A 487587-nucleotide genomic window follows, 5' to 3' on the forward strand; every position below is an offset into this window, starting at 1 on the left:
CATCCCTCTACTTCACCCTTCTAACAAGCACTAACTAATTGTTTCTCTAGTATTTAAGACACATAGTTGGAGACCCAATGCTCCTAAGAAATAAACCCAGAGTTTCGCAATTAACCCAAATGCTATTTCGTTCACGCACTTTCACACTAGAAAATGTAGTACATTCATACAGAATCCTGTCTTTCCCGGGAACAGCGAACAGTCTGTCCTACTACAGAATTATGACATACGTTAACAAAGCAGCGCTTCCCTCTACTTTGTCCTTTTAGCAAGCTCAGAGAATACCTATTACCTTTCCAGTGATAAGCGTTATCGGAATGCCATTTGGATCCCTGGTAGCTAAGACCAGAACTTCACAGGTAACCTTCGCTATCATACACACTTCTCTCACACAGAAAATGTCTCTAATGGCAACACACGACGATGTCACCAAATCGAACCAAGACAATGTGTCGTGCAACTTCAATTGTCACACGTTTCCCCTGTGTACCTACAGCGCAACAACAATTCCATCTTTCCCGAGAGCAGCGCTTACCTCTGCTCTACTACGGAACCGTTACAAACTTCCGACTTCCTACATCCCAGAAGCCGTGCTAGCGACATAAAACTCGACGCGACTCAACATAGAGTGTTAGTACATAAATCAATCCCAATCAATAACCAATAATCGATAAGCAATGTACAAGCAATAATCATTAAACCAAAACAATAACAACCATCATTCTGCTACCAGAAAAACTGCTGCAGCGTGGAGTACAAAATCCCTCCCTTCGTCACAGACCAAAGATCTCACAAACACACACTATTCATACATTCGCTGGTGGGGCCCATAACACCAACATTCACTCACCATCAATCTGTGTTTCTCGGGAGGCGATTATCTTCCAAACTCTGACATGAAAGGAATTACCTCTTTACCCTAATGAGCAACAAATCTACGCAACCTTCTGATACTCATTAGGCCCTGAACTTCATCCTTAGTATTCCTCTCATAAATCGGGATGGATCAGTTAGTTGCAGGTTTAGGTTGACTTCCAATTCTCTAATTTACCTTTAAATTAATACATTTTCAATGAATAAACCACCCAACTCATTCTGTAATTAATCAATTCAATCTTTATCTAATTAATGCAAATTAAATCATTCGTTGATTCAAGCCGCCAATCATCATATTTACCTATTCTGGCTAATTGTCGTCCTCTAAATCAAATCCGGTAGTCTCGCAAATCTATGCCCATCAAATTTAGTAATTTCAGTTCATCAGGAGTTTAGGCATTGATTCAGTCCGTCAAAGATTCAGGGAAACAGCTGTCCTGCAGCGTCACCATCCTCTCCGTCAGCATAACGTCAGGAAAACGAGAAAAGCCAAAACGAACCAGCACCAACCTCTCTATTCTACCATAATTTATAGTAAAATCATTGACAAAAAGTAACAAATATTGGTTTCCAGCTCCTCTGATTGGACAATCGGAGATCGTCTGACAGGGTTCTCATGAAATAATGTCTCTTAGATCATCAGTCTTGCTTGTTCTGGTTTTAAGAGGCGTCTTATTGTTCTTCTGAAAAGCTGGCTTGCTTCCCAGGGTGACCTTGGTGGGTACAGTCTGGTTAGGGTCATGACGAGGCCCCTGTTACTGGCGTTAGCGCAGGCGCACTTCACCCAAAACCTCGTGTAGCGTCGACAGTCAAATTAGGTGCCATTTTGTGGCAGGCCCAAATGGTCAACTTAAGCAAAAGAAACACAAAACGCAATTAATACATAAAAATAACTAATAAAATGTTATTCCCTTGCTAATACCCATATGTGTATGTATTTATCTAGCAATAAGCAACACTCAAGCGGTTTATACTTACTAAATAAAGCACAAATCACAAATACATCACAAAAGCAACATATATCATGCAATATTCTAATTGTCTATCATTAGTATGCGTACATAATTTAGTTTACAAATTAAGTCATGTAAAGCAATCCCACGTGTATTTCAGTTATTAGTAAGATTGATTAAAAATTTCCACTTCAATCCATTAGTTCGATTATAATTAATTAATTAATCTAATTAGCATAAACATGCAAAATGGGGAGGATATACAAACATTTTTGAATTACCTGCTCCAGCAGGCGCTCCATGTTGATTGATGCCCTTCGAGGCACCGTGCCATTGCCCAATGTTGAGCGGCCCCGCCTTGCAGCGGGTCGCTCCACCGATCTTGGGGCATATTTTGTTTAGAGCCAGTGCGCTCCACAGTGCTAGGGGGCCAGTTCTTTTCCTTTATTCTGGCCTGATTACTTCAGGAGCCAGTGTGCTCCATGGGACATGATTATTTCTAGAGCCGTGCATGGCTCCAACGTTTTGCATATTGCTTCTATGGGCCATTGAGAGACCCTGCCTCATTTTTAACTTTCACAGCTGCCCAGCAAGTAGTGGGCAGCTGCACCGTTTAGGTGTTTCTTTTAGGGGACATGTTCTTAATGCAGGAGTGAGACCCGCTCCTTCGCCCCCATCTTTTCCTTCACAGCTGCGCAGCACTTAGTGCCAGCTGCTATGTTTAGGCCTGCGCAAAGTGCGCACCCTTGACTTGCTGCACAGGCAGCGCGCCCTGACTTTTGGACAGAGGGCATTTGAGCCCCTTTGGAGATGGCCAGTTGGCCAGGGGGATTGTTAGGTTTATAGTATAGGGCACCGGGCCCTAATGTGATGTGGTGCTAGGAAATGTGATGTATGTAGTAGGATTATGCACCCTGTGGTATACCTCTGAATGTGGTTTATGATTATGAGGTTGTTTTTGCATACCATGGTTTATGCTAGGGAGATTATGTTTCACTGTGTGATTTCCACCCCTAAGGTGAGTTATACTTAGGAGGCTAGGGTCTAATGTGTTCAGACTTGTGAGATGATTGCATAATGTGTTTATGCTGGTGAGGTTGGCGCAGAATGTAATTCTCGCCTGATATGATTTATGTTACAGGATGATGCTGAGTATAGTGTGCCAGTAATTACTGGTTGTGTTCTACGTTGATTATATATGTACATTTATTATCTTTACTAAGTGATTCTGACAGTGGCCCACGAGGCCCTGTCACGTTTATATAATCCCCTGTAAATATTGCCCAGTGCCAGTTGGCACAGTGTATATTGTGTGATTACCATCTAATGTGTTTTATGATGATACAAAAGCTATTTTTGATATAACCTTGTGTGGAGTTCGTTTTGTGGTGTTCCTAGTATGTTGTTGCTGTGTGTGTTGTGCAAATGCTTTACACATCGCCACCGGGGTAAGCCTGACTGCTCCTCCCAAGCTACCAAGGAGGTTAGATGGGGTTATCTTTGGCGAGTAACTCCCTTGCCCTGTCTAGAGTGGCGGTCTCTGCCTGGCTTTGGCGCAAGCCGTAGCCAACCAGAGATCCCATTTCTAACACTTCAAACTGAACAAATAATGTCCTGTGTGAAATACACACAGCCTTCTTGCATTTAAAATTATAATTGTGAACATTTTACTTCATGTTTACAATATCAGTTCATGGTCAGTCGCTTGGCTAGTTCGTCTGGTTTGTTCAGCCAAAGGATGTCAGCTTGCACTGTCCAGTGATTACTCCAGGGTTAGGGGGGGAGGGGTCCCACACCCACACGGGGTCACAGAGACACGGGCATCCACTTGCAGGACAGGGACATCAGCTATACCAACACGTCGCAATATGATCTGTAATAGAAACAAGCATCACTCTTCTTGCAAAAAATATTTTTCAAAAAGCGCACGTTTTCCTTTCTCTGTTTTGGGTCTGCAGGCACAATATTATAACTTCAGTCTGCACGGTTCTCTGCTGGCTCTGGGGAATTACCTGAGAATTCTACCCACACTTTGGCCTCTGAATTCTTGGTGTTGGAGTGAAACTCTCCGTTTCCCTGCAGAGTAAGAAGGGCTGGGGCAGTCTCCTTCCTGACTATTTTTCCACTCACTGCTGAATATGTGCATCCTTTATCAATTGGCATAAGCCCAAGGCAATCCATCAGCTCTGTCTGCTCTGGTAGTTTTCCTTTCTTCAACTCACCCCTCACCTTTTATGGGACTGGTCTGCGCTGTGCATACTGACACATAAGAACCTCAGTTCTAAGTAAGTCTAGGGGGATATGCATCCTTTCATTCTCTGCCCACCTGTTTGTATGGTCTTTCTCTCCTAGGTGCTTGCACTTAGTCATGCACACCAAACCTGAATCGTGTGTCACCACCTCTGTCTCCAAGATTTTAGCCTTTTCATCTGTAAGGGAATTAAAGGTTCTGTCTAGTGAATGTATAGGACCATGAGCATACACAGTAGCTGCACTTTGCAGTAAAATTTGCCACTTCACTGGGGAATCCTGTGTCTCAGGCACCACCCCTGGACTTTCTATTGGGACCTGCACCAACTGTTCATGCAAAACTGCAGTTTCTGTCTGCATGTGCCATTTAATCACATTTGCTTCTTCTCACTGCATTTGAGAAAATTCAAAAGTCAAAATCACATTATGTCTTAGTGTCATCTGCCCAGTGTCTGTCACAGTGCCAGCAAAATATTCTCCAGCACTTGACAATATTAGAGTGCACAAGTCTAAAGCATACTCTTCTTTCCTTGTTTTTCACAATTACTAAAAGTAGCACACTGCTCCTGACCTGGCACACAACATGTAATGTCACCTTTCTGAATTGACCACATGTTTAAAACACACTGCACAGTCTGTTGTGCAGATTCAAACGCACATTGATGCCTTTCTTTTGTCAAAATAGCAGGTGTATATTTTCTCGGTTCAAACTCATTTCTGACTGAATAACATATTCAAAAGAATTAATTAAAACCTCCTGTGAAACCTGCAGATTAACTCGCAGCATCTCTAAGTTCACATTTTTCATGAATGACTCATCCTGGCCATCTGAACAGCCTGGCAAAACAAACGGCTTCAGAGCTTGGTACATGTTTAACTCTTTTTTCAAAGACTTGTTTTCAAACTGAGCGTCAGCTAACTCTCTTTTCAGTTCACTACATTGTTTTTCCAAATGTTCATATTTTGATACATGCTAAGCAATGCATTCAAAATGACACCACTATTTTTGTCTGAAATACCAGGTTGTTTTCCCTCTTTAAGAGAGGCAATCTCCCTCTCAAATACTTCAGTTGGCATCGGGGACTCTGCAAATGAAAACTTAGGCATTTTAGAGTGCATCTTCCCCTTTTCATTTTCTTTTCGTATCCTGTTTGTGATGCCAAAATGTCTTGCTTCGCCTTTCTTATAATACAGCTCCCACACGGTGGCTCTACACTTGAGTGTGTGGCATAATTTGCTGATTGAGTGTGTACAACAAATGCTTACCACTACCCTCTGATACAGCCCTACTGCTCGACCTCACTACCACAAATAGAGAGTAAGGTGCTATCTACTTTTACCTCTGCCTACCTTTGGGGTTCCACTGGACTCTGTGCACACTGTACCGTACTTTGGTATAGTATATAGAGAGCTAGCTTCCTACAATTGTGGAAGAGGTGGTTGGGGTAGACTCACTTTCTCCTTCCATCAGTGGCCATGGTCATATCCGCCCTGTTAAGAAACCGCTTCAGGTTGCTGTGCGCGCAGATAAAGCTCAAGCCAGGCAGAATCAGAATTCAGGATGACATGAGGCCATGTCAAAGCCAATAGTAAGAACTTCATAATACTACCAATGTACAACACAATGCATATTTGTGCACCACTGCTTACAGCATCACATACTTCGTCTCTCAATGTACAACACAGAGCATATTTGTGCACCACTGCTCATAACACTGCACTTTGAAACCAAAAAGTACCTTCCACACCTCACTCACTCTCATGCTTTCAAATGCACATCCCACACGTTCTGTTCTTAGCAAGGCTGTTCTACTCCGTGACAGCTCCCACTGAAAGACTGCAAGATTACAAGAACTTTTAACAGAAGCAAGGCATATGCAGGACATTGTACATTCAGGTTAGGATAAAATAATACACTAAAGTCAATTAAAATAATGGCAGTCAAAGGTCATCACAGGGTGTCATACCACAAGAGTGCCTCTAGCACTCGAGGTGTGTAGGGCTACCAAGGCCTACCAGGTAGATGACCTCAACTATCTCTTCCAGTTCCATGTAGGACTCAGTCCATTTGTCCTGGATGGCAATGGGAGCCACAGGCTCCACAAGCAACAGGTTTGCCCTGGCTGGCATTCTACCAAGGTTGCACTTTGGTCATACCAGTGATTGGTAAGCTCCTAGTTGTGCTATAAGTTCTTGTTAGCCCTCTTCATGTAGTCAGCTACAACTTGTTTCTTCAGAAGTTTCTCCCAGCCTTCTTCTACAAGACCAAAGGGACCTCTGATAGTGTGCCCATATGAAAGTTCAAAGGGGCTGAAGCCAAATCCCTTTTGTGGTACCTCCCTGTAGGCATATTAAAGACATTGGAATAGGACAGACATGGGAGTAGGACATCCCACTTTCCACTTGGGGTTCGTTCCTCAGACAACTCCATGATCATACCATTTAAGGACGTATTCAATCCCTTCACACAACCATTGGTTTGACGGTGATAAGAAGTTGGTGAACTTATAAGTCAACCCACACTCATAGCGTTCAAGTACACGGGCATAACGTTTGTCCCTCTGTCTGAGAGAATTTCTTTGAGAAACACTACTCTGGTAAAGATACCACCAACAAAGGCCCGGCCACCAAGGACGCAGTCACCATCCTCAGAGATGTGGCTTCAGGGTACCCAGTGGCATGGTCGACCACCATCAGGATGAACCTGTTCCCTGAAGCAGTTTTAGGGTCCAAGGGATTGACAATGTCAATCTTCACCCTCATAAAAGGAGTCCCAACCAAAGATAGTAGCATTAAGGGAGCCTCGGTTTGCCTTCCTGCCTTGTCACTAGCTTGACAGGTGGTGCAGGAGTGACAGAACTCCTTCACCTTTTGAAACATCTGGGGCAGTAAAAGGGGTTTGCCAACCTGTCACAGATTTTGGTCAGCCCGAAATCCCTAGCCAAGGAAATACCATAGGTTATGTTTAAGAGGAAGGTCCTGTAGTGTTGTGAGACTATCAATCCCCTGATTGCCCAAAGCTTTGGATCCCTAGCATCAATGTACAAAACACCTTCCTCCCAGTAGATCCTATGGGTTCCACTGGTATTTCCCTGATCCTGGATTACAGCCTGGTGAAGAAGGCCTTCAAAGGTTCTCTGTGCTTGACAGAATTTCTCTCTGGAGGGTCCTCCTGCTTCATGCAACTCCAAGAGTTCTAGCAGGTCTTGTAAGAAAGAGTCTTCCCCTTTATGTTCAATATCCTCCCCAGAGGGTCAGATTCCTTCTGGGCCTTGGAAAGTTTGAAACTGGTTTTCCATGCCTCTTTCCCTCCTCTTTGTTGTGGAAATACAGGCTATTATTCCGGACTTAAGGCTCCCTTGACTTCCCTGACAGGTGTTCTGTGGCTTATGGCCTCACACACCCACTCAGGCAGACCTAACATTTCTGCAGGAATCCTCCTTAACACCTCAGCAAAAGCAGAGGTTTCTCGGTCTTTTCCTAGCTGACACTGCACTGGGATGGCTGGGCTCACAGCTACCTTCTCTAGACCAGTACCCCTCCCTACTCTAAGGTGACCATTGTCATGGGATGAAACATCCCCTCATTGTCAGTGTTGACTACCCAATGGAGAGTATATGCGATAATCTGCTCTTGGAAAATGAGCCAGTCCACCACTGTTGTCATTCTTGCTCCTGTATGCCTCAAAGCCCTACCTTGGCCCCATTGATCATTGCCCATTTCCTGTACTTCACCATGTTGGAAGGTAAGGCACCAGTGTTTCTACATCCACCAGACCTACAGAGATTAGGTGGCTTCAGTCCAACCCCTGGTTTCCCCATGGCAAACTTTCACCTCAATTCTTACACTTGCAACCCCTTGGTAATGTCCACCAGTGGGAGACTTCTTGGAACAGACTATGTCTCTTTTCTCCTGGCTTGTGATAGTCCAAGCACACTCAGCATTCATGGGGTCACAAGCTTTCTCCCCACTTGGGTTTGAACCAGGCACAGGACTTGCCCTCTTCAACAGACATTTGGGGGATTTGTGAACGCCTTGTATTTATCATTGTTGCTCCCCTCTTCCCTTGAAAGGGGGCTGAATCTACTTACTTAGGGTCAACTCCTGGAATTCTTTGGACACCTTAATGCACACCTACAGGTCAACTGCCTTACCAAGCTGGGACTTCTGACCAGGCAACTTGGCATCCACTAAATGCTGGTATAACTCTGAATGACAGTTACTTATGATGTGCTTATTCATGATCAGATTATAAAGCTCATCATAAGTAGTGATTGTATTGTCTTTCACCCAGCTCTCCAATGCTTTCATAAGGATGTCTACAAGCTCAACCTAGGATTGTTATTGATTAGTACTCTTCAGGTGTGAAAACAAACGTCTGCACAAGGGCATCTTTCGTGAGAGTCAATGGGTCAGCTGCACCCTCTTTTAGAGTCAGGAGTGCATCCCTCCCCAGTGTTAGTACTAACTCCCACAGTAAGGATCCCCAGTGCTGTTGGACCACAGTGCCAATTATTAATGCGCTTTCATGGGAGCCAGTGATGGAGTTGTGCATGGCAAGAAAACTTCTAAAGGCACCACCATTGATTATGATCTGCCCATTATCAAAACATAAAAGAGTAGCATCTTCCAAAGGGTGGTCGACTGGAGCAGAATCAGCTATATTGGCTTTCACCTATGCTTTGTGAGGCCTAAACTGTCAACACTTCCCAGTATTTGATGCCAAGTGATCTGTACTGAATACTGGAGAAGTGAAATGGATGCAAGAGTAATGAAAGTGTATACATGTGTAGTAGCTCTAGTGCTCTTAGGCCCTAAATACGACTATAGGTGATATTCATCTTACTTGATAAATAACAATACCACAAGCTACGTAATTTATTAGGTCCACTAAATCGCACCTATTATGAGTTTTGGGGAATGACTTGCGGATTTAGGTGTTTAACCCACCAAAATCCGCATGATATGGTAAATACTGTATTCTAATCCTCCATTAAATTACAGCAGTTTTGTACTTCTGAAACTTAACGAAGGTTGAGGTATTTAATGCATCTGATAATTTACTGATACGTCAAGTACCTCCAACTTGTAATTCCGACTGTGCCTAAACAGGGGATTATGCACAGATCAGAATACCCAACTGATTTGTAAACAGGCCCACATCTTTAGTTTTATCAGTAGCCAGGAAACATTGATGGCTCATATGGCACCATTTTCACTCTTGTAAACTCAAGGAGATGGACAGAGTGCTGAAACTATTCAGACACTCACCCCCAGTCACAGATGTGGGTTGAATCCATGATCGTTCTTTAGCTCACTTCGCCACCCAAGTTCAGACCCAGCCATATGCAAATCAGATTTGACCCTGTGCCTCATGGGAACCCTCCAGCCCAAACTGCCAAGCCAGGTCTTCCATGGACCAGAAACAAGCATCCTGGGACCGGTTTCAGGGTAACACCCCTCATCAGCCAGGCTAGCTTGAATCAAATGGCAAAGTGAGCATGGGACACACATCTGCGCATACACTGCCAACTTAGGGCAATCAATGTAAACACATGGAGATGCTGGATGGAGTCCTGAAACTTTTCATCCGCTCACCCCAAGTCACAGGTCTGGGTTTAATCCATCATCGTTCTTTAGCTCACTTCACCACTCCAGTTCAGACCCAGCCATATTCAAATCAGACTTGACCCTGAGCCTCATGGGAACAGTCCAGCCCAAACTACCAAACCTGGTCTTCCGTGGATCGGAAACAAGCATCCTGGGACTGGTTTCGAGGTAACACTCCTCATCAGCCGGGCTAGCATGAATCCAGTGCTGAAGTGAGCAAGGGACCCACGTTTGGGCATACCCTGCCAACTTAGGGCGAACAAAGCAAACACAAGGAGATGATGGAAGGAGTGCTGAAACTTTTCAGACACTCACCCCCCAGTCACAGATCTGGGTTGAATCCATCATTGTTCTTTAGCTCATTGTCCATAATCTCCTTGTGTTTACCATTTTCACTCTTGCAATAAGGTATTGTTATAAATAGTCTTATGAAACTCAATGGACAGTGACTTCATGCGAAATAATTACTTTTCCATTCTTTCTACAGATGTCAATTTCTACCTGACCTTTGAAATGCTGAGTACACCAGTACTGCAGAAGATCCCATCCTTCAAAATAGAGAATCATGAAGTCTATGATGGTAAAATGACAGAACAAAAGAGTCAGCGTACCTGAAAAAATTATGACGATATACAACTTATCTTTGTGAATATGTATATAAAAAGCCACAGATATTTTGTCACATGGCTCATGGGGGCATTGTCGTCTTCTCAAAGTTGGCATGAGCATATTGCAGATTGTCCTCTGCTTTGAGCACGTTACTACAAAAGTTTATTTTGTGAATGCTTCTTTTGACGTTTTCACATGAGAACCTATCACTGTGTTCCACTCTGCAGGTTCCTGGGATTTATTCTAAACATTGTGAGCAACAATGCCCCTTGGTATTCTGTTCTGGTCAGGCCCTAGCACCTAGACAAAACATACCAATGCATATTTTGTTTGGGAATATGTACTTTGGTCGGATTGGAATACACAAATAGGTAGCAGACACTTGGAGAGGGACCTTTCCAGTGGGAAGAGCAGGGCAGCACTTATGATGTAGATCTAGCATCTATAGACTGAGGTATGAGGTCTGCAGATAAAGCCCAGATATCTTGTGATATATATCAATTCTGCTTCTATGCAAGGGGAGGGAGATTAGGCTAAACTGTCTTTTTATAATGACAGCTCCTTTCATGATTTACGGACTACTTGCTATGCTGACCGCTTTTGTGTTATGCATTTTTCTGCTTATTGTGCCACATACACTGCATATTAGAGCACGTTAGTTAAAATAAAGATTTTAAACTTGTTCGTGTCTCTGTCAGATCTTATTGTGGAGAAGTACAAGACTGAGTGAAAGGGTGTTTCTTGCAACCGCGATTCCTGAGAGAGTCAGTAGTGTTGTGTTCTGGGGTGTCTAATCATTTGTTCCTCTGTGAGTGAGCAGGAGGGCAAGTGAGACACTGTACCTAGTCGGTCCTGGGCTCATGGGTACTAAGGTGGTAGAGTCCTAAGTTAAGAATCTGGGTTCCTAGTAAAGTGATTTCTTTTTCCCTCTCTCGTTCTTCTAGGCAACGTACTGCTGCAAATGAACGACCATGGATCACCATTTTAAAGGCCTCCCAGAGGCTGACAAGGGCTTCTACCGCATGTTAATTGAGGTCAAGGTAGTCCCACATATCTGTCCGGAGGTGGTTACTAGGGACTCCTTCTTAAGCCACTAGGTATTGAAGCACCAGATTCCTTGCACCCCATGTTTGGTAGTCCGAGCTGTATTTCCTCTGGTGCGTGGTCTGAGAGACCTCGAAATAAAATACAAGATCCTGTGACCATAGGCCATTCTGCTACTTTTTTTAAATGAAGTCTAGGGACAAATGTGCATTCTTCACATTTAAATCCTGATTACAGCTATCAAATGGTAAGTGGAGAGGAAATTCCCTATGCAGGAAGCTAAGAGGTCCAACAATGCTCCCTCCTTGGGCCTTCTCAGATAGAACGTGGACACAGAAGGGGTGGTTGAAGACCACTCTTAATGTGCCCTTCATTTTTATGCTGTTTGCATTCGGCAGTATATCAAAACAGTTAAAAGGCCCACTGTTTACTCCACTGCTTGCAGTCATGAAAGCAAAATTATTACCAACTATTGCCTATGGAAGCGTGGTCCACCATGGAAATAGTGCACAAATCTTAGATAAAATCCAAACACGAGTGTACAAAAGAGTATTCCGCTTGCCATGCGATGCCTCACCAGCACAGGTACGCCTAGAGTTCGGATTACAACACCAAACACTCTGCAAAAGATATGAGACAATTACATTTTGGTATAAAATTTGGCTAAGTCGTGACCTAGAAATAAACGTGGCACTCTGGGAAGCCCTGCAAAACGACCAAACATCACAGTACGCAAAGTACCTAAACGCCTCTTTGAAAATAACCAAGATGGCTGATCTCTGGCAACGGAAACTACCTCTGAAATCATTCCAGATGATTATGAAAAAAGCTGCAAAATCGCATTCATTGATTGGTGACAAAGCAACCCTAAGTCGGCGCACGCACGCATGGATGGTTTTACAATCCTACATGAGGTCGGAGCCAGCGGCGTACCTGGGCCTTGCTTTCCCCCCCCCCCATTTAAAAACCAAGTACCTGGAGCTGCGCATGGGGAAACTGCCATCCAATGCTGATCAACCTATTTGGAAGACCCCCGGCCCAAAAGACTGTAACCTATGTGGAGCGTTAGCACAGGATTTTATACATATAATATGCATTTGCCCGGCGTTAGAATGCCACCGCCGGGATTTGCTCAAGAGGAAGTTCAATGAAAGTGGTATCTGCACCTGCAGATCAGCAATACTAAAAAGTCTGGACTCAAAGGACCCACAATTAATTTGTCACCTAATTAAATTTTTATCCTATTTCGGGAATTTAACAAAAGAATAATATATGCCACATCCATAATTTAACAATTCCTCTAGTTTTTAAATTTTTTATTTTTTATTTATTGTTTATCGTGTATATTAATTCTATTATGGCATGTGAAGGAAACATATTTTTATGTCTTGGTATATTGTAAAGGTTTTAATTAACTATACAATAAAGAATTTCTTCTTCTTCTTCATTTTTATGTTCTTGTGTGCAATTATTTTGCACCCCAAAACCCATAGCAGTTCACAACAAAAGTATACTTCATCCCCTCAATCTTAAAGCTTGGGCTAAATAGGATGATAATCTCTCTCTGTAATTAGTAGGTTGAATCTAGTTGAATAATTATTGTTCTTTGACCTGCCATCAACCAACTTAAGAGAATTATCAGCCATTGTTCTGCCTTACTTTATAGTGACAGCATTATCAACTTTAATTGATTTAGCCACTACCGACCGGCCCACACCTGTAGTTATAACATTTTGTGATGATTGGCATGTCCATATTTATATGATAAACATTATTATGATATTGTTGTTAACTATACTACTATCACCAATAACATGAGATTCATTAATAATTGAATGTACTTATATATATAGTAATACAAAATAAACAACTCCCATCAAGGGGTGTAGTCCTTCTGCACAATGTTACATGGTAGCTGGAAATGCCTACAAGGAATATGTCAGTTTGTAGTGGTGAAACAAAAGAAGCAAAGAAAGGTCCAGCAAAAGGTTTTCATTGGCATATGTGTGGCTTATTGCTTGTTATAGTGATATGCCACAAAAATGTTGGCTCATGTAAAACAAGTTAGTGTGAAGATTGATCTCCATCACATTTAATTGATATCCCATCAGTTCTGAGAAAGCATCTAGAGATGCTAGATGTGGCTGACTGTTACCCCATGAGACATTTTGAACATACAGCCACCCACTCTCTATTTGACAATCTAGACATTATTGATGCTTGGACATAGGTTGGCCATGTACAGACCATCAATACTAGGAACATCTGTGCAGTTTACAATAGAAATGTTTGAGCGAAAGATATGTGGAGGATTTTCTTAGAACCATAGGTTTTACAATACAGACCACCCTTCAGGACGTGCACAGGGTGTAATTGTAAGGACGGCTGCACAAGAGAACAAAAACTGTGCCACCATGTCCATGTTTGAAATTTTCTGCCATGTTCCGCAAGTGAATTGGGTCTTTAAGAGGACACTCTGAATAGTGCACCATCATGTTCGTTCCACTTCAGCTTGAGTTTTTCCAGCTATTGTGTTTAAGAGAACATGCATGTAGGTATCTGGTTGATTGGGGGTTATAAATCCACACACTGCCATACACGGACATCTGCATGGTAACTTGGGCTCTCATCCACTCTTGGAGTTCTCCACTACCCAACATCGGGTGTGCTGTCCCTGCTGAGGCAGTCTGTCCTCTGACTCCCAGTACACATAGCTTAGCTATTTGCTGTCAGACCTTCGTCTGCTCTGTAATAGCTCAGGGACGTGCACATTATCCCATTTGAAAGGCATTATACTTTAAAGGAAACTTGCTCTTTTCTTGCCCCTGGTAAATCTATCCTCTTTGAACCAATAATTTGTACTTCGTCAGGCGTGTCTACAAGACGCCGTTATCCTCGAGGCCAGATTAGGCCTAGCACTTTTATAGAATCTCAGGCAATAGGACCTGTCTGTAGAAGAATACATTGCTCCCTGTTCATTTTTGAGTGATGGGGCTTTGGGTGACTTTATTTTCACAGATTCCTGGTCACTTGGGCCTAACCCCACTGATCTGCATCCCACTTAAGCCTGGGTAGTGAACTCCGCTCCGCTGACTGAGTTTGCGGAGTTTTCCACACTCTGCATTACAAGGAGCTTGCGTAGTTCTGAAAAACTCCGTTCCCTAAGGTTTTTTCCTACAGTTTGCGAGCGTGAGCGGGGAAAATCCACCTCCTGCCAAGATATTTCCTCGTTTGCGAGATTTCTCAATGCGGGCAGTCAGATTGCTCAGTGCGAGTGGCCGCGTATGCATACGCGACCACTCAGATTGAGAAACCGTACATTCGCATTGAGAAAGCTGCTGCTCAAGTAAAAAATCTACTCGAGAGCCCACTTGTGCTGTGCATGGTGATGTTTGCGATGTTTGCACAGTGCGAACAAACACCCGGCGCTGAAAATCACGGCGAATGGCATTTATCTAATGCACTCCGCCGCTTGTGGAGCTCCGTGTAGCGTGGCAGAGTTCTTTTTGCACTTCGCGGAGTTCTGCTACGTGAAACTCCGTGAACTCCACCCAGGTTTAATCCCACTGAGTGCAGGGTTATGGATAATCTAGGGTAATGGACAACCATAGCATAGTTATAGCTAATTTGAGACATTCTAGCATTCTGTCAAGCAACTTTGTCCAGTTTACAGTAATTTGTAAATAGAGATCTTGGTAAACGATTTGAGACCTGGGAATTCCCAAATTACCTGAGCAAGGTAATTCGGAAGGTTGAACACTCATTTTGATTCTGTCGACGTGAGCAGTTGTCAGAGTCCAGGGATCACTGCTCCGACAGAGAAAAACCTCTCCATGTAGATGCTGGCACCCATGAAGGAAGGCACAGACAGCCCCTCCCTCAGCCAGTAAGACCAACGGGACCTCTGCCACAGCAGACCCCTCTGGAAACAAACATGCAAGGGACACCTCAACTTTTGATACGTGCAGACTAGCCACAGTCTGACTGTCTGGGATAGGAGGGTTGCAGCGGGGCAGGCTGCACAGCTAGTGAGCTCGAGGGTCGCAGACCAAGAGCTGTTTGAGGAAGAAGGGAACTCACGCCCTCCTCCTACATGAGAAGGAAAGTGAGGACCCTTGCGTGTGTGCTGCAATCTGCAGACAGGCAGCAGAGCAGGCTCTCCTTAGCCCCTCTGTTCATCACTCACGCACTGAAGGAAAGTTGATGGCTGGACGAGACAAGGAGATGGGCAGCTTCTGTCTCTTCAAGCAGGGTCTTTCAGGAGGAGTGCTGGTTTGGAGGGCTCCTCTGTTTGTTCGAGCAACTAAAAGTATATAATGTGTTTTTAGGGGGACAGTTATTGGAACTGGCTTTAAAACAAGCTGCACCCTGCTTCTTTGGGGGTACCTGAAGCCATCAACAGGTGTGAGTTCTGAGGAGTTTGTCTCGTGCTGTGTGCCCGCCCGCCTGCTTCTAGGTGGCATGAGGACCAGCTGGAAACCCATGGTGTGGCTCCGCTGCCGGCCCAGTGACAGCAGGGCATAAATCCCATCACTACTTGGGCCAACAATTGCCCCTCAGGCTGACTCCTGTGGGTCGTTTGCCTGCTACTGCCACCCTAAGGGACTACCTGTCCCAGGATTCTCTGCCTAGGAGAAGTGTCCAGGATGCTAGCTTCACGCTCAAAAGCGCCAGAGGACTCCCACGTTGCAGGTCGTTTGCCTGCTATTGCCGCCCTAAGGGACTACCTGTCCCAGGATACTCTGCCCAGGAGGAGAGGCCAGGAGGACATTAGTTTCACGCACAATTCGCCGCAGGATTCCTGCGTCGCTGGCCGTGCCTGGGCAAAGCCTGGGCCAAGGCGTGGGCCCGTCCTTGTCTGTCATTGCCTGGAAGAGGGCAGGGCCACTACCTTTTCATTCACACTCCGTATCCCGCCAGGGCTTTGCTGCCCTAAATGCAAGGTACTGTGTTTGTGTGCCCTTTTACATCTCATATCTTACTGTGACCCTTGAGATTGGATTGCACCTCTCCTGCACCAGAAGCCTGTTTGCCCAGGACACTAACAGTCTTGTTACTGTATTTACAGGTGTTTAAATGCCCAGCCTTTGGCCATAAAGCCAATAGGACCCTTAGGCCTGTTTTTAGATATTGGCACTATTTATCTCTAAGCTTTTGTTGAACTAAGTAATATATTGAAGCAGGCTGAAAGTGTGAGGGTGTGAGTACAAGGTGACACCCGCTGGGGTGGGCATTCTAGACAGTGCGGGTCTATTTGTTCTGCACCATACTAGTGTTCACTAGACCCCCTCAAGTCTAGTCTTACCTCTTCCAGGAAAAAGCTACTTATGGGGAAAAGAAAATCCATGGAGGGGGAGGGCAGGAGCCTCAAATAAAAACGAACAAAGCTAAGCTCTCCTGCAAGACTTCTGGGAACAATTGTGTGATAGATCGTATTAATGACCTTTTGGTTGAGTGCGAGGAGATACTAACCCTTTCCAGGATTGCCTCAGTTTGCACACCAGAGGTCATCTCAATTGGCTCTAAATCTAAGGCACATAAACATATCCCGTCAATGTTTAAGAAGCCCAGCACACACAGTACCAAACTGACCCAAGTAACCCCTAGTGTTACCACCACGGATGTCGACAACGAGTCCAATCAACCAGCGATGCTCGAACCCCAATCAGTTCCCGATAGCCAGGCCAAGCCTTAGACGGAGCAACAGGTTCCTACCACTATTGGATTTAATTCACAATCAAGATGGCAGTGTTGTATCTGACAGACTGTGACAGGGGAGGAAAACCCTTCAGGAGGGGTGTGGACAATGGGTGAAGACGAGTATGATTGACAAATTGAAAGTCTAACACAGATTAATCCATCTATCTTCAAAACCATTACTGATCATAGGTCTGAACTTAGCTTGTTGAAATTAACAATCAAAGAACTTACTGTTCAGATTAATCTACTCGTAGCTAGTGTAAGAAAGTGCCCTCTTTTTGCATGGTTGCCCCTACTTTTTGCTAAACTGCTGATGTACTTTGAATGAGTGTGCCTTGGGCTCCTGCCAAACAAGTACCCAGGCCCTATGGTCTTTCCCTAAAACTGGATTGAAAACAAAACACAATTTGTACTCTCTGGCCACAGGTCAGCCCCTTGTAAATGGTACCACTGGTATCAAGGGCACTGTGACCTGGGAAGGCCTCTAAGGGCTGCAGCACTTATTGTGCCACCCTTAGAGGCCCTGTACCTTTACACACACACACACACACACACACACTGCCTTTGCAGGCTGCATGCTTTGGTGCAGAGCAAAGTGAAGAGGCAACATGGCACACATCCCTGTGTGCCATGCCCACAACCCACTGCCCTGACATAGATCAGCCACCCCCCCAGCTGGGTGCACTATACCAGTGGTGAGGGTACAAGTGTATGAGCCCTGTACCCCTACAGTGTCTAAGCCTATTCTTAGACACTGTAAGTGCAGTAATGCTATTAGTGCAGTGCTGCCCTTAAGAGTATATGGTGCTGGGAGTTTGTCAATACGAACACCACAGTACCATAATGACTTTACTGAAAACTGGGAAGTTTGGTATCAAACTTTTCAGCACATTAAACCCACACTGACGCCAGTGTGGGATTTAATAAAAAATGCACACAGAAGGCATTTTAGAGATGCCCTCTGAAAAATGACCTAACACTAGTGTCCAGGCTGAGTGCTAAGCCTCCCACCCCAGGATGGGCAGGGTCTATGAAGGGGAAGCTTCAAAGGCTTACTGCTGCTTTCAGTAACTGACCCCACCAGTTCTGACCCTCACTTTGGGTGGGAGAATCAGCAGGGAAAACAAAGTGAGGAAGGGAGGTGTGCCCACCTTTTCCACCCCCGCCGCTCAGGTGGGGAGGAGAGTTGAAGCACAACTCTCAGTCCACGCCATCTAGCAGATGGGGGACACAGCCAACGAAAGTGAGGCATATGCCCCCCTCCCACTGGAGGGTGGCATAATAGGGTGTTTACCCATCCCAAGCAAGGGACCCATTGGTCCCAACCTTTACTTACCTGTAACGCCCCTAAATCTAGTATTTAGGGGCACCCCTGAACCTTGCCTCCTCAGACAAGAACCGACCAAGAAGAAAAGAAGGACCAATAGCCGTGCTGAAGCTAAGAAGATGAGGACGCCCACTGACTTGGCCCCAGCCCTACCGGCCTGTCCCCACCTTGAACTTACAGAAGCGACATCCCTGTGTGTCCTGCAGCCCACAACCTCAAGACCTGCCCTGCCTTCCACAGAAAAGACTCTGTTTAACGTGAGCACCGGATTTGCTCACCCGCGGACTCTGTCTCTGGCCAAATTCGCAAGTCTGCACCACTCTGCACCCGATGCCCACGGGCCGAGTTTGAGTGGCCCAACACCACGAGGAGGTCTCCCCGGTGATCCTGACCTGAGATCTGGTGATCCCTGACCTACCTCGACCCTCTACACGACGCCTGCAGTTTTTTTTCTGGAGGATCCCCCAGGTCGTGACTGGAGCTGGTAAGAAAACCCAACGCCTAAAGACACTCCCGCACCCGAAGTCCCACGGCCTTGGGGGGGCCCAACCGACAGTGCCCCAGCATCCCCAGCCATCCCAACTTACCTCTCCAACCGGTGGTCACCTCCATAACATCTGCGTCCCCGAGCCTACATTCTTTGTCAAAACCGGAGAATCCCCTTTGAAACCAACATGGTACCTGACGTCAAAACAACACCTGCACCCAGCCGCCCCTGCGCCGCGGGTTCTAACTCGAACACCCCTTTGCCCTGAGGCTAACACCAGGAGCTTTGCTCCCACAACCCTGTGGCCTGCTCATGAGCAGCCACCAACCGGAGGCCCCCGATCCCCCATTGGATAACATTGGGCCTCAGCACTCTGCACCCGGACGCCCTAGCGCCACTGAGGGTGCATCCTTGACACTGGGGGAACCCTTGCTCTTACCCCAGAAACTCAACCTTAAAGACCTAGTACTTACCTGTTAACCGATAACTTCATTTCCCTCCATAAAAATACATTGACTGTTTTCCCTTGAAAAATGTTCTAAGTGTGGCGCTGATTTGTATGAAAACCAGAAAAACTATAATTGTGCAAAACTGATTTTACCTACCTTTTCTCTAGGAAATGTCCCAGTGTGATATCTAGGCATATCACACTGAGTAGAAAAAGTTACTTAAAAAGTAATCTGAAAAGTAACTGAATTTTGACATTTTAACTTATCTGTATTCCAATCAATTGCATTTGAACCTGCAATTGATTGTAAAACACTGCATAATGTTATGTTATGTTATGTTATATTTGTCTTGTATAGCGCACGGCTACTCAAAGAGTGTCCCGGCGCTTTATTGCAAACCTGTACCACAACATAACGGAAAAAAAAAAGCAGAAAAATGAGAAGTCCCTAAACTAACAATCAAGGCTGATATCTAAAGAATAAAAAGCCAGGTTTTTAGGCCCTTCCTAAACGCCAACAGATTGGAGGTACTGCGCAGTGTCACTGGTAAAGTATTCCAAAGCTGCGGAGCCAGTAGTCTGAAAGATCGACCTCCTATACGTGCCCTTTTTATGCGAGGGACCACGGCGAGAAACAAAGACCCCGACCTCAGGGACCTTGCAGGATGGTAAAAAGCTAGCCTTTTTGGAGATATTTTGCTCCTGAAGCACGTAGAGCTTTATGGGCCAAGGTCAAGGCCTTAAAGACTATCCGCTTCCGGATGGGCAGCCAATGGAGTGACTGCAGGAGGCCCGAGGTTCTAGCTCGGCCGGGTAATCCAAAGATGGCCCGTGCTGCCGAATTCTGGACCACCTGCAGTCGTTGCAACAGATACTCCGGCAGGCTGAGATAAAGGATATTCGAGTAATCCATTCTCGAGCCGATTATAGCCTGAACCGTTATCTTCCTGTGATCCTTCGGGAGCATAGGAAGAAACTTGCGGAGCATCCGGAGGAGGCCGAAACAGGTACCAGTAAGACCAAGAATCTGGGATCTCAGCGTCAGACCATTATCGATCTTAATCCCCAGGTTCTTGGCTAGCTGGGAAGAGCCTGCAGGGGGAAACATATTAGCAGGCCACCATTCCTGCCAATCTGGGTCCGATCTGCAGCCGAAGAAGAGTACCTCCGATTTATCCGAGTTGCACTTGAGGCTGTTAAGCTGGAACCAATTAAAAACAGCCCCAAGGCAACCCCGGATACTCTCTCCGTCAAAATCTGCTCCTTTCCCGCAGGTAAAGAGGAGCTGGGTATCATCGGCATAGGAAACGATCTGGGCCCCGAAAGATTCCGCCAGTGCCGCCAGAGGGGTCATAAAGATGTTAAAGAGAGTCTGGCTCAGCACTGAGCCCTGTGGGACTCCGACACCGAGTGACGGCATCTCGGCGGAACTGGAGGAGGCCCAGACCGTTTGTCGACGGCCAGCCAAGAAAGATCGAAACCAGCTGAACACCGTCCCCCTCAGACCGATCTCATAAAGTCTGGCGAGGAGAACCTCATGGGGGACGGTGTCACAGGCCGCCGACAGATCGAGCATCACAAGAATCGCTTTGCCTCCTGAGTCCAGCACCTCCTTAATTGCCTCCGAGACTTCCAGGAGCGCTGTTTCGGTGCTCAAGTTGGTGCGGAAGCCGGATTGGGTGGAGTGCAGCAGATCATGGGATTCCAGATAGTCGGAGAGCACCGTATGCGCGTGCTTCTCCAGGATCTTAGCAAAGGTGGGCAGAAGCGAAATGGGCCTGTAGTTAGCCAACACCTCCGAGTCCAGGCCGGGCTTTTTAAGCAGAGGGATGATCATCGCCTGCTTCCAGGCCTGAGGGACCACACCCTCACTCAAAGAGCGGTTCAGAATAGGATTCACGATGGGATTAATGACTTCGGCCATCTTTGCCAAAAATTTGGCAGGGCATACATCAAGAGGTGATCCCGATTTAAGGCAGGCCATCAGGTCCAGGGACGAGGAAACTGAAAGTGGCGAAAAGTCTGCCAGAACCGGGTCTGCACTAGCTGTTAAGTCGAAGACATCATCAGAATAGTGAGATACTTCAACCCCCTTCAAGGGGAAGGAGTCCTGAATCGATTTGATCTTGGAGGTGAAGAAATTGGCAAGGGCACTCACCCACGCCTCAGTAGGGGGTACCTGAGTCGAAGGAGCACGAGGGGCCATAAATTCCCTCACGATGGCGAATATCTCCTTGCACGAATTGGAGGCAGTCTCAATTCTCCTTGAAAAATAGCCTCTTTTTTCAGAGAGGATGTCGCGATGGTAGGCTTTGACAGAGGCTCTGTAAGCAAGCTTTGCCGCGGGATCATATTGCGACCGCCAAGCTCTCTCTGCTACCTTGCACTGCCGCCGTGAAGCCGCCAGTGCTTCGGTAAACCAGGGGGCAGAAGCCCGTTTAGCTGTATTGCGAGGAGGCCGCACCGGGGCAAGGTCATCCAGCCTATCCGTGAGCCATGATTGTAACAGTTCTAAATCCCTTTCTAAGTCCCCTGTCATAAGGCATGGGTGAGCCAGGCATGATTTTGCAATGCATTTATTTCCCTTACCTGTGCCAGGCTTGGCTTGGTTCTAGAAATAAAATATCTTAATGATATTCTTATGCAAACAAAATTGGTCTGAGTTCAGTCTTTGAGTGTGTGACATAATTTACTGATGGAGTGTGTTCAATAAATGCTTAACAACTACCCTCTAAAAAAAGCCTTACTGTTCGCCCACACTACCACAAAAAGAGAGTAAGGTGCTGTCTACTTTGACCTCTGCCTATCTTTGGGGTTCCACTGCACGCTGTGCACACTTTACCTCATTTTGGTATAGGATATACAGAGCCAGCTGCCTACAGCGCGTAGTGCAAGTAGATCTCAGCCCCCTTCTCCGCCATGCAGGTGCTGTGTCACTTCATCTTCCCTTGTGCATACAACCTCGACCCAAACCCCTATGAGTATTGTTCCTGTCATTCCCAAGCCAGATCCCATTGCTGTATCCAGGCAAAATTACCTAATTGGGCACAATAGGTACATTATTCAATCTAGGCAGGCCTCAAATTTAAAATGGGTCTCTCCGCCTATTTTTGAACAGCTGCCCAGATCTTACAGCAATGCTTATTCACGCAACAACACAAATGGTCAGAGTAGGCGCCCGATCTCACTCTCTAAATCCATCTTTATGGTCAATGTCGCTAAACTTTTGCCAAACCAAAAATACGAAGGGGAAGAGTCGCTCATCAATAAAATTATACATTGTACTCAACATATGAGGGGCAGTCGTTCAGTAGTCAGAGACGACATAATAGGAGACCGAAGGCATACTTGCCGCAGCAATCAAATGGATTGCATTGAAGTGCGCTTGGCTGATAAGATGATGGCCCATAATCTGATAGCCTTAGAAGATAGTTCTAGTGCTCCTACACCCTCTACAATTCAATTTGAGTACAGTTTACCACATAACCCCCTGCCTGGTAGAGTCCAATCTTCATCCATTTACCTTGCTACCTATTCCAATCTGGCTACTATTGACTGACTTGCATCTCCTAGCATTCATCTGCACTCTAAGGCTCCTTTACCACTTTTCCAAAACTCCCAGCACTCATGTATAGATACAATTTCCCCTACCTCTAACTGCTCTACATGTGTTCCGCACAATGCAATCCGACACCCTAATGAGCTTTTGTGTCCCGGCGGAGGAGTGACCATTGGAGCGCCTGGCACTACATATGCAAAGTTGTCTGCGAACACAGGGAATTCCCTTGTTATACCACAACTCAACTTGTTTAGTAGGCAGGAAGTAGGTAGTACGCTCAATGTGCTATCATGGAAATTGACTCTTCCACATTGGATACATCTTGTTGAATCATTCGACATATGCCTACTACAGGAAACATAGAGTACTATCCCTGTTTATGTGCCTGACTATGTAACATTCCACCCCTCCTGCAATCTCCAATAAGCCGGGACGCCTGCAAGGGGGCTGATAATTTGGATCAAAATTGCACTTCAGTGTACCGCACATGAGTTGCGGTACGACAGTTTGGACATTCTAGCCGTGCAACTCACAGGCCAGAATGGAGCCTTACTTGACATCTATAATGTCTATGCTAGAGGAACTAAAGCGGGAAAGAGGTCAGATATGATAGATGAGCTGGAGGCCCTTCTGGATGACAGAGTCACTCCACCTCCGCTGATTGTAGCCTGTGACTTTAATGTCACCTTTGCACCCCTGGATAGTGAGGATATCTGTGAGGTTAATTAGGAGGATAAACTGTGGCATGTCTCCCACCTCAACCTCCCCCCTATAAAAACAATTGACCCAAGTAGCACTCCAGCTAAAAGTGCTTTCCTTGGAGTTCGGCCTAAGGGCAGCAAATGGTTGCTGCTTCTGATCTAAGGGGGGCTAATACGTTTAACAGGACCAAAAATCTAAGTTGTATCGACTATATTTTGTGGGACCTCAAGCTGTGGTCCAGAGCGCTCGACATGCGTGTGGGTTCTACTGTGGATAGTGACCATAATCCCTAACAACTCTCGTTGAGGTCACTCTGGGTGGGTCCACCCAGTTCTTTAAGCCATGTCCTGTCCTCAAAGGAGATATTCCCTTCTAATGATATCCATCACTTTAAGTGGCCCCAGGTGACTCTGAATAAAGATAAGACTAGAATCCTAACAAGGGTTCTAGTAGTATATTCCATATAACGTAAAAGATTGCATATTCTTCAATCAAGGCCACATGTAGGCGTTGACGGCGTTTCGGCCCAAATTAAACTTGGGTGGTCACCATCAGGACAAACAATACTCAGGAATAGAGCGTCCAGTAGACAAATCCAAGAGAGCAATCTAGTCACGACGAGTCCGCATCAAAGATGATAGTGGACTCCACTGGCATGTAATCTAAGCGCAGTTTCTCAAACCAAGTGAAGATTTTTTTTTTTTATTATCAGTATGTACTCCCATTAACTAAAAGGAGGAAACCAATCACTCTCCCAAAGAGGGCCAGATAGTATTTAGGCGGTCCTTCAAGAGAGAATAGCTGCTCCACCTACGAGAAAGTCATTGCGGTGTGCACCATGCCGATCGTGCTGGCATCCCAGAGTGAAACCGGAAGTTATGAATAAAGATAAGCTAGAATTTATTAAACAACCTGCTGACATCCACAGCTGAGCTTCAAAGCTTGACGGATCAGCCAGGACGGCTGGACAAGATTAGGGATTGCCCCTAAATTTTGGAACTCTTTACCACTAGCAATCAGGATGCGCGATAAACTGTTGGGGTTCAGAAAGGCGCTCAAGACTTGGCTGTTTGAGCAAGCCTACACATAGCTTGTCTCGCCTTGACAATATCAAAGATCAGCGCCATGAAACCTTCTGGTGACCTTGCGCTTTATAAGTTTCTGTTAACATAACATAACACACTCAACTCTTTGACCAGTTAGCCAAGCTCTACCACTGCATGGCACAATCATTACTCAAGGCCTTATTCTGGGCCTAGTTCACTTGAGAGATGAAGCCTCCTATGGCCAGGCCCTTGCTCCAGCACTCCAAATGAAATTATAACTTGCATTAATTCTATTGCCAGGCTAAAGCTGCTAGGCTGGACGGTATTCCGGGTGACATGTTTAAAAATGACATTGAGAATTGGGCTAACTGCATCTTGGCCTTCGCGAATGCCATAGCCTCAAGGGAGCATGGTTGATCCCAGTGTATAAGAAAGGCGACAGATCTCATCCTGGCAATTATTGGCCAATTAGTTGGATAGATTGTATCCAAAAGGTCTTCACACAGGCACTCCTCCTTAAGGTCCAGGATTGGATGAGTGAATAAAACATCCTCTCCTCATTCCAGGCTGGTTTTAGACAGAAGACGAACAACATTGATCAGGTGTTTCATTTTCTACTTCTTATCTGGAAGGTAATAGTCTTGGGTCGCAGGAGTCTCTATGTAGCCTTCCTTGACCTGAAGACTGCCTTCGATCTAGTCCCCATGAGTAAATTCTGGCAGGTTCTAAGTAATATGGGCCGCTCCAAGGAGATTTTATCACTCATAAGTATCCATGAGGCTAACTTTGCTAGGTTGCGCTGGGGCTCCCAAGGCCAGGTTTCAGACCTGCGAGTAGTCAATAGGGGGGAACGCCAGGACTGCTTCCTGGCACCCACACTCTTCTCCCTCTCTGTGAAGGGTGTAGTACATTACCTTGCAGAGGTTCCAGCTGATGCCCCAGCCATAGGGGGAGAAAAAGTGAGAACTCTATTATTCGCTGACAATACTGTGTTGGTATCAAAAACACCAGTTGGGCTCCAATCGTTTACTCCTTTTGTGACTCACGGGGTTTGGAGATTAACATCCTAAACACGAAGCTCCTTCCCTTCAACCCCCATAAGTCATTTAGTGGTAAACTAACAATAGGAGGGGCCCCGTGTAGAGGGTGAATACTTTTGGCTACTTGGGAATTACCATCTCCGAACATATGTCATGGAAATCCCACATAGAAAAGCAGACGCTCGAGCACAGACAAATCGTTGGGGCCTTGCTTAAGGAGAATAGTACCTCTTTTTCTAAATCAGTGGCAGCCCCAATTCAGATTTATGAGGCTAAAGCTGTGGGCGTGGCACTATATGGAGCAGAATTACGGGGATTTGAAAGGATGAATGCTCTACTGAACTCTGAGGACAAGTTTCTCAGGTCTCTTGTTTCCCTACCGCAGAGCACACCACTCACTACGACTTGACTTGAATAGACCATCCATTGTGGAAAAAGGCCAAGTTACGACCTCTACTATTCTGGCTGCGTATTAGGAACACCCCGGGGTTGGCCTCGTATGCTGCCGCTCTTGATGAGGTGGTTGCTCTCAACCTTTCCAGCAAGATTAGCTGGATTAGCAATGTGAAAACCTCTCTAAGAGCGTTAGGTCGTGAGGCCCTCTGGGACAATAAGGACCATTTACCGCCCCTTAGCAAAGATGCCCTTAAGAAGTACTATTGGGAATGGGTAGCCCAGGGCTCAGTCACCAGCTCCTCGTGGGGACGCCTAACTTTGGATTTTATTAATTTTAAAATCACTGGTTTTTATGAGCAATATTTTGAAATCATCACCATTCCCCTCGACAGGAAATTCTATACGCAATTCCGCTTTGGATAACTTTCTCTAAACTCATATACTAGTACCTGGAGGCAGACATCCACTTCCTCACAGCATTGCCCCAGGTGCACATCTGCTATAGAGTCCATTGCCCATGTGTTTTTTGTTTGTTCCAGGTACTCTTGCCCAAGACGTAAATGTCTGAAGCCGATCTGTAAACAAGTGGGTGCATGCCATCATGTTGAGGCACTTTGCATCTTAAAATCAGATCCTAGCTCGATGATTGTTTGTGCTGTTGCCAAGTTCCTGGGCCACATGGTAACATTAAGAAGGCTTCTGTCGAAAGAGTGAAACCTCTGCAGAGATTATTAACTTTTTATTCACCGTTCCATAACATTTTCAACTATCCTTGTGTTATTGGTTTGGGTCTACTGGGCAGCCTTCTATTGCCTCAGAGAGTGTAAAAAACATAGCAACCTGCCAGAATAGCGGGCCTTGTCGCCCGAGTGGTTTAGGAAAAGTCTTTTGTTGTCATGGTTCTTACTCCATACCCATGTTCACCTAAACCAGAATGGACTATTAGTTTGTGTTCCTGTGGATACTTTTAGCTCTGTTTTTTAACCGTCTGTGTTATTTTTTACTTCCAATTGGTTACCAACGTTTTAATGCTCATTGTACTCTACCTCATGTTGTGTACCACTCCTTTTGGTACCCATTGTGCAGGTCTGGTTTTAATATTCTCTGCATACTGTATTTTGCACTTGCACTTTTATGGTCTCTGTTGACGAGCACTGTGTTTTTTATGGACGCAAAATCCCTGTACCGATCACACTCTTAGCTGTGCATCATGTACAGATGTGCATCATTCGTTTGGTACAGAATTTGACAGTTGTCATATTTATTTGGAAATTGTTGGACCCGGCCTCGTAACATGGCTCTACTGGTCCCCACACCACCTAACCTGGTGCCGGCGGCCCCAATCCCCCGGCCTCACCAAGCCTTTCTACCAGAACACACGCACTCAACCCGGACACCCTCGCCCATGGCCTCTCTCCTTTCGGCCACCCCGGGCCCGCGTGCCCACCTCATGCACCAAGATGGCCGCCCGGCCCCAGCGCGACCCGGGCCTAGAGGCGCCACTCCGGCTGGAGGACATCACGCTTCCAGGGGCTGAGAGAGGGAGGAGCAGTTTCTATCGCACCTCTGAACTCCCCTGGGACGATGGGTTTCGATCGGCCCTCCGGCCTCCCCGAAGGCTGGCTCCACGCCTGCTGGGTGTCTGGGACTCCTCCCGACCCGGCCCTGAAAGGATCAAAAGACAATGGCAGGAAACCCCGGACAAGCGACCCCCAGGTGACAAGACCCCTGCCTGCACAGACTCCGGACATCAAAAGAGGGGTCGACCTATAACAAGGGGTGCTCTGGGACTGTCCGGCAGATTCGACGCTGGAACAACGAGAGCCTGCTGACGCGGTCGCGGCTCCTGGAACTTGGAACTACCTGAGCCCTGCTGAGTGACTCGCGGCTCCCCGAGGATCGTAACACCTCCGAACTTGTACCTGAGCCCTGCTGAGTGACTCGCGGCTCCCTGAAGATCGTAAGACCTCCGAACCTGTACCTGAGCCCTGCTGAGTGACTCGCGGCTCCCCGAAGATCGTAAGACCTCCGAACTTGTACCTGAGCCCTGCTGAGTGACTCGCGGCTCCCTGAAGATCGTAAGACCTCCGAACTTGTACCTGAGCCCGCTGAGTGACTCGCGGCTTCCACAGACTCCACTGGTCCCGCCGGACCCCACGACAACCAGCCTACCCCCCAGCTCGAGGATTGAGAGCTGTGCGCCGGGTACCTCCTTACCTTGAACTTTTGTGCCAAAGACTGTCCCGCTACCCCCTATCCCGTCCGAGACTCATTGAGCCCGCGCTCTCCTTGTACATATTTGCAGTGCTAACCTACTTGATAAAGATTGGTTCCTAAGAACGCACGGTGTGTTGTTTCTGTGTCGTGTGGTGCCCGAAGTACGATCCTCGATACGAGACTTCTCCTCCTGAGGAGTCTCCCGCCAGTGCCCGGCTACGATACTTGAGGGTGGGTCTCAGGGTAGTCAGGACTCCCTTCCCGGGCTCCTCTGAGGTCGCCGTCTAACATTGGTGGCAAGCGACGGGATTCGGGCCCATCACCGAGAGATCGTACTGTGAACGACGGACGCACTACCAACAAAGATGGCAGAAGGAAACACCGTGATCCCCGCAGAAATCAACGCCAACAGGGTGTTCCAGGTGGAACAACTAGAAGAATACACACACAAAGAACTAAAGCAATTCTGCAAAGAACTTAGAATCGCTACCACCGGTCTCAACACCAAGGAAGATTTGCAGAAAGCACTGAAAGCCTGGGTGGATACCGGGGCCTCCCGCCCGGAAAACAGGGGGTAGCGCCCCAACGAGGCCGAACCTCCCCAAGGCGAAAGCAGCAACAATCAGGTGCGAAACATCGTACCAGACGGGGGCCTATCCCCGGAGGAACTCGCGGACAGAGAGAGAAGCCGCAATCACGAACTCGAGTTAGCTAAGCTCAAAATCGAAGGCGAATTAAAGTTAGCAGAGAAAAAGCTAGCAGTAGAGCAAATGCGCGTGCAAGGCGAGCTAGAAGAGAAGAAGCTCCAACGGAAACACGAAGGAAGGAAGCTCCAACTGGAGCACGAGCGCAGCTTGAAGGAAATCGAACTCAAGGCCCAGAAGTGAGGAAGGGAGGCCCCCGTGAAACCGAGAGGCGACCTCCCCAGCGGAGCAGAAGGTCCACATCCCCAAAGATGTGGTCAAGGAATATTATAAAAACGATGACATTCAGCAATGGTTTAGGGCCTACGAGGTCGCCATGACCTCACATCGGGTCCCGCAGAAGGACTGGGGGGCAGGGTTGTGGGGACGATTTCTGAGCGAAGGAAGAGACACCCTGCTCGGCCTACCCCTCTCTCTGCAGACCTCCTACAGCCACATGAAAGAGGCTCTACTCACAAGGTACGGTCTCACCCCCGAGATGTACCGTCAACGATTCCGGGACTGCAGGAAAATCCCGGGCACCACCTGGGTAGAATATGTAAACTTTTTTAGTCGAGCCTTCGATGGGTGGGTCAAGGGCAGCAAAGTCACCACTCTTGAGGAGCTCACCGACCTCCTATTGTGGGAACACCTGGCTGCGAACTGCTTTGTGGAACTACGCCAGCATCTGCTCGACAGCAAACTCACCGATCCCAGGAAACTGGCGGTGGAAGCAGACCGCTGGACCAACACCCGGGTCACCCGGGGCATGGTAGGAGAATACCCCCGAGCCAGTCAGGGACCGCCCCGCCAGAGAGGGGGGGGGAACCAGGGAGGCCAGAGAGAGTCCCAGCCTAGTCCTCCGAAGACCCAATCTCCACCTTTCCCAGCGCCCCCCCCACCAGTAACCGGACCCCCCGGGAGACGGGGACACAGGGTAACCGTCACTTGTTTCCGTTGCCAGAAGCCCGGGCACTACGCCAATGACCCAGAGTGCCCCATGGCCACCCAAAACACCCCTGCAAGACAGATAGCCAACAGAGCTCTGGGGGAGGAGGTTGAGGAAGCCGGGGAATGGGAACCCGCAGCCATGGCCCTAGTATCCCTGGGAGATAGGGAGATGGTCCCTGGTAGCCTCCTGCCCTCCAACACGAAGAAATACGGGCAGCTCGTTAAGATCAATGGCCACCAAATAGAGGCCCTGCGGGACACCGGGGCCAGCATCACCGGTGTCCTCAGGCACTTAGTCCCCGAGGAGCAGATCCTCCCCAACGTCTTTTGCCCAGTCATTTCCGCCGATAATAGAGAGAGTATGTGTCAGGTAGCTCTGGTGCCGTTTGAGTGGGGTGGAGTAGTAGGTAAACTGAGGGTGGCCGTAAGAACCTCCCAGCCGGTCGACTGCCTCCTAGGGAACGACCTGGAGAGTTCGCCCTGGAAGCACGTCGAACGCAAGGCCCACCTAGGGATGATGGGGCTCCCCGAGTGGGTGTGCGCCACCACCCGATCGATGTCAGCCCGACTCACCCCCCTGGGAGAAGTCGAAGACGCCCCGACCGAAGAAGTCAGAGCAGTAACCCCCGAGGGTCCTCCCGTCCCCCCATCGGAGGGGCCCGTCGCCAGCGACGAGCCCTCCCTGTCCGATACCGCCCCGGTCCCTGAGTTAGGAGATCTACCCGAGTTGGCCCAATGGCGCCACGAGGGTGGACCCACCCGGGAGGAGTTTTGCCGGGAGCAAGCCACCTGTCCTTCCCTGGTCGGACTGCGGCGCCAGGCCGAGGGCCAAGCCGCAGGCGACCAAACTGGCACGCACCGGATTTATTGGGAAAATAGCATTTTGTATAGTGAGCAGAAGTCGGTGGAGCTGGGATCCGGACGGGTGCTGGTGGTACCCCTCCGCTTCCGAGACTTCCTCCTGGGCTTAGCCCACGACGTCCCCCTTGCCGGCCACATGGGTCAAGACAAGACCTACAGCCGTCTCGTGACCCATTTTTACTGGCCTAAGATGAGAGCAGCCGTAGAAGCCCACTGCAAGTCCTGTCCCACGTGCCAAGCTAGCGGGAAGAGTGGGGGGAAGCGCAAGGCTCCCCTCCAACCCTTCCCGGTCGTCAGTACCCCCTTTGAACGAGTCGGGATCGACATCGTGGGGCCCCTGGACCCCCCACCTCCCAAGGTCACCGTTTCATCCTGGTCCTGGTGGATCACGCCACCCGATACCCTGAGGCGATCCCCCTACGCACCGTCACGGCCCCCGTAGTGGGCCGGGCCCTGATGGGGATCTTTTCCCGGGTAGGGTTCCCCCGCGAGGTCGTGAGCGATCGCGGCACTAATTTTATCTCGAGGTACATGACGTCCCTGTGGCAACAATGTGGAGTGTCCTACAAATTCACTACCCCGTACCATCCCCAGGGGAACGGCCTAGTAGAGAGGTTTAACAGGACTCTGAAAGGAATGATCACCGGCCTAGAAGAGCCCCTCCGGCGTAAGTGGGACGTCCTGCTCCCCTGCCTCTTGTTCGCTTACCGAGAGGTCCCCCAGAAGTCCCTAGGGTTCAGCCCGTTTGAGTTGCTCTATGGACACCCCGTCCGAGGTCGCCTCAGCTTGGTTAAGGAAGGGTGGGAGGCGGCACCCCAGACCACCCCACGAGATGTGTTCCACTATGTTCTGACCCTCCGGAACCAGACCAGGAAGTTCCGAGCACTGGCCGAGGCCAATTTAGAGACAAGCCAAGAAGAGATGAAGCGCTGGTACGACCAGAATGCCACTCTGGTCGAGTTCCAGCCGGGCCAACAAGTATGGGTCATGGCCCCCGTGAAGCCAGGCGCCCTCCAGGACAGGTGGACCGGGCCCTACAAAGTGATTGAGCGGAAGAGCCCAGTCACATACTTGGTGGACGTCCAGTCGCCTCGGGATCCCCTCCGGGTCCTTCACGTGAACCGCCTCAAGCCTCACTTCGTGCGGACAGAACTAAGCCTCCTGCTGGCCACCGATGACGGGGCCGAAGATGAGTCCGATCCCCTCCCGGACCTCCTGTGTGTCAAGAAGCAGGATGGCTCCGTGGAGGGAGTGAATCTCTCCTCAGCTCTCACTGCCCAGCAGCAAGAGGACTGCCGCCAGCTACTAGGACAATTTGCCGACCTCTTCTCCCTGATCCCCCGAGTCACCGACTGTTGTGTCCATGACGTGGACACCGGGGACAGCCCGCCGGTGAGACACCGAGCCTACCGGGTCCCCGACCGGGTCCGGTCCTGCATTCAAGCTGAAGTCTCAAAGATGTTGACCATGGGAGTAATCGAGCCATCTGACAGTCCCTGGGCCAGCCCCGTGGTCCTGGTCCCGAAGGCAGTGGCCCCCGGTGTCGCCCCCGAGCTCCGGTTCTGTGTGGACTACCGGGGGCTCAATGACGTCACCCGAGCCGATGCCCACCCCATTCCACGAGCCGACGAGCTCATTGACCGACTCGGGGCAGCACGGTTCCTCAGCACCTTCGACCTCACCTGCGGATACTGGCAGATTGCGCTCACCGAGGGGCCAAGGAGCGGTCTGCCTTCTCCACCCCAGATGGGCATTACCGCTTCCGCGTAATGCCCTTCGGAATGAAAAATGCCCCGGCCACCTTCCAGCGACTGGTAAATAGAGTCCTGGCCGGGCTAGAACAGTTCAGCGCGGCCTATCTGGACGACATCGCCGTTTTCAGTTCCGGATGGAGTGAGCACCTCCAGCACCTCCGGAGAGTGCTAACCGCCCTGCGCCAGGCAGGCCTGACAGTAAAAGCCAGCAAGTGCCAAATTGGACAAGGATCAGTAGTCTACCTGGGGCACCAAGTCGGGAGTGGCCAGGTCGCCCCTCTACAACCAAAAATCGACGCCATCGTGGCCTGGGAACCCCCCACCACCCAAACGGAGGTCCGAGCCTTTCTGGGCCTCACTGGCTACTACCGCAGATTCATCAAGGGGTATGGCAGCCTTGTCGGCCCCCTCACAGAACTCACATCCAAAAAACAGCCAAAAAAGGTTCAGTGGACACCCGCCTGCCAGGAGGCGTTCGATGCCCTAAAGAAGGCCATGTGCACGGCCCCCGTCCTCCAGGCTCCCGACTACTCCAAGGAGTTTGTAGTCCAGACCGATGCCTCCGAGCATGGCATTGGGACCGTCCTGTCCCAGATGAATGACCAAGGCCTGGACCAGCCCGTCGCCTTCCTCAGTCGGCGGCTGTTACCCAGAGAACAGCGATGGAGTACCATTGAGCGCGAAGCCTTTGCCGTGGTCTGGGCACTCAAGAAACTACGCCCTTACCTGTTCGGCACCCATTTCAAAGTCCAAACCGATCATCGGCCCTTGCGATGGCTTATGCAGATGCGGGGAGAAAACCCCAAGCTACTGCGGTGGTCAATCTCCCTCCAGGGGATGGATTTCACCATGGAACACCGTCCTGGGACGGACCACGCCAACGCCGATGGCCTCTCCCGGTTCTTCCGCCTCAGCGAAGAGAACCCCCCAAGATGATGGGCAGTTCTCTCCGGCTTTCAGCTGGGGGGGATGCGTGTTGGACCCGGCCTCGTAACATGGCTCTACTGGTCCCCACACCACCTAACCTGGTGCCGGCGGCCCCAATCCCCCGGCCTCACCAAGCCTTTCTACCAGAACACACGCACTCAACCCGGACACCCTCGCCCATGGCCTCTCTCCTTTCGGCCACCCCGGGCCCGCGTGCCCACCTCATGCACCAAGATGGCCGCCCGGCCCCAGCGCGACCCGGGCCTAGAGGCGCCACTCCGGCTGGAGGACATCACGCTTCCAGGGGCTGAGAGAGGGAGGAGCAGTTTCTATCGCACCTCTGAACTCCCCTGGGACGATGGGTTTCGATCGGCCCTCCGGCCTCCCCGAAGGCTGGCTCCACGCCTGCTGGGTGTCTGGGACTCCTCCCGACCCGGCCCTGAAAGGATCAAAAGACAATGTCAGGAAACCCCCGACAAGCGACCCCCAGGTGACAAGACCCCTGCCTGCACAGACTCCGGACATCAAAAGAGGGGTCGACCTATAACAAGGGGTGCTCTGGGACTGTCCGGCAGATTCGACGCTGGAACAACGAGAGCCTGCTGACGCGGTCGCGGCTCCTGGAACTTGGAACTACCTGAGCCCTGCTGAGTGACTCGCGGCTCCCCGAGGATCGTAACACCTCCGAACTTGTACCTGAGCCCTGCTGAGTGACTCGCGGCTCCCTGAAGATCGTAAGACCTCCGAACCTGTACCTGAGCCCTGCTGAGTGACTCGCGGCTCCCCGAAGATCGTAAGACCTCCGAACTTGTACCTGAGCCCTGCTGAGTGACTCGCGGCTCCCTGAAGATCGTAAGACCTCCGAACTTGTACCTGAGCCCGCTGAGTGACTCGCGGCTTCCACAGACTCCACTGGTCCCGCCGGACCCCACGACAACCAGCCTACCCCCCAGCTCGAGGATTGAGAGCTGTGCGCCGGGTACCTCCTTACCTTGAACTTTTGTGCCAAAGACTGTCCCGCTACCCCCTATCCCGTCCGAGACTCATTGAGCCCGCGCTCTCCTTGTACATATTTGCAGTGCTAACCTACTTGATAAAGATTGGTTCCTAAGAACGCACGGTGTGTTGTTTCTGTGTCGTGTGGTGCCCGAAGTACGATCCTCGATACGAGACTTCTCCTCCTGAGGAGTCTCCCGCCAGTGCCCGGCTACGATACTTGAGGGTGGGTCTCAGGGTAGTCAGGACTCCCTTCCCGGGCTCCTCTGAGGTCGCCGTCTAACAGAAATATTTTCTTTAGTGAATGTGTGAATGGGAAAAATGTAGGAGAATACCAAACTTGAGTGTCTCATGAATATCTCAGATCCAAGAATTAGACTTTTGCGAAGTGGGAAGTTGGGGTTCTACACCTCAGATAAGATTTGATTGAATTTGTCATCTAAAAGAAGTGTGCAGTGCACACAATTACTGAAAAGGGTAAAACTTTCAGAGGCACTTTGGCTTCTAATGAAACTGTACAAACATTTAAAAAAAACACTGAACAAAGAAAACAAAACATTTTCATCTTTCATGAAGTGTATTGCCACAGACTTGCCTAACTTACAATACCGTGTCCAAACCTTGGTATGGCACATGCAGCAGCTCTTTGGCCGTTCCCTTTACAATTTACAGTGTTTATTGGAAAAAAATACCTTTGATGTCCCACAGTCTAGGTGAAAATCCATTGATAAATCATTGTGATACATCTGGAAAAAAAGAAAGATAAGTCCTATTTTTTCAATTAAAAGACACTGTTGTTCATTAGTATACATGAAATACCTTTACTAAACAGCAAAAAGGAACCCGAGAATGCGCAGACTACACCATTGCACTGCTGAGTAATAACAAGCATTTGCAATGCCATAGGTCTCGCATTTACGCGAGTATGAGCTATTGGGATTGTAAATGACAATGCCTGTTATTTATGTTTTGGTTTTTAAAACATAAATAAAAGCCATAATCATTTGCTATGCTAATAGCTTAAACTCTCGGAAAACGGGACCTATTGCATTACAAACGCTGATTCTTTTTTTGAAATATCTCTCTTGCGTGTCCTTACAAATTGGCAATTATGCAAATGATTGAAGCATTTTAAAATGAACAACAGTGTTCGCATATGGTCAAGACACACCTCTGAAGATACGAGGCCGATTCCGAACGTCCATGTCACATGGTACCCAATCCATCACCACCAACGTTTATGTTACCGAAGATGGGCAGGGAATGCTCTTGGCGTGCAGACCTGCGGAAGACCTGGGGGTGGTGACGTTCGCCTTCGGGGTACACCAGGAGTCCATCCAGCATCTCCTATCAGAATTCTCAGAAGTATTCCAGGGGATTGGGAGGTTCAAGGGGAAAGAGATACACCTCCACATTGACCCCACCGTCCAACCAGTGGCCCTGCGGCACCGGCGGATAGCCTTCCACCTGCGTCCCCTGGTAGAGGAAGAGCTCAAGAAGTTGGAGGCCGCTGGTATAATCGAAAAGGAGACTGGCCCCACACCGTGGGTGTCCCCGATCGTTGTCACCCGAAAACCCAAACAGCCAGGCGCGGTGAGGATTTGTGTCGATATGAGGCTCCCCAATGTCGCCATCAAGAGGGAACGCCACATCACCCCCACAATAGACGACCTGATTGGAGAAATGGCCGGAGCTTGCTGGTTTTCCAAGTTATATCTGAGGTCTGGATACCATCAGTTGGTGCTAGATGAGGCGTCTCGCAATATCACAACATTCTCAACACATGTGGGGCTCCGGAAATATACCCGGTTAAGCTTCGGAGTGTCCAGCGCGGCGGAAGTATTTCAGAACATTATACAAAAAGTCATCGCAGACATCCCTGGCGTCATTAATGTCAGTGATGACATCATGAGACATGCAAAAACAATTCCCGAACATAACACTCGCCTCACCCAAGTACTTCGTCGATTGCGGGATGCAGGCCTCACCCTGCATCGCGAAAAATGTGAGTTCCTACAGAGAAAACTACAATTATTTGGATACGCGTTCTCCACGGACGGAGTCAACCCCGACCCCGAAAAGGTCAGAGACATAAAAGATGCCGTCGCCCCCACAAACGTCACCGAGGTCCGCAGCTTCCTCGGCATGGTAAATTATTTCAGGAGGTTCATCCGGGATCTTGCCAACTTGACCCTACCCTTGAGAGAGCTTACCAAGGATTCCACCCCCTGGAAGTGGGGTCCGGACCAAGCCAAGGCATTCGTGGAAATCAAAGAGGCCCTCTCCAAAGCCACCACACTCGCCTTCTTTGACCCCAGAAAACTGACACTGGTTGCGGTGGATGCTGGCCCCATGGGCTTAGGGGCTGTGCTGTTGCAGAGACGGACCCCGGCGGAGGACTGGGACCCGGTGGTTTTTGCCAGCCGATCCCTCACCGAGACGGAGCAACAATTCTCCCATATAGAGAAAGAAGCCATTGACATTCATTGGGGGTGCCGTTATTTTCACCTGTACATATATGGAAAACCCTTCGTGGTAGGAACGGACCACAAGCCACTGGTAGCGCTTTTCTCAGGGACATCTACCAAGCCTCCGTCTTGCATCGAGAAGTGGATGCTGCAGCTCCAGAATTATAACTGCAAAGTGGAATATCAACCCGGCTCTCGGAATCCGGCTGTCTACCTGTCTCGACATCCCCGGGCAGCCACGGTCCAAGAAATGGAGGACGCGGCCGACACGGAAGAATACGTTCGGTGCGTCACCGCTCGCTCCTGCCCACTATCTCTCTCCATGGAGAGCCTTCGCGAAGCCACCAGCAAAGACGAATGCCTAGAGCGAGCCAGAGAGGCTCTACAAAGCGGCAATTGGCACAAGGCCAAGGAGGAATGGAGAGGTCTGACGGCCAATGCACAGCGGGTCATGGACAGCCTACATCATGTCAGAGAGGAGCTGACTGAAGATGACACGGGGTGCCTCCTAAGGGGACACAGGCTGGGAATCCCGACGTCGTTAACCGAACAGATTGTCATTCTGGCACACATCGAACATCAGGGTATGGTCAAGACCAAGTCTAGACTCCGAACCAAGGTGTGGTTCCCGCTAATGGACGAACTTGTGGAAGTCACGGTCCGGTCATGTGCGGCCTGTCAAGTGACGGGGAAACACCCCGACCTGCTCCGATCATGGTAGAACCTCGGCCGACAGCTCTGTGGTCCCGTGTCAGCTTAGACTTTGGTAGCCTTCCTGACGGACATCACACTTTTGTGGCTATTGATGACCACTCTAAGTACCCTGAAGTCGAGATCATATCTGCGCCGAGCGCTGCGGAGGTAATACCCAAGCTTGAGAAAATCATGGCCACCCATGGCCTCATACAAGAGCTGAGGACAGACAATGGGCCCCCCTTACAAGGGCAAGAATTTGCCTCTTATTTGCAGTCTCTCAGTATCCGTCACCGAAGAATCACACCCCTGTGGCCGCAAGCAAACGGTGAGGCGGAGAGATTCATGCGGACTTTAAATAAAGTAATCCGAATTGCACATAACAAGGGACAGTCCATTGAGCTGGCCATCTTTAACTTTTTAAGGAGCTATCGCCAAACACCCCACACCACTACTGGCATAGCCCCGGCCCATCTTCTCATGGGGCGAGTGGTCACGGACTCGATTCCCCATCACCCCAGGTGGCAGCCGGAGACCCTGGATGACATCCAAATCGGTGCCCGGCGCCACAAGGCTCATGCACAGGTCAGTCACAGGCGGAGGGCCCAAGGGCCACATCTGCAAAGAGGCGATGTGGTGCTACTCAAGAATCGAATCACCAGCGGCAAGTTTAGGCTGACATATGAAAAGGACCTGTGGACTGTGGTCAATGTCAAAGGAACACAAATCATTGCCACGCGAGGGAGAGAAACCATAACCCGGAACGTGTCACACGTCAAGAGGTACCAACTCGAGCGATCGGGACCTTCACCAGTCCGGTGTGAGGACGTCTCCCAGAGAGCGCCAGTGGCGGAGTCCAGCTCTAGGGGGGTGTCAGACGGATCGGCCACTGAAGACATCTGGGAATCCACGAGTCCCGCGTCAAGCCCGGGCAGAGTCGCCGCAGAGATGGCGTTGAATGACAGTGATCACCGTCCCGAAACCCAGCATGGTGAAGAGGCCCCGGATGCCAGTGGCCGTGACTCCCAGAGCAGGGGACTATCTCAGCATCAACTGCGGGGTAACCCAGCGCCCTCCTGCCGCCTGAAGGACTACTTTACGTAAGACCATTTTATGTTATCTTTGCTGAACATTGTTGGGTAGCAATTCGCAAAAGGTAGCTCAGAACTTTGTTGACTGTTTGGTTTCAATGTTTGTTGGGGAGGGATGTTGTGCTGCGCCTGTGACGCAACAGGCGCACAACGTGGAGGTCATGTGACCTCAAGTTAATAAAGGTGGTCGCGCACGTACGTAAGCCAGTAGGGCTACAACGGTGAGACCAGTGTGTAACCTAATCTGGCTCCCGAGTCGTTATTGGGCCACCGCGTTTCACCCCCACGACCTTCACTAGCCTGTTGCCGAGCGCGTGTCAGATGGAAACTGCCACAGAAACACCAACTCTCTCCCTCAACACTCCTTGATTCAAGTCTTGGAGGCTGATCACTGTTTGCAAAAAACACAAACCGGTTGGATGGGCTCCGCCGCCCCTGTTACCCCCACCCTCCACCAGCAGGAAGGGTCCCCAGCCTGTTTGCACACTGAGCTCCGCCAGACTCTCACTCACCGGCCCTCACAGGTCCCTTATTGCAGATGCCATAGAGCCCTTTCTATGGCTCCATTTATCTTTCTTTTCTTTTACTATCACTTTCATTGCCTCGCACGTGAAAGGAAGCAGAGCTGCTTGAAACGTTGTGTCCTATCCTTGCACATTCTGCACAAACATCGAAGATAAAAAATATTTGCAATGCTATAGGTCTTGCATTTAAATGTGAGATGCAAACAAACGGCCGCCAATGTCCCGGCTGGCACGAAACAAAGCCTTGGGAATGGATGGCTTCCCGCTCGAATATTACAGTACATTCTCCACTTACCTCATCCCCAGAGCGGTAACCATGTATGAGGATGAGGATGAGCAAGGCAGAAAGGAGCTCCCAGGCTCACTCCCCAAACCCCATAGGGACCCCACCCTCCCATCCTCGTACAGACCAATAACGCTGCTGAATGCAGACGGTAAAATACTAGTAAATGTCTTGGCGGACCAATACACCCAGATTTTGGCACCACTAGTACACCTGGAACAAAGTGGATTTGTTCCGAGGCGTAACACCTCGCAGAACATATGCATACTGTTCCATGTCCAAGACAGGCCGAAAATAAATTTCCTGAATGCAGCATGCCTGATATTAGACCTCAAAAAAGCCATCAATACTCTGCTGTGGCCGTACTTATTCGCTGTTCTTCGCAGGTTTAATGTGGGACCCATCCTGAGGAAGTACACAAAACTTCTACAGGGGCCTAACGTCCCGAGTGAGGATAGGTAAATATATCTCCTCTCCCTTCCCGGTAGAAAGAGGGACTAGGCAGGGGTGCCCCTTGTCCCCCCTCTTATTCACCCTAGCAGTAGAACCCCTGGCAATAAGTCTACGACAGGAGGGTGACGTTTGGGGTATACCGATAGAAGACACAATGCACTGCGTGTCCCTATATGCAGATGATCACAAGTGACCTCACCCTCATCTGGTCGGCACTAAATGACTTTGCGGCAGCCTCAGGCCTCAAGGTCAATTGGGCCAAATCCACGATATTTCCACTGACCCCGCACTTGGCCCTACTCGACATATCGGTGGGAACCCACACACTCACCTGGAGCACCGCTGCACCTAGATACCTGGGAGTGCAATTGTTCCACAACCCCACCGATCTATACGATGGAAATCACCGCAAGGTATTAGCGGGCTTACGTGCGTCAGTAAATTTCTGGAAGACATTACCTCTCGCCCCAATCGGACAAGTGGCTCTTGCAAAGATGATAATGGTCCCTAGGCTCCTTATCACTTCACCAACCTTCCGGTAATACCACCACGTTCATTTTTTCGAGAACTAGACACACTCCGGACCACCTTGATCTGGGGAGGAGGAAGACATAGAGTGGCCTTAACCACACTTTAGATACCCACAACCCAAGGAGGACTGGGAGCCCCGTCATTTGAGGCATGCTTTCTGGCGGCGCAACTCCAGTGGTTGTCGTACTGGATTGCAGAATGATATATAGGAGAAACAATAATTTTAATAAAGGGGGTTCTTTTACATCATTTATTGTACAGCAAATGTTTTTGTCCATCATTATTTTAAACAGTACTGGGTTGTGTGCTACTTGATAGATTGACTGCCTGGACAGAGGAACATGAGATACTCTCTGAGGTTCAATATGGGTTCCGCCCGGGCCGATCAACCATCGCCCAATGTCTCAACCTTAATTTGATACTTAATAAGTACACAGTGGCACAATCTGGCACTATTTATCTAGCTTTCATGGACTTGTCCTTCGCGTTTGATCGTCTTATAAGTACAATATTTTAATATTTTAGAAAACATAAGTCATTTATTTATGACTGTATTACATGTTTTGAAATTAATTTCTATGGGGTCCATTATGATGTCCGGTGCTGGCGGTGCAGAAAACTGCAATTTTCCTTCCGCGAGCAGCGGTCCTCACTTCCGCCATATTATCATGAGCAAACACAGCCCATTTCCCATCCGCCGCGGTGCAACGCAAACCGCCATCCAAAAGCGCCCGCCACCGTGGCGGTGGGAGCCAATGGACGCTCACCGCCGCGCGGAATGACGTCCCGTCCGACGTACCAATCAGGATGCCCCAAACAGCCAGCCGCACCGCAGCGGAGAAACCACACATCCAGAGATGGCGGAAACACCACAGCGGAGCGAGCGCAACCAGATTCACGGTCCCTGCCACCCGGACCCGACCGCAATGGACCCAGCTCTACACGTTTTCCCAGCGCTGTACGTGATACTCTACCAGCAAGTCATGGACCGTCACGGACGCCGCCGCAGGTATGCAATTGCACAACTCCGCCTACAAACACAACACCAGAGCTGACATTGGGTTCATGTCCACACCAGACATCCAGGTGGGGACAGGAACACATCGACAAGTGCACCCACACATGTCCCAGTTGTCACAAATGCACCCCTCCGCATCCAGGCCACGCATCCACCGCAATCTTGCTGCAATGTCCCGGTCACGTCACCGCAGCGGTGAAGCTGTGGGAAAACATGCGCAGAATGCAGGAAGGTAGGGCCGAAGCCAGGCATGGGCAGTGCCCACAGATCACAGGCCCACACCACCACCCTCCACACAGTAGCCCCCCCTCAAGGGACATGCCATGTGCCCCACCTGTGCCACCCCTGCACAACAACCACCCAGGTGAATCCACACCCTGCACCACACACTCCAAACAACTAGGGATGCAGCCCCAGCAGGTGGGCTGCAGATGAACACACAGCACAGAAACACATGGCTATGGCAACCCGTACACCACACTTATACTACACACATGGCAAACAAAATGAGTCAAAGCACGGGGGCGCTAGAGGGCGCCAAGCAAGATGGCCACACTTACGTGAGGCTCTTGCGGTTCGGGCTATAATCCTTCCAATATCCTGGTCATCCCAGTCCAAAACCACGCCAGGAACACACATCGTGGCATCTGAGAAGAGTGGCATCGCTCATACTCGAGTGCGGCGACATCGCGGTGTGGAAGACTCAGAGAATTAACTCCTGGTCCCTGAGACTACAGCTCGTAAAATGGCGGCGGCGAGTGCGGAGTAGGCTGGGCAGAAGATCACCGACAGAAGCTGCCGATCCAGTCCAGCTGCGGGTGTGATCAAAAGGGGGACTGGCCGTGCGGAGGGACCCGCCGAACACTGCGGAAATACTGTGGAGACCTGCCCCCCCTGGACCGGCGCGGGCTCTGTGCTGCTGCAGGCGGAGATCCGAGGCTGCTGGGACACTCGAGATGAGAGGCGGGTGCTGCGGAGGGCACACGCTGACTGCTGCTGAGACTGTGTGGGCACGGGCGGGGGCCGGGTATCTCAGGGGACTGGTCCCCCCCCTCCGGGAAGAGCCTGCTGCATTAAACACTCGGCGCCTGCTGCAGCGGCTGGGCTGACCCGCGGGGCTGACTCGTTATGGGCTTCCTGAGCGACTGCCGCCTGAAGCGTGCCTGCTGGAAGCCCAGTATGCACGCTGACGATATTGAGCGGCGGCGGAGCTGAGAGCCGCATGGGGAGGGCCGGGCCCCGCTGCCGGTCCCCCGCTGCCTGCCTCGTCTGCTCTGGGTCCACCGGGGATTGCAAGCCCAGGGCCTAAAGAACTGCGCGACCGCCCCTTTGCTGAGGCCTAGTGAGGCCTACTCTCCCCTGTCTGCACTGCTCCCGATGGTCGGCGGGGACACCCTGGGCTTGACTGAAGGACACTGGGGGCCCGAAAGACTACCAGCTCTGCCGCCATTGGATCCTGGATGTGAGCTTGTGGAGCTTGGCGGCGATAGCGCACTGCTGTCACATCCTGAGAATGACTAGTCTGACGGCCTATCAGTGCTGCTATTGTTAGGGTCCCCAAAAATTGCGCGTTGCTGGAAGGCCTAAGAGCGGGGACATGCTGCCTGCAGCAGTCGAGGGAGACATCATACGAGTGCGCCAGCCATACTGTTGAGAGCCCTCCTGGGACGGACCAGGCACTCTCCAGGGATTTCCCTTGACTTTTGGAGCCGCGTGATCTCCCCCCATTTGCGACTGCATACTGCGACAGTGAGGTACTTCGCTGACTATACTGGGCCTGGCCTTTGCCCACTCCTCCTTACGGGTACTAGGTGGCTCCCCCCTGAGCCCTTTCGTCCCACATAACATGCTACCACCGACAGCTATGGGGAAGTCGGATGGGTGCCAGCCCAAACTGAACTTTGATGCACGGAAAGCCAACCGCTCGCACAATGAGCAGGAAGAGGAGCCGGCGGAGCCTCCGCCTCCCTCCACAGCGAACCTAAAAGAACTGTTGCTAATCATGCAGTCCAGTCTGACCTCCATCGAACCAAAGATGGACTCCATGAACGTTAGGCTCGATGATGTCACGCACAGAGTGGACAAACATGACGACCGCCACATTTCGGATCTGGAGGACTCCACCGCCGCCACTACATCTCGCACACAGGAAATGGAGCGGGTTCTCAAGGTTATAGCGGCCAAGAATGAGGACTTAGAATCCCGCTCTCGGCGGAATAACCTCTGAATCCTAGGCGTGCCGGAATCGACAGCTACAGGGTGGATGGAAGACTATGTTGAGCGTCTCCTCATAGCGATGTTTGGTAGGGAGGCTTTTTTGCCGGTCCTAGTGGTGGAACGGGCCCACCGCTCACTATCGGCTCGCCCAGTTCCTGGAGCTACACCCCGGCCGATCATAGCCAGGATGCTGAACTACCGGGACCGCGACACCGCTCTCCGTCTCTCTAGAGCGGCCAACTCCGCTTCGAGGGGATGGACATTTCTCTCTATCCCGATTTCACCATGGCGGTTCAAGAACAGAGGCGGAAATTCCTTCCTATCAAGAAGAGACTACAACAACTAAACTTGCCCTACGCCATGCTTTTCCCTGCCCATCTAAAGATCATGCACCTAGGGAAGCAACATTTCTTCAATAATCTGCAGCAAGACCCTACCGAAACAGCCTGCGGACTGGGCGTCTCCGCCCCGCCGTCCGGAGGGAGGGGGAGACACCTCGGATGTGGAATGACCTCCTGCCGCACCGCTACTGCACTGATCAGCGCCCCACGGAAGTTTAGGCAATGTCAACTTATTTGGGGTCATTGAGATCGTTTTTAATGTACTGTGGAGGTTGCGGGGAACCGGGTTGCCCTCACTGGTTGGATGGACATGATGTAGATCCCTGAGTCCAGATACCCCCGACCCTTGCTGATTGTAGACCTGAGCCCCTAAACGTCATCCGCTGCTAATAGCTTCCGTCATATGCCTGTGGCATACACACTAGTAATGACATCATCATGCTTTCTCTATCACTCTGATATGGCCACCAACCAAGCCATAGAACTAAACTGATGATTGGACTGAGTTGATCTAAAATAAGATTGCCCGAACACCCTCGCTAATGCGAGGTAAGTCTGGTCGCCCTCTGGACTCCACCCGTCAGGTGAACCCTAACTATTGCTGTTGTGTTTTAGTTGGGATTGATAGTTTTTGTCCTCCCGTATTGTTTTGCTTCTATAGGTAGAAATGTTATTACCTGGGCCATGGGGGAGGGGGGGAGGGACAAGGACCATGGCAGGATAGGGCTGCCAATGTGGGTGGGGGGAGGGAGTTCCACACATACTCATCTAAGAGATTATAGGCCTCTTAACACGCCACACGCCATTGTTCAAATGCTTCGTCTGCACACCTTAAGTTTGACACCTATCCAATCACTATCCATGACTAAGGATATGCAACCCACACCACCGCCATGACTGACCTTTCGAGACCTCCCGGATACCAATTCCTCACCTGGAACGTATGGGTTCTGGGAGAACCCCGCAAACGCCGTCACATATTATCTTATCTAGACCGCCATAATTTATACTGTGCGATGATGCAGGAGACACACTTCAACCCTAACACCTCTTCAACATTTGCCTCTCGCTGGGCCAGCCACACCTGCTTTTTCTCCTACTCATCATACGCCCGGGGCACGTACATCCTTGTAAAGAAATCCCTCCCATACACTCCCATTGGTTCCCTAGCAGATAAACAGGGCTGCTACACTATCCTATGGGGCAGGCTAGCTGCTCAGTCCTTTACGTTTGTATCTTATTACGGGCCCAACACTGATGACCCAGAATTTTTCTGGGTTCTCTGGGGCAAGATCCTAGAAATTGGATCTACACACCTGATTTGGGGGGGTGATTTTAATGTCACAGGTAATCCCACGGTGGATCGCTCACACCCACAACCACATCACTACTCCAACTCCCACTCCACTTTGAAATTGATTATTGCTGATCACGAGCTGATAGACGCCTGGCGTCATATGCACCCACTGAGGTGAGAGGGTACCTGCTTCACTACGGCCCGTTCCTCCTGGTCCAGAATAGATGCCTGGCTCGTCACTAAAGGCCTCATCCTGTGGTTGACACACGTATCCCACCTTCCCCGCACGTAATCTGACCACTCCCCAGTACTCATTACTCTCACTCCTCCACATGAAAACCCGCCCTTTTGTGGCCTGGCGCCTCAACCCATTATCCTTACTTGACCCGGTATTTAAACAGCAACTCGAACAGGAGATTACCGACTTTTTCCCCCGGAATGAAACCTTGGTTACGCAATATTCTACTGTGTGGGAAGCATTTAAAGTCACCATTCGTGGTTTGTGCATTGCTAAGAGCGGGGGGATCTTGAGGGATATTCGAACTAGATTGCGCCGATTAGAATCAGACCTAAAACAAATAGAGGCCGAATTGCATATCGCCCCAACACCTGAGTTACAGGCTCGATTACGGAGCACACTAAATGACTACCAGGAGACCGCCGAGAGTGAGTGTAGATTCAGAGGGAAGTACCATAAAGCACGTGCTTATGGAGAAGGAGACAGACCGGGAAAAGTGCTAGCGTCCTTAATCCAACCTCCGCAATTCTCAAACATAGTCCTCGAAATTAAATATGAGGACGGCCAATTGTATAGAAATACATCTGATATTATGGAGATGTTCTGCAGATTAGACAAAAGCCTCTATAAAACTCAAAGAACTCAGCCGGCGGACTTTGACCCCTTTTTTGAAGACACAGCGAGTGCGTGGCTGGGAGATATGCCAGAGGGAATTTCTTCTGGAACATCATGAGGATGAAGAGATTGTCTCAGCCATAATGCAACTACAATCTGGAAAAGTGCCGGGGCCTGATGGCCTCCGGGACGAATTCTATAAAAACTTCCAACATCTACTCCTTCCGGTGTTAAGACATGTCTTAGTGGAAGCTAGAGAAACTGGGATCCTTCCCCCCCTCCATGCGTGAGGCGCATATCATCTCCTTACCCAAACCGGGTAAATCACCCGCACACTGCGATTCATATAGACCTCTCTCTTTAATAAATGTTGACGTAAAAATCCTAGCAAAATTAATTGCCAACCGCATTAGTCCCCTAATGACCGCTCTTGTGCTCCCTGACCAGTCGGGTTTCGTGCCCACCAGGGGCACTTCTCACAATCTGCGTATATTATTTGCGCTGCTCCAGGATATTGATCCTGACATGAATGCCGTGGCTATATTTCTGGATGCCACCAAGGCGTTTGACTCCCTGGAATGGGATCATCTCGCCTTTGTACTACAGCGAATAGGATTCCCCGCTCTGTTCCTGGCCTGGATAAACCTACCATATTCGGGGTTACAAGCTAGAGTCCTGATTAACGGAGCTCAAACGTCTCCCTTCCAGATCACCAGAGGTACCTGCCAGGGGTGCCCCCTCTCACCCCTACTTTTCGCTATAGCAATCGAACCATTAGCGGCCAAAGTGAGACAACACCACCGGGAATATGCATTGATATATCCAGGGAGGCAGATTTTAATCTCTTTGTATGCAGATGACCTGACGCTGTATCTACGTGAGCCTGACGTCAGCCTCAACCCAATTCTCCGCTTACTCATCCTATTTGGCCGGCTTTCAGGGGTTATCGTGAACTGGGGGAAGTCCCAGATATTCCCTCTGACAGATTCCACCCGCGGTTTACACCAGAGTACCCACTTTCATGGTGTGCAGACATGATCACATACCTGGGCATCAACTTCTCCCGCTGCCGGGAGGAACTGATACGGGCCAACTATGGACGTGCACTTGACCAACTGACAGATAAGATAACCAAGTGGATTGCGCTGCCCTTCTCCATGGCTGCGAGAGTGTCTCTCATCAAAATGGTTATTCTGCCAAAATTGCTTTACCTGTTTACCAATATTCCTCATGCCCCAAGTCGTCAATTTTTTAAAAGTATTAAAACACAGCTGATCCGTCTGGTGTGGGGCGGAAAACAGCCTCGACTGACGTGGGAGACCCTCACGCGTCCCTTTGACGATGGAGGATTTGAGGTCCCTGACCTGGAACTCTACTTCACTTGTGCTCAGGCTCACTTCGCGGCTTATTGGATGCACCCCTCCACATACCTCATCTGGCGATAGATGATGGATACATGGCTCCCACACCCTGCACAGATTACCTAAGTACCCCCGCAGTCCCCAGACACCTAGCCTCCACCACGGTACAATGCACCACCAGCGCCTGGTGCGCTTTGGCACATAGACTCCAGTGCTCCATACTCTACTCACCACTAGCGCCATTACAGGGGAGACACGACCTACCGGTCACGCGGGAGGGAACTTGCCGCCGTATGCTGCGCAAACTATCCTGCCTTACCTGGTGCCAACTATACACACATGGGAAGTTCTGCACTAGTGAAGAATTCTTCGGTACCACGTTCCCCACTTCCCTAGAATGATTTTATTATGTGTGTCTCAGACAAGACACGCGAACCCTCACTCAATGCTTCCCGCTTGAACCGCCCATCATGGCCCCCTTCACACTCTCCTACAGCGGCCCTCCCCTGAGCATGTAGTGTCACTACTATATTGCACCACTCAAAAAGATTGGAATAGAGACCCCGTCCCGGCTAGGGGAAAGTGGGAGGAGGAATTGGGACATCCCCTCACTGACAAGCAGTGGTCCTTCTGCTGCTGCTAGACTGGCGCAATCTCCGCTAATAGCAAACTACACCTAATACATTACAGATACCTTCACCGACTATACTACACGCTGGCTCGCTTACACCGGATGCGCTTGCGAGATACTGACCGCTGTGGTAGATGTGGAGTGGGGGGCGCGGAGTTCGGACACTTGGCCTGGGACTGTCCGCCTGTCAGGGAATACTGGAGGGAAGTCCTTAACGCTGTAGATGAAATGACGGGTACACCCGTGCCTTATGACCCCCTAACTGCCCCTCTAGGTTACACAGAACATCTCCCCATCAAGATACGGCGTTACGCCTCCCTGGCTCTCCTCTTGGCGAAAAGACGTATAGCCTGCCGTTGGGGCAGAGGCTGGCCTCCCAAATTCAAAGACTGGCTGAACGATCTTATATATTGCCAAGAACAGCTACACACCTATGCTGAACTTACGCCACTCTCCTTGCGCCCTCGGGACATTTGGGCTCCTCTTCAGACATACCTCTTGAAACACACTGACACCGATGATACGGTGCCTTATCCCCGCTAAGAAGAGGATGACACACGAGCTGGGAGGGAACATTGCGGGGAGGAGGGCTCTCAGAGGTCTGGAGCGAACTAACTGTATTGATCAGCTATGAGGTGTTCACTTATACAAGGTGGGGAACGAGTATAAGGTGGTGGATAATGATTGCCGACGGAGGTGGCAACAGTCAGACATAATAGTCGACCGATGGCATGATTGATAAGGCTATTTGATTTCATAGTTTCGTTATACCTGTTTAAGACCTGAGATGCTAGCTGCTCACAATGCATGCCTTCCTGACGCGGCCGGCCCGATGGGGTTTTAGGCGGCTTGCTGTGTTCCCTCCCTCACCCCCTGTGGTAAAGAATGACTCGTATTGCAATGCCGGCCCGATGGGATGTAGGCACCTTAATGTGTTCATTCTGAATGGAGTCAATAAAGGTCTTTTTGAAAACTTAAAACATTTTTTTTTTTAAATGAGTCCAAGCATAAATTCAACACTCACACAGAATAGAACCAAACACCCAACTGGAAACACAGCCTGTCAAGTCACACAGATATACCCCACACAAACACACAGCCACCTACACAGACCACATGTCACCAGCAATGTAGGACTATAAATGTGAAAGAAAAAGTGATCTGCACACTAATGAAAGGGCAAGGAGACAACCACCAAGCATATGTACACCACATGCAAGATAAAAGAACATATGACAACACTCTCACCCCATCGAACCACACATGGCTGCTACAGTGAGTCAAATCAAACCACAGCCACTCCATATGCAACAACCCATGGAGACAGCAAGGCAAACAATGTATATGCCAGGAATGAAAGGAAGTCACAGAAGTCAAACAGACACCAGCCACACGTTACTATCAAACTACTTGATAGATGAGGGTCAGCAGCACCACACAAACTCCATAACTGACAAACACACATAGCATCCTCCACACACACCCCCCCCCCCAACCACACATGCATCACACAACACCTGTGCCAAACACAAAGAATGGTGGCAACAATGTCCAGTCAACACACTGTCAGACAATCACACCCCCTGGGGGGCATACACAAACATCACACACTCAGGGATGCCTGAATCAATGCTGACACCAAACCAATAGCCAAACACCAACATCAACCACAACACACACAGGAGTAAAACAATACAAGGCATGACATGTGCAGCAAAAATGTAGTAAGGCAATGGGAGCACAGACAGAACAGGAGAACTCAACATCATCACTCAGCAACACTGCAGACACAACATACCCCAACACAGACAAGAGGTGCATCATCTCTAAACAAACATGGGCACAAACAGAGACTAATGGCCATACAATGAAACACAGACAAGACATACCACACCACCCACAAAGTCAGCATGGTGTCAAACTGTACCACCTGCATGCACACGCACAATCCTGACAAAAGAAAGCTCACACATGATAGGAGAAAACACCCTCGGAGGCACACAAAACAGGCCCAGGAACAACAATACCCCTAAGTGCATGTGACAGACACACAAGTAATGCACACCACACTGGCAACACATCTGGATGAATCACACCACACTTACAAAACACACACACTCAAATGCAAATAGACCACACACTGAGCAACTGTCAGCTGCAAGAGATAACACAGACCAAACACTGCATGCATCCACATCAAACACACAACAGATGCACATGCCAACACCTCACAGTGCGCAACACAGCAGGACATCAGGGGGTGCACACCAGGCAAGGACAAGGCAACATACACTCACAGCACTGCATGCACGACCAGCAGTGTGTGCACAACAAACTTACCAGTACCACACAGATAAGAGTGACCCAACAGGAGAACACACACCACCAACCAGCACAGCACTGACAACATCACCCTCAGAAAATGAAGCAGTACCACAGCAAACACACATACAGCCAATACAACACACACACATGCACGGGTCAGGAACTCCCATGTGACAACACCATGACTAGAGGTCTGTGCAGCACAGACAGCAGAACTGCAAATGAGCAAACATGTCTGCAAAACAAAACAAGAACATCACATATAACCAATTGGTCTACTGTCATGAGTGGCCCATTGGTCCTGTGCACAGATCAGCACCACAAAGTATAGCGAAGCCAATAAACTGATGGGGAGGCGCACACACTGGCAAGCCAAGGGGACAGCTGACATGATAGTGTAGTGCTGGGTACAACAGTAGTGGATAGGTGAGGAGTGCCCCATACCAATATAGATGCAGGGCACACACACAATGAATGGGTAGGCATATGAAGCACAGATAGGCAATGGTCTTACACCACACCCCACATGCCAAATGGCTACAAAATAGATCCAAGTGACAACAATGCATGACAAAACATACCCACAATGTCAGTGTGGCTAAGCAGGGCTGCACAGTGAGCACAGACAGTTACTAAACACATGGTGGATCAACAAAACACAACACTGACTTGCCAGCCACACACCCTGCATACTCACAATAGCCACCAACAACAAGTAGTCGTCCCCCACAAGTGCAAGGGCACACCAACACACTGTATAGTGCACTACCTACAACTCACACATGTGCACACAGTCAAAAGCACAGGGATGACCAACACAAACAACAGGCATACAACTCCAGGATGACACGTGTGCATTTCACATAGCAGGGGCACACACACACCAACACCAATAACAAAGTCACACCTTCACGCTGCACACCACATGCCCACCCAAGTGCAAAAATAGAAAGTAACGCATGTGACAATGATGCCTGGACATCACTAGATGAGCATACACCAACACTGCTGAGCACACATCAAGACAGCACACACAGACATTACTAGCCTGACCTGCCAGCCTACAATCCTGTGTATCGAATCCCACTCTGTGCTGGCAGTGCATACAGACATGACATGTGTCCAATATAGACAAGTTGACCAAAGAGTTAGCATTGCAACTGTAGTTCAAGACTAACCAACATCATTTCACCCCCAATCCCTAGAGTCAAGAAGAAATGAAGTGCATGTCACCTCTGCGAAACCCAGAAAAAAATGTCCCAAACCATTGGCAATGTTGAATTGGTATATAGGGCATGTGTAACAGTAAACCATACCCACACAGAATAACGCTTCAGTCATCAAGGACACTGACAAGGCAGACAACAGGAGTAACTGGTTTTATTCACATATCAAGGTGATAGGCACGAAAACCGGACAAGAGCAAGGCCAGTGGCCACGACAAAGTGCATAGTATGTCCATGAGAACATGCACAGGGAAGGCTCGAACATCAGTGAACAACAGGGCCAGTGGCCAGGATAAAGTGCAGGAGAGGTACATGAGAAGCTGCACAGGCAAGAATCGAACATCAGTGAACAACAGGGCCAGTGGGCAGCACACAGTGCAGGTAAGGTACCTGAGAAACTTGCACAGGGAATAGTCCAACACAGCAGTGAACGACAAGGCCAGTGGGCAGGACAAAGTGCAGAGTGAGTCCATGAGAAGCTGCACTGGGAATGTGTGCGACTGTACCCTGCCATGGTCAGCGACACAGTCAGGGGTGTCACGATGGGCAGCAAAGGCCCGCTGAAGGGGGAGACAGGTGTGTGACGTTGACCAACATTCAGACTTGGCTGTCAGTAGGAGTGGGAGCTGGCTGTGTGTCAGGCACAGTTGGAGAACTTGACTGGGAAGTGAGAGGCCCAGCTGAGGTAGAGCTATCAGTGGTTTGGGAAGCCGGAGGGCTGCTTGGACCAGGTGGTGTAGTGGCATGTGGAGGAGGAGTCATGCTGACGTGAGACACAGTGTGGGTGGGAGATTGTGGAGGGGTGCCTTTCCACTTGGGGATTCTAAATGGCTTGCCTGACTTTGGATCAATGGGAAGTGGTGTGGAGACAACCGGCAGACGCAACACCAAGGCTGCATCAGGTGCAGAGGCTGGCCCTCCCTCTGGGGACATGCTGGATCCAGCGGAACGCTTCGCCTGGCCTTGCCTCTGCCCCTCCATCCCCTGTTTACCAGGTGTTCCCCCTACAGTGCCCTCCTTCCCCTGCTTCACTGGGCTTGGAATGGGAGTCGAGGTAGTGGGTGAATCTGCCTTGGAGCCCTTCTTATGTGTAGCCTTGGCAGGCACCACCTTCTCAGTGGGCACGGAAACTGTCTGCTTGTCTTTGCGAGACGCTTTTGGGACAGGAGAGTCCTTGGCTGGGGATGCCTCTGAGGCATGTGACCCTGAGGTCTGTTTCTTCGCTTTTTGGGCCTTGATGTCTCCTGACAGGATTTTCTCTTTGTGCTCTGGGATGGCTTTGGTTTTCTATGGGGATGGTGTCTGCGGCCTAGACCGCTTGGGCTGCTGCTGTGTGCTACGTGTGCTGAATCATGTCCTTGAGGTCTGTGGAGCCTGGTCACTATCGTCAGATGTGGCCACTGGCATGGGGGGGACAAAGGGACTGGAGCTGGACTACGAGATTGTGCCAGTTGAAGAGCTACCGTCACTGTAGAGGACATTGACAAGACAGACCGGTGCAGCCCACCCACGGCTGAATGTATGCCCTCCATGAAAGCAACCACCTGAGCCAAATTTTTTGTTGTGGTCTATGAATGCATTGAGGAGAGCTGTCTGGCCTACACACAGCTTGCGCAAAAGGTCCACAGACTCAGCACTGATGGCAGCAGGGGGGCAGGGGCAGCGGTGCCTGGGGTGAAGGACACTCTTCCCCTCTTACTGGTGTGAACACGGACAGCACCAGAGGAAGTGGCTGGGAGGGTGGGCACTGTTCGCAGTGTGGCAGAAGATGATGCAGAGTCCCCTTTCCCTGTGCCCGCCAACATGGATGCATCACCGCTGGCATCAGATGAGGTAGAACTTTGCGTCTCGGGGTGTGATTCCTTCAGCAGACTCCGGTCCCCCTCCGAGGCGCTGGTCACATCTGTGTCACTGGGCTCCTATGCAGCTGTTGTGCTTGTTTACCCACCACTGCTGTCCATCCCCTGTCCCTCCGTGAACATGGGAGATGCTGCATGAGAGAGATAGATGTAGGGTCAGTTCAGTGGCAGCAACAGAACAAACATATGCAAGCAAAGCAACACTAAGGATGACTAAATCTACATGTTGCAAGCCAACCTGTGCAATAACATTGTGCTAACACACTTTTGTCACTCAAACAATGCGTGTAAACAAGAAAAACAGGCATAACCACACAGCACAACATCCTGCATGTGGCTCTGTTCAAACAGTACACAAATAGCACAGACATGAAGCCCACCGCCCAGAATGCTATTGATATGCCCAGTACTCGAATTCCCTTCGGTAGTACAGGTAGGACATATGCATGACAGCTGCACCCAGCACAGAGGCCACTCACAAGCCACTGCATCACACTACCAACATCACATAGCCCAGCGTTGGCACAGGCTTGGTACACATGCAGCCACACACAGCCAAAGTCACTCTTCCAGGAATACTCACCCCCCACTTTGCTGCTGATGCTCCTTCAATCGTGGATCCTGCTCAGGGTGTGTCACGGCCAAAATGCGGCACATCAGTGGTCTCATGCTGCGCCGTGCCAACCTGCCACTGCGAGGGAGCAGCCCCAGTGTCATCTCCGCAATGTTCTTCGGCAGTCGTGAAATGTCGTCCCACCTCTTTTGGCAGTGGGTGCGCCGGCAGTTTGACACACGCAGGGCCCGCACCTTGGTCGCAATGGCCCTCCACACGGCCTTACACTGGTGTACTTTGAGCTGCAGGCATGGGAGACAAGAGTGGGAAAACATCAGTGAGACAGTGTTATGTAACAAAATCCCTCAGTACAGTAGCATTATGCTGACTCATCCAAACTCCACAGATATGTCTTGCAGAGACAGGAATGCATCTCACAGGGTACATCTGCTTGTGAGAAGCACACGTAAATGCATGCAGGTGTGAGGGGGACACAGTACCTGCACATCTCACATACAAGCAGGATGCTAGCACAGAAAGCCATGTGTAGTCTGCCCACATCTATTGTCCATTCCCAGGTAGAGCAAGACATACGTCACATGTCTACATGTGGTTGGGGGGAGACTCACTGTGTCCAACACAGCGCAGGCCTCAACGACCTTGCCCTGTGACTAGCTCACTGTGTCATGGATGTCACATTGAGGGACATGATCTCACAAACCCACACCCTTCTCACAGGGCCAGTCGTGTGCAATCTACAGGGCTGATATGGCTCATTGATGGAGAGTACTGCAAAAAACACACATGTAACACTCTGTACATTCAGTGATGGGTCCTTGTCAGATTGGGCAGTGACTGTGCAGGCCAGGTGGGCTCACACTGAGATAGACAACAGGGACCCCCACAGCCATACACACAAGCAATCACTGTCCTGACTCCTGCATTACCAACTTGCTGCGTCACTGTATGGCTGACAAGACAAGACATGTCCCTCCAATCTTGATGTGCAGGCAGGGAAACGTGTGAAATAGGCTACACACCCCTTACCCATGGAGACAGCATGTTATGCAGTGCATGACCCAACCCCACACTCTCAGGCACATACTGCATCAGACCGACTACATGTGTGCCCCCCTGCACTCTCACCCCCACTGTTAAAGACTTACCACAACATTTGGGGCACCATACAGCCTTGGGTACTGTGTGAGCACCTTGTCCACCAGGACCTCCAGCTCCTCGCTTGTGAAGGTACTGGCATGGATCTTCTCAGTCCTTGCCATCACTATGGACATGAGACAGCAGAGGCGGCAGTGGGAGGTGAAGGGTCTCAGGCAGCAGTCCCTGGAGGCAGCAGCAGGTGAGGGGTCTCAGGCAGCAGTCCCTGGAGGCAGCAACAGGTGAGGGGTCTCAGGCAGCAGTCCCTGGAGGATGCAGCAGGTGAGGTGTCTCAGGCAGCAGTCCCTGGGAGCAGTGGAAATGTGAGTCTCTCTCCCACTCATAAATAGCCCCCTGGGGTCGTTTCAGTGGTGCTAAGCTGCTGCAATTGGTGTTCCAGGTCGGCCTTATTAAAACACATACAATGACCGGCTCCACGGTGGCGGAGCACGTCTACTGCGATTTTCAAAAGTGCATCAGGCTACCGCGATTGCAGCTCCCAGTGACTGTAAGGGCATGGTCCATGGCGGTGACACACCGCAGGGGACAGGCGGGCGCTACCGCAGTGGTGCTTCTTTCAAATGCATCCAATGACCGGCTCCGCGGTGGCGGAGCACGCCTACCGCAATTTTCAAAATTGCCTCAGGCTACCCCGATTGCAGTTCCTATTGGCTATAAGGGCATGGTCCATGGCGGTGACACACCGCTGGTGCCAGGCGGTATCTACCGCGATTCCGGGGCCATGCATTGCTATGAGGGACCACGATTTGGGTGGCAGAGCATGCCAACCACCATTTGGCCATGTGTATATGGCTATGACTACCGCACATGTGTTTTGGGGGTTGGTGGTGACACACCGCTGGTGCCAGGCTTTAGCTACCGGGATTCCGGGGACATGCATTGCTATGAGGGACCGCGATTTGGGTGGCGGAGCATGCCAACCGCCATTTGGCCATGTGTATATGGCTATGACTACCGCACATGTGTTTTGGGGATTGGTGGTGACACACCGCTGATGCCAGGCGGTAGCTACCGCAATTACGGGGCCATGCATTGCTATGAGGGACCGGGATCTGGGTGGCGGAGCGGTTTGACTGCAGATATGGACGCTCCATGCAGTATCAATGTCCAATGGGCATTTCCCAACAATGCACAGTGAACACATGATAAATGGCAAGTCTTGAAGCCCACAATACCAATGTGACATTTTCACCACTGCTGCCTACACATGCTGTGTTTGTGACCTTGACCATTGCCATGTAGTCACTCACATTTCACTTGTGATGTGGATGTGCATGTACACCGATCAGTGTTGTGTCATACTCCGCATTGGGTACACAGTGCAATGTGGTAGGGGCTGCCACGATCCCGGTGATGTATGTGTAAATGGACTATGTGCAGTTTTGACTTTCCAGTTTTCGTGGCTCATACACGCAGTTGTGGTTTAGGCACAGACTGTGCTCATTATGTTGTTGATGTGTGCCTTGTGCAACCTACACATGAAGGTGGGGTAAGCACAGCTGACATGTATGTGACAGTGGTGTTCCGGGTTCCCACATATGCTGCATGGCATACTCTCTGTGCAGCTCGTGCTAGATGTGGCCATACCCCTTGGTGCATTTACATTGCCTGTATTTTTGTGGCGGCACTTGCTGTGTGGAAGGTGACGAGTGTACAAGTAGTGTAGCAGATGTTGTCCCTACTTGTAAGGTGGTCTATGACTCCACAGTGAGGCCAGAAAATGTTGTTATGTCACTCAAGACATGAGAGATTGTACACATGTAATGTTGCATTGCATTTACATGTGTCCCCTTTCATCTCCACTAGTAGGAGACCAAATATACATTGACACTTCACGGTGCTGGCAGACATGGAGAATGAGATCATCGGGAAATTCCGGCTGGATCGACCCACCCTACAGAACCTATGTTCTATGTTGGAGCCCCACCTGCAGCCTCAGCGGACACATCCAACTGCTTTCACCCCAACATCGAAGGTGATGGCGGCCCTACATTTTTTTGCAACTGGATCATTCCAGCATACGGTGGCCAGCGCTGCTGGGTTGTCGCAACCCATGTTCAGCATGGTGCTACGTGACGTCCTGTCCGCTATGATGATCTACAAGGACAGATATATACATTTCCCCAGGAAGAATGAATTGGTGGCTGTAAACTGTGATTTCCATCCCCTTGGCCACATCCCCAAAGTTGTGGGATCCCCATTGATGGCACACATGTAGGGCTGGTTCTACCGCAGGCTCGTGAGTTGGTCTACAGGAATCGGAAACATTTCCATTCCATCAATGTGCAGGTGGTGTGCCAGGCAGATATGATCATCTCGCACGTGTGTGCCAAATTTCCAGGCTCTGCCCATGACTCATACATCCTGCGTAACAGCATCGTGCCACAGATGATGGCTAATCTTCTTCTGGAGCGTACATGGATTGTGGGTGAGTATGCAGAGTCAACTGGCGTGCTGTGTGTGTGACATGCTGTCCTCTGCCACAGTTGTTTTCAAGAGTAGGTCTGTGTATCTCACACCAAGGTGACTCTGCATATCACAACCGTCCTTGGTTGCTGAGCCTACTGCGCAATCCCCGGACACCGGCTCAAGTCTGCTACAGCGATGCCCATGGGAGGATCCGTTGTGTGGTGGAGCGTACTTTTTGTCTCCTGAAGTCACGTTTTTACTGCCTGGACAAGACCAGTGGTGCCCTGATGTACTCACCAAGGAAGGTGTGCCAGATTGTTGTTGCCTACTGCATGCTTCACAACCTGGCCTTACGCAAGAAGATCCCACTGATTCTGGATGATGATGATCAGCCGAGGCCCCCGCCTGCAAATCAACCCATGTCCAGTGACGAGGATAGTGGAGAGGAGGAGGTTGTTAACCTGCATGAACAGCTTATCAACCGCTATTTCACATGAAGGTGAGTCACAAGATACAACGGGGCCATTGTCTGCTGTTGTTGTTGGTGAAAAGGTTGATGTGAGCTTTTGACTGCAGCCTGTTATTGCCTCAGTGTTGGATGGCAATGTTTAGGGGACACGGTAGTTATGCATTGCTCTGGGAGGTCTATGCTGGTACTGTTGCTCATGCTAATGTGTGCAGTTTTGTGTACCTTGCTGACTTCTGCTGTTTGTTGGCTGTGATGCCACCGCCTGACTAGTGACTATTGTTCTGTTTGTTTTACCTAGGTCCCTTCCGCCTCTCCTTGCCCACTGACAATCCGTGCTCCTATGACATTGTAAGCATGGTAAATTCTTTACATACTGTGATAAACATGGAGCAGACACAACAACATTTGTGTTTAAGAAGTGTTTATTTACAAGGGATGAATGCGATAATAGAGTGAATATGTACAAATATGTGAATGGTGGCCCACTGAGTTCATAGTAATGGAAGATGAGACAAGTCCAACAGACGGATGCCATTAACATGGCATTGTGGGGAAGGATAGTTGCGATGGTCAATGTCCAGGGGAAAAGGTCCCCACAAGGCCACCCATCATGGGTGGCCTCATGGGTTGCGTTTACCTGGACCCTATCCGCTGGTTGGGCCCAGAGATTTTCTCGGCCACCCTTTTGTTTCTTGGCAGGGGGGAACGGACCTGCAGCACCAGTGGTGTCCAATGAAACGGCCCCCTCTGTGCCCGCAGGGGAGGATGGACAACTAGCATCCTGCCGTACACCGGAGGGAGGTGGAGGTGATGGCTGTAATGCAGGCCTTAGCCAAAGTTCAGCCACCAGCTGGCCCAGGAGGTCCACAATCTGGCCCATGCGATCGTCCATGGACCGAAGCACCTGGGTAAGCTTACGAGTGTCCAGGTGGGTCAGGTCCGTTTGGCCCTGGACATGCTCGTAAGCCCCAATGACCCTATTTATGTTGACCAGGGTTTTGGTCCCATGGTGCTGGAGCTTCTGTAGCTCCCTGACCCTCGCCCCTGCCCTGCTGTCACTCACCTGATATCTCACCACTGTCTGCCCAACGGTACTTGGCCTGGCCGCAGCGGTTGTTGGGGTGCGGTGGACATCCTCAGAGGCAGGGCGGATGTTGCAGGCAACACTGGTGGTAGTGGTGGTGGTGGTGGTGGACACAGGGGTCGTTCCAGCAGGGCTCGACGTAGGGTTGGCTGGTGTTGCTGAGGGTGTGGTGGTGGCAGTGGTGTTCCGGGACAGGTTTGGTGGTGGCATGCCAGACGGGCCGGCTTCCTGTTCCAAGTCTGAGTCAGGGGAGTCTGCTTCAGAGAGTCCATGGCCCAACGGTGGAGGAGACTGGCTCCACGGGTAGGTGTCCTGGTCCGCCGTGGTGAGTTCTTGGTCACCTGTGGTACAGAGGGGACATGGTCATTGACGTGTACACCTCAAGCTTGCTGTTCACTGTCTCTAATTCACAGGTTATGCATAGTGCAGTTGACTATTTCACACATTGTATGTCTGCACAGTGGTTAACATTTTGACATGATGTGGGGGTACATACAAATTGTCGGCCATGGAGTGACATGTGGATGGTTACCATTCCCCACATGCATATTTCAGTTTTACGATGGAAGGTTGTCATCTGACAACTGGCGGATTCACCATTCTGTCGGGAGCATCTTTGCTGTTAGCTCTGCCTGGCAGCCGTTACATCTTGGCATGTGCTGGCCATTGTCGTCTTATGCATTGCGTTGTGCTGTCCTGTGCTTTGACTTCGTAGTTCAGAGGACCATGCTTACTTACTATTCATATGGTCCTTCATGGTCAGCCCCATGTAAGTTACAGTGCACAATCGTTTTTGTGCATGTAGTTGCCGTGATTAGCTTCAACATAGTATTTTGTGAGTCACGCTGCTGTTTCTGTGGATGTGCATACGCTTAGCTGTGTGCACACTGTATCTTGGGATAGTATCTGTGTCAATCCATGTGTGATGTGAGGCCTTGTGGTACACAAGTACCTGGTGGTGGGTGTTGTAGTGCAGGCCTCCCCCCGCGATACGATGGCTGCCACATGCTGGCAGTGGGGGGTGAGTACTCCATCCTGCTCAGGGGTGGGACCGGAGGGCCTGGTGGGAGTTGTGGTGCAGGCCTCCCACACCCTCCTAGCCCTCCCTGGTGAGCTGCCTACCTACCTGTTAGGTGAGGGTGTATCATATGATGGCTGGGACATGCTTCTGTGTGGGATGAAGTGCTCCATCCTGCTCAGTGGTGGTACCATATGATGGCTGGGACATGCTTCTGTGTGGGGTGAAGTGCTCCATCCTGCTCAGTGGTGGTACAAGTGGACATATTGGGAGTTGTAGTGCAGGCCTGCCACCCCCAGAGTCACCTCCCTGGTAAGATGTCTACCTACTTGTTAGGTGTAGATGAACACTGCAATGGCATCCACCTGGTGGTGGGGGGGTGAGTGCTCCATCTTGCTGGGCTTGAGTGCAGGGCTGCCTGGTGGGTGTTGTAGTGCAACCTTTCCCCCCCACCCGCCCTCCCTGGGAAGATGTCTACCTACCTGTTAGGTGTAGATGAACACTGCAATGCATCCACCAGCTGGTGGGGGGTGAGTGCTCCATCTTGCTGGGCTTGAGTGCAGGGCTGCCTGGTGGGTGTTGTAGTGCAGCCTTCCCCCGCCCTCCCTGGGAAGATGGGTACCTACCTGTTAGTTTGTTTGTAGTGATACGATGGCTGCTGCATGCTGGAGGTGGGGGGTGAGTGCTCCATCCTGCTCAGGGGTGGGACAGGAGGGCCTGGTGGGAGTTGTGGTACTGGCCTCCCAGCCCTCCCTTGTGGGCTGGCTACCTACCTGTTAGGTGAAGGTGTCCCATACACTGGCTGACACATGCTGGGGGGTTGGGGGGCATGCTACATCCTGCTCAGGGGTGGTACAGGGGAGCATGTTTGGAGTTGTTATGCAGGTCTGCCACCCCCAGAGTCACATCCCTGGTAAGATGGCTGTCTACCTGTTAGGTGAAGGTGTCCCATACACTGGCTGACACATGCTGGGGGGTGAGTGCTCCATCCTGCTCAGGGGTGGGACAGGGGTGCCTGGTGGGAGTTGTGTTGCTCGTTGCCTATACACATGCCACCCTGTGAATGTTGTGTAGCTTTGGGGTGATTCGGATGGAGTGAATGTTCCATCTGTGAGACATGTGCTGTGTGTTGTGTTGCTGTTGACTGGACTTGTGCCTAGGAGGTGTAACTTTGTAGTTGTGCAAGGCATTACATTGCAGTGTGATGGGATACATTTAATTGTACTTACCAGCCTCCACTCCCCTGGCTATTCCTGTGAGACTCTCTGTATGCAGCATGGCAAGCACCTTCTCTTCCCAATCGGTGAATCTTTTGGGTGGGAGTGGAGTGCCACCGCGAGCCCCCGTGGCCAGCTCACAGTTCTTGGCCCTCTTCTTCTTGATGAGTGTCTTGAGATCATGCCAGCTCCTCATGATTTCTTGTTTGTTGTGCGGGGTGGTCCCTACTGCATTGACCTTCTCAACTACCCTTGCCCACATTTGTGATCTGGTGGCTGCTGGTGTCTGTTAGACCAGTATGCCAAACAAATGTGGCTCAACCCTGATTATCTCATCTACCAATACCCTCAACTCAGTGTCCGTGAATTTTGGCATTGTTCGTGCTGCCATGGTGTGTGGTGTGCCAAGGGGTTAGAGGTGCAGATGTGGAAATAGTGGTTGTGGTGGTGATGTGTTTGGTGTTTTTATGTGCAAAGGTGTTAGAGGTGCAGGTGTGGTAGTGATGGTGGTGGTGGTGGTAGTGATGTGTGTGTGCTGTATTCTTTTGCCTCTCCTCTCTGATCTGGTGAATGCCCTTCTCTTCTGGAGTGTTGCAAAGGATTGTGGTCATGGAAGGGGCTGGTTTTATACTCAGCTATGTGGGTGTGTCAGTAGGGGTAATTTCTGTCAGGTGTGTTGCGTGGGTTTTCATGGGATTTGTAGTTTTTGGTTTTGGCATGGGGTGTGTCTTTGGGTTGTGTTACGTGGTTTGGGGGCAGGACTAGTTTGCTGGGTGCACTTGGTAGCTTTGGTGAGTGTTTTAAACACACCAAACCGCCGCCAGGACAGCGGAGAGACCGTACGGAAAATTAGGATATCCCCAATGTGACCGCGGTACGTTCCGCTGTTTCTGACCGCCACAGTCGCAAACAGTTATGAAAGGGAGATCGGCGGAAGGGCTCTGGCATAGCATACACTGCGGACCCTCCGTGAAAAAAATGGCAGCTGACTAAAAAAACACACAACAAGGCCACCAAGTGCACACAGCAAACTAGCCCTACCCCCAAAAACACCCAACACATCCCAAAGACACACCCCCATGGCAAATTCAAAAAGTAACAATCCCAGGACAACCCACAGAACACACCTGACAGCAATACTCCATCTTGACACACCCACATAGCTGAGCATAAAACCAGCCACTTGCCTGACCAGAATCCTTTGCAATACTCCACAACTGAAGGGCCCAACACCAGAGCACAAAGGAGAGGCAAACTGGCACACATCACACCAGCACAACAGCACACACACACACCACCTACACTACCCCACCACCCTCACAACTGCACTCCAAAATATTAACACATCACACACCATGGCACCACAGAAAATGCCCAAATTCACAGAGAGTGCGTCGTCAGTCATGGTAGATGAGATAACTAGAGTAGAACCACAAGTGTTTGGTTAACTGGTCCAACAGACACCATTAGCCACAAGAGCACAAATGTGGGTAAGGATAGTTGACAAGGTCAATGCAGTAGGGACCACCCCTCTCAACAAACAGAAAATCATGAAGCGATGGCATGACCTGAAGAGTGTTGTCAAAAAAAAGAGGAACAAGAACCGTGAGCTGACTCAGAGGACTGAGGGTGGCCCTCCCATTCCACCACGAATATTCACTGCATGGGAGGAGAAGGTGCTTACCATACTGCATCCAGAGAGTCTCACAGGAATAGCTGGGGGAGTACAGGCTGGAAAGGACAAACAAATATAAACCATTACACTGCCATGTACTGTCTTGCACAACCACAAAGCTACCCCTCCTAGGTCCATTCATATGTACCACAATACCCAACACAGGTCACACAGATGTAACATTCACTCCATCTGAATCACCCCAAAGGTAGCCAACATTTACAGGGTTATATGTGTCCAGGCAACCAGCACTACAACTCCCACCAGGCCCCCTTTTCCCACCCCTGAGCAGGATGTAGCACTCCCCCCACCCAGAAGCATGTGTCAGCCATTGTAAGGTTTACCCTTACCTAACAGGTAGGTAGCCATCTCCCCATGGAGGGCTGTTTGGTGGTGGGAGGCCTGCACTACAACTCCCACCATGCCCCTTGTTCCCCAGCTCAACAAGATGGAGCACTCCCTCCCACCCAGAAGCATGTGGCAGCCATTGTATTGTTCACCTTCACCTAACAGGTAAGTAATTTGCTCTACACTACACATATATAATTTACTATTCCCACTCCAATTAATATATAGTCAGGGAAGGTGCTGGACATTAAGGTTATATAATTTACTATTCCTACTCCAGTTAGTAATAAGTCAGGGAAGGTGCTGGACTCTAAACCTATATAATATACTATTCCCACTCCAGTTACTATTAAGTCAGGGAAGGTGCTGGACATTAAACCTATATAATTTACTATTCCGACTCCAGTTAGTATTAAGTCAAAAAAGGTGCAGTACACTAAAGAAATATAATTTACTATTCCTACTCCAGTTAGTATTAAGTCAGGGAAGGTGCTGCACACTAAACATATATAATTTACTATTCCCACTCCAGTTAATATATACTCAGGGAAGGTGCTGGAAATTAAAGATATATAATTTACGGTTCCCACTCCAGTTAGTAATAAGTCAAGGAAGGTGCTGGACACTAAACCAATATAATTTACTATTCCCACTCCAGTTAGTATTAAGTCAGGGAAGGTGCTGGACACTAAACCAATATAATTTACTATTTCCACTCCAGTTACTATTAAGTCAAAAAGGTGAAGGACACTAAAAAATATATATTTTACTATTCCCATTCCAGTAAGTATTAAGTCAGGGAAGGTGCTGGACACTCAACCTATATAATTTAGTATTCCCACTCCAATTAGTATTAAGTCAGAGAAGGTGCTGGACACTAAACCTATATATAATTTACTATTTCCACTCCAGTTAGTATTAAGTCAAAGAAGGTGCTGGACACGAAAGAAGTATAATTTACTATTCCCACTCCAGTTAGTATTAAGTCAAAGAAGGTGCTGGACACCAAAGAAGTATAATTTACTATTCCCACTCCAGTTAGTATTAAGTCAGGGAAGGTGCTGGACACTAAACCAATATAATTTACTATTTCCACTCCAGTTAGTATTAAGTCAAAAAAGGTGCAGGACTCTAAACCTATATAATTTACTATTCCCACTCCAGTTAGTATTAAGTCAGAGAAGGTGCTGGACACTAAACCTATATAATTTACTATTTCCACTCCAGTTAGTATTACGTCAAAAAAGGTGCAGGACACTAAAGAAATATAATGTACTATTCCCACTCCCACTCCAGTTAGTATTAAGTCACAGAAGGTGCTGGACACCAAAGAAGTATAATTTACTATTCCCACTCCAGTTAGTATTAAGTCAGGAAAGGTGCTGGACACTAAACAAATATAATTTACTATTCCTACTCCAATTAATATATAGTCAGGGAAGGTGCTTGACATTAAAGATATATTATTTACTATTCCCACTCCAGTTGGTATTAAGTCAGAGAGGGTGCTGGACGCTAAACCTATATCATTTACTATTCCCACTCCAGTTCGTAGAAGAAGGAGCTGGACACTAAAGAATTATAATTTCCTATTCCCACTCCACCTAGTATGAAGTCAGGGAAGGTGCTGGACACTAAACATATATCATTTACTTTTCCTACTCCAGTAAATATATACTCAGGGAAAGTGCTGCACATTAAAGATATATAATTTACTATTCCCACTCCAGTTAGTATTAAGTCAGGGAAGGTGCTGGAAACTAAACTATATAATTTACTATTCCCAATCCAGTTAGAATTAAGTCAGGGAAGGCGCTGGACACTAAATCTATATAATTTACTATTACCACTACAGTTAGTATTAAGTCAAAAAAGGTATAGGACACTAAAGAAATATAATTTACAATTCCCAATCCAGTTAGTATTACGTCCAGGAAGGTGCTGGACACTAAACATATATAATTTACTATTCCTACACCAGTTAATATGTACTCAAGAAGGTGCTGGACATTAAAGATATATAATTTACTATTCCCACTCCAGTTAGTATTAAGTCAGGGAAGGTGCTGGACACTAAACCTATTTAATTTACTATTCCCAATCCAGGTAGAATTAAGTCAGGGAAGTTGCTGGACACTAAATCTATATAATTTACTATTACCACTACAGTTAGTATTAAGTCAAAAAAGGTATAGGACACTAAAGAAATATAATTTACTATTCCCACTCCAGTTAGTATTAAGTCAGGGAAGGTGCTGGATACTAAACCTCTATAAATTACTATTCCCACTCCAGTTAGTATTAAGTCAGGGAAGGTGCTGTACACTAAACGTATCTAATTTACTACTCCGACTCCAAATAACATATACTCGGGGAAGTTACTGGACATAAAAGATATATAATTTACTATTCCCATTCCAGTAAGTATGAAGTCAGGGAAGGTGCTGGACACTAAATCTATATAATTTAGTGCTCCCACTCAAGTTAGTATTAAGTCAGAGAATGTGCTGGACACTAAACCTATATAATTTACTATTTCCACTGCAGTTAGTATTAAGTCAAAAAAGGTGCAGGACACTAAAGAAATATAATGTACTATTCCCACTCCAGTTAGTATTAAGTCAAAGAAGGTGCTGGACACCAAAGAAGTATAATTTACTATTCCCACTCCAGTTAGTATTAAGTCAGAGAAGGTGCTGGACACTAAACCTATATAATTTACTATTTCCACTCCAGTTAGTATTAAGTCAAAGAAGGTGCTGGACACAAAAGAAGTATAATTTACTATTCCCACTCCAGTTAGTATTAAGTCAAAGAAGGTGCTGGACACCAAAGAAGTATCATTTACTATTCCTACTCCAGTTAGTATTAAGTCAGGGAAGGAACTGGACACTAAACCAATACAATTTACTATTTCCACTCCAGTTAGTATTAAGTCAAAAAAGGTGCAGGACACTAAACCTATATAATTTACTATTTCCACTCCAGTTAGTATTAAGTCAAAGAAGGTGCTGGACACGAAAGAAGTATAATTTACTATTCCCACTCCAGTTAGTATTAAGTCAAAGAAGGTGCTGGACACCAAAGAAGTATAATTTACTATTCCCACTCCAGTTAGTATTAAGTCAGGGAAGGTGCTGGACACTAAACCAATATAATTTACTATTTCCACTTCAGTTAGTATTAAGTCAAAAAAGGTGCAGGACACTAAACCTACATAATTTACTATTCCCACTCCAGTTAGTATTAAGTCAGAGAAGGTGCTGGACACTAAACATATATAATTTACTATTTCCACTTCAGTTAGTATTACGTCAAAAAAGGTGCAGGACACTAAAGAAATACAATTTACTATTCCCACTCCCACTCCAGTTAGTATTAAGTCAAAGAAGGTGCTGGACACCAAAGCAGTATAATTTACTATTCCCACTCCAGTTAGTATTAAGTCAGGAAAGGTGCTGGACACTAAACAAATATAATTTACTATTCCTACTCCAGTTAATATATACTCAGGGAAGGTGCTTGACATTAAAGATATATTATTTACTATTCCCACTCCAGTTGGTATTAAGTCAGAGAGGGTGCTGGATACTAAACCTATATAATTTACTATTCCTACTCCAGTTCGTATTAAGTCAAAGAAGGAGCTGGACACTGAAGAAATATAATTTCCTATTCCCACTCCGCCTAGTATGAAGTCATGGAAGGTGCTGGACACTAAACATATATAATTTACTATTCCTACTCCAGTAAATATATACTCAGGGAAAGTGCTGCACATTAAAGATATATAATAAATGTGCAGCTCGGACACTGCTCCAGCTCCCACGCCGACAATCCGTCAGAGCTAGTCTGACCAGTCTACACTGGCTGCCAGTCCGCCAAAGAATCCACTTCAAAGCCTTGTGTATTGCCCACCTGGCTTTCTGGGACAAAGGCCCAATCATCACCCGCGACCTAATCTCTCACTACCCTCCAAGCAGAAACCTACGGTCAAACCAGACTTTTCTGGCCACCGCACCCAGAATAAAAAGAGCCAGAGCAGCCGGTAGGACCTTCACCCATAACGCTTCCAAGCTATGGAACGCCCTTCCACTTCATCTGAGAGCCAATTCTAATCTTACCTCATTCCGGAAACAGCTCAAGACTCTTCTTTTCAACTCCCCACAATAATTCTGGTAACTATCCCCGCCTCTGCCTATACACCTGTCGGTCCCTCAGCGCTTGGACGCCCCCGGGCATCAATCGCGCTTAATAAATCCACATACAAATACAAATACAAATACAATTTACTATTCCCACTCCAGTTAGTATTAAGTCAGGGAAGGTGCTGGAAACTAAACTATATAATTTACTATTCCCAATCCAGTTAGAATTAAGTCAGGGAAGGTGCTGAACACTAAACCGATATAATTTACCATTCCCAATCCAGTTAGTATTACGTCCAGGAAGGTGCTGGACACTAAACATATATAATTTACTATTCCTACACCAGTTAATATGTACTCAAGAAGGTGCTGGACATTAAAGATATATAATTTACTATTCCCACTCCAGTTAGTATTAAGTCAGGGAAGGTGCTGGACACTAAACCTATTTAAATTACTATTCCCAATCCAGGTAGAATTAAGTCAGGGAAGGTGCTGGACACTAAACCTATATAATTTACTATTCCCACTACAGTTAGTATTAAGTCAAAAAAGGTATAGAACACTAAAGAAATATAATTTACTATTCCCACTCCAGTTAGTATTAAGTCAGGGAAGGTGCTGGACACTAATCCTATATAATTTACTATTCCCACTCCAATTAATATATACTCTGGGAAGGTGCTTGACATTAAAGATACATTATTTACTGTTCCCACTCCAGTTGGTATTAAGTCAGAGAGGGTGCTGGACGCTAAACCTATATCATTTACTATTCCCACTCCAGTTAGTATTAAGTCAAAGAAGGAGCTGGACACTAAAGAAATATAATTTCCTATTCCCACTCCACCTAGTATGAAGTCAGGGAAGGTGCTGGACACTAAACATATATAATTTACTATTCCTACTCCAGTAAATATATACTCAGGGAAAGTGCTGCACATTAAAGATATATAATTTACTATTCCCACTCCAGTTAGTATTAAGTCAGGGAAGGTGCTGGAAACTAAACTATATAATTTACTATTCCCAATCCAGTTAGAATTAAGTCAGGGAAGGTGCTGGACACTAAATCTATATATTTACTATTACCACTACAGTTAGTATTAAGTCAAAAAAGGTATAGGACACTAAAGAAATATAATTTACCATTCCCAATCCAGTTAGTATTACGTCCAGGAAGATGCTGGACACTAAACTTATATAATTTACTATTCCTACACCAGTTAATATGTACTCAAGAAGGTGCTGGACATTAAAGATATATAATTTACTATTCCCACTCCAGTTAGTATTAAGTCAGGGAAGGTGCTGGACACTAAACCTATTTAATTTACTATTCCCAATCCAGGTAGAATTAAGTCAGGGAAGGTTCTGGACATTAAATCTATATAATTTACTATTACCACTACAGTTAGTATTAAGTCAAAAAAGGTATAGGACACTAAAGAAATATCATTTACTATTCCCACTCCAGTTAGTATTAAGTCAGGGAAGGTGCTAGACACTAATCCTATATAATTTACTATTCCCACTCCAGGTAGTATTAAGTCAGGGAAGGTGCTGGATACTAAACCTATATAATTTACTATTCCCACTCCAGTTAGTATTAAGTCAGGGAAGGTGCTGTACACTAAACGTATCTAATTTACTACTCCGACTCCAAATAACATATACTCGGGGAAGGTACTGGACATAAAAGATATATAATTTACTATTCCCATTCCAGTAAGTATTAAGTCAGGGAAGGTGCTGGAAACTAAACTATATAATTTACTATTCCCAATCCAGTTAGAATTAAGTCAGAGAATGTGCTGGACACTAAGGTGGCAATTATGATCCTGTAAAAAAATTCCCCGTATGACTCGTATCCGGTCTTTTTACCGTACGAATCGTACAAGTGCCGTACAAACTGCCAAGTACGATTCGCATGGGAAAAAGACCATACGAATCGCATTGGGAATTATTCCCCACACGTCCTCGGGTCGGAAAATGTGTCCGACACATCCTCGGACGATTTACCGTACATATGTGAAAAGTGAAGTCCGACTGCGCTAGTACGATCCATCCCGTGCGTCCGATGTTACAACCGGATGGAAAAAACACCGTCCGCACCGAACTCCCATCGCAACCATGGAGACATGTGCCCACATACGCGCCGAACACCCTCCCCAGCCCCCGTATGTACACGCCAAACCACCCCCCCAGCCCCCGTATGTACGCGCCGAACCCCCAGCCGTGCATGTACACCCCCGTACGTATGGACCGTACACCCACCCGTGTATATACACCCGTGTACGTACGGCCCGTACCCCCACGCATGTATGTATGGAGCGTACCCCCACCCCAACAGTGGATGTACGGACCGTACCCTCACCCGCGCATGTATGGAGCGTACCCCCACCCCAACCGTGGATGTACGACCCGTACCCACACCCGCGTATGTATGGAGCGTACCCCCACCCCAACCGTGGATGTACGACCCGTACCCACACCCGCGTATGTATGGACCGTACCCCCACCCCAACCGTGTATGTACGACCCGTACCCTCACCCACGTATGTATGGAGCGTACCCCCACCCCAACCGTGTATGTACGGACCGTACCCCCACCCCAACCGTGTATGTACGACCCGTACCCTCACCCGCGTATGTATGGAGTGTACCCCCACCCCAACCGTGGATGTACGGACCGTACCCCCACCCCAACCGTGTATGTATGACCCGTACCCTCACCCGCGTATGTATGGAGCATACCCCCACCCCAACCGTGGATGTACGACCCGTACCCTCACCCGCGTATGTATGGAGCGTACCCCCACCCAACCGTGTATGTACGGACCGTACCCCCACCCCAACCGTGGATGTACGACCCGTACCCTCACCCGCGTATGTATGGAGCGTACCCCCACCCCAACAGTGTATGTACGACCCGTACCCTCACCCGCGTACGTATGGAGCGTACCCCTACCCCAACAGTGTATGTACGGACCGTACCCCCACCCCAACCGTGGATGTACGACCCGTACCCTCACCCACGTATGTATGGAGCGTACCCCCACCCCAACCGTGTATGTACGACCCGTACCCTCACCCGCGTATGTATGGAGCGTACCCCCACCCCAACCGTGTATGTACGGACCGTACCTGTTGGACAGGCCACACGAAGGGCTTGCTCCCTCCCCGCACGACAGGGCCCGAGCTCCGGCCCACCAGGCATAACCCACGAAAAGCACCTGTACCCCGTCTCCCGACGGCTCTTCTGCCCTCGGACCTCTACTCATCACGGGGCCCAGCCCCACCGGCTCCCCCGGCCGGTTCAAGCCGCCATCTTGGGCCCTGCACCACGAGGCCGCGTGGCCTCGCCCCGACCCTAACCCCGGGCCTGACCGGCCCCGACATCCCGGCACCACCATCCACCCGGGAGGTGAGCGGACCACTTGGCAGGTCAATGGGAGGACGAAGTGTCAAGAGCTCTTCCCCCGCCAGGTGCCGATCGCCTCCAGCTCCCCCAGGCGCTGGCTCCACCCCCTGCTGGGTGTCTGGACACCTTCATCCCGGGCCCTCCGACCTCCAAGTGCGAGGGTCCGGACATCAAAGAGCGCCTGCCCTATAACTGGGGCAACTCCGGAGCAGGAAGGCAGTTGTATCCTGGAGTCGAGAGACACCGAGAGAACTCAGCCTTGACGGACTACTGGCGCTGCCGTAGCCCGCTCTTGTGAACCATCGTCCTGCCTGCTGGCGCTGCCGCGGCCTTCTGCAACCTCCATCCTCGTCGGGACCTGCTGGCGCTGCCGCGGCCCGTTGTAACGACCATCCTCACCGGGACCTGCTGGCGCTGCCGCGGACCGTACATCGACCATCTTCCCGGGACCTGCTGGCGCTGCCGCGGACCGTGTGCCGACCATCTCGACCGGGACCTGCTGGCGCTGCCGCGGCCCGTACCAACTAAACCACCAAGCTCGAGGATTGTGAGCTAGTCATCACCTCATCCGAATTACCTGACTGGTAACCAGACTGTCCCGCTCCCCCTTACCCTGTATTGAGAGACTTGAATCGAGGGGACCCCTGAGTCCAGACCTCCTTGTACCATTCAACCGTACCTTAAGAAGTGCTTATAAAGAACACTGAACCTTATCCGTGTGTGGTATCTGTCTGTGGGGGGGGAAGTTACTTGTCTGTACGATCGCTGGAGACGGCTCTCCCCGGAGGCCTCTCCTCCTGACCCCGGCCGACCCTCCCGGTCCGTCTACCCTTTCTAACATTGGTGGCCAGCGGCGCGATCCGAATCAACGCGTAATCGTACAGAGAGTAGCTCACCCCACGACAAAAACACGATGTCAGCCAAAGATAGCAGCTCCACCGAGAAATTCCAAATGGATAAGTTAGAAGAATATAGCCACCGCGAACTGAGACAATTCTGCATAGAACTTGGCATTGCTACCACCGGCCTGAGTACCAAGGATGATCTAAAGCACGCCCTAGAGTCGTGGACAGAAACTGGGGTCGCCGGACCCTCCGACCAAAGCAGCATCATACCAGAGAGGAACGCCACGGCTCCCGAGGAGCGGGGAACGGGCCTCTCGCAGGAGGAGATCCGAGAAAGAGAAAGAACCAGATTGCACGAGTTGGAAATGGCACGACTCAAGATGGATGGGGAACTCAAGTTAGCTGAACAGAAACTCAACCTCGAGCATATGCGGCTCCGAGAAGAACGAGAAGAGAAGCAGAGACAGAGAGAGCTGGAGGAGAAAAAAATAACGCTCGAGCACGAGCGCCAACTAGCGGAGATAGAACTTCGGAAACAGAATAAAGAACTGGGGGTGCCTGAGCGACCACACACCCCGGGGCCAATCGAGAAAAAAGTCCACATCCCCAAGGATGTTGTCCGCGAGTATGTCCGAGAAGACGACATACAACAGTGGTTTAAAGCCTACGAGATCGCCATGACCTCCCACCGGATCGACCGGAGTGATTGGGGAGCCGGACTTTGGGGGAGGTTTGTCAACGAGGGTCGCGATGCCCTACTGCAGCTCCCCGATCACCAAATGTCGTCCTACGACCACATGAAGGCTGCCCTCCTCACCCGCTACGGCCTCACACCCGAGATGTACCGCCAGAGGTTCAGAGATTGCACCCGGATCCCAGGTACAACTTGGGTAGAATACGTGAACTATTTTAGCCGTGCCTTCGAGGGTTGGATCAAGGGGAGCCATGTCACCACCTACGAACAACTCTTTAACCTTATGGTATGGGAGCACCTGTCGAACAACTGTTTCGTCGAGCTCCGGCAGCACCTCCTCGACAGTAAGCTAACTGACCCCCGGCAGCTCGCCGCCGAAGCTGACCGATGGGAAAGCACCCGGGTGGGCCGGAGGGGGCCACACGAACAGAACAGAAGCAACCCAGGCCAGCACCGTCCTCGGGGAGGAGGAGGGGGCCAGGGGCGAGGGAGAGACGCCTTGCCAGCAACACCCGTGGCCAGCACCCCGCCTCCGGCCGGCCGGGGCAACCCCCCGTGGCGTCCTGGGTTCCGAGCCAACGTCACGTGCCACCGATGCCAGTGAGTCGGCCACTACGCCAATGACCCAAGCTGCCCGCAGAACCAAACACCCAAGCCCCGCCAGGTAGCTGCCGCCGCCCTGGGGGAAGAGCGATTATCGGAGGAACAGGAAGAGTATGAGCCGGCCCAGCAAGAGTGGGAACCGGCCGCCATGGTCCTGGCGTGCCTAGGGGGAAGAGACATGGTCCCGCGGGCCCCCCTACCCGCTAACACCAGGAAATACGGTCAGTGGGTGACCATTAATGGACATCGGGCCGAGGCCTTGCGTGACACAGGCGCCAGTGTGACGGCCGTCCGCTGTCACCTGGTGAAGCCCGAGCAGATCCTGCCGAACATTCTCTGCCCCGTCCGCTCGGCAGACAACTCTGAGAGTATGTGTCAAATGGCCTGCGTCCCGTTCGAATGGGGAGGGGTCTCCGGCCTGTTGAAGGTGACGGTCCGGGACGACGCCCCCGTGGACTGCCTCCTGGGGAATGACCTCGAGAGTTCCCCGTGGGCCACCGTTGAGAGAAGAGAGCACCTGGGGATGCTGGGCCTCCCGGACTGGGCATGCGTAACCACCCGGTCCATGGCCGCCCGTGCCGTCCCCCGATCAGAAGAACCGGAATGGCCAGCACCTCCGCCCCCGGTCGCCCCAGTAGAAGACAATGACGAGGCCAGCCTCCCAGACCCGACGACCGAAGGGGACGCGCAACCCCAGAACCTTCCTGACCTGGCTCAGTGGCGTCAAGAAGGGGGGCCCACCCAAGAACAGTTCCGCCAGGAACAAAAGACCTGTCCCTCCCTCGAGGGACTCCGCCAACAAGCCAGCGCCCAGAACACAGGAGACTCCACCGGAACTCACTGGGTCTACTGGGATAACGACCTGCTATACAGCGAGCAAAGAATCGCCGAGCTGGGGGCCGGTCGAGTACTGGTGGTACCTCTCCGCTTCAGGGACTTCCTGCTCAACCTGGCCCACGATGTCCCCCTGGCTGGACACCTGGGCCAGGACAAAACGTACAGCCGCCTAGTGACCCACTTTTTCTGGCCGAAAATGAGGAACGACGTCCTGAACCACTGCCGATCTTGCCCCACATGCCAAGCCAGCGGGAAGAGTGGTCGGAAGCTGAAAGCCCCGCTGCAACCCTTCCCTGTGGTCACCACCCCGTTCGAGAGGGTGGGGATAGACATTGTGGGGCCTCTGGACCCCCGCACAGCGCAAGGACACAGGTTCATCTTAGTACTGGTGGACCATGCCACCCGCTACCCCGAGGCGGTGCCCCTACGGACCGTGACAGCTCCGGTGGTTGGCCGGGCCCTAATGGGGATCTTCTCCCGGGTAGGCTTCCCCCGAGAAGTCGTCAGCGACCGAGGCACGAACTTTATATCCAAATACATGAAGTCCCTCTGGCAACAATGCGGGGTCACCTACAGATTCACGACCCCCTATCACCCCCAAGGGAACGGACTAGTGGAGCGTTTTAACCGCACTCTCAAGGGGATGATTGGGGGATTGGAAGAGCCCCTCCGTCGCCAGTGGGATGTACTACTCCCGTGCCTCCTCTTCGCCTACCGAGAAGTTCCCCAGAAGTCCCTCGGTTTTAGCCCTTTCGAACTCCTGTACGGGCACCCTGTGCGAGGGCCCCTCAGCCTAGTAAAAGAAGGTTGGGAGATGGCCCCCCTAAAGACCCCTCCAGACGTCTTCAAATACCTCCTGGCCCTACGCAATCAGACCCGGCGCTTCAGAGAGATGGCCAAGGCGAACCTCGAGGCCAGCCAGGAGGACATGAAGAGGTGGTATGATCACAATGCCTCCTCCGTTGAGTTCGAGCCTGGACAACAAGTATGGGTGATGTCCCCCACCGAACCATGTGCCTTGCAAGATAAGTGGACGGGGCCCTTCAAAGTGGTCGAGCGCAAAAGCCCCGTCACTTACCTCATCGACCTGGGGACCTCCCGGAACCCCCTTCGGGTCCTCCACACCAACCGACTCAAACCACACTTTGTGCGCTCAGAACTCAGCCTCCTGATGGCTACGGACAGTGGGGCAGAGGAAGACTCCGAACCCCTCCCGGATCTTCTGAAGACTCAGGAGAATGACGGCTCCGTGGACGGGGTCCGGCTCTCTGACGCCCTCACTTCGGAGCAACGCCAGGGCTGCCGGAACCTCCTGCTGCAGTTCGCTACCCTGTTCTCCCTCACACCCAGGGCTCAGGAACGGTCAGCCTTCTCTACCCCCGATGGCCACTACCAATTCAAGGTCATGCCCTTCGGCATGAAGAATGCCCCCGCCACGTTTCAACGCCTCGTGAACCAGGTCTTGGTGGGGCTCGAAGAGTTCAGCGCTGCCTACCTGGACGATATCGCTGTATACAGCCGCCACTGGCCCGACCACCTCCGTCACCTCCAAGAGGTCCTACAGGCCCTCCAGCGGGCCGGCCTCACAATTAAGGCCGGCAAGTGCCAACTTGGCCAAGGGTCTGTGACCTACCTTGGGCACCAAGTGGGAAGCGGGCTGGTGGCCCCGCTACAACTTAAGATTGCTGCCATCCAGTCCTGGCAGCCCCCCGTCACCCAGACCGAGGTCCGAGCCTTCTTGGGGCTCACCGGCTACTACCGGCGGTTCGTGAAGGACTACGGCAGCATCGTGGGGCCCCTCACGGGTCTCACGTCCAAGAACCAACCGAAGCGGATTAACTGGACCCCCGATTGTCAAGCGGCCTTCGAGAAGCTGAAGGCCGCTCTATGCACCGCCCCTGTGCTCCAGGCCCCCGATTACAGTCGGGAATTCGTGGTACAGACCGACGCCTCCGACCACGGCATCGGAGCCGTCCTTTCTCAGTTAAACCCCGAAGGTCATGACCAGCCGGTGGCCTTCATCAGTCGACGTCTCCTGGCCCGAGAACAGCGCTGGAGCACCATCGAGAGGGAGGCCTTCGCAGTGGTGTGGGCCCTCAAAAAGCTCCGGCCCTATCTCTTCGGTACCCACTTCCGGGTACAAACCGACCATCTACCCCTGCAGTGGCTGATGCAGATGCGGGGGGAGAACCCAAAACTCTTGCGCTGGTCCATTTCCCTGCAGGGAATGGACTTCACTGTGGAGCACCGACCAGGCCAAGACCACGCCAACGCGGATGGCCTGTCCCGCTTTTTCCGCCTCGACGAAGAGAGTCCCCAAGGAGATGGGTGACTCTCCCCGCCTTCAGCTGGGGGGGACGCATGTTGGACAGGCCACACGAAGGGCTTGCTCCCTCCCCGCACGACAGGGCCCGAGCTCCGGCCCACCAGGCATAACCCACGAAAAGCACCTGTACCCCGTCTCCCGACGGCTCTTCTGCCCTCGGACCTCTACTCATCACGGGGCCCAGCCCCACCGGCTCCCCCGGCCGGTTCAAGCCGCCATCTTGGGCCCTGCACCACGAGGCCGCGTGGCCTCGCCCCGACCCTAACCCCGGGCCTGACCGGCCCCGACATCCCGGCACCACCATCCACCCGGGAGGTGAGCGGACCACTTGGCAGGTCAATGGGAGGACGAAGTGTCAAGAGCTCTTCCCCCGCCAGGTGCCGATCGCCTCCAGCTCCCCCAGGCGCTGGCTCCACCCCCTGCTGGGTGTCTGGACACCTTCATCCCGGGCCCTCCGACCTCCAAGTGCGAGGGTCCGGACATCAAAGAGCGCCTGCCCTATAACTGGGGCAACTCCGGAGCAGGAAGGCAGTTGTATCCTGGAGTCGAGAGACACCGAGAGAACTCAGCCTTGACGGACTACTGGCGCTGCCGTAGCCCGCTCTTGTGAACCATCGTCCTGCCTGCTGGCGCTGCCGCGGCCTTCTGCAACCTCCATCCTCGTCGGGACCTGCTGGCGCTGCCGCGGCCCGTTGTAACGACCATCCTCACCGGGACCTGCTGGCGCTGCCGCGGACCGTACATCGACCATCTTCCCGGGACCTGCTGGCGCTGCCGCGGACCGTGTGCCGACCATCTCGACCGGGACCTGCTGGCGCTGCCGCGGCCCGTACCAACTAAACCACCAAGCTCGAGGATTGTGAGCTAGTCATCACCTCATCCGAATTACCTGACTGGTAACCAGACTGTCCCGCTCCCCCTTACCCTGTATTGAGAGACTTGAATCAAGGGGACCCCTGAGTCCAGACCTCCTTGTACCATTCAACCGTACCTTAAGAAGTGCTTATAAAGAACACTGAACCTTATCCGTGTGTGGTATCTGTCTGTGGGGGGGGAAGTTACTTGTCTGTACGATCGCTGGAGACGGCTCTCCCCGGAGGCCTCTCCTCCTGACCCCGGCCGACCCTCCCGGTCCGTCTACCCTTTCTAACAGTACCCCCACCCCAACCGTGGATGTACGACCCGTACCCTCACCCGCGTATGTATGAGCATACCCCCACCCCAACCGTGTATGTACGGACCGTACCCCCACCCCAACTGTGGATGTATGACCCGTACCCTCACCCGCGTATGTATGGAGCGTACCCCCACCCCAACATTCTAAGTACGGAGCGCACCCCAGGCCCCAACACCAGCACCTTCACCCAACATCGCGCATGTACGAGTCGTACCAAGCCAGACACAAGGAGAGCACTGTACAACAAAATTGGCGAAGTACACACCGTACACACGCTAAAAACGCACGTACACAACCAGGACAAAGCACAACAACACAAGAATACACTATTCGAATGGCACAAAGCCACAAAACATGTCCAACAAGCACAAATACAACACATTCACTGACCTGCAGCTGCCAAAATCCCAAACAGAGGCCCAAAACACAACCACTCCTTATAACACACCCACCCAAAGTTCAAACACAGCCACACACACCAATGGACCAATAAAAAGGGCCCACACACACAAACCATGAGCCTTTGCAACAGACTCACTGCTGCCAGACCCCACAGACAACCTACAGCACCATACTTGAACCTTTACTACACCTTACACTTGCACACCTTCACACACACACCTTCACAAACACCCCCTCATCACATTCACACACACCTGCACAACCACACCCACACACCCACAACCATCCACACCCACACCCCCCACAACCATCCACACCCACACGCCTCACCATGCCCACTAACAAGAATCCAAAGTTCACTAGCCAAGAGTTGGAGGTCCTTGTCGACGAAATCCTCAGAGTCGAGCCACACCTCTTTGGAACATTGGTCAGACAGACCAGCATTTCCGAAAAAACAGCCATGTGGCAGAGGATTGTCGATGCTGTCAATGCTGTTGCATCTACCAGAAGGACCAGGCATGAATGCCAAGCCAGGTGGTACGATCTGCGGAGGAGGGTCCGAGCCAAAATGACCGACGACCACAACCAGGCCAACATCACAGGAGGAGGGCCGCCCCGCAGACCCGTACAATACCATCCCTGGGAGGAGAGGGTGATGGCCATACTGCCGGTGGTGGCAGTGGATGGATTAGAAGGACTCCGAGACCCGGGTGAGTACACAAACAACTCACCTCACATGGAGGGAACGTCATCCACAACCAAACTCACAATCAGTCACGCAAACACCCCAAGCTATCGCATGACTCAACCACACTACATGAACACGCACATGCCACTAGCGCCACCATGCCCCATACCCCCAGCTGGACAATGCCAAGTCACAGGCCACAGAAAACACCAACACAAGACACGGTAAGCCGGATGGCGGGAGTGTGGGCCCCAAAAATCACATAGTGCAACTCAGAAGCACACAACAATGCCCTCTGCCCATATGGCCTAGGTCACAGCCAGACAAACAGTGTGTCCCCACACAGGAAAGACTTGCCAGCAAATGGCGGACGCCTTGCATTAAGACATGGGGGTGAAGGCACTTTTTGCACATGACAGCAGCTAATGAACAGCCAACACTGTGAAAGAGTGGCAGCACACACCACCACAGCAGCAGCGCAGACACACACACTACACCCAATGGGTGCCTGGAGATCAGAAACAAACTTGCATCAACAAGCCAAGGGCCATTCAAAGATCTGCTAAAAGTGTGTGCCTAGGAAGCTGGGCTGAGGTGACAGAGGGTGATGCACAGAGGGAGGGAGAGGGGGAGAGAGAGGGAGGGAGACACAGGGAGACGGACAGAGGGAGGAGGCTGACACACAGAGGGAGGGAGAGGGGGACAGAGAGGGAGTGAGAAAGGGACACACAGCGAGCCCAATTCAGCCTTGGGGGGTGTGGGAATGTCTGCTCGTCAGCAGGTGGACTGCGTGCATGTAGACAAGGGTGGCCAGTGCCTGAACCCCCCCTCTTCTCCATGGCAAAACACAGGGCCATGTCTCAACCTGTGCACGAGCACAACGCCAGCTACCTGCATTATCTAAGTGTGTGGAACAACTCCATGTGCCCACGTACAGTGCAACACGGAAGGCGCCAATGCATGGCTCGCCACACCTGCTCACTCCACTGCTGACTGCAGTCACAATTGACGCAGCAAGTAAGACTGTGCCACACATAGGTAAAGTCGCAAAAGCTGTGGCCAAGGGACATACCCATGCACAAGTGCACTGTGAGTGGAATGCAAGACATATCCAAATTCCCAGAGGAAATGTGCCAACTTAGAAACGAATGAAACATGGATGTTGCATGGAACAAAATTAACATTGTCTCTCTCACACACAGGTCAACGTCGTAGATCACCCCCCAACACTGGGGGGGAAGACTCACAGGACCCGGCTCGGCGGGATGACGGACCCACCGGCAGCGACGACTCTCACCACTCTGTGGACGAACCCGACCCCGACCAACCTGGCCCCTCTGGTGTCCAACCACCTGCAGCACAGGTACAACTGGGCCAACCACCACCCCCACTCCTGTCACATCCCAGGAGACACCCAGGATCCCTGCCCCACCACCACAATGCAGCCAGGCTGGCCAGGAGGGACACGGTGTACCGGGCACCCAGGAGGAGGCAGGCGACAACGCCAATGCCACCCCTCAGGGGTCCCGGAGACCCGATGTGCCCACAAGGGCAGGCCAGGTGCAAGTGGGCAGGGGTGGTGGGAGTGGAGGACGGCGGAGGCGCGAGCCTGACCGGTTGGCTGCGGAACCGGTATATTCCCATGTCAGAAACATCCTGGACACATACCGGCAGGACACCACGGGCATGGCCCAGGTTGTGTCCATCCTCGAGGAGATCAAGACCCAGCAGGCCCAGCAACATGCGGAGCAACATGCCTGTCTACAGCGACACCAAGGGCGGATGGAGGACAGACAGGCTGAGCTCGTGACGGTGTTCACGGGAATTCACAGTACACTCCGTCGGATAGCCGACAACATGGGCAACCCTCCCTGTGCCACCAGGCGTAGAACATCACCACCCACAGGGAGGGATCAGGAGGAGGAGGAGGAGACATCCGACGGAGCATCACAAACATCGTCACGGCCTGCTTCTGAGGGTCCCCGCAGGAGGGCGGGTCGTCCACGGAAAAGACCGTGAGGGTCAGCGCAACAGCACCATCTCCCTAGGACACCTGGCCTGGCACCTGGCCCACTGGACCAACAGCAGCACAGCAGCAAAAGACATTCTCTGCCACATGGACTTGCTGGTCACTGTCTGACCAATGTTGACAAAGACTGTGGCATGGACTCTGATGATTTCCAATGGCAAGGACACCAACTCCCCTAGTGAACTTTGGATTCCACACACCCGGAAAGCCCCTCATGTCATACCCCCCCCTACGTACCCCAACCAAAATAAAAAGTTACACCATAAAGAGAAGATGCCTACATTTTGCATTATTACCTTACATGTGTCTTGTAAAGTCTAACCATGCCTGAGTTCTCATTTGACTTCAACCATCCACACCCTGGGGCCTGAGTCTGGTACAGGACACACATGGGTCACATTGTATTAGGCAAGACAGACATGGAGCACCATACACACCCGTGATGGACCCAACCAGCTGAGGGGGTGGCCGCACAACCGTGCCGACAGACATATTGAGTACAGCGACAGCTAGGCACAGAGGTCAGGGATCATGTGGAGTGTCCTGTGGGGCACCCAGGTATGTGTGGACAGGTTGCAGAACCATGTCCTGCAAGCTTGAGTCAGGTGGATGCAGAGAATGGTGGCCTGGCCAACGTTGGATGCATGGGGATGGCACATGTCACAATACCCACACAGTCATGGACATCATGCACAATACACAGTCTAATCCCACACAAACAGCTAGCATCTTGCTACTCTACACATAGACACATAGCCACTATCACGGAAAACCATGCCAGACATGCCGGATGCACCGTGGCAACACACCAGCATTGACTGAGAAGAGGCACCTTGGAGGCATAGGGACACCTTTATTATTCATGTATTCGGGAATGCAGAGGCAACTCGGAGTACACATGAACAGGTCATGTGGAGTAACATGTGGGTCCAACACTGGAACCCCCCTTCTGCAGCACAAATGCGTGATAGCCATGGAACTGGCACAAAAGTGTCGGCTAACAGCTAAACACCCCCTGCTGCTCACGGAGAGGCTGCCATACACCATTGATCCTCTGATGTGGAAGTCCCACACTATGTCAAGCCAATGCAAACCGTATGTGTCCGAGGGCAGTGTAACACACATTGATGCCATCATCACAATCCACAATCCCATCACAGATGACTGTCAACAAGTCTGACCATCTATTCAGGTGTACCCAGCTGCATGTCATGTGTCCCATGGTGATGCGACATGTCTGCAGAGGAACCAAACATCAACAGGGGCAGTGTGCACACATCGTAAACAACTGCCACACCCAATACACCCCTGATGCATCCCTTACCCTAAGGAGACTTCCAAACTTGTCCGTGCGTGTAACGCTGAGTCAGCACACGATGACGTGTCCATGAGGAATAGCAGTGCCACAACAATGCAACCAGCAGACGGCATGCGCAAGTACCTGGGGATGAGAGACACACAAGAAGTCAGCCACAAAAAGCACAGCCACTTGCATGTGCAGGTACTCGACACATGTAAGGATGACAACATGCTAGGTCACAATTATGACTGGGGAAATACACTCATCACTGGCACCATCACTCCAGTTACACATCCACACACACCTCTGACTCATGTGGCATACATGCAGATGGACACACATATCGCAACACATGCCACACGGGGACCAATGCGTGCACACACAGACACTGGTACTCACCACTAAGCAAAGAAGTCGCGTATGAGCCGACTCCGGATGTCCTCTTGCGGAACCACATCCTCCACATCACTAGCCCCATTGCCAAGCCCTTCGTCCTCCACGGGTGGATGGTCCTGATCATCTTGATCCAGGATGAGTGGCACAGCTCTCTCAACTGCCATGTTGTGCAGCATGCAGCAGACCATGAAGATTTTGCAGACCTTCGCCGGGGCATATGGGAGGGCGCCGCCGGTCTTGTGGAGGCATCTGAATCGGCTCTTCAGGAGGCCAAATGTCCTCTCTATCACTCGCCTCGTCCGGCCATGGGCGGTGTTGTAGCGGAATCTGGGCCGGCGTGATGGGGTTGCGGAGAGGTGTGATCAGCCATGGCATGTTGGGATAGCCAGCGTCCCCTACATGGAAACCACATGGACATAAGTAGGACAGGAGAAGCGGTCGTGCTGGAAGTCTACGCAAAATACAGGACAGACAGAGTGTACCCACCAACAACACATGCTCGTTCATTGCGCAGCTGCGTCATCATTTCAGGCACCCTGCTACGACTCATGATGTAGGCATCGTGTGCTGATCCTGGAAAACGAGCACAGACATGTGAAATCACCATGTTGGACAGACACACCACAAGGGCATTGATGGAGTGGTAGTGCTTGCGATTCCTGTACGCTACCTCCTGTGCCTGTGGTGGTACCAAAGCCACATGTGTCCCATCTATGGACCCAATGACATGGGGCATCCCTCCCAGGGCATAGAATCCACGCTTGACCCCAGTCAACAGTTCAGGAGTTGGGAAATGGATGAACTCATCCAGGTGAAGCAACATGGCCTCTAAGAAATCATGCAGCACACGGCTGAACATGCTCTGGGACATGCCACCAACATGAGCTATGGTATATTGAAAGGTACCCGTGGCAAGAAAATGTAGGGCTGCCATTACCTTCAGCTTGGGTGTCAGTGCCGTAGGATACCTGTGCAGCGGTTGCAGGTGTGGTGCCAGCCTTGCCGTCAACTCCTCAATCAACGGTTGGGGGAAGCGGTAGCAGCGTATACAGTCATTCTCCCGCATGTCAGCCAAGTCCGGAATTGGTCGGGGAAGAGGCGGCGCTCTGCAGTAATTTGGAAGTGACAAGGAAGAGTGAGTGCACTACAACAACAATTTATTTGTACTGAGCACATGTTAATCTGTCAATACACATATGCGACATACGGAGTCAGGTATGTGCCATATGCCCTGGACACGTATGGCTGCCAGGTGACACTCCTACCAAGACCCAGCTACACACGGAGATTGTGAACCTCCACATGCCATGGCATGGGATTAGCTGTGTCCCAGTGTAAGTGAACAGCCAGACGCAACACAGGAGTGACATACATCAACACATCAGCAGAAGTAGGATGTCGATTTCAGAGACTGGTAGCGGAACACTAGAGCCACAGGTCACATGACATGACACTAGGACAGCCCACACACCTTGCCAATAAGGTGTACATGTAATGACTCACCACACATTCATTGAGAGGATGCAGACATGTCCTTGTGACGCTACTCCGTGTCCCATGCATACATACACACCTCACATCCGATACCACATGTGGCCTGGTGTGCGTAACAGTGTGCCATGTCCATCTACACACAGACACATGTTGGTTGCTGCAACAGCTGATGCTTTTGAGGGAGCACCAACATCAAGCTAATGGGAACACCCCACACATACATGACATAGACACATCGTGCACCGTGGGTAGTCACATGTCTGGTGTGGTAACCCCTGTAGCGGGCATCAGGGGACACTTGCGTGTGTTGTTGACTGTGCCATGCCAGTGACGCTCATCCCAAGTGTGCAGTACGACATGCACACATGTCAAAGGAGTTAAGGGCATGCCTGGCACACATTGCACCGTCACACATGACATCTGTACACATCTCATCATACATCTGGTGCCTTCTCGACTCAGGAGTAATGTGCCACATCACAGCCTTTCACACCTGTGCCCCACACATGTAGTACTGCCCAGACAATGCCTTGATGTCCATCCATGGACAAGTATGTCAGCCCTATTCCTTCCTGTGTGCTGCCTGTCACCACTGTGATGTGTGAAAGGCACCGTACATTCGCTCAGAGGGCCTGTGTACGTTCCCTATCACTATGGGAGTGCTGCCGTATGTGTACCCATAGTGATAGTGAGCGTACGCACGCGTGTACAGTCCGTACCACTATGGGTACGCATACGCAAGAACACCCATAGTGATAGTGAGCGTACAGGCGTGTGTACGGTCCGTACCACTATGGGTGTTCTCGCGTATGCGTACCCATAGTGATAGTGAGCGTACAGGCGTGTGTACGGTCCGTACCACTATGGGTGTGCTCGCGTATGCGTACCCATAGTGATAGTGAGCGTACAGGCGTGTGTACGGTCCGTACCACTATGGGTGTTCTCGCGTATGCGTACCCATAGTGATAGTGAGCGTACAGGCGTGTGTACGGTCCGTATCACTATGGGTGTGCTCGCGTATGCGTACCCATAGTGATAGTGAGCATACAGGCGTGTGTACGGTCCGTATCACTATGGGTGAGCTCGCGTATGCGTACCCATAGTGATAGTGAGCGTACAGGCGTGTGTACGGTCCGTAGTACGGACTGTACACACACCTGTACGCTCACTATCACTATGGGTACGCATACGCGAGCACACCCATAGTGATACGGACCGTACACACGCCTGTACGGGCCGTTGCTATGCATTTGGTGTGCCCTAGGGCCCCGGTACGCACCGTACATGTGTGTGAAACTCCAAATTACATAGGGGACACATGAGGGACAAGTATAAAGGCCTACATGCATGCTGGTTGTCATGGAGACCAAGTTTTAAGTTTGAATTTTTTTCAGCAGGTGCACAGCAGAAGTCAGTTTGAATAAATCTACTTTGTTGCAATGTGGTTCTGGAGTTCACATCATGCTCAAGAAAAAAACACAATCAGAACACACTGACTGTGCTAGGTTTGAAGGGATTGGAGGAAACATAGGATGCAAATGTGAGTGACCAATCACTCTGTACTCCTGTGCATGAAACAGGCCAGCAAGGCAGATATAAGGCAGCCAGGTCCCATGAGGGAGCACTTGCCTGCACACTTTGGATTCTACGACCCAGCTGCTGCTACTGATTCCCTGGAACCATGTCAAGGTCTGTGGAGTGGTCACAGCCTTTCACCCTGGAGGAGAACCTGGCATTGCTGGATGTGATCCTCCCACAGTACCCCCTGCTGTATGAGCGACCAGGGTATCAGTTGAGTGCAGAGTCTACTAGCACAGACTGTGTCCCTTGTTTGTGACTGTGACTTCTGGCATTGTGTCCAGGTGTGACACACATGCTATGTACTGTAGGGATGCCTGATGTCTCCCAGCCAGAGCATGTTGTGGTGCATGTCTGCCGTCCTCACTTGCATTGTGTTTACTGTGACAATCACTGCATGGTGCATGCCACATTCTGCCTGTCTTGTCCTCCTGGGAATGTAGCCTCTACAGTCCTCATGTGATTATGTGGTCAGCCCAGTGTGACAGGTGACTGTACCCACAGATGTGTGTTAGTTCTGTGTACCTGTGCTGAGAGTGTCCACATGATGTGTTCGTACCCTGGACATCGGTGTGTGTGTAAGTCCCCTGTCATGTGGGTGGGTGCATATGTGGAGTGTGGCACCCGGGCTGCATGAGGGATGGATTTACCCTGCCCATGTGATGTGAGCAGGGAGCAGTGCTGTGTGTCTGATGTGCAGAGCCAGCCCCACACCTGTGAGCCACCCCCGTCTAGTGGCACATGTGCAGAGTGAGGTTTTTCGCTGCATTTGGCAATGGCAGGTGAATGTCCTGTGCCTGTGTGTGTCTGTGTACTCTGCTGAGGTAGTGTCAGTGGCCTGTGGCATGTGACTGCTTAGAGGTGCTGCACATTATCCTGGTGTAGCTTGTGATGCACAGTGTGAGCCTGGATCATTGATTGTGTCGTTGCCCTCATTCCACCTGTGTACTTTCAATGGCACGTACTGCTTTTGCCCTTCTCCAGAGGATCATGTCCCTATGATAAAGGTGCAATGCGTTGGATGCATACTATGCCTTGTTGTAAACAGCACATTTGTTCTAATATGTGTCTCTGTGACATGTGCCATGTGTATTGATGTAGTGTCACTTGTTCATCCTCACAGGTAGGCGCCTCTGCCAAGAAGCAGATCTGGATGAACGCCGTCAGTGCCGTGAGGAGGACGGACGGTCGCAAGCGGCGCCTGGCCCAGGTGAGGAAACGCTGGCAGGATATCCAGTGCTGGATGCGGAGGATCGCACGGGTCCTGCTGGGGGACTCACCTGAGACCAATAAGAACCGCGGGCGCCGCCGTCTGACCCACATCCACAAGCGTGTGCTGGCGGTGGTATTTCCAGACTTGGACAGGCGCTTACAGAAGAAGCAGCAGCAGGAAGGGGGTAGGTACATGTGTGTTTGTTGTGTGTCACCAGCATTTGTAAGTGCACAGTTGCATGGATACACTGCCAGGGTTTAAAGGTGCTGTGCAGATCCTGTTACCCACAGTATAGCGGTGCTCTCCTGCCTCCCTTCCCCTCCTTGCAATGTGTTCCCTGGTCTGTGTGTAGTCACTCCTTCACAAGGTTATGTAGGCTGGCACTTTATCCACGTGAACTATGCCTGTAGCATCATGTGTGGGGGTGGTGTGTAACAGGTTTTGGGACCTTGCCTGTGCCCTGTCCAGTTCAGTACTTGTGGGTTCCATGTCAGTTGGCACTGATGCTGAGTCCAGACATGGGAGTTAGTCTCTCAAGTGTCATGCCTTACAGCACGCATGTCCTATGTTGTGGCCTGTGACATGATGTGCATGAGTGTGCGATACGCATAGTGCAGGGATGGTGGCGTGTGTTGCAGTCATTCCCATTCAGGAGCATGGAGTTGTGTGGCCACTACTGTCCCCTGGGGCATATTTTCCTAGGTGTCATGTGTGTCATCACAAAATGTGGACACTCTCAGTGTCTACAGCATAGGTTGTGCTCTGTGCCATTGTCCCCTGGCACCATGTATATTGACGTAATATGTAGTACAAGTGTCCACTGTACAGCCTGACCCGATTTTCCTTGTTCATACTCACGGTGGCCAGTGCCTGTGTGTCTTGTTACAATCATCTGATGATGACCATTTGTACATGATTATGTGGACAGGCGCAACTTGGGTATTTGGTGTCCAATCTTGCATTTATGCAGCCCCTGTGTATTTCACCCAGACTAAGAGATGTAAGTGCTTCCTGTGTCTCAACAAATTGTCTCATGTAGGGGGTGGTTGGTGCGGGCAAAGCCTACATGTCAAAACCTGATGTCTCCTTGCTAGGTCTGGCCAGTGTGTGATGTTTGTCTGGACATACACTCAAGGTGCAGTGAGCCAGTCATGGTGGGCATGTTTTCAGTATTACCTATGCAGCATGTGCCTCAAGTTCATGGATATGGTCCCTGCTCATCCCTATTTTCGGCAACGCTGTGTGGTGCAGATGCAGTGCTGGATTGTCCCCAGGGCCTGGCTCCTCTGTCAAACTCCATATCATGTAATTTGCTATTGTGTCATGCTCTCCATGGTTTTTCAGTGGCATGGTGGGTCAACCAACTGTGTGTTGCATGCCCTACATCTGTACCTTGTTTTGTAGATGTTACTGATCTTTCTTTTCAGGCTATGCACTGTAACCTATGTAGATTGGACTCATGTGACATATGTATACAGGTGTATGATTAATTGCTGTCTCTTCACCTTGCCCACAGCATCGTCGGGGGACACGGAGGGAGACATGAGCACAGACGGAGCGGAGGGACCGAGCACCAGTGCCAGCGTTGACATCGTGGCTGGCACATTGAGTGGAACTGAGGCAGAGGAGAGTGAGGCCAAGGACCTGTCCACTGGCACGACAGAATATGAAGCTGACGGGTCCGAGGATGATCTCTCCGAGTGGGCGGAGGCTGCACCAGCAGCTGACAGCGGCACAACATCTCACCCTGCCCCCTCCATTGCCATCAGCCGCCTCCCACTTGCTCGTGTCCCTTCCCAGCGTACCGGTCACCACATGTCTCCTTCCTGCCAGGCACCGCACCCCCTGCCCCTGTCTCCACTGCTGCTGCCAATGCCGAGTCTGTGGACATCCAGCGGCAGTTGCAGGTTGGTCAGGCTGCGATGCTTAATGTCCTCCATGGCCACAGCCAAGTGCTGAACAACATGGAGGCATACTTGGAGGGCATTTTCTCATCGCAGGCTGACCAACGCAACTTGCTGAGGTCCATTGACTCGACACTGACTGCAGCAGTGGGTCTCCTGCAGCGCTACGTCCAACCCCCTACCCCTGACCCATCCACACTTCCCACTCCCATGCCTGTCCCACGTACACACAGACGTCAGCATGCACCCACCACAACAGACACAGGCACCACACCAGCAGGGAAGGTCATACGCACACCTCCTGGCACGCACACACAGGGTGAAGTAGGCACACCCACTGGGTCGGGGGCCAACGTAAGCCACGCAGCCAGAGTGGGAGTCCGCATTCCACCAAATCCACTCCCTCCAAATCCCCTCCCCTTAGCTCTCCTGGCCACATATCCGGAAAAAGACTCCTTCATGGCCGCTCTGTCCCTGAGCCCCACTGTGACACCACCCGCAAGCGGTCAAGGGAGTCCCCGGTCAGGGTGGTTGAGTCCCCCCCCGTCCACACCCTCCCCCAGTGGCGCTGCGACCCATCCCTCCACCCCCCCCCCCTCCTTGGGGCCTGTGGTTCCTTCGGGTGCAGGGGAGTCGCTGGAGGACCTTGCTAAGGTGTGCAGCGACATCCTGGCCTCCGCCTTTGACCCTGCCCCACCCCCTGTGGTGGAGTCCTCCATCCCTGCACCCACGACGCCTACCCTTCGCCCTCATGTCCCTGTGGTGCCTGGTCCTTCCCCCCCACATGATGCCCTCCCCGCTCTGGAAGACGACGGAGTCTGACTGTGCAGGCAAGCTAGGGGACACGCGTCCCACTGTGTCCCCCACCTGGATTTGAACTTTGGATTGCCCTATGGGCATTGTACATTTTTAGCTTTCAAGGGACAAACTGATTTTTGGATGCTGAATAAAGCAATTTATTTTTCCTTAGTACACTACTGTCTGTCTGGTACTGCTGTTGGTCGACCTGCCCCATTATTTTGGGTGGTGATAATGTGTTGGGTGTGTGGGAATGTTAGACCCGGCCCTCGTAACATAGCTAGACCTGACCCTTGCACCTCACACCAGCCCCCGAACCCACGGCCTAGCCGATTCTTCCCACCAGAACTCACACGCACCCAACCCGGACTTCCCGTCCGTGGCCTTCCTCCTTTCGGCCACACCGGGCCCGCGTGCCCACTTCATGCAACAAGATGGCCGCCCAGCCCCAGCGTGACCCTGGCCTAGAGGCGCCACTCCGGTTGGAGGACATCGCGCTCCCCTTGGGATGAGAGAGGGAGGAGCAGTTTCTATCACACCTCTGCGCTTCCCTGGGAAGGTGGGTTTCGATCGACCTGCCGGCCTCCCCGAGGGCTTGGCTCCACGCCTGCTGGGTGTCTGGGACTCCTCCCGACCCGGCCCTGGAAGGATCAAAGGACAATGGCAGGAAACCCCAACAAGCCACCCCCAGGTGACAAGACCCCTGCCTGCACAGACTCCGGACATCAAAGAGGAGTCGCCCTATAACAAGGGGTGCTCTGGGACTGTCCGGCAGATTCGCCTTGGAAACACCTGAGCCCTGCTGAGTGACTCGCGGCTCCCTGAAGATCGTAAGACCTCCGAACTTGTGCTTGAGCCCTGCTGAGCGACTCGCGGCTCCCTGAAGATCGTAAGACCTCCGAACTTGTGCTTGAGCCCTGCTGAGTGACTCGCGGCTCCCTGAAGATCGTAAGACCTCCGAACTTGTGCTTGAGCCCTGCTGAGTGACTCGCGGCTCCCTGAAGATCGTAAGACCTCCGAACTCGTGCTTGAGCCCTGCTGAGTGACTCGCGGCTCCCTGAAGATCGTAAGACCTCCGAACTTGTGCTTGAGCCCTGCTGAGTGACTCGCGGCTCCCTGAAGATCGTAAGACCTCCGAACTTGTGCTTGAGCCCTGCTGAGTGACTCGCGGCTCCCTGAAGATCGTAAGACCTCCGAACTCGTGCTTGAGCCCTGCTGAGTGACTCGCGGCTCCCTGGAAATCGTAAGACCTCCGAACTTGTGCTTGAGCCCTGCTGAGTGACTCGCAGCTCCCACAGACTCTCGTGGTCCCGCCGGACCCCCCGACAACAAGCGTATCCCCCAGCTCGAGGATTGTGAGCTGTGCGCCGGGTACGCTCCTGCATTTGATTCCTATCCCCAAAGACTGTCCCGCTACCTCCTAAACCCCCTCCAAGACTTTGTGAGCCCGCGCTCTACTTGTATATATTTTGCCTTGCTGATCATAAAGATCCTACCACTCCGATCTGATAAAGATTTGCTCTTAAGAACTCCTCGTGTGGTGTCTCTCTGTCGTGTGGTGCCGAGTGTACGATCCTAGAAGCGAGGTTCCTCCCCTGAGGAGTCTCCCGCCAGTGCCCGTCTACGATACCCGAGGGTGGGTCTCAGGGCAGTCAGGGCCCCCTCTGAGGTCGCCTTCTAACAGGGAATTGTAGTCTTGTGCTGGTCATAGGGTGGATCCTGGTATCTGTGTGCCATCACAAGCTGTTGGCTACATAACTTTGTTCATGTAAGCAGTTCCTGCATGGTGACATCGTCCCAAGGTGTGTTCCTTCCTCTGTGTAACCTGACATCTTCCCTGCAGGGTCTTTCCAATATGTGGTGCTGAGCTGTGTCTACATTGGCTGGGTGTGTGACGGACTCGTTAGACTTGGGCCATGCATGCTGAGCGATGTCTCCACCTGCATCATTCGTGGCGTCCTTGGTGGTCACTGTACTTGTGTATGTAGACTGTTGTCATGACTTCATGTGTACATGTTTTCTTTTTGGCGCTATGCATGTGTATACTCCCAGCCTCAAACACATGTGGTACATGTACTGCAGGATCTTTGTGCACCTGACTGACATTTGTGGGCATTGGACCTGTGGGTACTCCACCCTTTTCTTTGCAGGGGCACTGCTGTGAGTGTTAGGCACCCACCCCTCCTGTGTCTGGGCACTGCTGGGAGGACTCTGCACACACCCCTTTTGTGTCTGGGCACTGCTGGGAGGACTCTGCACCCACCCCTCTTGTGACTGGGCACTGCTGTGAGTGTTAGGCACCCACCCCTCCTGTGTCTGGGCACTGCTGGGAGGACTCTGCACCCACCCCTCTTGTGACTGGGCACTGCTGGAAGGACTCTGCACACACCCCTTTTGTGACTGGGCACTGCTGGGAGGACTCTGCACACACCCCTCCTGTGTCTGGGCACTGCTGGGAGGACTCTGCACCCAACCCTCCTGTGTCTGGGCACTGCTGGGAGGACTCTGCACCCACCCCTCCTGTGTCTGGGCACTGCTGGGAGGACTCTGCACCACCCCTCCTGTGTCTGGGCACTGCTGGGAGGACTCTGCACCCACCCCTCTTGTGACTGGGCACTGCTGTGAGTGTTAGGCACCCACCCCTCCTGTGTCTGGGCACTGCTGGGAGGACTCTGCACCCACCCCTCCTGTGTCTGGGCACTGCTGGGAGTGTTAGGCACCCACCCCTCCTGTGTCTGGGCACTGCTGGGAGGACTCTGCACCCAGCCCTCCTGTGTCTGGGCACTGCTGGGAGGACTCTGCACCCACCCCTCCTGTGTCTGGGCACTGCTGTGAGGACTCTGCACCCACCCCTCTTATGACTTGGCACTGCTGGGAGTGTTAGGCACCCACCTCTCCTGTGTCTGGGCACTGCTGGGAGGACTCTGCACACACCCCTTTTGTGTCTGGGCACTGCTGGGAGGACTCTGCACCCACCCCTCTTTTGACTGGGCACTGCTGTGAGTGTTAGGCACCCACCCCTCCTGTGTCTGGGCACTGCTGGGAGGACTCTGCACCCACCCCTCTTGTGACTGGGCACTGCTGGGAGGACTCTGCACACACCCCTTTTGTGACTGGGCACTGCTGGGAGGACTCTGCACACACCCCTCCTGTGTCTGGGCACTGCTGGGAGGACTCTGCACCCAACCCTCCTGTGTCTGGGCACTGCTGGGAGGACTCTGCACCCACCCCTCCTGTGTCTGGGCACTGCTGGGAGGACTCTGCACCACCCCTCCTGTGTCTGGGCACTGCTGGAGGACTCTGCACCCACCCCTCTTGTGACTGGGCACTGCTGTGAGTGTTAGGCACCCACCCCTCCTGTGTCTGGGCACTGCTGGGAGGACTCTGCACCCAGCCCTCCTGTGTCTGGGCACTGCTGGGAGGACTCTGCACCCACCCCTCCTGTGTCTGGGCACTGCTGGGAGGACTCTGCACCCACCCCTCTTATGACTTGGCACTGCTGGGAGTGTTAGGCACCCACCTCTCCTGTGTCTGGGCACTGCTGGGAGGACTCTGCACACACCCCTCCTGTGTCTGGGCACTGCTGGGAGGACTCTGCACCCACCCCTCCTGTGTCTGGGCACTGCTGGGAGGACTCTGCACACACCCCTCCTGTGTCTGGGCACTGCTGGGAGGACTCTACACCCACCCCTCTTGTGACTGGGCACTGCTGTGAGTGTTAGGCACCCACCCCTCCTGTGTCTGGGCACTGCTGGGAGGACTCTGCACACACCCCTCTTGTGACTGGGCACTGCTGGGAGGATTCTGCACCCACCCCTCCTGTGTCTGGGCACTGCTGGGAGGACTCTGCACACACCCCTCCTGTGTCTGGGCACTGCTGGGAGGACTCTGCACCCACCCCTCCTGTGTGTGGGCACTGCTGGGAGGACTCTGCACCCAACCCTCCTATTTCACGATATGTACGCTTAGAACATACACGGGTGTGGGTTCGCTCCATGCATATGAGGTGGGGGTACGGGTCGTACTTACACTGTTGGGGTGGGGGTTACGCTCCATACGTACGCGGGTGAGGGTACGGGTCGTACTTACACGGTTGGGGTGGGGGTACGCTCCATGCATATGCGGGTGAGGGTATGGGTCGTACTTACACTGTTGGGGTGGGGGTACGCTCCATACGTACGCAGGTGAGGGTACGGGTCGTACATACACGGTTGGGGTGGGGGTACGCTCCATGCATACGCGGGTGAGGGTATGGGTCGTACTTACACTGTTGGGGTGGGGGGTACGCTCCATACGTACGCGGGTGAGGGTACGGGTCACACTTACACTGTTGGGGTGGGGGTTACGCTCCATACGTACGCGGGTGAGGGTACGGGTCGTACATACACGGTTGGGGTAGGGGTACGCTCCATGCATACGCGGGTGAGGGTACGGGTCATACTCACACTGTTGGGGTGGGGGGTACGCTCCATACGTACGCGGGTGAGGGCACGGGTCGTACTTACACTGTTGGGGTGGGGGGTACGCTCCATACGTACGCGGGTGAGGGTACGGGTCGTACATACACGGTTGGGGTGGGGGTACGCTCCATGCATACGCGGGTGAGGGTACGGGTCGTACTTACACTGTTGTGGTGGGGGTACGCTCCATACGTACGCGGGTGAGGGTACGGGTCGTACTTACACTGTTGGGGTGGGGGGTACGCTCCATGCATACGGGGGTGGGGGTACGGTCCGTACATATCCGTACCCACGCTATGGAATGCTTGTGCGGGCCGTACCCAGGCCTTTGCCACGTGGGTACAGCCGTCCCGCCATTGTTGGGGTGACATAGGTGTGGGCGTGGTACGACTCGTACCCACGCTCTTAAGGCGTGGGTACGGGACGTACCTGTATTGTTGTGTTGCCGGTTCGCGTCGTCAAGCACTTCCGTTGTGGCGGACGCTGGCTTTGCTGGACACGCCCCCACCCCCTCGTAGTGACCAGGGCCTGGGGGTCAGGTATGTCCAGGGCATGTGTGCTGTGTGACTTTGGTGGGGGTTTTGTGGCCTGCCCCTGGTCCTGCCCCCCCCCCTTTCCCCCCTCCCTTTGTTGTTCTAACCTTCTGCGGCGTCTGCGTCGTAACTTGTAGAGGAGGTCGACTGCTATGAGGGCCGGGATGACACGTAGGTTCGGGTCCATGTCTGTCCGTCGCGTGCAGGTACTCCTTGTTCGCGTCGTCCTGATTTCCCGGCAGTTTTTGGCTGCCGGGAAATATTGTCCGTGCGGGATGACGTCGGTGCGAATCGTAATGCCTGGTTCGTGAATGGCAGGCTGCGTGCGTCCTGACGTCACGTCGGCGCTTTCCCGGATCACATTTGTATGTTTATTTTCGTCGGTCGGGGTTTTGTACGATTCGTACGGAAATGGTATTTCCGTGCGAATCGTACTTCCATGTTTGTATATTTTTACGACCGGGTACGCGTCGGACGGAGAATTTGCTCCGTCCGACGGTTCGTACCCGGTTTTTACAGGATCGTGATCGGCACCTTGACCTATATAATTTACTATTTCCACTCCAGTTAGTATTAAGTCAAAGAAGGTGCTGGACACGAAAGAAGTATAATTTACTATTCCCACTCCAGTTAGTATTAAGTCAAAGAAGGTGCTGGACACCAAAGAAGTATAATTTACTCTTCCCACTCCAGTTAGTATTAAGTCAGGGAAGGTGCTGGACACTAAACCAATATAATTTACTATTTCCGCTTCAGTTAGTATTAAGTCAAAAAAGATGCAGGACACTAAACCTACATAATGTACTATTCCCACTCCAGTTAGTATTAAGTCAGAGAAGGTGCTGGACACTAAACCTATATAATTTACTATTTCCACTCCAGTTAGTATTACGTCAAAAAAGGTGCAGGACACTAAAGAAATATAATTTACTATTCCCACTCCCACTCCAGTTAGTATTAAGTCAAAGAAGGTGCTGGACACCAAAGAAGTATAATTTACTATTCCCACTCCAGTTAGTGTTAAGTCAGGAAAGGTGCTGGACACTAAACAAATATAATGTACTATTCCTACTCCAGTTAATATATACTCAGGGAAGGTGCTTGACATTAAAGATATATTATTTACTATTCCCACTCCAGTTGGTATTAAGTCAGAGAGGGTGCTGGATACTAAACCTATATCATTTACTCTTCCCACTCCAGTTTGTATTAAGTCAAAGAAGGAGCTGGACACTAAAGAAATATAATTTCCTATTCCCACTCCGCCTAGTATGAAGTCAGGGACGGTGCTGGACACTAAACATATATAATTTACTATTCCTACTCCAGTAAATATATACTCAGGGAAAGTGCTGCACATTAAAGATATATAATTTACTATTCCCACTCCAGTTAGTATTAAGTCAGGGAAGGTGCTGGAAACTAAACTATATAATTTACTATTCCCAATCCAGTTAGAATTAAGTCAGGGAAGGTGCTGGACACTAAACCTATATAATTTACCATTCCCAATCCAGTTAGTATTACGTCCAGGAAGGTGCTGGACACTAAACATATATAATTTACTATTCCTACACCAGTTAATATGTACTCAAGAAGGTGCTGGACATTAAAGATATATAATTTACTATTCCCACTCCAGTTAGTATTACGTCAGGGAAGGTGCTGGACACTAAACCTATTTAATTTACTATTCCCAATCCAGGTAGAATTAAGTCAGGGAAGGTGCTGGACGCTAAATCTATATAATTTACTATTCCCACTACAGTTAGTATTAAGTCAAAAAAGGTATAGGACACTAAAGAAATATAATTTACTATTCCCACTCCAGTTAGCATTAAGTCAGGGAAGGTGCTGGATACTAAACCTATATAATTTACTATTCCCACTCCAGTTAGTATTAAGTCAGGGAAGGTGCTGTACACTAAACATATATAATTTACTACTCCGACTCCAAATAACATATACTCGGGGAAGGTACTGGACATAAACGATATATAATTTAGTATTCCCACTCCAGTTAGTATTAAGTCAGGGAAGGTGCTGGACACTAAACCTATATAATTTACTATTTCCACTGCAGTTAGTATTAAGTCAAAAAAGGTGCAGGACACTAAAGAAATATAATTTACTATTCCCATTCCAGTAAGTATTAAGTCAGGGAAGGTGCTGGACACTGAACCTCTATAATTTACTATTCCCACTCCAGTTAGTATTAAGTCAGAGAAGGTGCTGGACACTAAACCTATATAATTTTACTATTTCCACTCCAGTTAGTATTACATCAAAAAAGGTGCAGGACACTAAAGAAATATAATTTACTATTCCCACTCCAGTTAGTATTAAGTCAAATAAGGTGCTGGACACCAAAGAAGTATAATTTACTTTTCCCACTCCAGTTAGTATTAAGTCAGGAAAGGTGCTGGACACTAAACATATATAATTTACTATTCCTACTCCAATTAATATATACTCAGGGAAGGTGCTTGACATTAAAGATATATCATTTACTATTCCCACACCAGTTGGTATTAAGTCAGGGAAGGTACTGGAGCCTAAACCTATATAATTTACTATTCCCACTCCAGGTAATACTCTGGTGCCGATTCCGATCCTGTAAATCCCGGGTACGAACCGTCGGATGGAGCGTTTTCTCCGTCCGACTCGTACCCGGGAAAAACACCTTCCAAACCCGCAAGTACGATTCGTACAGAAACACCATTTCCGTGCGAATCGTAAAAAACACCGACCGGCTAAAATATACCCACAATTCCGATCCGGGACACCGCGGACGTGACGTCCGGACGGAGTCAGGCAGCGTTTCACGAACCAGCAAGTACGATCCGTGCCCACGTCACTCCGCACGGATTATATTTTACGGCAGCCAAAAACTGCCGGGAAATCAGGATGACGCGCAGAAGGAGCACCTGTATGCGACGGACAGCCATGGACCCCAACCTACGTGTCATCCCGGCTCTCATACCAGTCCACCTGGTGTACAGGAACCGACGCAGACGCCAAAGAAGGTCAGAAAGAATAACACCCAGGGGCAAAGGGGGGGCAGGGGCAGGAAACATAACCCCCACCCAAGTTAAAAATCATACATGCCCTGTACATACCTGACCCCCAGGGCCTGGTCACTTCGGGGGGCGGGGGCGTCTCCACCAAGGCCTGCGTCCGCCACAACGGAAGTCGACATGGACGCGAACCGGCAACACAACAATTGTGGTACACACCGTACCCATGCCTTAGGAGCGTGGGTACGGGTCGTACCACGCCCACCCCTACCTCACCCCAACAATGGCGGTACGGCCTGTACCCACGTCCCAAATGCATGGGTACGGGTCGTACCACGCCCACCCCTACGTCACCCCAACAATGGCGGTACAGCCCATACCCATGCCTCTGGGACGTGGGTACGGGCCGTACCGCCATTGTTGGGGTGACGTAGGGGTGGGCGTGGTACGACCCGTACCCATGCTCTTAAGGCGTGGGTACGGGCCGTACCCCTACGGCACCCAACAATGGAGGTACGGCCCGTACCCACGTCCCAAAGCCATGGGTACGGGTTGTACCATGCCCACCCCTACGTCACCCCAACAATGGCGGTACGGCCCGTACCCACGTCCCAAAGGCATGGGTACGGGTCGTACCACGCCCACCCCTACGTCACCCCAACAATGGCGGTACGGCCCGTACCCATGCCTATGGGACGTGGGTACGGGCCATACCACCATTGTTGGGGTGACGTAGGGGTACGACCCATACCCATCCCTTAAGGATGTGGGTACGAGTTGTACCACGCCAGTGGACAGACACATAGGGGTGTGTGGCCATCAGCCCCAGCAGTGCCCAGACATATGAGGGGTGGGTGCAGAGTCCTCCCAGCAGTGCCCAGACATAGGAGGGGTGGGTGCCTATCACTCCCAGCAGTGCCCAGGCATAGGAGGGGTGGGTGCAAAGTCCTCCCAGCAGTGCCCAGACACAGGAGGGGTGGGTGCAGAGGACTCCCAGCACTGCCCAGACATAGGAGGGGTGGGTTCAGAGTCCTCCCAGCAGTGCCAAGACATAGGAGGGGTGGGTGCAGAGTCCTCCAAGCAGTGCCCAGACACAGGAGTGCCCAGACATAGGAGGGGTGGGTGCACAGTCCTCCCAGCAGTGCCCAGACGCAGGAGGGGTGGGTGCAGAGTCCTCCCAGTAGTGCCCAGACACAGGAGGGGTGGGTGCAGAGTCCTCCCAGCAGTGCCCAGACATAGGAGGGGTGGGTGCCTATCACTCCCAGCAGTGCCCAGACATAGGAGGGGTGGGTGCCTATCACTCCCAGCAGTGCCCAGACACAGGAGGGGTGGGTGCAGAGTCCGCCCAGCAGTGCCCAGACATAGGAGGGTTGGGTGCCTATCACTCCCAGCAGTGCCCAGACATAGGAGGGGTGGGTGCAGAGTCCTCCCAGCAGTGCCCAGACACAGGAGGGGTGGGTGCAGAGTCCTCCCAGCAGTGCCCAGACATAGGAGGGGTGGATGCAGAGTCCTCCCAGCAGTGCCCAGACACAGGAGGGGTGGGTGCAGAGTCCTCCCAGCAGTGCCCAGACACAGGAGGGGTGGGTGCAGAGGACTCCCAGCAGTGCCCAGACATAGGAGGGGTGGGTGCCTATCACTCCCAGCAGTGCCCAGACATAGGAGGGGTGGGTGCCTATCACTCCCAGCAGTGCACAGGCACATGAGGGGTGGGTGCAGAGTCCTCCCAGCAGTGCCCAGACATAGGAGGGGTGGGTGCCTATCACTCCCAGCAGTGCCCAGACATAGGAGGGGTGGGTGCAGAGTCCTCCCAGCAGTGTCCAGACACAGGAGGGGTGGGTGCAGAGTCCTCCCAGCAGTGCCCAGACACAGGAGGGGTGGGTGCAGAGGACTCCCAGCAGTGCCCAGACATAGCAGGGGTGGGTGCAGAGTCCTCCCAGCAGTGCCCAGACATAGGAGGGGTGGGTGCAGAATCCTCCCAGCAGTGCCCAGACACAGGAGGGGTGGGTGCAGAGTACTCCCAGCAGTGCCCAGACACAGGAGGGGTGGGTGCAGAGTCCTCCCAGCAGTGCCCAGATATAGGAGGGGTGGGTACCTATCAGTCCCAGCAGTGCCCAGACACAGGAGTGGTGGGTGCAGAGTCCTCCCAGCAGTGGCCAGACACAGGAGGGGTGGGTGCAGAGTCCTCCCAGCAGTGCCCAGACATAGGAGGGGTGGGTGCCTATCACTCCCAGCAGTGCCCAGACACAGGAGGGGTGGGTGCAGAGTCCTCCCAGCAGTGCCCAGACATAGGAGGGGTGGGTGCAGAGTCCTCCCAGCAGTGGACAGAGACATGGTGGTGTGTACACCATCCTACAATTAGCAAAACTCCATGGGTGCATGAAGGCATACACAAAGTGCGACTATATTGAGAGTGGCATGCAAACACATCACTGACAGCAGTGTCCTACTCCCATGAGCGTGGATGCACTAAACCAATATAACCAATATAATTTACTATTTCCACTCCAGTTAGTATTAAGTCAAAGAAGGTGCTGGACATGAAAGAAGTATAATTTACTATTCCCACTCCAGTTAGTATTAAGTCAGGGAAGGTGCTGGACACTAAACCTATATAATTTACTATTCCCACTCCAGGTAGTATTAAGTCAGGGAAGGTGCTGGATACTAAACCTATATAATGTACTATTCCCACTCCAGTTAGTATTAAGTCAGGGAAGGTGCTGTACACAAAACATATATAATTTACTATTCCTACTCCAGTTTATATATACTCAGGGAAAGTGCTGCACATTAAAGATATATAATTTACTATTCCCACTCCAGTTAGTATTAACTCAGGGAAGTTGCTGGACTCTAAACCTATATAATATACTATTCCCACACCAGTTACTATTAAGTCAGGAAAGGTGCTGGACATTAAACCTATATAATTTACAATTCCGACTCCAGTTAGTATTAAGTCAAAAAAGGTGCAGTACACTAAAGAAATATAATTTACTATTAATACTCCAGTGTTAGACCCGGCCTCGTAGCATGGCCCTTCCTGTCCTCGCACTACCTAACCTGGTACCAGGGACCCCAAGCACACGGCCCAGACGATCCTTCCCACCAGAACACACACACGCAGCCCGGGCCTCCCCGTCCATGGCCTCTCTCCTTTCGGCCACCCCGGGCACGCGTGCCCACTTCGTGCACCAAGATGGCCGCCCGGCCCCAGCACAACCCGGGCCTAGAGGCGCCACTCCGGCTGGAGGACATCACGCTTCCAGGGGATGAGAGAGGGAGGAGCAGTTTCTATCGCACCTCTGAACTCCCCTGGGGCGATGGGTTTCGATCGGCCCTCCGGCCTCCCTGAGGGCTGGCTCCACGCCTGCTGGGTGTCTGGGACTCCTCCCGACCCGGCCCTGAAAGGATCAAAAGACAATAGCAGGAAACCTCGACAAGCGACCCCCAGGTGACAAGACCCCTGCCTGCACAGACTCCGGACATCAAAGAGGGGTCGACCTATAACAAGGGGTGCTCTGGGACTGTCCGGCAGATTCGCCTTGGAACATCTGAGCCCTGCTGAGTGACTCGCGGCTCCCCGAAGAACGTAAGACCTCCGAACCTATGCTTGAGCCCTGCTGAGTGACTCGCGGCTCCCTGAAGATCGTAAGACCTCCGAACTTGTGCTTGAGCCCTGCTGAGTGACTCGCGGCTCCCCGAAGAACGTAAGACCTCCGAACTTGTGCTTGAGCCCTGCTGAGTGACTCGCGGCTCCCTGAAGATCGTAAGACCTCCGAACTGGTGCTTGAGCCTGCTGAGTGACTCGCGGCTCCCCCTGACTCTCTTTGGTCCCGCCGGACCCCACGACGACAAGCGTATCCCCCAGCTCGAGGATTGTGAGCTGTGCGCCGGGTACGCTCCTGCATTTGATCCGATCCCCCCAAGACTGTCCCGCTACCTCCTACCCCCGCCAAGACTCTGTGAGCCCACGCTCTGCTTGTAAATATCTGCCTTGCTGATCATAAAGATCCTACCACTTCGAGTTGATAAAGCTTGAATCCTAAGAACCCTCGGTGTGGTGTCTCTTTGTCGTGTGGTGCCCAGTGTACGATCCTAGGTACGAGATTCCTATCCTGCGGAATCTCCCGCCAGTGCCCGGCTACGATACCTTGAGGGTGGGTCTCAGGACAGTCAGGGCCCCCCTACGGGCTCCCCTGAGGTCGCCTTCTAACATTGGTGGCAAGCGACGGGATTCAGGCCCATAACCTAGAGATCGTACCGTGAACGACTGACACTACTGACAAAGATGGCAGAAGGAAGCGCCATGAGCCCCGCAGAAACCAACACCAACAGGGTGTTCCAGGTGGAACAACTAGAAGAATACACGCACAAAGAACTGAAGCAATTCTGCAAGGAACTTAAAATCGCTACCACCGATCTCAACACCAAAGAAGATTTGCAGAAAGCACTGAAAGCTTGGGTGGATGCCGGGGCCTCCCGCCCAGAAGGCATGGGGGAGCGACACGACGAAGCAGAACCCACCCAAGGCGAAAGCAGCAGCAATCAGGTGCGAGGCTTCGTGCCAGACGGGGTCCTTTCCCCGGAAGAGCTCGCAGACAGAGAGAGAAGTCGCAATCACGAACTCGAGTTAGCCAAACTCAAAATCGAAGGCGAATTGAAATTAGCAGAAAAAAAGCTAGCAGTAGAACAAATGCGCGTACAAGGCGAATTGGAGGAGAAGAAGCTCCAACGGGAGCACGAAGGAAGGAAGCTTCAACTAGAGCACGAACGCAGCTTGAAGGAGATCGAGCTCAAAGCCAGAAACGTGGAAGGGAGGCCCCCGGGGAACCGAGAGGCGACCTCCCCGGCGGAACAGAAGGTCCACATCCCCAAGGATGTGGTCAAAGAATATTATAAAAATGATGACATTCAACAATGGTTCAGGAGAAATGGCATAAGGTATGGGGAGGTTGGAACCAGTATAGGGGGTACATATGTTTGCCTCCTGCCACTGAACCACTAGAGGAGCAACTTTCCCCCTAGCCTCGCATCCGACTTGGGTATCTCTGATGCACCTCTGCTAGAATGTTAGCGCCTCTGCTTCTCCCTCCTCCTCTCAATCGGTGGCTTGAACTGATGTTGGAAATGGGGCCGCCCCCTCGCTGGGAGCTGACACGAACTTATGATGTATATTGCCTTGCTTGTTGTGTTCATTTTTAAAAATTGGAACCTTTGTTTTTATCCTGTATGAGAGCTGTAGATGACTGCACGTGTCGATTGAGGAGCTGCCGAACCTCCGGGTTGTCGGCTGAATAGCTGTGTATCTGAATTATACGAATAAAGGTTTTTAAAAAAAAAAAACAAAAAAACAATGGTTCAGGGCCCACGAGGTCGCCATGACCTCTCATCGGGTCCCGCAGAAGGACTGGGGGGCAGGGCTGTGGGGACGGTTTCTGAGCGAAGGAAGGGACACCCTGCTCGACCTACCCCTCTCCCTGCAGACCTCCTACAGCCACATGAAAGAGGCTCTCCTCACTAGGTACGGCCTCACCCCAGAGATGTACCGTCAGCGATTCCGGGACTGCAGGAAGATCCCGGGCACCACCTGGGTGGAGTATGTAAACTTTTTCAGTCGGGCCTTCGATGGGTGGATCAAGGGCAGCAAGGTCACCACCCTCGAGGAACTCACCGACCTCATGTTGTGGGAACACCTGGCGGCGAACTGCTTTGTGGAACTACGCCAGCATCTGCTCGACAGCAAACTCACCGATCCCCGGAGGCTGGCTGTGGAAGCAGACCGCTGGACCAACACCCGGGTCCCCCGGAGCAATGTAGGAGAATACCCCCGAGCCAGTCAGGGACCACCCCGCCAGATAGGGGGAGGGAACCAGGGAGGGCAGAGAGAGTCCCAGTCGAGTCCCCCGAAGGCCCAACCTCCCCCTTTCCTGGTGCCCCCCCCACCAGTCTTCGGACCCCCCGGGAGACGGGGGCACCGGGTAACCATCACTTGTTTCCGTTGTCAAAGGCCCGGGCACTACGCCAATGACCCGGAGTGCCCCATGGCCCCCCAGGTCCCCCCTGCTGCAAACCCTGCTAGACAGATAGCCAACGTAGCCCTGGGGGAGGAGGTTGAGGACACCGGGGAGTGGGAACCCGCAGCTATGGCCCTAGTGTCCCTGGGAGACAGAGAGATGGTCCCTGGTAGCCTCCTGCCCTCCAACACGAAGAAGTACGGGCAGCTCGTCAAAATCAATGGCCACCAGATAGAAGCCCTGCGAGACACCGGGGCCAGCATCACCGGTGTCCTCAGGCACTTAGTCCCCGAGGAGCAGATCCTACCCAACGTCTTTTGCCCCGTAATTTCCGCAGATAATAGAGAGAGTATGTGTCAGGTAGCCCTGGTGCCGTTTGAGTGGGGAGGGGTGATAGGTAAACTGAGGGTTGCCGTAAGAACCTCCCAGCCGGTCGACTGCCTCTTAGGGAACGACCTGGAGAGTTCTCCCTGGAAGTACGTCGAGCGCAAGGCCCACCTAGAGATGATGGGACTCCCCGAGTGGGTGTGCGCCACCACCCGATCTATGTCCGCCCGACTCACCCCCCTGGGGGAAGTCGAGGACCCCCCGACCAAGGTAGTCAGAGCAGTCCCCGCCGAGGGTCCTCCTGTCCCCCCATCGGGAGGGTCAGTCGCCAGCGACGAACCCTCCGACACCACCCCGGTCCCCGAGTTAAGCGATCTGGCCGAATTGGCCCCGTGGCGCCACGAGGGCGGGCCCACCCGGGAGGAGTTCTGCCGGGAGCAAGCCACCTGTCCTTCCCTGGTCGGACTACGGCACCAGGCCGAGGGCCAAGCCGCAGGCGACCAGACCGGAACACACCGAGTTTATTGGGAGAATAACCTCTTGTACAGTGAGCAGAAGTCGGTGGAGCTAGGATCCGGCCGGGTGCTGGTGGTACCCCTACGCTTCCGAGACTTCCTCCTGGGCTTGGCCCACGACGTCCCCCTCGCCGGCCACCTGGGTCAAGACAAAACCTACAGCCGTCTCGTGACTCACTTTTACTGGCCTAGGATGAGAGTAGCTGTAGAAGCCCACTACAAGTCCTGTCCCACGTGCCAGGCTAGTGGGAAGAGTGGGGGGAAGCGCAAGGCTCCCCTCCAACCCTTCCCGGTCGTCAGTACCCCATTCGAAAGAGTCGGAATCGACATCGTGGGGCCCCTGGATCCCCCCACCTCCCAAGGTCACCGTTTTATTCTGGTCCTAGTGGATCACGCCACCCGATACCCTGAGGCGATCCCCCTACGCACCGTCACGGCTCCCGTGGTGGGCCGAGCCCTGATGGGGATCTTTTCCCGGGTGGGTTTTCCCCGCGAGGTCGTGAGCGATTGCGGCACTAATTTTATCTCGAAATACATGACGTCCCTGTGGCAACAATGTGGGGTGTCCTATAAGTTCACCACCCCGTACCATCCCCAAGGGAACGGCCTAGTAGAAAGGTTTAACCGGACTCTGAAGGGGATGATCCACGGCCTAGAAGAACCCCTCCGGCGTAAGTGGGACGTCCTGCTCCCCTGCCTCCTGTTCGCTTACCGGGAAGTCCCACAGAAGTCCCTGGGGTTTAGCCCGTTTGAATTACTATATGGGCACCCCGTCCGAGGTCCCCTCAGTTTGGTTAAGGAAGGGTGGGAGGCGGCACCCCAGACCCCCCAACGAGATGTGTTCCACTACGTTCTGGCCCTCCGGAACCAGACCAGGAAGTTCCGAAAGCTGGCCGAGGCCAACCTGGAGGCCAGCCAAGAAGAAATGAAGCGCTGGTACGACCAGAATGCCACTCTGGTCGAGTTCCAGCCGGGCCAGCAGGTATGGGTCATGGCCCCCGTGAAGCCTGGTGCCCTCCAGGACAAGTGGACCGGGCCCTTCAAAGTGATTGAGCGGAAGAGTCCAGTCACGTACTTGGTGGACGTCCAGTCGCCCCGGGATCCCCTGCGGGACCTACACGTGAACCGCCTCAAGCCTCACTTCGTACGGACAGAACTGAGCCTCCTGCTGGCCACCGATGACGGGGCCGAAGATGAGTCCGATCCCCTCCCGGACCTCCTGTGTGTCAAGGAGAAGGATGGTTCTGTAGAGGGAGTGAACCTCTCCCCATCCCTCACTGACCAGCAACAAGCGGACTGTCGCCAGCTCCTAGGACAATTCTCCGACCTCTTCTCCCTGATCCCCCGAGTCACCGACTGGTGTGTCCATGACGTGGACACTGGGGACAGCCCGCCAGTAAGACACCGAGCCTACCGAGTCCCTGACCGAGTCCGGTCCTGCATTCAAGCTGAAGTCTCGAAGATGTTGACCCTGGGGGTGATCGAGCCCTCCGATAGTCCCTGGGCCAGTCCCGTGGTCCTAGTTCCGAAGGCAGCGGCCCCCGGTGTCGCCCCCGAGCTCCGATTCTGCGTGGACTACCGGGGGCTCAATGACGTCACCCGGGCCGATGCCCACCCCATACCCCGAGCCGACGAGCTCATTGACCGACTCGGGGCAGCCCGGTTCCTCAGCACATTCGACCTCACCTGCGGATACTGGCAGATTGCGCTCACAGAGGAAGCCAAGGAGCGGTCCGCCTTCTCCACCCCAGATGGGCATTATCGCTTCCGCGTAATGCCCTTCGGAATGAAAAATGCCACGGCCACCTTCCAGCGACTGGTGAATAGGGTCCTGGCCGGGATGGAACAGATCAGTGCGGCCTATCTAGACGACATCGCTGTTTTCAGTTCCGGATGGAGTGAGCACCTCCAGCACCTCCGGAGAGTACTAACCGCCCTGCGCCAGGCAGGCCTCACAGTAAAAGCCAGCAAGTGCCAGATTGGGCAAGGATCAGTAGCCTACCTGGGGCACCAGGTCGGGAGCGGTCAGATCGCCCCTCTACAGCCAAAGATCGACGCCATCCTAGCCTGGGAACCACCCACCACCCAAACAGAGGTCCGAGCCTTCCTGGGCCTCACTGGCTACTACCGAAGATTCATCCGGGGGTATGGCAGCCTGGTTGGCCCCCTCACCGAACTCACATCAAAAAAACAGCCCAAGAGGGTGCAGTGGACGACTGCCTGCCAGGAGGCGTTCGATGCCCTAAAGAAGGCCATGTGCACGGCCCCCGTCCTCCAGGCTCCCGACTACTCCAAGGAGTTTGTAGTCCAGACCGATGCCTCCGAGCATGGCATTGGGGCCGTCCTGTCCCAGGTGAATGACCAAGGCCTAGACCAGCCCATCGCCTTCCACAGCCGGCGGCTGTTGCCCAGGGAACAGAGGTGGAGCACCATTGAGCGCGAAGCATTTGCCGTAGTCTGGGCCCTCAAAAAGCTGCGCCCCTACCTGTTTGGCACCCATTTCAAAGTACAAACCGACCATCGGCCCTTGCGATGGCTCATGCAGATGCGAGGAGAAAACCCCAAGCTACTGCGGTGGTCAATCTCCCTCCAGGGGATGGATTTCACCGTGGAACATCGCCCTGGTACGGACCACGCCAACGCGGACGGCCTCTCCCGGTTCTTCCGCCTCAGCGAAGAGAACCCCCCAAGATGATGGGTAGTTCTCTCCGGCTTTCAGCTGGGGGGGACGCGTGTTAGACCCGGCCTCGTAGCATGGCCCTTCCTGTCCTCGCACTACCTAACCTGGTACCAGGGACCCCAAGCACACGGCCCAGCCGATCCTTCCCACCAGAACACACACACGCAGCCCGGGCCTCCCCGTCCATGGCCTCTCTCCTTTCGGCCACCCCGGGCACGCGTGCCCACTTCGTGCACCAAGATGACCGCCCGGCCCCAGCACAACCCGGGCCTAGAGGCGCCACTCCGGCTGGAGGACATCACGCTTCCAGGGGATGAGAGAGGGAGGAGTAGTTTCTATCGCACCTCTGAACTCCCCTGGGGCGATGGGTTTCGATCGGCCCTTCGGCCTCCCTGAGGGCTGGCTCCACGCCTGCTGGGTGTCTGGGACTCCTCCCGACCCGGCCCTGAAAGGATCAAAAGACAATAGCAGGAAACCTCGAAAAGCGACCCCCAGGTGACAAGACCCCTGCCTGCACAGACTCCGGACATCAAAGAGGGGTCGACCTATAACAAGGGGTGCTCTGGGACTGTCCGGCAGATTCGCCTTGGAACATCTGAGCCCTGCTGAGTGACTCGCGGCTCCCCGAAGAACGTAAGACCTCCGAACCTATGCTTGAGCCCTGCTGAGTGACTCGCGGCTCCCTGAAGATCGTAAGACCTCCGAACTTGTGCTTGAGCCCTGCTGAGTGACTCGCGGCTCCCCGAAGAACGTAAGACCTCCGAACTTGTGCTTGAGCCCTGCTGAGTGACTCGCGGCTCCCTGAAGATCGTAAGACCTCCGAACTGGTGCTTGAGCCTGCTGAGTGACTCGCGGCTCCCCCTGACTCTCTTTGGTCCCGCCGGACCCCACGACGACAAGCGTATCCCCCAGCTCGAGGATTGTGAGCTGTGCGCCGGGTACGCTCCTGCATTTGATCCGATCCCCCCAAGACTGTCCCGCTACCTCCTACCCCCGCCAAGACTCTGTGAGCCCACGCTCTGCTTGTAAATATCTGCCTTGCTGATCATAAAGATCCTACCACTTCGAGTTGATAAAGCTTGAATCCTAAGAACCCTCGGTGTGGTGTCTCTTTGTCGTGTGGTGCCAAGTGTACGATCCTAGGTACGAGATTCCTCTCCTGCGGAATCTCCCGCCAGTGCCCGGCTACGATACCTTGAGGGTGGGTCTCAGGACAGTCAGGGCCCCCCTCCGGGCTCCCCTGAGGTCGCCTTCTAACATCCAGTTAGTATTAAGTCAGGGAAGGTGCTGGACACTAAACATATATAATTTACTATTCCCACTCCAGTTAGTATTAAGTCAGGGAAGGTGCTGGACACTAAACCAATATAATTTACTATTTCCACTCCAGTTAGTATTAAGTCAAAAAAGGTGAAGGACACTAAAGAAATATATTTTATTATTCCCATTCCAGTAAGTATTAGGTCAGGGAAGGTTCAGGACACTAAACCTATATAATTAACCATTCCCAATCCAGTTAGTATTACGTCCAGGAAGGTGCTGGACACTAAACATATATAATTTACTATTCCCACTCCAGTTAATATATACTTAGGGAAGGTGCTGGAAATTAAAGATATATAATTTACTATTCCCACTCCAGTTAGTAATCAGTCAAGGAAGCTGCTGAACACTAAACATATATAATTTACTATTCCCACTCCAATTAATATATACTCAGGGAAGATGTTGCACATTAAAAAATTATGATTTACTATTCCCACTCCAGTTAGTATTAAGTCAAGGAAGGTGCTGGACACTAAACCTATATAATTTAGTATTCCCACTCCAGTTAGTATTAAGTCAGGGAAGGTGCTGGACACTAAAACTATATAATTTACTATTCCCACTCCAGTTATTATTAAGTCAGGGAAAGTGCTGGACACTAAACCTATATAATTTACTATTCCCACTCCAGTTAGTATTAAGTCAAAGAAGGTGCTTGACACTAAACAAATATAATTTACTATTCCCACTCGACCTAGTATGAAGTCAGGGAAGGTGCTGGACATTAAACATATATAATTTACTATTCCTACTCCAGTTAGTATTAACTCAGGGAAAGTGCTGCACATTAAAGATATATAATTTACTATTCCCACTCCAGTTAGTATTAACTCAGGGAAGTTGCTGGACTCTAAACCTATATAATATACTATTCCCACACCAGTTACTATTAAGTCAGGAAAGGTGCTGGACATTAAACCTATATAATTTACAATTCCGACTCCAGTTAGTATTAAGTCAAAAAAGGTGCAGTACACTAAAGAAATATAATTTACTATTAATACTCCAGTGTTAGACCCGGCCTCGTAGCATGGCCCTTCCTGTCCTCGCACTACCTAACCTGGTACCAGGGACCCCAAGCACACGGCCCAGCCGATCCTTCCCACCAGAACACACACACGCAGCCCGGGACTCCCCGTCCATGGCCTCTCTCCTTTCGGCCACCCCGGGCACGCGTGCCCACTTCGTGCACCAAGATGGCCGCCCGGCCCCAGCACAACCCGGGCCTAGAGGCGCCACTCCGGCTGGAGGACATCACGCTTCCAGGGGATGAGAGAGGGAGGAGCAGTTTCTATCGCACCTCTGAACTCCCCTGGGGCGATGGGTTTCGATCGGCCCTCCGGCCTCCCTGAGGGCTGGCTCCACGCCTGCTGGGTGTCTGGGACTCCTCCCGACCCGGCCCTGAAAGGATCAAAAGACAATAGCAGGAAACCTCGACAAGCGACCCCCAGGTGACAAGACCCCTGCCTGCACAGACTCCGGACATCAAAGAGGGGTCGACCTATAACAAGGGGTGCTCTGGGACTGTCCGGCAGATTCGCCTTGGAACATCTGAGCCCTGCTGAGTGACTCGCGGCTCCCCGAAGAACGTAAGACCTCCGAACCTATGCTTGAGCCCTGCTGAGTGACTCGCGGCTCCCTGAAGATCGTAAGACCTCCGAACTTGTGCTTGAGCCCTGCTGAGTGACTCGCGGCTCCCCGAAGAACGTAAGACCTCCGAACTTGTGCTTGAGCCCTGCTGAGTGACTCGCGGCTCCCTGAAGATCGTAAGACCTCCGAACTGGTGCTTGAGCCTGCTGAGTGACTCGCGGCTCCCCCTGACTCTCTTTGGTCCCGCCAGACCCCACGACGACAAGCGTATCCCCCAGCTCGAGGATTGTGAGCTGTGCGCCGGGTACGCTCCTGCATTTGATCCGATCCCCCCAAGACTGTCCCGCTACCTCCTACCCCCGCCAAGACTCTGTGAGCCCACGCTCTGCTTGTAAATATCTGCCTTGCTGATCATAAAGATCCTACCACTTCGAGTTGATAAAGCTTGAATCCTAAGAGCCCTCGGTGTGGTGTCTCTTTGTCGTGTGGTGCCCAGTGTACGATCCTAGGTACGAGATTCCTCTCCTGCGGAATCTCCCGCCAGTGCCCGGCTACGATACCTTGAGGGTGGGTCTCAGGACAGTCAGGGCCCCCCTCCGGGCTCCCCTGAGGTCGCCTTCTAACATTGGTGGCAAGCGACGGGATTCGGGCCCATAACCTAGAGATCGTACCGTGAACGACTGACACTACCGACAAAGATGGCAGAAGGAAGCGCCATGAGCCCCGCAGAAACCAACACCAACAGGGTGTTCCAGGTGGAACAACTAGAAGAATACACGCACAAAGAACTGAAGCAATTCTGCAAGGAACTTAAAATCGCTACCACCGGTCTCAACACCAAAGAAGATTTGCAGAAAGCACTGAAAGCTTGGGTGGATGCCGGGGCCTCCCGCCCAGAAGGCATGGGGGAGCGACACGACGAAGCAGAACCCACCCAAGGCGAAAGCAGCAGCAATCAGGTGCGAGGCTTCGTGCCAGACGGGGTCCTTTCCCCGGAAGAGCTCGCAGACAGAGAGAGAAGTCGCAATCACGAACTCGAGTTAGCCAAACTCAAAATCGAAGGCGAATTGAAATTAGCAGAAAAAAAGCTAGCAGTAGAACAAATGCGCGTACAAGGCGATTTGGAGGAGAAGAAGCTCCAACGGGAGCACGAAGGAAGGAAGCTTCAACTAGAGCACGAACGCAGCTTGAAGGAGATCGAGCTCAAAGCCAGAAACGAGGAAGGGAGGCCCCCGGGGAACCGAGAGGCGACCTCCCCGGCGGAACAGAAGGTCCACATCCCCAAGGATGTGGTCAAAGAATATTATAAAAATGATGACATTCAACAATGGTTCAGGGCCTACGAGGTCGCCATGACCTCTCATCGGGTCCTGCAGAAGGACTGGGGGGCAGGGCTGTGGGGACGGTTTCTGAGCGAAGGAAGGGACACCCTGCTCGACCTACCCCTCTCCCTGCAGACCTCCTACAGCCACATGAAAGAGGCTCTCCTCACTAGGTACGGCCTCACCCCAGAGATGTACCGTCAGCGATTCCGGGACTGCAGGAAGATCCCGGGCACCACCTGGGTGGAGTATGTAAACTTTTTCAGTCGGGCCTTCGATGGGTGGATCAAGGGCAGCAAGGTCACCACCCTCGAGGAACTCACCGACCTCATGTTGTGGGAACACCTGGCGGCGAACTGCTTTGTGGAACTACGCCAGCATCTGCTCGACAGCAAACTCACCGATCCCCGGAGGCAGGCTGTGGAAGCAGACCGCTGGACCAACACCCGGGTCCCCCGGAGCAATGTAGGAGAATACCCCCGAGCCAGTCAGGGACCACCCCGCCAGAGAGGGGGAGGGAACCAGGGAGGGCAGAGAGAGTCCCAGTCGAGTCCCCCGAAGGCCCAACCTCCCCCTTTCCCGGTGCCCCCCCACCAGTCTTCGGACCCCCCGGGAGACGGGGGCACCGGGTAACCATCACTTGTTTCCGTTGTCAAAGGCCCGGGCACTACGCCAATGACCCGGAGTGCCCCATGGCCCCCCAGGTCCCCCCTGCTGCAAACCCTGCTAGACAGATAGCCAACGTAGCCCTGGGGGAGGAGGTTGAGGACACCGGGGAGTGGGAACCCGCAGCTATGGCCCTAGTGTCCCTGGGAGACAGAGAGATGGTCCCTGGTAGCCTCCTGCCCTCCAACACGAAGAAGTACGGGCAGCTCGTCAAAATCAATGGCCACCAGATAGAAGCCCTGCGAGACACCGGGGCCAGCATCACCGGTGTCCTCAGGCACTTAGTCCCCGAGGAGCAGATCCTACCCAACGTCTTTTGCCCCGTAATTTCCGCAGATAATAGAGAGAGTATGTGTCAGGTAGCCCTGGTGCCGTTTGAGTGGGGAGGGGTGATAGGTAAACTGAGGGTTGCCGTAAGAACCTCCCAGCCGGTCGACTGCCTCTTAGGGAACGACCTGGAGAGTTCTCCCTGGAAGTACGTCGAGCGCAAGGCCCACCTAGAGATGATGGGACTCCCCGAGTGGGTGTGCGCCACCACCCGATCTATGTCCGCCCGACTCACCCCCCTGGGGGAAGTCGAGGACCCCCCGACCAAGGTAGTCAGAGCAGTCCCCGCCGAGGGTCCTCCCGTCCCCCCATCGGGAGGGTCAGTCGCCAGCGACGAACCCTCCGACACCACCCCGGTCCCCGAGTTAAGCGATCTGGCCGAATTGGCCCCGTGGCGCCACGAGGGCGGGCCCACCCGGGAGGAGTTCTGCCGGGAGCAAGCCACCTGTCCTTCCCTGGTCGGACTACGGCACCAGGCCGAGGGCCAAGCCGCAGGCGACCAGACCGGAACACACCGAGTTTATTGGGAGAATAACCTCTTGTACAGTGAGCAGAAGTCGGTGGAGCTAGGATCCGGCCGGGTGCTGGTGGTACCCCTACGCTTCCGAGACTTCCTCCTGGGCTTGGCCCACGACGTCCCCCTCGCCGGCCACCTGGGTCAAGACAAAACCTACAGCCGTCTCGTGACTCACTTTTACTGGCCTAGGATGAGAGTAGCTGTAGAAGCCCACTACAAGTCTTGTCCCACGTGCCAGGCTAGTGGAAAGAGTGGGGGGAAGCGCAAGGCTCCCCTCCAACCCTTCCCGGTCGTCAGTACCCCATTCGAAAGAGTCGGAATCGACATCGTGGGGCCCCTGGATCCCCCCACCTCCCAAGGTCACCGTTTTATTCTGGTCCTAGTGGATCACGCCACCCGATACTCTGAGGCGATCCCCCTACGCACCGTCACGGCTCCCGTGGTGGGCCGAGCCCTGATGGGGATCTTTTCCCGGGTGGGTTTTCCCCGCGAGGTCGTGAGCGATCGCGGCACTAATTTTATCTCGAAATACATGACGTCCCTGTGGCAACAATGTGGGGTGTCCTATAAGTTCACCACCCCGTACCATCCCCAAGGGAACGGCCTAGTAGAAAGGTTTAACCGGACTCTGAAGGGGATGATCCACGGCCTAGAAGAACCCCTCCGGCGTAAGTGGGACGTCCTGCTCCCCTGCCTCCTGTTCGCTTACCGGGAAGTCCCACAGAAGTCCTTGGGGTTCAGCCCGTTTGAATTACTATATGGGCACCCCGTCCGAGGTCCCCTCAGTTTGGTTAAGGAAGGGTGGGAGGCGGCACCCCAGACCCCCCCACGAGATGTGTTCCACTACGTTCTGGCCCTCCGGAACCAGACCAGGAAGTTCCGAAAGCTGGCCGAGGCCAACCTGGAGGCCAGCCAAGAAGAAATGAAGCGCTGGTACGACCAGAATGCCACTCTGGTCGAGTTCCAGCCGGGCCAGCAGGTATGGGTCATGGCCCCCGTGAAGCCTGGTGCCCTCCAGGACAAGTGGACCGGGCCCTTCAAAGTGATTGAGCGGAAGAGTCCAGTCACGTACTTGGTAGACGTCCAGTCGCCCCGGGATCCCCTGCGGGACCTACACGTGAACCGCCTCAAGCCTCACTTCGTACGGACAGAACTGAGCCTCCTGCTGGCCACCGATGACGGGGCCGAAGATGAGTCCGATCCCCTCCCGGACCTCCTGTGTGTCAAGGAGAAGGATGGTTCTGTAGAGGGAGTGAACCTCTCCCCATCCCTCACTGACCAGCAACAAGCGGACTGTCGCCAGCTCCTAGGACAATTCTCCGACCTCTTCTCCCTGATCCCCCGAGTCACCGACTGGTGTGTCCATGACGTGGACACTGGGGACAGCCCGCCAGTAAGACACCGAGCCTACCGAGTCCCTGACCGAGTCCGGTCCTGCATTCAAGCTGAAGTCTCGAAGATGTTGACCCTGGGGGTGATCGAGCCCTCCGATAGTCCCTGGGCCAGTCCCGTGGTCCTAGTTCCGAAGGCAGCGGCCCCCGGTGTCGCCCCCGAGCTCCGATTCTGCGTGGACTACCGGGGGCTCAATGACGTCACCCGGGCCGATGCCCACCCCATACCCCGAGCCGACGAGCTCATTGACCGACTCGGGGCAGCCCGGTTCCTCAGCACATTCGACCTCACCTGCGGATACTGGCAGATTGCGCTCACAGAGGAAGCCAAGCAGCGGTCCGCCTTCTCCACCCCAGATGGGCATTATCGCTTCCGCGTAATGCCCTTCGGAATGAAAAATGCCCCGGCCACCTTCCAGCGACTGGTGAATAGGGTCCTGGCCGGGATGGAACAGTTCAGTGCGGCCTATCTAGACGACATCGCTGTTTTCAGTTCCGGATGGAGTGAGCACCTCCAGCACCTCCGGAGAGTACTAACCGCCCTGCGCCAGGCAGGCCTCACAGTAAAAGCCAACAAGTGCCAGATTGGGCAAGGATCAGTAGTCTACCTGGGGCACCAGGTCGGGAGCGGTCAGGTCGCCCCTCTACAGCCAAAGATCGACGCCATCCTAGCCTGGGAACCACCCACCACCCAAACGGAGGTCCGAGCCTTCCTGGGCCTCACTGGCTACTACCGAAGATTCATCCGGGGGTATGGCAGCCTGGTTGGCCCCCTCACCGAACTCACATCAAAAAAACAGCCCAAGAGGGTGCAGTGGACGACTGCCTGCCAGGAGGCGTTCGATGCCCTAAAGAAGGCCATGTGCACGGCCCCCGTCCTCCAGGCTCCCGACTACTCCAAGGAGTTTGTAGTCCAGACCGATGCCTCCGAGCATGGCATTGGGGCCGTCCTGTCCCAGGTGAATGACCAAGGCCTAGACCAGCCCATCGCCTTCCACAGCCGGCGGCTGTTGCCCAGGGAACAGAGGTGGAGCACCATTGAGCGCGAAGCATTTGCCGTAGTCTGGGCCCTCAAAAAGCTGCGCCCCTACCTGTTTGGCACCCATTTCAAAGTACAAACCGACCATCGGCCCTTGCGATGGCTCATGCAGATGCGAGGAGAAAACCCCAAGCTACTGCGGTGGTCAATCTCCCTCCAGGGGATGGATTTCACCGTGGAACATCGCCCTGGTACGGACCACGCCAACGCGGACGGCCTCTCCCGGTTCTTCCGCCTCAGCGAAGAGAACCCCCCAAGATGATGGGTAGTTCTCTCCGGCTTTCAGCTGGGGGGGACGCGTGTTAGACCCGGCCTCGTAGCATGGCCCTTCCTGTCCTCGCACTACCTAACCTGGTACCAGGGACCCCAAGCACACGGCCCAGCCGATCCTTCCCACCAGAACACACACACGCAGCCCGGGCCTCCCCGTCCATGGCCTCTCTCCTTTCGGCCACCCCGGGCACGCGTGCCCACTTCGTGCACCAAGATGACCGCCCGGCCCCAGCACAACCCGGGCCTAGAGGCGCCACTCCGGCTGGAGGACATCACGCTTCCAGGGGATGAGAGAGGGAGGAGCAGTTTCTATCGCACCTCTGAACTCCCCTGGGGCGATGGGTTTCGATCGGCCCTTCGGCCTCCCTGAGGGCTGGCTCCACGCCTGCTGGGTGTCTGGGACTCCTCCCGACCCGGCCCTGAAAGGATCAAAAGACAATAGCAGGAAACCTCGAAAAGCGACCCCCAGGTGACAAGACCCCTGCCTGCACAGACTCCGGACATCAAAGAGGGGTCGACCTATAACAAGGGGTGCTCTGGGACTGTCCGGCAGATTCGCCTTGGAACATCTGAGCCCTGCTGAGTGACTCGCGGCTCCCCGAAGAACGTAAGACCTCCGAACCTATGCTTGAGCCCTGCTGAGTGACTCGCGGCTCCCTGAAGATCGTAAGACCTCCGAACTTGTGCTTGAGCCCTGCTGAGTGACTCGCGGCTCCCCGAAGAACGTAAGACCTCCGAACTTGTGCTTGAGCCCTGCTGAGTGACTCGCGGCTCCCTGAAGATCGTAAGACCTCCGAACTGGTGCTTGAGCCTGCTGAGTGACTCGCGGCTCCCCCTGACTCTCTTTGGTCCCGCCGGACCCCACGACGACAAGCGTATCCCCCAGCTCGAGGATTGTGAGCTGTGCGCCGGGTACGCTCCTGCATTTGATCCGATCCCCCCAAGACTGTCCCGCTACCTCCTACCCCCGCCAAGACTCTGTGAGCCCACGCTCTGCTTGTAAATATCTGCCTTGCTGATCATAAAGATCCTACCACTTCGAGTTGATAAAGCTTGAATCCTAAGAACCCTCGGTGTGGTGTCTCTTTGTCGTGTGGTGCCAAGTGTACGATCCTAGGTACGAGATTCCTCTCCTGCGGAATCTCCCGCCAGTGCCCGGCTACGATACCTTGAGGGTGGGTCTCAGGACAGTCAGGGCCCCCCTCCGGGCTCCCCTGAGGTCGCCATCTAACATCCAGTTAGTATTAAGTCAGGGAAGGTGCTGGACACTAAACATATATAATTTACTATTCCCACTCCAGTTAGTATTAAGTCAGGGAAGGTGCTGGACACTAAACCAATATAATTTACTATTTCCACTCCAGTTAGTATTAAGTCAAAAAAGGTGAAGGACACTAAAGAAATATATTTTATTATTCCCATTCCAGTAAGTATTAGGTCAGGGAAGGTTCAGGACACTAAACCTATATAATTAACCATTCCCAATCCAGTTAGTATTACCTCCAGGAAGGTGCTGGACACTAAACATATATAATTTACTATTCCCACTCCAGTTAATATATACTTAGGGAAGGTGCTGGAAATTAAAGATATATAATTTACTATTCCCACTCCAGTTAGTAATCAGTCAAGGAAGCTGCTGAACACTAAACATATATAATTTACTATTCCCACTCCAATTAATATATACTCAGGGAAGATGTTGCACATTAAAAAATTATGATTTACTATTCCCACTCCAGTTAGTATTATGTCAAGGAAGGTGCTGGACACTAAACCTATATAATTTAGTATTCCCACTCCAGTTAGTATTAAGTCAGGGAAGGTGCTGGACACTAAAACTATATAATTTACTATTCCCACTCCAGTTATTATTAAGTCAGGGAAAGTGCTGGACACTAAACCTATATAATTTACTATTCCCACTCCAGTTAGTATTAAGTCAAAGAAGGTGCTTGACACTAAACAAATATAATTTACTATTCCCACTCGACCTAGTATGAAGTCAGAGAAGGTGCTGGACATTAAACATATATAATTTACTATTCCTACTCCAGTTAGTATTAACTCAGGGAAGTTGCTGGACTCTAAACCTATATAATATACTATTCCCACACCAGTTACTATTAAGTCAGGAAAGGTGCTGGACATTAAAATTATATAATTTACAATTCCGACTCCAGTTAGTATTAAGTCAAAAAAGGTGCAGTACACTAAAGAAATATAATTTACTATTCATACTCCAGTTAGTATTAACTCAGGGAAGGTGCTGGACACTAAACATATATAATTTACTATTCCCACTCCAGTTAGTATTCAGTCAGGGAAGGTGCTGGACACTAAACCAATATAATTTACTATTCCCACTCCAGTTACTATTAAGTCAAAAAAGGTGAAGGACACTAAAGAAATATATTTTACTATTCCCATTCCAGTAAGTATTAAGTCAAGGAAGGTGCTGGACACTAAACCTAAATAATATAGTATTCCCACTCCAGTTAGTATTAAGTCAGAGAAGGTGCTGGACACTAAACCTATATAATTTACTATTTCCACTCCAGTTACTATTAAGTCAAAGAAGGTGCTGGACACGAAAGAGGTATAATTTACTATTCCCACTCCAGTTAGTATTCAGTCAGGGAAGGTGCTGGACACTAAACCAATATAATTTACTATTCCCACTCCAGTTACTATTAAGTCAAAAAAGGTGTAGGGTACCAAAGAAATATAATTTACTATTCCCATTCCAGTAAGTATTAAGTCAGGGAAGGTGCTGGACACTAAACCTATATAATTTAATATTCCCACTCCAGTCAGTATTAAGTCAGAGAAGGTTCTGGACACTAAACCTATATAATTTACTATTTTCAATGCAGTTAGTATTAAGTTAAAAAAGGTGCAGGACACTAAAGAAATATAATTTACTATTCCCACCCCAGTTAGTATTAAGTCAAAGAAGGTGCTGGACACCAAAGAAGTATAATTTACTATTCCCACTCCGGTTAGTATTAAGTCAGGAAAGGTGCTGGACACTAAACATATATAATTTACTATTCCTACTCCAATTAATATATACTCAGGGAAGGTGCTTGACATTAAAGATATATCATTTACTATTCACACTCCAGTTGGTATTAAGTCAGGGAAGCTGCTGGACACTAAACCTATATAATTTACTATTCCGACTCCAGGTATTACTAAGTCAGGGAAGGTGCTGGATACTAAACCTATATCATTTACTATTCCCACTCCAGTTAGTATTAAGTCAAAGAAGGAGCTGAACACTAAAGAAATATAATTTCCTATTCCCACTCCACCTAGTGTGAAGTCAGGGAAGGTGCTGGACACTAAACATATATAATTTACTATTCCTACTCCAGTTAATATATACTCAGGGAAAGTGCTGCACATTAAAGATATATAATTTACTATTCCCACTCCAGTTAGTATTAAGTCAGGAAAGGTGCTGGAAACTAAACCTATATAATTTACTATTCCCAATCCAGTTAGAATTAAGTCAGAGAAGGTGCTGGACACTTAACCTATATAATTAACCATTCCCGATCCAGTTAGTATTATGTCCAGGAGGGTGCTGGACACTAAACATATATAATTTACTATTCCCACTCCAGTTAATATATACTTAGAGAAGGTGCTGGAAATTAAAGATATATAATTTACTATTCCCACTCCAGTTAGTATTAAGTCAGGGAAGGTGCTGGACACTAAACATATATAATTTACTATTCCCACTCCAGTTAAGAGATCAGCGAAGGTGCTGGAAATTAAAGATATATAATTTACGATTCCCACTCCAGTTAGTAATAAGTCAAGGAAGGTGCTGGACACTAAACCTATATAATTAACCATTCCCGATCCAGTTAGTATTATGTCCAGGAGGGTGCTGGACACTAAACATGTATAATTTACTATTCCTACTCCAATTAATATATACTCAGGGAAGGTGCTTGACATTAAAGATATAATTTACTATTCCCACTACAGTTGGTATTAAGTCAGGGAAGGTGCTGGACACTAAACCTATATAATTTACTATTCCCACTCTAGGTAGTAATAAGTCAGAGAAGGTGCTGGATACTAAACCTGTATCATTTACTATTCCCACTCCAGTTAGTATTAAGTCAAAGAAGGAGCTCTACACTAAAGAAATATAATTTACTATTCCCACTCCAGTTAGTATTAAGTCAGGGTAGGTGCTGGACACTAAACCTATATAATTTACTATTCCCAGTCCAGGTAGTATTATGTCAGGGAAGGTGCTGGATACTAAACCTATATAATGTACTATTCCCACTCCAGTTAGTATTAAGTCAGGGAAGGTGCAGTAAACTAAACATATATATTTTACTACTCCGACTCCAAATAACATATACTCGGGGAAGGTACTGGACATAAAAGATATATAATTTACTATTCCCACTCCAGTTAGTATTAAGTCAGAGAAGGTGCTGGACACTAAACCAATATAATTTATTATTTCCACTCCAGTTAGTATTAAGTCAAAAATGGTGCAAGACACTAAAGAAATATAATTTACTATTCCCTTTCCAGTAAGTATTAAGTCAGGGAAGGTGCTGGACACTAAACCTATATAATTTACTATTCCCACTCCAGTTAGTATTAAGTCAGAGAAGTTGCTGGACACTAAACCTATATAATTTACTATTTCCACTCCAGTTAGTATTACGTCAAAAAAGGTGCAGCACACGAAATAAATATAATTTACTATTCCCACTCCAGTTAGTATTAAGTCAGAGAAGGTGCTGGACACTAAACCTATATAATTAACCATTCCCAATCCAGTTAGTATTACGTCCAGGAAGGTGCTGGACACTAAACATATATAATTTACTATTCCCACTCCAGTTAATATATACTTAGGGAAGGTGCTGGAAATTAAAGATATATAATTTACTATTCCCACTCCAGTTAGTAATAAGTCAAGGAAGCTGCTGAACACTAAACATATATAATTTACTATTCCCACTCCAATTGATATATACTCAGGGAAGATGTTGCACATTAAAGATTTATAATCTACTATTCCTACTCCAGTTAGTATTAAGTCAGGGAAGGTGCTGGAAACTAAACCTATATAATTTACTATTCCCATTCCAGTTAGTATTAAGTCAGGAAACGTGCTGGACACTAAACATATATAATTTACTATTCCCACTCCAATTAATATATACTCAGGGAAGGTGCTTGACATTAAAGATATATAATTCACTATTCCCTCTCCAGTTGGTATTAAGTCAGGGAAGGTGCTGGACACTAAATCTATATAATTTACTATTCCCACACCAGGTAGTACTAAGTCAGGGAAGGTGATGGATACTAACCCTATATCATTTGCTATTCCCACTCCAGTTAGTATTAAGTCAAAAAAGGTGTAGGACACTAAAGAAATATAATTTACTATTCCCACTCCAGTTAGTATTAAGTCAGGGAAGGTGCTGAACACTAAGGTGCCGATTACGATCCGGTAAAAAATTTCCCCGTGCGACTCGTATCCGGTCTTTTTACCGTACGAATCGTACAAGTGCCGTACGAACTGGCAATCACGATTCGCATGGTAAAAAGTCCATACGAACCGCATTGGGAATCATTCCCCACACGTCCTCGGGTCCGAAAATGTGTCCGACACGTCCTCGTATGATTTACCGTACAAATGTGAAAGGTGAAGTCCGACCGAGGAATCACGATCCATCCCGTGCGTCCGAGGTTACAACCGTATGGAAAAAACACCGTCCGCACCGAACTCCCATAGCAACCATGGAGACATGTGCCCGCATACGCGCCCAACACTCCCCCCAGCCCCCGTACGTCCGAGACGTACCCCCCGTGTATGTACACCCCCACCCGTGTATGTACACCCCAGTACGTTCGAGTCGAACCCCCACCCCTGTACGTGTCGTACCACCGTCTATGTACACCCCAGTACGTTCGATTTGTACCCCCACCCCTGTACGTGTCCGACCCCCATGTATGTACACCCCAGTACGTTTGAGTCGTACCCCCACCCCTGTACGTGTCCTACCCCCATGTATGTACACCCCAGTACGTTCGAGTCGTACCCCCACCCCTGCACGTGTCGTACCACCGTCCATGTACACCCCTGTACATTCGAGTCCTACCCCCACCCCTGTACGTGTCGTACCACCGTCTATGTACACCCCTGTACGTTCGAGTCGTACCCCCACCCCTGTACGTGTCGTACCACCATGTATGTACACCCCTGTACGTTCGAGTCGTACCCCCACCCCTGTACGTGTCGTACCACCATCTATGTACACCCCAGTACGTTCGAGTCGTACCCCCACCTCTGTACGTGTCGTACCACCGTCTATGTACACCCCCCCACCCCTGTACGTGTCGTACCACTGTCTATGTACACCCCCTCACCCCTGTACGTGTCGTACCACCGTCAATGTACACCCCTGTACGTTCGAGTCGTACCCCCACCCCTGTACGTGTCGTACCACCGTGTATGTACACCCCTGTACGTTCGAGTCGTACCCCCACCCCTGTGCGTGTCGTACCACCGTGTATGTACACCCCAGTACGTTCGAGTCCTACACCCAGCCGTGTACATGTCGTAACCCCGTGTATGTACACCCCAGTACGTTCGAGTCCTACACCCACCCGTGTACATGTCGTACCCCCGTGTATGTACACCCCTGTACGTTCGAGTCGTACCCCCACCCCTGTACGTGTCGTGCCACCGTCCATGTACACCCCTGTACGTTCAAGTCCTACCCCCACCCCTGTACGTGTCGTACCACCGTCTATGTACACCCCCCCACCCCTGTACGTGTCGTACCACCATGTACCCACACCCCTGTACGTGTCGTACCTCCGTCTATGTACACCCCAGTACGTTCGAGTCCTACACCCACCCGTGTACATGTCGTAACCCCGTGTATGTACACCCCAGTACGTTCGAGTCCTACACCCACCCGTGTACATGTCGTACCCCCGTGTATGTACACCCCTGTACGTTCGAGTCGTACCCCCACCCCTGTACTTGTCGTACCACCGTCCATGTACACCCCTGTACATTCGAGTCCTACCCCCACCCCTGTACGTGTCGTACCACCGTCTATGTACACCCCAGTACGTTCGAGTCCTACCCCCACCCCTGTACGTGTCGTACCACCGTCTATGTACACCCCCCACCCCTGTACGTGTCGTACCACCGTCTATGTACACCCCCTCACCCCTGTACGTGTCGTACCACCGTCAATGTACACCCCTGTACGTTCGAGTCGTACCCCCACCCCTGTACGTGTCGTACCACCGTCTATGTAAACCCCAGTACGTTCGAGTCGTACCCCCACCCCTGTACGTGTCGTACCACCGTCTATGTACACCCCCCCACCCCTGTACGTGTCGTACCACCGTCTATGTACACCCCCTCACCCCTGTACGTGTCGTACCACCGTCAATGTACACCCCTGTACGTTCGAGTCGTACCCCCATCCCTGTACGTGTCGTACCACCGTGTATGTACACCCCTGTACGTTCGAGTCGTACCCCCACCCATGTTCGAGTCGTACCACCGTGTATGTACACCCCAGTACGTTCGAGTCCTACACCCACCCGTGTACATGTCGTAACCCCGTGTATGTACACCCCAGTACGTTCGAGTCCTACACCCACCCGTGTACATGTCGTACCCCCGTGTATGTACACCCCTGTACGTTCGAGTCGTACCCCCACCCCTGTACGTGTCGTACCACCGTCCATGTACACCCCTGTACGTTCGAGTCCTACCCCCACCCCTGTACGTGTCGTACCACCGTCTATGTACACCCCCCCACCCCTGTACGTGTCGTACCACCGTCTATGTACACCCCCCCACCCCTGTACGTGTCGTACCACCGTGTACCCACACCCATGTACGTGTCGTACCACCGTCTATGTACACCCCAGTACGTTCCAGTCGCACCCCCAACACAACCTCCTAAGTACGGAGCGCACCCCAGGCCCCAACATCACAACCGCATGTACGAGTCGTACCAAGCCACACACAAGGACAGCACCGTACAACCAAATGGCCCATGTACACACCGTACACACGCTCAAAACGCACGGACACAACCAGGACAAAACAAAACAACACAAGAATACACTATTCGAATGGCACAAAGCCACTAAACATGGCCAACAAACACTAAAAAACACACATTCACTGACCTGCAACTGCCAAAAACAAACAGAGGCCCTAAACACCACCACTCCTTATAACACACCCACCCAAACTTCAAACACAGCCACACCCACCAATGGACCAATAAAAAGGGCCCACACACACAAACCATGAGCCTTTGCAACAAACTCACTGCTGCCAGACACCACAGAACCATACTACAAGCTTCACCACACCTTACACTTGCACACCTTCACACAACCACCTTCACAAACACCCCCTCATCACATTCACACACACACACACCTGCACAACCACACCCACACACCCACAACCATCCACACACACCCCCCACCATCCACACACACCCCCCACCATCCACACCCACACCCCTCACCATGCCCACTACCAAGAATCCAAAGTTCAGTAACCGAGAGTTGGAGGTTCTTGTCGATGAAATCCTCAGAGTCGAGCCACAGCTCTTTGGAACATTGGTCAGAAACACCAGCATGGCAGCTAAAACAGCCATGTGGCAGACCCTCATCGATGCTGTGAATGCTGTTGGGGACACCAGAAGGACCAGGCAGGAATGCCAATCCAGGTGGTACGATCTGCGGAGGAGGGTCCAAGCCAAGATGCAGGAGGAACACAACCAGGCCAACGCCACTGGAGGAGGGCCCTCCCGCAGACCCGTACACTACCAGCCCTGGGAGGAGAGGGTGATGGCCATACTGCCGGTGGAGGCAGTGGACGGATTAGAAGGACTCCGAGACCCGGGTGAGTACACAAACAACGCACCTCACATGGGGGGAACGTCATCCACAACCAAAACACTAACAGGCACGCAACCACCCCAAGCTATCGCATGACTCAACCACACTCCATGAACACGCACATGCCACTGCTGCCACCATGCCCCATGCACCCAGCTGGACAATGTCAAGTCACAGGCCACAGAAGACACCAACACATGACACGGTAACCCGGATGGCGGGAGGGTGAGCCCCAAAAAATCACATAGTGCAACTCAGAAGCAGACAACAATGCCCTCTGCCCATATGGCCTAGGTCACAGCCAGACAAACACTGTGTCCCCACACAGGAAATACTCACCAGCAAATGGCGGACGCCTTGCATCAACACATGGGGGTGAAGGCACTGTTTTGCACATGACAGCAGCTAATGAACAGCCAACATTGTGAAAGAGTGGCAGCACACACCACCACAGCAGCAGCGCACACACAGACACTACACCCAATGGGTGCCTGGAGATCAGAAACAAACTCACTTCAACAAGCCAAGGGCCATTCAAAGATCTGCTAACAGTGTGTGCCCAGGAAGCTGGCCTGAGGTGACAGAGGGTGACACACAGAGAGAGGGAGAGGGGGACACAGAGGGAGGGAGAGGGGGACAGAGAGGGTGGGAGACACAGGGACACGGACAGAGGGAGGAGGCTGACACACGGAGGGAGGGAGAGGGGGACAGAGAGGGAGGGAGAGGGGGACAGAGAGGGAGGGAGAGGGGGACAGAGAGGGAGGGAGACACAGGGACACGGACAGAGGGAGGAGGCTGACACACGGAGGGAGGGAGAGGGGGACAGAGAGGGAGGGAGAGGGGGACAGAGAGGGAGGGAGAGGGGGACAGAGAGGGAGGGAGACACAGGGACACAGACAGAGGGAGGAGGCTGACACACGGAGGGAGGGAGAGGGGGAGAGAGAGGGAGGGAGAGGGGGACAGAGAGGGAGGGAGACACAGGGACACGGACAGAGGGAGGAGGCTGACACACGGAGGGAGGGAGACACAGGGACACGGACAGAGGGAGGAGGCTGACACACGGAGGGAGGGAGAGGGGGACAGAGAGGGAGGGAGAGGGGGACAGAGAGGGAGGGAGACACAGGGACACGGCCAGAGGGAGGAGGCTGACACACGGAGGGAGGGAGAGGGGGACAGAGAGGGAGGGAGAGGGGGACAGAGAGGGAGGGAGACACAGGGACACGGACAGAGGGAGGAGGCTGACACACGGAGGGAGGGAGAGGGGGACAGAGAGGGAGGGAGAGGGGGACAGAGAGGGAGGGAGACACAGGGACACGGACAGAGAGAGGAGGCTGACACACGGAGGGAGGGAGAGGGGGACAGAGAGGGAGGGAGAGGGGGACAGAGAGGGAGGGAGACACAGGGACACGGACAGAGGGAGGAGGCTGACACACGGAAGGAGGGAGAGGGGGACAGAGAGGGAGGTAGAGGGGGACAGAGAGGGAGCGAGACACAGGGAGAGCAAATCAGCCGTGTGGCGTGTGGGAATGTCTGCTCGTCAGCAGGTAGACTGCGTGCATGTAGCCAAGGGTGGCCAGTGCCAGAACCCCCCCTCTTCTCCATGGCAAAACACAGGGCCATGTCACAACCTGTTCACGAGCACAATGACAGCTACCTGCATCATATAAGTGTGTGGATCCACTCCATGTGCACATGTACAGTGCTACACGGAAGGCGCCAATGCATGGCCGCCACACCTGCCCACTCCACTGCTGACTGCAGTCACACTTGACGCAGCAAGTGAGACTGTGCCACACATAGCTAAAGGGGCCAAAGTGGTGCCCAAGGGACACACCCATGCACAAGTGCACTGTGAGTGGAATGCAAGACAGATCCTAATTCCAAGAAGAAAAGTGCCAACTTAGAAACTGATGAAACATGGATGTAGCATGGACCAAATTTAACATTGTCTCTCTCACACACAGGTCAACGTCGTGGTTCACCCCCCAACACTGGGGGGGAAGACTCACAGGACCCGGATCTGCAGGAGCCCGATCCCACCGGCATCGACCACTCTCACCACTCTGTGGACGAGCCCAACCAACCTGGCCCCTCTGGTGTCCAACCACCTGCAGCACCTGTGTCAGGTACAACTGTGCCAACCACCACCCCCACTCCTGCCACATCCCAGGAGACACCCAGGATCCCTGCCCCACCACCACAATGCAGCCAGGCTGGCCAGGAGGGACACGGTGTCCCGGGCACCCAGGAGGAGGCAGGCGACAACGCCAATGCCACCCCTCAGGGGTCCCGGAGACCCGATGTACCCACAAGGGCAGGCCAGGTGCAAGTGGGCAGGGGTGGTGGGAGTGGAGGACGGCGGAGGCGCGAGCCTGACCAGTTGGCTGGGGAACCGGTATTTGCCCATGTCCGTAACATCATGGACACATACCGGCAGGACACCACGGGCATGGCCCAGGTTGTGTCCATCCTCGAGGGGATCAAGACCCAGCAGGCCCAGCAACATGCCTGTCTACTGCAACACCAACGGAGGATGGAGGACAGACAGGCTGAGCAAGTGACGGTGTTCCAGGGGATTCACGATACACTCCGTCGGATGGCCGACAACATGGCCGACACTCCCTGTGCCAGAAGGCGGAGAACATCACCACCCACAGGGAGGGATCAGGAGGAGGAGGAGGAAACATCCGATGGAGCATCCCAGACGTCGTCACGGCCTGCTTCTGAGGGTCCCCGCAGGAGGGCGGGTCGTCCACGGAAAAGACCGTGAGGGTCGGCGCAACATCACCATCTCCCAGGACACCTGGCCTGGCACCTGGCCCACTGGACCAACAGCATCACAGCATCAAGAGACATTCTCTGCCACATGGCCCTGCTGGTCACTGTCTGACCAATGTTGACAAAGACTGTGGCATGGACTATGAGGATTTCCAATGGCAAGGACACCAACTCCCCTACTGAACTTTGGATTCCAAACTCCCGGAAAGCCCCTCACTTCATCCCCCCCCCCCCCCAAATAATAAATCACACTATGAAGAGAAGATGCCTGCTGGTTGCATTATTACCTTACATGTGTGTTGTAAAGTCAAAACATGCCTGAGTTCTCTTTTGACTTCAACCAACCACACCCTGGGGCCTGAGTCTGGCACAGGACACACGGGTCACAGTGTATTAGGCAAGACAGACATGGAGCACCATACACACCCGTGATGGGCCCAACCAGCTGAGGGGGTGGCCGCACAACCGTGCTGACAGACACATTGAGTACAGCAACAGTCATGCGCAGAGGTCAGGGATCCAGTCCAGTGTCCTGGGGGGTACCCAGGTATGTGTAGACAGGTGGCAGAACCATGTCCTGCAAGCTTGAGTCCGGTGGATGCAGAGAATGGGGGCCTGGCCAACGTTGGATGCATGGGGATGGCACATGTCACAATACCCACACAGTCATGGACATCATGCCCACTACACAGTCTCAGCCCACACACACAGCTTGCATCTTGCTACTCGACACATTGACACATAGCCACAATCAGGGAATACCATGCCAGACATGCTGGATGCACCGTGGCAACACACCAGCATTGAGTGAGAAGAGGCACCTTGGAGGCATAGGGACACCTTTATTAGTCATGTTTTCGGGATTGCAGAGGCAACTTGAAGTACACATGAACACATCTTGTGGAGTAACATGTGGGTCCAACACTGGCACCCCCCTTCTGCAGCACAAATGCGTGTTCGCCATGAAACTGGCACACAAGCGTCGGCTAACAGCTAAACACCCACAGCTGCTCACGGAGAGCCTGCCATACACCATAGATCCGCTGATGTGGAAGTCCCACACCATGTCAAGCCAATGCTAACCGTATGTGTCCGAGGGCAGTGTCACACACATTGATGCCATCATCACAATCCACTATCTCATCACTGATGACTGTCAACCAGTCAGACCATCTATTCAGGTGTACACAGCTGCATGTCGTGTCCCATGGTGCTGCTACATGGCTGCAGAGGAACCAAACATCGACAGGGGCAGTGTGCATACATCGTGAACAACTGCCACACCCAATACACCCCTGATGCACCCCTTACCCTATGGAGACTTCCAAACGTGTCCGTGCCTGTAACGCTGATTCAGCCCACGATGACGTGTCCATGAGGAATAGCAGTGCCACAACAATGCAAGCAGCAGACGGCATGCGCAAGTACCTGGGGATGAGAGACACACAAGAAGTCAGCCACAAAAAGCACAGCCACTTGCATGTGCATTTACTCGACACATGTATGGATGACAACATGCTAGGTCACAATTATGACTGGGGAAATACAACCATCACTGCCACCATCACTCCAGTGACACACCCACACACACCTCTGACTCACGTGCCATACATGCAGGTGGACACACACATCACAACACATGCCACACGGGGACCAATGCGTGCACACTCAGACACTGGTACTCACCACTAAGCAAAGAAGTCGCGTATGAGCCGAGTCCGGATGTCCTCCTGCGGCTCCACATCCTCCACATCACTAGCCCCATTGCCAAGGCTTTCGTCCTCCACGGGTGGATGGTCCTCGTCATGTTGATCCAGGATGAGTGGCACAGCTTTCTCAACTGCCATGTTGTGCAGCATACAGCAGACCATGAAGATTTTGCAGACCTTCGCAGGGGCATATGGGAGGGCGCCGCCGGTCTTGTGGAGGCACCGAAAGCGGCTCTTCAGCAGGCCAAACGTCCTCTCTATCACTCGCCTTGTCCGGCCATGGGCGGTGTTGTAGCGGAGCTGGGCCGGCGTGATGGGGTTGCGGAGAGGTGTGAGCAGCCAAGGCATGTTGGGATAGCCAGCGTCCCCTACATGGGAAGCACATGGACATCGTTAGAACTGGTCAAGCGGTCGTGCTGGTAGGCTATGCAAAATACAGGACAGACAGACTGTACCCACCAACAACACATGCTCTTTCGTTGCGCAGCTGCATCATCATTTCAGGCATCCTACTACACCTCATGATGTAGGCATCGTGTGCTGATCCTGGAAAACGAGCACAGACATGTGAAATCAACATGTTGGACTGACACACCACAAGGGCATTGATGGAGTGGTAGTGTTTCCGATTGCGGTACGCTACCTCCCGTGCGTGTGGTGGTACCAAAGCTACATGTGTCCCATCTATGGACCCAATGACATGGGGCATCCCTCCCAGGGCATAGAATCCACGCTTGACCGCAGTCAACTGTTCAGGGGTTGGGAACTTGATGAAGTCATCCAGGTGAATCAACATGGCCTCTAAGAAATCATGCAGCACACGGCAGAACATGCTCTGGGACATGCCACCAACATGAGCTATGGTATTTTGAAAGGTACCCGTGGCAAGAAAATGTAGGGCAGCCATTACCTTCAGCTGGGGTGTCAGTGCCGTAGGATACCTGTGCTGCGGTTGCAGGTGTGGTGCCAGTCTCGCCGTCAACTCCAGAATCAACGGTTGGAGGAAGCGGTAGCAACGGATGCTGTCATTCTCCCGCATGGCAGCCAAGTCCGGAATTGGTCGGGCAAGAGGCGGCGCTCTGCAGTAATTGGGAAGTGACAAGGAAGAGTGAGTGCACTACGACAACAATTCATATGTACTGAGCACATGTTAATCTGTCAATACACATATGCTACATAGGGAGTCAGGTATGTGCTACATGCCCAGGACACGTATGGCTGCCAGGTGACACTCCTACCAAGACCCAGCTACACACGGAGATTCATAACCTCCACATGCCATGGCATGGGAATAGCTGTGTCCCAGTGCAAGTGAACAGCCAGACGCAAGACAGGAGTGACATACGCCCACAAATCTGCAGAAGTAGGATGCCGATTGCAGAGACTGGTAGCGGAACACTAGAGCCACAGGTCACATGACATTACACTAGGACAGCCCACACACCTTGCCATGAAGGTGCACATGTCATGACTCACCACACAATCATTGTGAGGATGCAGACATGTCCTTGTCACGCTACTCCGTGTCCCATGCATACATGTGCACCTCACATCCCATACCACATGTGGCATGGTGTGCGGAACAGTGTGCAATGTCCATCTACACACAGACACATGTTGGTTGCTGCAACAGCTGCAGCTTTTGAGGGTGCTCCAACATCAACCTGATGGGAAGCCCCCACACATACATGACATAGTCACATTGTGCACCGTGGGTAGTGTCACGGCAGGTGTGGTAACCCCTGTACCGGGCATCAGGGGACACTTCCGTGTGTTGGTGTCCATGCCATGCCAGTGACGCTCACCCCAAGTGTGCAGTACGACATGCACACATGTCAAAGGAGTCAAGGGCATGCCTGGCACACATTGCACCGTCACACAGTACACCTGTACACATCTCATCATACATCTGGTGCCTTCTCCCCTCAGGAGTAATGTTCCACATCACAGCCTGTCACACCTGTGCCCCACACATGTAGTAATGCACAGACGATGCCTTGATGTCCATTCCTGGACAAGTATGTCCATCCATGGACAAGTATGTCCGCCCTATTCCTACCTGTGTGCCGCCTATCACCACTGTGATGTGTGAAAACCGCCGTACTGCAGCTAAGAGGGCCTGTGTACGTCCCCATATCACTATGGGAGTGCTGCCGTATGTGTACCCATCGTGATGGCGAGCGTACAGGCATTTGTACGGTCCGTACCACTACGAGTACGCATACGCAAGAACACCCATAGTGGTAGGTCCGTACGCACGCATGTACGCTCACTATCACTATGGGTCTCCTCGCGTATGCGTACTCGTAGTGGTACGGGCCGCACACACGCATGTACGCTCACTATCACTATGGGTGTCCTGGCGTATGCGTACTCATAGTGGTACGGGCCGTAGACACGCATGTACGCTCACTATCACTATGGGTCTCCTGGCGTATGCGTACTCGTAGTGGTACGGGCCGTACACACGCATGTACGCTCACTATCACTACGAGTACGTATACGCGAGGAGACCCATAGTGATAGTGAGCGTACATGCGTGTGTACGGCCCGTACCACTACGAGTACGCATACGCCAGGACACCCATAGTGATAGTGAGCGTACATGCGCATGTACGCTCACTATCACTACGAGTACGCATACGCGAGGAGATCCATAGTGATAGTGAGCGTACATGCGCATGTACGCTCACTATCACTATGGGTCTCCTCGCGTATGCGTACTCGTAGTGATAGTGAGCGTACATGCGCATGTACGCTCACTATCACTATGGGTGTCCTGGCGTATGCGTACTCGTAGTGGTACGGGCCGTACACACGCATGTACGCTCACTATCACTACGAGTACGCATACGCCAGGACACCCATAGTGATAGTGAGCGTACATGCGTGTGTACGGCCCGTACCACTACGTGTACGCATACGCCAGGAGACCCATAGTGATAGTGAACGTAGGCACGCGTGTACGGGCCGTTGCAATGCATTTGGGGTGCCCTAGGGCCCCGAAACGCACTGTACCTGTGTGTGATGCTCCAAATTAGATAGGGGACACATGAGGGACAAGTATTAAGGCCTACATGCATGCTGGTTGTCATGGAGACCAAGTTCAAATTTCGAAATTGTTCTGGAAGGTGCACAGCAGAAGTCAGTTGGAATTCTTCTACTTTGTTGCAATGTGTTTGTGGGGCTGACATCATGCAGGAGAATGAAACCGATAGAGAACCCACAGACTGCTAGGTTTGAAGGGATTGGAGGAAACATAGGATGCAAATGTGAGTGACCAATCACTCTGTACTCCTGTGCGTGAGATGGGCCAGCAAGGCAGATATAAGGCAGCCAGGTCCCATGAGGGAGCACTTGCCTGCACATCTCTGTATTCCACGACCCAGCTGCTGCTACTGATTCCCTGGAACCATGTCAAGGGCTGTGGAGAGGTCACAGCCATTCACCCTGGAGGAGAACATGGCTTTGGTGGATGTGATCCTCCCACGGTACCCCATGCTGTATGGGCGACCAGGTTATCAGGTGAGTTCAGTGTCCACTGCCACAGACTGTGTCCCTTTGTTGTGACTGTGACTTCTGCCATTGTGTCCAGGTGTGACACACATGCTATGTACTGTAGGGGGGGTCCCAAGGGGGGGGGAATGCCTGATGTCTCCCAGCAGTGCCCTGAGACAGGAGGGGTGGGGGCCTATCACTCCCAGCAGTGCCCTGAGACAGGAGGGGTGTGTGCAGAGTCCTCCCAGCAGTGCCCAGACACAGGAGGGGTGGGGGCCTATCACTCCCAGCAGTGCCCTGAGACAGGAGGGGTGGGGGCCTATCACTCCCAGCAGTGCCCTGAGACAGGAGGGGTGGGGGCCTATCACTCCCAGCAGTGCCCTGAGACAGGAGGGGTGGGGGCCTATCACTCCCAGCAGTGCCCTGAGACAGGAGGGGTGGGTGTCTATCACTCCCAGCAGTGCCCTGAGACAGGAGGGGTGGGGGCCTATCACTCCCAGCAGTGCCCTGAGACAGGAGGGGTGGGGGCCTATCACTGCCAGCAGGGGGTGGGTGTGATGCACAGTGTGAGCCTGGATCATTGATTGTGTAGTTGCCCTCATTCCACCTGTGTCCTTTCAATGGCACGTACTGCTTTTGGCCTTCCCCCACAGGATCATGTCCCTATGACAAAGTTGCAATGCGTTGGATGCACACTATGCCTTGTTGTAAACAGCAAATGTGTTCTAATCTGTGTCCCCGTGACATGTGCAAGGTGTACTGATGTAGTGTCACTTGTTCATCCTCACAGGTAGACGCCTCTGCCAAGGAGCAGATATGGCTGGACGCCGTCAGCGCCGTGAGGAGTGCGGATGGTCGGAGGCGGCACCTGTCCCAGGTGAGGAAACGCTGGCAGGATATCCGGTGCTGGACGCGGAGGATCGCACGGGTCCTGCTGGGGGACTCACCTGAGAGCCACAAGAACCGCGGGCGCCGCCGTCTCTCCCACATCCAGAAACGTGTGCTGGCGGTGGTCTTTCCTGACTTGGACAGGCGTCTACAGGACATGCAGCAGCCGGAAGGGGGTAGGTACATGTGTGTGTTTGTTGTGTTTCACCAGCATTTGTAAGTGCACTGTTCCATGGATACACTTCCAGGGTTTATGGTGCTGTGCAGATCATGTTCCCCACAGTATTGCAGTGCTCTCCTGCCTCCCTTCCCCTCCTTGCAATGTGTTCCCTGGTCTGTGTGTAGTCACTCCATCACAAGGTTATGTAGCCTGACACCTTCTCCAAGTGTACAATGCCTGCAGCATCATGTGTGGGGGTGGTGTGTAACAGGTTTTGTAACCTTGCCTGTGCCCTGTCCAGTTCTGGACTGGTGGGTTCCATGTCAGTTGGCACTAATGCTGAGTCCAGACATGGGAGTTAATCTCTCGAGTGCCAGGCCTTCCAGCAGGCATGTCCCATGTGGTGGCCTGTGACATGATGTGCATGAGTGTGCGTTAGGCATAGTGCAGGGATGTTAGCGTGTGTTGCAGTCATTCCCATTCAGGAGCATGGAGTTGTGTGGCCACTACTGTCCCCAGGGGCATTTTTTCCTAGGTATCATGTGTGTAATCCGAGAATGTCGACAATCTCTGTGTCTACAGCATAGGTTGTGCTCTGTGCCATTGTCCCCTGCAAACATGTATATTGACGTGAGATGTATTACAAGTGTACACTGTACAGCCTGACCTGATTTTCCTATTACATACTCACGGTGGCCATTGCCTTTGTGTCTTGTTGCAATCATCTGATGCTGCCCATTTGTACATGATAATTTGCACTGCCGCACCTTGGGTAGTTTGTGTGCAATATAGAAGTTTTGCATCCCATGTGTATTTCACCCTGACTAAGAGATGTACGTGCTTCCTGTGTCTGCATTGATTTGTCTCATGTAGGGGGTGGGTGGTGCGGGCATGTCCGACATGTCAAGACCTGATATCTCCTTGCTAGGACTGGCCAGTGTGTGATGTTTGCCTGGACATACACTCAAGGTGCAGTGTGCCAGTCAGGGTGGGCATGTTATCAGTATTACCTATGCTGCATGTGCCTCTAGTTCCTGGATTTGGTCCCTGCTCATCCCAATTTCCTGCCACGCTGTGTGGTGCAGATGCAGTGCTGGATTGTCCCCAGGGCCATGCTCCTCAGTCAAAATTCCATATCATCTCATTTGCTATTGTGTCATGCTCTCCATGGATTTTCAATGGCATGGTGGGTCAAAAAACTGTGTCTTGCATGCCCTACATATGTACCTTGTTATGTAGATTTAACTCTTCCTTTGTTTCAGGCTATGCACTGTAACCTACGTAGATTTGACTCATGTGACATATGTATACAGGTGTATGATAACTTTCTCTCTTCACCCTGCCCACAGCATCGTCGGGGGACACGGAGGGAGACATGGACACAGACGGCGCGGAGGGACCGAGCACCAGTGCCAGCGGTGACATCGGGGCTGGCACTTCGAGTGGGACAGAGGCGGTGGAGAGTGAACCCGGGGACCTGTCGACTGGCACAACAGACTATGAAGCTGACGGGTCCGAGGATGATCACTCCGAGTGGGCGGTGGCTGCACCACCATCTGACAGCAGCCCTACATCTGGCACCGCCCCCTAAATTGGCATCAGCTGCCTCCCACGTGCTCGTGTCCCTTCCCAACGTGCCCGGTCACCACATGTCTCCTTCCTGCCAGGCACCGCACCCCCTGCCCCTGTCTTCACTGCTGCCGCCAATGCTGAGTCTGTGGACATCCAGCGGCAGTTGCAGATTGGTCAGACTGCGATCCTTAATGTCCTCCATGGCCACAGCCAGGTCCTCAACAACATGGAGGCATACTTGGAGGGCATTCATTCATCGCAGGCTGACCAACGCAACTTGCTGAGGTCCATAGACTCCACACTGACTGCAGCAGTGGGTCTCCTGCAGCGCTATGTCCCACCCCCTACCCCTGCTCCTTCCACACTTCCCACTCCCATGCCTGTCCCACATACACCCAGACGTAAGCATGCACCCACCACAACAGACACAGGCACCACACCAGCAGGGAAGGTCCGCCGCACACCTCCTGACACGCACACACAGGGTGCAGTAGGCACACCCACTGGGTCGGGGGGCAAACGTGTGACACGCAGCCAGAGTGGGAGTCCGCATTCCACCCAATCCACTCCCTCCAAATCCCCTCCCCTCAGCTCTCCTGGCCACATCTCCCCCAAAGACTCCTTCATGGCCCCTCTGTCCCTGAGCCCCACAGTGACACCACCCCGCAAGCGGTCAAGGAGGTCCCCGGTCAGGGTGGTTGAGTCCCCCCCTGTCCACACCCTCCCCCAGTGGCGCTGCGACCCATCCCTCTGACCCCCCCCCCCCTCCTTGGGGCCTGTGGTTCCTTCGGGTGCAGGGGAGTCCCTGGAGGACCTTGCTGAGGTGTGCAGCGAGATCCTGGCCTCCGCCTTTGGCCCTGCCCCACCCCCTGTGGTGGAGTCCTCCATCCCTGCACCCACGACGCCTACCCTTCACCCTCCTGTCCCTGCGGTGCCTGTTTCTTCCCCCCCACATGATGCCTTCACCCCTGTGGAAGACAACGGATTGTAACTGTGCAGGCAAGCTAGGGGACACGCATCCCACTGTGTCCCCCATCCAGCTGGGACTCCTGGACTGCCCTATGGCCTTTGTTAAAATTGGACTCACGTCATACTAGTTTTTTTCTCATGCTGAATAAAGCTATTTATTTTTGCCCTTGGAGCACTCCTGCATTGCTGGCATTGCTGTTGGTGGGGCTGCTACATGGTTGTGGGTGTTGGTAAGGTGTTGGGTGTGTGGGAAATGTAGTAGTGTGCTGCTCATAGGGGGGACCCTGGGATCTGTGTGCCATCACACGGTGTTAGCTACCTTTCTCCATTCATGTAAGCAGTTGCTGCATGTTGCAATTGTCCCAAGGTGTATTCCTTCCTCTGTGTACCCTGACTTCTTCCCTGCAGGGTGTCCCCTGACTTTGGCACAGAGCTGTGTGTCTATTAGCTGGGTGTGTGACGTAGTCCTTCACCTTTGCACATGCATGCTGAGCGATGTCTCCACCTGCATCATTCGTGGCATCCTTGGTAGTCATTGTACTTGTGTATGTGGCCTATTGACATGACTTCATGTGTACATGTTTTCTTTTCTGCGCTATGCATGCGTATACTCCCAGCCTCGAACACATGTGGTACATGTACTGCAGGGTCTTTGTGCACCTGACTGACATTTGTGGGCATGGTATCTGTGACTACTCCACCCTTTGCGTTCCATGGGCACTGCTGGGAGTGATGGGCCCCCACCCCTCCTGTCTCAGGGCACTGCTGGGAGGACTCTGCACACACCCCTCCTGTCTCAGGGCACTGCTGGGAGTGATAGGCACCCACCCCTCCTGTCTCAGGGCACTGCTGGGAGGACTCTGCACACACCCCTCCTGACTCTGGGCACTGCTGGGAGTGATAGGCACCCACCCCTCCTGTCTCAGGGCACTGCTGGGAGTGATAGGCACCCACCCCTCCTGTCTCAGGGCACTGCTGGGAGGACTCTGCACACACCCCTCCTGTGTCTGGGCACTGCTGGGAGGACTCTGCACACACCCCTCCTGTCTCAGGCACTGCTGGGAGGACTCTGCACACACCCCTCCTGTCTCAGGGCACTGCTGGGAGTGATAGGAACCCACCCCTCCTGTCTCAGGGCACTGCTGGGAGGACTCTGCACACACCCCTCCTGACTCTGGGCACTGCTGGGAGGACTCTGCACACACCCCTCCTGTCTCAGGGCACTGCTGGGAGGACTCTGCACCCACCCCTCCTGTCTCAGGGCACTGCTGGGAGGACTCTGCACACACCCCTCCTGTCTCAGGGCACTGCTGGGAGTGATAGGCACCCACCCCTCCTGTCTCAGGGCACTGCTGGGAGGACTCTGCACACACCCCTCCTGACTCTGGCTGGGCACTGCTGGGAGTGATAGGCACCCACCCCTCCTGTTTCAGGGCACTGCTGGGAGGACTCTGCACACACCCCTCCTGTCTCAGGGCACTGCTGGGAGTGATAGGCACCCACCCCTCCTGTCTCAGGGCACTCCTGGGAGGACTCTGCACACACCCCTCCTGACTCTGGGCACTGCTGGGAGGACTCTGCACCCACCCCTCCTGTCTCAGGGTACTGCTGGGAGGACTCTGCGCCCACCCCTCCTGTCTCAGGGCACTGCTGGGAGGACTCTGCACACACCCCTCCTGTCTCAGGGCACTGCTGGGAGTGATAGGCACCCACCCCTCCTGTCTCAGGGCACTGCTGGGAGGACTCTGCACACACCCCTCCTGACTCTGGGCACTGCTGGGAGTGATAGGCACCCACCCCTCCTGTCTCAGGGCACTGCTGGGAGGACTCTGCACACACCCCTCCTGTGTCTGGGCACTGCTGGGAGGACTCTGCACACACCCCTCCTGTCTCAGGCACTGCTGGGAGGACTCTGCACACACCCCTCCTGTCTCAGGGCACTGCTGGGAGTGATAGGCACCCACTCCTCCTGTGTCTGGGCACTGCTGGGAGTGAGAGGCACACACCCCTCCTGTGTCTGGGCACTGCTGGGAGGACTCTGCACACACCCCTCCTGTGTCTGGGCACTGCTGGGAGGACTCTGCACACACTCCTCCTGTCTCAGGCACTGCTGGGAGGACTCTGCACACACCCCTCCTGTCTCGGGCACTGCTGGGAGTGATAGGCACCCACCCCTCCTGTGTCTGGGCACTGCTGGGAGGACTCTGCACACACCCCTCCTGTCTCAGGGCACTGCTGGGAGTGATAGGCACCCACCCCTCCTGTGTCTGGGCACTGCTGGGAGGACTCTGCACCCACCCCTCCTGTCTCAGGGCACTGCTGGGAGGACTCTGCACACACCCCTCCTGTCTCAGGGCACTGCTGGGAGTGATAGGCACCCACCCCTCCTGTCTCAGGGCACTGCTGGGAGGACTCTGCACATACCCCTCCTGTCTCAGGGCACTGCTGGGAGGACTTTGCACCCACCCCTCCTGTCTCAGGGCACTGCTGGGAGGACTCTGCACACACCCCTCCTGTCTCAGGGCACTGCTGGGAGTGATAGGCACCCACCCCTCCTGTCTCAGGGCACTGCTGGGAGGACTCTGCGCACACCCCTCCTGACTCTGGGCACTGCTGGGAGTGATAGGCACCCACCCCTCCTGCCTCAGGGCACTGCTGGGAGGACTCTGCACACACCCCTCCTGTGTCTGGGCACTGCTGGGAGGACTCTGCACACACCCCTCCTGTCTCAGGCACTGCTGGGAGGACTCTGCACACACCCCTCCTGTCTCAGGGCACTGCTGGGAGTGATAGGCACCCACCCCTCCTGTGTCTGGGCACTGCTGGGAGTGATAGTCACCCACCCCTCCTGTCTCAGGGCACTGCTGGGAGTGAGAGGCACACACCCCTCCTGTGTCTGGGCACTGCTGGGAGGACTCTGCACACACCCCTCCTGTGTCTGGGCACTGCTGGGAGGACTCTGCACACACCCCTCCTGTCTCAGGCACTGCTGGGAGGACTCTGCACACACCCCTCCTGTCTCGGGCACTGCTGGGAGTGATAGGCACCCACCCCTCCTGTGTCTGGGCACTGCTGGGAGGACTCTGCACACACCCCTCCTGTCTCAGGGCACTGCTGGGAGTGATAGGCACTGTTGGACCCCTCCGCTTCCGAGACTTCCTCCTGGGCTTAGCCCACGACGTCCCCCTCGCCGGACACCTGGGTCAAGACAAGACCTACAGCCGTCTCGTGACCCATTTTTACTGGCCTAGAATGAGAGCAGCCGTAGAAGCCCACTGCAAGTCCTGTCCCACGTGCCAAGCTAGTGGGAAGAGTGGGGGGAAGCACAAGGCTCCCCTCCAACCCTTCCCGGTCGTCAGTACCCCCTTCGAACGAGTAGGGATCGACATCGTGGGGCCCCTGGATCCCCCCACCTCCCAAGGTCACCGGTTTATCCTGGTCCTAGTGGATCACGCCACCCGCTATCCTGAGGCTATCCCCCTACGCACCGTCACGGCCCCCGTGGTGGGCCGGGCCCTGATGGGAATCTTTTCCCGGGTGGGTTTTCCCCGCGAGGTCGTGAGCGATCGCGCCACTAATTTTATCTTGAAGTACATGACGTCCCTGTGGCAACAATGTGGAGTGTCCTATAAGTTCACCACCCCGTACCATCCCCAAGGGAACGGCCTAGTAGAGAGGTTTAACAGGACTCTGAAGGGGATGATCACCGGCATAGAAGAGCCCCTCCGGCGTAAGTGGGACGTCCTGCTCCCCTGCCTCTTGTTCGCTTACCGAGAGGTCCCCCAGAAGTCCCTAGGGTTCAGCCCGTTTGAGTTGCTCTATGGACACCCCGTCCGAGGTCCCCTCAGTTTGGTTAAGGAAGGGTGGGAGGCGGCACCCCAGACCACCCCACGAGATGTGTTCCAATATGTTCTGACCCTCCGGAACCAGACCAGGAAGTTCCGAGCACTGGCCGAGGCCAACCTAGAGGCAAGCCAAGAAGAGATGAGGCGCTGGTGCGACCAGAATGCCACTCTGGTCGAGTTCCAGCCGGGCCAGCAAGTATGGGTCATGGCCCCCGTGAAGCCAGGCGCCCTCCAGGACAGGTGGACCGGGCCCTACAAAGTGATTGAGCGGAAGAGTCAAGTCACATACTTGGTGGACGTCCAGTCGCCTCGGGATCCCCTTCGGGTCCTTCACGTGAACCGCCTCAAGCCTCACTTCGTGCGGACAGAACTGAGCCTCCTGCTGGCCACCGATGACGGGGCCGAAGATGAGTCCGATCCCCTCCCGGACCTCCTGTGTGTCAAGGAGCAGGAGGGCTCCGTGGACGGAGTGAACCTCTCACCAACCCTCACTGCCCAGCAACAAGAGGACTGCCGCCAGCTCCTAGGACAGTTTTCCGACCTCTTCTCCCTGATCCCCCGAGTCACCGACTGGTGTGTCCATGACGTGGACACCGGGGACAGCCCGCCAGTGAAGCACCGGGCATACCGGGTCCCTGACCGGGTCCGGTCCTGCATTCAAGCTGAAGTCTCAAAGATGTTGACCCTGGGGGTGATCGAGCCATCTGACAGTCCCTGGGCCAGCCCCGTGGTCCTGGTCCCGAAGGCAGCGGCCCCCGGTGTCGCCCCCGAGCTCCGATTCTGCGTGGACTACCGGGGGCTCAATGACGTCACCCGAGCCGATGCCCACCCCATTCCACGGGCCGACGAGCTCATTGACCGACTCGAGGCAGCCCGGTTCCTCAGCACTTTCGACCTCACCTGCGGATACTGGCAGATTGCGCTCACCGAGGGAGCCAAGGAGCGGTCCGCCTTCTCCACCCCAGACGGGCACTACCGCTTCCGCGTAATGCCCTTCGGAATGAAAAATGCCCCGGCCACCTTCCAGCGACTGGTGAACAGAGTCCTGGCCGGGCTGGAGCAGTTCAGCGCGGCCTATCTAGACGACATCGCCATTTTAAGTTCCGAATGGAGTGAGCACCTCCAGCACCTCCGGAAGGTGTTAACCGCCCTGCGCCAGGCAGGCCTCACAGTAAAAGCCAGCAAGTGCCAGATCGGGCAAGGATCAGTAGTCTACCTAGGGCACCAGGTCGGGAGCGGCCAGGTCGCCCCTCTACAGCCGAAGATCGACGCCATCTTGGCCTGGGAACCACCCACCACCCAAACGGAGGTCCGAGCCGTTCTGGGCCTCACTGGCTACTACCGAAGATTCATCCGGGGGTATGGCAGCCTCGTCGGCCCCCTCACAGAACTCACATCCAAAAAAACAGCCAAAGAAGGTGCAGTGGACGACTGCCTGCCAGGAGGCGTTCGATGCCCTAAAGAGGGCCATGTGTACTGCCCCCGTCCTCCAGGCTCCCGACTACTCCAAAGAATTTGTAGTCCAAACCGACGCCTCCGAGCATGGCATTGGGGCCGTCCTGTCCCAGGTGAATGACCAAGGCCTAGACCAGCCCATCGCCTTCCTCAGCCGGCGGCTGTTGCCCAGAGAACAGAGATGGAGCACCATTGAGCGCGAAGCCTTTGCCGTGGTCTGGGCACTCAAGAAACTACGCCCCTACCTGTTCGGCACCCATTTCAAAGTCCAAACCGACCATCGGCCCTTGCGATGGCTCATGCAGATGCGAGGAGAAAACCCCAAGCTACTGCGGTGGTCAATCTCCCTGCAGGGGATGGATTTCACCGTAGAACATCGCGCTGGCACGGACCACGCCAACGCTGACGGCCTCTCCCGGTTCTTCCGCCTCAGCGAAGAGAACCCCCCAAGATGATGGGCGGTTCTCTCCGGCTTTCAGCTGGGGGGGACGCGTGTTGGACCCGGCCTCGTAAGCATGGCCCTACTTGCCCCCGCACCACATAACTTGGTACCTGCAGCCCCAAGCACACGGCCTAGCCGATCCTTTCCACCAGAATACACGCACCCGACCCGGGCACCCTCGTCCATGGCCTCCCTCCTTTCGGCCACCCCGGGCCCGCGTGCCCACCTCAGGCACCAAGATGGCCGCCCGGCCCCAGCGCGACCCAGGCCTAGCGGAGCCACTCCGGCTGGAGGACATCACGCTTGCCAGGGGATGAGAGAGGGAGGAGCAGTTTCTATCGCACCTCTGAACTCTCCTGGGACGATGGGTTTCGATCGGCCCTCCGGCCTCCCTGAGGGCTGGCTCCAGACCTGCTGGGTGTCTGGGACTCCTCCCGACCCGGCCCTGAAAGGATCAAAAGACAATGGCAGGAAACCTCGACAAGCAACCCCCAGGTGACAAGACCCCTGCCTGGACAGACTCCGGACATCAAAGAGGGGTCGACCTATAACAAGGGGTGCTCTGGGTCTGTCCGGCAGATTCGACGCTGGAACGACGAGAGCCTGCTGACGCGGTCGCGGCTCCTGGAACTTAGAACCACCTGAGCCCTGCTGAGTGACTCGCGGCTCCCTGAAGATCGTAAGACCTCGGAACTTGTACCTGAGCCCTGCTGAGTGACTCGTGGGTCCCTGAAGATCGTAAGACCTCGGAACTTGTACCTGAGCCCTGCTGAGTGACTCGCGGCTCCCTGAAGATCGTAAGACCTCCGAACTTGTACCTGAGCCCTGCTGAGTGACTCGCGGCTCCCTGAAGATCGTAAGACCTCCGAACTTGTACTTGAGCCCGCTGAGTGACTCGCGGCTTCCACAGACTCCCACGGTCCCGCCGGACCCCAACGACAACAAGCCTATCCCCCAGCTCGAGGATTGTGAGCTGTGCGCCGGATACGTCCCTGCCTTGAACCTTTACCAGAGACTGTCCCGCTACCCCCTATCCCTTCCGAGACTCATTGAGCCCGCGCTCTCCTTGTACATATTTGCAGTGCTAACCTGATTGATAAAAGATTGATTCCTAAGAACGCACGGTGTGGTGTTTCTGTGTCGTGTGGTGCCAGAAGTACGATCCTAGATACGAGATTCCTCCCCCTGAGGAGTCTCCCGCCAGTGCCCGGCTACGATACTTTGAGGGTGGGTCTCAGGGTAGTCAGGACCCCTTTCCGGGCTCCTCTGAGGTCGCCGTCTAACAGGCACCCACCCCTCCTGTGTCTGGGCACTGCTGGGAGGACTCTGCACCCACCCCTCCTGTCTCAGGGCACTGCTGGGAGGACTCTGCACACACCCCTCCTGTCTCAGGGCACTGCTGGGAGTGATAGGCACCCACCCCTCCTGTCTCAGGGCACTGCTGGGAGGACTCTGCACACACCCCTCCTGTCTCAGGGCACTGCTGGGAGGACTCTGCACACACCCCTCCTGTCTCAGGGCACTGCTGGGAGTGATAGGCACCCACCCCTCCTGTCTCAGGGCACTGTTGGGAGGACTCTGCACACACCCCTCCTGTCTCAGGGCACTGCTGGGAGTGATAGGCACCCACCCCTCCTGTGTCTGGGCACTGCTGGGAGGACTCTGCACACACCCCTCCTGTCTCAGGGCACTGCTGGGAGTGAGAGGCACCCACCCCTCCTGTCTCAGGGCACTGCTGGGAGGACTCTGCACACACCCCTCCTGTCTCAGGGCACTGCTGGGAGTGATAGGCACCCACCCCTCCTGTGTCTGGGCACTGCTGGGAGGACTCTGCACACACCCCTCCTGTGTCTGGGCACTGCTGGGAGGACTCTGCACACACCCCTCCTGTCTCAGGGCACTGCTGGGAGTGAGAGGCACCCACCCCTCCTGTCTCAGGGCACTGCTGGGAGGACTCTGCACACACCCCTCCTGTCTCAGGGCACTGCTGGGAGTGATAGGCACCCACCCCTCCTGTGTCTGGGCACTGCTGGGAGGACTCTGCACACACCCCTCCTGTCTCAGGGCACTGCTGGGAGGACTCTGCACCCACCTCTCCAATTTCACAATATGTACGGTCATGACATACACGGATGTGGGTACGCTCCATGCATTCGAGGTGGGGGTACGTGTCGTACTTACACTGTTGGGGTGGGGCTACGCTCCATGCATTCGAGGTTAGGGTACGTGTCTTACTTACACTGTTGGGGTGGGGGTACGCTCCATACGTACGCGGGTGTGGGTATGGGTCGTACTTACACTGTTGGGGTGGGGGTACGCTCCATACGTACGCGGGTGGGGGTACGAGTCGTACTTACACTGTTGGGGTGGGGGTACGCTCCATACGTACGCCGATGGGGGTATGAGTCGTACTTACACTGTTGGGGTGGGGGTACGCTCCATACGTACGCGGGTGTGGGTACGAGTCGTACTTACACTGTTGGGGTGGGGGTACGCTCCATACGTACGCGGGTGGGGGTACGAGTCATACTTACACTGTTGGGGTGGAGGTACGCTCCATACGTACACGGGTGTGGGTACGTGTCGTACTTACACTGTTGGGGTGGGACTACGCTCCATACGTACGCGGGTGGGGGTACAAGTCGTACTTACACTGTTGGGGTGGGGGTACGCTCCATACATACGCGGGTGGGGGTACGAGTCGTACTTACACTGTTGGGGTGGGGGTACGCTCCATACGTACGCGGGTGGGTACGGGTCGTACTTACACTGTTGGGGTGGGGCTACGCTCCATACGTACGCGGGTGGGGGTTCGAGTCGTACTTACACTGTTGGGGTGGGGGTGCGCTCCATACGTACGCGGGTGGGGGTACGAGTCGTACTTACATTGTTGGGGTGGGGGTACGCTCCATTTGTACGCAGGTGGGTACGGGTCGTACTTACACTGTTGGGGTGGGGCTACGCTCCATACGTACGCGGGTGGGGGTATGAGTCGTACTTACACTGTTGGGGTGGGGGTACGCTCCAGACGTACGCGGGTGGGTACGGGTCGTACTTACACTGTTGGGGTGGGGGTGCGCTCCATACGTACGTGGGTGTGGGTACGGGTCGTACTTACACTGTTGGTGTGGGGGTACGCTCCATGCATACGGGGTGGGGGTAGGGTGCGTACATATCCATCCCCACGCTATGTGATGCTTGTGCGGGCCGTACCCAGCCCTTTGCCACGTGGGTACGAGCCGTCCCACCATTGTTGGGGTGACGTGGGTGTGGGCGTGGTTCGACTCGTACCCACGCTCTTCAGGCGTGGGTTCGGGACGTACCTGTCTGGTTGTGTTGCCTGTTCGCGTCGTGACGGACTTCCGTTGTGGCGGTCGCTGGCTTATCTGGACACGCCCCCACCCCCTCGTAGTGACCAGGGCATGGGAGTCAGGTATGTCCAGGGCATGTGTGCTGTGTGACTTTGGTGGGGGGTTTGTGGCCTGCCCTGGTCCTGCCACCCCACCCCACCCCACTTTCCATTCTGCGGCGTCTGCGTCCGAACCTGTAGAGGAGGTCGACTGCTATGAGGGCCGGGATGACTCGTAGGTTCAGGTCCACGTCTGTCCGTCGCGTACTGGTACTCCTTGTTCGCGTCATCCTGTCGCGTACTGGTCCTCCTTGTTCGCGTCGTCCTGTCTGTCCGTCGCGTACTGGTACTCCTTGTTCGCGTCGTCCTGTCGCGTACTGGTCCTCTTTGTTCGCGTCGTCCTGTCTGTCCGTCGCGTACTGGTAGTCCTTGTTCGCGTCGTCCTGATTTCCCGGCAGTTTTTGGCTGCCGGAAAATATTCACCGTGCGGGATGACGTCGGTGCGAATCGTAATTCCTGGTTCGTGAATGGCAGGCTGCGAGCGTCCCGACGTCAGGTCGGCGCTTTCCCGGATCGCATTTGTAGGTTTATTTTGTTCGGTCGGGGTTTTTTACGATTCGTACGGAAATGGTGTTCCCGTGCGAATCGTAATTCCATGTTTGTAAATTTTGACGACCGGGTACGCGTCGTACGGAGAATATGCTCCGTCCGACGGTCCGTACCCGGTTTTTACTGGATCGTGATCGCCGCCTATAGCTATATAATTTACTATTCCCACTTTAGTTAGTATTAAGTCAAAGAAGGTGCTTGACACTAAAGAAATATAATTTACTATTCCCACTCCAGTTAGTATTAAGTCAAGGAAGGTGCTAGACACTAAACATATATTATTTACTATTCCTACACCAGTTAATATGTACTCAAGAAGGTGCTGGACATTAAAGATATATAATTTACTATTCCTACTCCAGTTAGTATTAAGTCAGGGAAGGTGCTGGACACTAAACCTATATAATGTAATATTCCCAATCCAGGTAGAATTAAGTCAGGGAAGGTGCTGGACACTAAACCTATATAATTTACTATTCCCACTACAGTTAGTATTAAGTCAAAATAGGTATAGAACACTAAAGAAATATAATTTACTATTCCCACTCCAGTTAGTATTAAGTCAGGGAAGGTGCTGGACACTAATCCTATATAATTCACTATTCCCACTCTAGGTAGTATTAAGTCAGGGAAGGTGCTGGATACTAAACCTATATAAATTACTATTCCCACTCCAGTTAGTATTAAGTCAGGGAAGGTGCTGTACACTAAACATATATAATTTACTACTCCGACTCCAAATAACATATACTCGGTGAAGGTACTGGACATACAAGAAATATAATTTACTATTCCCACTCAAGTTAGTATTAAGTCAAAGAAGGTGCTGGACACCAAAGAAGTATAATTTACAATTTCCACTCCAGTTAGTATTAAGTCAGGGAAGGTGCTGGACACTAAACCAATATAATTGACTATTTGCACTCCAGTTAGTATTACGTCAAAAAAGGTGCAGGACACCAAAGAAATATAATTTACTATTCCCATTACAGTAAGTATTAAGTCAGGGAAGGTGCTGGACACTAAACCTATATAATTTACTATTCCCACTCCAGTTAGTATTAAGTCAGAGATGGTGCAGGACACTAAACCTATATAATTTACTATTTCCACTCCAGTTAGTATTACGTCAAAAAAGGTGCAGGACACTAAAGAAATAAAATTTACTATTCCCACTCCAGTTAGTATTAAGTCAAAGAAGGTGCTGGACACCAAAGAAGTATAATTTACTATTCCCACTCCAGTTAGTATTAAGTCAGGAAAGGTGCTGGACACTAAACATATATAATTTACTATTCCTACTCCAATTAATATATACTCAGGGAAAGTGCTAACATTAAAGATATATCATTTACTATTCCCACTCCACCTAGTATGAACACAGGGAAGGTGCTGGACATAAAACATATATAATTTACTATTCCTACTCCAGTTAATATATACTCAGGGAAAGTGCTGCACATTAAAGATATATAATTTACTATTCCCACTCCAGTTAGTATTAAGTCAGGGGAGGTGCTGGACTCTAAACCTATATAATATACTATTCCCACTCCAGTTACTATTAAGTCAGGAAAGGTGCTGGACATTAAACCTATAGAATTTACAATTCCCACTACAGGTAATACTGAGTCAAAGAAGGTGCTGGATACTAAACCTATATCATTTACTATTCCCACTCCAGTTAGTATTAAGTCAAAGAAGGAGCTGGACACTAAAGAGATATAATTTCCTATTCCCACTCCACCTGGTATGAAGTCAGAGAAGTTGCTGGACACTAAACCTATATAATTTACTATTTCCACTCCAGTTAGTATTACGTCAAAAAAGGTGCAGGACACTAAAGAAATATAATTTACTTTTCCCACTCCAGTTAGTATTAAGTCAAAGAAGGTGCTGGACACTAAACATATATAATTTACTATTCCTACTCCAATTAATATATACTCAGGGAAGGTGTTTGACATTAAAGATATATCATTTACTATTCCCACTCCAGTTGGTATTAAATCAGGGAAGGTGCTGGACACTAAACCTATATACTTTACTATTCCCACTCCAGGTTATACTAAGTCAGAGAAGGTGCTGGATACTAAACCTATATCATTTACTATTCCCACTCCAGTTAGTATTAAGTCAAAGAAGGAGCTGGACACTAAAGAAATAACATTTCCTAGTCCCACTCCACCTAGTATGAAGTCAGGGACGGTGCTGGACACTAAACATATATAACTTACTATTCCTACTCCAGTTAATATATACTCATGGAAAGTGCAGCACATTAAAGATATATAATTTACTGTTCCCACTCCAATTAGTATTAAGTCAGGGAAGGTGCTGGAAACTAAACTATATAATTTACTATTCCCAATCCAGTTAGAATTAAGTCAGGGAAGGTGCTGGACACTAAACCTATATTATTTACTATTCCCACTCCAGTTAGTATTAAGTCAGAGAAGGTGCTGGGCACTAAACCTATATAATTTACTATTTCCACTCCAGTTACTATTACGTCAATAAAGGTGCAGGACACTAAAGAAATATAATTTACTATTCCCACTCCTGTTAGTATTAAGTCAGGAAAGGTGCTGGATACTAAACATATATAATTTACTATTCCTACTCCAATTAATATATACACAGGGAAGGTTTTTGACATTAAAGATATATCATTTACTATTCCCACTCCAGTTGGTATTAAGTCAGGGAAGGTGCTGGACACTAAACCTATATAATTTACTATTCCCGCTCCAGGTAATACTAAGTCAGAGAAGGTGCTGGATACTAAACCAATATAATTTAGTATTCCCACTCCAGTTAGTATTAAGTCAGAGAAGGTGCTGGACATTAAACATATATAATTTACTATTCCTACTCCAATTAATATATACTCAGGGAAGGTGCTTGACACTAAAGAAATATAATTTACTATTCCCACTCCAGTTAGTATTAAGTCAGGGAAGGTGCTGGATACTAAACCTATATAATTTACTATTCCCATTCCAGTTAGTATTAAGTCAGGGAAGGTGCAGTACACTAAACATATATAATTTACTACTCCGACTCCAAATAACATATACTTGGGGAAGGTACTGGACATAAAAGATATATAATTTACTATTCCAATTCCAGGATGTATTAAGTCAGGGAAGGTGCTGGACACTAAACCTATATAATTTAGTATTCCCTCTCCAGTTAGTATTACGTCAGAGAAGGTGCTGGACACTAAACCAATTTAATTTATTATTTCCACTCCAGTTAGTATTAAGTCAAAAAAGGTGCAAGACACTAAAGAAATATAATTTACTATTCCCATTCCAGTAAGTATTAAGTCAGGGAAGGTGCTGGACACTAAACCTATATAAGTTACTATTCCTACTCCAATTAATATAGAGAATGTGCTGGACACTAAACCTATATAATTTACTATTCCCACTCCAGTTAGTATTAAGTCAAAGAAGGAGCTGGACACTAAAGAGATATAATGTCCTATTCCCACTCCAGTTAGTATTAAGTCAAAAAAGGTGCTGGACACCAAAGAAGTATAATTTACTATTCCCATTCCAGTTAGTATTAAGTCAGGAAAGGTGCTGGCCACTAAAGATATTTAATTTACTATTCCTACTCCATTTAATATATACTCAGGGAAGGTGCTTGACATTAAAGATATATCATTTACTATTCACACTCCAGTTGGTATTAAGTCAAGGAAGGTGCTGGACACTAAACCTATATAATTTACAATTCCCACTCCAGGTAATACTAAGTCAGAGAAGGTGCTGGATACTAAACCTATATCATTTATTATTCCCACTCCAGTTAGTATTAAGTCAAAGAAGCAGCTGGACACTAAAGAGATATAATTTCATATTCCCACTCCACCTAGTATGAAGTCAGAGAAGGTGCTGGACACTAAACCTATATAATTTACTATTTCCACTCCAGTTAGTATTACGTCAAAAAAGGTGCAGGACACTAAAGAAGCATAATTTACTATTCCCACTCCAGTTAGTATTAAGTCAGGAAAGGTGCTGGACACTAAACATATATAATTTACTATTCCTACTCCAATTGATATATACTCAGGGAAGGTGCTTGACATTAAAGATATATAATTTACTATTCACACTCCAGTTGGTATTAAGTCAGGGAAGCTGCTGGACACTAAACCTATATAATTTACTATTCCCACTCCAGGTATTACTAAGTCAGAGAAGGTGCTGGATACTAAACCTATATCATTTGCTATTCCCACTCCAGTTAGTATTAAGTCAAAGAAGGAGCTGAACACTAAAGAAATATAATTTCCTATTCCCACTCCACCTAGTATGAAGTCAGGGAAGGTGCTGGACACTAAACATATATAATTTACTATTCCTACTCTAGTTAATATATACTCAGGGAAAGTGCTGCACATTAAAGATATATAATTTACTATTCCCACCCCAGTTAGTATTAAGTCAGGAAAGGTGCTGGAAACTAAACCTATATAATTTACTATTCCCAATCCAGTTAGAATTAAGTCAGAGAAGGTGCTGGACACTAAACCTATATAATTAACCATTCCCGATCTAGTTAGTATTATGTCCAGGAGGGTGCTGGACACTAAACATATATAATTTACTATTCCCACTCCAGTTAATATATACTTAGGGAAGGTGCTGGAAATTAAAGATATATAATTTACTATTCCCACTCCAGTTAGTATTAAGTCAGGGAAGGTGCTGGACACTAAACATATATAATTTACTATTCCCACTCCAGTTAAGATATCAGCGAAGGTGCTGGAAATTAAAGATATATAATTTACGATTCCCACTCCAGTTAGTAATAAGTCAAGGAAGGTGCTGGACACTAAACCTATATAATTAACCATTCCCGACCCAGTTAGTATTATGTCCAGGATGGTGCTGGACACTAAACATTTATAATTTACTATTCCTACTCCAATTAATATATACTCAGGGAAGGTGCTTGACATTAAAGATATAATTTACTATTCCCACTACAGTTGGTATTAAGTCAGGGAAGGTGCTGGACACTAAACCTATATAATTTACTATTCCCACTCTAGGTAGTAATAAGTCAGAGAAGGTGCTGGATACTAAACCTGTATCATTTACTATTCCCACTCCAGTTAGTATTAAGTCAAAGAAGGAGCTCTACACTAAAGAAATATAATTTACTATTCCCACTCCAGTTAGTATTAAGTCAGGGTAGGTGCTGGACACTAAACCTATATAATTTACTATTCCCAGTCCAGGTAGTATTAAGTCAGGGAAGGTGCTGGATACTAAACCTATATAATGTACTATTCCCACTCCAGTTAGTATTAAGTCGGGAACGGTGCAGTAAACTAAACATATATATTTTACTACTCCGACTCCAAATAACATATACTCGGGGAAGGTACTGGACATAAAAGATATATAATTTACTATTCCCACTCCAGTTAGTATTAAGTCAGAGAAGGTGCTGGACACTAAACCAATATAATTTATTATTTCCACTCCAGTTAGTATTAAGTCAAAAATGGTGCAAGACACTAAAGAAATATAATTTACTATTCCCATTCCAGTAAGTATTAAGTCAGGGAAGGTGCTGGACACTAAACCTATATAATTTACTATTCCCACTCCAGTTAGTATTAAGTCAGAGAAGGTGCTGGACACTAAACCTATATAATTTACTATTTCCACTCCAGTTAGTATTACGTCAAAAAAGGTGCAGCACACTAAATAAATATAATTTACTATTCCCACTCCAGTTAGTATTAAGTCAAAGAAGGTGCTGGACACCAAAGAAGTATAATTTACTATTCCCACTCCAGTTAGTATTAAGTCAGGAAAGGTGCTGGACACTAAACATATATAATTTACTATTCCTACTCCAGTTAATATATACTCAGGGAAAGTGCTGCACATTAAAGATATATAATTTACTATTCCCACTCCAGTTAGTATTAAGTCAGAGAAGGTGCTGGACACTAAACCTATATAATTAACCATTCCCAATCCAGTTAGTATTACGTCCAGGAAGGTGCTGGACACTAAACATATATAATTTACTATTCCCACTCCAGTTAATATATACTTAGGGAAGGTGCTGGAAATTAAAGATATATAATTTACTATTCCCACTCCAGTTAGTAATAAGTCAAGGAAGCTGCTGAACACTAAACATATATAATTTACTATTCCCACTCCAATTAATATATACTCAGGGAAGATGTTGCACATTAAAGATTTATAATCTACTTTTCCTACTCCAGTTAGTATTAAGTCAGGGAAGGTGCTGGAAACTAAACCTATATAATTTACTATTCCCACTCCAGTTAGTAATAAGTCAAGGAAGCTGCTGAACACTAAACATATATAATTTACTATTCCCACTCCAATTAATAAATACTCAGGGAAGATGTTGCACATTAAAGATTCATAATCTACTATTCCTACTCCAGTTAGTATTAAATCAGGAAACGTGCTGGACACTAAACATATATAATTTACTATTCCCACTCACATTAATATATACTCAGGGAAGGTGCTTGACATTAAAGATATATAATTCACTATTCCCACTCCAGTTGGGATTAAGTCAGGGAAGGTGCTGGACACTAAACCTATATAATTTACTATTCCCACACCAGGTAGTACTAAGTCAGGGAAGGTGATGGATACTAACCCTATATCATTTGCTATTCCCACTCCAGTTAGCATTAAGTCAAAAAAGGTGTAGGACACTAAAGAAATATAATTTACTATTCCCACTCCAGTTAGTATTAAGTCAGGGAAGGTGCTGAACACTAAAGCTATATAATTTACTATTCCCACTTTAGTTAGTATTAAGTCAAAGAAGGTGCTTGACACTAAAGAAATATAATTTACAATTCCCACTCCAGTTAGTATTAAGTCAAGGAAGGTGCTGGACACTAAACATATATAATTTACTATTCCTACACCAGTTAATATGTACTCAAGAAGGTGCTGGACATTAAAGATATATAATTTACTATTCCTACTCCAGTTAGTATTAAGTCAGGGAAGGTGCTGGACACTAAACCTATATAATGTAATATTCCCAATCCAGGTAGAATTAAGTCAGGGAAGGTGCTGGACACTAAACCTATATAATTTACTATTCCCACTACAGTTAGTATTAAGTCAAAATAGGTATAGGACACTAAAGAAATATAATTTACTATTCCCACTCCAGTTAGTATTAAGTCAGGGAAGGTGCTGGACACTAATCCTATATAATTCACTATTCCCACTCTAGGTAGTATTAAGTCAGGGAAGGTGCTGGATACTAAACCTATATAAATTACTATTCCCACTCCAGTTAGTATTAAGTCAGGGAAGGTGCTGTACACTAAACATATATAATTTACTACTCCGACTCCAAATAACATATACTCGGGGAAGGTACTGGACATAAAAGAAATATAATTTACTATTCCCACTCAAGTTAGTATTAAGTCAAAGAAGGTGCTGGACACCAAAGAAGTATAATTTACAATTTCCACTCCAGTTAGTATTAAGTCAGGGAAGGTGCTGGACACTAAACCAATATAATTGACTATTTCCACTCCAGTTAGTATTACGTCAAAAAAGGTGCAGGACACCAAAGAAATATAATTTACTATTCCCATTACAGTAAGTATTAAGTCAGGGAAGGTGCTGGACACTAAACCTATATAATTTACTATTCCCACTCCAGTAAGTATTAAGTCAGAGATGGTGCCGGACACTAAACCTATATAATTTACTATTTCCACTCCAGTTAGTATTACGTCAAAAAAGGTGCAGGACACTAAAGAAATAAAATTTACTATTCCCACTCCAGTTAGTATTAAGTCAAAGAAGGTGCTGGACACCAAAGAAGTATAATTTACTATTCCCACTCCAGTTAGTATTAAGTCAGGAAAGGTGCTGGACACTAAACATATATAATATACTATTCCTACTCCAATTAATATATACTCAGGGAAGGTGCTTGACATTAAAGATATATCATTTACTATTCCCACTCCACCTAGTATGAACACAGGGAAGGTGCTGGACATAAAACATTTATAATTTACTATTCCTACTCCAGTTAATATATACTCAGGGAAAGTGCTGCACATTAAAGATATATAATTTACTAATCACACTCCAGTTAGTTTTAAGTCAGGGAAGGTGCTGGACTCTAAACCTATATAATATACTATTCCCACTCCAGTTACTATTAAGTCAGGAAAGGTGCTGGACATTAGAGCTATAGAATTTACAATTCCCACTCCAGGTAATACTGAGTCAGAGAAGGTGCTGGATACTAAACCTATATCATTTACTACTCCCACTCCAGTTAGTATTAAGTCAAAGAAGGAGCTGGACACTAAAGAGATATAATTTCCTATTCCCACTCCACCTAGTATGAAGTCAGGGACGGTGCTGGACACTAAACATATATAACTTACTATTCCCACTCCAGTTAATATATACTCATGGAAAGTGCTGCACATTAAAGATATATAATTTACTATTCCCACTCCAGTTGGAATTAAGTCAGGGAAGGTGCTGGACTCTAAACCTATATAATATACTATTCCCACTCCAGTTACTATTAAGTCAGGAAAGGTGCTGGACATTAAACCTATATAATTTACTATTCCGACTCCAGTTAGTATTAAGTCAAAAAAGGTGCAGTACACTAAAGAAATATGATTTACTATTCCTACTCCAGTTATTATTAAGGCAGGGAAGGTGCTGGACTCTAAACATATATAATTTACTATTCCCACTCCAGTTAGTAATAATTCAAGGAAGGTGCTGGACACTAAACCAATATAATTTACTATTCCCACTCCAGTTAGTATTACGTCAGGGAAGGTGCTGGACACTAAACCAATTTAATTTACTATTTCCACTCCAGGTAGTATTAAGTCAAAAAAGATGAAGGACACTAAAGAAACATATTTTACTATTCCCATTCCAGTAAGTATTAAGTCAGGGAAGGTGCTGGACACCAAAGAAGTATAATTTACTACTCCCACTCCAGTTAGTGTTAAGTCAGGAAAGGTGCTGGACACTAAACCTATATCATTTGCTATTCCCACTCCAGTTAGTATTAAGTCAAAAAAGGTGTAGGACACTAGAGTAATATAATGTACTATTCCCACTCCAGTTAGTATTAAGTCAGGGAAGGTGCTGAACACTAAAGCTATATAATTTACTATTCCCACTACAGTTAGTATTAAGTCAAAGAAGGTGCTTGACACTAAAGAAATATAATTTGCTATTCCCACTCCAGTTAGTATTAAGTCAAGGAAGGTGCTGGACACTAAACATATATAATTTACTATTCCTACACCAGTTAATATGTACTCAAGAAGGTGCTGGACATTAAAGATATATAATTTACTATTCCCACTCCAGTTAGTATTAAGTCAGGGAAGGTGCTGGACACTAAACCTATATAATTTACTATTCCCAATCCAGGTAGAATTAAGTCAGGGAAGGTGCTGGACACTAAACCTATATAATTTACTATTTCCACTACAGTTAGTATTAAGTCAAAAAAGGTATAGGACACTAAAGAAATATAATTTACTCTTCCCACTCCAATTAGTATTAAGTCAGGGAAGGTGCTGGACACTAACCCTATATAATTTACTATTCCCACTCCAGGTAGTATTAAGTCAGGGAAGGTGCTGGATACTAAACCGTTATAATTTACTATTCCCACTCCAGTTAGTATTAATTCAGGGAAGGTGCTGTACACTAAACATATATAATTTAATATTCCGACTCTTAATAACATATACTCGGGGAAGGTACTGGACATAAAAGATATATAATTTACTGTTCCCATTCCAGTAAGTATTACGTCAGGGAAGGTGCTGGACACTAAACCTATTTAATTTAGTATTCCCACTCCAGTTAGTTTTTAGTCAGAGAAGGTGTGAAGAACCAGAACCTTTTGGGTCTGGCGGCGCAGGGTACGCCTTAATCTCCTGGGTTCTCCTGCTTCAGCTAACAGAGACACGGGGACACTCTGTTGGCGTAAAAGATCAGATTTTATTAGCTGCAGCTAGTACAGTTGACCTAGAAGTACAGACTGTATGTTCTCAGGAGACTGCCACTTCACTCCGTGGCATACAATCTTATATTGGTATAGGAGACATATACATTAACCAGAAAACACTCATATCACACACATGAGAGGCAATAAGGGAAGTTTGAGATAGGACAGAGCCAATAGAAAAGGTTGGAAAACAAAGTATCGAGCAACTCGAAGAAGCCTCTCCTTCAACTGTGTTTGCCACCCCTTCTTACGGGTTAATGTATTAACGTGTCTGTAACTGACTTGCAGGTGGCGAGATACGTTTGTGTGTTCTGGAGGACAGTTGTGAAACGAGAGAATACGAGCCGAAGACAGCGAAGGCCAGAAGATAAGATAAAGTCAGAGGAGAATAGTGTGAACTAACAGATAGTTGAGACAGGGATTAGAAAAACCAGACAGGGATTAGTGTACTCGGCCAGTCCCTAACACCAGCTTTGTAAATAGAGGCAGAAGGCTATTTTGACACAATATTGCAGGAAAACCAGAAAAGACTTCATTCGCCGTGCTGCCTGAGTGAGGGCAACACAAAATGGCGGCGGTTTACAAAATGGCGGGTCAATACGATCGAGATCGAAAATCGAGTTTCCTCAGACCCTCCTTTTGCCAGAACTCAGGCAATAATATACGTCGATGTCAATGGTCATGAGGTCATCAAGCTGTTGTTGCAACATCATTTTGATAGTCTCTGTTCTCTGTGACTTAGGGTTTGGGATGCACATAGTAGCACAAAGATCACAAATGGCGGGACCACAGTGCATACAGAGACAACAAGAGAAAATGATGGCCAAAACCATTCCAAGGAATGTTAATACCTTCCAACCCCACTTGGACAGTAGTCCCCAAAACCACCCCAATAATGACCAATCTCCTTCGTCCTGATGAATCGACTCGGAGATTATGTGTAACTTAGAGATGGCCTGGTATACTGTCGGAGCGTCATCAGGTATATAAATACAGCAACTTGATTTGATCAATTTACAGACTCCACCACGATCTGCAAGAATAATATCTAAAGCAACTCGATTCTGTAATGCCATAAGACGATCCGCCTGTAGTTCCGCTGTAATATTACTTAGAGCTCCTACAGTGATGTCTATGGTAGTCTCTACCACACGAACCAGTTGCCTCATATTCCTACTGTTTGCCATAGGACCCCAAAAAGGGAGAAATCCTTTTAGGAAGTCTCCTCCCTCTTGTCCTGCTGTGTCTTTGGAATCAATAATCCCTCTGCCATATCTGTTTTTATGAAAATTTGAAGAAGCAGTATATGTAGGGGGAAGAAGGAAAGCTATATAACAGGTTCCAGAAAAAACAGTCAGTAACCATGTATAGGCTCTATCGTGACAGATAAAATACGTGCCCTGAGATGGTACTAACGGCGGAGAATTCTGAGATGAATGGATGTACGTATGGGAGCAAAAGCTTTTTCTCTGTTCGGTGTCAGCAATCTGACCATTTATTTGCAAACAGAAATTGCCTTGATGGGGTATAGTCCAAATCGGTGGAGATTTGCCCTGTTTGACCTTATCACTAAGACTAGTGATGTAATGGGTGACGTTCCAATTAGTGTATGCTTTTCTCTCATCAATAGAAATTTTACTATTTTCCATGATTTTAGCCATAGCTACCATTCCCTTTATCAATGAACTATGACTGAAATCTGGTCCACCAATATAAGAACTGACAGGTCGTTTAAATCGGCTCTGATAGGCATTAGAGAAAATTACAAAATAAGCCCAAGCAGATCCTTCATAAGAGAACGGAAGGACTAAATATGGCATCCCTTTTTCTGTGGCATGAGGCATTAGTCCACACACCCAACAGTTCGTTGTATTAATCACTAATTGATGTTGATGTAATAACTGGTTAAAAGAGTTATTGTAATATTCGGTTCTTCGAATCAGTTCATGTTGAGGAAGTGCATGAAAAAGATGTGGAGAGATAGTGGAATAAGAAGGCACAGTGATAGAAGAAGGGACAACTTTCTGCTGCATAGCATGAACAATCCAACCTATACACGCCATTAAAATACACAATAAAATGAAAATACATAAGGTTATACCACAACGACTATATACTATTTTACAGTACTTCTTCATTTTTTATTTTCTCTCTCTGTCTCCTAATGTAGTATCCATCTTCTAAGTGGATGCTCACGGCAATCTTCCTCAATCACTTGGTTATGAATATTTGCCGTCCTATGACACTGCACGTCCTGCAGACCTATTGCCACTACTCAGGTCACAACCAAGACTCCTACCGTGACCCTGCATCCGGGATAGAAACTGCATGGAAGACAGAATTTCAAGTTTTCTTCTTCAGTCTAGGTCTCAGATTATAATGAGCCTTATCAGGTACAGTCTGATCCTGAAACAATGTTCGTGGATCTGTGGTATTCAGACGAAGGTGCGGTGGTACAGCTTCCTGGAGAATGTCGTCGCTTTCTTTCTCTGACAATGTTCCATTCACGTGTGCATCACTAAGAGGTAGAAAACGAGGAACCTTCTCACTTTCAGAGTCTCTTATGCCCTTGCGGACCCACTGATCGAAGGGCAAAGGCAAAGGAACCTTCTTGCAGTGCACACCGTGAATCCAATTCTTCTTTCCTTCAACTTTCACTGCTGTACGGGTTGTCAAGAGAACCTGACGAGGTTTCTTCCAGCGAGGCTCCAAATTTTTCGTCCTTTGGAAATTCTTCACACAGACCCAATTGCCTGGTTGGATGGAATGACCTGAGTCTGTGGAAGCCTCGGGCAAAGCGCTTTGAACTTGTTGATGAAGAATACGCAATTTAGTTGTGAGGTCATGCAGGTAATCAATCAACATCGGGTATGGTATATCAGAGTACTTTTTAGGGCGAGGGACTCCCCATACGTTAGCTGGGCGTCCGAAAACAATTTCATAAGGGCTAAGTCCCAAACGAGAATGCACAGCCGTTCTGGTGGATAAGAGAGCCAAAGGTAGGGCATCGGGCCAACTAAGGCCTGTACTGGCTTGTATTTTAGCCAGTTTAAGCTTTAGAGTGCCATTATAGCACTCTACTAGACCCGCTGACTGTGGATGGTTTGCCGCATGGAATTTTTGCTTGATGCCAAGACCTGCACAAACTTTTTGCATCACTTGGCCCACAAATTCACTCCCATTGTCACTCCAGATAATGTGCGGCAATGCAAATCTAAGAAAACATTCCTTTAAAAGTATTTTGGCTGTGGATAGAGCAGTATTGTCTTTCAGGGGATATGCCTCTATCTATCTGGAAAAGGCACATACCACCACTAGAACATATTTGAGATTGTTGCATCGTTCCATGTGAATGTAATCGATTTGCAACACCTCAAATGGATAGGTCGGAGGAGCAAAATGACCTGCTGGAGTTGGGGTTCCCTTTCCCGGATTGTACATTAAGCAAATGATACAATGTTTCACTACATTTTCTGCACATTTTGGGATTCCTTCATTCTGCCATACTGGAGCCAAAAGCTTGCATATTCCTTTCGCACTTAGGTGGGCTGGACCATGCACCATAGTAACTTCAGGTAGAACATAGGCGTCTGGTAACAGCCAACGTTGGTGCTCTGATAATTCCACCCAACAACCCATCTCATCTAACATTCCTGTACTTTCTTTCCACCTACTCAATTCTTTCTCTGTAACCTCTTCTTGAATTGATTTCACACTTTCTACTGTGTCTTCATACATTCCTCTTTCTCTGACCCAATTTGCAGGGCCTGCAACATACATGCGACTTGTAGCATCTCTGGCTGTCTTTTTAGCTACACCAGCGTATTGGCTATCGGTATACACGTTCACTCTTTTTCCTTTGGATAACACACACGCTCTGGTTAAGGCTATCAGTTCAGCTGCCTGAGCTGAGTTATGTCTGATGCGTGCTGTTTCCACGACTGTATGCAAGGTAGTAACCGAATAGGCTGAAGTTGTCTCTCCATTAGGAAGCTTAAAACGAGAACCATCTACCCATAGCCTTCCATCCGGATTCACTAATGGCGTATCTGTCAAATCAATTCTACCCTTTGTCTCTTCCTCAGTACGGAGGAAACAATCATGTTGCTCTTGAACACCTTTCTCTTCTGGAAGAGGCAACAGAGTAGCTGGATTTAAAGTGTTACATCGTTTGATGTGTACGTGACTAGCCAAAAGCGTCAGTTCATATGCAGTCAAACGGGCACTCGTAAGATGCTGTGTTTTTGTTCTGTTTAGCAAAGTATCCACTGCATGTGGCACCATAACAATGAGAGTATTATCTAGCACCACTCCAGCCGACTGACGAATGGAAATAGCTGCTGCTGCTGTCGCTTTAAGACAGCTAGGCAATGCTTTGGCTACTGAATCTAACGTAGCTGAAAAATAGGCACATGGTGGCTGTTTATCTCCAAATCGCTGCGTTAAGACTGACAACGCACAACCTTCTTTTTCATGAACATATAGCATAAAAGGTTTGCTGTAATCAGGAGTACCTAGTACAGGAGCAGAACATAGAGCAGCACGTAAGTGAGTAAAGCTCCTATGACGTTCGTCAGTCCATGGAAGGGGCTGAGGCGTTTCTTTCAAAGTGAGTGCCAACAAAGGTTTGGCCAATAGAGAGAAGTTAGGGATCCACTGCCTACAATAGGATGTAATGCCCAGGAAGGCACGTACCTCTCTTTGTGTAGATGGCACAGACATTTGCGCAATTGCTTGGATACGTTCTGGGGTTAACCATCTTTCCTCCTTTGACAAGATATGACCCAAGTAGGTAACCTCTCGACAAACATATTGTAGCTTGGAAGGTGAAACCTTATGATTAAGATCGGATAAGTGTCGCAACAATGCAACCGTCACATTCTTACATATGTCCTCTGAATCAGCAGCTATCAACAAGTCGTCCATGTACTGAATAAGAGCAGCACCAGACGGCAAAGAAAAAGCATCAAGATGACATTTAAAAGCTTGACTATAAATAGAAGGACTTTCACAATAGCCCTGAGGTGCGCGCTTAAACCGGAAGCTTCGGCCTCCAAGAGAGAAGCCAAAAATATCTCTACTTTCTTCGGCAATGGAAATACTTAAGAAAGCATTTTTCAGATCGATAACAGAAAACCAAACCGCTGTGGAAGGTATCATTGTCAACAGCACAGTGATATCTGGGACAACAGGAAACTGTGGTACAGCAATTTTGTTAACCTCCCGAAGGTCAATCACAAAACGATAAACAGGAGGCTGAGAAGGATCAGTGCGTTTAAGAACGGGAAGAATAGGGCTATTACATATGTTTCCTCTCATTTCCTCAACTACTCCCTTATGGATAAAACCTTGAATGATTTCCAAAAGCGCTTTTTCACCTTCAGTGGAAATTCTATATTGAGGAACGCGTGGCAATTCAGCATTGGACTTGAGAGTAACAACATACGGTGGGATCTCAAGACAACCAACATCATTTGGACCCGTAGCCCAAAGCGTTGTAGGAAGAGAGAGCAATTCAGGTGGGAACTGATCTTTAGACAAATACATTGGAGATGTCAATCTTTGTCATAGAGTAAGATATACACCAAAAGGAGAACAAAATATTGTGGCATGCATTCTTTTTAGTAGATCTAAGCCCAATAGATTCTCGCCGCAACTATTCATTAAGAGAAGCGGAGCTTCTAAATCATAAGGGCCAATGGAAATAGGCAAAGGGCCAGAGACCGGATTACGAACTGGGGCGCCAGAAAAACCTACAGATACATTCGTTAAGCTGGACAAATGTGCCCCAGGGAGTTTTGAATGAATGATTGAACTTCTCATCGCACCAGTATCTAAAAGAAATGGCTCTGAAACACCCATTGTAGTGACATTAACATAAGGTCCATTCTGATCTACTGGAATCGACACAACTCCCTTACTTTGTCCATGGCTGTCCTAGATAGCATGAAGACCTTCATTATCGCCTTCCTCATAACAATCCTCATTGTAGTACTGTGTAGACCGAATGTTTTGTTGATCAAAGTAATTCACGGAATTTGGAGGAGGAAGGGAACGCTGTTCTTGAGTCAACATACCTCGACCTCTACCTCTGTTTGCTGACTGGAGGCCAGCACGACCTCGTGGAGCAGATGGTGTGCCATTACGCTGCAATAAAACCAGACAACTATTCTTAAAATGAACTTCCTCTCTACAATAGGCACATTGATTAGGACCTAACAAAGGTCGCGGAATATATGGCTCAGGATTTTGATACACTCTCTGAAACTGCGGAGGCTGTTGAAACTGAGGCTGAGCATAACGAGGTGGATAAGCCTGTTGCAAGAGAACCTTAGTTTTTAATTCTTTAGTCTTTTTCTCTTGCTTATCTTTTTCTTCTTTATCTCTATTTTCATAATACTGAGCAGTAGCCAATATCTGGGCTGAAGAAGAAACAGCCCATGAACTCTCGGAGTCTTTCAACTTGTGTTACAGCTCGGGAAGCAGGTTGAATACAAACTTATCTACAAACAATCGCTGTCCACCTTCCGTAGTCATATCCTGACCACTGTGATCAATGAATGTTTCTTCGAAACGAGTGAAAAAATCGGAGACACTCTCATCCTTCTTCTGTTTGCACACGGCTAGTTTATCCCATTTAACTCTCAAGGCAGGCATCATCGTTTTCATTATTGTAATAATCCTACCAGGGAGTTCTGAAATCAACGCATCAGGCTTCGCACCACCCACTTGGTCTCTATCTGCGGCAGTTATAGCATCCCAATTTCCACCTAATTCTTGGGCATGATTCTCTTTACGAATTTTAGCCCATAATGCTTGTGGGACTACATTCCCCATTAACATGTCAATGTCTGCTAAATTCATGATACAGACATCAACGGTCTGTGAGAATTCTTTATAATAACCTGCAGGGTTCTTACGAGGATCCGGTAGAGACTGTTTAAGAGCCAAAACCTCAGATCTTTTCCAGGGGACATGTCCCCATATACGCTGAAAGTGGGCAGGAATAGCTGGAATATTACCTACTCCCGCAACCTCTTCTCTCCATACTGGGGAAACCTCTCTCATTGGGTAATTTTTCAGTGTCAACCTAACTGAGGGATCGGAGTCAAGAAAAGTCTGGAAGGTAAATAAAGTTCTAAAGGTAACAAGTCGCTTTATGGCGTCCTCAACCTTGGAACCCACAATGAGACCCTTATCAAAATCAGCTTGAATATCTAACAGACCCTGAGGGACCGAACCCAAATCCATATCCTCCCATCCTTCAACGAGAGTATCACACATGACATTGAAAACATGTCTTTGCGTAGGCGCATTCCACTGTGAGAAGGTAGGCATAATGTCGAGCACACTATACTGGGGACCCTTCTCAATCCATTTACGAGCGAGAGAGTTTAACCTTTCTCGTTCTTCGGAAGCTGGGAACTGACTACGAGACTGTCTTCGAGAAAAAACAGGAGACACATTTAAAGCCTCAAAGAAAGGAGATAAAAGACCAGAAACCATATCTGTGAGTCGTTTACGCATAGACGGAGAATTGGACATAAGAATAGGGGACAAAGTATTAGGCGAACTATTTAAAAAGGAATCGGTAATTACCAGGGGAGCAGAAGGCAAAGGAGATGAGGGCAAAGGAGTCGAAGGCAAAGTTGCCAGACGCGGCAATACTTGAGGGGGCAAATGCGGAAGAGCCGGAGCAAGCGGAGGCGCGGCTGAGCAGGCTGAAACAACGGGGGTGCATTAGCACCTTGTACATAGGGCGGAGGCAATCTCAATAAGTGAGACATCAAGGGATCTTCCTCTGAATCCTTTCTTTTATCGGAAGGGGAAGCTGGCAACATCGGATAGCATTTATCGCCATATGATGCTGTCTCTCTGAAATTTCCATCGCGTTATCGACTTCATCATCTTTAAATTGTTGAGCAGCCTGTATAATTGTCATACCCTGTGTTTTTCTATCTCGTTTTACTTGCTTAATTTTTCTCTGTTTGGCTTCCTTACGCCAAAGGCGGAAAGAGTCAAACATTGCCGGCCGGGATTTTCTTTTGAATAAAATAGCTTCCAAATTATCTAATATATCAGGCTCAAAACTACCATTTTCTGGCCATTTTAAAACACCATCATTCTTCGTGTATCGAATCCATGCCTCGTTAAAGGCAATGGGGCCAACACCATGTTTAGAATAGAGCTCATAAGTGGGACTTCCTACCGAAGGAATCGGACAAGAGTCCTCCAGCCGGGAATCCCTATTACAACCAAAGCAACAAAGTTTCTCAAACTTAGTGTGACCAGGCATCGTTATTTCACTGGACTGTTCACAAACATCAAGGGGGTCAAATTTAGTTAACACAGCACAAATGTACTTACCCCTCGGCTTCGGTTATTGCAATACCCGAATCAAAGACCCAAATAACCTAAGAACCAAAGGACCAAAGAACCAAAGAACCAAAGGACCAAAGAACCAATGTGGGAGCGACCCACCAATACTTAACTAAGATGTCTCCTTACACCAACAGAGGCCCGTCTATCATCTCGCCTTACCATACATCATCAAAAAGAGGGCCAAGGCAGGGCGGCAGTCAGGGCAGCAGTCATCAGTAGCCGTCAGGAAGGAGTAACCACGCTGCAAAAGACCTTCGGACCACTTTCGACATACAGGGGTCGCTTGATGTGGCTAGCGATTCCTCCAGAATTTTCTTGCGGGGTTCCTCACGACCTTCAGGCAGAACCACTACCTCTGAAACCGCCCCACGTCGGGCGCCAGTTGAAGAACCAGAACCTTTTGGGTCTGGGGGCGCAGGGTACGCCTTAATCTCCTGGGTTCTCCTGCTTCAGTTAACAGAGACACGGGGACACTCTGCTGGCGTAAAAGATCAGATTTTATTAGCTGCAGCTAGTACAGTTGTCCTAGAAGTACACACTGTATGTTCTCAGGAGAATGCCACTTCACTCCGTGGCGTACAATCTTATATTGGTATAGGAGACATATACATTATCCAGAAAACACTCCTATCACACACATCGAGAGCCAATAAGGGAAGTTTGAGATAGGACAGAGCCAATAGAAAAGGTTGGAAAACAAGGTATCGAATAACTCGAAGAAGCCTCTCCTTCAACTGTGTTTGCCACCCCTTCTTACGGGTTAATGTATTAACGTGTCTGTAACTGACTTGCAGGTGGCGAGATAAGTTTGTGTGTTCTGGAGGACAGTAGTGAAACGAGAGAATACGAGCCGAAGACAGCGAAGGCCAGAAGATAAGATAAAGTCAGAAGAGAATAGTGTGAACCAACAGATAGTTGAGACAGGGATTAGAAAAACCAGACAGGGATTAGTGTACTCGGCCAGTCCCTAACACCAGCTTTGTAAATAGAGGCAGAAGGCTATTTTGACACAATATTGCAGGAAAAGCAGAAAAGACTTCGTTCGCCGTGCTGCCTGAGTGAGGGCAACACAAAATGGCGGCGGTTTACAAAATGGCGGGTCAATACGATCGAGATCGAAAATCGAATTTCCTCAGACCCTCCTTTTGCCAGAACTCAGGCAATAATATACGGACTCATGTTAATCTGAGTCGATGTCAATGGTCATGAGGTCATCAAGCTGTTGTTGCAACGTCATTTTGATAGTCTCTGTTCTCTGTGACTTAGGGTTTGGGATGCACATAGTAGCACAAAGATCACAAATGGCGGGACCACAGTGCATACAGAGACAACAAGAGAAAATGATGGCCAAAACCATTCCAAGGAATGTTAATACCTTCCAACCCCACTTGGACAGTAGTCCCCAAAACCACCCCAATAATGACCAATCTCCTTCGTCCTGATGAATCGACTCGGAGATTATGTGTAACTTAGAGATGGCCTGGTATACTGTCGGAGCGTCATCAGGTATATAAATACAGCAACTTGATTTGATCAATTTACAGACTCCACCACGATCTGCAAGAATAATATCTAAAGCAATTCGATTCTGTAATGTTATAACACGATCCGCCTGTAGTTCCGCTGTAATATTACTTAGAGCTCCTACAGTGATGTCTATGGTAGTCTCTACCACACGAACCAGTTGCCTCATATTCCTACTGTTTGCCATAGGACCCCAAAAAGGGAGAAATCTTTTTAGGAAGTCTCCTCCCTCTTGTCCTGCTGTGTCTTTGGAATCAATAATCCCTCTGCCATATCTGTTTTTATGAAAATTTGAAGAAGCAGTATATGTAGGGGGAAGAAGGAAAGCTATATAACAGGTTCCAGAAAAAAAAGTCAGTAACCATGTATAGGCTCTATCGTGACAGATAAAATACATGCCCTGAGATGGTACTAACGGCGGAGAATTCTGAGATGAATAGCTGTACGTATGGGAGCAAAAGCTTTTTCTCTGTTCGATGTCAGCAATCTGACCATTTATTTGCAAACAGAAATTACCTTGATGAGGTATAGTCCAAATCGGTGGAGATTTGCCCTGTTTGACCTTATCACTAAGACTAGTGATGTAATGGGTGATGTTCCAATTAGTGTATGCTTTTCTCTCATCGCTAGAAATTTTACTATTTTCCATGATTTTAGCCATAGCTACCATGCCCTTTATCAATGAACTATGACTGAAATGTGGTCCACCAATATAAGAACTGACAGGTCGTTTAAATCGGCTCTGATAGGCATTAGAGAAAATTACAAAATAAGCCCAAGCAGAACCTTCATAAGAGAACGGAGGACTAAATATGGCATCCCTTTTTCTGTGGCATGAGGCATTAGTCCACACACCCAACAGTTGGTTGTATTAATCACTAATTGATGTTGATGTAATAACTGGTTAAAAGAGTTATTGTAATATTCGGTTCTTCGAATCAGTTCATGTTGAGGAAGAGTATGAAAAAGATGTGGAGAGATAGTGGAATAAGAAGACACAGTGATAGAAGAAGGGACAACTTTCTGCTGCATAGCATGAACAATCCAACCTATACACGCCATTAAAATACACAATAATATGAAAATACATAAGGTTATACCACAACGACTATATACTATTTTAAAGTACTTCTTCATTTTTTCTTTTCTCTCTCTGTCTCCTAATGTAGTATCCATCTTCTAAGTGGATGCTCACGGCAATCTTCCTCAATCACTTGGTTATGAATATTTGCCGTCCTATGACACTGCACGTCCTGCAGACCTATTGCCACTACTCAGGTCACAACCAAGACTCCTACCATGACCCTGCAACCGGGATAGAAACTACATGGAAGAGAGAATTTCAAGTTTTCTTCTTCGGTCTAGGTCTCAGATTATAATGAGCCTTATCAGGTACAGTCTGATCCTGAAACAATGTTCGTGGATCTGTGGTATTCAGACGAAGGTGCGGTGGTACAGCTTCCTGGAGAATGTCGTCGCTTTCTTTCTCTGACAATGTTCCATTCACGTGTGCATCACTAAGAGGTAGAAAACAGGGAACCTTCTCACTTTCAGAGTCTCTTATGCCCTTGCGGACCCACTGATCGAAGGGCAAAGGCAAAGGAACCTTCTTGCAGTGCACACCGTGAATCCAATTCTTCTTTCCTTCAACTTTCACTGCTGTACGGGTTGTCAAGAGAACCTGACGAGGTTTCTTCCAGCGAGACTCCAAATTTTTCGTCCTTTGGAAATTCTTCACACAGACCCAATCGCCTGGTTGGATGGAATGACCTGAGTCTGTGGAAGCCTCGGGCAAAGCGCTTTCAACCTGTTGATGAAGAATACGCAATTTAGTTGTGAGGTCATGCAAGTAATCAATCAACATCGGGTATGGTATATCAGAGTACTTTTTAGGGCGAGGGACTCCCCATACGTTAGCTGGGCGTCTGAAAACAATCTCATAAGGGCTAAGTCCCAAACGAGAATGCACAGCCGTTCTGGTGGATAAGAGAGCCAAAGGTAGGGCATCGGGCCAACTAAGGCCTGTACTGGCTTGTATTTTAGCCAGTTTAAGCTTTAGAGTGCCATTATAGCACTCTACTAGACCCGCTGACTGTGGATGGTTTGCCGCATGGAATTTTTGCTTGATGCCATGACCTGCACAAACTTTTTGCATCACTTGGCCCACAAATTCACTCCCATTGTCACTCCAGACAATGTGCGGCAATCCAAATCTAGGAGAAAATTCCTTTAAAAGTATTTTGGCTGTGGATAGAGCAGTATTGTCTTTCAGGGGATATGTCTCTATCCATCTGGAAAAGGCACATACCACCACTAGAACATATTTGAGATTGTTGCATCGTTCCATGTGAATGTAATCGATTTGCAACACCTCAAATGGATAGGTCGGAGGAGCAAAATGACCTGCTGGAGTTGGGGTTCCCTTTCCCGGATTGTACATTAAGCAAATGATACAATGTTTCACTACATTTTCTGCACATTTTGGGATTTCTTCATTCTGCCATACTGGAGCCAAAAGCTTGCATATTCGTTTCGCACTTAGGTGGGCTGGACCATGCGCCATAGTAACTACAGGTAGTACATAGGCGTCTGGTAACAGCCAACGTTGGTGCTCTGACAATTCCACCCAACAACCCATCTCATCTAACATTCCTGTACTTTCTTTCCACCTACTCAATTCTTTCTCTGTAATCTCTTCTTGAATTGATTTCAAACTTTCTACTGTGTCTTCATACATTCTTCTTTCTCTGACCCAATTTGCAGGGCCTGCAACATACATGCGACTTGTAGCATCTCTGGCTGTCTTTTTAGCTACCTCGTCCGCAAATGCATTTCCACGACCAATATCGTCGGTAATCTTCTTGTGCACACTACACTTCACGATTGCTATCTGGGTAGGTAAATCAAGTGACTCAAGAAGGTCAGTCACCAACTGACCATGTTGTATCTTAGTGCCATGGGAAGTAAGGAATCCCCTTTCTTTTCACAGACGTCCGAAATTGAACGCTACACCAAAAGCGTATTGGCTATCGGTATACACGTTCACTCTTTTTCCTTTGGATAACACACACACTCTGGTTAAGGCTATCAGTTCAGCTGCCTGAGCTGAGTTATGTCTGATGCGTGCTGTTTCCACGACTGTATGCAAGGTAGTAACCGAATAGGCTGAAGTTGTCTCTCCATTAGGAAGCTTAAAACAAGAACCATCTGCCCATAGCGTTCCATCCGGATTCACTAATGGCGTATCTGTCAAATCAATTCTACCCTTTGTCTCTTCCTCAGTACGGAGGAAACAATCATGTTGCTCTTGAACACCTTTCTCTTCTGGAAGAGGCAACAAAGTAGCTGGATTTAAAGTGTTACATCGTTTGATGTGTACGTGACTAGCCAAAAGCGTCAGTTCATAGCCAATCAAACGGGCACTCGTCAGATGCTGTGTTTTTGTTCTGTTTAGCAAAGTATCCACTGCATGTGGCACCATAACAATGAGAGTATTATCTAGCACCACTCCAGCCGACTGACGAATGGAAATAGCTGCTGCTGCTGTCGCTTTAAGACAGCTAGGCAATGCTTTGGCTACTGGATCTAACGTAGCTGAAAAATAGGCACATGGTCGCTGTTTATCTCCAAATCGCTGCGTTAAGACTGACAACGCACAACCTTCTTTTTCATGAACATATAGCGTAAAAGGTTTGCTGTAATCAGGAGTACCTAGTACAGGAGCAGAACATAGAGCAGCACGTAAGTGAGTAAAGCTCCTATGACATTCGTCAGTCCATGGAAGGGGCTGAGGCGTTTCTTTCAAAGTGAGTGCCAACAAAGGTTTGGCCAACAGAGAGAAGTTAGGGATCCACTGCCTACAATAGGATGTAATGCCCAGGAAGGCACGTACCTCTCTTTGTGTAGATGGCACAGACATTTGCGCAATTGCTTGGATACGTTCTGGGGTTAACCATCTTCCCACCTTTGACAAGATATGACCCAAGTAGGTAACCTCTCGACAAACATATTGTAGCTTGGAAGGTGAAACCTTATGATTAAGATCGGACAAGTGTCGCAACAATGCAACCGTCACATTCTTACATATGTCCTCTGAATCAGCAGCTATCAACAAGTCGTCCATGTACTGAATAAGAGCAGCACCAGACGGCAAAGAAAAAGCATCAAGATGACATTTCAAAGCTTGACTATAAATAGAAGGACTTTCACAACAGCCCTGAGGTGCGCGCTTAAACCGGAAGCTTCGGCCTCCAAGAGAGAAGCCAAAAATATCTCTACTTTCTTCGGCAATGGGAATACTAAAGAAAGCATTTTTCAGATCGATAACAGAAAACCAAACCGCTGTGGAAGGTATCATTGTCAACAGCGCAGTGATATCTGGGACAACAGGAAACTGTGGTACAGCAATTTTGTTAACCTCCTGAAGGTCAATCACAAAACGATAAACAGGAGGCTGAGAAGGATCAGTGCGTTTAAGAACGGGAAGAATAGGGCTATTACATATGTTTCCTCTCGTTTCCTCAACTACTTCCTTCTGGATAAAACCTTGAATGATTTCCAAAAGCGCTTTTTCACCTTCAGTGGAAATTCTATATTGAGGAACGCGTGGCAATTCAGCATTGGACTTGAGAGTAACAACATACGGTGGGATCTCAAGACAACCAACATCATTCGGACATGTAGCCCAAAGCGTTGTAGGAAGAGAGAGCAATTCAGGTGGGAACTGATATTTAGACAAATACATTGGAGATGTCAATCTTTGTCCTAGAGTGAGATATACACCAAAAGGAGAACAAAATATTGTGGCATGCATTCTGTTTAGTAGATCTAAGCCCAATAGATTCTCGCCGCAACTATTCGTTAAGAGAAGCGGAGCTTCTAAATCATAAGGGCCAATGGAAATAGGCAAAGGGCCAGAGACCGGATTACGAACTGGGGCGCCAGAAAAACCTACAGATACATTTGTTAAGCCAAACAAAGGTGCCCCAGGGAGTTTTGAATGAATGATTGAACTTCTCATCGCACAAGTATCTAAAAGAAATGGCTCTGAAACACCCATTGTAGTGACATTAACATAAGGTCCATTCTGATCTACTGGAATCGACACAACTCCCTTACTTTGGCCATGGCTGTCCTAGTTAGCATGAAGACCTTCATTATCGCCTTCAACATAACAATCCTCATTGTAGTACTGTGTAGACCGAACGTTTTGTTGATCAAAGTAATTCACGGAATTTGGAGGAGGAAGGGAACGCTGTTCTTGAGTCAACATACCTCGACCTCTACCTCTGTTTGCTGACTGGAGGCCAGCACGACCTTGTGGAGCAGATGGTGTGCCATTACGCTGCAATAAAACCGGACAACTATTCTTAAAATGACCTTCCTCTCTACAATAGGCACATTGATTAGGACCTAACAAAGGTCGCGGAATATATGGCTCAGATTTTTGATACACTCTCTGAAACTGCGGAGGCTGTTGAAACTGAGGCTGAGCATAACGAGGTGGATAAGCCTGTTGCAAGAGAACCTTAGTTTTTAATTCTTTAGTCTTTTTCTCTTGCTTATCTTTTTCTTCTTTATCTCTATTTTCATAATACTGAGCAGTAGCCAATATCTGGGCTGAAGAAGAAACAGCCCATGAACTCTCGGAGTCTTTCAACTTGTGTGACAGCTCGGGAAGCAGGTTGAATACAAACGTATCTACAAACAATCGCTGTCCACCTTCCGTAGTCATATCCTGACCACTGTGATCAATGAATGTTTCTTCGAAACGAGTGAAAAAATCGGAGACACTCTCATCCTTCTTCCGTTTGCACGCAGCTAGCTTATCCCAGTTAACTCTCAAGGCAGGCATCATCGTTTTCATTAATGTAATAATCCTACCAGGGAGTTCTGAAATCAACGCATCAGGCTTCGCACCACCCACTTGGTCTCTATCTGTGGCAGTTATAGCATCCCAATTTCCACCTAATTCTTGGGCATGATTCTCTTTACGAATTTTAGCACATAATGCTTGTGGGACTACATTCCCCATTAACATGTCAATGTCTGCTAAATTCATGATACAGGCATCAACGGTCTGTGACAATTCTTTATAATAACCTGCAGGGTTCTTACGAGGATCCGGTAGAGACTGTTTAAGAGCCAAAACCTCAGATCTTTTCCAGGGGACATGTACCCATATACGCTGAAAGTGGGCAGGAATAGCTGGAATATTACCTACTCCCGCAACCTCTTCTCTCCATACTGGGGGAACCTCTCTCATTGGGTAATTTTTCAGTGTCAACCTAACTGAGGGATCGGAGTCAAGAAAAGTCTGGAAGGCAAATAAAGTTCTAAAGGTAACAAGTCGCTTTACGGCGTCCTCAACCTTGGAACCCACAATGAGACCCTTATCAATATCAGCTTGAATATCTAACAGACCCTGAGGGACCGAACCCAAATCCATATCCTCCCATCCTTCAACGAGAGTATCACACATGACATTGAAAACATATCTCTGCGTAGGCGCATTCCACTGTGAGAAGGTAGGCATAATGTCGAGCACACTATACTGGGGACCCTTCTCAATCCATTTACGAGCGAGAGAGTTTAACCTTTGTCGTTATTCGGAAGCTGGGAACTGACTACGAGAGTGTCTTCGAGAAAAGGCCGGAGACACATTTAAAGCCTCAAAGAAAGGAGATAAAAGACCAGAAACCGTATCTGTGAGTCGTTTACGCATAGACGGAGAATTGGACATGAGAATAGGGGACAAAGTATTAGGTGAACTATTTGAAAAGGAATCGGTAATTACCGGGGGAGCAGAAGGCAAAGGAGATGAGGGCAAAGGAGTCGAAGGCAAAGCTGCCAGAGGCGGCAATACTTGAGGGGGCAAATGCGGAAGAGCCGGAGCAAGCGGAGGCGCAGCTGGCGGCTGAGCAGGCTGAAACAACGGGGGTGCATTAGCACCTTGTACATAGGGCGGTGGCTATCTCAATAAGTGAGACATCAAGGGATCTTCCTCTGAATCCTTTCTTTTATCGGAAGGGGAAGCTGGCAACATCGGATAGCATTTATCGCCATATGATGCTGTCTCTCTGAAATTTCCATCGCGTTATCGACTTCATCATCTTTAAATTGTTGAGCAGCCTGTATAATTGTCATACCCTGTGTTTTTCTATCTCGTTTTTCTTGCTTAATTTTTCTCTGTTTGGCTTCCTTACGCCAAAGGCGGAAAGAGTCAAACATTGCCGGCCGGGCTTTTCTTTTGAATAAAATAGCTTCCAAATTATCTAATATATCAGGCTCAAAACTACCATTTTCTGGCCATTTTAAAACACCATCATTCTTCGTGTATCGAATCCATGCCTCGTTAAAGGCAATGGGGCCAACACCATGTTTAGAATAGAGCTCATAAGTGGGACTTCCAACCGAAGGAATCGGACAAGAGTCCTCCAGCCGGGAATCCCTATTACAACCAAAGCAACAAAGTTTCTCAAACTTAGTCAGACCAGGCATCGTTATTTCACTGGACTGTTCACAAACATCAAGGGGGTCAAATTTAGTTAACACAGCACAAATGTACTTACCCCTCGGCTTCGGTTATTGCAATACCCGAATCAAAGACCCAAAGAACCTAAGAACCAAAGAACCAAAGGACCAAAGAACCAAAGAACCAAAGGACCAAAGAACCAATGTGGGAGCGTCCCACCAATACTTAACTAAGATGTCTTCTTACACCAACAGAGGCCCGTCTATCGTCTCGCCTTACCATATATCATCAAAAAGAGGGCCAAGGCAGGGCGGCAGTCGAGGCAGCAGTCGGCAGTAGCCGTCAGGAAGGAGTAACCACGCTGCAAAAGACCTTCAGACCACTTTCGACATACAGGGGTCGCTTGACGTGGCTCGCGATTCCTCCAGAATTTTCATGCGGGGTTCCTCACGACCTTCAGGCAGAACCACTACCTCTGAAACCGCCCCACGTCGGGCGCCAGTTGAAGAACCAGAACCTTTTGGGTCTGGCGGCGCAGGGTACGCCTTAATCTCCTGGGTTCTCCTGCTTCAGCTAACAGAGACACGGGAACACTCTGTTGGCGTAAAAGATCAGATTTTATTAGCTACAGCTAGGACAGTTGTCCTAGAAGTACACACGGTATGTTCTCAGGAGACTGCCACTTCACTCCGTGGCGTACAATCTTATATTGGTATAGAAGACATATACATTAACCAGAAAACACTCCTATCACACACATCGAGAGCCAATAAGGGAAGTTTGAGATAGGACAGAGCCAATAGAAAAGGTTGGAAAACAAGGTATCGAGTAACTCGAAGAAGCCTCTCCTTCAACTGTGTTTGCCACCCCTTCTTACGGGTTAATGTATTAACGTGTCTGTAACTGACTTGCAGGTGGCGAGATAAGTTTGTGTGTTCTGGAGGACAGTTGTGAAACGAGAGAATACGAGCAGAAGACAGCGAAGGCCAGAAGATAAGATACAGTCAGAAGAGAATAGTGTGAACCAACAGATAGTTGAGACAGGGATTAGAAAAACCAGACAGGGATTAGTGTACTCGGCCAGTCCCTAACACCAGCTTTGTAAATAGAGGCAGAAGGCTATTTTGACACAATATTGCAGGAAAAGCAGAAAAGACTTCGTTCGCCGTGCTGCCTGAGTGAGGGCAACACAAAATGGCGGCGGTTTACAAAATGGCGGGTCAATACGATAGAGATCGAAAATCGAATTTCCTCAGGTGCTGGACACTAAACCTATATAATTTACTATTTCCACTGCAGTTATTATTAAGTCAAAAAAGGTGCTGGACACCAAAGAAGTATAATTTACTATTCCCACTCCAGTTAGTATTAAGTCAGGGAAGGTGCTGGACACTAAACCAATATAATTTACTATTTCCACTCCAGTTAGTATTAAGTCAAAAAAGGTGCAGGACACTAAAGAAATATAATGTACTATTCCCATTCCAGTAAGTATTAAGTCAGGGAAGGTGCTGGACACTAAACCTATATCATTTCCTATTCCCACTCCAGTTAGAATTAAGTCAGAGAAGGTGCTGGACACTAAACCTATATAATTTACTATTTCCACTCCAGTTAGTATTACGTCAAAAAAGGTGCAGGACACTAAAGAAATATAATTTACTATTCCCACTCCAGTTAGTATTAAGTCAAAGAAGGTGCTGGACACCAAAGAAGTAGAATTTACTATTCCCACTCCAGTTAGTATTAAGTCAGGAAAGGTGCTGGACACTAAACATATGTAATTTACTATTCCTACTCCAATTAATATATACTCAGGGAAGGTGTTTGACATTAAAGATATATCATTTACTATTCCCACTCCAGTTGGTATTAAGTCAGGGAATGTGCTGAACACTAAACCTATATAATTTACTATTCCCACTCCAGGTAATACTAAGTCAGAGAAGGTGCTGGATACTAAACCTATATCATTTACTATTCCCACTCCAGTTAGTATTAAGTCAAAGAAGGAGCTGGACACTAAAGAAATATAATTTCCTATTCCCAATCCACCTAGTATGAAGTCAGAGAAGGTGCTGGACACTAAACATATATAATTAACTATTCCTACTCCAGTTAATATATACTCAGGGAAAGTGCTGCACATTAAAGATATATAATTTACTATTCCCACTCCAGTTAGTATTAAGTCAGGAAAGGTGCTGGAAACTAAACCTATATAATTTACTATTCCCAATCCAGTTAGAATTAAGTCAGGGAAGGTGCTGGATACTAAACCTATATAATTTACCATTCCCAATCCAGTTAGTATTACGTCCAGGAAGGTGCTGGAAACTAAACATATATAATTTACTATTCCTACACCAGTTAAAATGTACTCAAGAAGGTGCTGGACATTAAAGATATATAATTTACTATTCCCATTCCAGTTAGTTTTAAGTCCGGGAACATGCTGGACACTAACGCTATATAATTTACTATTCCCACTCCAGGTAGTATTAAGTCAGGGAAGGTGCTGGATACTAAACCTATATAATTTACTATTCCCATTCCAGTTAGTATTAAGTCAGGGAAGGTGCTGTACACTAAACATATATAATTTACTACTCCGACTCCAAATAACATATACTCGGGGAAGGTACTGGACATAAAAGATATATAATTTACTGTTCCCATTCCAGTAAGTATTAAGTCAGGGAAGGTGCTGGACACTAAACCAATATAATTTACTATTTCCACTCCAGTTAGTATTAAGTCAAAAAAGGTGCAGGAAACTAAAGAAATATAATTTACTATTCTCATTCCAGTAAGTATTAAGTCAGGGAAGGTGCTGGACACTAAACCTATATAATTTACTATTTCCACTGCAGTTAGTATTAAGTCAAAAAAGGTGCAGGACACTAAAGAAATATAATTTACTATTCCCACTACAGTTAGTATTAAGTCAAAGAAGGTGCTGGACACCAAAGAAGTATAATTTACTATTCCCACTCCAGTGATTATTAAGTCAGGGAAGGTGCTGGACACTAAACCAATATAATTTACCATTTCCACTCCAGTTAGTATTAAGTCAAAAAATGTGCAGGACACTAAAACTATATAATATACTATTCCCACTCCAGTTAGTATTAAGTCAGGGAAGGTGCTGGACACTAAACCTATATAATTTACTATTCCCACTCCAGTTAGTATTACGTCAAAAAAGGTGCAGGACACTAAAGAAATATAATTTACTATTCCCACTCCAGTTAGTATTAAGTCAAAGAAGGTGTTGGACACCAATGAAGTAGAATTTACTATTCCCACTCCAGTTAGTATTAAGTCAGGAAAGGTGCTGGACACTAAACATATGTGATTTACTATTCCTACTCCAATTAATATATACTCAGGGAAGGTGCTTGACATTAAAGATATATCATTTACTATTCCCACTCCAGTTGGTATTAAGTCAGGGAATGTGCTGAACACTAAACCTATATAATTTACTATTCCCACTCCAGGTAATACTAAGTCAGAGAAGGTGCTGGATACTAAACCTATATCATTTACTATTCCCACTCCAGTTAGTATTAAGTCAAAGAAGGAGCTGGACACTAAAGAAATATAATTTCTTATTCCCACTCCACCTAGTATGAAGTCAGGGAAGGTGCTGGACACTAAACATATATAATTTACTATTCCTACTCCAGTTAATATATACTCAGGGAAAGTGCTGCACATTAAAGATATATAATTTACTATTCCCACTCCAGTTAGTATTAAGTCAAAAAAGGTGCAGGACACTAAAGAAATATAATTTACTATTCCCACTCCAGTTAGTATTAAGTCAAAGAAGGTGCTGGACACCAAAGAAGTATAATTTACTATTCCCACTCCAGTGATTATTAAGTCAGGGAAGGTGCTGGACACTAAACTAATATAATTTACTATTTCCACTCCAGTTAGTATTAAGTCAAAAAAGGTGCAGGACACTAAAGAAGTATAATTTACTATTCCCTCTCCAGTTAGTATTAAGTCAGAGAAGGTGCTGGACACTAAACCTATATAATTTACTATTTCCACTCCAGTTAGTATTACGTCAAAAAAGGTGCAGGAGACTAAAGAAATATAATTTACTATTCTCACTCCAGTGAGTATTAAGTCTAAGAAGGTGCTGGACACCAAAGAAGTATAATTTCCTATTCCCACTCCACCTAGTATGAAGTCAGGGAAGGTGCTGGACACTAAACATATATAATTTACTATTCCTATTCCAGTTAATATATACTCAGGGAAAGTGCTGCACATTAAATATATATAATTTACTATTCCCAATCCAGTTTGAATTAAGTCAGTGAAGGTGCTGGACACTTAACCTATATAATTTACCATTCCCAATCCAGTTAGTATTATGTCCAGGAAGGTGCTGGACACTAAACATATATAATTTACTGTTCCCACTCCAGTTAATATATACTTAGGGAAGGTGCTGGAAATTAAAGATATATAATTTACTATTCCCACTGCAGTTAGTAATAAGTCAAGGACGGTGCTGAACACTAAACATATATAATTTACTATTCCCACTCCAGTTAGTATTAAGTCAGGGAAGGTGCTGGACACTAAACTTATATAATTTAGTATTCCCACTCCAGTTAGTATTAAGTCAGGGAAGGTGCTGGACACTAAAACTATATAATATACTATTCCCACTCCAGTTAGTATTAGTCAGGGACGGTGCTGGATACTAAACCTATATAATTTACTATTCCCACTCCAGTTAGTATTAAGTCAAAGAAGGTGCTTGACACTAAACAAATATAATTTACTATTCCCACTTCAGTTAGTATTAAGTCAAAGAAGGTGCTGGACACTAAACCTATATAATTTACTATTCCCACTCCAATAAATATATACTCAGGGAAAGTGCTGCACATTAAATATATATAATTTACTATTCCCAATCCAGTTTGAATTAAGTCAGGGAAGGTGCTGGACACTTAACCTATATAATTTACCATTCCCAATCCAGTTAGTATTATGTCCAGGAAGGTGCTGGACACTAAACATATATAATTTACTGTTCCCACTCCAGTTAATATATACTTAGGGAAGGTGCTGGAAATTAAAGATATATAATTTACTATTCCCACTGCAGTTAGTAATAAGTCAAGGAAGGTGCTGAACACTAAACATATATAATTTACTATTCCCACTCCAGTTAGTATTAAGTCAGGGAAGGTGCTGGACACTAAACTTATATAATTTAGTATTCCCACTCCAGTTAGTATTAAGTCAGGGAAGGTGCTGGACACTAAAACTATATAATATACTATTCCCACTCCAGTTAGTATTAGTCAGGGACGGTGCTGGACACTAAACCTATATAATTTACTATTCCCACTCCAGTTAGTATTAAGTCAAAGAAGGTGCTTGACACTAAACAAATATAATTTACTATTTCCACTCCAGTTAGTATTAAGTCAAAAAAGGTGCAGGAAACTAAAGAAATATAATTTACTATTCTCATTCCAGTAAGTATTAAGTCAGGGAAGGTGCTGGACACTAAACCTATATAATTTACTATTTCCACTGCAGTTAGTATTAAGTCAAAAAAGGTGCAGGACACTAAAGAAATATAATTTACTATTCCCACTACAGTTAGTATTAAGTCAAAGAAGGTGCTGGACACCAAAGAAGTATAATTTACTATTCCCACTCCAGTGATTATTAAGTCAGGGAAGGTGCTGGACACTAAACCAATATAATTTACCATTTCCACTCCAGTTAGTATTAAGTCAAAAAATGTGCAGGACACTAAAACTATATAATATACTATTCCCACTCCAGTTAGTATTAAGTCAGGGAAGGTGCTGGACACTAAACCTATATAATTTACTATTCCCACTCCAGTTAGTATTACGTCAAAAAAGGTGCAGGACACTAAAGAAATATAATTTACTATTCCCACTCCAGTTAGTATTAAGTCAAAGAAGGTGTTGGACACCAATGAAGTAGAATTTACTATTCCCACTCCAGTTAGTATTAAGTCAGGAAAGGTGCTGGACACTAAACATATGTGATTTACTATTCCTACTCCAATTAATATATACTCAGGGAAGGTGCTTGACATTAAAGATATATCATTTACTATTCCCACTCCAGTTGGTATTAAGTCAGGGAATGTGCTGAACACTAAACCTATATAATTTACTATTCCCACTCCAGGTAATACTAAGTCAGAGAAGGTGCTGGATACTAAACCTATATCATTTACTATTCCCACTCCAGTTAGTATTAAGTCAAAGAAGGAGCTGGACACTAAAGAAATACAATTTCTTATTCCCACTCCACCTAGTATGAAGTCAGGGAAGGTGCTGGACACTAAACATATATAATTTACTATTCCTACTCCAGTTAATATATACTCAGGGAAAGTGCTGCACATTAAAGATATATAATTTACTATTCCCACTCCAGTTAGTATTAAGTCAAAAAAGGTGCAGGACACTAAAGAAATATAATTTACTATTCCCACTCCAGTTAGTATTAAGTCAAAGAAGGTGCTGGACACCAAAGAAGTATAATTTACTATTCCCACTCCAGTGATTATTAAGTCAGGGAAGGTGCTGGACACTAAACTAATATAATTTACTATTTCCACTCCAGTTAGTATTAAGTCAAAAAAGGTGCAGGACACTAAAGAAGTATAATTTACTATTCCCTCTCCAGTTAGTATTAAGTCAGAGAAGGTGCTGGACACTAAACCTATATAATTTACTATTTCCACTCCAGTTAGTATTACGTCAAAAAAGGTGCAGGAGACTAAAGAAATATAATTTACTATTCTCACTCCAGTGAGTATTAAGTCTAAGAAGGTGCTGGACACCAAAGAAGTATAATTTCCTATTCCCACTCCACCTAGTATGAAGTCAGGGAAGGTGCTGGACACTAAACATATATAATTTACTATTCCTATTCCAGTTAATATATACTCAGGGAAAGTGCTGCACATTAAATATATATAATTTACTATTCCCAATCCAGTTTGAATTAAGTCAGGGAAGGTGCTGGACACTTAACCTATATAATTTACCATTCCCAATCCAGTTAGTATTATGTCCAGGAAGGTGCTGGACACTAAACATATATAATTTACTGTTCCCACTCCAGTTAATATATACTTAGGGAAGGTGCTGGAAATTAAAGATATATAATTTACTATTCCCACTGCAGTTAGTAATAAGTCAAGGAAGGTGCTGAACACTAAACATATATAATTTACTATTCCCACTCCAGTTAGTATTAAGTCAGGGAAGGTGCTGGACACTAAACTTATATAATTTAGTATTCCCACTCCAGTTAGTATTAAGTCAGGGAAGGTGCTGGACACTAAAACTATATAATATACTATTCCCACTCCAGTTAGTATTAGTCAGGGACGGTGCTGGATACTAAACCTATATAATTTACTATTCCCACTCCAGTTAGTATTAAGTCAAAGAAGGTGCTTGACACTAAACAAATATAATTTACTATTCCCACTTCAGTTAGTATTAAGTCAAAGAAGGTGCTGGACACTAAACCTATATAATTTACTATTCCCACTCCAATAAATATATACTCAGGGAAAGTGCTGCACATTAAATATATATAATTTACTATTCCCAATCCAGTTTGAATTAAGTCAGGGAAGGTGCTGGACACTTAACCTATATAATTTACCATTCCCAATCCAGTTAGTATTATGTCCAGGAAGGTGCTGGACACTAAACATATATAATTTACTGTTCCCACTCCAGTTAATATATACTTAGGGAAGGTGCTGGAAATTAAAGATATATAATTTACTATTCCCACTGCAGTTAGTAATAAGTCAAGGAAGGTGCTGAACACTAAACATATATAATTTACTATTCCCACTCCAGTTAGTATTAAGTCAGGGAAGGTGCTGGACACTAAACTTATATAATTTAGTATTCCCACTCCAGTTAGTATTAAGTCAGGGAAGGTGCTGGACACTAAAACGATATAATATACTATTCCCACTCCAGTTAGTATTAGTCAGGGACGGTGCTGGACACTAAACCTATATAATTTACTATTCCCACTCCAGTTAGTATTAAGTCAAAGAAGGTGCTTGACACTAAACAAATATAATTTACTATTCCCACTTCAGTTAGTATTAAGTCAAAGAAGGTGCTGGACACTAAACCTATAGAATTTACTATTCCCACTCCAATAAATATATACTCAGGGAAGGTGCTTGACATTAAAGATATATAATTTACTATTCCCACTCCAGTTTGAATTAAGTCAGGGAAGGTGCTGGACACTTAACCTATATAATTTACCATTCCCAATCCAGTTAGTATTATGTCCAGGAAGGTACTGGACACTAAACATATATAATTTACTGTTCCCACTCCAGTTAATATATACTTAGGGAAGGTGCTGGAAATTAAAGATATATAATTTACTATTCCCACTGCAGTTAGTAATAAGTCAAGGAAGGTGCTGAACACTAAACATATATAATTTACTATTCCCACTCCAGTTAGTATTAAGTCAGGGAAGGTGCTGGACACTAAACTTATATAATTTAGTATTCCCACTCCAGTTAGTATTAAGTCAGGGAAGGTGCTGGACACTAAAACTATATAATATACTATTCCCACTCCAGTTAGTATTAGTCAGGGACGGTGCTGGACACTAAACCTATATAATTTACTATTCCCACTCCAGTTAGTATTAAGTCAAAGAAGGTGCTTGACACTAAACAAATATAATTTACTATTCCCACTTCAGCTAGTATTAAGTCAAAGAAGGTGCTGGACACTAAACCTATAGAATTTACTATTCCCACTCCAATAAATATATACTCAGGGAAGGTGCTTGACATTAAAGATATATAATTTACTATTCCCACTCCAGTTGGTATTAAATCAGGGAAGGTGCTGGACACTAAACCTATATAATTTACTATTCCCACTCCAGGTAGTACTAAGTCAGGGAAGGTGCTGGATACTAAACATATATCATTTGCTATTCCCGCTCCAGTTAGCATTAAGTCAAAAACGGTGTAGGACACTAAAGAAATATAATATACTATTCCCACTCCAGTTAGTAATAAGTCAGGGAAGGTGCTGAACACTAAAGCCATATAATTTACTATTCCCACTCCAGTTAGTATTAAGTCAAAGAAGGTGCTTGACACTAAAGAAATATAATTTACTATTCCCACTCCAGTTAGTATTAAGTCAGGGAAGGTGCTGGACACTAAACCTATATAACTTACTATTCCCAATCCAGGTAGAATTAAGTCAGGGAAGGTGCTGGTCACTGAACCTATATAATTTACTATTCCCACTCCAGTTAGTATTATGTCAAAAAGGTATAGGACACTAAAGAAATATAATTTACTATTCCCACTCCAGTTAGTATTAAGTCAGGGAAGGTGCTGGACACTAGACCTATATAATTTACTATTCCCCCGCCAGTTAGTATTAAGTCAAAGAAGGTGCTGGACACTAAAAAAATATAATTTATTATTCCCACTCCAGTTAGTATTAAGTCAGAGAAGGTGCTGGACACTAAACATATGTAATTTACTATTCTCACTCTAATTAATATATACTCAGGGAAGGTGCTTGACATTACAGATATATAATTTACTATTCCCACTCCAGTTAGTATTAAGGGGTCCATTATGATGTCTGGCGGTGGCACCACCGCAGTGTTGGCGGGGCAGAAAACTGCAATTTTCCGTCCGGGAGCAGCGGTCCTCACGTCCGCCATATTATCATGGGAAAACACAGCCCATTTCCCGTCCACCACAGTGCGACGCAAACTGCCATCCAAAAGTGCTCGCCGATGCAGCGGTGGGAGCCAATGGACACTCACCGCCGTGCGGAATGACGTACCGTCCACCGTACCAATCAGGATGCCACAAACAGCCAGCCGCACCGCAATTGGAGAAACCACACATCCAGAGACGGCGGAAACACCACAGCGGAGCAAGCGCAACCAGATTCACAGTCCCTGCCACCCGGACCCGACCACAATGGACCCAGCCCTACACGTTGTCCCAGCGCTGCATGTGATACACTACCAGCAAGTCATGGACCATCGCGGATGCTGCCGCAGGTATGCAATTACACAACTCCGCCCACAAACACCAGAGCTGACATTGGGTTCATGTCCATTCCAGACACCCAGGTGGCAACAGGAACACATCGACAAGTTCACCCACACATGTCCCAATTGTCACAAATGCACCCCTCCGCATCCAGGCCACGCATCCTCCGCAATCTTGCTGCAATGTCCCGCTCACGTCACCGCAGCGGTGAAGCTGTGGGAAAACATGCGCAGAATGCAGGAAGGTAGTGCCGGCACCAGGCCTGGGCAGTGCCCACAGATCACAGGCCCACACCTCCACCCTCCACACAGTGCCCCCCCCAAAGGGACATGCCATGTGCCCCACCTGTGCCATCCCCTGCACAACAACCACCCAGGTGATTCCACACCCTGCACCACACACTCCAAATAACTAGGGATGCAGCCCCAGCAGGTGGGCAGCAGATGAACACACATCACAGAAACACATGAACATGGCAACCCGCACACCACAATTAAACTACACACATGGCAAACAAAATGAGTCCAAGCACAAATTCAACACACACAGAATAGAACCAAACACCCAACTGGACACACAGCCTGTCAAGTCACACAGTCATACCCCACACAGACACACAGCCACCTACACAGACCACATGTCACCAGCAATGTAGGACTACAAATGTGAAAGAAAAAGTGAACCGCTCACTAATGAAAGGGCAAGGAGACAACCACCAAGCATATGTACACCACATGCAAGATAAAGAACATATGACAACACCCTTACCCTATCGAACCACACATGGCTGCTACAGTGTGTCAAATCAAACCACAGCCACGCCATATGCAACAACCCATGGTGACAGCAAGGCAAACCATGTATATGCCAGGAATGAAAGGAAGTCACGGAAGTCAAATACACACCAGCCACACAATAGCATCAAACTACTTGATAGATGAGGGTCAGCAGCACCACACACAGGGCCCATTACAAACTCCATAACTGACAAACACACGTAGAATCCTCCACACATACCCCCCCAACCAATCATGCATCACACAGCATGTGTATCAAACACACAGAATGGTAGCAACAATGTCCAGTCAACACATTGTCAGACAATCACACCCCCTGGGGGGTATACACACTCAGGGATGCCTGAATCAATGTTGACACCAAACCTACAGCCGAACACCAACATCAACCACAACACACACAGGAGTACAACAACACAAGTCCTGACCTGTGCACCAAAAAATGTAGTAAGACAATGGGAGCACAGATAGAACAGGAGAACTCAACATCATCACTCAGCAACACTGCAGACACAACATACCCCAACACAGACAAGAGGTGCATCATCTCTAAACAAACATGGACACAAACGGAGACCAATGGCCATACAATGAAACACAGACAGACATACCACACCACCCACAAAGTCAGCATGGTGTCAAACTGTAACACCTGCATCCACACGCACAATCCAGACAAAAGAAAACTTACACATGATAGGAGAAAACACTCTCGGAGGCACACAAAACAGGCCCAGGAACAACAATACCCCTAATTGCATGTGACTGACACACAAGTAATGCACACCACACTGGTAACACACATCTGGCTGAATCACAACACACTTACAAAACACACACACTCACATGCAAATAGACCACACACTGAGCAACTGTAAGCTGCAAGAGATAACACAGACCAAACACTGCACACATCCACATCAAACACACAACAGATGCACATGCCAACACCCCACAGTGCCCAACACAGCAGGACATCAGGGGGTGCACACCAGGCAAGGACAAGGCAACATACACTCACAGCACTGCATGCACGACAAGCAGGGTGTGCACAATAAACATACCAGTACCACACAGCTAAGAGTGACCCAACACATACACCACCAACCAGCACAACACTGACACAACATCACCCTCAGAAAGGGAAACAGTACCACAGCAAACACACATACAGCCAATACAACACACACACATGCACGGGTTAGGGACTCCCATGTGACAACACCATGACTAGAGGACTGTGCAGCACAAACAGCAGAACTGCAAATGAGCAAACATGTGTGTAAAACAAAACAAGAACATCACATAAAACCAATTGGTCTACTGTCATCAGTGGCACATTGGTCATGTGCACAGATCAGCACCACAAAGCATAGTGAAGTCAATGAGCTGATGGAGAGGCACACACATTGGCTAGTGTAGTGGTGGGTATGACAGTAGAGGCTAGGTGAGGAGTGCCCCATACCAATATAGATGCAGGGCACACACACAATGGGTAGGCATATGAAGCACAGATAGGCAATGGTCTTACACCACACCCCACATGCCACAATGGCTACAAAATAGACCCAAGTGACAACAATGCATGACAGTGTGACTGTCATGTGCTGCACAGTGAGCACAGACAGTTACTAAACACATGGTGGATCAACAAAACACAACACTGACTTGCCAGCCACACACCCTGCATACTCACAATAGCCACCAACAAGTAGTAATCCCTCACAAGTGCCAACACACCAACACACTGTATGGTGCACAACCTACAGATCACACATGTGCACACAGTCACAAGCACGGGGATGACCAACACAAACAACAGGCATACAACTCCAAGATGACACGTGTGCATTTTACATAGCAGGGGCACACACACACCAACACCAATAACAAGGTCACGCCTTCACACTGCACACCACATGCCCACCCAAGTGCAAAAATAGAAAGCAACGCATGTGACAATGATACCTGGACATCACTAGATGGGCATACACCAACACTGCTGAGTACACATCAAGAAAGCACAGACAGACATTACTAGCCTGATCTGCCAGCCTGCAATACTGTGTATCGAATCACACTCTGTGCTGGCACTGCATACAGACATGACGTGTCCAATATAGACAAGTTGACCAAAGAGTTAGTATTGCAACTGTAGTTCAACACTAACCAACATCATGGGGGCGTGGCCAAGCCGGCTACGATGGCGGCTGTGGAGTGCTGAGGCTCCGTGATCGGGCCAGTAACTTACCCGATTCCAGGCGTTGCTCGCACCTTGAAACCGAGCACCGGGCACCGGAGCGGATCCTGGGTCTGCCGGAGTGCTTGCCAGGAACGCAACGCTGGAGGCAAGCGGCGGCGGAGACCGTTGGCAGTGCGGTCGCCAGATCGGAGCTCTGGGCTACAAGATGGCGGACATTCGGTCCGGAGGAGCGGACTAGGGGGTGCATTCGAGGCCCCTCGGGCCCGGCGCGGCCCCTGGCTCACCATCCCTCACACCAGGAAGGCAGACAACGCCGACCCCTGCCCGGGGGACGACGGAGGGAGCCGGACTTCCCAGGTGCGCGCCCGCTGCAGGTCCCGGAGCCCGGGAAGGGGACGAGCGGCCATTTTGGGACAGGGACGACCCTTCTTCCGGCGGCGGACTCAGACGCGGATCCCGCATTGAGGTACCGGTTCGGGGCGGTGGCCCCCCCCCTCACCCTGTGTCCCGGGATAGCGGAGACAGCTGTTCACCCTCGGCCTGGTGACGGGCCCCCACGATCCTCCCATCATAGCCGGTCCGCCTGACCTTAAGATGGCGCCTGACTTTCTGCTGGGTGCCGGTGATATGATGCGCAATATGCTGGCGCGAGTGGGGTGAGCTGCGTCCCCGTGTCGGCGCATTCGCAGGGGTGCCCCACAGCTGAGTGGCTCCCAGTATAATCTGCACTGGCATAGACGGTGGCCCAACGCCGGCACGGTGGTATGACACTGGGATAGAGCGTACTCTCGTACGTGGACGGAGAGCCCCTTAATCCCCGGACAACATACGGAGGAACACAGCGGCGTTCCCGGAGGGGGCCCGACCCCCGGGGGCACCACGACCATCGACGGCGGTGGAGGTGGACTTCAGTCAAGTTAGCCTCAAAGGGGAACCTCTGAATCAACGACGCGCTTGCCACCGCTGCCCCGGCCGCCAGGATGGGGAAACCGAGGGCGACCCAACACACAGCGGTACCTGAAACAGCCCCAGAGAACATGCCAAAGACTCGGACATGGGTGAACACAGAGGCACCACGGGCCGATCCCGCGATCTCAGCCAAGCTGGATCAGGTCCTCGCGGCCATCGAGCTCTCCAGAGTCTCTATGGAGGAGAGACTCGGGACCCTGGCAACGGACATCAGCCTTATCCGCGACGATCACCGCAAACTGGCGGACAAAGTAAAAGATGGGGAAAAGACGGTGGCCGAGCTGCAACCTATGGTCGGGGCCCACCAGAAGTCGCTGCAGGAGGTCCTACATCGGTTGACCATTATGGAGGAATGCGCGGACGATTTGGAAGGACGCTCGAGACGCTGTAACATTCGCGTGCTGGGTTTGCCGGAAGGAATCGAAGGCACGACCCCCCTGCAATACATGGAAACCTGGGTAAAGTCCTTCACCCCCGAGAAGGACCGATCTGCATTCTTTTCACTGGAACGGGCTCACAGGGTCCCAGCCCGTAGGCCGCCGCCGGGCGCGGCTCCACGACCGATGTTAGCGAAGTTCCTCCACTACCGGGACAGGGACGCGGTGCTGCGTGCGGCACGAGCGGCAGGCGCCCTACAGGTCGAGGACAAGCGGATCATGGTTTTCCCGGATTACGCGAGAGCGGTGCAGCAGCAACGGTCTTCCTTCCTACACGTGAAACGCCGCCTCCGGGAGAATAAAATTCAGTACTCTTTGCTCTTTCCAGCCCGCCTCAAGATAATCCATAATGGCTCTACTGTCTTCTTCACCACCGCCTCGGAAGCGCAGGATTGGGCGGATCAACACTGCTCGCAGCAGTCTAGAGCAGATACCATAAGAGACCCGAACCCCAAACTATCCCGACCCAGGAGACGCACTCAGAAGCGCCCACGCGGTGGTGCAAGTGGTGGGACCAAGCTGCGCACCCAAGATTCTCCCGACCTGGAACAGATTGTGAGGGAAAGGAGGGAGGCCCTGCAGGCGGTGATCAATCTGCAGATGCCCACCCAGCAGGACGACATAGACTGACCCTCGCACATCTTCACATCTGAGGGGGAGAATGACAGCGATGGCTCCCTGTCGGGCGGAGACTCTGTGACACCCCCTCTGGTCACTCCTCAGACAGCGGACCTCATTCTGGATGGACAATCAAGGACTCTTGTACCGTAAGAGGGGTTTGCTGGGAAACTGCCTAACGAGGGTGGTTATCTTCACGTATCACTCCCTAGCGTTAGACACCTTGGCCCTTCAATTGACGATGCGAGCAACGCTCACTTATCCTCTAAAGGCCCGATCCGTGTATCGTCTTACGCACCCACACCGCCGCCCCCATCATACATTGTTGTACTTCCCGTCTTAGGGAGCGCAGGTTTGGACGCATCGTCTCTGGCGATGGGTCCTTTGCATTGGGAACGTTTCCCGACCCCAGTTCCGCAGTTGGTTCCCCCAGTTCAGCATAATCCCAACTCCCTCCCTAGCACACCGTTTCTTACCCAGTGCTTGCACACCCCACACGTCATGGCACCAGGCACCCACGCGATCAACAGCCCCAGCGACCGGGATCACTGGTTCGTTACTCAGCAGCGGCGCAGCGAACCCCTAGGTCCCCACATAGCAACCACTCGGACCGACAGCTCCCTCGGCCCGCACACTAGACATACTACCCATGGCACAGAGGACGAGTGTAACGGACGTTAACATACTTACGTTAAATGCACGCGGTCTTCACACCCCCCGCAAGCGCTATGCGATCTACGCCTACGCGAAGCGCCAAACGGCATCCATACTCCTATTGCAAGAAACCCACTTTAATGCAGCGGAGGTGGGCAGGGTGCAGGCAAAATGGCGGGGCCTCATTTGCGCTACAACCTACTCATCATTTGCCCGTGGCGCGCTGATCTGGATCCGACCGGGTACTCCGTTCCGAGAGCTCCAGCGGGTGGTAGACGGGGAGGGTAGATTTGTCCTGTTGGAGGGGCTGCTTGACGGACAGGCCGTCCTATTGGGCAGCATATATGCCCCGAATGTTGATCAGGATAGGTTTTGGGACCGACTTACGAAAATCCTCGCCCAATTCACACACGTGCCCTGGATACTCGGGGGAGACTATAATTGCGTCCTAGATCCCGACATGGACCGCTCATGCCCCCCCTACCACGCTCCCCTACTTACAGACACATCGATAGATTTAAGGCCTGGGTAGCACACTGGTCACTCACAGATGTATGGCGCTTGCACTACCCTCATACACGCATGTACTCCTTCTACTCAGCTCCCCACAACCTTCGTGTCAGACTAGATCGCTTCTTGTGCACGGCAGCGGTACTCCCTCAGGTCCGCCACACAGATTACCTGGGTAGAGTCATATCCGACCATGATGCACATGTACTAAGTCTTCAATGGAGACCCCCACACCCCCCTGTCCCCACATGGCGCCTCCCGCGCGATTGCCTGGCGGATCCGGTCTTCACCCACGAACAAGAGTGTAGTATCCGAGAATACTTTGCCCGGAACACGGGGTCGGCGTCTTCCGCCCTAATCGAGTGGGACAGCTTCAAGGTGGTGGCCAGGGGAGACTGCATTCAACAGCGCGTCGGGGTGAAACGCACCCTGGAACAGGCCCTCGATAAAGCCGAGAAACGGCTTGCCAACGCCACAAAACTCACCGACCAATCGGTGGCGGTGGCGACGCAGACCGCACATGCCAAGTCGGAATATCAGGGAGCGTGCGCGGATCTGCGGCGATACAATTTTCGGACATATGCGACTCGAATGCACAAAGACCGCGACAAGACGGGCTCGCTGCTAGCGTGGCTAGCTAAACAAGACACGGAGATTCGACCCACCACATCCATATATACGCAACACGGCGTCTTGGTACACTCTCAGGACGAGATTCTTCAAGAATTCCGTCAATATTACTCGGTGGTCTACGATAGGCCCCGAGCATGGAGTCAGGGGATGATCGATCGCTTCCTCGACCCTCTGCCTCTTCCACAGATATCTTCTGCAGAGAAAACTGACCTGGACACGCCGATACGTACCTCGGAGATCACCCAGGCCATACGCACATTGGCCCGAAACAAAGCCTTCGACACCCTGACGTGGCAGTACCTGTTCTCGGCCCTCCAGCGTGCTGGCTTTGGCCCCAAGCTTGTCGCTTACACCCGCCTTCTCTACACTAAGCTCACTTCCCGAGTCCGCATTGGACGTCGTATTTCTTCGGCATTCACAATACACAGGGGCACTAGACAGGGCTGCCCCTATTGCCCCTGTTATTTGCGTTGGCTGTGGAGCCCTTGGCTATCCGTCTCCGAAGGGAGGGGCAGGACTGGGGCATACCGCTTGCGGACGCCACGCACTGTGTCTCACTGTATGCCGACGATCTCCTCCTGTATATACGGGACATCGCCGCGGATCTAACTCCACTCGGACTCATCCTGACCGAATTCGCGGAAGCTTCAGGCTTGAAGGTGAACTGGGAGAAATCTGTGGTCTATCCCCTCCACCCCGACTCTGCCCCTCGGGAAGTGTGGATTGGTGATCAGCGATTAAACTGGACGGCAGAGGCCCCTCGCTATCTAGGGGTTCGCCTATATCACTCACCCACTGACATCTTTGAGGGTAACCATCGTAGGGCACTCGCCTCCATACGTTCCACCATCGGGTTTTGGCGTCAGCTCCCACTAGCCCCGATCGGCCGCGTGGCCTTGGCGAAAATGGTGCTGGTCCCGCGTCTACTCTATTACTTTACTAACCTTCCAGTGATACCACCTCGTTCTTTCTTCAAAGATCTGGACACCCTCCTTGGCTCCCTAATATGGGGCAAGGGGCGACATAGAATCGCACTGGCAAAACTGAAATTACCCACGACACAAGGCGGTCTCGGAGCTCCCTCATTCGAAGCCTATTTCCTAGCGGCGCAGCTCCAATGGCTTTCCTATTGGACCGCCGGCAGGCACACGTCCGAAACATACACGACCGCGGGTCGGATAACGACACCGGAATTATGCCGTTTGCTTGTGCCGGGATCCCGCCCGACGGGGACTTACCCCCTCCAGGTGGAGGTGGCCCGGGGGTGCATCCGGCGCATACACCGACTCGCACCAGATAGGCCCTCGTATTCACCGTTGCTCCCGCTGGTGGGCTGGCCCAAAAACACCCGGTTCTTCACCCCTGCCATGCTTCGGGAGTGGACATCTCGGGAGGTCACCGAGGCAGAAATACTATTCGCGGAGGGACACCTCCGACCATTCCAACAACTCATTGATGAATACGATCTCCCCCCGGGACAATTCTTGCGGCACCGCCAGCTCCTTAGTCATTTTCTACCGCACTGTGATCTCACACTAGGAGAGCCCCCCACGCATCCAGTCCTCCACACGATACTGCGAATGGGACGGGGTCGTCACCTCACCACCTGGCTGTACAAGTCCATTCGAGAGTTGACGCCCCTATCATTGGCGCCCCTGCGGACCCTTTGGGAGGAGGAGGTGGGACGGGCGTTTCATGACAACGAATGGGACAGGGCACTCGAATTTCCCAAAAAAGTGTCTCGGAACGCCCGTTTCAAAAATATACAATATTACATTCTCCACAGGGCCTACTTGACCCCAGCGCGCCTCCAGCGCTTCTATCCCGATACAATTTTCCTCTGCCCCCGCTGCCAGGCGCAGGACGCAGATTTCCTCCATATGTTTTGGTCCTGCCCGGGGATCCAAATCTACTGGTCGACTATCCACGAGACCCTCCATGAGCTCACGGGGTTGCCCCATCTAGACACCTGGGAGTACTGCGCACTGGGAATAATGGGTCGGAAGCAGCGGCACAAAGTACCTATACGATTTGTCTCATTAGCACACCTCCTGGCTAAGCGATGCATAGCTATGAATTGGCGCTCCCCTACGGGCCCCCCGATGGCGGCATGGAGGGGGGCGGTGCTCAAGTGGTCTGCGGCTGAGGAGGACGCTCTGCGGGAGGAGGAGGCGAAGGGCATACGCAAAACCCCGATCTCCCTGGAGTGGGCGCTGATAATGCATCAGTTTAAACAATCCCAACCCCTAGCTGACCAGAACACGACCGCGACTACCCATACTGCCACACAGCCACGCGCGACACAAACCCACCCAGGTGACGACCCCCCTTAATACTACACACTCACCTTAGGGGGACCAGGTTCCTCTCCCCGCTGCTACGGGGCCTGCACCCATGCCGTATGTCCACCTGCATAGTCGTACCCCGCCCTGGGGTTCCCAATGCGCTGCTTCACCAGTTGCCCTACAGTCCACCTGAGCTGTAGTCTGGCTGACCCTTCTCTGACGGTCCATGGCTGCCCCTAGTTTCCCCTCCCTTCCCTGGTTTGTATTATATAGTATGGCAAACACCGGTTACACTGCACATGAGTGTGGTGAAGGTTATTGTAAACGTGATGATTGATCTCACCTGATTGGACACTTGTACTCTGCGATATTGTCATCCAACAATGATATGTAATGAAATTACTAACAAAAGCCAATAAAAACATGTTTAAAAAAAAAAAAAACCACTAACCAACATCATTGCACCCCCAAGCCCCAGAGTCAAGAAGAAATGAAGTGCATGTCACCTCTGCGAAACCCAGAAAAAAAATGTCCCAAACCATTGGCAATGTTGAATTGGCATATAGGGCATGTGTCACAGTAAACCATACCCACACAGAATAATGCTCCAGTCATCAAGGACACTGACAATGCAGACAACAGGAGTTACTTGTTTTATTCACATATCACAGTGATAGGCACAAAAACTGGACAAGAGCAAGGCCAGTGGCCACGACAAAGTGCATAGTATGTCCATGAGAACATGCACAGGGAAGGCTCGTACATCAGTGAACAACAGGGCCAGTGGCCAGGATAAAGTGCATTAGAGGTACATGAGAAGCTGCACAGGCAAGACTCGAACATCAGTGAACAACAGGGCCAGTGGGCACCACACAGTGCAGGTGAGGTACATGAGAAGCTGCACAGGCAAGACTCGAACATCAGTGAACAACAGGGCCAGTGGGCAGGACAAAGTGCAGAGTGAGTCCATGAGAAGCTGCACAGGCAGGGGGCAAACAGCAAGGCCAGTGGCCAGTCCAAGGTGCAGCTGAGGTACATGAGAAGCTGCACAGGGAATAGTTTAACACAGCAAGGAGCAACAAGGCCAGTAGCCAGTTCAAAGTGCAGAGTGAGTCCATGAGAAGCTGCACAGGTAATAGTTTAACACAGCAAGGAGCAACAAGGCCAGGGGCCAGTTCAAAGTGCTGAGTATGTCCATGAGAAGCTGCACAGGCAGGGGGCAAACAGCAAGGCCGGTGGCCAGTCCAAGGTGCAGCTGAGGTACATGAGAAGCTGCACAGGGAATAGTCCAACACAGCAGTGAACGACAATGCCAGTGGGCAGGACAAAGTGTAGAGTGAGTCCATGAGAAGCTGCACTGGGAATGTGTGCGACTATACCCTGCCATGGTCAGCAACACAGTCAGGGGTGTCATGTTGGACAGCACAGGCTCTGCTGTGGGAGAGACAGGTGTGTGAGGTTGACCAACATTCAGACTTGGCTATCAGTAGGAGTGGGAGCTGGCTGTGTGTAAGGCACAGTTGGAGCACTTGACTGGGGAGTGAGAGGCCCAGCTGAGGTTGAGCTATCAGTGGTTTGGGAAGCCGGAGGGATGCTTGGACCAGGTGGTGTAGTGGCACGTGGAGGAGGAGTCATGCTGACATGAGACACAGTGTGGGTGGGAGATTGTGGAGGGGTACCTTTCCACTTCTTGGGGATTCTAAATGGCTTGCCTGACTATGGATCAATGGGAAATGGTGTGGACACAACCGGCACATGCAACACCAAGGCTGCATCAGGTGCAGATGCTGGCCCTCCCTCTGTGGACGTCCTGGATCCAGCGGAACGCTTCTGAAGAACCAGAACCTTTTGGGCCTGGCGGCGCAGGGTACGCCTTAATCTCCTGGGTTCTCCTGCTTCGGCTAACAGAGACACGGGGACACTCTGTCGGCGTAAAAGATCAGATTTTATTAGCTGCAGCTAGTACAGTTGTCCTAGAAGTACACACGGTATGTTCTCAGGAGACTGCCACTTCACTCCGTGGCGTACAATCTTATATTGGTATAGGAGACATATGCATTAACCAGAAAACACTACTATCACACACATCGAGAGCCAATAGGGGAAGTTTTGAGATAGGACAAAGCCAATAGAAAAGGTTGGAAAACAAGGTATCGAGTAACTCGAAGAAGCCTCTCCTTCAACTGTGTTTGCCACCCCTCCCCACAGGTTAAGGTATTAACGTGTCTGTAACTGACTTACAGGTGGCGAGATACGTTTGTGTGTTTTGGAGGACAGTTGTGAAACGAGAGAATACGAGCAGAAGACAGCGAAGGCCAGAAGATAAGATAAAGTCAGAAGAGAATAGTGTGAACCAACAGATAGTTAAGACAGGGATTAGAAAAACCAGACAGGGATTAGTGTACTCGGCCAGTCCCTAACATCAGCTATGTAAACAGAGGCAGAAGGCTATTTTGACACAATATTGCAGGAAAAGCAGAAAAGACTTAGTTCGCCGTGCTGCCTGAGTGAGGGCAACACAAAATGGCGGAGGTTTACAAAATGGCGGGTCAATACGATCGAAGTCGAAAATCGAATTTCCTCAGACCCTCCTTTTGCCAGAACTAAGGCAATATCATACGGACTCATGTTAATCTGAGTCGATGTCAATGGTCATGAGGTCATCAAGTTGTTGTTGCAACATCATTTTGATATTCTCTGTTCTCTGTGACTTAGGGTTTGGGATGCACATAGTAGCACAAAGGTCACAAATGATGGGACCACAGTGCATACAGAGACACCAAGAGAAAATGATAGCCAAAACCATTCCAAGGAGTGTTAATACCTTCCAACCCCACTTGGACAGTAGTCCCCAAAACCACCCCAATAATGACCAATCTCCTTCGTCCTGATGAATCGACTCGGAGATTATGTGTAATTTAGAGATGGCCTGGTATACTGTCGGAGCGTCATCAGGTATATAAATACAGCAACTTGATTTGATCAATTTACAGACTCCACCACGATCTGAAAGAATAATATCTAAAGCAACTCGATTCTGTAATGCCATAAGACGATCCGCCTGTAGTTCCGCTGTAATATTACTCAAAGCTCCTACAGTGATGTCTATGGTAGTCTCTACTACACGAACCAGTTGCCTCATATTCCTACTGTTTGCCATAGGACCCCAAAAAGGGAGAAATCCTTTTAGGAAGTCTCCTCCCTCTTGTCCTGCTGTGTCTTTGGAATCAATAATCCCTCTGCCATATCTGTTCTTTTGAAAATTTGAAGAAGCAGTATATGTAGGGGGAAGAAGGAAAGCTATATAGCAGGTTCCAGAAAAACCAGTCGGTAACCATGTATAGGCTCTATCGTGACAGATAAAATACGTGCCCTGAGATGGTACTAACGGCGACGAATTCTGAGAGGAATGGATGTACGTATGGGAGCAAAAGCTTTTTCTCTGTTCGGTGTCAGCAGTCTGACCATTTATTTGCAAACAGAAATTTGCCTTGATGAGGTATAGTCCAAATTGGTGGAGATTTGCCCTGTTTGACCTTATCACTAAGACTAGTGATGTAATGGGTGACGTTCCAATTAGTGTATGCTTTTCTCTCATCGATAGAAATTTTACTATTTTCCATGATTTTAGCCATAGCTACCATTCCCTTTATCAACGAACTATGACTGAAATTTGGTCCACCAATATAAGAACTGACAGGTCGTTTAAATCGGCTTTGATAGGCATTAGAGAAAATTACAAAATAAGCCCAAGCAGAACCTTCATAAGAGAACGGAAGGACTAAATATGGCATCCCTTTTTCTGTGGCATGAGGCATTAGTCCACACACCCAACAGTTGGTTGTATTAATCACTAATTGATGTTGATGTAATAACTGGTTAAAAGAGTTATTGTAATATTCGGTTCTTCGAATCAGTTCATGTTGAGGAAGAGTATGAAAAAGATGTGGAGAGATAGTGGAATAAGAAGACACAGTGATAGAAGAAGGGACAACTTTCTGCTGCATAGCATGAACAATCCAACCTATACACGCCATTAAAATACACAATAATATGAAAATACATAAGGTTATACCACAACGACTATATACTATTTTAAAGTACTTCTTCATTTTTTCTTTTCTCTCTCTGTCTCCTAATGTAGTATCCATCTTCTAAGTGGATGCTCACGGCAATTTTCCTCAATCACTTGGTTATGATTATCTGCCGTCCTATGACACTGCACGTCCTGCAGACCTATTGCCACTAGTCAGGTCACAACTAAGACTCCTACCATGACCCTGCAACCGGGATAGAAACTACATGGAAGAGAGAATCTCAAGTTTTCTTCTTTGGTCTAGGTCTCAAATTATAACGAGCCTTATCAGGTACAGTCTGATCCTGAAACAATGTTCGTGGATCTGTGGTATTCAGACGAAGGTGCGGTGGTACAGCTTCCTGGAGAATGTCGTCACTTTCTTTCTCTGACAATGTTCCATTCACGTGTGCATCACTAAATGGTACAGAACGAGGAACCTTCTCGCTTTCAGAGTCTCTTATGCCCTTGCGGACCCACTGATCGAAGGGCAAAGGCAAAGGCACCTTCTTGCAGTGCACACCGTGAATCCAATTCTTCTTTCCTTCAACTTTCACTGCTGTGCGGGTTGTTAGTAACACCTGACGAGGTTTCCTCCAGCAAGGCTCCAAATTCTTCGTCCTCTGGAAATTCTTCACACAGACCCAGTCGCCTGGTTGGATGGAATGACCTGAATCTGTGAAAGCCTCGGGCAAAGCGCTCTGAACCTGTTGATGAAGAATACGCAATTTAGTTGTGTGGTCATGCAAGTAATCAATCAACATCGGGTATGGTATATCAGAGTACTTTTTAGGGCGAGGGACTCCCCATACGTTAGCTGGGCGTCCGAAAACAATCTCATAAGGGCTAAGTCCCAAACGAGAATACACAGCCGTTCTGGTGGATAAGAGAGCCAAAGGTAGGGTATCGGGCCAACTAAGGCCTGTACTGGCTTGTATTTTAGCCATTTTAAGCTTTAGAGTGCCATTATAGCACTCTACTAGACCCACTGACTGTGTATGGTTTACCGCATGGAATTTTTGCTTGATGCCAAGACCTGCACAAACTTTTTGTATGACTTGGCCCACAAATTCACTCCCATTGTCACTCCAGACAATGCGCGGCAATCCAAATCTAGGGAAAAATTCATTTAAAAGTATTTGGGCTGTGGATAGAGCAGTATTGTCTTTCAGGAGATATGCCTCTATCCATCTGGAAAAGGCACATACCACCACTAAAACATATTTGAGATTGTTGCATCGTTCCATGTGAATGTAATCGATTTGCAACACCTCAAATGGATAGGTTGGAGGAGATAAATGACCTGCTGGAGTTGGGGTTCCCTTTCCCGGATTGTACATTAAGCAAATGATACAATGTTTCACTACATTTTCTGCACATTTTGGTATTCCCTCATTCTGCCATACTGGAGCCAAAAGCTTGCATATTCCTTTCGCACTTAGGTGGGCTGGACCATGCGCCATAGTAACTACAGGGAGTACATAGGCGTCTGGTAACAGCCAACGTTGGTGCTCTGACAATTCCACCCAACAACCCATCTCATCTAACATTCCTGTACTTTCTTTCCACCTCCTCAATTCTTTCTCTGTAACCTCTTCTTGAATTTATTTCCTACTCTCTACTGTGTCCTCATACATTTCTCTTTCTCTGACCCAATTTGCAGGACCCGCAACATACATGCGACTTGTAGCATCTCTGGCTGTCTTTTTAGCTACCTCGTCCGCAAATGCATTTCCACGACCAACATTGTCAGTAATCTTCTTGTGCGCACTACACTTCACAATTGCTATCTGGGTAGGTAAAGCAAGTGACTCAAGAAGGTCAGTTACCAACTGACCATGTTGTATCTTAGTGCCATGGGAAGTAAGGAATCCCCTTTCTTTCCATAGACGTCCGAAATTTAACGCTACACCAAAAGCGTATTGGCTATCGGTATACACGTTCACTCTTTTTCCTTTAGATAACACACACGCTCTAGTTAAGGCTATCAGTTCAGCTGCCTGAGCTGAGTTATGTCTGAAGCGTGCTGTTTCTACGACTGTATGCAAAGTAGTAACCGAATAAGCTGACGTTGTCTCTCCATTAGGAAGCTTAAAACAAGAACCATCTACCCATAGCGTTCCATCCGGATTCACTAATGGCGTATCTGTCAAGTCAATTCTACCCTTTGTCTCTTTCTCAGTACGGAGGAAACAATCATGTTGTTCTTGAACACCTTTCTCTTCTGGAAGAGGCAACAAAGTAGCTGGATTTAAAGTGTTACATCGTTTGATGTGTACGTGACTAGCTAAAAGCGTCAGCTCATATCCAGTCAAACGGGCACTCGTAAGATGCTGTGTTTTTGTTCTGTTTAGCAAAGTATCTACTGCATGTGGCACCATAACAATAAGAGTATTATCTAGCACCACTCCAGCCGACTGGCGAATAGAAATAGCTGCTGCTGCTGTCGCTTTAAGACAGCTGGGCAATGCTTTAGCTACTGGATCTAACGTAGCTGAGAAATAGGCACATGGCCGCTGTTTGTCTCCAAATCGCTGCATTAAGACTGACAACGCACAACCTTCTTTTTCATGAACATAGAGCGTAAAAGGTTTACTATAATCAGGAGTACCTAGTACAGGAGCAGAACACAGAGCAGTACGTAAGTCAACAAAGCTCCTCTGACATTCGTCAGTCCACGGAAGGGGCTGAGGCGTATCTTTCAAAGTGAGTGCCAACAAAGGTTTGTCCAACAGAGAGAAGTTAGGGATCCACTGCCTAAAATAGGAAGTAATGCCCAGGAAGGCACGTACCTCTCTTTGCATGGATGGCACAGACATTTGCGCAATTGCTTGGATACGTTCTGGGGTTAACCGTCTTCCCTCCTTTGATAAGATATGACCCAAGTAGGTAACCTCTCGACGAACATATTGTAGCTTAGAAGGTGAAACCTTATGATTAAGATCGGACAAGTGTCGCAACAATGCAACCGTCACATTCTTACATATGTCCTCTGAATCAGCAGCTATCAACAAGTCGTCCATGTACTGAATAAGAGCAGCACCAGACGGCAAAGAATAAGCATCAAGATGACATTTCAAAGCTTGATTATAAATAGAAGCACTTTCACAATAGCCTTGAGGTGCGCGCTTAAACCGGAAGCTTCGGCCTCCAAGAGAGAAGCCAAAAATATCTCTACTTTCTTCGGCAATGGGAATACTAAAGAAAGCATTTTTCAGATCGATAACAGAAAATCATTGTCAACAGTGCAGTGATATCTGGGACAGCTGGAAACTGTGGTACAACAATTTTGTTAACCTCCCGAAGATCAATCACAAAACGATAAACAGGAGGCTGAGAAGGATCAGTGCGTTTAAGAACGGGAAGAATAGGGCTATTACATATGTTTCCTCTCGTTTCCTCAACCACTCCCTTCTGAATTAAATCATGAATGATTTCCAAAAGCGCTCTTTCACCTTCAGTGGAAATTCTATATTGAGGAACGCGTGGCAATTCAGCATTGGGCTTGAGAGTAACAACATACGGTGGGATCTCAAGACAACCAACATCATTCGGACCCGTAGCCCAAAGCGTTGCAGGAAGAGAGAGAAATTCAGGTGGGAACTGGTCTTTAGACAAATACATTGGAGAAGTCAATCTTTGTCCTAGAGTAAGATATACACCAGAAGGAGAACAGGATATTGTGGCATGTATTCTTTTTAGTAGATCTAAGCCCAATAGATTCTCACGGCAACCATTCGTTAAGAGAAGCGGAGCTTCCAAATCATAAGGGCCAATGGAAATAGGCAAAGGGCCAGATACCGGATTACGAACTGGGGCGCCAGAAAAACCTACAGATACATACGTTAAGCCAGACAAAGGTGCCCCAGGGAGTTTTGAATGAATGATAGAACTTCTCATCGCACCAGTATCTAAAAGAAATGGCTCTGAAACTGTGGTAAATTTAAATTACCTGTACTTAATTTATGCGGTAAAATTCAATAAGGATAACTCAGAATAAATATGAGGCAGAATCCGTGATATTTGAGGTTTTAAAAGGGGATTTATTCCTTACAAAGGAATTGGTTCGAACCAGGCAATCGGATTCCGTCACCACGAAGGTTCGGGAAGGGATTGAGCATACTTTATTGACAGGTTATCATATATATAGTCAATGCATTACAGTAAAGGCAGATGCGGAAGGCGTAACAGCTGAGAAGAGAGATAAGAATACACATACGTAATGAAAAAGGCGTTACAATAGGCGTGCATAAGAGCGTGTACTAGAAACGTCATTCTGAGGATGTCACAGGTGGGTGGATCCATAAGAGAATCCTGCAAGGTCAGCAGAAATACATGGCAGAGATGCGCGCACAGTAGCATGATGTGTGATTGACGTATAACTGGAGGGTGAAGGGGACTTGACATTTAGCCCTACATGAGGAGACAGAAGTCTGGGATGTCAGAACAACCTAATCCCAAATCGTATCTAATATCTTGTGTTTAAGGAACTGTATTATCTGGAAGGAAAGGTCTCTCAGGCAGAGGCTATCCTATACTGACTGCTAGTGCGTGTATAAGCGTCTACGTGTCTACATGAGATGCGAGGGGGCATGGGCCTACCATGGTAACAGGAGCTATGAATTACTTGCACGGAGACAGTAAGGCCGGGCCCTTTGCTCTGCAGCTGGAAGGGTGTTTACCTAAACTACTAGACAGGAATGCATTTCTCGAGGAGCGGAGCAGATAACTTGAAGGCTAAATACAGTCTTGGCAGGCAACAGGCCGAGCCGGGCACCGTTAGCCGCGCAGGGAGTAAGACAAAGGTCATGGATACAGATGCAGGTCCAGGCTGGAGCATTCAGAGGCAGAAGGCAGGAAAAGGCTCGATGGCAGAATTCAGGGCCTAACTTGCCAGAGCTGAAAAACGTGAAAGGTGCACCATATAAAGACGGTGGCAAGGCATACTTAGGAACGGAATATTCGACCCATTCATGGTGGATCTGAAAGAGGACATGTTAACGTTGGACACAAATGTATTTGCGTCTTCATAGCTGGAAGTGGAGGGAACATACATGTACTTGTAGCACGTACATGGAGCCGTTGGGGTCTAAGATAGGGGACACAATTGATCATAAAAATTCATATTTACTCATTCCCTCCTTGTCCCCTACGGACCCTTCATGATATATCGATCCTCAGGAATCCATCAATCTGTTCATGTAACATCATTTGCTCTTCTTTCTTCTTACGGGATTTTGAATGAGAACTTGAACGTGGAATACATGATGTGGCACACAGGCCGCAAATCGCTGGCCCACATTGTAGACACAGGCAGCAACTGAATACTATGAGAAGGGCAATACCCAGGAAGGATAGGACTTTCCATCCCCAGGCTGACAACACACTCAAGAACCAACCGGACCAGGTCCAGGTGCCTGGATTCTGGTGTATCTGACTTGCAATCTTATGCAGACGAGTTATGGCTTTATATACTGATGGCGCGTTTTCTGGAATGAAAACACAGCAGCTCGATCCGATGACTCTACAGGCTCCGCCCCTATCGGCCAGGATGACGTCAAGGACAAGACGATTTTGGAGAACAACAATCCGCATCGCAGACTGTTCCTCCGTTAAGTTGCCTAGGGCAGAGGTAGTTTCATTCACTACTGCTTCAAGGGTTCTGGTTAATTTACGTATCAGTTTACTATTAGAGACAACACCTATGTAGGGAAAGAGACCTTTATTGAAGTCTGTGTATTGTTCCCATGCCGTTTCAGTGTAGTCGACAATTGGGAGATCTCTCTGGGGTCTATTGTGTACTAGATGGGTATTTCTATGATAATCAGGAGGGGCTAGGAAAACAGGTGGCAGAAGGAATGCAATGTAACAGGTACCATCCCAATCTAGAGGTAAACGTATATATGCGGTATGACCACAAATGAAGTAGGAATGACGGGAAGCTCTAAATGTAGACTTGCCTTGATCACTGAATTCGATCACAGTAGTACATTTACTATGACCCAGGTGTACTGAACCATTCTTTCTTACACATAATTCACCTTTGACTGGTAATACTGACATAGCAGGCAAGACTGGTGCAGCTTCAGATTCAACATTCAGAATCATGAGGTTAAGTGTAAAGTTACCTAATCCATATACTTCATTTTCTAGATCAGTTCCTGTCCTTTTGGGAAGTCCCTCTTTGTTAGGGTAGCAGGCTTTAAGCAAAACTAAGTTCAGGTTTCCCCATACCCATTTGCCCTGGTAAACTACGGTATTTGAATCCAAAGAATTAATCAAACTAAACCATGCACCACAGGAACCATTGTGTGTGAACGGATACGGAAAGAGGGGCAGAACTCCCTTGTATTTCTGGTAGGGAGGGAGTCGGCCACATATCCAACAATTTGTAGCGTTGTTGGTCTGATGGGAGTGATGTAACATACTAATGAATGTGTTGTTGCGCAGCGCAAGTCTGTAGGGCAACTCATGCGGAGGTAATTCGCTAAAAGAGTGTTCGGCAGTAACATTGAAAGCAGAATGTGCACGCTTGAAGATAGGGTAGTATATGTGCAACAGTATACTTGCAGCAATAATCAGAAGATTTAGAAAAAAACATAATCAACAATGTCACTATACAGTGACTACGAAGTGATTTACAATATGCACGTTTCTTGAGCTGTTTCTGTCTATCTCTCTCTCTATTTTGGTCTAGAGGATACATGTCAGAGACTAATTTAACCGATTCACCTAGGAGAGGACTTAAACAATTAAATTGTCTGACTTGCTAGACCTTAGTTTCAGTTTATATTCCTGGGAAGCAGTTTTCTCGACCAGGGGGAGTTTTGAGTCAGTCTGTGGAGGAGGGCAGGGCTGAGAGTTCAAATCAGAAGGCAGTCCGTGAAATTTCTTGATATGGCTCGAATGTAGCCAACCCTTGCGACCCTCAATCTTCACTGCTGTCCTCGTGGTCAGAAGTACTAGTTTCGGCGTTTGCCAGCGAGGCTCCAGCGGGCTCCTCCTGTCGAAATTTCTTATAAACACGTAATCTCCGGGAACCACTTCATGGGGCTTCACCTCGGTGTTGTCGGGAAAGGCTGCAGCTACCTGTGAACGGCAAGATTGTAGTGCAGACATCAAGGAAGCAAGGTAATCTGTCAGCATATTACAATCAACATCAGTGATTTTACGAGGTATAGGCGTCCCCCACATATTTGGTGGCCTACCGAAGACCACCTCGTACGGGGATAGCCCTGTTCGAGAATGTGCTATCATTCTCATGTAAAAGAGCGCAACTGGTAAAGCTACTATCCAGTCGACGCCTTTCTCTCTGCAGATTTTAGAAAGTCGTATTTTCAGAGTCTGATTATGACGCTCCACGAGACCTGCTGCCTCGGGATGCCGGACACAGTGGAATTTCCACTGATAGCCTAACAGGAGTGTAATGTGTTTCACTAGCTCGGATGAGAACGGCTGACCGTTATCTGAGTACACGATACGGGGCAAACCATACCGTGGGAAGAATTCACGAACCAGCTGCTTGGCAGTGGTCGGAGCAGTGTAATCTGGGACTGGATATGCTTCTGTCCAACGAGAAAGTGCGCATACAACTACGAGGACATATTTGAATCCTCGACAACGTTCCATCTGGATATAATCCACCTGGAGGACTTCAAAAGGGTGATCGGGAGGTTGAAATCCACCTTGCTCTACAGGAATGCTTTTACCTGGGTTGAACTGACAACAAATCATGCAAGTACGCACTTTCTGTTTGGCTGCTGCTCGTAAGTGTTTATTGAACCAAATGTTTTGAATACTGTCTAACATAGCTTTCTCTCCTAGATGCGCTGGACTATGTATTGTGTTAATGATGACTTGAACCATGGAGTCGGGGAGAAACCATGTAGATTTTCCCTTCGTCATCCATCCCTGATCTGTTTGGATCCCTCCTAGTTCAGTCCATTTCTTGATTTCCTCTGGTGTAGCATGTGTCTGTATGTCAATTACATCAAGGGCGGGATCCCTAACTGTCATGCAGTGTGTCGATGTCGGAACTATTGTCTTTGTCAAGTCAGTTGCATGAGTCCGATTCTGCGCTGTTTGCTTAGCTGTTTGGTCTGCCAGGTCGTTACCCTGGGAAATGATATCGGTGACTTTTGTATGGGCCTTGCACTTCATGATAGATATCGCAGTAGGCAGATGTATTGCATCTAACAGAGCTTGAATGAGGGAACCGTGTTGAATGTTGGCACCGTGAGAAGTTAAATAACCTCTCTCTCGCCAGAGGACTCCGAAGTCGTGTACAACTCCGAATGCATAACGTGAATCTGTGTATATGTTAACTCTTTTATTTTTGGCTTGAATACAGGCTTATGTCAGAGCGATGAGCTCTGCTGCTTGAGCTGACAAGGTGTCAATACAATTCGTTTCAATAACTTCGGTGTCTGTCGTGACTGCGTAAGCGGCCACTAACTCTCCTGTACTTGTTCTCATGCATGAACCATCCACATAAAGTGTCAGGTCTGGATCTGGTAATGGAATGTCTGTCAAGTCTTGTCTGGGTTTCGTCGTAATAGTAATGACTTCAATACAATCATGTGCCAATGGGTCTGTTCCACTTAATGGCAAAAGTGTGGCAGGATTTAATGTACTACAGCGTCTGATTTCTATGTGTGGCTGAAACAATGTCAATTCATAACCTGTCAGTCGTGCTATAGTCAAGTGCTGGGTCTGAGTTCGGTTTAAAAGAACTTCCACGGAATGTGGAACTTGCACTGTCAATTGATGTCCTAATACTATGGAATCGCTTTGTCTGATCGCTAAAGCTGTTGCTGCGACTGATTTCAGGCACGTAGGCAGAGCCTGGGCTACTGGATCTAATGTGCTAGAAAAATAAGCGCACGGTTTGTGTGAACCTGCTTGTTCCTGAGTGAGTACTGACAAGGCAGTACCTTCGCGTTCTGTAACAAAAAGTGTAAAAGGCTTACTGTAACATGGTGTCGCTAAAACAGGTGCTTGACATAAGGCTTTCTTTAAGTCTTCAAAAGCTTGTGTATGTTCCTGAGTCCAAGGGAGGACAGTCGAAGTCGCTGCCTCCTGGGTTGTCAACTGAATGAGTGGCTTTACTAGAAATGCATATTGGGGAATCCATTGTCTACAGTACGAAGTGAGACCTATGAAGGCCCGCACCTCCTTTTGTGTCTTGGGTGGTGACATGTTTACAATTAGCTGGATGCGGTCAGGTGTGAGCTGTCTCCCCCCTTTGGACAGCAAGTGCCCAAGGTACACAACTTGCTGAACACAGAATTGCAGCTTCGAAGGGGACACCTTGTGCCCCTTGTCGGCCAGAAAATGTAAAACCGTCAGTGATGCTTTTTCACATTCGGGCTCGCTTCGGGCGGTGATCAGCAGATCATCGACATACTGAAGCAGGGTAGTGTTAACAGGCATGTGGATACTGTCAAGTTGTCTTTTCAGTGCTTGGCTGTAGATGCTGGGGCTTTCTGTGAATCCTTGAGGTGCGCGTGCAAATTTGAAGCTTCGTCCATTTAAACAGAATCCGAACAAATATTGGCTTTCCGGATCGATTGGGACGCTAAAGAAGGCGTTCTTGAGGTCAATTACAGTAAAGAACGTTGCTTCTGAATCAATAGCTGTCAATAATGAAGAGATGTCTGGAACCACGGGATATTGTGGTACAATGCATTTATTCAATTCGCGCAGATCAATAATTAATCGATAAACTGGGGGTGCTTTTGGATCAGTACGTTTAAGAATTGGAATGATAGGAGAATTACATACATTGGAGTCGGTTTCCACAACCACTCCTTGTGCAATGAGCTCGTCAATGATTTGCAGCAAAGCCACTACAGCATCTGGAGGTAACTTGTATTGTCGAATTCGTGGTAATACCACTCCTGCTTTGAGTGTGACTCGATATGGTGTAATGTGCATACAACCTACATCAGTGGGGCCTTGTGCCCATAAATGTGCAGGGACATTCTGTAACCGGTGATCCATGTCTCTAAATACGTAGTGACCTTTAAAGTCACGCAAAAATAGGCGTACCCCTTCCGGGGAACAACATATTACAGCTCCTAGAGCTTTCAGTGTCTTTATACCTAACAAGTTTTCTGGGCATGATTTTGTAAGCAATAAATCTGTAGTCCGTGTCAATGGACCAACTGCAAGAGGAAGAGGTTGCGATACTTCGTTAACAATAGGCTTTCCTGAAAATCCAAGGGAAACATTCTGTGAGCCTGAGAGGGGTGCCCCTGGAACCTCGTCGTGACTTATAGTTGTTCTGCTTGCCCCTGTATCAATTAAAAACTTTCTGTCTTTCCCTAATACTTGACTATGTACATAAGGACCCTCTTGATCTACAGGAACCTCAATAAGAGGCAAGCCAACCTCCCTCTCTAGGCTGTTTCATGTGTATCGCTGATAATCGGGATAGTCATTTTGTGCATACTGGTACATCTGTTGTGTCGTGTTTTGTGTTGCGACACTAGGCTGTGGCTGTGGTACTGCTACGGTCTGTTGTGAAGCTTGCATAGGCTGTACATTCTGAGGTACTTGTGGTTGGATCTGATCCTGTCTAGGTGGACGCGGTCGCTCCTTGGTTTTACCCATAGAGATATTGTGTTTCAGAACTGCACAATCGTTTATATAATGACCTGGCTGTTTACAATAGTTGCATGTCCCTTTAACAGGAGCCGCTGAATTACTGGACTGTGTCGCACCCTTTTTATGACCGTCAGCTGGAACTGACTGGGCGACGAGCATTTTCATTTTCGTGTCTTTCATACGTCTTTGTTCGTGTTCATGTTCTTCTCTGATTCTATTCTGGTGGTACTGTAACATTTGTAACATTTGTGAAGGGGTATTAGCTTGCCAAGAGCTCTCGACTTTCAATACTCTGTTCTTAACCTGGGGCAGGGAATTCTCGACTAATTTTGTTACAAAAAGATGTGGATATGAATCGCTACTTGCTTTCAGACCGCTATTAATACCAAAACATTTTTCAAATCGGGAATAAAAATCACTAGTGTCTTCATCGGGTTTCTGTTTGCAGGCTGAGATTGCACCCCAGTCTTCCTTTTTCGTAGTTAATAAGCGTGGCAATACTTGTACTAACAATCCTGGTAACGCTTTAGTTTTGTCCCCAAGCCCTAGGCCTGGAGTTCGGGTATTTTCTTCGTTTTCTAATGCTGTCCAATCTATCTTTTGCTCTCCCACCTCCCATTCTTTTTCTTTGAGTTTCTCGTAAATACCGGCAGGCAATAACACTTTTAATATTTTCATAATGTCAGGATAGGTATAATCACCCATGAGTAACATGTCTTTTATTTCACGGTGGAATCCTGCTGGATCTCTGTCATGGCTGGGCACTAATTTTTTCATTTCCAATAATTCTATTTTAGTTATGGGCGTGTACACAAACACGCGTCTAAAAGTATTATCATCATTTCTAACTGGGTGCACTTCGCGTAAGGGATTCTGTCTGTCTATGTAATACGTTTTTCTTTCCATGGAGGGAGCTGGATCAAGCTGTGGACACAGGAAGGCACTGTATCTGTGCCGATGTTCTAGAATTACTTTAATTAGATCGGTACCTAGACCTCTCCATTTCTTCATGAGTAGTTCTATCAGTATATCAGGTAGGGGACCAGGATCGGAGTGTTGACCTTTATACAATATAAGGAGGTGTTGTATCATGTACATACCAGCTAAACGCTGTTCGTCTGGTGAAAGATTCAAAAACGTGTGTGCTAGCGCGTCATCACTATATTTATCAGAACTGTCAGCCCATTGTACTGCTGACCTGGCTAATTCTTGTTCATCCATAGAATCGAGTACATGGTACCCCATTCGTTCTTGAAGTATTTTATCAGTAGCCTGAAATAAGTGTTCAGGGGTCTTTGGATTTGACATTGCTGCTTGAAAAATTCTCTTACTTTCTGGACGTATCGGACGCATTGAATTATTAAAAGATCTTCCCTTACCTACATAAGCTATCATTTCTCTAGCTGGTAATTGTAATTGTCCTGTTGTTGTTTCTTGTTGTTCCTCCTCCTCCGAGGATTCTGTCTTATCTGCATCTATTTCTCTTTCAGGCTGTTCTCTTTCACGTATTTGTTCTACTGTTTTTCGGATCCTTCGGTACATATTTTTTATACTATTCTGTTTATCATGTTTTCCGTCTGCTATATTCTGGCCCCATTTGTTAAGTGCTTTAATTTCTTCCGGGTCTACACTAGGCCTATCTCTGTTTCTTATCAGGCAGTTTATGAAGAAGCGTAACAATAGTTTTTGTGTGTCCACTTTCTGGTATGCCATGGCCTCGCCAATACTTTCAGGACCTTGCCCTGTTTGGACAAAGTGATATATTTTGTCTAGATGATCAACCATTCCTGGTAGTATCATTAAATAGTTCGCAACTCGTCGTAGACATACTGATGATAGCATCATTCTGTCGTCTTTACCGGGTACTGGATCATATCTACAATCTGTAAGAGGCTCTTTAAGTATGTCGTAATTCGCTGTTTGAGGTGTACGTTGGTGTGCTAAATCCCTATAAGTCAATCGATGTGCTGGTGGTGGCGTCTGAAAACCTCCTGTCGCACCTCCTGAGGTGCCAGGTCCAAAAGGATTTGTTGGGTGTAAGGTAGGGAGAATAGGTGCAGGAAGGAGTGGAGGAACAGGCGGAAGGTTTGGAACAGACGGAGGAGTAGTATGTTGCTGCAGAAGTAGGGGCAGATTATCTCGGGGTCGAGCGCCGTTAGCAGGTGGTGTGCGTGGCGGCGGAACATTAACATATTCGGGGGCTGCATCGTCTAAATAGGAAGAAAGGAAAATGTCCTTTGCGGTCTTGTGGTGCAATTTGGTCGGAAGCAATGGAGATGGCAGATCTTTTGGTACTTCCAGGGTGGCCTTAGGTAAACCCTCGGCCAGAAAAGGATACATACCATTCATAAGAGTGTTTCGTTGTCTGTCTACTTGTTCTGCTTTTACTCGGATACCTTCCTCAACTAATACGTTTTCTCGGGCTTTGTCTGAATCCTCCCTACTTTTCTCTTCTTTTCTGAGCGCTTTCTCTGTGCGTCTATGCGATTCTTTACGCCATAATTCAATGGCATCTTTCTGTGACTGTCTGGCTTTCTTTTTCCATAATGCTTCTTCTACTCTCATGATGCAATCTGCATCCCATGTCCCAGCAGCGGGCCATCTCTGATTCTCTACTAAATCCTTGGTGTAGTCCACCCATAAAGTGAGATATAATACGGCATCTAGGCCATGTTTATGGTACATAAAGTACCCTGGAGTGTCCCTAGGTGGAATGGGAACGGCTTCCTCGAGTATCCCTTTTCTAGTTTTTATCTGTCTTAATTTTGAGAATAACGGCATCTTAAACCTTGCTACTTGATTCTTACTCGGACTTGAACACAATTAATACAATAAACACAGTAATGAAGATCGAACAATCACTCATACCACGACATTTAAAACATATTAAAACATTTTAAAACGAACAACGATAATTAGAATAAAACTAGCTAACTGCATAATACTGGATGTACTGCTAAACAGTACAGATACACTGCTAAAACAGTGCAGACCGGATCTGTGTACCCAAACCCGTCTTGACCGGCACAAACTAATGCGCACGTCTAGATGCGTCCCCAGCAACGGTACTCACCGGGAAGCACGGAACGGAAGGCCTCGGAAACTCTGAACTGGACTGGACCGGACTGGACTCGACTCGACTCGTGACGTAGATACTTCGGAACTTCGGAACCTGGTGGGCCTCTGTATACCTCGGATCTTGCTCTCTCAGCTAGGCTCTGGTCGGGATCCTCCGCACTCCTCACCGCCTCGTCTGGGTGTTGATCGCAGCCTCAGTCACCTCCGTTGGCCTGAGGGAGGTACAGGAAATCCTGCGGGTACGCGTAGTTGTCCGTCCGGCTGTGGCAGGACACCGGGCCTGCAATGCACCTCCGGCGCATGGGGTGGGGGAGGAGTCCCTGTTCGGGCGGCAATTATGTGGTAAATTTAAATTACCTGTACTTAATTTATGCGGTAAAATTCAATAAGGATAACTCAGAATAAATAAGAGGCAGAATCCGTGATATTTGAGGTTTTAAAAGGGGATGTATTCCTTACAAAGTAATTGGTTCGAACCAGGCAATCGGATTCCGTCACCACGAAGGTTCGGGAAGGGATTGAGCATACTTTATTGACAGGTTATCATATATATAGTCAATGCATTACAGTAAAGGCAGATGCGGAAGGCGTAACAGCTGAGAAGAGAGATAAGAATACACATACGTAATGAAAAAGGCGTTACAATAGGCGTGCATAAGGGCGTGTACTAGAAACGTCATTCTGAGGATGTCACAGGTGGGTGGATCCATAAGAGAATCCTGCAAGGTCAGCAGAAATACATGGCAGAGATGCGCGCACAGTAGCATGACGTGTGATTGACGTATAACTGGAGGGTGAAGGGGACTTGACATTTAGCCCTACATGAGGAGACAGAAGTCTGGGATGTCAGAACAACCTAATCCCAAATCGTATCTAATATCTTGTGTTTAAGGAACTGTATTATCTGGAAGGAAAGGTCTCTCAGGCAGAGGCTATCCTATACTGACTGCTAGTGCGTGTATAAGCGTCTACGTGTCTACATGAGATGCGAGGGGGCATGGGCCTACCATGGTAACAGGAGCTATGAATTACTTGCACGGAGACAGTAAGGCCGGGCCCTTTGCTCTGCAGCTGGAAGGGTGTTTACCTAAACTACTAGACAGGAATGCATTTCTCGAGGAGCGGAGCAGATAACTTGAAGGCTAAATACAGTCTTGGCAGGCAACAGGCCGAGCCGGGCACCGTTAGCCGCGCAGGGAGTAAGACAAAGGTCATGGATACAGATGCAGGTCCAGGCTGGAGCATTCAGAGGCAGAAGGCAGGAAAAGGCTCGATGGCAGAATTCAGGGCCTAACTTGCCAGAGCTGAAAAACGTGAAAGGTGCACCATATAAAGACGGTGGCAAGGCATACTTAGGAACGGAATATTCGACCCATTCATGGTGGATCTGAAAGAGGACATGTTAACGTTGGACACAAATGTATTTGCGTCTTCATAGCTGGAAGTGGAGGGAACATACATGTATTTGTAGCACGTACATGGAGCCGTTGGGGTCTAAGATAGGGGACACAATTGATCATAAAAATTCATATTTCCTCAAAACACCCATTTTAGTGACATTAACATAAGGTCCATTCTGATCTACTGGAATCGGCACAACTCCCTTACTTTGTCCATGGCTGTCCTAGTTAGCATGAAGACCTTCATTATCGCCTTCAACATAACAATCCTCATTGTAGTACTGTGTAGACCGAACGTTTTGTTGATCAAAGTAATTTACGGAATTAGGAGGAGGAAGAGAACGCTGTTCTTGAGTCAACATACCTCGACCTCTACCTCTGTTCACTGACTGGAGGCCACCACGACCTCGTGAAGCAGATGGTGTGCCACCGCTGCAATAAAACCGGACAACTATTCTTAAAATGACCTTCCTCCCTACAATAGGCACATTGATTAGGACCTAACAAAGATCGCGGAATATATGGCTCAGGTTTTTGATACACCCTCTGAAACTGCGGAGGCTGTTGAAACTGGGGCTGAGCATAACGAGGTAGATAAGCCTGTTGCAAGAGAACCTTAGTTTTTAATTCTTTAGTCTTTTTCTCTTGCTTATCTTTTTCTTCTTTATCTCTATTTTCATAATACTGAGCAGTAGCCAATATCTGGGCTGAAGAAGAAACAGCCCATGAACTCTCGGAGTCTTTCAACTTGTGTGACAGCTCGGGAAGCAGGTTGAATACAAACTTATCTACAAATAATCGCTGTCCACCCTCCGTAGTCATATCTTGACCGCTGTGATCAATGAATGTCTCTTTAAAACGAGTGAAAAAATCGGAGACACTCTCATCTTTCTTCTGTTTACACGCGGCTAGTTTATCCCAGTTAACTCTCAAGGCAGGCATAATCGTTTTCATTAATGTAATAATCCTACCAGGGAGTTCTGAAATCAAAGCATCAGGCTTCGCACCACCCACTTGGTCTCTATCTGCGGCAGTGATAGCATCCCAATTTCCACCTAATTCTTGGGCATGATTCTCTTTACGAATTTTAGCCCATAATGCATGTGGGACTACATTCCCCATTAACATGTCAATGTCTGCTAAATTCATAATACAGGCATCAACAGTCTGTGACAATTCTTTATAATAACCTGCAGGGTTCTTACGAGGATCCGGTAGAGACTGTTTAAGAGCCAAAACTTCAGATCTTTCCAGGGAACATGTACCCATATACGCTGGAAGTGAGCAGGAATAGCTGGATTATTACCTACTCCCGCAACCTCTTCTCTCCAAACTGGGGGAACCTCTCTCATTGGATAATTTTTCAGTGTCAACCTAAATGAGGGATCGGAGTCGAGAAAAGTCTGGGAGGTAAATAAGGTTCTAAAGGTAACAAGTCGCTTTACGGCGTCCGCAACCTTGGAACCCACAATGAGACCCTTATCAAAATCAGCCTGAATATCTGCAAGACCCTGAGGGACCGAACCCAAATCCATATCCTCCCATCCTTTCACGAGAGTATCACACATGACATTTAAAACATATCTCTGCGTAGGCGCATTCCACTGTGAGAAGGTAGGCATAATGTCGAGCACACTATACTGGGGACTCTTCTCAATCCATTTACGAGCGAGAGAATTTAACCTTTCTCGTTCTTCGGAAGCTGGGAACTGACTACGAGACTGTCTTCGAGAAAAAGCCGGAGACACATTTAAAGCTTCAAAGAAAGGAGATAAAAGGCCAGAAACTGTATCTGTGAGACGTTTACGCATAGACTGAGAATTGGACATAAGAATAGGGGACAAAGTATTAGGCAAACTAATTGAGAAGGAATCGGTAATTACCGGGGGAGCAGAGGGCAAAGAAGATGAAGACAAAGGAGTCGAAGGCACAGCTGGCAGAGGCGGCAATACTTGAGGGGGCAAATGTGGAAGAGCCGGAGCAAGCGGAGGCGCAACTGGCGGCTGAGCAGGCTGAAACAACGGGGGTGCATTAGCACCTTGTACATAGGGCGGAGGCAATCTCAATAAGTGAGACATCAAGGGATCTTCCTCTGAATCCTTTCTTTTATCGGAAGGGGAAGCTGGCAACATCGGATAGCATTTATCTATAGCCATATGATGCTGTCTCTCTGAAATTTCCATCGCATTATCAACTTCATCATCTTTAAATTGCTGAGCAGCCTGTATAATTGTCATACCCTGTGTTTTCCTATCTAGTTTTTCTTGCTTAATTTTTCTCTGTTTGGCTTCCTTATGCCAAAGGCGGAAAGAGTCAAACATTGCCGGCCGGGCTTTTCTTTTAAATAAAATAGCTTCCAAATTATCCAATATATCAGGCTCAAAACTACCATTTTCTGGCCATTTTAAAACACCATCATTCTTCGTGTATGGGATCCATGACTCGTTAAAGGCAATGGGGCCAACACCATGTTTAGAATAGAGCTCATAAGTGGGAGTTCCAACCGAAGGAATCGGACAGGAGTCCTCCAGCCGGGAATCCCTATTACAACCAAAGCAACAAAGTTTCCTAAACTGAGTCAGACCAGGCATTGTTATTTCACTGGACTGTTCACAAACATCAAGGGGGTTTTAATTATTCAACACAGCACAAATGTACTTACCCCTCGGCTTCGGTTATTGCAATACCCGAATCAAAGACCCAAAGAACCTAAGAACCAAAGAACCAAAGGACCAAAGAACCAAAGAACCAAAGAACCAATGTGGGAGCGACCCACCAATACTTAACTAAGATGTCTTCTTACACCAACAGAGGCCGGTCTATCCTCTCGCCTTACCATACATCACCAAAAAGAGGGCCAAGGCAGGGCGGCAGTCAGGGCAGCAGTTGACAGTAGCCGTCAGGAAGAAACCACGCTGCAAAAGACCTTCGGACCACTTTCGACATACAGGGGTCGCTTGACGTGGCTCGCGATTCCTCCAGAATTTTCTTGCGGGGTTCCTCACGACCTTCAGGGAGAACCACTACCTCTGAAACCGCCCCACATTGGGCGCCAGTTGAAGAACCAGAACCTTTTGGGCCTGGCGGCGCAGGGTACGCCTTAATCTCCTGGGTTCTCCTGCTTCGGCTAACAGAGACATGGGGACACTCTGTCGGCGTAAAAGATCAGATTTTATTATCTGCAGCTAGTACAGTTGTTCTAGAAGTACACACGGTATGTTCTCAGGAGACTGCCACTTCACTCCGTGGCATACAATCTTATATTGGTATAGGAGACATATACATTAACCAGAAAACACTCCTATCACACACATCGAGAGCCAATAAGGGAAGTTTTGAGATAGGACAGAGCCAATAGAAAAGGTTGGAAAACAAGGTATCGAGTAACTTGAAGAAGCCTCTCCTTCAACTGTGTTTGCCACCCCTCCCCACAGGTTAAGGTATTAACGTGTCTGTAACTGACTTGCAGGTGGCGAGATACCTTTGTGTGTTTTGGAGGACAGTTGTGAAATGAGAGAATACGAGCAGAAGACAGCGAAGGACAGAAGATAAGATAAAGTCAGAAGAGAATAGTGTGAACCAACAGATAGTTAAGACAGGGATTAGAAAAACCAGACAGGGATTAGTGTACTCGGCCAGTCCCTAACACCAGCTTTGTAAACAGAGGCAGAAGGCTATTTTGACACAATATTGCAGGAAAAGCAGAAAAGACTTCGTTCGCCGTGCTGCCTGAGTGAGGGCAACACAAAATGGCGGCAGTTTACAAAATGGCGGGTGTTAGACGGCGACCTCAGAGGAGCCCGGGAAGGGAGTCCTGACTACCCTGAGACCCGCCCTCAAGTATCGTAGCCGGGCACTGGCGGGAGACTCCTCAGGAGGAGAAGTCTCGTATCGAGGATCGTACTTCGGGCACCACACGACACAGAAACAACACACCGTGCGTTCTTAGGAACCAATCTTTATCAAGTAGGTTAGCACTGCAAATATGTACAAGGAGAGCGCGGGCTCAATGAGTCTCGGACGGGTTAGGGGGTAGCGGGACAGTCTTTGGCACAAAAGTTCAAGGTAAGGAGGTACCCGGCGCACAGCTCTCAATCCTCGAGCTGGGGGGTAGGCTGGTTGTCGTGGGGTCCGGCGGGACCAGTGGAGTCTGTGGAAGCCGCGAGTCACTCAGCGGGCTCAGGTACAAGTTCGGAGGTCTTACGATCTTCAGGGAGCCGCGAGTCACTCAGCAGGGCTCAGGTACAAGTTCGGAGGTCTTACGATCTTCAGGGAGCCGCGAGTCACTCAGCAGGGCTCAGGTACAAGTTCGGAGGTCTTACGATCTTCGGGGAGCCGCGAGTCACTCAGCAGGGCTCAGGTACAGGTTCGGAGGTCTTACGATCTTCAGGGAGCCGCGAGTCACTCAGCAGGGCTCAGGTAGTTCCAAGTTCCAGGAGCCGCGACCGCGTCAGCAGGCTCTCGTTGTTCCAGCGTCGAATCTGCCGGACAGTCCCAGAGCACCCCTTGTTATAGGTCGACCCCTCTTTTGATGTCCGGAGTCCGTGCAGGCAGGGGTCTTGTCACCTGGGGGTCGCTTGTCGGGGGTTTCCTGCCATTGTCTTTTGATCCTTTCAGGGCCGGGTCGGGAGGAGTCCCAGACACCCAGCAGGCGTGGAGCCAGCCTTCGGGGAGGCCGGAGGGCCGATCGAAACCCATCGTCCCAGGGGAGTTCAGAGGTGCGATAGAAACTGCTCCTCCCTCTCTCAGCCCCTGGAAGCGTGATGTCCTCCAGCCGGAGTGGCGCCTCTAGGCCCGGGTCGCGCTGGGGCCGGGCGGCCATCTTGGTGCATGAGGTGGGCACGCGGGCCCGGGGTGGCCGAAAGGAGAGAGGCCATGGGCGAGGGTGTCCGGGTTGAGTGCGTGTGTTCTGGTAGAAAGGCTTGGTGAGGCCGGGGGATTGGGGCCGCCGGCACCAGGTTAGGTGGTGTGGGGACCAGTAGAGCCATGTTACGAGGCCGGGTCCAACACGCGTCCCCCCCAGCTGAAAGCCGGAGAGAACTGCCCATCATCTTGGGGGGTTCTCTTCGCTGAGGCGGAAGAACCGGGAGAGGCCATCGGCGTTGGCGTGGCCCGTCCCCAGACGGTGTTCCACGGTGAAATCCATCCCCTGGAGGGAGATTGACCACCGCAGTAGCTTGGGGTTTTCTCCCCGCATCTGCATAAGCCATCGCAAGGGCCGATGATCGGTTTGGACTTTGAAATGGGTGCCGAACAGGTAAGGGCGTAGTTTCTTGAGTGCCCAGACCACGGCAAAGGCTTCGCGCTCAATGGTACTCCATCGCTGTTCTCTGGGTAACAGCCACCGACTGAGGAAGGCGACGGGCTGGTCCAGGCCTTGGTCATTCATCTGGGACAGGACGGCCCCAATGCCATGCTCGGAGGCATCGGTCTGGACTACAAACTCCTTGGAGTAGTCGGGAGCCTGGAGGACGGGGGCCGTGCACATGGCCTTCTTTAGGGCATTGAACGCCTCCTGGCAGGCGGGTGTCCACTGAACCTTTTTTGGCTGTTTTTTGGATGTGAGTTCTGTGAGGGGGCCGACAAGGCTGCCATACCCCTTGATGAATCTGCGGTAGTAGCCAGTGAGGCCCAGAAAGGCTCGGACCTCCGTTTGGGTGGTGGGGGGTTCCCAGGCCACGATGGCGTCGATTTTTGGTTGTAGAGGGGCGACCTGGCCACTCCCGACTTGGTGCCCCAGGTAGACTACTGATCCTTGTCCAATTTGGCACTTGCTGGCTTTTACCGTCAGGCCTGCCTGGCGCAGGGCGGTTAGCACTCTCCGGAGGTGCTGGAGGTGCTCACTCCATCCGGAACTGAAAACGGCGATGTCGTCCAGATAGGCCGCGCTGAACTGTTCTAGCCCGGCCAGGACTCTATTTACCAGTCGCTGGAAGGTGGCCGGGGCATTTTTCATTCCGAAGGGCATTACGCGGAAGCGGTAATGCCCATCTGGGGTGGAGAAGGCAGACCGCTCCTTGGCCCCCTCGGTGAGCGCAATCTGCCAGTATCCGCAGGTGAGGTCGAAGGTGCTGAGGAACCGTGCTGCCCCGAGTCGGTCAATGAGCTCGTCGGCTCGTGGAATGGGGTGGGCATCGGCTCGGGTGACGTCATTGAGCCCCCGGTAGTCCACACAGAACCGGAGCTCGGGGGCGACACCGGGGGCCGCTGCCTTCGGGACCAGGACCACGGGGCTGGCCCAGGGACTGTCAGATGGCTCGATTACTCCCATGGTCAACATCTTTGAGACTTCAGCTTGAATGCAGGACCGGACCCGGTCGGGGACCCGGTAGGCTCGGTGTCTCACCGGCGGGCTGTCCCCGGTGTCCACGTCATGGACACACCAGTCGGTGACTCGGGGGATCAGGGAGAAGAGGTCGGCAAATTGTCCTAGTAGCTGGCGGCAGTCCTCTTGCTGCTGGGCAGTGAGAGCGGAGGAGAGATTCACTCCCTCCAAGGAGCCATCCTGCTCCTTGACACACAGGAGGTCCGGGAGGGGATCGGACTCATCTTCGGCCCCGTCATCGGTGGCCAGCAGGAGGCTTAGTTCTGTCCGCACGAAGTGAGGCTTGAGGCGGTTCACGTGAAGGACCCGGAGGGGATCCCGAGGCGACTGGACGTCCACCAAGTATGTGACTGGGCTCTTCCGCTCAATCACTTTGTAGGGCCCGGTCCACCTGTCCTGCAGGGCGCCTGGCTTCACGGGGGCCATGACCCATACTTGTTGGCCCGGCTGGAACTCGACCAGAGTGGCATTCTGGTCGTACCAGCGCTTCATCTCTTCTTGGCTTGTCTCTAAGTTGGCCTCGGCCAGTGCTCGGAACTTCCTGGTCTGGTTCCGGAGGGTCAGAACATAGTGGAACCCATCTCGTGGGGTGGTCTGGGGTGCCGCCTCCCACCCTTCCTTAACCAAGCTGAGGGGACCTCGGACGGGGTGTCCATAGAGCAACTCAAACGGGCTGAACCCTAGGGACTTCTGGGGGACCTCTCGGTAAGCGAACAAGAGGCAGGGGAGCAGGACGTCCCACTTACGCCGGAGGGGCTCTTCTAGGCCGGTGATCATTCCTTTTAGAGTCCTGTTAAACCTCTCTACTAGGCCGTTCCCCTGGGGATGGTACGGGGTAGTGAATTTGTAGGACACTCCACATTGTTGCCACAGGGACGTCATGTACCTCGAGATAAAATTAGTGCCGCGATCGCTCACGACCTCGCGGGGGAACCCTACCCGGGAAAAGATCCCCATCAGGGCCCGGCCCACTACGGGGGCCGTGACGGTGCGTAGGGGGATCGCCTTAGGGTATCGGGTGGCGTGATCCACCAGGACCAGGATGAAACGGTGACCTTGGGAGGTGGGGGGGTCCAGGGGCCCCACGATGTCGATCCCGACTCGTTCAAAGGGGGTACTGACGACCGGGAAGGGTTGGAGGGGAGCCTTGCGCTTCCCCCCACTCTTCCCGCTAGCTTGGCACGTGGGACAGGACTTGCAGTGGGCTTCTGCGGCTGCTCTCATCTTAGGCCAGTAAAAATGGGTCACGAGACGGCTGTAGGTCTTGTCTTGACCCAGGTGGCCGGCAAGGGGGACGTCGTGGGCTAAGCCCAGGAGGAAGTCTCGGAAGCGGAGGGGTACCACCAGCACCCGTCCGGATCCCAGCTCCACCGACTTCTGCTCACTATACAAAATGCTATTTTCCCAATAAATCCGGTGCGTGCCAGTTTGGTCGCCTGCGGCTTGGCCCTCGGCCTGGCGCCGCAGTCCGACCAGGGAAGGACAGGTGGCTTGCTCCCGGCAAAACTCCTCCCGGGTGGGTCCACCCTCGTGGCGCCATTGGGCCAACTCGGGTAGATCTCCTAACTCAGGGACCGGGGCGGTATCGGACAGGAAGGGCTCGTCGCTGGCGACGGGCCCCTCCGATGGGGGGACGGGAGGACCCTCGGGGGTTACTGCTCTGACTTCTTCGGTCGGGGCGTCTTCGACTTCTCCCAGGGGGGTGAGTCGGGCTGACATCGATCGGGTGGTGGCGCACACCCACTCGGGGAGCCCCATCATCCCTAAGTGGGCCTTGTGTTCGACGTGCTTCCAGGGCGAACTCTCCAGGTCGTTCCCTAGGAGGCAGTCGACCGGCTGGGAGGTTCTTACGGCCACCCTCAGTTTACCTACTACCCCACCCCACTCAAACGGCACCAGAGCTACCTGACACATACTCTCTCTATTATCGGCGGAAATGACTGGGCAAAAGACGTTGGGGAGGATCTGCTCCTCGGGGACTAAGTGCCTGAGGACACCGGTGATGCTGGCCCCGGTGTCCCGCAGGGCCTCTATTTGGTGGCCATTGATCTTAACAAGCTGCCCGTATTTCTTCGTGTTGGAGGGCAGGAGGCTACCAGGGACCATCTCCCTATCTCCCAGGGATACTAGGGCCATGGCTGCGGGTTCACATTCCCCGGCTTCCTCAACCTCCTCCCCCAGAGCTATGTTGGCTATCTGTCTTGCAGGGGTGTTTTGGGTGGCCATGGGGCACTCTGGGTCATTGGCGTAGTGCCCGGGCTTCTGGCAACGGAAACAAGTGACGGATACCCTGTGTCCCCGTCTCCCGGGGGGTCCGGTTACTGGTGGGGGGGGCGCTGGGAAAGGTGGAGATTGGGTCTTCGGAGGACTAGGCTGGGACTCTCTCTGGCCTCCCTGGTTCCCCCCCCTCTCTGGCGGGGCGGTCCCTGACTGGCTCGGGGGTATTCTCCTACCATGCCCCGGGTGACCCGGGTGTTGGTCCAGCGGTCTGCTTCCACCGACAGTTTCCTGGGATCGGTGAGTTTGCTGTCGAGTAGATGCTGGCGTAGTTCCACAAAGCAGTTCGCAGCCAGGTGTTCCCACAACAGGAGGTCGGTGAGCTCCTCAAGAGTGGTGACTTTGCTGCCCTTGACCCACCCATCGAAGGCTCGACTAAAAAAGTTTACATATTCTACCCAGGTGGTGCCCGGGATTTTCCTGCAGTCCCGGAATCGTTGACGGTACATCTCGGGGGTGAGACCGTACCTTGTGAGTAGAGCCTCTTTCATGTGGCTGTAGGAGGTCTGCAGAGAGAGGGGTAGGTCGAGCAGGGTGTCTCTTCCTTCGCTCAGAAATCGTCCCCACAACCCTGCCCCCCAGTCCTTCTGCGGGACCCGATGGGAGGTCATGGCGACCTCGTAGGCCCTAAACCATTGCTGAATGTCATCGTTTTTATAATATTCCTTGACCACATCTTTGGGGATGTGGACCTTCTGCTCCGCTGGGGAGGTCGCCTCTCGGTTTCCCGGGGGCCTCCCTTCCTCACTTCTGGCCTTGAGTTCGATTTCCTTCAAGCTGCGCTCGTGCTCCAGTTGGAGCTTCCTTCCTTCGTGTTCCCGTTGGAGCTTCTTCTCTTCTAGCTCGCCTTGCACGCGCATTTGCTCTACTGCTAGCTTTTTCTCTGCTAACTTTAATTCGCCTTCGATTTTGAGCTTAGCTAACTCGAGTTCGTGATTGCGGCTTCTCTCTCTGTCCGCGAGTTCCTCCGGGGATAGGCCCCCGTCTGGTACGATGTTTCGCACCTGATTGTTGCTGCTTTCGCCTTGGGGAGGTTCGGCCTCATCGGGGCGCTCCCCCGTGTTTTCCGGGCGGGAGGCCCCGGTATCCACCCAGGCTTTCAGTGCTTTCTGCAAATCTTCCTTGGTGTTGAGACCGGTGGTAGCGATTCTAAGTTCTTTGCAGAATTGCTTTAGTTCTTTGTGTGTGTATTCTTCTAGTTGTTCCACCTGGAACACCCTGTTGGCGTTGATTTCTGCGGGGATCACGGTGTTTCCTTCTGCCATCTTTGTTGGTAGTGCGTCCGTCGTTCACAGTACGATCTCTCGGTGATGGGCCCGAATCCCGTCGCTTGCCACCAATGTTAGACGGCGACCTCAGAGGAGCCCGGGAAGGGAGTCCTGACTACCCTGAGACCCGCCCTCAAGTATCGTAGCCGGGCACTGGCGGGAGACTCCTCAGGAGGAGAAGTCTCATATCGAGGATCGTACTTCGGGCACCACACGACACAGAAACAACACACCGTGCGTTCTTAGGAACCAATCTTTATCAAGTAGGTTAGCACTGCAAATATGTACAAGGAGAGCGCGGGCTCAATGAGTCTCGGACGGGATAGGGGGTAGCGGGACAGTCTTTGGCACAAAAGTTCAAGGTAAGGAGGTACCCGGCGCACAGCTCTCAATCCTCGAGCTGGGGGGTAGGCTGGTTGTCGTGGGGTCCGGCGGGACCAGTGGAGTCTGTGGAAGCCGCGAGTCACTCAGCGGGCTCAGGTACAAGTTCGGAGGTCTTACGATCTTCAGGGAGCCGCGAGTCACTCAGCAGGGCTCAGGTACAAGTTCGGAGGTCTTACAATCTTCAGGGAGCCGCGAGTCACTCAGCAGGGCTCAGGTACAAGTTCGGAGGTCTTACGATCTTCGGGGAGCCGCGAGTCACTCAGCAGGGCTCAGGTACAAGTTCGGAGGTCTTACGATCTTCGGGGAGCCGCGAGTCACTCAGCAGGGCTCAGGTACAGGTTCAGAGGTCTTACGATCTTCAGGGAGCCGCGAGTCACTCAGCAGGGCTCAGGTAGTTCCAAGTTCCAGGAGCCGCGACCGCGTCAGCAGGCTCTCGTTGTTCCAGCGTCGAATCTGCCGGACAGTCCCAGAGCACCCCTTGTTATAGGTCGACCCCTCTTTTGATGTCCGGAGTCCGTGCAGGCACCTGGGGGTCTGAATGTATGCCCTCCATGAAAGCAACCACCTGTGCCAATTTTTAGTTGTGGTCTATGAATGCGTAGAGGAGAGCTGTCTGGCCTACACACAGCTTGCGCAAAAGGTCCACAGACTCAGCACTGATGGCAGCAGGGGAAACAGGGGCAGCAGTGCCTGAGGTGAAGGACACTCTTCCCCTCTTACTGGTGCGAACACGGGCAGCACCAGAGGAAGTGGCTGGGAGAGTGGACACTGTTCACTGTGTGGCAGATGATGCAGAGTTCCTGTTCCCTGTGCCCACCAACATGGATGCATCACCGCTGACATCAGATGAGGTAGAACTTTGCGTCTCGGGCTGTGATTCCTCCAGCAGACACCGGTCCCCCTCCGAGGTGCTGGTCACATCTGTGTCAATGGGCTCCTATGCAGCTGTTGTGCTTGTTTCCCCACCACTGGTGTCCGTCCCCTGTCCCTCCGTGACCACGGGAGGTGCTGCATGAGAGAGATAGATGTAGGGTCAGTTCAGTGGCAGCAATAGAACAAACAAATGGAAGCAAAGCAACACTGAGAATGTCTAAATCTACATGTTGCACGCCAACCTGTGCAATAACATTGTGCAAACACACTTTTGTCACTCAAACAGTGCGTGTAAACAAGAAAAACAGGCATAAGTGAGCCATGTGATGACCACACAGCATAACATCCTGCATGTGGCTCCGTTCAAACAGTAACACAAATAGCTCAGACATGAAGCCCACCGCCCAGAATGCTATTGAAATGCCCAATACTCGAATTCCCTTAGGTAGTACAGGTAGGACATATACATGACAGCTGCATCCAGCACAGAGGCCACTCACAAGCCACTGCATCACACTACCAACATCACATAGCCCAGCGCTGGCACGGGCTTGGTACACCTGCGGCCACACACAGCCAAAGTCACCCTTCCCAGAATACTCACCCCCACTTTGCTGCTGATTCTCCTTCAATCATGCATCCAGCTCAGGCTGTGTCAGGGCCAAGATGTGGCACATCAGTGGTCTCATGCTGCGCCGTGCCAACCTGCCACTGGGAGGGAGAAGCCCCAGTGTCATCTCCGTAACGTTCTTTGCCAGCCGTAAAATGTCATCCCACCTCTTGTGGCAGTGGGTGCGCCGGCGGTTTGACACACCCAGATCCCGCACCTTGGTCGCAATGGCCCTCCACACGGCCTTACGCTGGTGTACTTTGAGCTGCAGGCATGGGAGACAAGAGTAGGAAAACATCAGTGACACAGTGTTATGTAACAAAATCCCTCAGTACAGTAGCATTATACTGACTCATCCCAACTCCACAGATATGTCTTGCAGAGACAGGAATGGATCTCACAGGGTACATCTGCATGTGAGAAGCACATGTAAATGCATACAGGTGTGAGGGGGACACAGTACCTGCACATCTCACATACAAGCAGGATGCTAGCACAGAAAGCCATGTGTAGTCTGCCCACATCTACTGTCCATTCCCAGGTAGAGCAAGACATACATCACATGTCTACATGTGTTTGGGGGGAGACTCACTGTGTCCAACACTGCGCAGGCCTCAACGACCTTGCCCTGTGACTAGCTCACTGTGTCATGGATGTCACATTGAGGGACATGATCTCACAAACCCACACCCTTCTCATAGGGCCAGTCGTGTGCAATCTACAGGGCTGATATGGCTCATTGATGGAGAGTTCTGCAAAAAACACACATGTAACACTCTATACATTCAGTAATGGGTCCTTGTCAGATTGGGTGGTGACTATGCAGGCCAGGTGGGCTCACACTGAGATGGACAACAGGGACTCACACAGCCATACACACAAGCAATCACTGTCCTGACTCCTGCATTACCAACTTGCTGCCTCACTGTATGGCTGACAAGACAAGACATGTCCCTCCAATATTGATGTGCAGGCAGGGAAACGTGTGAAATAGGCTACACACCCCTTACCCATGGAGAGAGCATATTAGGCAGTGCATGACCCAACCCCACACTCTCAGGCACATACTGCATCAGACCGACTACATGTGTGCCCTCCCTGCACTCTCACCCCCACTGTTGAAAACTTACCACGACATTTGGGGCACCATATAGCCTTGGGTACTGTGTGAGCACCTCGCCCACCAGGACCACCAGCTCCTCGCTTGTGAAGGGACTGGCACGGATCTTCTCAGTCCTTGCCATCACTGTGGACATGAGAGAGCAGCGGCAGCAGTGGGTGGTGAGGGGTCTCAGTCAGCAGTCCCTGGAGGCAGCAGCAAGTGAGGGGTCTCAGGCAGCAGTCCCTGGAGGCAGCAGCAGGTGAGGGGTCTCAGGCAGCAGTCCCTGGGAACAGTGGTAATGTGAGGCTCTCTCCCACACATATATAGCCACCTGGGGTCGTTTCTGTGGTGCTAAGCTGCTGCAATTGGCGTTCCAGGTCGGCCTTTTTCAAATATATCCAATGACCGGCTCCGCGGTGCCGGAGCACGCCTATCGCGATTTTCAAAATTGAATCAGGCTACCGTGATTGCGGTTCCGATTGGCTGTAAGGGCATGGTCCATGGCGGTGATACACCGCAGGGGGCAGGCGGGCGCTACCGCGGTGGTGCATCTTTCAAATGCATCCAATGATTGCCTCTGCGGTGGCGGAGCACGCATACCGCGATTTTCAAAATTGCATCAGGCTACCATGATTGCGGTTCCCATTGGCTGTAAGGGCATGGTCCATGGCGGTGACACACCGCAGGGGACAGCAGATAGCTACCGCGATTCCAGGGCCATGCATTGCTATGAGAGACCGCGATTTGGGTGGCGGAGCATGCCAAACGCCATTTGGCCATGTGTATATGGCTATGACTACCGCACGAACTACTGCACATGTGTTTTGGGGATTGGTGGTGACACACCGCTGGTGCCAGGTGGTAGCTAACACGATTCCGGGGCCATGCATTACTATGAGGGACCGCGATTTGGGTGGCGGAGCATGCCAACCGCCATTTGGCCTTGTGTATATGGCTATGACTACCGCACATGTGTTTTGGGGATTGGTGGTGACACATTGCTGGTGCCAGGTGGCAGCTACCGTGATTCTGGGGCTATGTATTGCTATGAGGGACCGCGATTTGGGTGGCGAAGCATGCCAACCGCCATTTGGCCATGTGTATATGGCTATGACTACTGCACATGTGTTTTGGGGATTGGTGGTGACACACTGCTGGTGACAGGCGGTAGCTACCGCGATTACGGGGCCATGCATTGCCATGAGGGACCGGGATCTGGGTGGCGGAGCGTTTTGACTGCAGATATGGATACACCATGCTGTCTCAATGTCCAATGGGCATTTCCCAACAATGCACAGTGGGCACATGATAAATGGCACTTCATGAAGCACACAATACCAAGGTGACATTTTCACCACTGCTGCCTACACATGCTGTGTATGTGACCTTGACCATTGGCATGTAGTCACTCACATTTCACTTGTGATGTGGATGTGCATGTACACCGATCAGTGTTGTCATGCTCCGCATTGGGTACACAGTGCAATGTGGTAGGGGCTGCCAAGATCCCAGTGATGTATGTGTAAATGGACAATGTGCATTTTTGACTTTCCAGTTTTCGTGGCTCATGCACGCACTTGTTATTTAGGCACAGACTGTGCTCATTGTGTTGTTGATGTGTGCCTTGTGCAACCTACACATGAACGTGGATCAGGCACAGCTGACATGTATGTGACAGTGGTGTTCCAGTTTCCCACGTATGCTGGATGGTATACTCTCTGTGCAGCTCATGCTAGATGTTGCCATACCCCTTGGTGCATTTACATGGCCTGTATTTTTGTGGCGGCACTTGCTGTGCGGAAGGGGACAAGTGTACAAGTAGTTTAGCAGATGTTGTCCCTACATGTAAGGTGGTCTATGACTCCACAGTGAGGCCAGTAAATGTTTTTGTTGTGTAACTCAAGACATAAGAGATTGTACATGTGTAATGTTGCATTGCATTTACATGTGTCCCCTTTCATCTTCTCTAGGGGGAGACCAAATATACATCGACCCTTCACGGTGCTGGCAGACATGGAAAATGAGGAGATCATCCCTGCATTTTTTTGCCACTGGATCATTCCAGCACACGGTGGCCAGCGCTGCTGGGATGTTGCAACCCATGTTCAGCATGGTGCTACATGAAGTCCTGTCTGCTATGATGACAGATATATACATTTCCCCAGGAAGCATGAATTGGTGACTGTAAACTGTGATTTCTATCCCCTTGGCCACATCCCCAATGTTGTGGGAGCCATTGATGGCAAACATGTAGGGCTGGTTCCACCGCAGGTATGTGAGTTCGTCTACATGAATCGGAAATATTTAAATTCCATCAACGTGCAGGTGGTGTGCCAGGCACATATGATCATCTCGCACGTGTGTGCCAAATTTCTGGGCTCTGCCCATGACTCATACATCCTGCATAACAGCATTGTGCCACAGCTGATAGCTAATCTTCTTCCGGAGCGTGCATGGATTGTGGGTGAGAATGCAGAGTCAATTTACATGCTGTGTGTGTGACATGGTGTCCTCTGCCACAGTTGTTTTCAATAGTTGGTCTGTGTATCTCACACCTAGGTGACTCGGTTGCTGAGCCCACTGCGCAATCCCCGGACACCGGCTGAAGTCCGCTACAACGATTCCCATGGGAGGACCCGTCGTGTGGTGGAGCATACTTTTGGTCTCCTGAAGTCACGTTTTCACTGCCTGGACAAGACCGGAGGTGCCCTGAGATACTCGCCCAGGAAGGGTTGCCAGATTGTTGTTGCCTGCTGCATGCTCCACAACCTGGCCTTACGGAAGCAGATCCCACTGATTCTGGATGATGATGATCAGCTGAGGCCCCCGCCTGCAAACCAACCCATGTCCAGTGACAAGGATAGTGGAGAGGAGGAGGGTGTTGACCTGCGTGAACAGCTCATCAACCGCTACTTCACATGAAGGTGAATGACAAGATACAACGGGCCATTGTCTGCTGATGTTGTTGTTGGTGAAAAGGTCGATGTGACCTTTGTGACTGCAGTCTGTTATTGCCTCAGTGTTGCATGGCAATGTTCAGGGGACACGGTAGTTATGCACTGCTCTGGGAGGTCTATGCCGGTACTGTTGCTCATGCTAATGTGTGCAGTTTTGTGTACCTTGCTGACTTCTGCTGTTTGTTGGCTGTGATGCCACCGCCTGACTAGTGACTATTGTTCTGTTTGTTTTACCTCGGTCCCTTCCGCCTCTCCTTGCCCACTGACAATCCGTGCTTCTATGACATTGTAATCATGGTAAATTCTTTACATACTGTGATAAACATGGAGCAGACACAACAACATTTGTGTTTAAGAAGCTTTTATTTACAAGGGATGAATGCGATAAGGGAGTGAATATGTACAAATATGTGAATGGTGGCGCACTGAGTTCAGAGTAATGGAAGATGAGACAAGTCCAACAGACGGATGCCATTAACATGGCATTGTGGGGAAGGATAGTTGCAATGGTCAATGTCCAGGGGTAAAGGTCCCCACGAGGCCACCCATCATGAGTGTCCTCGTGGGTTGCGTTTCCGCGGGTTGGGCCCGGAGATTTTTTTAGCCGGCCCCTTTGTTTCTTGCCAGGGAGGGACGGACCTGCAGCACCAGTGGTGTCCGATGAATCGGCCTACTCTGTGACCGGAGGGGAGGATGGACAACTGGCATCCTGCCGTACACCGGAGGGAGGTTGAGGTGTTGGCTGGGGCTGCAGGCCTTAGCCGAAGTTCAGCAACCAGCTGGCCCATGAGGTCCACAATTTGGCCCATGCGATCGTCCATGGACCGAAGCACCTGGGTGAGCTCACAAGCGTCCTGGTGGGCCAGGTCCATATGGCCCTGGACATGCTCGTAAGCCCCAATGACCCTGTTGATGTTGGCCAGGGCTTCGGTCCCACGGTGCTGGAGCCTCTGTGTCTCCCTGGCCCTTGCCCCTGCTCTGCTGTCACGCACCTGTTGCCTCACTATTGTCTTCCCATTGGTACTTGGCCTAGCCGCAGTGGGTGTTGGGGTGGGGTGGACATCCTCGGAGGCAGGGCGGATGTTGCGGGCAGCACTGGTGGTGGTGGACACAGGGGTCATTCCAGCAGGGCTTGGCATAGGGGTGGCTGGTGTTTCTGAGGGTGTGGTGGTGGCAGTGGTGTCCCGGGACCGGTTTGGCAGTGGCATGCCTGACAGGCCGGCTTCCTGGTCCAAGTCTGAGTCGGGGGAGTCTGCCCCAAAGAGTCCATGGCCCAACGGTGGAGGAGACTGGCTCCGCGGGTAGGTGTCCTGGACCTCCGCGGTCAGTTTTTGGTCACCTGTGGTACAGAGGGGAGATGGTCATTGACGTGTACACCTCAAGCTTGCTGTTCACTGTCTCTAATTCACAGGTTATGCATAGCGCAGTTGACTATTTCACACATTGTATGTCTGCACAGTGGTTAACATTTTGACATGATGTGGGGGTACATACGAATTGTCGGCCATCGGGTGACATGTGGATGGATACCATTCCCCACATGCATATTTCAGTATTAAGATGTAAGGTTGTCATCTGACAACTGGCGGATTCACCATTCTGTGGGGAGCATCTTTGCTGTTAGCTCTGCCTGGCAGCCGTTACATCTGGTCATGTACTGGCCATTGTCGTCTCATGCATTGCTTTGTGCTGTCCTGTGCTTTGACTTCGTAGTTCAGAGAACCATGCTTACTTACTATTCATATGGTCCTTCATGGTCAGCCCCCATGTAAGTTACAGTGCACAATCGTTTTTGTGCATGTTGTTGCTGTGATTAGCTTCGACTTAGTATTTTGTGAGTCACGCTGCTGTTCCTGTGGATGTTCCATACGCTTAGGTGTTTGTACACTGTATCTTGGGATAGTATCTGTGCCAATCCATGTGTGATGTGAGGCTTTGTGTTGTCATCTATGTCCATGCTTTTCTGTATGTATGATGGGGTGCATGCACTGACTGTTCACCTGTCCTGTTGTCACAATGTTGTGGACTTTTGGGAACATGCTTCTGTGTGAGGTGGAGTGCTCCATCCTGTTCAGGGGTGTTGTAGTGCAGGCCATCCCCCCGTCCTCCCTGGGAAGATGGGTACCTACCTGTTAGTTTGTTTGTAGTGATACGATGGCTGCCACATGCTGTAGGTGGGGGTGAGTGCTCCATCCTGCTCAGGGGTGGGATAGGAGGGCCTGGTGGGAGTTGTGGTGCAGGCCTCCCACACCCTCCTAGCCCTCCCTGGTGAGCTACCTACCTACCTGTTAGGTGAGGGTGTACCATACGATGGCTGGGACATGCTTCTGTGTGGGCTGAAGTGCTCCATCCTGCTCAGTGGTGGTACAGGGGGACATGTTGGGAGTTGTATTGCAGGCCTGCCACCCCCAGAGTCACCTCCTTGGTAAGATGGCTGCCTACCTGTTAGGTGAAGGTATCCCATACACTGGCTGCCACATGCTGGGGGGTGAGTGCTCCATCTTGCTGGGCCTGAGTGCAGGGCTACCTGGTGGGTGTTGTACTGCAGCCTTCCACCCACCCCCGCCCTCCCTGGGAAGATGTCTACCTACCTGTTAGTTGTAGATGAACACTGCAATGGCTGCCACATGCTGGTGGGGGATGAGTGCTCCATCTTGCTGGGCTTGAGTGCAGGGCTACCTGGTGGGTGTTGTACTGCAGCCTTCCCCCCACCCCCCACCCTCCCTGGGAAGATATCTACCTACCTGTTAGTTGTAGATGAACACTGCAATGGCTGCCACATGCTGGTGGGGGTTGAGTGCTCCATCTTGCTGGGCTTGAGTGCAGGGCTGCCTAGTGGGTGTTGTAGTGCAACCTTCCCCCCCCACCCGCCCTCCCTGGGAAGATGTCTACCTGCCTGTTAGGTGTAGATGAACACTGCAATGGCTGCCACATGCTGGTGGGGAATGAGTGCTCCATATTGCTGGGCTTGAGTGCAGGGCTGCCTGGTGGGTGTTGTAGTGCAGCCTTCCCCCCACCCCCGCCCTCCCTGGGAAGATGTCTACCTACCTGTTAGGTGTACATGAACACTGCAATTGCTGCCACATGCTGGTGGGGGGTGAGTGCTCCATCTTGCTGGGCTTGAGTACAGGGCTGCCTGGTGGGTGTTGTACTGCAGCCTTCACCCACCCCCCCGCCCTCCCTGGGAAGATGTCTACCTACCTGTTAGTTGTAGATGAACACTGCAATGGCTGCCACATGCTGGTGGGGGTGGGGGTGGGGAGTGCTCCATCTTGCTGGGCTTGAGTGCAGGGCTGCCTGGTGGGTGCTGTAGTGCAGCCTTCCTCCCACCCCCCACCCTCCGTGGGAAGATGGCTACCTACCTGTTAGGTGTACATGAACACTGCATTTGCTGCCACATGCTGGTGGGGGGTGAATGCTCCATCTTGCTGGGCTTGAGTGCAGGGCTGCCTGGTGGGTGTTGTAGTGCAACCTCCCCCCCCCACCCGCCCTCCCTGGGAAGATGTCTACCTACCTGTTAGGTGTACATGAACACTGCAATTGCTGCCGCATATTGGTGGGGGGTGAGTGCTCCATCTTGCTGGGCTTGAGTGCAGGGCTGCCTGGTGGGTGTTGTAGTGCAACCTTTCCCCCCACCTGCCCTCCCTGGGAAGATGTCTACCTACCTGTTAGGTGTACATGAACACTGCAATGGCTTCCACATGCTGATGGGCGTGAGTGCTCCATCTTGCTGGGCTTGAGTGCAGGGCTGCCTGGTGGGTGTTGTAGTGTAGCCTTCCCCCCACCCCCCTGCCCTCCCTGGGAAGATGGGTACCTACCTGTTAGTTTGTTTGTGGTGATACAATGGCTGCCACATGCTGGAGGTGGGGGTGAGTGCTCCATCCTGCTCAGGGGTGGGACAGGAGGGCCTGGTGGGAGTTGTGGTGCTGGCCTCCCACACCCTCCCTGCCCTCCCTGGTGGGCTGGCTACCTACCTGTTAGGTGAAGGTATCCCATACACTGGCTGACACATGTTGGGGGGTGGGGGGGCTACATCCTGCTCAGGGGTGGTATAGGGGAGCTTGTTGGGAGTTGTAGTGCAGGCCTGCCACCCCCAGAGTCACCTCCCTGGTAAGATGGCTGCCTACCTGTTAGGTGAAGGTGTCCCATACACTGACTGACACATGCTGGAGGTGTGGGGGGGGGGGTGCTACATCCTGCTCAGCAGTGGTACAGGGGAGCATGTTGGGAGATGTAGTGAAGGCCTGCCAACCCCATAGTCACCTCCCTGGTAAGAGGGCTGCCTACCTGTTAGGTGAAGGTGTCCCATACACTGCCTGACACATGCTGAGGGGGTGAGTGCTCCATCCTGCTCAGGGGTGGGACAGGGGTGCCTGGTGGGAGTTGTGTTGCTTGTTGCCTATACACATGCCACCCTGTGAATGTAGTGTAACTTTGGGGTTATTCAGATGGAGTGAATGTTCCATCTGTGAGACGTGTGTTGTGTGTTGTGTTGCTGGTGACTGGGCTTGTGCCTCGGAGGTGTAACTTTGTAGTTGTGCAAGACAGTACATTGCAGTGTGATGGGATACATTTGATTATACTTACCAGCCTGCACTCTCCCGGCTATTCCTGTGAGACTCTCTGATTGCAGTATGGCAAGCACCTTCTCCTCCCAATCGGTGAATCTTTTGGGTGGGAGTGGAGTGCAACCGCCAGTCCCCATGGCCAGCTCACGGTTCTTGGCCCTCTTCTTCTTGACGAGGGTCTTGATATCATGCCACCTCTTCATGATTTCCTGTTTCTTGCGCGGGGTAGTCCCTACTGCATTGACTTTCTCAACTATCCATGCCCACATTTGTGATCTTGTGGCTGCTGGTGTCTGTTGGGCCAGGGTGCCAAACAAATGTGGGTCAACCCTGATTATCTCATCTACCAATACCCTCAACTCAGTGTCCGTGAATGTTGGCATTTTTGTGCTGCCATGGTGTGTGGTGTGCCAAGGGGTTAGAGGTGCAGGTGTGGAAGTAGTGGTTGTGGTAGTGATGTGTGTGGTGTTTTTATGTGCAAAGGTGTTAGAGGTACAGGTGTGGTAGTGATGGTGGTGGTGGTGGTGATGTGTGTGTGCTGTATTCTTTTGCCTCTCCTCTCTGATCTGGTGAATGCCCTTCTCTTCTGGAGTGTTGCAAAGGATTGTGGTCATGGAAGGGGCTGGGTTTATACTCAGCTATGTGGGTGTGTTAGTAGGGGTAATTTCTGTCAGGTGTGTTGTGTGGGTTTTCATGGGATTTGTAGTTTTTGGTTTTGGCATGGGGGTGTGTCTTTGGGTTGTGTTAGGTGGTTTGGGGGCAGGACTAGTTTGCTGGGCGCACTTCATAGCCTTGGTGAGTGTTTTAAGGTCGGCTGCCATTTGTTTCACGGAGCGTCCACGGCGGTGGCTATGCTCCAGCATCTCCGCCGTGTTTCCCATTCATCACTGTTGCGACTGCGGCGGACGTAAATAGTGGAACGTACCGCGGTCGCATCTTAATTTTCCAGGTGGTGACTCCAATGTACTGGCGGCGGGTTGGTGTGTTTCCGCCAACAATCTGACTGCCGTGGACAGATTTTCGACCCCGCCGCTCGCGTCTGGCGGTCTTTTGGTGGCTCTTACCGCCACGGTCAGATTTTTTCTAATCCTAATGAGTCCGGTGGTGTTGCTGCGATCCCGGGTGGCGGTTGTTTTCCACTACCATGGCGGTTGGGGTGGTTTTCCTCCCGCCATCGTATTAGGCCCCTAAGTAAGGAAAGGTGCTGGACACTAAACCTATATAATTTAGTATTCCCACTCCAGTTAGTATTGTCAGGAAAGGTGCTGGACACGAAACCTATATCATTTACTATTCCCACTCCAGGTAGTATTAAGTCAGGGAAGGTGCTGGATACTAAACCTATATAATTTAGTATTCCCACTCCAGTTAGTATTAAGTCAGGGAGGGTGCTGGACACTAAACCTATATAATTTACTATTCCCACTCCAGTTAGTATTAAGTCAGGTAAGGTGCTGGACATTAAACATATATAATTTACTATTCCCACTCCAGCTAATATATACCCAGGGAAGGTGCTGGAAATTAAAGATATATTATTTACTATTCCCACTTCAGATAGTAATAAGTCAAGGAAGGTGCTGTACACTAAACATATATAATTTACTCCTCCCACTCCAAATAATATATACTCAGGGGAGGCGCTGGACATAAAAGATATATAATTTACTATTCCCACTCCAGTTAGTATTACGTTCGGGAAGGTGCTGGACACTAAACCTATATCATTTAGTATTCCCACTCCAGTTGGTATTAAGTCAGGGAAGGTGCTGGACACTAAACCTATATAAGTTACTATTCCCACTCCAGTTAGTATTAAGTCAGGGAAGGTTCTGGACACTAAGGTGCCGATTCTGATCCTGGAAAAACCGGGTACGAACCGTCGGTCGGAGTGTTTTCTCCGTCCGACTCGTACCCAGGAAAAAAACATTACAAACATGGAAGTACGATTCGCACGGAAACACCATTTCCGTACGATTCGTACAAAACACCGACCGACGAAAATATACATACAAATGTGATCCGGGAAAAGCGCCGACGTGACGTCGGGACGCATTCAGGCTGCGTTTCACGAACCAGGAAGTACGAACCGCACCGATGTCACCCCGCACGGATAAAATTCTCCGCCTGCCAAAAACTGCCGGGAAATCAGGACGACGCGCGCAAGGAGCACCTGTACGCGACGGACAGCCATGGACCCGAACCTACGTGTCATCCCAGCCCTCATAGCTGTCCACCTGCTCTACAGGAACCGACGCAGACGCCGCAGAAGGTCAGAACAACACCCAGGGGCAAAGGGGGGGGGGCAGGGGCAGGACACAAAACCCCCACCCAAGTCACAAATCATACATGCCCTGGACATACCTGACCTTCAGGGCCTGGTCACTTCGAGGGGGTGGGGGCGTGTCCAGCAACGGAAGTGGATGTACACGCGAACCGGCAACACAACAAGTCCGGTACGTACCGTACCCACGCCTTAAGAGCGTGGGTACGGGTCTTACCACGCCCACCCCTACGTCACCCCAATAATGGCGGTACGGCCCGTACCCATGTTCCAAAGGCCTGGGTACGGGCCGCACCCCCACCCGTGTATGTATGGCGCGTACCAACACCCCAACAGTGCATGTACGGACCGTACCCCCACCCGTGTATGCATGGAGCGTACCCAGACCCGCGTATGTTCGGAGCGTACCCCCACCCGTGTATGTAGGGACCGTACCCACACCCGCGTACGTATGGAGCGTACCCCCACCCCAACAGTGTATGTACGGACCGTACCCCCACCCGTGTATGCATGGAGCGTACCCAGACCCGTGTATGTTCGGAGCGTACCCCCACCCGTGTATGTAGGGACCGTACCCACACCCGCGTATGTATGGAGCGTACCCCCACCCCAACAGTGTATGTACGGACCGTACCACCACCCGTGTATGCATGGAGCGTACCCAGACCCGCGTATGTTCGGAGCGTACCCCCACCCGTGTATGTAGGGACCGTACCCACACCCGTGTACGTATGGAGCATACCCCCACCCCAACAGTGTATGTACGGACCGTACCCCCACCCGTGTATGCATGGAGCATACCCAGACCCGCGTATGTTCGGAGCGTACCCCCACCCGTGTATGTAGGGACCGTACCCACACCCGCGTACGTATGGAGCGTACCCCCACCCCAACAGTGTATGTACGGACCGTACCCCCACCCGTGTATGCATGGAGCGTACCCAGACCCGTGTATGTTCGGAGCGTACCCCCACCCGTGTATGTACGGACCATACCCACACCCGCGTACGTATGGAGCGTACCCCCACCCCAACAATGTATATACGGACCGTATCCCCACCCGTGTATGCATGGAGCGTACCCAGACCCGCGTATGTTCGGAGCGTACCACCACCCGTGTATGTACGGACCGTACCCACACCCGCGTACATATGGAGCGTACCCCCACCCCAACAGTGTATGTATGGACCGTACCCCCACCCCAACAGTGTATGTATGGAGCGTACCCCCACCCCAACAGTGTATGTATGGAGCGTACCCCCACCCCAACAGTGTATGTACGGACCGTACCCCCACCCGTGTATGTATGGAGCGTACATGGCCAGACACAGGAGGGGTGGGTGCAGAGTCCTCCCAGCAGAGCCCAGACGCAGGAGGGGTGTGTGCAGAGTCCCCCCAGCAGTGCCCAGACACAGGAGGGGTTTGTGCAGAGTCCTCCCAGCAGTGCCCAGACACAGGAGGGGTGTGTGCCTATCATTCCCAGCCGTGCCCAGACGCAGGAGGGGTGGGTGCAGAGTCCCCCCAGCAGTGCCCAGACACAGGAGGGGTGTGTGCAGAGTCCTCCCAGCAGTGCCCAGACACAGGAGGGGTGTGTGCCTATCATTCCCAGCAGTGCCCAGACGCAGGAGGGGTATGTGCAGAGTCCCCCAGCAGTGCCCAGACACAGGAGGGGTGTGTGCAGAGTCCCCCCAGCAGTGCCCAGACACAGGAGGGGTGGGTGCAGAGTCCCCCCAGCAGTGCCCAGACACAGGAGGGGTGGGTGCAGAGTCCCCCCAGCAGTGCCCAGACACAGGAGGGGTGTGTGCCTATCATTCCCAGCAGTGCCCAGACGCAGGAGGGGTGTGTGCAGAGTCCTCCCAGCAGTGCCCAGACACAGGAGGGGTGTGTGCCTATCATTCCCAGCAGTGCCCAGACGCAGGAGGGGTGTGTGCAGAGTCCTCCCAGCAGTGCCCAGACACAGGAGGGGTGTGTGCCTATCATTCCCAGCAGTGTCCAGACGCAGGAGGGGTGTGTGCAGAGTCCCCCCAGCAGTTCCCAGACACAGGAGGGGTGTGTGCAGAGTCCCCCCAGCAGTGCCCAGACACAGGAGGGGTGTGTGCCTATCATTCCCAGCAGTGCCCAGACGCAGGAGGGGTGGGTGCAGAGTCCCCCCAGCAGTGCCCAGACACAGGAGGGGTGTGTGCAGAGTCCTCCCAGCAGTGCCCAGACACAGGAGGGGTGTGTGCCTATCATTCCCAGCAGTGCCCAGACGCAGGAGGGGTGTGTGCAGAGTCCCCCCAGCAGTGCCCAGACACAGGAGGGGTGGGTGCAGAGTCCCCCCAGCAGTGCCCAGACACAGGAGGGGTGTGTGCAGAGTCCTCCCAGCAGTGCCCAGACACAGGAGGGGTGTGTGCAGAGTCCTCCCAGCAGTGCCCAGACACAGGAGGGGTGTGTGCAGAGTCCTCCCAGCAGTGCCCAGACACAGGAGGGGTGTGTGCCTATCATTCCCAGCAGTGCCCAGATGCAGGAGGGGTGTGTGCAGAGTCCTCCCAGCAGTGCCCAGACACAGGAGGGGTGTGTGCCTATCATTCCCAGCAGTGCCCAGATGCAGGAGGGGTGTGTGTAGAGTCCCCCCAGCAGTGCCCAGACACAGGAGGGGTGTGTGCAGAGTCCTCCCAGCAGTGCCCAGACACAGGAGGGGTGTGTGCAGAGTCCTCCCAGCAGTGCCCAGACACAGGAGGGGTGTGTGCAGAGTCCTCCCAGCAGTGCCCAGACACAGGAGGGGTGTGTGCAGAGTCCTCCCAGCAGTACCAAGACACAGGAGGGGTGTGTGCCTATCAGTCCCAGTAGTGCCCAGACGCAGTAGGGGTGTGTGCAGAGTCCTCCCAGCAGTGCCCAGACACAGGAGGGGTGTGTGCCTATCATTCCCAGCAGTGCCCAGATGCAGGAGGGGTGTGTGCAGAGTCCCCCCAGCAGTGCCCAGACACAGGAGGGGTGTGTGCAGAGTCCTCCCAGCAGTGCCCAGACACAGGAGGGGTGGGTGCAGAGTCCCCCCAGCAGTGCCCAGACACAGGAGGGGTGTGTGCAGAGTCCTCCCAGCAGTGCCCAGACACAGGAGGGTTGTGTTCGTATCATTCCCAGCAGTGCCCAGACGCAGGAGGGGTGTGTGCAGAGTCCCCCCAGCAGTGCCCAGACACAGGAGGGGTGTGTGCAGAGTCCCCCCAGCAGTGCCCAGACACAGGAGGGGTGTGTGCCTATCATTCCCAGCAGTGCCCAGACGCAGGAGGGGTGGGTGCAGTGTCCCCCCAGCAGTGCCCAGACACAGGAGGGGTGTGTGCAGAGTCCTCCCAGCAGTGCCCAGACACAGGAGGGTTGTGTTCGTATCATTCCCAGCAGTGCCCAGACACAGGAGGGGTGTGTGCAGAGTCCTCCCAGCAGTGCCTAGACACAGGAGGGGTGTGTGCAGAGTCCTCCCAGCAGTGCCCAGACACAGGAGGGGTGTGTGCAGAGTCCTCCCAGCAGTGCCCAGACACAGGAGGGGTGTGTGCAGAGTCCTCCCAGCAGTGCCCAGACACAGGAGGGGTGTGTGCAGAGGCCCCCAGCAGTGCCCATGGAAAGAAAAGGGGTGGAGTACCCACAGATCCAATTGCCACAATTGTCAGTCAGGTTCACAAAGACCCTGCAGTACATGTAACACATGTGTGCAAGGCTGGGAGTACACATATGCATACTGCCCAAAAGGGAACATGTCCACATGAAGTCATGTCAACAGACTACATACACAAGTGCAGTGATCACCCAGGATGCCACGAATGATGCAGGTGGAGACATCGCTCTGCATGCATGGCCAAAGTTGAAGGGGTCCGTCACACACCCAGTTAATGTAGACACAGCTCAGCGCAACATATTGGAAACACCCTGCAGGGAAGATGCCAGGGTACACAGAGGAAGGAACACACCTTGGGACAATTTCACCATGCAGTAACTGCCTACATGAACAAAGAAACTTAGCTAACACCTTGTGATGGCACACAGATACCGGGGTCCCCCCTATGACCAGCACACTACTACATTTCCCACACACCCAACACATGATCACCACCCAAAATCATGGAGCAGCCCCACCAACAGCAATACCACAAAAGCAGTAGTGTTCTAAGAAAAAAAAAAAGGCTTTATTCAGCATTAGCAAAAAATTTTTGTGTGGATAAAGTTCAATATTTACAAAGCCCATAGGGCAGTTCATTAGTCACAGCTGGATGGGGGACACAGTGGGACGCGTGTCCCCTAGCTTGCCTGCACAGTTCAGACCACCCTGTGTTCCACGGGGGGGGCATCATGTGGGGGGGGAAGGACCAGGCACCGCAGGGACAGGAGGGGCAAGGGCAGGCGTTGTGGGTGCAGGGATGGAGGACTCCACCACAGGGGTTGGGGCAGCGCCAAAGGAGGTGGTGAGGATGGCGCTGCACACGTCAGCAAGGTCCCCCAGCGTATCCCCTGCACCCGAAGGAACCTCAGGCCCCAAGGGGGGGGCAGAGGAATGGGTCGCAGCGCCACTGGGGGAGGGTGTGGACAGGGGGGGGCACTCAACTACCCTGACCGGGGATTCCTTTGCCCGCTTGCTGGGTGGTGTCACTGTTGGGCTCAGGGACAGAGCGGCCATGAAGGAATCTTTGCTGGATTCGTGGCCAGGAGAGCTGAGGGGAGTGGATTTGGAGGGAATGGATTTGGCGGAATGCGGACTCCCACTCTGGCTGCGTGACTTACGTTTGCCCCCCGGCCCAGTGGGTGTGCCTACCTCACCCTGTGTGTGCGTGCCAGGAGGTGTGCGCTTGCCCTGCCCTGCTGGTGTGGTGCCTGTGTCTGGTGTTGTGCGGGCATGCTGACGTCTGGGTGTACATGGGACAGGCATGGGAGTGGGAAGTGTGGATGGGGCAGGGGTAGGGGGTGGGACGTAGCATTGCAGGAGACCCACTGCTGCAGTCAGTGTCGAGTCTATGGACCTCAGCAAGTTGCGTTGGTCAGACTGAGCGGCTGAAATGCCCTCCAAGTATGCCTCCATCTGGTTGAGCACTTGGCTGTGGCCATGGAGGACATTAAGCGTCGCAGTCTGACCAACCCACAACTGCCGCAGGATGTCCACAGACTCGGCATTGGTGGCAGCAGTGGAGACAGGGGCAGGGGGTGCGGTGCCTGGCAAGAAGGAGACACGTGCTGACCGAGCACGGCGGGAAGGGACACGAGCAAGTGGGAGGCCGGTGATCGGAATGGAGGGGGCGGGTGGTGATGGAGTGCTGGTGTCAGCTGTGGGACCAGCCACCGCCCCCTCGGAGTGCTCAGCCTCGGACCAGTCTGCGTCATAGTCGGTGGTGGATTGACTGGACAGGTCCTCCGCTGCACTCCCGTCAGCCTCCGTGCCACTCGATGTGCCAGACAACTCTGCACTGCTGGCACTGGTGCTCGCTCCCTCCTCACGGTCCGTGCCAGTGTCTCCCTCGGTGTCCCCCGACGATGCTGTGAGCAAGGTGAAGAGACAGGAAATAATCAGACACCTGTATACATATGTCACATGAGTCAAATCCACATAGGTCACAGTGCATAGCCTGAAAAGCAACATGAGTAATATCTACAATACAAGGCACATATGTAGGCCCTGCAACACACAGTTGGTTGACCCACCATGCCACTGACCAACTATGGAGAGCATGACACAATAGCAAATAACATGATATGGATTTGGACAGAGGAGCCAGGCACTGGGGACAATCCAGCACAGCATCTGCAGCACACAGCGTTGGCGTAAAAAGGGATGAGCAGGAACCATGTCTATTAACTGTAGGCACATGCTGCAAAGGCAATACTTAAAAACATGCCCAACATTAATGGGTCACTGCACCTTGAGTGTATGTCCAGACAAACATCACACACTGGTCAGACCTAGCAAGGAGACTTCAGGTCTAGACATGTAGGCCTTGCCCACACCAACCACCCCCTACATGAGACAATTTATTGAGACACAGGAAGCACTTACATCTCTTAGTCTGGAATAAAAACACATGGCCTGCAAGAAATCCTGATTAGACACCAAATACCCCTGGTGCGCCGGTACAAATACATCATCTACAAATGGCCATCATCAGATCATTTTACCAAGACACACAGGCACTGGCCCCCGTGAGTATGAACAAGGGACATTTGGTCAGCCTGTACAGTGGACACATGTAGCAGAGTTTACGTAGACACAAATGGTGCCAGGGTACAATGGCACAGAGCACAACCTATGCTGTAGACACAGAGATTGTCGACATTTTTGGATTACACACATGATACCTAGGAAAAGATGCCCCAGGGGACAGTAGTGGCCACACTACTCCATGGTCCTGAATGGTAATGACTGCAACACAAGCCACCATCCCTGCACTCTGCATATTTCACACTCATACACATCATGTCACAGGCCACAAAATAGGACATGATGCTGTAAAGCAATACACTTTAGAGACACACTCCTATGTCTGGACTCAGCATCAGTGACAACTGACATGGACCCCACAAGTACTGAACTGGACAGGGCACAGGCAAGGTCCCAAAACCTGTTACACACCACCCCCACACATGAAGCTGCAAGCATTGGGCACATCGATAAACTGGCAGCCTAGATAACCTTGTGCAAGTGTGACTACACACAGACCAGGGTACACATGCCAAGGAGGGAAAGGGAGGAAGGACAGCACCGCTACACTTTGGGGACCGGGAACTGCACTGCTCATGTAAACCCTGGCAGTGTATCCATGCAACTGTGCACTTACAAATGCTGGTGACACACAACAAACACACATGTACCTACCCCCTTCCTGCTGCTGCTTTTCCCGTAAGCGCCTGTCCATGTCAGGGAAGACGACCGCCAGCACACGCTTGTGGATGTGGGTCAGACGGCGGCGCCCATGGTTCTTTTGGCTCACAGGTGAGTCCCCCAGCAGGACCCGTGCGATCCTCCGCGTCCAGCACCGGATATCCTGCCAGCGTTTCCTCACCTGGGCTAGGCGCCGCTTCCGACCATCCGTCTGTCTCACGGCACTGACGGCGTCCTTCCAGATCTGCTCCTTGGCACAGGCGCCTACCTGTGAGGATGAAAAAGTGAGACAACATCAATACACCTGCGACATGTCACAGAGACGCACATTAGAACAATTTGGCTGGTTTTAACAGGGCATAGAATGCATCAAACTCATTACACCTGTGTCATAGGGACACTCTCCTCTGTGGAAGGCAAAAAGCACTAGGTGGCATTGTAGAGTACACAGGTAGCATGAGGGGTACGACACAATCAATCATCCAGGCTCACACTGTGCATCACAAGCGACACCAGGATTATGTGCAGCACCTCAAAGCAGTCACATGCCACAGGCCACTGAGGCGCCCTCAGCAGAGTACACAGACACACACAGCCACAGGACAATCACCTGCCTTTGACAACTGCAGCTACACACCTCACTCTGCACATGTGCCACTAGACTGGGGGGTGTCACAGGTGTGGGGCTGGCCCATCACAGCACTGCTCCCTGCTCACATCAGATGGGCAGGGTATATCCATCCCTCATGCAGCTGGGGTGCTACACTCCACATATGCACTCACCCACATGACAGGGGACTTACACACACACACCAATGTCCAGGGGACAAACACATCATTTGGACACTCTCAGCACATGTACACTAAACAAACACACATCTGTGGGTACTGCCACCTGTCACAAAGTGGGGGGACCACAGATTCACATAAGGACTGTAGTAACAACATTCCCAGGAGGATTAGACAGGCAGAATGTGTAATGCCACATGCAGTGATTGTCACAGTACACACAATGCAAGTGAGGAGAGCAGACATGCACCACAGCATGCTCTGGCTGGGAGACATTAGGCATTCCCCCACCCAGGACCCACCCTACAGTACATTGCATGTGTGTTACACCTGGACACAATGGCAGAAGTCACAGTCACAAAAAAGGGGCACAGTCTTTGCTAGTGGACTCAGCACTCACCTGAACCCCTGGTCAACCATACAGCATGGAGTACTGTGGGAGGATCACATCCAGCAGGGCTTGGTTCTCCTCCTGGGTGAAAGGCTGGGCCCTCTCCACAGACCTGGACATGGTGCCAGAGGATTCACGAGCAGCAGCAGTGTAGTTGAATCAAAGGATGTGCAGGCAAGTGCTCTCTCATGGGACCTGGCTGCCTTATATCTACCTTGCTGCCCTGTTTCATTCACAGGAGTACAGAGGGATTGGTCACTCACATTTGCATCCTATGTTTCCTCCAATCCCGTTAAACCTACCACAGTCAGTGGCTTTGCTCTTTTTTTTTATTGAGCATGATGTCAACTCAACAACCACTTTGCAACAATGTAGATTCTTTCAAACCGACTTTAGCTGGGCACCTGATGAAAAAAATTCAAACTTTAAACTCGGTCTCCATGACAACCAGCATGCATGTAGGGCTTTATACTTGTCCCTCATGTGTCCCCTATGTAATTTGGACATTCACACACAGGTACGGTGAGTTCCAGGGCCCTAGGGCACCCCAAATGCATAGAAACGACCCGTACACGCGCGTGTACGGGGCATATCACTATGGGTACGCATACGCGAGCAAAGCCATAGTGAAACGGCCCGTACACGCGCGTGTACGGGCCGTTTCACTATGGCTTTGCTCGCGTATGCGTACCCATAGTGATACGCCCCGTACACACGCGTGTACGGGCCGTTTCTCTATGGGTAGGCCTACGGCAGCACCCCCATAGTGATGGGGAACGTACACACGCCCTCAGAGCGCATGTACGGTGCATTCCACACCTGACAGTGGTGACAGGCAGCACACAGAAAGGAATAGAGCTGACATACTTGTCCAAGGCTGGACATCAAGGCATTGTCTGTGCAGTACTACATGTGTGGGGCACAGGTGTGTCAGGCTGTAATGTGGCACATTACTCCTGAGTTGTGAAGGCAATAGATGTATGATGAGATGTGTACAGATGTCATGTGTGATGGTGGACTATGTGCCAGTAATCCCCTTCACTCCTTTGACATGTGTGCATGTAGTACAGAACATTTGTGAAAAGCGTCACTGCCATGGCACAGTCAACAACACACGCAACTGTCCCCTGATGCCAGCTACAGGGGTTTTCACACCTGACATGTGACTACCCGCGTTGCACGATGTGACTATGTCATGTATGTGTCGTGTGTTCCCATTAGCTTGCTGTAGGTGTTTGGTCAAATGCATCTGCAGTTGCTGCAACCAACATGTGTCTGTGTGTAGATGGCCATGGCACAGTGTTACGATACCACGCCACATGTGGAATCTGACGTAAGGTGTGTGTGTATGCATCGACACGGAGTTTCAAAACAAGGACATATCTGCATACTCTCAATGTATGTGGGATCATTCTTGAAATGTAATCCTTCATGGCAAGGTGTGTGGTCTGTCCTTTTTCTATTACATGTGACCTGTGCCTCTAGTGTTCCGCAACCTGTCTGTACAATAAACATCCTTCCTCTGCACATATTTGGTTGTCTGTAACTCCTTTAATGCGTCTGCCTGCTCACTTACACTGGCCCACAGCTAGTTTCATGGCATGGCATTATGAGGTTGAGAATAAACGTTTGGAGCTGTCTCTTGGTAGGAGTGTCACATGGCTGCCATACGTGTCCAGGGCATATTGCACAGACCTGACTCTGTATGTAGCATATGTGTATTGCCTGTTGACCATGTGCTCAGTACATTGACATTGGTGGTGTACTGTACTCACTCTTCATTGTCCCTTCTAATTCACTGCAGGGCTCCGCCTCTCCCTCGAGCAATTCCGGACTTGGCTGACATGCGGGAAAATGACTGTATACGCCGCTACCGCTTCCCCCAACGTTTGATTGAGGACTTGACGACACGGCTGGCAGCACACCTCCAACCGCTACACAGGTATCCAGGTGCACTGACACCCAAGGTGAAGGTGATGGCAGCCCTACATTTCTTGGCCACGGGTACCTTTCAACATACCATTGCCCATGTGGGTGGGATGTCCCAAATCATGTTAAGCCGTGTTCTGCATGATTTTTTAGAGGCCATGTTGGAGCACCTTGATGAGTTCATAAAATTCCCAACTCCTGAGCAGTTGACAGCTGTCAAGCGTGAGTTCTATGCCCTGGGAGGGATGCCCCATGTCATTGGGTCCATAGATGGAACACATGTGGCTTTGGTACCACCACAGGCACAGGAGGTAGCCTTCCGTAACCGCAAGCATTACCACTCCATTAATGCCCTTGCGGTGTGTCTTGCCAACATGGTGATTTCACATGTCTGTGCTCGTTTTCCAGGATCAGCACACGATGCGTACATCATGAGGCGTAGCAGGGTGCCTGAAATGATGATGCTGCAGCTGCGCAACGAACGAGCATGCATTGTTGGTGGGTATACTCTGCCAGTCCTGTATTTAACGTCATCTTCCTGTCTTACTGCTTCTCCTGACCCACTCTTGTCCATGATGTTTCCATGTAGGGGACGCTGGCTATCCCAATATGCCATGGCTGATCACGCCTCTCCGTAACCCCAGCACGGCTGCCGATCACCGCTACAACAACGCCCATGGGCGGACCCGGCGAGTGATAGAGAGGACGTTTGGCCTCCTGAAGAGCCGATTCCGTTGCCTCCACAAGACCGGTGGCGCACTCCCATATGCACCGGTGAAGGTCTGCAAGATATTCCTCGTGTGCTGCATGCTGCACAACATGGTAGTGGAGAAAGCTGTGCAACTCATCCTGGATCCAGATGAGCAGGACCATCCACCCGTGGAGGATGAAGGGCTTGGGCACGAGGCAAGTGATGTGGAGGAGGAGGAGGCGGTGGAGGACATGCGGAGTCGGCTCATACGCGACTTCTTTGCTTAGTGGTGAGTTCCAGTGTCTGAGTGTGCACGCATTGGGCTGTGTGTGGCATGTGTTGCAATGTGTGTGTCCATCTGCATGTCTTCCAAGTGAGTCTGAGGTGTGTTTGGATGTGTCACTCGAGTGATGGTGCAATAGAAGAATGTTTTTCCAGAGTCATCATTGTCACCTAGCATGTTGACAACCTAATACGTGTCGAGTACATGCACTCGACACATGCTCCTGCTATTCCTCATGATCACAGCAACATGTGCTGAATCAGCGTTACATGCACGGACAAGTTTGAAAATCTCCTTCGGGTAAGGGATGCAGCACGGCTTTTTGGGAGTGGTATTTGTTTTGAATGTGAACCTGAATTGATGGTCAGACTTGGTGACAGTCATCTGTAATGGGATTGTGATGGAGCCATCAATGTGTGTGACACTGGCCTCGGAAACATACGGGTTGCACCGGGTTGACATGGTGTATGAATTCCCCATTAGGGGCTCAATGGTGTATAGCAGGCTCTCCGTGAGCAGCAGGGGATGTTTAGCTGTAACCCGTCACTTGTGTGCCAGTGCCATGGATTTCCAGCATCTGTGGTGCTAAGGGGGGTGCCAGTGTTGGTCCCACGTCTTCATCCACATGACCTGTGTATGTGTAGACAGAGTTGCATTAGCATTCCGACACACATGACTAATAAAGGTGTCCCTCTGCCTCCAAGGTGCCTCATCTCTGTCAATGGTGGTCTGTTGCCACTGTGCATGCGGCATGTCTGGCATTGTTCTCAGAGATGGTGCATATGAGTCTATGTGTAGAGTAGCAAGATGCAAGCTGTTTGTCAGGGATTAGATTCTGTATTGTGCATGATGTCCATGGCTGTGTAGGTTTTGTGGCCTGTCAGTCTCCACAACGGCCACTGTGCCGCATGTGAATCCATTGTGTGTGTGTGTGCCATGTTGAACCAGACATTCCTTCCTTGACATGCACCTTTTGCATGGTTCCTTCCTGAGATCCTTGTCTTTGTGTGCTACTTGTGGCATTGTTTCCTTGACATGGCGCATGCTGCTGCAGGCCCTGCTGCAAGGGCACCCAGTGTCCACGCAAACGAGCTGGTGTCCATCATGGATTGCTTGCTGACATGTGCTATGCTGATCAGCAGCATCTGTGCCTCATGCGGCAGCACACTCTGCATTATGCACAAGATCCCCAGTTCCATCCACCTCAAGGCAAGAGGGAGACCATCCCCCAGGTCAACTATGACATCCGTGTCTACTCCTACCCTGCACTCTACGGACATGTGCGTTAGAAATCCCATGATACTTGTCCACATCCAGGGTGCATCTGCACAGCTCTGCTACTACATCCGGCGACCAGGCCACATCAACGTCCAACAGAGATGGGGGGAGTGGATCACTGCCAGCTGCAGGATGACCTTCTCAATCCACGCACACCCTCAGGATGCAGCCCACACCCACAACACAACCTTGTGGCACTGTGATCCAACACCCAATTGTGCCATCTCCATGCATCCAACCTTGGCTGGCCCACCATTCGCCACATCCACCTGACTCAAGCATGCAGGACATGGTTCTGCCACGTGTCTACACATACCTGGGACTCCCACCCCAGGACACTCCACATGATCCCTGACCTCTGCGCATGACTGTTGCTCTTCTAAATAGGTCTGTGGGCACAGTTGTGCGGGCACCCCCTCAGCTGGTTGGGCCCATCACAGGTGAGTATGGTGCTCCATGTCTGTCTTGGATGGTACGTTGTGACCCATGTGTGTCCTGTGCCAGACTCAGACCCCAGGGTATGGTGGTTCGGAGTTAATTCAGAAATCAGGCATGGTTTGACTTTACAACACACACATGTAGTGGAATAATGCAAAATGACGGCATCATCGTGTGATTGCGATGAATTTTATTAGTGCTGGGGTACGTGTTTGGGGGGGTGACAAGAGGTGCTTGGCGGGAGTGTAGAATCCAAAGTTCACAGGGGGAGTTGGTGTCCTTGCCATTGACAGTCATCAGAGTCTGTGCCACAGTCTTTGTCAACATTGGTCAGACAGTGACCAGCAAGGCCATGTGGCAGAGAATGTCCTTTGCTGCTGGGCTGCTGTTGGGCCATAGGGCCAGGTGCCAGGCCAGGTGACCTGGGAGATGGTGATGTTCCGCTGACTCTCACGGTCTTTTGCGTGGACGACCCACCTTCCTGCGGGGACCCTCAGACGCCTGGCTTGACGGTGCAAGGGACGCTCCGTCAGATGATTCCTCCTCCTCCTCCCTCCCTGGGGCTGGTGCTGCTCTACGCCTGCTGTCACAGGGAGGGTTTGCCAGGCTTTGGGCGATCTGACGGAGGGATTGGCTCATGTCCCTGTGCACCGCCAAGTGCTCTGCATGTCTTGCCTCCATCCTGGCATGATGCTCAACCTGCAGGGCCTTTATCTCATTGAGGGTCTCCACTACCTGGGCGATGCCTCTGGAGTCACGCCGGTATGCGTCCAGGATGGTTCTGACGTGTGCCATAGCCGGGTCCTGAGCCAACTGGGCAGGTTCGGGCCTCCGCCGTCCTCCACTCCCACCACCCCTGCCCACTTGCGCCTGGCCTGCCGTTGTGGGCACATCGAGTCTCCGGGACCCCTGAGGGATGGCATTTGCGGTGTCGCCTGCCTCCTCTTGGGTGCCCGAAGAACCTTGTCCCTCCTGGACAGACTGGCTGCGTTGTTGTGTGCGGGCAGGGCTCCTGGGTGTCTCCTGGGATGTGGCAGGAATGGGGGTGGTGGTTGGCACAGTTGTACCTGACGCAGGTGCTGCAGGTGGTTGGACACCAGAGGGGCCAGGTTGGTCTGGGTCATCCACGGAGTGGTGAGAGTCGTCGCTGGCGTTGGGGTCCTCTTCACGCAGAGCCTGGTCCTGTGAGTCTTCCCCCCCAAGGGGGGAGATCGATGACGTTGACCTGTGTGTGAGAGAGACAGTGTTAATTGTGTTACATGCGACATCCATGTTTCATTCTTTTTTGATTTGGCACAGTTCCTCTGGGTGGTTGGATTTGGCTAGCATTCCTCACACAGTGCACTTGTGCATGGGTATGTCCCTTAGCCACAGCTTTCGACACTTTACCTATGTGTGACACAATCTTAGTTGATGCATATTTTGGGAACGCAGTCAGCAGTGTAGTGAGCGGGCGTAGCAAGCCATGCAGAGCCGCCTTACGTGTTGCACTGTACGTGGCCAAATGGTGTTTTTTCCATGCTATTTGAGAAGGCAGGTAGGTAACTTAACAATTTGTGACAGGGTTCTGACGAACACAGTGGGTAGGTATACTGGGTGTAAGGTTCTGTTTGTGCCTGCAGCACGGATGTACTCGTGCACAGATTGACACATGGCCTAGTGTATATCAAAGGTGGAAGGGGGGGTTAAGGCACTGCCAAACCTTGTCTACATGCACACAGTCCACCTGCTGACGAGCGGACATGGCCACACCACCCAAGGGTGATTTGGTCTCCCTCTGTCTCCCTTACTCCCTCCCTCTGTCAGCCTCCTCCCACTGTCCGTCTCCCTCTATCTCCCTTGCTCCCTCCCTCTATCAGCCTCCTCCCTCTGTCCGTCTCCCTTTCTCCCTCCCTCTATCAGCCTCCTCCCTTTGTCCGTCTCCCTTTACTCCCTCCCTCTGTCAGCCTCCTCCCTCTGTCCCTCTCCCTTTCTCCCTCCCTCTGTCAGCCTCCTCCCTCTGTCCGTCTCCCTTTCTCCCTCCCTCTGTCAGCCTCCTCCCTCTGTCCGTCTCCCTTTCTCCCTCCCTCTATCAGCCTCCTCCCTTTGTCCGTCTCCCTTTACTCCCTCCCTCTGTCAGCCTCCTCCCTCTGTCCCTCTCCCTTTCTCCCTCCCTCTGTCAGCCTCCTCCCTCTGTCCGTCTCCCTTTCTCCCTCCCTCTGTCAGCCTCCTCCCTCTGTCCGTCTCCCTTTCTCCCTCCCTCTGTCAGCCTCCTCCCTCCCTCTGTCTGTCTCCCTGTGTCCACCTCTGTCTCTGTCCCTCTCTCTGCCCCTCTCCACCCCTCGGTGTTTAGCCAAAATATCGAGTTTTAAATTTCGACCTACAATAATATCGTGTTTTTAATATCGTAGGTACAGAATATCGAAGTCAAGAATATCGATGGACAGAATATCGATCCCAAGGTAAGTAATATCGAAGTTAATAATATCGAAGTATTTAATATCGATGTAAGTAATATCGTAAGTAAAAATTTCGATGTCAATAATATCGATATTTATTTAGTGTAATGTCATTTAATATGTATTTTATTTGTATGTTAAAGATTATTGTAATGTATTTTAATACATTTAAAAATAAATGTTTAGAGATTTATAATTATTTTATATTTAATTTAGCGTTTTAGTATCAGAGCGGGTTGTGGGTTTATAGGGGAATAGGGTGGGAAGTAATTTAATTATAATTAATGAATTAATATGTATTGTTTAATTGGTATTTATGATTAATTAATTGGTAATTAATTAATAATTGGTAATTAATTGATTAATTCATTGTTAATTAATTATTAATTGTAAAATTATTTTATTATTGGTTAATTATATACATTATAATTACTTTATTATTAATATTTATTTATTGTTATTGTTAATTAATTAATTGTTAATTAGTAATTAATTGGTGATTTAAGTTTATTAAGTGATTAATTGATAATTAAATTAATTATGTGAATTTTTATGTGTAGTGGGTTGTGGGTTTATAGGGGAATAGGGTGGGAAGTAATGTAATTATAATGAATGAATTAATATGTATTGTTTAATTGGTATTTATGATTAATTAATTGGTAATCAATTATTAATTGGTAATTAATTTGATTAATAGATTAAATAATTTTTAATTAATTATTAATTGTAAAAATAATTTATTATTTGGTTAATTATATAAATTATAATTAGTTTATTAATAATATTTATTTATTGTTATAGTTAATTAATTAATTGTTAATTAGTAATTAATTGGTGATTTAATTTTATTAAGTGATTAATTGATAATTAAAATTAATTATGTGAATTTTTATGTGTAGTGGGTTGTGGGTTTATAGGGGAATAGGGTTGGATGTAATTAAAATAAAATAAATAATGATATATTTTATTTATTTGTAATTATTATTAATTAATTGTTATTAGTTAGTTAAATATAGTAAATATAAATAATTGATTATTGTATTTTATTTGTTGTTATTGCTAATTAATGTATTGTTAATTAATAATTAATAGGTGAATATTTGTAATTTCGTAGTTAATATGTATTAATTAGTGAATTAATAACTATATTAATTATAAAAAATATATTATTAATTGTAAATAAGAGATAAATTGATATTTAAATCTATTGTGTATTTTGTATGTGTAGTGTGTCGTGTGTTAAAGGGGGAATAGTGTGGGATGTAATTTAAATTTATTTATTTAAATATTTATTTTACATAATTGGTATTTAATAATAATTATTTTTTTAAAACATTGTTAACATGCAATTTTTTTATAACAAATTATTGAATTGGTCATAATGTTCATAGAATCACTATGCTATCTAGTGCTTTCCCAACTGTTTTACTATCTGGAGTGGGAATAGTAATTTTTACCCCTACGCTATCCAGCGCTTTCCCTACTGTTGCACTCTCTGGAGTTGGAATAGTAATTTTTACCCCTACGCTATCCAGCGCTTTCCCTACTGTTGCACTCTTTGGAGTTGGAATAGTAATTTTTACCCCTACGCTATCCAACCTTTTCTCTACTGTTGCACTGTCTGGAGTGGGAATAGTGAATTTTACCTTTACGCTATCCAACACTTTCCCTACTATTGCACTCTCTGGAGTTGGAATAGTAATTTTTACCCTTACGCTATCCAACACTTTCCCTACTATTGCATTCTCTGGAGTTGGAATAGTAATTTTTACCCCTACGCTATCCAACGTTTTCCCTACTGTTGTACTCTTTGGAGTTGGAATAGTTATTTTTACCACTACGCTATCCAACGTTTTCTATACTGTTGCACTCTCTGGAGTGGGAATAGTAAATTTTACCCTTACGCTATCCAACACTTTCCCTACTATTGCACTCTCTGGAGTGGGAATAGTAAATTTTACCCTTACGCTATCCAACACTTTCCCTACTATTGCACTCTCTGGAGTTGGAATAGTAATTTTTACCCCTACGCTATCCAACGTTTTCCCTACTGTTGCACTCTTTGGAGTTGGAATAGTTATTTGTACCCCTACGCTATCCAACGTTTTCCCTACTGTTGCTCTGTCTGGAGTGGGAATAGTAATTTTTACCCTTACGCTATCCAACACTTTCCCTACTATTGCACTCTCTGGAGTGGGAATAGTAATTTTTACCATTACGCTATCCAACACTTTCCCTACTATTGCACTCTCTGGAGTTGGAATAGTAATTTTTACCCCTACGCTATCCAACGCTTTCCCTACTGTTGCACTCTTTGGAGTTGGAATAGTAATTTTTACCCCTACGCTATCCAATGTTTTCCCTACTGTTGCACTCTCGGGAGTTGGAATAGTTATTTTTACCCCTACGCTATCCAACATTTTCCTTACTGTTGTTTTTGTTGAAGTTGGACTAGTAGTTTTATTGTGTCTGATATTAAATATGTTTTGTAATATTTTAGCTATTGTAATATATAATTAATAATAAAAATTATTCAAATTAAAATTATTGATTATTATTTGCTATATGTAATTATTTAATATTTATTAATGTTATTGTTTTATGTGTATAGATGTATTGGTAATTTAAATAAATATTTAATAATTTATATGTTACAGAAATTATTATTAAAAGTAATTATTAAGTAAGTGTATATATTATATATTATATATATATATGTTTCATTAAAGTTTCATTTAATTATATATATTTATTATACATTTTACATATTATACAATATATTTAATTATGTTTCTTTGATTTATAAGTATTATTTGGTTTATTTTACATATATTTTTAAACTAAAAAAAAACGATATTTTTGAATTACGATATTTTTTACATCGATATTAAATTATCGATATTTTTGTACTTACCATGTTGTAGATAGGATGTCGATATTCTTGACCACGATATTTTTGTTGCGATATTTTTGTAGGTCGAATTTTTGTCTTTCGAAATTATGTCATACAATCCCCTCCCTCTGTGTGTCACCCTCTGTCACCTCAGCCCAGCTTCCTGGGCACACACAGTTTGCAGGTCTTGCAAAGGCCATTGGCTTGTTCATGTGGGTTTGTTTCTTCTCTGCGGGCACCCATTGGGCAGAGTGTGTGAGTCTGCGCTGCTGCTGTGGCGGTGTGTGCTGACACTCTTTCAGTGTGCTGCGTCTTCATTGGCTGCTGTTATGTGCAAATTGTGCCTTCATACCCATGTCGTCCTGCAACGCGGCCACCATTAGCAGGCAAAACAGTACTGTGTGGGGACACACTGTTGGTATGGCTGTGCCCTAAGCCATATGGGCTGAGGGCATTGTTGTGTGCTTCAGAGTTGCTCTATGTTAGTTTTGAGGCCCACCCTCCCGGCATCGGGGACATCCTGTCTTGTGTTTGTGTTTTGTGTGGCCTGTGACTTGGCCTGGCCTTGCTTGGGGCATGGAGGCGCTAGTGGCATGTGTGTGTTTTTGGAGTGTGATTGTGTCCGGTGCTGGCTTTGTGGGGGTTGCGTGCATGATTGGTATTTGGGTTGTATATGGCGTTCCCCCCATGTGAGGTGAGTTGTTTGTGTACTCACCAGGCTCTCGGACTCCTTCTAGTCCGTCACATGCCAACGGCTCCAGCGTGGTCATCACCTTCTCCTCCCAGGGATGGTAGTGTACCGGTCTGCGGGATGGCCCTCCTCCAGTGATGTTGGCCTGGTTGTGCTCGTCCGTCATTTTGCGGCGGACCGTCCTCCGCAGATCGTACCACCTGGCTTGGCACTCATGCCTGGTCCTTCTGGTGGACCCAACAGCATTCACGGAATTGACTATCCTCTCCCACATGGCAGTTTTTTCTGATATGCTGGTCCGTCTGACCAATGTTCCAAAGAGCTGTGGCTCGACTCTGATGATTTCGTCGACAAGGGACTCCAGCTCATCCTTTATGAACTTTGGATTCTTGTTGGTGGGCATGGTGTTGGGTGTGGGTGTGGATGGTTGTGGGGGTGGGGGTGTGGATGGGTGTGGGTGTGGATGGTTGTGGGTGTGCAGGTGTGTGTGTGTGAATGTGATGAGGGTGTGTTTGTGATGGTGGTTGTGTGAAGGAGTGCAAGTGTAAGGTGTATTGATGGTTGAAGTATGGTGCAGTGCGTTGTCTCTGGGATCTGGCAGCAGTGGATCTGTTGCAAAGGATCATGGTTTGTTGTGATGTTGGGCCTTTTTATTGGTCCATTTGTGGGTGTGGCTGTGTTTGAACTTTGGGTGGGTGTGTTATAAGGAGTGGTAGTGGTTTGGGCCTCTGTTTATCTGTTTGTCAGTTGCAGGTCAGTGTATAGGATGTATTTGGCCTTGTTGGATATGTTTTGTGGTGTTGTGTGCCTCGGATTGACTGTCCTTGGGTTTTTTTGGTTAGTTCTGGTTCAGTAGGAGTATTTTTAGCCTCTGTACGGTGCGTACATGGGCCATGTTGTTGTACAGTGCTGTCCTTTGCTATGGCTTAGTACGACTCGTACATGCCCGATGTTGGGTGGGGGTGCTGGTGTGTGGGCCTGGGGTAGGGTATGTACGAACACGGGCAGGGTGTTGGTCCGCACCGTCCATCGGTGGTGGTGTTTCGCATGGTACATACAAGGGGGGCTGGGTGTAGGGTCCATACATACACGGGTGGGGGTACGGTCCGTACATACACTGGTGGGGTGGGGGTACGGTCCGTACATACACTGGTGGGGTGGGGGTTCGGTCCGTACATACACGGGTGGGGTGGGGATACGGTCCGTACATACACTGGTGGGGTGGGGGTACGGTCCGTACATACACTGGTGGGGTGGGGGTACAGTCCGTACATACACTGGTGGGGTGGGGGTTCGGTCCGTACATATACGGGTGGGGTGTTGGTACGCTCCATTCATACACGGGTGGGGGTACGGTCCGTACATACACTGGTGGGGTGGGGGTACGGTCCGTACATACACGGGTGGGGTGTTGGTACGCTCCATTCATACACGGGTGGGGGTACGGTCCGTAGATACACTGGTGGGGTGGGGGTACGGTCCGTACATACACTGCTGGGGTGGGGGTACGGTCCGTACATACACGGGTGGGGTGTTGGTATGCTCCATTCATACACGGGTGGGGGTACGGTCCATAGATACACGGGTGGGGTGGGGGTACGGTCCGTACATACACTTCTGGGGTGGGGGTACGGTCCGTACATACACTGGTGGGGTGGGAGTACGGTCCGAACATACACGGGTGGGGTGTTGGTACGCTCCATTCATACACGGGTGGGGGTTCGGTCCGTACATACACGGGTGGGGTGTTGGTACGCTTCATTCATACACGGGTGGGGGTACGGTCCGTAGATACACGGGTGGGGTGGGGGTTCGGTCCGTACATACACGGGTGGGGTGGGGGTACAGTCCGTACATACACGGGTGGGGTGGGGGTTCGGCCCATACATACACGGGTGGGGGTTCGGTCCGTACATAAACGGGTGGGGTGGGGGTTCGGTCCGTACATACACGGGTGGGGTGGGGGTACGGTCCGTACATACACTGGTGGGGTGGGGGTACGGTCCGTACATACACTGGTGGGGTGGGGGTACGGTCCGTACATACACTGGTGGGGTGGGGGTACGGTCCGTACATACACTGGTGGGGTGTTGGTACGGTCCGTACATACACGGGTGGGGTGGGGGTACGGTCCGTACATACACGGGTGGGGTGGGGGTTCGGCGCGTACATCCGCGGCCGGGGGCATTTTGCACGTACATGCGGGGTCTGTGGTGGGGTGTTCGGCGCGTATGCGGACACGTGTCTCCATGCTTGCTGTGGGAGTTCGGTCGTACGGTGTTTTTTGCATACAGTTGTGAAATCGAAAGGACGGGAGTGATCGTACTAGCGCGGTCGGACTTCATTTTTCCGATTCGTACGGTAAATCGTCCGGGGATGTGTCGGACACAATTTCCGACCCGAGGACGTGTGGGGAAATGTTCCGGATGTGATTCGTATGGAGTTTTTCCCATGCGAATCGTACTTGGCAGTTTGTACGCTACTTGTACGATTCGTACGGTAAAAAATCCAGATTCAATTCGGCCGGGGGAAATTTTTCCAGGATCCGAATTGGCACCTAAACCTATATAATGTACTATTCCCACTCCAGTTAGTATTAAGTCAAAAAAGGTGCAGGACACTAAAGAAATATAATTTACTATTCCCACTCCAGTTTGTATTAAGTCAGGGAAGGTGCTGAACACTAAACCTATACAATTCACTATTCCCACTCCAGTTAGTATTACGTCAGGGAAGGTGCTGGACACTAAACATATATCATTTACTACTCCCACTCCAGTTAATATATACTCAGGGAAGGTGCTGGAAATTAAAGATATATTATTTACTATTCTCACTCCAGTTAGTAATAAGTTAAGGAAGGTGCTGTACGCTAAACATATATAATTTACTACTCCCATTCCAATTAATATATACTCATGGAAGGTGCTGGACATAAAAGATATATAATTTACTATTCCCACTCTAGTTAGTATTAAGTCAGGGAAGGTGCTGGACACTAAACCTATATAATTTACTATTCCCACTCCAGTTAGTATTAAGTCAAAAAAGGTGCAGGACACTAAAGAAATATAATTTACTTTTCCCACTCCCGTTAGTATTAAGTCAGGGAAGGTGCATGACACTAAAGAAATATAATTTACTATTCCCACTCCAATTAATATATACTCAGGGAAGGTGCTTAACATTAAAGATATATAATTTACTAGTCCCACTCCAGTTAGTATTAAGTCAAAGAAGGAGCTGGACACTACGGAAATATAATTTACTATTCCCACTCCACCTAGTATGAAGTCAGGGAAGGTGCTGGACACTAAACATATATAATTTACTATTCCTACTCCGGTTAATATGTACTCAAGGAACGTGCTGGACATTAAAGATATATCATTTACTATTCCAACTCCAGTTAGTATTAAGTCAGGGAAGGTGCATGACACTAAACATATATAATTTACTATTCCCACTCAAATTAATATATACTCAGGGAAAGTGCTGGACATTAAAGATATATAATTTACTATTCCCACTCCAGTTAGTATTAAGTCAGGGAAGGAGCTGGAAACTATACCTATATAATTTACTATTCCCACCCCAATTTATATATACTCAGGGAAGGTGCTTGACATTAAAGATATATAATTTACTATTCCCAATCTAGTTAGAATTAAGTCAGGGAAGGTGCTGGACACTAAACCTATATAATTTACTATTTCCACTCCAGTTAATATTAAGTCAAGGAAGGTGCTGGATAATAAACCTATATAATTTACTATTCCCACTCCACTTAGCATTAAATCAAATAAGGTGCTGGACACTAAAAATATATAATTTACTATTTCCACTCCAGTTAGTACTAATTCAGTGAAGATGTTGATACTAAACATACATAATTATCTAAGCCCACTGCAGTTAACATTAAACAAACAAATATCTTATTTAATAAAACTATATCATTTACTATTACCCCTCCAGTTACTACCAAATTATGGAATATGCTGGACACTACACATTATTAAATTGAATTATAACATATTGTACATAATTATTTTTTGATAAAACCACTACTAAATTATTTCAATTTTTTTAAATATTTTTAAAAATTAAATATTACTAATAATATATAATAACTCAATATTATGAAACAAAACAACTTCGTATTTGGTTTTCTCATTATATAAATTACATAAAATTTTATATTTTAATTTATTAATAAAGTCAAATACATTGACTAAATATAATTAATAATTCCACGTTTAAATTAATTTTTACACCAATATTTATTACTTGAAATGAAAACATTATTTAACATTTTATATTCAAAATTCCATAAATTCATAAAATTTACACACATTTATTAATGTTGAATACATTAGTTATGTTTAATTGTAATAAATATTATTTTATAAAAATATAAATTTCATAAAATATTAAATTATATTTCAAAACACTCCCTTGCCTTCTTCCCTATAAACACGAATTTGCACTCATAAATTAAATATTTCAAATTACATTTTTATATTTCAATTTTTTTTTTTTTATTCAAATTTTAAATTCTCCCCATCATCTCCTATAAACCCAACATCCCATTGCTAATAATTTTTTTTTTAAATTTACAATTTAAAATTAAAATTAATTTACAAAAAAATGTAATTCTTTTTAAAACGCTCCCCACCCTTATCCCTTAAAAACCCAACATCCCAATTCTAAAAGAAATTTTTCGTTTCAATTAATTCATTTTAAAATTTTCTTAAATTTTGTAAAACACTCTACGCCCTTATCCCCTACAAACATTTCATAATTTAAAATTTAAAATATTTAAAATTTTAAAAAATGATTTGAATTATTTTAAAACGCTCCCCACCCTTATCCCCTAAAAACCCAACATCCCACTCCTAAAATTTCTATTATAATTTTTTTTTTTACAATATTCAACAACTATTAATACATCAAAAAACAACAATATTTTAATATAAAATAATACTATCAATTTATTTTTTTTAAACTATATTTTATTCATTCTAAATTGTTTTTTCTTCGATATTTTACACAACACTGAAAAATGATAGTTTTTTATTACAATATTTTTGATTCAATATTTTATACTTCGATATTTCAAAAAAACCAAAAAAAGATATTTTTAACATCGATATATATAACATTGATATTTTAGTATTGTCGATATACTAAACTCGATATTATTTTATATCGAAGTTAAAAATTCGATATTATATTAAAATTAAAATGATATTAAAAACTGGTGATCAAGCAGAAGGAAACTGGAAGACCATCTACTTCAAGGCAGAAGGAACAATTCCTGGCCAGAAAGTCCCTTCTGAGGTGCAGACTACGGCAACTTATATGGCTCCAGAGTTTTCAAGAATGGTCACGAACTGCATGGACTGTAGTGTTGTTATAAGTGCAGGTGAACAGTGTCTTGCACATTTTTCAGTGCACGTTTTTTGAATTCCTGCTGTCCCAGTTGCCATTTGTGTTATTATAAAAAAAAGAAGAAAATAAATCTATACAAAAGCCTAAAAAAAAAAGGTTACTGGAGGAGTGCAAGGGTAGTGTCTGGGTGATAGTGTGAGTGCATGGATAGTGCCTGAGTGATTGGAAGAATGTATGAGTAGTATATGGGTGAATGGATGAGTGCATAGGCACTGCTTGGGTGATTGGATGAGTGCATGGGTAGTTCCTGAGTGAATGGATGAGCGTAAACGTAATGCCTGAGTGAATCGATGAGTGCAAGGGTAGAGCCTTATTGATTGGGTAAGTGCATGGACAGAGCCTGGGTGACTGGGTGGATGAATGGATATTGCCTGTGTCAGTGAGTGAGTGCATGGATAGTGCCTGGGTGATTGGATGAGTGCATTGGTACTGCCTGGGTGATTTGATGAGTGCATGAGTAGTGCCTCAGTGAACAGATGAGTGGAAGCGTTGTGTATGGGTGATTGTGTGAGTGCATGGGTAGTGTCCAAGGGAATGTATGAGTGCATGGGTACTGCTTGGGTGATTGGATTAGTGCATGGGTAGTGTCTGGTTGATTGTATGAGGGTTTGTGTAGCACATAGGTGACTGGATGAGTGCAAGAGTAGCGCCCGGGTGATTGAATGAGTGCAAGGGTAGTGCTTGGGTCATTGAATGAGTGCAAGGGTAGTGCCTTGTTGATTGGGTTAGTGCATGGATAGAGCCTGGGTGATTAGGTGGATTCAAAGATACTGCCTGCATGACTGAGTGAGTACATGGATAGTGCCTCAGTGATTACATGAGTGCATTGGTATTGTCTGGGTGATTTGATGATAGCATGAGAAGTGCCTGGGTAGTGCCAAAGTGAATGCATGAGTGCATGGGTTGTGTCTGGGTGATTGTATGAGTGCATGGATGATGCCTGGGTGACTGGAAGATTGTATGAATAGTGCCTGAGTGATTGGATGAGTGCACGGGCACTGCCTGAGTGATTGGATGAGTACATGAGTAGTGCTTGCTTGAGTGGATGAGTACATGGGTAGTACCTCAGTGAATGGATGACTGCATGGATGAATAGATGAGTGCATGTGTAGTGCCTGAATTTCTATTTCTATTTCTATTTCTATTTCTATTTCTATGCGGAATTTGTTAAGCGCGCGGACACCCAGGGGTTTCATGGCGCTAGAGAAACAGAGAAGAGGATTCGGAGGATGTAGAGTTCTAGCAGTACGCTTGTTGAAATAGCCAGGTCTTTAATGCACGTCTGAACTCAATCAGCTTGGAGCAGCTCCTGATGGACAAGGGCAGAGAGTTCCAAGTCTTTGGGGCGAGGTGTGCGAAGCTGGATCCGCCGAGTCTCTTCCTTCTAAAGGTCGGCGCCCTGAGAAGGATCAGGTGGGCGGACCGAAGCTTGCGGGTCGGGATATGTTTGATAATAAGTTGGTTGATGAATCTAGGGCTTTTTCCGTGAAGAGCCTTGAAAATTATGAGCCTGTCTTAAAGATGATCCGATGGGTGATGGGGAGCCAGTGGAGGGAGGCTAACAGAGGTTTGGCTGACTGCCTGCGGTTGCTCCTGAAGATTAATCTGGCTGCTTGATTTTGCACAATCTGCAGGCGTTTAGAGATGGTGAGGGGGAGGCCGAGGTAGGTCGAGTTAGAGAAATCTAATCGCGAGAGGACTAGCGCGAGTACTGCCTGGATGAGGGCGGAGTGAGACAACAGATAAGCGATTTTTTTCAATTTTTCTCAGTTGAAAGAAGCAGGAGGAGATCACTGTTCCGATCTGGGTTTTCAGAGAGAGATCGGCGCTGAGAGTGACCCCAAGGCTTTTCGCTGTCTGGGATGGTGAAGGGGGAGTGCCCATGGAAGGTGGCCAGAAGTGGGGTCACCAGCTGAGTGCGCTGTCACAGGGGAGTACTAACTCAGTCTTTCCTGGGTTTAGCTTAAGGTGGTTCCGATCCATCCAGCTCTGGATATGCAGCATGGTCTTTTGGAATTCCTCGACGGAATCCGGGGAGTTGAGGGGGAATATCAGCTGCAAATCGTCAGCGTAGTTAAAAATGATTACTTTTCTGTTTTTCAAGGAGTGCAGGAGGGGTTTAAGATAAAGATTGAAAAGTAGGGGGGACAGTGAGGAGCCCTGTGGGACACCGCAAGTGGTTGGTAGAGTGGGGGCTGTGAAGTTCTCCAGCTTTACCGCCTGATATCTGTCCGTCAGAAAGGATTTAACCCAAGAGAGGGCCGTGCCACTGAGGCCAGCTTGTTCGACACGGTGTAATAGAATGGTGTGGTCCACCGTGTCGAACGCGGCCGATAGGTCGAGTAGTACGAGGGCCTGGTGGATTCCGTTGTCGGCATTGGTCCTTAGGGTGTTCTGCACGGCAAGGATCACCGCCTCGGTGGAATGTGCCTGGCGGAATCCAGCTTGGTTGGGTTCGAAATAGTCAGATATCTCGATGAAGTTGGATAAATGGCTGGTTACATAAGCTTCCAGTAGTTTTGCGCAGTAGGGGAGGAGGGAGATGGGGCGATAGTTAGCGAGGTTGGAGGGGTCGGCACCTGGTTTTTTATGAGAGGGACCAGGGTGGCGTTTTTGAAGGAGTCGGGTACCGTACCTTGTGATAGGGAGGTGTTCAGGATGGGGAGTATACTCTGAGGGAGTATGGTGTAGACCTCTTTCAGGATGTGCGGAGGGCAGGAATCGTTGGGTGAGCCCGATTTTACTCGGTTCATAAGTTCCAATAGTTTGGGTGGGTCAATGGGGGGGAAGTCTTGTAGGGTGTTGGGATTTCTGCAGATGTCTGACTTGTCTGCAGGGTGATTGGTATGGATGCTGTTTTTTATGTTGTCAATCTTCTCCTTGAAGAAGTTGTTGAGTTGGTTACACAGCGTTTGAGATGCGGGTTGGGAGGGGGCAGTTCTGGTGTCATTGCAGAGGTCGTTGACGACTCTGAAGATTTCCCGTGATTTGTTTTTGGCGTTGGAAATTTTTTCTGAAAAGAAGGTAGATTTCGCCACTAAGATTGAGTCCTTGTATTTTTTGCGAGCTGTCTTATACAGTGCTCTGTCCGAGGCTAGGTAGCTATGTCTCCACTTCCGTTCAAGTTGGCGGAGTTCTAGTTTCTGTTCTTTTAATTCAGCAGAGAACCATTTGTGGGCGTCCATGCGGCGGGCGCGAGAGAACTTGGTCAGGGGGGCATGTTCATTACATGCGGAGAGGAGCCACTCGGAATGCGTTTTGTCCATCAGATTGATATCTGGTAGCTGGGTGGGGATGGAGTTGGACAGAGAGGAGAGAAAATCTTGGAGGTTTAAAGCTCTCCATTTCCTGACTGAGCCTCCAGGGGGTGCATGGTTTTTTTGATAATCCTGAGTGGTGATAGAGAATTGCAGTAAGTGGTGGTCGGACCATATGCATGGTGAGGCCGTGGGACAGGAGGTGGAGATGTTGTGAGACCAAATATGGTCTAGGGTATGTCCCTTTTCATGGGTGGGGGTCGCGACATGTTGGTGGAGGTTTAAGTTGGAGAGGAGTTCAAACAGTTCTGTGGCGTGAGGTCCAGCATCAGCGTTATTATACCAATAGTTGAAATCTCCTAAGACCATAACTTTGTCGTGGTCGACGACTAGGCCTGCTATTTGTTCAGACAAGGAGGCAGGGAAGGAAGGCATGGATGTGGGAGGACGGTATAGCAATACTAGCACCATAGTGCCTGTCTCGGTGTCAGATTTGATAACTAGGTTATCCGAGTCTGGTAGGTCTAGAGGGGGTAAGGGGGAAAAAGTGTGGTCTTTATGAATAATAGCGGCCACGCCTCCCCCAGTTTTACCTGGTTTTCTGTTTGCAGACAAGATGTAATAGTCTGATGGCAGGACCGAGAGTATATCTGGCAGGGAGTCTGTGGTGAGCCATGTCTCAGTGACAAAGAGTATGTCGGGGCTCTCCGTTTTCAAAAGCAGGAATATGTCAAGTTGGTGTTTGACCAGGGATCTGGTGTTGAGGTAGAGGCAGCGAAGAGTCCTGAGATTGGGTATAGGGGGAATGAGATTTTTTGAATTTAGGGGGAGAGTGTGAGTCGGGTCTTGTGAGTGATGAGGAGCGAGGATGCTACTAGCCTTTAGGCGAGCGTGCGTGGACGGGTCGAGTGGTTGAGGAGCGGGATCTTGCAGAGAGTGTAACTCTGAGGAGGAGTATCTGATGATTTCACCATTCTGCCTGGTCCCTGGGCCCGTCCAGGCGCGGACGGGCGCAGACGGGCTTGCCCTAGGCGCGCCTTTGGCGCGTAAACGGCGCTCCCGCTGCGCTCGTCCACTGCGCTTCCTGCCCTGGCACATAATAAAGGAGAAGGAAGGGGCGTGGCCTCAAGGGGGCGTGGCTAGCGAGCACGCCTGCGATGGCAAAGTATTACAATTTTAAAAATAGCGCGTACCGCCAGAGCCCGGCTTCCGCCTCAGGTCTGGGATCTGATTCTGAGTGTCAGTTTCAGAGCGGCGCTTTATATATGGCAGGGGGCGTGGCCTCAAGGGGGCGTGGCTAGCGAGCACGCCTGCGATGGCGGCCGCTGGAAATGAAGCAAACAATTACCGCGACAGCGCTCAATCGGCTGCGTGGCAAAAAGGTAGGATGCAAGTTTCAATCAGCTGTTTGGAAGGTAAATTAATCAACACAGTAAAAACAAAGTATTACAATTTTAAAATTAGCGCGTACTGCCAGAGCCCGGCTTCCGCCTCAGGTCTGGATGAGTGCATAGGTACTGCATGAGTGAATGGTTGAGTGCAAGGGTAGTGCCTGGGTGATTGGCTAAGTGTATGGGTAGTACCTGAGTGAATGGATGAGTGCATGGGTAGTGCCTGAGTGAATGGATGAGTGCATGGGTAGTGCCTGGGTGATTTGATGTGTGCATGGTTAGTGCCTGGGTGCATGGATGAGTGCATGGATAATGCCTGGGTGAATGGATGAGTGCAAGGGTAGTGTCTGGGTGATAGTGTGAGTGCATGGATAGTACCTGAGTGATTGGCAGGATGTATGAGTAGTATCTGGATGAACAGATGAGTGCATGGGTACTGCTTGGGTGACTGGATGAGTGCATGGGTAGTGCCTAAGTGCCTAAATGAATGGATATGTGCATGGGTAGTGCCTGGGTGAATGGCTGAGTGCATGGATCCTTTCTAAGGGGAATGGATGAGTGCATGGGTAGCACCTGAGTGATTGTATGAGTGCAGGGGTAGTGACTGAGTGATAGCATGAGTGCATGGATAGTGCCTGGGTGATTGGGTGAGTATTTGGGATGTGCCTGAGTGATTGGATGAGTGCATGGGTATTGTCTGAGTGATTGGATATGTGCATGGTTAGTGTCTGGGTGATTGCACAATGCATGAGTAGTGGCTGATTGAATGGATGAGTACAAGAGTAGTGCCTGGGTGGTTGTATGAGTGCATTGGTAGTGCCTGAGTGATTTGATATGTGCATGGTTAGTGCCTGGGCCATTGGATGAGTGCATGGGTAGTACCTGAGTAAAGGGATGAGCACATGCATAGTGCCTGAGTGAATGGATGAGTGCATTGGGTAGTGCCTGAGTGATTGGATATGTGCATGGTCAGTGTCTGGGTGATTGCATAGTGCATGGGTAGTGGCTGAGTGAATGGATGAATGCACACGTGGTGCCTGGGTGATCGTGTGAGTGCATGGGTAGTACCTGAGTGATTTGATATGTTCATGGTCAGTGCCCGAGTGAATGGATGAGTGCATGGGTAATGCCGAATGAATGGATATGTACAGGTATAGTTCCAGGGTCATTGGATGAGTGTATGGGTAGTGCCTAAGTAAATAGATGAGTGCACTCAAAGTGCCAGAGTACCCCAGGCGTGCCCCCACCCGCGTATGTACGCACCGTAACCCAGGCGTACCCCAATCCTCGCATATGTACGGTCCGTATATACGCGAGGATTGGGGTACGCCTGGGGTACGGTGTGTACATACGCAGGTGGGGGGTACGCCTGGGGTACGGTGCGTACATGCGCGGGTGGGGGGTAAGCCTGGGGTACGGTGCGTACATACACAGGTGGGGGGTACGCCTGGGGTCCGGTGCGTACATACGCGGGTGGGGGTATGCCTGGGGTACGGTCCCTACATACGCGGGTGGGGGTACGCCTGGGGTATGGTCCGTACATACGGGGGTTGGGGTTACAGTCCGTACATACGTGGGGTGGGGGTACGGTCCGTACATACGGGGGGTGGGGGGTACGGTGCGGACATACGCGGGAGGGGTGGGAGGCTGGGGGGGCCGTACGACTCGTAACCTGGGCACAAGTGTACTCGGGGTAGGGCTCGTACAAAGTTCGCTCCGTACTGAGCCTTTTCCATGCGCTTGTGTTTTCGGACGCGCGGTACGGATCGTACTTGCGCGCTCGGACTTCAGTTTTACGTTTTGTATGTAAAACTGTCCGGGGACGTCTAATAGACTTTTCCCGAGGCGATTCGTATGTATTTTTCACGTACGAATCTTACTTCGCCATTTGTATGGGACTTGTACAATACGTAAAAAAATACGGATACATGTCGTACGGGAAAAAAAATCCAGGATCGGAATCGACCCTTTAATAGTGACATCGTGACTAACGTTGGTATAAATGTACTGCCTCTTGGTTTTTTCTATCCGCCATTAAATCATATAAATCCCCTCTCAAACCAGAGATCTAGCAGTTTAAATATCCATGAACATTACAGGATGCCCCTCTTAAACCAGAGATCTAGCAGTTTAAACATCCATGAACTTCACAGGTTGCCCCTCCATAATATATTTGATATCCTCCCCTCCTTGGATGCTCGTTATAGCCCAGAGTCTGTGTCTCCTGTAGAAAACGATCTGGGAGCTAGCAATTCTGATCATGTCATCTCCGATGCTGTTGACATCGGACACACTTCTGCCATTGGTGACCTCCATAGCTGACAAGAACCATTGACCTTTGTCCAATCAGCAAGAAATGAGGTTGGTATTACCATCATAACTGTTAATAGTCCCACGGGTCCTCAGCAGACAAGCAACACTACTCCACACTTACTGTTACCTCCCAGCACGGATTTTTATCCAAATGTCTCACATAGCGATGTTATTCAACTTAAGCCTGTCACCCAGAGTGTCTCTGGGCCCAGTTTAATGAACATCCTCTCATGGAATGTGGCTGGGCTAATTTCTAAGTAAAATAACTCTGCCTGGTTAGATTTTATATATAACTACAACTTCTCATGCTTCCAGGAAACTTGGATAGATACCATCCATCATATTAACGGCTTTAAGACTTTTTTCACAGCGGCTGTACCCTCCACACATGGGAGGAAGAGCGGCGGCTTATGTATCTATATTTCGCACAGGGTCAATATAAGTAAAATAGTCTTTGTGGCATCAAACACCTATTATAAGGTTTTGAAAATAAGTATTGATAAACTACACTGCCTTGTCCTCATAAGCTTTTATAGCAACATTCCTACCCAGCTAGCTGAGGGAATTATAAAAGGTCTACAGAAGGTTATGAATAAAATCCATATGAAAACTACTAAAGACTTCTGCATAATACGGGGGGGACCTTAACATCGGCCCCTGCCTACATGCAGGCAATGGTAATTGTGGCCTTTTGCCCGAAGATGAGAAAGATATTTCTCACTTCTCGCACTCTCCGTTAACCTGATCAAGTACTCCATGAATATGGGCTTTGTTAACCATCTATGTATTCCCTCCATTCCATTTTGTCATACCTTCAATGGGCGTGGGCTGAGTTCAATTATTGATTTTCTACTTATTTCAAACAGATATGCTGATAGATTATCTAACTTTAAAACTCATCTAGTCGCTTTTAGCGACCACTACCCGATTAGTGTTTCACTAAATCTTCCAGGTAACGTGCTATCCAAAAGACACACGGCCCCCCAGGTCCATCAATACATTGCCATTAACCGCATAAATGGTTATACAATCAAATGGGTAGGTATACCCTCATCATAGTTAAGTAAGTCTCTTATAGCCAGCTGTAAGACGGATTTCTCGGTCTGTCTCAATGAGACTGCTTCCGACTCATCTATTCTTAATTCCTTCTGTAATATTACTCAAGCTATTAAAAGCAATTTAAGATCTGAAGCCTCAAAATCTTCTAAAAACAGGCCAGGGTGGTTTGACCGCAAATGTCGTAAGTCGCACGCAAACTTGATTGCAGTACTACATAACACTATAAGAGATCAGTCAGCCATTAAAAGTGCCAGGGCAGAGTATAAAAAGTTCCTAAAAGAGCGTGAAGAAGCAATAAGAATCGATATGTGGAAAGCTCTAAAGCAAGCATCAGATAAAAAATACATGAGAAGCTTCTGGAGGGCAGTGAATGCCCCATTTTTGTCCCCTAAAAGTTTACCCAGCATTGAAATTTTGATCGGGGAAGACCAGTGGGTGTCCCATTTTTCAAAATTGTACTGCTCCCAGGATGATATAGTTTTGGGTGAGGATCCTGGAGTACTTCCTCCATGTCTTCTCCCAATCGATATTGATTTTAACGTGGATGAGGTAATCCTAGCAATTAATGCTAGTGTAGGTGGAAAAGCCCCGGGCCCAGATATCATACCAGTGGATCTGTTTAAATCTTGCCCCCTGTTGTGGGCCCACTACTAACCCTGGTCTTACTAGCCTGTTGCACACGGGGTTTCACCCCGTCCTGGGCGGAATCTATACTTGTTCCTATATTTAAGAAGGGGGACCGTAATGACCCAGTCTGCTATTGACCCATCTCTCTGCTGGATTCCATCGAGAAGGTAGCTGGGCGTGTTGCCCTAAACAGATTGCAGCTGTGGGCCAAGGGTACTGGTGTCATCTCTGAGCTTCAGTATGGATTCTGTCAGAGCCTAGGCACTGTGGAACAGAGCTTGAACCTCTGTCTTCTTCTGGGGAAATGTATAAAGGCCAAACTGGAGAGTCTTTACATGTGCTTTGTTGATCTGAGCTCGACCTTTGATTGTGTCAACCATCAGAAGCTGTGGGACACATTAGAGGCCTTGGGGGTTGAACCTTCTATCATCAACTTCCCAAGACTGTCCTACCTAGATGCCCGCGTAAGGGTTCGTTTTGGGAGAAGTGGTGAAATCAGCGATAGCTTCCTCGTCAGTAAGGAGGTAAGGCAGGGGTGCGTGCTAGCCCCCTTCCTGTTCACACTTTATAAAAATAACCTGGGGGACACTTTAGCCAGAGAATGCTGGGATTTACCTATTATCAGAAACTGGCCAATCGGCGTACTTTTGTATGCCGATGATGCAGTTCTACTAGCACGTACTCCTATTGGATTGCAGAGAATTGTTTCACGTTTTGTGGCCTATATGTCTAGTCTGGACCTAAAAGTACTCATCGCCAAAACGTTTACAATGAAGGGGCCGTTTCCGGCCGCAAAACGAACCGACTGACACGGACCCGGACCGAATACTGACCGACACGGACCAGTGCCGTACGACCCGTGCAGTACGATGCAACGCGAGTGAATTACAACCGACACGTACGGAATACAAGCCGTACGACCGAGCCGGAGGGAAAATAGTGATCCGGCCGGAAACCGACGCAATTTTCACCGACCGAGACGAACCCGGAATGAACCCGACCGACCCGTACCCGCAATGTGCGATTAGCGCAGTACGATGCAATGCGTTTAAAACCAGACCGACTCGCACGGAGACCAAGCCGCACGACCGACACGCACAGACAACCCGGCACACAAGCAATAGAGACCGCCGCGAACGACGCGTACCAAACACAGAAGACAGGGAGCGTGAACGAGGCGGAGAAGCCCGCACGAGACAACAGCAGCGTCCGTTTCCGTCACATAAACGTCTCCTTCATGCCTACAAAACACAAAGGAAAAACACAAAAAAGGACCAAACAAGCAATTACTAAGCCAATAAATACCCCCCAAAAAAACATTAGACAAAGACACACCCACAACTCCAACTATATAAAGGACTACAATCACTACCATCATCCCTTGCAAACAGGAGACACAGCCAGCAGCAAACACCAGTACACAGCAACCACAGACACACTCACAACTCACCCATCGCACAACTCACACACCATCAGCACCTCATACAAAAGCACACACACATACACCTAGCAAAATCAACACCAAACCAACATCACTTGCACCCTCACACACACATCACCCACCACCACCATCCATCACCATGCCTCCAAAGAAGAATCCAAAGTTCACAGATAGTGAGTTAGAAGTGCTGGTAGACGAGATCATCAGAGTAGAGACACATTTGTTTGGTACATTGGTTCAAAGGACCCCCATCTCACAGAAAACCAAGATGTGGGCGAGGATTGTGGACAAGGTGAATGCACAAGCACCAACGTTGCGCACAAAGGACGATATCCAGAACTGGTGGTATGACGTGCGCAGGAGGGTCAAGAAACTCATCGAGAAAGATCACGCCCTGAGTCAGCGCACCGGCAGTGGCCCTCCTGCCAAACCAGTCTACTTCAGGACCTGGGAGGAGAAGGTGCGGGACATCCTACCACCAGAGAGTGTCCATGGCCTAACAGACATCCAAGAGCCTGGTGAGTACACAAACAACATAAGCAAGATTGTGTGGCAAGGGGACAGTGAAACCATGCACCGCAAGCAAAGCTGCACTAACCAATAGATAATCAACCCAAGATGTGTATGCCAGTCACACAAACACAATACCTGCCATCTCATAGTGACTGGGGCCTGTGTCATGACATGCACCAACCTACAAACAAATAGAGCAAGCCAGTGGCACTAAGCCAAATACACCCAGCCAGACAGTTTGCCACCACAAACACACCACCTCACAGTGCAGCTGACTGTCAGGAAGGAATAGTGGGGATACAGGTGAAGTGAGTGTAGACAAAACTATGATGGGGCCTGTAGTCACAGATAATGCACCCCCTCCTGATTGGCCCATCAAGACCCCTCTGAAACATGCCCACATCACAGGGAGTGGAAAATGACTGACAAGATGGCTGACACTGGGTCCTGCTGTGGGGAGCACAAGGCCCTGCTAGGGCTTGTGTGCAAATCAGAAGCAGGACACCACTGACTGACATCCTGAAAGACAACTTGCATGCCCTACAATGGAAGCACGTTTCATGATGGGAAGGAGGACTGGCAGCCCTGACCATACTACTCAGCATGGGGAGACACCCCCCCAACACAAACTCCACACAACTCACCGGGTACAATGCATTGACACACACCTCATTGAAATATCAGCAAAAGATACCCCGTACTGGGTGCTGCTGTGTGAAGCACAAGGGCTCACTTGGGACTTGTAGCCAAACAAACACCAGGATTTCACAGTCAGCCATTTTGCCATTGATGTCACACCCCCTCACAGGGAAGCAGAGTCAAGAGGGAGGAAGCATGGGCATGCTGGGAAGGGGGGTGTAGCCAAGAGTATGATGGGACTCGCAGTCACAGACAACCTACACCCACCCACATGGCCCTGCAAGATCAACCTGAACCATACTTGCCCCACAGGGAGTGGTAAGGGACTGACAAGATGTCTGACACTGGGCTCTGTTGTGGGGAGCACAAGGCCATGCTGGCAAATGGACAACAACAAGATCAAACTCTGTCTGTGACAAGCTGGGAAAAAGCAGTGTACAGGCAGGCATCTGTTTGAAAAGTAGAAAATGTCATGTTTGTTCACCAACGATGCATGTAGAAACATAAATCACATTGTGTCTCTCTTCCAAACATAGGTCGTGCTGGGCACCCAGCGCCAAATGACTAGGATACCCAGTCCCAGACTCTGGTGGACACTGAGCTCTCTGGTCTGACTCTCTCACTGTCCTCTTCAGATGACGACGACCAACCTGGCCCCTCCGGTGTGAGCCATCATGCAGCAGCAGTAACATCTGCCCCCCCTGTACCCACGCCTCCAGTATCTGGACACTGACAGGGCACCCCCGCCAACACGGACAGACCAAGGACAATCAACACCCACAGCACAGGGACACAGGACCCCCCGGAAGCTACAGCCAACACCAACACCACCCAAGGGGTCCCAGTGTCATCTGTGCGTGCCGCCGCTGGTCCTGCCCGTGTGGAGAGGGGTGGGAGGCACAGGGCACACCTTGCAGAGGGGTCTGGACTGCATGATGACCCCCAACTGGCACGCATCTTAGATGCATACCAGGATAGCACCAGAGGATTTGGCCAGGTAGTGGGGATCCTCAAGGACATGTAACAGGAGCAGGTCGCCCACCATGCCCGCATGGAGGCAAAGTGGGATGCCCTTACTGCGGTGCATCGGGACATACTACAATGCCTCCGCCAGATCAACACCAACCTGTCCACACCCCCCTGTGTGCCCAACATCATCTGTCAGCGCCACAGGGAGGGAGGAGGACTCTGGTGGAGAGTCCCCTGCACCGCAGAGGCCTGCACATGAGGATCCCCCCCCCCCCCGGAAGAAGAGGGGTCGTCCGAAGAAGGACATGTGAGTGGCAGATGTCCCAGCACATCCCCCAGGGCCTCCAAACCTGTTCTGGACAATGTTCTTTGTGCGCAACCCATTCACCTTGTCCAATCGCACACAACTCGCCCACATTGCATGGAGGGTTCATGTTGGGCCAATGTAGCAGACGACAGTGGACTTTACTCTGGACATTTCATCTACCAGCACTTCCAACTACAATGTGAACTTTGGATTCCCAAACCACTGTACAGCACCCACCATCCTGTGTACTTCACTCACACATGTTTGTAAATAAACTCACTAGTACACCATACTTGCCTCTGTTGTGATTCCAACTTGTCATGCTCAGGGCGAAGTCAATCTGCTACAAAACACAGTGCATGCCAAATACTGCAACAATGTGACCAACGTATGGTGAGCCATGGGGATGTGACACATGTGAGGGAGACATACCACTATGGCAACACAAAACATACTCACCATGGCCATGTTACTCATCCCACACAATGATGTTGACCTGAAACACATTGGCATGCACAGACACAACACCAAGCACAGTCAGTGGCAACAAGTCCACAGGTGAGGTAAGCAGATGTCACTCAGATGTGGGAAGACAGACAACGCACATAACAAAGCATAGCACAGGTTCATTACACATCAGCAACACGTTTATTCCACACTAGTTGCAAGGTAATTCTACGTAACAGTGGACACACGCTCACAATGTGTTGGAGAATGGAAGTCCAGGGATGTGTGGTACATCAGTTGATGGGAATTGTCAACTTCCACACTGGTGTTGGCTTCTGGGTGTTGGGGGTCAGTGTTGACCACACAACAGGCAAAGGACCCTGGGAAGGACAGACAAGATACAGTCAAAAGCACAGACGAAGAGAGAAATGCAATACACATGCACAAAACATGTTGCAAAGCACCTACACAATCACTAGTTAGCAGTACTACCCTATTGTGGAGTACACACCACCTGAATGGACACATCACAGCACGCATCCAGTCAAGTGGCACACAGACACACTCAGACAGCAACAGAGCTGGCTCAACACATTCCAGGCTACCTCCATACATTGACATAAGAACCCTGGAAACTCACATTCAGGTGAAGAAGTTGCTGATGAGCTGGGAGCGGACGTCACCATCATCTTCATCATCACTGGCATCTTGGCCCAGGCCGGGATCCTCCATAGGTGCCGGGCGTTGGTCGTCATCATTGTCATCCTGGATGAGAGGCACCTCCTTCCGCACCGCCATGTTGTGTAGCATGCAGCAGACCAGTATTATTTTGCATACCTTTGCAGGCTCATATGGGAGGGCCCCTTCGGTCTTGTCCAGGCAGCGAAAGCGGCTTTTCAGGAGGCCGAATGTCCGCTCAATCACCCTCCTGCTCCGACCATGTGCCTCATTGTAGCGCAGCTCGGCTGGTGTCTCAGGGTTCCTGAGGGGTGTCAGCAACCATGGCATGTTGGGGTATCCAGAGTCACCTACACACACAAAAATGAACAAGTAGCTGAGTTTTGTAGGAGTGCGGAATACAACACTGACAAACACACACAATGAGAAACAGTCGGTACACACCGACAAGCCAGGCACGCTGAGCTAGCATCTGTGACATCAGCGTTGCAATGTGACTACTCCTCATAATGTAGGCATCGTGCGCCGAACCAGGGAACCGTGCACACACATGTGTGATCAACATGTCAGCAAGACAGACCACCAGAGCATTGTTCGAATGGTAGTGCTTCCTGTTCCGGTATGCCTGCTCATGTGCCTGTGGTGGTATCAGGGCAACATGTGTCCCGTCAATGGATCCAATGACGTTTGGCATCCTCCCCAGTGTATAAAAGGCATCCGTAATTTCAGGGAGTTCATCTTGGCTCGGGAACTTGATATACAGGTCGAGGAATTGCAACATCCCCTCCAAGACATCGCGTAGCACCTGACTAAACATCGTTTGCGACATACCACCAGCAGTAGCCACAGTGTACTGGAAGGTACCGGTAGCAAAGAAGTGCAGGGCTGCCATCACCTTCACCTCTGGGGTCAGTGCTGTAGGGTATGCCGGCCAGGTAGCAGATGTGGCGCCAACTGCTCCACCAACTCCTCAATCAGTGGCCTGGTGAAGTGGTAACGTCTGATGGTGTCGCGTTCCTGCATGGTTGCAAGGTCTGGGAACGGCCGATGGAGAGCTGGTGCCCTGCAGTACAGAGATGCACAAAGGAAGATTATCAGTACATCCACCCATGTGGCCACGACCACGATCACTATCACATGTTAGTTCATGACATTACACAATGTACTGAGGTGTGTGCTGTTGGTCATGGACACATATGTCACCTACAAGACCACCACCTCACATCTCAATTCCACATGTCCACGAGTGCCATGTAGTGCAATGGGCTAATCATCTGGCTGTGTCACCCAACCTATGTGCTGCTGCAACGTTCAAAATACCCACCCTAGTGACAAATGAGGACTCATGTCTCCCAGGCATCACAGATCTTTGCCATGCAGAAACCCAGGCTCCCTGTATTGCCACATCAACACAGCAATGGACATGGCGTAGCACGTACACACCACATGGCAAGCGTAAGTCCCACAGGTAGTGGCCACTGTTGTTCCTGCCGGCCCTACATGTACGTCTCTTAGACACACACCCCATCAAGGTTGATTCATATACCACATGGATGTGGAGACTGTCACCCATTGGTAACAAGTGATCAGACACATCTGAGACACAACAGGCACACAGACTGTGGGTGCACATCAGTATTGGGGCTACAGGTCTCACTGTGACGTACATGCCATCACCCCCAGGACTCAGGGTGTATGTGTCTTAAACATATCCAACCTGACACTGTGGCCTTCACTCATGCCCATTACTGCCCAATTGCACATCACAGTGCTAATGTGCACAACACACAAAGGACTCTGCCCCCATGTACACGTGCACAGCCTGGGAGTGGCTGCACAAAGTGCCAGATAAAAAAACAGCTGTGGCCCCCTCAAACCCCCAGGGAATGCAGCCTCACATGCTATGGGACACTGTGTGGCCAATGCTATAGTGTGGCAGGTGTATGCAGGTGTCCGTGGCCAGTATATGTGTGTTGCATCCGTCTAATAGTCACACTAATGAGGTCCGACGCGGGTGACAATGTGTACGCATTGCACGGGTCATGACCGAGCTGTGCGTACGCCTTGTCATTGAATCCAATGAGGTCCGACGCGGGTGACAATACATACGCATTGCACAGGTCATGACCGAGCCATGCGTACGCCTTGTCATTGAATCCAATTAGGTCCGACGCGGGTGACAATGCGTACGCATTGCACGGGTCATGACCGAGCCGTGCGTACGCCTTGTCATTGAATCCAATGAGGTCCGACGCGGGTGACAATGCGTACGCATTGCACGGGTCATGACCGAGCCGTGCGTATGCATTGTCATTGCATACAATGAGGTCCGACGCGGGTGACTATCATGCATATGCGTCGGACAGACATGGTCCGAGACAGGCGTACCCCTTGGCCATTGAATCGTGTGGAGACGGGTGCATGTGTATATTCAAAATACGCGTTGTACAGTCAGTTGAACGAGCCGGGCGCACCCATTGGCTCAGGACTCTCATGGCGGATTCAAAACTTGTATGAGTTGTGCACTGAAAATTCAGTTGGATGCCTACAACAATGTTGCAATTTCAAGTGTTCCATGAAGGTGAAGATTTGAACGATGCGGAAGGCGTGTACAAGTCGTACTTTTGAATGGATTGGCCAGATTCATAGGATGCAACCGTGTTGGACCTATCACTTGGGACACATGGCACAGAGTCTGCCTCTGCAGAACAGATATAAGGCTGGCTGGCCCCCAGGGAGCTCACTTGCCTGCACTACATGCTCCTGGACCACATCCCTGCTACCACTGCTGCTGTCTCTGTATCCTCTGGCTCCTGCTATGGCACGTACACTGGAGAGGGCCCCAGCCTTCACTGAGGAGGAGAACCAGGCCCTGCTGGACGGGCTCCTTCCAGAGTACAGAAAGCTCTATGGGACACCAGGGGAGCAGGTGAGTATGCTGTCCACTGCCTTCCTAATTATGCATGTTGTCTGACTAGCAGTACTAGCAGTGTGTACACCAGTGGCAAGCATTCTCACTGACTACTTTCATCCACCAAAGTGTGTAGGTACATGTAATGAATAGTTTTCATGCTGCTAAAGTGCATTATTGCAAGCTTAAACTATCCAGGCATTGTTAACATGTCAGACATGCATGTGAGTTTTCATTCCCCATGGTTGCACTACCTGTGTAATTTATTTCCCTTTGTGATGATGACATGTATATCCAATAGTGTGCTGCACAAATCTGGGGCATGTGTGTTAATGTACTTTTCACTTTGTCATCCTCACAGGTTGATGCCCACCAGAAGCAGAAGATCTGGCTGACCATCGCCCGGGCTGTTCGTTCTGTGGGCGTCTACAAGCGCAGGATCCGCAACTGCCAGAAGAGGTGGCAGGACCTTCGTGGCTGGACCCGGAGGATAGCTAGAGTCCAGCTGAAGCTGTCACCTCCACGCAGGAGGGACGGACACCGGACCCTGACTCCCCACATGCTCCGGATACTGGCGGTGGTCTTCCCGGACCTGGACAGGCAGCTGAAGGCCAGACAGCAGCAGGAAGGGGGTAAGTCCATGCCTGATCTGTGTACTATGTCTGACACGCAAATAGCAGTCTTTTGTCCTGGTCACACTTCCACATTACATAGGTCTTGTAGTCCCAAAAGCAGGTCCCTCATTTGTGTGACGCACCCTCCTCATCTGTTCCACAGGTGTGGCCCCTACAGTCTGTTGCTTGTGTCACTAGGGTACTGTGTCCCTGCAGTCAGCTATGTTTCAGGTACCAGTCAGCATCAGTTCCTGTGACTCTGTTGTGTGTTTCATGGGTGGGTCAATTGTTTACACAATGCCTGAGATCTGACATGTGAACTGTGTGTGCCCTTGAGATGTGTACCAATTGCTGGTCTGTCTCGCAACATGTTTCTGGGGTATTCAAAACAAAACCATGCAGCAGGGGACTCCAATTTTTGGACATCAGGAGTATGTATATCAAGTATGTCACAATTGCTTAGCCACCTGACTACTGTCCGGGGCAATACACTCTTTCACTTAGTCCTGCCCAGTCATGCCCCCTCAAGGGCATTCAGACTCTGTAATCCCACTCCTGTGTATGAAATTGCAGGTTGTGCTTAGTGACATGTGCCCTCAGGTGTGTGCCTCTGTGTCATTAGGGTGTGGCTTGTTGCTACGTACAACTGGGGTGTCCATGATTCAGAGGGTCAGCATGACATCTGCAATGTGACTGTGGGAGACAAGACCTGTGTGACATATAGGTGTGTGATCATCTGACAGCGCGCAATGGTGTATGCAACTGTGTCCCTCATGCAGCTGGGTTATATGCATAGCAGACTGTGATGTGTTAATGTACATGGATTTGTGTTTGTTGAGACTCATATGAATGATCTGCATGATGTGGGGTCTTCTGAGTCCTGGATATGTTGTTTGCATGGGATGGGCAAGCGCGCCAGTCATCTGCAGAGTCAGATTTACCCCTGAGCTAGGATTGTGAGTCAGTGCATATTGTTGTTGTCTGGATGCCCTGCCCCTGTGACAGGAGACAGTGTTGACTGACTTTCAGGGCATCCCAGTGCCATGGCATTGAACTTGCTATGAGTGAGCCTGCATTGTGTTCAAGTGTGCACCATGCACCCCATTGTGGCCTTGCCCATCAGGACATGAGTACATCATAGTGTGTGTTGCTGGAATGCTTCCCAAGCATGTGAAATGAGTCTCTGCCCATCCCTTCATCCGGACACCAATACTGAGCCAGTCGCAAGAGATGTGCTGTGTGTCTAGTGACATACTCCTACATGTTCACTTGCATGTACAACTAATGTGTGGGTGGTGCATGTTGGCACATTGGTGTGTTAGCATCCAACATGCAACGGACATATGTGTGAAAGTCAAGGAGGGATATGTGTGCCATGGTTGATGTTGAGAATGACATTTGTCTCATCCTAAACAGTGTTGGCACTTTGAGCTGTGTTCAGCTGATGATGCGATGTACTCACTGTGGTGTGTGCAGTTGGTGCAGGTGACTGATGTTGTTCTCTTACTTCCTATTCCTATCAGATACATCCACGGCCACAGGAGGGGACAGCTCCACGGACCAGGAGGAGCAACAGAGCCTTACAGGGACAGAAGGAGAGGAGTCAGGTGGACCCAGTGGCACAGAGGGCGAGTTGAGCCACACAGATGAGTTGTCAGCACCATCCCCCCCAGCTGAAGGCCACAGCAGCTCTGAGGATGACTCCCCTGTGGAGACGGGTGTCAGCAGCCACCAAACACCAGCTAGTGAGGCTGTCTCTGCCACCGCCACCACCACCACCATCCTCCCTTCGATCCCATCCCAGAGGTCCCTGTGGGCTCCCGTGTTTGTGAGCATGTTTCCTTTGTGCCAGACACCGCACCCCCTGCCCCAGTGTCCCCTGCTGCCCTGAGTGAGGAGTCTGTGGACTTACTTCGACAGATCCATGTAGGGCAGACGTCGATGCTGAAGGTCCTCCATGCACACACAGGTCTGTTGACACAACTGGTGTCATTCATGGAGGGCATTTCCTCGGGTATGTCTGCCCTACAGAGGACCAACCAGTCTGTGGCATCCTCCCTGACGGCAGCAGTGTCCCTCCTCCAGCAGATCCTGATTACAAGGGGAAGAGGAAGTCCCCACACACAGAAGGGAGTGCCCCTCACACCCAGACACCCTCCCCCAGACGCAGTCAGACCGAGACGCCCACCCGCAAGTCCCCCCGGCGCAAGAAGAGCAAGTCCCCCCCGCCACCACGCAGCTCCAAGGCAAAGTCTCCGTCCTCCATCCATCAGGCCACCACTCCAGAGGTTCCCCCGCCACTCCCTGCCCCGGGTTCCCCCACACACAGATACACCATCCCCAAAATGCTAAGGCCACCCCCCCTAGCATTTGCTCCTCCACACCTGGTCAGACAGTTGGTGCCACTGATGTGGGGACCGTGTCCCCCCCTGCCCTGCCGACCTCACCTGTCCCCCATTCCGCTCCCATGGATGTAGGCACTGCTTTGGAGTCCACTACCACCCCGTCTGACTTGGGCAAGCATTGGTGAGCCAATCCACTCCATCTGACCTGCCCACTGGAGTTGTGCCGGCACAAACCCCATCTGACTTGTGCCCCACAGTTGTGACAGCACCCACCACTTCAGTCAGCTCCACTGCAGTTGCAAGTGTCTCGCCTGCATCCCCCACCTCTTCACTGCCTCCTTCTGCTGCGCCCTGATCCTGTCCCTGCGGTGCCTGGCCTGCCCCCATGTATGCCCCTCCAGTGCAGGCAAGCAAGGTGTGGCAGTTGTCACTCTAGTTCACTCCTTGGCATTTTGACATGGACTGGCCATTAGCCTTTTGATTGCACAGACGTTTAGCATTTCGTATACTGAATTTGTGACTCTAGTTCACTCCTTGCCATTTTGACATGGACTGGCCATTGGCCTTTTGGTTGCACAGACGTTTAGCATTTCATATACTGAATTTGTCAGTCTAGTTCACTCCTTGCCATTTGGACATGGACTGGCCATTGGCCTTTTGTTGGAACAGACGTTTCGCTTTTCATATGCTGAATAAAGCTTTTTTCTTTGTCCCTGTGTACTTGATTTAGCTGTACATCATGTTGATGTTGTTTTACATGCCCTTGCACCTGTAATGCTTGGTTTACAATGTTGCATACTGATGTGTTGATGTGAAGTACTCCCTGTGGTCTATGAGATATGTATCCTATTCTGGTGGGTATCCATGTCATCCTTTGCAGCTACCTGGGTGTGACTGGATCAACTATTTGTGTACATCTCTCTGTGAGCATTTCATTGGCATGGTCACATCTGTGGCTTGCACCCCTGCACATGTGATGTGCTTCCCATTGTCAAAATTGTCACTTCCACATACTTCATGCTCATCACTACTGGCCCTAAAGGTGTGTGCATCATTGTAATAGGAGCAACTGGGTCCTCTGTGCAACTTGCTAGACATATGTTTTGGGTATGTGCAGCTGACTTAGGGGAGACTCCCGTACCCAGGCTGTTGTGACCAGAGCCTTCATTGTGTGGTAACTGATGGCTGACTGACCAAGTGTTCTGCAGACATGAGTGGGACTTGCGGTGAATATGTTTGGCACAGCTGGGCTCCCACAGGAGTTGTGTCCCCTCAAGTTAGTGTCTTGTCCAGTGACATGGCCTGGGCCCATGGTGTGTGTTGTATGTGCATGTGTGTGTGTCCACATCCCTGTTCATACACAGACAGGGTTCCCTTGATATGTTCCTGTTGTTGATGCTTGCTGAGTGGGTTCATCCCACTACTTTTCCAATGGGCTACCAAATGTGTGGGTGCATGACACACTACTGTTAATTGGTGTATCATCATTGGGATTTGTCAGTTCTGAGTGGTGATGATGTTGTCAGACAGATGGGTCACAGTCAGGGTTCCTCAAGGCACTTGTTTGTTCGCAATATCATGTAGTTGTCCCTAGGTGGTAGTTTTCAGTGATTGAGACATTTGTATGTGTGCGTGACTGCTCCCACTTGTCGGGTTCACTGCAGCGATGCTGGCAGGTGTCAGCATGGGTGCCTTGTGTTCCTCCTTGGCATCTGCATAGTCCTGGGACTGTGGCAGGGATTCTGAAGGTTACATGAGCTTTGAGGTCATGGCCATGTACCGCATACTGTGCAGTGTGTCTGTCATTCCCCTGGGTTGTAAACAGTCCTTGTGTGATGTGTGTGTACACCTTAGTTACTGGCAACATTCCTGTGTTTGTCATGGGTGCATGTGCAATGTCACCTGTCCATGTGGACTTCACAGATACACATTGTTGCAGTTCAGGTGTGTGGTGTTGATGGGGGACTGATGTGAATGTTTGCATGGATGGTCCCCTAGCTCACGTTTGTCCATGGGTGAGGGGCCATGCTGAGTGATTTGTGTTTGTGTATGTGTGATGTACGTTTGTGGCACAGGACACATGTCTGGGTTTCCCAGTTTGTACGACATCTGCCTTTGTCATCACAGTGGAGGTGTCATGCATGCTTGTGTCACCCCACTGTCTGGTCCTTGGGGGTAATGGTGTTGTGTGTCAGTCTCTTGCTGTGTTAGTTGGTTTTGATTCCAGCTTGTGTCACATGTGTCTGGTGTGCTCCCTCTCATCTCCCAATGCCTGATTGCCCACTGAGGGTGTCCCAATTATGGTTTACTTGTGTATGTCACTGTGTCCACATCTGTGTCACTGTGGTACAGCCCCCCTCATGTGTTGTGTAGTTGCCTGGGGATACTGTGACACACACACACACATGTTGTGTCTGATGTGCAGTATGAGTTTGCCTGTTTGTGTATCTGCACCAGTGCATTGGTATTGCTGTTGTGGGCCTTTGTCTGGATGCTGTTTCTGTGATTTTGCCTGCTGTCCCTGTGAGTCATTTCACATCATTGTGCACATTCATCCTCGTTGTTGGGTGCCATTGCTGGCATGGAATGTGAGTTTGTGAGCTGACACCTACAGTCTACACATGTTGTTTTGATTGGTGTGTCTATTTTCGAGATTTGTGCATGCTTGGTGATGGTCACTTCTGCTGTTGTGTCATTGTACGCTGTATGCATTGTCAGCCCCCATGTATGGTGCTTGTCTGCACATGGCCGAGAGTGTTATGTTTTCACACCATTGTTAGCCTCACCACATCTCTGTGTGTATGGGACACAACCACTAGTTTGCCCCAGAAATGTTTGATGTGTTGGTAGCAGGGATCATACATGCTGTTTGTTATTTGCAGCTTTGACCATGATGACACTTACCTTTTGGTCACTGTGATGAGGGGGGTTTGGTCCCCATCACCACAATGCTCCACGTCTTCTGCATTTTGTGAGCCCCCACTTAACTTCCGCTCTACACAGTGAGGGGGTGTTCTTTTTACATTGCCACAGTGCTATGGTGATGCTTGCCTTGTGTATGTCACACTCATGTGTTGGTCACACATGTGCTGTTACTTACATTGTATGCTCGTAGCCATAATCACTGTTGTGGGCATTTGTCACAGACTACACACTGTTGTCATGATGTCATGGGGGATGTATCTTGCGGACATACCTGATGTTTGCGTATGCTGGATGTGTTGCGCATCACCCATCCTATGGCTAGGGGTGGCAGGGGTGATGAGCAACAGGTCCCCTGTGAGTGGGGGTGGCAGGTGTGATGGGCAACAGGTCCCCTATGGGTGTGGGTGGCAGGGGTGATGGGCAACATAGTCCCTATGGGTGGGGGTGGCAGTAGTGATGGGCAACAGGTCCCCTGTGAGTGGGGGTGGCAGGGGTGATGGGCAACAGGTCCCCTATGGGTGTGGGTGGCAGGGGTGATGGGCAACATAAGCCCTATGGCTGGGGGTGGCAGGGGTGATGAGCAACAGGTCCCCTGTGAGTGGGGGTGTCAGGGGTGATGGGCAACATAAGCCCTGTGAGTGGGGGTGGCAGGGGTGGCAGGGGTGATGAGCAACATAGTCCCTATGGGTGGGGGTGGCAGTAGTGATGGGCAACAGGTCCCCTGTGAGTGGGGGTGTCAGGGGTGATGGGCAACAGGTCACCTGTGAGAGGGGGTGTCAAGGGTGATGGGCAACATAAGCCCTGTGAGTGGGGGTGGCAGGGGTGAGGGGCAACATAAGCAGTATGGGTGTGGGTGGCAGGGGTGATGGGCAACATAGTCCCTATGGGTGGGGGCTGCAGTAGTGATTGGCAACAGGTTCCCTGTGAGTGGGGGTGGCAGGGGTGATGGGCAACATAAGCCCTGTGAGTGGGGGTGACAGGGGTGATGGGCAACATAGTCCCTATGGGTGGGGGTGGCAGGGGTGATGGGCAACAGGTACCCTGTGAGTGGGGGTGTCATGGGTGATGGGCAACATAAGCCCTGTGAGTGGGGGTGGCAGGGTTGATGGGCAACATAGTCCCTATGGGTGGGGGTGGCAGTAGTGATGGGCAACATGTCCCCTGTGAGTGGGGGTGGCAGGGGTGATGGGCAACAGGTCCCCTGTGAGTGGGGGTGGCAGGGGTGATGGGCAACATAGTCCCTATGGGTGGGGTGGCAGTAGTGATGGGCAACAGGTCCCTTGTGAGTGGGGGTGGCAGGGGTGATGGGCAACAGCTCCCCTGTGAGTGGGGGTGTCAGGGGTGATGGGCAACATAAGCCCTGTGAGTGGGGGTGGCAGGGGTGATGGGCAACATAAGCACTATGGGTGTGGGGGGCAACATAGTCCCTATGGGTGGGTGTGGCAGTAGTGATGGGCAACAGGTCCCCTGTGAGTAGGGGTGGCAGGGGTGATGGGCAACAGGTCCCCTGTGAATGGGGGCGGCAGGGGTGATGGGCAACATAGTCCCTATGGGTGGGGTGGCAGTATTTATTTATTTATTTATTTGAAGGTTTTATATAGCGCGAACATGACCCTTGCGGGTATCAGGGCGCTTTACAAGAGAAGTACTTAACAAAGGAGACAATATACAAGGGTAACATAGTGTTTCGGAATAAAGTCTTATGTTCCAGCTGGTTTTTCTAAGAGTCCGCATCAATATTTAAGTAAATTTCGACATGAGAAGAGATTTGACTTCTTTTTTTAGATAGACAGTTGAGGGGTTGAGTCTGATTTCTTGGGGTAGTGCATTCCAGATCCTTGGAGCAATACCAGAGAAAGCACGGTTATATGTTTTCTTCTTGGCAAACCTTTGAGGCTTCAGAAGAAGGTTACTGGCGCTCCTGGATGATCTGTTTCCACACGAAGCTCCAGTTTCTGGGCCAGATAACTCGGTGTGTTGTGATGGATGGCCTTATGCGTCATGCAAGCGATTTTTTGTTGAATTTTTGCTTCGAAGGGTAGCCAATTGAGCGCTTTGAAGTCATGGGAGATGTGGCTATTTCTTTTAGAGCCTGTGATGAGCCTGGCCGCTGAGATGAGTGATGCTCTTAGGGGCACAGTTGTAGATCTAGGTAGTCCACAGAGAGTTGCACTACCATATTCTTGTCTGGGAATTACTAGTGCTTGGACTGCCATCTTCAAGTCGTTTACTGGGAGGAAGGGTTTTAATTTTCTCAGAGTGCTCATCTGAAAGTTTGCTCCTTTTCCTGCGGCACTGATGTGTTTTTGCATGTTTAAGTTACCGTCCAGAGTTACTCCCAGAGACTTTGCTGAGTCAATTATAAGAGGTTGGCAGTTGAATGCTGTAAGTTGTTTAAGCCATTCGTGTATGTTGGATGGTTGATTAGGTGGGCTGATTAGTAAGAATTCAGTTTTCAGGGTGTTTAATCTGAGGTGGTTTTCAGTCAACCATGACTGAGTATTTTGTAAAGTTAGATTGAGAGATTTGATGTCATCTGGAGAATTTATCTTTAAGTGTAGTTGCGTGTCGTCATCGTACATGTGAAAGTGGATATTTGATGAACCGAGAATCTCAGTGAGTGGATCCATGAATAGATTAAACAGTGTAGGTGAGAGGGAGGATCCCTGTGGAACTCCTAATGTGACTGTGTGACTGGGACGGTAGTGGACAGAGATTGGTTGACCTTGAACCTTTGGGATCTATTCAGGAGAAAAGAGGTAAACCAATTTAGTACTGACCCCGGTGAGCCCATTCTGTATTGCAGGAGAGCTAGAAGATTTTCATGTTTGACAGTGTCAAAGGCCGAGGATAAGTCAAGCAGGATAAGTAGGCAGGTTTCGTTCTGGTCTAGGATTCTTAGTGCGTCATGTACTATGTGGGTCATAGCCGACTTAGTACTATGTCCTGCCCGGAGGCCAGATTGGAATTTATTGAGCAGGTGGAAGTTAGTGATGTGGTTATCTAACTGGCTGAGAACACATTTTTCTAGGAGTTTAGCCAGAGTTGGGATGTTGGAAATTGGTCGGTAGTTATTTAGGTCCGTGGGGTCAGCTGTCGTTTTTTTTAGGATGGGGGAGACTAGTCCTGCTTTGAGAATTTCGGGAATGGTTCCTTGGACTAAGGAGGCATTGATAATCTTTGTCCAAAGTGGCAGTAGCGCCAGTATGAGATCTTTGAGGTAGTTTGCAGGAAGAGGGTCCTAAGACTCCACTTCTAAGTGGTTGGAGGGGTTCAAGGACGTGAGTGTATTTAGAATAGCTTCTTCGCTATAGGTTGTGAAGGTGGCCCAGGATGCGTTATTTTTGAGGGAAAGCTTAGATGAGCCAATGAGTGGAGTTGCTAGAATATGGGATGACAAATCCTTCGGAGTGGTAGATTGAGCCAAGGAGGCCTTAAGGAGATCTGTTTTCAGGAGTTCGTTTTTTTTCGTGAAGAAGGAGGAAAATTCTTCAGAGCTGGGTGGCGAGCCTTGACCAACTTGAGGAGGGCGAGCTAAGCCGCTGGATTGAGATTTGACTAGTTCAAATAGTCTCTTGGGTCGGTTCTTGGCTTGATCTAGCTGATTTTTTAAAAAGTTCGCTTTTGAGTGTCTCATCTTTCTATAGTACGAGTTTCTGGTGGAGCGGAGCAGATTGAGATGGGCCGTGGATGGCGAAGACCTCCAGCGCCTTTCGGCTAATCTCAGGGTTTGTCTGTCCTCATTGAGTCTGCCGTCATACCAGGGTTTCGAGTCTTTTGTGGACATCCTTTTCAGTTGTAGAGGTGCGGTTGTATCTAAGATCGAGGACATGGAGTTAAGTTAGTGTTGTGTCAAAGCTTGAACATCCGTTAGGCCTTCCGGGGGAGCTGGATGTTGAAGCTGGCAGATGTGGAAAGGTCTATATGGGGCTTTTTCAGAATCCTCTTTCATATTTTAGGTCTCGCAGGTTGTACTGAGCGTAATTTGACTGATTCCTTGATGAAGAAGGTGATGGCATGGTGATCGGACCAATCACATGGGAGGATTGTGCTAAGCTGTATAGCTTCTGGTTTGGCCATAACCAGGTCAAGGGTTGAGCCCTTGACATGTGTGGGGCTATTGCAGATTTGGGTGAGGTCAAGGGCGGAAAGGAATGTTTTGAGGCTATTTACTGCCGGGTCGTTAGGGTCATTCCAATGCAGATTGAAATCGCCAAGGTATATTTGGGTGTTATGTTGACCAGTGTGAGTGGTCACGATATCCATAAATTGCTCGATGAAGGTGATGTTATCGCCTGGCGGGTGGTAGAATATGTGCTGATTGGTTTGTTATTACTTGTGACCTCTAAGCAGAGGTATTCACAGGAGGATAGATCTGGTGAGGGTGAGCTGTTCACAGTAGTGATGGGCAACAGGTCCCCTGTGAGTGGGGGTGGCAGGGGTGATGGGCAACAGGTCCCCTATGGGTGTGGGCGGCAGGGGTGATGGGCAACATAAGCCCTATGGCTGGGGGTGGCAGGGGTGATGGGCAACAGGTCCCCTGTGAGTAGGGGTGGCAGGGGTGATGGGCAACATAAGCCCTGTGAGTGGGGGTGGCATGGGTGATGGGCAACATAGTCCCTATGGGTGGGGGTGGCACTAGTGATGGGCAACAGGTCCCCTGTGAGTGGAGGTGGCAGGGGTGATGGGCAACAGGTCCCCTGTGAGTGGGGGTGGCAGGGGTGATGGGCAACATAGTCCCTATGGGTGGGGGTGGCAGTAGTGATGGGCAACAGGTCCCCTGTGAGTAGGGGGTGGCAGGGCTGATGGGCAACAGGTCTCCTGTGAGTGGGGGTGTCAGGGGTGATTGGCAACATAAGCCCTGTGAGTGGGGTTGTCAGGGGTGATGGGCAACATAAGCCTTGTGAGTGGGGGTGGCAGGGGGTGATGGGCAACATAGTCCCTATGGGTGGGGGTGGCAGTAGTGATGGGCAACAGGTCCCCTGTGAGTGGGGGTGGCAGGGGTGATGGGCAACAGGTCCCCTGTGAGTGGGGCTGGCAGGGGTGATGGGCAACATAAGCCCTGTAAGTGGGGTGGCAGGGGTGCTGGGCAACAGGTCCCCTGTGAATGGGGGTGGCAGGGGTGATGGGCAACATAACCCCTGTGAGTGGGGGTGGCAGGGGTGATGGGCAACATAGTTCCTATGGGTGGGGGTGGCAGTAGTGATGAGCAACAGGTCCCCTGTGAGTAGGGGTGGCAGGGGTGATGGGCAACATAGTCCCTATGGGTGGGGGTGGCAGTTGTGATGGGCAACAGACCCCCTATGGGTGGGGGTGTTAGTGGTGCTGGCCATGCAACCCCTATGGTGGGCTGTTGTTAGTGGTCAGGATGTGGATCCCCTGTGTGTGTGCCATTTTGCGGGTACGTGTGGTTTGTTTATGTGGTAGGTGTCTGACTTACCGCCTGCACCGTCGGTTCCTGAGCCGGTCATAGATGTAGAGTACTGGTATGACCTGCGCGATGGGATTCATGATGTGTTCGTGTCGTACACGCTGCTTGTTGCTCTGTCTCGTACCCGCTGCAAGCTGGTCCGTCTCGTAGCCGTGTATTGATTTGTGGCGCGAATCGTAGCTGATATGCTTGTTTTCCGGATGCTGTGATGTGCCGTACGTGACGACCAGTCCGGTGCGTAGGAAGTAGACATCGTACTTGTCATGCCGGAAACTGCTATGGATACTGCTTCCGGGCGACACGGTTCCTCTTTAGGAGTTACGGCTCGGACGGAGAATGGGTCTTGATTCACAGCCTACGTGTTGGTCGTGTTTTTGGCAGTTATGCGCTTCGTACTTACTTTACAGGACGGACCGGCTCCGGGTACGTGTCGGTCGCAGGGTAATGCCATCGGAATCGGCACCGAAATGTACTAAGTGTACCTCCAGGTGTCGTGATATTTTTATTGATAATAACAGGCTTGAATTTGTTACGTTCTTTTCGTACTTGGACATTGTTTTTGACAATAGGGGTTCTTAAGCTATCGCTATTAACTCCATGAAATGGCTTTTTGCAAAAGCAGTAGGAGCCCTGGTAAACTTTGCTAGGAGGATAGGCAAGTGCCCGATTAATGATCTATTGACAATCTATAAAGCCAAATGCATCTCTACAGTCTTGTACGGCGCTGGCATCTGGGGCTATGTATATGTAGAGCTCATTCAGAAGCTCGAGAATAGATTTTTAAAATATCTCCTAGCGGTTCCAAACAGTACTTCAACGTGTATCTGTCACACTGAGCTAGGCCTGCCATATGTGTCCGACCTTATCAAAATCCAGCTTATATTATTATGGAACAAAATTTGGACTGGCGCTTCTACCAGTTTCAACAGGGCTATGATAAATGACTGTTTGAGTTTACAAGGGGCGCTATGTATCCCCTGGCTTGCGTATGTCAAAAATCTTTTAAATGACATCAATCATCCGGAGTATTTTGTTAATACAGACTGTTTGACCAAAGTTACAAGAAAAGAACTAGAGTCACTATTGATCAGGGGCCTTGATATCCGACACACCCCACCCATCGTACTAGTACCAAAGCCTGACGGCAGCATTCAATTTTGTATTGATGTCCTCCAGATCAATTCTATATCCAAGCTCGACGCCTACCCCCTACCTCGGGTGGATGAGCTTATCGAGGGTTTAGGGGATGCTCAGTTTATATCCACTCTTGATCTGACTAAGGGTTACTGGCTGGCACCCCTACAGAAGTGCAACCAAGAAAAGACAGCTTTCATTACACCAGATGGCCTTTTTGAATTCACTGTCTAACCCTTCGGTCTCCATGGTGCCCCTGCTACCTTTCAACGACTGATGAATAAGATGTTGCATCCTCATCATGCTTATTCATCTGCGTATTTGGATGACATTATCATCTTTAGCTCTTCTTGGGAAGAACACCTACAACATTGTCATCAGATATGTCTGTCATTGGGAAGGGCGGGACTACGCATCAACTCCCGAAAGTCTAGGATGGGATTTTCAAAGGTTAGATATCTAGGTTATCTATTAGGGAAAGGGTGTATTGAGCCCCAGAAGGAAAAAATCAAGGCTATTACTGAGGTCCCCTTCTCCACCACCAAACAAGCATTTGCAATGCAATAGGTCTCGCATTTTCGTAACTTTGACCTATTGGTATTGTAAATGACAATGCCTTTTATTATTGCAGGTTTTTTTAAACACATCAATAAAAGGCATTGTCATTTACAATGTAAAAAGCCAAAATCTCGCAAATGCTAGACCTATTGCATTGCAAATGCTTGTTTTGTAAATGAAGGTGAAGCAATTAGGCAAATTCACATCACTTATTTCTGCATGCTTTTATATTCAGATTCTATAAGGTAGAGGGAATCCAATAGTTTCCAAAACGTTTTGCGGTTATTTAACAACCACATAAAGCAGCTCTTTAGAGCTTGATTTTTCTTCTTAAATTTAATGGTTTACCTGTTGCTTAGTCATTCTAAATATTGTTAGCAATCACTGGTTGTAACCATGGGCCATACCTTCATGCTTTTCTTACTAAATCCCTGCACCGTGCAACAAATGTTTTTTTCAAACCAACTGAGCGAGTTGTTGTTTTTCTTGCAGCCTTGCGTAATTATACTTACAGGTTGTCCAATGCTCACCGCTTGTTAATGCAGCAACCAGTAAAAACGTTAAAATATTTTTTGTTTGTTTTTCACTGGATTTGTCATATTCCTACTGCTTTCTAGTGGCAGAAAGTTTGAAGAGGAAGAATAAATCTGATGCTTTGTGTGTGTTCGGTGGCGAAGATATTACATGAGTGGTGAGCACGGACAAACAAGGACAGAGGAGGGGTATACACACTACATTTCAAGCTATGACAGGAGGGGGAGGCAAGCAAAGAAGAGGCAAGCAGTAACCGGGCGGGGGGTTCAACAGACCAGCACCGGGGAGAAGGAGCAAGCAGCAGCAAGAAGGCGGTCGACGGGGGGACTGGGGCAAGCAATGACGAAATGCAGGTGGAGTTGGTAGAGACAGTCTGCAAAATAATGCTTTCTAATGAAGTATTCACTAGAACACTAATAAAAAGTACCTCTGCAAGCATGCAGCCAATGGAAGGACACTGAAAGCAGACACGAAACTGTACTTGGGCCATGCTCCATTGAACCGACATACACAGGAAGAAAATGGGAAAGCTGGAGGCACAGAGCAATGAAGCAAGAAAATGAGAAAGACATAGCTAACCAAAGAAAAGGTAAGTAATGGACGGCCTCTAAGATCTTTTTGAGGTATTTATTAAATGTATTCTTTATTTACAAGAGACTCTTGAGTAACATCGCATGCATGGTCTCAGATGAGACCCAAAAAAAGAAACAACACAGGTAGTAAAAGACAATGAGTGAATCAGGTCGCACAGCGGATATTGGGGCTCATAAAAACGTGTGATTTGGGATGCTTGCAATAAAGAAAATGTCCTAGGTAGGCTAAGGCACTTCCAAGTCCACCAGACCACACAGGAGACTTCTTCCAACCGGTTCCATAGGGACATCAATTTAGAGAAGATTTCACTCAAGGCGCATGGTTTCCAGTTACACAAACTTCTGTGCAGTGGATGCATTAGCCCATTGAGCTGTACCGGCATTAAATCTATTCCCCCATTTGAACTTAAACAATCAATATAGCTTAATTGTAGACTTTAACCTCTCTAAACGTTTGTGGGTAAAGGTTCCTGGGTTCACTCCCAACATGTGTGATTCCTTCTCTCGCTGGAATTAAACATGGTGTTAAAAAACACGTCTTTCTTGAGTGAAAAGGCGTACACTGTTTTGTTTGTTCTTGATGAGACGTCTCGGAGCTGCCCGATCATATCAGGCTCTTGGATAGTTTCCTGTCGTCAGAACTTCACGGACGTTTTTAAGACAATGCTGAAGACCGTGCCCATGGGTGGGTGTGGGCCAGAGGGTGGAGGTGGGTTGTCCCTATTCAAGCTCATTCCATAACTCAGTTCGGAGGAAATGCAACATTAATCACGCAATGTGAAGGGGAGGCTAGAAATAGCAAAGGACATAGGAGAAAGGGCGCGTAGTCTCACTCCGAGCCATTAGCCAGGTTTTCATAACCCAACCCTACTTTGTTCGATAATTGCTGTTGGATAATCAAACATGTAGGTTTTTTGAAAATGGTGTTTTAAACCATAACTGGGTCAGAAGCCGGGATGCCCCAGTAGAAGGGGAGCTACAGTGCCCCTCGGGACTCAGGCCAGTAATACATGGAAATGGCCAACAGCTGTCCAGGCGTGGCAAGGTCAAAGGTCATCAACGGGCCCACCAACAAAACACGGAAGAGCCACAGTAGCATCATAAATGTGGAAATGTGGATTTTCATGATCAGTTATGTCCCCTATCTTGGACCCCAACGGTTCTATATGCATGTTACAAATACATGTATGTTCCCTCCAGTTCCAGTTTCTAAGACGCAAACATATGTGTGTCTACCGTCGACATGTTCTCTGTCAGATCCGCCATCAATGGGCTGGATATTCGATTCCTAAGTATGAAAGGCCACCGACTTTATATAGCTAAGTTACTCCATTTTTACAGTTCAGGCAAGTAGGCCCGATTCTGTCCTCAAAGCCTTTCCCTGCTCTCTGTCTCTGACAGCTTCAGCTTGAGATCGCATCTGTATCCATGAACTTTGTCCTACTCCCTGTGCAGCTAACGGTGCCTGCCTCGGCCAGTTTTCGACTGCCTGCCAAGAAGCTGTATTTCACCTTCGAATTATCTATCTTGCTCTCCAGCCGATGCATTCCTGTCTAGTGATTTAGGTAAACATTCCTTTAGCTACCAAGCAAAGGACTCAGCCTTTCCGTCCTCCTGCAAGTGATTCATAGCCCTGCTGCCATGGAAAGTTTTCTGCCCCTCGCATCTCATATAGACACTTAGACGTTTGTGCACGCACACAGTCAGTATAGACTAGATTCTGTCCGAGAGTCCTTCCTTGTGGATAACATAGTTCTTTAAACATAGGATGTTAGATATGATTTGGGATTAGGTTGACTTGACCCCCCAGACTTCTCGTCTCCACATGTAGAGCTAAATGTCAAGTCCCTTCACCCCCTAGTTGCACGTCACTCACACGTCATGCTGCTGCGCGCGCATCTATGCCAAGTATTATCTTATAGATCCACCTATGTCTGATAATCCTAACCAATCATGTTTCTTTTATTCCTTATTACGCCTAGTTTCGATTACATACCTGTTATGTCACTTTTCTTATCAAATGTTACGCCTTCTACATTCGTTTCATTGTAATGTACTTATTATAAAAATGCATGTCTGTCAATAAAGTATTGTACTTCACTTCCTGAACCCTCGTGGTGACGGAACCTGAAGGCCGCGACTCGAGTCGGCCATTTTTGATGGAATAAAGCCCATTTAGAAAACCTCTTATACCACGGATTCTGCCTCTTGTTATTTTGAGCTATTTTACTTTATTTTAAGATTCCGTATGAAATTCAGTCCGGTAAAGAAGATTTTATTTACCACATAATGGCGCCCGAATAGGGACACTTTCTCATCTCACGCGCCGGCGGTGCGTTGCAGGCCCGGTCTCCTGCCACAGCTGGACGGACCATAAACGCGTACCAGCAGGATTTCCTGTAAGCTCCCTCCGGTCAAGCGGGGGCGACTGAGGCTGCGATCAACCCAGACGAGGCGGTGAGAAGTGCGAAGTATCCCGACCAGAGCCTAGCTGAGAGAGCAAGATCCGAGGTATACAGAGGCCCACCAGGTTTCTCGAAATCCCGATGTCCAGAGGGTCCGCTGTCCGCAGTCATCGAGTCCTGTCCATTCTCTGAGGCCTTCCGTTTCAAGGAGCTACTCGGTGAGTACCATCGCCGGGGAGGCGTGTTGACGCGCACATAGGTTGTGCCGGTCAAGACGGATTTGGGTACACAAATCCGGTCTGCACTGTTTAGCAGTGTATATGTACTGTTTAGCAGTATATCAAGTATTCCGAAGTATGCAGTTATTGTCAAGAATTCAGCATGGTGATTAGTTAAGCAGACTGTCATCATTGTCGGTCATTGTTAAATGTTTAATGTTTAATGTTTTCAGAAATGTCTTGCATATTGTGGTATGAATGATTGTTCATTGTTCACTGTTCATTATTGTGTTTTTCGTATTAAGTAAGTTCAAGAGTAAGTATCAGATCAGTTGTCAATATGCCGTTTTTCTCGAAGTTAAGACAGATTACTACCAGAAAAGGGGTGCTTGAAGAAGCAGTTCCTATTCCTCCTAGGGACACTCCAGGGCATTTTATGTACCATAAACATGGCTTAGATGCCATATTGTTTCTTGATCTATGGGTAGATTATACCAAGGGATTGCCGGAAAGTCAAAGGTGGCCCGCAGCGGGAACCTGGGATACAGAGTGCATCATGAAAGTAGAGGAAGAGTTATGGAAAAGAAAGGTCAGACAGTCACAGAAAGACGCTGTTGAGTTATGGCGTAAAGAATCTCATAGACGAACAGAAAAAGCACGTAGACAAGAAGAGAGGAGTAAAGAAAGTTCAAATAAAGTTCAAGAAAATCTATTAATTAAGGAAGGTATCCGAGTGAAATCAGAACAAGTAAATAGACAAAGAAATACTCTTATGAATGGTATGTATCCCCTTCTAGCCGAAGGACTACCTAAGGCTGTTACAGAGATGCCAAAAGACTTGCCACCCCCATTATTTCCAATTAAGGTACATCCAAAAGGGCATCCCAGAACCGCAGAAGATGTTTTTCTTTCCTCATATCTAGATGACGCAGCTCCCGAGTATGCTAACACCGCACCACATAGACCGTCTGGTGTAGGGGTTCAACGTCAGGATCAGGTATCTGTCCCCGTGCAACAGCAAGTCCCGACGCAAGCGTCGGCAAGCACATCTGTTTCCGCATCTGTCTCCGCAGTCGATTCTACAGGGGTGTCGACGCCCATAGTTGCTGTGTCACGTTCAACGAACCCATTCACACCCGACGCCCCAGATGGGGCCACGGGAGGTGCTAGCAGTACCTTTACACCACCCAGAATAAATAAACTTGTTTTTCAAGAGTCAGCGCATTCACGTACACCTAAATTCGTAAGTGAACGCACGCTTAAAGAACTCCTTGTAAATTGTAGATATGACGCGGTGGTTGGTAAAGAGGATGAAATGGTCCCGGCTTCATTACGTATCAGGCGAGCCGCAGAGTATTTAGCAAGGTTACCAGGAATGACTACGCATCTAGATAACATATATCATTTTGTTCAAACGGGACGAGATCCAGGATGTATTAACAGAGCTATGGAATTCCAGAAAGTAGAAATACAGGGGGAACTGTTACGTTTCCTCATAAACTGTGTGATCAGAAATCAAGACCGTCCGGGGGTAGACCCGAATGCAATGCTTATTCTTACAAGATGGAGTCAGAATATATCAGAAGGGAGACACGATAAGCAAAATTGTATAATAGCCATGTGCCGAAAAATCCGTAAAGAAATAGAGCGTATTCATGAAGAAAGATTGGGAACAGACGAGTTTGAGCAAGATGAAGTGTCCGAATCAGGGAATTCCGCAAGACAGTCAGAGACCATAGCCTATGTAGGCAGAGGAGGATCCTGTGAAAATACTAGATGTTTTTCTGATCCCATACACTCAGTATGCCCGAATAATAGCAGAACGTATCCGACGCCTATAATAAATCTGAAGTCTCCTGAACATTCGTTTCAAGCCGTAGATAAAATACTACGAGAACGAAGGGGTTACCACCTCCTCGATTCCATGGATGAGCAAGAATTAGCCAGATCAGCCGTTCACTGGATTGACAGTCCTGAAAAATACGGTGATGAGACCGTAGCACACACGTTTTTTAATCTCAGTACAGATGAGCAACGTTTAGCTGGAATCTATATGATTCAGCAACTCCTCATATTATATAAGAGCCAACATGCTGACCCTGGTCCTTTACCTGATATATTAACGGAACTACTCACAAACAGATGGAGAGGTTCTAGTAACAAGCTAATTAAAGAGATATTAGTGTCACGTAAGCAGTATGTCCTTTTTGTAAATCCGGATTCTCTCTCGCTGCCCCGCAGAGAAAGAGCGCCGTACTATATGGATAGACAAAATCCCTTACGAGAAGTGCACCCAATAAAAGGCGAAGACAATGAGTTTCACCGTGTATTTGTTTACACACCCATATCAAAAATGGAATTATTAGAAATGAAAAAAGTAGTACCTAGTCATGACAAAGACCCAGCGGGTTTCCACCGAGAAATTAAAGACATGTTACTGATGGGAGAGTACACTTTTCCTGATATTATGACGATATTAAAGGTGCTTTTACCTGCTGGCATTTATGAAAAACTGAAAGAAAAAGAGTGGGAAGTGGGTGACCAAAAGATAGACTGGACAGCATTAGCAGAGGAAGAAAGGGGCCGAACTGCAGGTTCAGGGCCCGGGGATAAAGTTAAACTGTTACCAGGTTTACTAGTACAGGTGCTGCCACGTTTATTAACTACAAAAAAGGAAGATTGGGGTGCAATCACAGCCTGCAAACAAAAGCAAGATGAAGACACAAGCGATTATTATGCTCGATTTGAAAAATGTTTTGGTATAAATAGTGGTATAAAAGCAAGTAGTGACTCATATCCACATTTATTTGTGACAAAATTAGTGGAAAATGCATTGCCTCCAGTAAAGAATAGAATATTGAAATTCGAGAGTACCTGGCAAAGTAACACTCCGTCGCAAATGCTACAAATGTTACAGTATCATCACAATAGAATTAGGGATGAACAAGAACACGAGCATAGACGCATGAAGGATACAAAAATGAAAATGCTAGTTTCTCAGACAGTACCAGCAGATGGTCACAAAAAGGGTGTGACACATTCTGGTGATTCTGCAGTTCCGGTAAAGGGAACCTGCAATTACTGTAAACAACTAGGCCATTATGTACACGATTGTCCAGTCCTGAAACGTAATATAGCTACAGGCATTGCAAAGGAGAGACCACGATTAGTTAGACAAGATCAGAATGAACAAGGAGCTATGCAGCATGGACAGTCCATGCCAGTTCAGCAACAGTCCATGCCAGCCTCACAGCAACCCATACAGTTTGTGCCAGCTGCACCACCGTTGCCTGCTACTGCCACACAAACCACAACACGACAAATGTATCAGACTGCACAGTATGAATATCCTGAGTATCAGCGTTACGCATGAACCAGCCTAGAGAGGGAAGTTGACTTACCGCTTATCGAGATTCCTGTAGATCAAGAAGGACCTTATGTACATAGTGAATTATTAGGTCAAGATAGAAAATTCTTACTCGATACAGGGGCAAGTCGAACAACCATAAAACGTAGTGAAGTTCCAGGGGCACCCCTCTCAGGCTCTCAAAATGTTTCCCTTGGTTTTTCAGGAAAACCTATTGTTAATGAAGTATCACAGCCTCTACCACTTACGATAGGACCTTTGACACGAACTACAGATTTATTGCTTACTAAGTCATGCCCAGAAAATCTGTTAGGAATTAAAACTCTGAAAGCACTAGGAGCCATAATATGTTGTTCTCCGGAAGGAGTAAGGTTGTTTTTACGTGATTTTAAAGGTCACTATGTGTCTAGAGACATGGATCCCCGACTACAGACTTTACCAGTACATCTATGGGCACAAGGCCCTACGGATGTTGGCTGCATGAACATTACACCCTATCGAGTCACACTGAAAGCAGGAGTGGTACTACCACGAATGCGACAATACAAGTTACCGCATGATGCTGTAGTGGCTTTGCTGAAAATCATTGATGAGCTGATTGCCCAGGGAGTAGTTGTAGAAACAGACTCCAATGTATGTAATTCACCGATAATTCCGATTCTTAAACGAACTGATCCTACTGCCCCACCAGTGTACCGATTGGTTATTGATTTGCGTGAACTAAACAAGTGCATTGTACCACAATTCCCTGTGGTCCCTGATATATCATCATTGTTGACAGCAATTGATTCCGAAGCAACATTCTTTACTGTAATCGATCTCAAGAATGCCTTTTTCAGCGTCCCAATAGATCCGGAAAGCCAATACTTGTTCGGATTCAGTTTAAATGGGCGCAGCTTTAAATTCTCACGCGCTCCCCAAGGATTCACAGAAAGCCCCAGCATTTACAGCCAAGCACTGAAACGAGAACTTGACAGTATCCACATGCCAGTCAATACTGCACTGCTTCAATATGTCGATGATCTGCTGATCACAGCGAGAAGCGAGCCAGAATGTGAAAAAGCTTCTCTGACAGTTTTACATTTTCTAGCCGACAAGGGGCACAAGGTGTCTCCTTCTAAGCTGCAATTCTGTGTCCAGCGAGTTATTTATCTTGGTCACTCGCTGTCCAAGGAGGGAAGGCAGCTTACACCAGATCGCATCCAGTTAATTGCTAACATGTCAATACCCCAGACACAAAAGGAGGTGCGGGCTTTCATAGGCCTCACTTCATATTGTAGGCAGTGGATCCCTCAGTACGCATTTCTAGCAAAACCACTCATTCAGTTAACCACACAGGAGGCAGCCACATCGACTGTTCTCCCTTGGACTCAGGAACATACACAAGCTTTTGAAAGCTTAAAGAAAGCTTTATGTCAAGCACCGGTTTTAGCAACACCATGTTATAGCAAACATTTTACACTCTTTGTTACAGAACGCGAAGGTACTGCCTTGTCAGTACTCACTCAGGATCAAGCAGGATCACGCAAGCCATGTGCTTATTTTTCCAGTACATTAGATCCCGTAGCTCAGGCTTTGCCTGCATGCCTGAAATCAGTGGCAGCGACAGCTTTAGCAATCAGACAAAGCGATGCCATAGTGTTAGGACATCCATTGACAGTACAAGTACCACATGCAGTAGAGGTTCTTGTGAACCGAACACAAACACAACACTTGACCATAGCAAGACTTACCGGTTATGAACTGACATTGTTTCAACCACACATAGAGATCCGACGGTGTAATACATTGAATCCTGCTACACTATTACCTGTAATTGGAACAGACCCACTAGCTCATGATTGTGTTGAAATCATTGAAATAAAGACGAAACCTAGACAAGACTTGACAGACGTTCCATTGTTAGATCCAGACCTGACGTTGTATGTAGACGGATCGTGCATGAGAACAAGTACAGGAGATTTAGTGGCCGCGTATGCAGTCACAACAGACACTAAAGTTATTGAGACAAATTGTATAGATACTTTGTCAGCCCAAGCAGCAGAACTTATTGCTCTAACGCAAGCCTGTATTCAAGCCACAAATAAGAAAGTTAATGTATACACTGACTCACGTTATGCATTCGGAGTTGTACACGACTTCGGCGTGCTATGGCGAGAGAGAGGTTATTTAACCTCCCATGGTGCCCACATTCAGCACGGACCCCTCATTCATGCTTTGTTAGACGCAATACATCTACCCACTGCTATATCGATTATGAAATGTAAAGCACACACGAAGGTTACTGATATCATTTCTCAAGGCAATGATTTAGCTGACAGAACAGCTAAACAGACTGCTCAGAATCGCACATTAGACATGACAAAGCCAATAGTTCAGACACCAACACAGTGTATGACAATTAAGGATCCCGCACTTGACGTAATTGACATACAGACACATGCCACAGCAGAAGAAATAAAGAAGTGGACTGAACTAGGAGGGATCCAGACAGATCAAGGATGGATGACGAAGGAGAAATCTGTATGGTTTCTCCCTGATTCCATGGTTCAAGCCATTATAGCTACAGTTCACAGTCCAGCACATTTAGGAGAGAAGGCTATGCTAGACAGCATTCAGCACATTTGGTTCAACAAACATTTACGAGCAGCAGCTAAACAAAAAGTTCGTACCTGTATGATATGTTGTCAGTTTAATCCAGGAAAGAGTGTTCCCGTAGAGCAGGGTGGATTTCAGCCTCCTGACCATCCTTTTGAAGTCCTCCAGATGGATTATATTCAGATGGAACGTTGTCGAGGATTCAAATATGTTCTCGTAGTTGTCTGCGCTCTCTCCCGTTGGACAGAGGCGTATCCCGTATCAGATTACACTGCCCCGACTACTGCCAAGCAGCTAGTTCGAGAATTCTTCCCACGGTACGGTTTACCACGTGTTGTATATTCAGATAACGGTCAGCCTTTCTCATCCGAATTAATGAAACATGTCTCACTTTTGTTGGGATATCAGTGGAAATTCCACTGTGTCCGACACCCCGAGGCAGCAGGTCTCGTGGAACGACATAATCAACTTTTAAAAATCAGATTGTCTAAAATATGTCAGGAAAAAGGTGTGGACTGGATAGTAGCCTTACCAGTTGCGCTATTTTACATGAGAATGGTAGCACACTCCCGAACAGGGCTATCCCCTTATGAGGTGATCTTTGGTAGACCACCGAATATGTGGGGGACGCCTATACCGCGTAAAATAACTGATGTTGACTGTAATATGCTGACAGATTACCTGGCTTCCTTGATGTCTGCACTACAATCTTGTCGTTCACAGGTAGTCGCAGCTTTTCCCGACAACACCGAGGTGAAACCTCATGATGTAATTCCCGGCGATTATGTTCTCGTCAGGAATTTTGATCGGAAAACCCAACTGGAGCCAAGGTGGAGGCTTCCTAAGTTGGTCCCGCTGACGACCAGAACAGCTGTGAAGATCGAAGGGAGAAAAGGCTGGGTGCATTCCAGCCATATAAAGAAATTTCATGGACTTCCTCCTGACACAAACAGTACTCCCCGTGTGTCTTCCCCCATTGACTCAAAGCTACCTTTGGCTGAGGCCAGTAGCACCGAACTCTATAAGCAGAAACTCAGGTCCAGATCCAAACTGTCGGACGATTTGATTGTTTAAGTCCTCTCCAAGGTGAAGCGGTTGAATCTGTCCCGACATGTATCCCTTAGGTCTGAATGATGTAGAGTCCAGAATCATAATGAAACGACATGCTTATTGTAAATTACTGCGTAGCCACTGTATTGTGACTTTATTAATTTTGTTTTCTTTGAGTTTTTTAATAGTTACTGCAAGTATATTGTTGCATATGTATTATCCTGTTTCTAAACGTGCTTTCGATATAACTGATGAACATTCTTTTAGTGAATTACCCCCACATGAGTTGTCCTATAGACTTGCGCTGCGCAATAACACATTCATTAGTATGTTACATCATTCCCATCAGACTAGTAATGCCACCAATTGTTGGGTGTGTGGCCGACTCCCTCCCTATCAGAATAACAAAGGAGTTATGCCTTTCTTTCCACATCCGTTCACACACAATGGCTCCTGTGGAGCATGGTTTAGTTTATTAAATTCCATAGACCCAGACACAGCAGTTTATCAACAACATTGGATATGGGGAAATCTGAATCTAGTTTTATTCAAAGTCTGTCACCCTAATAAGGAGGGTCACCCCAGTAGAACAGGAACTGATTTAGAAAATGAAGTGTATAAATTAGGTAATTTTACGCCTAATCTTATGATTTTGAATGTCAAATCCGAAGTTGAACTAATTCTGCCCACTATGTCAGTATTTCCAGTTAAGGGTGAATTATGTGTAAGAAAAGTTGGTTCCATACACATGGGCCATAGCCAATGCGTTACTACAGTAGAATATAGTGATCAAGGTAAATCTTCATTTAGAGCTTCTCGCCATTCTTACTTTATATGTGGTCAGACTGCATATATGCGTCTGCCTCTAGATTGGGATGGTACCTGTTACATAGCATTCCTTCTGCCACCTGTTTTCCTAGCTCCCCCTGATTATTATCGAAATGTTCATTTAGTACACAATAGAGAGCGAAGAGATCTCCCAGTTGTCGATTATACTGAGACGGCATGGGACAAGTATGTAGATTTCAATAAAGGTATCTTTCCCTATATAGGTACAATATCAAATAGTAAGCTGATACGCAGACTAACCAAGACTCTTGAAGCTGTAGTAAACGAGACTATAGCCGCCCTAGGCAATCTGACAGAAGAACAATCAGTGATGAGAATTGTTGTTCTCCAGAATCGTCTTGTCCTTGACGTCATCCTGGCCGATAGAGGCGGAGCTTGCAGGGTCATCGGATCCAGCTGCTGCATATTCATACCAGAAAATTTGCCATCTGTATATAAAGCTATAACACGCCTTCATAAGATTGTGAGCCAGATACACGAAAATCCAGGCACTTGGACGTGGTCCGGGTGGTTTTGGAGTGTGATATCAGCTTGGGGATGGAGAGTTCTATCCTTCCTAGGTATTGGCCTTCTTATGCTCTTCAGTTGTTGTTTATGCCTGCAATGTGGACCAGCGATTTGTGGTCTGTGTGCCACATCATGCATTCCATATCACAGTTCTCGTTCAAAATGCCGGAAGAAGAAGGAAGAAGAAATGATGCTCCATGAGCAAATCGATGGAATGATGAAGATTGATATCTCTTGAAGGGCAAGTAGGGGACAAGGAGGGAATGTGGAAATGTGGATTTTCATGATCAGTTATGTCCCCTATCTTGGACCCCAACGGTTCTATATGCATGTTACAAATACATGTATGTTCCCTCCAGTTCCAGTTTCTAAGACGCAAACATATGTGTGTCTACCGTCGACATGTTCTCTGTCAGATCCGCCATCAATGGGCTGGATATTCGATTCCTAAGTATGAAAGGCCACCGACTTTATATAGCTAAGTTACTCCATTTTTACAGTTCAGGCAAGTAGGCCCGATTCTGTCCTCAAAGCCTTTCCCTGCTCTCTGTCTCTGACAGCTTCAGCTTGAGATCGCATCTGTATCCATGAACTTTGTCCTACTCCCTGTGCAGCTAACGGTGCCTGCCTCGGCCAGTTTTCGACTGCCTGCCAAGAAGCTGTATTTCACCTTCGAATTATCTATCTTGCTCTCCAGCCGATGCATTCCTGTCTAGTGATTTAGGTAAACATTCCTTTAGCTACCAAGCAAAGGACTCAGCCTTTCCGTCCTCCTGCAAGTGATTCATAGCCCTGCTGCCATGGAAAGTTTTCTGCCCCTCGCATCTCATATAGACACTTAGACGTTTGTGCACGCACACAGTCAGTATAGACTAGATTCTGTCCGAGAGTCCTTCCTTGTGGATAACATAGTTCTTTAAACATAGGATGTTAGATATGATTTGGGATTAGGTTGACTTGACCCCCCAGACTTCTCGTCTCCACATGTAGAGCTAAATGTCAAGTCCCTTCACCCCCTAGTTGCACGTCACTCACACGTCATGCTGCTGCGCGCGCATCTATGCCAAGTATTATCTTATAGATCCACCTATGTCTGATAATCCTAACCAATCATGTTTCTTTTATTCCTTATTACGCCTAGTTTCGATTACATACCTGTTATGTCACTTTTCTTATCAAATGTTACGCCTTCTACATTCGTTTCATTGTAATGTACTTATTATAAAAATGCATGTCTGTCAATAAAGTATTGTACTTCACTTCCTGAACCCTCGTGGTGACGGAACCTGAAGGCCGCGACTCGAGTCGGCCATTTTTGATGGAATAAAGCCCATTTAGAAAACCTCTTATACCACGGATTCTGCCTCTTGTTATTTTGAGCTATTTTACTTTATTTTAAGATTCCGTATGAAATTCAGTCCGGTAAAGAAGATTTTATTTACCACATAACCTCACAGAAAAGGGCCACATGGCACCAGACCAGTACTGCATCTGGTCTGAGAGGAGGGGGTAAGGACAGGAGCCAGATGTGAACACACTAATCTTCACACAGAGGCACTACAGAGGACAGCACTACCGAGTATCTATAGGCAGCCTCCTAATCGCATTCATTCCATCACTGCTAGATTTAGCACCCAAGCCATTATGTGTGATCTTATAGGTTTAGTTTTCCACACTATATTTTGAACACACTCATTTGAGCAATGATTAGGTGCTAATCCAGCGTGTCTATACAGATGACCCTCAGCCACTTTACTTTTTCAGAGAGCTTATACATACCGCTTGACAGTCGACAAGCAGGGTTTAAAAATCATACGCACAGGCAGAGACTTCCTTATAAGGAAAAATATGATCACGATTTAAGAGACCCAGGGGCATATTATCAAGCACGACGTTAAAATTATCGCTGCTTTAGCGGCAGAAAACTGTCGCTAAAGCGGCGATAATGGGCCCTTCCTATGCAATTCACACGCGCACGCCACAGCGAAACATGTGGTTTCACTTATCGCGCCCGTGTCTGGGCACGATAATTGAAACCACATGGCCTTTGGTGCGCGTAACAGACACCAATAGGCCATGGGTGGAGCAATGCGCCCACCTTTGGCCTATTGCGTGCTATCTTAGTAAAAAACACGCACACAAAGGCCAATAGCGGGTCACCAAAGGAAAAGCACACGCACGAGCATGTGCGATTCCAGGCTCCGTTTCTGAACCCCGTGCAAAAGGACTCTCGCTGCGCGAGCAGTGCTGCGCACTGCATCGCTAGGCACGAGATCTAAAAAGGGGTCAGGGCGTTCCTGGGTCTATTGGGCTACTACAGGAGATTCATTCCACACTACTCGGAAATAGCTGCCCTGCTCACGGACCTACTAAAGAAGGGAACTCCCAACAGCTCACTACAATATCCCACGCCAGCAGTTCTAACTGCGTTTCACAAACTGAAGGAAGCCATCACCCAAGGACCGGTACTTGTCTCTCCTGATCATAATCGGCCTTACATATTACAGACGGACGCCTCTGACGTTGGTATTGGGGCTGTTCTGTCCCAGCTAACGGATGACGGGCTGGAGTGCCCCGTACTGTTCATCAGTCGGAGACTATTCCCTCGGGAAGAACATTATCCCATCTTTGAAAAGGAATGCCTCGCTATAAAGTGGGCCATTGAAAAACTGAGGTATTATCTGGAGGGACATCGTTTCACCCTCTACACGGACCATGCCCCCCTTGTCTGGATGTGTAGGAACAAGGGCAACAACCCCCGTGTAATGCGGTGGTTCCTTTCCCTCCAGCCTTTCGCCTTTGATATCCACCACCGTGACGGGTCCCTGAACTCTAACGCTGACTTTTTGTCCAGATGTCCTCTCCTCCCGATCGGGAAGACTCTGGGGGTGGGGTGCGTCGGATATCAAGGCCCCTGGACCCGACATCCGACCTAGCTCCACCTAGTGGTTTCTTTTCTCCTTTGCGGTTTCCTGATTCTGAGGTCACGAGGGATCGAGCATGCAGCTGGCCCTTTAACATTTCAGAGGATGATGACAGCCACGCCTCCCAGAGGCCGGACGATCCCAGCACGGAGAGTTATATCACCTGGGAAGAAGCGCTGGGTTGTTTCCAGATCCGGAAGGGAGAACGAGCGAGAAGCGAAGCCCCTGAAGACGCCGGAGGACACCAGCCGTCGGAGAGAGAGATTGAGGAGTCGGGTGATCGCTTAGCAGAGAAGCCCCGAGACTTCCAGGAGGACGCATCGCCCCGCCACGACCCAGGAGGGTCGTGGCTTCAACAGGTGCGTGCCCGAATAAGAGGAGCCGGGTGTCGGGCGGGACCGTCTTTACCAAGCCCCGGTGAAGAGAACCGTACAGGCCCAAGTCCATAACACCGAGACTGGCCAGGTGTACGCTCTGGTCCTTTATCTTCCTCCTTGGTGATGGATATCCCTCCCCTACACAATCTGTATAGGCGATGTTAGTGATCCCTCACTCCCGCTCCGTAGTTCTGGTCCCGTACCCTCGTACTAACGACAGTGCTTTCTCTCTTCTTTCTGTTTTTTTTCTCATTTCTTATTTTGGACACCTGGAACCTTGCGGTCTCGGACGTGGTAAAAATTGGATGACTTCTACAAAGGTGTTTCCTGCTGAAGACTCCACCCGAGACTCTATCTAAACCGATTGTGTATTATCTTCAATAAACCCCATTTAAGCATCACGTCAGGACACTTCTTGTGTGCTTCTTTTGGCGAGAACTTTACACTATGCATTAGCCACCTGGAGATGTTAAGACTGTCTGCAAATATTATGAAAACTTCAGTTAGTGCTAACCAATTGATCCTGACCGCTCCTGGAATTCAACCCTACTTAACCTTTGCTTTTGACCCGTTTACGTCTAGGTAATTTCCATATAATGGTTACGTTCCCCCAGATGAACGCTTGGCCGCGTTCTTTGTGTTTATGTCCTTGCGATGATATTTCCCCTCAGACGACAATACATGTTGTCTTTTTTTGCAAGTTTTACTTATCAATTAGGAAGAGTTGGATTGTTCCTATTCTGAAATCACAAGCTCTGAGACAGTGTCATCCAGCGTTCATCAAACTACAATTTTTAGATGATGAATCCTACACTGCTCATATTGCAAAATATTTAAAAGGGGTTATTAGATTTAGGCGCTCCATGTAAGGACCACTTTTATAGTGAGCCTTTTTGGATTGAAATTTTTATCTGGAAAGTATAAGGATACCTGTATGTTGCCTTTCGTTTCAGTTTATACTATTGCTTTTTTTTTGTTTTTTGTTTTTAAATCTGATGTATTATTCACTTATATGAGCAGGTACATTGTGTCTTTATTTTTTTTCTGTTTTATGATGTGCTTTTATTAATTAATTGTCTTAAATCGATAAAGACTAATTTTGATTTGATTTTTTTTTAGTGCACGGGTAGCACATAGGTGACTGGATGAGTGCAAGAGTTGCGCCTGGGTGAATGGATGAGTGCAAGGGTATTGTTTGGGTCATTGAATGAATGCAAGGGTAGTGCCCTGGTGATTGGGTGAGTGCATGGATAGTGCGTGGGCTGATTAGGCAAATGCATGGATACTACCCGCATGGTTGTGTGAGTGCATGAATAGTGCCTGGGTGATTGGATGAGTGCATGAGTACTACCTGGGTGATTAGATGAGTTTATGAGTAGTGCCTGGGTGAGTGAATGAGTGCATGGGAAGTGCCTCAGTGAATGGATTTGCTCTTACATAGTATGTGGGTGATTGCATAGTTTAGTGGTGAAGAGACTTTACACATGTAACTTAAAGCTACTGGTATTATAGTACCTCTATTTACTTTTAATCTTTAGTAACACAATGTAGTCCTCACATTTTTTATAAATTCCTTTCCCGTAGTTAAAAAGAGTCCTTCATTTTTTTATTTTTTTTAAATTTTTTTTTTAAACCGTTTATTGCAATCTCAAGAATATACAAGTATGGGCCTACAACCTTCCGGCCGGCCGCTAGAATGACAGGAGCATATGACATACGTTCAAAAACACTTGGCCTTGCAGAGAAGCAGAATCAGGAGGTATCAACGTCGTGGGCCACATCACTCTGACCCCACAATACGGTTTCATTTTATACAAACAACACGAAAAATCACACCCGCAAGGCAACCCGCAATCGAAAGTAACAGCACGTGCTCCCCGAATGGGGGACCCCAGCCATCCACAGGAGTCTAAAGAGGGGAAGGGGAACAGATCGAGGACTGGGGGAACTCTGTGCCCGGGGCTGAGGGAAGGAGTCAACTAAGGGGACGGGGTTGGTGAGGCAGCAGGCAGCAGTGGTGGCGCGCAGATACCCCCGCGGTAGGCGTTCCAGGGGCCCCATACTTTCACCCATGCCCCAGGCTTACCCCTCGCCACATACACCACCTTTTCTCGGAACATGCACCAATCCATGTGTTCTTTCCAGGCCGACACCGCCGGGGGCCTCTGGGATCCCCACAGTTGAGCAATGTCACGCTTAGCAATCATATATCCCAGAGTCACCCATCGCGTCTGCGGAACCGAGTAGTCAGTTGGTTCCCACACATTCAGCAGGCATCTCCTCGCTTCAGGCAGCAGCGCGACATGCGTAACCACTCGCAGGACCTCATGCACACAACGCCAGAATCGCTCCACCTTCGGGCATTCCCACAAAATATGCAAAAAAGTAGCCAAAGCACCACACCCACGCTTACACAACCCATCCTCAGCATAGCCCATACGCAGAAGCCTTGGCCCCGTCATGTAAACCCGGTGGAGTATCTTAAGCTGGACGAAGCGGAGGCGAGCCGGTATGGCCACCTCCTTCGGAGAGGCCACCGCGGAAATCCAGTCCTCGTCGTCCAACTCCAGCCCATCGGCAACCCAAGCCTCGCGGAGGCCAGTCAGCAAGCCCGAGCGGTCATTAATCAATTTTTTGTAAATAAGGGAGATCGTGCTGTCCGGAACGTGGCCGTCCAGCACCCTATCCTCCAGGGGGGAAGACTCCGGGATGGAGGCGACGTCTGGGAAGACGGAGCCCAGTGCGTGACGGACCTGCAAGTACCGAAAGTATTCACTGCCCTGCAGCTGAAACTCCGTCTGCAGCGTCTCGAATGTTTTAAATCCCCCCCTCGTCCAGAGATCCCCCACTTTACTGATGCCTATCGTGTCCCACCTCTCGAAGCCCTTCGAGGTCCACAGGGAGCCCAATCTCTCAGACGCGTACAACGGTGATGCCCGGGTCAAACGGTCCTTCCACCCCATAGCTGCGTTAGCCGCGTGCCATACTCGCACCATGACACGCGTAGGTCCCGTTAGGCGGGGGCCGGGCGCGCCAGAGTAGAGCGCTCGATTATAGTCGCCACCAGGCAGGAGCATCTTGTCCGTTTCAAATGCCGGGTTTAAGGCGGGCCCGTAAAGGCCATGGTTAATTGCAGCTAGCTGGGAGGCCCAGTAATACCGTTTAATATCCGGGAGGGCAATCCCCCCGTCGTACCATGGGAGCGTCAACTTCGCCAGGGCAATACGCGGCCTCCCGTCCCAGAACAGGCGGCGCTGTAGACTCTCCACCTCACGGAAGTAGCGCGCTGGGACTAAATCCATAGTGTTCTGGAGAGCGTACAGGAAGCGTGGCAACGACATCATCTTAAACAATGCCGCCCGGCCGAGCGGCGAAAGCGGCAAGCGCCGCCAACGCGCGACGTCCTCCTTCAAGCGCTGGAGGGGGGGAAGCAAATTCCGCTCGTAGCGGGCCTCCGGGTCCAGAGTAATATAAACACCCAGGTACCGAAACCCCTGAGAGGCAATCTGGATCGGACAGCCCCGCGGGAGGACGGGAGCCTCCCCGGAAAGCACATACACACATGATTTAGCCCAGTTGATGACAAGGCCTGAGTTGCGGCCGAATGAGCGCAAAACATCAACCAGGAAAATCAGTGATTTACGCGGGGAGGCTAGGTACAAAAGGATATCGTCAGCGTATAGGGACACGCGGTCCTCATACTCGGGGGTCCAACGGAGACCACGGATGGAAGGGTGCCACCGCAGCCACTCCGCCAGGGGTTCCAAGGCCAGCGCGAACAGGAGCGGCGACAAGGGGCAGCCCTGTCGCGTGCCCCGTCCCAGCTCGAATGGGACCGATACTCTTCCATTCACCACCACCTGCGCCAAAGGGCCCGAATACAACAATTTGACCCAGCTGATGAACCCCGGGCCAAATCCAAACTTCGCCAGCATCGCCCAAATGTATGGCCACTCGAGCGTGTCAAACGCCATGGTGGCGTCTAAGGACGCCAATACGGCCGGCTCCCGCACAAACGGGACACGCGCGAGCACCCCGTGCAAGCGCCGCAGATTGAGGGCCGTGTTGCGATGGGGAATAAAGCCGGACTGGTCTTGGTGGACCAGATCGCCCACCACGCCGACCAGCCGGTTGGCTAGCACCTTGGCGAGGATTTTGGGCTCCGCATTCAAGAGCGAGATGGGCCGATAGGATGTAACCCGGTCCCGGGGTCTCCCTTCCTTGTGGATCACCACGATTGTAGCCAGACGCTGGTCCGGCGGGAGGGAGCCCAGCGAGTGGGCCGCCAGGAACATCGCGCGGAGATGGGGTGCCAGTACATCCGGTCGCAGCTTATACAACTCGATAGGGATGCAGTTCGGGCCCATGGCCTTGCCGGATGCGACCGAGCGTATGGCGAGGGCAATTTCGTCGGAGGTGGGAGCGGCATCTAACGACACCCTGTCCTCCACCGAAAGGGAAGGCAGCGCGATATCCCTAAGCAGGGCATGGGAATCCTCCTCCGAGCAGGGAGAAACCGGGGAATACACATCGCGGAAATAATCCGCGAAACAAGAGACGATGTCTTCTGGCTCGGTGACACGCACACCATCCATCCTCTCAATCAGCGGGACCACACGACTCGCTCTCTCCTTCTTATCCAACCACGCAAGCAGTTTACCAGCCTTATCACCCACATCATACAGTCGCCCCTGTTGCTCTCTACTGAGGCCCCTGGCCACCTCCGTGACGAGGGCCCTGTAGGCCGCCTGCTTAAGTTGTAGGACATGTAGTGCAGCATCCGTCACCCCACCCTCTAGCTCACCCTCCAATTCAGCAATTTCGGCCTCCACCCGGGTCACCTCCTCCTGCTCGCGCCTCCGGGCATGGGAGATAAAGGAGAGGGCCTCCCCTCTAAGAACTGTCTTGAAGGCTTCCCACAGGGAGATAGCCGAAGGGACGGACCCCACATTCTCATCAAAATACCGCTGCAAGGATTTAATCAAATCAGCGCGAATGGTGGGGTCGCACAGGTACCAGGCGTTGATTGGAGCTACCCTGCCCTCCCCCCTCGGGAAGACATCAAAGTGCAACAGGAGCGGGGAGTGATCTGAAATACCCCGCGCCAAATGGCGTACCTCTCCTACCCTCCCCACATAGGCCGCAGGGACAAGGACATAATCAAGCCGAGAGAGGCTACCATGGGCACCCGAGTGGAAAGTGTACTGCAGCTGCGTGGGATGTTTTAAGCGCCAGCAGTCCACCAATCCCAGTGTATCTAGAAAACCGGACAGCCACGCCTGCGCCCGGGGGAGGTCCCTAGGGGGGTGGCGATCCACGGTCCCAGAAACCACCGCATTGAAGTCCCCCCCAACCACCAGAAGCCCCCCCGGAAGGTCAAGAAGGAGGCGCCCCAGGTCTGCAAAAGTGGTAGACTGTAACCCCGGTGGGACGTACACTGATACAAAGACAACTACTTTGCCCTCCATTCTCCCCACTAAGACAGTGTAGCGTCCCCTCTCATCATGGCGCACCTCGTCTATTTCCAACGGGAGCGAGTTCTTCACCATGATGCCCACCCCCCGTGAGCCCGACGTGAAGCCCGAGTGGGCCACCAAACGATAGCCACGCCGATTCATGGCACAAAAGGAATTACCGATAAGGTGTGTCTCCTGCAGAAAGACCACATCTGGCGAAGTTCGTTTCAGATACTGCAGGACCACACCTCGCTTGATCCTATCCCCCAGTCCATTAACGTTCCAAGACAATAAAGTCAGGTCCCTACCCCCCATCACGTACAGAAGCCATCATTCGTCCCCCTGAGAGCACCTTAAAAACACCAATACAATAAAGGGTTCGCCTTGCGGTAAAAACAAACAACACCCCCCCGAGTCCTTCATTTTTAACAGCTTACTGTATACAATACACCCAGTAGGCCAAATAATATCTCAGAAAAACATAATCCATATATATGTCAACACAATACCTCATTTTCTTATCCCGGATTCTCCTTGGAACTTCGGTTCTAGAAATAGCAGATGTGAGTTTGGTTACTTTTTGGGTAGTCTTGATTTGAATGTCACTTGTCTGTCATTGTTCTCTGTCCATCTTGTTTGACCTCTTGAATATATTGTGTAGTGTCCAGAGGTTATATTAACTCTTTCATAAAATATGACTGCTGTAGTTGTGAAAGTTCTTTTTGATATGGAAATTTGTGCAGCTTATAAGTTTGTAATTTCAGTTTCTAATTTAGTACCATTCACTCAGCATCGTTGTAGCATAAATATGATATATTTCCATACCTTTGTAGAAACAATGTTGAGCTAAGTTCTGATCTGTAGTTTGGACCGGTCATACCTTGATGGGCATTTGCAGTTTGTAGATCTCTTCTAGGTCCTAATGAGAAGCCAGGGAAGGGCTTCAAAACATGTCGACACAGGAGACACTGCTCATTAAAGCATAGTATCTCCATCTCATTCCCCACTTTTAATGATACCAGCTCAAAGGAACATAAAAAATTATTATTTCCGCTGAGCCAGTTATTTTTTAATGTTTCACCATTGACCATTCACTCACTTCTGACCCTTCCACTCACACTCCTACACCACACATAGTAGTGTTTTTCATAATCAGTGCTCCCAATGAAGTCATAGGTCGAAGCACAACCCATCCCGCAACGGGGCGGGAAGACCCCGATGATGAAGCATGCCACCAAGGGTCCTTTTGGTGGGTGAGGGGTATTTAAACAAAGCTGTGTCCTTTCCACCATTGTAGGAGAAACACGTAGTCTGGAGGAACACTTCTATACTTTCCCATAAGGGTGAACACTTTGTTTTTTGACATCTTTAAACTTGGCAAGGAGGGGGGCATCCTTTGCGAGGCATTGTTTGGCATGGGCCACTTGCGGTCCAATAGTCATGTAAACGCCGTCTGGAGAACAAAAAATTGTCGCATGCAACCTTTTTAACAAATCCAATCTCAACAAATTCTTCCCACAATTTGATGTTAATAAAAATGGTGAATCAACCGTAAAGGGGCCAATAGTCAAAGCAAGAGGTTTGGAAATGAGGCTAACAACCAGCACACCTGAGAGACCCACTGAAACATTGTTTTGTCCAGATAGAGCTGCCCCCGGGACCAGTGAACGGGAAACAGAGCTATTCATAGCCCCTGTATCAACTAAGAATTTCTTTGTCTTACCTTGTAAATCCGCAGTGACATAGGGTCAACGCTGATCTACAGGCACCGGAACTGGTCCCTTGCCCTGTCCCTGGCTATCCTAGCTGTGAGACATTCCCGTCACGTCGTCCATGTCATAGTCATCATGATAGTACTGCCTCCCTCGGGGGTTGTCAAAATAGTTCCCGCTCTGTCTATTAGACGATGTATTTTCTGACTGCATCTCCCCCAGGCTCCTCCTCCTCTCCCACGTCTTCTAAAACCCCGACCTCTCGGGCCCCACCTTTCTGGAATAACTCCGGACACTCATTCCGCCAATGCCCCTCCAGCTTGCAATATGCAAATTGGTTGAGCCCAATGGGCGCACTCGAAGTCCCACCCCTGTTAGACCGGGGCAGCCGAACCCGAACCTCTTCCTCTTCCATTTCCCCTCGCAACTTGCTGCATCAACACCCACGTTTTCAACTCTTTTGACTTTTTCTCCACTTTCTCCTTCTCTTCATTCTCTCTATGCTCATAGTACTGTGCCATACTCAGTATTACCGACGGGGAGGAGGTGCTCCAAGTACTTTCTGAAGCCGGCAACCTAGTCGCAATCTCAGGAAGCAGGTTGTTAACGAACCTGCTGACAAACAACCGGACACCACCTTCCAATGACAGGTCCTAACCACTAAAGTCAAGAAACACCCCTTCAAACCTAGTGAAGAAATCAGACACACTCTCATCCTTCTTCTGACGAGATGCAGTCAACTTGTCCCAATCCACCTGTCTCGGCGGATTAAGGGAATGCATATATGTGATAAAGCGACCCGGTAAAGCCAATATCTCCCCCTTCGGCTTGTCGCAGGGCATGCGTTCCTTATCCCACGCCCTGATCTGATCCCATGTTCCTCCCAATTCCACTACATGATCCTGTGTATGCACTTGCCTCCATATATCCACATGTACCAACAGGCCAAAGAACAACTCAATATCAGCTAACGTCATCACCTTGGAGGAGGCCGCCTCTGTCAACTGACCTTTAAGGGATATTACCTCACTCCTCTTCCAAGGAGTGTAGATCCACTGTTCCTGAAACCGAGCATCGCCTCGCAGCCTAATTACAGTATTCGTGGAGTCGCACAGTTCTGGTATTTCAGGATGGTAAATCTTTTAAAATGGTCCGCAAACCCACCAAGTTCAAACCAACACAGCCCGAAAATTGTTCCAAGACACAGCCCGTTGGCTCGTGCCGTTCAAGCAAGGCAGTCCGAAACCTGCACCAAGACAGTCCAGAGACTGTACCAAGACACAGCCCATAGGCTCGTGTCGTTCAAGAATGGCGCCATTTTTTCAAGAATCAAATCACTCACCTGGTGCACACAAGTCGAGTCAAGTTATTCTCCACTGCCGACTCTTTGGACCAAACAGTCAACTCCAAGGTTACGCCTTCTCAGAACCTCAGCCGGTGACCACTAGAGGAGTTGCCCGATCAGACGGGCGGGGCAGCTGCGAGAACCAAGGTCGATCGTGTGGGGTACCCCGATCCGCCTGACAGACTGGACACAGGCAACCCGATTGCAGGTGAGTCGGGTCACCTTGCGGGGTCACTGATTGGGCGCCAACTGAAGGAAGTGGCCCTTAGGGGCCACTCGGGTTACTTACAACCACCTGCTATGCCTTCCCAAAAATGAAGAGTCAAACAGTAGAGAATACAAATAGGCTTTTATTAGCAAGGAGTCCAATCTGACCTGGACCCTAAGGTGTCTGCTGAGGGACTGGCTCCCCAACGGCCTGCAATGCATGATCATTCCTCCAAGAACCACAAACCACGCACACAGTGGAAAGTTATCAGCTCAGGCCGAACATGAACAAAGGGGCACAAAATGCCACATAGGTACATGCTATCTGCAGCCCAAGGTCGCCGAGCTGAGTCTCAGTGTCTCCTAACGTGGGAGCAGAACTACACACTTGGATAGGTATGCTAGGGCAGAATGGCCTGTTCATTAGTAAGTCGGGAAGTAGCCTTGAACAGAAAATAAAATAATAATAACTAAATACAGTGTTCTGCTGAGGCAAGCAATACGAGCAATGAGGCCTAGTTCAGACACAGCCTAAGCAGCCCAATAGGGATTATGAAATACAAAATGGAGTCACACTGGCTAACTAAACCTTGCACGTTGCAGGGATAACTCAATGGGTTGCATAACGTGAATACAAATGGCGTTTATTTAGCCACACACTGCTAACCTAATATAGCATGAAACAAGTGCATAGCAGGAATGGGATTTTCAAACCTAACAATCTGTTTCAAAGTGTTTCTAATGCGTGGCTTTACTAATCCACTTAGCTATTCACATAATACATATCTGTTCTTTCCAGCATGCCCTCTGCATTACTTTATGGCGTCAAAACTGCCACTAGATAAAAGTCAAATATCTCTATCAAGCAGGAATTAATTTTTGTACTCTTCAGCAGTACCACACTGTACTGCCTTTCGTGTAACTTCAAAGCGACTCATTATAGTTCTTTCACAGTCTCATATTTTCAGCACTGAGAAATCTCTCTCTCTCTCTCTCTCTCTCTCTCTCTCTCTCTCTCTCTCTATATATATATATATATATATATATATATATATATTCATTGAAAAAACCATAGGTTTCAGGCATGTTATAGTTAGGAATTAGCATTTAAAAAACCTTAGAAATTCACTGAAAAAAACCATAGGTTTCAGGGGCATTATAGTTAGCTGGACTTTTCACTCGTACAAAACCATTGAAATTCCCCCGTTATAGTTAGTTCAGCTAACTATAACTCGCGCGCCCGCAATGCACTGCTGATGACGTCACATATTACATCACTCATGACATGGTCAGTGACATCACTCATGACATCTCCAAAGACATCACTGATGACATCACTGAAGACATCATCCAGTGAATGTGTGTTTTTCTGTAAATTAAATATGTTTTATATATGTATATCTCAAGGTCAATGGAAGAATAAATGGGTATATAAGTGTCTAAATGGATGATTTGATTTTGAAAAATTGATTGTATAACTGACTGATTAAGTGTATCTTAGTGAATACAATGCTTAGTGAGTAATGTTTAAATATGTAAATATCTGTATCAGTCTCTCACTTTGTGTATAAGCGGCTGCATGAGTTGGTGAGTAGCTACATGAGTGCCTATATAGGTTATTAGTTGGTTTTTTGAGTATCAGTATGAGTGTCTGAGTGTCTGTATGGTTCGCTGGGGGATATTACGTAGTGCATAGGTGCATGAATGAGTGACACACTGTTTATATGTGTTGAAGACAGCATGTGTGCAGGACTGTATGGATGGATGAGTGTGTGCATGGGTATGTTAGTGAGTGAATGACTGTCTCAACAGTGTCTTTATGAGTAACTACATATGTTTTAAACTAGTATATGTGACTATTGGTGTATATAAGTGAGTATATGTGAGAGTGAGAGATTGGAAGAGTTCCTATATGAATAAGTATGTGTTTCTATAGGTGATTGTTTAAAAGACTAAGTATGTGTAAGTTTCTGTAGAAGTAAGTGTGGTGGTGTGTGTATAACTGTATATGCAAGTAAATGGATGTTTGATTCTTTATTAGCATGAGTGACTATGTGTGTGAGTAACTCTATGGATGAGTGGCATTGTGTAACAGGATGTATAGGTGTATGAGTACATATGATGAGTGAGTACATGTATGAGTGACTGTATAGGACTGTTGGTGAATGAGTGGATGTGTATGTGGATCTTAGAATTACTGAATAGGTTGTTGTAACTGGTATTGGTATGTCCATTGTTTTGAAAATTTTAGTTTCTATTTTTGAATGTGTGTATCAAAGGTTATATTAGGGTGAGAGGAGGTCTGCCACTCTATCACAAGGATGATGTCATGAGTGATGTCACTGACCATGTCATGAGTGATGTAATATGTGACGTCATCAGCAGTGCATTGCGGGCACGCGAGTTATAGTTAGCTGAACTAACTATAACAGGGGAACTTCAATGGTTTTGTACGAGTGAAAAGTCCAGCTAACTATAACACCCCTGAAACCTATGGTTTTTTTCAGTGAATTTCTAAGGTTTTTTAAATGCTAATTCCTAACTATAACGTGCCTGAAACCTATGGGTTTTTCAGTGAATTTCAAAGGTTTTTTAAATGCTAATTTTTCTAACTATGCCTACAGAGATAGGACATGTGAAGAAAGAAGAAAAAACGCACAGAAAGAAAAAAAAGAAATGCAGAAAGAAGCAACAGAAGTCCTCAAAGACGAAGAAACATGCAGGAAGAAGGATAACGTGCAGAAAGAACAAACAGAAGAGCAGAATGAAGCCTTGTTGCAAAATCATCCTGTACCCTCAACTTTTTCAGATGGATGCTGGTGGTAACTGAGTCTGACTAACCAGTCCTAGAGCCAGTGCTATGATAAAAGACACTCAGAATACAGTGAAAACACCTACATACACTAAGGAACACTATGCGTTGGGGTCCCCCTGTGATTAGCATGACCTCCTCTGTAAGCTCCTAGTATATAATAGGGCAGGGGGATTAAAACTACCTCTTAAAACGCACCACAGGGCGTGTTTGCACACGTCACCTCAGGCCCCATCCCCTCCCTTCCCCACTGTGTAAACACGCCCTGTGGCCATTTTAAGTTGGGAGATTAAGTTCCCTTGAATCCTGAGGGTCCCTAGGGTCCAACTAGACCACTAGGTACCTCCAGTAAGCGCCACAGAGCTGGGTTGCAGAGAGATGTAAAAAGGGGCACGGCCTAGACCACCTCTCTGCAACGCAGCGCAGTAGCACTTACTGGAAGCACCTGGTGGGCTAGTTGACCCCCAGGGTCCCTCAGGATTGAAGGTGAATTATTTCCCCAACTTAAAACGCGCCACAGGGCGTGTTTGCACACGTTAACTCAGGCCCCGTCCCCTCCCTTCACCACTGTGTAAACACGCCCTGTGGCTGTTTTTAGTTGGGAGATTAAGTTCATTTGAATCCTGAGGGTCCCTAGGGTCCAACTAGCCCACTAGGTACCTCCAGTAAGCGCCACAGAGCTGCGTTGCAGAGAGGTGTAAAAAGTGGCACGGCCTGGACCACCTCTCTGCAACGCAGCTCAGTGGCGCTTACTGGAAGCACCTGGTGGGCTAGTTAGCCCCCAGGGGCCCTCAGGATTGAAGGGGAATTATTTCCCCAACTTAAAACGTGCCACAGGGCGTGTTTGCACACGTCACCTCAGGCCCCGTCCCCTCCCTTCCCCACTGTGTAAACACGCCCTGTGGCCGTTTTTTAAGTTGGGAGATTAAGTCCCCTTGAATCCAGAGGGTCCCTAGGGGCAAAATAACCCACTAGGTTCGTCCAGTAAGCGCCATTGCAGAGAGGTGTAAAAAGGGGCACGGCCTGCACCACCTCTCTGCAAGGCAGAGCAGTGGTGCTTACTGGAATCACCTGGTGGGCTAGTTGGCCCCCAGGGTCCCTCAGGATTGAAAGGGAATTATTTCCCCAACTTAAAACGCGCCACAGGGCGTGTTTCAACACATCACCTCAGGCCCTGTCCCCTCCCTTCACCACTGTGTAAATGCGCCCTGTGGCTGTTCTAAGTTGACAGATTAAGTCCCCTTGAATCCTAAGGGTCCCTAGGGTCAAACATGCCCACTAGGTACCTCCAGTAAGCGCCACAGAGCTGGGTTGCAGAGAGATGTAAAAAGGGGCACGGCCTAGACCACCTCTCTGCAACGCAGCGCAGTAGCACTTACTGGAAGCACCTGGTGGGCTAGTTGACCCCCAGGGTCCCTCAGGATTGAAGGTGAATTATTTCCCCAACTTAAAACGCGCCACAGGGCGTGTTTGCACACGTTAACTCAGGCCCCGTCCCCTCCCTTCACCACTGTGTAAACACGCCCTGTGGCTGTTTTTAGTTGGGAGATTAAGTTCATTTGAATCCTGAGGGTCCCTAGGGTCCAACTAGCCCACTAGGTACCTCCAGTAAGCGCCACAGAGCTGCGTTGCAGAGAGGTGTAAAAAGTGGCACGGCCTGGACCACCTCTCTGCAACGCAGCTCAGTGGCGCTTACTGGAAGCACCTGGTGGGCTAGTTAGCCCCCAGGGGCCCTCAGGATTGAAGGGGAATTATTTCCCCAACTTAAAACGTGCCACAGGGCGTGTTTGCACACGTCACCTCAGGCCCCGTCCCCTCCCTTCCCCACTGTGTAAACACGCCCTGTGGCCGTTTTTTAAGTTGGGAGATTAAGTCCCCTTGAATCCAGAGGGTCCCTAGGGGCAAAATAACCCACTAGGTTCGTCCAGTAAGCGCCATTGCAGAGAGGTGTAAAAAGGGGCACGGCCTGCACCACCTCTCTGCAAGGCAGAGCAGTGGTGCTTACTGGAATCACCTGGTGGGCTAGTTGGCCCCCAGGGTCCCTCAGGATTGAAAGGGAATTATTTCCCCAACTTAAAACGCGCCACAGGGCGTGTTTCAACACATCACCTCAGGCCCTGTCCCCTCCCTTCACCACTGTGTAAATGCGCCCTGTGGCTGTTCTAAGTTGACAGATTAAGTCCCCTTGAATCCTAAGGGTCCCTAGGGTCAAACATGCCCACTAGGTACCTCCAGTAAGCGCCACAGAGCTGCGTTGCAGAGAGGTGTAAAAAGGGGCGTGGCCTCAGCACACCTGTCTGCAACGCAGCTCTCTGGCGCATACTGGAGATACCTGTTGGGCTAGTTGGCCCTCAGGGACCCTCAGTATTGAAGGGGAATTAACTCCCCAACTTACAACTGGCCAGGGGGCGCGTTTGCAGAGTGCTGCAAGGAGGGGGCATGGCCTCCGGCGCGATGCCGGTCTTTGATTTATTTTATTTTTTTAAGAAGGAGGGCTGTGTGGCCCCCTTCTTTTTCTAATTTATTGGCCCTGGGAACCCCATCCCCCAGGGCCTGCCCCAAAATTTATTTATTTTTTTAAAAACATTGGGAAGGGGGCCGCATGGCCCCCCACCCACGGCCTTATTCGGCCCTGGGGTCCCAACCCCCGGGGCATGGCCTTTTTTTTTTTTAAATTCTTTAGGAGGGGGGCTGCGTTGTCCCCCTCCTCAGGCCACTTATGACCCCGGGCACCCCATCCCCCGGGGCCAGCCTTTGTTTTTTATTATTTTTTTTAAAATATATTTATAGGAACACCTAGGACATGCTGGACAAACCGTATGTACCTCTCACCATGACGATTTGCATGATATTCATTAAAAGGCGACTATGCATACAATGAATCCACGTGGAATGTATTTACACCGCTAGTGAAGCTCTGACATGTCTAATGCCCTACCGTGCCTAATCCCGGCGCCCCCGCCAGTGGGTACTCTCCAAGTAGACACCCTTGTCGTTTATTTATACAAAAATGGGTAGCTATTCACGGGCACATTTAATACACACGCACACCAAGCCATTTAAAGGGGATTCGACAAAAATTAGACCAAAACTATGCAAGAAACCCCCCTCACGGTTAATAAAACACACATCCACTGCCGGATGTGTAATACTTTTTATTTTGCTCTCTGGAAAGGAGACAAACCTCACTTGAGAGTCACAGCGTGCTCCTGGCTGAGCCCAATGCTGTGTTACACCCACCAGTGCCCGTCGAGTGCCACACACCCCTGTGTTGTATTCCACCAGCTAGTGCGTATGCTATGACACTCTCTAGCCCATGTGCACTGTAACACCACCCCGTGAATATGTCATGCCACACTTGCCTTCGCACAGGTTATATTGCCCCATCTAACGTGCCTTCCTCGATGCCTATGTTATAACGCACAGCGCTATGCCATACATATTACAATCTGGGATCCATATCTTTGTCACAGTGCATATGCAACGTTACACTCCCCAGCACATATTTTATATTACAACTTTAGAGACTAGTTAGGTTACACAACACTGCCCTGTGCATATTACACTCCAAGGCGCATATCGCATAGCACACACTAGTGCCTGTGCTATCTCGCGCTCTCCAATGAATCTGTCATTGCGCACAATGTATTGCATATTATAGTTCACGCCCCGGTTCATCTTATATCACACTTTTTGGTGCATAGTTTATACCATACACTATATCTAGTTTTCATTTTCAATCGTGCTCTCAGGACTATGTTCTATATAACTCTGCGTTCACCTACCCTTTTCACAGGCATTACATTTTGCGATAGGGGGGGAGGGTCAGGGGGTGTTTCTGCCAGGTGAGCCCGGAGTCACAGTCACAAACGTCCTCTTCTTCCTGAATAAAATTGAGATTATGCTGCATACTTGTTCATATTTTAAGTAGTTCGCACAGACACACATTATGAAAACAATAAAGTTCCTAATACCCACCTTCTCTGAACAGTTAGCTTGCTGCCCCATCCACCTCCTCCCTATCCTCTGTTGTCTGAATCCATGGACTAGCCTCCTCCCTCCTGCCATTCATGGTCTGATGTGCTGCCACTGCCCTCCATTTAGCATGATGTACCAGTCCACTCCTCCTGCCCTCCATTGCCCAATTCTATGCCCCATCATTGACCTCCTGCTTAGCCTCTGTGCTTAGCTCGCTGCCCCTATTCTCCTTCCCCCTGCCCTCCGATGTCTTTGTGCATGCCCCTGCTCCATCCTTTTTGCCCACCATGTTCCATGGACCTGCCACTCCTATCTACTCTGAGTGTTCTGTTGAGCTGCCACTCCCCTCCCACCTGCCTAGCATTGTCAGATGACTGTAACATTTCCCTGCCACCTCCACCCTGCCTGTCCACATGCCATGCCCCTATCCCCTTCCTCCTGTCCTCCATGGTCCATTTTACTGCCACACCCATCTGCCCTCCGTGGTCTGTTGTGCTGCAACCGCTCCTCCTGTCTGCCCGCGCGGTTTGTTTTGAGGCCTCTTCCCCTGAACTCTCTTGTCTGTGCCCAGGTCCTGACCCTCCCTTCTATCCTCCATGGTCCTTTGTGCATGCCCCTGCACCCTCCTTCTTGCCCATCATAGCCATTGTGCTGCCACTAACCCTCCCGCTTGCCATGCATGGTCTTCTGTGCTGCCACGGCCCCTCCCACCTTCCCTGTGTGGTCAGCTAGCTGCCCCTGACCCCCTCTCACCTTCCTTCCATGGTCTGTGTGTATGCCATCATAGTCTCACTGTTGCTCTCCATGGTGTGTCTTTTTTCTAGTGCCCATCCTGCCTGACCTCCATGGTCATCTTGCTGCTCCTGCCCTGTCCCCTTGCCCCCAGCCCTCTGTTTCCATGTGCAGACACCTATTCCCTCCCTCCTGGCTTGTCTGTTCCATTGTAATGCCCCTGATCCGTCCCTCCTGCCCTTTATGGTCTGTTATGCTGCAGCTTTCTCTCCTGTCTGTCCATTATGGTCAGCTAGCTACCATTACCTCTTTCCCCTCTGTTCTCTGTTGTCCATGTGCATGGTCCTGTCCCCTCCCTATTGCTTTCTATGGATTGTTATGCTGCACTTCCGTCCCGCATGCCCTGTGTGGTGTATTGTGCTGCTGCAAACCCTGATGCCTGCCCTGTAGGGTCAGTTTGGTGCACCTCTCCATGTTCCTCCTGTCCTCTGTTATCCAAGTCCATGTCCCTACCCCAATTCCTCCTGCCTTCCATGATCCAATGTACCATACTTGCGAACATTTTGAACTTGGTAAGAGGGAGATTTTGAAAAAAAACTGAGGTATTGATTTTCCCCTTTGAGTTACATTGAAAAAGAGGAGATTGTAGACAGGAGACAGATCAAATAAAGCCCATTTGAGCTTAAAAACACTGGACGCTTCCTGGCTGAATCGGGTCTGTTTGCATGTATGGTTGTACTACCACTGCCTCTTCCTTCTGCCCACAATGGTCTATTATATTGCCACAGCCTCTCTTGCCAGTCCTGTATTGTTGGTTTGTTGCCCATGCCCCCCCTTTCCACTGCCCTCCATAGTCTGTTGTGCTGCCACTGCCATTCCTGCCTGCCCAGTGTGTTCAAATTGTTGCCTCTGCACCCTCCTACCTGCCTTCAATTTTCAGAGTCCGTGCCCCTGGCCTCTGCCTCTCAACAGTATCCTAATAAACAACTAGATTGTTAACATTTTATATTTATTACAAAAGTGTGGAACGCCTGACGTCATCTTGATGTAATCAAAACCGTAATACCTAGAGCATTTCCTTTAGAAATTACATATATGAGAGGGTCTTATTTGCATCAAAATTATGGTTAGTGCTCTAAAAAACTAAAATGAGGACATATTTTCTGAGTTTTCAAATAGCGACAAAGCACTTTTAAATTATTTGTTATCTTTATGTTTTTTTATCCAGTTGACCACTTGATTAAATGTTGCATTTAGGGGAGAGGATGTGGTGTTACTTCCAGAGCTGCAGACTTTGCAACTGGGGAACCAGGTTGGAGTTTCTGCTTCAGCTCAACATTCTGTGATTCTGGTCAAATCACTTAATCTCCCCATGTCTACAACCAAAATAAATTTGATCTTGTGTGATGTAACCAATGCTCATGTAAAGCACTCCAATACCTGACAAGTCTGCACTATATAAAACTGCAACACACTTCTGTCATTGGGCTACATCTGGGTGATATTTGTGCTGCATTTGGACTCTTTTGTCTCTGGTGGCCATCTTGGGAGATTTATTTGTTATGAAGTTTCCTAATTTCCTCATTTACTGCAGTCTCCTCAGTAGGAAATGCTTTCAGTTTTTTACTTTGATTCCATCAAGGAGGTATTCAGATATGTCACACATTTGCCATACATTCTGAATGTTAGCACTCTAGTTGCTCATTAGATCACTGTAGTAAAGCTACTGCTCACCACGGAAGTCTGCTGCTGGTATTAAAAGTGCATGTTTCAGTCTGCATGTCAGACTATTTTAATGAAATAGGAGAGGATTTGAGAAGTCACTCAAAATGTGCCCTAATTTTTCTTTCTTCAGCACTAATCATAATTTCTATGGTAAAATGAACCCCCTCATTGTGTTCCTTTCTAAATTAAATGTTTTAAGTGTTACCAGTTTATTCCAATCAAGATGGCTTCAGGTGTGCCATACGTTTGTCATAAGTAAGACAGTAAGCGCTCTAGTTGTTCTTTAGAACACTCTGGGACATTCTGTCATTGGACTATACTTGGGCTACATCTGGGTGATATGTGGGCTACATGTGGGCTCTTTTGTCTCTGGTGGCCATCTTGGGAGACTTATTTGTTATGAAGTTTCCTAATTTCCTCATTTACTGCAGTCTCCAGAGTAGGAAATACTTTCAGTTTTTTACTTTGGTTCCATCAAGAAGGCATTCAGATGTGTCACTCATTTGCTATAAATTCTGAATGTTAGCACTCTAGTTGCTCATTAGATCACTGTAGTAAAGCTACTGCTAACCAGGGAAGTCTGCTGCTGGTATTCAAAGTGCATGTTTCAGTCTGCATGTCAGAATTTTTTTATGAAATAGAAGAGGATTTGAGAAGTCAAAATGTGCCCTAATTTTGCTCTCTGCAGCACTAATCATAATTTCTATGGCAAAATGAACCCCCTCATTTTGTTCCTTTGCAAATTAAATGTTTTAAGTGTTACCACTTTATTCCAATCAAGATGGCTTCAGGTGTGCCATACTTTTGTCATAAGTAAGACTGTTAGCGCTCTAGTTGTTCGTTAGAACACTCTGGGACATTCTGTCATTGGGCTATACTTGGGCTACATCTGGGTGATATTTGTGCTACATTTGGGCTCTTTTGTCTCTGGTGGCCATCTTGGGAGACTTATTTGTTATGAAGTTTCCTAATTTCCTCATTTACTACAGTCTCCTCAGTAGGAAATACTTTCAGTTTTTTACTTTGATTCCATTAAGAAGACATTCAGATGTGTCACACATTTGCCATAAATTCAGAATGTTAGCACTCTAGTTGCTCATTAGATCACTGTAGTAAAGCTACTGCTCACCACAGAAGTCTGCTGCTGGTATTAAAAGTGCATATTTCAGTCTGCATGTCAGAGTTTTTTAATTCATCATCATCATCAAAAGACTTTATTCGGTTATAAAACAATGATAACCATAAAAGTACATAGAACATATTATAACACATTTCAGACGATTTCAAGTATGTAAAATAAATATAAATTTTAAAAGCACATAAGCTCAAAAGCATTAAAACATAATCGATTTTCTTAGGTGAAAAACATTTCTAAGAAATACAGAGACAGATGCCACCGTAAAAATATCTTCAAGTTTCCTAATAATCAGAAAAGCAGGTCGGCATTGTCTGAGTTTCAAACACTTTAAAATTGGCTTAATCCACCTTTCCCTAGGTATAGAATAATATTTGCAGAAAAATAAAATATGAATATCCGATTGGGTGGATATGTTGTCGCATTTGCTTATTCCAGCTGACCAATCATTATTAACAGGAAAACTCACAGACCTAAAAAGAAACCCAAGTCTAAAACGTATCAGTAGAAACTTTTCATGCTCCGTCAACCGCAGGGTTAAATATGGTTGAATAGCCTGCGAGATTAAGGTTAGTTGATGGGACATCACTGTTTTTTTTGACAGTTCAGTATTTTCTCTTAATTTCACAAGGTACATAATGCATAGCCTTTTCAAATCTTTTCTTGTGATCTTCACCATAGACTCAGGGTCATCATAAAATCCTGGATGATCAATAAGGCCACAGAAACTTTTAATGTACCTCAACCATTTCACTCGATACACACCCTCCAATTTTAAAGCGTCCCTCAATATAAGACGATTCAAATGGCACTCATTTACGGTCCATACCCTGTACCACAAAAGGACAGGCTGAATTCTAATGATGTCCTCAATATATAACATACCAAGCTCAGCATGGATGTTATAAGTGGAAGTGCTCTCTGGCGTAGTTAAGAGAAATTTCAGAAAACTATTCTCTGTCAACTGTAAACTAGTTACATTTGAGATGCCCCAAATTCCTGCACCATAAGTTGCCACAGCCACACAGCTAGATTTATAAATACGCAGTAGCTCATTGACTGGTTTCTTGCCCATCCTTTTGCTAAAAAGTTTAAGGGCCATTATAGACTTAGTAAATAACATGTTCCTCCCCTTAACTGCAAGATTCCACTGACCTGAGCAATCAAACAGAATTCCTAAATAAGGGAAGGTAGAAATATAGTCTAATGGTTTGGATTCTATGAACATAACTTTTTTTCTCTGTTTTGTTTTGGTGCCGCAATTCATGGAAAAGGTTTTAGAACAATTCACCTTCAGATCCAAACTGGTCATGAAGGTGCAAAAGGAAGTAATCATGGTTTGCATAGCAACAGGGGTCCTTGCCATCAAAACGGCATCATCGGCATAGATTAGTATCGGAATATGGCGTTGTGATGCCGTAGGCATGTCTATGCAATCCCTCAACAGGATATCCTCAAGTTCGTTAATATAGATTAGAGATAAAAACGGGGCAAGGACACAACCTTGTCTTACTCCCCTCGCAATATTGAACATTCTAGTGCATTCACCTTTTAAACCATATCTGATTGTAGCCCTAGCCCCATTATACAACTCCCTTAAAAAACAAATAATATTGTCCTCAACTCCCAATCGTGTTAAAATTAACCATAGTTTACTGTGATTTACACAGTCGAAAGCGGAAGTTAAGTCCACAAAAGTTAAAAACAATCTCCCACCCTTAGCCTTGGTATACTTTTCCAATAAAATGGATAAGTTGAGTCCTTGATCTACAGTCCCTACCCCTTCTCTAAAACCATATTGCAGGTCGCTAATAATCTTATGCTCATCTGCCTATGACTGCAACCTATCTAGAATAACCCTACCCACGATTTTAACAGTTGAATCGAGTAGGGATATAGGGCGATAACATTTACAACTTGCCCTATCACCCTTTATATAAATAGGTACTATTATTGATTCGTACCAGGTATTAGGAAGGCCAAACTTACAGGCAGTATTTAAGAATCTAGTTAGTAGGGGAGCCCATAATGTTAAGTTATTTTTTAAAACATCAACCGGTACACCGTCTGGACCCGGTGCCTTACCCCCCTGGCTCGAGCTAATACCCTTCAGTACCTCACACAGAGTAAAAGAGAGATTCAAGCTCTTAAAGTTTGTGGTTGTCTTGGGCATATCCTGCATGTTCAGTTCGCTCGAAGGGGCGACAGGACTATAAAGGGACTCAAAATAACTTACCCATTCATCCTCATCAATGGCAATCTCAATCCGCACCTTGGTGTCGTCCTTAAAATATGGTGCATTAACTGACCTCCAGAAGGCTGTCATATCTCTCCGCTCAGAAGCACCTAGTAAATCCTCCCATGCTTCCATCTTTATTCTGGCCCTCCTATTCTTAATTGCCAATTTATAAGATTTCCGAAGTTCCCTGATCTGCTTCTTATCTCTAACATGCCCATTCAGTGCCAATTTAAGTTTGGAGTGTGCCTTAGTACACTCTTGGTCAAACCATCCCTTCTTTTCGCTTTTACTATTATTATGCTTTTTCAAACTGACCCGCAGATTTTCCTTGATACATGTTATAATAGTTCTAAAGTTATTAAATACTTCAAGATCCCTGGACGCAATGTCCAAACAAGTATTAAAACATGAATTGCAAGTCTTGATTAGATTAGAAAGAAAGTCGGCGGGTACAATTTTAGACCACTTCAGGGCATATCCATTCTGTCTAGAGATAGTGATGTCTCTAGATTGCAACCTAGGGACACTATCGGGAATGGCACGGGGGTTGATGATTTCCACCCTAATAGGGAAATGATCACTGAGTGATATTTCTAATACTTCATATTTTCCCTAAAGCACGAGGAGATCAAAACATATTCAATTATGGAGGAAAGTCCCCTGCCACAAAAGGTAGCAGAGAACGAAACCTCAGGTTGACATAAAGTGTTTGCAAACCCTAAATCGTTCACAAAAAGGATCTCATTTAGGGCATCGCCCTTTCCATTGTGTTCAAAATGTGTTAATGTGGACTCCTTGTCCAAGGTTAAACCGCAGTTTCCTTTTCCGGCTCTATTACAGATTGCACAATTAAAATCACCCCCCCATATGGCGATAAACTCCTTTCCTTTGTTACAAAGAATAGAGTTAATTTCAGAACTAAGCTTTTTAAATTCTAATGCAGTGTCTGCCGGGGGAACATTATTGTATAGATTAATAACCAGAATACAGGAATACAGGAATTTTTGTTCATATGTAGGCCAACAATATGATAATAGGCGGTATTATAAAAAAACCTCAATGGTTTTACAAATAAAACGGTTAGAAACATATGTGCAGAGCCCACCCTTACCTCTGCCATGTGGTGAGCCTATTGCCGGAGTAAAAATTGTTCTAAAACCATTCAAATGAAACACATCCTTCGCCCACGTTTCTTGTAAGCATATAACATTGTGGCATTCAGTTAATTTAAGCCATAGCGGATTATCCAGCTTGGCCCTGAGTCCGGCAATATTCCAAAAAATGATAGTCCAATTTCCCTTAATCCTATCATGTGTGACATGTCTTTGGTTAATATTATTGACTATATTGTTATCTAAATGTCCCTAAGAGGTCTATTTTTCCCTAACCAATACATAACCTTATTTTTTAGTTCAGACGTGGTTTCATCCCTATTGTGTCTCCACTCCGGGACCCCTGCAAGTACAATTAAATAAGGGTAGGAGTCCGGTGGAAGATCAATTCTCTTTTTATGTTTTTTGATTTGATTTTAGTATCCAATGTTTTATCCAGATTGGATGCAATATTATCTGAAACCTTATTTATACATATTTTAAGGCTATCTGTGTTAGTTTCTTTACTGGCATTGTCACTCTGCTTGGAGTTATGAATTGCCATCATTCCACCTTCCTGAGATAACGGGTTTTTAATATCTTGTCCAGATTTAGCACTCACTGATGATTTTTGTATATTTTTAGGTGGTGCAGATGAATTATTTGTTATAATTTTTATATCCCCTAATTTTTTCAGCAAGGCTGAATTCTCTCTCGTAATTTTCTCCAATGTTTCTATCTGGGTACCTAACCGTCTAGTGCGTTCTAACAGTGGGAAAATTAAAGACCTAACTAAATGCTCAATGTTATCCAGTGAGCATACGGTATTTCTACCAGTTGCAGGCGGGCTTTTTGTTATATCGACAATAGAGCTTGTATGGATAAGATCAGCATTATCTGCCTGGGTAGAATTTTTATCCCTATATGTAACCCCCTTATCCTGGCGCATAGATAGAGTACATTTACTCTTCTTATTACGCGCACCTTTGTGCTGCTTTCCACCACGTTTACGTTTTAAGTTAGAAACATTACCCTCTGCTAAATCAGAGTGGATACAATCAGGTGGTAGCTCACTATTACATGGTAGGAGGCTTTGCCGCCGGCCTGGTTCCACAATTGGATAGGCCATAAAAGAATCTAAGCTTGCATCAAAGCCACTTATATCCAATACGGTTGAAAGTTCTTGTTGTAGGCAAGGTGTTTGGGTATTCTGGATCAATAATGAATCAGGTGATGGTACGGTAGCAATTTTCCCCAAAGATGACTTTCTCATAAACACGGGGTCAAGGGATAGTCATCGTTCCGTTAATGCTATCTCTTTCTCCAAAGCAGTGACTGCCTTTGTAAAGAAGTCATCTATAGTGCCCACTAGTCCGGTTCCTACACCTACACAATGCGGGTTGGTTTTCGATACCATATTTAGGAGACCACTCTCAGGTACCAAAATTCTATGAATAACTATACAATCGCAGACGAAAGGGTTTTGAACTTACAATGGCAACATTACATATATGTACATGATCTAGAAATCTTACTGAAAATAAAACGAAGGAGGGGAGGCCCAGTCCAATCTCCTCCAGTCTTTGACGGGCTTAGACGGGCCCGCCCTTGGCCCGGGCTTCGCCTGGCGCATCCCGCGCGCGATCCCGCGACGCGGGAATCGCGAGGTTATTTTAAGTCCGGTGCAGGAGGGAGGGAGGGACTGCTGGTGGTCACTTTGCCCCCAAGCCTCCTGGAACCTGTAGTCCTTCGGCAAACAAACAGACACTCCCGTGAAGTCTCTCCTGGCGCTGCGCGTCCCGCGAAGCGGGAGGCGCAAGGTTATTTTAAGTCCGGTGCGGGAGGGAGGGGCCGCTGGTGGTCACTCTGCCCCCAAGCCTCCTGGAACCTGTAGTCCTTCGGCAAACAAACAGACACTCCCGTGAAGTCTCTCCTGGCGCTGCGCGTCCCGCGAAGCGGGAGGCGCGAGTTTATTTTAAGTCCGGTGCGGGAGGGAGGGAGGTGCCGCTGGTGGTCACTCTGCCCACAAGCCTCCTGGAACCTGTAGTCCTTCGGCAAACAAACAGACACTCCCGTGAAGTCTCTCCTGGCGCTGCGCGAGTTTTTAAATTAAATACAAGAGGATTTGAGAAGTCACTCAAAATGTGCCCTAATTTTTCTTTCTGCAGCACTAATCATACTTTCTATGGCAAAATGAACCCCCTCATTTTGTTCCTTTTTAAATTAAATGTTTTAAGAGTTACCACTTTATTCCAATCAAGATGGCTTCAGGTGTGCAATACGTTTGTCATGTTAGCGTTCTAGTTGTTCTTTAGAACACTCTGGGAAGCTGCAGTAGAACACAAAGGAATCAACTGACAGTCTCTGCCCTTGTTGGATGTACATGTTTTACTGAGAATGTCAAACTTCATTCTCACATGACTGAGAAAGATAATGGGAATTTACAGAAAATATGCTCTCAGTTTAGCTTATAGATCACCTTCCAAACCTCTGTAGGAAAAGCATGAGAAAATAGTTTTCTCTCAAACATGATTCTTGATATCACAGCAGAAGGCTTTTTCACATGGTAAAATCACCTTAGAACACACCACAATTCATAAAATGAGTATGGTACCATCAACAAATGATTTATAATGTAACTAAAGTCTTAAAACCTTCTATTAACTGCAATGCTTTTTAATGAGGTGCTATCATGTATATTGGTCCCAAGATGGCTGTCAACACTTATTGGATGAAGTACTGACAGCCAATCAGATCTCAGATATATATGTGATTTTGATTTTGATTTACTCAGGAACTACTGAACGGATTTACACCATTTAAGCAAAAGGCACGACTCTGAACCAAGGTCTACCTTTCTGCCAAATTTGGTGCAATTCCGTTCAGCAGTTCGGGCTGTAACTCGGGCTAAAGGTCCTATGGGAAATTGCATGGGGAAAACATGTTTTGGGACCCCCCTTTTTTCTCAGTCTCCGCTACACAAATCATCCCGAGACTTGCGGAATAGGAGAGGAGCAGACCGGAGCTGGCCAAAAGTTTTGAAAATTTTGCGAAGATTCGCCAATGGGCGCCAAAGTTATTCCACATAGAATGTTGCGGATTTCCTATGGAGAATAGGTCCTAACTATAACTACCTACTGGCGACCGCCAGTAGGTAATATATATATATATATTTATATCTGGTGTTTGGCGCTCTGCAAAGGTGCAGGACCCCGCGGTTGAGCCCAACCGCTTAATATTTTTCACAAATCCTTCCCAAAAGGGAAAAAAACTGGTCGCACTTGTGAAGGCTTTGGCTTTTTCAATATTTTTTTTCTTTTTCTTTTTCGCTCAGGGTGAAAGCAAAAGCCTTCACGAGTACGACCAGTTTTTTTCCCTTTTGGGAACGAATTGTGAAGAAAAAAATATATATATATATCTATATATATATATTCATTGAAAAAACCATAGGTTTCAGGGGCGTTATAGTTAGCTGGACATTTCCCTCGTACAAAACCCTAGAAATTCCCCTGTTATAGTAAGTTCAGCTAACTATAACTCGCGCCCCCGCAATGCACTGCTGATGACGTCACATATTACATCACTCATGACATGGTCAGTGACATCACTGATGACATCACTGATGACATCTCACATGACATCACTGATGACATCACTGATGACATCATCCATTGAGTATGTGTTTCTGAACAGTTTTATTATGTTTAATATATATAGGGAAAGGCATGTTGAAAAATAAGTGGGTGTACAAGTGTGTGAATGGATGATTTTCTAGGTGCGTAACTGAGTCTATAAGTAAGTAATTAAATGTATCTTACTGCAGTCTAGTGACCAAACTGTGTGAATGTCTGTATGTGTCTGTGTGTTGGTGTATAAGTGGCTGCATGGTTTTGTGAATAGCTATATGAGTGTCTATATGGGTTATTGATTGGTTGTCTGAGTATCTGTATGGGTGCCTGAGTGTTTGTGTGGGTAGGGTGTGTGTGACTCTGTGACTAGATGTGTGAGTGGGTGATTCAGTGGGTGCATGTTTTTAAGAGTGCATCTGTGATGGACTGTATGGTTGGGTGAGTGTATGTATGGGTGTGTTAGTGATTGAATGTATATCTCAGTTGTACATGTGTCAGTAACTACATATGTGAAACACAGTGTATATGTGTGTAAGAGTATATAACTATCTATATGTGAGAGTGTGTGATTTTGGGAGTGGCTGTATGCGCCATAGTGCAAGGATATCTGTGTCATGTGCTGTTTGTTTTTCTGCAGGAAGACACAGAATTTTTTAGTATTTTTATGAGTAAGTGAACTTGAGTGTGTTAAACTGTATAGGTGAGTCAATTGGACTGTGTTTAATTATTTGCACAACTGACTAGGTGTGTCAGTACCTCAATGGATGATTGGCAGTGTGTGAGTGTCTATATATGTGTATAAATGCATATGATAGTCTTGTACGGAGTGACTGTACAGGTGAGTGAGTGGAGGTGCATGTAGACCTAAGAGTCAATGAGTGGGTATGTAGTTATTGGTATTGGAGTATCTATGGTTTTCAAAATGGCCGTCTGAAATTTTGAGTTGGTGTATCAAAAGTTATATTAGGATGTGAGAAGGTGTACTAATTTATCACATAGATGATGTCATCAGTGATGTCATTTGAGATGTCATCAGTGATGTCATCAGTGATGTCACTGACCATGTCATGAGTGATGTAATATGTGACGTCATCAGCAGTGCATTGCGGGGGCGCGAGTTATAGTTAGCTGAACTAACTATAACAGGGGAGTTTCTAGGGTTTTGTACGAGGGAAACGTCCAGCTAACTATAATGCCCCTGAAACCTATGGTTTTTTCAGTGAATTGCTAAGGTTTTTTAAATGCCAATTCCTAACTATAACATGCCTGAAACCTAAGGTTTTTTCAGTGAATTTCAAAGGTTTTTTAAATGCTAATTCCTTACTATAACGCCCGTGAAACCTTTGGTTTTTTCAGTGAATTTCAAAGGTTTTTTAAATGCCTATTCCTAACTATAACGTGCATGAAACCTATGGTTTTTTCAGTGAATTTCAATGGTTTTTTAAATGCTAATTCCTATCTATAACTTATCTCTAAAGATATCATGTTTAATGATTTTCATTGGATTTCTATATTTTTCAAATTCAGTGTGTCAATTTCATGAAAGAATTTTTTTTAAATACTTTTTTCTCACCATTTTTTAAACATATTTTTCCAATTAATTCTTTTAAAAATTAAAAAATATTATTTGAACTTAATGAGTTTTTCAAACATATTTTTTTATATTTTTCAAAATATTTTTTTAACTATATGTACAAAACTTTATTTTAGATATATTTTTTTTCAATGTTTTTGGATCCGCGCACCCTAAGCGCACCGTTCACGATCCGTACGCGATAGCATCCGCGCATGGTATGCGTTGGGTACGTGTTTAGTGCGCGATCACTATGCGACCGGTACGCGACTCCCAGCCTATACGCGACACGTTCGATGAACGTAACGCGACGTTTACGCGCTTCCGCGATGCGTCATCTGCGTCTATGACGCGGTAGATGCGCGGATCCCGCGAAGTATTTAACATTTAAAAAAACATATCTATGTATTGCATGTGAATATTAATTGAAGACAAACTCCAAACTATTCTTAAAACTAATATGTTTTTACATCTCATCCTATATTCCTTTTAAATTCAATTTCGCGGATGCGCGCTGGGTGCGTGCTGCGTAAGCGCACGGTGCGCGGATCCCATGTGACCTGCAAAAAAAGAGATTTGATTGGTTAATTACACTTCCTGTTCTAACTACTGAAAGACCCCACCCATTTCAATCATTCTTCTTTGAGCTTCTTTGGAGAACCATCTCTTTGGTGTGGACATTTTTTACTTTTCCCAAAGGACAGAATAAGACCAATGCCACCTTGGTCACATGTAAGATTTGCGAAAGAGTATTATCGAGAGGGGATCCTAACAAGAAATACTCTTGTGGCACGGCAAGTATGATGAAGCACATGAGGAGCCTTCATCTAAACAATCTTGCACGTGAAGAGTGCCGACGGATGAGAGACACTCCTGCTCCTGCGCCATCCACCTCATCGCAGCCAAGCATGTCAAGAGTGCATCCATCAGACCAAACCTTGGACATCCGTCCTCAATTTCAATTTTTAAAAGTGCTCTGCACTAAGTGCAATAAGACTTTGTGCTATGGTGAGCAGTCGATCGATCTGATCTGCCGCCGGCAGGAAAGTCATATTTGCTAGTTTTTTTTTTTTACTGTTCCCTGAAGTTCATTGTTTGGTTTCTCCTGTTTTTTTTTTTTCAGAAAAAACAAAAAAATTACAAAATTGTTCAGAAAACCGCAAAAAAATTATAAAAGAAGAAAGAAGAAAAAAAAGTTCTTGTAAGAACTAACTTTCCTGGTTTAAAAAAAGAGCTACATTTCTTTGTTAGTGTGTGAAAATTTAGATGAATGTATGTGTAGTACGTAATTGACTGAATGAATGCATTAGTAGCGTATGGTGAATGTATAAGTGCAGAACTATAAGGAAGTGCTGCAGCATCACACAGTAACCTCTTTAATTGTAGTGTGCTGTAGTACTTCCGAAGCAGAGGGATGCAACATATGTACATAAATATGTTGCAAATCTATGCTTCTCTCTGCGCGGCTGCTTAAACTGCAGCCATGTGGTGACACAGGCACCCTTGCACAATAGTGCAAGGATATCTGTGTCATGTGCTGTTTGTTTTTCTACAGGAAGACACACCTTCCTGTACAAAAACAATGAGAAAATGCATTCTCCTTCAATGTATCAGCATGCATTGAAGATATAAAAATATGGAGAAATTAAAACAATTCTCTTTGTTGTGCTTTCCTACACCAATTGTAGAATGGTGCACCATTCACACACATCTCGAGATTTACGATTTCTAATAAATCTAGACATGTGTCTTGTTCTATGAGCATTAAGTGCAATCATGCACAACAACACTTATAGAACACCCTTTCAACCGAAAGTGGTCTGCATGATGAGATTATATTTTCATGGAGTATAAAAAGTGCACAAAGTGCCTTTTCCTCTCTTTGAAAATATGAAAGAGTATCTTACACAATAACTATGTTACAAAAAGTGACATATTTTTGTTTTTAAATTTCCTTGCGAATGATAGATGGTAAGCACAGAATTTTGACTGCAAAGATGTTCAAAGAAGAATGATTGAAATGATTGTGGTACTTTAACATCTAAAAAGATGAAATATTATGAACCCCTCAAATCTCTTTTTTTGCAGGTCACTTGATATCTGATTATGGTCAGTTTTCACAACTACATAAACAAAGTGTTTTTAGAAACTTTTGTAGATTCTTGCAGGCCTCTTCATTCTGCATATTGAGACTTAGTTAAACTTACCTTCACAGTAATAGGAATAAAAAATGTTATTCATTTCTGCCTATTTTTCATTCCAATCTAAATTCTTAAAATTGCTCATTTTAAAATTTGGATCTGTGAAAGAAAATAAAAAAAAATTATAACATATAATAATACATTTTTTACAACACAACATAATTTCCACAAAGTAATTTGTTTGCCTTTTTTGCTGTTCTCAGAATATATTGAATTTCACTCGAAATAGTGATTTCAATGGTACTCATCACTTAACAGCGGGCAAAAAAAAAACAATCAGAAAGATTGTTAAAAAAAAACCAACATTCTATTCTCAGTAAAATACCAGAAAATACAAATCATACATATATGAAATGCTTACAGATTACAACATTTTATAACTTTAACTTATACAAACTGTAAATGTTGCCACATTAAAATAATCACCGAATAAATGACCACCAAAAAGTCCATAATTCAAAAATATACCTTTCCTTGAGGCCAAATGGTATTTTTGCACTTCTTCTTTATGTAAACTGTCCAATGGTAGTTCTATTAAATTATAATAATAAATTCCACAGAAAGTGAATTAGCTTCCTAAAACTTTGGCTTCAAAAATATTAGAAAGGAATTTTGTAATTCCCTAGGCAAACGTTGTTTAAAAACCAACTGGCCATCATTACTAGGGTGCCGATTACGATCCGGTAAAAAATTTCCCCGTGCGACTCGTATCCGGTCTTTTTACCGTACGAATCGTACAAGTGCCGTACGAACTGGCAATCACGATTCGCATGGTAAAAAGTCCATACGAACCGCATTGGGAATCATTCCCCACATGTCCTCGGGTCGGAAAATGTGTCCGACACGTCCTCGTACGATTTAACGTACAAATGTGAAAGGTGAAGTCCGACCGAGGAATCACGATCCATCCCGTGCGTCCGAGGTTACAACCGGATGGAAAAAACACCGTCCGCACCGAACTCCCATAGCAACCATGGAGACGTGCCCGCATACGCGCCGACCCCCCCCAGCCCCTGTACGTACGCGCCGACCCCCCCAGCCCCCGTACGTACGCGCCGACCCCCCCAGCCCCCGTACGTACGCGCCAACCCCCCCAGCCCCGTACGTACGCGCCGACCCCCCCAGCCCCCGTACGTACGCGCCGACCCCCCCCAGCCCCTGTACGTACACGCCGACCCCCCCAGCCCCCGTACGTACGCGCCGACCCCCCCCAGCCCCCGTATGTACGCGCTGACCCCCCCAGCCCCCGTACGTACGTGCTGACCCCCCCCAGCCCCCGTACGTATGCGCCGACCCCCCAGCCCCCGTACGTACGCGCCGACCCCCCCAGCCCCCATACGTACGCGCCGACCCCCCCAGCCCCGTACGTACACGCCGACCCCCCCAGCCCCCGTACGTACGCGCCGACCCCCCCCAGCCCCTGTACGTACATGCCAACCCCCCCAGCCCCCGTACGTACGCGCCGACCCCCCCCAGCCCCCGTACGTACGCGCTGACCCCCCCAGCCCCCGTACGTACGTGCTGACCCACCCCAGCCCCCGTACGTATGCGCCGACCCCCCCAGCCCCCGTACGTATGCGCCGACCCCCCCCCAGCCCCCGTACGTATGCGCCGACCCCCCCCCAGCCCCCGTACGTACGCGCCGACCCCCCCCAGCCCCCGTACGTACGCGCCGACCCCCCCCAGCCCCCGTACATACGCGCCGACCCCCCCCAGCCCCCGTACATACGCGCCGACCCCCCTCAGCCCCCGTATGTACGCGCCGACCCCCCCGTGTATGTACACCCGTGTACGTTCGAGTCGAACCCCCCCGTGTACGTTCAAGTCGAACCCCCCGTGTACGTTCGAGTCGAACCCCCCCGTGTACGTTCGAGTCGAACCCCCCGTGTACGTTCGAGTCGAACCCCCCGTGTACGTTCGAGTCGAACCCCCCGTGTACGTTCGAGTCGAACCCCCCGTGTACGTTCGAGTCGAACCCCCCGTGTACGTTCGAGTCGAACCCCCCCGTGTACGTTCGAGTCGAACCCCCCCGTGTACGTTCGAGTCGAACCCCCCGTGTACGTTCGAGTCGAACCCCCCGTGTACGTTCGAGTCGAACCCCCCGTGCTGGGGGTACGCACCGTACATACACGGGTGGGGGTACGACTCGAACGTACACGGGTGTACATACAGGGGGGTTCGACTCGAACGTACACGGGGGGTTCGACTCGAACGTACACGGGGGGGTTCGACTCGAACGTACACGGGGGGTTCGACTCGAACGTACACGGGGGGGTTCGACTCGAACGTACACAGGTGTACATACAGGGGGGTTCGACTCGAACGTACACGGGGGTTCGACTCGAACGTACACGGGTGTACATACAGGGGGGTTCGACTCGAACGTACACGGGGGGTTCGACTCGAACGTACACGGGGGGGTTCGACTCGAACGTACACAGGGGGTTCGACTCGAACGTACACGGGGGGGTTCGACACGTACACGGGTGTACATACACGGGGGGTTCGACTCGAACGTACACGGGGGTTCGACACGTACACGGGTGTACATACACGGGGGGTTCGGCGCATACGTACGGGGGCTGGGGGGGGGTCGGCGCGTACCGGGCCACCTACTCTGGTCGATTCGCGCCGTACTTCGCTTTTCCGGCACTTTTTGGGTGCCGTGAAAATATTGCCGTCCGGACTGCTGTCGGTTCGAATCGTAATTCCTGGGTCGTGAAACGCTGCCTGAAAGCGTCCCGACGTCACGTCGCAGCATTCCCGGATCACATTCGTATGTATGTTTTCGGCGGTCAGTGTTTTTTACGATTCGTACGGAAATGGTGTTTCCATGCGAATTGTAATTCCATGTTTGTAAAGTTTTACGACCGGGTACGAGTCGGACGGGGAAAACGCTCCGACCGACGGTTCGTACCCGGTTTTTACCGGATCGTAATCGGCACCAAAGTGTCCAGCCTTTGTCCCATTTTAGATAGGCAGTGTAATGTCCAGATGTGGTGGAAGGACCATCATGGAAAATTATTGCAATTGCTACAAAAGTCCTTCCTGATATTGATATTTGTGCTGCTACAAATTGTTTTATTAAAGTATCCAATTTTCTTCCATCAGCTGTACAACGTTGCATCATTAAAATTATATATTTTCCATATTTTGTTAACAATAATGTGGATAACATTTCTGATTTACATTGGCTACACTCCATGTTTTGAATTGCACCTTTCACTAATTTATTGAAAGCCACTGATTTACAGTCTGGTAATGTTAAATGCAGAAATCTCTCAGTGTCTACATTGGTGCTACATGTATACATGCAATTTTCACAATAATGTTCCCATTTGTAAGAAAGGCCAAAAATATTTTCTATTTCTACACCTTCATTTTCAAAAATTGTAAGCATATACATTCCTGAGCATCTTGTTGGATATTTTGTGTAAATTGTGTAGAACCAGAACACACATCCAAAAGATTACGAACATCTGAAACAGATTGTATTTTACTTCTATCTGTTGTCAATTTTTCATAAACAGAATGCAACAGAGAACAAAATCTTTTTTGCCGATTCTGCATATTTTGTGCTTGCAAACCTTCCAGATAAAAAACAACATTGACCACTATATTAGCATAGCAGTTGACACCAGAACTATTTTCAAAATGATAACCAACAATCTCTTCAACAGTGTCCAATTTCTTTTTACCTGCAATCACAACATTATCTTGTTCTTTTCTTGATACCTTCAGAACAGATATTCTCTAACCTTCTTTTTCGACCAACCACACGCTTTTCAAATACAGGATATTGACCTAAATTTGGAGCATACACCCTTCTTAACCTATTATACTCTTTTACACAGTTTGCATCTGCAGTAACCTTTGTCTCATCAAAATCAATAAAAAACAAACCAGATAATGTTCTGACTCGCGACAAAGCAACATATGCCATACCCTCTTTAAATACAGTAGATCCAATGTTCACCAATGCACTTAATCCTTGAGATTTATGAATAGTCACTGCATATGCCAGAGAAAATGGAAATTGTTTCCTACGGACATATAAATCTTTAACAAGCAAAAAACGAACTGAACAACGACCAATTCATCAATCTGATCAAATGTAATTTTAAAAAATTCAATTCCTTCTTTTTTCTGATAATTCACAAAATCCACCACTTTGCCCATTGCACCATTAACTAAACCTTTCTCTACATCCAAATTACGCCTTAAAATTACCCGACAGTTTACACACACATACAGTGTCTTTTCCAAACCAGCAGTTTTAGATATTTTTTTTTCTAAACAATCTAGTTTTGATCTCAACTTACCCGTTAAAATAATAGTGATTCCTTCATGTAGTATTTTATCGATGGCTACCATTTTGACAATTTCTTCATTTTCCAATTTTAATAATTCTTCGTTGAATATTGAACACTCACGCATTGTCGGCATTAAGCAAATCACGGACTTATTTTTAGCAATTTCCACGTACACTTTTGCAACAACTGCATTTTCATTTGGAAAGACATTGCAAAGTAATCGACTCTCCAAAGCTTCTTTCCCTTTTTTTGAAAGAATTCCAATTCTTATATCTTGAAGAAAACTTCCATGCTCAGCATAATTTGCCTGTCGCATATTTGTTGTCAGTTCTTTGTATTCAAAATTAGTCCAAATGTTCACATTACCAACACTGCCAAGAGACTTTCTAGTATCTTCATGGGCAAGTGTTTTAAATACCGGTTGTCCTTTTACCGGTGTCAGTTGCAGTAGATCTCCAAAAACTATGATGTGTTTTCCTCCAAATAACACGTCATACTCTGTTTTAAGAATTTGCTGCATTCTTAAATGCACAAAGGCAAGCATCAAGTTTGAAACCATGCTCACCTCATCAATAATGAGAAGTTTCATTTTCTTCAGCACTCTTGAAACTTCACAACAAGCTTCTCCAGATAGCTTGTGGTATTCCAATTTGTTCTCATGCTCTACTGGCAGCATTAGTAAACGATGTAAAGAAATTCCTTTAATGTTATGTGCTGCCAACCCAGTTGGAGCAGTGACAACACAAGACAAATGCGACTCAGTTGTTTTTTGCAGATAACTTGCAATTACTTTAATTAAGAAACTCTTTCCTGTTCCAGCTTGACCACTCACATACATTCGGATAGGTTGAAATGATGTACATGAGCACACTCTCTTTTCATGAAGTAATCCATGGTCAATCTGCTCTTTCACTTGCTGATATATTTGTTTCTGTTCAACATTTAGTTGCTCTTCCAAGTTTCCTAACTGTATTGCATCTTCTTGTGCTTGATACATTGCTGTTTCCACCTCATTCATGGCAATCGCTGCTTCATTTTCAACAATTGGTTGTCCTAGTGGACCATGACTCACTGCAGCAGAACTTTGACTATCTTGAGAACTGTCTCTAGCAATCTCAGCTGCAATTGTAGCTTCTTGATCAATTTCGTCATTCAACATTTTCACATAATTTGCGAAAGCACTGCATTGTATGCTATCTTTGCAAGCATTAAATGAATCTTCATAGCTGGGAAAATCTCCAAGTAATTCCAGTTCAGAACGCCATGGTTTGAACATTTGCAAAAGGGCTAAATAGTAAAATTCCCTTTTGTCAGCAGTATCGCAACTCAGTTTTCTGTGATTAATTAAATTTCCTTTCCTTTGTTTCACCAGACATCCTTCAGAACCAATCACTCCATATTTTCCATCGTTGATGTTCTCTGTAATATTCCGTTTAAAAGTGTAGTTTTGCAACACTTCATAGAGACACATGTTCTCAAGATGATGGCTTCTCTTTGGATAGTATGTGTCCAACATATTGGTTTTCAAAATATCTGAACTTTCAGGGTCATTTTCTGCTCAATATTCAATTTCTTGAACAGAATTCAGTACCCGATTTCGCATTCCTGCAAGACCTAGACTCACCCAAATGATTCTTCTACTTTTGGAATATAGACTTGCAGATGATAACCGATCTGAACATTCATATGCTCCAATTTCACGATGCGATAACATTTTCAAACTGAAACTGTATAATTTCTTACTTAGAGTCTTCTCGTGAGAAATCTCTTCCCACATTTCTTTCAATTCAGTCTTTTCTGATTTAGTAATGTAAGACGTTACATATCGAGCAACAGCAATAGAATTGTCTGCAACATACTGAATATCCATGTTAGCATTCCACATGGATAAAATAACTGGGTTGTAGTCATTTATGTATTTTGATTCTTCGCTCCTTCTTAAGTTGTAGGTGTTTTTCGGAGACTTTCTTGTGATGGTATGTCGTACAGCTGACATGAAACTGTTCACTCTTCCTTTCGCTAATACAGGACGTGGAAATCCAAAACGACATTTGGTATAGAACTTATCCTTTGACTTGTACTTTCGTCGACAGTATTTTCCACACCTATGGCTTTGAAGTTGTAAGACTTGGTACAGCACATGTAGCATAATCTTCAATGAAAGACAAAACACTTTCATCTGAATCTGTTCCAAATTTGGGGGCATCCTTGACCCATAACAACATATGTATGTGAGGAGCACCTCTTGCTTGATACTCCTTTCTCCAAAAGAAATCCACAACTTCTCCAAGAGGAGGATTCTTTTTATTGCAGATGAAAGACATCATAGCTTCAAATCTATGATTGAAATATCTGCATACATTGACAGGATCCAAAGAGCACAATTCTCCAGGTGTCTTGTATTCAATATTATTTATATTGGAATTTGCCTCTCGAAGAAATTCAAGTAAATCATCCCAAGTGTACTCAGCACAGCTTAGGGTAAGAAACCACGTAGGAGTTCCCAAGTTCCGTAGCATACATTTCAGTTCTCCATGTTGACGGTACCAATATTCATTAGTCCCACGCTGACATGCCATCAGATTAATCAACTGAGATTCTAAATGATCATCTCTCTGATACACTTTATCCATAAAATCCTTTGCAGTTACATTTTGCAGATGCATTCCAGTTTTTAAAATGTGATTTACTGCATAGGAAAGTCCAGACAAGTCACTTTCAAACAGAAGATGAAACATATAAGGGATACATTGTCGAAATCTTGGATCTTCTGCATATAATCTTGTTGTCCGATATTCAGATGCAGGAATCTGCACAGGACGTTCATCATATCCTCCACCTTTTCCTGTTGGAAACAACTGCGGGAAACAACGAGCTTCCAAGCTCTTTTCCCATACACTCATGGGACTTCCTGTTGCTTTTTTCATTTGAAACAACTCAATTGTATTCCCCATCACCTCTTTGGAATGAAGTGGATGTACACTGTAATGTTCATAGATCTCTTCACATCTGGACATGTCCACTTTTTCAATTTGTCCACTTAATGTTTCACTGTCTTCTGCTAAATCTATTTCTTCTTCTCCAACAAACACATTTCTATAGTACTCATTATTTTTTATCAGATACAATGATGCCTTTTGCACTTTTCTAACATCCACTAACTCTTGCCAGATTTTCTTATTCTTAGTAGGAACACCATTAACTAGAATGACTAGTGGCTCATTTTCTGCATGATCTACACCAATAGTTTCAACATTTTTCCTTAAATCTAATGGTAAATACACAACTCTTCCTTTCAATCCTCTTTGCAACTCTGATGGAGGTAATTTACTTGTTTTGGGCTCCATACGAACAATAGCCTGAAATGGGTGAACACATTGTATCAGAATAGACTCATACGTATTTAAATCCATCAGCTCTGGAGGAATAGCAACCAAATCTAGATCATTATGAACAGCTCTAGCAGGCATTTTATTCTCATCTAATTTATTATAACAATATTTGCAAATACGCTGCTCACATCCCAAATCAAAACAATCCTCTACCAACAAATAAGTTGCAAATTCCATCCACTTATCATTATTTTCTATTTCACTTTTTAAATACAGATTGACACCCCTAGTCTGATTTTTATAGTGACTTCGCCGACAACAAATACAAGAAACATAAGGGTGCCGATCAGGATCCTGGAAAAACCGGGTACGAACCGTCGGACGGAGGCTTTTCTCCGTCCGACTCGTACCCGGTTGTAAAACTATACAAACATGCAAGTACGATTCGCACGGAAACGCTATTTCCGTACGATTCGTACAAAACACCAACCGAGGAAAATAAACACACAAATGACATCCGGAAAAGCGCCGACGTGACGTCGGGACGGATGCAGCCTGCGTTCCACGAACCAGGAAGTACGATCCGCACCGACGTCATCCCGCACGGAGAATATTTTCCAGCAGCCAAAAACTGCCGGGAAATCAGGACGACGCGCACAAGGAGCACCTGTACGCGACGGACAGACATGGACCCGAACCTACGTGTCATCCCGGCCCTCATAGCAGTCGACCTCCTCTACAGGCACCGACGCAGACGCCGCAGAAGGTCAGAACAACACCCAGGGGCAAAGGGGGGGGGGGGCAGGGGCAGGACACAAAACCCCCACCCAAGTCACACAGCACACATACCCTGGACATACCTGACCTCCAGGCCCTGGTCACTTCGAGGGGGTGGGGGCGTGTCCAGCAACGCCAGCGTCCGCCACAACGGAAGTGAGCGACGACGCGATCCGGCAACACAACAATACCGGTACGTACCGTACCCACGCCTTAAGAGCGTGGATACGAGTCGTACCACGCCCACACCCACGTCACCCTAACAACGGCGGTGCGGCCCGTACCCATGTGCCAAAGGCCTGGGTACGGGCCGCACAAGCACTCCACAGCGTGGGCACGGGTACGTACGGACCGTACCCCCACCCGCGTATGTATGGAGTGTACCCCCACCCCAACAGTGGACATATGGAGCGTACCCCCACCCGTGTATGTACGGACCGTACCCCCACCCGCGTATGTATGGAGCGTACCCCCACCCCAACAGTGTATGTACGGACCGTACCCCCACCCGCGTATGTATGGAGCGTACCCCCACCCACGAATGTATGGAGCGTACCCCCACCCCAACAGTGTATGTACGGACTGTACCCCCACCCGCGTATGTATGGAGCGTACCCCCACCCGCGAATGTATGGAGCGTAGCCCCACCCCAACAGTGTATGTACGGACCGTACCCCCACCCGCGTATGTATGGAGCGTACCCCCACCCGTGAATGTATGGAGCGTAGCCCCACCCCAACAGTGTATGTACGGACCGTACCCCCACCCGCGTATGTATGGAGCGTACCCCCATCCGCGAATGTATGGAGCGTACCCCCACCCCAACAGTGTATGTACAGACCGTACCCCCACCCGTGAATGCATGGAGCGTACCCCCACCCCAACAGTGTATGTACGGACCGTACCCACACCCGCGTATGTATGGAGCGTACCCCCACCCGCGAATGTATGGAGCGTACACCCACCCCATCAGTGTATGTACAGACCGTATCCACACCCGCGTATGTATGGAGCGTACCCCCACCCCAACAGTGTATGTACGGACCGTACCCCCACCCGCGTATGTATGGAGCGTACCCCCACCCCAACAGTGTATGTACAGACCGTACCCCCACCCGCGTATGTATGGAGCGTACCCCCACCCGCGAATGTATGGAGCGTACCCCCACCCCAACAGTGTATGACCGGACCGTACCCACACCCGCGTATGTATGGAGCGTACCCCCACCCCAACAGTGTATGTATGGACCGTACCCCCACCCGCGTATGTATGGAGCGTACCCCCACCCGCGAATGTATGGAGCGTACCCCCACCCCAACAGTGTATGTACGGACCATACCCACACCCGCGTATGTATGGAGCGTACCCCCACCCCAACAGTGTATGTATGGACCGTACCCACACCCGCGTATGTATGGAGCGTACCCCCACCCCAACAGTGTATGTACAGACCGTACCCCCACCCACGTATGTATGGAGCGTACCCCCACCCGCGAATGTATGGAGCATACCCCCACCCCAACAGTGTATGTACGGACCGTACCCACACCCGCGTATGTATGGAGCGTACCCCCACCCCAACAGTGTATGCATGGACCGTACCCACACCCGGGTATGTATGGAGCGTACCCCCACCCCAACAGTGTATGCATGGAGCGTACATGCCCAGACGCAGGAGGGGTGGGTGTAGAGTCCTCCCAGCAGTGCCCAGACGCAAGAGGGGTGGGTGTAGAGTCCTCCCAGCAGTGCCCAGACACAGGAGGGGTGGGTGTATAGTCCTCCCAGCAGTGCCCAGACGCAGGAGGGGTGGGGCCTATCACTCCCAGCAGTGCCCAGACGCAGGAGGGGTGGGTGTAGAGTCCTCCCAGCAGTGCCCAGACACAGGAGGGGTGGGTGTAGAGTCCTCCCAGCAGTGCCCAGACACAGGAGGGGTGGGTGTAGAGTCCTCCCAGCAGTGCCCAGACGCAGGAGGGGTGGGGGCCTATCACTCCCAGCAGTGCCCAGACACAGGAGGGGTGGGTGTAGAGTCCTCCCAGCAGTGCCCAGACGCAGGAGGGGTGGGTGTAGAGTCCTCCCAGCAGTGCCCAGACGTAGGAAGGGTGGGTGTAGAGTCCTCCCAGCAGTGCCCAGACGCAGGAGGGGTGGGGGCCTATCACTCCCAGCAGTGCCCAGACACAGGAGGGGTGGGTGTAGAGTCCTCCCAGCAGTGCCCAGACGCAGGAGGGGTGGGTGTAGAGTCCTCCCAGCAGTGCCCAGACGCAGGAGGGGTGGGTGTAGAGTCCTCCCAGCAGTGCCCAGACACAGGAGGGGTGGGTGTATAGTCCTCCCAACAGTGCCCAGACACAGGAGGGGTGGGTGTAGAGTCCTCCCAGCAGTGCCCAGACACAGGAGGGGTGGGTGTAGAGTCCTCTCAGCAGTGCCCAGACACAGGAGGGGTGGGTGTAGAGTCCTCCCAGCAGTTCCCAGACGCAGGAGGGGTGGGGGCCTATCACTCCCAGCAGTGCCCAGACACAGGAGGGGTGGGTGTAGAGTCCTCCCAGCAGTGCCCAGACGCAGGAGGGGTGGGTGTAGAGTCCTCCCAGCAGTGCCCAGACGTAGGAGGGGTGGGTGTAGAGTCCTCCCAGCAGTGCCAAGACGCAGGAGGGGTGGGTGTAGAGTCCTCCCAGCAGTGCCCAGACATAGGAGGGGTGGGTGTAGAGTCCTCCCAGCAGTGCCCAGATGCAGGAGGGTTGGGGGCCTATCACTCCCAGCAGTGCCCAGACACAGGAGGGGTGGGTGTAGAGTCCTCCCAGCAGTGCACAGACGCAGGAGGGGTGGGTGTAGAGTCCTCCCAGCAGTGCCCAGACGCAGGAGGGGTGGGTGTAGAGTCCTCCCAGCAGTGCCCAGACACAGGAGGGGTGGGTGTATAATCCTCCCAGCAGTGCCCAGACTCAGGAGGGGTGGGTGTAGAGTCCTCCCAGCAGTGCCCAGACGCAGGAGGGGTGGGTGTAGAGTCATCCCAGCAGTGCCCAGACGCAGGAGGGGTGGGTGTAGAGTCCTCCCAGCAGTGCCCAGACGCAGGAGGGGTGGGGGCCTATCACTCCCAGCAGTGCCCAGACACAGGAGGGTTGGGTGTAGAGTCCTCCCAGCAGTGCCCAGACGCAGGAGGGGTGGGTGTAGAGTCCTCCCAGCAGTGCCCAGATGCAGGAGGGGTGGGTGTAGAGTCCTCCCAGCAGTGCCCAGACGCAGGAGGGGTGGGTGTAGAGTCCTCCCAGCAGTGCCCAGACAAAGGAGGGGTGGGTGTAGGGTCCTCCCAGCAGTGCCCAGACACAGGAGGGGTGGGTGTAGAGTCCTCCCAGCAGTGCCCAGACGCAGGAGGGGTGGGGGCCTATCACTCCCAGCAGTGCCCAGACACAGGAGGGGTGGGGGCCTATCACTCCCAGCAGTGCCCAGACACAGGAGGGGTGGGTGTAGAGTCCTCCCAGCAGTGCCCAGATGTAGGAGGGGTGGGTGTAGAGTCCTCCCAGCAGTGCCCAGACGCAGGAGGGGTGGGGGCCTATCACTCCCAGCAATGCCCAGACACAGGAGGGGTGGGTGTAGAGTCCTCCCAGCAGTGCCCAGACGCAGGAGGGGTGGGTGTAGAGTCCTCCCAGCAGTGCCCAGATGCAGGAGGGGTGGGTGTAGAGTCCTCCCAGCAGTGCCCAGACACAGGAGGGGTGGGTGTAGAGTCCTCCCAGCAGTGCCCAGACGCAGGAGGGGTGGGGGCCTATCACTCCCAGCAGTGCCCAGACACAGGAGGGGTGGGTGTAGAGTCCTCCCAGCAGTGCCCAGACGCAGGAGGGGTGGGTGTAGAGTCCTCCCAGCAGTGCCCAGACACAGGAGGGGTGGGTGTATAGTCCTCCCAGCAGTGCCCAGACACAGGAGGGGTGGGTGTAGAGTCCTCCCAGCAGTGCCCAGACGCAGGAGGGGTGGGTGTAGAGTCCTCCCAGCAGTGCCCAGTCGCAGGAGGGGTGGGTGTAGAGTCCTCCCAGTAGTGCCCAGACACAGTAGGGGTGGGTGTATAGTCCTCCCAGCAGTGCCCAGACGCAGGAGGGGTGGGGGCCTATCACTCCCAGCAGTGCCCAGACACAGGAGAGGTGGGTGTAGAGTCCTCCCAGCAGTGCCCAGACGCAGGAGGGGTGGGGGCCTATCACTCCCAGCAGTGCCCAGACACAGGAGGGGTGGGTGTAGAGTCCTCCCAGCAGTGCCCAGACACAGGAGGGGTGGGTGTAGAGTCCTCCCATCAGTGCCCAGACACAGGAGGGGTGGGTGTAGAGTCCTCCCAGCAGTGCCCATGGAACGCAAATGGTGGAGTACCCACAGATACAATGCCCACAAATGTCAGTCAGGTGCACAAAGACCCTGCAGTACATGTACCACATGTGTGCGAGGCTGGGAGTACACACATGCATAGCGCCTAAAAGAGAACATGTCCACATGAAGTCATGTCAACAGTCCACATACACAAGTACAGTGACCACCAAGGATGCCACGAATGATGCAGGTGGAGACATCTCTCAGCATGCATGTGCAAAGTTGAAGGAGTCCGTCACACCCCCAGCTTATGTAGACACAGCTCAGCACCACATAGTGGAAACACCCTGCAGGGAAGATGTCAGGTTACACAGAGGAAGGAACACACCTTGGGACGATGTCACCATGCAGTAACTGTTCACATGAACAAAGTAATTTAGCCAACAGCTTGTGATGGCACACAGATACCAGGGTCCACCCTATGACCAGCACAAGACTACATTTCCCACACACCCAACACATTATCACCACCCAAAATCATGGAGCAGGTCCACCAACAGCAATACCAGATGAACAGTAGTGTTCAAAGGAAAAAAAAAATTGCTTCATGTAAGGTATAAGCATCATAAATGTCAATATATATACAAGGCGGTACAAAAGGGGGTGGTGATGGACGGAGCATCAGAACCAATCAAACACTCACACCCAGTCAACAGATCTGGGTTTGATCCATCACCGTTCTTTAGCCCACTCTGCCACCCCAGTTCAGACATGGCCATATGCAAATCAGTATGACCCTGTGCCTCATGGGAACAGTCCAGCCCGAACTGCCAAGCCATGCCTTCCCTGGACTGGAAACAAGCTTCCTAGGACCGGTTTCTGGCATTTCAGCCGTCTTCAGCCAGGCTTGCTTGAATCCAGTGGCAAAGTGAGCAAGGGACTCACGTCTGAGCATACCCTGCCAACTTATGGCGAACAAAGCGGTACAAAAGGGGGTGGTGATGGACGGAGCATCAGAACCAATCAAACACTCACACCCAGTCAACAGATCTGGGTTTGATCCATCACCGTTCTTTAGCCCACTCTGCCACCCCAGTTCAGACATGGCCATATGCAAATCAGTATGACCCTGTGCCTCATGGGAACAGTCCAGCCCGAACTGCCAAGCCATGCCTTCCCTGGACCGGAAACAAGCTTCCTAGGACCGGTTTCTGGCATTTCAGCCGTCTTCAGCCAGGCTTGCTTGAATCTAGTGGCAAAGTGAGCAAGGGACTCACGTCTGAGCATACCCTGCCAACTTATGGCGAACAAAGCGGTACAAAAGGGGGTGGTGATGGACGGAGCATCAGAACCAATCAAACACTCACACCCAGTCAACAGATCTGGGTTTGATCCATCACCGTTCTTTTCCGGTCCAGGGAAGACATGGCTTGGCAGTTCGGGCTGGACTGTTCCCATGAGGCACAGGGTCAGACTGATTTGCATATGGCCATGTCTGAACTGGGGTGGCAGAGTGGGCTAAAGAACGGTGATGGATTGAACCCAGATCAGTTGACTGGGGGTGAGTGCTTGCAATGTTCAACACTCCGTCCATCATTTCCTTTGGTTTTTGCAATATATATACAAGGCCCATAGGGCAGTCCATGACTCCAATCCGGATGGGGACACAGTGGGACGTGTGTCCCCTAGCTTGCCTGCACAGTCAGACTCCTTCGTCTTCCACAGGGGGGGGGCATCATGTTGGGGGGAAGGACCAGGCCCCGCAGGGACAGGAGGGGCAAGGGGAGGTGTTGTGGGTGCAGGGATGGACGACTCCAACACAGGGGGTGGGGCAGCACCAAAGGTGGACTCGAGCACGGCGCTGCACACTACTGCCAGGTCGCCCAGCGTCTCCCCTGCACCCGAAGGAACCACAGGCCCCAAGGAGGGGGGGGGTCACAGGGATGGGTCGCAGCGCTACCCGGGGAGGGTGTGGACAGGGGGGGACTCAACCACCCTGACCGGGGACTCCTTTGACCGCTTGCGGGGTGGTGTCACTTTGGGGCTCAGGGACAGAGCGGCCATGAAGGAGTCCTTGCTGGATTTGTGACCAGGAGAGCTGAGAGGAGTGGATTTGGAGGGAGTGGACTTTGCAGAATGCGGACTCCCACTCTGGCTGCGTGTCTTACGTTTGCCCCCCGACCCAGTGGGTGTGCCTACTTCACCCTGTGTGTGCGTGCCAGGAGATGTGCGCTTGTCCTTCCCTGCTGGTGTGGTGCCTGTGTCTGGTGGGGTGTGTGCATGCTGACATCTGGGTGTACGTGGGACAGGCATGGGAGTGGGAAGTGTGGATGGGGCATGGGTAGGGGGTGGGACGAAGTGCTGCAGGAGACACACTGCTACAGTCAGTGTCGATTCAATAGACCGCAGCAAGTTGCGTTGGTCAGACTGCGTTGCTGAAATGCCCTCCAAGTATGCCTCCATGTTGGTGAGCACTTGGCTGTGGCCATGGAGGACATTAAGCATCGCAGCCTGACCAACCTGCAACTGTCGCAGGATGTCCACAGACTCGGCATTGGCGGCAGCAGTGGAGACAGTGGCAGGGGGTGCAGTGCCTGGCAGGAAGGAGACACGTGGTGACCTAGCACGCCAGGAAGGGACACGAGCAAGTGGGAGGCCGGCGATGGCAATGGAGGGGGCGGGGAGAGATGTTGTGCTGCTGTCAGCTGTTGGAGCATCCTCCGCCCCCTCGGAGTGCTCAGCCTCGGACCCGTCAGCTTCATAATCTGTGGTGGCAGTGGACAGGTCCTCCGGCTCACTCCCCTCGGCCTCTGTTCCACTCGATGTGCCAGCTTAGGTGTCACTGCTGGCACTGGTGCCCGGTCCCTCCGCACGGTCCGTGCCGGTGTCTCCATCTGTGTCCCCCGACGATGCTGTGGGCAAGGTGAATAAACAGGAATTAATCAGACACCTGTATACACATATCACATGAGTCAAATCTACATAGGTTACAGTGCATAGCCTGAAAAGAAAGATGAGTAACATCTACAATACAAGGTACATATATAGGCCCTGCAACACACAGTTGGTTCACCCACCATGCCACTGAGAAACTATGGAGAGCATGACACATTTGCAAATGACATGATATGGATTTGGACAGAGGAGCCAGGCTCTGGGGACAATCCAGTGCTGCATCTGCACCACACAGCGTTGCCGTAACTAGGGATGAGCAGGGACCATCTCCATGAACTTGAGACACATGCTGCAAAGGTAAGACTTAAAGACATGCCCAACATGAATGGGACACTGCACCTTGAGTGTATGTCCAGACAAACATCACACACTGGCCAGACTGAGCAATGAGATATCAGGTGTCGACATGTAGGCCTTGCCCGCACCAACCACCCCCTACATGAGACAATTTGATGAGACACAGGAAGCACTTGCATCTCTTAGTCTGGGAGAAATACACATGGGCTGCAAGAAACCCATATTGGACCCAAAATACCCCATGTGCGCCTGTACAACGATCTCATTTACAAATGGCCATCATCAGATAATTGTAACAAGACACACAGGCACTGGCCACCGTGAGTGTGAACGAGGAAAATTAGGTCAGGCTGCACAGTGGACACTTGTAGAACACGTTACGTAATCATACATGGTGCCAGGGGACAATGGCACAGAGCACATCCTATGCTGTAGACACTGAGAGTGTCCACATATTGTGATGACACACCTGATACCTAGCAAAATATGGCCCAGGGGACAGTAGTGCCCACAATATTCCATGGTCCTGAATGGAAATGACTGCAACACAGGCCACCATCCCTGCACTCTGCCTATCGCACACTCATGCACATCATGTCACAGGCCACAACATAGGACATGCTTGCTGTAAGGCATTACACTTCAGAGACATACTCCTATGTCTGGACTCAGCATCAGTGCCAATTGACATGGACCCCACAAGTACTGAACTGGACAGGGCACAGGCAACGTCCCAAAACCTGTTACACACCACCCCCACACATGATGCTGCAAGCATTGGTCACGTGAAGAAACTGCCAGCCCAGATGACCTTGTGAAAGAGTGACTACACACAGACCAGGGAACACATGGCAAGGAGGGGAAGGGAGGAAGGACAGCACCGCTATACTGTGGGTGACAGTACCTGCACCGCACAATTAAACACTGGCAGTGTATCCATGCAACTGCGCACTTACAAATGCTGGTGACACACAACAAACACACATGTACCTACCCCCTTCCTGCTGCTGCTTTTCCCGTAAGCGCCTGTCCATGTCTGGAAAGATCACCGCCAGCACACGCTTGTGGATGTGGGTCAGACGGCGACGCCCATGGTTCTTAGGGCCCACAGGTGAGTCCCCCAGCAGGACCCGTGCGATCCTCCGTGTCCAGCACCGGATATCCTGCCAGCGTTTTCTCACCTGGGCCAGGCGCCGCTTGCGACCCTCCGTCCTCCTCACGGCACTGACGGCGTCCCTCCAGATCTGCTCCTTGGCAGAGGCGCCTACCTGTGGGGTTGAAAAAGTGAGACTACATCAATACACCTGCCACATGTCACAGAGACACACATTAGAACAATTTAGCTGGTTTCAACAAGCCATAGTATGCAGCCAAAGCAATGCACCTTTGTCATAGGGACATTTTTCTCTGTGTAAGGGCAAATGCACCACGTGCCTTTGAAAGTACACAGGTGGCATGAGGGGTACGACACAATAAATGATCCAGACTCACACTGTGCATCAGAAGGTACACCAGGATTATGTGCAGCACCTCAAAGCAGTCACATGCCACAGGCCACTGACGCTACCTCAGCAGAGTACACAGACACACACAGGCACAGGACATTCACCTGCCATTGCCAACTGCAGCTACAAACCTCACTCTGCACATGTGCCACTAGACTGGGGGGGCTCACAGGTGTGGGGCTGGCTCTGCACGTCAGACACACAGCACTGCTCCCTGCTCGCATCAGATGGGCAGGGTTAATCCATCCCTCATGCAGCTGGGGTGCTACACTCCACATATGCACCCACCCACATGACCGGGGACTTACACACACACCGATGTCCAGGGTACGCCCACATCATGTGGACACTCTCAGCACAAGTACACTGAACTGACACACATCTGTGGGTACAGTCACCTGTCACACTGGGGTGACCACAGTATCACATGAGGACTGTAGAAGCAACATTCCCAGGAGGATTAGACAGGCAGAATGTGGCATGCACCATGCAGTGATTGTCAAAGTAAACACAATGCAAGTGAGGACGGCAGACATGCACCACAGCATGCTCTGGCTGGGAGACATCAGGCATTCCCCCCCCCGGGACCCACGCTACAGTACAATGCATGTGTGTCACACCTGGACACAAGGCCAGAAGTCCCAGTCACAAAAAAGGGACACAGTCTGTGCTAGTGGACTCTGCACTCACCTGAAACCCTGGTCGCCCATACAGCATGGGGTACTGTGGGAGGATCACATCCAGCAATGCCAGATTCTCCTCCAGGGTGAAAGGCTGGGCCCTCTCCACAGACCTTGACATGGTGCCAGGGAATCACGGGCACCCCAAATGCATAGTAACGGGCCGTACAGGCGTGTGTACGGTCCGTATCACTATGGGTACGCATACGCGAGCAAACCCATAGTGATACGGACCGTACACACGCGTGTTCGCTCACTATCACTATGGGTGTGCTCGCGTATGCGTACCCATAGTGATACGGACCGTACACACGCGTGTACGCTCACTATCACTATGGGTGTTGTTAGACGGCGACCTCAGAGGAGCCCGGAAAGGGGTCCTGACTACCCTGAGACCCACCCTCAAAGTATCGTAGCCGGCCACTGGCGGGAGACTCCTCAGGGGGAGGAATCTCGTATCTAGGATCGTACTTCTGGCACCACACAACACAGAAACACCACACCGTGCGTTCTTAGGAATCAATCTTTATCAATCAGGTTAGCACTGCAAATATGTACAAGGAGAGCGCGGGCTCAATGAGTCTCGGCAGGGATAGGGGGTAGCGGGACAGTCTCTGGTAAAGGTTCAAGGCAGGGACGTATCCGGCGCACAGCTCACAATCCTCGAGCTGGGGGATAGGCTTGTTGTAGTTGGGGTCCGGCGGGACCGTGGGAGTCTGTGGAAGCCGCGAGTCACTCAGCGGGCTCAAGTACAAGTTCGGAGGTCTTACGATCTTCAGGGAGCCGCGAGTCACTCAGCAGGGCTCAGGTACAAGTTCGGAGGTCTTACGATCTTCAGGGAGCCGCGAGTCACTCAGCAGGGCTCAGGTACAAGTTCGGAGGTCTTACGATCTTCAGGGAGCCGCGAGTCACTCAGCAGGGCTCAGGTGGTTCTAAGTTCCAGGAGCCGCGACCGCGTCAGCAGGCTCTCGTCGTTCCAGCGTCGAATCTGCCGGACAGCCCCAGAGCACCCCTTGTTATAGGTCGACCCCTCTTTTGATGTCCGGAGTCTGTCCAGGCAGGGGTCTTGTCACCTGGGGGTTGCTTGTCGAGGTTTCCTGCCATTGTCTTTTGATCCTTTCAGGGCCAGGTCGGGAGGAGTCCCAGACACCCAGCAGGTATGGAGCCAGCCCTCAGGGAGGCCGGAGGGCCGATCGAAACCCATCGTCCCAGGGGAGTTCAGAGGTGCGATAGAAACTGCTCCTCCCTCTCTCATCCCCTGGCAAGCGTGATGTCCTCCAGCCGGAGTGGCGCCGCTAGGCCCGGGTCGCGCTGGGGCCGGTCGGCCATCTTGGTGCCTGAAGTGGGCACGCGGGCCCGGGGTGGCCGAAAGGAGAGAGGCCATGGATGAGGATGCCCGGGTCGGGTGCGTGTATTCTGGGGGGAAAGATCGGCTAGGCCGTGTGCTTGGGGCTGCAGGTCCCAAGTTATGTGGTGCGGGGGCAAGTAGGGCCACGCTTACGAGGTCGGGTCCAACACGCGTCCCCCCAGCTGAAAGCCGGAGAGAACTGCCCATCATCTTGGGGGGTTCTCTTCGCTGAGGCGGAAGAACCGGGAGAGGCCGTCAGCGTTGGCGTGGTCCGTGCCAGGGCGATGTTCTACGGTGAAATCCATCCCCTGGAGGGAGATTGACCACCGCAGTAGCTTGGGGTTTTCTCCTCGCATTTGCATGAGCCTTCGCAAGGGCCGATGGTCGGTTTGGACTTTGAAATGGGTGCCGAACAGGTAGGGGCGTAGTTTCTTGAGTGCCCAGACCACGGCAAAGGCTTCGCGTTCAATGGTGCTCCATCTCTGTTCTCGGGGCAACAGCCGCCGGCTGAGGAAGGCGATGGGCTGGTCTAGGCCTTGGTCATTCACCTGGGACAGGACGGCCCCAATGCCATGCTCGGAGGCGTCGGTTTGGACTACAAACTCTTTGGAGTAGTCGGGAGCCTGGAGGACGGGGGCAGTACACATGGCCTTCTTTAGGGCATCGAACGCCTCCTGGCAGGCAGTCGTCCACTGCACCTTCTTTGGCTGTTTTTTGGATGTGAGTTCTGTGAGGGGGCCGACGAGGCTGCCATACCCCCGGATGAATCTTCGGTAGTAGCCAGTGAGGCCCAGAAAGGCTCGGACCTCCGTTTGGGTGGTGGGTGGTTCCCAGGCCAAGATGGCGTCGATCTTCGGCTGTAGAGGAGCGACCTGGCCGCTCCCGACCTGGTGCCCTAGGTAGACTACTGATCCTTGCCCAATCTGGCACTTGCTGGCTTTTACTGTGAGGCCTGCCTGGCGCAGGGCGGTTAGCACCTTCCGGAGGTGCTGGAGGTGCTCACTCCATTCGGAACTGAAAACGGCGATGTCGTCTAGATAGGCCGCGCTGAACTGTTCCAGCCCGGCCAGGACTCTGTTCACCAGTCGCTGGAAGGTGGCCGGGGCATTTTTCATTCCGAAGGGCATTACGCGGAAGCGGTAGTGCCCATCTGGGGTGGAGAAGGCGGACCGCTCCTTGGCTCCCTCGGTGAGCGCAATCTGCCAGTATCCGCAGGTGAGGTCGAAAGTGCTGAGGAACCGGGCTGCCCCGAGTCGGTCAATGAGCTCGTCGGCCCGTGGAATGGGGTGGGCATCGGCTCGGGTGACGTCATTGAGCCCCCGGTAGTCCACGCAGAATCGGAGCTCGGGGGCGACACCGGGGGCCGCTGCCTTCGGGACCAGGACCACGGGGCTGGCCCAGGGGCTGTCAGATGGCTCGATCACCCCCATGGTCAACATCTTTGAGACTTCAGCTTGAATGCAGGACCGGACCTGGTCAGGGACCCGGTATGCACGGTGCTTCACCGGCGGGCTGTCCCCGGTGTCCACGTCATGGACACACCAGTCGGTGACTCGGGGGATCAGGGAGAAGAGGTCAGAAAATTGTCCTAGGAGCTGGCGGCAGTCCTCTTGTTGCTGGGCAGTGAGGGTTGGTGAGAGGTTCACTCCTTCCACTGAGCCATCCTGCTCCTTGACACACAGGAGGTCCGGGAGGGGATCGGACTCATCTTCGGCCCCGTCATCGGTGGCCAGCAGGAGGCTCAGTTCTGTCCGTACGAAGTGAGGCTTGAGGCGGTTCACGTGAAGGACCCGAAGGGGATCCCGAGGCGACTGGACGTCCACCAAGTATGTGACTTGACTCTTCCGCTCAATCACTTTGTAGGGCCCGGTCCACCTGTCCTGGAGGGCGCCTGGCTTCACGGGGGCCATGACCCATACTTGCTGGCCCGGCTGGAACTCGACCAGAGTGGCATTCTGGTCGTACCAGCGCTTCATCTCTTCTTGGCTTGCCTCTAGGTTGGCCTCGGCCAGTGCTCGGAACTTCCTGGTCTGGTTCCGGAGGGTCAGAACATATTGGAACACATCTCGTGGGGTGGTCTGGGGTGCCGCCTCCCACCCTTCCTTAACCAAACTGAGGGGACCTCGGACAGGGTGTCCATAGAGCAACTCAAACGGGCTGAACCCTAGGGACTTCTGGGGGACTTCTCCGTAAGCGAACAAGAGGCAGGGGAGCAGGACGTCCCACTTACGCCGGAGGGGTTCTTCTAGGCCGGTGATCATCCCTTTCAGAGTCCTGTTAAACCTCTCTACTAGGCCGTTCCCTTGGGGATGGTACGGGGTGGTGAACTTATAGGACACTCCACATTGTTGCCACAGGGACGTCATGTACTTCGAGATAAAATTAGTGCCGCGATCGCTCACGACCTCGCGAGGAAAACCCACCCGGGAAAAGATTCCCATCAGGGCCCGGCCCACCAAGGGGGCCGTGACGGTGCGTAGGGGGATAGCCTCAGGATAGCGGGTGGCGTGATCCACTAGGACCAGGATAAACCGGTGACCTTGGGAGGTGGGGGGGTCCAGGGGCCCCACGATGTCGATCTCGACTCGTTCGAAGGGGGTACTGATGACCGGGAAGGGTTGGAGGGGAGCCTTGTGCTTCCCTCCACTCTTCCCACTAGCTTGGCACGTGGGACAGGACTTGCAGTGGGCTTCTACGGCTGCTCTCATTCTAGGCCAGTAAAAATGGGTCACGAGACGGCTGTAGGTCTTGTCTTGACCCAGGTGGCCGGCGAGGGGGACGTCGTGGGCTAAGCCCAGGAGGAAGTCTCGGAAGCGGAGGGGTACCACCAGCACCCGTCCGGATCCCAGCTCCACCGACTTCTGCTCACTGTGCAAAATGCTATTCTCCCAATAAACTCGGTGCGTTCCGGTTTGGTCGCCTGCGGCTTGGCCCTCGGCCTGGCGCCACAGTCCGACCAGGGAAGGACAAGTGGCTTGCTCCCGGCAAAATTCCTCCCGGGTGGGCCCGCCCTCGTGGCGCCATTGGGCCAATTCGGGTAGATCGCCTAACTCGGGGACCGGGGCGGTGTTGGACGGTGAGGGTTCGTCGCTGGCGACTGACCCTTCCGATGGGGGGACGGGAGGACCCTCGGCGGTTACTGTCCTGACTTCTTCGGTCGGGGCGTTTTCGACTTCTCCCAGTGGGGTGAGTCGAGCTGACATAGATCGGGTGGTGGCGCACACCCACTCGGGAAGTCCCATCATTCCTAGGTGGGCCTTGCGCTCGACGTGCTTCCAGGGAGAACTCTCCAGGTCATTCCCTAAGAGGCAGTCGACCGGCTGGGAGGTTCTTACGGCAACCCTTAGTTTACCTGTCACCCCACCCCACTCAAACGGCACCAGGTCTACCTGACACATACTCTCTCTATTATCTGCGGAAATCACCGGGCAAAAGACGTTGGGGAGGATCTGCTCCTCGGGGACTAAGTGCCTGAGGACACCGGTGATGCTGGCCCCGGTGTCCCGCAGGGCCTCTATTTGGTGGCCATTGATCTTGACGAGCTGCCCGTATTTCTTCGTGTTGGAGGGCAGGAGGCTACCAGGGACCATCCCTCTATCTCCCAGGGATACTAGGGCCATAGCTGCGGGTTCCCACTCTCCGGTTTCCTCAACCTCCTCCCCCAGAGCTACGTTGGCTATCTGTCTCGCAGGGGTGATTTGGGTGGCCAAGGGGCACTCTGGGTCATTGGCGTAGTGCCCGGGCTTCTGGCAACGAAAACAAGTGACGGTTACCCGGTGTCCCCGTCTCCCGGGGGGTCCGGTTACTGGTGGGGGGGGCGCTGGGAAAGGTGGAGGTTGGGTCTTTGGGGGGCTAGGCTGGGACTCTCGCTGCCCTCCCTGATTCCCTCCTCCTCTCTGGCGGGGTGGTCCCTGACTGGCTCGGGGGTATTCTCCTACCATGCCCCGGGGGACCCGGGTGTTGGTCCAGCGGTCTGCTTCCACAGCCAGCTTCCTGGGATCGGTGAGTTTGCTGTCAAGCAGATGCTGGCGTAGTTCCACAAAGCAGTTCGCAGCCAGGTGTTCCCACAACATGAGGTCGGTGAGTTCCTCAAGGGTGGTGACTTTGCTGCCCTTGATCCACCCATCGAAGGCTCGACTGAAAAAGTTTACATACTCCACCCAGGTGGTGCCCGGGATTTTCCTGCAGTCCCGGAATCGCTGACGGTACATCTCGGGGGTGAGGCCGTACCTTGTGAGTAGAGCCTCTTTCATATGGCTGTAGGAGGTCTGCAGAGAGATGGGTAGATCGAGCAGGGTGTCTCTTCCTTCGCTCAGAAACCGTCCCCACAACCCTGCCCCCCAGTCCTTCTGCGGGATCCGATGGGAGGTCATGGCGACCTCGTAGGCCCTGAACCATTGTTGAATGTCATCGTTTTTATAATATTCTTTGACCACGTCCTTGGGGATGTGGACCTTCTGCTCCGCTGGGGAGGCCGCCTCTCGGTTTCCCGGGGGCCTCCCTTCCTCGCTTTTGGCCTTGAGCTCGAGTTCCTTCAAGCTGCGTTTGTGCTCTAGTTGGAGCTTCCTTCCTTCGTGTTCCCGTTGGAGCTTTTTCTCTTCTAGCTCGCCTTGCACGCGCATTTGCTCTACTGCTAGCTTTTTTTCCGCTAACTTCAATTCGCCTTCGATTTTGAGTTTGGCTAACTCGAGTTCGTGATTGCGGCTTCTCTCTCTGTCCGCGAGTTCTTCCGGGGATAGGCCCCCGTCTGGTACGATGCCTCGCACCTGATTGCTGCTGCTTTCGCCTTGGGGGGGTTTGGCTTCGTCGGGGCGCTCCCCTGTGCCTTCTGGGCGGGAGGCCCCGGCATCCACCCAAGCTTTCAGTGCTTTCTGCAAATCTTCTTTGGTGTTGAGACTGGTGGTAGCGATTTTAAGTTCTTTGCAGAATTGCTTTAGTTCTTTATGCGTGTATTCTTCTAGTTGTTCCACCTGGAACACCCTGTTGGCGTTGGTTTCTGCGGGGCTCATGGCGCTTCCTTCTGCCATCTTTGTCGGTAGTGCATCCGTCGTTCACGGTACGATCTCTAGGTGATGGGCCCGAATCCCGTCGCTTGCCACCAATGTTAGACGGCGACCTCAGAGGAGCCCGGAAAGGGGTCCTGACTACCCTGAGACCCACCCTCAAAGTATCGTAGCCGGCCTCTGGCGGGAGACTCCTCAGGGGGAGGAATCTCGTATCTAGGATCGTACTTCTGGCACCACACGACACAGAAACACCACACCGTGCGTTCTTAGGAATCAAACTTTATCAATCAGGTTAGCACTGCAAATATGTACAAGGAGAGCGCGGGCTCAATGAGTCTCGGCAGGGATAGGGGGTAGCGGGACAGTCTCTGGTAAAGGTTCAAGGCAGGGACGTATCCGGCGCACAGCTCACAATCCTCGAGCTGGGGGATAGGCTTGTTGTAGTTGGGGTCCGGCGGGACCGTGGGAGTCTGTGGAAGCCGCGAGTCACTCAGCGGGCTCAAGTACAAGTTCGGAGGTCTTACGATCTTCAGGGAGCCGCGAGTCACTCAGCAGGGCTCAGGTACAAGTTCGGAGGTCTTACGATCTTCAGGGAGCCGCGAGTCACTCAGCAGGGCTCAGGTACAAGTTCGGAGGTCTTACGATCTTCAGGGAGCCGCGAGTCACTCAGCAGGGCTCAGGTGGTTCTAAGTTCCAGGAGCCGCGACCGCGTCAGCAGGCTCTCGTCGTTCCAGCGTCGAATCTGCCGGACAGCCCCAGAGCACCCCTTGTTATAGGTCGACCCCTCTTTGATGTCCGGAGTCTGTCCAGGCAGGGGTCTTGTCACCTGGGGGTTGCTTGTCGAGGTTTCCTGCCATTGTCTTTTGATCCTTTCAGGGCCAGGTCGGGAGGAGTCCCAGACACCCAGCAGGTATGGAGCCAGCCCTCAGGGAGGCCGGAGGGCCGATCGAAACCCATCGTCCCAGGGGAGTTCAGAGGTGCGATAGAAACTGCTCCTCCCTCTCTCATCCCCTGGCAAGCGTGATGTCCTCCAGCCGGAGTGGCGCCGCTAGGCCCGGGTCGCGCTGGGGCCGGGCGGCCATATTGGTAACTGAAGTGGGCACGCGGGCCCGGGGTGGCCGAAAGGAGAGAGGCCATGAATGAGGATGCCCGGGTCGGGTGCGTGTATTCTGGGGGGAAAGATCGGCTAGGCCGTGTGCTTGGGGCTGCAGGTCCCAAGTTATGTGGTGCGGGGGCAAGTAGGGCCACGCTTACGAGGCCGGGTCCAACAGGTGTGCTCGCGTATGCGTACCCATAGTGATACGGACCATACACACGCCTGTACGCTCACTATCACTATGGGTGTGCTCGCGTATGCGTACCCATAGTGATACGGACCGTACACACGCCTGTACGCTCACTATCACTATGGGTGTGCTCGCGTATGCGTACCCATAGTGATACGGACTGTACACACGCCTGTACGCTCACTATCACTATGGGTGTGCTCGCGCATGCGTACCCATAGTGATACGGACCGTACACACGCCTGTACGCTCACTATCACTATGGGTGTGCTCGCGTATGCGTACCCATTGTGATACGGACCGTACACACGCGTGTACGCTCACTATCACTATGGGTGTGCTCGCGTATGCGTACCCATTGTGATACGGACCGTACACACGCGTGTACGCTCACTATCACTATGGGTAGGCCTACGGCAGCACTCCCATAGTGATAGGGAACATACACACGCCCTCAGAGCGAATGTACGGTGCCTTTCACACATAACAGTGGTGACAGGCAGCACACAGAAAGGAATAGAGCTGACATACTTGTCCATGGATGGACATCAAGGCATTGTCTGGGCAGTAATACATGTGTGTGGCACAGGTGTGAGAGGCTGTGATGTGGCACATGACTCCTGAGTTGTGAAGGCAATAGATGTATGATGAGATGTGTACAGATGTTATGTGTGATGGTGCACTATGTGCCAGACATGCCCTTCACTCCTTTGACATGTGTGCATGTCGTACAGAACACTTGAGATGAGTGTCACTGGCATGGCACAGTCAACAACACACGCAAGTGTCCCCTGATGGCCGCTACAGGGGTTACCACACCTGACATGTGACTACCCACGTTGCACGATGTGACTATGTCATGTATGTGTGGTGTGTTCCCATTAGCTTGATGTTGGTGTTCCCTCAAATGCATCTGCAGTTGATGCAACCAACATGTGTCTGTGTGTAGATGGCCATGGCACACTGTTACGCACACCAGGCCACATGTGGTATCGGATGTAAGGTGTGTATGTATGCATGGGACACAGAGTAGCGTAACAAGGACCTGTCTGCATCCTCTCAATGTATGTGTGGTCAGTCATGACATGTACACCTTCATGGCAAGGTGTGTGGGCTGTCCTGGTGTAATGTCATGTGACCTGTGGCTCTAGTGTTCCGCTACCTGTCTCTGCAATCAACATCCTACTTCTGCTGATATGTTGATGTATGTCACTCCTGTATTGCGTCTGGCTGTTCACTTACACTGGGACACAGCTAGTCCCATGCCATGGGATGTGGAGGTTCACAATCTCCGTGTGTAGCTGGGTCTTGGTAGGAGTGTCACCTGTCAGCCATACGTGTCCAGGGCATGTAGCACATACCAGTCTCCGTATGTAGCATATGTGTATTGACAGATTAACATGTGCTCAGTACATATGAATTGTTGTTGTAGTGCACTCACTCTTCCTTGTCACTTCCAAATTACTGCAGGGCGCCGCCTCTTCCCCGAGCAATTCCGGACTTGGCTGACATGCGGGAGAATGACTGTATATGCTGCTACCGCTTCCCCCAACCGTTGATTGAGGAGTTGACGGCAAGGCTGGCACCACACCTGCAACCGCTGCACAGGTATCCTACGGCACTGACACCCAAGCTGAAGGTAATGGCAGCCCTACATTTTCTTGCCACGGGTACCTTTCAATATACCATAGCCCATGTTGGTGGCATGTCCCAGAGCATGTTCAGCCGTGTGCTGCATGATTTTTTAGAGGCCATGTTGCTTCACCTGGATGAGTTCATCCATTTCCCAACTCCTGAACAGTTGACAGGTGTCAAGCGTGGATTCTATGCCCTGGGAGGGATGCCCCATGTCATTGGGTCCATAGATGGGACACATGTGGCTTTGGTACCACCACAGGCACAGGAGGTAGCGTACAGGAATCGCAAGCACTACCACTCCATCAATGCCCTTGTGGTGTGTCTTGCTAACATGGTGATTTCACATGTCTGTGCTCGTTTTCCAGGATCAGCACACGATGCCTACATCATGAGGCGTAGCAGGGTGCCTGAAATGATGACGCAGCTGCGCAACGAACGAGCATGTGTTGTTGGTGGGTACACTCTGTCTGTCCTGTATTTTGCGTAGACTCCCAGCCCAACTGCTTCTCCTGTCCTACTTATGTCCATGTGTTTTCCATGTAAGGGACGCTGGCTATCCCAACATGCCATGGCTGATCACACCTCTCCGCAACCCCAGCACACCGGCCCAGCTCCGCTACAACACCGCCCATGGCCGGACAAGGCGAGTGATAGAGAGGACATTTGGCCTCCTGAAGAGCCGATTCAGGTGCCTCCACAAGACCGGCGGCGCCCTCCCATATGCCCCGGCGAAGGTCTGCAAAATCTTCATGGTCTGCTGCATGCTGCACAACATGGCAGTTGAGAAAGCTGTGCCACTCATCCTGGATCAAGATGATCAGGACCATCCACCCGTGGAGGAGGAAGGGCTTGGCAATGGGGCTAGTGATGTGGAGGATGTGGTTCCGCAAGAGGACATCCGGAGTCGGCTCATACGCGACTTCTTTGCTTAGTGGTGAGTACCAGTGTCTGAGTGTGCACGCATTGGGCTGTGTGTGGCATGTGTTGCAATGTGTGTGTCCATCTGCATGTCTTCCAAGTGAGTCTGAGGTGTGTTTGGATGTGTCACTCGAGTGATGGTGCAATAGAAGAATGCTTTTTCCAGAGTCATCATAGTCACCTCGCATGTTGACAACCTAATACGTGTCGCGTACATGCACATGCATGCGGATGTGCTTCTTTTGTGTGACTTCTGGTGTGTCTCCCATCCACAGGTACTTGCGCATGCTGTCTGCTGGTGGCATTGTTGTGCTCCTGCTATTCCTCATGAACACAGCAACATGTGCTGAATCAGCGTGACATGCACGGACAATTTGAAAAACTCCTTCGGGTAAGGGATGCTGCACGGCTTATTGGGAGTGGTATTTGTTTTGAATGTGTGTGCACTGCTCCTGTTCATGTTTGGATACTTTACATACATGTAGAATCACCATGGGGCACATGACCTGGAGCAGAATTCACCTGAATTGATGGTCAGACTTGGTGACAGTCATCTGTAATGGGATTGTGATGGAGCCATCAATGTGTGTGACACTGGCCTCGGAAACATACGGGTTGCACCGGGTTGACATGGTGTGTGAATTCCCCATTAGGGGCACAATGGTGTATAGCAGGCTCTCCGTGAGCAGCAGGGGGTGTTTAGCTGTAACCCGTCACTTGTGTGCCAGTGCCATGGATTACCAGCATCGGTGGTGGTAAGGGGGGGTGCCAGTGTTGGTCCCACGTGTTCATCAACATGACCTGTGTATGTGTTGACAGAGTTGCATTAGCATTCTGACACACATGAGTAATAAAGGTGTCCCTCTGCCTCCAAGGTGCCTCATCTCTGTCAATGGTGGTCTGTTGCCACTGTGCATGCGGCATGTCTGGCATTGTTCTCAGAGATGGTGCATATGAGTCTATGTGTAGAGTAGCAAGATGCAAGCTGTTTGTCTGGGATTAGACTCTGTATTGTGCATGATGTCCATGACTGTGTGGGTATTGTGACATGTGCCATCCCCATGCATCCAACGTTGGCCAGGCCACCATTCTCTGCATCCACCTGACTCAAGCTTGCAGGACATGGTTCTGCCACCTGTCTACACATACCTGCGTGCTCCCCAGGACACTCCACATGATCCCTGACCTCTGCGCATGACTGTTGCTGTACTCAATCTGTCTGTCGCCACGGTTGTGCGGCCACCCCCTCAGCTGGTTGGGCCCATCACGGGTGTGTATGGTGCTCCATGTCTGTCTTGCCTAATACATTGTGACCCATGTGTGTCCTGTGCCAGACTCAGGCCCCAGGGTATGGATGGTTGAACTCATATGAGAACTCAGGCATGGTTAGACTTTACAAGACACATGTAAGGTAATAATGCAAAATGTAGGCATCATCTCTTGATCGTGTAAGTTTTTATTTGTGTTGGGGTACGTGTTGGGGGGGGTATGACAAGAGGGGCTTTCCGGGTGTGTGGAATCCAAAGTTCACTGGGGGAGTTGGTATCCTTGCCATTGGAAATCATCAGAGTCCATGCCACAGTCTTTGTCAACATTGGTCAGACAGTGACCAGCAAGTCCATGTGGCAGAGAATGTCATTTGCTGATGTGCTGCTGTTGGGCCAGTGGGCCAGGTGCCAGGCCAGGTGTCCTGGGAGATGGTGCTGTTGCGCCGACCCTCACGGTCTTTTCCGTGGACGACCCGCCCTCCTGCGGGAACCCTCAGAAGCAGGCCGTGACGATGTTTGGGATGCTCCGTCGGATGTCTCCTCCTCCTCCTGATCCCTCCCTGTGGGTGGTGATGTTCTTCGCCTGGTGGCACAGGGAGGGTTGCCCATGTTGTCGGCTATCCGACGGAGTGAACGGTCAATTCCCGTGAGCACCGTCACGAGCTCAGCCTGTCTGTCCTCCATCCGTCCTTGGTGTCGCAGTTGACAGGCATGTTGCTCCGCATGTTGCTGGGCCTGCTGGGTCTTGATCTCCTCGAGGGTCCCCTTCATCTCGTTGAGGGTGGACACAACCTGGCTCATGCCCGTGGTGTCCTGCCGGTATGTGTCCAGGATGTGTCTGACATGGGAATATACCGGTTCCGCAGCCAACTGGTCAGGCTCACGCCTCCGCCATCCTCCACTCCCACCACCCCTGCCCACTTGCACATGGCCTGCCCTTGTGGGCACATCGGGTCTCCGGGACCCCTGAGGGGTGGCATTTGCGTTGTCGCCTGCCTCCTCCTGGGTGCCCGGTACACCGTGTCCCTCCTGGTCAGCCTGGCTGCGTTGTGGTGGTGGGGCAGGGATCCTGGGTGTCTCCTGGGATGTTACAACAAACAAATGATGGACGGAATGCTGACAATGCAGACATTCTCCCCCAGTCAAGAGATCTGGGTTAAATCCATCGTTCTTTTGCCCACTACGCCACCCCAGTTCAGACATGGCCATATGCAAATCAGTCTTGACCCTGTGCCTCATGGGAACAGTCCAGCCCGAACTGCCAAGCCATGTCTTCCCTGGACCGGAATCAAGCATCCTAGGACCGGTTTCTGGCTATCAGCCGTCATCAGCCAGGATAGCTTGACTCCAGTGGTGTAGTGAGCACGGGACCCACGTCTGGGCATACCCATCCCACTTAGGGCGAAAAGCGTTACAACAAACAAATGATGGACGGAATGCTGACAATACAGACATTCTCCCCCAGTCAAGAGATCTGGGTTAAATCCATCGTTCTTTTGCCCACTACGCCACCCCAGTCAGACATGGCCATATGCAAATCAGTCTTGACCCTGTGCCTCATGGGAACAGTCCAGCCCGAACTGCCAAGCCATGTCTTCCCTGGACCGGAATCAAGCATCCTAGGACCGGGTTCTGGCTATCAGCCGTCATCAGCCAGGATAGCTTGACTCCAGTGGCGTAGTGAGCACGGGACCCACGTCTGGGCATACCCATCCCACTTAGGGCGAAAAGCGTTACAACAAACAAATGATGGACGGAATGCTGACAATGCAGACATTCTCCCCCAGTCAGAAGATCTGGGTTAAATCCATCGTTCTTTTGCCCACTACGCCACCCCAGTTCAGACATGGCCATATGCAAATCAGTCTTGACCCTGTGCCTCATGGGAACAGTCCAGCCCGAACTGCCAAGCCATGTCTTCCCTGGACCGGAATCAAGCATCCTAGGACCGGTTTCTGGCTATCAGCCGTCATCAGCCAGGATAGCTTGACTCCAGTGGCGTAGTGAGCACGGGACCCACGTCTGGGCATACCCATCCCACTTAGGGCGAAAAGCGTTACAACAAACAAATGATGGACGGAATGCTGACAATGCAGACATTCTCCCCCAGTCAAGAGATCTGGGTTAAATCCATCGTTCTTTTGCCCACTACGCCACCCCAATTCAGACATGGCCATATGCAAATCAGTCTTGACCCTGTGCTTCATGGGAACAGTCCAGCCCGAACTGCCAAGCCATGTCTTCCCTGGACCGGAATCAAGCATCCTAGGACCGGTTTCTGGCTATCAGCCGTCATCAGCCAGGATAGCTTGACTCCAGTCACGTAGTGAGCACGGGACCCACGTCTGGGCATACCCATCCCACTTAGGGCGAAAAGCGTTACAACAAACAAATGAACAAATGATGGACGGAATGCTGACAATGCAGACATTCTCCCCCAGTCCATGCCACTGGAATCAAGCTATCCTGGCTGACGAGGGCTGAAAGCCCGAAACCGGTCCTAGGATGCTTGTTTCCAGTCCAGGGAGGACCTGGCTTGGCAGTTCGGGCTGGACTGTTCCCATGGGGCACAGGGTCAAGACTGATTTGCATATGGCTGGGTTCAAACTGGAATGGCATGGTGAGCAAAAAAACGATGGATTTAGGCCCAGATCTCTGTACTGGGGTGAATGTATGACATTGTTCTGCATTCTGTCCATCAATTGTTGTTTTCGCATTTGTCACCCCGAGTGGGAAGGGTATGCTCAGACGTGAGTCCCTTGCTCTCCATGCCACTGGAATCAAGCTATCCTGGCTGACGAGGGCTGAAAGCCCGAAACCGGTCCTAGGATGCTTGTTTCCAGTCCAGGGAGGACCTGGCTTGGCAGTTCGGGCTGGACTGTTCCCATGGGGCACAGGGTCAAGACTGATTTGCATATGGCTGGGTTCAAACTGGAATGGCATGGTGAGCAAAAAAACGATGGATTTAGGCCCAGATCTCTGTACTGGGGTGAATGTATGACATTGTTCTGCATTCTGTCCATCAATTGTTGTTTTCGCATTTGTCACCCCGAGTGGGAAGGGTATGCTCAGACGTGAGTCCCTTGCTCTCCATGCCACTGGAATCAAGCTATCCTGGCTGACGAGGGCTGAAAGCCCGAAACCGGTCCTAGGATGCTTGTTTCCAGTCCAGGGAGGACCTGGCTTGGCAGTTCGGGCTGGACTGTTCCCATGGGGCACAGGGTCAAGACTGATTTGCATATGGCTGGGTTCAAACTGGAATGGCATGGTGAGCAAAAAAACTATGGATTTAGGCCCAGATCTCTGTACTGGGGTGAATGTATGACATTGTTCTGCATTCTGTCCATCAATTGTTGTTTTCGCATTTGTCACCCCGAGTGGGAAGGGTATGCTCAGACGTGAGTCCCTTGCTCTCCATGCCACTGGAATCAAGCTATCCTGGCTGACGAGGGCTGAAAGCCCGAAACCGGTCCTAGGATGCTTGTTTCCAGTCCAGGGAGGACCTGGCTTGGCAGTTCGGGCTGGACTGTTCCCATGGGGCACAGGGTCAAGACTGATTTGCATATGGCTGGGTTCAAACTGGAATGGCATGGTGAGCAAAAAAACGATGGATTTAGGTCCAGATCTCTGTACTGGGGTGAATGTATGACATTGTTCTGCATTCTGTCCATCAATTGTTGTTTTCGCATTTGTCACCCCGAGTGGGAAGGGTATGCTCAGACGTGAGTCCCTTGCTCTCCATGCCACTGGAATCAAGCTATCCTGGCTGACGAGGGCTGAAAGCCCGAAACCGGTCCTAGGATGCTTGTTTCCAGTCCAGGGAGGACCTGGCTTGGCAGTTCGGGCTGGACTGTTCCCATGGGGCACAGGGTCAAGACTGATTTGCATATGGCTGGGTTCAAACTGGAATGGCATGGTGAGCAAAAAAACGATGGATTTAGGCCCAGATCTCTGTACTGGGGTGAATGTATGACATTGTTCTGCATTCTGTCCATCAATTGTTGTTTTCGCATTTGTCACCCCGAGTGGGAAGGGTATGCTCAGACGTGAGTCCCTTGCTCTCCATGCCACTGGAATCAAGCTATCCTGGCTGACGAGGGCTGAAAGCCCGAAACCGGTCCTAGGATGCTTGTTTCCAGTCCAGGGAGGACCTGGCTTGGCAGTTCGGGCTGGACTGTTCCCATGGGGCACAGGGTCAAGACTGATTTGCATATAGCTGGGTTCAAACTGGAATGGCATGGTGAGCAAAAAAACGATGGATTTAGGCCCAGATCTCTGTACTGGGGTGAATGTATGACATTGTTCTGCATTCTGTCCATCAATTGTTGTTTTCGCATTTGTCACCCCGAGTGGGAAGGGTATGCTCAGACGTGAGTCCCTTGCTCTCCATGCCACTGGAATCAAGCTATCCTGGCTGACGAGGGCTGAAAGCCCGAAACCGGTCCTAGGATGCTTGTTTCCAGTCCAGGGAGGACCTGGCTTGGCAGTTCGGGCTGGACTGTTCCCATGGGGCACAGGGTCAAGACTGATTTGCATATGGCTGGGTTCAAACTGGAATGGCATGGTGAGCAAAAAAACGATGGATTTAGGCCCAGATCTCTGTACTGGGGTGAATGTATGACATTGTTCTGCATTCTGTCCATCAATTGTTGTTTTCGCATTTGTCACCCCGAGTGGGAAGGGTATGCTCAGACGTGAGTCCCTTGCTCTCCATGCCACTGGAATCAAGCTATCCTGGCTGACGAGGGCTGAAAGCCCGGAACCGGTCCTAGGATGCTTGTTTCCAGTCCAGGGAGGACCTGGCTTGGCAGTTCGGGCTGGACTGTTCCCATGGGGCACAGGGTCAAGACTGATTTGCATATGGCTGGGTTCAAACTGGAATGGCATGGTGAGCAAAAAAACGATGGATTTAGACCCAGATCTCTGTACTGGGGTGAATGTATGACATTGTTCTGCATTCTGTCCATCAATTGTTGTTTTCGCATTTGTCACCCCGAGTGGGAAGGGTATGCTCAGACGTGAGTCCCTTGCTCTCCATGCCACTGGAATCAAGCTATCCTGGCTGACGAGGGCTGAAAGCCCGAAACCGGTCCTAGGATGCTTGTTTCCAGTCCAGGGAGGACCTGGCTTGGCAGTTCGGGCTGGACTGTTCCCATGGGGCACAGGGTCAAGACTGATTTGCATATGGCTGGGTTCAAACTGGAATGGCATGGTGAGCAAAAAAACGATGGATTTAGGCCCAGATCTCTGTACTGGGGTGAATGTATGACATTGTTCTGCATTCTGTCCATCAATTGTTGTTTTCGCATTTGTCACGCCGAGTGGGAAGGGTATGCTCAGACGTGAGTCCCTTGCTCTCCATGCCACTGGAATCAAGCTATCCTGGCTGACGAGGGCTGAAAGCCCGAAACCGGTCCTAGGATGCTTGTTTCCAGTCCAGGGAGGACCTGGCTTGGCAGTTCGGGATGGACTGTTCCCATGGGGCACAGGGTCAAGACTGATTTGCATATGGCTGGGTTCAAACTGGAATGGCATGGTGAGCAAAAAAACGATGGATTTAGGCCCAGATCTCTGTACTGGGGTGAATGTATGACATTGTTCTGCATTCTGTCCATCAATTGTTGTTTTCGCATTTGTCACCCCGAGTGGGAAGGGTATGCTCAGACGTGAGTCCCTTGCTCTCCATGCCACTGGAATCAAGCTATCCTGGCTGACGAGGGCTGAAAGCCCGAAACCGGTCCTAGGATGCTTGTTTCCAGTCCAGGGAGGACCTGGCTTGGCAGTTCGGGCTGTACTGTTCCCATGGGGCACAGGGTCAAGACTGATTTGCATATGGCTGGGTTCAAACTGGAATGGCATGGTGAGCAAAAAAACGATGGCTTTAGGCCCAGATCTCTGTACTGGGGTGAATGTATGACATTGTTCTGCATTCTGTCCATCAATTGTTGTTTTCGCATTTGTCACCCCGAGTGGGAAGGGTATGCTCAGACGTGAGTCCCTTGCTCTCCATGCCACTGGAATCAAGCTATCCTGGCTGACGAGGGCTGAAAGCCCGAAACCGGTCCTAGGAGGCTTGTTTCCAGTCCAGGGAGGACCTGGCTTGGCAGTTCGGGCTGGACTGTTCCCATGGGGCACAGGGTCAAGACTGATTTGCATATGGCTGGGTTCAAACTGGAATGGCATGGTGAGCAAAAAAACGATGGATTTAGGCCCAGATCTCTGTACTGGGGTGAATGTATGACATTGTTCTGCATTCTGTCCATCAATTGTTGTTTTCGCATTTGTCTCCTGGGATGTGGCAGGAGTGGGGGTGGTGGTTGGCCCAGTTGTACCTGACGCAGGTGCTGCAGGTGGTTGGACACCAGAGGGGCCAGGTTGGTCGGGGTCGTCCACAGAGTGGTGAGAGTCGTCGCTGCCGGTGGGATCGTCATCCCGCAGAGCCAGGTCCTGTGAGTCTTCCCCCCCAGTGTTGGGGGGTGATCCACGACGTTGACCTGTGTGTGAGAGAGACAATGTTATTTTTGTTCCATGCAACATCCATGTTTCATTTGTTTCAAAGTTGGCACATTTCCTCTGGGTATTTGGATATTTCTTGCATTCCACTCACAGTGCACTTGTGCATGGGTATGTCCCTTGGCCACAGCTTTTGAGACTTTACCTATGTGTGACACAGTCTTACTTGCTGCGGCAATTGTGACTGCAGTCAGCAGTGGAGTGAGCAGGTGTGGCGAGCCATGCATTGGCGCCTTCCGTGTTGCACTGTACGTGGGCAAATGGAGTTGTTCCACACACCTATATAATGCAGGTAGCTGGCGTTGTGCTCGTGCACAGGTTGAGACATGGCCCAGTGTTTTGCCATGGAGAAGAGAGGGGGATTCAGGCACTGGCCACCCTTGTCTACATGCACGCAGTCCACCTGCTGACGAGCAGACATTCCCACACCACCCAAGGCTGAATTGGTCTCCCTGTGTATCCCTTTCTCACTCCCTCTCTGTCCCCCTCTCCCTCCCTCCCTGTGTCAGCCTCCTCCCTCTGTCCGTCTCCCTGTGTCTCCCTCCCTCTCTCTCCCCCTCTCACTCCCTCTGTGTGTCACCCTCTGTCACCTCAGCCCAGCTTCCTAGGCACACGCTTTTTGCAGATCTTTGAATGGCCCTTGGCTTGTTCATGTGAGTTTGTTTCTGATCTCCAGGCACCCATTGGGTGTAGTGTCTGTGTCTGCGCTGCTGCTGTGGTGGTGTGTGCTGCCAATCTTTCACAGTGTTGGCTTTTCATTGGCTGCTGTCATGTGCAAAGAGTGCCTTCCCCCCCATGTCTTCATGCAAGGCATCCGCCATTTGCAGGCAAGTCTTTCCTGTGTGGGGACACACTGTTTGTCTGGCTGTGACCTAGGCCATATGGGCAGAGGGCATTGTTGTCTGCTTCTGAGTTGCACTATGTGATTTTTGAGGCCCACACTCCCGCCATCCGGGTTACCGTGTCTTGTGTTGGTGTTTTCTGTGGCCTGTGACTTGGCATTGTCTAGCTGGGTGCATGGGGCATGGTGGCGCTAGTGGCATGTGCGTGTTTATGGAGTGTGGTTGAGTCATGCGATAGCTGTGGGGTGGTTGCTTGCATGATTGTGAGTTTGGTTGTGGATGACGTTCCCCCCATGTGAGGTGAGTTGTTTGTGTACTCACCAGGCTCTCAGAGTCCTTCTACTCCCTCTACTGCCACCACCGGCAGTATGGCCATCACCCTCTCCTCCCAGGGATGGTATTGTACGCGTCTGCGGGCCGGCCCTCCTCCAGTGATGTTGGCCTGGTTGTGGTTGTCGGTCATTTTGCGGCGGACCGTCCTCCGCAGATCGTACCACCTGGCTTGGTATTCATGCCTGGTCCTTCTGGTGGCCGCAAAAGCATTCACAGCATCGACAATCCTCTGCCACATGGCTGTTTTTTCGGAAATGCTGGTCTGTCTGACCAATGTTCCAAAGAGGTGTGGCTCCACTCTCATGATTTCGTCGACAAGGACCTCCAACTCTTGGCTAGTGAACTTTGGATTCTTGTTAGTGGGCATGGTGAGGGGTGTGGGTGTGGATGGTTGTGGGGGGTGTGGGTGTGGATGGTTGTGGGTGTGTGGGTGTGGTTGTGCAGGTGTGCGTGTGAATGTGATGAGGGGGTGTGTGTGAAGGTGGTTGTGTGAAGGTGTGCAGGTGTAAGGTGTAGTGGAGGTTGTAGTATGGTGCAGTTGTTTCTCTGTGTGGTCTGGCAGCAGTGGGTCTGTTGCAAAGGCTCATGGTTTGTGTGTGTTGGGCCTTTTTATTGGTCCATTGGTGGGTGTGGCTGTGTTTGAACTTTGGGTGGGTGTGTTATAAGGAGTGGTTGTGTTTTGGGCCTCTGTTTTGGAGTGTGGCAGTTGCAGGTCAGTGAATAGGTTATATTTGTGCTTGTTGGACATGTTTTGTGGCTTTGTGCGATTCGAATGGAGTCTTCTTGTGTTGTTTTGCTTTGTCCTGGTTGTGTACGTGTGTTTTTAGCGTCTGTACGGTGCGTACGTGGGCCATTTTGTTGTACAGTGCTGTCCTTGTCTCTGGCTTGGTACGACTCGTACATGCGCGATTTGGGGTGAGGGTGCTGCTGTTGGGGCCTGGGGTGCGCTCCGTACTTAGACTGGTGGGGTATGTGTTCGCTCCGTACATACACGGGTGAGGGTACGGTCCGTACATACACTGTTGGGGTGGGGGTACGCTCCATACATACGCGGGTGGGGGTATGGTTCGTACGTACACTGGTGTACATTCGTGGGTGGGGGTACGGTCCGTACATACACTGTTGGGGTGGGGGTACGCTCCATACATACGCGGGTGGGGGTATGGTTCGTACATACACTGGTGTACATTCGTGGGTGGGGGTACGGTCCGTACATTCACTGTTGGGGTGGGGGTACGCTCCATACATACGCGGGTGAGGGTACGGTCCGTACATACACTGTTGGGGTGGGGGTACGCTCCATACATACGCGGGTGGGGGTATGGTTCGTACGTACACTGGTGTACATTCGTGGGTGGGGGTACGGTCCGTACATACACTGTTGGGGTGGGGGTATGCTCCATACATACGCGGGTGGGGGTACGGTCCGTACATACACTGTTGGGGTGGGGGTACGCTCCATACATACGCAGGTGAGGGTACGGTCCGTACATACACTGTTGGGGTGGGGGTACGCTCCATACATACGCGGGTGAGGGTACGGTCTGTACATACACTGTTGGGGTGGGGGTACGCTCCATACATACGCGGGTGAGGGTATGGTCCGTACATACACTGTTGTGGTGGGGGTACGCTCCATACATACGCGGGTGGGGTATGGTTCGTACATGCACTGGTGTACATTCGTGGGTGGGGGTACGGTCCGTACATTCACTGTTGGGGTGGGGGTACGCTCCATACATACACGGGTGACGGTACGGTCCGTACATACACTGTTGGGGTGGGGGTACGCTCCATACATACGCGGGTGGGGGTATGGTTCATACGTACACTGGTGTACATACGCGGGTGGGGGTACAGTCCGTACATACACTGTTGGGGTGGGGGTACGCTCCATACATACGCGGGTGGGGGTATGGTTCGTACATACACTGGTGTACAATCGTGGGTGGGGGTACGGTCCGTACATTCACTGTTGGGGTGTGGGTACACTCAATACATACGCGGGTGGGGGTATGGTTCGTACGTACACTGGTGTACATACGCGGGTGAGGGTACGGTCCGTACATCCACTGTTGGGGTGGGGGTACGCTCCATGCATACACGGGTGGGGGTACGGGCCGTACGTACACGGGTGTATATACAAGGGTGGGTGTACGGTCCGTACGTACGGGGGTGTACATGCACGGGTGGGGGTTCGGCGCGTACATACGTGGGCTGGGGGAGGTGTTCGGCGCGTACATACGGGGGCTGGGGGGGTTCAGCGAGTACATACGGGGGCTGGGGGGATGTGCGGCGCGTACTCACTGGGGCTGGGGGGGGTGTTCGACGCGTACATACGGGGGCTGGGGGGGTGTTCGGCGCGTATGCGGGCACATGTCTCCATGGTTGCTATGGGAGTTCGGTGCGGACGGTGTTTTTTCCATACGGTTGTAACATCGGACGCACGCGATGGATCGTACTTACGCGGTCGGACTTCACTTTTCACATTTGTAAGGTAAATCGTCCGGGGACGTGTCGGACACATTTTCCGACCCGAGGACGTGTGGGGAATTATTCCCAATGAGATTCGTATGGACTTTTTTCCATGCGAATCGTACTTGGCAGTTTGTATGGCACTTGTACGATTCGTACGGTAAAAAGACCGGATACGAGTCGGACGGGGAAACTTTTTCCAGGATCCTGATCGGCACCTTGGTCTTTCACCTGAAATTACCTTAAACTTTGTGATTTCATCCACAAATGTTTCTGTAATTACAGGTTCTACATTGTCTTCAACATTTTGTTCTACTAATTTGTCAGTTTCTTCACTCTCTTGCTGAGGCCCACAGTAACAAAACTCAATATCCTCACAGACCTGCTTCACATCTGAAACTGACCCACGCAAAAGAGCACTGTTCAACTCACTTAACTTTAGTGCTGGACTTTTTGCATAGTACAACCTTCTCACTAACTTCCGCATTTGAGTATGATGTACTGCCAGCATTCTGAAATGGTGGAAAACACTTTCACAAACTTTCCTAGAAAGACAAGCCAGAGAATGACCTTGCAAACCAGTATGTTTTCTCACTCTGCAAGGGTCTAGTCCTTGCAACAGCTTAATCTTTTGTTTTACACTTTTTTTAGTATAGACTCGTAAAAAACGACATAATTTTTCAATAGATTCCTGTCGTACACTACAAACACTACTGCAATCCCAAGTGTACACAGGGTTTTTAGCACGTCTCCCTAAAACTTCATCAGCTATCACTTCTTCTGCATTTCTTTCAACCATTTTCTCTTTCTCCATTGGACAACCATCACTAACCTCATAACCTCTACCACTGGTGTCAACTACATACAATAATTTTTCACTTAGTGAATAACTCTCTTCATTCAAAAAAGGCTCTGAACTAGAACTGTGTTTCCATTCTCCCAAAAAAAAAATCACACATTTTTTTTTATTAATAACTCTTTTGCTCCTACTTTTGGCCTTCATTACATGGATTAGTTTATCTAGTGATCGAATTCTGTTTAACACTAAAATAAACAGTTTCCTTTTTACTTCAAAAGGCTTTTCCACAACGCTTTCAATATGCTTCTTCTTTTTATAAAATAAAGCTCTCTTTTTATATTTCTTCACATCTGTCAGCAAATTATGCACTACTCTCTTGTAAAATATTTTTTGCGTAATTCCTTATACTGATTTTGTCTTCTTTTACCATACTTTATCTCCTTTGACTGAACATTTGTTTTTTTACTTTTCCTCTTATTTTGATTTTTTTCCTTACTTAAAAAATTATTTGAAGTTGCAGCATTCTCTACATTCTGTTTACTCCTACAAACATTTTTAATAAATTGCTTTGTGATCTTACCAGAAGATTTTTTCCTTTTAGCCACATTATCTTTTTCATTCAATACTTGTGGTTCATGTTTCTTCAAATAATCCTCCTGTCTCTGTTCTTTTCTTTTTCTTTTTTTTCTGGCATACTTTCTCGGTTTTAACGTTGAAAAACAGTATCTGCAAAAAAGAGTCACAAATAAATGTATATTAATAACTTTCAAATTTACAATATTCCATTACTGTTCAAACACATTTTATATAAAAACAGACTAAAAAACTATAGCCCTGAACCACAAGTGTGACGATGATTAAAACACTACATACATAATGCATACTACTTTGAAGCAGTTCATGCCCTAAAGCCTACCTCACTAAAAGACTATATGCTAACTAACTGAATGATTACAGTACTAAAAAGAGACACACTGGGTGAGTAACAGGGTGTTTGCTAGAAGTGTATGAATACTAACTGGGGAATTGAAGCTCCGAAAGACAACTGTGTAGCTGATTAGAGAACTGAATGCATAGTGGATAGGCATTTAAAGCAGTCCATGTGCTAAGGCCTGGCTCACTGCATGAGTACTTGGGTACTGACTGAATTATTAGACTACAGCAAGGAGACTGCCTGGATGAATTTATAACTGGTAGACTTTTCGCACAGGGAATGAATTAGTACTTGGTACTAAAAAGGTCACTAAAAGACTGCAAAGGGAGTGACAAGATGTTTGCTGGACTATATGGATATTGACTAGGGAATTGAAAGTATAAAAGACAAATCTCTAGGTGGTTAAAAGACTGCATGCATAGTGCATAGGGGTTTGAAACAGTCCATGTGCTAAGTCCTGGCTCAGTACATGAATACTTAGACAGTAACTGAATCATTAGAGTACTGGAGTGTCTTGGTGAATTTATAAATGTTTGGGTTTTGGCACGGTGAATGAATTACTACATGGTGCTGAATAGGTCACTAGAAGACTAGAAAGAGAGTCACAGGGTGTTTCCTGGAAGTGTATGGATACTGTCTAGAGAATTGAAGGTGTGAAAAACAACTGTGTAGGTGGTTAGAGAACTACATGCATACTGCATAGACATTTCAAGCAGTCTATTTGGTAATGAATGGTTCACAACATAAGTACTTAGAAACTGACTAAATCATCAGACTACTTCTAGGACAGTGCCTGGGTAAAAAATTAAAATTTTCAGTTCTGGGGCAGTAAAGACAATACTACATGGTACTGTACTTTAGTGTCAATGCCTGACTCATTTAATCAACACATAAGCAAATACTGCCTTCTAATGCTACTAAAACTTGACAACATGACAGCTTTTAAAACAGTTATTTGTCAGCAAATTCAAGATGTTACCAAATGCTTCTCTCACAGTGGTTCCCAAATGCACACAGACTCACAGTGTGATTCTAGACAAGCAACACTATCCCTAGGAGTTTACCAAAACTCATTCACTACACTGGAAGTGATAAGGGAACTGCACACAATCTACATATTTCACGACTGCTCTTTAGTGTCAATGCCTGACTCATTTAATCAATGAATAAAGTGGCCTGGGTCCTACGTGGTGACCAGTACAGCATCATTGGTATTTTTCATTATACAATTCATCATAACAATTGCTGTGGTACCAGAACTCTGGTGCCAGAAACCCAATGCATTTCGGGACACGGAGTCCCTTCATCAGGGGTATTTCTAAAAAACGAAAGAAAAGGAGACCGTTCTCAGTTGGTGCACTTTTGGAATTACTTTTTTAAGTATCATGTTCCCTTCACCATCGTGTTGTGTCACCATGCATGTGTATACCTTTCACTTACTATGTTATTTCCACAAGATAATCCTTCACTGCATAAAAATAGAAAAGACCAAAGTTCTATTGAACCAGACCGTCACTCAAAAAATAATATTGAATAGTAAATATCAATGGAAACCAGACTCATACCTGATAGCAATAGGTACGAGTGATCAATATTTCAAAATCCTGTCCCCTCTCTAGAACATCTGAAAACATAAAATGTCATTTTATGTACCCACATTATAACGCATAATTCTCACCAATAGAAAACAAAAACGACAAAGCTACAGATCAACTCACCTCATTAAAAGCATGAATTTTTGTTAAACGCGACCGTTCGGAAAAATACACGCTGTGTGATTCACTGAATGATTATTTCCTCCAATAACCCAATTTCTGTATCACCCTAAAACATATAAAGACCCAAGTGTGAGAAGTTGGCCTGGCATATGCTGTCTCCTAGTTATAGAGACACCTTGCACCAGTCCAATTCGACTCTTATTGATGATAGATTTAAGACAACCTTTAAAGAAAGCTATCCTAGTGGTAGCTGTGGAGAGCAGCCTTTAGGCTAAGTCTTGAAGGAGTGTTAAGCTTATTGTTTTACCATAATAACCTCTTGAATAACCAAATGAAAGAGTAGCCCACACAGGTATATATATAAAATATATGTATTTATTCTAGACAGAATCCCACAGTCTCTTTATGAAGCTGTGGCAAAGTTACAATTCAAACAAGCATTTATAAACCCAATAAATAGCACAGGAATCACAGGGCCCCAGGGGGGGACCAAACCATATATCAAAAAAATGGTATAAGAACCACGACAATTCTACAGACAATGCCTAGGGCATTTAGGATCGCTGGCCCCTTAAGAATCCACCCCAGGTTATGAGGAAGGGGACCCACGGGAGGCGCGTGCAGTGGAAATAGCTGCTATCGGGATCTCTATTAAAGCCTATGGAGAATGTCGCGGTTGAAATTACACAGATTAAAGTCACTTCTAGCAGGAGTACAAAGTTAATACTTTAGACTTAAGCTTTTGAGGAGCCCACTACCATGATAGTACCGAGGTACCACTGTTACCTGCCCCAGGGAAGCCGGGTGCATAGGTCGTTTTCGATGTCGGGTCGCGGGCTGATTTTCTATAGGAAAATGTTCAAAAGTGCTGCTAGCCAAAAGCGTCGATGATGCCGTGAAGATCAAAGATGTGAAGATTGTAGAGAAGAACCTGAAAGCAGAGGGGACAGAGTCTGGGTCACGGCAAAGTGACGAGGAGGCTCAAAGCAAAGAGCCCTTCGATGTCGGGTGCTTCAGGTGGAAAGTGGTGTAGCTTGGATCTGCAGCCACGGGCTCCGGGAGGCTTCAAGGAAGGCCAGCTTCTGGAGGGCGACTGTCCCACGTCGGATGAGGGTCGCTGCGGTGTTAGTGTCCGGATTGGATCCACTAAGCCTTGGCAACTGCAACCCACGCAAGATGAACAAATCTGCTACAGTACAGACCCACGAGGTCTGGGAGAGGTCTCCTTCGGGGAGACTGTAGAGCAGGTCTGGAGCAATCAGGGGAACTCCACTAGGGCCCACAAGTCGAGATACAAGGGACCGCGGGAGGCGGCAATTTGGAGTGCGTAAAAAGGCACCCACGGGCCACCGGAGGGGGCTAGGGCGCTGGTCTTTGGCACAATTGCTGTAGAGTGGTTGGCTCGTAAATGGGCCAAAGCACAACTTCCCCACTGGTCAGGGTCGTGTGCTACGCAAGAGGTGGCCGGTGTCCTGGGGTATTGGGGATCTCGGCACCCACGCGGTCCACGGTGCCCAAACTCGTTGAGCACACTCACTGGCCTCTGGGATGCGCTGGAAACCCACCTCAAGGGTGCTGAAAGTCGTTGAAGTCCGTAGGAGCAGCGAGGTTCCAACCAGGTCACTTGCAGTGTTTCAGGTGCCTGCCAAGCAGGGGGATTATCCCAAGGGAGATTTCTTCCGTCAGCTGGGCAGCAGCAAGTCGAAGGTCAAGACTGTAAAGTTCAAGATTAATCTGAGGCTCTGGGGCCACGTTATTCACCTTTATCCCCAAGATTAGGGGAGTGTCTAGAGTAGTGTCCACCAATGAGAGGTGAGGCGGGAAAGGGTGGCTACACCCTCTCCCCTTTGTGTGCTTCCCGCCTGGGCGAGGGGCAGGATGCCATTGAACCGGTTCCAAGCAGTGTATGCAGAATGAGGTCTCTGCAGCTGCCTACGTGCAACTCTGAAAGGACATTTGGTGCACCCACCCTGTTCCAATCCACATTATCCTGTCTGGGGAGATGCTAGCACCTCCCTGCCACAGGAGCCCTATTGTCCAGCTGGCGAGGCTGGGGTTTTCCCCAGCAACAGCCAGCCAGGGTCGTGTAGGTGGCGGGCAGTAGCCATTTTGTGTTACTTGTGCACTTTTAAATTGGTGTCCGAATTCTACCGCTTTTCCCATATCGCCCCTCTAGCAGGGGGGAATCGTACCCTCATGCCCATGGCTGGACTGGGGGTATGATTCCTACATGTTTGACACCAAACACGATATGGTTCTGTGTAGCCATTCTCAAGTTATCGCGTTATCGCAATAGACTTATAATGCGGTTAAGAGTATATGGTATGGCTACACTACAAACCACCCAGCAATGATTTTACGAAGGTTGCAGAGAGGCCCTACTCATGTAGGGGTCCCCCCTCACACATACCTCAGCACCCTGCCTTGTAGGATTACCAAGGCCTGCTATAGGGGTGACCTATGAGAGTATATGTGTTGTAATGGGGTGGGATATAGGGTACTTATATCCCTGTAAGGGGTGCTAGCACCACCTTACCCAGACTACAGTAGTGGTCTGGTGGTGTCAGTTTGTAGGGCTGTCCCAGGGAGGCACAATAAGTGCTGCAGCCCTGGTAGGCCTACTGAGGGACCCATGCCCTGGGTACCTAGGGTACCATCTACAAGGGACTGCAGGGCATCCTCAGCATCCAATTGGGTTGTACCTAGGGTACTCACATTAGTTTTAGGGAGAAAGCAGATAGCCTGGGGTCCTGGATAGCAGGATCCCAGCCAGACTAGTCAAAAACCACTCAAATACCAGGCAAAAAGTTGGGGGCAACCATTAGTCAGATTCCACCTTCCTACACCAAGTAAAAAAAAATATATATTTGAATATTTGCTGCAACTATCTGTCTCTATGTAATCACTAATCGCTTACCGAAGATCGCAAAAAGCAGACTACCAAGTCAGTCTGATGTTCCCGAAGAGTAAAAACCGCATTTGCGTCCATTAACCAAGGACGACTTCCTGTGTTATATTTAACGTCATCACGCGTTTAAACATAGAAAGCGGACTCATTTAAACATGAAGAGCGGGCTCAAAGACGGCGTCGTAAGCCGTACTTAGGTCGTTCAGCTTCAATATTCGACACTAAGAACAGACTCCAGTCGAGCCACTGAATGAAGGCATCCAATGCACAGCAAACCAACTCACAAGACTACAACGCAATAATCAGAAATTGTGTCGGTGTCCTCAGAGACCTGATGTTATTATAAAAAATTTCAAAGAGTATGCAATGTGATTTGTGCCCACCACCAAAGTGTAACAAGATACGTGTGGGTAGTCATAGCTCATTAGGCATTATTTTAACACATAATTATATTTCCACCATTAGAATCTATTACAAAAAAATTCATTGTAAGCAATATAACTCAAAATTATGCGTTTCAAATCGAACAATGAAGTTTATGTGTTTGATAGGTCTGGTGTCTGTTTCTATTATGTTAATGTGAATAGATGATTTTTCTAAAGAAGCGCGTGTGGATCTTTTAGTGATTACTCAGATTATAGATACGTGTATTTATAAAAAACAAGCCATTTCCAATTTATCATTAAGACCGTATGGCGTCATGGTCTGTAATTTTTTGATCCAGACAACTTCCCTCTGTAAAAGATATTTAGAATTATCTCTATCAGGATATTTAGGCACTTCCTCTATGATTTGGAATTTGAGTTGTGCTATTTGGTGATGCTGTTCATCCCAATGTGTTGCTATGCTGGATGTGGAATTCTTGGTTAGAATTTTACTTTACTCGCACTGTGTTTGTGTCAAAATATTCTACAACATCGCCCGCTATTAAGAGAATTATATGTAAGAGGTGGGATCTATTGGAATCCGAAATGGACTTTAACGGAGTATTTAGTGAGAAACCATTGTTTGCATATACCCGAGCACACAACCTCAAAGAAATATTATCCAAGAAGAAAAAATCTACTACAACTATGGAATCTACTACCTTGAAAGGAGGCACATTCAAATGTTGGAATTGATTCATTGCAATAATACAATCCCAGGGGATACTTTGTTGCACCCACGTACCGGAGCCAAAATCAAGATTCTTAATAGAACGACATGCAATTCTGAAAACGTGGTGTACACAATAAAATGCCCATGCGGACTATTATATGTGGGTAAAATGAAAATAAGATTGACAGAACATAAAAGTAAAATTCGAACCAAGAATTCCACATCCAGCTTAGCAACACATTGGGATGAACAGCATCACCAAATAGCACAACTCAAATTCCAAATCATAGAGGAAGTGCCTAAATATCCTGATAGAGATAATTTGAAATATCTTTTACAGAGGGAAGTTTTCTGGATCAAACAATTACAGACCATGACGCCATACGGTCTTAATAATAAATTGGAAATGGCTTGTTTTTTATAAATACACGTATCTATAATCTGAGTAATCACTAAAAGATCCACACGCGTTACTTTAGAAAAATCATCTATTCACATTAACATAATAGAAACAGACACCAGACCTATCAAACACATAAACTTCATTGTTCGATTTGAAACGTATAATTTTGAGTTATATTGCTTACAATGCATTTTTTTGTAATAGATCAATTTTAATGATTTTATGTTGTTCGCATTTCTAATGGTGGAAATATAATTATGTGTTAAAATAATGCCTAATGAGCCATGACTACCCACACGTATCTTGTTACACTTTGGTGGTGGGCACAAATCACATTTCATACTCTTTGAAATTTTTTATAATAACATCAGGTCTCTGAGGACACCGACACAATTTCTGATTATTGCGTTGTAGTCTTGTGAGTCGGTTTGCTGTGCATTGGATGCCTTCATTCAGTGGCTCGACTGAAGTCTGTTCTTAGTGTCGAATATTGAAGCTGAACGACCTGAGTACGGCTTACGACGCCATCTTTGAGTCCGCTCTTCATGTTTAAATGAGTCCGCTTTCTATGTTTAAACGCGTGATGACGTTAAATATAACACAGGAAGTCGTCCTGGGTTAATGGACGCAAACGCGGTTTTTACTCTTCGGAAACGTCAGACTGACTTGGAAGTCTGCTTTTTGCGATCTTCGGTAAGCGATTAGTGATTACATAGAGACAGATAGTTGCAGCAAATATTCGAAAATATATTTTTTTTACTTGGGTCTTTATATGTTTTAGGGTGATACAGAAATTGGGTTATTGGAGGAAATAATCATTCAGTGAATCACACAGCATGTATTTTTCCGAACGGTCGCGTTTAACAAAAATTCATGCTTTTAATGAGGTGAGTTGATCTGTAGCTTTGTCGTTTTTATTTTCTATTGGTGAGAATTATGCGTTATAATGTGGGTACATAAAATGACATTTTGTGTTTTCAGATGTTCCAGACAGGGGACAGGATTTTGAAATATTGATCTCTCATACCTATTGCTATCAGGTATGAGTCTGGTTTCCATTGATATTTACTATTCATTATTATTTTTTGATTGACGGTCTGGTTCAATAGAACTTTGGTCTTTTCTATTTTTATGCAGTGAAGGATTATCTTGCGGAAATAACATAGTAAGTGAAGCTATACACATGCATGGTGACACAACACGATGGTGAAGGGAACATGATACTTAAAAAAGTAATTCCTAAAGTGCACCAATTGAGAACGGTCTCCTTTTCTTTCTTTTTTTAGAAATACCCCTGACAAAGGGACTCCGTGTCCTGAAATGCATAGGGTTTCTGGCACCAGGGTTCTGGTACCACAGCAATTGTTATGATGAATTGTATAATGAAAAATACCAATGATGTGAAAAATTATCATAGAAAAGTATATGCCTGATTCACAAACATTGAATGTTGATTCTGTTTAAAATGCTAATATTCTAATGCCAATTGAGTAATAAATTGTACTGAATGTCAAAAATTCAATAGCAGTGTAGATTGCTGTCCTGGTCACCACGTAGGACCCAGGCCACTTTATTCATTTATAATACATATGTATTGCAGACATATTGGCAATCTAGCACGCATATCGCTCTTAAACCATTTTCAAATTTCACAAATAAAACAGAGTGCACTCTCCACCACATCGTTCTGACTCATTTAATCAACACATAAGCAAAGACTGGCTTCTAATGCTACTAAAACTTGACAACATGACAGGTTTCAAAACAGTTTTTTGTCAGCAAATGCACGATGTTACCAAACGCTTCTCTGACAGTGGTTCCCAAATGCACATAGACTCACAGTGTGATTCTAGACAAGCACCACTATCCCTAGGAGTTTACCAAAACTCATTCACTACAGTGGAAGAGGTAAGGGAACTGCACACAATCTACATATTTCACGACTCCACTTTAGTATCAATGCCTGACTCATTTAATCAACACATAAGCAAAGACTGGCTTCTAATGCTACTAAACTTGACAACATGACAGGTTTCAAAACAGTTTTCTGTCAGCAAATGCACAATGTTACCAAACGCTTCTCTGACAGTGGTTCCCAAATGCACACAGACTCACAGTGTGATTCTAGACAAGCAACACTATCCCTAGGAGTTTACCAAAACTCATTCACTACACTGGAAGTGATAAGGGAACTGCACACAATCTACATATTTCACGACTGCTCTTTAGTGTCAATGTCTGACTCATTTAATCAACACATAAGCAAAGACTGGCTTCTAATGCTACTAAAACTTGACAACATGACAGGTTTCAAAACAGTTTTCTCTCAGCAAATGCACGATGTTACCAAACGCTTCTCTCACAGTGGTTCCCAAATGCACACAGACTCACAGTGTGATTCTAGACAAGCACCAGTATTCCTAGGAGTTTACCAAAACTCATTCACTACAGTGGAAGAGGTAAGGGAACTGCACACAATCTACATATTTCACGACTGCACTTTAGTGTCAATGCCTGACTCATTTAATCAACACATAAGCAAAGACTGGCTTCTAATGCTACTAAAACTTGACAACATGACAAGTTTTAAAAAAGTTTTCTGTCAGCAAATACACAATGTTACCAAACGCTTCTTTCACAGTGGTTCCCAAATGCACAAAGACTCACAGTGTGATTCTAGACAAGCACCAGTATCCCTAGGAGTTTACCAAAACTCATTCACTACACTGGAAGTGGTAAGGGAATTGCACACAATCTACATATTTCACGACTACACTTTACTGTCAATACCTAACTCATTTAATGAAAGCATAAGCCATAACGGTCTTCTAATGCTACTAAAACTTGACAACATGACAGGTTTCAAAACAGTTATCTGTCAGCTAATGCACGGGCTTACCAAACGCTTCTCCACAGTGGTTCCCAAATGCACACAGGCTCTCTGTGTTATTCTAGACAAACAACACTATCCCTTGCACTATACCAAAACACATTTCTTCATCTACAAGGAGTACTGCATTTTACTGCAGAAACATAACTCATTTCACAAATTCATAAACAATAAGTGGTTTCTAAATCTACCAAAATATAAGAACTGCATAGTTATCTGTCTACAAACACATGAAAAAACACAAATCCTTATCACAAAATGGTTTCCACATGCACACACACTATCAATAAGATTGTAGAGAAAAAATAATACTCCCTACACTTTAGCAGGAAAAAATACATTAGTCTGATTAAAATAAAAATAGTCTACATACATCCCCTCACAATTAAATAACTCACCTTTCAAGATGTTTTGTAGATTAAGAAGTATATCAGTCACACACCAGATATCAGTTACATACCATATTTTCTTATACAGAATCTCTGCACTGTGCACCTGTCAGCAGAACCAAAGAATGGCAAAGTTGCCCTCTCATTTTCCACACATATACATGTAAACATCAAATCACATTCCTTCCCACATAAATTCAAAAGCAAACACACATTTCTATCGGTTAAACATTTCAACCCTTTCCAAATCACATAAACTTCAACCCTTCCCCCAATCTGCCTTCTGCCCGTTACCATAGAAACAGGTCATGGAACACTGTACTGAGCACACAGGTCACAAGTTCAGCACACACAATGTTGCTAATCAAAACAGCAAGTGTGCTTGACTTCTCAACATATCAGCTTATCATATATAATGTTCCTTTCACGCACTTTTTGTTAACCATTAAGAATCATGCGTTTAAAAAACAGAAACATGCACCCTACCTTTCAGTGTAGAAGGTTGTTAAACAACCAATGATTTCTTGTCTTTTTTCAAAATTACATCTTAGCCACCATTTTAGAAACATCTTACTTTCCAAACTGCCATTTCATTTACAGAGACCATCTAAGTGCATCCAGACCTCCTTACAAGATGCTTACAGTGTGGATTGTGGGACACAGCTACATTTTCTGGAGCCAAAGGTATGCAGAAAACAAAGGCATTCACAAAGACCTAGGTTTGCCAAATGTAGATATTCAATGGATTGGACAGAGAGGGTTAAAGTGGCACCAATTGATGCCATTGGTGAAATCCTTCATACAAATCCAACACCCTGACCTCATAATAGTGCACTGTGGTGGCAATGACCTAGGCACTTTGACTGGGGTAGGTCTGGAAATGCTTATGAAGGACACCTTTGCACAACTGATTTCACTTTTCCCTAAAACTGCCTTTGTGTATTCTAACATATGCAAAAGGCAGAAATGGAACTGGTCCGATCATTTTTGTCCACAGATTGAGAAAGCTAGGAAACATGTGCATAAATCTGTTTCTACTTTTCTCCGAGACTACAGAATGGGGTCCATTTACAATAACAATCTGCGCTTTCATATGCAAGAGATGTATAGGAGAGATGGAGTACACTTTACTGATGAAGGAAACAGAGTTTTCCTCAACAACTTTAGACTCTGTATAGGTACTTACTTATAAGTACCAAAAACTCTCAATGAACACAACGGCTCTTTTTAGAGCCACTCAAGAACAAAACACTTAAGCTTAATCTTTATCTCCCAACAATTACATTTTTTTTTCCTTGGATCCGCGAACCCACCGCGAGAGAATCCGTGCATCCAACGCGATAGAATGCGTGCACCGTGCGCGCATTTTGCCGCTTTGTTTTTTTTAAAAAAGGGGGGCCACAGTAGATAATATATATATATATTATCTACTGGCGGTCGCCAGTAGATAGTTATAGTTAGGACCTATTTTCCATAGGAAATCCGCAACATTCTATTTGGAATAACGTTGGCGCCGGTTGACGAACCCTCGCGAAATTTTCCAAACTTTTGGCCAGCTCCGCTCCGCTCCTACCCTGAAAGTTTTGCAGTGATCCGTCAAGCGGGGGCCGAGAAAAAAGGGGGGTCCCAAAACGCGTTTTACCCATGCAATTTCCCATAGGATCTGTTGTCGCAGCTACAGCCCGAACCGCTGAACGGAATGACACCAAATTTGGCAAAGAGGTAGTCCTCAGTTTGGACTCGTGCCTTTTGCATATATGGTGTGAATCTGTTCAGTAGTTCCTGAGAAAATTAGGGTAAAAAAGTTATTGATATCTATGGCCGGGGAGGATCCGCGCACCCTACCCGCACCGTAAGCGAACCCTCCCCGATCCGAGCGCGCACCCTCCCGATCGCGCGCTGAATGCTAATTGGCTGTCGAGTGTCTCTCTACATTCGAAACCAGGAACTGTTGGCGGCCATTGTCTGCCTCGGTAGAAGCAAGGCTGAAGATGCAAGGGGAATAAGTGTGTAAAACATATAAAGGGGGCAGAGTGGAAATACTCTGACGCTCTAGAGGTGCTTAGGGTGTCCCAGAAGGACCCCCTGGGGCCTCCTTTAAAAAAAAAAAAACACGGGAATATGCGCGCACGGTGCGCGCATCCTATCGCGTTGGATGCACGGATTCTCTTGCGGTGGGTGCGCGGATCCACGGCAACGTTTTTTGAAAAACGACAAGAAATTATTGGTTGTATGACAACTTTCTACACTGAAAGGTAGGGTGTATATTTCTATTTTTTAAAGGTATGATTGTTATTGGTTAACAAAAACAGATTGTAAGGAACATTATATATGATAAGCTGATATGTTGAAAAGTCAAGCACACTTCCTGTCTTGTGTAGGAACATTGTGTGCTGAACTTGTGACCTGTGAGCTCAGTGCAGTGTTCCATGACCTGTTTCTATGGTAACAGGCAGAAGGCAGATTGGGGGAAGGGTTGAAATGTATTTCAGTTGGAAAGGGTTGAAATGTTTAACCAATAGAAATGTGTGTTTGCTTTTGAGTTTATGTGCGAAGGATTGTGATTTGATGTTTACATGTATATGTGTGGAAAATGAAAGGGAAACTTTTTCATTCTTTGCTTTTGCTGAGAGGTGCACAGTGCAGAGATTCTGTAAAAGAAAATATGGTGAGTGATTGATATACTCCTTAATCTACAAAAGAACTTGAAAGATGAGTTATTTAATTGTGAGGGGATGTATGTAGACTATTTTGATTTTAATCAGACTAATGTATTGTTCCTGCTAAAGTGTAGGGAGTACTTTTTTTCTCTACAATGTGTGTGCATGTAGAAACCATTCTGTGATAAGCATTTGTGTTTTTCATGTGTTTGCAGACAGATAACTGTGCTGTTTTTATATTTTGGTAGAATTAGAAACCAGTCATTGTTTATGAATTTGTGAAATGAGTTATGTTATGTTTCTATACTAAAATGTAGTACTACTTCTAGATGAAGAAATGTGTTTTGGTATAGTACAAGGGATAGTGTTGTTTGTCTAGAATCACACAGTGAGTCTGTGTGCATTTGGGAACCACTGTGAGAGAAGCATTTGGTAACATCGTGTATTTGCTGACAGATAACTGTTTTAACTTGTCATGTTGTGAAGTTTTAGTAGCATTAGAAGACAGTTATGGCTTATGATTTGAATAAATGAGTCAGGCTTTGACAGAAAAGTGGAGTCCTGAAATATGTAGATTGTGTGCAGTTCCCTTACCAGTTGCACTGTAGTGAATAAGTTTTGGTAAACTCCTAGGGATAGTGGTGCATGTCTAGAATCACAGTGTGAGTTAGTGTGTATTTGGGATCAGCGTGAGAGGAGCATTTGGTGATATCATGTATTTGCTTACAGATAACTTTTTTAAAACCTGTCATGTTGTGCAGTTTTAGTAGCATTAGAATCCTGTCTTTGCTCATGCGTTGTTTAAATGAGTCATGCTTTGACACTGATGTGCTGTACTTAACCCTTTCGATGCGCATGATGGAGCGGTTCCGTCATGCGCATCGGTCGCGCTGTGCGGATGACGGAACCCCTCCGTCACGGCCCCGCCCGCGCAACGAACCTTCAGCACGGCGCGGTAATCCGTGCCGCGCTGAAGGGGTTAAATATGTAGATTGTGTTCAGTACCATTAACTCTTCTAGACTAGTGAATGAGTTTTGGTAAACTCCTAGGATAGTGTTGATTGTCTAAAATCACACTGTGAGTCTGTGTGCATTTGGGTAAGGATTGTGAGAGAAGCATTTGGTAACATTGTGTATTTGCTGACAGATAACTGTTTTAAAACCAGTCAGGTTGTCAAGTTTAAGTAGCATTAGAAGACAGTTATAGCTTATGCTTTCATTAAATGAGTCAGGCATTGACAGTAAATTGCAGTCGTGAAATATGTAGATTGTGTCCAGTTCCCTTACCACTTGCACTGTAGTGAATGAGTTTTGGTAAACTCATAGGGATAGTGGTTCTTGTCTAGAATCACACTGTGAGTTAGTGTGTATTTGGGATCAGTGTGAGAGAATCATTTGGTAACATCGTGTATTTGCTGACAGATAACTGTTTTAAAACCAGTCAGGTTGTCAAGTTTAAGTAGCATTAGAAGACAGTTATGGCTTATGCTTTCATTAAATGAGTCAGGCATTGACAGTAAATTGCAGTCGTGAAATATGTAGATTGTGTGTAATTCCCTTATCACTTGCACTGTAGTGAATGAGTTCTGGTAAACTCATAGGGATAGTGGTGCTTGTCTAGAATCACACTGTGAGTTAGTGTGTATTTGGGATCAGTGTGAGAGAATCATTTGGTAACATCATGTATTTGCTGACAGATAACTGTTTTAAAATCTGTCATGTTGTGAAGTTTTAGTAGCATTAGAATCCAGTCTTTGCTTATATGTTGACTAAATGAGTCATGCTTTGACACTGATGTGCTGTACTTAAATATGTAGATTGTGTGCAGTCCCCTTAACCCTTCCACAGTAGTGAATGAGTTTTGGTAAAGTCCTAGGATAGTGTTGATTGTCTAAAATCACACTGTGAGTCTGTGTGCATTTGGGTAAGGATTGTGAGAGAAGCATTTGGTAACATTGTGTATTTGCTGACAGATAACTGTTTTAAAACCTGTCATGTTGTCAAGTTTTAGTAGCATTAGAAGCCAGTCTTTGCTTATGCGCTGATTAAATTAGTCAGGCATTGACATTAAAGTGTAGTCGTGAAATATGTAGATTGTGTGCAGTTCCTTTACCACTTCCACTGTAGTGAATGAGTTTTGGTAAACTCCTAGGGATAGTGTTGCTTGTCTAAAATCACACTGTGAGTCTGTGTGCATTTGGGTAAGGATTGTGAGAGAAGCATTTGGTAACATCGTGTATTTGCTGACATATGCCTGTTTTAAAACCGGTCATGTTGTGAAGTTTTAGTAGGATTAGAATCCAGTCTTTGCTTATGCGTTGATTAAATGAGTCATGCTTTGACACTGATGTGGTGTACTTAAATATGTAGATTGTGTGCAGTACCATTAACTCTTCCAGAGTAGTGAATGAGTTTTGGTAAACTCCTAGGATAGTGTTGCTTGTCTAAAATCACACTGTGAGTCTGTGTGCATTTGGGTAAGGATTGTGAGAGAAGCATTTGGTAACATCGTGTATTTGCTAACATATACCTGTTTTAAAACCGGTCATGTTGTGAAGTTTTAGTAGCATTAGAAGCCAGTCTTTGCTTATGTTTTGATTATATGAGTCAGGCTTTGACATAAAAGTGCAGTCCTGAAATATGAAGATTGTGTGCAGTTCGCTTACCACTTCCACAGTAGTGAATGATTTTTGGTAAACTCCTAGGTATAGTGGTTGTTGTCTAGAATCACACTGTGAGTCTGTGTGCATTTGAGAACCACTGTGAGTGAAGCATTTGGTAACATTGTGTATTTGCTGACAGATAACTAATTTAAAACCTCTCATGTTGTCAAGCTTTAGTAGCATTAGAAGCTAGTCTTTGCTTATGCATTGATAAAATGAGTCAGAGTTTGACACTAAGGTGCAGTACAATGTACTATTCAGTTCACTGTGGCAGAACTGAAAATTTAAAAGTTTTACCTAAGCACTGTCCTAGAAGTAGTCTGATTATTTAGTCAGTTTCTAAGTACCAAATAGACTGCTTCAAATGTCTATGAAGTATGCATGTAGTGTTCTAACATACTATACACTTGTCTTTTACACCTTCAATTCCCCAGTCAGTATCCGTTCACTTCCAGCAAACACCCTGTCACTCCATTTGCACTCCTCTAGTGACCCATTCAGCATCATGTACTAATCCATTCACTGCGCCAAACCCTAATAAATTCACCCAGGCACTCTCCTTGCAGTACTCTAATCATTCAGTCAGTACCCAAGTACTCGTCCAGTGACCCAGGCCTTAGTATATGGACTGCTTCAAACCCTTATCCACTATGCATGCAATCATCTAACCACCTACACAATTGTCTTTCTCACCTTCAATTCCCTAATCAGTATCCATACACTTCCAGGAAATACCCTGTCACTCCCTTTGCAGTCCTCTAGTGACCCATTCAGCACCATGTACTAATCCATTCACTGTGCTAAAACCCAAACACTTATAAATTCACCAAGATACTATCTTTGCAGTACTCTAATCATTCAGTCAGTGCCTAAGTATTCATACACTGAGCCAGGCCTTAGCACATGGACTGCTTCAAACCCTTATGCACTATGCATGAAGCCTTCTAGCCACCTAGACACTTGTCTTTCACACTTTTAATTTCCTAGTCATTATCCATACAGTTCAGCATTTGTCACTGCCTTTGCACTCCTCTAGTGACCCATTCAGTACCAAGTACTAATCCATTCCCTGTGCGAAAAGCCTAGCACTTATAAATTCACCTAGGCACTCTCCTTGCTATACTCTAATCATTCAGTCAGTACCCAAGTAGTCATGCAGTGAGCCAGGCCTTAGCACATGGACTGCTTTAAATGCCTATGCAGTATGGATGCAGTCCTCTAATCACCTACACAGTTGTGTTTCACACCTTCAATTCGCTAGTTAGTATTCATACTCTTCTAGCAAACACCCTGTCACTCACCCAGTGTGTCTCCTTATAGTACTGTAATCATTTAGTCAGTTAGCATGTAGTCTTTTAGTGAGGTAGGCTTTAGGGCATGAACTGCTTCAAAGTAGTATGCACTATGCATGTAGTGTTTTAACGATCGTCACACTTGTGGTTCAGGGCTATAGTTTCTTAGTCAGTTTTTATATAAAATGTGTTTGTACAGTAATGGAATAGTATAAATTTGAAAGTTATTAATATACATTTATTTGTGATTCTTTTTTACAGATACAGAACAGGAGTGTTTCTCATCTGTTTGCACTCTTCTCGTGCAAGATTGTTTGGATGAAGGGTCCTTAGGTGTTTCATCATACTTGCTGTGCCGCAAGAGTATTTTTTGTTAGGATCCCCTCGTAACAGAACTCTTTGGCAAATCTAGCGAATGAAGAAGGTGGCATTGGTCTTTGTTTGCCCCTTGGAAAAAGTTAAAAATTTCTTCACCACTGAAGAAAAACGTTGTGGGCGTGGTGCCTTCTGCAAAAAAATTTCCTTAGATTCGGTAAATATTTTAAAGCGCCACCATTTACAGTTTTTGAAGTTAAACTTATAAAATGTTGTTAGCTGTATGCATTTTTTATATCTGTGATTTGTTTCTTGTGGTATTTTGTTGAGAATACCATGTTGTTGTTTTTTTAACAATCTTTCTGTTTTTCCAGGTCTGTCGTCGACATCCGTGGTTCCCACAGGAGTGTTCCGCCTTGTTGTTTTGTATTATTGTTGTTACATTTTGTTTATTAGTTTATTGTTTATATTTATGTTAATAAAAAAATTAAGTTTGAAAATTGTTTATCGTTTATATATTTATTATAAAAAATAAAGTTTGAAAAAAAATTAATAATGTTTTTGGTTGTTCTCTTAACTGCTGTGTGACTCTTTCTTGTTCTTATTACTGTTATTTGATGGAGTCCACCATGGTGTTAAATTTTGGGGCACTTATCGCTGGAATACTGGTGATATCTGCAGTTTGCACCAACTTCTGAAAAGTGTGTTAGATTTATCTCAACTTTACTTCCGTTAAAGTGCTGATAATGAAATGGAGAGTAGCCGTTCCCGTGCAAAAAGACATGAGGTGCACCTTTGCGATTTATTCTAAATACTAAAATCCTGTATTGTATTGCACTGAGGTATTGGCTGCACTTACAGTGTACACACAAAATCTATTAAGAAATCTCATTGTATTTATATTGATTGGGAATAGTGTGTCAGGTGCTGGATCTTGACGAGATACACTGCTCAGTTCGTATATTGTTGTGCACACGAAAAAAATCACATCACAACTTTCACACCAATTGCAATGCGGAAAAATTTCTGCCGATAAGACACGTTAGCACCAGGGATTTTACACCTGCTTTCTGCTGGTGTTATTAGAAAATCTAGACAAGTGTCTAGAAAAACAAGTGCACTACTCAATGCCCAGGTGGGGCATATTCATATTTAGACATGAAAAAGTGGCCTAACTGTAACAAATATCTTATTGGAAAGTGAAACAATTATTCATGAAGGACACCATAATACAACATTGGAATCATCAACATAGTTAATTCTCCACACTTAGGAAACAAATTAATAACGAAGCTGGATCCATGTGTCCATATGATTTTTACTCAGTGACGAAAAAAAGTTTGACAAAACGTTGCTTCTTCTCAGCAAAAAATCACAATTTCAGAAGGCAAATCCCAATGCATTTCGGGCTTACAACTCAGCCCTTCATCAGGGGGATCTATAGAAACAAACCATACATATATCATTTACTTTTGAGTAAACATTGAAATTACAGTTGGAGTTTGATATAATTGAGTGCATACTTAGCTGCTTTTGTCTATTCTGCTGGTGTTAAGCAGGACAACTACCTGCACCATGAAAGGGAACACAGCCAAGAGCCACACCAGAACACCCACAGGTGCCATAGAGTCAATGAGCATGATACAGGGATACCCATGAGGGCCAGAAGACTCATCTCAACAACTCCAGGACCGCCAATGCCCCCCAAACCCACATCTTAGTAAGTGTGTCCCTGTGGTCATTGTCTTAGCATGATAGGCACGAGCCCTGCAACATCACAGTGTGCTGTCACCTCAGCGTTGGCAGTGAGCCTGGATGTGTAGCTACGTAAGAATCCTCCTGCATGCACAACTGGCGTGTGCTGGTCTGTCGTTCACAGGTCAGTGCAGGGGTGTGCCTATCCGGCAAGGGGAACGGGGTGTCTCGGACATGTCTGTGTACAGGAAGTGCGGTAAGTGTGTCTCTGTTTTCTGGTGTGGCCTGTTACAAGAGCCGCAGCAGTCGATGTTGTAAAGTGGCATGCACCACCTCCAAACAGCACTGTGATGTTGTAGTTGGAATGTAGCAGGACATGCGCAAATAGGCATTGCAATGGCGTGCCGTACGAGTGCACGAGATACAACAGCTCACTGTACAAAAGTGTGGGGGCTCGTGGGAGGGAGGAGCAGTCGTTTGGCAACATAACACACAGTGAACTCGACCATGTGCCACATGCTGGGCATCTCATCCATGATGACCACGGTCGCAGACATCCCACAACACCAACAACTGGCCTTTGTACACATCCTGTATGAATGCAGCGTGGTTTTCACTTCTATGCTCGTTCAGTGGTGTGATGTTGGCAGGTTGTGTGACTTGTGCTCCTTGTTGGTGTGTTTCATTTTGGCCATTGTTAGTCTATATGTGTGTTGTACTTAATTGTGCATGTGTGCCATTCTGCCCACCTCCCCCCCTCCCCCCACTCCCTGCTTCTTCCTCTTCCTAGTGCTGTTGTGTCTATAATTTTGTTGCTGCACTGTTTCTTTTTAATTTTCCATATGAACCGTTTTTTTAATATTCAACAACACATAGAAGTCAGAAGTGCAACGTATTCTATCAACACACTTTCTAGAACATTCTACAATACATGGAGGTTAAAAGTTCATCAATTTTTTTAAACTTTACGATATTTTTTTGTAACATTTTCTTGAACATTTAACGACACGTGCAGGTTAAAAGTTGACGATTGTTTTAAGTTCGAACAGTGCCTTCCAAATGCAAGTAGCAGGTGTGGTTGAGCTGAGCAAATTTTATCCTGTGATATGTACTCCACGTTGAAACTGCTTTTTCTTAACCAATCACAAAGATGCTTTTCCACAAAACTAATGTGCACCTTACTTTTAAAAAAGAATGCTTTTCATGATATCTTCAGAGATAAGTTATAGATAGGAATTAGCATTTAAAAAACCTTTGAAATTCACTAAAAAAACCATAGGTTTCATGCACGTTATAGTTAGGAATTGGCATTTAAAAAACCTTTGAAATTCACTGAAAAAACCAAAGGTTTCAGGGGCGTTATAGTTAGGAATTGGCATTTAAAAAACCTTAGAAATTCACTGAAAAAACCAAAGGTTTCAGGGGCGTTATAGTTAGCTGGACATTTCCCTCGTACCAAACCCTAGAAATTCCCCTGTTATAGTTAGTTCAGCTAACTATAACTCGCGCCCCCGCAATGCACTGCTGTTGACGTCACATATTACATCACTCATGACATGGTCAGTGACATCACTGATGACATCACTGATGACATCTCAAATGACATCACTGAAGACATCACTGATGACATCATCCATTGAGTATGTGTTTCTGAACAGTTTTATTATGTTTAATATATATAGGGAAAGGCCTGTTGAAAAATAAGTGAGTGTACAAGTGTGTGAATGGATGATTTTCTAGGTGCGTAACTGAGTCTATAAGTGAGTCATTAAATGTATCTTACTGCAGACTAGTGACTAAACTGTGTGAATGTCTGTATGTGTCTGTGTGTTGGTGTATAAGTGGCTGCATGGTTTTGTGAATAGCTATACGAGTGTCTATATGAGTTATTGATTGGTTGTCTGAGTATCTGTATGGGTGCCTGAGTGTTTGTGTGGGTAGGGTGTGTGTGACTGTGACTAGATGTGTGAGTGGGTGATTCAGTGGGTGCATGTTTTTAAGAGTGCATCTGTGATGGACTGTATGATTGGGAGAGTGTATGTATGGGTGTGTTAGTGATTGAATGTATATCTCAGTTGTACATGTGTCAGTAACTACATATGGGAAACGCAGTGTATATGTGTGTAAGAGTATATAACTATCTATATGTGAGAGTGTGTGATTTTGGGAGTGGCTGTATGCGCCATAGTGCAAGGATATCTGTGTCATGTGCTGTTTGTTTTTCTGCAGGAAGACACCGAATTTGTTAGTATTTTTATGAGTAAGTGAACTTGAGTGTTTTTAACTGTATAGGTGAGTGAATTTTACTGTGATTAGTTATGTGCATGACTGAGTAGATGTGTCAGTACCTCAATGGATGATTGGCGGTGTGTGAGTGTCTATAAGGTGTATAAATGCACAGAGTGACTGTAAGTATGAGTGACTGTACAGGTGAGTGAGTGGAGATTTATGTAGACCTAAAAGTCAATGAGTGGGTGAGTAGTTATTGGTATTGGAGTATCGATGGTTGTGAAAATGGCCGTCTGAAATTTTGAGTCGGTGTATCAAAGGTTATATTAGGGTGTGAGAAGATGCACTAATTTATCACATGGATGATGTCATCAGTGATGTCATCAGTGATGTCATTTGAGATGTCATCAGTGATGTCATCAGTGATGTCACTGACCATGTCATGAGTGATGTAATATGTGACGTCATCAGCAGTGCATTGCGGGGGCGCGAGTTATAGTTAGCTGAACTAACTATAACAGGGGAATTTCTAGGGTTTTGTACGAGGGAAATGTCCAGCTAAATATAACGCCCCTGAAACCTTTGGTTTTTTCAGTGAATATATATGTAATCTGGAGCCAGATGTATGACCTGACAAATAGCGCCTATTTGCGACTCGCAATTTGCCATGGACAACAGTGTGTTTAACACTGTTTGCGATTCCCAAGGGGGTCGCAAATTGAGAGGCTCATGAATTTTAATGAGCGAGTCGCAATTTGCGACCCCATTGGGAATGGCTGGCCCTCCCAGGGATTGGATGCCTGGTGGGCTCAGCAGACCTCCATGTCTGGGATTGCCTTTCAATAAAGTATATATTTTTTTAAATGCAACCCGTTTTCGTTAAAGAAAAACGGGATGCATTTAAAAATTTTTAAATTAAACGTTTTCATTTCCTTTTTTAAGGGCAGGTAGTGGTCCCTGGGACCACTGCTGCCTGACCTTAAAAAATATTTTTGGAGACAGTCACAAACTGGAAGGGGTCCTCTGGGGACCCCTTCCAATTTGCGACTGCATTACCACCCTCTTCAAGAGGGTGGTAATTGGCGAGTGTTTTGCAACTGCAATCGGGATCGCAAAACATTCATACTCTCTTTTTCTACTTTTTTTATAGTTATGGCTTCCCTTGGGGCCTATTGTGTTCCCCACGGAAAGCACATGACTACAAAAAAAAAACACCCCCCACAAGGGGTCGGTCACTGAGCAGGCCGACCCCCTGCCAATTTCGCCTCCATTTAAAAAAAAATATTTTTCTTTTTTTATATTAAGGGGGCGTTCGCACCCCCCCCAGGGAAAGCCAAAGTTATGTATTTAAAAAAATATGCCTCCGGGTGGAGGGTCGCTCATTCCCACCAGCGCCGACCCCCCCAAAGACATCCCTGGTGTCTAGTGGGGTTTCCTGGCAATGGATCGCAGCGCTGCCGCGATCCATGTCCAGGAAACCCTTTCAGGAAGGCCTTGTTTGAAAGGGGAGAATCTCCCCTTTCAAACTAAGCCTCCCTGAAAGCTGCGGAGGCCGTTTTCAGCCTGATTTCCCCATCGGAGTCAAGCGCGGCCATACCTGCTGCTGTCCTCAGCTCCGGTGGGGAAATGAGTGATGTCAGCGCACCTCACAGCGCGCTGACATCACAGATGGGCGGTAGGGGGGGCGGGCCGAGAAGCGGAATTCACACTTAGCTCAGTGAACCTAAAAACCCAGTAGGAACCAGTATGTCCCAAGTTCACAGCGCATTCTAGAAGAAACGTGCTAATTGCAAATGAGATATGGCAGGTGTATTTTACTCCACAGATTCAAAGCATATCAATTGTCTGTATTACATTTTTTTTCTTGGTGCCGCTCGCTTACCTGGAGTTCGTGTTGGTGGTTTCGGACAGAGGACTGCGAGGCCCAGCAGCCCTCCACCTTCCCGCGGCCTGCCTGCCTCTTCCTCGAGTCCCCGTTCCCTGCTTATCCCTATATTTCCGCTAACGCATTTCCGCAGCGCGGAACACAGCACGGGCGAAGCCCGGGCCAAGGGCGGGCCCGTTTATGCCCGTTCGTGCCCGAGAGAGTCCGGTCCGGCCATACCCTCTTAGTGCAGCAGTCTTGTGAGTACACTTAAATTTTGTTCCAATTGCAGGAGAACAATGGTGAATAAAAGGGGCTTGAAACCGAGTGCCACTGATCATGTTGCTGGCTCGCTGGACAAATTTATTGTAAGAGCATCTTCAATACTTGAGCACGAAATTGCAATTACTGAGCGTCGGTTGTCCATGGAACCACTCTTGTCTAAACGCTCCTCATTGGGTACAATTGCATCTAGCCGCTCTCCTGTTATCTCCCCTGTTATTACGTCCACCCAGATCACTAATAATGGTCAGCCTCGTCCACCAACCTTATCTATTGTTCCCACTGATGAATCTATAGCTACGGCCACAAATGTTCCCGCTTCAGCACTTGGCCTTGGCATTATGCCTGCAACTCCAGTTCGGGAACTTGGTACCATCCCTAAAAGGAAACGAACTGGGTTATCACCAAAACGCAGGAGGAATAAAATTCAGAAACCTAATCCTGATACTTTGGACACTTCCTTGACTGTATCTACAGCTACTATCAACCTAACTTGCTCAGAGCGCCCTTCCCCAGATGTAGTCCCACCGCCTTTTGATATAGACTTGCTACTTGGGAAAATGTCTACTGTACTAGATCTAGCCATGCGGCCGCTCGAGCTTAGATTGGTTGCTATAGAAAATAGGTCGGTTGCTCTGGAGACAGCTTTAGTTAAATATGATGATAATATACAATCTATTATTCCACGTTTATTTTCATGCCAAAACCAGGCTAACACTCCAGAAAACCCAATAATTTCGCAAGATCGAACTGATACTCAGTCGATGCAACATCGGGGAGCTGCATGTAATCCTCACCAGAGTCATAGACGGGGGCCTTTTTCACAGAAACCAGCTGTTAATAATATGTCTGCTAGCTTCCATCCAACAGCCAACCACTGTCCCGAACCTCCTGTTGAGGTTCCTCACCAGCTGGAATCTCCACGGATCGACCTTCCCCCTGAAAGTGCCCCTTATGTGGTTGTTCTGACCAATGTTCCCAAACTGACCTCTAAGAGACCAGAATCCTTTCAGGAACTTAAAAACAAAGTTATGTTCTGGTTGAATGCTAATAGACCCCTGCCTATGAACGTACGGTCTTCTATTTTGTGTGCCAGAAGAGTTGGTTGGGTGGGCCATAAACAAAAAAATGTGGGTGGCGACTGTGTCATTGTTAATTTTCAAGCGCCTGAGGTCGTTGACCACATATGTAGCCCCGCCTTTGATAATTTATCTTCCAACATTAAAACGCTTCCCCTAGGTTATTTCTACCCCCGTCTACCAAACCCCCTTTTCCATGCCTAAGGCCTTTTGCTCCGTCCCACAATTATGTTGACAGAGAGCAATTTAGCGAGGGAACGTGGGGTAGGCAGCCTGTTAATGAAGCGCTGGGCTTTCCTACCCATAATAGGTTTAGCCTGTTGGATGAGGTAGAATGACTAGAGACACAAGTTAGCTGCTTACCTTCCTTTACCCACACTGTAGACGAGACCGGTGCCAAAGGAGGCTATGGTGACCTACTAGTGACCACTTTTGTGGGTTTTGCATCTTTGGTAGTCGGAACCACTTCTTCTATTCCTTTAGGTTCTACGTGGGACGCCCCCACTCAATCTTCGGCTTTGAAGGTTGTCCCTGTGACCCAATTAGTAACTACTGACATTGTACCCGCTCAGTCTACTTCTATTGAGGTTCTTCCTAATTCTGATAGTCAGCTTAAAGTTCTTAGCTGGAATATCGCAGGCCTAGCTTCCAATACTGGCAATCCAGAGTGGTGTTCCTTTATGGACCCCTTTGGGATTTGCCTATTTCAGGAAACCTGGTCAACTGAACCTATCCATAGACTGGGGTACATTACTTATATGCAACCTGCCATAAAAGGCCATCGGCGGAGACCTTCGGGGGGTCTGTGTGTCTGGGTGGGCACTCATCCTGGTTTCAACATCAAAAGGGTTGAAACGAATAGTAGCGATATAATATGCATTCTTTTGTCCCATAAAAAGACTCCTAAGATTGCACTTATTAATATTTATTCTCGCCCTACTCGTGGTGGTGGTCCATCACCCACCTTCGATTCCCTGTTAACCCTTTTGGAATTACTTCCAGACGATGTAGTGTTGATGATTGGAGGAGACTTCAATTGTCACTTTGAGCCTCTGTCTGGAGTAACCCCATTTACACTTGAGGAAGATGAGGCTAGATCTATACCATCTACTAGTATGTACCCTGCTACACACTGGACCCCTCTGGTACTCCAGCTTACCTCCCTTACTTACGCTTTCTCTATGAGAGCGTGTAATGGTCGTTTTAGCGGAGATATACCGGGCCAGCCAACATATAGAGGTATGGGTCATGAAACTGTGATTGATTACGTTCTGGTCAGTCTAGATCTATGGCCCCATGTGCTGGACTTTAAGATAACTAGGCGAACTGAAAGTGACCATGATCCCTTGACAGTTGTTCTAAATTTCCATCTATTGAACACGGGGTTAGCTATGGTCACCCCTTCAGCAGGTAACCTAAGAGTTATACAAGGGGGGAAGAGGATTCGCTGGCAAACTATAAAACAGTCAGACACGGCAATAGCCAGCTTGTACCTAAAAATACTCCCCTTACTTGAAATGGTGTTTAAAGGAGATGTTAACAATATTGCAGCTGATGGAACCTTGGATTTGGTTAAAACCCATAAGGACCTTGTAGAAATACTGCGTGGCTCCTTTTACACCACAGGTACAGTTAATGCAAAGAAGCCGGGTAACAAAAATTCCTGGTTTACAAAGGACTGCAGGTTAGCTAAAAAGGATTTATTACAGGCCATCAGGGGGGGCAATCCCTCATTTATTCGGGAAGCTAGGCGGGCATATAGAAAGTTAATTCTTATTGCTAAGACCGAGTGGGAAGAGGAAAGATGGGTTGCTATGAGATTAGCTCTCGTGGCAAAAGATCTAAGATCTTTCTGGAACCATGTCCACTTTGGGAAACCGGAGGGCAACTCCCCGATAGACCCAAACATCTCCGAAGACGCTTGGGCTTCTCACTTTGAAAATTTGTACTCGATTCATACAATCAGGAATGTTGATCCCCCTGCTATTTTATTAGACATGGATCCTTCCTGGCTTGTTCCCCCCTGGACCCTTTCAGAAGTGGATCTGGCTTTGGATCAGCTTCAAGTGAACAAGGCCCCAGGGTTAGATCGTATTCCCGGGGACCTTTACAAGGACGAACCGAAGATCTGGGCCCCTTACCTTCAAATCCTCTTCAACGCCATTTTACAAGGTTCACCGGTACCATCAACCTGGATGGGTGCGGAAATTATTCCCATCTTTAAAAAGGGATCTCCCCTTGATCCAGGTAACTATAGGCCTATAAGCCTAATAGATGTGAGCCAAAAAATCTACTCTAGGCTCATTTTGCAACGGCTACAGAATTGGATAGAAGAGAAAAATATACTAACCCCACTTCAAGCGGGATTTAGGCCCAAAACGTCAACTATGGACCAATTATTTAGGCTCCAGATGCTTCATTGGAAACACGTCATATTGGATGGGGGTAGCCTATATATGACCTTCGTGGATTTGAAATCCGCATTCGATATGGTGGATCGTAACCAGTTATGGAACCTATTGCTAGCCATGGGGGCCCCGCCATACCTATGCTACCAATTGAAGATTCTCCACAATGGGACTTATGCTAGAGTCCGATACGGAAAACATGGCAACCTGACTGGCCCCTTCCCCGTTGAAAAGGGAGTACGACAGGGATGTGTTCTTGCCCCAACCCTGTTCTCTCTCTTTCTTAATGGGCTCATTGCCGATCTTTTGGACACCACTGATATAGACGCACCAAAATTGGCCTCTAGAAAATATCCTGCCCTTATGTTTGCTGACGACACCCTGCTGCTGTCAAAATCCCCAATGGGTATGCAGCGGGTGTTGGATCAGTTTACCAACTTCTGTAAAAAAAGGAACCTGGTGGTCAATATAGGTAAAACGAAGTATATGGCTTTTAATGTAAAACCCTCCAGCTACCCGCATCCTAAAATGGAAGGTATCGCCCTGGACCGGGTTACTATATTCGAGTACCTAGGTTTGACCTTGAACGACAAAATGGGTTGGTCCCCACAAATGCGTAAGGCCAATCTAAAACTTAACCAGGCTGTGGGGGGCATCCTTAAAGTCTATAAGAATTGTCGTACAAAAATTATAAGTGCTCCCTTAGAAATTTACTGTGTGCAATCTCGATCCTCTACATTGTACGGGGCTGAACTCTGGGGCCATACCCATGCAAATGATTTGGCTACCACCGAAAACAATTTTATCAGGAAACTCTTATCCCTTCCAACTAACACGCCGCTTATGCCATTGAGGTTGGATCTTAACATCCGTCCCATCTTAGAGGTCGTTGCCACTAGACCGGTGATGTACTGGAAAAGGCTCTGGAGTACACCAGAGCTGGCATGTTACAGAGACGAATTGAAAGTAATCCTGGGCTCACTTGGGGCCGATAAGATTCCTTGGCTCCAGTATGTTAGGCAGACATTAATCCATATTGGCCTTGCCCATCTCTGGGTTAACCCAGAGAATTCTACTCTAGGCATTTCCAAAAAAACTCTTGCCCTAACCTTTAAAGATTACTTTCTAATGAAAGCTTACAGTTCAGTCAGACCATCTAGTCTGACAGATGCTTTCCTTGATGTTAAATCTCACTACGCCTTTGTACCTGACCTTGATGCTATCCAACCCATTTTAGCAAAGAAGCTGTACTTACAGTTCAGATATGGAACCCTCCCCCTTTATTCTTTTACTGATCGTTGGGTGGGCGGTTACCAGCATATTTGTCCTGGTTGTTCATCCGAACTGGAAACTACGATTCATGTTGTGCTTTTCTGCTCTGCATATGTCGGTATCCGGAAAAAATGGATTATACAATTATGTTTAAACTTGGGTATTAGGAGTTATCTTTATTTTTTTAGGATCATGCGAAGCGATTTAAATCCAGTTGTTGTGGCTGCAGTTTCTAAGTTTCTGTTTGCGATGTGGTCAATTCGTAGGAAACTAATACAGCAACAACACTGACTGATTTATTGGTTCTAAAAGGGGTTTGCTTACTGATTAATTACTATGACATTCTTTTTTTTTTAACATGGGCTATTGTATTGACTGGAATATGTATTCTAAATGAATTGTTTTATATTGTACTTTTATGATTTTAAACAATCGCAATAAAGTTTTTTGGATTGGATTGGACTTCTTTCGGAGGCATCCAACACGCTAACTAGTTTTATTCACTTGCATGCTGACAGCATCCAATAAAATATACATTTTTTTTTAACTCACCTCCATTTTAACTGCATTTCCTTTGAAAAGCTACCTCATTCAGCTCCAGCCTTTTTCTGACTACTATTGCTCCTTCGCTTAAGAGTGCTTAGAGTATGGATTGTGGACCACAGCTAAACCATTGGGCTAAAGAGGCTGCAAAAAAGAGAGGTATTGACTGGGACTTGGGTTTGCCAAATATGCAGATTATTTGAGGTTTCATCAGTTGCTGGCATTGGTTAATTCCGTTGTGGACTCCCAATCTCCTCACCTCATGATTGTACACTGTGGTGGCATTGACCTTGGCACATTAACTGGGGTAGGGCAGGAAATCCTAATGAAAGAAACCTTTGCAAAACTGATGTTGCTTTTCCCTCACACTGTTATGTTATGTTATTCGGAATTTGTTAAGCGCACGGTCACCCAGGGGTTTCATGGCGCTAAGTGAGACAGATGGTAAACTGAAGAGATAGATGGTAACAATACTCTAACCGTGCGCTTGTTTGAATAACCAGGTCTTCAGAGCTCCCCTAAAATCTGCCAGCTTAGTACAATTCCGAATAGACAGGGGGAAGGAATTCCAGGTTTTTGGGGCAAGGTAGGCGAAACGGGATCCACCAAGTCGTTTCTTTTTGAACGTAGGCCGCGTGAGGAAGGACAGGTGGGCAGAGCGAAGGTCACGGGTCGGTTCGTATTTATTTATGAGTTGATTGACGAACCTGGGACTTTTTCCGTGGAGTGCTTTGAAGATTATGCAGCCTACCTTAAAGGTGATCCGTTGGGCTATAGGGAGCCAATGAAGGGAGGCTAACATAGGTTTGGCCGACTTCCTGCGGTTGCTCTTAAATATTAATCTGGCCGCTTGATTTTGAACAATCTGCATGCGTTTAGCAAGGGCGAGGGGTAGGCCCAAGTAGATGGTGTTGGAAAAGTCTAGTCGCGAAAGGACCAAGGCGAGTACCACCTGAATGAGAGCAGAGTGAGTCAGCAGATGGGCAATTTTCTTGATCTTTCTTAACTGAAAGAAACAGGAGGAGATCACTGTTCCGACCTGGGTTTTTAGTGAGAGGTCGGAGCAGAGGGTGACCCCGAGGCTCTTCACTGACTGAGAGGGAGATGGAGGGGTGCCCATCGAGGCCGGCCAGAAGTGGGGGCCCCAGCTTAATGCGCTGTTACCGGGGAGTACAAGCTCAGTTTTTCCTGGATTGAGCTTGAGATGGTTCTGATCCATCCAGCTCTGGATGTGCAGCATGGTAGTTTGGAATTCCTCAGTGGAGTCCGTGGAGTTGAGGGGGAATACCAGCTGCAAGTCATCCGCATAGTTGTAGATGGTGACTTTCCTGTTTTTCAGGGAGTGCAGTAGCGGTTTAAGATATAAGTTAAAAAGGAGGGGAGATAATGAGGAGCCCTGTGGGACACCGCAAGTGGTGGAAAGTTTGGGTGCCATAAAGTTCTCCAGCTTTACTGCCTGGGATCTGTCCGTCAGAAAGGACTTAATCCAGTCAAGAGCCGCGCCGCTAAGGCCGGCTTGTTCGACACGGTGTAATAAGATGGTGTGATCCACCGTGTCGAACGCGGCCGACAAGTCGAGGAGTACGAGGGCTTGGTGGATTCCATTATCGGCGTTGGTCCTTAGGGTATTCTGGACAGCGAGGATCACCGCCTCGGTGGAGTGTGCCTGGCGGAACCCGGCTTGGTTAGACTCCAGGTAGTCGGATGTTTCTATGAAGTTGGATATGCAGCTGGTTACATGGGCTTCAAGCAGCTTGGCGCCGTAAGGGAGAAGGGATATGGGGCGGTAATTGGAAAGATTGGAGAGATCGGCACCCGGTTTCTTAATTAGAGGGACTAGGGTGGCATTTTTAAATGAGTTGGGGACTATTCCTCGTAATAGGGAGGTGTTCAGAAGGGGAAGTATGCCTTGAGGAAGTGCAGTGTAAACTTCCTTCAATATATGCGGAGGGCAGGGATCATTGGGGGAACCAGATTTTACACGGTTCATCAGTTCCAGCAATTTGGGTGGATCGATGGGAGGGATATCCTGAAGTATGTATGGGTTTCTGCTAATGTCCGAATAGGCTGCCATGATATGGTTAGTATGAAAACTATTTTTTATGATGTCGATCTTCTCCTTGAAGAAATCGTTGAGCCGGTTGCACATCATTTGGGATGGTGGCTGAGAGGGAGAGGTTCTGGAATCGTTACACAAGTCGTTTACGACTCTGAAGATTTCCCTCGATTTGTTTTGAGCGTTAGAGATTTTTTCTGAGAAAAAAGCTGCTTTGGCATATAAGATAGCGCTCTTGTAGTTTTTACGAGCTGTCGTATATGATGATCTATCTTTGTCATGGTAGCCGTGCCTCCACTTCCTCTCTAGTTGGCGGAGTTCTACTTTTTGTTTTTTTAAGTCAGCAGAGAACCACCTGTGGGCATCCATGCGACGGGCGCGGGAAAACCTGGTTAAGGGAGCATGTTTGTTGCATGCAGAAAGAAGCCACTCAGTGTGTGCTTTATCCATCGAGTTGATATCAGGGGCCGGGGTAGGTATGGAGTTAGTCAGGGTGGATAGGAAATCTTGGAAGTTTAGAGATCTCCATTTCCTGGCTAACCCTCCCGAGGGCACATGATTTGTGGGGTTGCCCTGAGAGGTGATGAAAAATTTCAATAGGTGGTGGTAAGACCATATGCATGGTGAGGCCATGGGGCTGGAGGTAGGGATATTATGAGACCAAATGTGGTCTAAGATATGTCCTTTTTCATGGGTAGGGATCAAGACGTGTTGACGGAAGTTTAGATTGGAGAGGAGCTCGAAAAGTTCTGTAGCATGAGGTCCGACTTCCAAATTATTGTACCAATAGTTGAGATCCCCTATTACCATGACCTTGTCATAATCAACGACTAAGCCGGCCAATTGCTCAGATGTGGTGTACTCTAATGTATGCCAAAGACAGAAATGGAAGTGGTCAAATCAATTCGGTCAACAGGCTGACAAAACCAGGAAACAATGTTTGTGTAGGAAAGTAGGATCTGCTTCTTATGGTTACCCCCACAATTTGCTTGTGTTGCACTGTTTTTGACTAGTCTGACTGGGATCCTGCTAATCAGGACCCCAGTCTATCTGCTTTCTCCTTTAAATTGTTAGGCATGTACTTTGGTACACTCCAGATTGGATACTGGGGTACCCTTATCAGTCCTTAGTATAGGGTACCCATGTACCCGCAGCATAGGTACCCCAGAGGCCTCCCATGGGGTGAAGCATGTATTATGCCACCCATGAGAGGCCATGCAAAATGGAATTACAGGTCTGCTACTGCAACCTGTGTAAGCTGGTGCTTGCACCACTTACTTTAGAAGTAAGTTCACTATATTTTTAGATCACTACACTTACAACTTATAAGTCACCCCTATAGTAGGCCTTAACAATCCTTAAGGCAGGGTGCTGGGTTTTATGTGAGAGGGTGCCCCTGCATGAGCAGAGCCCCTCGGAGACCATTCTCCTGGGTTGTCTGTGACTCAGCCTGATATATAGGTAGAGGTGCATTATAACCTCGCTGTAAATGCTATCTCGAAAACGGCTGCTTAGAAACATATTGTGTTTGGTATCAAACACCTTGGAATCATACCTCCACACCGGTAACTGGTGTGGGAGGTCTGATTCCACCCTTCTGAAGCAAGCTTCTTGGGGTCACTGGTCTATCCAGTGCCAGTTTTCTCGACCCAATCAGCACAAAATGGATGCTACCAACCAGAGACACATGCCTGCCCTCTTACTGCTGAGCCAAACTTGAGCAGAGGAAGGCAGCACAATAGCCATCCTGTCACAGGGAGGTGTGACCACCTCCCAGACAGGATTTAGTGTATTGGGGCTGGGTGGGTGCACTCTGAGAGTGCCTGAAAGTCTGCAACTGGGGCACATTTGGTGTCCCTGTGCATAATCCAGCTCAACCCAGTTCTTGGAGCTGTTGGCTCCTGCTCTGGCATGAAACTGGACAAAGAACATGGGTGTAACCACCCCTCTGTCCTGACCCTCCCCTAGGAGCGTCCCCCAAATCTGTCCAACCCTCTCCTGTTGGTACAAAAGGGCTTACTTGACTGTAGCTCTTTATATTTTATGTGGCACCACTGACCTTTGACCCTCTGGACACTCTGGACTTTGCTGGACTTCGGCTGGGCCTGACTTCATCGCCCTCTCTGTCCAAAGCTTTGTCTGTGCCCTTGCTGCATACAGGCTCCATGCGGGACATCTGGTGCACTAAGGACAACTGAATAATCTCCCTTGGGGTGAAGGAGTCACTCCCCTGCATTCGCAGGCACCTCAACGCAACTGACCGGTCTGCTGCTCTCAAGCTCCTGCAGACTCTAAAGACTCCAGCAACACAGGATGTGGGTTATGAAGGTCCCTGAGGTAGGTTGATCTGCCCTCTCAGCAAATTTGAGGCCAGTATCCCTTGTGGGGACTGTATAACCCGAACCCCTGTGAACCATGTCTATTTGCAAGTTCATATGCTTGTTGGCAGGTCCCGAGCTTGTGAATTGGACTCTGTGTAGTCCTGACCCTGAGCAGTATTTCCACCAAAGAATTCTGGCCTCCTCGCACTGAGTGCTCCATAGGCTGGTACTTTGTGATCTTGCTCGAGGTCCCCTCGCGACTCCTGGTATTTGGCCTGTTGGTCTCCCTGAGGGTCATCTTGAAATCTGTTGGGCTTTCCTGGTTGCTCCAGATGTGCCCTGACTCCCCATTGCTTGGTGAGTCTCCTGGACCTTGCTGGTCCGCACCGTAACCTTCTTGACCTTCCTGTGTGGGTTGCCTTTGCCAAGCCTTGTTGCTGCTCCAGCCGGACACTGACCCCTCAGCACTCGACATCCTTTGTGGGACAGCTCGCTTCTGGCTCCTGGTCATTGTTGACATCTCCAGGTCCTCGTGGCTGCAGAGTCAAGCATCCCTTCTTCGCACCTGAAGTACCCGACATCAGTGGGCATTCGTCTCCCGAGCCCCTTGTCACTCTTAAGTGACCCAAACTCTGTCCCCTCTGCTTTCAGGTTCCTTTCTTCAAGAATCCAGCCTTGGATTCCACCGGACCCTTTTTACCTTCACAGCAGCAGCTCTTCTTTGCAGCCCTCCATTGAGAACGATTGCGATTTCTGACACCACTCCAGGCCTATGCACCCGGCTCCTCTGGGATAGTTAACTCGGGTACTACGGTATCCACAGGTGGGGTGGCTCTCCAATCTCCTAAGTTCCAAAGGGTTTCCTCGAAGACCTCCTAGAAGGGTCCTTAAACTGTAAAATTGCAACCGCAACTTTCCCATAGAATTGTACGGGGCCCGCGGTCGTGTTAGCACACTGCACCCGTCCCTATCTACTCACTTTCTGTGGTTCCGGGGGGTCCCAATGATTCTACGTCCTCCAGACCTTGTCTTGACCTGAGTCGTGGTTGTTATACCACTATTTTAGTATATGGTTTGGTCTCCCCCGGGAGCCCACTGTGTATTGTGCTATTTACAACTGCTCTATTGATCTCAAATTGTGTTTTTTTTGTTCTATCCTCGGGTAGAGGATACTAGAGAGTGTTATATTGATAAATACATATTTTTATATAACTACTGTGTGGTTCTCCTTTCATTTAGGTAATGCAGGAGGAGATATTCTGGTTAAACAAGCTGCTTTATATTCCTTCAAGATTAAGCCTGAAGGCTGCTCTCCACAGCTACCACTAGGATAGCTTTCTAAAGGTTATCTTTGACCTCATACATCATATGGGTAGTTTGGACTGGTGCAAGGTGCCCACTTTAATTAGTGGACAGCATATACCAGGCCAACCTCTCAGAGTTAGTAAAACTGTTTCTGCATCTCTCAGAGACCACTGCATGGGTTGTATCTATAACAACAATCTGTGTTTTGACATGCATGGCATTTATAGAAATTAAGGAGGGCAGTGTACAGATGAAGGCAACAGGGTATGTCTAAGTAATATGAAACTCTGCATCCGGTTTTATGTGGAACTGTCATATACACACAAACAACACAATGGCTCTTGTCAAAGCCGCCCTAGTACCTGAAATATTGTGAAGTTTTTTTTCTAAAGGATTTTTTCCTTTAGTTTTTCGGGATCTTCTCGACTACGTGGCCATCCCCACAGTCACATCGTAAAAACCGAAAACAAAAGCAGACTTTTAATGACCACCAACACATCCAAAAATATCCATTCTGAACATTGCTCTACACATATTACTACATACATATTTCTTTCAAAGCATGTTTAAACTCATATTTTTGTGCTACGTTCCTAGTTACCTATTTTCTGTTTTTGCAGTTATTCGAGATGTCTCGACATCGCCGTTAACCGTGACAATTGTGCATTTTCCATAAAGTCTAAAACACATTTATCAACACATACTACAGTATTTTACACACTAGGGGTTTCTTACAGTATTCTCTAAATGCATGTTTTTGTAGAGCGTTTCAATAAAAACCATCACTAAAACCTATTCCTTGTTTTCAGGGTGACTCCTTAGGTCGCAATGATGGCCGTAATCACGATTCCTCCGGACACGTTGCAAAAGCAGAAAACAAAAGCAGGCATTCAATGACCACCAACACATCCAAAAATATGTTTAAAATTTAATTCTGAACATTGCCCTACACATATTACTACATACATACTTCTTTCAAAGCATGTTTAAAGTGATATTTTTGTACTAAGTATCTTTAAAAACCATCTTTCAGATCTATTTTCTATTTTCACGGTTATTCGGGACATTGCGATGATCACGCCTTTTCCAGAAACTGAAAACACATATATGCACACATAATACAGTATTTTACACACTAGGGGGTTATTACTGTACACTTCAAACTCATGTTTTTCTAGTGTATTCCTAGAACAACTATCTCTAAAACCTATTTTCCGTTTTTGTAGTGACTCCGGACACCAAGATGATGTCGGTAATCGCGATCCCCCGGATATATTGCGAAAACAGAAAACAAAAGCAGACATTCAATGGCCACCAACACATCCAAAAATGATAACTATATAATTACCATTATAGTAGCTAACTCACTATATAACTAACTCTATAAAAACATTTATCAAAATCTCCATATCTCCATAACAATGCATATTAAAGATTCATTGATATATTTTTTTATATTTTCATCAATATTTGCGATGATGTTGATAGTCGTGATGTCCCCGCGATGGTACAGGGGGGGCCGCACTGGCAGTCGTGGCATCACCGCGAATACCGCGCATGATTTAAAAAATCTATTTTGGACACATAAATTGTGTCACTAACACCCCCATCTCTCAAACATGGGGTCAGAGTACCTCTACTCTGATCCCTTATGTTAGCTTTTTCAGAACATTTCAGGCCCGGGAACCATTCCCGATAGATAAAATGGCAGCGCAACTTTCTGTTCAGGTTGCATCCAGCCAATCAGAGCCTTCCCGTTGCCACGTCCATTCACGATTCATCGCGAAACCATTGTGAAATATCCGCTGCCAGAGATATCATTATAATTTAAAACTTACATTTCTCAACAACCTCTGAACGGATTTACACCAAATAAGCGAAAGGCACTTTCTTGAACTGACATTTACCTCCCTGCCAAATTTGGTGAAAGTCCGGTCAGCTTTTCAAGCTGTAGGTGTGGCTAAAGGTTCCTATGGGAATTAACATTGCAAACGCAACCTTATTTCACGCCCCAAATTCTTGGTCCCCACTGCACTGATCATCCCCAAACTTTCCATAACAATAGAACCCACCTTGACACGTTTTAGGGAAAATTTCATGAAGATTGGTCAAACGACGCCAATGTTATAGTCTAGTAAAAAAATGCTTTTCCTATGGAAACATGTTCCTATCTACAATTACCTACTGGCAACTGGCAGTAGTACATTTTTATGTGTGTGTGTATATATATATATATATATATATATATATATATATATATATATATATATATATATTACCTACTGGCGGTCGCCAGTAGGTAGTTATAGTTAGGACCACGTTTCCATAGGAAATCCGCAACATTCTATTTTGAATAACTTTGGCGCCGGTTGACGAATCCTCGCGAATTTTTCAAAATAGGTGGGGCGCTACGCTCCGCTCCTACCCTGAAAGTCTCGGGGGGATTCGTCAAGCGGGGGCTGAGATAAAAGGGGGGTCCCAAAACGCGTTTTTCCCATGCATTTTTCCATAGGACCTTTAGACACAGCTACAGCCCGAACGGCTGAACAGAATTACTTGAAATTTGGCAGAGAGGTAGTCCTCAGGTCAAGGAAGTGCCTTTTGTAGGTTTGGTGTAAATCTGTTCAGTAGATTCTGAGAAAATAGCCTTTAAATCAATATATATATCTGAGCCAGCTTACGGTGCGCTTACCGTACGCGTACGGTGGCGTGCGCGAGCGCGATTCTGATTGGCCCTTAGATCTTAGTAAACATTCGAATCGGTCGAAACCAGGAAGCGGCGGCCGCCATTTTCTCTCTCGCACTCTGAGGGGGGAGCTGATAAACAAATGCCAAAAACATATAAAGGGGCTGTTTAGACAGCGCCCATGCACATAACCATGTTAGTTGAGTCTTAAAAGATCCCCCAAGGCAAAAAACGGTAATTTTTTATTTTTCGAAAATTTCGCCGATTACGCTTACCGTACGCTTACCGTACGCGTACGGTAAAAAAGTTTTGAAAAAAAAAAATCCACACTCTCTCCACCCCGTGTGCAAATGGTGGCCGAAGGCCACCATTTGTGCACGGCATATAAGAGCACAGCATTTCCCCCAAAAATTTCAACAGATTACCTATCACAAGGAAGCGCATAATATGTCCTCCATGTGCGCACGGTGCGCGAAGCGCATCGTGCGTACATGGCCCATCTAGCATAACGTGGGCACGCGGTGCGCGTAGCGCACCGCGTGCCCACCGTGCGTGCACGGCACTAACTGCGTAAAGTGGGCGCACGGTGCGCGAAGCGCACCGTGCGCGCACGGAACGAACTGTGTTAAGTGGGCGCGCACGCCACGAATGGCGTAAAGTAACTTAGCATTTAAAAAAACGTACAAATTCACTGAAAAAACCATAGGTTTCACACACGTTATAGTTAGGAATTAGCATTTAAAAAACCTTGCAAATTCACTGAAAAAACCATAGGTTTCACACATGTTATAGTTAGCGGAAATTTTACTGATAAAAAACCAATGAAATTCCCCCGTTATAGTTAGTGCAGGAAACTATAACTCACGCGACCGCAATCTTCTGCTGATGACATATGTGTCTTTATGAAAAAAAAATATTTGTAATATATGTATAGCAAAAAATTTATGGAAGAAGACATGGGCAAATAAGTGTCTAAATACAGTATTAGCATCAGCAGAGGATTGCGGTCGCGTGAGTTATAGTTTCCTGCACTAACTATAACGGGGGAATTTCATTGGTTTTTTATCAGTAAAATTTCCGCTAACTATAACATGTGTGAAACCTATGGTTTTTTCAGTGAATATATATATGTATGTAATGATATGGTGGATAGTTCGGATCTCAGCTCGGCCAATGAAGAAGTAACTACAACCCCATTGGATTTTCACGGGGAGATGCGGCTTGCACAAATGATAACGCAACAAAGAGGAAGAGGGAGAGGCACTCCGTGGGTAACGGGACAACCCAAAATACCATCAGAAGGAGTAGAAGAAGAAGCAAAACCAAAAAGAGGAAGAGGAAAGCAGAAGTAAATCTAAGGAAAAGAAAAACCCTCTTCAAAAACAATCTAGTAATAAATATCTCGGATAAAATACTAAGTGAGACTCATCTTAAACTACTCAATAGAGGATTGTCTTATTGTCCCAATAAGGACATGGATGTAGCAAATGCACGGATTGACCTCTACAAGTTCTGCCGAAAAATTGAAACTTAAAAAATACTTCGCGGAAAAAACATCTCAACCAAATTGTCCAAATATTGACAACAACGACTTATCACTAATCGCTCAAAAGGATTTACCAGCATTAAGAATATTAACATCACTGGAAGAGGGGGAGAGATCTATAATAGGGGATCATCAACATCACCTCGAGTTGGATAAGGATCTTTGTAACAGCATGGGGATAGCCACTAACAAAGGGGGCGAAAGTGGACTGAAAAAACAGTCCAGGTTCTGTCTATAACTTCCACCAGGAAACAAGATTGACCTGTTCAACGAAATTATGGTGGAAGAAATCAATAAAATCTCTATTAAACCAACATCAAAATCTAAAAGGAAAAAGAATTGGAATTTGACACCAGGAGAATATAAAGCATTGACAGAGCTAAGAAATGATTCAACGATTATCATAAAAGCCTCCGACAAAGGTGGAAATATCGTGATTCACAACATGACTGACTACATAAAAGAAGCTAAAAGGCAACTTGAAAACAAAGACTACTATGGGAAACTCAAACAAGATCCAACCAAAGCCTGGATGAATGAATATCACTCAATGTTACTTGGATGGAAGGAAAGGGGCTTAATTGAATTTGATGAATACCTCTGTTTGAAAACAGACCACCCTATCAAAGCAACCATCTACTTTCTGCCGAAAGTGCATAAGGCGATCCACAACCCACCTGGAAAGCCAATAATCAGCTCAATTGGATCACTATTGGAAACCACATCTAGATTTGTGGACATCTTCTTAATGAACTATGTGATTACACTACCCTCTTATTTGAGAGATACTATGGACTTTTTAAATAAGATCAGCAAAATCGAGTGGAAGACAGGACTATTAATGGCAACAATAGATGTCTCCTCACTTTATACATCGATACGGCATGAGGATGGAATAAAAGCCGCAAAACAATTCCTACAGTTGAGATCAGTGAATTATCTAGAACACACTACCATGTTAGTAGAGATGTTGACTTACTGTTTGCAACATAACATTTTCCTCTTCTTAGGTCACCTTTATATGCAGAAACAAGGTACGGCAATGGAGACATCTTTTGCCCCAACATACACCAACCTGCTTATGGCCGTATGGGAAACAGAGACTCTTGAAAAAGAAAGAAAAACACATTCCAAAATAAAAACTTGGTGTCGATTCATTGACGACCTCTTCGTCATATGGGATGGGGATGGTGCAGACTTACAGGCCTTTATTGACTCTCTCGATGATAATGACTACAACTTAAGCTTTACATCGGCAATAAGTGATACCAGCATCATCTTCCTGGATGTGAAAGTCATCATCAGACATAACAGGGTAGGCACCAAAATGCATCGAAAACCAACATCATGCAATAGCATACTGCATGCCAATAGTGGACATCCATCGAATTTGAAATGGAGCATACCCTATGGAGAGATGCTAAGGGCAAAAAGAAACTGCTCTGAAACTGATGACTTAGAGCATGAAATCGAGGAGATGAGTTGTCGTTTCATTGATAGAGGTTATCCGGTAGAAGTCATCAGCAATGCCAAATCCAGGGTCAAACTGAAAGAACGAACCGACCTCCTAACACCGTCAAAAACGAAACCTGATGAGGAAGAGGGTGCAACAAACACCACAACACGACTAATCATGGACTTCAATAATCAAAGTGGAGAGTTAAAACGAGTAATAAGTAGGAATCGGGAAATTCTACAACATGATGAGACGTTAAGAGAAAATCTAACACCCCATCCCAGCATAACCTATCGTAAAACAGCTTCTTTAAGAGAAATCTTGACACAAAGTCATCTTCAGAAAAAAGAACCAAAGACAAACTTATGGCTAAACACACCAGGATTCTGGAAATGTGCAAAATGCCGAGCATGTGAACATGGCTCCAATATAACAAACTATGAACTTCAGAATGGAAAATCAGAGAAAATTCTTGACCACATTACATGTGAATCCAAGTACGTGGTCTACAGATTAATGTGTCCATGTAAAAAACACTATGTAGGTAGCACAATCAACAAATTGAAGCTATGGATCCTGCAACATCTGCGTGCTATAAAAAATAAAGAGCCTAGCTTTCCCATAGCGAAACACTTTCACGAATATCATCAACGTGATTGTAGTCAATTGAAATACTCAGGGATTAAAATCATGAAACCTGCAGAAAGAGGTGGGGACCGAACTCTAAAGTTGCTTAAAATGGAATCTAGACTAATACTAGCAAGCAATTGGTACGAAATATCTGCATGGACACAATCAAGATGCCGAATTATTTGTACATTTGTAAATTGTAGAAAACTAATCGTAACTGTATCTGAACTGATTTAAAACTGAGTAAGAACTTGATGTCTAAGGCATAATTTCCCTTCTGCTGAATTGAGTCTATGTACATATATATAAAAATCATCTTTCTCTTATTACCTGGACACTGTACATACATACTGCACAATTTTTTGAAAACAAGCAAATAAGGATATAAGTCAAAATGAGATAGGGACATCCCTAGGAGTGAGGTGCAGCTTGGGGAATAAAGAAAAATTAACAAGCTTCATCTATATGTAAATAATCTTCAAATATGTGTCCCCAGCAATTGCAAAAGAATTTGTGGATATATCAACGTGTGAATAATTTTCAGTTTTGTGTTTCTTCTGAGATGGGTTTTGTATATGTAATTTACATTGATCTTGCTGAACCTTTTAATGAATGTTGTAAATTCCTGTACAAACAACTAAGGAAACAACGAGTTGCAGGAAGGCGAGTATATCCAGGGTGTATGTTAGGAAATGAACTTTGAGTCATCAGAAGGTAAATAACCACTAGAGGTTGTTGTAACCAAAATTTGGCTGAGAATATCGTGCCTAGCAAGAAATAGAATGAACTCTATCACGTAATCACTCTATGAAAGAGACGGAGGTGTCAAAGTGCACTTTATTCAACAATTGAATGTACTTCACAACAATTGTGCCAGACAGAACTCCATCTATTAAAAAATTAAAAAACTGACAAACTCAAAGGAATGTTGAGATAGAGTTTAACATGGAGCACACACTATAATGTGTGGACAAAGGAGGACAATTAGTGAATTATGGGCATATGCTGGGATATAAAAACAATGAAATATCTTGAAGAGACTGCATCTGTACCAATCTTCACTATTTAATTTATTTTTATTTTTGCACTAGCACTTTATTCGATAGTCGAATGTACTTGACAATGATGAAATAATGGCGACTGAACTGCACCATGTTGTTGTATTGTACTAGCACTTTATTTGATAGTCAAATGTACTTTACAATGATGAGAAAAATGGCGATTAAACTGTACCATGTTGTTGTGTTGAGCTTAACAGTCTACCTTTTAAATAATGGTAAAAACAAACAAGGGTATGAGCACAAGCACTTTAAAAACTGTCTAGACGCTGGGGGCTCTATGGTCCAGTAGAAGGCTAATGGTAGCCGAAACCCGTAGGCCGTCCTAATTTTTGCACAATTTGCACAATGGTGTCGAAATTAATGAATTTTGAAACTTACCCTGCTGTGGTGTTGTGACCTTCGCTGAAAAACTGAGGAGGAGAAGGAATCCAAGGAATATATATATATATATATATATATATATTGTTGTGCACACGAAAAAAATCACATCACAACTTTCACACCAATTGCAATGCGAAAAAATTTCTGGCGATAAGACGCGTTAGCACCAGGGATTTTACACCTGCTTTCTGTTGGTGTTAAGCAGGACAACTACCTGCACCATGAAAGGGAACACAGCCAAGAGCCACACCAGAACACCCACAGGTGCCATAGAGTAAATGAGCATGATACAAGGATACCCATGAGGGCCAGAAGACTCATCTCAACAACTCCAGGACCGCCAATGCCCCCCAAACCCACATCTTAGTAAGTGTGTCCCTGTGGTCATTGTCTTAGCATGATAGGCACGAGCCCTGCAACATCACAGTGTGCTGTCACCTCAGCGTTGGCGTGAGCCTGGATGTGTAGCTACGTACGCATCCTCCTGCATGCACAACTGGCGTGTGCTGGTCTGTCGTTCACAGGTCAGTGCAGGGGTGTGCCTATCCGGCAAGGGGAACGGGGTGTCTCGGACATGTCCGTGTACAGGAAGTGCGGTAAGTGTGTCTCTGTATTCTGGTGTGGCCTGTTACAAGAGCCGCAGCAGTCGATGTTGTAAAGTGGCATGCACCACCTCCAAACAGCACTGTGATGTTGTAGTTGGAATGTAGCAGGACATGCACAAATAGGCATTACAATGGCGTGCCGTACGAGTGCACGAAATACAACAGCTCACTGTACAAAAGTGTGGGGGCTCGTGGGAGGGAGGAGCAGCCGTTTGGCAACATAACACACAGTGAACTCGACCATGTGCCACATGCTGGGCATCTCATCCATGATGACCACGGTCGCAGACATCCCACAACACCAACGACTGGCCTTTGTACACATCCTGTATGAATGCAGCGTGGTTTTCACTTCTATGCTCGTTCAGTGGTGTGATGTTGGCAGGTTGTGTGACTTGTGCTCCTTGTTGGTGTGTTTCATTTTGGTCATTGTTAGTCTATATGTGTGTTGTACTTAATTGTGCATGTGTGCCATTCTGCCCATCTCCCCCCCCCTCCCCCCACTCCCTGCTTCTTCCTCTTCCTATTGCTGTTGTGTCTATAATTTTGTTGCTGCACACATAAATACATGTAAAGAATAAATTAGAATAGTTCCTTGATTCTTTTAGGTTTCAAAACTTCTCTATTGGTTTCTTTTTAATTTTCCATATGAACCGTTTTTTTTTAATATTCAACAACACATAGAAGTCAGAAGTGCAACGTATTCTATCAACACACTTTCTAGAACATTCTACAATACATGCAGGTTAAAAGTTCATCAATTTTTTTAAACTTTACGATATTTTTTTGTAACATTTTCTTGAACATTTAACGACACGTGCAGGTTAAAAGTTGACGATTGTTTTAAGTTCGAACAGTGCCTTCCAAATGCAAGTAGCAGGTGTGGTTGAGCTGAGCAAATTTTATCCTGTGATATGTACTCCACGTTGAAACTGCTTTTTCTTAACCAATCACAAAGATGCTTTTCCACAAAACTAATGTGCACCCTACTTTTAAAAAATAATGCTTTTCATGATATCTTCAGAGATAAGTTATAGATAGGAATTAGCATTTCAATCAATCAAAAATTTCTTTATTCGGCTCGCCAAAGAGAGTCATAAAAGATACAATTTTTAAAAATACACATTAAAATACATTTTCAAAAACACATTTAAAATTCATTGTGTTTAAAGGTCATGTCTGATTGTAAATATTCACAATAATGGCAGTTTTCCAAGATGTAAACTATAGCATACACCTCTGGGTATAGCATCAATTAAAAATGATACAGTTTCTTTAAATAAAAACAGGTCTGGGTTAAGTCAGCCTAGATTCTGTCTATGGCGCATGATGTATTGTAGGAAATTAGAAACAATATGGACCAACCCCTCCCCCTCAAGCGACTGTAAAAACAATAACGCCGGGCGACAGGTACGGAAGCCCGTGCGTCTTAAAAGGGGGATTAATAATTTCTTCCGCTGATCTGTGTAGTATTTACAAAATAAGATAGTGTGAATTGTGGACTGGGAAGAACTCCCGTCACAAGGGCAGAATGGAATTATTTTGGCCCAGTTGTTTCTCAATGGAAAAGTGACTAGTCGATGGAAACAATTCAATCTAAACCTTCCAAGAAGGTATAACTCATAAGAAGTAATGTTGTACATCAGGTAAGGTTGTATCCCAAAGACGGTCTGGACTGTTAGACTCTGTCTGACCGTTTGTTTCATGATCTCCGAGTTAAGTCTTAAGTCTTCGAGATGACTATAGCAGAGATCGTGAAAGACTTTTCTTGTTAACTCCTGAATTGTAGGGGGATCATTATAATATTTTCCTAGGCCAAGATCAGTAAAAAAAATTTTAACATAGGATAGCCACCCAGATCTATGAGCATTATCTAAGTCCTTGCAGTCTTGAATAATAGTTTGTGTAAGGGGAGATTTATCAGATGTCCATATTCGGTGCCATAATAGGAGAGGCTGGATTTTCGCCAGGTCAGCAACATATGGAAGACCTAATTCTACGTGGCAGGAATAGTTTGCGGCTGATGTTGGTAGAGCAAGGAGATATTTCAGAAAGTTGTTTTCTAACGTCTGAATGGCTGCCACAGACACGTATCCCCATACTCCTGCACCATACAAGGCCACTGATATGCATTTGGCTTTGTAGATCTTTACCATCTCTGCAGGTGCTTTTTTCCCAAGTTTCCTCGAGAAACTCACAAGTGCAGAGGTGGTTCTAGCAAACTGCAGTTTTCTTACTTCAACTGCCGGTTTCCAGTTTAATTTTTTGTCAATCATGACACCTAAGTAAGGATAACTATCCGTACTTGCTAAACTCTCCTTATTCAAGTATATTGATCTGGTTTTAGTACTCTTGCTAACACCTGCCCTCATGACAAAGGTTTTCCCTATATTGACCTTAAGGTTCAGACTGGACATAAAAGAAGCGTATTTATTTAAAGCCCCCTGGAGTTCATTTGGGGTGCGGGCCGAGATAACCGCGTCGTCCGCGTATAAAAGTGCCGGGATACGACGGTTGGCCACCATAGGAAGGTCCTGAGCTCCCTTCAACATTTCACCCTCCAGACCATTTGTATAGAGGGTGAAGAGGAATGGAGCCAGGACACAACCTTGTCTAAACCTATCAAAAGTGATAGGTTTAAGGCCTGGTCTATGGTGCCCAGTCCTTCTCGGAACCCATATTGTTGGTCGGATAGGATGTTATTCTCCGCTGCCCACTCCTGCAAACGATCTAGTATAATTCGACCCATCACCTTCCCTGTTGAATCCAGGAGGGAGATGGGGCGGTAGCAGGTAACTAAATTCCTGTCCCCTTTCTTGAAGATCGGGACAAGAATAGATGTTTTCCAGGATTCCGGGATAGCTGTGGCACATAGTGCATTGAACACTCTTGTTAGAAAAGGAATCCAGAGTTCGGTGTTACTTTTATAAAAGTCTATTGGGACCCCGTCGGGCCCAGGGGCCTTCCCTGATTTACTCGCATTTAAGGCCTGTGTAACCTGGTCTATAGTAATAGGTATATCAATTGGAAAGGACGTAAGTCCCTGGCCATGAGGACAGGTATTACCCAGATCAGTTGCAATAGGAACTAAAGAAAAAAATTTTGAAAAATGATCAACCCAGTCCCTTTCATCTATAGCAACCTCCACTCTGGGCATATTACCATTATCAGTAAGGAATGGAGCTCTAACCACTTTCCAAAAAGCGATATTATTGTTAGTAAAACAGCTCTTGTGCAGTTCTTCCCAGAGCTGTTTTTTTAGCTCCAATTTTCTTTCCTTTAGGGCACAATTATAGGCCTTCCTTAATTTAGATATTTCGACGGGATCCCTTGCCGATTTACGCAGGGCGGATTTTAGCTTAGAATATGACGCCGTGCATGAATGGTTAAACCAACCTCTTTTATTTTGAGTCGATTTGGCCTTTTTTGCCATCAAGGCCCGCCTAACCTCATCTGTAACCATGCCAAAATTGGCAATAACCTCTGTGTCAGAGACAGACTGGTCGAGGCATTTTATGATTGGCCAATAAGCCTTGGTGACCACCGTTTTTAAGATGTCACTTGGGTCTACTAGGGCCCATTTTAACGAATATCCATTTAATCTTGACAATTCTAGATCATTTTGGTCCAGAGTGCTTGAAATTTTTGTATTTGGCCTGTTAAAAGGATGCAAAGTAATACTGATGGGATGATGATCACTTAATGCGATCTGGTGAATCTTAAAGGTTGTATCCTTCTTTACAGCACTATTGGAAAGCAGAATGTAATCAATAGTAGAATTACATCCTCGCCCATGGAAAGTAGGGGCTAGGGGGGTATCTGAATCATGCAAACTATTCATAATAGATATATCCAACTTAAAAATAATTTCGTTTAAGAAACTGCCTAAAGTAGAGTGTGCGAAATGAGAGATGGGTTTATCCATCTCATCGTTCAGACCACACAGAGATTGATCAGATGCGGCACACGTAGGCTGATTAAAATCACCACCCCAGATAACAGTCACCTCACTGGTTTTTTCCTTAATAAAAGTTGTTATTAGAGTGGAAATGGAATTAATTAATTCCATAGCCGCTTGGGTAGTAAGGTTATTGTAATAATTAACCAGGAGAAAACAATGTCTCGTTTTTAATATGAGACTGATGAGCTGGAAGTTAGGGTTGAGTTTCAAAGTCCTAATTTCATCTATCTCAATCAAATTTGAGATGTAGGTGGTTAGCCCACCTTTAGCTCTACCAGAAATTGAAGGTTGGGCAGGTGAGAAGTATGTTTTAAAACCATTCAGGTGTGTAGCTGTTAACTGCCATGTCTCCTGTAAACACAGAATGTTAAAATTTAAACTAAAATTGATCCAAACATCGTTTCCTAATCTGGAGCGAAGACCCGCTACGTTCCAGAATAGAACCGCTAGTTCTGATTTGATTAGATTAGCGTTTTGTGTTGCCTTGGGGCATAATGCAGGAGTCGTAGATGTGATCAAAGCAACTATTGCTTGGGAGGTGACATTTGAAGGCAATGGTTGCGGATGGTTGATGTTTAAAGGGGTTTGATTTACAGTAGGAAGGCAAGCTTCGTTATCTAGCGAAGTCTTCCTTGAACGGCTGTCTGAAATCCGCTGATGGCCATCCGAATAGAGTCAATCGACATCCTCCAGTGCTCCAAGGGGAAGGAAACGGTTGGAAGTGGGAAGATTAAAATTAAAATGCTCTATTTGAGGGCTTAAATGCATTCGGCATGATATTGAGTTCCTATTTAATTCCTGTGGATAAAAATATGTCAGGTCATGTGCTCTAATGGTGGTCAGAAGTGAAACATGAAACCAATTGACTATATGGGTGGTGGCTCTATAGTCTCTAAAGTTAACAATTATTACATCCCCTGCAATGTCCTTTGGGCGTGTACCAACCCACCCAAGTCTACGGACATGTAAAATTTCGCCATTGATGTAGGGCGGTAGGGGCCTATTCTTTCTCAACCAGTGCATTACTTTATTTTTTAACTCATGGTAACCCTCCGTTTTCCCTGGTTCCAGAACAGAGACTCCCGTCAAGACTACAGCATAGGGAACTGCTTCTGGGGGTAAATCTATATGTTGGCTCCTAGGACCTTTGATTTTATTCCGAACAGTGTCTGCAAAAGTACTGCGTAAATTAGAGTCGGCACTAGTAGTGCCTGATTTAGAGTTAGGGCTAGTATTTTTAGAAATACATTTTTTGTGACCGTGATCAGGCTCAGGGTTGGCGTTTTGTCCTGGTTGAGGGTTATTTGAATTTAAAAGTAATTGGGTTTTTGTTTTCATTTGGTCCGACCCTTGGTGTTTATTATCACTCATTGTCGTCAAGGGGATGTATGTGGTAGTGTTTTGAGTTACTACTGTATTCGAAAGTAATTCTTTCATAAGCTCAGTATTTTGCGTAACTGATTTCTCGATTAGCCCTAATTGATTCATCATAACCTTTACTCTTTCTAAAAAAGGGAGGAGAAGAGATTTTACCAATATCTCCATTCGTTCCACGATTTCACTAGTCAATAGTTCACAGTGGTGACATTCCGGCTGAGTTTGAACATCATATGGCTGGGTAACATCGATAGGGTGAGAGATGAAAGAGTTACTGTCTGGCTGGATACGCTTAATACTCGCAGGGGAAGTTGATTCAACGTGCTTCTTTATTCCCTTTTTCCTCTTCTTTGAGGGGGGTGGACCCCCGTTAATTGTTCTCTTTCCCTTCTTTTGTAGGCTCTTGATGGAAACAGCATTGGAGCGCCCTGTCAAAGATGAGCCAGAAGGTATTTTGTTGGAAGGAGGATTAACGTTAAAAGTAGAGGGAGTCGGTGGTAAATTGGCACATACTTGTGTCTCTGGAGTGACGTCACGTGTGTGTACAGGCAACCCTAGGACAGGTTGCGAGTTATTTATTAGACGTGGTAAAGACAGTGCCTGAGCAGGGGAAACAGCCGCTTGGATGGTGCCGAGCGAGGAACGTTTGCCCTGCAAAAGCTCAGCTGAAAGGCGGCGTTCCACCAGAGCAATCTCATTTTCGAGAACCGAAGCAGCCCTTGTAATGAAGTTGTCCAGGGTACCTCGAACTGTGCCCCCCACCAATGAAGATCTACCTTTTGCAGTACGTGATGTCATAGTGCGCTATTAAAGAAGCTTTCATACACACTTGTGTCAAGTATTGGCTAACAATGACCGGAGGCATAAACTGTGTATGATAACACCCACCAGTACACAATAGTCCGAAACAACACCAACAGTCAGGCTTTACCTTATGTAGCACTACGCAGATGTATAAGGATGGGCCCGGCCCAGCCTCGACCGGCCCCGGACGGCCACAGACGGTCCCGCCCTTGTCCCGGGCTTCTCCCGGCGCCACCCGCGCGCGTCCCGCGTCGCGGAGGGGGCGCCGAACTTTTAAGCGCCTCCTGGCGCGTAGCCTGCATCAGCGGCTTCCCTTGCCGCTCGGGATGATGGGAGTTGTGGTCCTGGCCCCACGAGGTGTCCGCAGCTGCTGGTGGTAAAGGTGGCGGCTGCGGCTGCGGGGGGCGAAGGGGTAGCACTCAGCAAGGCAAATGAGGCAGATGGTGCAGAGCACAAGGTGGGTGATCGCACACAGGACTCAGCGGCGTCTGTAGGCAGGAACCCGCTCTGCCGAGGGGGCGCCGAACTTTTAAGCGCCTCCTGGCGCGTAGCCTGCGTCAGCGGCTTCCCTTGCCGCTCGGGATGATGGGAGTTGTGGTCCTGGCCCCACGAGGTGTCCGCAGCTGCTGGTGGTAAAGGTGGCGGCTGCGGGTGGCGAAGAGGTAGCACTCAGCAAGGCAAATGAGGCAGATGGTGCAGAGCACAAGGTGGGTGCATTTAAAAAACCTTTGAAATTCACTAAAAAAACCATAGGTTTCATGCACGTTATAGTTAGGAATTGGCATTTAAAAAACCTTTGAAATTCACTGAAAAAACCAAAGGTTTCAGGGGCGTTATAGTTAGGAATTGGCATTTAAAAAACCTTAGAAATTCACTGAAAAAAACATAGGTTTCAGGGGTGTTATAGTTAGCTGGACATTTCCCTCGTACCAAACCCTAGAAATTCCCCTGTTATAGTTAGTTCAGCTAACTATAACTCGCGCCCCCGCAATGCACTGCTGTTGACGTCACATATTACATCACTCATGACATGGTTAGTGACATCACTGATGACATCACTGATGACATCTCAAATGACATCACTGAAGACATCACTGATGACATCATCCATTGAGTATGTGTTTCTGAACAGTTTTATTATGTTTAATATATATAGGGAAAGGCCTGTTGAAAAATAAGTGAGTGTACAAGTGTGTGAATGGATGATTTTCTAGGTGCGTAACTGAGTCTATAAGTGAGTCATTAAATGTATCTTACTGCAGACTAGTGACTAAACTGTGTGAATGTCTGTATGTGTCTGTGTGTTGGTGTATAAGTGGCTGCATGGTTTTGTGAATAGCTATACGAGTGTCTATATGAGTTATTGATTGGTTGTCTGAGTATCTGTATGGGTGCCTGAGTGTTTGTGTGGGTAGGGTGTGTGTGACTGTGACTAGATGTGTGAGTGGGTGATTCAGTGGGTGCATGTTTTTAAGAGTGCATCTGTGATGGACTGTATGATTGGGAGAGTGTATGTATGGGTGTGTTAGTGATTGAATATATATCTCAGTTGTACATGTGTCAGTAACTACATATGTGAAACGCAGTGTATATGTGTGTAAGAGTATATAACTATCTATATGTGAGAGTGTGTGATTTTGGGAGTGGCTGTATGCGCCATAGTGCAAGGATATCTGTGTCATGTGCTGTTTGTTTTTCTGCAGGAAGACACCGAATTTGTTAGTATTTTTATGAGTAAGTGAACTTGAGTGTTTTTAACTGTATAGGTGAGTGAATTTTACTGTGATTAGTTATGTGCATGACTGAGTAGATGTGTCAGTACCTCAATGGATGATTGGCGGTGTGTGAGTGTCTATAAGGTGTATAAATGCACAGAGTGACTGTAAGTATGAGTGACTGTACAGGTGAGTGAGTGGAGATTTATGTAGACCTAAAAGTCAATGAGTGGGTGAGTAGTTATTGGTATTGGAGTATCAATGGTTGTGAAAATGGCCGTCTCAAATTTTGAGTCGGTGTATCAAAGGTTATATTAGGGTGTGAGAAGATGCACTAATTTATCACATGGATGATGTCATCAGTGATGTCATCAGTGATGTCATTTGAGATGTCATCAGTGATGTCATCAGTGATGTCACTGACCATGTCATGAGTGATGTAATATGTGACGTCATCAGCAGTGCATTGCGGGGGCGCGAGTTATAGTTAGCTGAACTAACTATAACAGGGGAATTTCTAGGGTTTTGTACGAGGGAAATGTCCAGCTAAATATAACGCCCCTGAAACCTTTGGTTTTTTCAGTGAATATATATGTAATCTGGAGCCAGATGTATGACCTGACAAATAGCGCCTATTTGCGACTCGCAATTTGCCATGGACAACAGTGTGTTTAACACTGTTTGCGATTCCCAAGGGGGTCGCAAATTGAGAGGCTCATGAATTTTAATGAGCGAGTCGCAATTTGCGACCCCATTGGGAATGGCTGGCCCTCCCAGGGATTGGATGCCTGGTGGGCTCAGCAGACCTCCATGTCTGGGATTGCCTTTCAATAAAGTATATATTTTTTTAAATGCAACCCGTTTTCGTTAAAGAAAAACGGGATGCATTTAAAAAATTTTAAATTAAACGTTTTCATTTCCTTTTTTAAGGGCAGGTAGTGGTCCCTGGGACCACTGCTGCCTGACCTTAAAAAATATTTTTGGAGACAGTCACAAACTGGAAGGGGTCCTCTGGGGACCCCTTCCAATTTGCGACTGCATTACCACCCTCTTCAAGAGGGTGGTAATTGGCGAGTGTTTTGCAACTGCAATCGGGATCGCAAAACATTCATACTCTCTTTTTCTACTTTTTTTATAGTTATGGCTTCCCTTGGGGCCTATTGTGTTCCCCACGGAAAGCACATGACTACAAAAAAAAAACACCCCCCACAAGGGGTCGGTCACTGAGCAGGCCGACCCCCTGCCAATTTCGCCTCCATTTAAAAAAAAATATTTTTCTTTTTTTATATTAAGGGGGCGTTCGCACCCCCCCAGGGAAAGCCAAAGTTATGTATTTAAAAAAATATGCCTCCGGGTGGAGGGTCGCTCATTCCCACCAGCGCCGACCCCCCCAAAGACATCCCTGGTGTCTAGTGGGGTTTCCTGGCAATGGATCGCAGCGCTGCCGCGATCCATGTCCAGGAAACCCTTTCAGGAAGGCCTTGTTTGAAAGGGGAGAATCTCCCCTTTCAAACTAAGCCTCCCTGAAAGCTGGGGAGGCCGTTTTCAGCCTGATTTCCCCATCGGAGTCAAGCGCGGCCATACCTGCTGCTGTCCTCAGCTCCGGTGGGGAAATGAGTTGGATAAGGATCTTTGTAACAGCATGGGGATAGCCACTAACAAAGGGGGCGAAAGTGGACTGAAAAAACAGTCCAGGTTCTGTCTATAACTTCCACCAGGAAACAAGATTGACCTGTTCAACGAAATTATGGTGGAAGAAATCAATAAAATCTCTATTAAACCAACATCAAAATCTAAAAGGAAAAAGAATTGGAATTTGACACCAGGAGAATATAAAGCATTGACAGAGCTAAGAAATGATTCAACGATTATCATAAAAGCCTCCGACAAAGGTGGAAATATCGTGATTCACAACATGACTGACTACATAAAAGAAGCTAAAAGGCAACTTGAAAACAAAGACTACTATGGGAAACTCAAACAAGATCCAACCGAAGCCTGGATGAATGAATATCACTCAATGTTACTTGGATGGAAGGAAAGGGGCTTTATTGAATTTGATGAATACCTCTGTTTGAAAACAGACCACCCTATCAAAGCAACCATCTACTTTCTGCCGAAAGTGCATAAGGCGATCCACAACCCACCTGGAAAGCCAATAATCAGCTCAATTGGATCACTATTGGAAACCGCATCTAGATTTGTGGACATCTTCTTAATGAACTATGTGATTACACTACCCTCTTATTTGAGAGATACTATGGACTTTTTAAATAAGATCAGCAAAATCGAGTGGAAGACAGGACTATTAATGGCAACAATAGATGTCTCCTCACTTTATACATCGATACGGCATGAGGATGGAATAAAAGCCGCAAAACAATTCCTACAGTTGAGATCAGTGAATGATCTAGAACACACTACCATGTTAGTAGAGATGTTGACTTACTGTTTGCAACATAACATTTTCCTCTTCTTAGGTCACCTTTATATGCAGAAACAAGGTACGGCAATGGAGACATCTTTTGCCCCAACATACACCAACCTGCTTATGGCCGTATGGGAAACAGAGACTCTTGAAAAAGAAAGAAAAACACATTCCAAAATAAAAACTTGGTGTCGATTCATTGACGACCTCTTCGTCATATGGGATGGGGATGGTGCAGACTTACAGGCCTTTATTGACTCTCTCGATGATAATGACTACAACTTAAGCTTTACATCGGCAATAAGTGATACCAGCATCATCTTCCTGGATGTGAAAGTCATCATCAGACATAACAGGGTAGGCACCAAAATGCATCGAAAACCAACATCATGCAATAGCATACTGCATGCCAATAGTGGACATCCATCGAATTTGAAATGGAGCATACCCTATGGAGAGATGCTAAGGGCAAAAAGAAACTGCTCTGAAACTGATGACTTAGAGCATGAAATCGAGGAGATGAGTTGTCGTTTCATTGATAGAGGTTATCCGATAGAAGTCATTAGCAATGCCAAATCCAGGGTCAAACTGAAAGAACGAACCGACCTCCTAACACCGTCAAAAAGGAAACCTGATGAGGAAGAGGGTGCAACAAACACCACAACACGACTAATCATGGACTTCAATAATCAAAGTGGAGAGTTAAAACGAGTAATAAGTAGGAATCGGGAAATTCTACAACATGATGAGACGTTAAGAGAAAATCTAACACCCCATCCCAGCATAACCTATCGTAAAACAGCTTCTTTAAGAGAAATCTTGACACAAAGTCATCTTCAGAAAAAAGAACCAAAGACAAACTTATGCCTAAACACACCAGGATTCTGGAAATGTGCAAAATGCCGAGCATGTGAACATGGCTCCAATATAACAAACTATGAACTTCAGAATGGGAAATCAGAGAAAATTCTTGACCACATTACATGTGAATCCAAGTACGTGGTCTACAGATTAATGTGTCCATGTAAAAAACACTATGTAGGTAGCACAATCAACAAATTGAAGCTATGGATCCTGCAACATCTGCGTGCTATAAAAAATAAAGAGCCTAGCTATCCCATAGCGAAACACTTTCACGAATATCATCAAAGTGATTGTAGTCAATTGAAATACTCAGGGATTAAAATCATGAAACCTGCAGAAAGAGGTGGGGACCGAACTCTAAAGTTGCTTAAAATGGAATCTAGACTAATACTAGCAAGCAATTGGTACGAAATATCTGCATGGACACAATCAAGATGCCGAATTATTTGTACATTTGTAAATTGTAGAAAACTAATCGTAACTGTATCTGAACTGATTTAAAACTGAGTAAGAACTTGATGTCTAAGGCATAATTTCCCTTCTGCTGAATTGAGTCTATGTACATATATATAAAAATCATCTTTCTCTTATTACCTGGACACTGTACATACATACTGCACAATTTTTTGAAAACAAGCAAATAAGGATATAAGTCAAAATGAGATAGGGACATCCCTAGGAGTGAGGTGCAGCTTGGGGAATAAAGAAAAATTAACAAGCTTCATCTATATGTAAATAATCTTCAAATATGTGTCCCCAGCAATTGCAAAAGAATTTGTGGATATATCAACGTGTGAATAATTTTCAGTTTTGTGTTTCTTCTGAGATGGGTTTTGTATATGTAATTTACATTGATCTTGCTGAACCTTTTAATGAATGTTGTAAATTCCTGTACAAACAACTAAGGAAACAACGAGTTGCAGGAAGGCGAGTATATCCAGGGTGTATGTTAGGAAATGAACTTTGAGTCATCAGAAGGTAAATAACCACTAGAGGTTGTTGTAACCAAAATTTGGCTGAGAATATCGTGACTAGCAAGAAATAGAATGAACTCTATCACGTAATCACTCTATGAAAGAGACGGAGGTGTCAAAGTGCACTTTATTCAACAATTGAATGTACTTCACAACAATTGTGCCAGACAGAACTCCATCTATTAAAAAATTAAAAAACTGACAAACTCAAAGGAATGTTGAGATAGAGTTTAACATGGAGCACACACTATAATGTGTGGACAAAGGAGGACAATTAGTGAATTATGGGCATATGCTGGGATATAAAAACAATGAAATATCTTGAAGAGACTGCATCTGTACCAATCTTCACTATTTAATTTATTTTTATTTTTGCACTAGCACTTTATTCGATAGTCGAATGTACTTGACAATGATGAAATAATGGCGACTGAACTGCACCATGTTGTTGTATTGTACTAGCACTTTATTTGATAGTCAAATGTACTTTACAATGATGAGAAAAATGGCGATTAAACTGTACCATGTTGTTGTGTTGAGCTTAACAGTCTACCTTTTAAATAATGGTAAAAACAAACAAGGGTATGAGCACAAACACTTTAAAAACTGTCTAGACGCTGGGGGCTCTATGGTCCAGTAGAAGGCTAATGGTAGCCGAAACGCGTAGGCCGTCCTAATTTTTGCACAATTTGCACAATGGTGTCGAAATTAATGAATTTTGAAACTTACCCTGCTGTGGTGTTGTGACCTTCGCTGAAAAACTGAGGAGGAGAAGGAATCCAAGGAATATATATATATATATATATTGTTGTGCACACGAAAAAAATCACATCACAACTTTCACACCAATTGCAATGCGAAAAAATTTCTGGCGATAAGACGCGTTAGCACCAGGGATTTTACACCTGCTTTCTGTTGGTGTTAAGCAGGACAACTACCTGCACCATGAAAGGGAACACAGCCAAGAGCCACACCAGAACACCCACAGGTGCCATAGAGTAAATGAGCATGATACAAGGATACCCATGAGGGCCAGAAGACTCATCTCAACAACTCCAGGACCGCCAATGCCCCCCAAACCCACATCTTAGTAAGTGTGTCCCTGTGGTCATTGTCTTAGCATGATAGGCACGAGCCCTGCAACATCACAGTGTGCTGTCACCTCAGCGTTGGCGTGAACCTGGATGTGTAGCTACGTACGCATCCTCCTGCATGCACAACTGGCGTGTGCTGGTCTGTCGTTCACAGGTCAGTGCAGGGGTGTGCCTATCCGGCAAGGGGAACGGGGTGTCTCTGACATGTCCGTGTACAGGAAGTGCGGTAAGTGTGTCTCTGTATTCTGGTGTGGCCTGTTACAAGAGCCGCAGCAGTCGATGTTGTAAAGTGGCATGCACCACCTCCAAACAGCACTGTGATGTTGTAGTTGGAATGTAGCAGGACATGCACAAATAGGCATTACAATGGCGTGCCGTACGAGTGCACGAAATACAACAGCTCACTGTACAAAAGTGTGGGGGCTCGTGGGAGGGAGGAGCAGCCGTTTGGCAACATAACACACAGTGAACTCGACCATGTGCCACATGCTGGGCATCTCATCCATGATGACCACGGTCGCAGACATCCCACAACACCAACGACTGGCCTTTGTACACATCCTGTATGAATGCAGCGTGGTTTTCACTTCTATGCTCGTTCAGTGGTGTGATGTTGGCAGGTTGTGTGACTTGTGCTCCTTGTTGGTGTGTTTCATTTTGGTCATTGTTAGTCTATATGTGTGTTGTACTTAATTGTGCATGTGTGCCATTCTGCCCATCTCCCCCCCCTCCCCCCACTCCCTGCTTCTTCCTCTTCCTATTGCTGTTGTGTCTATAATTTTGTTGCTGCACACATAAATACATGTAAAGAATAAATTAGAATAGTTCCTTGATTCTTTTAGGTTTCAAAACTTCTCTATTGGTTTCTTTTTAATTTTCCATATGAACCGGGTTTTTTTAATATTCAACAACACATAGAAGTCAGAAGTGCAACGTATTCTATCAACACACTTTCTAGAACATTCTACAATACATGCAGGTTAAAAGTTCATCAATTTTTTTTAACTTTACGATATTTTTTTGTAACATTTTCTTGAACATTTAACGACACGTGCAGGTTAAAAGTTGACGATTGTTTTAAGTTCGAACAGTGCCTTCCAAATGCAAGTAGCAGGTGTGGTTGAGCTGAGCAAATTTTATCCTATGATATGTACTCCACGTTGAAACTGCTTTTTCTTAACCAATCACAAAGATGCTTTTCCACAAAACTAATGTGCACCCTACTTTAAAAAAAGAATGCTTTTCATGATATCTTCAGAGATAAGTTATAGATAGGAATTAGCATTTAAAAAACCTTTGAAATTCACTAAAAAAACCATAGGTTTCATGCACGTTATAGTTAGGAATTGGCATTTAAAAAACCTTAGAAATTCACTGAAAAAAACATAGGTTTCAGGGGTGTTATAGTTAGCTGGACATTTCCCTCGTACCAAACCCTAGAAATTCCCCTGTTATAGTTAGTTCAGCTAACTATAACTCGCGCCCCCGCAATGCACTGCTGTTGACGTCACATATTACATCACTCATGACATGGTCAGTGACATCACTGATGACCTCACTGATGACATCTCAAATGACATCACTGAAGACATCACTGATGACATCATCCATTGAGTATGTGTTTCTGAACAGTTTTATTATGTTTAATATATATAGGGAAAGGCCTGTTGAAAAATAAGTGAGTGTTCAAGTGTGTGAATGGATGATTTTCTAGGTGCGTAACTGAGTCTATAAGTGAGTCATTAAATGTATCTTACTGCAGACTAGTGACTAAACTCTGTGAATGTCAGTATGTGTCTGTGTGTTGGTGTATAAGTGGCTGCATGGTTTTGTGAATAGCTATACGAGTGTCTATATGGGTTATTGATTGGTTGTCTGAGTATCTGTATGGGTGCCTGAGTGTTTGTGTGGGTAGGGTGTGTGTGACTCTGTGACTAGATGTGTGAGTGGGTGATTCAGTGGGCGCATGTTTTTAAGAGTGCATCTGTGATGGACTGTATGGTTGGGTGTGTTAGTGATTGAATGTATATCTTAGTTGTACATGTGTCAGTAACTACATATAGTGTATATGTGTGTAAGAGTATATAACTATCTATATGTGAGAGTGTGTGATTTTGGGAGTGGCTGTATGCGCCATAGTGCAAGGATATCTGTGTCATGTGCTGTTTCTTTTTCTGCAGGAAGACACAGAATTTGTTAGTATTTTTATGAGTAAGTGAACTTGAGTGTTTTTAACTGTATAGGTGAGTGAATTTTACTGTGATTAATTATTTGCATGACTGACTAGATGTGTCAGTACCTCAATGGATGATTGGCGGTGTGTGAGTGTCTATAAGGTGTATAAATGCACAGAGTGACTGTAAGTATGAGTGACTGTACAGGTGAGTGAGTGGAGATGTATGTAGACCTAAAAGTCAATGAGTGGGTGAGTAGTTATTGGTATTGGAGTATCGATGGTTGTGAAAATGGCCTTCTGAAATTTTGAGTCGGTGTATCAAAGGTTATATTAGGGTGTGAGAAGATGCACTAATTTATCACATGGATGATGTCATCAGTGATGTCATCAGTGATGTCATTTGAGATGTCATCAGTGATGTCATCAGTGATGTCACTGACCATGTCATGAGTGATGTAATATGTGACGTCATCAGCAGTGCATTGCTGGGGCGCGAGTTATAGTTAGCTGAACTAACTATAACAGGGGAATTTCTAGGGTTTTGTACGAGGGAAATGTCCAGCTAACTATAACACCCCTGAAACCTATGGTTTTTTCAGTGAATTTCTAAGGTTTTTTAAATGCCAATTCCTAACTATAACGCCCCTGAAACCTTTGGTTTTTTCAGTGAATATATATGTAATCTGGGGCCAGATGTATGACCTGACAAATAGCGCCTATTTGCGACTCGCAATTTGCCATGGACAACAGTGTGTTTAACACTGTTTGCGATTCCCAAGGGGGTCGCAAATCGAGAGGCTCATGAATTTTAATGAGCCAGTCGCAATTTGCGACCCCATTGGGAATGGCTGGCCCTCCCAGGGATTGGATGCCTGGTGGGCTCAGCAGACCTCCATGTCTGGGATTGCCTTTCAATAAAGTATATATTTTTTTAAATGCAGCCCGTTTTCGTTAAAGAAAAACGGGATGCATTTAAAAAATTAAAAATTAAACGTTTTCATTTCCTTTTTTAAGGGCAGGTAGTGGTCCCTGGGACCACTGCTGCCTGACCTTAAAAAATATTTTTGGAACAGTCACAAACTGGAAGGGGTCCCCTGGGGACCCCTTCCAATTTGCGACTGCATTACCACCCTCTTCAAGAGGGTGGTAATTGGCGAGTGTTTTGCAACTGCAATCAGGATCGCAAAACATTCATGCTCTCTTTTTCTAATTTTTTTATAGTTATGGCTTCCCTTGGGGCCTATTGTGTTCCCCACGGAAAGCACATGACTACAAAAAAAAACACCCCCCACAAGGGGTCGGTCACTGAGCAGGAAGACCGACCCCTTGCCAATTTCGCCTCCATTTAAAAAAAATATATTTTTCTTTTTTTATATTAAGGGGGCGTTCGCACCCCCCCAGGGAAAGCCTAAGTTATTTATTTAAAAAAATATGCCTCCGGGTGGAGGGTCGCTCATTCCCACCAGCGCCGACCCCCCCAAAGACATCCCTGGTGTCTAGTGGGGTTTCCTGGCCATGGATCGCAGCACTGCCGCGATCCATGTCCAGGAAACCCTTTCAGGAAGGCCTTGTTTGAAAGGGGAGAATCTCCCCTTTCAAACTAAGCCTCCCTGAAAGCTGGGGAGGCCGTTTTCAGCCTGATTTCCCCATCGGAGTCGAGTACGGCCATACCTGCTGCTGTCCTCAGCTCCGGTGGGGAAATTAGTGATGTCAGCGCACCTCACAGCGCGCTGACATCACAGATGGGCGGTAGGGGGGGCGGGCCGAGAAGCGGAATTCACACTTAGCTCAGTGAACCTAAAAACCCAGAGGAACCAGTATGTCCCAAGTTCACAGCGCATTCTAGAAGAAACGTGCTAATTGCAAATGAGATATGGCAGGTGTATTTTACTCCACAGATTCAAAGCATATCAATTGTCTGTATTACATTTTTTTTTTAAACAACAGCCAATAATAAGACTTCTTTCGGAGGCATCCAACACGCTAACTAGTTTTATTCACTTGCATGCTGATAGCATCCAATGAAATATACATTTTTTTTAACTCACCTCCATTTTAACTGCATTTCCTTTGAAAAGCTACCTCATTTAGCTCCAGCCTTTTTCTGACTACTATTGCTCCTTCGCTTAAGAGTGCTTAGAGTATGGATTGTGGACCACAGCTAAACCATTGGGCTAAAGAGGCTGCAAAAAAGAGAGGTATTGACTGGGACTTGGGTTTGCCAAATATGCAGATTATTTGAGGTTTCATCAGTTGCTGGCATTGGTTAATTCCGTTGTGGACTCCCAATCTCCTCACCTCATGATTGTGCACTGTGGTGGCATTGACCTTGGCACATTAACTGGGGTAGGGCAGGAAATCCTAATGAAAGAAACCTTTGCAAAACTGATGTTGCTTTTCCCTCACACTGTTGTGGTGTACTCTAATGTATGCCAAAGACAGAAATGGAAGTGGTCAAATCAATTCGGTCAACAGGCTGACAAAGCCAGCAAACAATGTTTGCGTAGGAAAGTAGAATCTGCTTCTTATGGTTACCCCCACAATTTTCTTGTGTTGCACTGTTTTTGACTAGTCTGACTGGGATCCTGCTAATCAGGACCCTAGTCTATCTGCTTTCTCCTTTAAATTGTTAGGCATGTACTTTGGTACACTCCAGATTGGATACTGGGGTACCCTTATCAGTCCTTAGTATAGGGTACCCATGTCCCCGCGGCATAGGTACCCCAGAGGCCTCCCATGGGGTGAAGCATGTATTATGCCACCCATGAGAGGCCATGCAAAATGGAATTACAGGTCTGCTACTGCAACCTGTGTAAGCTGGTGCTTGCACCACTTACTTTAGATGTAAGTTCACTATATTTTTAGATCAATACACTTACAACTTATAAGTCACCCCTATAGTAGGCCTTAACAATCCTTAAGGCAGGGTGCTGGGTTTTATGTGAGAGGGTGCCCCTGCATGAGCAGAGCCCCTCGCACACCATTCTCCTGGGATGTCTGTGACTCAGCCTGATATATAGGTAGAGGTGCATTATAACCTCGCTGTAAATGCTATCTCGAAAACGGCTGCTTAGAAACATATTGTGTTTGGTATCAAACACCTTGGAATCATACCTCCACACAGGTAACTGGTGTGGGAGGTCTGATTTCACCCTTCTGAAGCAAGCTTCGTGGGGTCACTGGTCTATCCAGTGCCAGTCTTCTCGACCCAATCAGCACAAAATGGATGCTACCAACCAGAGACACATGTCTGCCTTCTTGCTGCTGAGCCAAACTTGAGCAGAGGAAGGCAGCACAATAGCCATCCTGTCACAGGGAGGTGTGACCACCTCCCAGACAGGATTTAGTGTATTGGGGCTGGGTGGGTGCACTCTGAGAGTGCCTGAAAGTCTGCAACTGGGGCACATTTGGTGTCCCTGTGCATAATCCAGCTCAACCCAGTTCTTGGAGCTGTTGGCTCCTGCTCTGGCATGAAACTGGACAAAGAACATGGGTGTAACCACCCCTCTGTCCTGACCCTCCCCTGGGAGCGTCCCCCAAATCTGTCCAACCCTCTCCTGTTGGTACAAAAGGGCTTACTTGACTGTAGCTCTTTATATTTTATGTGGCACCACTGACCTTTGACCTTCTGGACACTCTGGACTTTGCTGGACTTCGGCTGGGCCCGACTTCATCGCCCTCTCTGTCCAAAACTTTGTCTGTGCCCTTGCTACATACAGGCTCCATGCGGGACGTCTGGTGCACTAAGGACAACTGAATAATCTCCCTTGGGTTGAAGGAGTCACTCCCCTGCATTCGCAGGCACCTCAACGCAACTGACCGGTCTGCTGCTCTGAAGCTCCTGCAGACTCTAAAGACTCCAGCAACACAGGATGTGGGTTATGAAGGTCCCTGAGGTAGGTTGATCTGCCCTCTCAGCAAATTTGAGGCCAGTATCCCTTGTGGGGACTGTATAACCCGAACCCCTGTGAACCATGTCTATTTGCAAGTTCATATGCTTGTTGGCAGGTCCCGAGCTTGTGAAGTGGACTCTGTGTAGTCCTGACCCTGAGCAGTATTTCCACCAAAGAACTCTGGCCTCCTCGCACTGAGTGCTCCATAGGCTGGTACTTTGTGATCTTGCTCGAGGTCCCCTCGCGACTCCTGGTATTTGGCCTGTTGGTCCCCCTGAGGGTCATCTTGAAATCTGTTGGGCTTTCCTGGTTGCTCCAGATGTGCCCTGACTCCCCATTGCTTGGTGAGTCTCCTGGACCTTGCTGGTCCACACCGTAACCTTCTTGACCTTCCTGTGTGGGTTGCCTTTGCCAAGGCTTGTTGGTGCTCCAGCCGGACACTGACCCCTCAGCACTCGACATCCTTTGTGGGACAGCTCGCTTCTGGCTCCTGGTCATTGTTGACGTCTCCAGGTCCTCGTGGCTGCAGAGTCAAGCATCCCTTCTTCGCACCTGAAGTACCCGACATCAGTGGGCATTCGTCTCCCGAGCCCCTGGTCACTCTTAAGTGACCCAAACTCTTTCCCCTCTGCTTTCAGGTTCCTTTCTTCAAGGATCCAGCCTTGGATTCCACCGGACCCTTTTTACCTTCACAGCAGCAGATCTTCTTTGCAGCCCTCCATTGAGAACGACTGCGATTTCTGACACTACTCCAGGCCTATGCACCCGGCTCCTCTGGGATTGCTAACTCGGGTACTACGGTATCCACAGGTGGGGTGGCTCTCCAATCTCCTAAGTTCCAAAGGGTTTCCTCGAAGACCTCCTAGAAGGGTCCTTAAACTGTAAACTTGCAACCGCAACTTTCCCATAGAATTGTACGGGGAACCCGGTCGTGTTAGCACACTGCACCCGTCCCTATCTACTCACTTTGGGTGGTTCCGGGGCGTCCCAATGATTCTACGTCCTCCAGACCTTGTCTTGACCTGAGTCGTGGTTGTTATACCACTATTTTAGTATATGGTTTGGTCTCCCCCGGGAGCCCACTGTGTATTGTGCTATTTACAACTGCTCTATTGATCTCATATTGTGTGTTTTTTGTTCTATCCTCGGGTAGAGGATACTAGAGAGTGTTATATTGATAAATACATATTTTTATATAACTACTGTGTGGTTCTCCTTTCATTTAGGTAATGCAGGAGGAGATATTCTGGTTAAACAAGCTGCTTTATATTCCTTCAAGATTAACCTGAAGACTGCTCTCCACAGCTACCACTAGGATAGCTTTCTAAAGGTTATCTTTGACCTCATACATCATATGGGTAGTTTGGACTGGTGCAAGGTGCCCACTTTAATTAGTGGACAGCATATACCAGGCCAACCTCTCACAGTTAGTAAAACTGTTTCTGCATCTCTCAGAGACCACTGCATGGGTTGTATCTATAACAACAATCTGTGTTTTGACATGCATGGCATTTATTGAAATTAAGGAGGGCAGTGTACAGATGAAGGCAACAGGGTATGTCTAAGTAATATGAAACTCTGCATCCGGTTTTATGTGGAACTGTCATATACACACAAACAACACAATGGCTCTTGTCAAAGCCGCCCTAGTACCTGAAATATTGTGAAGTTTTTTTTCTAAAGGTTTTTTTCCTTTAGTTTTTGGGGATCTTCTCGACTACGTGGCCATCCCCACAGTCACATCGTAAAAACCGAAAACAAACGCAGACTTTTAATGACCACCAACACATCCAAAAATATCCATTCTGAACATTGCTCTACACATATTACTACATACATATTTCTTTCAAAGCATGTTTAAACTCATATTTTTGTGCTACGTTTCTAGTTACCTATTTTCTGTTTTTGCAGTTATTCGAGATGTCTCGACATCGCCGTTAACCGTGACAATTGTGCATTTTCCATAAAGTCTAAAACACATTTATCAACACATACTACAGTATTTTACACACTAGGGGTTTCTTACAGTATTCTCTAAATGCATGTTTTTGTAGAGCGTTTCTATAAAAACCATCACTAAAACCTATTCCTTGTTTTCAGGGTGACTCCTTAGGTCGCAATGATGACCGTAATCGCGATTCCTTCGGACACGTTGCAAAAGCAGAAAACAAAAGCAGGCATTCAATGACCACCAACACATCCAAAAATAATATGTTTAAAAATTAATTCTGAACATTGCCCTACACATATTACTACATACATACTTCTTTCAAAGCATGTTTAAACTGATATTTTTGTACTAAGTATCTTTAAAAACCATCTTTCAGACCTATTTTCTATTTTCACGGTTATTCGGGACATTGCGATGATCACGCCTTTTCCAGAAACTGAAAACACATATATGCACACATAATACAGTATTTTACACACTAGGGGGTTATTACTGTACACTTCAAACTCATGTTTTTCTAGTGTATTCCTAGAACAACTATCTCTAAAACCTATTTTCCGTTTTTGTAGTGACTCCGGACACCAAGATGATGTCGGTAATCACGATCCCCCGGATATATTGCGAAAACAGAAAACAAAAGCAGACATTCAATGGCCACCAACACATCCAAAAATGATAACTATATAATTACCATTATAGTAGCTAACTCACTATATAACTAACTCTATAAAAACATTTATCAAAATCTCCATATCTCCATAACAATGCATATTAAAGATTCATTGATATATTTTTTTATATTTTCATCAATATTTGCGATGATGTTGATAGTCGTGATGTCCCCGCGATGGTACAGGGGGGGCCACACTGGCAGTCGTGGCATCACCGCGAATACCGCGCATGATTTAAAAAATCTATTTTGGACACATAAATTGTGTCACTAACACCCCCATCTCTCAAACATGGGGTCAGAGTACCTCTACTCTGATCCCTTATGTTAGCTTTTTCAGAACATTTCAGGCCCGGGAACCGTTCCCGATAGATAAAATGGCAGCGCAACTTTCTGTTCAGGTTGCATCCAGCCAATCAGAGCCTTCCCGTTGCCACGTCCATTCACGATTCATCGCGAAACCATTGTGAAATATCCGCTGCCAGAGATATCATTATAATTTAAAACTTACATTTCTCAACAACCTCTGAACGGATTTACACCAAATAAGCGAAAGGCACTTTCTTGAACTGACATTTACCTCCCTGCCAAATTTGGTGAAAGTCCGGTCAGCTTTTCAAGCTGTAGGTGTGGCTAAAGGTTCCTATGGGAATTAACATTGCAAACGCAACCTTATTTCACGCCCCAAATTCTTGGTCCCCACTGCACTGATCATCCTATTTTCCGTTTTTGCAGTGACTCCGGACACCAAGATGATGTCGGTAATCGCGATCCCCCCGGATATATTGCGAAAACAGAAAACAAAAGCAGACATTCAATGGCCACCAACACATCCAAAAATGATAACTATATAATTACCATTATAGTAGCTAACTCACTATATAACTAACTCTATAAAAACATTCATCAAAATCTCAATATCTCCATAACAATGCATATTAACCCCTTGGATGCTCATGACGGAGCGGTTCCGTCATGAGCATCGGCTGAGCTGTGCTCATGACGGAACCGCTCCGTCATGAGCACAACCCCTGGGGGAAGCGCTGGTGCTCCCCCCCTGGGGCATCAATCGTGCCCCCACAGAGGGGGATGGCAGCGGAAGAGCTTCCGCTGCCACCCCCGAGCCCCCCCCCCACGCTTCCTGATGACGTCAGCGCGCACAGCGCGCGCCGGCGTCATCAGGAAGCGTTAGACGCGCTGGAATTCATTTCTTCCAGCGCGTCCAACGGGGAGGGTGAGTGTTTTCTTGCGGTGTTGCGGGGGGGGGCGAATTCCAGTGCCTTGAGGCATCGGGGGAGAGGAAAGAGTATTTCCTCTCCCCTGATGTCTCAATGCTGGGCATTCCTGTCCCACGATCGCGCACAGCGTCGCGATCGTGGGACAGGAATGCCCCCACTAGACCCCAGGGATCTATTATTTGGCCATTTTGGGAGCGACCCCTTGGGCAAGGGTCGCTCCCCTGGGGGAGAATATGCGACAGACTTTTCTGCCCCCCCTGGGGGCAGATCGGTCCACTTTCGGTCCGTTTCTGCCCCCAGGGGGGGCAGAAAAGCCCACTAGCCACCAGGGATTTATTTATTGTTGTATGGGAAGCGACCCCTTGGGCAAGGGTCGCTTCCCTGGGGGCTAATTTTTGGACAGACTTTTCTGCCCCCCCTGGGGGCAGATCGGTCCACTTTCGGTCCGTTTCTGCCCCCAGGGGGGGCAGAAAAGCCCACTAGCCACCAGGGATTTAGTTATTGTTGTATGGGAAGCAACTCCTTGGGCAAGGGTCGCTTCCCTGGGGGATATTTTTTGCTCAGACTTTTCTGCCCCCCCCTGGGGGCAAATCGGTCCACTTTCGGTCCGTTTCGGGGGGGGGGGCAGAAATGCCCACTAGACACCAGGGAAGTAAATAAAAATGGAAGTGACCCCTTTTGCAAGTGTCGCTTCCAGGGGGCAATTTTTATAATATGTATTTGGCCCACCCGCCCCGGGACAGAGTAGCCTTTTTTTTCCTGCTGTTTTCTGCCCCACCTGGCACATAACCCGATTGACCATTTGGGTAGTTACATAGCATGTTGTAATGTTTATTGTTATATTTTTTGTGAATTGCAATAGTAATGTGTTTTTTTTTACTTTTTTGTTCTAGGTGAAGGCTTTTGCTCTTTTCAGTTTGCCGTGTTGTTACTGGTGGTTCTGCTGTTTGTGTAGTTTGGTAAGAGACTCTTTTTTGTACAATGTAAATGTGTTTGATTTCTCTGCATGAATTTTTTTTGCAAATGGTGTAATAATAGCAGTATGTTTGTTTTTTGAGTGTCAAAAACTTTTTGCATTGGTGCTCGATGTGTATTTTGTTGTCTTGTGAGTAATTTGTTTTTTTTCTTCTTTCTAGTTTGATATCGTTGGGTTTTGCTGTGTCACTGCAGAGTTGGTTTCTGGTGAGTGCAGCTGTCTCTTGTAATTGGATTGTATAGTTTTTGAGTACATTGATCTTTGTGATAAAGGTACACATTTCTTTACTTACTTGGTTTGCACATTGTTGGTTGTTGTTGACTTGTTTGTGCAGTCTTCTATCTTAGTAAGTATAATGGCTAGCCGCAGGATTACTGCTCAGCAGGTTGTTGGTTTGCTGTTTGAGTCTTCCTCTGACCATGGTTCAGAGACTGACTCTGCATCTGAGGGAGAGGACGCAGGGGACGATTCTGGCAGTGAGTTTTCTCTCCGTATGGGGTCATCGGATGATGAAGATACTCTTAGTGCGGATGAAGTGCCTGTGTTAGAGGAGGAGACTGATGTGCCGATAGTGCGGCAAGAGGCATCTGGGCTGCCGCCTGGGGCTGCAAGGCTTCCCGTTGGTGTAGTGCGGCAAGAGGCTTCTGGGCTGCAGCCTGCGGCTGCAAGGCTTCCCGTTGGTGTAGTGCGGCAAGAGGCATCTGGGCTGCAGGCTGGGGCTGCAAGGCTTCCCGTTGGTGTAGTGCGGCAAGAGGCATCTGGGCTGCAGGCTGGGGCTGCAAGGCTTCCCTTTGAAAGTGATGACCTCTGGGTTGCCCCTGGCATGGTGCAGCCGGCATTGCCAGAGTTTACAGGTGTTTCAGGGTCTAGAGTGAATACTGAAAACTTTTTGCCGGTACATTTTTTTCAGTTGTTTATGGACGATGGGTTTTTGGCAGAGATTGTTGAGCAGACTAATTTGTATGCCGAACAGTTTTTGAGGGACAACAGTGCCAGTCTTAAGCCATACTCTAGAGCTACCCGGTGGACTCCCACAAATGTTGAAGAGATGAAGAAGTTCTTGGGTTTAACTTTTTTGATGGGCTTGCTAAGGAAGCCATCAATGTCTTCATATTGGTCTAGCAGTCCCTTGATGGCAACGTCTATTTTTCCGGCAGTCATGACTCGTGACAGGTATTTGCTTCTGCTTCGGATGATGCATTTTGTTGATAATGGTTTAGCGTTGCCACGAGATCACCCTGACTGTGACCGTCTTTTTAAGATTAGGCCTGTCCTTGATCACTTTGTTGATCGATTTTCTGAGATTTATGCCCCTGGGAAAGAAATTGCAGTGGATGAGTCTTTGGTGTTGTTCAAGGGCCGCTTGGTTTTTAGGCAATACATTCCTAGTAAGAGGGCACGCTATGGAATAAAGCTGTATATGCTGTGTGACAGTAGGACTGGATATGTCTCTAATTTCAGGGTGTACACCGGTAAGGAATCTAGGATTAACCCCCCTGGTTGTCCGTCCACTTTTGGAGTGACTGAGAAAATTGTTTGGGAACTTGGTAGAGGATTTTTTAACAAAGGCCACCATTTATATGTAGATAACTTCTACACTGGTGTGCGGTTGTTCAGGGAATTGGCCAAAGTGGACACTCTTGCTTGTGGCACAATCCGCTCTAACCGTAAAGGTTTCCCGAAAGAACTGGTTTGTCAAAAGCTTGGGCGGGGACAGTGCAGTGCGTTGCGTTGCCAGGAGCTTCTTGCTGTGAAGTTTACAGACAGGAGAGATGTCTACATGCTGACTACCATCCATGATGAAAGCACTGCACCTGTGACTGTTTGGGGTCAGGTCGCTGAAGCGCGCAAACCTGTGTGCATTTTAGACTATAATAGGCACATGGGTGGTTTTGACAGAGTAGATCAGAGGTTGGAACCTTACACTGCTCTTCGTAAGGCTTACATTTGGTACAAGAAGTTGGCTATCCATCTTTTCCACTTGGCAATGTTTAATGCTTTTGTTGTGTTCCAGGATTCTTGCCCTGAGTCAAAGATGACTTTTGCTAAGTTTCTGGAGTCTGTAATAGGCAGCCTTGTTGTAGTGGAACAGGCAAGTGTTCCTAGAGTTGGAGTGGTGGAGGATGTTGCTAGATTGAAAGAACGCCACTTTCCAGATCACATTCCTCCCACACCCGCAAAAGATTTTCCCAGTAGGAGATGTAGAGTCTGTTGGCGAAGAGGTTCGCGGAAGGAGAGTCGTATGTACTGCCCCGACTGTCCTTCTCATCCTGCACTGTGTCTCCCTGCTTGTTTTAGAGCGTACCACACGTGAAAAAAAATTTGGGAGCATTCATGAGTGGTAAAGTGAACTGCCTGGTCTGTATTCTTTGGATAATTTGATTCTGTTTCAAGGTTGGTGTTAGTGCAATGTATTTAGTTGCTGATTTTCTGTTAGAAGATTTGTATCTATTTGCGATTTGTTTTTGTTTTTATTTTTTTCTAAAAAAATCCTAAATGTGATGGCGGTGTGTGTAGGCTTGCGCTTGGCTGTTGGTGTGTGTGGACTGGCACTTGGTTGGTGGTGTGCGTGGAATGGTGCTTGGCTGGCGGTGTGCGTGGTCTGGCGGTGTGCATGGACTGGTGGTCTGCGTGGACTGGTGCGTGGCTGGTGGTGTGCGTGGACTGGAGCTTGGCTGGCGGTGTGCGTGGAATGGTGCTTGGCTGGCGGTGTGCGTGGACTGGTACTTGGCTGGCGGTGTGCGTGGACTGGTGGTGTGTGTGGACTGGTGCTTGGCTGGTGGTGTCCGTGGACTGGAGCTTGTCTGGTGGTGTGCGTTGACTGGAGCTTGGCTGGCGGTGTGCGTGGAATGGTGCTTGGCCGGTGGTGTGTGCGGACTGGTGCTTGGCTGGTGGTGTCCGTGGACTGGAGCTTGGCTGGCGGTGTGCGTGGATTGGCGATTGGCTGCCGGTGTGCCTGGACTGGCGATTGGCTGGCGGTGTGCCTGGACTGGCGATTGGCTAGCGGTGTGCGTGGACTGGTCTTTGCCTAGCGGTGTGTGTGGACTGGTGCTCGGCTGGCTGTGTGTGAGTAGTGACTTTCTGCTGGTCACTACACACACTGCTAGCTGAGTGCCACTCCACGCAATCCATCAGCCTGTGTACTTGCTGTGTCTGGATTGTGGGCGTGTGAAAGTGATGGGCCCTTGAATGGCGCTGTGTGCTGGTGTGAGTTTTGTTATGTGATGGGCCCGCGGCTGGCGGTGTGAATGGTTTTGTATGTCTCACACGTATGAAAGGTGGATGAATGGCCTGTAAAGAGGTTGGTGCCTTGTCGTGGCTTTACAGCTCACGAGCTGTGAGTCAATGGTTCAGTTTCTCGCCCTTTCAATTATTACCAGTGCATTTCATTTCTGTGAAATCACTTGCTAATACAATTGTATCTACTGAACCATCACTCACCCTCGTTCCAAATCCAACCAGTATGTGTGTGTGCTTGCGGATTAGATGGCTGTGCAGTAATATTTGTCTTTCTGAAGCAGGGTGTACCTTGTCCCTTTTTGGTGAATTTTGTAATGTGTTGCTTTGGTGCCTGGTGGTGCGAATGGTCTTGTTTGTATCACGTATGAAAGGTGTGTGAATGGCCTGTAAAGTGGTTGGTGCCTTGACGTGGCTTTACAGCTCACGAGCTGCGAGTCATTGGTTTGGTTTTTTGTGAATTTAATTATTGACAGTGCATTTCATTTTTGTGAAATCTCTTGTTAATAAAATTTAATACACTGAACCATGACTCGCCCTCGTGCCAAATCCAACCAGTATGTGTGTGTGTTTGAGGAATAGATGGTTGTGCAGGAATCTTTGTCTTTAGTTTCTCTGCCAAGTTACACTTTCCATGCAAGAATAACCCACCAACTGTAGATATTGTCGGAAACCCATGGGAGTTCATGGTGATGTCTCTATTGTGAATTACAAAAAATTTTTTATCCCCAATGTCCTGCAAACCTCAAAATGTCTGCCACATTTTCTTTGCAATATTATTCCAAAATTCTCACGCTGTAGGAACAATAGATAATCTGGTTTTGCAAGGGGGGTCACTTTGGTTTTTGGCCCGGTGCTCGGCGGCCATCTAGGGAAACCTACCAAACCCACGCATTTCTGAAAACTAGACACCCGGCGGCTTCCAGGGAGGTATGGCTTGCGTGGATCCCCCAACGTTTCCTTACCCAAAATCCCCTGCAAACCTCATTTTTTGCTGAAAAAAATCACTTTTTTCACACATTTTGGGGTGGGAAAGTAGTGGCATCACCGGGCTCACACAAATTTACCACCACCCAGCATTCCCCCAGGTCTCCCGGTAAAAATGGTGCCTCACTTGTGTGGGAGGCCCAAGTACCCGCGACAGGCAAGGGCCCAAAACGTAGTGAGGCGACATCAAAGTGGCCTATGGCAAAACCACCTGGTTTTGCAAGGGGGGTCACTTGGGTTTTTGGCCCGGTGCTCGGCGGCCATCTAGGGAAACCTACCAAACCCACGCATTTCTGAAAACTAGACACCCGGCGGCTTCCAGGGAGGTATGGCTTGCGTGGATCCCCCAACGTTTCCTTACCCAGAATCCCCTGCAAACCTCAATTTTTGCTGAAAAAATCACTTTTTTCACACATTTTGGGGTGGGAAAGTAGTGGCATCACCGGGCTCACACAAATTTACCACCACCCAGCGTTCCCCCAGGTCTCCCGGTAAAAATGGTGCCTCACTTGTGTGGGAGGCCCAAGTACCCGCGGCAGGCAAGGGCCCAAAACGTAGTGAGGCGACATCAAAATGGCCTATCGCAAAACCACCTGGTTTTGCAAGGGGGTCACTTTGGTTTTTGGCCCGGTGCTCGGCGGCAATCTAGGGAAACCTACCAAAACCACGCATTTCTGAAAACTAGACACCCGGCGGCTTCCAGGGAGGTATGGCTTGCGTGGATCCCCCAACGTTTCCTTACCCAGAATCCCCTGCAAACCTCAATTTTTGCTGAAAAAATCACTTTTTTCACACATTTTGGGGTGGGAAAGTAGTGGCATCACCGGGCTCACACAAATTTACCACCACCCAGCGTTCCCCCAGGTCTCCCGGTAAAAATGGTGCCTCACTTGTGTGGGAGGCCCAAGTACCCGCGGCAGGCAAGGGCCCAAAACGTAGTGAGGCGACATCAAAATGGCCTATGGCAAAACCACCTGGTTTTGCAAGGGGGTCAATTTGGTTTTTGGCCCGGTGCTCGGCGGCCATCTAGGGAAACCTACCAAACCCACACATTTCTGAAAACTAGACACCCGGCGGCTTCCAGGGAGGTATGGCTTGCGTGGATCCCCCAACGTTTCCTTACCCAGAATCCCCTGCAAACCTCAATTTTTGCTGAAAAAATCACTTTTTTCACACATTTTGGGGTGGGAAAGTAGTGGCATCACCGGGCTCACACAAATTTACCACCACCCAGCGTTCCCCCAGGTCTCCCGGTAAAAATGGTGCCTCACTTGTGTGGGAGGCCAAGTACCCGCTGCAGGCAAGGGCCCAAAACGTAGTGAGGCGACATCAAAATGGCCTATTGCAAAACCACCTGGTTTTGCAAGGGGGGTCACTTTGGTTTTTGGCCCGGTGCTCGGCGGCCATCTAGGGAAACCTACCAAACCCATGCATTTCTGAAAACTAGACACCCGGCGGCTTCCAGGGAGGTATGGCTTGCGTGGATCCCCCAACGTTTCCTTACCCAGAATCCCCTGCAAACCTCAATTTTTGCTGAAAAAATCACTTTTTTCACACATTTTGGGGTGGGAAAGTAGTGGCATCACCGGGCTCACACAAATTTACCACCACCCAGCGTTCCCCCAGGTCTCCCGGTAAAAATGGTGCCTCACTTGTGTGGGAGGCCCAAGTACCCACGGCAGGCAAGGGCCCAAAACGTAGTGAGGCGACATCAAAATGGCCTATGGCAAAACCACCTGGTTTTGCAAGGGGGGTCACTTTAGTTTTTGGCCCGGTGCTCGGCGGCCATCTAGGGAAACCTACCAAACCCATGCATTTCTGAAAACTAGACACCCGGCGGCTTCCAGGGAGGTATGGCTTGCGTGGATCCCCCAACGTTTCCTTACCCAGAATCCCCTGCAAACCTCATTTTTTGCTGAAAAAATCACTTTTTTCACACATTTTGGGGTGGGAAAGTAGTGGCATCACCGGGCTCACACAAATTTACCACCACCCAGCGTTCCCCCAGGTCTCCCGGTAAAAATGGTGCCTCACTTGTGTGGGAGGCCAAAGTACCCGCGGCAGTCAAGGGCCCAAAACGTAGTGAGGCGACATCAAAATGGCCTATGGCAAAACCACCTGGTTTTGCAAGGGGGGTCACTTTGGTTTTTGGCCCGGTGCTCGGCGGCCATCTAGGGAAACCTACCAAACCCACGCATTTCTGAAAACTAGACACCGGGCGGCTTCCAGGGAGGTATGGCTTGCGTGGATCCCCCAACGTTTCCTCACCCAGAATCCCCTGCAAACCTCAATTTTTGCTGAAAAAATCACTTTTTTTACACATTTTGGGGTGGGAAAGTAGTGGCATCACCGGGCTCACAAAAATTTACCACCACCCAGTGTTCCCCCAGGTCTCCCGGTAAAAATGGTGCCTCACTTGTGTGGGAGGCCCAAGTACCCGCGGCAGGCAAGGGCCCAAAACGTAGTGAGGCGACATCAAAATGGCCTATGGCAAAACCACCTGGTTTTGCAAGGGGGGTCACTTTGGTTTTTGGCCCGGTGCTCGGCGGCCATCTAGGGAAACCTACCAAACCCACGCATTTCTGAAAACTAGACACCCGGCGGCTTCCAGGGAGGTATGGCTTGCGTGGATCCCCCAACGTTTCCTTACCCAGAATCCCCTGCAAACCTCATTTTTTGCTGAAAAAATCACTTTTTTCACACATTTTGGGGTGGGAAAGTAGTGGCATCACCGGGCTCACACAAATTTACCACCACCCAGCGTTCCCCCAGGTCTCCCGGTAAAAATGGTGCCTCACTTGTGTGGGAGGCCCAAGTACCCGCGGCAGGCAAGGGCCCAAAACGTAGTGAGGCGACATCAAAATGGCCTATGGCAAAACCACCTGGTTTTGCAAGGGGGGTCACTTTGGTTTTTGGCCCGGTGCTCGGCGGCCATCTAGGGAAACCTACCAAACCCATGCATTTCTGAAAACTAGACACCCGGCGGCTTCCAGGGAGGTATGGCTTGCGTGGATCCCCCAACGTTTCCTTACCCAGAATCCCCTGAAAACCTCAGTTTTTGCTGAAAAAATCACTTTTGTTACACATTTTGGGGTGGGAAAGTAGTGGCATCACCGGGCTCACACAAAATTACCACCACACAGCGTTCCCCCAGGTCTCCCGGTAAAAATGGTGCCTCACTTGTGTGGGAGGCCCAAGTACCCGCGGCAGGCAAGGGCCCAAAACGTAGTGATGGGACATTTGGGATAGGCAATGTTGATGTCGCCTCACTACGTTTTGGGCCCTTGCCTGCCGCGGGTACTTGGGCCTCCCACACAAGTGAGGCACCACTTTTACCGGGAGACCTGGGGGAACGCTGGGTGGTGGTAAATTTGTGTGAGCCCGGTGATGCCACTACTTTCCCACCCCAAAATGTGTGAAAAAAGTGATTTTTTCAGCAAAAATTGAGGTTTGCAGGGGATTCTGGGTAAGGAAACGTTGGGGGATCCATGCAAGCCATACCTCCCTGGAAGCCGCCGGGTGTTTAGTTTTCAGAAATGCATGGGTTTGGTAGGTTTCCCTAGATGGCCGCCGAGCACCGGGCCAAAAACCAAAGTGACCCCCCTTGCAAAACCAGGTGGTTTTGCCATAGGCCATTTTGATGTCGCCTCACTACGTTTTTGGCCCTTGCCTGCCGCGGGTACTTGGGCCTCCCACACAAGTGAGGCACCATTTTTACCGGGAGACCTGGGGGAACGCTGGGTGGTGGTAAATTTGTGTGAGCCCGGTGATGCCACAACTTTCCCACCCCAAAATGTGTGAAAAAAGTGATTTTTTCAGCAAAAATTGAGGTTTGCAGGGGATTCTGGGTAAGGAAACGTTGGGGGATCCACGCAAGCCATACCTCCCTGGAAGCCGCCGGGTGTCTAGTTTTCAGAAATGCGTGGGTTTGGTAGGTTTCCCTAGATGGCCGCCGAGCACCGGGCCAAAAACGAAAGGGACCCCCCTTGCAAAACCAGGTGGTTTTGCCATAGGCCATTTTGATGTCGCCTCACTACGTTTTGGGCCCTTGCCTGTCGCGGGTACTTGGGCCTCCCACACAAGTGAGGCACCATTTTTACCGGGAGACCTGGGGGAACGCTGGGTGGTGGTAAATTTGTGTGAGCCCGGTGATGCCACTACTTTCCCACCCCAAAATGTGTGAAAAAAGTGATTTTTTCAGCAAAAATTGAGGTTTGCAGGGGATTCTGGGTAAGGAAACGTTGGGGGATCCACGCAAGCCATACCTCCCTGGAAGCCGCCGGGTGTCTAGTTTTCAGAAATGCGTGGGTTTGGTAGGTTTCCCTAGATGGCCACCGAGCACCGGGCCAAAAACCAAAGTGACCCCCCTTGCAAAACCAGGTGGTTTTTCCATAGGCCATTTTGATGTCGCCTCACTACGTTTTGGGCCCTTGCCTGTCGCGGGTACTTGGGCCTCCCACACAAGTGAGGCACCATTTTTACCGGGAGACCTGGGGGAACGCTGGGTGGTGGTAAATTTGTGTGAGCCCGGTGATGCCACTACTTTCCCACCCCAAAATGTGTGAAAAAAGTGATTTTTTCAGCAAAAATTGAGGTTTGCAGGGGATTCTGGGTAAGGAAACGTTGGGGGATCCACGCAAGCCATACCTCCCTGGAAGCCGCCGGGTGTCTAGTTTTCAGAAATGCGTGGGTTTGGTAGGTTTCTCTAGATGGCCGCCGAGCACCGGGCCAAAAACCAAAGTGACCCCCCTTGCAAAACCAGGTGGTTTTTCCATAGGCCATTTTGATGTCGCCTCACTACGTTTTGGGCCCTTGCCTGTCGCGGGTACTTGGGCCTCCCACACAAGTGAGGCACCATTTTTACCGGGAGACCTGGGGGAACGCTGGGTGGTGGTAAATTTGTGTGAGCCCGGTGATGCCACTACTTTCCCACCCCAAAATGTGTGAAAAAAGTGATTTTTTCAGCAAAAATTGAGGTTTGCAGGGGATCCTGGGTAAGGAAACGTTGGGGGATCCACGCAAGCCATACCTCCCTGGAAGCCGCCGGGTGTCTAGTTTTCAGAAATGCGTGGGTTTGGTAGGTTTCCCTAGATGGCCGCCGAGCACTGGGCCAAAAACCAAAGTGACCCCCCTTGCAAAACCAGGTGGTTTTGCCATAGGCCATTTTGATGTCGCCTCACTACGTTTTGGGCCCTTGCCTGCCGCGGGTACTTGGGCCTCCCACACAAGTGAGGCACCATTTTTACCGGGAGACCTGGGGGAACGCTGGGTGGTGGTAAATTTGTGTGAGCCCGGTGATGCCACTACTTTCCCACCCCAAAATGTGTGAAAAAAGTGATTTTTTCAGCAAAAATTGAGGTTTGCAGGGGATTCTGGGTAAGGAAACGTTGGGGGATCCACGCAAGCCATACCTCCCTGGAAGCCCCCGGGTGTCTAGTTTTCAGAAATGCGTGGGTTTGGTAGGTTTCCCTAGATGGCCGCCGAGCACCGGGCCAAAAACCAAAGTGACCCCCCTTGCAAAACCAGGTGGTTTTGCGATAGGCCATTTTGATGTCGCCTCACTACGTTTTGGGCCCTTGCCTGCCGCGGGTACTTGGGCCTCCCACACAAGTGAGGCACCATTTTTACCGGGAGACCTGGGGGAACGCTGGGTGGTGGTAAATTTGTGTGAGCCCGGTGATGCCACTACTTTCCCACCCCAAAATGTGTGAAAAAAGTGATTATTTCAGCAAAAATTGAGGTTTGCAGGGGATTCTGGGTAAGGAAACGTTGGGGGATCCATGCAAGCCATACCTCCCTGGAAGCCGCCGGGTGTTTAGTTTTCAGAAATGCATGGGTTTGGTAGGTTTCCCTAGATGGCCGCCGAGCACCGGGCCAAAAACCAAAGTGACCCCCCTTGCAAAACCAGGTGGTTTTGCCATAGGCCATTTTGATGTCGCCTCACTACGTTTTTGGCCCTTGCCTGCCGCGGGTACTTGGGCCTCCCACACAAGTGAGGCACCATTTTTACCGGGAGACCTGGGGGAACGCTGGGTGGTGGTAAATTTGTGTGAGCCCGGTGATGCCACAACTTTCCCACCCCAAAATGTGTGAAAAAAGTGATTTTTTCAGCAAAAATTGAAGTTTGCAGGGGATTCTGGGTAAGGAAACGTTGGGGGATCCACGCAAGCCATACCTCCCTGGAAGCCGCCGGGTGTCTAGTTTTCAGAAATGCGTGGGTTTGGTAGGTTTCCCTAGATGGCCGCCGAGCACCGGGCCAAAAACCAAAGGGACCCCCCTTGCAAAACCAGGTGGTTTTGCCATAGGCCATTTTGATGTCGCCTCACTACGTTTTGGGCCCTTGCCTGTCGCGGGTACTTGGGCCTCCCACACAAGTGAGGCACCATTTTTACCGGGAGACCTGGGGGAACGCTGGGTGGTGGTAAATTTGTGTGAGCCCGGTGATGCCACTACTTTCCCACCCCAAAATGTGTGAAAAAAGTGATTTTTTCAGCAAAAATTGAGGTTTGCAGGGGATTCTGGGTAAGGAAACGTTGGGGGATCCACGCAAGCCATACCTCCCTGGAAGCCGCCGGGTGTCTAGTTTTCAGAAATGCATGGGTTTGGTAGGTTTCCCTAGATGGCCGCCGAGCACCGGGCCAAAAACCAAAGTGACCCCCCTTGCAAAACCAGGTGGTTTTGCCATAGGCCATTTTGATGTCGCCTCACTACGTTTTGGGCCCATGCCTGCCGCGGGTACTTGGGCCTCCCACACAAGTGAGGCACCATTTTTACCGGGAGACCTGGGGGAACGCTGGGTGGTGGTAAATTTGTGTGAGCCCGGTGATGCCACAACTTTCCCACCCCAAAATGTGTGAGAAAAGTGATTTTTTCAGCAAAAATTGAGGTTTGCAGGGGATTCTGGATAAGGAAACGTTGGGGGATCCACGCAAGCCATACCTCCCTGGAAGCCGCCGGGTGTCTAGTTTTCAGAAATGCATAGGTTTGGTAGGTTTCCCTAGATGGCCGCCGAGCACCGGGCCAAAAACCAAAGGGACCCCGCTTGCAAAACCAGGTGGTTTTGCCATAGGCCATTTTGATGTCGCCTCACTATGTTTTGGGCCCTTGCCTGCCGCGGGTACTTGGGCCTCCCACACAAGTGAGGCACCATTTTTACCGGGAGACCTGGGGGAACGCTGGGTGGTGGTAAATTTGTGTGAGCCCGGTGATGCCACTACTTTCCCACCCCAAAATGTGTGAAAAAAGTGATTTTTTCAGCAGAAATTGAGGTTTGCAGGGGATTCTGGGTAAGGAAACGTTGGGGGATCCACGCAAGCCATACCTCCCTAGAAGCCGCCGGGTGCTAGTTTTCAGAAATGCATGGGTTTGGTAGGTTTCCCTAGATGGCCGCCGAGCACCGGGCCAAAAACCAAAGTGACCCCCCTTGCAAAACCAGGTGGTTTTGCCATAGGCCATTTTGATGTCGCCTCACTACGTTTTGGGCCCTTGCCTGCCGCGGGTACTTGGGCCTCCCACACAAGTGAGGCACCATTTTTACCGGGAGACCTGGGGGAACGCTGGGTGGTGGTAAATTTGTGTGAGCCCGGTGATGCCACTACTTTCCCACCCCAAAATGTGTGAAAAAAGTGATTTTTTCAGCAAAAATTGAGGTTTGCAGGGGATTCTGGGTAAGGAAACGTTGGGGGATCCACGCAAGCCATACCTCCCTGGAAGCCGCCGGGTGTCTAGTTTTCAGAAATGCGTGGGTTTGGTAGGTTTCCCTAGATGGCCGCCGAGCACTGGGCCAAAAACCAAAGTGACCCCCCTTGCAAAACCAGGTGGTTTTGCCATAGGCCATTTTGATGTCGCCTCACTACGTTTTGGGCCCTTGCCTGCCGCGGGTACTTGGGCCTCCCACACAAGTGAGGCACCATTTTTACCGGGAGACCTGGGGGAACGCTGGGTGGTGGTAAATTTGTGTGAGCCCGGTGATGCCACTACTTTCCCACCCCAAAATGTGTGAAAAAAGTGATTTATTCAGCAAAAATTGAGGTTTGCAGGGGATTCTGGGTAAGGAAACGTTGGGGGATCCACGCAAGCCATACCTCCCTGGAAGCCGCCGGGTGTCTAGTTTTCAGAAATGCATGGGTTTGGTAGGTTTCCCTAGATGGCCGCCGAGCACCGGGCCAAAAACCAAAGTGACCCCCCTTGCAAAACCAGGTGGTTTTGCCATAGGCCATTTTGATGTCGCCTCACTACGTTTTGGGCCCTTGCCTGCCGCGGGTACTTGGGCCTCCCACACAAGTGAGGCACCATTTTTACCGGGAGACCTGGGGGAACGCTGGGTGGTGGTAAATTTGTGTGAGCCCGGTGATGCCACAACTTTCCCACCCCAAAATGTGTGAAAAAAGTGATTTTTTCAGCAAAAAATTAGGTTTGCAGGGGATTCTGGGTAAGAAAACGTTGGGGGATCCACGCAAGCCATACCTCCCTGGAAGCGGCCAGGTGTCTAGTTTTCAGAAATGTGTGGGTTTGGTAGGTTTCCCTAGATGGCCGCCGAGCACCGGGTCAAAAACCAAAGTGACCCCCCTTGCAAAACCAGGTGGTTTTGCGATAGGCCATTTTGATGTCGCCTCACTACGTTTTGGGCCCTTGCCTGCCGCGGGTACTTGGGCCTCCCACACAAGTGAGGCACCATTTTTACCGGGAGACCTGGGGGAACGCTGGGTGGTGGTAAATTTGTGTGAGCCCGGTGATGCCACAACTTTCCCACCCTAAAATGTGTGAAAAAAGTGATTTTTTCAGCAAACAATGAGGTTTGCAGGGGATTCAGGGTAAGGAATTGTTGGGGGATCCACGCAAGCCATACCTCCCTGGAAGCCGCCGGTTGTCTAGTTTTCAGAAATGCATGGGTTTGGTAGGTTTCCCTAGATGGCCGCCGAGCACCGGGCCAAAAACCAAAGGGACCCCTCTTGCAAAACCAGGTTGTTTTGCCATAGGCCATTTTGATGTCGCCTCACTACGTTTTGGGCCCTTGCCTGCCGCGGGTACTTGGGCCTCCCACACAAGTGAGGCACCATTTTTACCGGGAGACCTGGGGGAACGCTGGGTGGTGGTAAATTTGTGTGAGCCCGGTGATGCCACTACTTTCCCACCCTAAAATGTGTGAAAAAAGTGATTTTTTCAGCAAACAATGAGGTTTGCAGGGGATTCAGGGTAAGGAATTGTTGGGGGATCCACGCAAGCCATACCTCCCTGGAAGCCGCCGGGTGTCTAGTTTTCAGAAATGCATGGGTTTGGTAGGTTTCCCTAGATGGCCGCCGAGCACCGGGCCAAAAACCAAAGGGACCCCCCTTGCAAAACCAGGTTGTTTTGCCATAGGCCATTTTGATGTCGCCTCACTACGTTTTGGGCCCTTGCCTGCCGCGGGTACTTGGGCCTCCCACACAAGTGAGGCACCATTTTTACCGGGAGACCTGGGGGAACGCTGGGTGGTGGTAAATTTGTGTGAGCCCGGTGATGCCACTACTTTGCCACCCCAAAATGTGTGAAAAAGGTGATTTTTTCAGCAAAAATTGAGGTTTGCAGGGGATTCTGGGTAAGGAAACGTTGGGGGATCCACGCAAGCCATACCTCCCTGGAAGCCGCCGGGTGTCTAGTTTTCAGAAATGCGTGGGTTTGGTAGGTTTCTCTAGATGGCCGCCGAGCACCGGGCCAAAAACCAAAGTGACCCCCCTTGCAAAACCAGGTGGTTTTGCCATAGGCCATTTTGATGTCGCCTCACTACGTTTTGGGCAATTGCCTGCTGCGGGTACTTCGGCCTCCCACACAAGTGAGGCACCATTTTTACCGGGAGACCTGGGGGAACGCTGGGTGGTGGTAAATTTGTGTGAGCCCGGTGATGCCACTACTTTCCCACCCCAAAATGTGTGAAAAAAGTGATTTTTTCAGCAAAAATTGAGGTTTGCAGGGGATTCTGGGTAAGGAAACGTTGGGGGATCCACGCAAGCCATACCTCCCTGGAAGCCGCCGGGTGTCTAGTTTTCAGAAATGCGTGGGTTTGGTAGGTTTCCCTAGATGGCCGCCGAGCACCGGGCCAAAAACCAAAGTGACCCCCCTTGCAAAACCAGGTGGTTTTGCCTTAGGCCATTTTGATGTCGCCTCACTACGTTTTGGGCCCTTGCCTGCCGCGGGTACTTGGGCCTCCCACACAAGTGAGGCACCATTTTTACCGGGAGACCTGGGGGAACGCTGGGTGGTGGTAAATTTGTGTGAGCCCGGTGATGCCACAACTTTCCCACCCCAAAATGTGTGAAAAAAGTGATTTTTTCAGCAAAAATTGAGGTTTGCAGGGGATTCTGGGTAAGGAAACGTTGGGAGATCCACGCAAGCCATACCTCCCTGGAAGCCGCCGGGTGTCTAGTTTTCAGAAATGCGTGGGTTTGGTAGGTTTCCCTAGATGGCCGCCGAGCACCGGGCCAAAAACCAAAGTGACCCCCCTTGCAAAACCAGGTGGTTTTGCCATAGGCCATTTTGATGTCGCCTCACTACGTTTTGGGCCCTTGGCTGCCGCGGATACTTGGGCCTCCCACACAAGTGAGGCACCATTTTTACCGGGAGACCTGGGGGAACGCTGGGTGGTGGTAAATTTGTGTGAGCCCGGTGATGCCACAACTTTCCCACCCCAAAATGTGTGAAAAAAGTGATTTTTTCAGCAAAAATTGAGGTTTGCAGGGGATTCTGGGTAAGGAAACGTTGGGGGATCCATGCAAGCCATACCTCCCTGGAAGCCGCCGGGTGTCTAGTTTTCAGAAATGCGTGGGTTTGGTAGGTTTCCCTAGATGGCCGCCGAGCACCGGGCCAAAAACCAAAGTGACCCCCCTTGCAAAACCAGGTGGTTTTGCGATAGGCCATTTTGATGTCGCCTCACTACGTTTTGGGCCCTTGCCTGCCGCGGGTACTTGGGCCTCCCACACAAGTGAGGCACCATTTTTACCGGGAGACCTGGGGGAACGCTGGGTGGTGGTAAATTTGTGTGAGCCCGGTGATGCCACAACTTTCCCACCCCAAAATGTGTGAAAAAAGTGATTTTTTCAGCAAAAATTGAGGTTTGCAGGGGATTCTGGGTAAGGAAACGTTGGGGGATCCACGCAAGCCATACCTCCCTGGAAGCCCCCGGGTGTCTAGTTTTCAGAAATGCGTGGGTTTGGTAGGTTTCCCTAGATGGCCGCCGAGCACCGGGCCAAAAACCAAAGTGACCCCCCTTGCAAAACCAGGTGGTTTTGCGATAGGCCATTTTGATGTCGCCTCACTACGTTTTGGGCCCTTGCCTGCCGCGGGTACTTGGGCCTCCCACACAAGTGAGGCACCATTTTTACCGGGAGATCTGGGGGAACGCTGGGTGGTGGTAAATTTGTGTGAGCCCGGTGATGCCACTACTTTCCCACCCCAAAATGTGTGAAAAAAGTGATTTTTTCAGCAAAAAATGAGGTTTGCAGGGGATTCTGGGTAAGGAAACGTTGGGGGATCCACGCAAGCCATACCTCCCTGGAAGCCGCCGGGTGTCTAGTTTTCAGAAATGCGTGGGTTTGGTAGGTTTCCCTAGATGGCCGCCGAGCACCGGGTCAAAAACCAAAGTGACCCCCTTGCAAAACCAGGTGGTTTTGCGATAGGCCATTTTGATGTCGCCTCACTACGTTTTGGGCCCTTGCCTGCCGCGGGTACTTGGGCCTCCCACACAAGTGAGGCACCATTTTTACCGGGAGACCTGGGGGAACGCTGGGTGGTGGTAAATTTGTGTGAGCCCGGTGATGCCACAACTTTCCCACCCCAAAATGTGTGAAAAAAGTGATTTTTTCAGCAAAAAATTAGGTTTGCAGGGGATTCTGGGTAAGAAAACGTTGGGGGATCCACGCAAGCCATACCTCCCTGGAAGCGGCCAGGTGTCTAGTTTTCAGAAATGTGTGGGTTTGGTAGGTTTCCCTAGATGGCCGCCGAGCACCGGGTCAAAAACCAAAGTGACCCCCCTTGCAAAACCAGGTGGTTTTGCGATAGGCCATTTTGATGTCGCCTCACTACGTTTTGGGCCCTTGCCTGCCGCGGGTACTTGGGCCTCCCACACAAGTGAGGCACCATTTTTACCGGGAGACCTGGGGGAACGCTGGGTGGTGGTAAATTTGTGTGAGCCCGGTGATGCCACAACTTTCCCACCCTAAAATGTGTGAAAAAAGTGATTTTTTCAGCAAACAATGAGGTTTGCAGGGGATTCAGGGTAAGGAATTGTTGGGGGATCCACGCAAGCCATACCTCCCTGGAAGCCGCCGGTTGTCTAGTTTTCAGAAATGCATGGGTTTGGTAGGTTTCCCTAGATGGCCGCCGAGCACCGGGCCAAAAACCAAAGGGACCCCTCTTGCAAAACCAGGTTGTTTTGCCATAGGCCATTTTGATGTCGCCTCACTACGTTTTGGGCCCTTGCCTGCCGCGGGTACTTGGGCCTCCCACACAAGTGAGGCACCATTTTTACCGGGAGACCTGGGGGAACGCTGGGTGGTGGTAAATTTGTGTGAGCCCGGTGATGCCACTACTTTCCCACCCTAAAATGTGTGAAAAAAGTGATTTTTTCAGCAAACAATGAGGTTTGCAGGGGATTCAGGGTAAGGAATTGTTGGGGGATCCACGCAAGCCATACCTCCCTGGAAGCCGCCGGGTGTCTAGTTTTCAGAAATGCATGGGTTTGGTAGGTTTCCCTAGATGGCCGCCGAGCACCGGGCCAAAAACCAAAGGGACCCCCCTTGCAAAACCAGGTTGTTTTGCCATAGGCCATTTTGATGTCGCCTCACTACGTTTTGGGCCCTTGCCTGCCGCGGGTACTTGGGCCTCCCACACAAGTGAGGCACCATTTTTACCGGGAGACCTGGGGGAACGCTGGGTGGTGGTAAATTTGTGTGAGCCCGGTGATGCCACTACTTTGCCACCCCAAAATGTGTGAAAAAGGTGATTTTTTCAGCAAAAATTGAGGTTTGCAGGGGATTCTGGGTAAGGAAACGTTGGGGGATCCACGCAAGCCATACCTCCCTGGAAGCCGCCGGGTGTCTAGTTTTCAGAAATGCGTGGGTTTGGTAGGTTTCTCTAGATGGCCGCCGAGCACCGGGCCAAAAACCAAAGTGACCCCCCTTGCAAAACCAGGTGGTTTTGCCATAGGCCATTTTGATGTCGCCTCACTACGTTTTGGGCAATTGCCTGCTGCGGGTACTTCGGCCTCCCACACAAGTGAGGCACCATTTTTACCGGGAGACCTGGGGGAACGCTGGGTGGTGGTAAATTTGTGTGAGCCCGGTGATGCCACTACTTTCCCACCCCAAAATGTGTGAAAAAAGTGATTTTTTCAGCAAAAATTGAGGTTTGCAGGGGATTCTGGGTAAGGAAACGTTGGGGGATCCACGCAAGCCATACCTCCCTGGAAGCCGCCGGGTGTCTAGTTTTCAGAAATGCGTGGGTTTGGTAGGTTTCCCTAGATGGCCGCCGAGCACCGGGCCAAAAACCAAAGTGACCCCCCTTGCAAAACCAGGTGGTTTTGCCTTAGGCCATTTTGATGTCGCCTCACTACGTTTTGGGCCCTTGCCTGCCGCGGGTACTTGGGCCTCCCACACAAGTGAGGCACCATTTTTACCGGGAGACCTGGGGGAACGCTGGGTGGTGGTAAATTTGTGTGAGCCCGGTGATGCCACAACTTTCCCACCCCAAAATGTGTGAAAAAAGTGATTTTTTCAGCAAAAATTGAGGTTTGCAGGGGATTCTGGGTAAGGAAACGTTGGGAGATCCACGCAAGCCATACCTCCCTGGAAGCCGCCGGGTGTCTAGTTTTCAGAAATGCGTGGGTTTGGTAGGTTTCCCTAGATGGCCGCCGAGCACCGGGCCAAAAACCAAAGTGACCCCCCTTGCAAAACCAGGTGGTTTTGCCATAGGCCATTTTGATGTCGCCTCACTACGTTTTGGGCCCTTGGCTGCCGCGGATACTTGGGCCTCCCACACAAGTGAGGCACCATTTTTACCGGGAGACCTGGGGGAACGCTGGGTGGTGGTAAATTTGTGTGAGCCCGGTGATGCCACAACTTTCCCACCCCAAAATGTGTGAAAAAAGTGATTTTTTCAGCAAAAATTGAGGTTTGCAGGGGATTCTGGGTAAGGAAACGTTGGGGGATCCATGCAAGCCATACCTCCCTGGAAGCCGCCGGGTGTCTAGTTTTCAGAAATGCGTGGGTTTGGTAGGTTTCCCTAGATGGCCGCCGAGCACCGGGCCAAAAACCAAAGTGACCCCCCTTGCAAAACCAGGTGGTTTTGCGATAGGCCATTTTGATGTCGCCTCACTACGTTTTGGACCCTTGCCTGCCGCGGGTACTTGGGCCTCCCACACAAGTGAGGCACCATTTTTACCGGGAGACCTTGGGGAACGCTGGGTGGTGGTAAATTTGTGTGAGCCCGGTGATGCCACTACTTTCCCACCCCAAAATGTGTGAAAAAAGTGATTTTTTCAGCAAAAAATGAGGTTTGCAGGGGATTCTGGGTAAGGAAACGTTGGGGGATCCACGCAAGCCATACCTCCCTGGAAGCGGCCGGGTGTCTAGTTTTCAGAAATGTGTGGGTTTGGTAGGTTTCCCTAGATGGCCGCCGAGCACCGGGTCAAAAACCAAAGTGACCCTCCTTGCAAAACCAGGTGGTTTTGCGATAGGCCATTTTGATGTCGCCTCACTACGTTTTGGGCCCTTGCCTGCCGCGGGTACTTGGGCCTCCCACACAAGTGAGGCACCATTTTTACCGGGAGACCTGGGGGAACGCTGGGTGGTGGTAAATTTGTGTGAGCCCGGTGATGCCACAACTTTCCCACCCCAAAATGTGTGAAAAAAGTGATTTTTTCAGCAAACAATGAGGTTTGCAGTGGATTCTGGGTAAGGAAACGTTGGGGGATCCACGCAAGCCATACCTCCCTGGAAGCGGCCGGGTGTCTAGTTTTCAGAAATGCGTGGGTTTGGTAGGTTTCCCTAGATGGCCGCCGAGCACCGGGTCAAAAACCAAAGTGACACCCCTTGCAAAACCAGGTGGTTTTGCGATAGGCCATTTTGATGTCGCCTCACTACGTTTTGGGCCCTTGCCTGCCGCGGGTACTTGGGCCTCCCACACAAGTGAGGCACCATTTTTACCGGGAGACCTGGGGGAACGCTGGGTGGTGGTAAATTTGTGTGAGCCCGGTGATGCCACAACTTTCCCACCCCAAAATGTGTGAAAAAAGTGATTTTTTCAGCAAAAAATGAGGTTTGCAGCGGATTCTGGGTAAGGAAACGTTGGGGGATCCACGCAAGCCATACCTCCCTGGAAGCCGCCGGGTTTCTAGTTTTCAGAAATGTGTGGGTTTGGTAGGTTTCCCTAGGTGCCGGCAGGGCTAGGGTTCAAAAACTACAGCTAGTCACTTTGCCAAAAAAGGGTCATTTTTCACTGCAAAATTGAGGTGTCACCACGTTGCGTTTTGCGCCGTTTCCTGTCGCGGGCACTAGGCCGACCCGCACAAGTGAGGTACCATTTTTCTCATAGGACTTTGGGGAATGCGGGGTGGGTGGAAATTTGTGGATCCACGCAGATTCCAGAACTTTCCATCACAGAAATGTGGGGAAAATGTGTTTTTTTGTAAATTTTTTACGCTTGCAAGGGATTCTGGGTAACTGACCATGGTGGGAGGCAGTCAAGTCACCCCATCCTGGATTTCCCTGGGTGTCTAGTTTTCAAAAATGTATAGGTTTGCTAGGTTTCCCTAGGTGCCGGCAGGGCTAGGGTTCAAAATCTACAGCTAGTCACTTTGCCAAAAAAAGGGTCATTTTTCACTGCAAAACCACGTTGCGTTTTGCGACGTTTCCTGTCGCGGGCACTAGGCCGACCCGCACAAGTGAGGTACCATTTTTCTCGTAGGACTTTGGGGAACGCGGGGTGGGTGGAAATTTGTGGATCCACGCAGATTCCAGAACTTTCCATCCCAGAAATGTGGGGAAAATGTGTTTTTTTTGTCATTTTTTTACGTTTGCAAGGGATTCTGGGTAACAGACCATGGAGGGAGGCAGTCAAGTCACCCCATCCTGGATTCCCCTGGGTATCTAGTTTTCAAAAATGTATAGGTTTGCTAGGTTTCCCTAGGTGCCGGCAGGGCTAGGGTTCAAAATCTACAGCTAGTCACTTTGCCAAAAAAAGGCAAATTTTTCACTGCAAAACCACGTTGCGTTTTGCGCCGTTTCCAGTCGCGGGCACTAGGCCGACCCGCACAAGTGAGGTACCATTTTTCTCGTAGGACTTTGGGGAACGCGGGGTGGGTGGAAATTTGTGGATCCACGCAGATTCTAAAACTTTCCATCACAGAAATGTGGGGAAAATGTGGTTTTTTTGTCAATTCTTTACGCTTGCAAGGGATTCTGGGTAACAGACCATGGTGGGAGGCAGTCAAGTCACCCCATCCTGGATTCCCCTGGGTGTCTAGTTTTCAAAAATGTATAGGTTTGCTAGGTTTCCCTAGGTGCCGGCAGGGCTAGGGTTCAAAATCTACAGCTAGTCACTTTGCCAAAAAAAGGGTCATTTTTCACTGCAAAACCACGTTGCGTTTTGCGCCGTTTCCTGTCGCGGGCACTAGGCCGACCCGCACAAGTGAGGTACCATTTTTCTCGTAGGACTTTGGGGAACGCGGGGTTGGTGGAAATTTGGGGATCCACGCAGATTCCAGAACTTTCCATCACAGAAATGTGTGGAAAATGTGTTTTTTTTGTCAATTTTTTATGTTTGCAAGGGATTCTGGGTAACAGACCATGGTGGGAGGCAGTCAAGTCACCCCATCCTGGATTCCCCTGGGTGTCTAGTTTTCAAAAATGTATAGGTTTGCTAGGTTTCCCTAGGTGCCGGCAGGGCTAGGGTTCAAAATCTACAGCTAGTCACTTTGCCAAAAAAAGGGTCATTTTTCACTGCAAAACCACGTTGCGTTTTGCGCCGTTTCCTGTCGCGGGCACTAGGCTGACCCGCACAAGTGAGGTACCATTTTTCTCGTAGGACTTTGGGGAACGCGGGGTGGGTGGAAATTTGTGGATCCACGCAGATTCCAGAACTTTCCATCACAGAAATGTGGGGAAAATGTGGTTTTTTTGTCAATTTTTTACGTTTGCAAGGGATTCTGGGTAACAGACCATGGTGGGAGACAGTCAAGTCACCCCATCCTGGATTTCCCTGGGTGTCTAGTTTTCAAAAATGTATAGGTTTGCTAGGTTTCCCTAGGTGCCGGCAGGGCTAGGGTTCAAAATCTACAGCTAGTCACTTTGCCAAAAAAAGGGTCATTTTTCACTGCAAAACTACGTTGCGTTTTGCGCCGTTTCCTGTCGCGGGCACTAGGCCGACCCGCACAAGTGAGGTACCATTTTTCTCATAGGACTTTGGGGAACGCGGGGTGGGTGGAAATTTGTAGATCCACGCAGATTCCAGAACTTTCCATCACAGAAATGTGGGGAAAATGTGTTTTTTTGTAAATTTTTTACGCTTGCAAGGGATTCTGGGTAACAGACCATGGTGGGAGGCAGTCAAGTCACCCCATCCTGGATTCCCCTGGGTGTCTAGTTTTCAAAAATGTATAGGTTTGCTAGGTTTCCCTAGGTGCCGGCAGGGCTAGGGTTCAAAATCTACAGCTAGTCACTTTGCCAAAAAAAGGGTCATTTTTCACTGCAAAACCATGTTGCGTTTTGCGCCGTTTCCTGTCGCGGGCACTAGGCTGACCCGCACAAGTGAGGTACCATTTTTCTCGTAGGACTTTGGGGAACGCGGGGTGGGTGGAAATTTGTGGATCCACGCAGATTCCAGAACTTTCCATCACAGAAATGTGGGGAAAATGTGGTTTTTTTGTCAATTTTTTACGTTTGCAAGGGATTCTGGGTAACAGACCATGGTGGGAGACAGTCAAGTCACCCCATCCTGGATTTCCCTGGGTGTCTAGTTTTCAAAAATGTATAGGTTTGCTAGGTTTCCCTAGGTGCCGGCAGGGCTAGGGTTCAAAATCTACAGCTAGTCACTTTGCCAAAAAAAGGGTCATTTTTCACCGCAAAACTACGTTGCGTTTTGCGCCGTTTCCTGTCGCGGGCACTAGGCCGACCCGCACAAGTGAGGTACCATTTTTCTCATAGGACTTTGGGGAACGCGGGGTGGGTGGAAATTTGTAGATCCACGCAGATTCCAGAACTTTCCATCACAGAAATGTGGGGAAAATTTGTTTTTTTTTGTCAATTTTTTACGTTTGCAAGGGATTCTGGGTAACAGACCATGGTGGGAGGCAGTCAAGTCACCCCATCCTGGATTCCCCTGGGTGTCTAGTTTTCAAAAATGTATAGGTTTGCTAGGTTTCCCTAGGTGCCGGCAGGGCTAGGGTTCAAAAACTACAGATAGATTCTTCGCAAAAAAAGTGTAAATTTTCAGTGTGAAAATGTGGTGCGTTCACCATAGGTTTTGAGCCACTTCCTGTCGTGGGCACTATGCCTACCCACACAAGTGAGGTACCATTTTTATCGGGAGACTTAGGGTAGTTCAGATTTGTAAAGCAACTGTTATTACCTATTGATTTTTGATGCATTTCTCCCTTCCAAATGAAAGACATTGTGTAAAAAAAAAGTAATTTTGAAAAAGGACCAATAATTGTCATGCAAATATGAGTATTCCCAATTTCGAAAATGTGCAAATATGCACTGTTTCTAAACTCTGTAATTTGTTCCCATTTCAGAAGTACATAGGTGTCTTTCATACCGATTTTTCCATGTATACATTTTCCCACAATAATTGCTATATACCCGGAACAAAAATAAAAAAACATTACAAAATGCTGCTCAGTTTTCTACTCTGGGTTCGTTGGGCTCTTGGTGAACCTACAAGTCCTATATGTCCCCACAACCAGGAAGGTCCACCGGATGTAACGGTACATTGCTTTCAAAGAGATGTCATAATTCGAAGAAGTTACAGGTGAAAACTTTGACTCAAAAGGCTGCTTTTTTCAACACATTTTTAATTTTTCCTATATTTTCCTGTAAGTTTCTATAAAGAAACCTTGATGGATCTACACAAATGACCCCTTGCTGAATTCAGAATTTTGTCTACTTTTCAAAAATGTATAGCTTTCCAGGATCCATTATTGTTTTTGTACCCATTTCTACCATTAACTGGAAGGAGGTTGAAAGCACAAAAAATAGCAAAAATAGGGTATGTCCCAGAAAAATGCCAAAACTGTGTAAAAAATGTTGGTTTTCTAACAAAATTCTGTCATTCCCTAAAAGCTGGAGAAATGGTGATTTCAGCCCCACAAACCCTTTTTTGATACCATTTGCAGAGAAAAACCCAGAAGCTTTCAATTGCAGCCCGTTTTTCCCATTTTTCACAAAAAAAACAACATTTTGCTGTATTTTGACTAATTTCTGGGAACCCTCTAGGAGAATCCACAAACCCTGGGTACCTTTAGAATCCCCAAGATGTTGGAAGAAAAGGACGCAAATTTGGCATGAATACCTAATGTGGTCAAAAAGTTACAGGGGCCTAAGCGCGCACTACCCCAAATAGCCCAAAAAAGGCTTAGCACAGGAGGGTAAAAGGCCTAGCAGCGAAGGGGTTAAAGATTCATTGATATTTTTTTTTATATTTTCATCAATATTTGCGATGATGTTGTTAGTCGTGATGTCCCCGCGATGGTACGGGGGGGCCGCACTGGCAGTCGTGGCATCACCGCGAATACCGCGCATGATTTAAAAAATCTATTTTGGACACATAAATTGTGTCACTAACACCCCCATCTCTCAAACATGGGGTCAGAGTACCTCTACTCTGATCCCTTATGCTAGCTTTTTCAGAACATTTCAGCCCCGGGAACCGTTCCCGATAGATAAAATGGCAGCGCAACTTTCTGTTCAGGTTGCATCCAGCCAATCAGAGCCTTCCCGTTGCCACGTCCATTCACGATTCATCGCGAAACCACTGTGAAATATCCGCTGCCAGAGATATCATTATAATTTAAAACTTACATTTCTCAACAACCTCTGAATGGATTTACACCAAATAAGCGAAAGGCACTTTCTTGAACTGACATTTACCTCCCTGCCAAATTTGGTGAAAGTCCGGTCAGCTTTTCAAGCTGTAGGTGTGGCTAAAGGTTCCTATGGGAATTAACATTGCAAACGCAACCTTATTTCACGCCCCAAATTCTTGGTCCCCACTGCACTGATCATCCCCAAACTTTCCATAACAATAGAACCTGTTTTAGGGAAAATTTAATGAAGATTGGTCAAACGACGCCAATGTTATAGCCAAGTAAAAAAATGCTTTTCCTATGGAAACATGTTCCTATCTACAATTACCTACTGGCAACTGGCAGTAGTACATTTTTATGTATATATATATATATATATATATATATATATATATATATATATATATATAATGATATGGTGGATAGTTCGGATCTCAGCTCGGCCGATGAAGAAGTAACTACAACCCCATTGGATTTTCACGGGGAGATGCGGCTTGCACAAATGATAACGCAACAAAGAGGAAGAGGGAGAGGCACTCCGTGGGTAACGGGACAACCCAAAATACCATCAGAAGGAGTAGAAGAAGAAGCAAAACCAAAAAGAGGAAGAGGAAAGCAGAAGTAAATCTAAGGAAAAGAAAAACCCTCTTCAAAAACAATCTAGTAATAAATATCTCGGATATAATACTAATTGAGACTCATCTTAAACTACTCAATAGAGGATTGTCTTATTGTCCCAATAAGGACATGGATGTAGCAAATGCACGGATTGACCTCTACAAGTTCTGCCGAAAAATTAAACTTAAAAAATACTTCGCGGAAAAAACATCTCGACCAAATTGTCCAAATATTGACAACAACGACTTATCACTAATCGCTCAAAAGGATTTACCAGCATTAAGAATATTAACATCACTGGAAGAGGGGGAGAGATCTATAATAGGGGATCATCAACATCGCCTCGAGTTGGATAAGGATCTTTGTAACAGCATGGGGATAGCCACTAACAAAGGGGGCGAAAGTGGACTGAAAAAACAGTCCAGGTTCTGTCCACAACTTCCACCAGGAAACAAGATTGACCTGTTCAACAAAATTATGGTGGAAGAAATCAATAAAATCTCTATTAAACCAACATCAAAATCTAAAAGGAAAAAGAATTGGAATTTGACACCAGGAGAATATAAAGCATTGACAGAGCTAAGAAATGATTCAACGATTATCATAAAAGCCTCCGACAAAGGTGGAAATATCGTGGTTCACAACATGACTGACTACATAAAAGAAGCTAAAAGGCAACTTGAAAACAAAGACTACTATGGGAAACTCAAACAAGATCCAACCGAAGCCTGGATGAATGAATATCACTCAATGTTACTTGGATGGAAGGAAAGGGGCTTAATTGAATTTGATGAATACCTCTGTTTGAAAACAGACCACCCTATCAAAGCAACATCTACTTTCTGCCGAAAGTGCATAAGGCGATCCACAACCCACCTGGAAGGCCAATAGTCAACTCAATTGGATCACTATTGGAAACCACATCTAGATTTGTGGACATCTTCTTAATGAACTATGTGATTACACTACCCTCTTATTTAAGAGATACTATGGACTTTTTAAATAAGATCAGCAAAATCGAGTGGAAGACAGGACTATTAATGGCAACAATAGATGTCTCCTCACTTTATACATCGATACGGCATGAGGATGGAATAAAAGCCGCAAAACAATTCCTACAGTTGAGATCAGTGAATTATCTAGAACACACTACCATGTTAGTAGAGATGGTGACTTACTGTTTGCAACATAACATTTTCCTCTTCTTAGGTCACCTTTATATGCAGAAACAAGGTACGGCAATGGAAACAACTTTTGCCCCAACATACGCCAACCTGCTTATGGCCGTATGGGAAACAGAGACTCTTGAAAAAGAAAGAAAAACACATTCCAAAATAAAAACTTGGTGTTGATTCATTGACGACCTCTTCGTCATATGGGATGGGGATGGTGCAGACTTACAGGCCTTTATTGACTCTCTTGATGATAATGACTACAACTTAAGCTTTACATCGGCAATAAGTGATACCAGCATCATCTTCCTGGATGTGAAAGTCATCATCAGACATAACAGGGTAGGCACCAAAATGCATCGAAAACCAACATCATGCAATAGCATACTGCATGCCAATAGTGGACATCCATCGAATTTGAAATGGAGCATACCCTATGGAGAGATGCTAAGGGCAAAAAGAAACTGCTCTGAAACTGATGACTTAGAGTATGAAATCGAGGAGATGAGTTGTCGTTTCATTGATAGAGGTTATCCGGTAGAAGTCATCAGCAATGCCAAATCCAGGGTCAAACTGAAAGAACGAACCGACCTCCTAACACCGTCAAAAAGGAAACCTGATGAGGAAGAGGGTGCAACAAACACCACAACATGACTAATCATGGACTTCAATAATCAAAGTGGAGAGTTAAAACGAGTAATAAGTAGGAATAGGGAAATTCTACAACATGATGAGATGTTAAGAGAAAATCTAACACCCCATCCCAGCATAACCTATCGTAAAACAGCTTCTTTAAGAGAAATCTTGACACAAAGTCATCTTCAGAAAAAAGAACCAAAGACAAACTTATGGCTAAACACACCAGGATTCTGGAAATGTGCAAAATGCCGAGCATGTGAACATGGCTCCAATATAACAAACTATGAACTTCAGAATGGGAAATCAGAGAAAATTCTTGGCCACATTACATGTGAATCCAAGTACGTGGTCTACAGATTAATGTGTCCATGTAAAAAACACTATGTAGGTAGCACAATCAACAAATTGAAGCTATTGATCCTGCAACATCTGCGTGCTATAAAAAATAAAGATCCTAGCTATCCCATAGCGAAACACTTTCACGAATATCATCAAAGTGATTGTAGTCAATTGAAATACTCAGGGATTAAAATCATGAAACCTGCAGAAAGAGGTGGGGACCGAACTCTAAAGTTGCTTAAAATCGAATCTCGACAAATACTAGCAATTGGTACGAAATATCTGCATGGACACAATCAAGATGCCGAATTATTTGTACATTTGTAAATTGTAGAAAACTAATAGTAACTGTATCTGAACTGATTTAAAACTGAGTAAGAACTTGATGTCTAAGGTATAATTTCCCTTCTGCTGAATTGAGTCTATGTACATATATATAAAAATCATCTTTCTCTTATTACCTGGACACTGTACATACATACTGCACAATTTTTTGAAAACAAGCAAATAAGGATATAAGTCAAAATGAGATAGGAACATCCCTAGGAGTGAGGTGCAGCTTGGGGAATAAAGAAAAATTAACAAGCTTCATCTATATGTAAATAATCTTCAAATATGTGTCCCCAGCAATTGCAAAAGAATTTGTGGATATATCAACGTGTGAATAATTTTTAGTTTTGTGTTTCTTCTGAGATGGGTTTTGTATATGTAATTTACATTGATCTTGCTGAACCTTTTCATCAGGATAACCCAGTATAATCGAGAAACTTAATAAAATCTAAATGAATGTTGTAAATTTCTGTACAAACAACTAGGGAAACAACGAGTTGCAGGAAGGCGAGTATATCCAGGGTGTATGTTAGGAAATGAACTTTGAGTCATCAGAAGGTAAATAACCACTAGAGGTTGTTGTAACCAAAATTTGGCTGAGAATATCGTGACTAGCAAGAAATAGAATGTACTCTATCACATAATCACTCTATGAAAGAAATGGAGGTGTCAAAGTGCACTTTATTCAACAATTGAATGTACTTCACAACAATTGTGCCAGACAGAACTCCATCTATTAAAAAATTAAAAAACTGACAAACTCAAAGGAATGTTGAGATAGAGTTTAACATGGAGCACACACTATAATGTGTGGACAAAGGAGGACAATTAGTGAATGATGGGCATATGCTGGGATATAAAAACAATGAAATATCTTGAAGAGACTGCATCTGTACCAATCTTCACTATTTAATTTATTTTTATTTTTGCACTAGCACTTTATTCGATAGTCGAATATACTTGACAATGATGAAATAATGGCGACTGAACTGCACCATGTTGTTGTATTGCACTAGCACTTTATTTGATAGTCAAATGTACTTTACAATGATGAGAAAAATGGCGATTAAACTGTACCATGTTGTTGTGTTGAGGTTAACAGTCTAGCTTTTAAATAATGGTAAAAACAAACAAGGGTATGAGCACAAGCACTTTAAAAACTGTCTAGACGCTGGGGGCTCTATGGTCCAGTAGAAGGCTAATGGTAGCCGAAACGCGTAGGCTGTCCTAATTTTTGCACAATTTGCACAATGGTGTCGAAATGAATGAATTTTGAAACTTACCCTGCTGTGGTGCCGTGACCTTCGCTGAAAAACTGAGGAGGAGAAGGAATCCGAGGAATATATATATCGATCAGCTCAACATTAACGACTTAAACCTCAAATTTACTTCCAACATCAGTAAAACGAAGGTAATATTTCTTGATGTAGAGGTGTATATAGAACATGGGAGAGTGGAAACAAAATTACATAGAAAACCAACGGCAGGGAACTCAATCCTGCATGCCAGCAGCTCCCACCCCAAGCACCTCATTCACAGCATTCCTTATGGGGAACTTCTACGAATCAAACGTATTTGCAGTGATAGCGAAACCCTAAAAATAGCCCATCAGGAATGCATTGGCCGTTTTAAGGTACGAGGTTACAGCAACAAATGCTTACAAAAAGCCTTAGACAAATGCAATCAGGTTGATAGAGGGACACTGATTAGTCAAACCCCAAAACACGATGCCCCAGACGATGAGTCAATCAATAATTTCAGATTTATTTTTTAATACAACCGCTTGGAGGGAGCAGTAAGGAAGATTATCAATAAAAATTGGTACCTTATAAGACAGGACCCCATAATCGGTAAAATGATCCCCAAACGCCCAGCTATCACATACAGAAGAGGAGTATCCATGAAGGATATGTTGGTAGATAATGACCCTTGTGGGGTGGAAACCAAGGGATCTTGGCTGTCACAAAGACGGGGATTCTTCAAATGCAAGGTGTGTAAGGCCTGCCAATATGGGGTCTCTACAACTATCTACACTACACCTTTTGGGGGCCCCAACAATGAAATTACCAAATCGTTGAGCTGTAAGACGGATCATGTGATATATGTGTTAGAGTGCCCATGCAAATTAAGGTACATTGGGAGTACCATCCTACCAGGGCACAAAAGAATACTCCAACACATACGTGCCATCAAAAACCATGACCAGGCGTATCCAGTGGCACGGCATTTCCAGGCGAAACATGAGGGTAACCCAAAAGATTTAAGTTACTTCCTCATTGACTCTGTCCCTAAAAACAAACGAGGGGGGGGTAGAGAAAAAACGCTCAGAATATTGGAAATGTACTATATTCTAAATCTAGATAGTAAGCACCCAAATGGACTAAACAGCTCGGAGGAGCTTCACGCCAGTCTGGAACGGTCACGTCAATGCGATGGTACCAATTTATAAAATATACATATATTCATATATTTTTTCCTTGCTGTAATCCTGTTCCAATCTTTGATATGAAACCAGATCAATATCAAATAATTGCTTGTACTAATTTTAAGCTCCAGCAGTACTTTACTATTTATTTATATATCGGCTGATATTATAGTAACTACTGGGCTACTATGACATCTAGACTAGCTTCCTTTTTATATATATATATATATATAGATATATTTATATTTTTTTCTATATATATATTCTCTCTTTTTTTACCAGCACTTATCACTTTTTTATCTAGTAGTTTTAAATTGAAGCACATTTTTCACATCTATACATCTAGACTTATATAGATATCAATTCATATAAAAATAAATAAAAACTAAACAAACTATAAATATGTTTTGGGCGAGGCTTGCCCGGGAACATCTTCCAGTAGGCAACCCGATTTGTCTTTTCCTTGCTTTTCCTTTCAGGATACGGAACCCCAGTGAACCCATTGATCCCAGTATGCTAATTCCAACTAATTAACGGAGGGAACTTTGGTTCCAACCATAAAGTAATTAGGTAACGAACCAACTGTTTTAGGGGCAAACATTAAAACAGAGTATGATTATCTCAATATACACATAGAATGAATCCATAACAATAAATTATTGCGCTATACCCAAATAAGGATTTACCCTATTATTCCCTGTGTGGAGCAGATGGGTGGGCGACCTTGGATTTTATTAATACATACTAAACGGTGATTTTATTACATTTTGGTATTGAAGACTGTTTTTATGGTTATATTTATAGAAATTTGGTATTATTACCAAGCTTTTACATAGATTTATATATATATATGGTTTTTCTTGTATTTATATATTTATATATGGTTCTATCTGGTGTATTTAGATACCATGTATGTATTTAAAAAAATTATGGATTGATCTATTTATATATTTATATATTTATTTTGAGTCATGAAATACTATCTGTTTATTTGAACTTTGCCCAGTATGCATTATCATAATCATTTATGAGGCAATAATTGATGTAAAAAAATGTGGAGGTTAAAGTTTATATTGAAACTACAACCAGGGATTAATACAGACGCAATGATTCATGATAATTGGCGTGCTACTAAGTTATCCACTATCTACATGAATGATTGTATTGCCTTAGTGGAGGTTCTGTTTAGATATTTTGTATCTGATTAAATGAGACATAAAGATGTCTACATTGATAGATAAAGTAAACAGTGAAAGGACAATTCGAAAGAAAAAGAAAAAAACATGTTGAAACAAAAGTCTTAAAAAAAAGTTGTTGAACAAACAGTGCCCAACCCCTTTAAAAGTGTAACACTATTGGTGGTTCAGCGTCATGTGATCAAGTCCCCATGCAGGGATGAAACACGTAATGGCTGCTGTGTTGTCAATGTAACCGACAGGACAATAAAACTTATCGGTATTTGAAGAATCGTGGTCCGTGCTCTTTTTGCCGTGGCTGGTGGAAGAAGCGCGGAATGGAAGAGTGCTTGGTGATATATATATATATATATATATTTATATATATATATATCCTCCAATTCTGTTTCCCCGTCAAGGCTGCCTCCTCGTGGCACCTGCCCCAGACAGTACAGACACGGACCGTATTCTTTGTGCAAATATTTATTTAGCTTGTTCGCGTGCTAGTCGCCATAACGTTTCGGCTCCACTAGAGCCTTGTTCACATGACAACGTGAAACTTCAAAACACTTCCTTAAATAGGAAAAAAGATACTCTGCACGTGATAACAGAGAAAAAGGCATAGACATAGAAAACAGACTAGAAAAGATGGATTCCCATGTAGATAACATCGTATTCCATGGTTATACATTGTAAATTGCTATGTTTAAATCATAATACAATTTAAAAATGGGAAGATTTCACCGTAATAAACACATTGGAGTTTATACAGTGAAAAAAACAATAGTTTAAGTTTGAAATATACAATAATGAAGACAATAGCCATGCAAAGTTGCTGCAACCTACAATGGTGCATCATAGATATTTTAAATATTCAAGTACCTATCGAAATGTCTGTTAAATATATATATGGCCAAATTGCTCCACTATGCATATTGAACCATCAAATGTCTGTCCTGATTTCCAATTGCGGGATGAATCCCAATGTTGACCATGTCTGGCCAGAGGTACCCTATTCTGTGCTGCAGATCCTGTGGTACTGTAAAATTTGGAACCACATTGGAGGCATGGCCCCACCATGCCTATTTTGGTGTCAACGAACCGCAAATAACAAAAGCGGTATGTACAAGTGTTTTCGTCATGTTTCACTGATGAATTCACCGTGTATACGATACTACATATTGTATCCGTGGGTTCCATTTTAGAACAGTACCCATTTTAAGGTTGCCCTCACATAGGCTGCGGATTGAGGCCATTCCTAGGCCTAAAGGACACGTACACCTTCTGTGACTTCTCTGTGACCTGTGCAAACTGACTCTGCTGCCCGAGGTCAATCCTGTCCGGCCAGTTCCTTTTCCCGCGGCCTAATGCGATTAGCATCAGGGCTCGACCCATCATAAAGTCCTTGTTCCCACACGATCTCTGACCAAGCTATTTCACACCTGTCCTGTTTCCTACTTTATGGCTTGTTTTACGAGCAGGAGGTGCCCGTTTTATTGGGGTCCGCTGTTATCTGATGAGGGTTCTGAGCCTTGCTGGGTAAAATGATTGTGTGCTGAACGAACTGAAATGTGGGATTGTCATTATGGCTCTGCTGTTTCTTTGAAGCGAAAATATGTGAATGACCACTTGTAAAACAGGGGCGGTGTTGCCCGAAGCGTAATATTCTGTATAAAAGAGAAGACTGGTTTTTGTTCTAGAGACTGCCTCGTTCAGTTGCTAAGGCTTCTGTGTGACGTAGTCTCACTCATTTGAGTTTAATAAAGATGTCTTTTGCTATTTCAGCTTCTTTTGCCAAGTTCTTTGTTATATTACCCTGAGAATGAAAATTTCAAGTACTACACTGTGGTCCAAGACAGGAAGAACTCGAAGTCATAGGGTGCTACCCCTGGCACCGCTGGGGTCCTAAAAACCCCAGTACTACGGTTGGCCCCCAACAGTGGGCCTCATCAGAAGTGGCTATCTGGAGGAGTGATCTTGTCAGAGGACAGAAAATCTACTGGGGAGAGCAGGACAGAAATCCACTAAGCAGGTACTCTGTGCACAGGGGTTCTGGGGGATTCTTTGTCTCTGCAGCCCAGTATGTCTCTGATCTTTCTGACTTTGACTCTCCAAAAGATGTCACTCCTGACTGAGAACCTTTTTGGCGTGCGTATTATAAAAGACCGTTAGGTCATGTAGAACTTGACAGTTAGAATTTGGATTAGTAAAAGTAAGAGTTAAGTATAAGTGGGTCGCTCCCAGTCCTTTGGTTCTTTGGGTCTTTGATTTGGTTATCGCAATTACCAAAGCCGAGGGGTTGGTTTCTTGGTTTTTGATTTGGTCATTGCAATTACCATAGCCAAGGGTCTCGTATATTTGCGAGTGTATTGGTAGAGATAACCCCTTGAAGTTTGAAGCTAGATTAGTGAGCTATAAGATGCCTGATCTTAGCAAATTTGGAAATGTAGCTTTGGAACTTTGAAATTTGTGTTGGCCAACTTTTGGTTTGTATAGGTTTGGATATGCGAATTGCAATTTGTGTAGGCAGGTAATGAGGAGATATTTCTCCATTTGGTTTAGTTGAACGGTGCACGTACGAAAAATACCTTAAGCACCATTTTGATTATAATACTTGCGTTTTCCGCAGTATTTTTGGCATGCCTGTTTGTAAGCTCACATGGAAAAATGTGTTGCTTTTTTGGAAGGTACCATAGTGTGGGAAATATCTAAATAGGTTAGATTAAAAAAAACAACATATTTCTTCCTTGGTGATTTTGTATCCCCGGGGAATTAGAATATGACATAATACAAAACAAGGATACTTTGTTCTGCGCAGTTTTATGAATGAAGATATGCAGAACGATTTTGTTTGGTGTTCTGCTAGCCAAAGCTAGTGAATTGAGCACATTCACTACTTCTTGGAGATACATCAGTCTGTTGGGCTGTTTATGCAGTCTTTTGGAACACGATTGAGAAGCGTTTCTTGTAAATATGACTTACAACTAGTATTTGCAAATGGTTTGGTTCAAGTATAGTCTGTGAGCTGTTCTTTCTTTCTGTCCTGAGTATTGATTTGTGAGTCAACTGTGTGTTTAAATGTCTATGTGGTTTTCTCATTAGTGCAACTTCTGTAAGTAAATTGCGACGGCGCTATTTATGAAAAATGGCTAAAGCGCGCTGTATTGTGTGTTTGACCCCTTTCTGTTTATGTCTGAAATGAGCTCAATATGTGTTTGTGGGTCTTTTGATGTTTTCAGTCTGTTAAGTAAAATGTTGGTTAATTAATATCAAGTAGAACCTTAGAAAAAAATCCAGAAATGAACCGTGTGATGTGCTAAAATAGCTATATGTTGCTCTTTAATTTTTAGAATGAGCAATTGTGCACATATACCAAACTGCCGTTAAATGCTTAAAGGATAAAATTAGAAAACACATTCAATAGATATAAATAAGGCTCCAAAAACGAAATTATCTATTTTTGCAAAAATAAATAAATTTACAGCGTTTTTCTTAGATGCATTGTATTAGATGTTCACAGGCAAACTTTTCAGCTGCAGTATATTTGATAGGAATGTTCATTCAGCCAGCACTTTCCCAGTTAAACACGGGTGGAATTTTGCATATAACCGTCATTTTAAATGAAAGTGGTGCAAAAATGTGACGCGTTTCAAGTTGGGCTTATGCGCTTAGGCTTGTGAGTTAATGTGTCCAAAATGATAGGCAAGGGATGCAGCTTGTTTTTTATATGTGGAATTATCACAAAAACGAATAAGTGGTTGTTTTTTTTTTTTAAAGAAAATTATTTAACATGGAAAAATTATTAAAAAAAAAAAAAATAAGTGCTTTTCAAAATCGTTTTTTAATATTTATAAAGCTTAATACTCATACTATGACCTCCTAGCATTAAAATTTGATTTGAGTTGTGTTGCATCACTAAAATGACAAGCATTTGTGTGTACAATTTTCCCTTGGCGCAGGCGCAAACAAGCTCATTTTTATAAAGTATAAATTATTGTTTTCCAATGCCTGACTCATGGGTTATGTAATAGACATTCTGGTAATGCATATTATGCAAGAAAATTGTAGGATATTTGTTTTTTAATGCCTAAAATATCAAAGTCGAATTTGGGTAAAAGCACTGTTTAAACTGCATTTTCTTTCATTCAGAGTACTTTTTAAAGTGTCTCAGGCTTCAGTAAATGCATACATTTAGGTTTGATATATATTTACAGGGTGTGCCTTCTTATGATTCAATGAGTCAATGTGCCAGTACAAAGGCGTGTTTTAATATCAGGGTTGAAGGTTCTAACTTCAGCTGGGCCTACTGAGACGTTCATTCATTTAAGATTGATGAAATGTGTACCATTGCATAGGATTGCAACAAGCATTTAATCTAAAAACTGGTATGTGTGTTATTAAGTTTTGTGAATTATTCACAGTAAATGTAGTTTAATAATCTGGGAGTAGAGATAATTTTTTTTAGCGCCTAAAAAGGAGAAATTATTTTTCAAAATAGAGTAAATTATTGCAAGTTAGGAGGAATTAGGAAGGCCTTCTGGTTTTGACAAATTCAGAGTGGCAGAAGCTGGGGGCTAGGAGAGCTGCAGAGGCTGGCTCAAGTCACGCTGCTGAGATGCTATCTTTAGTTTTCCCGTAAACAATGGAGTAGGCTGCCACGTTGACATTTATGACCTTTTAAATTAGGGCCTTGTCTCTGTGGATTGCAGAATGACCTTGCTAAACGGGCCTCTAAAGGTGGGGTTTCTGGTTTCTCCATAAGAACATCAATAAAACTAAAGAACTTAATTCCAAAGGGAAAATATAGAAAAAGGGTTTCTTTGAAAGTCCAAACATCATGTTAAATGCTTTGCAGAACTGATACATTTGTGTCTCGCTCTAAAAAAATAAAATGATGCCTGCTAGTTGCTTTTATTTGACAGGAAACGAAGTGTTGCATTAAGTCTTAGACAGAAAATAAGATGCAGCCCTTTTCTAAAATTTTTAAGGCTACATGCCTAAGTGAGAACGAATTGCCAATTAAGACTTCTTTTTCACAGTGGAAATTGTAGGTGCCAAATTAATATGGAGTGTCAGTGTAACGATTTTTACTTTTAGAAAGGTAAAACTACGGTGGCTTGATGTTGCGAGGTAACTGACAAGAGGGTAACAGTTAAGTAATGGAAATTTATTTTTGTGTATTTGGTCCTATCATGAATTGTTCTTGCTGGTCCTGTATGGAAAACAGTAAAGTTATATTTGACAGCAGATTTCCATTGCCTGGTGATCTGCTGTCAAAAGAAGGGTAAGGATTTTAAACCTGACAAATTAAACAGGCCCAAATATTGGGTTTTGGGCTGCAGGTTTACAGTGCATAAAAGTACATGACATGGTGTTGTGTGTCACCGCTTATTTACATATGCTATTGTTTTATCTATGCTTTTTGTGCTTGATATACAGCAAGTATATCTGATGGCTTGACGTTTTGTGCGTTTTTATTATTTTTTATTTTTATGCATATTTTTGTTCTCTTTGTTGCTGCTTTTGATACTATTACAAGGCAAGGTTACCTGTGTTGTGAGGGGATGGTCATGACGATGCCCATCGCTACGCAACAGTTGGTTGAACTTGTTCTGGTTACTAAATTCCACAGCTAATGATATTTCATGCTGTGAACATGAGAGACAACACTTTACCAGTGCATGTCTATTTGGCTATAATGGTATTGAAGGAAAATAAAAGAGATATACAGGATCAAAGTGTGTCACCTGTAGTTAGTCACGTTACTGCCCCTTCCCTTAAAGGAACAGGCAGCCTTACATTTATGTATCCTTGATTGGACCTAAGGATGAAATTATAGATCTGTGACTCAAGGTGGCCCAATTTCTATATTACATTAGTTAATGATGTTTCGTTTCCTAAGTAGCATATGGCTTTTGTTCCTTAAAAGAAAAACCAGGTTTTCATTTTTCCCTGAAGAAGGAACTGGAATATTACCTAGGAGTACCGTATATGGTGTAGTCGCCAGCGGTAGAGTTAAAATTTGTGTAACTTTGGCCTTTTGTGTATCACCCGCACTCTTGGTGTTGTGTCACATGCCTGACTATCACCCAAGTAAATTCTTGTCCTTCCTATAGATTTTTTTTCTTTTGATGCTTCTCCCCTGACCGATGTCGCATCATGCTTAGTTATTGTGGATTTTAGTTGTGTCCTAGTTCCAATTCCCTTTTCCGTATTCCTTTCACCAGTCAGCCCATTTATTATTGTAGGTGTATTGTTCAGGTACACACTTCCAGACTGCAGTGATGTACCAGGGACCCCCATGTTATGTATAATTCCCTTTTGTATGGCCAGACTGGTTTTCAAGAATTTTCCTTAGGCCTGCTTCAATGTTTTCCAGCCTGACTGTCAGGGTAGCGATAGACTGGTTAACTGACTCAATATTATAGTAAGACAAGTTTTCCATATCAATAGGAGATATTTTACGTTTACCCTTTTGAACATGATGAATTTTCAATGTCTATTTTTAATGTGGTTTTTTTTACCCTTTTGCTCCATGCTGCTTTAATTTTTGGTGGGATCAGATGTGTTCTAATCATGCAAATATCAGGACCCTCTAGTTCTTGTCTTTTGTTTGCATATTTGACTATTAGCCTGTGTATTGTATAGTGCACCTGATGTGAAAGTTTTCTACATGCCCATGATAATCTGTACCATGTGATTTCTCTATTGAGATGTCCTGGATAAGGAATTTAGGAACACCTAGATGAAATCATTGAGGAGAAAAAATGTGTTTGCCCCATTAGACAATGCCACCATATGTGAAGACATCCATTTAGATAGAATTCTCGTGTAGTTATCTACCCTTAGATGATGGAGGCTCTCACACGGAAACCCAATTGAAAAGATTAGAGACACTGTTTTACCTACTGCCTTTATATTTGTATTGCTTTTTGAGAATGACCGTGTATTCTAGACCAAAATTGTCCCATGGCGTGTGGCCACTCCTTTGAAAGACCGCAGGCCACCTGTTTGCAGTCCCCTTGTTATACAATGAACTGTTTAAAGCATCGCACTTGCTTCATCAGAAGGCGTTCAACATCAGAAAAGAAGGAGGAGCTGGTTTTCCCACAGAACCAGAATTTCAGTGCAAAAGAGCGCCTGTCATGTGCTGGTAACCTCTGACAGTGTGCAGTCCCTTGAGCCCCTTGGCCTGAGTTTTTGGCCACACACCCCCCCTCTTTTTCCTTTGCTCCAATGGAAGTGCAGTGCACCGGCGGATCCAAGATTGACAAAAGGCACTACATTCTGGTGTCCATGAAAGAGCAGCCTTAGCGTCCTCTGACACTGAATGATGAGTGTTGGAGCCTGAGAATGGCCCCGGGTCTGCACGAGATGACCTGTGCCCTTGATCAATGGAGAGCACACTACCTGTAGTGCCTGCCGCAAAGGAGAGATACTGGTGCACTGCCTTGAGACATTGAGACTTTCGAGTGAGCTGTGGGTGTTTGCCAGGAGGGCACTCCAACTAAATAGTACTTCTCTCATGAAAGGCTTGAATGAAGAGGCCCATGCGAAAGAAAACAACAAAAGAAGATTTGATGGACAATAGAAGCCTGCCAGAGAGGCTTTTTGAACGGACTCTGGGCATAGTTGGTTTCACAAGAGGTTTCCGTGTGATTGTATAGACTAGGTGTTAGGAGACTGATTGTTTTGCTGACATTGTTTTAAAGTACTATTCTGTTTAGTAAAAGCAGAATAAAGTCCATTTTCTGTGGAAAGAGTACCCCCTTTTCACCTTAGATCATTGATGAGGGTCACCACTGTTTCACCTGAACATACAAGAATTACTGAAATGCATAGGAGCCCTAAAAATGTTACTAGATAATTTTGGGATTTGTTTTTTGCTTAGTGTTGTGAAAAATTAGTATTTCATTTGTAATAGTGGTCACTACTTTCTCCCGTTGTCTATATGTTCTTAATAGCGTGTTTTATAGTGTATTTTTAAACATTACATTGTCATTTATGGGTGGGATTGTTTTTCTCTACTCAATTGACTTCTGCACCCGCTTCCCAACCTATGTCTTTTCCTACTACTGTTTCTTTGCACTCTTTTCACCCTTTTCCTGAACATGAGCAGGTTGAAAGATCAGAATTCGTAAGCAATTCTTTTGTACAACTTCTGCATCAACACTAGTTAGTAGTGAACATCACTAATTGTTGGGTTTGAGATCTTATGCCACCTACTACAGATAGAGGTATTCCTTATTTTGTCCTGCCATATGTGGCCTTTGTGCTTCTTCATGTTCAAGGAGACCTGTCCAGAGAGAGTTACCAAGTACTAGGATTTTGCTCCATCAGCAACATCTTGATGATCTGATGAATGTAAACCTGGAATCAGATTAGTATGAGTATAGTTATTGCCTATGTAAGGGCAAAAGGAGGGTCTGTGGTACTGTAAAATTTGGAACCACATTGGAGGCATGGCCCCACCATGCCTATTTTGGTGTCAACGAACCGCAAATGACAAAAGCGGTATGTACAAGTGTTTTCGTCATGTTTCACTGATGAATTCACCGTGTATACGATACTACATATTGTATCCGTGGGTTCCATTTTAGAACAGTAGCCATTTTAAGGTTGCCCTCACATAGGCTGCGGATTGAGGCCATTCCTAGGCCTAAAGGACACGTACACCTTCTGTGACTTCTCTGTGACCTGTGCAAACTGACTCCGCTGCCCGAGGTCAATCCTGTCCGGCCAGTTCCTTTTCCCACGGCCTAATGTGATTAGCATCAGGGCTCGACCCATCATAAAGTCCTTGTTCCCACACGATCTCTGACTAAGCTATTTCACACCTGTCCTGTTTCCTACTTTATGGCTAGTTTTACGAGCAGGAGGTGCCCGTTTTATTGGGGTCCGATGTTATCTGATGAGGGTTCTGAGCCTTGCTGGGTAAAATGATTGTGTGCTGAACGAACTGAAATGTGGGATTGTCATTATGGCTCTGCTGTTTCTTTGAAGCGAAAATATGTGAATGACCACTTGTAAAACAGGGGCGGTGTTGCCCAAAGCGTAATATTCTGTATAAAAGAGAAGACTGTTTTTTGTGCTAGAGACTGCCTCGTTCAGTTGCTAAGGCTTCTGTGTGACATAGTCTCACTCATTTGAGTTTAATAAAGATGTCTTTTGCTATTTCAGCTTCTTTTGCCAAGTTCTTTGTTATATTACCCTGAGAATGAAAATTTCAAGTACTACACTGTGGTCCAAGACAGGAAGAACTCGAAGTCATAGGGTGCTACCCCTGGCACCGCTGGGGTCCTAAAAACCCCAGTACCTGCAGCAGTGCAAATAATGCGAGGGAGTGTACTAAAGTGCAAAAGTGCCAATAAATAATCATATCACCCAACAATTCGAAAAACACTAAATTCTTATAAAAACAATTGTGTTAAAAATATGTAAACAACATTTGTAAATTCCAAAGTGCAAAAATGCATAGAAAGTGCAAAATAAATAAAGGTCGGCTGACTGAGCCCAGTCATGTCCACAGGTTACTGTTGAAAAAATCCCTGAAATGGATAATCCACAAACTGGATAATTAACCACTACAAACAGTATGTTTGAAAATGGTAAACCATTATAAAAACATTGTAAAAGCATGACCAATCACTGATGTAAAAAATGCAATATCTATACAAGGGGGTTTTGACTCAACGTAGTGCAAATTTTCATAGGGTGTCATTATGTTCAAGACTGTCCTATAATTCAGCCTAGTACATATGTAGTTATAATATACAGTACTGAGAAAAACATCAAAAATACTACAGATGGTAAATTATTTCTGTTATAAAACAATAAATAGTACAAAAAATGGTTACAATTATTATCCCACAATAATAAAAACCATTAGTAAAATCAATCGTATAAAAACCAAATTCGTAGATGTACCGATAATTGATGTGTTTGCTCTTGTGTCAAGTACTACCCCAGACAGAATATACAGAACATAAGGAATGTACTTCTAACCTAAGATGGTATGTAAATCTTCAGTTACGTTAAGCCCACCCAGGAATTTAGAATCAAGTCGGAGTATGTATTTTGTTTCCAACTGTCTTAACATGGCTTCCCTATTCCCTCCACGTCTGCTAGCCGGTACTGAATCAATAACAAAGAAAGTCAATTCCTTGTTATTGCTGTGGTGTACCTCCTTAAAATGGCGAGCAACAGGGTCCTGGTTTACAATTGCCCTTAAATGCACTTACAATTGCCCTTAAATGCTGTAGGATGCGTTTGTGTACCTCTAATTTGGTACTACCTACATATCTGAGTGCACACGGACATTGGAGTACATATACGGCATATTCTGTTTTGCAAGTTAACAACTTCTCTATTTTGTGTTTTCTATAGCTAAATCCATCTTTATAGTGTTTGGTATTTACCCCATGTGTACAGGCTTTGCATATTTTACATTTAAAAAATCCACCGTTAGTTTGAAGCCAACTTGTTTTTTCCATGATTTCAGGGTTAGTATTTATGAGGCAATCTCACATGGAGGGAGCTCGACTAAAAGTCAAGGTTGCCCTACGAGGGAGGGTTGGGCCTAAAATAGAGTCACTTGTTAAAATAGGCCAATTGCGGTTGAAAATACGATATAATTCACGATGCTGTTTGTTAAAACCAGTTATAATTCTAAATTAATTCTGTGGTTTAGAAACTTCTTGGGTTACTGGATTACTACTAATCGTATTGTCATGTTTGTTCAGTAACTCCTGTCTAGTTTTTAATCGGGATTTCATAATGGCTTTATCAATCATCTCCTCAGAGTATCCCCGTTGAAGAAATCTATTTTTACTGGATACTTGGGCCACATTCAATTCAGCCTCCTTGCTGCATACTCTGCGCAAACGTAGCATCTCACCATATGGGATGCTGGAGATTAAGTGATGTGGATGGGCACTAGCCGCATGTAAAATAGTATTGCCAGCTGTTTCTTTCCTGAATATTCTCGTTTCGCTAGAACCATTAGAAATGTACACCTCTGTGTCTAAAAATGTGACGTTAGATTGGCTCATAGTGACTGTAAAATTAAGATTGAAATTGTTAATATTGATGGTCCTAACAAATTCCTCAGCTGCCTCCTTACTTCCCTCCCATACTACAAACAGATCATCTATGTAACGATACCACGCAATAATATGCGAATCCATTATGTTGCTGTATTTGGTTTTGAGGACCAGTTCCTCCCAAGCTCCCATGTGCAAACATGCGTAGCTCGGAGAGAAACTGGCCCCCATAGCAACTCCTTGCAGCTGACGATACACCAGATTGTTATACATAAACACATTGTTGTATAAACATATTTTGAGCATTTCCATAAGCATGGTTGTGTGATCTTTAAATTGTTCTTCCCTCTTGAATAAATAATATTCAACCGCTGCCATGCCGTCATTGTGTAATATGCTGGTGTATAGCGATGATACGTCTAATGCCAACATCCAAAAACCCTCCCTCCATTCAATCCTTTGTATATATATATATATATATATATATACACATTAACCACTGAATTCCCATACCAGGCAGTCTTTCACTTTAATTTTGCAGACACACTTCAGCAATTATGCCTTTCTCAAGCCATAGAGTTCCCATTAACCATTTCACCACATTTAAAACACTCTTGTCTCCTATTCATTGGACAGGAAAAAGTGTGTAAGAGAAAACAGACTGCATTATGCTCAATGTGATCTATTCACTAAGTCCGCCATTTTGACATGCATAGTTCATTTATAATCATTCATAGCCACTTAGTAGAAACAAGTTGTTCATGGCACCAATATATCCAATTGCAAGTCTGATATTTCACTCACCAATGTGGCACATTGAAGACTTAGTCCATCGCCATACCGTGCTCTGACCAACAACAGGTAAGTATCCATAGGTGCTTTGTTTAATAACTTGCTTCTTTTCATTATAGTAATGACGACCTTGTGTTGACGAACACAATACACTGGTGGTCAACGGCGGTTCTGGCAGACATCCACTAAACTTTCCACCAAATGGCACAAACGCTGCTGAAAAACTTGCGGGTGGGTGCCATTGTTGTGACTGTGGCCGTCACGAAAACATTATCCACCAAATTCCCAAACCAGGAACACAGAGCACTCTGTGGTTCACAGTCTTCACTTTAATTTGGCAGGCGTGTATCAGCAATTATGCCTTTCTCAAAAACCATATTGTTCTCATGAACCATTTCACCACATTTAAAACACTCCTGTCTCCTCTTCATTGGACAGGAAATATCCAGAAATTAAATATAAAATCAAAACTGGTCTGGTTAGTATATCATGGTTCAACGTGACCTGTGGTGGCATACGCATGTATATACACTTACCTTGTACATCCAGACATGCTAAAGCAATCTATTAGTGATCGTATCGGAGTCCAGTGGTGCCCAAGTGACATACCTACAAGGATATGCCAAACCAGTCTGCTGGTGATAGTATTGTGGTTCAATCTTGCCTACAAGTGGGCATACGCACATATTTGTATTTATCCCCTGCATTATAACATGCATTCATAAGTCCCAGTGCTTCGTAGAGGCAGCCTTTGATACCTTGCCTATATCTTTGGCACCGTTTGATGACTCTTCACCAAATCTTCCCACAAAAGTGTCCCGTTGATTCTTGTTGCGCATAGAAAGTTCACATGTTATTTCCCATGGGAGCTTTGAACACGACTACAGCCCGAATCACTGGACAGAATTATACCGAATTTGGCAGTAAGGAAGATTTGGTTATGCAGATCACGCTTTCACTTATTCGGTGTAAATCCATCCAGTAATTGTTGAGAAATTTAGGAAATCCAAAGTAGGCTATCTTAAATTGTGGCTAATTTGTGAAGAATAACAAGCTCATGCAAAGAAGTGCAGAGTTCTGATTGGCTGGCAACACTTCAACCAGGAAGTGTTGACAGCCATCTTGCTGCAGCTGAGTCCCCCAAAAAATTGCACAACACCTTGTCAGAATTAAGACAAACAATGTATTTTAGCTGACAGCAACCCCTGCGCAAGAACACATTCTCTGGTTAAAGGAAGAGTAAAATATTCCCAGGGAGGGCATCAGCAGGTTTGCCAGAATGCACCATAATCAAGACCACTGGAGGAAGGCGATTAGGCGACTGAGCTCTTTATCATATATTTATGGATTTACAGCACCTGAAACATAATCTATGTACTGCATAACCTTTTTTCTAGCTATTAATTAATAAAGTCGATGTACAAATGCCGAGGCACAAAAAGAAGTCCAAATCTGTATAACTGGCTTTAGCCACCCAAGTATGCAAAAAGGAAGTCCATAAGACGATCTTTATTTTCCTTTGTATGTCCTTTATTTCATATCTAACAAGATTTCCGGAACATCCGAAACAGGCAGCCGACACGTGTTTCGTCTGAAAGGACTTTCTCAAGGCTGCAAATAGCATTAAATCTACAATTAAAACAGTGGATAATATAGCAATATCCATATATACAAGTTAAAAAGGTAAAAAGCAATATGTGACGTTGGTGACAGTAGGAATGTTAGACTTGTAACCATTTACTCCCAAGAAAAAAAGAAGGAAGAAGAAAAGACACCACAGGCTAGCGCCGTGAAAGAACCAAAAGATATATTGCAAACACAGATGGAACAGGTGCTAATACCTTTGTTCTGTATCTGTCTATATCCAAAATAAAGAATATATCCACTCCAAGAGCTGGTGGTTCCCATTCTCACATTCGAAGAATGGAAATAGAAAAAAGTACAGAATCATCATAATCGTAAGCCATCCTCCTGTGACATGGCAAAACAATTTTTGTGACATCACATAACAGAAAAGATAGAATCCACCTCCTAGATAGTGATTGGAATAGAGGTCCAGTGGGTATGACACCCAACTGGCCGTGTGGATGGGAACGTATCTTACCTAAACAGTATAGTAGAACATTTTGTACTTCAAAGTTCTCTTTCCTATATAATGTACAGCACCCGTATTGAGGGTGTGACACCTAGTGGATATAAAGAGCAAAAACCAACTAAATATAATGTAAAATGAGGAAGATAGTACTGGATGTGATCTTGCCACAATATATACAACCCCTGACCCTCTAGGTCCGGCTTATATGAACCAGTGCAGCACAAAAACTCGTAACAATAGGTATTCCTACACTTATTTGTACGATAACGTATCTCCTCTAAAAGTTGGTATTTTAGATCTATAACCGGACAGATAACCAAAAAGAGGGAAATGGTCAGTAAAATATATCATATGAAATGCCTAACAAAGCATCAACTTAGATAATCAAATAAAGATTGCCAGTCCACTGAGGTAAAAGTAACCTCTAGAGCGTAGTTCCTAAAGTAAGGCCGGTTTTTGGGTGAATAAATAATAAACCAATCGTGGTCCCTAATAGTCCGGCAATGGCAGAGGTCCATATATGCCACTTAGCTCCCACAAATAGCTTTCACATCTTCAATATGTACTGTGTGTGTCCTCGTAATATAAAAAATAACTAATGAGTCATCTGTAATGTGACACCAAGCACTCTCTATATGGCCACATATGATAAAAAGGAACAAAGGACGTGCATGAAATTACAACGGCCAACATATAAAGGGTATAAAACTTGTACGTCTTTAAAATTGAGGAATACACCTACATTGAACATGGAATACAAAACTAGAAATATATATATCACCAAAAAGCAGACTGAAAATGTCTGGCATTTACCTGTAGCACAGAGAGTCGGTAGAATCCACTCCCGCTATACTCCGTGTGTGCTCAATCCAGGTCTTGATAAACCTGCATGGAGTTAAAAAATATACGGCACCACGTATAAGAAATCTCATACTCACTTAGCACTATTCCTGATTAGTGGTACATCTTTGTCGAAAAATTACCTGCGGCAGTGGCCTGTCTGAGCGTAAACAATCCCGAAAACAGTTAAACACCACCAGGAAACACGTGTTTAAATCCAAGATGCGAGGTAATGGAGATAGAAAGAAGAGGATAGAAATGCTCATCCTACTCGGCACGGTCGCCATTTTAGAGTGGTGGAAGAAAGTCAAAAGGCTAATGCGCAATACATCTTAGTTGTATATACAAGTAACGGAAATAGAAAGGAGACACCCAGTGTGAGGGAGACCACGATAGGAGTTCATTTATCCACACATCCTCCAATTATACGTATGTATATAGACCCGTATATCCCCTTTCCACCACAATATTGACAAAAATACAGAGGTTCCTGACAGTCCTGATATTATCTTTTTGATCACATAATTTCCCTAATTAATACAGTTGATGTGAGAGAAACCAAAGACACCTAGGTATACTTCTCATTACGTCTGCTTGTTATGATGTAATACATAAAACAGGGCAACCCCAAAGTACCGCTAATGTTTGGCAGTATACTTTCATACAATATATGTTTATATTTGATCCCATTATATTTCACCTTTGTTGAACCACAACATATATTGTTTGCATGCACATCGGTCTCCCTACATTTTGACAGAATATATTGTTAAAAAACATCAACATGGAGAAGAATAGAGAGTATAACATCAGTTGTCACATATACCATAATCTTGTATGCATATTCCAGTGACATCTTAGCCTCTAGACATTAACATAGGGCGACTATCCATATGATAGGGTCCCTATCATATCTCTGTAGACATAGATGTTACCTATGGCACTGGGATCATAGCAGAAACAGCGGATCACTGTCATGTAAAAGTCTTTATCACAAGTCAGTTAGACTCTTTATTGCAGTAAGTGTGTAATTCCCTGTCTAAATTAAGGCCCATGTCTACTGCCCTAAGTCTTATAAGCCACCTACTCTCTAATTGTCTGAGGTGTAAAGTTCTGTCCCCACCTCCTCCGGAATTTGTTAATGTTTCAATCCCATGAAATGTGATTTTCATTTGGCCCTCAACTGTGTGCATGCTGTTGTAATGTACTGCCAGGGGGTATTCAGTGTTCTTATTTTGAATAGCATGTTCCTGGATCCGTTCCTTTAAAGGTCGTATAGTGCTGCCCACGTAGCTCAAACCGCAGCAGCATACAATACAGTATACCACATATTTTGAAATACAGTTAATGAGATTGTTGATTGTGTATGTTTTTTGTGTGTTATACTGAAATTTTGTCATTTTGTTTCTCTCTAGGTAGCACATATTGCATTGTCCGCAC

General features: G+C 48.2%; 1 protein-coding gene and 1 long non-coding RNA gene across 4 annotated transcripts in view; one reads left to right on the forward strand and one right to left on the reverse strand.

Annotated features, from left to right (window-relative positions):
* LOC146811957 (uncharacterized) overlaps window positions 1-10980 on the forward strand; it is a 1438216-nt gene extending 1427236 nt beyond the window's left edge. For all 3 annotated transcript variants that reach the window (XM_085618932.1, XM_085618934.1, XM_085618935.1), the window contains one exon: window positions 10177-10980. The gene's annotated coding sequence lies outside the window, so the exon portion shown is untranslated. The remainder of the gene's footprint in view (window positions 1-10176) is intronic.
* A 214180-nt stretch (window positions 10981-225160) lies between these two features.
* On the reverse strand, window positions 225161-486442 carry LOC146811958 (uncharacterized). The gene is made up of 3 exons (XR_014966810.1): window positions 486291-486442; window positions 486121-486192; window positions 225161-228602 (listed from the first exon to the last, which is right to left on the reverse strand). It is a non-coding gene; the product is annotated as an uncharacterized LOC146811958 (long non-coding RNA).
* Between the last annotated feature and the right edge of the window lie 1145 nt (window positions 486443-487587).

The sequence above is a fragment of the Triturus cristatus genome, chromosome 7 (assembly GCF_964204655.1).
Source record: "Triturus cristatus chromosome 7, aTriCri1.1, whole genome shotgun sequence".
NCBI classification, from domain to species: Eukaryota; Metazoa; Chordata; class Amphibia; order Caudata; family Salamandridae; genus Triturus; species Triturus cristatus.